We start from the raw sequence: 520,232 nt of genomic DNA on the forward strand, positions 1-520,232 counted from the left end.
TACCTCTGGTACCAACTTACCAACCACTTAAGTAATAAGCTGTATGCCCCACAGTCCAGAGGGGGCAATGTTATATATTTTTTCTTACTTTTTTTGTAAAACTAAATGTAACAAATAAATACATAGATGCAAATTTAAGTGATGTTTTGTACTAATACAATTAAATCACAAACTAGTGCAAATAAATTTGCTAAATCAAATTCAAATTCACACAGGTAACTTGGGAAAAAACATTCAAATGAACAGAAATCAAAATTTAGCACACAAAGGCACATGGAACTGAATTTGACAGATTGGTCTCAAGAAGGTTGTGTCATAGATACCTGATCCAGCTATTTGAGCATTCATCTGTAAATTCCCTGTGTTAACTCAAAGAGACTTGGTCTACTAAGCTTCCAGCACCACCTAAATCCAAAGAATGTGGAAATGACTTTCGTTGTGATGCTTCCTGTTGTAACCACATACTTACATCACTACATCACTAATACTACACCACAAAAATAGGCACAGAGACAGTTTGACTGGTTAACAAGACTTTTCTGTTACAGCACGCAGCTAACATGCCTTCTAATGAAAGGCATCTAAAAGAGCTAAAGGAGCCTTGTGTGGAACAAGGATTTTATGCAGTCAGATGAGAAAATCACAGACAATGGGCAGAGCATTTGAAAATATTGTGATTTGGAAAGAAGAAGGACGTTTTAATTTATAGGTGCCTCAGCAATTTTAAAAAAAAAATATTTAAAAGATGACACTGGACAATAGTTTGAACTGGATGTAGTGAGTACAACATAGGGGTGGAAACACCTAAGTACCTTTCTGATGTGAGAATCTTCAGCGTCAAAGTAACCATCATCCATCCCCAAGCTGCATACCCAGTCGGTGCTGTCAAAAGGCAGGAGGGGGGTGGAAGGAGTTAGGGTAGAGGAGGGCTCCAAAGGGTAATAAGACTTTGGAAGGGGAGGCCTTGGGGGAACACTTTCCTAGGTCATCATACATGCAGGGGGAGGAGAATAAGGAAGGAGAGAAAGATAGAAGAAAGAGAGTGTTGCACATGAGAACAAGTGATTATAAGCCAGGCAGACTGCAGAGCAGAAAGGACTCTTTGGTATGATTCTGTGTGATTCTGAGTTAAATTCTCAAAAAATTCCCAGGTGACCAATAAAATACATAAGCTGACAGCAAAACTCACACAGTTCATGAAAAATTTTGAGTGATTTCGCCACCCAGAATAGACTTGTAAAGAGAAATATGATACATTTTTTGGCTAATGGGACAATGTAATATAATAACAGCATTGTGTTACTAAGAATTCAATTACATCTATGTTTTGAAATGGAATTGAAAGGTTAATTGCTATTGCTATTGCTATTCAAGTGTTGTGCACTGGTAGGAGCAGATTTGGTTATTAGCAGAGTATAAATGATAATCAAAGATAATCAGAAATAGTGATAAAATAATAGACAAATAATGTCAATTACAGGGCACCACTCTGTTACCAGGGACCAATAATTAACAAAAAAAAAAAAAAAAAATCTCAATCGGGTGTTTACTGAAAGTGTCTATATATATCTGAGAGACATGAACACCAGTGAAGCAAGTGAAGGCTTGAATCCGACCACTAGCTGTCAGAATCCAGCAACTGTCACATCAATATGAAAATAATCACAACCAACGACCAGTTAAGGTATTTATTAACAGACTTTATTAATAAAAGCAATATTCACTTACAATGTTATGCTACCATGCTACCATGTGATCCCTACACTGAGATGATTGCGCATGTCTAAGGTGTGTGTAGGCAGGTTAGTAAAAGAGGAAAAGGAGAAGTACATAAAGCAGGGAGGATCCTAATTATCACTGAGGCACAATAAACTGGCTTATTTCACCACACAGTAACAATGCAAATGAACCGCCCTTTGGCAGGTTTATCACTGGTCCATCAACTGGTAAAATATCAGTTTATTGGCTGGCGGCGATAGGCTCAACAAGAAAACACAAACAAACAAACAAAAAATGAACAAATTAAAGGCACTAAATTTAACAAACAAAAGACAAGGCGATCCTACAATAAGTAAATGGACTTAAGGAGTTATGTAAACACTATGACACAGGACGCAGTGGTCCTGTAACAACAACAGCAACTGTTGGGGCCGTTGTACACTCTTCAGGAGCGCTAATTTCCTCAGTGGGCAAACAGTGGAGTCAACTCAGTTGGAAAGACGGTGTAATTTCCCGACAAAGTCTGTTCCTCTTTTCGTCTTTTGTTAACAGGTGTATTCAGCTGATTTGGCGCAGGTATGTCTTTGGATCCAGATAATCAAAAAGAAAGAAAATAACAGACAATGTTGACGCTCAACCAGCGACTTGTGACCCAAATCTTAAAACAAAAGAGAGTAAAATAACCAAGCTTGATTTGGAGCTCCCTTTTGATGACCAGGACACCAAGGAAAGCCTGGAGTAGCTTTCACTGTTGCGATGGCTCACGGAGAAAAGCAAGGATGGACGTGCACAGCAAGGATCCTTTTATTACCTGCACAATGTCACCAGAACCAGGGATCCCAGTTGCTCTCAACCAATGAGAGGGTGCAACTGGCGAGGCCGGCTCTATGCAGGGGCAAGAGGGGGCAACTATGGAATTATATTCGTGCCACAATTCTGAGCGCACACAGGGAAAGTTTTAGTGTGAAAAATTAAAATCGAGCACACAAAACTTATGGTTGAGCAGACAAAAATTGATTCTGTGCTCAAAAAATATCTTCCACCACGCTCACAATACGACTTTCCCTCAGTCTGCCTCAGCCGCGCTCATTCAAGTTTTGCACGTTATAAATGTGCCACAAAGGTCAACCAATCAGAGAACTTGAAAGGCGAAAACTTGTGATTGGCTGCTTCTGCTCCAACTACATTGCAGCATCCACATGGGAAGTTTTCCCACGGAGCTCGAAAGTGTGACGTAGCGGAGTAGGAAAACCGCAATGCATTGTAGGCTTTACGGGCAACTGAAAAGCTTGATGCTGCTCTTGTGTCCTGTTGTTTAAACAAGTTAAAACATGGTACAAACGTGCTGTGTCATTAACTGCCACAGTCATTCACATGATTGCTTCTGTAAGAAAAAACGATGGGGTGAGATCGTTCATTTCTAAAGGGTGGGGAGGGCGTGTAAGCGACAAGCACCTGACTGAGCAATGTGGCATCCTCAATAAATGGTTACTGGGAGATTTGGTTTTAGCAGACCGTGGATTTAAAACTGGGGATGAATTTGAACTAATGTATGCTGAGGTGAAAAGCCCAGGCTTCACAAGAGGACGTGCTGAAATGGACTCAAGATCTGTGGAGGAGATGCGGCAGCTCACCTAAGGGTCCATGTGGAAAGAGTTATAGGTTTGGTCGGCGACAAGTATAATATACTTCAGCGCACCATACCAGTGAGCCTATTGGTTCCACTTGAGGGTGAGGAATTTTCCTTCATTGACAAGATTGTGACTCTGTGCTGTGCTTTAAGTAATATGTCTCTCAGTATTGTCATTAAACAACAAGACCCAAATAGTGACTGAGAAACAGAGTCAGTGGATTGAATAAAACAGACTGTGCACTGTATCTTCATGTATTTTCAATTTTTGTAGTTTTCTGAAAATAAAATGAATGGCTGTTAATCTTCCTCTGCTTATTTTTATTTTAATAAAGGAATTCTGATTCTGATCTGATTTATCCTTACCATATCATTGATATGTCAGGCACAGGAAAATCTCCTCACCTGCTACTTGCTCATATGACGACAAACAGTTTATTTCAGTTTATTACAAACATTCTTGTGCAGTGCAGTGACACTGTTAAAGTTCCAGTAACAGTGCAGATAAGGTGCCGACAGTAGAAGACTGCGTGCAAACAAATTTTTTCCATCCTCTCTCTCTCCCGCAGCACCATATCTATCGGGAAGTGATGTAAACCATAGACATAATAAAAAGTAGAATAAAAGCATTTGCTGCTGTGGCACGAGAAATGCGGCCGGCATCTTGAACTGGTCATTCTACAGTAAACTACCACAGCAGCAATATGCCTGAGCACTGTGCAGCGTATTGCTGTACAAATCAGCAGACTATTGAAAACAGGGCTCGGAGGATTACTTTTCACAAGATTGAGCATTATTATTGGTTGTACTTTGTGAATAGAATATTACTGTACTGTATTTATGTTCACCAGCAAAATCAGACAACAGAACATCTGACTGTAGAATAGTTTGCCAATTAGCTTACTCACAATTTCAGCAGCTTTACTTCATTATCAACATCAAAATAGGAGTTTAGCTGAAGAAAGGTTCTAAGACATTTGAAGGAAGAAAACAGGAAGAAGAAGTAAATAGGAATAATAAGAAATAGGAAGATAGGTTATAGAAAAATAGGAAAAAGAAGGTGGAAAATAAGCTTGATTTCCTTTGTAAAATGTTTCTCCCAAATTTCATGTTTTCATTTTGAAGGTTTCCCAAAAACAAAGACATTAGGAAGAAATGGGAAGTGGCTTTGAGGAGGGAAAGATGGGAAAAATTCACTGCAAGTGATTCATCCATGCTTTTCAGTGAACATCTTTCTACTAGGATATGGCTATGCCTTGCCTGCCTCTCCTACCTCTCTTAAGGCTAGGGTTAGGGGTGTCAATTTCTTGTGTTTAACTTGACAATCTACAGTTTTATTCTCTCTCCATGTGCCCTGTATCATAGCTACTGTATGATGTTTACAGCAAAAAAAAGCCTTGTGAAAAACAGTGAAATATTCAGCAAGTTATGATTGATTAAATGCGCTGACACTTCACTGCGCCTGCCAAACAGATTACACTGAGTGGAGTGGGTGACCAGTCCAAGATGGCGGCCCCACGGCCGGTCAGCACCAATAGGCAGTAGCGGTCGATGCGGCGTCTACTCTTTATTATGTCTATGATGTAAACAAAAAACTTTTGCGACCCGAATCATTTGCTTTCATTGCCAATGCGGAAGGATTGCCTGCATGTTTGCTTTGTAATGAGAAATTGTCAAATAACAAAAAGAGTCATTTGGAAAGACATTTGGAAAGGTATACTAAATTTGCAGCCCACCACCCAGTTGAGAGTGAGAGAAAAAGTCCGATTGCAGTACTTCTGGAGAAATTAGAGGAGCGCAAAGATAGATTTAAGAAGTGGATTACATCTCCAAACTCCTCTACTGCTGCTAGTTTTGTGTTGTTGCAATGAAGTGGAAACATATAAAGCAAGTAATCTTTATTTTTATAGCTTTTATGTTTGTTTTGTGTCTATGAAAGATTGACTTGATTGATGATTGACCTGACTTCCATCTCAAGACTCTTTACATAAAATTCTATGTAAATCAGAGAGAATGACCTCAAAGAATGTTAGTTGAGAAAATAGCTCTGCAATGCATGCAAATTCTTTCTGTCCAGTAATATCCCTCTCAAGCAGTCAAATAATGTTGGTTACCTATCATAATCCCAGATTATATGAATATTGGCATAGCCCTATAAGAGCCTTTGCTATTGAGTTTATTCTTTGCACACATGCATACTTGTGCTGTACACTGAGCCTCCCTCAGGTCCGCAGCCACAATATATAAGCCAATAGCCTCAATAGCCAATACCAATTGGCAAAGAGACACATTTAGAGTTTTGGATTGGAGTTTTGGATCGGGGTTTGTCCCCACCTGGGTGTGTCCACTGCTTACCTCTAGACAAAACTGTTTGGTGGGCGAGGCCTGTGAGCCGGGCACTGGGGAGAAGGGGCTGAGTGGGCTGGTGAGGCTTACTGAGCTCAGGGGACTGGCTGGACTATTGGTGCTGAAGGAACCTGGTGCACCACTGCTCACTGTGAATAAGAGTGAATTAGGGGTTGCAGGAATGTTCACTAAAACATACATTATAGCAGTGCTTCTCAAATAGTGGGTGCGATGCCAGGGGGGGCGCGTGTGACCCTGGGGAACATGCTTTTTTTGCCGTACTAGAATAAAGTGTATTGCACATCCACTACAGTAGTTGGCAGTGGCGCTCTCATTGTCAGAGTGTGCGCAGGGAGTATTAGCTCTATGGTGTAGCGGCTTTTTTGCACCGAGCAGGCGATATGAAGTGCAGTAAGCGAACCCTTAAGAGACAACATGAAGACATTTTTAACAGGGATGAGAAGAAAGGCGGAGAGAGACGAAGATAATGAGACAAAAGTAACTCACCCGAAAGCTAAGACGAGGAAATATGACGAAGCATATGTAGCGCTTGGCTTCACTGTGACTACAGTGGGAGACGACAGACCGGTGTGTTTACTGTCTAAAAATGTTGGCAGCGGACAGCATGAAGCCAAATAAATTAAGGCGCCACTTGAAGACATTACATCCCAATCATGCTGATAAGCCGCTGGAGTTTTTTCAGCCAAAACGTGCCGAATATTGCCAACAATCATCCCGCTTTGTGAATGCTACTTCAGTAAACCAGCGAGAATTGTTAGCATCCTATTATTACATATTATTACATATTATTACATATTATTATTATTACTATTATTTATAGTCGCAGTGGGGGGGGGGGGGCGCGAATTGTTTTCTACTTGTTGGGGGGGGCGCAACAGAAAATAATTGAGAAGCACTGCATTATAGAGACAATGGTATTTGGGATTATTTTCCATCTCCAGCATATTACCTCTGTGCTTGGCTGTGTCAGCACCTCTGGATGAGTTATTCTTGTGCAGTCCCTCTAATACATCCTGTACTCTCCAAAATTCTTTCTGGATGTGCTTACGAACCAGTTCACTCTGCAAAAAGTAACATAATAATATTGGAAAGGGAAGATGAACTACTTTCTATACAAGAAACAGACAGTATGAAAACTAATGGAAGTCAAGTCTACGGATTTTCTACAAAAGTTATCCGGAATAACTGGGACATTGTGTCTGGCAGGAAATTTTGCTGTTGAGCTACCCAGAAGTATTTTTTCAGTGCCACAAATCATTCCTTGCCATTGATCACATTTGCTTTGGAGGTAGAAGTCTCAATGATAGATATGTGATAATGTGGAAAAATAAAACTGTAACTATTAATATGACTAGAAATTAAATGTTCAAATCCAAGTTACAGCAATTAACAATATGTTGTTCATTATTTTATGAGGTCAGGTTAACAGGATTAATAAAACTATTTGGTACAGGAGGATTGGAACACAACTTTCTTCGGTGTATTAAGCAATTGCTGTTCAAAATGTAACAAACCATGACTGCACAACTGAGGTACACTGCAAAGCACTGAAAGCACTGAATTTGTTTACAAATATGAGGCTTAAATAATGACACTTTGTCATTGAAAAAACATGAACTGAAAAAGAATCATTAGTACTGAAACATTTCTATTTGAAATGGTTGTATGGGCACTGAAAATATATGTATGTATATTTATGAAATACATCCTTACCTTTTTATACCACTGAAAACCTCTGAGTTTTGACAACAGTTTAAGATTATGAACTATGAAGAAGAACTATGTGAAGCATTTTACCTGAATTAATGTTTTTATGTTACCAAGATGTGGGCAATTGTCCACTGAAAAAAGATAATTGTTGGACCAATTTAAATGAATTGCTTCAATTGGTAACAAGCAATTGAACTGAGTTTATCCAACTTAATTTTAATTTAATTAGTTAATATAATAGTAACATAACAACAAAAAAAACAAACCCTAGACTTTCTTTGTTACAACAGCCTGCAAACTAATTTCTATGTAAAGGACTTAGAAAAGGACAAGGTAATTTACGTATTGTTGTACAACACTGGGTTGCACAACGAAATTAAAGTTTGTAGTCTCCTTCATGCTACACACATAGGACATACAATACACACAAGCAGGCACAGGAGCAACAGAAGAGGGACGACCCCTGGCCCAGAGGTTTGAGAAGTGGCTTGTGGCCTAGAGTTTTGAGAAGTGGCTTGTGGCCTAAAGGTTTGAGAAGCAGCTTGTGATCGGAGGGTCACTGCTTTGATTCTATCCCAGACTGGCAGGAAAAATTTGGTCAGCTGATGTGCTGTTGAGCAAGGCACTTAACCCCCCATTGCTCTGACATGGCAGCCCACTGCTCATGTGTGTTTCACTGCATGTTGCATGTGTGTGTGTTTCAATCAGTGATGGGTTAAATGCAGAGAAAGAATTTTGGTGTATGTAAAAAATATACGCGCTAAATAAAGTTTGAAGTTCTGACTGCATTTGAACACAAAGCATTATTGATGTAAACAGAAAGTATGCATCTCCTCATCCTGCTGGACTCCTGCTCAAAATGTTGGTCCAGGATACTGTGATGGAGACCTGTGTCTCCGCAAAGATGTGAGCATAAAAGTCTCTTATTCTCTGTTGTTTAGTCTCATTTACATTCTTTTTTTTTTTTTTTTTTGTACTTTATTGTTTACATTTCCATACTTTATCGTTTACTTTATTGCTGTGTGCACTTTATGGGAAAGCGGAAATCTCGTTGTACCTGTACAATGACAATAAAAGCTTTCTATTCTATTCTATTCTATTCTATTCTATTCTATTCTATTCTTCCCCAGAGCTGTTAAAGCAATAACCCACCTACAGTGAAACACTCATACACATAGTCTGGCACTAAGTGCACTTTGTTCTTATCTACCTCTTTCTGTATTTCGTACTTTGTATTTTATATTTGTATATTTTTTTTCTAAGGTGTGCAATTTTCTATTTATAAGTGTGTTTTGAAGCTGAGAATCTGCACAAAATTTCGTTATGCTTGCATAATGACAATAAAGACTCTTGAATCTTGAATCTTGAATCTTGAATTTAGTTCATTTCTTTTTCCTGCACCCAGACATTAGCCAGGACTCCAAGCTGGGCTAGCATGGCTCTCTCCTCCACTGGTGTCCAGCCTGGTTGGTCTAGTTGAAAAGTCAAAAGTTGCTGTGGATACTGATCACCCAAAAAATCTCCTGCTTGCAATCTGTACCCATCACTTTCTCTCAAAGGTAACATGTGTTTAGTAAAAAGCCAAAATAAAATAGCAGATTAAAACATATATATAGCAACTTTAAAGTAGCTACAGACCACTGCATCTGCATGTAAAGCCATTGCCATGGCATCTTACATATGGAATAGTACGTTATAACTCTTATACTATAAGGAAACACTCTGTGCAAGAAGTGGTCGCCCTCTGTGAAATAAATCAAAACCTTGTCTGGGGATCTCTCAATTTAATAGAAAAAGATCCTGATCAACAGATACAAAAATGAATTAAGGTATGTAATTACACATGGTTACTATTAATTTGATTATGTATAACTGATTTTATGTGCGTTATGTTTCTTTCTGTAAGACCCAAATATATGAATCTGGAATTACAGCTGTGGTTTGAAAATAAACAGGGATGATGACAGTGAGACCTTTTACCTGCCCTCCTGCATTAAGCTGCTCCCATAGATCTCCATGTATGGCGTTGGCCTCATCCTCTAATGCTTCAAACTCCATGTGAGTGGTGGTTAAAGCCTGGGAGAAGTACAAATAAAGGCAGTCGTACTCAGTATTTCTAACATCTGTGGCTTATACAAATGATAAATTTCTAATGCTCTTCACTTTGAAAATGAATAGAGCATAAATGAAAACAAATGTTTTCTCAAAGGATTGGCCATGGCTCATGTTTTTGTATTTGGGTGATGAAAATATTTCTTGCCACTGAATTTACTGCTGATAAATGCAAGTGAAATATATATTATACTGCCCAGCAATCTGTATACACAGACAACAACATTGGATAAGGCAACTCAGTATAAAAAATTAGAACATTAAATGTATTTAATAGATAGTTACTGACAGTTTAATGTCCCTTTAAGACTTTTGTTTTGTTTAAGTGGTTTAGATGACATAGTTGAACTAGAGATTTAAAAACCTTTCCAGGCACTTGTTCAGTACACTTATGTTATGCACTGTCTTACGCTGGAGGCCTGTGAGAGTTCCCCTCTGATGTTGATGAGCTGTTTTTGCAGGGTTTCCTTTTTAAACTGCAGCTTTTCCATGGTTAAAGGCTGGTTATGATACAGCTCCATCTCCTGATGAGTTGCCACCAGAGCTTCCTCAAGGCTATCCTGGGAGCAGCAAGCATAGCATGGATGAAAGCAATTTATTTTTATTTTTGCAAATGAGCATTATTTTGCACTTTTTCCTAAACTTCCAACAATAGGTATTTAATTTGAGCTCACCACTTTGAGTCACATAGATACAGAACAGACAACCAAATGATACATCTATCTGAAGAAAATTATTCATAAACAGGTTGAAACTATTGAGCTGAAAGTGTATTTATTGCACCAGACAAATGTAGCCTCAAAAATGACTGTGAAAACAACCACACAATCTAATTCTGCACTGCAGGGAATAATAATGTATTTTTCAGGTTAATGAGTATCTTTTCAAAGGGCAAGATGTGACAAAGTGAATGGGTTTCCTTCGGCATGACACTTAGCACCTCTCGTAAGAAGTATTGAAGCACTGATAATTTACTAGTTTACTACAACAACACAAATGCGGTCAGTTTTACAAATGAATATATTTCTTAAACACATGGTTTAATACTGTAGAGAAAATTCATTACCTTGTCCATTCTCAGTCTGTGGACAACAGCCTCATGATCTTTCAAATTTTGGTTCTGCTCACACAGTCGACCCAGGAGTTTCTGACAGTCAGCATCACCAAGAGAAACCCAGTAGAAACAAGGGAAAACATAAAACAAAGAGAAAGTACAAGCAATGCATCTTTGTAAGTACATGTTTACGGTATTTACTGTTTCAGTCATAAGAGAATTGTGGACCACCTGTGATGGTGGCTCATAGGTGGACATTGTCATGTTCAAACAGAAACAGCCCAACTCAATACAACCATATAAAGCTGTTTAAAATATCATCATAGCATTATGATAAGGGGCCTAGACTGAGCTAATATGTAGACAGTAATGTAAATCATCTGGATATAAAAGTATGTTTGTATGTTTATTTTGTGTGTGCAGTGTTAAGTCTCTTACACTCGTTTCAATCTCATTGAGTTTCAGTGTGGGATGTAACTCTCTGCTGTAGACATCATGGAAAGGAGGCACCTGAGAAAACAAACACTGAATACATGATCTCAATCATCAACACAAATCAAAGTGTATAGATGCCAAAGGCTCCAGTAAGTGGAGAAAGAAATTCATTGTTTATATTCTCTTTGTTGTGAGATTTTGAAGCTTTGTTTATTTTTATAATCATAAAGATCAAAATTTCTTTTGCAAAAGACAACATCTAAAGTAAGCAACCACTACCAAAGCATAGCGATATGATAAATTAGATTATTGACTACTGAAGACAGTTCCAAATAGACTGGAAGTACTGCATTAAAATCTGTGTTGTAGGTTTGAAGAGGTCAACAAGATCTTCACAGGGATGAGGGTTTAGTTTTATCTCTGACAGTAACAAAACTGCAGAATCTATATACTGAATGCCTGTGAACTGAATCTGAAGTTGTCTGAATCCAAATCAGTTTCGTTGTTTACCATTATCTTTTCGATCTTAGTTTTTTCTTTTATTTATTTTTCCCCAGATTACCATCTGACATCATCTGCCAAGCTGTTGATGGACCCTGACAAATTCAACCCATCAGCACATCAGTGAACAGCATGTCTGAGTGAGTGTAAATTAATAATATTTTCCTAAACCAGTTTACAGGCAAGCATCTTTTAGAAGGAATCAAGCCTGTTGTAAGGAGGGTGGAACCTTGCACTGGCACTGGCAATATCAACTCAGACTGGGACGCAAAGTGTGGGAAATATGTAATGGCAAACAACTACTACTACTACTACTCTACTCTGTGTGCGTCATTACATATTTCATTATTTTACCTGTTGGTCTAAGTAATCCAGGTTGCGCTGGAGCTGAAGGTCTAATATATCCTCCTGAGCAAAGCAACACACATGGAAAACACACAAATAGATACTATACAAATAAAAGGCGTTCAGATAAGACAGATGCAAATCAAAGCACCACAACCAATCTGCCCATCATACTGGACTCACCAGCTCATGGGAAATAGTTATTTGAGTCTGGGATGCTGTTCATTTCATTGTTCTTGGGTCTTTTAGTCAAAAAAGAAATTCAGTCTCAAGTCTCTGTTGTTAGCTTGCTCTTCTAGGATTTAGATGCTGTTTATCAGTGGTCTTAGTTGCCTTTGATCTGAACGTCCTCAGTCTCTCTCTCTCTCTCTCTCTCTCTCTCTCTCTCTGACTCTTGGCTCAAGAGGCTCAGTAGTTGGCCACAAATCAGAAGGACACTTTTTCATTTCTTGGAGACAACTTTCCTCCTTTGTGATTCCAAGTGGTATTATCGTTATTATTGTTGGCACCGCTGTCACAAAGACAACAGCATCACTGCCTGTTTTTCTTCAGAATGGCACATCAATTTGCTCTATAAGGGGAAATCAGTCAGGCTTCAGTTTTTTCTGACATTTTGTGCCCACTGACATACAACTCCTTGTCCATTTTGTATTGGACAATATTCATAATATCCTCCTCCTCATTGATAAGTTGCTGCAGGAGGGACCTCATCAATCATCATTTTTCCTGCCAGTCTGGGGGGGAATCAAACCTGCGACGCTCCGGTTACAAGCCGCTTCTGCAACCTCTAGGCCACGACTACCAAAACCATGACAACCCAGAGTAAGTAGCAACTAGTAAATGAATTCATATTAGATTATAATATAAATTTATTTTGCCTCACCAAAACCTGACTTCAGCCAAAAGAATATGCCAGTTTAAATGAATCCACTCCCCACAGTCATATTAATACTCACATTCCTTGAGATACCGGCTGAGGAAGTGAAGTTGCAGCCATTTTTGACCCAAGCCTATCATTCAGTGTAAAGCCTAAAGTCGACTGCCATTCATTCGAAAGCCTTATTCTTAGTCTTTCACACCCAACCTGGAAAACATTACAACCAATCTTTATTGTTGTAGTGTATCGCACTCCAGGCCCATACTATATTTCTACTGGAATTTTCTGTTGAGTCTAATTCCTTAAAATTAATAAAATAATTATAATGGGAGATTTCAATATGCATGTGGACAACGGTAATGATAGCCTTTGCACAGCATTTATCTCTTTATTAGATTCAATCGGCTTTTGTCAGTGTGTACTTAAACCCACTCACTGTTTCAATCACACTCTTGACCTTGTTTTGACATATGGCCTTAAAACAGAACATTTAATAGTCTTTCAACAGAATCCTCTTTTATCTGACCATTGTTTAATAACTTTTGAATTTGTATTACTTGACTACATACCACCAAGAAAAAAACCCTACACTAGATACCTGTCTGATAGTGCTGTGCAAAATTTAAGGAATCAATTCTAGTGTCATTTACTTCAGTATCATATCCCAGTACTGCAGAACATTACAATACTAAAGAAAAGTCTTATGCCAGTTGTAGTCCCTCTCAGATCGACCATTTTGTGGACAGTGCTGCAACCTCATTAAGGACAACAATCGATTCTATTGCCCCGCTAAAAGAGAAACACATAAAGCAAAAGAGACATGCGCCATGGTATAATACTGAGGTTAGGAAATTAAAGCAAAATGCACAAAAACTTGAAGGGAAATGGCATTCCTCCAAACTCACTGAATCTCGCTCAATCTAGCAAGACAGTCGTACATCATATAGGAAGGCCCAACGGACTGCCAGAGCAGCCTATTACTCAAAATTAATTGAGGATAACAAGCATAATCCCACATTTCTGTTGAGCACTGTAGCCAGGCTGACAGAGAGCCACAGTGCTATTGAACCTTGTATCCCTGTAACTCTCAGCGGCAATGACTTTATGACCTTTTTTAATGACAAGATTTTAAACATTAGAGACAAAATTCAGTGCCTGCTGACCTCAGCTGTTACTGCTGTACCTTCAAATGCTGGAAGCTTAGAAACAGCAGTGCAACCAGATAATTACCTTGACTGCTTTTCTCCCTGACCTTCATCATTCAAATTCACTCATATTTTCATCTAAACCAACAACATGCCTCTTAGACCCCATCCCAACTGGGCTGCTCAAAGACGTTTTACCCTTACTTAGCACCTGTCTATTAGATATGATCAATCAATCAATCATTCGATCAACAACATCACCTTCTACATTGTAATAGCTTACTTGAGGATTTTCAATTTGGCAGTGAGACAGCATTAGTCAAAGTTGCAAATGACCTTCTATTGGCATCAGATGAGGGACTTACTGTATCTCTGCCCTTGTACTGTTAGAGCTTAGTGCTGGGTTGGACACCACTGACCATTCCATCTTATTAAACAGATTGGAACGCCTTATTGGCACTGCATTAAGCTGGTTTCAGTCCTATTTATCAGATCGATTTAATTTGTTCATGTTAATGATGTATCGTCCATACTCACAAAAGTTAGTCAAGGAGTTCCCCAAGGTTCTGTGCTTGGGCCAACAATACTTTTTGTGCTCCCCAAAGATATAAAAACCTGGATGACTTGGAATTTTTGACTTCTAAATTCAGACAAAACTGAAGTTATTGTCCTGGCCCCTAAACACAAATTATCCAATGATATAGCAATGCTAGATGGCTTAGCCTTGGTCTCAAGCTCCACTGTAAGGAATCTCGGAGTTGTCTTTGATCAGGACATGTCCTTTAACTCACACATAACACACATTTCAAAGACTGCATTCTTTCGCAATATTGCAAAAATTAGGCACATTCAGAGTCAGAAAGATGCAGAAATATTAGTCCATGCATTTATTACTTCCAGGCTGGATTATATAACTCCCTTTTATCAGGCTAGGCTGCCCCAATTAGTCTCTAAAGACTCCCCAGCTCATCCAGAACTCTGCTGCACGAACCAGCATTAGAGATCATATTTCATATATATGTAATGGCTTTTCTACATTGGCTACCTATAAAATTCAGGATCGAGTTTAAAATTCTTCTCCTCACATATAAAGCCCTGAATGGCCAGGCACCATTATATCTTTATATATATATAAAGAGTTGATAGTATGGTATTATCTCAGCAGAGCTCTACGTTCCCAAGATGCAGGGTTACTTGTGGTTCCTAGAGTCTTCAAAAGTAGATCGGGAGCCAGAGCCTTTAGTCATCAAGCTCCTCTACTGTGGAACCATCTTCTGGTTTCAGTCCGGGAGGCAGACACCCTCTCTACATTGAAGAGTAGACTTAAAACTTTCCTTTTTGATTAAGCTTATAGTTAGGGCTGGCCTAGAGTGGCCCCTAGTTATGCTGCTCCGTCCTATCTCAAGGACCTCATTGTTCCTTATTGCCTCAGTAGAACACTTCGCTCCCAGAATGCAGGTCTGCTAGTGGTTCCCAGTATCCCTAAAAACAGACTGGCAGGTAGAGCTTTCAGCTACCGTGCTCCCCTGTGGAACCAACTCTCTCCATGGGTCAGAGAGGCAGACACTCCCTCCACTTTTAAGTCCAGGCTAAAAACATTCCTCTATGATAGAGCTTATAGTTAGGGCTGACTCAGGTAACTGAACCATTTTATAACTATGCTGTCATGGGCTTAGACTGCTGGGGGACATGAAACAAGGAGCCATCTCCTCTCCTCTCCTCTCCTACACATTTGCTGTTTTGTCTTTATCTGTTATACTGTGTAGTCTGGACTTGATGTCTCACACTCTCTCTGTGTCTTCACAGATTTCTCCAGAGCTCCATCCACCGGCACCATCCTCCACCTGAATCACCTCCTTCCCTGCATGTTGTCCCCGTTCACCAACCAACTTGCTGCTCCTGCTTTCGCTGTTCACAGCCCAGCCTGCCCACCAAGAGCTGTTTCCATCAGCTCTCCCCTGACTGAACACTCCCCATCTATCCCATATCTCATGCCTGTACAACATCCATTGCACATCTGCCCATGCTGGGTGAGGGATCCCTCCTCTGTTGCTCACCCTGAGGTTTCTCCCATTTTTTCCTTGTTAAAGATTTTTCTGGGAGTTTTTCCTTAGTTGATGTGAGGATCGAAGGGCAGAGGATGTTGCTATGATGTTATGTAAAGCCCTTTGAGACAAACTACTTGTTAAAATGGGCTATACAAATAAAGTTGTCTTGTCTTGTCTTGCTATAGGCTTAGACTGCTGGGGGCTTGCCCACGACGCACTGAGCTATTTCTTCCTCGACCTCTCCTGCACACATACTAGCTCAACTTCTTCCCTGGAGTCCTTGTGCTTTCTTGTCTCGCAGGTTCGAATGGATCGTGGTTGGACCTCCTGCTGTGGTCCAGCTCAAAATCTATTGTGATTACTAGTGTTTTGTCATAATCTTTTTTAATTCAATTACCACTCTGTACAGCTACTACCATTAATGTTGTTACTACCATTGTTATTATAATCACCATAATATATATGTAATGTATACTTCATTATTATTACCTACAGTTCCAATACTTAAGATAAGATAAGAGAAGACTTTATTGATCCCCAGAGGGAAATTAAGTTGTTACAGCAGCAGAACAAATAACAAGAAAGTGCACAATGTGCTACTAGAGTAGCATAAAAACTAGAAACAGATAAGTAACAATAAGCTAATAAGCAACAGTTCCAACACTTCTGGTATTATTGCTGCTGCTACGCATCTCTGTTTGTGTGCTCCTTCTTACATGCCCCCACCCCCGTCTCCCTCTGGGGAAGCTGTGGCCTAGAGGGCCTAGAGGTTGGAGAAGTGGCTTGTGGGTCACCAGGCGGGCATGAAAAATGTGTGTGTGGTGCTCCTGTGTGTATTTCACTGCATGTAATTTGCCGGGTGTTGCATGTGTGTTCAACTAAGGATGGGTTAAATGCAGAAGACAAATTCCGTGTGTGCATGTAAAAATATATATACTGTCAATAAAGCTGATTCTTCTTCTTCTTCTTCTTCTTCTCTCTCTCTCTCCCTCTCTCTCTCTCTCTCTCTCGCTGTCTGTCTGTCTCTCTCTCTCTCTCCTTCTCTCTCTCTCAATCCAACCAGTCAAAGCAGATGGCTGCCCCTCCACAGCTAGGGTCTGCTCAAAGGTTTCTGTCCCTCACCACTGTTGCCAAGTGCTTGCTCAAGGGGGAATGTTGGGTTCTCTGTATTACAAAATTTAATTAAAGAGTTTGGTCTAGACCTGCTCTTGTATTGTATTTGTATTTGTAATTGTATGTCATGAGATAACTTTTGTTGTGAATTGGTCCTATATAAATAAACTGAATTGAATTGAATTGAGTTTATGCTCCCATTAGTCTTCAGATGATGTATTTGATAAACATGGGGTCTTAAGTCATGTCATGACTGTGCAAATTCTATCCGCTGATCATTTATTAATTATTATCCGCTGACATTTTATTCAAACATAAAGTCTCACTGTCATCATAATAAAAAAAATAAAGTGACATATTTTGTCATTGGAGGGAACTCACTCCAACGAAATTTGTTCTCTGCATTTAACCCACCCAAGTGACGTGCACACACACACAGCAAACCCGGGGCAGTGGGCGACCGCGTGCAGCGCCCGGGGAGCAGAGGGGGTTAGGTACCTTGCTCAAGGGTACCTCAGCCATGGACACCGGGACGGGGAATCGAACCAGCGATCCACCGGTTACGGGTCCGACACCCTAACCGCTGATCCACGACTGCCCTAAAGGAGAGTTTCAAACCGTTCACGCTCCCGGGCGCTCCATCCGGCTAAGGCCCTCTCCTCCCGCCGCCCCTCCTGAGCCGGAGGGAGACGGACGCAGAGAGAGAGAGAGCTGGCAGAGCCGGGCAGGAGACATTGAACCCCCCGTCCCCTCCCCGGAGGAGAGAGGAGAGTTGGGTACCCGGGGGCGGGCGGGCGGCCGGAGCCGCCGCGCCGGGGGTAGGGTTTCGTTTCACTGGGCGGGCCGGGACCCGAGTCGACCGGACGAGGGGGTCCGGTCGGGGAGCGCCGACGGCCCGGACCACCCGGATCATCCCTGTTTATTTTTAAAGCCTCATGCTAAAACACAGCTGTTCACTTACCAAAACTCATGGTGTGTATTTTTGAGGCTTAATAAATAAGTTGAAAGCATTACCCTCATTCATTACACATTAATAAAGTTTTTCTTCATAAATGCTATATTAAATTACTTACATACAAAGATCACATTACATATTTGTTTGACTTGCATGTAATCAAATGAATCACTTCATTTAAATAGAAAATTTTGTGTTTGTGTTTCAGTATGCTTTTTTAGGGGATTCGTGTCAAAATATTACATAGAACATTAACATTTGAGGATTCATTTGAAAACCTCCATGGAAGCTTCAAATGTTCAGAGAATGAATATCCTTGAGAATGCAATTGCCAGACAACTATGTGACACTCTACATTGCAATAGTTTATTAGAATTTTATTGGAAAAAGTCAAGAGTACCTCAAACCACAGATATTTCATTGGTCAAAGTTATAAATGCCCTTTTAATTACATGGGATGAGGTACTGTACCACCAGCACCACCCTAAAGAATCTGTTAGTTACTTTGTTCAGGATATATCCTTTAAATCACACAAATTAAGGAGTGCTTTCTTTCACCTGTGTAACAAAAAACGGGCAAATCTAGTCTCAAAATGATGGGAAAAAATAGTCCACACAGAGATCATATTTCCCTTACATTAACTTCTGTATGTTGGCTACCAGTAAAATCTAGGGTCTCCAAAAGTAGAATGGGAGTCAGAGCCTTAAAACTTTCCCTGTTGATAAAATGGACAGTTTAGGCTGGTTTAGGCTTGCTCCTAAATATACTTCCATGAGCTTAGACTGCTGGGGAACTTCCCATGATACACTGAGCTTCTCCATCCTCCTCTCTCTCATCCTATAAACATTCATGTCCCATTAATGCACATGACCCAACTTCCCCGGAGATGGGTCATGTGGTGAGTGACCTCCTGGTGAGTGACCTCCTGCTGTGGTCCTGCTTGACGTCAACTGATTCTATTGTTATTAGTCATACACTATATTGCCAAAAATATTTGTTCATCTGCCTTTACACACATATGAACTTAATTGACTTCCCATTCTTAATCCATATGGTTAAATATGATGTTGGCCCACCTTTTCTGACCATTCTTTCAGAAGCACGTTTGTGAGGTCAGACGCTGATCTTGGATGAGAAGGCCTGGCTTGCAGTCTTCGCTCTAATTCATCCCAAAGGTGTTCTATCGGGTTGAGGTGAGCACTCAGGCCAAGTCTTGGTGTGGAAGAACCTGACATTCCCCCCTCCACCAAACTTCACACTTGGCACTATGCAGTCAGACAAGGACCATTCTCCTGGTAACTGCCAAACCCAGACTTGTACCATCAGATTGCTAGATGGAGAAGCGTGAGTCATCACTCCAGAGAACACGTCTCCACTGCTCTAGAGTCCAGTGGTGGCGTGCTTTATACCACGTGTCTGGCGTGTCTGTAAAGAATGAATACTTTTGGCAATGTAGTGCATTTCTACTCTATTATTGCTGTTGCTAGGCATCTCTGTGTCTGTCCTTTATCCAGTCATGCCAGTTTTTAAATGCAGTGTTGCATGAGGAACAGTGGTCACAGACATTCAGTGTTGGTTTTTGACCTTGTTTTGTTGGCATAGTTTATCCAATTGAACATTAAATTGTACCTGAATTAAATGCTATAACTACTGTGGACTGTTCCTACCACCACAGGACCATATGTGTGATACTGTGTGTTATCCAGTCAGTGGATATTTGTATTACAGCACATTATTGGCACATACCATCTTATTGTGGATCAAAGGGGACACTGGGTAGTTGAAGTGGTATAATCCTTGGCTTAAGGATCTCCTACTGCCAGGGTAATCATACTGAAGGAAAGAGAGAAAGCAATAAGGAAGGAAGAAAGAATAAATGAAGGGATGAATAAAGTTTTTAGTTATTAGTGGAGTACACTAAGATGAATATGGTTACAGTATATGAAAACAAAGCAAAACATCAGGTTATTTGCATAACCCCGGTTCTCTGAGTAATATGAGTGAGATGTCTCACTATGGGATGCAGGCCTCACTGCAGACCTCAGAAGCATCAATCTCATTACGCCAATCCTGATTGGCTGGTGAAACGTGTCCGTCCGCCCCAAGTAGTACCACCTACCTTAAATAGTTCATGTGTACAACAACATGTTATTCAAGATAAGCACCTCTTCTCACTCACCCAAGCAAGAAGGGTTGTCTGGTGAGACATCTTGCTCATATTACTCAGAGAAGTGGGGTTATGCAAATAACTTAAAGTTCTCTTTCATAATATATCGCTCGATGTCTCACTATGGGATATGGTTGCTCCTGTGTTGCCAGACAAGCTTATCAAGTATCCACCAACCCACAAAAAACTCTGTTCCAACCAGGACACCAAAACCGCTCGTGCCACGCACGGAACAGATATGTCCAACATATAGAAACGGACAAAAGTGAGAGGCGAGGACCAACTTGCCGCAGCACAGATGTCCTGAACAGAATCTCTCCTGAATAAGGCCCAGGATGCGGCCAAGCCTCAAGTTGAGTGTGCTCGCTGGCCCACAGGTGGCTGCGAACCCTGACTCGTATAAGCCAAAGCAATCACCTCCACCACCCAGTGGGACAGGCGCTGCTTTGTGACAGGTTTCCCCTTATGAGGGTTAGCCCAGGAGACAAACAGCTGATTGCTCTTCCTGACACCACTCGTCTTCTCCATGTATGTGCACACTGCACAGACTGGACATAACGCATGTGACTGCCGCTCACCTAGTGAGGTAGCAAAAGCCACAAGGTCAATAGGAGAACATGAGCCCACCACCTTAGGCACAAAAGCCGGGTTGGACTTCAAAACCATCCTCACATCCCCAGGAAAGAGCTGGGATCAAGAGGGATGCTCCAAAAGCGCATGTTTTTCTATCTACCACACACCAGGAAAGTTGTGGGTCTTTTTGGTGTTTTTGTTCATCGCTGAACTACACTTTTCGGAGCGGTGATGCAACTCCTCGCTGCCCGCATTGTTTACACTCTGGATCAGCTGATGGACCTGAAGCCGGCCACCGCTCCAGGGAAAACGCAGAGAGAAAGCCCTGCTGAATGCTGGATCAAAACTCACAGGGGATGCAGGGGAAATAAAAAGTTACGGAGGAAGAGGGAAGCTTTGAAACAACGGAGGCTTATGACTAGGAAGTTTAAGCCGTGTCTCCCCTCTATCGTCATGGGAAATGTGAGGTCACTCGCGAATAAGAGGGACGAACTGACGGCACTGTCGCAGAGTCAGAGGGAATACCGGGAGTGCAGTTTGATGTGCTTTATGGAGACATGGCTGCACCAGGACATACCCGATGACAATGTGACAGTAACGGGCTTCCATACAACACGGGCTTTTCACATGTTGTCATGGTGACTGTTTATGTTCCCCCCTCTGCAAACCCCAGCAGGACATGTGACACTATTCACTCTGCAATAGCCCGGATACAGACTCAGCACCCGAGTGCATTCATTGCAATCTCGGGTGATTTCAACCATACTAACCTGGACAAAACACTCCCCACTTTCACTCAGTTTGTGAACTGTCCTACCAGAGAGGGAAGAACAATAGATCTGCTGTATGCTAATGCAAGGGATTGTTACAGCTCTCCCCCCCTCCCCCCACTAGGCAGGTCAGATCACAACCTGATCCACCTCTCCCCCTGCTATGTGCCTCTCGTCTGCCCGCAACTTCAAGGACTGTGAGGAGATGGACAGACGAGTCCAATGAGACACTCCAGGGCTGTTTTGAGGTGACAGACTGGCAGGCACTCTGTGAGCCCCACGGCCAGGACATTGATGGGCTCACTGAGTGCATCACTGCCTACATAAACTTCTGTGTGGACACCATTGTCCCAACCACAACTGTAAAGTGTTACCCCAACAACAAGCCGTGGGTAACCAAGGACATCAAAGCCATCCTCAACGACAAGAAGAGGGCTTTCAGAGCAAGCAATAGGGAGGAGGTCAGAGCTATTCAGCGCACCCTGAGATTACAGATCAGGGAGGCAAAGGAGAAGAACCGGAGGAAGCTGGAGTGGAAACTCCAGCAGAACAACATGAGAGAGGTGTGGAGTGGCATGAGGACCATCACAGGTTACGGGCCAAACAGCGGAGGAGTTGATGGCGGTGTGGAACGGGCGAATGAGCTGAATCAGTTTTTTAACAGATTCGACACAGGGACGCCAATTCATGCTTCAAACGACTCCTCAGCAGTACGTTTGCAGCAACTAGCCACTCCAGCCTCTCTCCCTCCCCCCACATTCCAACTGGATGGCCTCGCTCACACCTCGTCCCCAGAAGCCTGGGTGGACCACTCTCACCTGGGTACCACATGCACTCCTCCCCCACCCATCACCTCAACTATGACCTTCACAGCTGATCAGGTGAGAAGACAGCTGCAGAGACTCTGTGCAGGCAAAGCTGCAGGCCCAGATGGTGTGAGCCCCAGGGTCCTGAAAGCCTGTGCCCCCCAGCTAAGCAGAGTACTTCATCATGTCTTCAACCTGAGTCTGAGTCTTCAGAGGGTCCCCGTGGTGTGGAAGACGTCATGCCTCGTTTCTGTCCCAGCGACCCCAAGGACTACAGGCCTGTGTCCCTGACGTCACACATCATGAAGACCCTGGAAAGACTCGTCCTGGAACAGCTCCGGCCCATGGTCCAACCACTTCAGGATCCCCTTCAGTTCGCCTACCAGCCCCGCCTTGGAGTGGACGATGCCATCATCTACCTGCTGAACAGAGTCTACACCCACCTGGACAAGCCGGCAAGCACTGTGAGAATCACGTTCTTTGATTTCTCGAGTGCGTTTGACACAATCAGGCCGGCTCTGCTGGCGGAGAAGCTGACAGCGATGCAGGTGGATGCCCCACTGGTGTCCTGGATCGCAGACTATCTGACGGGCAGACCGCATTATGTACGCCGGAAAAGCTGCCTGTCAGATGAAGTGATCAGCAACACTGGGGCTCCACAGGGGACTGTCCTCTCTCCCTTCCTCTTCACGATCTACACCACAGACTTTACGCACTGCACAGAGTCCTGCCATCTTCAGAAATTTTCTGATGACTCTGCAGTGGTTGGGTGTATTACTGGGGGGGATGAGAGAGAGTACAGGACGGTAGTGGACAACTTTGTCACATGGAGCGGGAAAAACCACCTACAGCTCAACGTGACAAAGACCAAGGAACTGGTGGTGGACCTGAGGAGGACTAAGGCTCCAGTGACCCCTATCAACATCAAAGGGGGTACTGTGGAGGTGGTGGAGGAGTACAAATACCTGGGGGTGTACTTAGACCACAAACTAGACTGGTGCAAGAACGTGGACATGGTCTACAGAAAGAGCCAGAGCCGCCTCTACTTTCTGAGGCGGCTGAGGTCCTTCAACATCTGCAGAACGATGCTGAGGATGTTCTATGAGTCGGTGCCATCACATATGCTGTTGTCTGCTGGGGCAGCTGCCTGAGGGTGAGGGACACTAACAGACTCAATAGAATCATTACGAAGGCCAGCCATGTTGTGGGAGAGGAACTGGACTCTCTGACAGTGGTGTCTGAGAGGAGGATGTTGTCCTAAATAAGAACTATACTGGACTTTCCCTCTCACCCTCTCCATAATGTGCTGATCAGCTACAGGAGCTCGTTCAGCAAAAGACTCTTACTGCCACGATGCACCATAGAGCGACACAGGAAATCATTCCTGCCTGTCGCCATTAAAAACTACTAAACACAGCACTGTGATGGACACACACACTCACTTTTATATATACAATGTATATATTGGTTTTTTACACATGTACATACCTGTATTTTTAAATTTTCTTTAAAAATTTGAACACATTGTAAATACCTGTACTTTGAGATTTTAGTTTTTGTTTATCCTATTTTTATGTTTATCCTATTTTTATACTCTTCACTTTTAACCTTTCTTGGTCGGGAATACTGCATGTGCAATGTCTGTAAGAACTAGAATTTCCCTTCAGAGATAAATAAAGGAATTCTGATTCTGATTCTGCATGTCACTAACCCATTTAGCCAAAGCCAGCAATAACACTGTCTTGAGAAACATGTGTTTCAAGTCTGCCCCCTGCAGTGGCGTCAAAAGGAGGGTGCTTAAGCCCCTCCAAAAGCACAGCCAGATTCCATGGTGGTAGCAGCGGTCTGGACACCAGGAGAAGCCTGGGCGCTCCCTTCATAAAAGGGCAAAGCAGTGGGTGCTGGCTCGCTGTTTGCTTCCCAAATCCCACATGACAGGCAGTGATAGCTGCCAAGTACACTTTAACTGTGGGGAAGGCTTTCCATTTGTCAATCAGGTCTGGCAAGAATGACAATATCGCTCCTACTGGACACTGAAAGGGAATGTGGCGGTTTCTGTGACACCACCCCTCAAACACTCTCCACTTACAGTCATACAAAGACCTAGTGGATGAGGCTTGAGCACTTTGTATAGTGGAAATCACCCGCTGTGAAAGACCCAGCTGACAGATTTAACAAGAGTGTAGAGTCCACTCCCCGTACACTGGCGCACCCCTGGACAACAGGTCTGCTCCCGTGTTCAGGACTCCCAGGATGTGCGTCACTCTCACGGAGAGGAGACCACCACAGCTCCACAGGATCAGTCTGCGTGCCAGCATGTGCAACTGACAGGAGCGTAATCCTCCACTGATGGTATACGAAATATGTCATCGTATTGTCCATCCTCACCAGGACATGACCCATGAGAGACGGAAGAAAATGTTTCAGAGAGAGGAACACAGCTGAAAATTCCAGAAAATTTATGTGAGAGTGCCGGAGGTTCACACTCCAGCGGCCCCTCACAGACTGGCCCTCATGAAACCCGCCTCAACCTGTCAGGCTAGCATCCTATAGTAACCACCTTCCTGGACAGGACGGAACCCATGGGCACACCGTGGGTCAGAAAGGACAAGGCTCGCCAGTGGCGCAGCGCCATGATGCACTCCGGTGTGACCAGCACTCTCCATGCGCCATGACATATGGGATCTAGCCTGCATGAGACCAAGCGGATGCCATTTTATTGCCGTTTCTGTGCACTGCACAAACACCCTTGGACTTAAAGACAGTCTGCAGATCACAGGTTTATATATATATATATACACGTATATATATATATATGCCCTTTCAATCAACTACAAAAAATAATTACAAACACACGCACAGACAATTACTGTTTCACCTTCAGGGAGCTGAGGGATTTCCTTAGGCTGTGGACAGATGAATCGTCATAGATCACTTCATCCCTTATCCTCCCTGGAAACTGGTCAAAGTGGATTGATGGTGATCGAGCTGGTGAGACAAAGTTGGCTGGCCCTGGTGAGTAGGGGCCCCCTGATGATGAGGATGGTGACCTAGGCACAGACCTGGAACGTGGCTGGACAGACAGACGCCTCATGGATGTTTCCATTCCACCAGAGTATTGTTGCCCCCAGTGATCCCTGGGCATTAGGTGTCCATACATTTGATGGGGTCCATCCCTCAGCGAGTTGCGCTTCTCCTGGACAGTCCAGTGTTGATCATATCCTCCCACAGCAGAGACAGAGCAGATACTATCAGGTCTAATGCCTGGCGGATACATAGAATACTGCTCCAAATACTGGGGGATACCAGGGTAGCCATAATAGTCAGCCGAGACCCCATGGTTCATGTGGTAGTAACGTGACTGGCTGGAAGGACAGGAAAGAGATTACTGTCTTTTTAAAATGTCATGTCAAGTCATGAATTGAGGGTTTTTAAAACAGCATCAGTTGAAAATGTAGGTTATCAAGTATAGTCTCTTAATTCTGATGATTAAAGGTAAGGCTAAAAAAAGACAAAATGTTTGTTTAGAGGCCCACACAATTAAAACACATTACAACTGATGAGAGATCCACAACATTAAGAGGGACATGACACCAGGTTAGATGCAAAAGATAGCAGTCACCTTAGCATCTACAGGTTACACTTCACCTGACCAACTTGCTCACCTAGATAGGTGACAGTTGTCTTGCAAACTCACATTGAAATTCCCTCGGGAACAATAAAGTATCTATCTATCTATCTATCTATCTATCAATCTTTTTCAAGATTCAAAGTGAAAGAAACCTCTTTCAAGCACTGAAATACAGACTGTGACACTGCCAATCAGACAAGTTGACTATCACATGATCAAAATATACCTCACAATTTGGCACTCCAGACCACATTCTGCATCTGCCTTTAAAAAGTGATTGGGCATTGTGCATACCAAATGCCAAGACTGTATACTGTACAGTAGAAAACTGTAGGGTAGCAAAAACAGATCTCAGAAACATGGATAGTCAAGGGCTCCTGCCAGTAACTTTTGAGGTATCCTAACTTTGTTACACAGCAAGCAGCTCCCACACTATCTATTAAATCTTCATCTCGGCAAAGAGGAATCAAATCTGGCTTGGCACTATTAACTGTGCTCTTGTAGATACTCAACCGCTTTTTGCATTTGAACTCTTTTGCAATGAGAACTCACAGAATGCTAGCTGCTTAATAAAATGACTTTCAGTCAACTTGATGATGCCATTCTTGTGAGCCAGAGAGGTGACACAGTAGTGAAATAGGTGAAACAGTTGGGAATTTTGCAGCCAAACACACAAACCATGAGCATCTTGTATCACCAAGTCATCTTGAATAAGATAAGATAAGATAATCCTTTATTAGTTCCATAACTGGGAAATTACAATGTTACAGCAGCAAACAGGATATAGAAGGTGCAAAACATGCAGGCATAAGGGAAGGATGTGCATTCAAAAAGAATAAATACACAGGAAACAAGTACCTGCATCTGTACACAGTACAGAAAAGAAAAAGACTATTCGCACTAGAGTCCCTCAAGTTATGATTAGTGGATGGGTTGATTATTGTACCGATTTGTTTCAGGAAAGACTAAGTTGGAGAGTTGGAGAAGCAGCTTGTCATCGGAGGGTCACCGGTTCGATTCCCCCACCGGACGGGCAGGAAAAATTTGGGTGTGGTGGAGTGATTAATGCGAAAAAATGTCCCCCCCCCTTCATTAGCCGGCTGATGTGCCCTGAAGGCACTTAACCCCCCAATATGCTCCCCGGGCGCTTGCTGCTTGCTGCTTGATGCTGCCCACTGCTCCTGTGTGTGTTTCAGTGCATGTAATTTGTCGGGTGTTGCATGTGTGTGTTCAACTAAGTATGGGATAAATGCAGTAGTCAAATTCAGTATGTGCATGTAAAAATATATATACTGCCAATAAAGTTGATTCTTCTTCTTATAAAAAAAAAAAAAAAGAACTAGAAAACATTGGAAGTGCCACTCTTGTCCTTAGACAACACTTCTGCAATAGATTTAGCTAAATATGGATCAGTCCTCTAAGCTCTTGGGGTGATCCAGTGTGCCAGTGCAAGGTCATACTAAACAATTTACAGTACATCGCTAATATCAACTCAAGCATCACCTAAAATGCAAAGAATAACACAGAAGAAAGTCTGAAGAGAGAGACAGACGTCCTCACAATATCTACCTTATTATGTCTTGGGAAACCATGCTCCGCCGCTGGTTAACCCACTGCTGCAGCTGGGCCATGGAACTCTTCCTCTGGGCCACCCTCTCTGGGACTGTTCTAGACACAAAGTCCCTCCTTAGCATCATGGTGTCTTGCTTCTCCTGGACATCGTCTGTTTGGCCAGCACCCTGTAGGTGTCCCTGAGGGGCACAATGTCCGCTGTTACTCCAGGATGGAGGGGGTTTGCTATTGCTGGTGTGTGGTATGCTTTTGCAAGGGCCGTAATTGCCACAATCATTTGAATGGTGATTTGAATGAGGGACGTCAGAATCTAGTCCTCCCCCTTTGTCAGCACCTTCTCCTTGTCTTTCATCATTCTTCTTTCCCTCCAGGTTTGAGAGGGGGGTGGAGGGTAGGGATGTCTCAAGGCTGTCGACTCTAACAATGTTACAGTATTGGGGCAGGTCTCTGTCATTTTCGTTGTAGGTTTGTGTGTGGGGATGCTGTTGCGAGTCGGGTGCTTTGGTCACCATGGTGTGATGGAGATCAGCTATGGTGTCAGAGATTGTTCTGTGAAGGTTTTAAGGAAAAGGAAAGCATAAGAATAGATAGGCAGCATTGTGTTGTTTACTTCCAGAAGAGAGGCAGAAAATCTCAAATCCAAAGCCAAATACTTAAGTTAATTATCAACATGTGTTCAGTTTAATTCAAGTTAGTAAACAAACAAACAAACACTGAGCGAAAGTTATTATGGCACTTTCGATATAGAGTAGATATCTCAGACCTGATTTGTATTCACGCTGAATGCAAAGAGGCAAATCAACTTCCACTATCTAACACTTATCTGAATCTTATTGAATGCTTGAACTGGGCCAGCACTATACATATTCATTATAATTCTGTCCAACTGAATACTGTTACTTTTTAATCACGTTCTAATACATTGCATCTGGAAAGCATTCACACCGCTTCGCTTTTTAAACATTTTGTTATGTAACAGTCTCATTCCCTCAAATTTCTACACAAAATACCACATAATGACAGATGAAACAAGTTTGCTTGAATTTTTTGCAAATTTATTAAAAATAAAAAAACAAAAATATAACATCTACATAAGTATTCACACCCTGTGGGCAATACTTTGCTGAAGCCCCTTCTACCCCAATCACTCAGTTTAGTTGGGCGGCCAGCTCAAGGAAGAGTGCTGGTGGTTTCAAACTTCTTGCCCTTACGGATTATACTGTAGAAGCCAATGTGCTCTTTGGGACCTTTAATGTGGTAGATATCTTTATGTATCCCCCTTTCCCAGATCTGTGCCTCCTGTCTCGGAGGTCTACAGACAATATAGACAGACTTATATAGTTAGGTGTGTGCCTTTCCAAATCAGGCCCAATCAACTGAATTTACCACAGGTAGACTAAACGCAAGTTGCAGAAACCTCTGAAGCATGACCAATGGAAACAGGATGCACCTGAGCCCAATTCTGAGTGTCATGGCTAAGGGTGTGAATACTTATGTACGTGTTACAGTTTTTTGTTTTTTCATTTTTAAGAAATTTGCAAAAAATTCCATCAAATTTGTTTCACTTTGTCATTATGAGGTATTTTGTGTAGAATTTTGAGGGTGAACTTTAATCCATTTTGGAATGAAACTGTAACATAACAAAATGTGGAAAAAGTGAAGGGGTGTGAATACTTTCCGGATGCACTGTATATATGGGGACACACTGTGATTGTACCTGTGTCATGCTGTTTAGTTTGTGACTATTGACTTTACTAATATTATTGATTGGTTCAGAAATATCTTTTTTTGTTTGTTTTTCTGACATATAAAGCTATTGTGTATCTCCTTTGCGTCAACTTTATACTTATACAGGGTTCATTACGTGCCTGTCTTGCAATTTGTGCACTGTGCTACAGAGCCAAATTCCTAGCTCCATTGAAACTTTTAAAGTTTGCAACACATGGTCTTTTTAACTTGAAAATTGGAGTCAGGAGAATGTGATTGCCTGTGTGTGTGTGTGTGTTTCTGTGTGTGTGCATGTTTACTGTATCTCCTGTATGGTTCTGTGCATATGTGAATACGGCACCTCTGTGTTGGACTTTGATGAACTTTGACCTTTGAAGCCTCACTCATGGCTCTGATCCACTCTTCTTGCTCCTCATGGCTGTCTGTGCTGAAGTAGTATGTCCTGGTTCCAGTGTGTTCTGCCTGAATGCAAAACACAACAGTACTCTTCAGATCTCCATCCTCACACTCATCCTCCACCCACACCTGCAGATGCAGACAGAACACAGAGAGCCAGCACAGTCTTAGCTGGTGTTAGTACCATTACTCAACATCACTATCATTAACTTCATCTCCTCATGCATCTCCAGAAGCATGATTTTAAAGATGTCCTGGTAAAATTCAATTACAACTTATGTTTATTACAACTTAGGATTTATTTCCTCACTAGACAGGTTCGAAACAACTAAAAGTTTAAGCAGATTATGCAGATAACTGTGAGTGCACAAGTACTGTGACCATGAAAAGGGTCTCAAAAGTCTGATGGACATTTGCAGTGGGGTTTGAGGGTCTTATTACAGACAATATGCAATCTGCACATGTGATGCTGTATAGATTATGATAATAATAATAATGCATTTCATTTATAGGTGCCTCTAGATAACCTTACATCATTTAGGCTAGTCTAAACAGATGGGTTTTGAGATTGGATGTGAAATATGGGATTAAGTCAGTGGGGCGGCACAGTGGTGCAGTGGTTAGCACTGTCGCCTCATAGAAAGAGGGTTCCCACAATACCAAAACCATGCACATTAGGTTAACTGGCTACTCTACACTGCCCCTAGGTGTGAATGTGAGAGCGTGTGGTTGTCTGTCCTTGTGTGTTGATCCTGGCGACCAGTCCAGGGTGTACCCTGCCTCTCGCTTGTAGTCAGCTGGGATAGGATCCAGCCCCCCCTCCGCCCCACGACCCTGACAGATAAGCGGTATAGAAAATGGATGGATGAAGTGAGTCAGTGTTATGGAGGTCAGGTGGGAACGAGATCCAGAGCTGGGGAGTAGAGCATTAAGCCGCTCTGCTCCCCAGCTCTGGACATGGCAACAAGGCGGGCAGGGGGCCAGTGAGATGGATGGAGGAGGAGGTTCTGAGGGTGCGGGTGGGTGTGGCAATATGGAGTAGGTCAGAGAGGTATGGAGGCGCAAGGTTGTGGATGGTTTTAAAGGTGAAGAAAAGTATTTTATAGTTGATGCGGTGTGTGATGGGGAACCAGTAAAGCTGTTGGGGCTGAGTGTGATGATAGGGGTGGCTGAATTTTGGACCAGTTGTAGTTTATGGAGGGTTTTATGTGGGAGACCACACAGAAGGAAGTGACAGTAGTCTAGAACAAGAATGGCAGAGGAGTGAGGAGTGAGGGAAGGACGGAGACAGCTGATGTTACGGAGATGGAAGTAGGAGGACCGGGTGACACTATTGATGTGTGAGGTGAAGGAGAGAGTGCTGTCGAGGATGACACCCAAACGCTTTACCTTGGGGGAGGGGGGTGTTTGAGGTGAACCAGGATTTTATTTCAAGGAGGCAATTGGTGAGGAAAGGTGGGAGAGTGGAGTTGGGTTTGGTTGAAAGGTATAACTGGGTGTCATCTGCTTATCAGTGAGAGTGAATATGATGTTTGTTGAAAATGTGACCAAGGGGGAGAAGGTAAATGTCGAACAACAAGGACCCCAGGACAGAGGCTTGGGGCTCAACCATGGTGATGGGGACTGGATGGAAAGTGAGTGAAACCAGTTGAGAGGGGTGTTTGTAATGCTAATAGAGCTAAGCCTGTCCGCAAGGATGGTGTGTGAAATAGTGTTGAAGGCCGCACTCAGATCAAGCAGGAGGAAAATGGATAGTAAGTCAGCAGCAAGGAGGTCATTAGTGATTTTGAGAATTAAGAATTAAGAGAATTAAGAGTCACTTTATTGGCAATATATATATATTTACATACACACACTGAATTCGTCTTCTGCATTTGACCCATCCTTAGTTAAACACACATGCAACACCCAGCAAATTACATGCAGTGAAATAATTTTTTTGGGGGGGGGGGGGGGGGGGGTCTTTTTGCCTTTTATTCATATAGAACAGCTGAAGGTATGACAGCAAAGAGGATGACATGCAGCAAATGAGCCACAGGCCGGAGTCAAAGCTTTGGCCACTGCAGAGGACAGACAGCCTCAGTACATGGGTCACACGCTCTACCAACTGAGCAACAGTTGAGGATTGCTGTTTCAGTGCTATGGAGGGGACGGAAACCAGACTGGAATTGTTCATACAAACTATTGCAGGATAGATGGGTATGGAGTTGAGAGGCAACTGTTTTTTCAAGAATTTTGGAGATGAATGGAAGTTTTCTTGAGTTACAGCGGCTGCTTTGAGAGAGAAAGGAACAATTCCAGTGGTAAGGGAAGAGTGAATTATGTCTGTGATGAGAGGGGAAAGAGAAGGGAGGGTGGCCTTTACAAGAACAGTAGTAAGTGGGTCTAATTGGCAGGGTGAGGATTTGGATTTTTGAATAAGTTTGGAAATTTCATTGACTGAGGGTAGGGTGAATGCTGAGGGAATAGGTGGGGGCAAATGGAAGTGGAGCAGGTGAAGGGGGAGTGAATCCGGGGGTTTTGCAATGTTTGTAAGGAAGGAGAAAGAGGCATTGGAGTTTCCTTCATTTGAACTACGGTCATGGAAAAAAATATTAGATTTTTTCTTCAATTTCTTGTTCATTTTAATGCCTGGTACAACTAAAGGACAACTTTGTTTGGACAAATATGATAATGTAAGGCTATTTTATGGGGTGTCCCAACTGTTTCTGAACCCCCACAGCTTGTCCTGGCCACATGGTCACTTAACCTCCACAGCTGGACCTGAACACATGGTCACTTGTCACCCTGTGAGGGATCTTTAATACCTCCTGCTGGGAAAGGCAAATGAAATGACTTCATTAATTGTTGGATCCGAAATGTATCTTATATGAGATGAAAATGTGTTCATGTTTGGTGTAATTTTAATGGTCTCAGTGCGAGAAATGCAAAGGTCTAAGTGAAGAAATGCTAGACACAATTCATATGTGGTATGTCTGAACTTTTGGTAGTGGTGTTTTTGGATATGCCCCGTGATGACTAAGAGGCACCCAAGCAGAAAGAGTGTCAATTTCTAATTAACATGTAAACACAAAGTGATTTGTTCTGATTGGATATTTAAGGGAAACACAAAGACATGGTCTTTGAGATGTTCTGCTATCTTCAGACCTCCCATGCTCTGCATGTAGCCATATCTATTCTTGACTATTATCTTGCTTGATTGATCTCTTGACTGTTTGATTATTTTTTAGGATTACCTTAGGAATATAGTTTTATTAACTGTATGTCTGTTTTGGTTACAATAACTGTTAACTATTAACCTGTAGTATTGCCTTGCTGAGATACCTTATCTAGCAGGCCTAAATGCCTGTAGAGGTCCAGAGTTTGAGATTCTTTGAGTTTCTAGACTTTATCACTATATAGTGAGTATCTATAGGTGCTATACCACGCTCTTAACCACTGAGAAAAATAGAAGAGATTGAGTGTTATGTTCTGTAACCGCTAGCGTAGGCTAAGTTCTGTACCGCTGAACATCTCAACCCAGACTTAGTTTTGTTGGACAGAACCTGGTTCTTAGGAGTTAACTGTTAACTGATAATGGTTAACAGTTAATTTCAACCTAGTAGAAATTTTATAAATTGGAGTCAGATTGGTTAAAATTATTATCTCACCTAAAGGTCATTCATGCACCGGAAAGACATAACCCGCATTGGGGGAACTTGGTACAAGCCCGTTAGTTTCTCCCCTTTCAATAACAACAAAATAGCTCATAACAGTTTAATTTAAGAGCTGTTATCCAGCCATTTTCCATGGTTTGCTTGATAATAACCAAAATCACTTAAGTTCTTACATCAATAGCTATGGCATTGTATTGCCTAAAAGCACTGCCAAAAACATGTTTTCTTTTCTGTCTGTTAGTCACATGATACACACAGGAGTTAGTATTTGATTGCATAACCATTGTTTTTGATGACTGCAGCCATGCATCTTGGCATGCTCTCCACCAGCTTCTGACATTGTTCTGCTATCACAGCAGCCCATTCCTGTTGCAAAAATTCAAACAAATTTTCTTTGTTTTTGGGCTTGTGGTTCACCATTTTGAGTTTGATGATGTTCCACAGGTTTTCAATTGGATTTAGATCTGGTGATTGAGCAGTCCATGGCATGGTTCAAATGTTCTGGTTCTCCATCCAGGCTTTAACTGACCTTGCCGTGTGGCAAGGGGCACTGTCTTGTTGAAAAATCCAGTCATTCAAGGTAGGAAAGAGTTTATCAGCTGATGGAAGAAGACTGTTTTCAAGAGTAGACCTGTATGTGACCTGGTTCATTTGCCCTTCACACAATTGCATTTGCCCTGTTCCACCCATACTGAAACAACCCCAGATCATCACCGATCCACTCCCATGTTTACTTTAGGGGCAAGACAGCCTGGTTTGTCGCTTCTCCAGACTTCCTCCTAACCAGTAAGTTAGCTGGAGTGGGCATCAACTTAAAATTGGATTCATTACTGAAGAGAACATTAGCCCAATCATCTACAGTCCAATCAGCCAGTGGAGGTTTTGAGCAGCTCCTTCTGCGGCAGACTGTTACACCCTTAGTGCGGGAAGGAACGCTACCGCAGGTCCTTCATTCCTACTGCGGTTAGACTACATTATTCAATGGTCTAGTCCTTTTTTCCTCCCTTATGAGGACTTGTATATAGCTGTATATTATACTGTGTTTACTATACTGTAAATTGTTAATTTGTTAATTTAATTTATTACCTCTATATTTTTTTGTAACTGTTTTTGCACACTTTTTGTTTTTTGCACTCTTTTTCTGTTCTTGTGAGCTGCCATGACAAGTGAATTTCCCCACTGTGGGATCAATAAAGTTCATCTTATCTTATCTTAAGACGTTTCCTGCCTCAACCAGCTAGCAATTTGGTAGTACCATGTTCGGCTTGCTTTTTCTTGGTGTAATGAATGGCTGTCTTGGAGAGTTTTTGGCTACCTGTCTCTCACTCATGACAATTTCCAGCAGTGCCAAGGTGGTTGCCTTTGTGGTTTCACATAATTCTTTTGTTTTAGGCATTATGTGAGAGCTGGCAACTTCTGAGTTGTGCTACGGCTTGAATATAAGCAGGAAACTACTCTAGGCCTTTGCATGTTCAGTGCTGCTTATGACATGAAATGGCCTCTTATACCCTGGGAATACAATTAACCTTAAGCATGTCAAATACGACATAAAATATTATGGAATCAGCTGCATTTTTTGTTGTGTTCATTGTATTCTTCAGGTAAAACACCTTTAGTGGTACCAGGCATTAAACTGAACAAGAAATTGAAGAGAACAAGGGTGGTTTAATAATTTTTTCCATGACTGTATTTTAACCAGAATGTGCCTCAATGCAAGTACAGCAATACACAGAAATATTTGTGATATAATTGTTATAGTAATTGACTTCAGTTTGGGTAATAATTTTACAGTTCAGTTCCTTTCTCTATCCCAAATAAGTTTGTCTAATTTTGGGGTTTGTTTGGGGTTTGTTTCCAGGCAGTCGTGGATCAGCGGTTAGGGTGTCGGACCCGTAACCGGTGGATCACTGGTTCGATTCCCCGTACCGGTGTCCATGGCTGAGGTACCCTTGAGCAAGGTACCTAACCCCCACTGCTCCCCGGGCGCTGCACGCGGTTGCCCACTGCCCCGGGTTTGCTGTGTGTGTGTGCACGTCACTTGGGTGGGTTAAATGCAGAGCACAAATTTCGTTGGAGTGAGTTCCCTCCAATGACAAAATATGTCACTTTCATCTTTCTTTCTTTCACCTGTCTGATTGTCTGACTTCTCACACCTCTTGCCCTGACTCACTGATTCTGTTACTCCTCCAAATAGCAGCTGTAACTCTTTCAATGTCCTTCCCAACTCACTTCTTATGTTTTGAAATACAAACATGTTCACAGTCGAGAGAACATGGTTTCATTTCATGGTTTGTAGAGGTGGTCTTGACTGTAGTAACAAATTCAGTGTGTAAGTGTGTTTAAACAGCAGAATTGACAGACAATGACTGAACAACCCACAGAGAACAAGACAAGACTGTTATGTGTGAATCCTTAGATGTCCAACTGACATGCAGATGTAATCATACATCTTTTATTGACAGAATACTTATTAAAAAGAAAGATATTAACATATAAACTGTACCTACTGTACGCTCTACGACAACAGGAGTGAGCAAGTAACAGCGGACAGCGGGAGGCAGAGGAGACAGTTAGGGAGGAAAGGTTAATGGTTGTGGTGTCAAAGGTCACTACTGTTTAGGGTGATGTTAAGACATGTATTCTTCTATTCTTCAAGGCTGTAGTTGACTGTTGTAAGAGGAAAATGGTTGGGAACATGAGAATCCCAAAGATAAGCTTACATTACAACCAAGATGTCTTTACAAACAGTACAGAAAATAGCCCCTATGAGACACATACAGTATGCTGTATGTGTTAAAATTAAAATGCTCATTATGGTAAAATTATTTGTCATTGTGAGCATTTTAAATTGACTTCCCGTAAGCCCTCTAAAATATGCTTTTAGTCACAGTTGGATACTATTTGTAGACAAACAAAAATAAAGTAATGCACAAATTTGAAAAAATCAGTCATTAGTCTATTCACTAGTGTTTCAAATTGGAGAGGCATTTCTTCATCAAATCTTATATATTGAAAATTATCTTGGGATTTAGTGGTCCTCTCCATATATCTCCCATGTCTATTCAATAGAAGTGGCACCAAGTAGAGCAAATGTTAGTTTGACATCATGACCCTCTCTTTTTTAGTGTCCTTGCATGTGATGCCTCTGGTAATTGATAAAAAAAACGTATCTCCCCTTTTTACGCTTTTGACATATCACATTGTACGGCATGTCCGCATTCCTCCCTAGCAACTGATGTGTTGGGTATTTATAAGACAAATGAAAAAAACGTTTTACGACATCATGTGTTTAAAACGTATCTCCATTGAATGTCAGGAGTATCAATCAAAATAAAACATATCTCCCGCGTTTTGTCTTATGGCCTTGCCTACTGCTTATCTCAAGGAAATTCAATCGAACGCAGCTGGACTGGACATCAGTTCATGCTCACTTGACTAGGCCTGGACTAGTCCCAGCCTAGTCAAGCGAGCATGAACTGATGAAGCCTCTTGGATGAGAGGTGAAACGTCTTCAAAGACAAATAACTAAGTCCAGTTGCGTTCGATTGAATTTCCTTGAGATAACCATGACCTGGATGAATGAGAATATTCACAGGCTTGCCTACTGTTTGTTCGTCTGTGGAAGAGAAGCCTGCTTTGTTTGCTGTTAAGGTAAAGTATGTCCATAAACTTAATGGTGGAAACATCCAAGCCAGGCTTAACCAAGATTGTTAGGTCAGCCAGAGGCGCTGCACGCAGATGGGAAGCTGAGTCCCAATCACTGATGGAGGACAGGACTGAGGACATCATCCTTGCACATAGAGACATTAGCAGTGGTGGAGAGAGAGAGCGACTGTCCAACAACTGGGGCTGACATGTCAAATGGAAAACATCCTGCACAGCCTCATGCCACAAGCTTGCTGCAGAAGCTCAGGGTAAGGCTCTGACAGAAAACATGATTCATCTCAAAGCAGTATGGCACCAGCTTAGAAACCCACCGCTGCTCACAGGCATCCCACTTTGGCTTAGTTAGGATGTATGTGTGAGGATTGTTATCCGTCCAGACAATCTTTAGCCTTTAAGATCATCTCTGATAAATACCACAATTATTGACCTTTATGGACCTGAATCTAATGCTATTGTGTTGATTAAATCAGACTGAATTAATTTGGTTATCATTGTCTGCTGATGTTATTCAAAGAGAAAACGTTGGCAATTGATGAACATGTGGCAGGAAGTACAGCGTTGCTGACGCTGGGGGCTGAACTCGATGCAGAGTCACAGAAAGGAGACAGGCAGGAGTCCGAAATAATACTATAATTGAACAAAAATTCAAAAAAGGCTCACCCTAAAAACTGTGGCTCAAGAATCAAGGATCAACAAAAAACTGTGGCAAAAATCATGGCAAGACGAGACAAAGAGAATCCCGGCATGAAAACAGCATGGCAAAAGCAATTCCAGACATGAAGACTTTACAACACACTGACAGTGATAGGGAAGACAAGGACTAAATAGACAACATAACAAGACACAGGTGAAACACATAAGTGAGGAGAAAGCAATCAGGATAACCAAAAGCAAAGCTACATGAAACAGAGAGAAGTGGGAAGTGACACTTTCAAAATAAAACAGGACATGACAAAAACAGACACAGCTTATTATTAGCTGGCTGGCATCAGAGGGTGTGCTGCTGAATAGAGACAACAGGAGTAATTTGGGGGGGGACGCTTTCCATGCACCTCGCTGGCTGTGGTAATACGTGTGTTTCATGTCAGGCGTGTTTTTTTTTTTTCTTCCCGGCAAGACCATGTCATGTAGTAGCCTACACGGCATCATTACAGGGCTCTGGTTGTAGCTTAATAGCTCACGGATGCACATCGGCCACAAGGTAACCACAGGAAAATATTACACACTTCTGCAATGCAGCTGATGTACAGCATTCAAAAAGTTGGTTTCAGTCAAGTTTAGCAAAGAAGAGTAAAGTAGTTCATGTCAACTGTTTGAAAAATTAGATAACCACAATCCCACAATCATGGTTGAATAGAAGAAAATTGCAGCCATCATGCCATCTCATTAGAACATTTATGGCTCAGATTCTCCAATAAGTGAAGTCTCCAAAAGACCCAAGATTAAAATGCTTCCTGAAAGACCAGTGTGGGGATTTCGTGCCATGTGCTGAGATTAAAACAACAGAAAAGCCTGTATGTCATCTCAGAAGCTTGAAGCCAGGGTTTTAAAATCCTTTGTTTAAACAAGTGCCAAAACCTCACTCATCACACATAAGTGTGAAGTTTGGTTGCTCTGGCCTCTCATTGGGCGAGAGCCAGAAAGATCCCCGGGGGTGTCTGGTCCCTTCTGGGGATTTGCTTGTTGTTCTGTTTACACTCAGCACCAGTGTTTTCTTGTTGAGCCTATCGCCGCCAGCCAATTAACTGATTTTTAATTAGTTGCAGTACTGGTCTCAAGCCCACCAAACGACTGAGTTGGAATTGTGTTGTAAAATAAGCTAGTTTATTGCGCCTCTGTGATTATTAAGATCCTGATAGATAGATAGATAGATAGATAGATAGATAGATAGATAGATACTTTATTGATCCCGAGGGAAATTCAATCATCAAGTAGCCCATTACAGCAGTGTAGGATTAGTCAAAAAGTAAGCAAACAAACAACCAAACAAGGCCTAACTGTAAGGCTGATCAGAGTCCTGTGCAGAGGGTGGGAGGGATCTTATCCAGGGTCCGTTTTTCTGCTACTGACACTGCAGAGTCCAGCTCTGTGCGCACCACAGATCCTGCCTTCTGCACCAGCCTGTCCAGCCGTGTTGCGTCCCTCTTGTTGATGCTGCCTCCCCAGCACACCACAGCATAGAAGAGGACACTGGCCACCACAGTCTAGTAGAGCATCAGCAGCAGTTTTTTCAGATGTTAAAGGACCCCAGTCTCCTCAGGAAACACAAGACGACTGGTGCTGCTCAGCAGGGTGTCAGATGTGCAGTCACCCACCTTAACAAACTGCGGTCTCCCTGAGAGGTAATCCTCGATCCAGGAGATCGGGTGTGGGTCCACTCTCATGTTGTGCAGCTTGTCTCTCAGGAGGACAGGCTGGCAAAACTCCCCACTGCTTTATCTGCCACTTCTACTTACTTTTCCTCTCTTATTAACCTTTCTACACACACTGAAGAAATCCACAACAATCTGAGTGCAGGGATCGCATGGCTTGTAGGTTTGCTGTGTCTCTTTGTTTGGCACTTGTTAGAACATGTTGTTTCCCCTTTTGTTCCCCACTCTCTTTGTTTAAACCATAGCCCTTCTAAGAACAACCTGTCCACTCCCTATTAAAACCCATTGTACCAAATGGTACCAAGGGGGCACTCGTGAGATAGTCTTCAAAGAACGGGAGTGAATGGAGCTAAGTGTCTAAAATAATTATTTACACCTATTTCTAGACCAAAACTCCCAGGTTTTATTGTAGTTTTTGCAAATATACTATCGAGAAAACCACTAATGGCTGTTTGTTTTTCTTACAGGGCAGATGGTTTTGTCTACAAAGCGCTAGCATTCTGCTCAGCCGTCTGCTGATTGGTTGTTAAATATTTACGACTAGCAATGTTATGTTACTTTAAGCTAACTTCCATTATGCCAACATAACCACAATAAAACACCCTGAATATTTCGGTTTTGCGTATTAAAGTCCTTATGCATTTTCCTAATGATAGCTTCAGCAGACATTAGAAGTGTGCTTAAAACAAAAACAAAACACAAACTTTTTTTTCTCCAAGATGGTGATGTGGGAGCAGCAGCAAGTTGTGGCAGCTCTGCCCCCTCTTCTTTTAGTTTTTTCTACCTGTTTTGTTTAATGTGGTTGATTCCTGTTGCAAATGTGCACACAGGGACACCACGTTTATTAGTTTTGTTTTTTGCTTTTTGCTGTTTTTTGAACTTTTTGGCATTCCACTGGGGAACCCCTTCAGCTTCAGCCATAGCTCTATTGTTTACACCAGGGATCAGCTGTTAGCTCTATGCTGAACTGTTCTTCTCCACGCGGATAAACCAGAGATTCCTGCGGAAATATGGAGGAGAAGAAGAGGCTGCAGAGTGGGATGAGAAATCCAGGAGAGGAAACGGAGGTACAGACCATATTTACCCTCCATTATTATGGGAAATGTCCGTTCCCTCTCCAATAAGACCGACAAGCTTACGGCACTGATTCAGCTGCAGAAGGAGTACACGGAGTGCAGCCTCATGTGTTTCACTGAGACCTGGCTGAATGGACTGATACCAGACTCTGTGGTTTCCCTGGATGGTTTTAATCTTACCGGAGAGTGGAGGACTGTGGTAAGCGGAAAGGCGGGGGGCTGACAAGTCTGCACTAAAGACATCGAGTTACTTGCTGTTGGCATTCGGCCTTATTACATCCCAAGGGAGTTTCTGCAAGTTATTGTGTTTAATGTGTACATCCCTCCCTCAGCCGATGCAGCAGCCGCCTGTGAGTTGCTCCACAGTGCAGTGACCAGGATGCAGACACAGCACCCACAGTCCCTCCTGCTTATCAGTGGAGACTTCAATAGAGCCTCTCTATCTTCCACTCTCCCCACATTCACACAGTATGTGAAGTGCCACACCAGGGGCAACAAGACGCTGGACCTTTTGTATGCTAATGTCAAAGACGCATACACCTCCGCCCCCCTCCCCCCGCTTGGACGCTCTGATCACTGTCTCGTTCATCTGCTCCCTGAATACACACCCAGGGTGAGAAGAGAGCCTGCACAGAAGAAGTCTGTGAAAGTGTGGACTGATGAGGCCAGTGAGAGACTGAGAGACTGTTTCCAATCTAAAGACTGGGAGACACTTTACAGCTCACATGGTGATGACATCAATGGCCTGACCGACTGCATCACAGACTACATTAGTCAACGGACGCGTCGGCGCGTCCTTGTCACATGTCCAATTTAAGATGACTGTGGATTAAAAAATGTTTAACATGCCTTATTCTGTTTTATGCTATATGTTTTATGCTATATTATTAATGGTATAATTAATAATGTTATAATCATGTAGAACTAGTTGTTTGTCTCAGTACTGCACACTCTTAGCGAGATAGAGGTATCATGCATAGTAGGAGAAGGACACCATATCTCAAGTCACTCTGACCGACGGGCGAAGACACTGATACACCACCCCTCCTCTCTGGCTTGAGTGTAAAGGTGTTGAGACTAGCAACCGGTGTTATCTTAAAGTATATATAATGATGTACTTCCTTGAGTGCTTTAGATCCCACTTGGCGTTTGGCTGAAGCAGACTTGTGTTCTGAGGTGGGATCTCCAAAGATCTTTGTTTCTAAAATAAATAACTCTGTTTTAAGGCTATTCAACGACTCTGTTTTAACTCTCTCACATCAACCTACTCGGGGAAGCAAGTGTGCTTCAACATGACATAGCTGCAAAACACAGCCTTGCTGAGTTTCTGTTTTAATTTGAGTCAAAAGTGGGCACTTCAAACTATATACAAGTTTTTAAATTTTCTTAATAACCCGAGTTATGATCAGCAATACACAATGTTTTTTCCTGAACATTGTCGCCACGTTTGCTGCGCGTTTGGTGCAACTTTTATGCAAGAAGACGCAGTGAACACCGGCTCATTGTAAGGAAACATGCACCACATGAACCAATCAGAATGGCCACACATTTGTTGCTAAGGAAAAATTGTGGGAGAAATGGCAGTGAATGAGAGATTGCGACAGCGATAGCACGTTTTGAGATTTGAGTGATTTATGACATTTGGCATGTTTGGAGTGTAGTTTAGCGTAGTTAGTGTGGGTGTGTTTAGTGTGTAGTGCAGTGTGTTTAGTGTGTAGTTTAGTCGTTTTTTCTGGTTGTTGGAGTAACAAATAACTTGTGGTGTATTCTATTGTGACACTGATTGTGTTGTACTATAGTTGTAAATAGCTGTACAATAAAACGCCTGACGCATTTCCTGCATTTTAAGGTGAATAGTTATAACTTCTTGTTTGCTACATTTGCACATAATTTACAATTTATATTTGCATTCTAAGTTGTAAAAATGATTCGTTAAACATGTTTATGATCACAGTGAAAAATCACTTTTTTCCACTTGGATTTTACATTTTTGTGTGATTTTAGGTCCAGTGTGTTAATACAGTATGTCAAAATGAAAAATTAACAGTAAAGTCACACTTGTGAGGTTGTGCTGAAAAAATGATACCAAACAAGGAAAGGTAAACCATTTTTAAGCTAAAATATAAAGGTAAAATCAAAAGTAGTCAAAAACAGACAATTATACACATGACTCCAGAGGGTTATTAACTTCTGTGTGGAGAACACTTTGCCAACCCGGGGGGTACGGTATTTCTCCAACAATAAGTCCTGGGTGACCCCTGAGCTAAAAGCCCTGTTGAACCAGAAGAAGAGGGCTTTCTTTTCTGGGGACAGAGTGGAGCAGAAGAGAGCACAGTGTGAACTCAAGTACACTCAACACACAAGATGTGTGGAGGGGCCTGAAGACCATCTCAGGACATGGACAGAGTGGATCCAGAGGGACAGCTGAAGGCAACCAGCGCTGGGCAAGTGAATTAAACCTGTTTTTCAACAGATTTAATACCAATCCCACCCCCCATCCCCTACTGTCCACCCCTTTCCCCTCTCCTCACCCCTCTTCTTAACATTGGACCAGGTGAGGAGAGAACTGAGGCGGCCGAAGAGCAGGAAAGCTGCAGGACCAGACAGGATCAGCCCCAGACTGCTTAGGGACTGTGCTGACCAGCACTGTGAGGTGGTCATGTACATCTTCAACCTGAGTCTCGGTCTGAAGAAGGTCCCTGTCCTGTAGAAGACCTCCTGTGTGGTTCCAGTTCCTAAGACTGCACATCCCAAGGAGCCAAACCACTACAGGCCTGTCGCCTTGACCTCCCACCTGATGAAGACCATGGAGAGGCTTACCCTCAGTCACCTTCACTCTGTGGTGAGTACAGCGATGGACATGCTGCAGTTTGCGTACAGGCCAAACATCGGGGTGGATGACACTGTCATCTACCTGCTGCACTGGGCGCTGACTCACCTGGAGAGTGCTGGGAGCGCTGTGAGAATCATGTTTTTTGACTTCTCAAGCGCATTCAACACAATTGAGAGGGAAGCTTGAGAGAGCAGGAGTGGATGGACATTTGGCTGCTTGGATCATGGACTACCTCACCAACAGGCCACAGTATGTGAGACTGCGTAACTGTGTGTCTGAGGTGGGGATCTGTAGCATGGTGGCCCCCAAGGGAACAGTGCTCTCACCTCTCCTCGTCACCCTCTACACTTCGGACTACACCTACAACACCAGCAGATGTCACCTCCAGAAGTTCTCTGATGACTCAGCCATTGTTGGCTGTGTGTCTGAGAGGAATGAGACGGAGTACAGGTCAGTCATTGTGAACTTTGTGGACTGGTGTGAGCGCAACCACCTGTGCTTAAACATCAGTAAAACAAAGGAGATGGTGATTGACTTCCGGAGAAGGACACTATCACTTACACCAGTGAACGTCCAGGACTCGGACATTGAGATGGTGGACAGTTTTAAGTATCTGGGTGTTCACCTCAACCATAAACTACAAGAAGGGCCAAAGTCGCCTCCACCTTCTGAGGAGACTGAGGTCCCTTGGAGTGTGCAGACCCCTCCTAAGGACTTTTTATGACTCTGTGGTAGCCTCTGCTCACTACGCTGTGGTCTGTTGAGGACCGGGCAGCACGGACCAGTACAGGAAGAGACTAAATAAGCTGGTCAGGAGGGCCAGCTCTGTCCTAGGCTGCCCACTGGACTCCGTGGAGGAGGTGGATGTTAGCCAAGCTGACATCCATCACGGACAACACCTCTCACCCTCTGCATCAGACAGTGGAGGCCTTGAGCAGCTCCCTCAGTGGCAGACTGCTACACTCTCAACATAGGAAGTAGCGCTACTGCAGGTCCTTCATTCCCACTGCAGTTAGACTACATAATTCAATGGTCTAGTCCTCTTTTCCTCCCTTATGAGTACTTGTATATAGCTGTATATTGTACTGTGTTTACTGTACTGTAAATTGTTGATTTGTTAATTTAATTTATTACCTCTCTCTATATATATATTTTTATTGTAACTTTTTTCGCACTTTTTACTTTTTACACTCTTTTTCTGTTCTTGTGAGCTGCCGGGCAAGTAAATTTCCCCACTGCGGAATCAATAAAGTTCATCTTATCTTATCTGATCTTATCTTATCTTCTCTTGTCTTGTGCTTGATTGATGCATAAAACCAAAATAGTGAATGCCGAAAACTGGTGCATATGCTGCAAATACTTTAATAATAATTAAAAACAGATTATTTCATCACAAAAAAGCCACACAATTTTTATCTAATAGAACTGTAACTGTATCTACTGCTCACATATCAAAAACATAAAGAAAATTAGCAGAATCTTTTTTTGTACTATAAAAGGTACAATTTGGGTCTACAGCTCCATTAGCCCCCATTTATTTTGGACTATCTCTCGCCCGTAAATGGGAGTTCTTCGTATATTAGAGTTTCTTTGGTTCAAATCCCCACGGTTGAGCCACCATATTGAACCCGGTGAGACATGTCACTCTCGTGACCTCATCTTCCATCTTTGCTCTCTCCCTCTCTGTCCTACACATGCGTACACATGCACACACAACACACCCCACATGCATGCTTTTGTTTTGCTGTAATATAGTTGTTTGTGTTTGTTGTTTAGTTGATGTCCAGACCAGGGGTCAGCAACCTTTAACATGAAAAGAGCCATTTGGACCGTTTCCCACAAAATTAAAACCCACTCAGAGCCACAAAACCTCAGTGACCACTAAACTGAAAATAACACCACATATAGTTTCCTTAAATGATGCCTTATATATGAGAACTGTTACTTTTATGAAATTAATAAACTTTAAACAAAAAATGACAAATTTTTATTTTCCATTTTTAGCAACACTAAACACCTAATTCTTTTGTACTTTGAGAAAAAAAAACCTACTGGCACTTATACATTTATTTTCAAATACAATAATAAAAAAATATATCAGGGCTGTGGCAATGTTAACACATTAACGCATTAGGGCTGGGCAAGTCAATGCTGATAATTATTGTTTTTTATTTTATCACGCATTAACTCAGTTTTTTAGTGGGCAAGTGAGCAATGATTAGATAACTACTGAGCAACGGACTTTAAGAACAATTATTAGAATAAAAACACAACGCGATAAAATAATTGTCGGCGTTAATCAATTATCTCGTTAATGCATACACGATAATAACGCGTTATTTGCGTATTGGTGTGACAGCTGCTGGATTCTGACAGCTAGTGCTCGGATTCAAGCCTTCACTGTTCACTTGATTAGTATTAATATCGCTCAGATATTGACACTTTTCAGTGAACACCAGATTGAGACTGCTTTTCCAGTTTAGTTATTGGTCCCTGGTAACAGGGTGGTGCCCTGTAATTGACATTATTTGTCAATAGTTTTATCACTATTAATAATGATTATCACAAATAATGATTAGCTAACATCCACATCTGCTCCCACCTGTGCACAGCACTAGCTTTCGTTGTTTTGTAAGTCAACAAACAGAAGTTTCTTACTTCCACAGTGGAAAACTCTGAAGCTCTTGCTCCAGCACTGATACAATTGGCTAAAATGGCTATTTCTTAAGAGGCTGCAGTAACCCAGCAACAGAATCAGGATGGTAGGAAGAGTGTCTATATATGTGCATGCGTGTGTGTGTGTGTGTTCCCTTCTACTGAATCTGAACAATGGAAATTATTACTATTATTTACTATGTTTAAGAACAAAAACAAAAGAAAGAAAGCCAATGGAAGAAAACAGAATAGAGGTATAAATGAAAAAGATGAAAAATGAAATGCAAAATGCAAAAACAAAACACAACGTAAGGGATATCTATATATCTATATTAAAAAAGAAAAATGGAATAAAGAGAGATATAAATACAGCAAGGATGAAAGAAGTCAAGGAGGAGATAAAGAAATTGATTATATATTTACAATCATAACATCATGCCACAGTTCTTTATTATTCTATTATTCTGTTCTCCTTTCTGCTTGGCTGTGCGTCACATGAGTTCATGATGCACTCAGCAAAGCTATTCTGTTGGACGTGTATGATTCTTATCAGGCCTCCACAAGTTCCATTACAATAGGTATCTTAAGAGCTTCTTGTTGAGTGTATAAGCTGTACCATATCATGGGGTATGTTAGATATGTGTACTGCCATAAAACCAGCAAAAGGAAATAATGTCACCGATGAACATAAATCTCCTCCCACGCTGTAGCACTTAAGGCTCTGGCTCCAGCAGTGACACAAGGTGATGCAACTCACTAAAATTACTATATAGCAAGAGGAAGCAGTAGCCTAGCAACAGAGACGGGGATCTGAGAAGAGTGTGCGTGTCTGCGTGTGCAGTCTCCTTCTTCATTGTCCTTCCTTTGTTCAATCGCTCACACAGTCAAAAAGGAAACGATGGAGTAAGGAGAAAGGACAGGTGACAGACATCAATGCAATCTCTCTGCCCACAAAAATACATTTATTGTGATCATTTATTTATATTTAATATCTTTAATAAAACAAATGGAGGAATACATATGAGGAGAAAGCAGAGAGGCAATAGGAATGAATGAATGAAGAAAAATACAAATCCATGAAAGAAAGTAAAGAATACCTGATCAAAGAAGCAATACATTAGGAAAAGAGAAAATACAGCAAGGATGAAAGAAGAAGAATTTCAAGAGCTTCCTGTTCATCTACTGAGCATATAAGCTGTACAGTTATACTATGGGATATGTGTGTGTACTTCTATGAGACAAGCTAAGCTGTAAGAGGAAATGATGTCACTGATAAGCATATTTCTCTTTCTTCCACGCTGTAGCACTTGGAGGCTCTGGCTCCAGTTGCAAGTTGCAAGGTGATGCAACTGGCCAAAGTGGCCATCTAGCAAGAGGAAGCAGTAACCTAGCAACAGAGGTGGGGCTGTGGGAAGAGTGTGCGTGTGTGTGAAGCCTCCAGCCTCCTCTTTCATTGTCTCTCCTCTCTTCATTCATTCAGGTAGTCAGAGAAGACAAAATGGAGAAAGGAGAAAGGAAAGAATGCGGATATCAACATTTTCTCACACTTTCCTTCCACTAAATCAAAAAGACAAAATTATTATGATTTTATCTGCTTTTATCTCCTGATTATTATTATTATTTATTTACTATTTTATTTACTTCATACTGTATACTGGTATACTGAATTCCCACCCATGAATAAATAAGTTCTGATCTTATTTTATAATTTTATATCATTATTTATTTGTTGATTATATTTTATCCTGTATTTACTATATATCGTATACACTATTATAACAATATAATAATTTTGAAAAATACAATTTTTTGTTTATTTTATATAAATGTATTTGTTCATTTATATATAGTTACCTTTTAAATAACTAATATAATACTTAGAGGAGATGGAGCAAGAAGGAGCTGATGTCATATCACACGACATGGAACAGCCATAGACTGTAGAGCTGAGGCTGATCAGTCTGAACATCAGTGTAGGTCATTCAGCACAGTCTTAGAAGCAATTACACATGTAGTACACATGTTAGAGCAGTACTTCTTGATCTGGTACTTTATCGGCACTGATACTTATCAGCGATTGATATGCCTTTTTTTTTTTTTTACATTTTTAAGGGAACAAAAGAAACATACTGAGCACAGAATTAAGATTGTTTAATTTTCTTAAATGTAATGTATATAAATTACCTCCCACTAGCTGCCATTGTGAAGGGGTTTTGGGCTTGGACGAGCAGTAGAACAGGGGTGACCGGGTTGTTTCATTGTAGCTGCAATTTTGCAACAAAAAAGTTGCAAAATCTTTGAATGGGTGAGTTCATAAATTCAGCTTGACCATTTGATCTCATATCAGAATCTCAAGACAGCGTTTCACAGATTTTACTCAAAGTATAAGAAAATACGATCCATTACTATTCATTAAAATACTGAGCATTATACCGCTGTCTGGGCGAATACTCAATTTTCACTGACTGCAGGGTGTCTTTTAATTCCTGATAATGGACACAAACTAGTAGTTACAGTCAAACTGTCCGTTCACTGTTCTAAAGTAATGTACAGGCCGTAGACTCCTCATTAGAAACAAATTACATGAAAAAAGAATCTGAGTGTATTGAATTTGTATTGAATTTCCCTTGGGATCAATACTTGAATTTCCCTTGGGATCTATCTATCTGTCTGTCTATCTATCTATTCCACTCATCCTCACCACAGGATGTTGGTCTCAACACATTGCCTCTTAGTCTTAGTCCTTGGGAAAGACAGTGAACTTGTCTTCTTTGATCTGTGGTTAACAGGTTATGTCATAAAATTTAGAAAATAGGAACCTGTATAAAGTAAACAGGCCTGTCCATTTATGTAATTGTTTATAGCACGGACAACAAACTCTGGCCCGAGGGCCAAATTTGGCCCCCAGTGCAATTATATTTGCACTGGCTTTCAAAACTAAACTGTGCCTGTGGGAGAATCAGATGATGCAAGGAAATCATTTTCAAATCATGAAAACGCAGATCTCTACCGCCGTGTTCCCATGCGCACAGTTTTCTGAAAAACTTGGTGTACTCAGCGCTGAGTTTAGACAGCGATTTGCCGACTTTGATGTCCAGAAATGTAGGTTTGAACTGCTCAGTAATCCCTTCGCAGTTGATGTGGAGAACACACCAACCAACCTCCAAATGGAGCTGATTGAACTCCAGTGTAATGACACGCTGAAGTCAAAGTATGATGCTGTGGGCGCCGCACAGTGTCCACAGTTCATCCCTGACACAATGCCTCAGCTCAGCATCCAAGCTGCTCAGATGCTCTCCATGTTCGGCAGCACTTATCTATGTGAGCAACTTTTCTCCTCGATGAAGGTGACCAAAACATCTCACAGGAGACGTCTGACTGATGAACACCTTGACTCGATACTGAGGATTTCTTCAGCTCAGAGCCTGAGCCCAGACATTGATAAACTGGCATCCAGGAAGAGATGCCAGGTGTCTGGCTTGGGCACATCAAGATACAAGATAGGTTTATTTGTCACACACAAAATCATACACGGTACAATGTGCAGTGAAATTCTTTATGTCCCTGCTACCACAAAATAGGTAAAAATTTAAATATTGCAAAAGAGAACGCTTGTAAAAAAATAATACAATTAAAATTAAAAAGTGAAAATGTGCAGTATTTACATGAATAGATCAGTGTGTAGCAAACTGAGCAGTAATTACCATTTTCTTTATGCACTTTTTTTGCTATTCCAAGGCATGGGCTTGAATGGTTGATTGATTTATTATTGTTTATTTATTTTTAAAATTAGATTAGAATTTGCTATTTAAGTTAGAATGCTGCAGATAGAAAAGAGGCATACGATTTTTATTTAAATTTTATTTAATAAATAAATAAAAATAAATTAAAAATATTTTTTTTTTAATTCAATTTTGCATGTCTGTACTATTAAGTTAGATATTGAATGGTAACACGCGTTGCTTGTTCCATATTCAGTGTTAAAGCAAAAATTGTTTGAGTTCATATTAAAATGTACATTTGTTCAATGTTGGCCCGCGACTTTGTTCAAGTTTTACATTTTGGTCCACTGTGTATTTGAGTTTGACACCCCTGCTCTAGGAAATGCTTTCAATACAGCCATTCAAGTCAACAACCATCTCTTTAGCTTTGTCTATGTTCAAAGACCACCCAATATGGTCATCAGTGTCAGCAAACTTAATGATGTGGTTCGAGCTGTGCATTGCTGCACAGTTGTGAGTAAGCAGAGTGAACGGCAGAAGACTAAGCACACAGCCCTTTGGGACTCCAGTGCTCAGTGTGGTGGTGCTGGAGATGTGGCTCCTGAGGTCTCCCAGTAAGGAAGTCCAGGATCCAGTTGCAGAGGGAGGTGTTAAGGTTCAGCATGCTCAGCTTTTCAATCAGGTGCTGAGGAATAATTGTGGTGAATGCCGAACTAAAGTCTACGAACTGCATTTGTACATAAGTGTCTTTATTATTTAGGTGGGTATGGGCCGCATGGAGGGCGGTGGCAATGGCATCGTCTGTGGAGCGGTTGGGAGAATACACGAACTGCAGGGGGTCCAGGGTGGCAGATGTGTCTTGATATGGCTCATGAGATGTCTCTTGAAGCACTTCATGATGGTGGGTGGCAGTGCGACAGGATGGTAGTCATTGAGGCAGAGAAGATGGTGCTCGCCACAACAGACTGATGAAACATCTGCAGCATCTTGTGGCAGACATGAAAAGACACTGGTAAACTCCCTCGGCAAATAATATAGACGAAGTCCGACAGCAACAAGCTCGATGTCCAAGCTGTAGACCCGCTCTTTAACAGAGACATACCCGGGGTGATACCACCTGTTGTTTACGAGCACGGCGAAGCCCCCTCCTTTCTTTTTGCGTGTCGTGGTGGTGTCTCTGTCTGGAACTGTCTGGAAGCCGGGAATGGTGAAGTTAGAGTCCGGTATCTGCTCATGCAGCCACGTCTCCATGAAACACATGATACTGGACTCTCTGTACTCCCTCTGTGTCCTGATGAGCGCTTCCAGTTCATCCACTTTATTTGCCAATGACCTCACGTTTCCAGTGATGACTGCGGGGATGTAGGGCTTAAAGTTCCTCTTCTTCATCCTCTGTTTAAGCCCTGCTCTGCAGCCTCGTTGTCTCCTTCTTAGCTCCTCAGGTACGGTGGGTCTCCCTCCGGCCAAGAGAGTCGGGTGCCTCAGGGCCATCAGCTGATCGCGGGTGTAAAGAATGCCGGTGGTGGTGCAGGCATGGCTCCCGGTGATCCGGAGAGTTCCGAGTGCAATAACAATTAGGAAAAAGTGTCCAATCCTCTGGAAAAGCATCTCGCTGCAGTGCTTTGCAAAGATGCCCAGAACAGTATAATGATAAAGATAAAAGCTAAAAAACAAATGCAATAAAAATATGAAAACCGTCAGAAATACCTGTAGCTACTACAACAGGCTCCCACTAGGACGGCGCCATCTTTACTGAACTTTTGAAGCATGTGGGAATGATGGCACTGCTCAGGGAAATGTGGAAGATGTCACTGAACACATCTGCAAGCTGCCCAAGAGGGTTAAGGCAGTGTTGGAAAATAATGGTGGTCATGCAAAATATTGACACTTTGGGGTGTACTCACTTTTGTGACATACTGTATATGTGCCAGGAATGATTATGTAAACATGTTCCAGTGCATTTGCCCTCTTGTTGCTGATGAGATTTAGGGAGCACTGATTTGAGATTTGAAAAGTTACACATGAAGTTATATTCCACTTATTTTGTGTACAATTTAGAGAGAAATGCATCTCAAAATTTCATTATAACCCCAGTTCATGCTGTACATTGAGCAGATATCAGCAGCTTCAGAGGCTGTGGGCTCTCAAATGTCAAATAACAGACAAATGACACAAAGACTTTGTCTTTCAACTGACACTTGCTGTAAACAGAAGTGGTTGAACAGGACTCATCCGACAGCTTTGAAAGAGGCATGCTGGGACAGGACTACAGTGTTAGAGCCCAACCTTTATGACACCTTGAGGGAGCTTGTCCAATGAGACAGAAGATGAGGAATCCACCTCAGAAAAACACACTCTCTGCTTTAACTGATCAGCATTCACAATACTCCTCAACCACTCATGTCAGTGCCACTTATCTGGCATTATATAATTTATGGTTACACTATCCATCTATCTGTACATTTTCAACCACATACCAAAGTAATGACTACAAGTAAAAGATTGCTTAGAGCTGAATACAAGAACTCTGAGTTCTTGTAGAACTGTGAGTTAGACGCCTAAACCTGCACCAGCAGTGGACAGACCCACAAATAAAAACTGGGGGCAGAATCATATTCCACCACCTTGACAACCTATAGGAAGAACAAGTGCAGCAAAAACAAAGAACATAAGGACCATTAGCAAAGCATAATAATAATGTGATGATTGATTAAAAATTTAAAGATAATATTGTTTCCTGTCACTGAGGTGAATTTGAGTCAGTGCCGAACTGAAGTCTGTATGACAGGAGTGAACCAGCAGGTTGGGACAGGGGTATGACCTTTTGTTAACATGGTATGTGTGTGACTTAAAACAGATTTTAAGATTTTAAAAGCATCTAGCTTGTTAACTCAAAGAAGAAGAACAAAAGAAGAAAACTGAACAGCCAGTAAGATAGAAGAACTCCTTATCGTCCACGTAGAGAATGAGCTCAACCACCATATAACAGGGACAATAAATGATTGCTATTGCCATATTATTTCATTGTTTTGAGAATATTGCTCGACATGTATGTAAAACATGTATTACTTGTAGAAAGGACTCTTTTGCTTGCAGAATGTAGCAATGCTATCTAAAATCATGCAATGCAATTATGCTAAAAAAACAAAAAAAACCCACAGAGGTCTTCAGTGCAGCAGTATTGTGCAGTCTGTGTGTAAAAAAAGAGGGGACAAGTTCAAAATCAACTGAAAATAAGAAAATATTAAAGTGATGCAGATATGCAGATATTACACTGGTGCGGTGCGGTGCTATCTGTCTTTATTCTTACAACACTGAGATGTTAGTAAGAATAAACACAATGTATTTATTGAATAATGAATGTGTCAAAACAAGTTGTGATGGTCTTTTTAAACAAAAGTTCTGTTGTGTTAAAAAAAAAAAAAGTCAATAAAGGCGCACACACTTACACTCACAAACTTACAAAACTATAATTTGCCATAAACTAAACTGGTTTGGTGCATGTGTGTCTGTCTGTGTGTGTTTTAACTAAAACACACTAAAGTGTGCTCAAATATATTTGGTCATTGTTTATATTATTAATGTTAATGTTACACACACTATAATACGAAGGTCTTGGCAGCCTGCAGTGAGACTGGACAGTAAACAGTACTAAGTATCCAGTCAGAATGTAACCCCATATGTAACACTATCCTTGTCAAACAGTGAGTATATTTGCTCAGTCTGCCTCCACTGCAGGTGTGTGTGTGTGTGTTGTACATGCACTGGACTTTGCAGCAGAGATTGTACTGGACATGTAAAGAAAGAGAGCAGAAAGGGCAAAATGTTCTGAAAAGTGAAGCATGACAGTGATTGCAGTAGAACAAGTGACACAGAGGTCAAGATTAAGAGATAGATGTAAACAAAGAGCTGGAGAGAATGCTGTAATTGTGTGTGTGTGCTCCACACTGATGCTGAATGGGAAACAAGGTTAACTTTCCAATTTACACAAAACATGACTCAGTAGATTCAGCTAAGCTATATTACATCCTCTTATCTTTATAAATTTCTGACAAACAACTTGGTGGGAGTATGTTGCTACTGCTGTCTCAATTTATCATTGGTTGTCAGTGCTGCTGATATGATATCAGGATCTGAGGAAAGACATCCTTAATCTATTTGTCAGTAACAACAATAATGCAATTCAATGTCATTACCTTCCACTAAAACATGTTTTATTACTAGCACATAAACTTCATAGAGAAGTCCAACTGTGTTTTCAGACTACAAAGCTGATGCTCTTTAAAAAAAAAAAAAAAAATATCACTCAATATGGATGAATGTAAGATAAAATATAACAAAATCCAAATGAACACAATGCAACAAGCACAAGTGGCATGTAGCTCATAAATCTCACATAGGTAAGTGTATATTGTTAATTGAAAATGTTTTAGTGTTAGTGATTATTTCTGTGATATGTCACATTATATCACAAAGTTGTGATGACTATTATCATGGAGAAAGTACTGAGTGCCCTCCTCAGACATCGCAGATGAGATTTTCTATGGCAGTGAACTCATTAGTTATGTGACTAAAGAAACAGCTCATGTTTCATGCATTTTAATATCCAAATAGTAGCTTTCCAAATAGTTGCAAGGGGTGGTTCTGGTCTATAATTTAGGAGTCAAATCAATAGGCAAAATGAACGTAATGTGGACTGCATCAATATAAAGCACAAATATGAAGCTGTACTAAGAACTGGATGAAACATTCAAACCCTGATTAAAGGTTGCCTCTCCAAAATTAAAAAAAAAAAAAAAATCAGCCTTCCAATCTGAGTGGAAAAGAGACTGTGAGCTCCATGGGACTCCTTTAGTCATAAATAACAATATCATGTGACTCAGTCATAAAGGCAGTCGTCTTCTATCCATCAGCCAGACCTAAACCAACACTAAGCCATAGCTATGCAACCATTAACAAGTTCAGATATAAAAAAAATCTGGCTTTTGCAACAAGCACAGCCACTGCTCAAGAAGGAGTCTTGTGTGCTTCCCTCACTCCCAAAATCTTTGAATATTGCTGATTTGTTATGGTTTTTTGTTATGGTTGGTTTGATATATTCCTACATAGAACACATTTGTGTTCCCCTAATGCATGTCTGCATGTCTAAAAGTCGTATGCACTTATTTATTTCAGTTCAGACAGTGCACTCTGTCCCTTCACCAAGACGTTACTGACCTTAAAGGCAAACTTGCGGGTGATGTTATCCAAAGGCTCGACTGCTCCAATTTGGAAACTGAGTAGCGGCAAACTGCCTAACACCTTGTCCTCCTTTTCATCTGTGAAAAGGAAAAAGAAAATATGAACACCCAAGGAAGAATCAAAGAAACAGAATAACAATCCAGTACTGAACCAGTATATTCAACCTGCAGGACAAAAGACAGCAAAACAGAGGAGGACTGTTTAGTCCAAACATGAGCTTCTGTCGCTCGGACAGTCTCTCTTCCCACCGTGACAGCTTGATAGAATAGATAGCCATTATGAACCAAGGACTTCTCTGAGAAACAGCGGCAATGCCTCATACACACAAACACACACACACAAAGATCAAGTGGTAATAAGAGCATGGTAAAAAGCAAGAACCAGTGCTGACTAAATAATGGAAAGAGGTATGAAAAGGGATACGCTCCTCTCTCTGTGACTTCCTACCTCTTATTTCCCAAACATGGCTCTGTACCGTCACTGTTTCTGTCGCCGACCGAGTGTGTGTTTGTGTTATGTGCAGGCTTGTACGTAAGGGAGCAGGGAGAGACAGAGAGATCTGAGGGAGGGGGAAGGGCTTCTGCAGTCATACAATAGGCTGATCCCTGCTCTGTGTGAATGTGTTTGCGTGAGATAATAATCAACCCATGTGACGCAGTGTTGAAAGAATCTTGGCCCAGAGCCAACTGTACCTGCTGCTCATTTGCACCAATGAGAAGAGCAGTGTGCTAGAAAAAAGAGAAATCTTTATCTTGTAATTTTGTATGCACGCAAGCATTAAAAAACAGCAGGTAAAGAGACACGTGTGTCTCTCTCGCACTTGTGTCTGCCACACACATTTGAATATTTTATTTTCATATTATTTTATTTTAATATTTTATTGTCTGTATTTATAGAAACATATTATGCAGCACCAGTCCAGGGTGTACCCTGCCTGTCACCCGTAGTCAACTGGGATAGGCTCCAGCTCCCCTGCAACCCTGACGGATAAGCGGTATAGAAACTGGATGGATCGATATTATGCAGCAAATGAGAGGGTTAGGGTTGTATGTAATGTTTAGGTGGGTGGTATGTGTCAAAGCGCATCCACATCACTGCCAGAACCCAGGGTTTCCCTGTAGAACTTTATAAACAGAAGATGAATATTTTTCTCTTTGCCTGTCAGTAGTATTAATGTTGGCTAATTGGTATAAAAGCTGCAGTGACCTAACAACTCTAGCCTTAAAAAAACTTGTCGGTCTACCACTTTGTAAAGACAAAAATATCTGAACCTTGCACTGATTTCTATGAAATTTGTAATATAAAATGAAGCCCACTGACTCTGGTGATTCTCCAATTTTTCCTCCCCTGCCAATATGAGAATAAGTTGTGTGGAGTCTGTAAAAAAAATACACAGTCTGTGTGTAAACAGAAACATCAAAATATAGCTGATCTCCCTGTAACTTTCATATTGGCTCACATGCAATTCTGTTGGCGGACCATCAGCCTTCCCAAGCATGAAAATAAGTCCCATGCCAAACTTCCTCAACTGATATTTATTATGGGCTTGTGAGAAGGTGAGCACCCCCCTTCTCACGGTCTCCCACGAGGGACGCGGTTTTGATAACGTGGCCTGCGAGGCAGCGTCGGACAATTAAAATTAAAAAGACTTTTCGGACTTTGTGGCGCATGTATACGCGGATGCGTGTGCGCACACACATACACACACTCGCACGCACACAGAGAAACTGTGTTTGCCATACACTCACAGTCACCTGCACTCCCGGTCCAGCTCCACTGCTCCTCTGCGGAAGCGCGCGCCGCTGCAGGGGTGGACTTTAATGGGCACAGGGCAAGGGGGCACGGCCCATTGCACTCAGGGGGTTTTTATTTTCTTATGGTGTTGGCTATGTGGTGTTTGTAAAAAATTATTGTATGGTATGTAAATATTTGGTGTTTGGATACATTGAATAATGCCTTATTTATTTTTTTTGTATTTATTTATTATGATTAGCATATTGTATGGACCATTATGTCTGCTGGTAATCCCCTCCACAATGGTTTGGACCGTTTGGGCTCAACAAGCAGCCCTATTTAAAGGAGCCTCATTTTGCACTTGTTGTTCCTTGGAGAACTACTATGTGCTGTTGTGAGAGTTTGTTATTGGTGATTAGTTCCTGCATTATTCCTGCCTTTTGTCTGCCTGTGAAAACCTTGTGTTCCGGGAGAATAAAAGGGCTTTTCCTGGCACCTGACGCTTTGCTGCCTCCTATTTTCAACCTCTTCTGCCTGAATCCGGTCTTGCCGAGATCCCGTTATTCGGGGAGACCACTCTGGTCCCTCACATTTGGTGGCAGCGGTGGGATTAGTGGCCATCGGAGAAGCTGGAGAGAAGAGTTGGAATGAGAGGTCGTGCAGGGAAGCGAGGCCGTGGGGCGCAAGACGGCCGAACTGGGGTGAGCATGGATTTCCCCATCCAGACCCCAGTGGACACAGAGGAGGAAGAAGAGGTGCAGACAGACGGTGAGGTCGGGGCCCAGGCGTCGGGCGGAGACCAGCCCAGTGAGTGTGACCTAGCCACCCTGCATCAGCTCCTGGTCAGGACCCTTCAAGCCCAGGAGAGGGAGGCATCGAAGCAGGAACAGAGATGGAGGGGTGTCCAGCTCCAGCTGAATCAACTCAGGGAAGATGTTGATGCTGACCGTAGACGTCCATCTGCAGCACCGCCTATGCATCAGCCAGGGGGTCTCCATTCCCCACTGGGCGACGTACCAGCAGTAGCTCCAGCAGCACCAGTATCTCCAGCGGCAGCAGGACCAGCTCCTGCACCAAGGGCCTGGTCCAGTGCGGCGATCCCCAGGTTTGAGGAGGGGGATGACATCGAACAATACCTGACCACATTTGAGCAGCTAGCTATGGCTTACCGCTGGCCAAGAGAGGACTGGGCGGTGATCCTGGTGCCCTACCTCTCTGGCAAGGCACGTAGTGCATATGTGGCAATGGACATAAACCATGCGATGAACTATGATCGTGTGAAAGAGGCCATCCTAAATAAATATGAGATCAACGAGGAGGTGTACCGGAGGAGGTTCCATGAACCAGACGTCAGGCCGGGAGAAACGCCTTGGGAGCTGTACACCCGCCTCAAGGATCTCATCAACAAGTGGATTCGGCCAGCAACAAAGACAATTGACGAGGTGATGGAAACCCTTGTCTTAGAACAGTTTCTGTGAACCCTGAACCTCGACATCAGAGTATGGGTGAAGGAGCACAGGGTTGGTGGGGAGGCTTCAGACTGAACCAGTTGTGGTTAATGGGAGGAGGGCTATTGCCCTGTTGGACACTGCAAGCACCCAGACATTAGTACAGCCCCATGTAGTGGAAAAGAGAGACTATTTACCGGATGGAAAACTGAGGGTCTCTTGTGTAAATGGGGATGAACATGAGTACCCGGTAGCTGAAGTATACCTAGAGGTCAGAGGCCAGACTTATAAAATGACGGTGGGGGTGGTTGAGAGACTAAGCCATCCTCCACCATCATCCCTGTTCCCAAAAAACAAAAGCCCTCTGGACTAAATGACTACAGACCCGTCGCCCTAACCTCAGTGGTCATAAAGTCATTTGAACACCCTGTCCTGATGCACCTCAAATCCATCACTGACCCACTCCTGGACCCCCTGCAGTTTGCCTACAGAGCCAACAGGTCTGTGGACGATGCTGTCAACGTAGCCCTGCACTACGTCCTTCGGCATCTGGACTACATGGGAACCTACACTAGGATCCTGTTCGTGAACAGCTCTGCCTTCAACACAATCATCCTAGCTATCCTACAGGACAAACTCTCATAGCTGAGTGTACCTGACATCACCTGCAGGTGGATCACTGACTTCTTGTCTGACAGGAAGCAGCACGTAAGGATGGTGAAGCACATCTCAGACTCCCAGACCATCAGTACTGGATCACCACAGGGCTGTGTTCTTTCTCCTCTGCTTTTCTCCCTGTATACAAACGTCTGCATCTCGAGTCATCAGAATGTCAAGCTCCTGAAATTTGCAGATGATACCACCCTCATTGGACTCATCTCTGATGGGGATAAGTCGGCCTACAGATGGGAGATCGACCGTCTGGTGACTTGGTGCAGGCTCAACAACCTGGAGCTCAACGCCCTCAAAACAGTGGAGATGACAGAACCCACCCCCACCTGCCCCCATCACCCTGTGTGGCTCCCCTGCAGACTGCAGCATATCATCCACTCTGCTGAGAAGGTAATTGGTTGCAACCTACCTTCTCTTCAGGATCTATACACTTCCAAGATCCTGAGGAGGGCAAAAAAGATTGCAGAAGATTGAAGAAGACCCTTCTCACCCCGGACACAAACTCTTTGAGGTGCTCCCTCTGCCAGGAGGCTGTGGTCCTCTCGGACCAAAACCTCTCGCATGAAAAACAGCTTCTTTCCCTCTGCTGTCAGGCTCATGAACAAATGAGAAGAAAACCACTAACACCCCCCCCCCCACACACACACTTTCTTTCATTCTCTCTCTCTTTCCCTCCCTCTCACATTAACACACACAGACACACGCACTTTCCCTTTGCACATCCAGTTCCCTTGCACATCATCACTCTGCATTTTATAAAAATGCACGGCATCTGCAAATGTTTACCTCCACCGTTGTATATACAGATGTATGTATATGTATACTATGTATACAGACTTGCATTTCACTATTTATCATTTTTTATTCTCTTTTCTTGTGTATGTCTGCTGCACCAGATGCCAAAACAAATTCCTCAAAGGTGGAACCTACCTGGCAATAAAAGTTTTTCTGATTCTGAAGATCTGTTCCGCATTTCGCTTTCGGCATGATGCGAGTGATGGCCTCTCCAGTAGCTCCGTCCACTCTTTCTGATAATTGTGTTTTTTTCGTTGTTTTTAACTCTTTGTACACATCAGTGTGTGATTTTTTTTTATCCATCCTATGGATATGGCGCAAATTGAGAGGCAAAGAAGCTATGGTACCCTTGTTTATTCAAGGGAGAACCTTCTCCAATTCCGGACGAAGGGGCGAGCCGGCATTTTTCACCCCATTCCGGCTGAGCTACGGTGGCCGTATCGAGGCTGCCAAGCTGGAGCTAAGCTAAAGGCTAAGCGGTGGAGGTGTAAGCCTGCAGTTCTGTCGGTGGTTATGGGGAACGTGAACTCTGTATCTAACAAGATATCCGGGGACTTTAACCACATTACACTGGACAATACTCTACAGGATTTTTACCAATTTGTGGCCTGTCCCACCAGACTGAACCGGACAATAGATCTCCTGTATGCTAACGCTAAAGAAGCATACACGGCCACCCCCTCTGGGAAAAGCTGATCACAACCTGGTGTTCCTTCAGCCTGAGTACACACCGAAGACATGAAAAAGGGACTTGAAAAAGAAATTGATTTTCATAGACAAGAAAAAGTTAATACAAAAAGTTAATACAAAAATACAAGTTAATGGAGAAATGGAGGGTGTCTCAAATGGATATACAAAATAAATACATTTTTAAATTAAAAAAATGATAAAATGGGTCAATAAATATAGTTGACCAACCATACCTGTCCAGCCTGCTGAAGTAAAGTCTATGTGTGAGAAATACATGATGTTTTGAGAGAGAGAGAGACAGACATCAAGATGCTTGTAGCTGTGGCCATGACATGATTTTACATTTTACATTATTGCCACAATGACTGGAGGTTTAGAGGAAATATAATTGTTCACCATAAACAAAATAACCCATACTGATTAAATAAAACAAAGACTTCACACAACTAAACTCCTCACAACTCAGTGTGTGAGTGACACCTGAACGTAGCTTTTACATCACTAACATCACTAACACCAAACTGAAAGGCTTTGTTGTGAAATACAAGATGCAAAGCTGTGTGCAGTGGATTGCTGTCTGAAGGGGTGTATTGCAAAGAGCAGAATTTCCCCCTCTGTGGGACTAATAAAGGTCTATCTTGGTTAAGACCAACTAGAAAATCAATTAGTCTAGTGTTTACAGTTTTTATTTATTTATCAGGGACAATGCAGTGAACACAGAGGACACATAGTACAACTGATGTTTTGCACATAGAATATATTGCGTATTGCGTTTCACAACTGCAGTCCCTGGTTGGGCTTGTAAAACAAAGTAAAATCAACATACGTCGAAAACACAATATAAATGAATTTACAATATATAGAAAAATGGGGATCTGATTATCATTATCAAAAATGGAGATCTAATTATAATATTCCTAGTACAATGTACCCTCAAACATTCTAAAAGCAGACAAGACCATACATTCATATCAGTAGTGGGTACGATCTTGCTTTGTCTTCAGCCAGTTCTTAGCCGTTACTGTAAAGGTTTTGAAGTCTGTTATTAGTTTTAGCTCATTAGGTAAATTATTCCAAATGTGGCTAACCTTTATGGAGAAAGCTGATTGTCCGAATGTGGTTTTGCTGTAGGATATTTTACAGTTGTATTGACAGAGTGTCTGGTGACTCTGATGCTGTCCTGTCTTTGGATGAATGTGCTCTAGTGCTGTTTTATTAATGCATTTCTATATTAATTTTAGAAAGCAAAGACCAATGAAGTGGTATTTATCACTATTCATTATTAAATCAATAAAATTCATTTTACTTTAAACTAAAGTGATTTCCATATCCTTTATTATGGGACAATGCAATTGTTGAGTGTAATGTCTAAATATGCTTTATGAAGTTTCAAGTTTAAGAGTTCTACTTTATTATGGGACAGTATGATTGTTGAGTGTAATGTCTAAATATGCTTTGTGAAGTTTAAAGTTTAAGAGCTCTACACTGTACAGTTCTCATGTTAGAAATAAACATGATGCATTTAGAGTGCAGTGACCGGTAAAATAAATATATTAACTTGCGCATTTTGACAATCAGCAATTTTCTAAAAGCATTCCTTCACTTGCCTTAATTGCACCAACCATCTTGATTTAATCCGTAATATTTTTTTCACATTCTTCATTGCTCTCCAGTACAACCACCTTTCCCCAATTAATGAAGTAGTTGGCATGTGATTGGCCCCTTTTGTGTAAAAGGAGAGTCAAGTAATGCCTTTCATGTAAATACCTGCTGAAGAAAGTTGTAACACTTATTTACTATGACTGGGTTTTTTTTGTCATGCCAGCTCACACAAGCAAAGTCTAGTGTATAATTAGCCTCACTTGCTTTGAAGAAGACACCCCCCACCCCCTACACACACCCACACCAATTCAGGCTTTGGTGACTGTGTAGATAAATCTTGGTTTAAACCTTTGAAAACCCAGCACTCAATTGTTTGACACCAATGTGAGACACACCAGCACTATCACTGAATATATACACTATAGAATAATGCATGTGATGTGCTAACTGAAGCAGATTAACACATCACCAACACATCATCTAAATGACAACTTGTATAAAGTGATTTCAAACCTTTGTAGTAGAAGAGACATCGGTCAGTGAGGACGAACCACCTCTTGTTCCATTGCTTCACCGCACTGCTGGACTGTGGGAAACATCATTCATTCATTAATTTATTGTTATTATTGTTTTTAACAAATCCCATATAAAAGTATTGTGTGTGTAGCCAGAAGCTTCTTAAAACTCCATTATTAGTTACCAACTACATTAAATACATAAAAGTCCCTCAGTGATTTAGTGGGAGACACACCCTTGCTGTAACAGGTTGAATTTATTTCATTTGTTGCTGAAAGCTGTATGTTACAATGATCTGATATAAACACACTGTGACACAATCCCACATACACACAAACATACTGTTGGGCCTGAACAAACTACTGATGAGTGTTTTTGAAGAAGTACCTCATATATACAGTACATGCTCCTGACTGATTCCACTTGAATACAAGGCAATATATCCCATGAACCCGAATTTAAATTACTATTCAAACATCCCAAATTCAGGTGACCTACAAGACACTGATTTTAAAAAGGTGTGGAATGACATGAAACTGATGACAGGCAGCAGTGTTAGTCCCTCCACTGTGGAATACTGTGTTCTTGCATTTGAGCTCAACCTATTCTTCAAAAGGTTTGACACCATCTCTTCCCTTGTGTGCTCCCATTCGCACCTCTGCTGGAGCCTTTGCTCTCCTCCCCATTAGCAGCCTTACTACCCCCCTCCTTTCAGGAGTGGTTGAAGAGATGCAACCACTCCCTGACACAATGTGTTGGATTACGGACTATCTGACCAGCTGGCCGCACTATGTCAGGGTGGATGGTTGTCATTCTGAGGTCATGCTGAATTAAGGAACAGTTCTGGCACTATTCCTCTTCACACTTTACACCTTGGACTTCTGTTACAACTCTGGTTCCTGCCACCTCTGAAGTTCTCTGGCAACTCTGTGATTGTTGGATGTATCAGCACAGATAATAAGGAGGAGAGAGGACAGAGATAGAGAGCTTCACCACATGGTGCAGCAACAACCACCTGAAGCTCAACATTAGCAACAACAAGGAGGTGGTAGTGGATTATCAGAGGAAGAGGAAGCTCCTTGTTCCTATTTTCATTCTGGGAGAGGAAATGGAGAGGGTTGGGGTGAAAATAAACAACAAACTGGATGGGGCAAACAACACTGACGCCCTCTATGGAAGGGAAAGAGCAGACTGTTCTTTATGAGGAGACTCAGGTCATTCAATGTTTGCAGTAGACTCCAAAAAACTTTTAGCAATCTGTGGTTGCCAGCGCTCTGTTCTTTGCAGCAGTGTACTTGGGAGGCCAACAGCCTGTGGCTGAGTGGAGGATCAGAGACAAGTTCAGAGGCATTCTGGATAACCCAGCTCAACCTCTGCATAACGAGCTGTGGCACCTGGACAGCTACCAACTCATACCACTCAAGAACAGGACAGACCATTTTAGATGCCTACTGCAATGAGACTGTTTAACATCATCACCAGACTAATTGACATAGCCCCTTTCACTGTATACTGCACTATTGCACTATCCACTTTAGGAGAGTACTACTACTGCACTACACTTGCACATATACCATGTGAATGGTCTGTTGTTCATATTTAATACATTAAAGTCTACTTTTATGTATGTGTGAATATATTTATATATATATATATAAGTATAAACACTTATTCTGTCCTGAGATGGTGTAATGCTCAAATTTCCCCTTTGGGAATCAATAAAGGGTTATCTTTACTTATTTTTTCTGATCTTATCTTATCTTACCTTGATGGTACTAAATGGTAGAACATAATTACTTGTTTTCTGTTCTTTTACTTGTATTTATTTTTATATCTCTATCTACGTGAACACAAGGTGGCATATCTGTTGCAGGGACATCATCAAACTACTTGCACCACGGGCTGGTGCGGAGGTAGTGTGTGATGTCATCCACTCAGCTGTTGCTAAATGACAAAGACAGTACCCTGAGGCAATTGTGTTCATCTCTGGGGACTTTAATCATGTGACTCTGGACACAATACTACCTGCTTTCTACCAGTATGTGGACTGTAACACCAAGGTAAAATAGGACTATTGAACTTCTGCATGCAAATGTAAAGGATGCATACAGCGCCACCCGCTGCCTGCACTGGGAAAAGAAGAATCAACTTTATCAACTTTATTGGCAGTATATATATTTTTACATACACACACTGAATTCGTCTTCTGCAATTGACCCATCCTTAGTTGAACACACACATGCAACACCCGGCAAATTACATGCAGTGAAACACACACAGGAGCAGTGGGCAGCATCAGGCGCCCGGGGAGCATATTGGGGGGTTAAGTGCCTTGCTCAAGGGCACATCAGCCGGCTAATAGAGGGGGGGAGTATTTTTCGCATTAATCACTCCACCACACCCAAATTTTTCCTGCCCGTCCAGTGGGGGAATCGAACCGGTGACCCTCCGATCACAAGCCGCTTCTCCAACCTCTAGGCCACGGCTGCCCCCAAACACACAACCTTATTTTGCTTCAGCCTCACTACAAATCAAGAGTGATGAGACTACCCACAACCACATGCTCATTCAGAAAGTGGCCTCCTGAGGCAGAGCAGGCTCTGAGAGATTGCTTTGTAACTACAGATTGGGATGTGCTCCAGTGGTCACACTGTGGGAACATCGAGGAGGTTGTTAACTTCATTACTGACTGCATTAACTTCTGTATGGACATGGTTGTTCCAGTAAGAACTAATTCACCCCAACTCACTCTCACCTCAGAACACTGCACCTCTTAGCCCCTCTTTTGCTCTCCTACTCGACATTAGCACAGAGGTGAATATCCCGCCACCCAAGATCACGGCAGGCCAGGTGTGAAAGAGGCTTCGTCCCAGCAAGGCAGCGGGTCTAGATGGAGCATCCCCACAACTGCTGAAGGCCTGTGCGTTGGAGCTGGTAGACCCTTCAACCTGAGCCTAGAACGGAATGACTTCAGGCTGGTTGCCGTGTCGTTACATGTGATGAAGACCATGGAGCAGCTGCTGTTACACCACCTGAGGTTACAGGTCCGCCACGCCCTCGACTTTCTGCAGTTTGCATACCAGGAGAAGGTGGGAGTGGAGGATGCCACAGTCGACATGCTACGCTGATCCCCCTCTCACCTGGACAGGGACAGCGGTGCTGTGAGGATTAAGTTCTTGGACTTCTCCGGTGCCTTCAACACCATCCAGCTTCTGTTCCTCAGAGATAAACTGACAGATGGTAGTAAGCTCACATGGACTGCCTGACTGGCAGACCTCAGTATGTGTGAATTCCGGACTGCAGGTCTGACCACATGCAAAAGTTTACATATAACACAGCTATCGTGGGCTGTATCAGGAGTGAACAGGAGGAGTAGTACAGGAAACTGATGAAGGACTTTGTCGCATGGTGTGACTCCAACTACCTGCACCTCAGTGCCACCAAAACTGGGGAGATGGTGGTGAACTTCAGGAGGCCCAGGCCTCACCCGGAGCCTGTGACCATCAACGGGGACTGTAAGGAGATTGTACAGACTTACAAATACCTGGGAATGCAGCTGGATGATAAACTGGACTGGACCGCCAACACAGACAGTACAGGAGAGACAAAGCCGACTGTACTTCCTCACAAATATGGCATCCTTCAACATCTACACAAAGCTGCTGCAGATGTTCTATCAGACTGTTGTGGCAAGTGTCCTCTTCTGTGGTGCGGTGTGCTGGGGAGGCAGCCTCAAAAAGAGGGGTGCCTCACCTCTGGACAAGGTAGAAGGTGGGCTCTGTTGTGGGCACAGAGCTGGACAGCCTGACATGCATCTGATCCTTTTCACTTCGCAGAAGTTACAAATTTTAGTCTTGTTCTCTATACTCCCTCTTATTTCATAAATACAGCAGTGTACCTCTGTAAAGTTGGGGGACAGATAAAGAGCCATAGCTAAAAAGAGAATGGTCAAAATCACTTTCGGCTAAAAGTTTACCCTGTGTCCTGTTTTAGTTTTTAGAGCGGGAGAACTAGCATTACACTATACATGTTGTGGAAGTTTATTTATGTTTTACTTTTTCTGTTTGTGTGTGTGTGCGGTAATGGTGGTGGTATGTGTATATGGGAAAGGGTTCTTTCATCTTTGTATTTTAAACAGTTGCTGATTCAAAGAGGAGGAAAAAAGGATATTGAAGCAAATAGTTGTGTTTCTGACTCATTCTTGTTTTGTAAATGTATATATTTAGGTCCTGTCAATAAAGTGAACATGTGTAATTCTTATTCTGTCACTGAAATATTAATTTATGTAATTAAAACTGATTAACTAAAGAGAAACATTTACCATTAATATAATGCTCTCTGTTCTTAAGTGTTTTTTAGGTTAGTCTGTGAGAATGTATACTTTTTTAAATGAAAACTGTTGCATTGCTTTGGGCAAGAAGCAGTAACTTGGTGTAAGAAGTAATTTGGTGGTTTTAGATGTGGTAGTTAGGATTAGCTGTTTGGCCAAGATGCATGTTGTACTAAAGACTTTATAAAGAGTTTTTAAAAAATGACATCAGTACTCACTGATGCATGTTCAAAAGTGAAAAAATGCAACAGACTGAAAAGAGAGTAGACAGAAAATGTTCTACCTGCTTGTACAGCCATCCCTGTTTTGTCACCTCTGCTTTAGGATTCCTGCTCATACAGTTGGAGCGCTTCCCAAATGTGGCTTTTCTGGAAGTATGAGAGGTCTGCAGGCCAGAATAGATATGGAATCAGAAGAGGAAAGACATTAATATATTGGTTTCGTATTTGTTAAAGGCATAATTGTAGAATATTTCTAGTTGCTATTTGTAAACTAACATTCAAAGTTGGCTGCTTGTCCACATCTCAAAGGTTGGGAGAAAGAGCAGGTTGGTTTAGAGAGCGGCAATTAGGGAGCAAAACAGTGAATCAAAGAAATACAATGTGAAGATTATTTCGCAGTGGTTATATTCTTAAGCACAAATAAACAAACCCGCATCTGCACACAACCCCCAAAATTTTGTGTGACGACAGTGAAAGTGCAGGTTTAATCCTTTCCCTGAGCCCCTCTGCTCTGAGTGCCTGCCTGTGTGTAACTCACACAGATATGGACCTGAATCTCTTCATGAGAGGGAGACAGAGACTGTCACCATCAAACTATTAAACTCTGCACTGTGACGGACACACATACTTTTATATATACAATGTATATATGTACACATGTAAATATCTATATTTTTAGATTTATACTTATCTTGTTTTTTATCCTATTTTATATCTTTCACTTTCTTTCTTGGTTGGGAAAACTGCAAGTGCAATGTCTGTACAAACAAGAATTTCCCCTGGGGGATAAGTAAAAGGATTCTGATTCTGATGAAGTGCATAAGGCTGAAAAAGATGTGAAGGAGAACATGTTCACTAAACAAGACCTTTGAAGTGACAACAGCGAATACGACAACATTACAGCTTGACCATTATTGACCATGAAAATGCTATAGTAACATTGGTATCATTGGCCTAAAACTTGTGCAATCAAGGTTTGGCGTACACTTTTAAATTTTGCACCAAATATAAATGAATTGTGTGTGTGCGCTCACCCGAGTAGACTGGGCTTGTGGAGACAGGTCTGACACCACTCTTACACTGTTGCAGTGAGTGATCTTCTTAGCTGCAGTGTTCACCTTTCCATTCATTTCCAAATCACTGTGTCTGGAGAGAAAAGCAAAGGTATGATCCCTCATTGGTGAACCATTGCAACTGCATTCCTGCCCCTTATTACCTTGTAGCCAGCTAAGAGAGTGTAAACATGACTATATTAAATGACCAATACTCTGGACTGACTTGAGATCTAATCCAGTCTACCGCATTCATCACCAGGAAAAAACTCTAGTAGTCGTATTAATAATGGTTCTTGATTGTCAGATGCAAAGTTAGAAGGAATGTGACATCATTTCACTGTTTGACTTGCATGTCAGACACTGCTGTTCACATTGCTGCCAAGAATTAATGCTGGTTTGATTATAATCGAGGCAGTGACAGATCACCTGCCATTTAGACTGGAGGACTTGTTGTCTGACCCAGTGCAGATCAGTATGTCCAAGTCTAATCCACTAATTTAATCTAGCCTCAATCTGGCAGTCTTGGCCAGTAAACTCTACCAGGCTGACCAATAGAAAATAAGAACGCTGCAAAACTGCACGCCTGAGTTTCTACAACCATGGTGCAGCCACCGGAACTGATTGTTTGACTGTGCAAGTCAAACATTCATTCACTCAGATTAGCTATTTTATCTTATTTATCGGTTAGCGTTCATTAAACTCCGCTAGCTAGCTTAGCCTGTTAAATGGCTTCTGTCTCCCTCTCACTCCCCTGTGTGTCACATGTTTAGCTATTCCTCAGCCTCAGTCAGTGAAAATGCTAAATTTATTAAATGTAGTTTATTTGCAGCGCTGGAGGCGAGGTTTAGTGAATTAGGAATGCTTCTCCGCACCATGGAAACAAAGTCATTAGCTGCTGCAGTTAGCCAGTACGGACCAATGTAATGTAGCTCCTTCTAGCCAGCCCCCCGGTAGATCCCGAGCTGCCGGTAAACCATGGAGGCTGGGTGACTGTACGGAGGAAGCATAGTCCCAAGCACAAACCCACGGTTCACCCACTACCTGTTCATATTTCCAACATATTCTCCCCACTCAGTGACACACTGAGAAACAAACTCTTGTAATTGACAGCTCTATAGTCTGAAAGGTGAAGTTAGCGACACCAGCGACTACAGTCAAATGCATTACTGGGGCCAGAGAGGGAAACATTGAATCTTATCTAAAACTGCTGGCTAAGGATAAGCATAAATACAGTAAAATAGTAATACGTGTCGGCGGTACTGACACCCGACTGCGCAAGTCGGAGGCCACTACAATTAATGTTGAATTGGTGTGTACATTTGCAAAGACTATGTCGGACTGCATAGTTTTCTCTGGACCTCTGACCTGACCAGTGATATACAGTACTTAGCCGCATGTCATCATTCAATTGCTGCCTGTCGACGTGGTGTCCAGCAAATGATGTGGGCTTTGTAGAAAATTGGCAGACCTTCTGGGGAAGACCTGGTCTCATTTGGAGAGAAGACATTCATCCCACTTTGGATGAAGCAACTCTCATATCCAGAAATCGGACTGCGCTTCCATTAGCTACCTGCTCAAAATCCCATAGAGACTGTGTCTGTCCCTTGACCACCTAAATGAATTAAATCTGATACAAAAAGAGGAGTCATATATAAAAATCTAACAAAGATTAACATCTCCACAGCTACAACAAACAGAAGAATTAAACGTGGACTGTTAAATGTTAGATCATTATCAAAGCTGTACTAGTAAATGAATTCATATTAGATTATAAAATAGATTTATTTTGTCTAACCGAAACCTGGATTCGGCCAGAAAAAATATGCCAGCTTAAATGAATACACTCCCCCCATATTAATACTCACATTCCTTGAGACAACGGCTGAGGGGGTGGAGTTGCAGCCACAAAGTCAGTTCTTAGTCTTTCACACCCAACATGGAAAACAGTACAATCAGTTTTTATTGTTGTAGTGTACCACACTCCTGGCCCATACTCTGAATTTCTACTGGAATTTTCAGAGTTCTATTGAGTCTAGTCCTTAAAAAAGCTAAAGTAATTATTATGGCCAATTTCAATATCCACGTGGACAATAATGATAGCCTTTGCACAGCATTTATGTCTCTTAGATTTGGCTTCTGTCAGTGTGTACATAAACCCGCTCACTGCTTTAGTCACACTCTTGACCTTGTTTTGACATATGGCATTGAAATAGAACATTTAATAGTCTGAAGGCCTTGTCCCTTATCTGACCTTTGTTTAATAACTTTTGAGTTTATAGTAATTGAATACATACAATACTTATGTCAATTGTAGGCCCTCTCAAATCAACCATTTTGTGGACAGTGCTGCAAGCTCATTAAGGACTCAATTGCTCTGCTAAAAAATACATAACACAGATAAAGCAAAAAAGACTAGCACCATGGAGTAATACTGCGGTTTGCATTTTAGGACAAAATGTGCAAGAACTTGAAAGGAAATGGAATTCCTCAAAACTCACAGAATCCCGCTCAATCTAGCAAGACAGCCATAGATCGTATAGGAAAGCCCTATGAACTGCCAGAGTACCCTATTACTCAAAATTAATTGAGGATAACAAGCATAACCCCAGGTTTCTCTTCAGCACTGTACAGACTGCCAGAGAGCCATGGTGCTAACGAGCCTTGTATCCCTGTAACCCTCGGCAGCAATGACATTATGACCTTTTTTAATGACAAGATTTTAAACATCAGAGACAAAATTCAACACCTGCTGACCTCAGCTGGTACTGATTGACATTCAAACACTGGAACCTTAGAAACAGCAGTACAACCAGAAAATTATCTTGACTGCTTTTCTCCCATTGACCTTCATCCACTAAATTCATTCAAATTTTCATCTAAACCAACAACATGCTTCTTAGACCCGATCCCAACTAAGCTGCTCAGAGAAGTTTTCCCTTTACTTAGCACGTCTCTATTACTGGGGAGTTCGGTCCTCACATCCTTCTACAGATGTGTGGTGGAGAGCGTCCTGTGCTCCTGCATCACTGTGTGGCATGGCAGCTGCTCTGCAGCAGAGAAAAAAGCTCTGCAGAGGGTGGTGAAAGCTGCACAAAAGACTGTGGGACACAGCCTATCCACCACCACAGACATTTACACCTCCAGGTGCAGGAAAAGGGCCTCCTGCCTCATGAAGGACCCCACCCACCCCTCACACAAACTGTTTGCCCCTCTCCCCTCAGGCAGGAGGCTGCGGAGCATCAAGAGCAGGACCACCAGACTGAGGAACAGCTTCTTCCCAGAAGCTGTGAGACTGTTGAACTCTGGAGGTCCTCTGTAGCCCCTGCTGCCAAACTCACACTTCACACACCAACAAACACACAAACAACCACCCATGGAACATTTTGCACAATGCAGCATTTGCACAGAACTCAAACTACTCATATGTTCATTGCACTACGGTCATTTGCACTACCCTGTCAGCCATTTGCACTACTGTTTATACTGTTTACACTGGTGTTTATATCATCTACTGTTTTTCACTTATATTCCACTGTTTTTATATTATATAGCATTGTTTATATTTATATTTATTTTACTAGGAAACTGGGCTTATACTGGGACCGGGGAAACTAATTTCGTTCCACTCATGTTTTACGTGTGTGAAATGACAATAAAGCTCCTTGAATCCTTGAATCCTTTTCTTTAATGGTTAGAACAACAATACTGTTGACCAGCAGGTCTGACTGGCCACTGCAGAATGACAAGTTCTATTTCTCCTAAAGTTTAATCTGTTTCAACCTTTTTGCCGCACAATCATCACTTTTTTCTGAAAATACTTAAAGCAGTTAAAAATGAATAAGAATACTGGCAGATGTGTTATTCAGTTATATTTTAATGATTTAAGTCATAGTTATCATGTTTAACTGTACCAAACTGCCTCATATTGAGGTGTTTCTAATAATTTTCTTACTACATTTGTTTGCTGCAGAATAAGTAGAGTTTTGGCTAGATAGACCACTAGTTCATTGCTTTTCTTGCAAGACCAGCTTTATTCTGCTTCTGATCGTTGGCCTTTGCTGGTTGGATGTCACAAACAGCATCCCTGACGCAAAAAGAGCTGAACCCCGATACAGAGTCAAAAAGGCAGGCAAGCGAGGCTGAGGTCTGAACAATAATCTTTATTAAATAAAGCAAAGCTCAAAAAGCACACACTTACTTCCGGTTGGTGAGCGGAATGGAGTAGTGGTGTTTTTCTAGACTCCTGCCACGCATTTTCCATTTTGACCACAAATTATCTTAAAGTTGGTGCATTTAGTAACTTCGACACATCAAAACCTGCCTTAAAGTGTCTTACAAGCCAACATGGCATCTAGGACGAGCAAACTGGACAAAGAGAAGAAAAAAACAGAACAAGCTTTTGCGGCTAACCCTGCTATCGATAATGCCACGTTGGCTAGCATGCTAGCCGACCTCAGAGCGGATTTGCTAACTAAACCGGACTCTCTTTCTGTCAGATTTGAAAACAAGCTTGCTGCCATTGATACAAAATTGGATGGGTTGCAGTTTACGGTGAACAATCACGAACAGCGTATCTGCAATGTGGAATCTGGGCTGAACCAACTGCAACTTCTAGAAACACAGGTAACCTCTATGGCTGAAGATAACGCAAGGCTGAAAGCTAAGCTCACAGACCTAGAAGGGAGAAGCAGACGGTGCAACATTCGTCTCATAGGTGTGCCTGAATCAGTCGAGGGTGCAGGGCCAACAACTTTTTTTTCTAAGTTCTTGGTTGATGTGATGGGACAAGATGTGCTACCCTCCCCTCCTGAGCTCGAGAGGGCTCATCGTGCACTTAAACCCAAGCCAGCTGAAGGAGAAAAGCCCAGGGCAGTGATCATCTGTTTTCACAAGTTTCAAACTAAAGACACTGTGATTCGTGCTGCCCGTCGGAAGCGAGGCGAGCTGAAGTATGATGGTAAGCCGATATACATTTACGAGGACTACTGCCCTGAAGTGCTGGATCAACGTGCAGAGTACAAAGACGTAATGAATCGACTCTACACCCTCCAACTCAAGCCTTCACTGCTCTACCCGGCACTGCTCTACCATTTATTTCATATACCACAATATGCATATAATACACAGTTAACTCCACTGCCTGTATGGAAAGTACAAACACTGTGAATAATATCCGTTTCATATCATGGAACGTCAAGGGGGCAAACCAAGCAACTAAAATAAATAAGATAATGTCACATATTCAGGGTCTTAGAGGAGACGTGGTGTTTCTGCAGGAGACACACTTGCGTAGTGATGAAATTTTACGCATTAAGAGGGGTAGGTTTAGTCAATTGTATCACTCCAAGTTTAGTGCTAGGGCTAGGGGAGATGCAATCTTAATTCAAAATCATATTCCCTTTGAGTTAGAAAAAGTTGTTGCGGACTCATCTGGTAGGTTTGTTATAGTGTCGGGGAAGCTGTGCAATATCCCAGTTATCTTAGCTAGTGTTTATGCACCAAATTGGGATGATGAACAGTTCATATCCAGGTTCTTTACCTCCATTCCCAATATTGAAACATACCACATAATCGTAGGAGGGGATTTCAATTTTGTTCAAGATGCTGACTTAGACAGATCCTCTTCCAGACCATATTCCCTTTCAAATTCGGCTAAACAACTTGCTTCCACTGCAGCAGAGCTGGGTTTTTCAGACCCATGGAGGTTTAAATTTCCTGACAAAAAATCAAAAATCTCTTTTTTTTCACATGTCCATCGTTCTTATTCTAGAATAGACTTTTTTCTCCTAGATAATCGATTACTTTCTACTATCCACTCATGTGAGTACCATAGTATTATGATTTCTGACCATGCGCCCACATCTCTAGACATACATTTTCCTACTTACAGACGTCTTTTAAAGCCATGGAGATTCAGTTCATATTTATTAGCTAATGACCCCTTTATTGAGTCTTTAACATCCTCCATACATATATTTTTTGAAATTAATGATACCCCAGATGTGTCAAGAGGCACTTTATGGGAAACCTTCAAGGCATATCTAAGAGGTCACATAATTTCCTACTCATCTCATCTTAACAAAATGAATATGGCCAGACAGTCAGAATTAACACAAATGCTTAAAGAAGTTGATGACAATTATTCTACAAACCCAGACCCTGCACTATACAAAAAACGCCTGCAACTTCAATCTGAGTTTGATTGTCTAACTACTAATGAAGCAGAACGACAATTGCTCCAATCTAGACAACGTTTTTTTGAGTCAGGAGATAAGGCTGGCAAACTCCTTGCCCAGCAGTCTAGATCTGCAGCTGCTTCTAGGCTTATTCCAAGTGTTAAGTCACCATCTGGCGTCACCCTTACTGACCCAAAACATATAAATGAAACATTTGCTAAATTTTATTCTGATCTATATGCATCAGATCATCCACAGATTAATACAACCAATCTGCTCAATACTATTGAATTTCCCAGAGTAGAGAGTGAGTTAGTAGAAAATTTAGCCAGCCCAATATCACCAACTGAGGTTGCAAATGCTATTAGGGCTTTACAAAGTGGCAAATCACCGGGTCCAGATTTTATAAGAAATTTGCCCTACTTCTCTCTAAAGCCCTCAGCGATGTATATAATGAGGCACTGTCTGTTGGTCGACTCCCTCCAACCCTAACTAACACCACTATTTCTCTTTTGTTGAAAAAAGACAAAGATCCTTTTCTTTGTAGTAGTTTCAGACCCATATCTCTCCTAAACGTGGATTACAAGATTCTAGCCAAACTTTTATCCCTCCGCCTCCAGCTGATTTTACCAAGAATTATTTCATTGGATCAAACAGGCTTCATGTTAGGAAGACACTCATTCCACAATACCAGAAGACTATTCAATATACTTAACATGCCCAGCTCCAGCACCCCAGAGGTTGTGGTGTCGCTGGATGCTGAGAAAGCTTTTGACAGGGTGGAATGGGACTTTCTTTTTGAAATAATGGATAAATTTGGGTTAGGTTCAGGTTTTATTTCATGGGTCAAATTGTTATATTCATCTCCAGTTGCATCTGTACAAACAAATTATACCATCTCACCCCCTTTTCAGCTCCACCGTGGTACTAGACAGGGCTGTCCACTGTCCCCTTTATTGTTTGCCATAGCCATTGAACCTCTGGCAATCTGGTTAAGATCTGAACCTAGATTTCAAGGTATCCTTCGCCATGGCACTGTGCATAAGCTATCATTATATGCAGACGATCTACTCCTTTATGTGTCAAATCCCTCCATATCACTCCCAGTTGTCTTAGATATTCTAAATCAGTTCGGCCAATTGTCTGGCTGTAAACTCAATTTTGGGAAAAGTGAGCTATTTGCAATAAATGACTTGGTTGGGGATCTCCCAAACAACATAGCCCCTTTTAGGAGGGCAGATGAAGGCTTTAAATATTTAGGGATATTTGTTACAAGGACCCTGGCAGATACTTTCAGTAAAAATTTTGTTCCCTTGCTTGGTAAGGTTGAGGAAGACTTTACCAGATGGTCCACCTTGCCTTTGTCTTTGGCTGGCAGGGTGAACCTTATCAAGATGGTTGTTTTGCCAAAGTTTCTTTACCTTTTTCAACATATTCCCGTACTTACTTCAAAAAAGTTTTTTGCTAAATTGGACAAATCAGTGTCAAAGTTTCTTTGGGCCAGTAAACCTGTGCACATGCAGAAAAAAATATTGCAACTTCCTAAGTGAGAGGGGGGCCTTGCTCTCCCCAATTTTTTGCACTATTACTGGGCAGCTAATATTCATAAACTATTGTATTGGACTGACAAATCCACTACCAATCAACCTGCCTGGGTCCAAATTGAAATTTCTTCATCTCAAGCCTCATTGAGGTCATGGCTATGCTCTTCACTTTCTGTGTCAACCACTGATGTAAGCATTAACCCAGTAGTCAAACAGTCCCTTAAAATATGGTTGCAATTCAGGAGGCATTTTGGCCTGAAAGATTGCTCTATTTATGCTCCAGTATTACACAACAATAATTTCAAACCATCAATTATGGACCCTGCCTTTCAGCTGTGGTTTGAAAGGGGCATAACCTCTATTAATGATCTTTTTGACAATGGTACTTTCATGAGCTTTACTGATCTGTCAACCAAATTTAAGCTCCCTCCTTCCCACCTCTTTCGTTTTTTTCAAATTAGACACTTTGTTCAGAAAAACTACTCTGACTTCCCAAATCTCCCCTCAAAAACTTTGCTAGATTCACTTCTTGTGTTAAACCCCAATCAGAGAGGGAATATTTCATATATTTTTAGAGCCCTTGATTCTATCACTGCAATCTTCCCCCAACAAACAAAAAATCTATGGGAACAGGATCTAGGAATGACTCTTGAAGAAGACCAGTGGGCTAACATTCTAGAGTTAGTACACCATTCCTCCATCTGTGCCCGACATGGGTTAATCCAATGCAAATTCATACACAGAATCTACTACACTAATCATAGATTGTCAAAATTTTATCCCAAGGTCGCAGACATCTGTAATAGATGTAACCAGTCTCCTGCCGATCTTATGCACATGTTTTGGTCATGTCCAAAGCTGATAGACTTTTGGTCTAAAATATTTGATACTCTCCACATGGCCTATAATGTGGGAGCTGACCCCCACCCTTTACCAGCTCTTTTTGGTATTCCACAGACTAACGCCTTTACAAGCGAAGCACAACATGGTATAGCTTTCTGTACTTTACTGGCCAGACGCTTAATTTTGCTTAACTGGAAGCATACACTACCCCCTTCCTATAGTTGATGGGTGAGGGAGGTCCTCTTCAACCTAAAGCTGGAGAGGCTAAGGTTTTCCCTCAAGGGCTCCCTGAGGAAATTTGATAAAACTTGGGATCCTTTGCTGTCCATTATAGACACATTAGATATTGAGGAGACAGATATCTGAGCTTACATAAAATTTTTTTTTTTTTCCCTTTCTTTCCTTTCTTTCCCCCCCTTTTTTATTTTTATTTATTATTATTACTATTTTATTTTATTTTTATTATTAATATTATACCTTTAAAATCTATTATTATTATTGTTGTTATTATTTTTTTTCACTTAGGAGGGTGGGGGGTGGGATGGGTGGGTTGGGAGGTTGTAAGTTGTAAACTAAAAATGTGAGCATTTTCTTTTTCATATGGGGTTTTCATCCCCCGTGTCTAAATTGTATATTTGTACTGTTGATGCTCAATAAACAAATTATTAAAAAAAAAAAAAAAAAAAGCACACACTTACTGTGGCAGGGGATCAAAGAAAAAACTGGCATGGCTAGGCATGAAAGAACAAAAGATTCTGGCATGAACACAGAAGACATGTGACACAGGTGACTGGGAAGACAAGGACTAAATAGACAAGACGAGACACAGGTGAAACACATCAAGGGAGGAGAATGCAATCAGATTGAACAAAAGCAAAGCTAGATGAAACAGAGACACACAGGGGAAGTGACGCTTTTATAATAACAATAACAGGACATGCCAAAAATCTTGAACATAACACATGGAAACACAAGACACACATGAAATCTGACACATAGACTCAAAAACCAAGTGACAGAACCCCAGGGTGTGACATTGGCTGGGTAAGGCATGACTATAAATTAACAGTTTGCTTCAAGCATAGAAGCTGCTGTGTTAACTGTATGTTTTTTGGCAAGGCACTTAACCCCCCCCAGTTTGCTCCCCGGGCACCTGAAATGTCAGCCTTCTGCTCCTGTGTTTTTCACTGCATGTTGCATGTGTGTGTTCAATCAGTGATGGGTTGAATGCAGAGAAGAATTTCAGTGTATGTAAAAAATATACTGACAATAAAGGTTTGAAGTGTGAAGCTTGTCTGTTCCACTTAGCCCAGAGACACAGTTGTGTCTGTTTAATGGAAAAAAATAAAGCTGTATCAGCATTGCCACTGACTGTTTTATAATACAACTGCAAGAGAAACACAGACACAACCAGATAACATAGCCTCTTGACTCAAACTGATAACTCATAGATAGATAGATACTTTATTGATCCCGGAGGAAATTCATAGTCATCCAGAATTAAGTTTTCCCATTAGTTAACACTGACAAACAGAAATCAGAGGTAGGTATTTTTAAATAAAGCAATACGATCCATAACTCCTCTTTGTCAGGTTCTGCAAGAACTGCAATACTGGCTGTAGGTGGATCTGTCCATCTATTATTAAAGCAGTAAACATGATAACACGTTACATGAAAATACTTTACAGATGTTAGCTGCCTTAACAACTTACTGATTTTATAAAATAGCTAGGCTGCATTACAACTTGACATAGTCTACTGAGTTGCATCTCTTTGCTGAAACCATTATGGCTGAATAATCTGGAAGTTAGCAAGCTTTAAAAGACTTGCAGAGCTCACTTTTTTTCTGGTGCATTATCAGCTGTCTGCTGAGGGTGGATCTGATGAGGCAGCTGTGTGAAGTGAAGTAATTGCATCAACTGTCAGTCTTCCACAGTCCTGGCTTCATCATTTCATCTTGAACATCATACAAGCCCCACCATTACAAATATAATGCTCCCATATAAAATGACTGGCAAAGATGACTGTGGTTTTCACTGCAGATGTTAAACTCAATGGTGTAATCGCTTACTCTTTGCTTGCCTAAGCATAGACCCATAAAGGATTCTGTAGCTCCATGCCCTTGGTTGGTGTGATTGAAAAATTTGCATAGAGTCTCAGTAAATAATGTTAGTGAGCAGCACAAAGGAGAGTCTGTGCTTGCCTTTAAAAATGGAGACCACAGTGGAGCAGTTACATCAGTTACAACAAAAGGTGATCCCACACAAGGATGAGGGATGAAGCAATCTGGAAGTGGAAATGGTTGTTGGGATTTTCAACCTGGCTGCTGATGGAAGACTGGTCTATTCACAGCATTCACTGAGTGCAGTGCAGGGAAGTAACAAGTCAACATGTATGACAAGTCAACTTTTATCAATTATTCAGTTATTACTATTAGGAATGTTCATTTGTGATAATAACTCAGTGCTTGGGAGTGTAGACTACAATTGGTATTTCATTACAGATATCATCAATCTACGTTTGAAGACATTTTTTAAAAACGTTGTGACTAGTTTAAATTAAATTAATGATATGTTGTCTTCTTGGAATTGTAACTAGTAAAAATGTATTCTGACATATCTAGAATTGCATTTCAGATATTAGAGATACAAATGCAGAGTTAAAATTCTATTCACATTAACAATAACAATAATTTTGTGACATCTACAGTTTTTTTTAAAAAAACTAACCATAATTCAATTTTATATATCAAAAAGAATTGCCATTAGTTAAAATGACAACATATTCAAAATGTTTTGTTGTAGATATCTGTAATTGTTATTGTTACCCCGTGGGATCACCCCCCGCAGGGACAGGCATTGGTTTTGGGTGCACTCCATGCCAGATGGCAGGCAAAAGCGGAGACCTGGGTATAGGGGTTGCTAACAAGCCCCAGGTTGAGCACCACTGTGATAGAGTTCTCCCTCAGAGAATAAGAGGGTCACCTATATGTGACTGTGCTGAAGGGAAGCCTCTGACTGCATGTCTATGGACTGAACAACAGTTCAAAGTTTCTGGCCTTCTTGCAGTCTCTAGGTGGTGTCTAGCTCTGGTTGTACTGGAATACTTCAACGCTTACATGGGTAATGACGGACAAACATGGAAGGGGGTGATTGAAAAGAACGGCCTGCTTGATCTGAATGTGAGTGGTGCTTTCTTATTGGATATCTGTGCTGCTCATGGACTGGCCATGCGCATAAGATGGTTCATAAGTGTACTTGGTACTAGATCAACAAAGGATGCTAATCAGTTAAAAAATTTTGTAACTGTTTTTGCACACTTTTTGCTTATTGTACTCTTTTCTGTTGTTGTGAGCTGCCACGACAAGTAAATTTCCCCACTGCGGGATCAATAAAGTTCATCTTATCTCATCTTAATCAAATCTGCGGTTGTATCTTCAGATACCGTACCGTACTTTTGGTGAAGAAAGGAGCAGAGCTGTCAAATTATCTCCAACAACATATGTCCGGGCAGGCTGTCGGACAGACCAGGTAAGCTGTAAACAATTAACAACTCAATTATTGATGTCACCTGTTCCTTGATGGTTTTCCTTGAGTCTTGGTGGTTCCGAGTGTTTAGCCTTTATTCTTGCTAGCTAGTTTGTTTACCACCATGTGTAGCATTATAGCCATTTTATGTGCTTCTGTGATAATCAGACTTTTTTTTTTTGCATGTGTAAGCTCAGTCCTTACTTCATTCAATTTATATGCACAATTTTTTTTTCTTTCTTTTTTTCTTTTTATTTTTCTTTTTTTACCATTTTAAGTTTCTCCCTACCATGATGGATATTCCATGTTTTGAGCATTCTAATGATAATATTCATTCTGTAAGAAAGTGAGAATATTAAACAATAATGGGCTAATTAGAACAAAATATACTGCTATTTTTAAGTTTGACCTCAACAGTGCCTTATTAGAAAAATTCTGGCCCATTTTAAAATCTCTTAATCTGTCTTGAACCTGGACTCAGTGTTGTGAAGAATCTCATCCTGCCTCTCTTTGAAGCCAACATTAACTTCAGCAGTAAACCGTATTATTAAGGCTTATACGTCAGATATCAATTACTGTAATGCTGGACCTGACAGTATTCGATATCTGACGACAGTTTGTCATTTATTACAAAAACTGGTTGACTATGTGGCTTTTCAAAATGAATATCATACTGCATTGAATGATCATGATTATTTTTGAATGTGTAATGTCAATAAATGGTCAGTGTTGGTCAGACAAAAAAAAAAGAAACCAACAACAGACAAGCAAAATCAAAGTAAAATCTTTAAATACTTGACCTGATTTAGCACACTGCACCACACCACTGTACCAGAGGGTTTACACACACACACACACACACACACACAATTACCACACTCACTGTATACAAAACACAGAGCAACCATTCACAGCACTGTGTTTTCTGCTGGCACTGCATTGCAGTCATCTCTGACCTCCAAGCTCCTGATTGTCCATTTCTCCATCAGCCTCCCATCTTTCCCTCCTGCTCTCTTTCTTTCCAGCCCAGCATGTTATTTTCTCTTTTTGCTCCACCTACCTTACTCTCCTGTCCACACGGAACTTCAACATCTTCCCCTGGATCAGTCATGTAGCAACTGCGCAGAAGTTGGGAGGTACAGAGAGACAGATGGAGGAGAGATGCACAAAGCTAGCAAGACAGATGGATGAGAAGAGAGAGTACACACTGCTGTCTTCTTTCTCCTTCAGACTGCATGCCTCTCTCTCAGCTGGTTTCCCCATCTGTCTCACCCTTTCTCTCTCTCTCTCTCTGTATCCTTCCTATCTTTCTCTCTCCCTCTCTCTTTCTCTCTCTCTCACACACAGACACACACACACTCTGCTTTTGGCTGAAAATTGCAACACTCAGCTTATTTAGTCCTCTAACCACAGTTGAAAAACCTTCTCTCTCTCTCTTTATCTGCCCCTCTCTCTCTTTCACCTCTAGCTGTGGCCTAGAGGTTGGAGAAGTAGCCGGAGGGTCACCCGATAATAATCAACACTGTCCCCCTCCTTTAGTAATGGCTGGCGTGCCCTTGAGCAAGGCACCTAACCTCCTAACTGCTCCCTGGGCATCTGACATGGCAGCCCACTGCTCCTGTGTGTTCATTGCATGTAATGTACTGTGTTGCATGCATATTAAACCAGTGCTGGGTAAAATGCAGAGACGAATTTTGGCGTATATAAAAATATACTGACAATGAAGTTTGAAGTTTCTTTCTTTCTTTGTCTGTGCATAATTATCTCATATTTTTTACTTATAGTTGCCTTTCTAGACACTCACCTTATACCATTAAACATAAAAACAGACACAACAATACAAGATAATAAAATACAATTTAAAATATATAGTGCAGTTTAGGTCAGAGGGAGTAGGCTAGTGTAAACAGATGGGTTTTTTTAATATTTGTAAATAGAGAGAAGAAGCCTTGGAGTTTCCAGAATAGGAGATGCATTTGGCTTTAGAAATGCAGTCTTTGTAGTGGAGAATATGGTTTGAACACATGTCCTTGTGCACAATAAGACCGGTTTTCCTGTAGAGTCTTTCAAGTTGACGTCCTTTTGCTGTTGAAGAGTGGAAGTGAACCAAGGTGCAGAGAGAGTAAATGAGACAGATGTGGTTTTGAGTAGTGCAAGATTATTATTATAAGCTGTGGACTACAGCCCACTTAATGATATCACGTTTAAAAATCGCTATCCCCTACCTCTCATGTCATCGCTCTTTGATCAGATCCAGCAGGCAAAGATTTTCACTAAACTAGATCTCCGCAATGCTTATCATCTGATCAGGATTAGAGAAGGTGACGAATGGAACACGGGGTTTAACACTCCAAGTGGACATTATGAGTACCTGGTTATGCCTTTCAGTCTAACTAATGCACCAGCAGTTTTTCAGGCTATGATCAATGATGTCCTCCAGGATTTTCTAGATCAGTTTGTTTATGTGTATCTTGCTGATATACTCATTTACTCTGCTGACCTTGATTCTCACCAGACTCATGTCAAGAAGGTTCTACAGAGGTTACTAGACCATAAGCTGTATGTCAAGGCGGAGAAAATTGAGTTTCATGCCGACACCATCTCCTTCCTGGGCTTCATCGTAGCCCGAGGCAAGGTTCAGATGGATCCGGCTAAGATTAGTGCGGTTGCTGAGGGGCCCACACCTGATAGCCGCAAGAAGGTTCAGCAGTTCCTTGGATTTGCTAACTTTTACAGGCGGTTTATCAAGGGTTTCAGCGCCATAGCCGCTCCGCTTCATGCTTTGACTTCCTCCAAGGTGTGTTTTCAGTGGACTCCAGAGGTGGAGACAGCTTTCCAGGAACTCAAGCGACGCTTCACCTCTGCACCCATCCTCACCCTACCTGACCCTCAGCGGCAGTTCGTTGTGGAAGTGGACGCCTCCAATGAGGGGGTAGGAACGGTCCTCTCTCAAAAGTCCGAACAGGATGGTAAGATGCATCCATGTGCCTTTTTGTCACAGCGGCTATCCAAGGCTGAGAGGAACTATGATGTTGGCAACTGCGAACTGTTGGCGGTCAAGCTAGCATTGGAGGAGTGGTGGCATTGGCTTTTTTTTTTTCCAAGATGGCGGCGTAGGTGCACACAGCAGCTCGAGGCTCTCGGCTTTTTGTGTATTTATTCATGTTTTTGTTTGTGTTTTCATCACTGTTTTTACCACTCAAAGCCTTAATTCAGTATGGAAGGGCTGAATTGTGGGAATTGGGGAAAAATTACGGACTGTTTGCACCCCCAAAGCTGGATTTTATCCCACTAGAGCTACAGCGGACCACAAAGGCTCTTGCCATCCCCCCTCTGTGGCCTCGGAGACGGGGGGGACAACGTAAACAAAAGCGGGTTAAGCGGAGCGGACTGCGTGCTAGGCTACATGCTAACCCACAGAGACCGGCTCTTCCCAGTCTCCTCGCCAACGCCAGGTCACTCGTCAACAAACTGGACGGGATTCGAATGAGGATCGTCTCACGTAAGACGGACAGCTGTGTGGCGATCTTCACCAAGACCTGGCTGGATAAAAACATCCCCGATGCAGCGGTGGAGCTAGCGGGGCGCTTGCTGTTCCGTGCCGACAGGACTGCGGCTTCAGGCAAGACCAAAGGCGGAGGTTTGGCGCTGTACATTCACAACTCGTGGTGTACAGCAACGAACATAATAGGAACTTTCTGCTCCCCCGATTTGGAATATCTTGCAGTGAAGTGCAGACCATTTAAACTGGTTAGAGAACTCAGCTCTGTCATGATTATAGTGACCTATATACCACTAGCGCTAAGCTAGCGCTAGAGGAGCTATACTGCCTGATTAGCAGCCAAATGGACGCTAATCCAGAGGCGGCTGTGATCGTGGCTAGGGACTTTAACCATGTGGAATTAAACAAATTCATCAACTTTCTGACTAGAGACCCACCACCAGAACCATCCAGGTTTGGACTGAGGAGGCTGCCTCAGCCATACAGGACTGCTTCGAGCACACAGACTGGGGAGTGTTCAAAGCAGACGCTGACCTGGAGGAATACACGTCAGCTGTGTTGTCCTATGTTCACTTCTGTACTGATGCTGTCATACCCACAAAGACAATCACAGTTTTTCCTCATCAAAAACAACATGGGTGGACGGCACAGTGTGGCTCCTGCTAAAAGCCCAGGATGCAGCCTATAGGTCAGGAGATAGGCTGGCTTACAGCAGGGCCCGGAAAGAATTGAAAAAGGGCATCCAGCTGGCAAAACACAGGTATAAGCAGCGCGTTGAGGAGCACTTCAACCACAACGATCCATGTAACATGTGGAAAGGCATCAGGACCATCATGGACTACAAGCGCAACGACCAGCAGGTCAGCCGTGACCCGACCCTACCTAACACCTTGAACAACTTCTTCGCATGCTTCGACTCTCCAAGCAGCAGAAGAACTGCACACCTTTTTCAGCCAGAGGTGCAGCAGCAGCCTCTCGTCCTGCAGCTGCACCAAGTGACCTCCGCTTTGAGGAGGATTAACATCAACAAGGCTGCAGGTCCAGATAAGGTGTCAGGACGCACACTGAAGTCATGCGCAGACCAACTAGCAGAAGTCTTTCTGGACATCTTCAACCTGTCCATGCAGCTGTCCACGGTCCCTGTGTGCCTGAAGTCCTTCATCATTGTGCCTGTGCCCAAGAAATCAACCATCACCTGTTTCAATGACTACCGACCTGTCGCTCTGACCCTGGTTATTATTATTATATTATTATTAAGTGCTTCGAGAGGACCATCCTGAGATACGTCAAGGACGCCATCCCTGTTGGCCTGGACAGTTTGCAGTTTGCCTACAGGGAGAACTGTTCCACGGAGGATACTGTCTCATTAGCACTTCACACGGCCCTGACTCACCTGAAGCTCCACAACCTGGGTCTGTCAGCTTCACTGGATCAGGGACTTCCTCACCAACAGGCCCCAGGTGGTGAGGATAGGGGAGTCTACATCTGCCCCACTGATCCTCAACACTGGCACGCTGCAGGGTTGTGTACTCAGCCCTGCCTTATTCACCCTCTACACACACGACTGCTCTGCTATCCACCCCATAAACATGGTCGTTAAGTTTGTGGACGACACCACTGTGGTGGGTCTCATATCTAACAATGATGAGACCCACTACAGAGATGAGGTCCAGATTGTTCCAGGAACCTGGACAATAGTGAACATCAGCAAGACCAAGGAGGTCATAGTGGACTACAGGAGGTCCAGGAAGACCAATCACGATCCCGTCTGTATACTTGCGGAGGCGGTTGAGCGGGTGGACAGCATTAAGTTCCTGGCCATCCACATTTCCTCTGACCTCTCCTGGTCAGTGAACACCTCACACCTGGTGAAAAAGGCCCAACAGCAGCTCTTCTTTCTCAGGAAGTTGAAACGGACTGGACTGTCTACTAAGCTGCTTGTGAACTTTTACAGGGCCACAACTGAAAGCATCCTGTGTCTCAGTGTGACTGTGTGGTATGGCAGTTGCACAGCACAGGACAGGAAGGACTTATCCCGGGTGGTGAGGACAGCACAGAGGATTGTGGGCTGCAGTCTACCAGATCTGGACTCAGTTTACACTGCCCGAGTCCAGAAGAAGGCAAGACGCATTGCCACAGACCCCACCCACCCGGGCAACGAACTGTTTGTACCACTTCCATGAGGAAAGTGGTACAGGAACATTAAAACCAGCACGAACAAACTCAGGGACAGCTTCTTACCCAGAGCTGTAAAAGCAATAACCCCCCTACAGTGAAACACTCACGTCCCACCCCCCTACAGGACTTCACACATACACCCTCCCCCGTCTAGCCGCATACACACAAACAGCATACCACAGACTGACACTAAGTGCACTTTATCTACCTCATTTTGTATTTTATATTTTTATATATTTTTTTTCTTAAGTGTGCAATTTTAATTTTCTGCTGCTATTTATAGGTGTGATTTTAAGCTGAGAATCTGCACAAAATTTCATTATGCTTGCATAATGACAATAAAGACTCTTGAATCTTGAATCTTGAACCTTGAATTGGCTGGAGGGGGCCCCTCAGCCGTTCATAGTATGGACCGACCACAAGAACCTGGAATACATTTGTCATGCTAAAAGACTGAATTCTCGCCAGACCAGGTGGGTTTTGTTCTTTAACCGATTCAGTTTTTCTCAACGTCAAGCCTGATGCCCTGTCATGCATCTACGACCCCGAGCTTTTTGCTAAAGAACCAGAACCTATTCTTCCACATTCCTGTGTGGTTGGAGTGGTCACTTGGCAAATAGAAAAAGTGGTAAAGCAGGCAAACGGTGAAGCTCCGCCACCTAGTGGGTGCCCTAAGAATAGACTGTTTGTTCCTGTTGAGTTATGCCCACAGGTGGTCCATTGGGCTCACACCTCCCTGCTCTCCTGCCATCCGGGGATTAGACAGATGCTGTTCGCTATCTCCCGGAGGTTCTGGTGGCCATCCATGGAAGCGGAGGTCTGGGAATACGTAGAGGCTTGCTCGGTCTGTGCTCGGAACAAGTCATCCGCCACGTCTCGCATGGGGCTTCTGAATCCTCTACCTATTCTGTCCAGGCCATGGGCGGAAATATCCTTGGACTTCGTCAGAGGGCTTCCGCCCTCCCGAGGTAATACCACAGTACTCACAGTAGTAGATCGATTTTCCAAGATGGTTAAGTTTATTGCCTTACCCAAGTTGCCATCTGCCAAGGAAACGGCCGAAGTCATGCTACACCATAAGCCTGTGAATATTCTCATTCATCCAGGTCATGGTTATCTCAAGGAAATTCAATCGAATGCAACTGGACTTAGTTATTTGTCTTTGAAGACGTTTCACCTCTCATCCAAGAGGCTTCATCAGTTCATGCTCGCTTGACTAGGCTGGGACTAGTCCAACTAGCTGGTGTGGAGACCCAGGTATTTAACCTCTGTGGAGGCATTCACATGACCAGTGGTGTCATAGGCTCGTTTAGTGTTCCATTGTGACAAACGACAGTCGTTGAGACAGTCGTTGGGGATGGTAAAGTTGGTTTCGACTTCGTTACTGCTCTGTTGTGTTGTAACGACAGTCGTTAGAGTTGGCAAGAGTTGGCAACCCTGAGAATGGTGCGGGAATATGAAAAGTTGGCTCGGAAAATTGCAGATTACAGAAACCACCTACGGTTTAATCTGAGATGCAGACAACAAAGGCTTATACCAACTAGCCTACACCTATGTTCCACTATGGAAGGCCATAGAGTGGAAAGAATCATAGGAAAAGCACAAAACCAACTCCTCAATGAGCGGATAAGGCAGATTAATTTCACTGTGGAGGGGCTGAAAGAGAAAACAGAGAAATTACTACAGAAATTAACATCACTCCTACCTGGTTCTATGTTGGAGAAAGTTGTGGATTTCACCAAGAAAGCCCAATTATCCCAACACAACAAAAGCAAAGAAAGACAGACCAGAAAGTTCCATAACCTGCAGTCTCGGAACAAAAGCAATAACAACACAGAAACTCTTACTTGGAAGCAAAAGACTGACATTCCAGAACAGAATACAATACAAGACAGATGGGTAAAGAACTTGTCAGACAGAGAACTTACCCAACCAGAGAAAGAGGTCTTAGCCAAGGGCTTGAACTTTGCCATGACACCAAAACAGTTACCTATAGTTGATTTGATTACAGCTACAGAATCAGCTATAAAGAAAAACAACTTAACAGAAACCGAAGCCGAACAGCTTAGGTTAAAAGTGTCAGCAGCTCTGTCCAACGCCAAGGCTCCCCCTCCCAACCTCACCTTTGAGGAAAGGAAAGCGGTCACAACACTCAGCAAAGACCCCAGAATCACAATTCTTCCAGCAGATAAAGGACGATGCACAGTTGTGCTCAATACAACTGACTACCATGCCAAAGTCTCTACACTACTCAGCGACTCAGAAACATATGAAACCCTGAAAAGAGATCCGACTAGTGGCTACAAAAAGAAAGCAATAGAATGTCTACAAAAACTACAGAAAGAAGGGATTATTGACAAAGCACAATATCACCGTCTTTATCCGCAAGATTCTATCCCTTGCTTATATGGACTTCCAAAAATCCACAAAGAAGGGGCTCCACTCAGACCCATTGTCAGCAGCATTAACTCGGTCACCTACCACATTGCCAAACACGTGGCGAACATCCTGGCTCCCTTGGTGGGCAACACCCCCCACCATATACAAAATTCTATTGAATTTGTGAACAAAGTCCGGAACTTAAAAATGGATCCAGATGAAACCATGGTATCCTACGACGTGACTTCTCTGTTCACTTGTATACCAACCATGGAAGCTTTGGAAACAGTAAGAGAGCGTCTTACACAGGACGACTCTCTCCAGGACAGAACAAAACTCAGACCAGAACACATATGCCAACTCCTGGATTTGTGCCTAAACACCACATATTTCCAGTTCAATGGCAAATTTTACAGACAAAAACATGGCTGTGCCATGGGTTCACCAGTATCTCCCATTGTGGCCAACTTATACATGGAGGAAGTGGAACGCAGGGCCCTGAACTCCTTTGAGGGAGCAACACCGAGCCACTGGTTCAGATATGTGGATGACACGTGGGTCAAAATCAAAACGAAAGAAGTGCAAGCCTTTACTGAACATATCAACTCAGTGGACAGGAACATCAAGTTCACCAGAGAAGATGTTAAAGATAATAGTTTGCCCTTCTTAGACTGTGACGTCCATATAGAAAAGGACAGGAGCCTCCACATTGGGGTATACAGGAAACCCACACACACAGACCAATACCTCCTTTTCGACTCACACCACCCTTTGGAACACAAACTTGGTGTTATCAGAACTCTGCAACACAGAGCTGATAAGGTACCCACCAGCTCACAGGCCCAAGGGGAAGAACATGAACACCTGAGGGATGCCCTCAAAACGTGTGGTTATCCCAGTTGGACCTTTGTGAAAACTGCAGCTGGTTCCAGGAAGAACACCACCAAGGTGGTTGAGGAGGAAAAACAGAACAAAAGAAACAACATAGTCATCCCATATGTATCTGGGGTATCAGAAAAACTCAGGAGGATCTTCAGCAAGCACCGTATCCCCGTGTATTTCAAACCCAGCAACACACTCAGACAGAAACTGGTACATCCCAAAGACAGAACACCACACACTCAAAAAAGCAATCTGGTGTATGCTGTCCAATGCAATGAGGAATGCAAAGACCTCTACATTGGTGAAACTAAACAACCACTACACAAGCGCATGTATCAGCACAGGAGGCCCAACTCCTCAGGCCTAGATTCTGCCGTCTACCTACACCTGAAGGAGAAAGCTCACTCCTTTGAGGACAACAATGTCCACATCTTGGACAGAGAGGATAGATGGTTTGAAAGAGGAGTAAAAGAAGCCATCTATGTGAAATTAGAAAAACCATCTCTCAACAGAGGAGGAGGTCTGCGACACCACCTATCTCCAATTTACAATGCTGCCCTTTCATCTCTTCCCAGGAGATTCCACAACTTAGCCTCTAAGGAAAACTGCCATTCACAAAGGACCCCATGTGACTCTAACGACTGTCGTTACAACACAACAGAGCAGTAACGAAGTCGAAACCAACTTTACCATCCCCAACGACTGTCTCAACGACTGTCGTTTGTCACAATGGAACACTAAACGAGCCTATGACACCACTGGTCATGTGAATGCCTCCACAGAGGTTAAATACCTGGGTCTCCACACCAGCTAGTTGGACTAGTCCCAGCCTAGTCAAGCGAGCATGAACTGATGAAGCCTCTTGGATGAGAGGTGAAACGTCTTCAAAGACAAATAACTAAGTCCACATGCTACACCATGTTTTTCGAGTTTATGGGTTCCCCAAGGACATTGTCTCGGACAGGGGTCCTCAGTTTGTCTCACACTTCTGGAAGGATTTTTGCTGATTCATTGCTGCTAAAGCCAGCCTGACCTCAGGATATCATCCGGAGTCGAATGGCCAGACCGAGTGCCTCAACCAACAACTAGAGACTGGTCTCCGCTGCCTGGTGTCCCAGAACCCCTCTACATGGAGCAACCACCTGGTCTGGGTAGAATACGCTCACAATACTCTACCTACCTCTGCTACGGGGTATACTTCATTTAAGTGTGTTTTTGGTTATGATCCTCCTCTTTTTCCTGATAACAAGCTGGAGGTGTCAGTTCCTTCGGCCCACGCTCTAGTACGCCGCTGTCAGCGGATCTGGGTGGCAGGAGGAGGGCTGCTCCTGCATACCAGCCGGGCAAAGGGTGTGGCTCTCAGCTAGAGACCTCAATCTGAAGGTGCCTTCCAAGAAGCTGGCACCGCGGTTCGTAGGAACTTTTCCCATCACCCATGTCATCAATCCCGCTGTGGTACACCTTCCCCTACCTCGCTCCCTCCGAGTCCACCCCACTTTTCACATTAGCCAAGTCAAGCCTGTTCGGGAAAGCCCCATGGTTCCTGCGACTCCTTCACCCCCTTCTCCGGAAATAGTGGATGGCGGGCCAGTCTACCAGGTCCTCGCTGTCCGCAGCCGTGGCCGAGGCAGACAGTACTTGGTGGACTGGGAAGGTTATGGTCCTGAGGAGCTGTCCTGGATTCCCTCCTGCTTCATTGTAGATATGACCCTCATAGACCCGCAGTGAGGTATTGTCTTGTTTTGGGTTTTTTGTCTCGTCATTTCCTGTTTTATTTTGAAGTGTAACTCTCCTCTCGTTTCAGGTCACTTGCCCTTCCTCCTTTGTTCCTTCCTTCATTGTTTCCACCTGTTTCCCATTACCCTCATGTGTTCAAAAAGTCTGCGTTTCACTTGTCTTGTGCCAGTGTGTTTCGTCCCTGTATGATCACGCCAGCGTACCTCATCATAGCCACAGAAATCTCGTCTAGAAGCTCTTTGTTGAATCCTCTGTTTGGAGTGAACTTTTGTTGAATCTTTTCATAGCTCAGCTTAGTTTCATTTAGACTTAGATTTTTCCTCTTTAATAGTGATTTTTTGTTGTTGATCTTTTGTTTAGTGAGTTTTTGATTATCCTCCACTTGGAGTGATTTTTTGTTCATAGTTAGAAGTATTTATCCTCCCTTGGGAGTGTTTTCTGTTCTGATAATTCTTATTGCCTGTTTTCGTTCCTTCATTATTTTGTTAATGTTTCATAGTCAGGTAATTTTCATAGCCTCTCTGTTTCATCATTCTGCCAAGAGGATTTGCCTCAGACTTTCTTAATAAAAGTTGAACTTGTTACTCGAGTCTCTGCATCTGAGTCCTGCTCCGAACCCCAGCTTGACAGGAGGACTGGATTAACAAATCGTCAATACACAATAAACAATTGCAGAGTACGCAGGAAATAAAATTAATGAAAAGAAACCAGAGAGGAGCGCCAGCATTCGTTCATTCAACTGAAATACAATGGGTTATTATATTCCTCTCTTGGTTGTCCCAGAAACCCACATGGAAAGAAAATATATGAACATATATGTTTTTTATCTATGCCACTGTTGAGCACTAATAGGGGCAATTTGGTTATTGGCAAGAAGGCCAATCATTATGGGGAATAATCACTGAAACAAAATCAGTGTATTCTTTATACACATAAAATCTGGGCAGCACCCTGTCACCAGGGACGAATAGTCAAATTAATAAGGATTCAAGGAGCTTTATTGTCATTTCACACACGTAAAACATGAGTGGAACGAAATTAGTTTCCCTGGTCCCAGTATAAGCCCAGTTTCCTAACAAAATAAATATAAATATAAACAATGCTATATAATATAAAAACAGTGGAATATAAGTGAAAACAGTAGATGATATAAACACCAGTGTAAACAGTATAAACAGTAGTGCAAATGGCTGACAGGGTAGTGCAAAATGACCGTAGTGCAATGAACATGAGTAGTTTGAGTTCTGTGCAAATGCTGCATTGTGCAAAATGTTCCATGGGTGGTTGTTTGTGTGTTTGTTGGTGTGTGAGGTGTGAGTTTGGCAGCAGGGGCTACAGAGGACCTCCAGAGTTCAACAGTCTCACAGCTTCTGGGAAGAAGCTGTTCCTCAGTCTGGTGGTCCTGCTCTTGATGCTCCGCAGCCTCCTGCCTGAGGGGAGAGGGGCAAACAGTTTGTGTGAGGGGTGAGTGGGGTCCTTCATGATGCAGGAGGCCCTTTTCCTGCACCTGGAGGTGTAAATGTCTGCGGTGGTGGAGCTTTCACCACCCTCTGCAGAGCTTTTTTCTCTGCTGCAGAGCAGCTGCCGCGCCACACAGTGATGCAGGAGCACAGGACGCTCTCCACCACACATCTGTAAAAGGATGTCAGGACCGAACTCCCCAGTCCGGCACGCCTCAGCCGACTGAGGAAGTAGAGGCGCTGGTGTGCCTTCCTGATGAGGCAGGAAGTGTTGTTGCTCCAGGTGAGGTCGTCCGTTATGTGGACGCCCAGGTACCTGAAACTGGAGACCACTTCCACCGCTGTCCCTCCGATGTACAGGGGAGGAAGGGGGAGATGTCTGCCCCTTCTGAAGTCCACGATCATCTCCTTGGTCTTTTTCACGTTGATGCAGAGGTTGTTCTCTCTGCACCAACCCTCCAGGCGTTCCACCTCCTGCCTGTAGTTGGCCTCGTCGCTGCTGGCGATGCGTCCAACCACAGCTGTATCATCCGCAAACTTCACGATGAGGCAGCTCGGATGTTGCGCTGAGCAGTCGTGTGTTAGCAGGGTGAACAGGAGGGGGCTCAGCACACAGCCCTGGGGAGAGCCGGTACTGAGGGTGATGGGGGAGGAGGAGATGTCATGGATCTTCACTGTTTGCGGCCTGTCCGTCAGGAAGTCCAGGACCCAATTGCAGAGGGTGGAGCTCAAACCGAGAGCACTGAGCTTGTGGATCAGTGTCTGCGGAATGATCGTATTAAAAGCAGATGTGAAATCCACAAAGAGAAGGCGGACATAGGAGTCTTTATTCTCTAGGTGGGTGAGAGTTGTGTGGACCACAGAAGATATGGCATCCTCTGTGGATCAGTTCTTCCTATATGCGTATTGGTGTGGATCCACAGTGACGTCGGAAATAACAGTCTCTTAAAAATTGATGAAGGGTAAATCCGAGTACTGACTGTCATGATCCAGCTGTTATCACAAGTACATTCACAATAACCACAAGCAATGACAAGTTAGATAATAACAGGATTTATTAACCAACAACAACCATTCAGAGATAAGTATATTAACTACATTACTAACTAAGGATAACACAGGTACAGCAGCAAGGGTATGCATATATAGATCTATATAGATATATAGGAGCGTGTATGTGTGTGTGTGTGTGTGTGAGAGAGAGAGAGAGAGAGAGAGAGAGAGTGAGAGGGAGAAAGATGGCGATGCAGGAAATAGACTGAGGAGTCTTCAGGCCAGGACTAGCACACTGAAAGAAAGCTTCATCCATCATCAATTTCAATTCCTATGTATGTCTGGTACATATGTTATTGGCAATAAAGCTGACTTTAAGTTGGAGGACGACAACAGCACTTTCCATCGGCGTGGATGACACCAATATACTGATTTTCAGTGGTATGACACACTGCTGTTTTATTAGTTTATAGGTTATAACAAAACAGCATGCTACTCTTGCTACTCAAAGATGCTATTTATACCAGCATCATTAGATACGAAAACAACTACTTCTTTCCCACAGCATTTGGTTGTAAATTGAAATAATTCATCATCTTTGTTATGAAATGCATACCTGTTAAGTGTGGTGACCCATGTTTTGTTAAGCACTTTCAGGTTTTAGCAAGAACCATTCTGGCACAGTCTGTAGTCTGTGCTTAATAGGTACACACAAGTTATGTTGCTCTAGTGTGTCATAGTAATTTGTGTTTCTGTGTAAGAGATGAATTTTCCCTTCATCCACTATTGTAGCACGTTCAAGTTTAATGAGTGGCTAACACACAAAGACACATTAATAAGGCACAATCCTGCACCTACAGAGAACCTCCATCTAAGAGGTGGCAAGGAATCTGACATCCTTGTTTGGCAGAAGTTATAAGGTGCCAGGCGACACCAGATGTCCAGAACTCAACAAAAAATGATCAGGTTCTGTACTTTCTTGCATGCACTTTTTTCAGCTTATTATTAAATGATAAGGATTCAGTTGATTTTATCTGTTATACTGTAGATTAGGTGTCATTGTGCAATTCAGTTTGTATACAATGGTATATAACCTGAACATTAAGAATTGTTAAAATTTTTCAGTGGATGATGAGAGTGTGAAAACAGAAATTAAATAAACCAGACCAAAATTTACCATTAAAACTCTTGAGAACTTGGAAAACCCTGTACATTGATGACTATTTTTACTGTTGAATGATTTTGCTGCAATGATCTCAAAAACTCTTTTTGTACTTGTTGCCTATAACCTTTTAAAAAGAGCAGTGCAGGTAGTGGTAGGAAACCCTTTTTTGTTGTCAGTGTGGCACTGGTCATGCTTGTGAGCGTGGAAAGACAGGAGTCTTTTTATATATCATAGGTATATTAGGTAATATTGTTAGGAAAAACACTATAAATTTTCATTGTTATGAGGATGACAGACAAGTAGATTTATACCATTGAGGTGAAATGAAGTGCTCTCCACCAGACTTAAGAAAGCTATCATAGAATAATGGAGTACTGACATGCCATTTAGATGTCCAATTATATATTCTTTCTATTTTCCTGAAATTATTACTGAACCATACTGCAATTTACATTTATGGACAGAAAGATGTAGTCAAACCTCTCTTTAAAAAACACACACTTGACCCAGAGGTTTTAAGCAACTATAGACCAATATCTAACCTTCCATTTATTTCCAAGATCCTTGAAAGAACAGTCACCAATCAGTTATATTGAAAATTTTCAATCTGGCTTTAGAGCTCATCATAACACAGAAACAGCATTGGTCAAAGTCACAAATGACCTCCTCCTGGCATCAGACAAGGGATTTATCTCTGTCCTTGTATTATATTTCAAAGACTGCATTCTTTCACCTCCGAAATATCGCAAAGATTAGGCATATCCTGAGTCAGAAAGATGCAGAAAAATTAGTCCATGCATTCATTACATTATGCATTCATCTAGGCTGGATTACTGTAACTCCCTTCTATCAGGCTGCCCCAATAAATCCACAAAGACTCTCCAGCTAATCCAGAACGCTGCAGCACGACTACTGACAAGAACCAGCATGAGAGATCATATTTCTCCTGTTCTGGCTTCTCTACATTGGCTACCTGTAAAATTCAGGATAGATTTTAAAATTCTCCTCACTTATAAAGCCCTGAATGGTCAGGCACCATTCAATCTTAAAGAGTTAATAGTACCCTAGTATCACACAAGAACTTTGCGTTCCCAAAATGCAGGGCTACTTGTGATTCTTAGAGTCCTCAAAAGTAGATTGGGAACCAGAGCCTTTAGTTATAAAGCTCCTCTACTATGGAAGCATCTTCCGGTTTTAGTCCGGGAGGCAGACAGGGTGTCTGCCTCCTCTACGTTTAAGAATAGACTAAAAACTTTCCTCTTTGATAAAGCTTATAGTTAGGGCTGGCCTAGGCCGGCCCCTAGTTATGCTGCTATAGGCTTAGACTACCGGGGGCCCTCCCATGACGCACTGAGCTCTTTCTTCCTCTCCCTCTCCTTCTGCACACATTCATGTCCCATTAATGCATACTACTAACTCAACTTCTTCCCTGGAGTCTTTGTGCCTTCTTGTCTACTACTACTACTACTACTACTACTATTGTTATCAAAATCACCATAATACCTTCTGTATACTTCAATGTCTTTATCATTATCTACATTTCCGATACTTCTGGTATTATTACTGCTGCTATGCATCTCTGCTTGTGTGCTCCTTCTCTCACACCCCACCCCCTCTGCCTCTCTCCCTTGCTCTCTCTCTCTCTCTCTCTCTCTCTCTCTCAGCCCAACCGGTCAAGGCAGATGGCCGCCCATCTTGAGCCGGGGTCTGCTCCGAGGTTTCTGCCTTATAAAAGGCAGTTTTTCCTTACCACTGTCGCCAAGTGCTTGCTCAAGGGGGAATGTTGGGCTCTCTGTATTTACAATTTAATTAAAGAGTTTGGTCTGGACCTGCTCAAATTGGAAAGTGTCATGAGATAACTTTTGTTGTGAATTGGCGCTATATAAATAAACAGAATTGAATTGAATTGAACTACCTTTATAGTCTTGCCTTTTCATACTTACATATCTCGTTTATCACACAACTAGAACATTTACACAGGTAATTAAATAGGCTACCTGATGAGCAATGGGCATACATGACTGGGACCTATAAATGAATTGGTAGCAATACCAGGGGCGCTGAGCACCAGCTACTGGTCAATAAAGCAGTCAATTGGGACTGCAAGAACAAGCAGACCAACCTGTGCACTGCCTGGATTGACTACAAGAAAGCCTATGACTGAATGCCACACATGGATACTGGAATGCCTGGAAATGTACGACATCAACAGGACACTAAAAGCCTTTATAACAAGCTTGATGGGGCTGTAGAAGACTCCAGAGATCAATTCAAAGCCATTTTGCACAAATTACCACCAAGTGCGACATATACCAAGGTGATGTGTGATCCTCGCTGCTGTTCTGTATAGGCCTGAGCCCCCTCAACCAGATTGTCACATCATCATAGTGGTGAGGGATATTGGTTCTGAAGTGGAGTAAACATGTCATCTCGTCTACATGGACATGACATCAAGCTGTACCCCAAGACTGAGTGAAACACTGACTCGCTGATCTACATATTTCACCAGGATCAACAGCAATGACACTGGAAAATTATTCAGAATAGATAAGTGTGGTCGGATTATAACAAAGAGAAGGAAGATCAATCAATAAACAAATACACAGATGCTCTCATTTCATTCACACAAACACACATTCTGCACAGCCAAATATTTTAACCATAGATTCATTGCCAACGTAAGCAGAACGTTAGCACATTTAGCCTTTAAAACATGAAAGTTGGCTCAAACAAGGCTGTAGCATGTGCACTGCCCAGTCAAAATGTAAGATTAAAAATAATTTTCAGTTGTGATTGTATCAATAATCAGTAAATAGGTGCTTTTCTCAGCAGCTATTTGACATGTCACTCAATAAAAGAATGAGACCATAATTCATAAGGGCACATAGGCCAAACAGTTTGACCAGATTTAGGGCACAGTCTACAACCTAAAGATTTGGGTCTTTCATTCATACTAACATGTACCCTTCTGTCTGCCACTGACAGCTAATGTTTTTGCTATGAACCTATTATTAACATGCATTACTGTTTGTAGACTGAGAGACTTGTTAAAGAGTCATACCATATGCCTCGATATCAAGCCTTTCTTGCATCACAAAAGGTGAGCCCCTACTTAGTGTATTTTTGAAATCGCCATTCGGAAAGAAACAGTCATTTGAATGAAGTATATTGTACTTTGGTGCATGAGACTAATGTAGAATTGTCGTCACAGATAGAGATGCATACATACATGCATATGTGCTTATTGAACTATAACTGATTAATGTTGTTTAACATGTTATTCACTAAAATATGAAGTGACTATGGTGATATTTGAATCATGATATGTATTATTAATAAAGGGTGCTGTGAATGTATAGTTGCTTTAGTTGGTTGTTTAGCAGTAAAAGATGAGTACAAAAATTTTTAAATGAAGCCATTCCTAGGAACTATTAGGTTCATAATTTGAGCTGTTTAATTGAGAAATGCACCTTGTGGTTCTCTAGTACTTGCAGAATGCCACCCATTTTTTAAGACTTTATATTCCAATATATTTGTTCCTGTATTCAAGTGTGGTTCAGTCGGTATTTGTGAACATGTACCACTTCAATGATGTAACTGACATCAATCTAATCTTAAGTCACACTTACAATGCTTTATGACTGTTGATTTAGCTCAGTCCACAATTTATTATACAGTCCAGACTCCGATCTCATTTAATTATATAAAAATATTGATGATTGATGAATGTCATTTTCAGCATGTTATTGATATGTACCTTTAATAGAATTGTTGATCTTTTTTCTTTATGTGATAAGCTTGTGTTATATTAAAAAAGGAAAATGTTTTGTACTTGTACGGGGCTCTATCCATAAACCCTGTACATACTGTAAATTATTGTATATCTGGCACTTACTGCTTATTGCACTTCTGGTTAGATGCCAAACTGCGTTTCGTTGCATTGTACTTGTACATGTGTAATGACAATAAAGTTGAATCTAATCTAATCTAAAATCTAATCTAATAAATTGACAATTTGTGTATCTGAAGTCCTGTAATGTAGTTTAAGATTGTCAAAGCTTCTAGCCATCACATCAGCAGCAAGTCTGGTATTAGCTGCCAAATGGACAGTGTGTGTGTCTCTTAGTGTATGTACTAAGATCCACACACACAAATGCATCATCATATCCACATTCAACTGTGTCTTCCTGATAAGAAACATTCCATTTTTACTTCCACCTTCTTTTCTTCTTCAAAATATCAAATGAAAAACACATGCAGTTATTCTCACCTTCTTTCACCTGTCCTTCCTTGACTTTCTTCTCTGCTTTCTCTATTATAGTCTTCTTGTCAGTAGCAGGTACCTACAATATACTGGGGCTTGACTGTAGTGGGCCAATCTGTAAACAGAAGAGAGGGAAAAGCAAAGAAAGAAAGTGATTCGATCTGCATGTGAGAATAAAATTGAAAGAAAAGAGAAATCTGAACCCCCCAAAGCTCCAGAAACAATCACCCCCTCTTCCTCATTGCTGTCTTTTTCCATTCCTCTCCCCTGCTTCATCTCCCACTCCTTCCTTTAATGTGCATGTAAAAACACTTAGCACTTTATGCTGTCCATTTTTACTGTTTTTCCTGTCATTTCCATTTCCATTCTTTAATTTTGTTTTCTTTCTCACACTTCAATCTCTGTCTGACTGTTTAAGTTTTCACATTCTTCTGTTGTGCAGCAGTCCAGTTTGAAAGTGGATTGGGTGAGGTGACAAAAGATGCACATTTGCACATTTTCACCATGATCATTTTAGAGACTTCTACTGAAACTGTAAGTTTTAAGCTATACTTCAGCAACAGCAGCAAAATCACAATGTTTTAGAAGCTTACAGAGAAAAGTTCTGCGCATACTAGGTATGAAAGAAAGATATTGAAACTAGGGCTGGGACTGCATTAACATTAGAGCCGGGCAAGTCAACGCAATAACTCGATAATTAACATGTTAACACAATAATTAATCAACGCCGACAATTACTTTTTATTTCATCGCGCAATAAGGTATTTTCTTTAGTGAGCAAGTGAGCAACAGTTAGATAGCTAGTGAGCAACGGATTTAAAATAATTATTATAATAAAAACAACTGTGTGATAAAATAATTGTCAGCGTTGATTAATTATCACGTTAATGCAGTCCCAGCCCTAATTAAAACAAACACAGACAAAACTGCTCTCAAACAAAAAAAATGGAGAAATTTTGGAGAACAGACCTTTGAAGGTGTGTTAGATTTATATCTACTATGAATAATGTTTTACATCGTTTTAACATTTTCTACAACATTTGCAGTGAATATAAAATGGGGAAATTCTGCTTTTGGTAAAAGAATTCAGCCCCAGGCCATAATGATTTATTAGCTTCATTCCAGTTTAAAAACTAAAATAGCCTAAAGCTAAGTAACTGTGAAGTATTTTCCCATATAGTATTGTTCATATGGAAGCACATGTGACTGAAATATCTTGCTAGATTGCTGAAGATCTGAGCTATGAGATTGGTCCATTTTGGTATGAGACTGGTTCATTTTGTGCAGAAGAAGTGTTAAATGAGCTTGAAGCAGAAACCATGAGTTAACAAAGAAAGTTGTTAACCACCGTTGTGATACCTATTATCTCTAACTGGGGTTTTAGGTTTTGTCAGACCAGTTCACATAGCGTATAGTGTAACCCTCTGAAGTGTTTAAACGCTGCGTAGAGGAAGCCTTAAAGGACCATAATATACATGTAACCACATTTTACACCATTGTCTTAAACAACAGCTACATACTGTACATTTCCCAAGGCAGCCAAATCTAAACTTAGTTAGTTAAATTCCATTTTATAAAGTAACTTTAAGAACTACCTCTGCATCAAAATGCACATAGTGAAAAAGTCTTTAGCTGATGGCAGCTGGCATTCATTGAATGTTTTCCACCAGTTATCTCGGGCCAGATCAAAGACCTTTGGGACCAACGTTCTTTGTTTTGTTATAAGATCTTTTATGACACTATTTTTATTTTCATTGGGGGAAGCAGAAAAATTTGAAACACACATTAACATTTTTGTGCAGACACTGAGCAATATTAGTAATTGTTTGGATGCTTGTGTGTTCACAAGTGCACTCATCACTCTCTTTTCAAAGTATGCAATGTTCATGGGAGGCTGGATGGATTGAAAACACTGAAATGAATGCACATATCTACTGAAAAGGTGCATTCCTAATATGATAAAGGCCACATAAGCACTGAAAATGTGCACATACACATTGAAAATGTACATATACATAGTGAAAATGTGCACATGCACATTGACCCTGTGCCGACACGCATTAAAATTCTCATACATGTTGAAATTATCTTAGTGTGTGTGTCTCTTAGTGTATGTACTAAGATCCACACACACACAAATAAAACAATCAGTAAAAAATCAGAAGTTGTTGTAGTCTAACAGGAAGGCACCACCACTTCTTAACTTTCAAAATAAAATTAGGGTGAACTTAAAAACATGGATTTGTGAGCAAGGGATGTACCTTGTCGTGACAGTACTGTTGTTGTATATAGGCAACTACATTTCCATATTTCTCTTCAATCATGTGGTCACAGATTCTGGAACAATGTTCAGTTGTGTTTAGTTTGACATTTTAGAACTGGGGTGATGTGCGCTGGTCAGAACTATTACAGGTCATTTTTAAGTAAGTTTAGGGAGGTTAAAACATATTTTGTTGCTAAATCTGGAGTACATGATTAATTGTGCACATGGTTACCTAAAATACATAATCTGTCACAAAGCAAAGGCATGTTTTATCAAGTTCACCCTGATTCTATCTTGAAAGTTGGCACAAGAAGTGGTGGTGCCTTGCTGTTTCACTTTAACTGTTTTTACATTTATACTTTAAACATGTAGTCCAGCTGCCCTTATAAAAGGCATGCTCTTTCATGCAACTGGGACATAGTACTATGTCATAACATTGCAGCCTGAACTTGCAAGATGTGACCAAATGCAGTGGGGCATCATGGTATTTTTGGATACTGCATTTCACATACCAATCTTTTTCAACCTCAAGCAGTACTCGTTACATGTTTTTTAATGAAATGCATACTGATCTGTTGTTAATATATAAATGTATAAAAATTTGAGGTTTACAGCTGTAAAGATTGCTGCATGTAAAAAAAAGAACAAAAAAAGAAACTTTTTCTCACTTACATACTTATAGAAAGATAACTTATTAAGAAGTTATTATTTGACTGATGTATGAGCTTATTTGCTAAAGATCCATTTTTGCTAAAGAAAACATTGCTACACTAGTAATCATCTCAGTTCCAGCATCATTCTTATTAGATCATGTTAACTGTTAATATTATGCTTTCCCGCTTGTATCACTACACCTATGACAATATGTAAGTAAATACTATCCGCTGAAGATTTTCTGTTAATGTGGTGTAGCATGTTATGATTTGTAGCAGCTATCACTGCTGTGTCTTTCTACAAAGGAGACCTGAATTAATGTATTATTATTTTTCTGTATTTGTTTACTTTGTTTGAGCGGTGTTGGTATTTGGGAGCACTCATAAAAGTAATTTGATTCTTTGATTATCCACAGGTAGACTTTGAAATTGAGGCACACCTGCCTTGGCAGCATCAAGATATATCCCTCCAAGACAACCCCCCAAAAATCACAGCCTTTTAACAATTTGGTGACCTCAAGTCTCTCTTTATGTAAAAACCATTTTCTCCATCTTTTTACAAAGAGGTCTTTTTTCACTTTTAATTTGCCCGTCAGTTGCTCCATCGTCAAAATATCTTCTATGATTAACATCCATTGTTTTTTACTTGGAGTATCAGTCTTGAGCCTGTTTTTGGTAATGGCCTTCTTCCCAGCCACCAGGAGAATCTTAACCAGATATTGGTCTTCGACATGCACCAATCCATTCAAATCTCCAAAGTACATAACAAAGCAAGATTTAGGAATTACATAACCAAAGATATCACAGAGAACAGAATGAACGTTCCCCCAGAAGGGCTGTATATTTGTACATTTCCAGAAAATGTGTGAGTGATCTGGATCTGTGTGAGTACACATTTTATCACACAGTGATAAAATATCGAATTAAGATAAGAACTGTATTGATCCAGCAAGAAATTGTTGTGCCAGGGTTGCAATACAAAGAGGCAAACGAAAGTATCAAGGGCGGCACTTTGCTGGGGCCGGCATGTGAGGACCTCCGCCCCGCCCACCAAAAAAAAAAAAAAGATAAAAAATACTTAAATAATTAATTAATAATTGGCACCCCTGGCGTTGTAATTACGCCCCCCGAGAGCGCCGCTCAGTTACTGCAACTCTGCAAGAGGGAGGTGGGATCACTCACCGAGGTCAAACCACTGAAATAAGGAGGAGGAGGAACGGGGATCCTCCTAATTGTTCCACAGTTATGGAATCAAAAAGCACTCAAAGTAAATTTCATTCATAACACCAGGTAGTTGCTACTGTAGGCCCATTTCAAATTACACTCTTGGTTTTCGGCTGTGGGTTGTGCGAAGGCCAATAATACAGCCTTACTATTCAAAAATGAGACTATCTGTACACCACCAATGTGTTGGTTTAGTCTTGATCCCCGCTGTCCGTCACGTCAGAGGGCATTGGCATTAGCGTAACCTGTTGATTCCCGAGGCGACTCCAATTCAGGTAATAAACATAATGGACAGAAAAAGGCCAAAGCTATTGGGTGCTTATTTCAGAAAGAAAAGGAAAGAAGAAGAGGATAAACGGTCCAAAAACAAAGGTATGTAGCTAATGTTCCCTCTGTAGCGTACGACTGTAATTACGTTATGAAAAGGGGCTAATGTTAATTGTTTAGAGGTCATTAGCTTGTTTGCTGTTTTGTGCGCTAGTTATAGTTTACCTGAACACCTGAATACCTGAGTTAACATACATACATACCAATAACTGTGTCTACACTTAAGCTATCAGCACCTTTGCTGTCATTGCTTTGTGACCATTTGGTTATCGCTGCGTACTGTATTTGGCCATCGGGATTTTCCGTGCAGTAAGCTAGCCTTAAAAAGACGGACGTTGCCCACATTTCGCCCATTATTTTCTGTCTCAGTATAACATTAATAGAATTTGGGCAATGTAGCATTTCTCCCCGTTGGTTAATCTGTGGGTTAATAGCATGTAATAGGCGTAATAACATTAAGAGATAGCTAATGTATTTAAGTGTGTCGTTCATGCATGTTTACAGTGATGCACTTTTCCAGCAACACTGCTAAAATATTTTGGAGCGCCTCCTGCCTAGGATGAGTCTCCAGCAACAGAGGCCTCATCTGGAGCAGAGGATGAGGAGATCCCATCCACCTCTACGGCTGCTATGGCATCTCCTGCCATGTCTCAGGAAGGCCATGAAGAGTTTGCTGCTGCTTCTCCACAGCAGGAGCCTATAGGTGGGTGGTATTTTGCTGTCATTTGTGTGTGTGTGTGTGTGTGTGTGTGTGAAGATTGAAGAGTGTGTGAAGTAGCATTATGTTTTATCTGTGAATTTTACCTGCCTGTACACATTTTTTCCTGTTAGTTGTGATTAATCCAGTTTTTCTATTTCTTAAAACCATGTTTTGTTGTTGTTTGCTGTGTGCTTTGAATAATGTGCCAAATCAAATGTGCTGTTCTACAGAAATGCCTGAACCCCCACAAAGTTCAGCTTCCACTGGGGAAGAACCTCTTTCAATAGACCCTGCAGACTGGCCATCATCATCACCATCTCTGACAGACAGCATAAGGACCGAGTTGGCACGCAGAGGACCAAGTTAGGTGACATCAGACATCAGATTTCTTTTTTCCTAATGGGAGATGTTGTCACCAGAAGGGTCAGGTTTTAGTTCTGTGTGTGTGAAGGATTTGTGTATTTTGACTTGTATTTTTATTGTTGTTATTTATATTCAATTATCCTTATTTCTTTGTCGTGCTTTTCTATGCTTAGACTTAGACTTTCTTTATTTGTCATTTGGATTTTCATCGCAAACGAAATTTCAGTACAATGGCTCAAGCACAGCAAGAATTACCGACAATATTCTTTAAAAGAAAAAAAGTAAAAAATATAATATATACACAATAAATATGCAGTAAAAAGTACTTGAAAAAGGAGATATTTTGTATAAAGTCAGTCAGGATATATACATATGTAATTATTATTGCACAGTGAGTATTAGTAATAAATAGTAATTTTGCAGATTGCACAGAATATAAATATATTGCACGGTAAATAAATGGGCTGTAGTCCTGAGTGGTGTATGTGTGGGGGAGGAGGGGAAGTGATCATACAGTGTTAAGCAGTCTTATGACATATGAAAAGAAGCTGTTTGCGAGTCTGGTTGTTCTGCACTGCATGCTGCGGAATCTTCTGCCAGACTTCAGCAGTGAGAACAGACCATGGTGAGGGAGGGGTCACTGGTGATGTTGTGGGCCCTGGTCAGGCAGCGTTTCCTTGTAATGTCCTGGAGAGGAGGGAGTGGAGTCCCAATGATTTTCTCCCCTGTCCTCACCACCCTCTGTAGTGATTTCCAGTCAGAGGCACTACAGGCCGCTGACCAGACTGAGATGCAGCTGGTCAGGATGCTCTCTATAGTTCCTCTGTAGAAGGTGGTGGGGATGGGAGTGGGTAGTTGTACTCTCCTCATCCGGCGAAGAAAGTGTATGCGCTGCTGGGCCCTCTTTACCAGAGTGCCAGTGTGATTGGACCAGGTTAAAGCAGTGCAATAAGTTATTTAAAAAACCATCTTGTGATATGAAATGTGTATTTTCTTTCAATTCAATTCAATTCAGCTTTATTTATAAAGCACTTTAAAAACAATATATATCTTGCATATATTTATGGTTGTGCACTTTAAATTGGTTGTTTAATGTTTAGTTTGTTTTATTGTATTTCTATCTTAATAAAGTTTATACATATACTTTTCACCCGATGTTCTCTTTGGGTTGGTGGGGGCGTGAGCCAGTGCGGGGGGCGCCACAGGGGCTGTTCGCCCAGGGTGCCATTCAGGCTAGGACCGCCACTGGCTTTACCTGAAATCAGAGGTGTATAGTGTGTACAGATAGGGTGAGAGGACCGTCCCCTGAGGTGCCCCTGTGCTGCTCAGTATGGTGTTTGAGGTGGTATTCTGCAGCTTCACGTACTGTGGCTGGCCAGTGAGGTAGTTCCCAATCCAGGTGACCAGGGAGTCATTCACCTGCATGTCCAAGAGCTTACTGCAAAAAGTAGAGTAGGTCTTATGGTGTTAAAAGCACTGGAAAAGTCGAAGAACATGACTGTCACAGTGCTGCCTGTCCTGTCCAGGTGTGTGTAAGCTTTGTGCAGCAGGTAGATGATGGTGTCATTAGCTCCAATACGTGGCTGGTATGAGAATTGTAGGGGGTCCAGGTGTGACTTCATGGCGTGTGATGTCAAGGCCACGGGTCTGTAGTCACTGTGTGAGTTTGGGTGGTTGTTCTTCGGCACCGGAACCAGGCATGTTGTTTTCCACAGAGCAGGAACAACCATCATGCTCAGGCTCAGTTGAAAAATGTGCTGAAAAACATCACACAGCTGGGCCGCACATCTTTTCAGGAGTTTGGGGCTCAAGCCATCCGGGACTGCAGACTTGCTTGGACATAAATGGCTGAGCTCCCTCCCCACAGCATCCCTGCTGATGGTGATTGGAAGCTCTGACCTGTTGGGGAAAGACAAAGGCATTGGAGGGGGAGGGGTGTTAAGAGGGAGGGATTGAGGCTGAGCGGTGGGGGAGTAGTTAAGGAGGTGTGATGACCCCCGGAGAGGTGTTGATGGTGTGGGTGAGGGGTGTGAAGTGTCCACAACATCAAACCTGTTGAAGAACAGGTTTAACTCGTTTAACTTGTTGACTCTCCTCCCATCACTGCCGCAGTCTTTGGTCCTTGACCAGTGATGCATCTCATCCCATTCCACATCTCCCTGGTGTTGTTTTGGGCCAGTTTGCTCTCCAACTTCCTCCTATACTGCTCCTTGCCATCCTTGATCTTGTCTCTCACCTCAGTGTGCGCTCTCCTCATTTCCTCCCTGTTCCCCTTCCTGAAGGCAGCCTTCTTCCTATTCAGGGCTGCCTTGATGTCCTTGGTCACCCATGGTTTATTGTGGGGAAGCAGCGAACTGTCTTTGTGGGGACTATATTATCTGTGCCAAAATTAATATAATCCGTAATAAAGTCTGTGAGTGTGTGGATGTCCTCCCCATGTGCATCACAGAAAATGTCCCACTCAGTCGCCTCAAAACAACCCTGCAGGGTCTCCATGGCCTCCTGTGGCCACCTCTGGACAGTTCTTGTGGTCACTGGCTGCCGCTGAACTGCAGGGATGTACTGGGGCTTGAGGTAGACTAGGTTTTGGTCTGATTTGCCCAATGGGGGGAGAGCTATGGTGCTGTATGCTTCCTTCACATTAGCATACAGCAGGTCCAGTGTTTTATTTTCCCTCATTCTGCTGATTCTCATGTAAACAATGGGCCCTGGCGCACCTCCGCTAGGACAAGGGACCAGCATGATAAAAGTACTCCAAACACAATTAAAACCAGAATAAAAGTGGAGAAAATTTGCATAGTTAGTTTCCACAAGAAAAACACACTATGCTGAAAATAAGTTATTTAAAAAGAGAGAATTCTTACTAGAGAAATTAACAAAACATAACATGAAGACATGGAGCAACTCTGGCAAGCATTCGTTCGTAGCGGCGCCGGATTGGATTTTTAGTGAGTGAGTATATTAGTTTGAATCAAGTTTTTATGTATGGAAGTTTCAATATCCTTCCATCGATTTCACAATAAACACAGACCACGACGGATTAAAATTATAATAGAATTTATTAAAAGCAACAAGCATCCAAAGATAAATATCACTTCATAACAAAAGCTATTATAATCCAAGTTTTATGCGTCCACACTAACTACTAACTACAATAGGCATACAGATACAGCAGCAAAGACATTCATAAAAGTGGGTGTATGTGTGTGTGTGTATATATAGGTATACTGCGTGTGTGTGTATATATAAGAGGGAGGATTAAATTGGTGACAGACAACAAACAAGATGGCGGCTAACAAGCTAGTGGCTAACAACAAACAAGATGGCGGCTAAAAAAGTAGCGGCTAACAACACTCAAGATGTCTCAAGGAAATTCAATCGAAAGCAACTGGACTTAGTTATTTGTCTTTGAAGACGTTTCACCTCTCATCCAAGAGGCTTCATCAGTTCATGCTCGCTTGACTAGGCTGGGACTAGTCCAACTAGCTGGTGTGGAGATCCAGGTATTTAACCTCTGTGGAGGCATTCACATGACCAGTGGTGTCATAGGCTCGTTTAGTGTTCCATTGTGCCAAACGACAGTCGTTGAGAGACAGTCGTTGGGGATGGTGAAGTTGGTTTCGACTTCGTTACTGCTCTGTTGTGTTGTAACGACAGTCGTTAGAGTCACATGGGGTCCTTTGTGAATGGCAGTTCTTAGAAGCTAAGTTGTTGAATCTCCTGGGAAGGGATGAAAGGGCAGCATTGTAAATTGGGGATAGGTGGTGTCGCAGACCTCCTCCTCTGTTGAGAGATGGTTTTTCTAATTTCACATAGATGGCTTCTTTGACTCCTCTTTCAAACCATCTATCCTCTCTGTCCAAGATGTGAACATTGTTATCCTCAAAGGAGTGAGTTTTCTCCTTCAGGTGTAGGTAGACGGCAGAATCTAGGCCTGAGGAGTTGGGCCTCCTGTGCTGATACATGCGCTTGTGTAGTGGTTGTTTTGTCTCCCCAATGTAGAGGTCTTTGCATTCCTCATTGCATTGGACAGCATACACCAGATTGCTTTTCTGAGTGCGTGGTGCTCTGTCTTTGGGATGTACTAGTCTCTGTCTGAGTGTGTTGCTGGGTTTGAAATACACAGGGATACGGTGCTTGCTGAAGATCCTCCTGAGTTTTTCTGATACCCCAGATACATATGGGATGACTATGTTATTTCTTTTGTCCTGTTTTTCCTCCTCAACCACCTTGGTGGTGTTCTTCCTGGAACCAGCTGCAGTTTTTACAAAGGTCCAACTGGGATAACCACACGTTTTGAGGGCATCCCTCAGGTGTTTGTGTTCTTCCCCTTGGGCCTCCGAGCTGGTGGGTACCTTATCAGCTCTGTGTTGCAGGGTTCTGATAACACCAAGTTTGTGTTCCAAAGGGTGGTGTGAGTCGAAAAGGAGATATTGGTCTGTGTGTGTGGGTTTCCTGTATACCCCAATGTGGAGGCTCCTGTCCTTTTCTATGTAGACGTCACAATCTAAGAAGGGCAAACTATTATCTTTGACATCTTCTCTGGTGAACTTGATGTTCCTGTCCACTGAGTTGATATGTTCAGTAAAGGCTTGCACTTCTTGCATTTTGATTTTGACCCATGTGTCATCCACATATCTGAACCAGTGGCTCGGTGTTGCTCCTTCAAAGGAGTTCAGGGCCTTGCGTTCCACTTCCTCCATGTATAAATTGGCCACAATGGGAGATACTGGTGAACCCATGGCACAGCCATGTTTCTGTCTGTAAAATTTGCCATTGAACTGGAAATATGTGGTGTTTAGGCACAAATCCAGAAGTTGGCATATGTGTTCTGGTCTGAGTTTTGTTCTGTCCTGGAGAGAGTTGTCCTGTGTAAGTCGCTCTCTTACTGTTTCCAAAGCTTCCATGGTTGGTATACAAGTGAACAGAGAGGTCACGTTGTAGGAAACCATGGTTTCATCTGGATCCATTTTTAAGTTCCGGACTTTGTTCACAAAATCAATGGAATTTTGTATATGGTGGGGGGTGTTTCCCACCAAGGGAGCCAGGATGTTTGCCACGTGTTTGGCAATGTTGTAGGTGACCGAGTTAATGCTGCTGACAATGGGTCTGAGTGGAGCCCCTTTTTTGTGGATTTTTGGAAGTCCATATAAGCAAGGGATAGAATCTTGCGGATAAAGACGGAGCCTATGACACCACTGGCCATGTGAATGCCTCCACAGAGGTTAAATACCTGGATCTCCACACCAGCTAGTTGGACTAGTCCCAACCTAGTCAAGCGAGCAGGAACTGATGAAGCCTCTTGGATGAGAGGTGAAACGTCTTCAAAGACAAATATCTAAGTCCAGTTGCTTTCGATTGAATTTCCTTGAGATAACCATGACCTGGATGAATGAGAATATTCACAGGCCTAACATTCAAGATGGCGGCTAACAACAAACCAGGTGGCGGCTGCTCACTTGAGTGGGGAGAATACAAACAAGATGGTGGCTGCTCACGTGAGTGGGGAAACTACAACCAAGATGGCAACTGACTACATGAGGGGAAATCAGCACACAAAATGAACAACCACATAAAGGGTGACTCAGCAAACAAAGCAACAAATGAACACGCAAGTAATGACTCAGCAAAACCCAAAATGGCTACAGAAGAACACGCCGGGCGTATTATTCATAGCCAAGGTGGTTATAACCCACAGGGTGTGGCTTACATGTCCACAGAAGAGAACAATGGGCGAAAGCCTTTGGGCGCCACATACCCTTTTGTTACGGTTCGTGATCGCGTGCTCGGACTTTCGCCTCACTGTTCAGAAAGAGGAGTGTGAGGAAGAAGATAGAAATGAAAGAGCAGGAAACGCACCCAATAAGAAAAATAATCCACTCCAATTCCTTGGAGTCCTGCGTATCACCACACAATAGCGGAGTCGGTTAACCGGAGCTTATCTACTCAGCTATTGGTCTTTTAACTGGTGACGCGCGGTCTCGCTGAACTGGTGGAAGTGGATGATCGGTAACCCAAAATCAATAAATGCAGCACTTACAAGTTATAGAAAACATGTGTAAACGACCATACTTTACACTATCTCTGCCCAGAGATAAGCCTCTTACTTTGCGTTGCTCCGATCCTTCGGAATTGGAAAGTTAATAGTCCGCATTCACAGCATTGTCGGGATGCTGGCGATCTGTGTCTCAGGTGATGCAGAGTATTGATCCCTCGGCGGCAGCAGGGAAAATCACCGATGAATAAAACAAACTTTGTTTCGCTCTAACAAAGTTGGCGCGCACGGGCCTCGTTCGCATGTGATCAGCTGGCTGTAGCGATCCACGTCGGAGAAAAAAGGAAAGAAAAAAAAACGAAACACACTGCAGTCTATTTCTCTGCCTGCGAGAGACTCTGACCTAGGATTTGAAATAGTGATACTCAACGTTTGAGGAACTGCTCCCTTTCGGCTACCAAGTTGCAGAAAACTTCACAGTTCTCCACTGTCCTTGTGCACGGGAAAAAGCAGCGACTGAGGATTGCAGTGAGCTTTTATTACCTGAGTGACGTCACCTTGGACCCCTGTGGAGATGGCTGGCACACAGCCAATGTCCGTGCCAGTTCTGAGTTTGAACTCAGGAATTTAAGCCCTTTGAGACAAACTGCTTGTAAAAATGGGCTATACAAATAAAGTTGACTTGACTTGACTTGAATTTATGACTAGGTGCACGTCATGAGTGGGGTCTCTAACGGTTAGTCACTCTAACTCAGGCTTTATGGGTTACATGTAGGCCTCTCTATTGTTCTCATGAACACATGGCTAGAGGTCCCAACAATATTCTAGGTCATTTACCTCCCCACACAAATCTTGATATGCATTTATCCCCTTTATTAAATTGATCTTTTGGTATGTGTACTGGTAGAGATAAGAACACATTTAGCAAGCGTGGCAAGATGTTTATCTTTACCACGTTTATCCTATCGATCAATCCCATTGGATAAGTAGTCTATATCCCACCTTACATACTTGTCAATATAATATAATATAATTCATGTAAATGAATTAGCTGTTTTTTAAATATAAACTATAATATAATCAGCAAACAATCCTATTTCATGTTTCTGTTTATTTATGTCTCTACCTTTTATTGAGGGGTCTTGTCTCACCATCTGGGCCAATGGCTCAATGTATAAGGCAAACAGTGTTGGACTAAGACAGCAACCCTGCCTGATTCCTCTCTCCAGCGTAAATCTTCCTGACAAAGAGCCATTGACTTTTACCCTAGCTGTGGGTTTGTTATAGATAGATCTGATGCACTGAATTGACTTAGTATTGAATCCAAAATTTTCTCAAGTTAAATATAAAAAATCCCAGCTGACCCTATCCAATGCTTTTTCTGCATCTAAACTAATCAAAGCTGCTGGTATATTGTCTTTTTGTATTTTATGTATGATATGTATTGTTCTTCTAATATTATTTTGCGTTTGTCTATCCCTAACAAACCCACATTGATCCTCATCTGTCAGGTCTGGTACAAATGTTTGGAGTCTATTTGCTATAACTGAGGTGTACATTTTGTAATCAACATTTAATACTGATATTGGTATATAGTTCTGGCAATAATCATTGTCTTTTGGGGATTTGGGGAGAACTGTAATGACTGCTTCAGTCCAGGAGGGGGGGGGGGGGGGGGGGGGGGGGGGGGGGTTCTGTCACCACCCAAAACCCAGTTGAAGGTATGGTGGAGTAGTGGTGTTAGTTCTTCACTAAAACTTTTTGTACCATCGCTGCCAGGTGCCTTATTTGAGTTTGATTTACCAATTGCTTTCCGAATTTCACCGATTGTTATCTCTGCTGTTACCTCATTTTGTTTTGTGCCTATTGAAGGCAAGTCCAGGGATTCTAAAAAAGTTTTAATATCTTACGGTCCATTCGGACCAAAACCTCACGCCACAAGTACAGTTTCTTCCCCTGTGCTGTTAGACTGTTGAACACCAACTGACTAACATGCTGCCCTGCACCTTAGCAATTGATTTTGCTCACTCACTGTCCACCTGCTGTTCATTTGCACTGTTTACCTCACCCACTTGCACTATACTCCACCCTGCACTACCTCACTTTTGGATTACCTCCAGAAAAATATTTATTTCACTTATTTTATTTTGTGTTACCTTATTCTATTCTATTTTTATTTTTATTTTATTCTTCAATTATATGTTACTGTTATGTTCTATGTATGCACCAATCACCAAGACAAATTCCTAGTAATGTGAAACCTCTTCACTTACATGGCAATAAAGTCTTTTCTGATTCTGATTCTTTGTAGTAGTCTCTAAAAAAAAATTCAATTTCTTTTGGTTTATATTTGGACTGATTTGTCTTTGTCAAAATGTGGGCTTTGTAGATAATTGGCAGACCTTTTGGGGAAGACCTGGTCTCATTAGGAGAGACGGCATTCACCCCTCTTTGGATGGAGCAGCTCTCATATCTAGAAATCTGACTCAGTTTCTTATGAAACCAAAACCCTGACAACCCTGAGTTGAGACCAGGAGGCAGAGTTGCAGTCCTACACGCCTCTCTGCGCTTCCATTACAGTTACCCACCCAATATAGTGTCTGTCCCCCGACCACTTAAATCAATTGAACCAAATTCAAAAAGAGGAGTTATACATAAAAATCTTATAAAGATCAACACCAACACCTCCACAGCTACAACAAATAGGAGAATTAAATGTGGACTGTTAAATATAATATAATATAATATCTCTCTCATCTAAAGCTGTACTAGTGAATGAGTTAATATTGGACAATAATATAGATTTACTTTGTTTAACCGAAACCTGGCTTCGGCCAGAAGAATATGTCAGCTTAAATGAATCCACTCCACAAAGTCATATTAATACTCACATTCCTCGAGACACCGGCCGAGGAGGTGGAGTTGCCGCCATTTTTTACCTAAACCTATCATTTAGTCCAAAGCCCAAAGTCAACTGCCATTCATTCGAAAGCCTTATTCTTACTCTCTCACACCCTACCTGGAAAACAATACAACCAATTTTTATTGTTGTAGTGTACCTCGCTCCTGGCCCATACTCTGAATTTTTACTGGAATTTCCAGAGTTCCTATCGAGTCTGCTCCTTAAAACTAATAAAGTTATTATTATGGGTGATTTCAACATCCACGTGGATGATAGTAATGATAGCCTTCGCGCAGCATTTATCTCTCCCTTAGATTCTGTCAGTGTGTACATGAACCCACTCATTGCTTCAATCATACTCTTGACCTTGTTCTGACATATGGCACTGATGTAGAACATTTAACTGTTTTTGAACAAAATCCTCTTCTGGCTGACCATTGTTTAATAACTTTTGAGTTTATACTATTTGACTTCATACCACCAAGAAAAAACTCCTACACTAGATACACCTGTCTGATAGTGCTGTGGCTAAATTTAAAGAAACAGTTCTATTGTCATTAACTTCAGTATCATGTCCCCATACGAGTGAACAATACAATAATCCCTCTGAAATCGACCATTTCGTGGACAGTGCTGCAAGCTTATTAAGGACGACTTTAGACTCTGTTGCTCTGCTAAAAAAGAAACTCATAAAGAAAAAGAAACTTGCACCCTGGTATAATACAGAGGTTCGCAAATTAAATCAAAATGTGCAAAAACTTGAGAGGAAATGGCGTTCCTCCAAACTTACTGAATCTCGCTCAATCTGGCAAGACAAGCAATGACTATAACCTTTTTTAACGACAAGATCTTAAACATTAGAGACAAAATTCAACACCTACTGACCTCAGCTGGTACTGATCTAACATCAAACACTAGTGTCCAACAGTGGAAACAGATAATCATCTTGACTGCTTTTCACCTATTGATCCCCATCAGCTATATTCACTCGTATATTCATCCAAGCCAACAACATGCCTCTTAGACCCCATCCCTACTAACCTACTCAAAGCTTTACCCTTACTTAGCAGCTGTCTATTAGACATGATCAATCTGTCCCTGACAACAGGCTATGTACCCCAGTCCTTTAAAGTAGCTGTAGTCAAACCTCTCCTTAAAAAACACACACTTGACCCAGAGAATTTAAGCAAGTATATACCAATATCTAACCTTTCATTTCTTTCCAAGATCTTTGAAAGAACAGTCGCCAATTAGTTATGTGACTTTCTTCAAAATAATAACTAATTTGAAAATTTGGCTTTAGAGCTCATCATAGCACAGAAACAGCATTGGCCAAAGTCACAAATGACCTCCTCCTGGCATCAGACAAGGGACTTATCTCTGTCCTTGTACTGTTAGACCTTAGTGCTGCATTTTAAGAATTTCCCTTCAGGGATAAATAATTTCCCTTCAGGGATAAATAAAGGAATTCTGATTCTGATTCTGATTTGACACCATTGACCACTCTATCTTACTGCACGGATTGGAACACCTAATTGGCATCAAAGGAACTGCATTAAGCTGGTTTCAGTCTTATTTATCAGATCGATTTCAATTTGTTCATGTTAATGATGCATCGTCCACACTCACAAAAGTTAGTTATGGAGTTCCCCAAGGTTCTGTCCTTGGGCCAATAATTTTCAGCCTGTATATGCTCCCCATTGGTGATATTATTAGGAAACACTCCATACATTTTCATTGTTATGCGGATGACACACAATTGTACTTATCAATGAAGCCAGATGAAACAAATCAGCTAGTCAAGCTTCAGGCATGTCTTAAAGACATAAAAACCTGGATGACCAGCAACTTCCTACGTCTAAATTCAGGCAAAACTGAAGTTATTGTTCTGGGCCCCGAAGACCCTCTCTATATTTAAGAGTAGACTAAAAACTTTCCTGTTTGATAAAGCTTATAGTTAGGGCTGGCCTGGCCTGGCCCCTAGTTATGCTGCTATATGCTTAGACTACCGGGGACCCTCCCATGACGCACTGAGCTCTTTCTTCCTCTCCCTCTCCTTCTGCACACATCTATGTCCCATTAATGCATATTACTAACTCAACTTCTTCCATGGAGTCCTTGTGCTTTCTTGTCCCGCAGATTCCTATTGATCGTGATTGGACCTCCTGCTGCGGTCCTGCTGTCGTCCTGCTCGAAACCTACTGTGATTACTACTGTTTAGTCATAACCTGATTTAATTCTGTTACAACTCTGTACAGCTACTACCATTATTATTGTTACTACTATTGTTTCAAAATCACCATAATGCCATCTGTATACTTTATTGTCATTATCATTATCTACATTTCCGATACTTCTGGTATTATTACTGCTGCTATGCATCTCTGCTTGTGTGCTCCTTCTCTCACACCCCACCCCCTCTGCCTCTCTCTCTCTCTCCCTCTCTCTCAACCCAACCGGTCAAGGCAGATGGCCGTCCATCTTGAGCCGGGGTCTGCTCCGAGGTTTCTGCCTTCTAAAAGGCAGTTTTTCCTCGCCACTGTCGCCAAGTGCTTGCTCAAGGGGGAATGTTGGGCTCTCTCTATTTACAATTTAATTAAAGAGTTTGGTCTAGACCTGCTCTAGTTGGAAAGATTCATGAGATAACTTTTGTTGTGAATTGGCGCTATATAAATAAACTGAATTGAATTGAATTGAATTTTATTGACTCTTTTCAATTAAATTCAACCTCCATAATGTATCTTTTTGTCGACAGTTCGTATATTTAAATATATGACATTATGGTCAGACACATCTGCCACTCCAATCTATGAATCTTGTATTATATCTCTATTTCCTGTCTTATAAATTAAATCAACAGTAGACCTCTACGGTACACTATTTGTTTGTGTTTTTCAAATTAAAATGTGGTTTTCAAAGGAAAATTTGAAAAGATTTTACTCACTGTTAAATGGGAATTTACCATGGCTTAAAATCAAACTGGTAATAGATAGATAGATAGCTAGATATACTTTATTGATCCCAGGCTGGGAAATTGCAGTGCAGCAGCAGCAATACACACAACAAGCTGTGTTTGGCGATGATGTCAGCAATGACCCGCAACTGCTGAATGAGGTCAGATGGTCATGAGTATTTTGATGAAGTCTGCTGTAGATTGAACAAGTACACACATTGCGCATGCGTCAATACGTGTGCAGCCTGTTACAGAATGTGAAACTATTCACTCTGCAATAGCCTGGATACAGCCAAAAGACTACCAAGAAAAGCTGGCCACTTTCCGCGCATACTGCAAAAACAAGATCACTGAAAAAAGATCCGGCCAGAGCACATCATCAACATGGACGAGGTTCCACTCACCTTTGACATTCCTGTGAACCGCACTGTGATAAAACGGGTGCACGTATGGTGAATGTTCACACCACAGGGAATGAGAAGTCGTCCTTCACTGTAGTTCTCACCTGCCAGGCTAATGGCCAGAAACTTCCACCCATGCTTATCTTCAAGAGGAAGACCTTGCCAAAAGAAAACTTTCCAGCCGGCGTCCTCATCAAAGCTAACTCGAAAGGATGGATGGATGAAGAAAAGATGAGTGAGTGGCCCTATTGATCTGTGACTCCATGCGCTCCCATATCACCGATGGTGTCAAAAAACAAGTGAAGCACACTAATTCAGTGCCGTCAACAGGGCATTCAAAGCTAGACTGCGAACTGCGTGGGAGCAGTGGATGACAGAAGGCGAACACACGTTCACCAAGACAGGGAGTCAGCGCCGAACGACATACGCCACTATCTGGCAGTGGATCGTAAATGCCTGGGCTGATATATCAGTCTCAACTGTGGTCCGAGCTTTCAGGAAGGCAGGAATCGTCACTGAACTGCCAGACAACAGCAGCGACACTGACTCAGATAATGACAACGTTGACGAGACGGAGCCGGGCATGCTGGATGCCGTATTCGCCCAACTGTTCAATTCGGACACTGAAGAAGAAGAATTCGAAGGATGAGGAATGAACTGATAAAGTGAGCTTTACGTGTTTCTTTTGTGTGTTCACAACTGAACAAGGTTGGTCATATTGTGAATATGGACATTAACGTTTGAACAACGTTGAGTTATTGTTATAGTGTTATTGCTTTGCACTATTTGGAGAGTTTCTATATTGTGATTGCACTAACGTTTGATTTATCAGACTGTTTCTTTTACGTGTTTACTGAATCGAGGAAAAGTTCCCCTCCACTACGTGATAAAAATGTTGCACTACCTGTTATACCTTGCTGTTGTTAAAAGATAAACTGTGTCGCGAAAATACTACGTCACTGACATTACCTCGGGAAAAATAATCTATGTAGAAATGAGGATTTCCCCTTCAGGGACGGGGACTCGGGGTGAAAAGACAGTTCTCCCCATCGTCTGAAGTCTCCACCTGTTCTGGTTCATGTTGTTACATTTACTGTTCATGAGTGTGAGTGTCAGAATTGTTTGGGAGTATACTTTCAAAGAATAGCAAAACATAATGATGACTAATCATATCAAGATAATGTCACTGAATGTAAATAGTCTAAATAGTCCAATAAAAGGACAAATGGTCGTGACAAAACTTAAAAAAGAAAAAGCACAAATAATTTTTCTTCAGGAGACCCACCTATCACAATCAGAACATAAGACACTTAAAAAAGATGGCTACAGGAAATTATACCATAGTACATTTAAACAAGGCTGTAGAAGAGGAGTAGTGATACTGATATCTACTACTATTATTCAGAAACATGGCATAAACTTTCATTGTTATGCCAATGATACCCAGCTGTACTTATCCTTAAAGCCTGAAGAGCAAAAGGACAGAGTTGTTAGCCAGACTCCAGGCATGTCTTAAGGACATATAGGACTGGATGACCTCCAATTTTTTATTATTAAACTCAGACAAAACTGAGGTCATTTTTTTGGTCCCAAACCTCTCAGAACTAGAATGATAATATCCTCTCTCTGGACAGCATTACTATTTACCTCCAGTACGATTTTGAGGAACCTCTGCATTATCTTCGATCAGGACGTGTCATTTATTCATCATATTAAACAGATCTCTAAGACCACCTTCTTTCACCTCTGCAATATTGCTAAGATTAGGAGCATCCTCTCTTAGAGTGATGCTGAAAAACTCCATATTTTTGTTACTTCTAGGCTGGACTACTGCAACTCATTATTATCAGGATGTCCAAATTACTCTATTAATAGCCTGCAACTGATCCAGAATGCAGCAGCTAGAGTTTTGACAGGAATAAGCAAAAGGGATCATATCTTCCCCGTCTTAGATTCTCTTCACTGGCTTCCAGTAAAATTCAGAATAGACTTTAAAATTCCCCTACTTGCATATAAGGCCCTAAATGGACCAGAAGAAGAAGAAGAAGAAGAATCAGCTTTTATTGACATATATATTTTTACATACACACACTGAATTCGCCTTCTGCATTTGACCCATCCTTAGTTGAACACACACATACAACACCCGGCAAATTACATGCAGTGAAACACACACAGGAGCAGTGGGCAGCATCAAGCTCCTGGGGAGCATATTGGGGGGTTAAGTGCCTTGCTCAAGGCAAGGGCACATCAGCCGGCTAATGGAGGGGGGGAGCATTTTTCATATTTATCACTCCACCACACCCAAATTTTTCCTGCCCGTCCGGTGGGGGAATCGAACCGCTAACCCTCCGATCACAAGCCGCTTCTCCAACCTCTAGGCCACGGCTTCACCCAAAAAAAGAGCTCACGGCACCTGGTATTCCCAGGCGGTCACCCATCCAAGCACTAACCACGGCCCAACCCTGCTTTCTGTTTAGCTTATAAGATCCAGAGCGTTAGTTTAAAAAAAGGATTTGATGCATTTAATTTAATTTATTTCACTGCATTTTGATTAAATGGGAGCATTAGAAGCACAGTACCACCACCTACTGGCCGATTTTAGTTTAGCAGTCAGTGTTTGTTAACGTTAGATAAAACTTTATTCAGGAAGTGAGAACAGTGTAACAACATAACATGTTTGCCAGCTTCCAGAGTTGATCAGCCACTTCAGCATACAGCTTGTTTGAGTTGCATCGTTGGTACGTAATAATATGTTTACATAATTTATTGTCATGTGCTGATGTTTTTAAGTGGCAAGTTCCATATTGTACGATCGTTAGAAACGTATTTTGCCTGTGTTTCTTTCTAGTCTACTGTGTCTGTTAATCACTCTAGATTTTGGTTGATATGGTTCACAGTATGATGTAGAATTGTTTATTTTCTTTTTAGTTTCACCTTTACTTCAGCAATAAACCTGCTATGAAGATAATACGCAGAGTCTTGTGTGAAGTAGAGCGTTTAGCTCCCTGTCGACACATGCATGGGACGCACTGAGGACAGAACAGTAGTGCTAACTTGAACAACGTATCAGCTAAAAAAACAAATATTTAAAATACATAGTCTTTCAGAATTTCAATTATAAAAATTTGTCATGTTTGTCCTGTATGTATGATGTTTAGTGCATGTATGTTTCTCTCTCTCTGTTCTGCTCCACCTAATGAGTTTGAGTTTAACTTGAATAAAAATAATAATATGTTTGTTAAAAGAATTTTATAAGGTTCTAAAGAAAGGAAATGTGCCTTTTAATAAGTTTTCTACTTATTCTTTGACATGATGTGTGATGCACTTTGACACAGGAAGTATACACAGGAAGTAGTGTTCTTTAAATTCTATACAGGAAGTTCATACAGTAAACAAAGCAAGGTCGCTAATGTACGGTAATGTGATTAATGAACTCGCCAGAAAGCAATGACTGTAAGTGTCACAGTTTGCCTCTTTTGTCAGATATTTCTTTGGTATAAGTTTAGCAATGTTTTGAGTACTTTGATAGTCGAATATTTCCAGTAACTACTACGGTAATGTTGCGTTAAGCTGACGTGCGTTAGCATTACGGTTGACGTTAGCATCTGTTGCTAATTCTATAAGCTAAACACAGTGCAGTGAGTAACGGTGATGTTATTTCTTTCTTTTGTAGTTTCACTCCAATTCATGTTGCCATTGTGAATGTGAAGTTAATAAAGGAGCAAGTACGCTCATTTTCCTGGCTCTTGAAAAGGAGTTTGGCCGACTGTTTAATCTACGTTAAGGCTCCGGGAGCAAAACACATAGAGAGAGCAGTACACTCTCTCTTTTTCATCCTCTCTGTCCTGTCTACCGCTTCTTCCCCCTCTTTACCCAGCCGACTATCAGCAGGATGGTTCTCCCTTGTGAGCTGGGTCCTCCTCAAGGTTTCTTCCTGTTAAAAGGGAGTTTTGCCACTGTCTACTTGCTCGGGGGTTCAGGCTCTGGGTTTCTGTAAAGCACCTAGAGACAATTTTGATTGTAAAAGGTGCAATATAAATAAAATTGAATTGAGCTGAATATTAAATACAACTCAGTTTGATCTTGGGTAGGAATGCGGCATAGTAAAAAGAAGACTAGAGAATGAACTAGTAACATTAGTAAACATATATGCACCTCCGGAAAGTGACAAATGCTTTTTAAAATGCCTATTCGATGTTATCGTACCAGAAACAGAGCATATTTTAATTTGTGGGAGGAGACCTAAATGTTATTAGAGACCACAAAATAGATACAACTAGTTTAAAAAATAACAAAATGCATTTGACAAGATTCATAAACATATCTTTGGAGGAGATGGGGATGATTGATGTTTGGAGGAGTCTACACCCCCTGGAAAAAGACATTACTCGGCAGTGCATAAAGTCCATTCAAGGATATATTACTTTTTTATGAATGTAGAAGATAACCATAGGGTGAGGGAGTGCAGAATAAGGGGTGCAGATGTGTCCCAACCCACTTTATTTAACAATAAATTTAAACAATAGAAGATGGCATATGGAGACTCAATCTGGGAATTATGATCAAGTAATGATCAAACAAAGAAGAAATTAAAAACAGAAATAAAAAGATATATAGAGGAAAATAACAATGGCACAGGAGACCCAACAATATTTTGGGATGCCATGAATGCAGTCATTAGAGTTAAACTGATAGCTGAAACTGTCATGATATCTGTCCAATAAATGTGTTATTTTTTCCCTCTTGTTTCATGTCTTGTCTACCTGTTTGATTTTGCTATCACTCACCCCTGTCTCTGTTCCAGGTCCCTGTCTGCCCTGCCCCCTCCGTGTCTGTGTGCACCTGATCCCTGATTGTTTCTCCCGCACCTGCCTCGTATCACTCCCCATTAGCCTTGTGTATATATACCCTTCTGTGTCTTGTTTCGTTGCCAGTTCGTCGTTGTATTCACGTCACGTTCCAGCATTATCATAGTCTTGTCACCAGTGTTTTTTGATCCCTGCTCGTTTTTCCTGACCTCGTCTTTGCCTCTCGTTTATCGGATACCGCTGCCTTTTTCTGACTGTCTTTTTCGTGTACCAACCCCAGCCTGAATAAACCTTGTTCTCTGCTTGACCGTCTCCAGTCGCACTGTTGAGTCCTCCTTATTTGCCTAGTCAGGACCATGATGGAAACAGCATATCCAAAAAGAGTTAAAGTGGAGGCCTATGGAATACATACTGAGAAGTTATGGGAATTGGAACAGGAATACCAAAACACTAATGACCTCAAGAGATGAAAGATGAAAGTGACATATTTTGTCATTGGAGGGAACTCACTCCAACGAAATTCGTGCTCTGCATTTAACCCACCCAAGTGACGTGCACACACACAGCAAACCCAGGGCAGTGGGGGTTAGGTACCTTGCTCAAGGGTACCTCAGCCATGGACACCGGTACGGGGAATCGAACCAGCGATCCACCGGTTACGGGTCCGACACCCTAACTGCTGATCCACGACTGCCATATGTCAACAAATTAAAGAAACAAACATAACTAATACTACTGGACAAAACTGAAAAAAGGATAAATATTTTAAGATGGGCTACCATGAAGTGGGCTCAAAGGTAACTAAAATATTTGCAAAGTGTATAAGAAAACAACAAGCAATTAATAATATATACAAAATCAAAGATCCCCATACAGGTGAGGTAATATCTACTCCAGATGGTATTGAAAACATCTTCCAAAGATATCACCAAGATTTGTATACACAACCTGCATCAGCAGAAGAAAATGAAATGATTGCATTTCTAGAGTTGTTAGACCTACCCTCAATTGGATGTACACAAAATGATAAACTAACTGCTGAGATTACAGTGGAGGAGGTGACAGATGCAATAAATACATTGAAAAACAATAAATCACCTGGGAGCTATGGTTATCCAGCAGAGTGGTATAGGATGTTTGGAGAGGAGCTGACACCACTGCTTGCCTCCTCCTTGCCACCTTGTCAATTGGATTCTCCAACACAATAAAATACCCCAATCATGGGCCAATTACAGGGATTCTTAAACAAGGAAAGAACAAAAAACATTGTGCTAGCTATAGACCAATCTCTATATGCTGACTATAAAATATATACAACAATAATCTCTAAAAGACCTAACTCCTTTACATCAGAAATAATAGAGGAAGATCAAACAGGATTTATAAGAGGATGTCAGACGCATGTTATAACATTAGAAAAACACTACATGTAGTGGAGGCAGCAAAAAAAGACAAAAAAGCACTGTATTAGTAAGTATTGAGGCAGAAAAAGCTTTCAATTGTGTCACCTGGAAATTTCTATATAAAGCATTGGAGCAATTTGGATTTAGTAATAAATCAAATAATTATAATTAACTAAATAATGCATCAATACGGTGCATAAGATACGCTATCACCAACCAGCTGCAAGAATTAAAATTGATGGAAGCTTGAAAGACAGAAAATCAGATTACAGACATCAACAAGGCAAGTATGCTGTCTGTCTGCCACTCTGTTTGCTCTTTATATAGAGCCACTTGCGCAGGCTATTAGACAGGACCAAGAGGTCAAAAGAATGGTAATGAATGCTCGAACGCTCAAATAAATCATTACCTACATTGACGAAACTTTTGGAAACATTTGGATACCGAACAGGATATAAAATAAATATCACAAAGACATAGATGTAAGTGTTTAACTATAGTCCACCAAAAGAGATCCAAGTATTAATTTTAATTGGAAACTTAAGAGAATTGGGGGTCACAATCACAAAAGGACTAAATTATATCTAAAACTATATAAAGCCAACTAAACAAGATAACATACAAAAAGGTACTGAAAGATGGTCCATATTAACACTAGAACTCAGCTCATGAATTCAAATAATCAGGATGAGTGTTTTACCAAGGCTTTTGTGCCTGTTTCAGTCCGTACCAGCAGAGCTCCCACAGTCTCAATTTATGAGCTGGACTAGAATAATATCAAGGTTTTTGGGGGTGGAAAAAAGCCTAGAATAAGACTGGAGTCTCTCCAGCTGCCAAAAGAAGAAACTTCCAATTTTGAAAGCATACTTTCAAGTAGGTAGCATATGATAGCAATTTCAAACCAGCTAGATACGACAAAGGATTTAAACAGTGGTCAACCAAGGGAATTACAGCATGGTGTGTGCTAGTGAAGGATGGACAGCTGGAGAGTTTCTAAAATATAAAAGTATGATTTTGATAAACATGAATTCTATAGGTACTTGCAACTTATGATTACTTTATGAAAGAGATCAGGATGGACCCCTCCAAAGAAGTGAATGGTGTGAGCACATGGCTAGAGATCCCAACAATACAAAGAAACCAAAGTTAGAATTATATCCAGGTTATATAAAAAATTGATATTAAATATACACTCAACTAAATGCATAAAAGAAAAATGGGAATCAAAATTTGAGATAAAAATCACTGATAAAGAGTGGCTAAATGTGGAAAATACATAACACCTCCACTAGTTCACGGATCTGGAGGGAGTAATGAATGTGGATCACTCACATATTTTTTTGGAAATGTGTGATAAGATAAGAAAATATTAAAGGATGCATTGTTGAAAATTTTTAGGAAATACTTGGATATTAGATTCAGTCTTGTACAGTATGTGTATTAACCGTACCTGTTGTAACCTATGTGAAGAAAATATACAAAAGAATACTTGGTAAAAGTATTACTAACAGTGGCTAAAAAAGCTATTACGAGGAAATGGGGAAGGCATCGCTATACTGGATCAATGGACACACGTTGTAGAGGAAATCTACACAATGGAAAAAATGACAGACAGGAAGCTCAGCTCAAAGAGCATTGGACGAGATGGACAATATTTATGACTGAACAGTGGCAAAACACATAACTTAATAGAGTAAAAGAAAATGGAATATGGACAGATTGCTAAGACAGTAGCTCCCATATTTGTTTGTGTATTTACTTTAGGTTTGACATCTGTATAAAGGAAAAATTCTCAATACAAATTGAAGTGACAAATAAAGATAAACACTTACTGGATACTTCATTCCTTCATTCAAAACCTACTGCCCCATTCATACCCAATAGACTCTTGCCCACTTATGCAAATATCAATAACCATGGCAACGCTAGACTTTTTTTTATGAAGTTGTCTTTTAAAAGAAGTGCTTTATTTCTTTGTCTGCCTCAATGGATTAGGGTAATTGAAACCTTTACTTTATAAATACGATTAGGTTGAAATATTTAGCTTTGTTGGCTTTAATTCACAATTCAATCAGCCTGTGGCCACAAAGATAGGTGCACCACCACTCGTCCTCTGAGCTGTGTCTCAATTCTAAACTAAGGGTAAGGTGTTTCTTAAAACAACTTTTTTTTTACCTTAACTTTTTGTCTTTACTTGTCTGTTTGATTTATTATCTCTCTGACCCAGAAGTACCCAATAGATTGTCTCTCCAAATGCAGCCAGCAATTACTGGTATTATTCAACAGCACTGCAGTTTAGCATCAGCTACTCCAAGGCAGCATTCACACTCGCATTTTCTTCAGGAATTTCTTTCTTTATTTTTTTATTTGATTCTGTTGAATAACATCTTTTTTCTTTTTCATGGCAGAGTACAGACATTTAATTAGTAATTACAGGAGAAGAATGTCTCTCAGTCTTCTTGCCCCCTTGAAAAACAATCTTTGTTTTATGTTTTTAAAATAAATATCCATATCAGTCTTTCACAAAGTTTTCATTCTCAATACAGCTAAGGATTTAATGGGGATCTGCTACACATCAGTATGTCAGTTCATTAGTTACAGAAGAATTGGCCATTTTAGGTAGTTCTATCTGTGCCTATGCATTTACATACAGACATGACCCAGTACACAAAGCAATGTTCATAAAGATATGGTTGGATGAGTTTGGTGTGGAAGAACTTGACTGGCCTGCACAGAGCCATGGACTCAACCCCACTGAGCGCCTTTGGGATGAGCTGGAACGGAAACTGCAAGCCAGGCCTTTTTGTCCAACATCATTGCCTGACCACACTTTTGCCTGAATGGCCAAAAAGTGCCCCAAAAACATGCCAAAATCTTGTGGAAAGCCTTTCCTGAAGAGTGGAAGCTGTTATGGCTGCTGTAAAGTTGTTTATGTTTACAATGCAATATCCTTAAAGCCCCTGCTGGTGTGCTGGTCAGGTCCTCCGTTACGTTTGTCAAGTCTATCTCCTCTCCAGTCACCTTATTAAAATGTCTCCTTAATTGCTCTTCTTCCAACCCCTCCTCCAGATGGCATCTTTTGTCCCTACTTCTCCTTCTGTTCTACAAAGGGGCTACCCCATTATTGTGGCTGTTGCCTTGGTTGCAAATCCTATGTGAGTGTGTGTGCTGCCTTAACCTTTTAATCCTTACCACATGGCAGTCATTAGCAAATGAAGAACTAAGTACAGACTACCTTAGTATCTATTACGTGTATTTTTGAGCACAGAATTTTAATTTTTTACACCAAAATCAATGTTCAGCAGGGTGTTTCTGATAAACTGCTTCATTCTCCAAATTTATGACTGAAACATGTTTGTCTGAGTTTAATGGCAGAAAATTGGTCACCCAAGGTTGTATGTCTTTCAGACATGCTTGAAGATTAGTTAACTGATTGATTTTGCTTTCAATGACTGATTGATTTCAGTGGTTATTGTGTGTCAACTGTATTAAAATATGTTTGCATTTTCTAATAACATTATCTGCAGGAAGCATATAATAGGTGAACAGTATTGATCCTTGCGGAACTCTGTGGCATGTATGGAAGACTTCTGCAAGTGACCGTTGATTGAGTTCTGTCTGAAGTCCACAGTGTAGAGGGTGAAAAGAAACAGAACCAGGATCTTTCCCTGCATGGCCCCAGACCACCATGTTAGACACACAGTTTCGTGCCCTCATGTACTGTGGGCGGTTGGTGAGATAGTCCAGTAGCTGTATTGGAAGCTCCAACTTGTCCCTCAGCAGTGCAGGCTGTATGGTGTTGAAAGTGCTGGAGAAATCAAAAAACATTCTCACAGTGCTCCCAGGCTTGTCCAGATGAGAGAGGGCTCTGTGCAGGAGGAAGTCAAACTGGTTAATGAACTGGAGTGGGTCCTTCGATGGGCTCACTAAATGGTGAAGGTGTGCGAGTACCAGCCTCTCCACAGGTGATATGCCAGTGTCACTGGCCTGTCTATTACTTTTGGACAACACTTTTGTCCTTCCTACCACACGCCGGGGAAAGTTGTTTTCGTTCATTGCTGAATTACTCCTTTCGGTGCGGCGATGCAACTCCTTGCTGCCCACATTGTTGACACTAGGGATCAGCTGATGGACCTGAAGTCCGCCACCGCTCCAGAGAAAACACTGAGAGTAATCCCTGCTGAAGCAAGACACAGAGGAAAAAAACTACGGAGGAGGAGGTTGCCGTGCTTGTTATCAACCAGTGGTATGATCCAGCTCACATTACAGGGAAGGAGTGCATCTGCAGCCCGGATGTGGAACTGTGTGCCGTTGGACTACAACTTACTTGCCCAGGGAGTTTTCACATGCTGTCATGGTGACTGTTTATGTTCCTCTCTCAAATGGCATGTGACTACTACTACTACTACTATATTAACTTCTGCTTTGAAAACACTGTACCCTCCTGTATGTCACGGTATTTTCCAAACAACAAACCATGGGTTACCCCTGATGTCAAAGCTCTCCTGAAGGAGAAGAAGAGAGACTCCACAACACTTCACAGCTTCAAACACCCATCCACTCCCCCAGCCCACAGACCCCCTCTCCATCCCTGTCCTTCACATCAGCCCAGATGGACCAGACGGCATCAGGTCCAGGCTCCTTAAGTCCTGCACAGATGAACTGTGTGGAGTAATGGAGCATGTCTTCAACCTGAACCTTAAGCTGAGGGTGGTACCACAGCTCTGGAAGACGCACTGGCATTGGAGTGGAGGACACGGTCACCTACCTGCTTCACCACACTCTTTCTCACCTGGAAAAACCGGGACGCTCTGCAAGAATCTTATTCTTTGACTTCTCCAGTGCATTCAACACCATACAGCCGGTGCTCCTGATGGGAAGCTGGAGATGGCAGGGGTGGACTCTGACCTGGCGAAGTTGATCTTGGACTACCTCACAAATCAGCACCAGTTTGTGAGAGCCCGGGACTATGTGTCTGACCTCCATACATGCAGTGTGGGGGCTCCCCAGGGCACAGTCCTGGCCCCATTCTTCTTTACCCTCTACACTCTAAACGGTTGTGCCCTGCAGAAGTTCTTGGATGACCCTGCGCTTGTCGGCCTCATAACCAATGATGACGACACAGAGTACAGGGGACTGATGCAAGACTTTGTGGACTGGTGTCAGCAGAACCACCTCCTCATCCACATGGGGAAGACAAAGGAGATGGTGGTGGACCTCTGCAGATGCCAGCCTACTGCCCCTGCCCCGGTGAACATTCAGGGAACAGACATTGAGCGAGTACCTGGGTGTTCACCTAAATCACAAACTGGACTGGACTCACAACAAGGATGCACTGTGCAGGAAGAGCCAAAGCAGGCTCTACCTCCTGAGGAGACTGCTGTTTTTTGGAGTGGGGGGGACCACTCCTGAAGACCTTCTATAGCTCTGTGGTGGCATCCACCATCATGTATGGTGTGGTCTGCTGGAGCAGCTGCATCACAGAGAGGGAGAGGAAGATGCTGGACAATATCATCAAGAAGTCCAGCTTGGTCCTGGGCTGTCCTCTGGATTCAGTGCAGGAGGTGGGGGACAAAAGGGTCCTGGCTAAACTAACATCTATGCTAGACCATGAATCTCACCTCCTACAGGACACCCGGTCTGCCCTGAAGAGCAGTTTCAATGACAGACTGATTCACCGTCGCTGTGTGAAGGAGACATTCCACAGGTCTTTTCTTCCTGCTGCTGTCAGGCTCTACAACAAACATTGTTAGCTTGTCACCCATCTGCAGTCACCATGTGCAATATTTTTAGTCACTTACTGTTAGTCACTCACTGTACATACCAAATTATTATTTATGCAGAGCTTTAGATAGACAGATGCTATTTTATGTTTATGTTTATTTATTTTTTTATTTTTTATTCTTATTATCTTAAATATTTCTGATCCTTGTAACTGTTATTCCAGTGCTGGTCTTACCCTGCTGTTGCAACACTGCAATTTCCCCTCTGTGGGACAAATAAAGGTTTTGTTGTCTTATCTTATCTTATCAGACTTAGCACCTGAGTGCATTCATTGTTATCTCGGGTGCCTTATTATTTGTGGGCCAGTGCACAAGAATGGGGCTTAATGCCACATGCCACTTACTATTACTTTTACTTTTACTATTGTTCATACTTCTTCTTCTTATTAGTGGGCCAATGCACTAGAATGGGACTTAATGCAAAGCAGCCCCATTCTAGTGCATAATGCCGCTATTACTATTCCTCATACTTCTTCTTCCTCCAGACAAAATTTTGCCGCATAACTAGTCCTGCATCTTTTACGTGAGCATCCTGAAACTTTTACCAGCCGTGCAGCCATATCGGGAATAGTGTGCTATCTCTTTTGGTTCCAATCTGACAAACGGTTCTCGAGAAAATTGCAAAAAAACGATGGGCAATGACATAGACGATGAATGAAAAAGAGAGAAAAAAAAAACGTCAAAATTGCACAACATTGGTCTCTTTGTTGCCCTCTAGCTCTGTGATAGTTTCACCTAGAGACACGATTCGAAGTTTAAACGGGTAAGGAGGCATGGGGCTAATTTTTATGTAATACATGTGTTTCAATTATTTTTTTGTTTATGAGCTGGAGCAGTTTACGTTTTATGAAAATTTTGGAGCAAAGAAAAAACTTTCCCGCCAAGCCGTGATGATGTCACACACTCTAAGGCTTTTTCTTGTGAAATAAATCTGAACAACTTTTGTCTGTAGCCGCAGTGTGTCTCGCACATACAAAATTATACATCCAAACGTAGGGATTTTTGACCCGGGTAAGATGGCGTGCCACTTGTTGCCATGTCAGTAACGGTATTTGGTCAGAATCAGAATCAGAAATGTCTTTATTGCCATTGTAAGTGAAGAGGTTTCACATTACTAGGAATTTGTCTTGGTGATTGGTGCATACATAGAACGTAACATATAATAGTAGAATAAAATAAAATAAAACAGAATAAGGTAAAATAAAATAAAATAAGATAAGTAAAATAAATATGTTTCTGGAGGTAGTCCAAAAGTGAGGTAGTGCAGGGTGGAGTATAGTGCAAGTGGGTGAGGTAAACAGTGCAAATGAACAGCAGGTGGATAATGACATGAGCAGAAATCAGTTCCTGTACTGAAGTAACTAAAGTGCAGGGCAGCATGTTAGTCAGTTGGTGTTCAATAGTCCAACAGCAGAGGGGAAGAAGCTGTTCTTGTGGCGTGAGGTTTTGGTCCGAATGGACCGTAACCTCCTGCCTGAAGGGAGATCCTCAAAGAGTCCATGTCCAGGGTGAGAAGGGTCAACTGTGATACGACCTGCACGCCTCAGAGTCCTGGAGATGTACAGTCCTCGGAGAGATGGAAGGCTGCAGCCGATCACCTTCTCAGCAGAGCGCACAGCACGCTGCAGTCTGTGCTTGTCCCTGGCAGTGGCTCCAGCGTACCACACGGTGATGTAGGAGGTGAGGATGGACTCAATGATGGCCGTGTAGAACTGAACCATCATCTTGACTGGCACCTTGAGTTTCCTCAGCTGCCACAGGAAGAATATCCTCTGCTGGGCCCTTTTGATGAGTCCTTGAGGTCCTGGGTGATGGTGGTACCCAGGAAGCGGAAGGAGTCCACCATGGAGATGGGGGTGTCTGTCAGGGTGAGGGGGAGCAATGGAGTTGGCACTTTCCGAAAGTCAATGATCATCTCCACTGTCTTCTGGGTGTTCAGCTCCAGGTTGTTGTTGCCGCACCAGTCAGGAGCTCATCAAGCGCAGGAAGCGCGCCTCCCTCCTCCCGCCTCAAAATCATTACAGAGCTAACTAGCGCTGGCAACCCATACAAATTTTATATCAAATTGACTGGCATGATGAGGAGAAGTGTGTTCAATAAGTCTCTTATTTCAGTTTCAGTATTTTCATTTTATCTCTTATCTTATTTCAGTTTTTGCTTTACAAGATGCACATCAAACACACATGTGTATCGAAAGACGTGCGCAGGCAGGGTCCCGGCAATAGAATCCGGTGAGCAACACTGGCCCACTCAAAATTTCTTGTGAAATTTTCTGGTTTTTATTATTATTATTTTATTTTTTCCTTTATTAATCCCAAGCTGGGATATTACTTCTCTGCATTTAACCAATCATTGATTGCAACACACACACACACATTCAACATGCACACAGGAGCACAGGGCTTCCATTGTCAGGGGGTTTTGGGGGTTAAGTGTCTTGCTCAAGGGCACATCAGCCAGCTAATTGGGGGGGGTTATTCACTCCTCTACACCCAAATTTGTCCTGCCAGTCCTGGGGGAATCAAACTGGTGACCCTCTGTTCACAAGCCACTTCTCCAACCTCTAGGCCACGGCTGCCCGACTTCAACCATATTAACCTGGACAAAACACTTTCACTCAGTTTGTAAACTGTCCCACCAGAGAGGGAAGACCTGCTGTATGCTAATGTAGGGATTTTTACAGCTCCTCCCCCTTCCCCCCACTGGGCAGGTCAGATCATAGCCTGATCCACCTCTCCCCCTGCTATGTGCTTCTAGTAAAGCAGGAGGAGGAGGTGGACAGACAAGGCCAATGAGACACTTAAGTGCTGCTTTGAGGTAACAGACTGACAGGCACTCTGTAAACCCCACGGACAGGACAGGAGTTGATGGCAGTGTCGAACGGGTGAATGAGCTGAATCAATTTTTTTAACAGATTGAACACAGTGACCCCAGCTCATACTTCAAGTGACTCCACAGCATTATGGCAGTGACTGGCCATTCCACTCTCTCCCTCTCCCCCACTTCTTACTCAGATGGCCTCGTTCTCAGACACCCCGGCAGACCACTCTCTCCTGGGAATCACCCGCAACCTTCCCCCAGCTGTCGCCTCAGCAATGACCTTCACGGCTGAGCAGGTGAGAAGACAGCTGCAGAGACTCCATGCAGGCAAAGCTCCAGGCCCAGATGGTGTGAGCCCTAGGGTTCTGAAAGCAGGGCAGGAGGTGTGGGTGGGATAGTGCACTGGGATTGTAGCAGAGCTGTCTGGGTGGGGGAGGGGGAGGTGACTGATCAAACCTTTTAAAATATAGGTTCAGATCATTCATTCAGTTCAGGTCCCTAGCAGACTGAAAGTCGGTTTCCTTGCTGCCTCAGATGGCTCAGATGGCCTCAGATCTTCCTCCTCAACTCCCCCTGAAGAGCCTTCAGTTCCCTTTTTCCTAACTTAAAGACCCTCTTATTCTGTTTAAGTAGGTTCTTCTTGTCAGGCGTTATCCACGGTTTATTGTTGGAGAAACAGCACAGACCTGGTAGGTACACAGAAACTTATGTTGTCCATTACCCATTGTGTGAGGCTGTCGATGTCCTCCCCATGAGGATCATACAGTACCTCCCACACAGTAGAATCAAAACATCTATGATTACTAAGCTCATTATCTTTCTCTCTCTGTCTCGATCTCCCTCAGGGGCACCCAGGCTTTGATTATGCCTTTAAAAAAATTTACCACTACTATTACCACTATTGATCCTTATTATTATTATCATTATTATTTTTATTATTATTACAACCATGAAATCTACCTTCAGATGAATAAAAATAAACCAAACTTTGCACAAAGGTCCAGTGACCTTCTAAAGTTCAAAAACTTTCAGCAATCATTTCCTGTTATTGTTATTGTTGTTGCTGTTGTTTTCTTTTTTCTTTTGTAAATTACATTTGAAGTCCAAGGAAATCCACCTTTAAAAGAAGTAAAAAAGTAAATAAAAGTCTTTTTAAATTACTTAAATACATGATGTTCAATGAGTAATCGTGTTAAATAATCATGATTGTAATATTTACCAAAATAATCAGGATGATTTTTGCCATAATTGAGCAGCCCTATAAAGTACTACAAATGCATATTCCTTCTGACAGTGACGCAAGTGACAGCCTGTCCAGTACACCACCTGTTCAACATGTGCGTGCATGTATATAACTGTTTATATGCAGTAGCATTTTTAGGCCCGTAGGGGTCATAGTTCGTTTAGTTATGTGTTGTTTGTATTGGCCAATACTCAGTTACAAGAAGTGATGTAGCAGGAAGTTCTTCTTCTGTTCAGCATCGACAGGAATGCTTTTAGCATTAGGATGCTAATCCTTCCTTCAGGTGTTTGTTTGCAGCCCTTGTAGTGGCAATATGAGTGAGTGGTGAACAATTATTTTTCATGTTGGAATGAAAACTGTTTGAAGAGTTTAGCTGGCTGTGAATCCCAGTATCAGTATCAGTGCATAGATATATATATATATATATATCCATGAAATCACAGAAGCAGTAAGAAGGAATATGACAGTGAAAAACATTTATATGTGCTCCATTCCTTTTAAAATTCTGTCAGTGTTTTGCTGTGAGTATATTGTGCCTTTGCTATTGTATTCACTGTTGTTGTTCCTTTGAAAACAATATTGTGCTTGTGTGAATGTTTATTGATCTTGATGAGCAGGTGGCATCATGCATGGTATCTTCTGCCGCTTGTGCATGTATGTATGCCGGATGCTGGCTCAGAGTAGAGTACATTTTCAATTTAATTCTGTTTTAAATTTATTTATTTTATATACATGTATTGATAAACTACCCAGCTGATAAGGAGTACTGATAAGAACACCAGTTTTAGAATTTATTTACCATGTGCATCTTTTTGTTAACATCAGTCAAATGCAGACAACATTGAGTTCAGTGCATGACTTGCAACACACCAGGTCAGCCCAACCATACACCCAGTGTTGCCAGCATACAATTGAGTGACTCATAAAGCTAAGCTTTAGTTCTTAGCAACTAAAGGCATTCATTATGTTGTGACCTGTTAGCTGCTGGCACAGCCATAAGGCTTAGTGTTGATAACGCTTTACAGCAAAACATTTTAACTTTACTGCTTGTCCCCATATTGGATAATCCAACTCTGAAGCACAAGCTGTCCAGGTTTATAGTTTAGTCAAACAAGGGACATGTTTGTTTTGATGGCAATATTGGTCAGTTAGTCCATAAAATTGTTTTATACTGTTGTTGTTCACTGTCACACTAACTGACTGCTGTACACTCTGTACACTGTTTTTGCTGCTGTTTGTGTTGTAAACAGCAGAGGTGCAGCTCAAAGCTTATCATAATAGTCTGCCTAATGAAGCAGAATTGCACAAAATAACTGTAGCAAATATACAAACTAAATACAGACAGGAAGCTTTCACAAGGCATACCTAGAGCCCTGAAATAACCCAGATGCGCTAGATACAAATTAATAATCATTACATCAATAATATCAGTAATAATAATTAATAATATTAATAATAATAAGAAGAAGAAGAATATGCAACACACTGAAACTAGATCTGTTCAGGTAGAATTACATTGGAGTACTAGTTAACAGTGGAAATGTTTTATCACAAACACAATACAGTAAGTACTTTTATTAAATACAGATTGGAACCCTGGTAAGTTACATAAATGCCACAGACACTCAAACACCAAGCACATCACTTACCAGCTACATGTAAAAATGCTGGCATGTCCCGGCTTCCGTCCCTTACCACTGCGCATGTATTCCACTGTGTGCATATTGATGAATTGTGTAAAAGGACAGTGTTCTAACACATAATCCAATCCTCAGTCACAGTCAAAGATGTTACTATCAGCCAACAACAGATCCGTCTGAAAGAAGAGCCGAGCAGGCAGCTGGATGCAGGAAAATATTAGATCATTTCTACTCAAATAAGAAAGGATGGAAGGAGGAAGGGAGCCTACAGTGAATTCCTGGCAGAAAATCCCTGGGGATTAGACCATCACATGACCATCCATCCACAGTCACTTAAAGAGCGAGCTGACAAGATGAAAGCAAGGAGAGAAAGAGGCGGTGAAAAGACGAGTAAATGGGTAGAGGGAAGTGACGTCACAGTGCTGCTCGGTTTCTCCTTTGCAACACAGTGACAGAGCCACTGCCAATAAGACTCTCTGCTGGTTTAAACCCCTCCCTGAGCAGAAATTCTAACACAACACAGACATGGAGAGGGAGAGACAAAAGAAAGAAAACAAAGATATCCCACCTACAGACAGAAACAATTAAAATTTAAGTTGCTCTGATTTACAGAAACATTGTGAAAATAATCACGAGAAAGGAGATGTGTCATGAAGCTACTGGCTTATACTTATATTTCAAGTTTTTTTAAGACTCCACTAAGATTAAGAACATGATTACCATATTGGGCAAGGATTAAAGTGACATCTACTTACAATTTACTGTTAAAATAGGTGCAGGGAAACATTTTCATTTAGGAAAAATCTACACACACCATTTTTGTGTCTTTACATATCCTATCCTTTGTCAAGTCAGGGGCCTGGAAATTTTTTCAGACCAGCTGTATTTGGGAGCTCTAGTGTCAGGTTTTTTTTTTCAATAGTCATAGTTTACAATATGTGATTTTATTTGATATTGATTTTCATAAATAGATTTTTTTCTATTGGCATTATTTATGGATGCAGTAGTGGATCAGCGGTTAGGGTGTCGGACCCGTAACCGGTGGATCGCTTAGCACTTACTGTGGAAAGGGATCAACAAAAGACTGAGGCAAGACTTGTGGCATGGCATGGCAAGACAAGAATACAAAAATCCTGGCATGAAGAAAAACAACAGACAATCCAAGGATCCTGACATGGCGGACAAAGTAAACGCTCTGACACAGGTGACTGGGAACACAAAGACTAAATAGACAAGACGAGACACAGGTGACACACATTAGGAGAGAGAAAGCAATCAGGAAAACCAAAAGCACAGCTACATGAAAACAGGACACACATGGGAAGTGAAACCTTCAAAATAAAACAGGACATGACAAAAACCTTGAAGTGTTGAGCAAGTTTGACCATGTGTGTCTTGTGTTTCACAAGCCTTGAAGTTGAAAGATTAGCATTGTTATCTGAGGTCAAGAAGAAACATAAAGCAAAGCAATCAGGAAAACCAAAAGCACAGCTACATGAAAACAGGACACACATGGGAAGTGACACCTTCAAAATAAAACAGGACATGACAAAAACCTTGAAGTGTTGAGCAAGTTTGACCATGTGTGTCTTGTGTTTCACAAGCCTTGAAGTTGAAAGATTAGCATTGTTATCTGAGGTCAAGAAGAAACAAACATAATGATAAAGTATTCAGAGAGAAAATGGCCGTGACTTTTGCGTTTCACAAGACACACATGGAACATAACACAAGGACTCAAAAGCCAAAAGACAGAGAACCAGGACGTGACAGAAACCTTGAACATAAGACATGAAAACACATGAGTCAAGTCAAGTCAAGTCAACTTTATTTGTATAGCCCATTTTTACAAGCAGTTTGTCTCAAAGGGCTTAACATAACATCAGCAACATCCTCTGCCCTTCGACCCTCACATCGACTAAGGAAAAACTCTCAGAAAAACCTTCAACAAGAAAAAATGGAAGAAACCTCAGGGTGAGCAACAGAGGAGGGATCCCTCACCCAGGACGGGCAGACGTGCAATGGATGTTGTACAGGCAGGAAAGCAGTTAACAACATGAGAATGACATTACTAAAAAGACAAGTAAAACAAAATCCCAACTGTTTAGTTTCACTTTTGGTACCACCTCAATATGATTTTAGACTGAAATTAGACTGAAATTATAATGAACTGCTGTAACATTCATGTATTTTTTATGTGCTGTTGAAAATCACTATCCTATCAGTTCAATTTCGGACCGTAGGGAGAACCACCCCGCCGATAGTCTGTGCACTATCGATAGCTATGATAGAGATTTAAAGATTAACAGTTAGTCAGACCTATTCTACCTGTGGCTATATATCATGAGGTGAGTGTAAGTATGCCTACCAGCCCTACACACTTTGTTTGGTGCTAAATATGCTTTATTAAACAGAAAGGTTTTAAGTTTAGTCTTAAAAGTGGAGGTGGTATCTGCCTCTCGAACCCAGATTGGCAACTGGTTCCACAGTAAGGATACCTGACAGCTAAAGGCTCATCCTCCCGTTCTACTTTTATGAATTCTGGGAACTGCAAGTAAACCTGCACTCTGTGATCTGAGTGATCTATTGGGAATATATGGGACTATTAGATCCTGCAGGTATGATGGGGCTAGTCCATTTAGGGCCTTTTATGTAAGTAGGAGAATTTTAAAGTCTATTCTGAATTTTACTGGAAGCCAGTGAAGAGAAGCTAAGATGGAGGAGATATGATCCCTTTTACTGATTCCTGTTAAAACTCTAGCTACTGCATTCTGGATCAGCTGCAGGTTATTAATAGAGTAATTTGGACATCCTGACAATAGTGAGTTGCAGTAGTCCAGCCTAGAAGTAACGAAAGCATGGACAAGTTTTTCAGCATCACTCTGAGAGAGGACGCTCCTAATCTACATGAGAAGACAAACATGAAACATGGCACATGGACTCAAACATAACACATGAATACAAGAAATGTGACACATGGATTCAAACAAACAAAAAAAAGGACAGAAAACCAGGACGTGACCGAAACCTGAACATAACATGAAAACACATGAGAGACAAACATGAAACATGGCACATGGACTCCAAAATCAAAAAACAGAACCAGGACGTGACATACCCCCCCGTCCCCCCTTTAGGAACAGATCCCAGATGTTCCTAAAACAAAAAAAAAAATCCAGTTCAAGACCAGTCTGGGCGGGTGGAGGGGGACCAGAAAGGAGGGTAAATCGAAGAGGAACAAACCAAGGAAACACAAGTCATAGTTTCAGCCCGGGTGCAGGGCATAGGCCTGGCCCGAAACCTCGGGCGGACAGCCCCAGTTCATCACCCAGGCAGGGCAAGATGCCTCAGGCAGTCTGCTCAAATGCTGGGCCTGGACCACACATGAGGCCTCAGGCGGTCGGCCCGAGTGCAGGGCCTGGACCAATGTCCGATCCATGAGCCGCCTCCGTGGCGGCTTGACGAGACGTGGCGACCTGACGAGACGTGGTGAGAGGCAGGCGGACCCAGCCCGGAGACGGTGAGCTGTGGCCCCTCCGCTGCAGCGTGATGAGCAAGTGGACCCAGCCCAGAGACGGTGAGCTGTGGCCCATCCGCTGCGGCGTGATGAGCAGGCAGACCCAGCCCGGAGATGGAGAGCTGCGGCCCCTCTGCCGCGATGTGGAGTGCACGAGAGGTGAGAAGGTCTGCTGAGGTATGGAACGCAGGTGAACCCAGGCTGGAGGTGGTGAGCTGCGGCCCCTCTGCTGTGGCATGAAGCACAGGCGCACCCAGCCCGGAGACAGCGAGCTGTGGCCCGTCCACTGCGATGTGAAGACCTGGCGTGGTTTGGGGTGCTGGCAAGCCCAGCCCAGGAACGGTGAACTGTAGTCCATCAGCTGAGGCGTGGAAACCTGGCGTAGCTTACAGTACTGGCGGACCCAGCCCTGGAACAGTGAGCTGCGGCCCCTCTGCTGTGGCATGAAGCACAGGCACCCCGGCCCGGAGACAGCGAGCTGTGGCCCGTCCACTGCGATGTGAAGACCTGGCGTGGTTTGGGGTGCTGGCAAGCCCAGCCCAGGAACGGTGAACTGTAGTCCATCAGCTGAGGCGTGGAAACCTGGCGTAGCTTACAGTACTGGCGGACCCAGCCCTGGAACAGTGAGCTGTGGTCCCTCAGCTGAAACATGGAACCCTGACATAGCTTGGGCAGCTGGTAGGCCCAGCCCTGGAACGATGAGCTGCGACCTATCAGCTGAAGCTTGAAGACCCGAGACGGCAGATGGCCGAACCCTCGGAGTCGGGACAGGAACATTGACCTCTGCGGCGGCTGGCGGCCTGAACTAGAAACGGCCTGAACTTAAAACATGAAACACATGAGAAGACAAACATGAAACATGGCACATGGACTCCAAAATCAAAAAACAAAGCATAACAAAAACACCAGGCATGACAACGTGCTTTCTGTTTTTATGCGATTTAAATGTCTGAAAAAAAAATCTGAAAAAAGAAAGAAAATGAACAAAAACAACATATGATATCAGTCAAAGAATTTAACTCGTGAAACAGTTTCCTTCAGAAAAATCTAATTGTTAACAGCTGATAAAGTTAGAAATTGAAATGAGAAAATTAAATCAACTAATGAGGTTTATTACATGGTCTTAGGAGAACTATAGATTTAAAAATAAGCTGTCTATTAATAAATGATTCTAAAACAAAAATGCTGACAACTCAATTCACAGTAATTAAGTTCTGAGCTGTGATCATACCTTGTATGAGTACTGTTGTGCACTTGTAGGAGCAATTTGGTTATTGGCAAAAGAGTCCATGATTATGGGGAATAATCACTAAAGCAAAAATCAGTGTATGTTTTATAATTCAATTCAATTCAATTCAGTTTATTTATATAGCGCCAATTCACAACAAAAGTTATCTCATGACACTTTCCAATTAGAGCAGGTCTAGACCAAACTCTTTAATTAAATTGTAAAATAGAGAGAGCCCAACATTCCCCCTTGAGCAAGCACTTGGCGACAGTGGCGAGGAAAAACTGCCTTTTAGAAGGCAGAAACCTCGGAGCAGACCCCGGCTCAAGATGGGCGGCCATCTGCCTTGACCGGTTGGGTTGAGAGGGAGAGAGAGAGAGAGAGAGAGAGAGAGAGCAGGAGAGCGACAAAGAGAGCAAGGGAGAGAGGCAGAGGGGGTGGGGTGTGAGAGAAGGAGCACACAAGCAGAGATGCATAGCAGCAGTAATAATACCAGAAGTATCGAAATGTAGATAATGATAATGACAATGAAGTATACAGAAGGTATTATGGTGATTTTGATAACAATGGTAGTGACAATAATGGTAGTAGCTGTACTGAGTCTTAACAGATTTAAATCAGATTATGACTAAACAGTAGTAATTGCAGTAGGTTTTGAGCAGGACGACAGCAGGACCGCAGCAGGAGGTCCAGTCATGATCGCTAGGAATCTGCGGGACAAGAAAGCACAGGGACTCCAGGGAAGAAGTTGAGTTAGTAATATGCATTAATGGGACATGAATGTGTGCAGAAGGAGAGGGAGAGGAAGAAAGAGCTCAGTGCGTCATGGGAGGGCCCCCGGCAGTCTAAGCCTATAGCAGCATAACTAGGGGCCGGCCTAGGCCAGCCCTAACTATAAGCTTTATCAAAGAGGAAAGTTTTTAGTCTACTCTTAAATATAGAGAGGGTGTCCGCCTCCCGGACCGAAACCGGAAGATGGTTCCATAGCAGAGGAGCTTGATATACACGTAAATATTGGGGCACCACCCTGTCACCAGGGACCAATAGCCAAATTAATTAATAGGAAAACAGTCTCTTAAAATTGTGAAGGATGATTCCGAGCACTGACTGTCATGAATTCAGCTGTTATTACAAGTACATACACAATAAACACAGACAATGACAGGTTAAACTATAACAGGATTTATTAACCAGCAACAACCATCCATAGATAAGTATCACTTTGTAATAAGCACTATTATAATCCAAGTTTTATCAACACACATTAACTATTAACTAGGGATAGCACAGGTACAGCTGCTAGAGTATATTTATACATAGGTGTGCATACAGGAGTGTGTGTGTGTGTGTGTGTGTGTGTGTGTGTGTGGGTGTGTGTGAGAGAGAGAGAGGGAGAGAGATGACAACAGACAGTATGGAGGCTAACAAGCTAGCCAGATAGCGGCTAACAAGCTAGCGGCTAAAAACAAACAAGATGGCGGTTAGCAAAATAGCGGCTAACAAGATAGCAGCTAACAACAAGCTAGTGGCTGACTACAATTCAGATGGCGGATGGCCACATGAGTGGAGGAACTACAACCAGAATGGCGAGTGGGGAAACTACAACCAAAATGGTGGAGAACTACATGAGGGGGAATCAGCACACGAGATGAACAACCACATAGAGGATGATTCAGCACACAAACAGCTAGTCAACACGAAAGTGATGACTCAGCAAAACACAAAATGACTACAGAAAAATACGCGGGCTGTATTATTTGGGGCCAAGTTGGTGATAACCTACGTGCTATTGCTTATGTTGTCATAGAAGAGAACAATGGGCGGAAGCCTTTGAGCGCCACGTACCCCTTGGTTACGGTTCATGATCACGCGCTCGGACCTTCGCCTCACTGTTGAGAGAAGAAGAGTGTGAGGAAAGATAGAAATGAAAATACAAGAAACACAACCCAATAAAAGAATCCACTCAAATTCTTTGGAGTCTCGCGTGTCACCACACAATAGCGGAGTCAGTAAACCGGAGCTTATCTGCTCAGCTATTGGTCCTTTAACCGGTGACGCGCGGTCTCGCTGAAACAGCGGAAATGACCGATTGGAAACAAAATCAATAAATGCAGCACTTAAAAGTTACAGGAAATCATGTGTAAACAACCCTACTTTACACTGTCTCTGCCCAGACATAAGCATCTTACTTTGCGTTGCTCCGATCTTTCGGAGTTTGAAATAATGATCCGCTTAAACGTTCGCAGCGTCGTCCTCGGCCGGATGCTGGCAGTCCGTTATCTCAGATGATGCGGAGTATTGATCTCTCGGCGGCAGCGGAGTAAATCACCGCTGAAGAAGTTAACAAACTTTGTTTCGTCCTTAACAAAGTTGGCGCGCGGCTCGTTAACGTGCGATCAGCTGATTGACCAGCGATCCACGTCGGTAAAAGGAGAAAAGGAAAAGTTACAGAAAAATACAACAGTCTGTTTCTCTGCCTGCGAGTTGCAGAACTGTGACCCGGGATCTAAGATGATGATAATCAAACGTCTGACTGTTGCTCCCTTTGGGCGGTTTGGACACCTGGAGAGCCTGGAGCAGCTCTCACTGTCACAGCACGCACGGGATAAAGCAAAGGCTGATGGTCGCAGTGACCTTTTATTACCTGAGTGACGCCACCTCGGACCCCCGTGGAGATGGCTGGCACGCAGCCAATGTTCGTGCTGGTTCTGAGTTTAAACTCAGGAATTTATGACTAGGTGCACGTCATGAGTGGGGTCTCTAACAGTTAGTCACTCTAACTCAGGCTTTATGGGTTACATGTAGGCCGCTCTATTGTTCTCCAGAGCGCATGGCCAGAGATCCCAACAGTACGGTGCCCTTACCGAGGAGGGAGCACAAATCACAGAGCAGTCCTTCTGGACCTGAACAATTGCAACATGATGACATTTATAAAGATGTTAATAGAGTAATTTTTTTAGTTGCTGGTTTTATATTATTCTTTGCCATGCCTTTCACAAATTTTTCAATTCAATTCAGTTTATTTATATAGCGCCAATTCACAACAAAAGTTATCTCATGACACTTTCCAATTTGAGCAGGTCTAGACCAAACTCTTAAATTGTAAAATAGAGAGAGCCCAACATTCCCCCTTGAGCAAGCACTTGGCGACAGTGGCGAGGAAAAACTGCCTTTTAGAAGGCAGAAACCTCGGAGCAGACCCCAGCTCAAGATGGGCGGCCATTTGCCTTGACCGGTTGGGTTGAGAGAGAGGGAGAGAGAGAGAGAGAAAGAGAGGGAGAGAGAGCGAGAGCAAGAGCAAGGGAGAGAGGCAGAGGGGGTGGGGTGTGAGAGAAGGAGCACACAAGCAGAGATGCATAGCAGCAGTAATAATGCCAGAAGTATCGGAATGTAGATAATGATAATGACAATGAAGTATACAGAAGGTATTATGGTGACTTTGATAACAATGGTAGTAACAATAATGGTAGTAGCTGTACAGAGTTGTAATAGATTTAAATCAGATTATGACTAAACAGTAGTAATTGCAGTAGGTTTTGAGCAGGACGACAATTCAGTTCAATTCAATTCAGTTTATTTATACAGTATAGTGCCAATTCACAACAAAAGTTATCTCATGACACTTTCCAATTTGAGCAGGTCTAGACCAAACTCTTTAATTAAATTGTAAAATAGAGAGAGCCCAACATTCCCCCTTGAGCAAGCACTTGGCGACAGTGGCGAGGAAAAACTGCCTTTTAGAAGGCAGAAACCTCGGAGCAGACCCCGGCTCAAGATGGGCGGCCATCTGCCTTGACCGGTTGGGTTGAGAGAGAAGGAGAGAGAGAGAGAGAGAGCAAGGGAGAGAGGCAGAGGGAAGGAGCACACAAGCAGAGATGCATAGCAGCAGTAATAATGCCAGAAGTATCGGAATGTAGATAATGATAATGACATTGAAGTATACAGAAGGTATTATGGTGACTTTGATAACAATGGTAGTAACAATAATGGTAGTAGCTGTACAGAGTCGTAATAGATTTAAATCAGATTATGACTAAACAGTAGTAATTGCAGTAGGTTTTGAGCAGGACGACAGCAGGACCGCAGCAGGAGGTCCAGTCATGATCGCTAGGAATCTGCGGGACAAGAAAGCACAAGGACTCCAGGGAAGAAGTTGAGTTAGTAATATGCATTAATGGGACATAGATGTGTGCAGAAGGAGAGGGAGAGGAAGAAAGAGCTCAGTGCGTCATGGGAGGGCCCCCGGCAGTCTAAGCCTATAGCAGCATAACTAGGGCCCGGCCTAGGCCAGCCCTAACTATAAGCTTTATCAAACAGGAAAGTTTTTAATCTACTCTTAAATACAGAGAGGGTGTCCGCCTCCCGGACCGAAACCAGAAGATGGTTCCATAGTAGAGGAGCTTGATATCTAAAGGCTCTGGTTCCCAATCTACTTTTGAGGACTCTAGGAACCACAAGTAGCCCTGCATTTTGGGAACGCAAAGTTCTGGTGGGATAATAGGGTACTATTAACTCTTTAAGATACGATGGTGCCTGACCGTTCAGGGCTTTATAAGTGAGGAGGAGAATTTTAAAATCTATCCTGAATTTTACAGGTAGCCAATGTAGAGAAGCCAGAACAGGAGAAATATGGTCTCTCATGCTGGTTCTTGTCAGTAGTCGTGCTGCAGCGTTCTGGATTAGCTGGAGAGTCTTTATGGATTTATTGGGGCAGCCTGATAGAAGGGAGTTACAGTAATCCAGTCTAGAGGTAATGAATGCATGGACTAATTTTTCTGCATCTTTCTGACTCAGGATGTGCCTAATCTTTGCGATATTGCAGAGGTGAAAGAATGCAGTCTTTGAAATATTTGCTATGTGCGAATTAAAGGACATGTCCTGGTCAAAGATAACTCCTAAATTTCTTACAGTGGAGATTGAGGCCACGGCTAAGCCATCTATCAATGCAATAGCACTGCATAATTTGTTTCTAAGGTGTTCGGGGCCCAGAACAATAACTTCAGTTTTGTCTGAATTTAGAAGTAGGAAGTTGCTGGTCATCCAGGTTTTTATGTCTTTAAGACATGCCTGAAGCTTGACTAGCTGATTTGTTTCATCTGGTTTCATTGAGAAGTACAGTTGTGTGTCATCCGCATAACAATGAAAATGTATGGAGTGTTTCCTAATAATATCACCAATGGGGAGCATATACAGGCTGAATAATATTGGCCCAAGGACAGAACCTTGGGGAACTCCATGACTAACCTTTGTGAGTGTGGACGATGTATCATTAACATGAACAAATTGAAATCGATCTGATAAATAAGACTGAAACCAGCTTAATGCAGTTCCTTTGATGCCAATTAGATGTTCCAATCTGTGCAGTAATATAGAGTGGTCAATGGTGTCAAATGCAGCACTAAGGTCTAACAGTACAAGGACAGAGATAAATCCCTTGTCTGATGCCAGGAGGAGGTCATTTGTGACTTTGACCAATGCTGTTTCTGTGCTATGATGAGCTCTAAAGCCAGATTGAAAAGTTTCAAATAAGTTATTATTTTGAAGAAAGTCATATAACTGATTGGCGACTGTTCTTTCAAGGATCTTGGAAAGAAATGGAAGGTTAGATATTGGTCTATAGTTGCTTAAAACCTCTGGATCAAGTGTGTGTTTTTTAAGGAGAGGTTTGACTACAGCTAGTTTAAAGGACTGGGGTACATAGTCTGTTATCAGGGACAGATTGATCATGTCTAATAGACAGGTGCTAGGTAAGGGTAAAGCTTCTTTGAGAAGGTTGGTAGGGATGAGGTCTAAGAGTCATGTTGTTGGCTTAACTAGATGCATGTTAGCATAGAGTTTATGCAAGTTCAGGCTAACAGCGGTTATTTAAAGTTCATAAACACTAAAAACAACGTATTGGTCAAATAAAAGACAACTCTTATTATCTTATAGTACACAGCAATTCCACTTCAAACATGCAGTTCCTCAAAGTATGAATGGGATAGCAAAGTCAGAGTATAGCAAGGATGAAAATGAACGTATGGGTGAACGAAGGCAGCGGGCCCTCGTCGTTTGCCCGTATAATGCCGTGCGGCGCACTAGTCTGTTCCTACGCTAAATGGGTTACGTCGCTAAATGTAAGCTAGCTTTAGCAATTTTGCTAATCAAGGAATTAAACTGTTTGACTGGCGTAAACAAGTTGAAAACACACAGGCTACAACATTAACACGTTCTATCTGCCGTTTCCTGCCGTTGTTTGATATTCACTCACCTAGAATATATGAAATGTGCCTGAGGATTGGTGGGGCTAAGCGGAATAAAAGCAGACCGACCTGGCTATGCAGCTAGCTGCTTTCTCATAAGCATGCCAAAAATAAAGAACACGTCTTCACAAACCCCAATACAATCATGCTTAACATGAAAATATGCAAAAATAGGTATTGGTGAAAAGACAAGACAAGACAACTTTATTTGTATAGCCCATTTTTACAAGAAGTTTGTCTCAAAGGGCTTAACATAACATTAGCAACATCCTCTGCCCTTTGACCCTCACATTGACCAAGGAAAAACTCCCAGAAAAACCTTTAACAGGAAAAATGGAAGAAACCTCAGGGTGAGCAACAGAGGAGGGATCCCTCACCCAGGATGGGCAGACCTGCAATGGATGTTGTACAGGCAGGAAAGCAGTTAACAACATGAGAACAACATTACTAAAAAGCCAAGTAAAACAAAATCTCAACTCACAAAAATTTTTACATTTTCATGTGATTCATCTGTTCTGTTTCACTTTTGATACCACCTCAATATGATTTTAACATTTCACAAGACTGAAATTATAACAATGAAATTATAATGAAATGCTGTATCATTCATGTATTTTTCATATGGTGTTGAAAACCACTATCCTATCAATTCGATGCAGTTCAATTTCGGCCTGCACGGGAGAACTACCCCGCTGATAGTTGGTGCACCGAAGAATGACAGGCAGATGTCAACAGTAGACATTGGGTTGGTCATAGAGCCGGATGCAGTTTAACATGAAGATCTGGATGGAGAGATACCTGGAGAAAGATACAGAGAGAGAGAGAGAGAGAGAAAGGGAGGGAGAGACACAAAACTACGAGGAGAACTGGACACACAGTTAGTGACATAAAATAATGAATTGTATGTTAATCTGACGAGGGGAGAGGATAGAAGAGAAAAAGGAGGAGGGGAAACTGCTTGGTGGATCATGTTTGTGTCCCCCGGCAGCATAGGCCTATAGCAGCATAGCTATGATAGAGATTTAAAGATTAACAGTTAGTCAGACCTATTCTACCTGTGGCTATATATCATGAGGTGAGTGTAAGTATGCTTCCCAGCCCTACACACTTTATTTGGTGCTAACTATATGCTTTACTAAACAGAAAGGTTTTAAGTTTAGTCTTAAAAGTGAAGGTGGTATCTGCCTCTCGAACCCAGATTGGCAACTGGTTCCACAGTAAGGATACCTGACAGCTAAAGGCTCGTCCTCCCGTTCTACTTTTATGAATTCTGGGAACTGCAAGTAAACCTGCACTCTGTGATCTGAGTGTTCTGTTGGGAATATATGGAACTATTAGATCCTGCAGGTATGATGGGGCTAGTCCATTTAGGGCCATATATGTAAGTAGGAGAATTTTAAAACCAATTCTGCATTTTACTGGAAGCCAGTGAAGAGAAGCTAAGATGGGGGAGATATGATCCATTTTACTGATTCATGTTAAAACTCTAGCTACTGCATTCTGAATCAGCTGCAGGCTATTAATAGAATAATTTGGACATCCTGATAATAGTGAGTTGCAGTAGTCCAGCCTAGAAGTAACAAAAGCATGGACAAGTTTTTCAGCATCACTCAGAGACGACGCTCATAATCTTAGCAATATTACGGAGGTGAAAGAAGATGGTCTTAGAAATCTGTTTAATGTGATGGATAAATGACACGTCCTGATCGAAGATAACGCTGTGGTTCCTCGCAGTCGTACTGGGGGCCAAAGTAATGCCATCCAGAGAGAGAATATTATCAGCTATTCTAGTTCTAAGATGTTTGGGGCCTAGAACAATGATCTCAGTTTTGTCTGAGTTTAATAATAAGAAATTGGAGGTCATCCAGTCCTTTATGTCCTTAAAACATGCCTGGAGCATGGTTAACAGCTTTGTTTCTTCAGGCTTTAAGGATAAATACAGCTGAGTGTCATCAGCATAACAATGAAAGTTTATGCCATGTTTCTGAATAATATTTCCCAGAGGGAGCATGTATAAGGTGAACAGGATTGGCCCAAGCACTGAACCCTGTGGAACACCGTGGTCAACCCTTAAATGTTAAAAATTAAAGGAAACATCATTAACGTGAACAAAGTGAAATCTATCTGATAAATATGATTTAAACCAGCCTAGTGCTGTCCCTGTGATCCTAATCTCATGTTCTAATCTGTGTAATAAAATGCTGTGAATGCAGTGTCAAAAGCAGCACTGAGATCTGACTATGGAGACAAGCCCACGGTATGATGCCATGAGGAGGTCATTTGTAACTTTAACCAGTGCTGTTTCTGTGCTGTGATGGGCTCTGAAACCAGACTGAAACACTTCAAACAGACTGTCCCTGTGTAGGTGATCAGTTAACTGATTAGCAACCACCCTTTCAAGTGTTTTAGCAAAGGTCTGATAACAGCAGTCTTAAATGCCTGTGGTACATAACCTGTTGTTAAAGACAAGTTGATCTGATCTAAGAAGGAAATGCCAACAAGGGAAAGACGTCCTTGAGGAGCTTAGTTGGGATGGGGTCTAAGAGACATGTCGTTGGGTTAGATTTATTAATGCTGGAGGTCAGCTCAGGGAGGTCTATAGGCAGGAAGCTGTCCAGAGATGGAGTAGGACTAAAAGAGGTTTCTGGCAGTATGTTGGCTATTCTGGGGAGATCTTTATTAATTTTTTTCTCTGATGTTAGTGATTTTATTGATGAAGAAACTCATGAAGTCTTCACTACTAAGAGCTGCAGGAATACAAGGCTCAACAGAGCTGTGTCAGCCTGGCTACAGTGTTAAAGAGAAAACATGGATTGTTCTTGTTTTGCTCTATTAATGATGAATAATAGGCTGTTCTGTACAAAGGGCCTTTTTATATGTCAGTAGACTATCTTTCCAGGCCCTCTGGGATTCAATTGATTTGGAGGAGTACCACTTCCTCTCCATTCGTCTTGATGTTTGCTTCAGTGTTCGTATATTTGAATTATACCAAGGAGCTAGTCTTCTATGATTTTTAACCTTCTTTCTCAGTGGGGCAACCACATCTAAAACTCTGTGTAATGCGGCTGCAGTGTTGATGACAAGGCAATCAATTTCTGCAGGAGTAATAAGATAAGATGAACTTTATTGATCCCGCAGTGGGGAAATTCACCTGTTGTGGCAGCTCACAAGGACAGAAGAGGAGTGCAAAAAGCAAAGAGTGTGCAAAAACAGTTACAAAAGAGTGTAGAGGTAAAATAAATTAACAATTTACAAGGTAAGTAAAAATAGTACACTATAAAGCTATATACAAGTCCTCGTAAGGGAAGAAAGAGGACTAGACCATAGAATTATACAGTCTAACAGCAGTGGGAATGAAAGACCTGCGATAGCGCTCCTTCCTACACTGAGGGTGTAGCAGTCTGCCGCTGAAGGAGCTGCTCAGAGCCTCCACTGTCTGATGCAGAGGGTGAGAGGTGTTGTCCATGATGGATGTCAGCTTGGCTAACATCCTCCTCTCACCCACTTGTTCCATGGAGTCCAGTGGGCAGCCCAGGACAGAGCTGGCCCTCCTGACCAGCTTATTTAGTCTCTTCCTGTCCCGGTCCGTGCTGCCCGGTCCCCAACAGACCACAGCATACTGAATAGCAGAGGCTACCACAGAGTCATAAAAAGTCCTTAGAAGGGGCCTGCACACTCGAAAGGACCTCAGTCTCCTCAGAAGGTGGAGGCGACTTTGGCCCTTCTTGTACAGGGCATCGGTGTTATGTGACCAGTCCAGTTTATGGTTGAGGTGGACACCCAGGTACTTGAAACTGTCCACAATCTCAATGTCCAAGCCCTGGATGTTCACTGGTGTATGTGGTAATGACCTTCTCCGAAAGTCAATCACCATCTCCTTTGTTTTACTGGTGTTTAAGCACAGGTGGTTGCGCTCACACCAGTCCACAAAGTCCACGATGACTGACCTGTACTCCGTCTCATTCCCCTCAGACACACAGCCAACAATGGCTGAGTCGTCAGAGAACTTCTGGAGGTGACATCTGCTGGTGTTGTAGGTGAAGTCCGAGGTGTAGAGGGTGAAGAGGAAAGGTGAGAGTACTGTTCCCTGGGGGGCCTCCGTGCTGCAGACCACCACCTCAGACACACAGTTACGCAGTCTCACATACTGTGGCCTGTTGATGAGGTAGTCGATGATCCAAGCAGCCAAATGTCCGTCCACACCTGCTCTCTCCAGCTTCTCTCTCAGCAGCACCGACTGAATTGTGTTGAATGCGCTAGAGAAATCAAAAAACATGATTCTCACAGCACTCCCAGCACTCTCCAGGTGAGTCAGCACCCGGTGCAGCAGGTAGATGACAGCATCATCCACCCCAATGTTTGGCCTGTAGGCAAACTGCAGCGTGTCCATCGCTGTACTCGCCACAGAGCGAAGGTGACTGAGGATGAGCCTCTCCATGGTCTTCATCAGGTGAGAGGTCAAGGCGACAGGCCTGTAGTGGTTTGGCTCCTTGGGGTGTGCAGTCTTAGGAACTGGAACCACACAGGAGGTCTTCCACAGGACGGGGAACCTCTCCAGACTAAGGCTCAGGTTGAAGATGTGCGAGACCACCTCACAGAGCTGGTCAGCAGTCCCTAAGCAGTCTGGGGCTGATCCCGTCTGGTCCTGCAGCTTTCCTGCACTTCAGCCGCCTCAGTTCTCTCCTCACCTGGTCCGATGTTAAGGAGAGGGGTGAGAGAGGGGGGTGGGGAGGGGAAAGGGGTGGACAATAGGGGATGGTTGGGCTGATGGTGGAAGGGGGGGCTGGTGTGAAGTGGTGTGAAGACAGGGGGGTGATGGGAGGTGAAGTAGAGGACAGTGATGGTGTGGTGATGGTGGTAGTGTCTGCTGGCCTGGAGATGTGTGAAGAGGGTAGAGGATGGGTGGCAGAGGGGGTGGGGTTGGAATTAAACCTGTTGAAAAATAGGTTTAATTCACTTGCCCATCGCTGGTTGCCTTCAGCTGTCCCTCTGGCTCCACTCTGTCCATGTCCTGAGATGGTCTTCAGGCCCCTCCACACATCTCGTGTGTTGTTATGCTCCAGCCGCTCCTCCAGCTTCTTCTTGTAGCTGTTCTTTGCCCGCCTGATTGCGTACTTGAGTTCACACTGAACTCTTTTCTGCTCCACTCTGTCCCCAGAAAAGAAAGCCCTCTTCTTCTGGTTCAGTAGGGCTTTCAGCTCAGGGGTCACCCAGGGCTTGTTGTTGGAGAAACACCGTACTCTCCAGGTTGGCAAGGTGTTCTCCACACAGAAGTTGATGTAGGAGAGCTGTAAAGTGTCTCCCAGTCTGTGGTTTGGAAACAGTCTCTCAGTCTCTCACTGGCCTCATCAGTCCACACTTTCACAGACTTCTTCTGTGCAGGCTCTCTTCTCACCCTGGGTGTGTATTCAGGGAGCAGATGAACGAGACAGTGATCAGAGCGTCCAAGCGGGGCGGAGGTGTATGCGTCTTTGACATTAGCATACAAAAGGTCCAGCGTCTTGTTGCCCCTGGTGTGGCACTTCACATACTGTGTGAATGTGGGGAGAGTGGAAGATAGAGAGGCTCTATTGAAGTCTCCACTGATAAGCACGAGGGACTGTGGGTGCTGTGTCTGCATCCTGGTCACTGCACTGTGGAGCAACTCACAGGCGGCTGCTGCATCGGCTGAGGGAGGGATGTACACATTAAACACAGTGGGGCAGTCGTGGATCAGCGGTTAGGGTGTCAGACCCGTAACCGGTGGATCGCTGGTTCGATTCCCCGTCCCGGTGTCCATGGCTGAGGTACCCTTGAGCAAGGTACCTAACCCCCACTGCTCCCCGGGCGCTGCACGCGGTCACCCACTGCCCCGGGTTTGCTGTGTGTGTGTGCACGTCACTTGGGTGGGTTAAATGCAGAGAACAAATTTCGTTGGAGTGAGTTCCCTCCAATGACAAAATATGTCACTTTAATCTTTTTTAATCTTTAATAACGTGCGAAAACTCCCTTGGGATGTAATAAGGCCGAATGCCAACAGCAAGTAACTCGATGTCTTTAGTGCAGACTTGTCAGCCCCCCGCCTTTCGGCTTACCACAGTCCTCCACTCTCCGGTCAGCACGCACAAGTTTAAAACCATTCAGGGAAACCACAGAGTCCGGTATCAGTCCATTCAGCCAGGTCTCAGTAAAACACATAAGGCCTGCACTCCCTGTACTCCTTCTGCAGCCGGATCAGTGCTGTAAGCTCGTCGGTCTTATTGGAGAGGGAACAGACATTTCCCATAATAACGGAGGGTATATATGGTCTGTACCTCCGTTTCCTCTCCTGGATCTTTCGTCCCGCTCTGCAGCCTCTCCTTCTCCTCCGTATTTCCGCAGGAATCTCTGGTTTGTCCGCGTAGAGAAGAGCAGGGCCGCATAGAGCTAACAGCTGATCCCTGGTGTAAACAATAGAGCCATGGCTGAAGCTGAAGGGGTTCCCCAGTGGAATGCCAAAAAGGTCAAAACAGAGCAAAAAGCAAAAAACAAAACTAATGAAAGTGGTGTCCCTGTGTGCACATTTCCTACAGTAATCAACCACATTAAACAAAACACGTAAAACACGCCAAAAAACTGTAGAAAAAACTAAGAAGAAGAGAAGAGGGGGCAGAGCTGCCACAACTTGCGGCTGCTCCTCCAGCGCCATCATGAGAACAAATATATTAATATATTAATATTAAAATCAGTACGCTCTGTTGTACTGGTATATGGTGCTGAAGGGAGCTGTGATGGGATTGTATCCCTAAATCTGTCTACAGTATTCTCAGAGAGGCATCTGCTATAGTAAGCCTTTTTGTTCTTTGCTGTAAGGTGTGTTAGAGTTAGCTCAAAAGTTAGAAGTGAATGGTCTGAAAGGAGAAGGTTTTGAGGGACAACTAACAGGTTCTTAGTTTCTAGGCTATAGGTGAGAACCAGATCAAGGGTGTGATTATGACAGTGTGTTGGTTCATTCACTATCTGAAGGAAACCTATTGAATCTTAGAATGAGTTAAAGGCTGTCTTAAGACTGTCAGAGTCAACATCCATATGCATGTTTAAGTCGCCCACTATATTGACTTTATCTGTACAGAGCACTAAACTAGATAATAAGTCTGAAAACTCAGACAGGAACTCTGAGTAAGCAGCAGCAGGTGGGCGATACACAACAACTAATAAAATTGGCTTTTCTGACTTCCAGTTTTGGTGAGACAGGCTGAGAGTGAGACTCTCAAATGAACTAAATAAATAAATAAATTATAGTAATTATTAAATTATTATAGTGTATATTGAAGTAACTAGGGAGAAGGGGTGAGATTGAATAAGCTTTGGCTTCTTCCCACTCCTTTTGAACATAAATAAGTGTTAAGCATTGTTATTTCATTGTGTGATTGTTTCATTTCTTTTTTGTTTATCTATGTTCAAATAAATATCAATCAATCAACTATAGATAGATTTAGGTTTGGGGTTAATCTTAAGAATGGAGTGGTAGATTGCTGCCGCTCCTCCTCCTAGGCCTGTGCCTCGAGGAACATAATAGTTAATATAACCAGACGGAGTTGATTCGTTTAAACTAACATACTTTTCATCCCATAACCAAGACTCAGTGAGACAAAATATATCGGACTGATGATCAATTATTAGATCATTGACTAGGAGGGATTTAGAGTGGAGGGATCGTATATTTAATAATCCACATCAGACTGTCCTATTTTGTAGTTCTAAATAATTGCTAGTTTGTATTTTTATGAGGTTTTTTTGATTAACAGTTTTGATTTAAATTTTGTGCTAGTTGGACTATGGGAGGACGAGGCACTGACACTATTTCTATGGGATTGTTAAACTTAGTATTACTGTGTGCATTTATATTTTTATTTATTCTACTTTTAATGGAGGGCGGCAGTCCTGCAGAAGCAGCAGAAAAGCGTATAAGACAGCAACTCTGCCTCCTGGCCTCGACCCTGGGTTGTCAGGGGGTTGGTTGTCTAATAAACTTGGCTATATTGTTAGAAATAAGAGCTGCAGCACCCCAGGTGGGATAAATGCCGTCTCTGCTAATAAGGCCAGGTTTTCCCCAGAAAGTCTATAAAGGCCACGTTGAATTTGTCATGTAGGCTCAGAGCAGAGACTCAAAGCCACACCACAATAATTTTAGCTGTTTTAGCTGTGTCCAATTGTTCAGGAAAATCTTCCCTCGAAGTCCAGTAGAATCATCAACAGGAGACAGGATTCTGAGCAGCAAAGACTTTAATGCCGGCAAAAAAGGGAAAAACCGTTCACAAAGCACACTAGGTACACATGAAGGGTCTCTCTGAATGACTGGTGGCTTCACATTATATACCTTAAGGTTTGGACCTTTCCACGCCTATTGTCCATCCCTTTTGCCAACTTTGTTTTTATTACACCAATAGGTTTCTCTTTTTGTCCTGGATTGGGTGGTGACCTTTTACACCATTAGGTAGTGTGGATTAAAAAATGTTTAACATGCCTTATTCTGTTTTATGCTATATGTTTTATGCTATATTATTAATGGTATAATTAATAATGTTATAATCATGTAGAACTAGTTGTTTGTCTCAGGACTGCACACTCTGAGGGAGATAGAGGTATCATGCATAGTAGGAGAAGGACACCATATCTCAAGTCACTCTGACCGACAGGAGAAGACACTGATACACCACCCCTCCCCTCTCGCTTGAGTGTAAAGGTGTTGAGACTAGCAACCGGTGTTATCTTAAAGTATATATAATGATGTACTTCCTTGAGTGCTTTAGATCCCACTTGGCGTTTGGCTGAAGCAGACTTGTGTTCTGAGGTGGGATCTCCAAAGATCTTTGTTTCTAAAATAAATAACTCTGTTTTAAGGCTATTCAACGACTCTGTTTTAACTCTCTCACATCAACCTACTCGGGGAAGCAAGTGGGCTTCAACAGTAGGCCTGCCCTAGGCCCTAGACTTTCCACTGGCCTTATCTTGCACCTGTTTATTTATTATTTTATTATTATTTTGCTTCTGTGCACAATTTACACCATTATAATTTTATGTACTTCTGTGCACAGTTTACAACATTAGTTCTCCTCTCTGGGCTGCCTTCCAGTTTCGGCTGGCACCAGACACTATTATCTCCAGGCCTCTTTCTGTGCTATTTTTTAAAAATAATTGTTTTATGCAGGATTACAATAAATGCTCTTTTCCAGGTTTACAGCAGTTACAATGAGATTACATTGACAGTGTATGGCTACCATAGACAGTGTTTCACTACCATAAAACAGTTTCACAATTACAGTTTTTACCTTCTATAGCTTACAGGCCCTTAACCAGTTGTATTCTTACAGCTGTATCTTGCTTTTCTTTCAATCTTAATGGAAACATGACTACTTCATGCTATCATATTGCATTGCATACTATAACTTTAGCTCATCATAACTTACATAGAAATTATACCACATTTTCTGGACACCACCGTGACATCCAGCGACGGAGCGATGACATGCGGCTAAACATGTCATCACTGGTCAGATTCGGGAGGGGACCAGAGAACGCTACGGAGTCCGACATAGTTTTTGCCAAATTACACACCGACTCCATGTTAACTTTGGTGACCTCCGACTGGCGTAGCCGGGTGTCATTAGCGCCGACGTGAATTATAATCTTACTATATTTACTCTTATCTCTCGCCAGAAGATTTAAATTGCCCTCTACGTCGAAGACGGGAGAGGGAGAGGCAGAGGGAGAGCGAGTGAAAGAAGCCATGCTAGCACTAAGCTAATTTGAGCTAAGCGACAGAGACAAAACGGAGATCGGTGAAAGTAAGGAAAGAATCCAGAAGATCGTGCAGTTAATAAACTTTTCCTAAAGTGCTTGTGTACTTATTTATCAAAACCAACCACAGTGAAAGCTAACACAAAGTATGTCGACTGAAGTAAATCCACAACACAACACCGAGGACCAAACGCAGGCAAGTGTATGAGTAGGACAGAGCAGAGCACAGGAAGTGACGTAATACGCAACACGTTACACAACCATAGATTCAGACCGTCAGAAGATCAGATCAGAACATATTTTATGATCAATTTATGCAGAAATCTATAGTTATATATTTACAATACTCTGCATACACTACATATATACTCTGTCTACATATGAAGCCCAGGTGAGGCTTGATAAGTCAGGGGGTCTGCCCAAATGCTGGGCCAGGACACAACGTGAGGCCTCAGGCGGTCTACCTGAATGCTGGGCCGGGACCAAGGGCTGAACCATGAGCCGCCTCTGTGGCGACCTGACGAGGCGAGAAGACCTGAGGAGAGGTTGAGACCTGACGACGAAACATGGAGACCTGAGGACCTGACGTGGAGATCTGACGAGACGTGAAGACCTGACGAGACGTGAAGATCCGGTGACCTGACATGAAGACCTGACGAGACGTGGAGATCCGGTGACCTGACGAGACGTGGAGACTTGGCGACCTGACGTGGAGACCTGGCGACCTGACGTGGAGACCTGGCGAGACATGGAGACTTGGCGACCTGACATGGAGACCTGACGAGACGTGGAGACCTGGCAGCAAGACGTGGCGACCTGACGAGACGTGGAGACTTGGCGAGACGTGGAGACCTGACGAGACGTGGAGATCCGGTGACCTGACGTGGAGACCTGACAAGACGTGGTGACTTGGCGACCTGATGTGGAGACCTGACGAAACGTGGAGACTTGGTGACCTGACGTGGAGACCTGACGAGACGTGAAGATCCGGTGACCTGACGTGGAGACAGGGTGAGACGAGGCGTGAAGGCAGGCAGACCCAGACCTGGAACAGTGGGCTGCGGTCCATCAGCCGAAGCATGGAGCCCTGGCGTAGCGTGGGGTGCTGGCGGACCCAGACCTGGAACAGTGGGCAGCGGTCCATCAGCCGAAGCATGGAGCCCTGGCGTAGCGTGGGGTGCTGGCGGACCCAGACCTGGAACAGTGGGCTGCGGCCCCTCAGCTGGAACATGGAACTCTGCCGTTGCTTGGGAAGCTGCTGGACCCAGCCCTGGAACTATGAGCTGCGGTCCCTCAGCTGGAACGTGGAACTCTGGCGTGGCCTTGGGAGCTGGCGGACCCAGCCTTGGAACTGTGAGCTGCGGCCCCTCAGCTGGAACGTGGAACTCTGGCGTGGCCTTGGGAGCTGGCGGACCCAGCCCTGGAACTGTGAGCTGCGGGCCCTCAGCTGGAACGTGGAACTCTGGCGTAGCTTGGGAAGCTGCTGGACCCAGCCCTGGAAGTGTGAGCTGCGGCCCTTCAGCTGGAACGTGGAACTCTGGCATAGCTTGGGAAGCTGGCGGACCCAGCCCTGGAACTGTGAGCTGCGGCCCCTCAGCTAAAACGTGGAACTCTGGCGTAGCTTTGGGAGCTGGCGGACCCAGCCCTGGAACTGTGAGCTGCGGCCCCTCAGCCCCTCAGCTCCTCTTCTATGGAACCATCTTCCGGTTGCTATTGTCACGATTGGTCGGCGTCGCTGACGCAGAAATTAGCTGAACCCCGATGCAGAGTCAAAAAAGGAGCTGGCAGGCGTGGTGGAGGTCCAAAAAACAATAGTCTTTATTTAAACTAAACTAAACTCAAAAAACACACACACTTACTGTGGCTTAGGAAGAACCAAAAGATCATGGCAAAAAACTCCAGACAAATACATAGCATGGCAAGGCAAGGCAAGGCAAAAAGATCCTGACATGACATGGGGGAAAAACACAGACGCTCTGACAATGGTGACTGGGAAGACAAGGACTAAATAGACAAGACAACTAGACACAGGTGACACACATCAGGAGGGAAAAAGCAATCAGGAAAACTAAAGCAAAGCTACATGAAAACAGGACACACAGGGGAAGAGACACTTTCAAAATAAAACAGGACATGACAAAAACCTTGAACATAATACATGGAAGCACAAGACAAACATGGAACATGGCACATGGACAGAAATCAAAAGACAAAGCATAACCAAAAAACACCAGAGTATAAGCCCAATTTCCTAACAAAATACCTAATGCAAATAAATATAAACAACACTATATAAAGATAAAAAAAACCAATCAGAATAAGAGATGTCACAGTACTGCGATATTGTGCAAATTGCAGAGTAGTGCAAATGACAGTAGTGCAAATGAACGACAGTAGTGCAATTGAAAGTTCAGAGTTCTGTGCAAATGGCTGCATTGTGCAATGTTTCATGGGTGGTTGTCGGGAAGAGGTGTGTGTGTGTGTGTGTGTGTGTGTGTGTGTCTGTGTGGGTGGGGTATAAGGTATGGGGGTAGCAGCAGGGGCTACAGAGCTGTTCCTCAGTCTGGTGGTCCTGCTCTTGATGCTCCGCAGCCTCCTGCCTGAGGGGAGAGGGGCAAACAGTTTGTGTGAGGGGTGGGTGGGGTCCTTCATGATGCAGGAGGCCCTTTTCCTGCACCTGGAGGTGTAAATGTCTGTGGTGGTGGATAGGCTGTGTCCCACAGTCTTCTGTGCAGCTTTCACCACCCTCTGCAGAGACTTTTCCTCTGCTGCAGAGCAGCTGCCGTGCCACACAGTGATACAGGAGCACAGGACGCTCTCCACCACACATCTGTAAAAGGATGTCAGGACTGAGCTCCCCAGTCCAGCATGCCTCAGCCGACTGAGGAAGTAGAGGTGCTGGTGTGCCTTCCTGATGAGGCAGGAAGTGTTGTTGCTCCAGGTGAGGTCGTCCGTTATGTGGATGCCCAGGTACCTGAAGCTGGAGACCACTTCCACCGCTGTCCCTCCGATGTACAGAGGAGGAAGGGGGAGATGTCTTCCCCTTCTGAAGTCCACGATCATCTCCTTGGTCTTTTTCACGTTGATGCAGAGGTTGTTCTCTCTGCACCAACCCTCCAGGCGTTCCACCTCCTGCCTGTAGTCGGACTCGTCGCTGTTGACGATGCATCCAACCACAGCTATATCATCCGCAAACTTCACGATCAGGCAGCTCGGATGTTGCGCTGAGCAGTCGTGTGTTAGCAGGGTGAACAGGAGGGGGCTCAGCATGCAGCCCTGGGGAGAGCCGGTGCTGTGGGTGATGGGGGAGGAGGAGATATCATGGATCTTCACTGTTTGCGGCCTGTCCGTCAGGAAGTCCAGGACCCAATTGCAGAGGGTGGAGCTCAGTCCGAGAGCACTGAGCTTGTGGATCACTGTCTGTGGAATGATTGTGTTAAAGGCAGATGTAAAATCCACAAAGAGAAGGTGGACATAGGAGTCTTTATTCTCTAGGTGGGTGAGAGCTGTGTGGACCACAGAAGCTATGGCATCCTCTGTGGATCGGTTCTTCCTATATGCGTATTAGTGTGGGTCCACAGTGACGTCGATGCAGTCTTTGATAACCATAAGACCTGCTCTACTCTGTAGTAAGCTCCTGGACATGCAGGTGAATGACTCGCTGGTCACCTGGATTGAGGACTACCTCACTGACCAGCCACAGAACACCACCGCGGACACCATATTGAGCAGCACAGTGGCTCCTCAGGGGACAGTCCTCTCACCCTATCTGTTCACACCGTACACCTCGTATTTCAGGTACAGCTCACAATCCTGCCATCTACAGAAGTTTTCAGATGACTCTGCCATTGTGGGCTGCGTCACCGGTGACCGGGAAGCTGAATACCAAGGTCTGGTGGACAGCTTCGTGGAGTGGTGCAGCTCAACATAGGGAAAACTAAAGAGCTGCAGGTTGACTTCAGAAAGATGAGTACCCCCCACAACCCTATCAACATCAGGGGTACTGAGGTGGACAGTGTGGACTGCTAAGTATCTAGGGGTCCACATAGACAATAAACTGGACTGGACAGTCAACACCAATGCCCTCTACAAGAAAGGGCAGAGTCTCCTTTCCTCCTGAGGAGACCCAGGTCTTTTAATGTCTGCAGGACAATGCTGCAGATGTTTTACCACTCAGTGGTCTCCAGTGTCATCTTGTGCTTGTGTCGTGTGCTGGGGCCACAGGGTGAAGAAAGTTGATGCCAACAGACTTGATAAGCTCATCAGGAGCGCTGGCTCTGTCCTGGGAGTGGAACTGCAGTCTCTGGCAGAGGTGTCTGAGCAGAGGATGCTGCGTAACTGCTCAACATCCTCAACAACAAGTCCCACCCCCTGCATGCCACACTGGAATCCTACCGCAGCACCTTCAGTCGTAGACTGAGACCACCAAGGTGCTCCACAGAACACCACAGGAAGTCCTTTCTCCCTGTGGCTGGCAACCCTGGCACAACAATTTCCTGTGGGATCAATAAAGTTCTTATGTTATTGCCACTGGAAGCAAAACAAACTGCGAAGAAGGAACAATTTCTCAAGTACTGCACAAGTTGGGTGGCAAGTTGGCATTTCAGGTCAGTCTCTAAGAAACAAAAAATATCCAAGAAAAAAAAATAACACAAAGTATGCACAAGAAGTGTAGCAAAAAATGACATTTTTTTGTTAACATCTCTGTGTACCCTAATCTCCAATCTTAATCTCAATTTTATAAGATTGAGATTCAGTTTGTGTCTGACAATCAAAAGCATCCTGCTAATTCATAAAATGTGCATGTTCCTCACGTGTCTCCTGTCTGAATGGCTTCCCGATTACCTGATTGAGTCCACTACCTTCATGTGTTCAAATCATCTGTGTTCCCCTTGTCTTGTGCCAGTGTGGTTAATCCATGTGTGTTCACCCTAGCCTTATCCACAGCCACAGCCTTGTTTCTTGCCACGAATATCCTTCCTGTTTTTTGCCTCTGAATCAGAATGATTTTTTTGTTGTATGTTTCCTATGCAAGGCACTCTGACAGCACTGGGCTGCTCTTTCAGTGACAGACACCTGTGCACACCTGTGCTGTGTGAAGGAGAGGTGTCACTGCTCCTTCCTGCCCACTGCTGTCAGACTCCACAACAAGCACAGCTGATAGACTGGACATTTAAGCTGTTGAATGTGTTAACTGGGCAATAAATCATGTGCAATAAATGGGACAATAGTCACACCAGACCTGCAATAATACATGTGTAGTAATAATTGTGCAATAATCCTTACTCAGTGAGACCTTTCTGACTACACCAGTAATATTGCTGCCTGTCTGTGACTCCTCTGCCACAGCGTTGGGTAACGTATTGCGATTGCGTTACTTCCTGTTCTTCCACTACTCATTCACTTGCTGGCATTTGGTGTTTGGTGGTATTGGTGTACTTCAGTCGACATATTTTGTGTTAGCTTTTACTGTGGTTGGTTCTTACAAATAAGTACACAAGCACTTTAGGAAAAGTTTATTAACCGCACGATCATCTAGATTCTTTCCTTTTCCGATCCCCGTCCTGTTTGTCGTTGAGCTTAGCTTTGTGCTAACATGGCTTCTTCCCCTCACTCTCCCTCTGCCTCTCCCTCTCCCGTCTTCTGCAAGGTGTGTGAAATGTTTAGCTATTCCTCTGCCTCCTTTAGTGAGAGTGAGATGTGTAGAAAGTGTAGCTTATTCATAGCCTTGGAGGCGAGGCTAACTGAGTTAGAGGCCCGGCTTCATACTGTAGTTCACAGTCCATTAGTCCCGACAGCTAGCCAGCAGCAGTTAGCCTGTGCGGACCGGCCTACTTTAGCTACTTTAGCTGCAGCCGGGAAGTCAGGGAGGTTGGGTGGCGGTTCGAAAGAAGCGTAGTCCAAAACAAAGGCCCGTGGTTCACCTCCAACCGCTTCATGTGTCTAACCGCTTTTCCCCACTCAGCGACACACCCGCTGAGAAACCGACCCTGGTTATTGGCGATTCTGTTTTGCAATATGTGAAGCCGACACCAGCAACCATAGTCAAATGCATCCCGGGGGCCAGAGCGGGCGACTTAGAGGGCAATTTAAAGCTATGGGATGAAGAATATGTTAGTTTAAGTGAATCAACTCCATCTGGTTATATTAACTATCATGTTCCTCGAGGCACAGGCCGAGGAGGAGGAGTGGCAGCAATATACCACTCCAGCCTTCAGATTAACCCCAAACCTAAATCTATCTATAGCTCATTTGAGAGCACTCTCAGCCTGTCTCACCAAAACTGGAAGGCAGAAAAGCCAGTTTTATTAGTTGTTGTGTATCGCCCACCTGCTGCTGCTTACTCAGAGTTCCTGTCTGAGTTTTCTGACTTCTTATCTAGTTTAGTGCTCAGTACAGATAAAGTCATTATAGTAGGTGACTTTAACATTCATATGGATGTTGACTCTGACAGTCTTAAGACAGCCTTTAGTTCACTCTTAGATTCAATAGGTTTCCTTCAGATAGTGAATGAACCAACACACTGCCACAATCACATACTCGATCTGGTTCTCACCTACGGCCTAGAAACTAAGAACCTGTCAGTTGCCCCTCAAAACCCTCTCCTTTCAGACCATTCACTTGTAGTTTTTGAACTAACTCTAGAAGACTTTACAGCACACAACAAAAAGGTCTACTACACCACCTCTGAAGATAGTGTAGACAGATTTAGGGATGCAATCCCATCACAGCTCCCCTCAGCACCATGTACCAGTACAACAGACCGTACTGATTTAAATGTTACTCCTGCAGCAATTGATTCTTTTGTTAATAACACTGCAGCCACGTTGCACACAGTTTTAGATATGGTTGCCCCACTGAGAAAGAAGGTTACAAATCATAGGAGGCTAGCTCCTTGGTATAATTCAAATATACGAACACTTAAACAAACATCAAGACCGATGGAGAGGAAGTGGTACTCCTCCAAATCAGCTGAATCCCAGAGAGCCTGGAAAGACAGTCTATTGGCATACAAAAAGGCCCTTCGTGAAGCCAGAACTGCCTATTATTCAACATTAATGGAGAAAAACAAGGACAACCCACGTTTTCTCTTTAACACTGTAGCCAGACTGACCAAGAGTCACAGCTCTGTTGAGCCTTGTATTCCTGCAGCTCTTAGTAGTGAAGACTTCATGAGTTTCTTCACCAATAAAATCAATAACATTAGAGAAAAAATCAACAAAGATCTTCCCAGAATAGCCGATATAGTGCCATCTCTACAAATCTCTTTTAATCCTACTCCATCTCTGGACAGGTTCCTGCCCATAGACCTCCCCGAGCTGACCTCCAGCATTAACAAATCTAACCCAACTACATGTCTCTTAGACCCCATCCCAACTAAGCTCCTCAAGGACGTCTTTCCCTTGATTGGCGTTTCCTTCTTAGATCAGATCAACTTATCCTTAACAACAGGTTATGTACCACAGGCGTTTAAAACCACTATCATTAGACCTTTACTTAAAAAACCTTCACTTGACCCAGACATCTTAGCAAACTATAGGCCGATATCCAAGCTCCCGTTCTTATCTAAAATACTTGAAAGAGTGGTTGCAAATCAGTTGATTGATCACCTACACAGGAACAGTCTCTTTGACATGTTTCAGTCTGGTTTCAGAGCCCATCACAGCACACAAACAGCACTGGTTAAAGTCACAAATGACCTCCTCATGGCATCAGACCGCGGGCTTGTCTCCATACTTGTTTTGCTAGATCTCAGTGCTGCTTTCGACACTGTAGATCACAGCATTTTATTACACAGATTAGAACATGAGACTAGGATCACAGGGACTGCGCTACGCTGGTTCAAATCATATTTAACAGATAGATTTCACTTTGCTCAAGTTAATAATGTTTCCTCTTCATATATAAGGGTTAGCATCGGTGTTCCACAAGGTTCAGTGCTTGGGCCGATCCTGTTCACCTTATACATGCTCCCTCTAGGAAATATTATTCAGAAACATGGCATAAACTTTCATTGTTATGCTGATGACACTCAGCTGTACTTATCCTTAAAGCCTGAAGAAACAGAGCCCTTAGCCAGACTCCTGGCATGTCTTAAGGACATAAAGGACTGGATGACCTCAAATTTTTTATTATTAAACTCAGACAAAACTGAGATCATTGTTCTAGGCCCCAAACACCTTAGAAATAGAATAGCTGATAATATTCTCTCTCTGGACGGCATTACTTTGGCCTCCAGTATGACTGCGAGGAACCTCGGCGTTATCTTCGATCAGGACGTGTCATTTATTCATCACATTAAACAGACCTCTAAGACCGCCTTCTTTCACCTGCGTAATATTGCTAAGATTATGAGCGTCCTCTCTCAGAGTGATGCTGAAAAACTTGTCCATGCTTTCGTTACTTCTAGGCTGGACTACTGCAACTCACTATTGTCAGGATGTCCAAATTACTCCATTAATAGCCTGCAGCTGATCCAGAATGCAGCAGCTAGAGTTTTAACAGGAATCAGTAAAAGGGATCATATCTCCTCCATCTTAGATTCTCTTCACTGGCTTCCAGTAAAATTCAGAATAGACTTTAAAATTCTCCTACTTACATATAAGGCCCTAAATGGACTAGACCCATCATACCTGCAGGATCTAATAGTCCCATATATTCCCAATAGATCATTCAGATCACAGAGTGCAGGTTTACTTACAGTTCCCAGAATTCATAAAAGTAGAACGGGAGGACGAGCCTTTAGCTATCAGGCACCCCTGCTGTGGAACCAGCTGCCAATCAGGGTTCGAGAAGCAGACACCACCTCCACTTTTAAGACTAAACTTAAAACCTTTCTGTTTAGAAAAGCATATAGTTAGCACCAAACAAAGTGTGTAGGGCTGGTAGGCATGGTTACACTCACCTCATGATATATAGCCACAGGTAGAATAGGTCTGACTAACTGTTAATCTTTAAATCTCTATCATAGCTAAGCTGCTATAGGCCTATGCTGCCGGGGGACACAAACATGATCCACCAAGCAGTTTCCCCTCCTCCTTTTTCTCTTCTATCCTCTCCCCTCGTCAGATTAACATGCAGTTCATTATTTTGTGTCACTAACTGTGTGTCCAGTTGTGTCTCTCCCTCCCTTTCTCTCTCTCTCTCTCTGTATCTTTCTGCAGGTATCTCTCCATCCAGATCTTCAAGTTGAACTGTAGCCGGCTCTATGACCAACCCAATGTGTATTGTTGACATCTACCTGTCATTCTTCTGTGCACTGACTATCGGCGGGGTGGTTCTCCCTACGGGCCGAAATCGAACTGATAGGATAGTGATTCTCAACATCACATAAAAAAAGAATACATGAATGTTACAGCAATTCATTATAATTTTCATTACTATAATTTTCTTATAACTTGTGAAATGTTAAAATCATATTGAGGTGGTAGCAAAGAGTGAAACTAAACAGTTGAGATTTTGTTTTACTTATCTTTTTAGTAATGTCATTTCTCATGTTGTTAATTGCTTTCCTGCCTGTACAACATCCATTGCACGTCTGCCCGTCCTGGGTGAGGGATCCCTCCTCTGTTGCTCACCCTGAGGTCTCTTCCATTTTTTCCTGTTAAAGGTTTTTCTGGGAGTTTTTCCTTAGTCGATGTGAGGGTCGAAGGGCAGAGGATGTTGCTGATGTTAAGCCCTTTGAGACAAACTGCTTGTAAAAATGGACTATACAAATAAAAGTTGACTTGACTTGACTCATGTAACACTACTACTAGGATCAGTACATGTGGTGTAATTTCTATGTAAGTTATGATGAGCTAAAGTTATAGTATGCAATGCAATATGATAGCATGAAGTAGTCATGTTATGTTTCCATTAAGATTGAAAGAAAAGCAAGATACAGCTGTATTAAAAGAATACACCTGGTTAAGGGCCTGTAAGCTATAGAAGGTAAAACTGTAATTGTGAAACTGTTTTATGGTAGTGAAACACTGTCTATGGTAGCTATACACTGTCAATGTAATCTCATTGTAACTGCTGTAAACCTGAAAAAAAGCATTTATTGTAATCCTGCATAAAATAATTATTTTTTTTAAAAAATAGCACATAAAGAGGCCTGGAGATAATAGTGTCAGATGCCAGCTGAAACTTAGGCTGAAATTGGAAGGCAGCTCAGAGAGGAGAACTAGTGGTGTAAACTGTGCACAGAAGCACATAAAAATATAACGGTGTAAACTGTGCACAGAAGCACATGAAAATATAATGGTGTAAACTGTGCACAGAAGCATATAAAAATAATAAAATAATGAATAAACAGGTGCAGGATGAGGTCAGTGGAAAGTCCCCAGAAAACCTAATGGTGTAAAAGTCACCACCCAATTCAGGACAAAAAGACAAACCTATTGGAGCAAATAAAACAAAGTTGGCAAAAGGGATGGACAATAGGCGTGGAAAGGTCCAAACCTTAAGGTATATGTGAAGCCACCAGTCATTCAGAGAGACCCTTCATGTGTACCTAGTGTGCGGTTTTTCCCTTTTTTGCCGGCATTAAAGTCTTTGCTGCTCAGAATCCTGTCTCCTGTTGATGATTCTACTGACTTCGAGGGAAGATTTTCCAGAACAATTGGACACAGCTAAAACTTAGAAATTGCTGTGGTGTGGCTTTGAGTCTCTGCTCTGAGCCTACATGACATACATACATACTTAGTTTTTTTGCCTGAAACAAATCGGTACAATAATCAATCCATCCACTAATCATAACTTGAGGGACTCTAGTGTTAATAGTATTTTTCTTTTCTGTACTGTGTACAGCTGCAGGTATTTGTTTCCTGTGTATTTATTCTTTTTGAATGCTCATCCTTCCCTTGTTCTTGCATGCTTTGCACCCTATATATCCTGTTTGCTGCTGTAACACTGTAATTTCCCAGTAATGGGACTAATAAAGGATTATCTTATCTTATCTTATTTAGTCATAGAATAGCTTTAGGATTACTCTTTTGTCTTTTCCTCCGTTGGAGTGATTTATAGCTGATATTTTATCCTCTGTTATCAGAATGATTTTTTGTTCCTAGTAGTTTTTTCCTGTGTTTAGTTTTTTGGCCTCCTATTGGAGTGATCCTTAGTTTAAAGATATAGTTGTTTGTTTCATTTGTAAATTTCTTCGCCTTTTGGTTTCTTCTATTGAGAGATTATTACATTTCATAGCCGTGCGTCTTCGGGTAGATAAGCCGTGCCTTAGGAATTTTCATAATCATTTGTTTTGTCACTGCCAAGAGGAATTACCCTCTTGCCTTACTTTAATAAAGTCTGCTGAAATTACCACTTGCTCGGCATCTGAGTCCTGCCTGAACCCGAACGTGACATGATCATGTTTTATTTATTGTATTTTCTTTTCATGCTTTGTTCTTCTACCCCTCACAGTTATTTCTAAAAAATAAACTACACCCAGACTATATCTGCAAATTAGCCAGCATGGTTGTAGCATAAGGTGACTTTTGTCAGCCTTGACAGCCATGCTCATTGTCTATATTTATTCTTGACCAAACAGCTGTTCAGTAAACCAATCCCTCAGAAGCCGAGAGGACAGCTGCCATTCCAGAGATAAGAGACAGTAAAAGAGAGAGAGCTCAGTCAAACCATCGGAGAAATGATTGAGACGGGTTACAAATGACTGTATCAATCTAACCAACAGAAGTACCACATTGCTCTTCCCAGTCTTCAATAGACATTTTGGAATATCACTTTTAAAGCAAACGTGGTACAGTGACTCTCTTGAAACCACAATGACAGACAGCAACAGTCCTCCATTATCATCTTACATCATGGATGAGGAAACTCTAAAGAGAAAACAGAAGGAGAAGCTTAAGAAGCTGATGGCTACAGGAGGCAACCCAAGGCCTGCACGCTCTCTTCTCTTTTTGACACTGAGGAATCCCTTCCGCAAGACTTGCATCAATATTGTGGAGTGGAAGTATCCTGCTGTAGTAAATAGCCACAACACAGAAGGAAAGCCTAAGCAAACATTGAAGATAACATTTCATGTAAAAGTTGCTACCACAGACCAGATTTACTTTCAGTAGCCATTAAGCATTCATTTGGTGTTTTATTTGCAGCACAGATGTAGGTGATATGTTTGCGTCAAGGTGTCTGCTTTTTCATTTGTGTGACATGGAAACATCTGTCTACTATGGTTGGCATGTAAGCTTCCTATGAATCACTTTCAGACCTTTTGAAATTATAATTCTACTTGCTATCTTTGCCAACTGTGTGGCCCTGGCTGTGTACTTGCCCATGCCTGAGGAGGACAGCAACAATACAAACAGCAATCTGGTGCGTCAGCATGCTTATGTTTGTGGATATTAACAAGCTTAGTTGCTTAGGCCAGATTCCCAAAGTGGCTGTGTTGAGGACAGGTCTAATAATTTATATATTGTGATAATGATGTAATTTGATCTTTTTTGTGCCATATAATCAACTTTGATGTTTTTTAGGAACAGCAGCCAGAACAATAGTGATGTCAGAGTAGTAAAAAGCTGACACATTTTCATATGACTTTACATTACATTGTATTATGTTATATATAGTAATGTCATGTAATATTGTTAAAAACATTATGCATATATGTGCATAATCATGTTATATTGGGATTTGGGTGGGGCCCATGGTCCTAGTGGAAAAGTTGGGGAAGCACTGGTTTAAGTATTTAGTGCTTACAAGAAGTGATAAACCACTACATCACTTGAAAGAATGCATAGTAAACTTATTCTACTTTCAATAACTTGACATGTTGCAACAATCTTTCATTAGAATTAAAAAGTACAGTATTTATTCTGATATATCTGTCTAATCAACTTTGTCAATCAGTGTATAAATTTATTGTACATGAATATTCATATTTAATGTGTCAACAATTTCCATAAAATTGAGAACTGAGTGAAATGTAATTGAAGATGGCACTGATTTATGTACAATGAACATGGATGTATTATCAACTTGAATTTAACATTCAACATATTACATGCTTCATAAAGCTTAATGGTTGGGCCCACATTATTCAACAATATTTAGTAACACAACTAAACTATATTTGGTAGTAACTCGTAACTGGTTTACAAAGCATGGCAACCACTGGATCCTGGATTGAGTTGCTCTAGCTATTACTTAAGCAGTTTGTGTGATCCAGCCTATTTTAATTAATTTTTTGTTAGTTAAGAGTAAGATTAGAACAAGGCTGTTGGTGGAAGGAAGGAAGAGAACCCAATCAAAAGGTGGTACAGCTAGCTCCTGTTTTAATTATCAGAATGGTTCTAATCAAACTTATAATAATTTTAAGTGGGCATGCCAGATCTTGTTTGAGCAGACCTCTGTCAGACCAGTATTTAACCCAGCCAAGTTTTGTGTGAAAAAATAAGTTTTCAGGGAAACTGTAGAAGTTAGGTGTGTATGCATGAACTGTTTCTGAGGTTGTGAAGCAGACCTGGAGATATGTAAATAACACTCACTTTCTGTGTTGTGGAGAGGAGGAGTTTGAGAGAAGGATGACAGAAACAGCACAAAAAAACTGACACCGAAAATAGACCGAAAATCAGCCTGAGTGTGTCCAATTCTGCCTTGGACGGCCACTAACAGCGTCATTGGATCCTGTTGCCATACATGGCAACATGATCGGCGTTCTGACGTTGGAATTCCCTGCAAAGCCTACTGCCACTGTGACCTGACCCCCAGAATAAGATGGTGGATGAATTGATGGATTTTTTTTTTATTATTTATTATTTTTTTACAACTATTCAACTGTTGTGTCAGGTGTTACTGTTACCAGTAATCACTGTTACAGTAATTACCAACGATGTTGCAAAATTTAACTTAAACAATGGTGAAAAAAGTATTATGCACAAATCAGCACAGAACATTAATTAAAATTAAATCCTGGCCGATTCTATTGGTTATTTAATATATAATATTTTCATCATTAAATATGTATTAATGATGAGTGGCTAAAGCTAAGGACAGCTACAGGATAAAGTTGGAGCAAATGTTGAAGAAGAACAACATGAGGGAGGTCTGGGAAGGTGTGAGGACCATCACAGGTCACAACACAAAGACCAGAGCTGTGAGTTGGGGGGAATGGAAAGGGCGAATGAACTGAATGACTTCAACAGGTTCTGTCGTGTGAACTCAGAGCTGAGGCTCAAGGCCACAAAACATTAAATTCAAAATTTTAGCTGTGTCTAATTGTTCAGAAAAAAAAATCTTCTCTCAAAGTCCAGCAGAATCATCAAGCAGAGACATGATTCTGAGCAGCAAAGACTTTAATGTTGACAAAAAAGGAGAGCCGTTCACAATGTACGCTGAGTACACATGAAGGGCTCTGAATAAAATGGCTGGAGGCTTCACCTTATATACCTTAGGGTCTGGACCTTTCCACGCCTATTGTCCAGCCCTTTACCATCTTTATTTTTACACCATTAAGTCATCTAGGTCAGTTGGGGACTTTCAATGGGCTTCATTTTTGATTTATCTTACACCTGCTTGTCTATTCCTTGGCTGTTCCAGGGTTTTCCAAATATATGTTTTCTTTTAGATTTTGAGTTGAAATATGCATAATATCTTTTTTCCATCAATTTGCTCTATCAGTGCTATAAGCTATTTTAGATAAATTCTCTTAAACCTTGTAACAACAGTAAGAAATTGCTTGAGACTTGAGAATCTTGCTGATACTAATTTCCTTGTGTTCTATTGATATTTTCATGAATTACCACTAATAAAGACTCATTTTTTGTCACAATTGTGAACATCGCACCAAATGACATGAGTGTCATGCAACATGATAAACTGCACCACACCACAATATGTCAATGCAAAAAGTGTCTTATATGTATTTAACAAACAAACAAAACAGTTGAGGAAACAAGTTACATATGAATTTTAAATATAGCATAAGCACAGCATTCACATAACCTTAATGGTTCAATATGAACTCCTCTTGACATTGTGTATTCAAGAATAGTTATTAAGACATTAAGGCAAATTATTATTATTAAGGCATCCAGGTCACCAAAGGGCTTAATTTTTCCTTTTTGTTTCTTCTCTTCATACCTGTTAAAGAAAAAATATGTAATGACTAAGATTTTTAAACATTTAATTTCAGATTCACTATCATAGTCATAGTAAGCAGTAGTATATAATAGAACAACATAATAGTTTTCAAAATATTGCTATGCTGGTTGTGGCCTGGTGGTGCAGTGGTTAGCACTGTCGCCTCATAACAAGAGGGTTCCAGGTTCGAATCCCGGTCTGGGCCCTTCTATGCATGTTCTCCCTGTGCCTGTGCGGGTTTTCTCCGGGTACTCCGTCTTCCTCCCACAATACCAAAAACATGCACATTAGGTTAATTGGTTACTATAATAGTGTGAGAGTGTGTGGTTGTTTGTCTTTGTGTGTTGGCCCTGCGATTGACTGGTGATCAGTCCATGTACCTCGCCCGTAGTCAGCTGGGATAGGCTCCAGCTCCCCCGCGACCCTGACGGATGAGCGGTGTAGAAAATGGATGCCTATAGCTGTGTCTGTCCTATGTGAACTGGCATGATCTATTTACTTTTCCCTCCTTTCCCTAAGGACTTTCTCTCTCCTTACAGGGTCTGCATTCAGACTTTCCCCGTTCTTGTGTGTCCCCTCCTTGATGGACATATCTGCCTCACTCAAATGCACAACAAATGCAGGAAAAAGATCTTTTAATATTATGGCAAACTGTAAAATATGGTTGCATGAAATATAAAACTGGAAAGTGGATTATTTATCATATAGATTTTTTTTTTGATCAAACTTTTTAAATACAGAAAATTAATGTGAATGTCATATGGTGTGACAGATGTGTCACATGGTGTGAAAAAACAGTCACACAAAACATTGACCACGACTGGTGATGTCAGTTTCATAGCTTTTTAACTAAAGATCAAAAAAGTACAACTCAACTCATGACTTTGCAACTCCAAAGTCATATTTTTCCCCTTTATCTGGAAATATGCTCTTATTTGTGAGGGCACTCATATGCCGGACAGTCACACCATATGACATTTTTGATGTTTGGATCAAAACTCGAAGAAATAGAAATCTTAATATACCCACAACACCTTTGGTAGTATTATACTATATCTTGTCAGAGGAACAGCATTTAAATATATATTCTTAAAAAATATACATTTTTACCAGTATGTGACACACGGACAGTCAGAATTGTGTTACTCGTCAGCCACCCAAGATTACAATTAGATGTTCTTTTCAGACTTACAATGATTAAAACGAGGTTACATAGACAGTGTTTCACTACCATTGACAGTATTTCACTATCATAAATAGTTCAAGTCATAGTCAATCATAATCAGAATATAACATGACTACATTATGCTATTGTTGTGCACTAGTAGGAGCAATTTGGTTATTGGCAAAAGAGTCAATGATTATGGGGAACAATCATTAAAGTAAAATCAGTGTATGCTTTATACACGTAAATATCGGAGCACCACCCTGTCACCAGGGACCAATAGCCAAATTAATTAATAGGAAAACAATCTCTTAAAATTATGAAGGATGATTCCGAGCACTGACTGTCATGAATTCAGCTGTTATTACAGGTACATACACAATAATCACAGACAACGACAGGTTAAACTATAACAGGATTTATTAATCAGCAACAGCCATCCATACATAAGTATCACTTTGTAATAAGCACTATTATAATCTAAGTTTTATCAACACACATTAACTATTAACTAGGGATAGCACAGGTACAGCAGCAAGAGTATATCTATACATAGGTGTCCATACAGGAGTGTGAGTGTGTGTGTGTGTGTGTGTGTGTGTGTGTGTGTGTGTGGGTGTGAGAGAGAGAAGGAGAGAGATGACAACAAACAGTATGGAGGCTAACAAGCTAGCCAGATAGCAGCTAACAAACTAGTGGCTAAAAACAAACAAGGTGGCGGTTAGCAAGTTAGCAGCTAACAAGAACAAGCTAGGCTGACTACAATTAAGATGCCGGATGGCTACATGAGTGGAGAACTACAACCAAAATGGCGAGTGGGGAAACTACTACCAAAATGGTGGAGGACCACATGAGGGGGAATCAGCACACGAGATGAACAACCACATAGAGGATGATTCAGCACACAAACAGCTAGTCAACACGAAAGCAAGCAAAACACAAAATGACTACAGAAGAATACGCCGGCCGTATTATTCAGAGCCAAGTTGTGATAACCCACGTGATGTTGCTTATGTGGTCACAGAAGAGAACAATGGGCGGAAGCCTTTGGGCGCCACACTGGTTACGGTTCGTGATCATGCGCTCGGACCTTCGCCTCACTGTTCAGAGAAGAAGAGTGTGAGGAAAGATAGAAATGAAAAGAGAAGAAACACAACCCAATAAAAGAATCCACTAAAATTCTTTAGAAATAAAGATGGCGCGGGTGGGTCCAGACGCCGTCGCGACTGCTCCCCTACGACTGTGCTTTTTATTTATTATTTTTATTGTTTTCATGTGCCATTTTTCTACACAGAGCGTCATTACCATCAGGTATGACCGCAGTGTACTCTTAAACATATTTCCTACAGTTGGAATTACTTTTTCTGGAGATTGCTCTACCTGGACGAAGGAGATCCTGCGAGACGCGGACAATAACACTGGATCTACACCTCCGCGGAAAAGCAGGAAGAAACACCGAGGGAAAAGGGCCGGAATACGCAACAGACTAAGAGAAAGCGCACATCGCCAACCGCTGCCCAGTATCCTGCTGGCTAATGTCCAGTCCCTGGACAATAAGCTGGACGAGATCAGGGCCCGAGTGCGCTACCAGAGGGACATACGGGACTGTAATGTTCTTTGTTTCACCGAAACATGGCTGACCCCCTCTGTGCCAGACCACGCCGTTCTTCCTGACGATACGTTCTCCGTGTTTCGTATGGATAGGACCAAGGACTCTGGTAAAAGTAAAGGGGGTGGCGTGTGCTTCGTGACCAACAACAACTGGTGTGACCCGAGGAACATATCAGTTCTGTCCCGTTCCTGCTCGCCGCATTTGGAACATCTGGCGATTCTCTGTCGGCCCTTCTACCTGCCCAGGGAGTTCACTTCAGCCGCCATTGTTGCTGTCTACATCCCACCACATGCGGATACGGACACTGCTCTGGCTTCACTACACGATATCATCAGCAAACACCACAGCAAACACCCGGACACTGCCCTCATAGTGGCGGAGGACTTCAACAAGGCGAACCTGACAAAGGTCATGCCGAACTGTGACATGCCCAACCCGGTGTGTTAACACGTTGGACCACTGCTACACCCTCCATAAAGACAGCTACAAAGCCACAGCACTACCGGCTTTTGGTAAAGCGGACCACGCTGCCATCTTCCTCATGCCAGAGTATAAACAGAAGCTAAGGGCGGTTGCTCCGGCAACGAGGGAGGTCAGGCGCTGGACCGACCAATCAGAGGCCATGCTGCAGGACGCGCTGAGTGACGTGGACTGGGACATGTTTGAGAGGAGCTCCGGAGATGACGTCAGTTTGTTTACGGAAGTGGTGACGGACTTCATTGTTAAGCTCATAGATGATATCGTTCCCGTGGTGACTGTGAAGGTTTTTCCTAATCAGAAACCGTGGGTATATTTACATTCCCTCTGCCACTGAGGTTAGATCTCTATCTTTATATTTTTTATTTTTTATTCTATTCTATTCTATTCTATTTTTTTTAACTTTTTATCTTTTATCTCATGTCAATTGTATTTTTATTATTTTTGCACAGTTGTTAAAAGGAGTGTTGTTTTTTCATTTCACTGTGGATGCACATCCACATGTGACAAATAAAGAATTCTGATTCTGATTCTGATTCTGTATCACCACACAATAGCGGAGTCAGTAAACCGGAGCTTATCTGCTCAGCTATTGGTCCTTCAACCGGTGACGCGCGATCTCGCTGAAACGGCGGAAATGACCGACTGGAAACAAAATCAATAAATGCAGCACTTAAAAGTTACAGGAAATCATGTGTAAACAACCCTACTTTACACTGTCTCTGCCCAGACATAAGCCTCTTACTTTGTGTTGCTCTGATCTTTCGGAGTTTGAAATAATAATCTGCTTAAACGTTCGCAGCGTCGTCCTCGGCGGGATGCTGGCGGGCCGTTATCTCAGATGATACGGAGTATTGATCTCTCGGCGGCAGCGGAGAAAATCACCTGTGAAGAAGTTAACAAACTTTGTTTCGTCCTTAACAAAGTCGGCGCGCGGCTTGTTTACGTGCGATCAGCTGATTGCCCAGCGATCCACGTCGGTAAAAGGAAAAAAGGGAAAGTTACAGAAAAAAGGCCGCTCTATTGTTCTCCAGAGCGCATGGCCAGAGATCCCAACACTATCATAAGGCATTGTACTACATTGTATACTCTTGATCATCGTTCACAGCTCAGGCTGTGTTGCAAGCAGTACGTTCGTTCATCGTTCTTGTTCATCGTTCGTGAACAATGCTGTAAGTTCGAACAGTACGTTCGTTCTCGGACCGGTCTCTCGTTCAATTGTCATGTACCTAGTCACTGTCACGCTGCGACAACAATGGCAGGGAGGATGCGGAACACAAGTCACTTTATTGTGGTGTGTATTTGCTTTCCCAGGTTTTCACATGGTTTGAATTGCTTGTGGCATTTTGTGTATGTTGGGATCTCTGGCCATGCGCTCTGGAGAACAATAGCGCGGCCTACATGTAACCCATAAAGCCTGAGTTAGAGTGATTAACCGTTAGAGACCCCACCCATGACGTGCACCTAGTCATAAGTTCAAACTCAGAACCGGCACGGACATTGGCTGCGTGCCAGCCATCTCCATGGGGGTCCAAGGTGACGTCACTCAGGCAATAAAAGTTCACTGCGACCATCAGACCCCGCTTTTTCCCATGCGTGCTGTGACAGTGAGAGCTGCTCCAGGCTCTCCAGGTGTCCAAATTGGCGAAAGGGAGCAACAATCAAACGTTTTGATTATCATCATCTTAGATCCCGGGTCACAGTTCTGCAACTCGCAGGCCAAGAAACAGACTTCTGTATTTTTCTGTAACTTTTTTTTTTCTTCTTCTTCCGTCGTGGATCGCTGGGCAATCAGCTGATCGCACGTTAACAAGCCGCGCGACAATTTGGTTAAGGACGAAACAAAGTTTGTTAACTTCTTCACCGGTGATTTTCTCCGCTGCCGCCGAGAGATCGCCAGCATCCCGCCGAGGACGACGCTGTGAACGTTTAAGCCGATCATTATTTCAAACTCCGAAATATCGGAGCAACTCAAAGTAAGAGGCTTATGTCTGGGCAGAGACAGTGTAAAATAGGGTTGTTTACACATGATTTCCTGTAACTTGTAAGTGCTGCATTTATTGATTTTGTTTCCAGTCGGTCATTCAGCGGTTTCAGCGAGATCGCGCGTCACCGGTTAAAGAACCAATAGCTGAGCAGATAAGCTCCGGTTTACTGACTCCGCTATTGTGTGGTGATACGCGAGACTCTAAAGAATTGGAGTGGATTCTTTTATTGGGTTGTGTTTCTTGTATTTTCATTTCTATCGTTCCTCACACTCTTCTTTCTGAACGGTGAGCCGAAAGTCCGAGCGCGCAATCACGAACCGTAGCCAAGGGGTACGTGGCGCCCAAAGGCTTTCGCCCATTGTTCCCTTCTGTGACCACATAAGCAACATCACGTGGGTTATCACAACTTGGCTCTGAATAATACGGCCGGCGTATTCTTCTGTAGTCATTTTGTGTTTTGCTGAGTCATCACTTTCGTGTTGACTAGCTGTTTTGTTTGCTGAATCCCCCTCATGTAGTCCTCCACCATTTTGGTTGTGGTTTCTCCACTCGCCATTTTGGTTGTAGTTTCTCCACTCATGTGGCCATCCGCCATCTTAATTGTATTCCGCCACTAGCTTGTTGTTGTTAACTCAGTGATTCTTGAGATAAGGGACAATACATGTTGTAGATCTACATTTTTTTTTTAATACCACATTAATTTCAAATAGATATATTCATAGGCAAAGGCCTCAGCCACCAAACCATGTAAGGGAACAGGTATTTTATAAAAACACTTTTTATGAAAAATTGACCTTTTACTCCTTAAGACAAGATGGCGGCGCGCGGTAATGCAGCGGCTTCTCACGCTCCCGGGTTTAAGCCCTTTTTTTGTAGTTTTTGTGCTGGTCTGAAGGCCAACTCTTGTTTCGGTTGTCTAAACCAACGCATAAGGTACAGCCGAGCCGAGTTTTTTAAAATAAGGGACGGCTCGAACACTATGACCACTACGACGACAACAACAACAACAACAACAACGGCCTCACACCAACTCAGAGCTTCGCTGGGTAGACTGCAACTGCTAAGAACACCGGACTGGCGTAGCAGGCTACACCGGACGGAGGGCAAGAGGAAGCGGTGTGCGCGGAAGCAGAAGAGGGGCAAACGGGGCGGCCTGTTAGCTAGGCTAAAGGCTAACGCCGGGAGACCACCGATCCCGTCCCTGTTCCTGTCCAATGTTCGTTCTCTGGACAACAAAATGGACCTACTTCGACTGAGGCTGGGGGTTTCACGTGAAATGAGGAACTGTGCAGTGCTTTGTCTCACGGAAACATGGCTAAACGAGAACATGCCGGACCCAGCCTTCCAGATCGACGGCCGGCTTCTCTTCCAAGCGGACCGCAACCAGCTGTCGGGGAAAGTTCGGGGGGGCGGACTATGCGTCTACGTTATCAGCTCGCTCCAGCACAAGCACCCGGAGGCTTTTTACGTGGTTGCGGGAGACTTCAACCACGTAAACCTGACAGACACTCTGCCTAAGTTCTACCAGCATGTCACCATACCAACACGGGGAAATAACACGCTGGACCGTGTTTACACAAACAAACGAGACGCATACAGAGCTGTCCCCCACCCCCACCTCGGCTTCTCCGACCACATCTCTATCATGCTGCTCCCTGCCTACCGTCCGCTGCTCAGACGCCACACACCAACGCAGAGGACCATCACCGTGTGGCCCAGCGATGCAGTCCCTGCACTACAGGACTGTTTCCAGCGCACAGACTGGCAGGTCTTCAGGGAAGCAGCTGTCCGTGAGGGAGAGGTGGACCTGGAGGACTACACATCTGCGGTCCTCAGTTACATCTACAAGTGTGCAGAGAATGTTACCAGTACCAGGACAGTAACCACTTACACAAACCAGAAACCCTGGCTGAACACGGAGGTCCGGTCTCTGCTGAAAGCCAGGGATGCTGCGTTTAGGTCAGGTGATAGAATGGCACTCAGGGCGGCAAGAAGAGAGCTGACGGCAGGAGTGAAGAGGGCCAAGACCGCATACGCCCAGAGGATCCAGGGACACTTTGCGTCCAACGATCCACGGAGCATGTGGAGGGGCATTAAGTGCATCACAGACTATAACACCAAAGATGCACAATGCCCCAGGGACCCCTCTCTGCCTGAAGCTCTGAACAACTTCTTTGCCCGCTTTGAGGACCCGGACGCCCCCCTCAGCACCAGACTCACCCCGCCACCTGCCGAAGAGCCCCTCAGCGTGACCTCAGCAGAAGTGAGGAGGACCCTCCAGAGGATAAACCCACACAAAGCTGCAGGTCCCGATAATATCCCGGGGCGGGTGCTGAAGGGCTGTGCACATCAGCTCACAGAGGTACTGACGGACATCTTCAACACCTCTCTCCAACAAGCGACGGTCCCCACCTGTCTAAAGACCGCTACAATCATCCCCATTCCCAAGACCTCCACAGTGACGAGCCTGAATGACTATCGGCCAGTAGCCCTCACTCCGATAGTCATGAAGTGCTTTGAGAGACTGGTCATGGCCCGTATCAAAGACTGCATCGACGTCACTGTGGATCCACATCAATATGCATATAGGAAGAACCGATCCACAGAGGATGCCATATCTTCTGTGGTCCACACAACTCTCACCCACCTAGAGAATAAAGACTCCTATGTCCGCCTTCTCTTTGTGGATTTCACATCAGCCTTTAACACAATCATTCCGCAGACACTGATCCACAAGCTCAGTGCTCTCGGTTTGAGCTCCACCCTCTGCAATTGGGTCCTGGACTTCCTGACGGACAGGCCGCAAACAGTGAAGATCCATGACATCTCCTCCTCCCCCATCACCCTCAGTACCGGCTCTCCCCAGGGCTGTGTGCTGAGCCCCCTCCTGTTCACCCTGCTAACACACGACTGCTCAGCGCAACATCCGAGCTGCCTCATCGTGAAGTTTGCGGATGATACAGCTTTGGTTGGACGCATCGCCAACAGCGACGAGGCCGACTACAGGCAGGAGGTGGAACGCCTGGAGGGTTGGTGCAGAGAGAACAACCTCTGCATCAACGTGAAAAAGACCAAGGAGATGATCGTGGACTTCAGAAGGGGCAGACATCCCCCCCTTACTCCCCTGTACATCGGAGGGACAGCGGTGGAAGTGGTCTCCAGTTTCAGGTACCTGGGCGTCCACATAACGGACGACCTCACCTGGAGTAACAACACTTCCTGCCTCATCAGGAAGGCACACCAGCGCCTCTACTTCCTCAGGAGGCTGAGGCGTGCCGGACTGGGGAGTTCGGTCCTGACATCCTTCTACAGATGTGTGGTGGAGAGCGTCCTGTGCTCCTGCATCACTGTGTGGCACGGCAGCTGCTCTGCAGCAGAGAAAAAAATCTCTGCAGAGGGTGGTGAAAGCTGCACAAAAGACTGTGGGACACACCCTATCCACCACCACAGACATTTACACCTCCAGGTGCAGGAAAAGGGCCTCCTGCATCATGAAGGACCTCACCCACCCCTCACACAAACTGTTTGCCCCTCTCCCCTCAGGCAGGAGGCTGCGGAGCATCAAGAGCAGGACCACCAGACTGAGGAACAGCTTCTTCCCAGAAGCTGTGAGACTGTTGAACTCTGGAGGTCCTCTGTAGCCCCTGCTGCCAAACTCACACTTCACACACCAACAAACACACAAACAACCACCCATGGAACATTTTGCACAATGCTCGCATTTGCACAGACTTAAACTACTCATGTTCCATTGCACTACGGTCATTTGCACTACCCTGTCAGCCATTTGCACTATTGTTTATACTGTTTACACTGATGTTTATATCATCTACCGTTTCTCTTATATTCCACTGTTTTTATATTATATAGCGTTGTTTATATTTATTTTGTTAGGAAATTGGGCTTATACTGGGACCGGGGAAACTAATTTCGTTCCACTCATGTTCTACGTGTGTGAAATGACAATAAAGCTCCTTGAATCCTTGAATCCTTAAGAAAATCCTTATCTATTTCTGATGGTTTCTAACAGAGTTAAGTTATAAACTGAATTATTTTGAATTTTGTTCTGATATCACACTATCTGGAAAAATGGAAATTTCAGAGTTCCTTAATTTTGTACTTTCACTTTTTGTATTAAGCATATATAATCAATGTTATTACATAAAGAAGACATCATTGTGTGTAGTTCAACAGGTGTTTTAATATACAAACACAATAAATTGAACAAAAGGTAATACATTTTGTCATAAAAGCATAAAAACCTTCATCTGAAGGTGTTGACAAACAGCTGACAGAGAAATTCATTAAGTGTTAACACACATTTTACTAAACTTTGACATGGAACCATCAAATATTGGAAGAGAGTTCATAGCCAAAGAACATCTGGCAACAGGATCTTGAGGCAGAAGCGAGAAAACTAGGATTTACCTGGCATAAAAAAACAACTAATGGCCACAATCTGTATCCTAAAGGGTCATGTATAACAGAACGAACTGAACACTGTTCACAGCAGATCTCTTCTCATCACTTAGCCTGTTTCAAAATGCACTAAAAATCTTTATGTCAGTTGACATTTTTCATTTTCATGTGACCTACATCCCCAAAGTTTTCAGCAGCATGCGTTGGACATGCTCATGCCCTATGAAGTCCATTACATCAGGGGCTACACTGTAGAGCTCTCTTGTACGGCTTAGCTGCAGGGGAGATGCCTTCCCTGTTAGTTTCAGAAGAATGTCTGTGATTGGACAGAAACACACATCCCTCTTCCCATGTTAGGAGTTGAACATTAGCTGTTGGACCACAAGGGTGCATGAACTCTACTCTCACATCCTGGTGCTCACTGTCTACATCCATGGCTTTTGCTAGCCACCAGTGGTCATCATATACCACTGCTAGCCAGTCTCCCTCCTCAATGCTGTCAATAGATATTTTGAATATGGTGCCTTCAGGACCTTTCACTGGCTGACTCCTCCATTAACATGACCAAAGGACCTTTCTTTTTTACTCTTGTTTCACTCTGTTGTTCATCTGCACAGTCATTTAAAAGGAAAGTTGCTGGGGTAAAGCACTGGCAGCTCACTGGCTCACTGCAAAAACATGACAGCTGTCTGGGAGACACTATTTTGATGTGGGATGACCTGGTGTATTTTTCTTGTGGATGGAACCTGTTTGAGTTGTTGTATGAGAAGCGTGTCATATTTTTCCATGTCTTTTTCCTCAATGTGATACAGCTGCACGCCACTCAAACAGTTTGAGATCTTTTCAGAGAAGTCTTTTCCATTTGTCATATCATTTCCATGTAGGACCAATTTGTCTGCTGTTCATTTTACTGTTGCACCAATGCCATCAGGGGCACCCTTGCCATGGGATGTGGGGAAATAATTCCACGTGGTCCTGATGAAGCCAAGTGTGGGTGGTACCTCAGAAAGGAGAAAGAAGTTCTTTTTGTTCTTATACTGCTTACTGGGACCATCAGACCAAAAGTGCACAGTGGTAACTGATGGATATTTTGTTCACATACCATTTAAGACTGGATCCATGTGTGTCCAGATTGCTGCTGCATCTTGCCTCTTGGACTCTGAAACTGTGCAAAATGCTGCTTTTTCACCTTTAGTGTAGTACATTCCTGTATGCAGATTCAACTGTGGCAAATTCTGGCCGAAATGACAGGCTTGAATTTCAGAGGCATACTTGCACTTCCAGGATTCAGAAAAGTCAACATGCACAATGACTGTGTTCTCATTGCAGGCCTCGATTAAATTTATGTGTGCTTTTGTTTGATTGTCAACCAAGCACACATGTATTGTGGTCTCATGTCAAAGCTTCTCTTCATATAAGTGCAGCAGCTCAGACAGAGGTCCACTGTGGATGTTTAGTTCCATGTAGAAGTGGTTCCCAGTGGCCGTTTCTTCTTTGACTCTCTCCCACTGTCTCCATTCAACATTAATTCCACCTTGCTCTGGAGACAGAATTGTGTGCTTGTTGAAACACCGTAAACAGGTGCGAAGAAGGCAGGCCTCGGTGGCTGGAGAGCAACAGACCAACTCAAAACTGTCCTCTAGTTTGTTTGACTTTAAAACACCTCCTGACCTGAGAACCTGTAGCATTAAGGATGCATTTTCATGATACTGACACAGACATGTCTTCCTGTCAGTTGCCTTTGGTGCTGTAACATAGAAGGGTCACATAGCACAAAAGGAGGAGTAACTGAGCTTTATTTCTGGGTTGCTATTGATAAACTGAAGGTGGAGGTTTAGCATGGAGTCAGTTAGAATCATCCGTTGATGTTTTATCTTGTTTCTTGTGATGGTGTCATTTTTATCTGTAGTGATGCGAGAGGAGTTTCTGAAGAACTCTTGAACTGTCTTGCTGATACCTTGAAGAAATGTTATCTTTTTCTTAGCTGTTTGTTTTCACTCATAATTTTATATGTCAAACCAAACTGGCGAATCTTATGAAGCAGTCTATATTTTTTTAGGATCCTTCCAGATGATGACAGTTGTTTGCTCGTAGATTTTGATTGTTTGTGTGAAGTTTGTTTTTTCATTTGAAATTCCTGGCAGAGAACATTGTGGAAGAGAAGAGTTCGCTTGATGTTGGGATTTCTAAGATGGCTTCCTGACAACATCCTCTCAGTTTCTGTCTGTGGAGAGTCTATTTGTGCTTTATTTCTATTTCCCTTTTGTTTGATTTTTTGATTTATCAGTGGTTTTAGCCCTCTTTTTACACCATTTTTGCTTTCTCAATCTATTTCTCTGTTTTGTTAGCTTCTTAATTTTCTCTTTTAAAGCCTTTATTTCCCTTGAATGCCTCTTCCTAGTTTTTCTTCTCTCCCTCTCACTTGCAAGAGTACGTCTGCTCATTATTGGCTCCTCAATACTCTGGTCTAGTGGACTATCTGGGGGTGTGTCTTCTTGCTGCACTGCATTCTGCATAGCCCTGCATTTTCTAGACCTTCTCTGAGCATCCCTCCAATTTCTTCTGTGACACCTCTGCTCCCTCTCTCCCAGCTTTCCTATCTGCCTCACTTTCTCCTCTTGAACCCTCTTCTTCCATCTCTGTCTTTCCTTCTCAAGGGTTTCCCTTCTGCTGTCTGGATCACTGTTTAATTTATCTTCTCTTTCTTTGCTCCTCCACTGACACTGACTGCTTCTTTCTAGCCATGCTTGCCTGCAGTACAGATAAAAACAATAATACAAGTTGTACCTTTACTGGAAGAGGAACTACATATGTTAGCTAGCTAATTAGCATATGTAGCTGTTATCATTTACATATAATGACTTTCTAAAAGCACTTGTCAACTCCGTCAGCATAAGTGTCAACTCCGTCAGACAGAAACCCTGACGGAGTTGAAGTCTTACATGACATGTTTTCCCATTTTAATGGTGTCTTGTACACTGCAGCCATTTTGTTTTTTCCACAGTTGTTAGCTAGCCTGCTAACCTCAACTAAAAAGATAACATTTATTTCAAAATTCTTTAATAAGAATATTAGAATGGGAAGATGGAGTTGACATGTCAAAGCTGTGACTGTGGGGATATCAACATTGTTTTATTAAAATATCAAAAAATGTAAAACTTACCAGACCACCTGTCCTACTGTTGCACCTACTGGGAAATGCCAATAGGCTCCTAAAGGTTATAGCTGACCCTGACTTTGCCTGATTCAGGCAAAGTCAGGGTCAGCAAAAAATCTGACAGAGTTGACACAATATGAGGACACTCTATTATAGACATTTTTTTAATGGATAATATAATTTAAAGTTCTCAAAATATGCTGTTTTATATTCTATTTAATGTTTTAAATAATTTGACATTTATATTTATCCATGTGTAGCACTTTTTAACATTTTTTGGGGAAATTAAACATTGTAGTGTCCTGCTGAGGACAGGTCAAATTGCATGTACTTACTTAGCACAGAGCCTGTATTTTAACAAATTAAGATCAATTCCTCTTCTAATATATTAAATCCATTTCATGAGACAGATTTGACTTTTACAGTGGTTTTTATTGTTAATATTTTTTTCAATTTTTACATAAAGAAGACTTTTTATGTGGGACATGTTTTGTCCCTTATCTCAAGAATCACTGAGCTGCTATCTTGTCAGCCACCTTGTTTGTTTTTAGCTGCTAGCTTGTTAGCCGCTACCTGTCTAGCTTGTTAGCCTCCACCTTGTTTGCTGTCATCTCTCTCTCTCTCTCTCTCTCACACACACACACCCATGCACACACACACACACACACACTCCTGTATATATGCACACCTATGTATAGATATACTCTTGCTGCTGTACCTGTGTTATCCCTAGTTAATAGTTAATGTGTGTTGATAAAACTTAGATTATAATAGTGTTTATTACAAAGTGATTTATCTATGAATGGCTGTTGCTGGTTAATAAATCCTGTTATAGTTTAACCTGTCGTTGTCAGTGGTTATTGTGTATGTACTTGTAATAACAGCTGAATTCATGACAGCCAGTGCTCGGAATCATCCTTCATAATTTTAAGAGACTGTTTTCCTATTAATTAATTTGGCTATTGGTCCCTGGTGACAGGGTGGTGCCCTGATATTTATGTGTATAAAGCATACACTGATTTTTGCTTTAATGATTATTCCCCATAACCATTGACTCTTTTGCCAATAACCAAATTGCTCCTACTAGTGCACAACATGTATTATACTTTGTCAGCTGAAGCAAACCGTGTTGCCTTCTGTATTTAGTGTTTGTGAACCGCAGCCTTTTTTACAACGGCCACAAGAGGGCTACAGCGCCACCTGCTGAAAAAATGAACGAAATGACTCAAAAAAAAATTCGTTCAATTTACTCTTCGAGAGTGAATGATTCAATTCAGTAAAAAGAGTTGAACTTGCCACTACTACCTTATGCCATCAGGCTTTACAACTCTAAGTCTGTTACTCCATCTACGATTAATAAGACTGATCATTTTTATGACCTGGTCTCCCTTATCAGCAGATATAACTTCGATCTGTGTATCACTACATTCTACTCAAAAACAAGTGCTGTTTCTTTGCTGATACTTTACTAAAGTCAGGGTACACCGATTCTTGAAACTTTGGCAAAAACATGTCCCACTAAGAAAAGTGCTAATTCTGTTGGAAATTAATAACCTTTTCATGAATAAAAACAATTAAGGTTATTATCAGGGGGTCATTTGCACATATGTAAGGTTCTTTTATAGGTTTATTTTTATTTTTTATTAATTTAATGATTATATGCTGGCCCATTGCCAACAAAATCAGTTGTGACGTACAGTCATTGACAAAATGACATTGACAAAAACCTCCAGATGGTCCTCAGTGGAGGCTAGAATATAATTCTAATTTATCACAATAAATACCAATATGACCTGTAATGTTTCATTAACCTCTTTTATATTTATATTTATGAAATTTCCTCTATATTTCTTCCATATCGTCCAACCCTAGGGGATGAGGTGTGCCATTATGCCATGTTCATTTGGCTCATGTCATTTGGGATGCACATAGTGCACCTACTACCTACTTATATAGCACATAGTATACAATATCCCTTGTAGGCTATGCATCTCCAATGACTAAAGTCAAATGAAAATGACATGACATGTAACCACATCTAACATTGACTGTAATTCCCCTTAGTTTCATAGTCATTACACTCACACACAGTTTGACTTTATGTATTTTAGGAAGTTATGGCTAGGCAGCAGCTATCTGTGGAAGAGAGAAGGAGAAGAAACAGGGAATATCAAAAGAAGCGAAGAGAGAAAATATACAGTGAGGCAGAGTTAAAGGAGGAATACCTCAGAACAGAAAGGCAAAGATGGAAGAAGAGGATGGAGGAAGGGAGGATGAAAAATATCAATGACTTGAATGAAAGGGAAAAGAGAAGTCAGAGGAAGGCTTGGAAACATAGACAACAAATATCAAGAGAACGTAAGAGAAAGGGATCAGATCATCCAGAAACTCCCCGAGACAGTCCAGTGGATCAGGCCATACATGAGCCATCTCGGAGTAGGCAGGCTATAGCAGGAGAAAGGAAAAGAAAGAAAACAAGAACAAGATACTCTAAAGAGATGAAACGTATGAGAAATAAACTTCAAGAGGTAACAAAAGATAGGAACAAAATGAAAAAGTGCTGGGTACGAGAAAAAGCTAGGAATAAAAAAACACAAGAATCACCAAGAAAAAAAACAGAGCAGCTGCTACGGGGAAGCCAACTCAAAAACCCCTTCATCAAGAAAACTCTGCTGTTCCACAATGCACTCATTCATGAACTGAAACAAAACAAGTCTGCCCGCAAGAACTTGACTCTGTCAGGCAAGGTTCTGAAAAAATATCGGTTGATTCACCAGACAAGGCAATTTGGCGTAACATATAACATACTGCGGAAGAGGAGTCTTACTGACAAAAAACCTGCTTATATTCAAACAATTACTCAGAAGGTACAGGATTTCTACCATAATGCAGCACAAATGACAACTGACAAACAGGACACAATCACATGCAAAAAAATAAAGCATCAGAGAATGATTCTGACTGATACAGTATTGAACCTCCACAAGGAGTTCACCAAGAAAGAACCAAGAGTCAAGATCGGTTATTCATCCTTCTGTGCCTTACGTCCATTCTATGTCACAGCACCAAGACCGTCGGATCGTAAGACATGCCAGTGTCAGTACCACGAAAATGCTAAGCTGATGCTTGAAGTCCTAAGAGAAAATGGTGTCATCAAGTCTAGCAAACTGGAGGATAGTTTTGAACTTGTCTGCTGTTCACAGATAAGCGAGGCATGTCTTCTGCGCTCCTGCACCCGGTGTCTCCGCAAACATACACTTCCCACACCACAGCAAGACGAGACCAATGTTGAATGGCAGCAATGGGAACGAGTTCAGGATCAAACACCAGACGGGCTCCTCTTCAACACAAGACTTGTGATGCACAGTGGCACGCTGGGAGAGCTTATCCAATGATATGAAGACAAACTGAAGACAGAAACAACAACACACATGTGCTCAGTTCAGAACCAGACCAGAGAGTACAGGAGCATGATCGAAAAGTGCAATGACAGCACAGTAATTGTGCACGTGGACTTTTCTGAGGCGTGGAAATGCAAGTATAGTTCTGAGGTACAGTCGTGCCATTTTGGTCAGAACTTCCCACAGCTCAACCTGCACACTGGCATGTACTATACAAAAGAACAGAAGACAGGCTTTTGCACAGCATCAGAATCCAAGTGACAAGACGCGTCTGCCATTTGGCCTCACATGGAACCAGTCCTGACAGATATTCGTATACTATTTCCAAATTTGATGCTATTCACTTTTGGTCAGATGGCCCCAGTAAGCAATACAAGAACAAGAAGAACTTTTCTCTCCTCTGCAGTGTCCCTCCAACTCTAGGTTTCAAGAGAACAACCTGGAACTTCTTCCCCACCTCACATGGGAAGGGAGCCCCAGACGGCATTGGAGGAACTGTGAAAAGGACTGCAGGCAGCCTTATACTGCAGGGGAATGACATTTTGAATGGGAATGTCTTTCATGAGCTAGTTGGCAGAAGCCTCTGCAGCACTAAGCTCTATATCATTACTGAAGCTGACATGCAGCCATATGATGCACTCCTTTCTCAACCACTAAAACCTGTATCTGCAACAAGGAGACTCCATCAGGTCACACCGACACACCAAAATGACTCTGAGATCCATTGCAAATCACTGTCCTGTTTCTGCAGTGAGCCACAGATGTGCGAGTGTTTCAGCCCAACAATATTCCAGTTGACTGCCAGCACATCAGTACAGTTTGAGGATGATGGTCCTATACCAATGCAAAAGAGGAAACGTCCTTTATATTCTTTGAAAAATGTTTATCACAGTGCTCAGGATTGTTATATTTTGGACCAAATAGTTAAATAAAGTTGTTAAGCAAGAAGCCATTGACTTGAGTGGTTTACATTTTGGAATTGTATGTTGTAACGAGGCCACTGTCACCACAGTCAGATTAGTGTCACCACCATCAGTTCTAAAGTCACCACCGTCAGAGGGAGTTTTATTTGTTTTAAATGAATATGCTTACAAGATGTTTCTTCAGTGCTGTTGAGCTGTAAAAGTAATAATCCCTTTTAATGCTAAAATATGTTTGTTAAATAAAGAAACACTACTTTTTCTATTTAGGCTTAAAGTAAATGTTGTATGATATTAGATCTTTTAAAGGAGTACACATGAAACAGTATGAAAAAAACCTGTTTTATCCAAATTCCCAAGAATCAGTGGGTAACAATAATAATAATAATTGAACAATAATTAATAACAATAAATAATTTGAACATTTTAATGTTTCTTGAAAAGATTGTGCGAAAATGAATTGTGCCCATAAAATGAAGGCACCTGCTTTATCACTGGGATTTCTGTGACATTACTTAAGTCTCGAAATAGTTCATGATGTGATCAAAAAGCTCATATTCACTAATTCTCATAAGTGCATGCATTTGTGTGTCTGGTGCCAGGTCAACAGATCTTGCCGTGTTAACAATAGCTGAATCTCTTGATGATAAAAAACATGCACGATGTGTATTAAACAAGCCTTGAGCTTCATTACACATCCTAGGTCAAATACTCTGATATAGCCATGGTTTATTTTTAGTTTTAACAAATGAGACATGAATCAACGAAAAGAACACTGAAACCTGTGTCATTCACATCTTGTGAACCAGCACAACGTTTTATTCCAGTACATTAATCTCAACATTTCTGACTCGTGACCATCCCTGACAATTTTTTTTAAAAAAATCTTCTTGTTGTTTGTGTAAAACATGATGTGCAATGTAAGTGAGATTTTTGCTTCTTCAACCAGAGTTTCGCTTACAGAAGTTATAGCTGATGGCAAGTGCAATGGTCGGAAGACTCTAGAGCTCCCGTATGATATCCCCATTTTTACTGGTAGTTTGATCTCTAAGACCTCGGCAGTGAAGTATGTGGTAGTGAAAACCATATAGGATGTCAATGCGGCAGCACGAGGGCAAGACCTCCGTGTGCTAGAGAAAAAGGGCTATGGAAAGCCAAGTTGCCAGACAACGCCACCCTGGGAATTTCACCCAGGGAACTCTTTCCAGGGGACTAACTCCCCAAGAATAGGTGAATTTCAGGTTCGTCCACAGCTGAGGCAGAGACCGTAGCTCGTAAAAAGTTTATTTACAATAAAAAAGAAACCAGACACTGAAAATACATGAATTCAAAAAAAGAAAGCACAAACCTGTCACTCAAATAATACAGAAACCAATCAGGGCTGAACCTCTTGGGCTTGATCCAAACAATAATAAAAAAAGAGAACCCCTGGAACACCACACGTGAAGCAAACCAAAACTGGGACAACAAAATCCACCCGGCGTGCAAACAACACAAAAGGGACACCGCCACCAGGACCATCCACCACCGTAGGTTCAGCACCTGAATGGGGGAAACCACAAAAATCAACAGGTTATAAAAAGGAAAACAAGCAACCACTAACCAAGAAAACAAAACAAACGAAAAGGAAAAATAAGAGACTATATATATATACACACACACAAACACACACAACAGAATAATCTCCCGCTACTCACTCTTCGCCATACACACACACGCACACCTTAGTGCACGCAGACATATACATATGGATAGATCGGCTACACCACAGGGAGAAAGCTCCAACCAACCACGAGAGCGCCGAACGGCCAGCCAGAGGCCAAGCTGGCTGCAGTGGAACGGCGCGCGCCCGGGGTGAAGCAATCAAGCCCAAGGCGAGGCAAGCAGTTAATCCCTCTGACGGCACGCCGTATCCAGCGTAAAGCGGAAGCGGGCAATCTCTGTCACCGACGACAATCTCCGGTATGAGGCAGAGCAGTTAGTCGCTGTTACAGCCAACGATCTCCGGTATGAGGCAAAGCCGTTAGCCGCGGTTGCAGCCAAACAATCTCCGGTACGAGGCAAAGCCGTTAGCCACGGTTGCAGCCAAACAATCTCCGGCAAAGCAAAGCAGTGGTTTCCCTCAATGATCGGCCGACACTGCGCAGCAGCTGGGTTATACTTCCCTCTACAATCATAATCATACAGCATAAACAACTCAGAAGTGGCTGGAGGAGGGACCGAAGCGCTAGCCTACATACCAATCAGGCAGTCCTGGACGACACAGCTTGGAGGAGAGGAATAGACGCCGCACAGAAACAACCTGCAAACAAATGCACAGGTTGCCACAAGTACAACGCCAAATAGGAGGACACCGGAGAACAACACACCTACCCGCAGCGAGCAATCAGTGGAGCATAGCGCACCCCCAATGGCCTCTACCACCACGCCGGGACGGAACTGGGGGAATGCCAGGAAGTGCTACGACCCAGCCTCTGACAGGCCAAAAAAAAGGAAGACAGGTGCTCTCTACCCGCTTTTAAGCGATCTCCTCCCACAATGATTGGCCAAAATCCCAACCCAGCTGAAACTGATCGGACCACCAATTGCGTCCTGCCACATCAAGCAAGAAGAAACTATTTGACTGGCTGACCAAAATTCCTCCGGTGAAGTGTAAGATGCTAACAGCTCGCCAGCTATCGATGCTAGCTTAGAAGAAACTATCTTGCTAACCCTAACCAAACAGCGTGACCAGCTGGAGATGGTTGCTACCCGTGCTATTACCAGTGCTGTGGGGAGTGTTATCGACCCTGTCAAGAAACTTCAGACGGACTTAGGGACTTGATATCCAAAGTTGAAAGAGTAAAAGCCGACACACAGACCATGAAACGTCAAGTATTAGATAACACCACCAGCCTCGAGAAATTTCAACAGGTCCTGTTAGAGGACCACAAACGGAGAAACAATGTTTGGGTCACAGGAATCAGTACAGGCAGAGAGGGCGACAACGCAATCACTTCAAGAAAATGCTTCCCTCGCTAATAAACCTATTGAGATAGAAAGACCTCATTGTACTTACAGCCTGTAGATGAAAGGGAACATCCCACGAACCATGATACTGTGGCTGCTTAGGCACGGAGACCGTAATGCCATACTGAACGGGGCCCAGGAGGTGACAAAGATGAGATAAGAACTTTATTGATCCCGCAGGAAATTGTTGAGAATGGATACACCTGGGTCTTGGAGTCTCAACGAGCAGCGCTATGCAGTGGTCAGGTCACACAGAAACACGTTTAGCGGCATGGGTATGGCAGCAGTGGGGTGGGTGTGGGTCTCTTCCTGGATTATATGCTTGGATACTTGGTTACTTTTATGGTCAAGTTTATAACTGGAATACAACCACACTGTTTTTCGATAATTAAATTGACTATCCTGAGTCTCAAGAATTGATGCGACGAGTAAAGGCCGACATAGTAGTAATTCAGGAATCCCACCTAAAACAAGGGGATGCCCAGAAGATGCAAAATAAACAATATATGCTCCTCCAGCAGTGGGTCTAGCTCGAAAGGAGTGATGATTATGATAACTGACGGGACTAGTAACGATAGATCTGGGCGAGTAGGATATACATATAGGATATATATATATGTATATACATATATGTATATATATGTATATATATACACTTTTTCGATGTTTGGCAGTCACAAAACCTGGGCAGTCAAGATTACACTTGCTTCTCTGCATATCAAAAGTCATTCTCAAGGACTGATTATTTTCTGTTGTCGTGTGGTCTGAAGGATTGCACAATACCTGTTAAATTTCTCCCAGCCACACTGGCCAACCACAATCCATTAGTTCTCGGCACTGATCTTAGTTTCAAATTCAAAAAATCTCAGAGATGGCGTTTCAACACCTCTCTTCTAAATGACACTGCATTTGTCTCTGAATTTAGAACTAAATGTCCACTTTTCTCCAAAAAAAATATAGGCTCCATTGAGGGCGCTAGGTTGGTGTGGATGGCAACAAAGGGTTTTATACGGGATCTAATCAACGTCATATGCATCGCATATGAAAAAAGTTAGGAATCTTAAAATCAAAGAATTAGAGGAGAAATGTTTATGTCTGGAGAGAGCTCTTAAGAGGAACTATTCTAACACAGTCAGTGAGGAGTTGCAGGTTGTTAGACAAGAGCTGAACAATTTACTACGGAGATGAATGGAATTCATTATACACAGAACTAGGCAAAATTATTATTGGAATAGAAGCAAACCCAGCAGACTTTTGGTCCTAAAACTGAAACAGTGTGAATCAAAGGCGTCCATAGACTCAATAAACCACTCTACTAAAAGGCCTGGTTCCAATCCCACAGAGATAAATAACACCTTCCAGACGTACTACAAGAACCTAAACACTTCGTCCGACAGCTTCGACCCAGAAGTATGCAACATCTTCTTGCAAGGGGTGGATCTACCCACCCTACAGGGAGAAGAGGCAGCAGACCTGGGCCACCCAGTAACTTTACAGGAATTAAAAGCTGCACTGAGTAGGATGACAAGAAGGAAATCTCCGGGCCCTGATGGGATCCTGTCTGAAGTGCTTTTGCATTTCTGGGACCTTCTTGGTCCAGTTTTTCTGAGCTCTATCCAGACTGCTTTAGAGAGAGATGCCTTTCACGAACACACCATTGTAGCTTTAATGTCATTGTTACCAATAAGGACAAGGACCCATTACAATGCTCTAACTACAGACCCATATCCTTGATAAATTCAGATCTGAAAATCTACTCCAAGTTGCTGGCACCTGGAGCGTTATATGAATAAATTAATTCACACTGACCAAGCTAGGTTTATGAAAGGCCTGTCTGGCTGCAGATAACATCAAGCGTTTAATGTACGTAATAAAAGAATTTAAACAGCTATTTATATTTAAGATTAATTGGGAAAAGTCAGCTCTGATGTTGCTGAATGAAGCTGCCAAGAATGCCAAAATATCAAGCCAGATTCCCGTAACCCAAACCACATCTTTGGGCATACAGATACACTCTTCGCTCCAGAAAACAGTGAAGAGCAACTATGAAAAGATCTTTAAGGAAGTTAAACGTGATTTTGCAAATTCGACCAGGCTATCTGCCTCACTACAGATGCGTATATCTGTAATTAAAATGAATATTTTGCCTTGCATTAATTTTTTGAGTATAATTTTTTTGAGTTACGTTGTTACGTTTGGAGTAAGAGCCACCTAAAACTTAAGTTTTCTGTGCAACAGAGACCCAAAGATCAGGACGGGCTCGTCCTCCCAAATTTCCAAGTGTATCACCAGTCCTTCCAGCTACGTCCTGTCATGGCTTGGCCTGACAGCCGCTCATCTGCCTCATGGAAAACTTTAGAGGAAAACCTAGCTCACCCCAGGAGATTGGAGGACATCTTATTTTCTGGAATAAAAGATAAATATTGTATATTGCATTGCCCTATTATTGCCAACACAATCAGGAATGTCAGGATCGTTGAGGAAGAGGAAGGGGATCTTAAAATGGCACAGAGATGCCCCCTTGTGGCACAATATGAATGTACAGATTGGAAACAAGCTACTGGACTTTAAACCATGGTCTTTGAAAGGTATTAGGGTTATTGGGGACCTATATGATAGCAAGGGCATGCTTAGCTATTAGGTTTTGAAGGACCGCTTTGACCTACAGGACTCTTCCCATTTTTATTATTTGCAAATAAGATCATCACTCAAAGCACATGGTGTGCCAGTGAGGGCCAAGCTTCCCATACACCCTCTGATAGACCGGATGAACTCTCTTCCCTGCAGGGGCTTTGTATCGAAAATCTACTCCAAACTATCCAAACAATGAGAGACTCTGTCAATGCTCAGAGCATGGCAGAGAGACTTTGATCTGAATGACATGACAATGACATTTCCTGGAGCAATGTTTGGGGGAATATTTTTCTTGCCTCCAAGAATCCGAATCACCAATTTATTCTTTTTAAAGTGTGTCACAGACTCTATTATACACCTGTCACCAGGTTTTGCATGATACTGATAACAAGTCCAAACTGTACCATGTGCCAATTTAATACAATAGGAGGTTACAGATACATGATGTGGGAGTGTCCCTGTGTTCTGGCCTTCTGGGACCGGGTATCCAAAGTCTTATCTGAATTACTAGGTATTGTCATAACACGCAGTCCAATCTTACTTCTTCTTAACGATGATTCTCAACTGCATATAAGTGAGAAACAGTGCAAGTTATTGCTGAGCGGCCTTACGGTTGCCAAAAAACTCCTAGTACAAAGATGGCTACCACCTCATGATCTTAGTACTAGGAAATGGCTGATTTACTCTCACGATATAGTGTTACTTGAGTTGTCTACTGCATGGATTAATAATGCCAAAGCCTCCACTCTGGAAGCGTGGTCGGGTGCGGCTGCACAGATAAAGGATAAACTTCACGGATTGTGAACAGAGATATACCACTCACTACAATATACATAATATACTGTCGATACCTGATGATGTTTGACTGGTCCAGGGGAGACCTGGGGGGGAGGGATGCTGCTGGGAAGGGAGGTGGGGGGGGACGGGATTATGTTTATAAAAGTTGCATGGATGCTACTGTATGTTTAATGTGCAGGGGTCCAAACAAAAAAAGAAGTGATAACTGTGTCACAAAGTAGATCCTCAAGCCATACTTTACAAATGAAAATGTTTTAGGAAGTTCTTCAACCAACCCTGCTGCCAGTTGGGTACAAGCGGCCGAAATGAGTTTCCTCCACAGGGTGGCGGGGATCTCCCTTAGAGATAGGGTGAGGAACTCTGTCACCTGGGAGGAGCTTGGAGAAGAGCCTCCACATCCAGAGAAGCCAGTTGAGGTGCCTCGGGCATCTGTTTTGGTTGCCTCCTGGACGCCTCCCTGAGGAGGTGTTCCGGGCATGCCCCACAGAGAGGAGGCCCTGTGGAAGTGGATGGATGGATGGTTTGTTCTTAAAGTCTGGTCTTTGGCCCAATGTCCATGAGAAATGACCCCACTGCCCCTGCCACATCTTCTGCTAAATCCCAGAGTCCCAGACTGGCTGTTTCTACCTTCAACCTGAATTCCAGATGTCCTCTCACACAAGTGTTGTGCGACTTAGTAGGAGCAATTTGGTTATTGGCAAAGAGTCAATGATTATGGGAAATAATCATTAAAGTAAAATCAGTGTATGCTTAATACACATAAATATCGGGGCACCACCCTGTCACCAGGGACCAATAGCCAAATTAATTAATAGGAAAAACAGTCTCTTAAAATTGTGAAGGATGAATCCGAGCACTGGCTGTCAGGAATTCAGCTGTTATTACAAGTACATACACAATAACCACAGACAACGACAGGTTAAACTATAACAGGATTTATTAACCAGCAACAACCATCCATAGATAAGTATCACTTTGTAATAAACACTATTATAATCTAAGTTTTATCAACACACATTAACTATTAACTAAAGATAACACAGGTACAGTAGCAAGAGTATATCTATATACAGGAGTGTGTGTGTGTGTGTGGGTGTGTGTGAAGGAGACAGATGACAACAAACAGTATGGAAGCTAACAAGCTAGCCAGATAGCGGCTAACAAGCTAGTGGCTAAAAACAAACAAGATGGCGGTTAGCAAGATAGCAGCAGGATAGCAGCTAACAACAAGCTAGTGGCTGACTACAATTAAGATGGCGGATGGCCACATGAGTGGAGGAACTACAACCAGAATGGCGAGTGGGGAAACAAAATGGTGGAGGACTACATGAGGAGGGGTCAGCACACCAGGATGAACAACCACATAAAGGATGACTCAGCAAACAAAACAAATAGTCACACGCAAGTGATGACTCAGCAAAACCCAAAATGACTACAGAAGAATACGCCGGCCGTATTATTCAGAGCCAAGTTGATGATAACCAACGTGATGTTGCTTATGTGGTCACAGAAGGGAACAATGGGCGGAAGCCTTTGAGCGCCACGTACCCCTTGGTTACGGTTCGTGATCGCGTGCTCGGACTTTCGCCTCACCGTTCAGAAAGAAGAGTGTGAGGAAAGATAGAAATGAAAATACAAGAAACACAACCCAATAAAATAATCCACTCTAATTCTTTAGAAACTCGCGTGTCACCACACAATAGCGGAGTCAGTAAACCGGAGCTTATCTGCTCAGCTATTGGTCCTTTAACCGGTGACGCGCGGTCTCGCTGAAACAGCGGAAATGACCGACCGGAAACCAAAATCAATAAATGCAGCACTTAAAAGTTACAAAGCATGTGTAAACAACCCTACTTTACACTATCTCTGCCCAGACATAAGCCTCTTACTTTGCGTTGCTCCGATCTTTCGGAGTTTGAAATAATGATCCGCTTAAACGTTCGCAGCGTCGTCCTCGGCGGGATGCTGGCGGTCCGTTATGTCAGATGAGTGTTGATCTCTCAGTGGCAGCGGAGAAAATCACCGGTGAATAAGTTAACAAACTTTGTTTCGTCCTTAACAAAGTCGGCGCGCGGCTCGTTAACGTGCGATCAGCTGATTGCCCAGCGATCCACGTCGGTAAAAGGAAAAAGGAAAAGTTACAGAAAAAATACAGCAGTCTGTTTCTCGGCCTGCGAGTTGCAGAACTGTGACCCGGGATCTAAAATGATGTTAATCAAACGTCTGATTTTTGCTCCCTTTTGGCGGTTTGGACATTTGGAGAGCCTGGAGAAGCTCTCACTGTCACAGCACGCACGGGAAAAGGCAAAGGCTGATGGTCGCAGTGACCTTTTATTACCTGAGTGACGTCACCGTAGATTCCTTAGGGATGGCTGGCACACAGCCAATGTCCGTGCTCGTTCGGGGTTCGAACTCAGGAATTTATGACTAGGCGTACGCCATAAAATAGATTTCTAACGGTTAGTCACTCTAAGTCAGGCTTTATGGGTCACATGTAGGCCTCTCTATTGTTCTCCAGAGCACATGACCAGAGATCCCAACACAAGTAATCTCTCATCTGACACCAAGCAATCCAGTTTGCCAGCACAAGGCAAACTGGAATGCATGCTTCATTCATTTGCCACCACAAGGCAAATTGGATAACAAAATGACAAAATAAGAAAGCTGAGTTTATCTTGCATTTTTAAGCAAGATTTAATAAAGCAAATGTGTCATCTCCACAGAGAAAAAGAGATGACATAAAAAAAGGGTATTACAGAGTATTCGAAATTGAGTCTGCAAGGTCAAACTGGCTAAAGCAGAATATATACTATTTACTACTTAATCAGAACAAGGTCAAGAGTGTGATTAAAACAGTGATTGGGTTTGGAAGCCCTTTCCCTTCATTGTAATTTATTCAACAAGACTCCATCTTACTGATAGAGCCCTTGGATGCTGCTCAACTGCTCCTGGGTGTAACTTGAGAACAGTTTAATGTGGGGTGGTTTCACTTATACCGATTCTTGGATGAGGCAGAGCATAATCACATCTGTTGCCACCGAGTGTGTTCTGTATCTCGACTGGGGAAGACTCTGGCTCAGTTGCTGGGCATCCACCATCATGGTCACTGGGCTCAGCTACCCCCCACTGGTGTTCACTCACTTTAAGAGTCAATTCAACATTGTCAGCATCTTGCATGCTTCATTCTGACACTGGTTACTGATGTCAGATACTGGAACCATACATGGACAGAGCTGTTGGCAGAGCTGTTGACAGGGTCTCCCTTTAATTTATGCATTTGGCAAAATTGTTCTCTGTAAATTTCTGAAGGCAATGTGCTTGTTTTGGTTCTTCTGGTCCTTCAATCTGGTCAACCAACACAGGCGGCTGTGTTCTGAATTCTACTGCCACCAAAAGTCAAGTGGCACAGTAGTTTTGCTCTACTGCACTGTATTAGAAGTATGGTCTCACTGGGACTGGATTTAAAATGACAAGAACAGAAGTCTGAGTACATCCTCTGAGTACATCTTCTGAGATGGCATATCTCCACTTCCTCTCCCAAATATCCCAGATATGAGCACTGCTATCTTGTGCTGATGACGTCATTCAGAGCTCACAAATGTGCATTAGTGATCAGATGGTGAAGCTGTGGGATCAAGTTCCTGCCCATACACCTGCCTAAAGCAATCTTGAGCCATGCCTGTGATGTTTTGTCCTCTTTTTTAATAACAACAAATAATTAATTAAAACCAAACTTGAACAAATATTAGCATGATAAGCACTACCTAAAGTGACAGAAACTTTGGGAAAAATCTGTTCAAGTACTCAAATAGCTCGAGCTTTTAGTTTGATCAAAGTCTCCTGTGTTAACGCAGAGGCAGCAGGGTTTATGACTGAAGCCTGACAGTCGAGATGCTTTGGCTTCTCTTTTGGGTAGTCATCATGTCATCCATCTTTACATGCCCAGAACACCATAGGGCCTTGATCTGATCTACAGTCTGCCTGCTGTTCCACCAAGCAGATCTTGGATATTTATGGATGATAGCACCAACTACGTCATCAAGCTGAATTTAATCTGAACAGCCGTAATCTTCTCGGACCAGTAGTTAGCATTTGCTTAACTTTCAAACTGGTAAAGGAAGTTTTCCATGGGTCTGGTCCATCAAAATGGCCTGGTTTTAGTATGGTGATCCTCCCTCTCTGTCCATATCTTTCTGGCCATATTCACTCAGGTCATTTGCTGGTAGCTTTTAGGTGTTAAGGCAGGTGCCAAGAGCATGCTGTGGGAGTGATGTTTGTTCTACAGCAGATGGCATTTGCTGTAAATAATAATGTAATATACCGGTATCAAAAAGGTCAACCAACTGGCCACCGAAACTGAAGGCAGAGGCTTGAATTTGGTTACTTTCCATCCTGTAAGGTGAAGTTGCAACTGCGGTGGATGTTTCCAGAGCAATCACACCCTTGAAAATCTTAAGACTCGCCATGTGCTACATTTTGCTGTTTTTCCAGGGAAAGTCAATACTGAGTACAGTGGGATCTGTGGCCATTCTTTGTTGAATAGCAGTGGCTGTAGTTGGGCTGTTGCTGTACATGCGACCAACATCACCTCCCTTCTAGCCAGCAAGTGGTTGTTGCTGGGATTGCTGGAGGTTCCCGCTTGAAAAATTGAAAACTGAAAAACCCAAATGCATGACTCTCAAAGTTTCAAAATTGTATTCACAAAAGTACAAAACTGAAAATCACTCTTCAAAGAGGAAAAACCTACAGTAAACTAAGAAACAAAAACTCATTAGACTAAAGCTAAGGTAAGAAAATGAAAATCACTAGAACAAAGTAACAAACTAACAAGACCTGGCAATGGCAATGGCATGGAGATGTTGTCTGACACAAGGGACAAGACGAACTGGCACAGGACAAAGGGAGACGAGGACTACATACATATATATATATATATACATATATATATACATATATATATATATACACACACACACACACACACAAGGTAAGGGCGCAGGTGAAAACAATCAGGGTGAAGACAGGTAATCCCAAAGGACGTATTTCAGACAAAGGGAAAAAGCAAAGCTGGCGACAACAGACACAGACAGGAAGTAGTGACAAAATAAAACAGGAAATCACAAGAAAACATAGACACAAGACAAAACTGATAACTTAATAGCCTTTCCTGGACATGACAAATCTAAGTTAAAATAGAATAAGTCTGTTTAGATAGATAGGAATAGTGCCAATTTTTTTTTCATAAAAGGCAGGGGCAAACAAAAAGTATTTAACTAACTGACCAGAATTGAAGCTTCAAGCGATATGATACATAAAAACTGAATGTTGCTTCTGTTGTTACGATCTGTAAAGATAGGTATTGTAACTATGTTGATGTTGATGTTAAAACTACAGCAAGATTTCTGAAGTGGTTTGTGGTCATTAGCGCTAACAACTTAAGCAAGGAACTGACTTTAAATTGGTCCTCTTTTGGTCCAAAAACATTTTTTTCTGTTTTATCTTTGTTAAGCAAGAATTAATTTCAGCACATACAATCACATATTTGTTGAATGCACTTACTCAGTGCTTGTTTGGGACTATAGTAACTAAGCATGACTCCATCACTGCAAACCCAAATTAAGACTCATCTCAATTCCAAACGACGGTATTTTCCGCACTATAAGGCGCACCTAAATAATCCGATGCGCCTTATCAATATTGGTCAATCGTGGCTACCGTAGTCAGGGGGCGTGGCCGAAGTAACAGATTTAAGCGCACCGTGGATAAAACGGGAGCACGTACGGTGAATGTTCGCACCACAGGGAATGAGAAGTCATCCTTCACTGTAGTTCTCGCTTGCCAGGCTAATGGCCAGAAACTACCACCCATGGTTATTTTCAAGAGGAAGATCTTGCCAAAAGAAATCTTTCCAGCCGGCATCGTTATCAAGGCTAACTCGAAGGGATGGATGGACGAAGGAAAGATGAGTGAGTGGCTGAGAGAAATTTACGTCAAGAGACCGGGTGGCTTTTTTCACACAGCCCCGTCCCTATTGATCTGCGTCTCCATGCGCTCCCATATCACCGATGGAGTCAAAAAACAAGTGAAGCACACTTGTGACGAAGGACACATCGTCACCTGGTTTGCACATATAGCACCACGCACTTTGACTGGGTATGACCACATATGCACTTTAATAACTGCACAGACACTTTAAGAGCAACGGCACTTTATTGAAGATTTGCAAAATACATTTTAACACATTGCTTGTTTACCCATTTATATGGATATATTTATCTTATGTATTGAATATTTATCAGTATATTCATTGTCCTTTTCTCAGGTCTGATATTGACTTGGGTGACATGGCTGGTGTGTGGGCCACACAGCTGTACCTAGAGGAGAGGGACACAGTATTAAATGTGTATATTTAATTGATTAGAAATGAGGTAAGCTAAGCTGTACTGGGTTGCTCAGAGTGTGTACTAAGAAGATCAAAAAGTGTTGTGTACTCACCAGTTGTTGTGTCTTCAGGGTGTGCAGGCTTCCCTAGGCAACGGACACCGATTTTATAGTTCCAGGGGAAAACCAAGTGTGAATTGGTGTGGGGTGATGGATATGTGTGCAGTGGAGTACAACAAATGTAAGGTGATTTAGATGTGTTTGTTTTTAGTAATAGTTGGTGTAAATGGATGTGTATATGTTATGAAAGATGTTTGCATGTGTATAAACAAAAGAAAAATGGTGGGTTACTTATGTTGACTGGCAGTGGATCCCCGTGGATGGAATCTTCCAGGGTCATTAGCTGAGACACACTATATATAGGCGCCATTTTAACAACATGGTGTGCTGCTGCTTGAATGATTCTGTGCTGTTTGCCAATTTGAATGAATAAAAGAACCACATCTGTGACACTCCTTAAACCTGCTGTGGATTGTTCTTTTTGCTGTACCAACCAGCCGTAATTGTGGCTTCTTACAACACTAATTCAGTGCTTGCCGTCATTCCGGGTGGATTGACAAAAGAACTCCAACCGCTAGATATTGGTGTCAACAGGGCATTCAAAGTTAGACTGCGAACTGCGTGGGAGCAGTGGATGACGGAAGGCAGACACACGTTCACCAAGTTCCTATGCGCCTTATATATGAAAACAGTTTTAAAATAGGCCATTCATTGAAGGCGCGCCTTATAATCTGGTGTGCCTTATAGTGCGGAAAATACGGTACTACATGTTCCTTGATGAGCAGTACACATTGCAGTACAATGGCCTCCACTGACAGACTTTTTTCTTTTGGCTAAACTTTATACAGCACTGCATTGTTTACATATTCATTGTTTACACTGTTTACCATATCATTTATATGATTACTTATTTTATTACATACGCATGCATATTACTTTATATTTTCCTTGCTTTGTTGCAGTAATGCCCTGTTGCACAGCTGTTTTTGCTTTCTTGATTTGTAACTACTCTGTGTACCTACAGATTCCCCTGTGGGGACAAATATAGTGTTTCTGAATTGAATTGAATTGTAGTCTTGCATTCTCCATTAACCTGTCTTTATAGTCCAGAACTCTTGAGTTACATGTGATATTGAACAATACTCATTGTGTTTTTACTACTAGTTTATTTATTTGTACAGAGTCAAGTATGTATTATTGGGATCCCTAGCCACGTGTTCAGGAGAACAATAAAAAGGCCTACATAGTGCGCATGCGTCGATACGTGTGCAGCCTGTTACAGACGCTCCTGATCTTTTTCACTGTTTTCTACTGTTTTTATTATATTTTCGCGACTCTTTTTACTTTCTTTTACTCTGGACTACACTGTTTTTCTATCTACCACACACCAGGAAAGTTGTGGGTCTTTTCGGTGTTTTTGTTCATGACTGAACTACACTTTTCGGAGCGGCAATGCAACTCCTCACTGTCCGCATTGTTTACACTTGGGATCAGCTGATGGACCTGAAGCTGGAGCGGTGGCCGGCTTCCGAAGAGGGAAGCTTTGAAACAATGGAGGCTTATGACTAGGAAGTTTAAGCCGTGTCTCTCCTCTATCGTCATGGGAAATGTGAGGTCACTCGCGAATAAGATGGACCAACTGACGGCACTGTCGCAGAGTCAGAGGGAATACCGGGAGTGCAGTTTGATGTGCTTTACGGAGACAGGCTGCACCAGGACATACCCGACGACAATGTGACAGTAACGGGTTTCCTGATGTGTTCTTCAGCGACAGTGGGGAAAATCACAGGTGAAAAACTAGCTTTGTTATCTCTCTAACAAAGTTGGCACGCGGTTCTGGTTAACGTGAAATCAGCTGATTGTGCGTTAATTGAGGATAACAAGCAGTTATCAACAGAACAACAGAACAGTTTCCTGTTCAGCACTGTAGCCAGGCTGACAGAGAGCCATAGTGCTATTAAGACTTGTATCCCTGTAACCCTCAGCAGCAATGACTTTAATGACCTTTTTTTTAATGAAGATTTAGAACATTAACCCTCTGAAGTCATGTATAATTGTCAGTTGTTGACTATTTTCGATTCTAATTTTATATTTCAACTTAGAATTTTTTTTATCTTGCCATTTTGGAATCATTTTTGATCAGCACAACCTCACAAGTGTGATTTACTGTTGTTTTTTTCATTTTGACATACTGTATTGACACACTGGACCTAAAATCACACAAAACTCTAAAATCCGACTGGGGAAAATGCGCTGAATGAAGTGCGCTCAATGCGCTGGTGTTTACTGCGTCTTCTTGAATAAAATGCGCGCCCCAAACGTGCACCAAACGTGATGGCAATGGTCATGAAAAAAACAGTGCGTATATTTTTATCATAACTCGGGTTTTACTTGACATATTAACAAAATTTAAAAACTGGTATATAGTTTGAAGTGCCCACTTTCGCCACAAAAAAAAACTGGGATTCAGCGAGGCTGCGTCTTGCAGCTACGTCGTCTTAAAGTGGTCTTGTGATAAGGACACGCCGGCGCATCTGTCGACTCCTGAGGGTTAAAGACAAAATTTATGTTTTCACATTCAAACACTGGAACCTTAGAAACAGCAGTACAACCAGATAATTATCTTGACTGACCCTCATCAGTTAAATTCATTCATATACAGTTGCAAGAAAAAGTACGAACTCTTTGGAATTACTTGGATTTCTGCATAAATTGGTCATAAAATATGTTCTGATCTTCATCTAAGTCACATCACGAGACAAACACAGTCTGCTTAAACTAATACCACACAAAAAATTATAAGTTTTCATGTTTTTATTGAACACAACATGTAAACATTCACAGCGCAGGATTGAAAAAATATGTGAACCTTTGGATTTAATAACTGGTTGACCCTCCTTTGGTAGCAATAACCTCAACCAAACATTTCCTGTAGTTGCAGATCAGACCTGCACAATGGTCAGGAGGAATTTTGGACCATTCCTCTGTACAAAACTGTTTCAGTTCAGAACAAGAGAGGAACATTGTCCTCTGCCAATGTTCATGAAGACCTTCTGAATGACTTCAAAGATGTACCTAAGTTTTTTTTTGGGTAGTTGATGTTGAGGGCAAAAAGAAGTCCCATCAGCATGGAAACAGCATTTGGGACATCCTTCAGATCACACAGGAACACTGCTTCCCAGGGGAACACTGAATCATCAATGATGTCTTCTTCTTCTTTCACAAACACAATGCCAGCTTTCATCCCATTTGCAAATACATCCTCACTGTCTATAGCCTACACAAATTTAAAGGAAAGTATGTTTAGGTGGGTGTCACTTTGTAGAACTTATTCAATTGAACTTTTGACCACTGTAGTGAAGAAATGCTAAAAAATGCTTACCTCCACAGTCTTGAAAAGGCATGAGGGATCCTCCTTGAGAAAACAAGGAAGGCCCAACGGAAGAACAGTCCTTTTCTTCAGTATGGAGCTCTGATTAAAAAGAAAAAAATATTTAAAATATAGCTGTTTGTGTCAGGATTCCATGACAAGAACAGGAATAGCATTGAAAAGATTTAGGTCAGTTTAATGATGTAATGCATAGTACAGTTTGACCATGCCTTATTAGATCCTTCAAAAAAATAATAAACTTTAAGTCATGATGTAACATGTAACTTTTGAATACTATTACTGGGTCCAAACTGCTGCCTGTGCCTGACTACCACTGATTTTGTTGAGATTCAAAAGGAGAACATGAAAAGGGAAGGTGAAGTTACAATTTCATTGCCAATTGCAAATTATTTCCTCAATTTTTGCAGTAGCAGTTGATTTGGAAATACAGTATTTCAAAACTATGTATAGCAGTGCCTTATCTGTGCCACAAAATGGAAGCCCTGATACAGACAGCTGGTGGGACAGGCAGAGAGAAAAAGGTGGTGACTGTGAAAGTAAATGTCAGGATCCTCTTGAGAATATTTGGTGTTTAGATTAGTGGTTATGAGAGCCATACAAATACAAATAAGGGCTAGAAAATGTTAACAACAAATGTGTGAGACATGGAAGAAAAACAAATTCGACACTTACATCATCAGCAAGACTTTTTGTGAGCCTTTGCATACCAACAATCCCACTCTTGCAGTTGTACAGCTCCAAGAACCTCACCAGATACTGATCTAGCCCAACACAGAGGGAACCTTTCAGGTTAACAGATGTCATGCAAGCAAATTCTGCTTTAGTCTGTTGTACGCAAAAACAGACGGTCAGTGCTTTAGGAAAGTGTTTAGACTGAAAAAGTGAAAGACAGATTGTGAGTTTGGTTTACTTTTCAATAATTGTTGTATCATGTACAACAGATAACAATAGTTTCTCTGCATTTTGGAAATACAGAGGAGTGCAAAAGCGAAGGAAAATGGCAAAAATATTATATATTATAGCATCCACTTAAACTGACCACTTTCATTGTCTAAAATATGTTTTGATGTTACACATTTGCAGCAGTACACTGGTTACCTTCCAGTACTTAAGACGCTGATTCTCCAAACCTGGGGCTTGTTTTCAGATTGTGGTTCTTCTGCCACAATCTCTTTTCTTAGTTAAGGAAATGTGATTTTCATCATTTCTTCTTCTAGTAGATCTTTCTTTTCTTCATCTCATTGTACCATGGATCTCTACATGGATCTCTCCATGTCAAAATAACTTTCAGCTGTCCCTTCTGGAAAATCTGGCAGGAAATTAACTTCTGACTTTTTGGGCTCTTAAGTGTTTTTGAATTTGATGTTCCAGAGGTACGTGCATTGACTCTGAGCTCAGAGCATCCACCCATTTGCAGACCATTATGAACTTTAAACTGAGCTTTCAGCAATACCGCCCACTGACAGAACTGGGTTCCTTCAGACAAGGATGCTTGTTGATGTAAGCGTGGGCCACTTGATCATATTCTTTACATGTAGGGTAGAGGTTGTGAGTATATATGGCTTCTGCTAATTTGTCTAATATGTCTGACTTCATGTCTTTTTATGTCAAGGAGGGCCCCACCTCTATGGTAGGCTTCATTTCCTTGTCTCAATTTTAGTTCAACATCAAAAGAAATGGTAGGAATGATAAATGGTTACCAGGACCTTCAACATGGGAAGATAATGACAGACTGGCTGTGTCTAGAGTTGAGTCTGTTTGGTATGATACACATGCCTTGGTGAATACTTTCAAAATTGCTCTATCTTTAGGAAGCTCTGACAGGCTACTTAAATTACACAGTTCATTATCAAATTCAGGGTCTTGATACTGAACCATGGGGTCCCCATCCAATCCAAGCTTCATCTTTATGAGTGAGTAAAAGTCATCAATAGTCTCAGGCAAGTTGTCAGTGGTAATCTTTCTAATGTCATCTTCAGACAAAATAATGTGCAGCAGCATAATGAAACAGTCTAAAAAATGCAATTATCATTTAAATTCAGAAATTCCATATTTACTATTACTTATTATTTATTTATTATTATTATTTACTATAGATAAGACAATACAAACTCAGAAAAATGCATTTTCTGTAACTGAATAAACAAGCCGTCCTGAGGGGAAATTAAGTTCCAGAGATAGAAAAGTGACAAGGTTTGGCAAATTGTTGAACAAAAACAATTTCAACAAAGCAAAACTGTTAAATTTCATCTTTTCGTTAATTTAATTTAGTTTGTTTCAATCAATAAAGATGTATTTCTTGTGAATTTATTGATTGATTATGCAATTGTGTAGCTCAAAATTACACAGTGACATAATGACCTTTCAAATATTTAAAAATCATAACTAATATCTGATATCTGTTTATCCTGATTTCTTTAACATTGATAAATCTTTGTCCCTTAAAAAACAAACAAACAAACAAACAAACAAAAAACAAAACAAAACTTGGGAACACTATGCTTAATTCTTTAATAACAATGAAATGTGTTAATTGCCTTACCCAAATTATTTCTAAAAACAGCATAAACACTTGGTATTATGGCGACGGTGTTTCCACGTGCAGATGTATGGGTGCAAGTGTGACACAACCATCCCTAAAGCTCCCTAAAGTTCTAATTTAGTTGAAGTTGGATTGTCAATTTATCATTTATTTTGAAGTTGAGCATATTTTAGCTAGTTATTTCATTTGTAACAACTTAAATAATCCTGTCAAAGTGACAAAAAAAAATAACATGCTAAAATAACAAACATGCAGAATTCCATTTTACAGTATCACTACTCTGTACAGCTACTACCATTATTATTGTTACTACTATTGCTATCACAATCACCATAGTACCTTCTGTATACTTCATTATCATTATCTTTATGCACAGTTCCAATACTTCTGGTATTATTGCTGTTACTATGCATCATTGCTTGTGTACTCCTTCTCTCACGCCCCACCCCTCCCTCCCTCTCTCTCTCTGTTTGTCTGTCTCTCCCTCTCTCTCTTAACCCAACTGGTCTAGTGCTGGGGTCTGCTCCGAGGTTTCTTCCTTCTAAAAGGCAGTTTTTCCTTGCTACTGTCGCCAAGTGCTTGCTCAAGGGGAAATGTTGGGTTCTCTGTAGAACAATTTAATTACAGTTTGGTTTAGACCTGCTCTAATTGGAAAGTGTCATGAGATAAGTTTTGTTGTGAATTGAATTGAATTATATATTGAATACCCTTATTTGTTTCAAGTAAGTACTGATTATTCACCATAATACTTACTTGCCAATCACCAAATCTTAAAAAAAATTAAATATGCCTGTCCCTATGTCCCTACGCCTATGCCTGTCCCTACATGGGCATTTGAAATATGAAAAATCTGAAACTCAACAACAAATGCCCAAGACAGTACAGAACAGAACTAAATAATAAATGCAGCTTTAAAAAACACAAAACTCAATAATTAAATAAACACTATAAAGAATAAGCACCAGATCATTCATTACTACGTGAATGTTCCCTTTTCAAAAACTGTTTGAATTTGAATTAAAAATAATCCCAGTCATGGTCCACTTTGAGTTCTGTAGGTAAGAAATTCCACATGTTGATCCCCTGAAATAAAAGGCTGTTTGTTTGAAGGAAGATTTATGTAAGGGCACCTTTCAATTCCAGCAGGATACTTGTTATTGAGCCCGAGACTCTAATGGATCTAGTGGCACTAATGGTACAGATTTATACATACAGTGGCTTGCGAAACTATTTGGCCCCCCCTATTTGTGACCTTTTTCCACATTTCAGGCTTCAAACATAAAGATATAAAACTGTAATTTCTTGTGAAGAATCAACAACAAGTGGGACACAATCATGAAGTGGAACACACTTTATTGGATATTTTAAACTTTTTTAACAAATAAAAAAACGAAAAATTGGGCGTGCAAAATTATTCAGCCCCTTTACTTTCAGTGCAGCAAACTCTGTCCAGAAGTTCAGTGAGGATCTCTGAATGATTCAATGTTGACCTAAATGACTAACGATGATAAATGGAATCCACCTGTGTGTAATCAAGTCTCTGTATAAATGCACCTGCACTGTGATAGTCTCAGAGGTCTGTTTAAAGCGCAAAGAGCATCATGAAGAACAAGGAACACACCAGGCAGGTCCGAGATACTGTTGTGGAGAAGTTTAAAGCTGGATTTGGACATTTGGACAACATCCCAAGGAGCACTGTGCAAGCAATAATATTGAAATGGAAGGAGTATCAGACCACTGCAAATCTACCAAGATCTGGCCGTCCCCCTAAACTTTCAGCTCATACAAGGAGAAGACTGATCAGAGATGCAGCCAAGAGGCCCATGATCACTCTGGATAAACTGCAGAGGTCTACAGCTGAGGTGGGAGAATCTGTCCATAGGACAACAATCAGTCGTATACTGCACAAATCTGGCCTTTATGGAAGAGTGGCAAGAAGGAAGCCATTTCTTAAAGATATCCATAAAAAGTGTCGTTTAAAGTTTGCCACAAGCCACCTGGGAGACACACCAAACATGTGGAAGAAGGTGCTCTGGTCAGATGAGACCAAAATCGAACTTTTTGGCAACAATGCAAGACGTTATGTTTGGCGTAAAAGCAGCACAGCTCATCACCCTCAACACACCATCCCCACTGTCAAACATGGTGGTGGCAGCATCATGGTTTGGGCCTGCTTTTCTTCAGCAGGGACAGGGAAGATGGTTAAAATTGATGGGAAGATGGATGGAGCCAAATACAGGACCATTCTGGAAGAAAACCTGATGGAGTCCGCAAAAGACCTGAGACTGGGACGGAGATTTGTCTTCCAACAAGACAATAATCCAAAACATAAAGCAAAAGCTACAATGGAATGGTTCACCAAAAAACATATCAAGGTGTTAGAATGGCCAAGTCAAAGTCCAGACCTCAATCCAATTGAGAATCTGTGGAAAGAACTGAAAACTGCTGTTCACAAACGCTCTCCATCCAACCTCACTGAGCTCGAGCTGTTTTGCAAGGAGGAATGGGCAAAAATATCAGTTTCTCGATGTGCAAAACTGATAGAGACATACCCCAAGCGACTTGCAGCTGTAATCGCAGCAAAAGGTGGCGCTACAAAGTATTAACTCAATGGGGCTGAATGATTTTGCACACCCAATTTTTCATTTTTTATTTGTTAAAAAAGTTAAAAATATCCAATAAATTTTGTTCCACTTCATGATTGTGTCCCACTTGTTGTTGTTTCTTCACAAAAAATTACAGTTTTATATCTTTATGTTTGAAGCCTGAAATGTGTCAAAAGGTCACAAAGTTCAAGGGGGCCAAATAGTTTCGCAAGCCACTGTATATATGTATATATATACCTTAGCTTCTTGTCTTTCAAATGAGGTCAGAAATATGGTGACTGTACCTTATAGTTTCTGAACTATTGCGGATTTATTTTGGCTTTGTGATTTTACATTGTTTAATGAGGAAAAAAATGCATTCAACTCAGGTACTGTATATCAACTGAGTTGAGCAGAGGTTTTACATTGTAGTGATTAATTACTTATTAATTACTATCATTTCCAAAGTTAGTATATACAAAGACAGGCATCCAAGTATACATTTCAGCTTGCTATCACTGAAGGACACTTGTGAAGTGTCCTTAAAATAGACATTCACTGTATGCTTCTGTTTGAAATTGGATAGGCTACAAAACATTAAAATGGTCAATGAGTTTGAAAGTCATGAAAAGATTAGTGTCACGTGCAACATACAAGTGTCAAAGTTGTAAGAAAATGTTTATGAAAGGTGATCTGAATTCTCAACAGCATGAGCATAAAAAAGGCACTCTCACAGACTCATTTTGATTAAAAAGAAATATTTGGTATAGATATGTGCAAAGGCTGTGTATAACAATGGAAATAACGGGAAGAATTGATCACTCTATCCCTGACTGTCTGACATATTGTATTTTTATAAATATATCAGAATTAAAGTATATATGAAATAACGCCGCTATAAGTTACTGAAGTTCATTTAAAAATATATAAGTTTTAATTCAAAATTTATTGTTGTTGTTTTACAGGAAAGTCTGGAGTACATTTTCCTCATCATCTTCTCTATAGAGTGTTTCCTGAAGATTGTTGCCTATGGATTTCTCTTTCATGCAGACGCATACTTAAGAAATTGCTGGAACATTCTGGACTTTGTTTGTGTGTCTGTTGGGTAAGTCGACCATTTTGTTTTGAGCCCACTTAGTTTCTAATTTAATGTTCTGACTTGGCATATAAATCAACTGTCTTTGTTGTCTGATTGGTTTGTCAAATTGTGGTCATAAGGAAGTGGTAGGAGCACGAAGGCTCAGTGTTGATGTAATCTTATGCCATGAAGGTCCTGGGTTTGATGTTTGGATCTGGTCCATTCTCTTAGTCTAAAAAATAAACATGCAATAAGAAAAGAAAACTTGTGCGCCCAATTCCGACTTACTTGCCAAACTGGACTAGACAAAGTGAAAACCCCAAAATAAAGCAACAACAAAACAGTCCCATTGCAAGAGCAGCCAGTAGACCACTGATATTCTGCAGGAAAACAAATATTAGCATTATTTAAAAAATACTTTATTACAAAATATGAAAATCTATCCTAATAATCGGAAAGACTACGAAGCTAAACTTCAAAATACCTGGTATGTCAATTTGCTTTCCTACTTACTACCTGCCACCTTCAGCACAACAGGTAAGCAATTCTGAATAACATGCAATATATTATTCAACATGTATTTTTAGATTTTTACTACACATGTAAATACCTGTATTTTTTTAGATTTATACTTATTTTGTTGTTTATCCTATTTTTATATCTTTCACTTTCTTTCTTGGTCAAGAAATTGCAAGTGCAATGTCTGTACGAAAATGAATTTTCCCTCGAGGATAAATAAAGGAATTCTGATTATGATTCTGAAACAATCAATATCATGTACCTTGAAATGCAACAGCTTAAAATACTATTCACATAAAAACAACCTCAGGCCTACCATTGTTCCTGCACTGTCATTTTCCTTCCATTTTCCTCTAGTATGGAGTGAGGTATGCATGTACCTCACTTCACCGGTCTGAATAAACACTTCTACCTGTGTTCCTCCTACAGGTGGACCTATAGTTGTGACACTAAGTAATACACCTCCCCTTTCCACTCAGTGGTGGTTAGTCCAACAAAAATGATCAATAATTTGTTCATCAAACACAAATTAGAAGCATCTAACAAACACAAATTAGAAGCATCTAACAGACATACACACTGCTGTAGGACAGTCTGTACCTTGTGGCATGGATCCATTCTGGCATGCCCTCCATAGGACCATCCTACCCGTTAACAACATTCAATTCAATTCAATTCAATTCAATTCAGTTTATTTATATAGCGTCAATTCACAACAAAAGTTATCTCTTGACACTTTCCAATTTGAGCAGGTCTAGACCAAACTCTGTAAATAGAGAGAGCCCAACATTACCCCTTGAGCAAGCACTTGGCGACAGTGGCGAGGAAAAACTGCCTTTTAGAAGGCAGAAACCTCGGAGCAGACCCCAGCTCAAGATGGGCGGCCATCTGCCTTGACCGGTTGGGTTTGAGAGAGAGAAAGAGAGAGAGAGAGAGCAAGGGAGAGAGGGGGTGGGGTGTGAGAGAAGGAGTACACAAGCAGAGATGCATAGCAGCAGTAATAATACCAGAAGTATCGGAAATGTGGATAATGATAATGACAATGAAGTATACAGAAGGTATTATGGTGATTTTGATAACAATAGTAACAATAATGGTAGTAGCTGTACTGAGTTGTAACAGATTTAAAATAAATTATGACTAAACAGTAGTAATCGCAGTAGGTTTTGAGCAAGACGACAGCAGGACGGCAGCAGGAGGTCCAATCATCATCGATAGGAATCTGCTGGACAAGAAAGCACAAGGACTCCAGGGAAGAAGTTGAGTTAGTAATATGCATTAATGGGACATGAATGTGTGCAGAAGGAGAGGGAGAGGAAGAAAGAGCTCAGTACGTCATGGGAGGGCCCCCGGTAGTCTAAGCCTATAGCAGCATAGCTAGGGGCCGGCCTAGGCCAGCCCTAACTATAAGCTTTATCAAACAGAAAAGTTTTTAGTCTACTCTTAAATATAGAAAGGGTGTCCGCCTCCCAGACCAAAACCGGAAGATAGTTCCATAGTAGAGGAGCTTGATAACTAAAGGCTCTGGTTCCCAATCTACTTTTGAGGACTCTAGGAACCACAAGTAGCCCTGCATTTTGGGAACGCAAAGTTCTGGTGGGATAATAGGGTAATATTAACTCTTTAAGAGAGGATGGTGCCTGACCGTTCAGGGCTTTATATGTGAGGAGGAGAATTTTAAAATCTATCCTGAATTTTACAGGTAGCCAATGTAGAGAAGCCAGAACAGGAGAAATATGATCTCTCATGCTGGTTCTTGTCATTAGTCGTGCTGCAGCATTCTGGATTAGCTGGAAAGTCTTTATAGATTTATTGGGGCAGCCTGATAGAAGGGAGTTACAGTAATCCAGTCTAGAGGTAATGAATGCATGGAGTAATTTTTCTGCATCTTTCTGACTCAGGATGTGCTTAATCTTTGTGATATTGCGGAGGTGAAAGAATGCAGTCTTTGAAATATTTGCTATGTGTGAGTTAAAGGACATGTCCTGGTCAAAGACAACTCCTAAATTTCTTCAGTTCAGTTCTTCAGATTTGTCTGAATTTAGAAGTAGGACATTGCAGGTCATCCAGGTTTTTATGTCTTTAAGACATGCCTGAAGCTTGACCAGCTGATTTGTTTCATCTGGTTTCACTGATAAGTACAATTGTGTGTCATCCGCATAACAATGAAAATGTATGGTGTTTCCTAATAATATCACCAATGGAGAGCATGTACAGGCTGAATAATATTGCCCCAAGGACAGAACCTTGGGGAACTCCATAACTAACTTTTGTAGGTGTGGACGATGTATCATTAACATGAACAAATTGAAATCGATCTGATAAATAAGACTGAAACCAGCTTAATGCAGTTTCTTTGATGCCAATTAGGTGTTCCAATCTGTGCAGTAATATAGAGTGGTCAATGGTGTCAAATGCAGCATTAAGGTCTAACAGTACAAGGACAGAGATAAATCCCTTGTCTGATGCCAGGAGGAGGTCATTTGTGACTTTGACCAATGCTTTTTCTGTGCTATGATGAGCTCTAAAGCCAGATTGAAAATTTTCAATTAAGTTATTATTTTGAAGAAAGACATATAACTGATTGGCGACTGTTCTTTCAAGGATTTTGGAAAGAAATGGAAGGTTAGATATTGGTCTATAGTTGCTTAAAACCTCTGGGTCAAGTGTGTGTTTTTTAAGGAGAGGTTTGACTACAGCTAGTTTAAAGGACTGGGGTACACAGCCTGTTATCAGGGACAGATTGATCATGTCTAATAGACAGGTGCTAAGTAAGGGTAAAGCTTCTTTGAGAAGGTTGGTAGGGATGGGATCTAAGAGGCATGTTGTTGGCTTGGATGAATATACGAGTGAGTATAGTTGATGGGGATCAATAGGTGAAAAGCAGTCAAGATGATTATCTGTTTCTACTGTTGGTTCAGACACTAGTGTTTGATGTTACATCAGTACCAGCTGAGGTCATTAGGTGCTGAATTTTGTCTCTAATGTTTAAGGTCTTGTCGTTAAAAAAGGTTAAAGTCATTGCTGCTAAGGGTCACAGGGATACAAGGCTCGATAGCGCTATGGCTCTCTGTCAGTGCTGAAGAGAAACCTGAGATTATGCTTGTTATCCTCAATTAATTTTGAGTAATAGGCTGCTCTGGCAGTCCGTAGGGCCTTCCTATATAATCGAAGACTGTCTTGCCAGATTGAGCGAGATTCAATAAGTTTGGAGGAACGCCATTTCCTCTCAAGTTTTTGCACGTTTTGTTTTAATTCGCGAACCTCAGTGTTATATCAGGGTGCAAGTTTCTTTTGCTTTATGAGTTTCTTTTTTAGCGGAGCAACAGAGTCTAAAGTCGTCCTTAGTAAGCTTGCAGCACTGTCCACGAAATGGTCAATTTGAGAGGGATTATTGTATTGTTCACTAGTATGGGGACATGATACTGAAGTTAATGACAATAGAACTGTTTCTTTAAATTTAGCCACAGCACTATCAGACAGGTACCTAGTGTAGGAGTTTTTTCTTGGTGGTATGAAGTCAAATAGTATAAACTCAAAAGTTATTAAACAATGGTCAGGCAGAAGAGGATTTTGTTCAAAGCCGATTGAATCTAAGAGAGAGATAAATGCTGCGCGAAAGCTATCATTACTATCATCCACGTGGATGTTGAAATCACCCATAATAATAACTTCATTAGTTTTAAGAACCAGACTCGATAGGAACTCTGGAAATTCCAGTAAAAATTCAGAGTATGGGCCAGGAGTGCGGTACACTACAACAATAAAAATTGGTTGTATTGTTTTCCAGGTAGGGTGTGAAAGAGTAAGAATAAGGCTTTCGAATGAATGGTAGTTGACTTTGGGCTTTGGACTAAATCATAAGTTTGGGTCAAAAATGGCGGCAACTCCACCTCCTCGGCCGGTGTCTCAAGGAATGTGAGTATTAATATGACTTTGGGGAGTGGATTCATTTAAGCTGACATATTCTTCTGGCCGAAGCCAGGTTTCGGTTAAACAAAATAAATCTGTATTATTGTCCAACATTAACTCATTCACTAGTACAGCTTTAGATGAGAGAGATCTACTATTTGGAGGTATTGGTATTGATCTTTATTAGATTTTTAACATCTGGTATGGACTTTTCCACCTTGGAATTAAAGATACCTTTTCTAGAGACCATTAGAACATAGTTGCTGTTGTGCACAGGTAGGAGCAGATTTGGTTATTAGCAGATTATTGCTGATTATCAACGATAACCATTAATAGTCATAAATTTATTAACATATAGGGTTAATTAAGGGGAACCACCCTGTCGCCAGAGACCAGTAACAAACCTGGAAGGGCAGGCTCAATCTGGTGTTCGCTGGGAAGTGTCAATATCTGATCGATATTAACACTAATGAAGTGAACAGTGAAGTGTTGAATCTGAGCACTAGCTGTCAGAATCCAGCAGTTGTCACACGAACATGCACGAATAATCACAAACTGACCGATTTAACTATAAAAGACTTATCAAAGCAATATTAATTCACAATCAACAGTACTTCAAATAAACAAAAGATCTATTATAATCTATAGCCACAACGACAAACACAAGCAACTATGCTACAGTTTAAGCAGGCTAGAATATGTGGTGTGTGTGTAGACAAAGAGAGAGCAAAGATGGCTGACGAGGTTGTTCTGTGCTTTCTTTGATTGTCAGGGGGAAAAACATCACAGTTGACATATTGTGTTTTCTCTTTGATGAAGTCCCTTCATCCTTTTGCAGGCAATGGGTGAGATCAGCTGATTTGATGCACCTGTCTTTTTCGTATTCAGGAAAACAAAAGAAATAAAGACATCTTGTTCCTCGACCAGTGAATCTGTTTGAGAAAGATAAAATCATTGGCATGCATCAAGCAGAGAAAACATCTAAGGAGATTGCAGAAACTACTAAAATTAGGTTAAGAACTGTCCAATGCATTATTAAAAACTGGAAGGATAGTGAGGACCCATCGTCTTCGATGAAGTGTGTGTCTGGAAAAAAATCCTGAATGATCGTGATTCAGAATCAGAATCAGAATTTCTTTATTTATCCCTGAAGGGAAATTCTTAAAATTGCCGATCACTTAAACATTTGGTGAAATCAAATCGAAGAAAAACAGTAGAACTCAGGGCTATGTTTAATAGTGAAAGTAAGAGCATTTCCACACGCACAATATGAAGGGAACTCAGGGGATTGGCACTGAACAGCTGTGTAGCCTTAAGAAAACTACTAATCAGTGAGGCTAACTGGAAAAAAAGACTTTAGTTTGCTAGGGAGCATAAAGATTGGACTCTGTGTGGTCTGTGGTCTGACTGTGGTCTGATTAGTCCAGATTTACCCTGTTCCAGAATGATGGGTGCATCAGGATAAGAAGAGAGGCAGATGAAATGATGCACCCATCATGCCTAGTGCCTACTGTACAAGCCTGTGGCGGCAGTGCTATGATCTGGGGTTGCTGCAGTTGGTCAGGTGTAGGTTCAGCAACAATATGTGTGCTTTGCGCAGCGGTCAGTCTCTACCATCATCAGTGCAAGATCTTGGTAAAAAATTAATGCAACAGTGGATGGAAATAAATCTTCTGACATTGCAGAAGCTTATCGGAACAATGCCACAGCGAATGCGTGCCGTAATCAAAGCTAAAGGCGGTCCAACAAAATATTAGAGTGTGTGACCTTTTTTTTTGGTGGCGACTTTTGTTTTGGCCAGGCAGTGTATATATGTTATTTATGGCCTTCAGATTCTGCACAAACCTAGGTGATTTGGTTTTGGAATAGGCAACATGGAAGTGTTGCATGGGCTGGTGGTTTTCACCAGCACACCCCGATCCAGTTGAGTCTGAACAAGACCGTCAGTTGTTGTAGTGGTTTTCTGAGGCAAATGGTATTGTCTGATCATTGGCACTTTAGCACTAGGCTTGACTTTGACTATATGGAGGAGTATTTATAAAACCCATGTGATTCTTAGTGTGGCAGCACAAGGCATGCGTGTTGTGGCCGTGTGAGCCACCCAGGGAATTTCGCCCAGGGACTTCTTTCTAAATTAACTCCAAAAAAGTGAAAGGCACTCAGGTCCGCTTGCAATGGAGGCAGAGACGGTAGTTCAGTAGTACAAAATATAAATTTTATTACAAATTAATTATTTTAAGAAAACTAGTGTAGATAAAAACATCACTCACTGGGGGAAAATAAGGGGAACCAATCAGGGCTGAGACCTACTGTGACAGACAGTCCAAAGAACAAAAAATGGGATCCCTGGAACACCATGCGTGAAGCAAATAAAAGTGAAGCAAAATCAACTCGACGTGCAAACACAACCCAAGAGGGACATCGCCACCGGGACACCAATTCACCAGCAGTGATTTCCCTTGCAGCACTGCGCTACTAGGTTATCCTTGCCCCTACAATAATAATCGAAGACAAACATGAGCAATGTTGGGATTTCTGGCCATGCGCTCTGGAGAACAATAGAGTGGCCAACATGTACCCCATAAAGCCTGAGTTAGAGTGACTAACCGTTAGAGTCCCCCACCCATGACGTACACCTAGTCATAAATCTGAATTCAAACTCAGAACCGGCACAGACATTGGCTGTGGTCCACCATCTCCACAGGGGTCCGAGGCGACGTCACTCAGGTAATAAAAGTTCACTGCGACCCTCAGTTGTCGCTTTTTCCCATGCGTGCTGTGACAGTGAGAGCTGCTTCAGGCTCTCCAGGTGTCCAAGTCGTTGAAAGGGAGCAACAATCAAACGCTTGATTATCATCATTTTAAATCCCGGGTCACAGTTCTGCAACTCGCAGGCCGAGAAACAGACTGCTGTATTTTTTTCTGTAACATTTCCTTTTTTTTTCTTTTTCCCACGTGGGTCTCTGGGCAATCAGCTGATCGCACGTTAACAAGCCGCACGCCGACTTTGTTAAGGACGAAACAAAGTTTGTTAATTTCTTCACTGGTGATTTTTCCCCGCTGCCGCCGAGGGATCAATACTCCGCATCACCTGAGACAACAGATCGCCAGCATTCCGCTGAGGACGACACTGCGAACGACGCTACGAACGTTTAAGCGGATTATTAACTTTCATACTTTCTGTAACTTGTAAGTTCTGCATTTGTTGATTTTGTTACCTGTCGTCCACTTTCGCCACTTCAGCGAGACTGCGCGTCACTGGTTAAAGGACCAATAGCTGATCAGATAAGCTCCGGTTTACTGACTCCACTATTTTGTGGTGATACACCGGCTTCAAAGAATTGGAGTGGATTTTTATTGGGTTGTGTTTCATTCCTGTCTTTCTTCCTCACACTCTTCTTTCTGAACAGTGAGGCGAAATCCCGAGCACGTGATCACGAACCGTAACAAAGGGGTACGTGGCGCCCAAAGGCTTTCGCCCATTGTTCTCTTCTGTGGACATGTAAGCCACATCACGTGGGTTATCACCACCTTGGCTCTGAATAATATGCCCGGCGTATTCTTCTGTTGCCATCTTGGTTTTGCTGAGTCATCGCTCGAGTGTTCATTTGCTGTTTTGTGTGCAGAGTCATCGTTTGTGTGGTTGTTCACCATTTTGTGTGCTGATTCTCCTTCAGGTGGTAATTTGCCATATTGTTTGTAGTTTTCCCATTCATGTGGTCATTCGCCATCTTGTTTGTAGTCTACCCCACTCACGAGGTCATTCACCATCTTGTTTGTAGTCTCATCACTCATATGACGACCCACCGTCTTTGCTTCAAGGGACAAGCCCCCTCCCGCGTCATCCCTCTGCCATCTTGGTCTCCATTGTCATATCTCTCTCTCTCTCTCTCTCTCTCTCTCACACACACACACACACACACACACACACACACAGTTTAACCTGTCATTGTCTGTGGTTATTGTGAAGATACTTGTAATAACAGCTGGATTCATGACAGCCAGTGCTTGGAATCATCCTTCATAATTTTAAGAGACTGTTATTTCCTATTTATTAATTTGGCTATTGGTCCCTGATGACAGGGTGGTGCCCTGATTTTTATGTGTATAAAGGCTACACTGATTTTGCTTTAATGATTATTCCCCATAATCATTGACCCTTTTGCCAATAACCAAATTGCTCCTACTAGTGCACAACATCATCTTACCAATGGCTGGAGGAGAAAGATAAAGCCACTACACTACATACCGGTCAGGCAGTCCAGGACAACACGCCATAGAGCAGAGGGATCGACGCTACACAAGAGTGACCTGCAAACAAACGCACAGGTTGCCGCATGTGTAATGCCACTTGGGAGGACACCTGAAAAAAACGCACCTACCAGCAGTGAACAGCAAGTGGAACATGGAGCGGTAAGAAGCATGCATCTAGCAGCAACACCCAAGCGAGCTTCTGCCACCACACCGAGGCAGAGATGGAGGACACCAGGAAATGAGGTGACCCAGCCTCTGGCAAGAAAGAGGAAGTCACCAGGGCCAATGACTGCATCCTGCCACATCAGGTTCAGTCCATAAACTGGATGAAACCTTAAAAAAGGTGGCTGACAGAGAAGTCACATGGGACCACTGACCAAGATGACCGCATAAGCAGAGCCTCACGTCGAATCCCTCAGCCTTCCCTGAACTTTTTTTTAAATAAACCTTTATATTCTTAAATGTAATAGTCTTGTCATAGAACCCATATTTCCTTGAAATGGGGTCTGGTAACGAGGCTGGAAAATGTCCAATGTAAATCCCAAAACTAGATTAGCAAAGCAAGCAGCTGGCACTGCTAACGCTGCTAGTGGTGGCAGGTAAGCTAACACTACTACTACTACGGATGCAGCACAGTACTGAGAAGGGGGACTGCTGAGCGCGGTGACATTGAACGTCACAGACAGAGGATTTGCACGGGAACGTTTCAATGGTGAAAACATTGCAAGCTAAAATGGTAACAAATGTCGCTGATCTCTACGATAAACTCAAGCAAGAGGAGGCCCTAATTATGTATTTGGAAGTAGAAAACGGAAGGCCGAATAAAGAAGTTCATGAGAGAGCGCGACAGTATGAAGAGAGAGCGTCAAAGGGCAGTGCAGTACATTGAGAACAGAGACAGACGTATAAACCTTCAGCTGGTGGGAGTGAAAGAGCGTTCCGAAAACGGCAAACCGAGGGACTGATTGACTCATTGATTTGTCTGAGAGTGAGCTGCAACGGGTACACCACTCCCCAGGTCCGCTACTGGATGAGGCCGATTATTATACACTTTCATAACTATCTGGAGAGGAAGAGGCTCCTCGCAGCCGCAAGACAGCGATTTCGGGATAAGAGTGGAATTATGTGGATCGACTGTAGCATGTCCTGTCCTGATGGAGAAGAAGAGGAAATTTAATGACCTTGACAACAGGTTTACATTGGCGTATCTTGCTACTCTCCGTTTCAAGTGGAAAGGAGAAAAGAAAAGTCTTGAGGACCCCTGTAAAGCAATGAAGCTTGTTACACAGAATCTGCAAGAGTAAGAAGATATAGTTGTGTCCATATGGATATGTCTTTGGAACTGAGTCAGACTTGGAAACGGACAATGTTGGAAAACAAGTTTATAATTTTGCCCTTTTGTCCAGGGCTCAAGAGTAATTTCTTTTAAATATTGCACGCTGAGACTGAAAAGAGATAGTAGGATGTTAATTTAAAAAGTGTGGAGGTTTGGGGGAGATTGGGGGGGATGACCACTGGCAGTGTGTCACGGACCCTTAGAGATATACCTTTGCTTCCAAACTCTTACTTGGAAGCAAAAGACTGACATTCCAGCACAGAATACAGTACAAGACAGATGGGTAAAGAACTTGTCAGACAGAGAATTCACCCAACCAGAGAAAGAGGTCTTAGCCAAAGGCTTGAACTTTGCCATGACACCAAAACAGTTACCTATAGTTGATTTGATTACAGCTACAGAATCAGCTATAAAGAAAAACAATTTAACAGAAACCAAAGCCGAACAGCTTAGGTTAAAAGTGTCAGCAGCGTTGTCCAACGCCAAGGCTCCCCCTTCCAACCTCACTTTTGAGTAAAGGAAAGCGGTTACAACACTCATCAAAGACCCCAAAATCACAATTCTTCCAGCAGATAAAGGACGATGCACAGTTGTGCTCAATACAACTGATTACCACGCCAAAATTTCTACACTACTCAGCGACACAGAAACATATGAAACCCTGAAAAGAGACCCGACTAGTGGCTATAAAAAGAAGGCTATAGAATGTCTACAAAAACTACAAAAAGAAGGGATTATTGACGAAGCACAATATCACCGTCTTTATCCGCAAGATTCTATCCCTTGCTTATATGGACTTCCAAAAATCCACAAAGAAGGGGCTCCACTCAGACCCATTGTCAGCAGCATTAACTTGGTCACCTACAACATTGCCAAACACGTGGCAAACATCCTGGCTCCCTTGATGGGAAACCCTCCCACCATATACAAAATTCCATTGATTTTGTGAACAAAGTCCGGAACTTAAAAATGGATCCAGATGAAACCATGGTTTCCTACAACGTGACCTCTCTGTTCACTTGTATACCAACCATGGAAGCTTTGGAAACAGTAAGAGAGGGACTTACACAGGACGACTCTCTCCAGGACAGAACAAAACTCAGACCAGAACACATATGCCAACTTCTGGATTTGTGCCTAAACACCACATATTTCCAGTTCAATGGCAAATTTTACAGACAGAAACATGGCTGTGCCATGGGTTCACCAGTATCTCCCATTGTGGTCAATTTATACATGGAGGAAGTGGAACACAAGGCCCTGAACTCCTTTGAAGGAGCAACACCGAGCCACTGGTTCAGATATGTGGATGACACGTGGGTCAAAATCAAAATGCAAGAAGTGCAAGCCTTTACTGAACATATCAACTCAGTGGACAGGAACATCAAGTTCACCAGAGAAGATGTCAAAGATAATAGTTTGCCCTTCTTAGATTGTGACGTCCACATAGAAAAGGACAGGAGCCTCCACATTGGGGTATACAGGAAACCCACACACACAGACCAATATCTCCTTTTCGACTTGGTGTTATCAGAACCCTGCAACACAGAGCTGATAAGGTACCCACCAGCTCGGAGGCCCAAGGGGAAGAACACAAACTCCTGAGGGATGCCCTCAAAACGTGTGGTTATCCCAGTTGGACCTTTGTGAAAACTGCAGCTGGTTCCAGGAAGAACACCACCAAGGTGGTTGAGGAGGAAAAACAGGACAAAAGAAATAACATAGTCATCCCATATGTATCTGGGGTATCAGAAAAACTCAGGAGGATCTTCAGCAAGCACCGTATCCCTGTGTATTTCAAACCCAGCAACACACTCAGACAGAAACTAGTACATCCCAAAGACAGAACACCACACACTCAGAAAAGCAATCTGGTGTATGCTGTCCAATGCAATGAGGAATGCAAAGACCTCTACATTGGGGAGACAAAACAACCACTACACAAGCGCATGTATCAGCACAGGAGGCCCAACTCCTCAGGCCTAGATTCTGCCGTCTACCTACACCTGAAGGAGAAAACTCACTCCTTTGAGGATAACAATGTTCACATCTTGGACAGAGAGGATAGATGGTTTGAAAGAGGAGTCAAAGAAGCCATCTATGTGAAATTAGAAAAACCATCTCTCAACAGAGGAGGAGGTCTGCGACACCACCTATCTCCAATTTACAATGCTGCCCTTTCATCCCTTCCCAGGAGATACAACAACTTAGCTTCTAAGAACAACTGCCATTCACAAAGGACCCCATGTGACTCTAACGTCTGTCCTTATAACACAATAGAGCACTAACGAAGTCGAAACCAACTTTACCATCCCCAACGACTGTCTCAACGACTGTCGTTTGGCACAATGGGGCACTAAACGAGCCTATGACACCACTGGCCATGTGAATGCCTCCACAGGGGTTAAATACCTGGATCTCCACACCAGCTAGTTGGACTAGTCCCAGGCTAGTCAAGCGAGCATGAACTGATGAAGCCTCTTGGATGAGAGGTGAAACATCTTCAAAGACAAATAACTAAGTCCAGTTGCATTCGATTGAATTTCCTTGAGATAATATGATGCTAACAGTGCTCGCTGGTTTACTGAAGTAGCATTCACAAAGCGGGATGATTGTTGGCAATATAAAAAAAACTTCAGTGGCTTATCAGCATGATTGGGATGTAATGTCTTCAAGTGGCGCCTTAATTTATTTGGCTTCATGCTGTCCGCTGCCAGCATTTTTAGACACAGTAAACACACTGGTCTTTTGTCTTCCACTGTAGTCACAGTGAAGCCAAGCGCTACATATGCTTCGTCATATTTCCTCGTCTTAGCTTTCGGGTGAGTTACTTTTGTCTCATTATCTTCGTCTCTCTCCGCCTTTCTTTTCATTCCTGTTAAAAATTTCTTCATGTTGTCTCTTAAGGGTTCGTTTACTGCACTTCATATCGCCTGCTCGGTGCAAAAAAAAACGCTACACCATAGAGCTAATACTCCCTGCGCACACTCTGACAATGAGAGCACCACTGCCAACTACTGTAGTGGATGTGCAATTACACTTTATTCTAGTATGGCAAAAAAAGCATGTTCCCCAGGGTCACACGCGCCCCCTCTGGCATCGCACCGCACCCTCCTGGGGGTGCCCCACTATTTGAGATACTGTACTAGACTAATGAATAAAACACCACTGTGTCTGACTGCATAGTGGGTTGATCTTGCACTTTGTATTTAGTTACACTGCAGTCTCCTGATTGCTGCTAAATATTGGGCATGTGTAATATCTTCTCCTGTCTCTTCAATGTTTTACTGTTGTATCAGTTATTTTTTATTTCATCACATTTTTATCATTAATATACATAATATATTATGAAATTTATTTATTAAACTTCTCTTAAGTAATCTATTGTCTTTATTTATTGAGAGGCAGTTGTTTTTAATGTGGGTTTTTTTTAAATGGTGTGCTGAGCTTCGCTCTGACGTGTATAGATACGTACATATGTATTCGAATGATGATGAAAATCTTCAGCTCTTGAACCTTCAGTAACCAACTGTTACTAACTTTATCTTATGATTTACTTTCCTTCAAACGTACTGATTATTGAAGCACTGTCAGCTCTATTTCATCATTCACTCTTTCCAATTTTAAATCAATATTTAGATATCCAACTGGGAAGTTTGTATGACACATTGATTCCAAGGAATGCGCCCAGAAATTTCAGCCAGGACAATGTGTCCAAGACAACAAAACACAGTTTCTTTATGATTTCGTCAAACACTTTCATGGTAAGATGACAACAAACAGACATTTTCTGCCACCTTCTTCAGGCCCAAAGAAGAACCCGCTCCTTGTCCTGAAAGCAGTGGAATCTGACAATAAAGGCCTGTGGTCGTTGCCCCTGGGTCGGCTTTGGTGTTGGTGTTTGGTGTGCTCTGTCCGGCTCCAGTTTTGAAAATATCTCATCACCAATGACTTTACGTAGGAGCTGCATGACAAAATCTAGTGGCGAGCTTCTTTCAACACCCTCGAGTAGGCCAACAATTCTCAGCAAACTGAGAAGAGCAAGAGCCCCGGCCACCATCATGGACACCTTTTACAGAGGCACTATCGAGAGCATCCTGACCAGCTGTATAACCGTGTGGTAGCGCGCCTGCACCGTGTCCTGCCGCAATGGTGAGAGCAGCTGAGAGAATCATTGGTGTCTCTCTCCCTTCCCTTCTGAAGATCTACAACACCCGCCTCACCCGCAAAGCCATCAGGATTTCAGGTGACCCCACCTACCCATCTCACAGTCTCTTCAGCCTGCTGCCATCGGGGAGGAGACTGCGGAGTCTCTGGACCAAAACTAGCAGGCTTAAGGACAGTTTCATCTACCAGGCTACCCACCCCCCACGCACACACACACGCACACACAACATTCACGCACACTGAACCCAAGTACTGCACATTCCACTTTACCACATTTGCACTATACCACACTACCTCACCTCAAGTATAATAGACCTTGCTTGTTTATTTTAGATTTTGTTTATCACTATCACTGCTAGTGCCCTTGACTGTTTATTTTATGGTACTTACTTGAGAGTGTTTATTTTTATTTTATATTGCCTGTTTGCACTGTGGGTCCAAGAGGACTGAAATTTCATCTGTGCTGTAAATGCATCAGGACTTCCTGCTGCGGTAAGCGTCCTACGTCATTTCCTGTTGTTGTGTGTTAGTGGTGGTACGAGCAGCTCCGTCTGCGCTTTAATTTAAGATCGCTTAAATTGTTCTAATATTCGCTGTAGCGAGTAATTTCACACTGTTACCCTGATCGTCTGTTCTAGTCATAGACTTCATCACTCACTTTATTAATTTGACGCTAATCTTATAACCGATTAGCATTTGCCAAATTCCGCTAAGCTAGCTTAGCCTGTTCATTAGCGATGGCTTCTCTGTCTCCCTCTCGCTCTCCTGCTCTCTCCTGCTTGGTGTGTCAAATGTTTAGTTATTCCTCTGCCTCCTTTAGTGAAAGTGGTAAATGTAATAAATGTAGTTTACTTGTAGCGCTGGAGGCGAGGCTTAGTGAATTAGAAGCACGGCTCCGCACCATGGAAACAAAGTCTCTAGCTACTGTTGTTAGTCAGCCCCCATTAGCCGGTGCGGACCGATCTAGTGTAGCTCGTAGCCTGCCCCCGGTAGCTCCCGAGCAGCCGGGAAACCAGGGAGGCTGGGTGACTGTACGGAGGAAGCATAGTCCTAAGCACAAGCCCACGGTTCACCCCCAACCTCTTCAGGTTTCCAACAAGTTCTCCCCACTCAGCGACACACCCGCTGAGAAACCAACTCTGGTGATTGGCAGCTCTGTAGTCAGAAACGTGAAGTTAGCGACACCAGCGACCATAGTCAAATGCATTCCTGGGGCCAGAGCGGGCGACATTGAATCTTATCTAAAACTGCTGACTAAGGATAAGCGTAAATACAGTAAAATAGTAATACATGTCGGCGGTAATGACACTCGACTGCGCCAGTCGGAGGTCACTAAAATTAATGTAGAATCAGTTTGTACATTCGCAAAAACTATGTCGGACTCCGTAGTTTTCTCTGGACCCCTACCCAATCTGACCAGTGATGATATGTTTAGCCGCATGTCATCATTCAATCGCTGGCTGTCGAGGTGGTGTCCAGCAAACAATGTGGGCTTTGTAGATAATTGGCAGACATTTTGGGGAAGACCTGGTCTCATTAGGAGAGACGGCATTCATCCCACTTTGGATGGAGCAGCTCTCTTATCTAGAAATCTGACTGAGTTTCTTATTAAACCAAAACCCTGACAACCCAGAGTTGAGACCAGGAGGCAGAGTTGCAGTCCTACACGCCTCTCTGCGCTTCCATTACAGTTACCCACCCAATATCCCATAGAGACTGTGTCTGTCCCCCGACCACTTAAATTAATTGAACCAAATTCAAAAAGAGGAGTTATACTTAAAAATCTAATAAAGATCAACACCAACACCTCCACAGCTACAACAAATAGGAGAATTAAATGTGGACTGTTAAATATTAGATCTCTCTCATCTAAAGCTGCACTAGTGAATGAGTTAATATTGGACAATAATATAGATTTATTTTGCTTAACCGAAACCTGGCTTCGGCCAGAAGAATATGCCAGTTTAAATGAATCCACTCCCCAAAGTCATATTAATACTCACATTCCTCGAGACACCGGCCGAGGAGGTGGAGTTGCCGCCATTTTTGACCCAAATCTATCATTTAGTCCAAAGCCCAAAGTCAACTACCATTCATTTGAAAGCCTTATTCTTACTCTCTCACACCCCACCTGGAAAACAATACAACCAATTTTTATTGTTGTAGTGTACCGCGCTCCTGGCCCATACTCTGAATTTTTACTGGAATTTCCAGAGTTCCTATCGAGTCTGGTCCTTAAAACTAATGAAGTTATTATTATGGGTGATTTCAACATCCACGTGGACGATAGTAATGATAGCCTTCGCGCAGCATTTATCTCTCTCTTAGATTCAATTGGCTTCTGTCAGTGTGTACATGAACCCACTCATTGCTTCAATCACACTCTTGACCTTGTTTTGACATATGGTATAGATGTAGAACATTTAACTGTCTCTGAACAAAATCCTCTTCTGTCTGACCATTGTTTAATAACTTTTGAATTTATACTATTTGACTTCATACCACCAAGAAAAAACTCCTACACTAGATACCTGTCTGATAGTGCTGTGGCTAAATTTAAAGAAACAGTTCTATTGTCATTAACTTCAGTATCATGTCCCCATATGAGTGAACAATACAATAATCCCTCTGAAATCGTCCATTTCGTGAACAGTGCTGCAAGTTTACTAAGGACAACTTTAGACTCTGTTGCTCCGCTAAAAAAGAAACTCATAAAGCAAAAGAAACTTGCACCCTGGTATAATACAGAGGTTCGCAAATTAAAACAAAATGTGCAAAAACTTGAGAGGAAATGGCGTTCCTCCAAACTTATTGAATCTCGCTCAATCTGGCAAGACAGTCTTAGATTATATAGGAAGGCCCTACGGACTGCCAGAGCAGCCTATTACTCAAAATTAATTGAGGATAACAAGCTTAATCCCAGGTTTCTCTTCAGCACTGTAGCCAGGCTGACAGAGAGCCACAGTGCTATCGAGCCTTGTATCCCTGTGACCCTTAGCAGCAATGACTTCATAACCTTTTTTAACGACAAGATCTTAAACATTAGAGACAAAATTCAGCACCTACTGACCTCAGCTGATCCTGATGTAACATCAAACATTAGTGTCTTAGAACCAACAGTAGAAACAGATATTCATCTTGACTGCTTTTCACCTATCGATCCCCATCAGCTATACTCACTCATATATTCATCCAAGCCAACAACATGCCTCTTAGACCCCATCCCTACCAAACTTCTCAAAGAAGCTTTACCCTTACTTAGCACCTGTCTATTAGACATGATCAATCTGTCCCTGATAACAGACTATGTACCCCAGTCCTTTAAAATAGCTGTAGTCAAACCTCTCCTTAAAAAACACACACTTGATCCAGAGGTTTTAAGCAACTATAGACCAATATCTAACCTTCCATTTCTTTCCAAGATCCTTGAAAGAACGGTCGCCAATCAGTTATATGACTTTCTTCAAAATAATAACTTTTCAATCTGGCTTTAGAGCTCATCATAGCACAGAAACAGCATTGGTCAAAGTCACAAATGACCTCCTCCTGGCATCAGACAAGGGATTTATCTCTGTCCTTGTACTGTTAGACCTTAGTGCTGCATTTGACACCATTGACCACTCTATATTACTGCACAGATTGGAACACCTAATTGGCATCAAAGGAACTGCATTAAGCTGGTTTCAGTCTTATTTATCAGAGCGATTTCAATTTGTTCATGTTCATGATACATCGTCCACACTCTCAAAAGTTAGTCATGGAGTTCCCCAAGGTTCTGTCCTTGGGCCAATATTATTCAGCCTGTATATGCTCCCCATTGGTGATATTATTAGGAAACACTCCATACATTTTCATTGTTATGCGGATGATACGCAATTGTACTTATCAATGAAACCAGATGAAACAAATCAGCTAGTCAAGCTTCAGGCATGTCTTAAAGACATAAAAACCTGGATGACCAGCAACTTCCTACTTCTCAATTCAGACAAAACTGAAGTTATTGTTCTGGGCCCCGAACACCTTAGAAATAAATTATGCAGTGATATTGCATTGATAGATGGCTTAGCCGTGGCCTCAAGCTCCACTGTAAGAAATCTAGGAGTTATCTTTGACCAGGACATGTCCTTTAACTCGCACATTGCAAATATTTCAAAGACTGCATTCTTTCACCTCCGAAATATCGCAAAGATTAGGCACATCCTGAGTCAGAAAGATGCAGAAAAATTAGTCCATGCATTCATTACATCTAGACTGGATTACTGTAACTCCCTTCTATCAGGCTGCCCCAGTAAATCCATAAAGACTCTCCAGCTAATCCAGAACGCTGCAGCACGACTACTGACAAGAACCAGCATGAGAGACCATATTTCTCCTGTTCTGGCTTCTCTACATTGGCTACCTGTAAAATTCAGGATAGATTTTAAAATTCTCCTCCTCACTTATAAAGCCCTGAACGGTCAGGCACCATCCTATCTTAAAGAGTTAATAGTACCCTATTATCCCACCAGAACTTTGCGTTCCCTAAATGCAGGGCTACTTGTGGTTCCTAGAGTCCTCAAAAGTAGACTGGGAACCAGAGCCTTTAGTTATCAAGCTCCTCTGCTATGGAACCATCTTCCGGTTTCGGTCCGGGAGGCGGACACCCTCTCTATATTTAAGAGTAGACTAAAAACTTTCCTCTTTGATAAAGCTTATAGTTAGGGCTGGCCTAGGCCGGCCCCTAGTTATGCTGCTATAGGCTTAGACTGCCGGGGGCCCTCCCATGATGCACTGAGCTCTTTCTTCCTCTCCCTCTCCTTCTGCACACATTCATGTCCCATTAATGCATATTACTAACTCAACTTCTTCCCTGGAGTCCCTGTGCTTTCTTGTCCCGCAGATTCCTAGCGATCATGACTGGACCTCCTGCTGCGGTCCTGCTGTCGTCCTGCTCAAAACCTACTGCAATTACTACTGTTTAGTCATAATCTGATTTAAATCTGTTAAGACTCAGTACAGCTACTACCATTATTGTCACTACCATTGTTATCAAAATCACCATAATACCTTCTGTATACTTCATTGTCATTATCATTATCTACATTTCGATACTTCTGGTATTATTACTGCTGCTATGCATCTCTGCTTGTGTGCTCCTTCTCTCACACCCCACCCCCTCTGCCTCTCTCCCTTGCTCTCTCTCTCGCTCTCCTGCTCTCTCTCTCTCTCCCTCTCCCTCTCTCTTAACCCAACCGGTCAAGGCAGATGGCCGCCCATCTTGAGCCGGGGTCTGCTCCGAGGTTTCTGCCTTCTAAAAGGCAGTTTTTCCTCGCCACTGTCGCCAAGTGCTTGCTCAAGGGGGAATGTTGGTCTCTCTCTATTTTACAATTTAATTAAAGAGTTTGGTCTAGACCTGCTCTAATTGGAAAGTGTCATGAGATAACTTTTGTTGTGAATTGGCGCTATATAAATAAACTGAATTGAATTGAAACTGTATGTCATGCATGCATAGCATATTTGACAATAAACTTGACTTGACTTGATCTTAGCCGCCAAAGCTGCCTGAGTCAAAGCGCTTTCTTTCCCTTGGCGTTGTGGTCTCGACATTATCTAACTTGGTTTGACACAAAGTATAGGTTGCCTATGTCCAACTAGTGTGGGCAAACTAGGGTAAATTTATGGATTGTGGAAATAAAATCTCAAAATATGTGGGATCTGTCTCTCACCATGGCCATCACCTACACTGCACAACCGGAAGTCCGCTCCAAGGTTTACTGAATAGTACAGAGAATAGGCAAGTAATCTCTACACTAGATGTGAAAGATGTCACTCTCTGTTCTGAAGATTCAGTCCCCAGTTGTCAATTTTGTACCACACTAGTCCCATAAAGTTAATCAGAATGTGTGCAAATATTTAAACTGCAGGGTTTTGGGAGGAAGGCAGACTTCTCCTATGACCTTGGCTGCAACAGTGACCCTGGTTTACTCCCTACCAGAGCATGGTCGAACCAGTCACCCATCAGCCTCACAGATTTACTGTTGCCTTCACTGTGATCCCAGGCCTCTGCCTGGCTCTGGATAACCCAATTTACAACCCTTAAATATAGAAAATACTCTAACAGTCATCAATAAAACTTTCATGGTTCTCTGTATGGCTCTTAGGAAGAACTCCAGCATGTTGCTTAATTGGAGAACACCCACATCATTTAGCAGAGTAGAAATACAGTTGCTCCAAGCGGCTGGCCACACATGATGTATACGCTTCTTTAGCTTTTTGATGGACAAGATCATCTGGGACAAGTGTCTGAGTGAGAAGAAACTTGCAAAACAGAATGTCTTTGCTGAGGACCATATCTGTGTGATGGAACGGTGTTAACACTATCCTGCCAACTGATGGCAGACAACTTTCTACATGCATAAAGCAGCTGAACTCTATCTATTTCTAAGAGCTGGCATACATAAAGACCTGTGAAACAAGCAACACTGGCTTGTAAAAATAAAGAAAGAAAAAAATAAAACAAACAGCATGGTTAAGACATTCAGTCTGTCCATCGCTTGGGCACAGTGTCATCCAGTTGCCAAGCCCAAGGTTCACCTATATAATGACCTCAGAGGTGATGGATGACAATGAGACATTATTTTCATTTTCTCGCTCATTGAGCTCAGAGTTCATGCTGCACTGGTGTTTTCTGTGGTCGGCAACATCTTCTAGTGTTTCTATTAAAGAGATGTCAATCCACAAACACAATGAAATTGTGATTATTTTACCAAAAAAGACAGTTTAGAATAAAACATCAACAGAGAGTTTAGTTCACAATTGAGTTTGTTTACAAGTCATCTTTCCAAAATATTTAGATATTTTCTAAAAAGTTTATATTGATGTAATTTTATATATTTCAGTGTTATGGACACAAAGGTGCATGGGCACAAATGTATGTACAGTTGCAGTGTTTATACTGGCATTTTGGAAACAAGGGAATGTTCAGATCTGAAGCCATGTATTGAGATTAACAATAGGGAGGCCTGTATGTTGTCCCAGGAGTCTGAGCCTTGAATGCCAAAATCTCACTCTTCACACCTAGGTGTGAGGCTTAGTTTAAATTCAAAGTCTGGCTCCTCCTTGGGCAAGGGCCACCGGGATCCCCAGGGGTCCCCGGTCCCTTCTGCTGATGTCATGCAGGTAATAAAAGCATTCTTGCTGCGCACCTCTGTGCTTTTTTCCCCATGACAGTGACAGTGAGAGCTACTCCAGACTTTCCTTGGTGTCCTGGTCACCAAAAGGGAGCACCCAACCGAGCTTGGTTGTTTCATTCTCTTTTAAGATTTATGCCACAAGTCTTTAATACGTTGGTCGAGGGAAAGGCCATCAGCTGATCTCTCCCGTTAATGGAAGAACGAACAGACTTTGTCAGGATAACAGATTACACCATCTTCCCAGTTGAATTGACTCTGATGTTTTCCTGCTGCCCATTAAGGAAATAATACCCTGGCTCTAACCTGTTGCCCTCAGGGAGGCACTACAGGTGCATCAGGACAAGGACTAATAGATTCAAAAACAGCTTCTTCCCAAAAACAATAACCACCTTGAATTCTCATATACACTGATTCCATAGTCCATTCACCTCAACCACCGGTCTTTTAACTGCAAAGGAAGGCAGATGGACCTTGGTCAAGAGAGACAAATGGTTATCAAAAAATACATCCAAAGAGGGGAGCCACAAATCTACAAGAAGGTGGGCCTGAAGCGTTGTTCTGCGAGTGTCAAAATGATCTGGTGGAGATGGAGTGGGAGGGATTAGAGGTGATTTGGCAGCAGGTGTGCAGGTGGACAGATGTAACGGTTACTGCACCATTGTGAAGGATGTACACTCTCGCATCTGCGTTGTATAATTTTAATGAAAAAAAAAAAAAAAAGACTTCTGCTTCGAACTCACCATTTATTGTCAATGTCCTGGGAAAACAGGAGTGCAATGTCTCACAGGCAGTAATGCAATAAGCTCCACGACAAACACACACTAAAATACACAAATCAAGATTAGCCGCTGTCGTAGCATTTAAGCATTTAAGCACCACATGTGAATATTTAGATTTAAAGTGTAAAATAATACATCCTTATAATAGCAGAGCTTATTACCACACAACTTATCACATGGACAGCATGGAGCAAACTGGCAAAAGGAGTGGGGTACCCCTTGCCATGTCCGCAGGGGTTCCACAGGTGGAGCCAATTCACACTGTCCGTAGGGAACTAAGCAACTGTTACATACAGTTAGTAATAATACTAAGGGAAGGTATTACCCCATTACACTCCCCCCTGCTGAGTTTTACTTGCCCATTGAACTCAAACTGAAATCACAAAAAGGATAGAAAATAAATAAATAAATAAACACCAGCAATATGAGAACATTATGTGCCCAAACACACCTGGTACAAAGGCACAAACAGAATATTAAAAAAAAGTTCAGGAATAATGAAACAAGCAAAACACATGCCAAAAAGAGGTCCCCTTCAAAAATAAATAAATAAATAAAACATCCCTGATTTGGCACTGGTGAGGACACAAATTTACAGTCATAAAAATATCCAGTCAGTGTCAAGTACGTTGGCGTCGCTGACGCAGAAAAGGCTGAGCCCCGATGCAGAGTCAAAAAAAAGCAGTGATGTGAGGCAGAGGTCCAAACAAAATCTTTAAGTAATTAAAGCAAAACTCAAAAAAACACATACACTTATGGTAGCGTGGGCTCTATGAAAAAAAACTGTGGCATAACTTCCTGGCTTAACATGGCATGGCAACTAGACAAAACAGATCCTGGCATAACATGAAGACATTCAAAAACACTGGCTGGGAAGACAAGGACTAAATAGACACGACAACGAGATACAGGTGACACACATTAGGAGGGAGAAAGCAATCAGGAAAACCAAAAGCAAAGCTACATGAAAACAGGACACACAGGGGAAGAGACACTTTCAAAATAAAACAGGACATGACATAACCCTTGAACATAAAACATGGAAACATATGACAAGACAAACATGAAACATGGCACGTGGACTCAAATCAAAAGACAAAGCATAACAAAAACACCAAGCATGACAGTCAGAAGACCACCCTCAGAAAGAGTCAGTGAAAGAAGAGGCTGGCCAGACCTTGTCTCAACGCATGAGGCAGGAAATATGCCTGTTACATATTTCACATAAATCGCAACTGTAAATCACCTCTGAAACAGAAAATAAGGGATTCCATCAACACACATCCCATACTGCCACAAACCAGAGATAAAGAAAGAAAAAGGACTCACATATCCTCAGTCTACAAAAGGAACTAATCACCATGTGCAGAAAAACAATAACTAAGACGCAGAAACTGTCTTCTGATGCATCATTTCAATAAACCATGTGACAGCGGAACAAACTGGCAAAAGGAGTTGGGTTGCCCCTTGCCAAGTCCACAGGGGTTCCACAGACGGCGGCAGTTCACACTGTCCCTGGGGAACTAAACAACTGTTACATACAGTCATAATATCTCAATGGCAAGTGGAATAATAATAATAATACTAAGGGAAGGTGTTGACTCCTGTCAGTGACTGGAGAAAGGTTAAATTTCCCCCTGGTGGTGGTTTTTGCTGCGTTTATGTTATGATTACTTTCCTGTGGATGCATTCATGTGATGTGTGTGTTTACTGGAATGTAATGAGTAAAGAAGAAGAAGAATGACTTTATTGGCAGTATATATATTTTTACATACACACACTGAATTTGTCTTCTGCATTTACATGCAGTGAAACACACAGGAGCAATGGGCTGCATCAAGTGCCCGGGGAGCAAATTGGGGGTTAAATGCCTTGCTCAAGGGCACATCAGCCGGCTAATAGAGGCAGGGAGGGATGGGGGAGCATTTTTCAGCATTAATCACTCCACCACATCCAAATTTTTCCTGCCCATCCAGTGGGGGAATCGAACCAGCAACCCTCCGATCACAAGCCGCCTCTCCAACCTCTAGGTCACAGCTGCACCCGTGGGCATATTTCATGTATCTGTACTATAATATGTTGTGTATTTCATCTGTGTTGCAGTTTTACAAAATATAACTGAGAAGATTCAGCAAAGCAACCTCAACCAAATCTACTGGGTCTCTCATTTTGTTCACTATCTGTTGGCCAGGAGAGAATAGTAAAATGTTGACCACTCAGCGGGGAAAGACAATTGAAAAACTGTGAACAGCATGCAGAAGCATTGCAAGATGAGCAACCATGAGGATCATCGGTCTCAGCTGGAGACAAGGTCTTGAGTTTCAGCTTCATACAAGTCCTCCAGATCTTCAACCTGGACATCTGTCAGCACCGCTGTGACAAGGGCTAGACCTAAGGCCAAAGCAGGAAAAATTAAGGTTTCCTTTGCAGAAAAGGAGTGTGAGAAGGTGAGCACCCCCCTTCTCTCTGTCTCCCACGAGGGACGCGTTTTGATAACGTGGCAGCGTCGGACAATTAAAATTTAAAAAGACATTTCGGACTTTGTAGCGCATATACACGCTGACGCGTGTGTGCACACACACACACACACACACACTCCCAAGCACACGGAGAAATGGACTCTATCGTCAGCTTATGTATATGCAAATGCTTGGTGACATGTTTGGCGTGGCGTACGCCATGGACGCTTCGGCGCTGAAAGGTCAGCCCGCTGCGTCGCTCACCTTCCACAACCACAACTCACCCGTATCAGTTTTCTCCCCGGTTTAGCATCCAGGCGTGTAGTGAGGTACCCACTACTCGTCCACCTCTTCATTTCAGTTTGTAAAGACTCTGGTTTTTCATACACTCATAATCACCTGCACTCCCGGTCCGACTCCACTGCTCCTCTGCGGAAGCGCGCGCCGCTGCAGGGGCGGACTTTATTGGGCCCAGGGCAAGGGGGCACGGCCCATTGCACTCAGGGGGTTTTTATTTTTCTATGGTATTGGCTATGTGGTGTTTGTATAAAATTATTGTGTGGTGTGTACATATTTGGTGTGTGGGTAAATTAACTTGTGCATTATTTATTTGTTTGTATCCATTTATTATGATTATAGTATTGTATGGACCATTATGTTTATTGGTAATCCCCTCAATAATGGTTTGGACCATTTGGGCTCTACAAGCAGCCCTATTTAAAGGAGCCTCATTTTGCACTTGTTGTTCCTTGGGAGAACTACTATGTGCTGTTGTGAGAGTTGGTTATCGGTGTTCAGTTCCTGTATTATTCCTGCCTTTTGTCTGCCTGTGAAAACCTTGTGTTCTGGGAGAATAAACGGATTTTTCCTGGCACCTGACGCTTTGCTGCCTCCTATTCTCAACCTCTTCTGCCTGAATCCGGTCTTGCCGAGATCCCGTTATTCGGGGAGACCACTCTGGTCCCTCACATTTGGTGGCAGCGGTGGGATCTGTGGCCATCGGAGAAGCTGGAAAAAAGAGTTGGAATGAGAGGTCGAGCAGGGAAGCGAGGCCGTGGGGCGCAAGACAGCCGAACTGGGGTGAGCATGGATTTCCCCATCCAGACCCCAGTGGACACAGAGGAGGAAGAAGAGGTGCAGACAGACGGTGAGGTCGGGGCCCAGGCGTCGGGCGGAGAACAGCCCAGTGAGTGTGACCTAGCCACCCTGCATCAGCTCCTGGTCAGGAACCTTCGAGCCCAGGAGAGGGAGGCATCGAAGCAGGAACAGAGATGGAGGGGTGTCCAGCTCCAGCTGAATCAACTCAGGGAAGATGTTGATGCTGACCGTAGACGTCCACCTCCAGCACCACCTATGCATCAGCCAGGGGGTCTCCATTCCCCACTGGGTGACGTACCAGCAGTAGCTCCAGCAGCACCAGTATCTCCAGCAGCAGCAGGACCAGCTCCTGCACCAAGGGCCTGGTCCAGTGCGGCGATCCCCAGATTTGAGGAGGGGGATGACATCGAACAATACCTGACCACATTTGAGCGGCTAGCTATGGCTTACCGCTGGCCAAGAGAGGACTGGGCGGTGATCCTGGTGCCCTACCTCTCTGGCAAGGCACGTAGTGCGTATGTGGCAATGGACATAAACCATGCTATGAACTATGATCGTGTGAAGGAGGCCATCCTAAACAAATATGAGATCAACGAGGAGGTGTACCGGAGGAGGTTCCGTGAACCAGACGTCAGGCCGGGAGAAACGCCTCGGGAGCTGTACACCCGCCTCAAAGATCTCATCAACAAGTGGATTCGGCCGGCAACGAAGACGATTGACGAGGTGATGGAAACCCTTGTCTTGGAGCAGTTCCTGCGAACCCTGAACCCCGACATCAGAGTATGGGTGAAGGAGCACAATCCGCAGGATGGTCAGAGGGCAGCAGAACTGGTGGAGAACTTCATGGCAGCTCGGCGGGGCCACAAGACCTTCCGGATGGAGCCACCACCAAGACCAGCAGCTCGAGGTAGGTCTGAGGGGTTTGGTCATGGGAGTGGTTCAAAGATTAGTGAGCCCAGTAGACAGCCTGTCCGAAGTTCGTTGCCCACAGTTAGGTCCAGAGATGCCCGTGAACAGAAACCTACTGCAACGGTGGTTTGCTATCACTGCCATCAAGAGGGCCACATTAAGCCCGAGTGTCCGAACAGGAAGCCCAAGCACTCCAGCCATTGCTGTGTCCCGAGACGGGAAGAGGGTGACACAGGGTTGGTGGGGAGGCTTCAGACTGAACCAGTTGTGGTTAATGGGAAGAGGGTTATTGCCCTGTTGGACACTGCAAGCACCCAGACATTAGTGCAGCCCCGCGTAGTGGAAAAGAGAGACTATTTGCCGGAGGGAAAACTGAGGGTCTCTTGTGTAAATGGGGATGAGCATGAGTACCCGGTAGCTGAAATCTACCTGGAGGTCAGAGGCCAGACTTACCAAATGACGGTGGGGGTGGTTGAGAGACTAAGCCATTCTGTGGTCATTGGCCAAGACCTCCCTGTCCTGCCTGAGCTAGTGCAAACAAGCCGACCCATCAGCATGGTAGTGACGAGGGCCCAGAGCCGGGCACAGGGTCCTGAAGAGCCTGCTGATGAGCCTGAGACCACTAGCCTGTCAGAGCTGCCATTTGCTGAGGAGGACATCACTCCTCCTGCCAGAGTAAAATGCAGGAAGACCCGCAGGCAGCGCAGACAGGATAGGTTAGTGGGGACATTGCAGAGATCTGAGGAGCTACCGGTTAACCAACCAGACGATGAGTGGGTGAAGGGGGAAGATAATTTTGAGCAGCTGCAGAGAGAGGATCCCACTCTGCAGAAAGCTTTCGAGAAGGTCACCCACATTGATGATGTCCAGACAGAAGTCCCTTCTGCTTTGTCCGGGGAGAGATATATTTTGAGAGACGGACGATTATATCACCAGCCAGGGGAAGGCAGGACTGAGCAGTTAGTGGTGCCCAAACAGCTCAGGGAACAGGTGCTAGCTTTGGGTCACAAAATCCCTTGGGCAGGTCATCTGAGCAACACCAAGAGCCATGAGAGAATTGCAGCCAGGTTTTATTGGCCAGGGCTCTACAGTGACGTCTTAAATTATTGTAAGACCTGTCCGGAATGCCAGCTGACCAGTCGTAGGAAGACTAGCCCTTATCCACTTCAACCACTTCCTGTCATCGAGGTGCCTTTTACCCGTATTGCTATGGACATTGTAGGTCCCCTGGAGAGAACACAGACAGGCTACCGGTACATTCTGGTAGTCTGTGACTATGCTACCCGTTACCCAGAGGCCTTCCCTCTGCGCAAGGTAACAGCTCGCCCCATAGCACAGGCATTGTTGCAACTCTTCTCCAGGGTGGGCATCCCACAGGAAGTCCTTACTGACCAGGGCACGGCTTTCCTATCAAAAACAATGAAACAGGTTTATAGTTTGCTGGGTATTAAGGGCATTAGAACCACTCCATACCACCCTCAGTCCGATGGCCTGGTAGAGCGTTACAACCAGACGCTTAAAAGCATGTTGAGGAAGTTTGTGGCAGTCAATGGGAAAGACTGGGACCGCTGGCTGCCCTTCTTACTTTTTGCTTACCGTGAGGTCCCCCAGGCCTCCACGGGTTTTTCACCCTTTGAGCTGCTTTATGGCCGACAGGTTCGTGGTCCCTTGGACGTCCTGAGAGAGGCCTGGGAGGGACCCAGGTCTCCCAAGACTCACAGCATCTTGGCTCATGTGCTGAAGATGAGAGACAAGATGGAGGAGATGGCAGAGCTGGTACGAGCGAACCTGGGGCAGGCCCAGACTCACCAGAAGGCCTGGTACGACAAGGCAGCCAGGCAGAGGAGTCTCCAACCAGGACAGAAGGTTCTGCTTCTTCTGCCCACCACTGAGAACAAGCTGCTTGCCAGGTGGCAGGGGCCGTACAAGGTGGTGCGGAAGATGGGTCCAGCCACCTACGAGATTGACCTTCCTGGGAAGAGAAAACCCAGGCAAACCTTTCATATCAATCTCCTGAAGGAGTGGCATGAGAGGCAACCGGAGGTGCAACTCAGTATGCTGGCAGTGGCAGAGGGGGAGGAGAGTCCGGAGCAGTTCTTCCCCATCAGCCAGCAGTCAACCACCCTAGACCTGTCGCATCTGACTCCTCAGCAGCAGAGAGGGATGGAAGCGGTCATCCCTGCAGGTCTCTTCCAGGAGAGACCGGGCTTCACAACAGTGGTCGAGCATTCCATCCCTCTGAAAGACACAACTCCGGTGCGGCAACGGATGTACCGGGTACCTGAGCGTCTCCTGCCATGCCTCAAGGCGGAGGTGGAGGAGATGCTGGCCTTGGGGGTGATCGAGAAATCGTGGAGTGGAGCAACCCAGTAGTGCTGGTGCCCAAGAAAGATGGCACCATGCGCTTTTGTATCGACTTTCGAAAAGTGAACGCACAGTCCCACTTTGATGCTTACCCTATGCCGAGGCTGGAAGACTTAATTGAGCGCCTGGGTAAAGCATCATTTATCACCACCTTGGACTTGTGCAAAGGGTACTGGCAAGTACCCCTGACTAAGGAGGCCAGGCCCTACACAGCCTTTCGTACCCCTCAGGGGCTGTTTCAGTTCCAGGTAATGCCCTTTGGTCTGCAGGGGGCACCGGCCACTTTTCAGAGACTGATGGACATTGTGTTGGCTGGTACCGACTCTTTTGCCGCAGCCTACCTAGATGACATTGTGGTGTACAGTGCAACCTGGGAGGACCACCTCTGTCATCTAGGTGAGGTGTTTCAGCGCATCCAGAAGGCGGGCTTGACCATCCACCCGCAGAAGTGTGCCCTGGCGAAGGAGGAGGTGCGGTACCTTGGCCATGTTCTGGGCCGAGGAGTGATTCGACCGCAGAGAGAGAAGGTTCAGGCGGTACTGGACTGCCCACGGCCCCAGACCAAGAAGGATGTCCGGTCGTTCCTGGGCCTAGTGGTGGGTGGTACCGCCGGTTTGTGCCGGACTTTGCACGGCGAGCGGCACCATTGTCGGACTTGACCCGGAAGTCGGGATCCTCCAAGGTCCAGTGGGAGGAGAAGCAAGAGCAGGCGTTCCTGGACCTGAAAGAGGCGCTCTGCAGAGACCCAGTGCTCCAGAGTCCTGATTTTGGACAGCACTTCACTGTCCAGACTGATGCCTCCGGTGTTGGTCTTGGGGCAGTGCTGCTCCAAGGAGAAGGTGACAACAAGAAGCCTGTGGCCTACATCAGTCGCAAACTGTTTCCTCGAGAGACCAGGTATGCAACGGTTGAGCTTGAGTGTTTGGCAGTGAAGTGGGCTCTGGACACTTTAAAATATTACCTCCTAGGTAGAGACTTTTCTTTGGAGACTGACCACCGCGCCTTGCAGTGGTTGGGCCGCATGAAGGACTCCAATGCTCGTGTCACCCGCTGGTTCTTGGCATTGCAGCCGTATCGTTTTACGGTGCGGTACCGGGCGGGAAAGGAGAATACCGTGGCAGACTTCTTGTCTCGCCACCCAGTTGGCGAGACTCCAGAGGGGTAGGGAAATGTGAGAAGGTGAGCACCCCCCTTCTCTCTGTCTCCCACGAGGGACGCGTTTTGATAACGTGGCAGCGTCGGACAATTAAAATTTAAAAAGACATTTCGGACTTTGTAGCGCATATACACGCTGACGCGTGTGTGCACACACACACACACACACACACTCCCAAGCACACGGAGAAATGGACTCTATCGTCAGCTTATGTATATGCAAATGCTTGGTGACATGTTTGGCGTGGCGTACGCCATGGACGCTTCGGCGCTGAAAGGTCAGCCCGCTGCGTCGCTCACCTTCCACAACCACAACTCACCCGTATCAGTTTTCTCCCCGGTTTAGCATCCAGGCGCGTAGTGAGGTACCCACTACTCGTCCACCTCTTCATTTCAGTTTGTAAAGACTCTGGTTTTTCATACACTCATAATCACCTGCACTCCCGGTCCGACTCCACTGCTCCTCTGCGGAAGCGCGCGCCGCTGCAGGGGCGGACTTTATTGGGCCCAGGGCAAGGGGGCACGGCCCATTGCACTCAGGGGGTTTTTATTTTTCTATGGTATTGGCTATGTGGTGTTTGTATAAAATTATTGTGTGGTGTGTACATATTTGGTGTGTGGGTAAATTAACTTGTGCATTATTTATTTGTTTGTATCCATTTATTATGATTATAGTATTGTATGGACCATTATGTTTATTGGTAATCCCCTCAATAATGGTTTGGACCATTTGGGCTCTACAAGCAGCCCTATTTAAAGGAGCCTCATTTTGCACTTGTTGTTCCTTGGGAGAACTACTATGTGCTGTTGTGAGAGTTGGTTATCGGTGTTCAGTTCCTGTATTATTCCTGCCTTTTGTCTGCCTGTGAAAACCTTGTGTTCTGGGAGAATAAACGGATTTTTCCTGGCACCTGACGCTTTGCTGCCTCCTATTCTCAACCTCTTCTGCCTGAATCCGGTCTTGCCGAGATCCCGTTATTCGGGGAGACCACTCTGGTCCCTCACAAGGAGACAGCCATGATGAAAGAAAATGTTTCAATAGAGGCAAGCCTTCACGTGTTAAAACAAGAGACAGAAGCTACTGCAGCATATTCGAAGAAGCAGCAGCTACAGTCAGAAATGAGGAAGAAGGTGCTCTTAGTGAGTTACAAATTTAGCTATGAAAGATACAATAAAACGCACCAAAGACTCTGTAGAAACACAGCCATTTGATAAACATGCTTCACAGAAGCTTCAAGATGCAATGCCACTTTCACCAAACTTACATCATAAAACAGTGAGAACCCGACCTCCTAGCAACAAGGCACAAGATTCACTGTATAAGTCATTTAAGGAGGAAGATGAGCACAGGCACATTGCTGGTGAAGGCTACACACATCCCCCCGATCCAAGGGTAGTTTTCCCAAAGCAAGAATACTCACCTGTGATTCCTGACACCCAAGAGAAACCACCAGCTGCTACACTTCAAGTTCCTCATCTGGCAATAAATACTCACTTTCAACTCCTCAGACCTCTGATTTAGCCCAGAGCTCTGGACTCCTTGCCATTGATGACTTCCCAGAAAATTACTGGGGAGGGAAAGGGTCTTTCCCAGCAACCACAAGAGAGTTAAATCTGATCAGGAAGAACTCAACCTTCTGGTCAAATGGCTGGGGCCCAAGTCATTAGCTCAAGCCAAGTGGACAAGGTCAGTAAATAATCCTAGAGCAGGTATCTTTATGGTATGGGAGCGCTTGGAGGAAACATACGGACTCTTGCCTGGAGTGGATCGCTGGGCAATCAGCCGATCATGTTAAGGAGCCGCGCGCTGTATTCTTTTGTAGCTGTCTTGATTTTGCTGAATCATCACTCAAGTGTTCATTTGCTGCTTTGTGTGCTGAGTCACCGTTTGTGTGGTTGTTCACCATTTTGTGTGCTGATTCTCCCTTACCGGATAATTCGCCATTTTGGTTGTAATTTCTCCACTCACGTGGCCATTCGCCATTTTGGGTGTAGTTTCCCCACTCACGTGGCCATTCGCCATTTTGGTTGTAGTCTCTCCACTCACGTGATCAGCCGCCATCTTGTTTTGTAGTCTTCCCACTCACGTGATCAGCCGTCATCTTATTTGTAGTCTCGTCACTCTCGTGATCAACTGCCATCCTATTTGTAGTCTCGTCACTCACATGACGACCCGCCATCTTGGCTTCAAGGGACACGCCCCCGCGTCATCCCTCTGCCATCATGGTCTCCATTATCATATCTTTCTCTCTCTCTCTCTCTCTCTCTCTCTCTCACACACACACACACACACACACACACACACACTCCTGTATATATGCACACCTATGTATAGATATACTCTTGCTGCTGTACCTGTGTTATCCCTAGTTAGTAGTTAATGTGTGTAGATAAAACTTGGATTATGATAGTGTTTATTGCAAAGTGATATCTCTTATCTCTGGGTGGTTGTTGTTGGTTAATAAATCCTGTTATAGTTTAATTTGTCGTTGTCTGTGGTTATTGTGAATGTACTTGTAATGACAGCTGGATTCATGACAGCCAGTGCTCGGATTTACCCTTCATATTTTTAAGAGACTGTTATTTCCCACTTATTACATTGGCTGTTGGTCCCTGGTGACAGGGTGGTGCCCCGATTTTTACATGTATAAAGGATACACTGATTTTGCTTCAGTGATTATTCCCCATAATCATTGACCCTTCTTGTCAATAACCAAATTGCCTCGATGATAAACCAGATATGTCAGTGGATGTCAACAATTTTCTGAGGATAATGGAAAAGGAAGTGTATATGGACAATGAAAACCACTGAGTGGCACCGCTACCTTTTCGTTCACCTTGTAAGCCCCTTCCAAATAACAGCGCTCATTCAGGAAAAAACCTGAGATGAAATCGCTGACTTCATGCAGAAGGTCATTGACAACCGCCAGGCAGAGCAAGCTCCTCCACTAGAGCCAGGCAAAGAGTGTTGGTATTTGCCGACTTTTGGGGTGTACCACCCCAGAAACCTGGAAAAATAAGAGTTGTTTTTGATTCCAGTGCTGAGTACAAGGGAATGTCATTGAATGATGTGCTTCTCAGCGGACCCAACCTCAACAACACACTGATTGGTGTTCTACTAAGATTCAGAAGGGAGCAAATAGCAGTCACAGCCAATGCAGAAGAGCTGTTCTCTGGGTTCAAGGTCAGAGAAACCACTGCAATTTCCTTCGGTTTCTGTGAGACAAGGGTAATGATCCGGACAAGGAGATCGTTGACTACTGGATGACTGTGCATGTCAAGTCAAGTCAAGTCAACTTTATTTGTATAGCCCATTTTTACAAGCAGTTTGTCTCAAAGGGCTTAACATAACATCAGCAACATCCTCTGCCCTTCGACCCTCACATCGACTAAGGAAAAACTCCCAGAAAAACCTTTAACAGGAAAAAATGGAAGAAACCTCAGGGTGAGCAACAGAGGAGGGATCCCTCACCCAGGACGGGCAGACGTGCAATGGATGTTGTACAGGCAGGAAAGCAATTAACAACATGAGAAATGACATTACTAAAAAGATAAGTGTGTTAATGTGTTTGGGAACAGCCCATCCCCATAACATAAGGGCTGAGGAAAGCTGCACAACTGGGAGAGACTGAATATGGTACAGACGTAAGGCATTTCATCTTCAGAAATTTCGATGATGGACTCATCTCAGTGGCCAAGGAGGTTGAAAGTATCAATCTTCTGCAGCGAACCAAGGCCCTGCTAGCTGAGTCCAACTTAAGACTTCTCAGGATAGCTTCAAACAACCCAAAGGTCATGGAGGCTTTTTCTATGGAAGAACGAGCAAGTGACTTTAAGGATCTCAATTTGGGAGCAGATCTCTTGCCCCTCCAGAGGAGTTTGGGCTTAAGCTGGGAACTCGAGACAGACAGCTTCACCTCCAGAATGTCAAGAGATGTTAAACCATTCACTCAGAGAGGCATGCTGTCCACAGTAAATAGTGTTTATGATCCCCTTGGATTTGCTTCCCTCATCACAGTGCAAGGCAAAGCATTGGTGAGAGACGTTTCCTCAGAGCAGTACAAGTGGGACACCCCTCTCCCATCGGAGAAAGAGACACAGTGGAAAGCATGGACCAACTCACATTCACATTCAGAGAGCATACAGTCCAGTCTCTATGTCATATTGTTAACGGACAGAACTATGTGTTTTTGCAGAAGCTTAGACGATAAATAGCTATAGCTGCTGTAGCCTTCCCGCATGCCTTGGATTCTGATGGAAAATGGATAGGGTTTGTGATGGGAAAATCAAAGCTAGCTTCTTACCCAATGCATACTGTACGTTGCCTGGAGTTGTGCGCAACAGTCTTGGCGGTCGAGCTGGCAGAAGTGATCCAATCTGAGATAGATGTAGAGTTGCAAGTAGTCTCTTCACAGTATCTTCACAGATAGTCGCATCATGCTGGGCTACATCCACAACAGCTCACGAAGGTTTTATACCCATGTAGCTAACCGAGTAGGTCGCATTCAAGGAACTAGTGAACCAAAACAGTGGCAGTATGTGTCGACTGACCAAAACCCTGCAGACCAGGGAACCAGGTCAATTCCAGCAGCTTTCCTGTCCTCATCCGGTTGTTTGCTTGCCCCCCCTTTTCTCAGTCAGTTGAACACAGGTCAAGATGATGAAGCAGAAGCGTTTGAGCTTGTAGACGCAGACAAAGACAAAGATTTTTGGGCAAAAGTCACCTCTCTTTTAACCAAGGTCACAGCGCATTCTCTTGGAGCAACAAGATCTGAACATTTCTCTGCTTGGAAGAGTCTTGTAAGAGGTGTGGCATCTCTTATTCATGTAGTCAAGTCAAGTCACTCTCAAGAAAGACTAAGACTACAATTAACTGTTGTAAGGCATGGCATCAATGCAGTCAGCTGCTCACCACAGAGCATTCTCAAGCAAAGATGGATATCTTCAAGGCTGTGCAGGAGGAACTGAAATGCTTAACTCAGGGTACCAAAGTGTGCTGCCAAAACCCCAAAACTGGATCCCTTCATTGACAAGAGCAAATTGATCAGAGAGGGCAGATTTGGAAGACCAAGAGAAACATCCACTCATCCTACCAGCTGGCCATCATGTGACCACTCTCTTGGTCTGACACTACCATGTTAAAGTAGCCCACCAAGGTCGCCATTTCACAGAAGGTACATTGCGTACCACTGATGTCTGGATAGTAGTAGGAGGAGACTCATCTCTAGCATGATATTGAAATGTGTCATCTATAAGAAGTTAAGAGGCAAGAGAGAAGTTCAAAAGATGTCTGATCTGCCTGCTGACAGGTTGACCCGCCTTTTACTCATGTAGGGCAAGACGGTGCACAATCTATGTCAACCTCGAGCTTCATCAATGCCTTTCTATCCATACTTGGGCCTGACAAACACCTAATGTCAGACAAAGGGATGAATTTCATCGCTGCATGCAGAGAACTTCAAGAGATCAAGAACTACCTGCAGGAGCAGGGCTGCACATGGACCTTTAATGCTCCCCATTTTTCGCACATGGGAGAAGCTTGGAAAAGGCTAAAAGGAGTGGCAAGACGCATCCTGGATGGCCTGCTAGTGAAGAATGGTGCTACTAGACTGTCTCATGAAGTCCTATAAACCTTGTTGACTGAGGTTTTGGCCATCATGAATGCTCGACCACTGGTCCCAGTCTCATACAATGCTGAGATACCTGAAATGCTCTCACCTGCCATTCTGCTCACCCAGAAGACAAGTGTTACTCCTGTACCCCTAGGAGACTTTGAATTTGACCATCTGTGAAAGATACAATGGCGCTAGGTCCAGAGCTTGGCAGACTCCTTCTGGAAAAGATGAAGACTGGAGTACCTGCCAGCACTTCAACCACGGAGGAAGTGAACCTCGGAGAAGCAGGGAGTGTTCTGACTCCTGTCAGTGACTGGAGGAAGGTTAAGTTTCCTCTGGTGGTGGTTTTGAGTTGTTGCAGCTTTAGTTACCAATAGTAAGTATGGATTTGCTTGGTTCATTTTACTTGTTTCATGATACTGTGATCTTCACTGTGATGTTTGAGAAATGTATTTTAAAATCGTGCTAACGATGCTAATGCTAATCGTGAAGCTAACCGCTAGCAAGAGACTAGATGAGCTGCTAATTAAGCTGCTATGGCTAATCTGGTTTATTGTTGAGTTTCATTTGTGTTGTATAGGTGCATTTGCATCTTTATTGCTGCGTTTATGTTATGATTACTTTCCTGTGGATACATTCATGTGATGTGTGTGTCTACTGGAATGTGATGAGTGTTAAACATATTTCATGTATCTGTACTATAATGTGTTGTGTATTTCATCTGTGTTGCATTTTTACAAAATATAACTGAGAAGATTCAGTAAAGCAACCTCAATCAAATTTACTGGGTCTCTCATTTTGTTCACTATCTGTCGGTCAGGACAGAATAGAAGGTATTATCCCGTTACACAGACAGGAAAGAGGAGAGGAACTAGGTCACTGCGTCTAGATCTAAACACACAAACACAGACAGACAGGGAGAGAGAACAGCACAGGAACAAATCAAATGCAAGTAAGGGGGAAAACAGGAGCATAAGAGGAGAACTGGGGGAATCCTGGCAGTTCCTGACATTAGGTTGACAACATTCAATAACATTGTGTTTGTGGGAGTAGTTAGCTTGGTGGTTCCTACATATACATACGCATAATTATGTTTTATAATAGTAATAATTGTGTGAATAACTGGCTTAGCACCCCTCTTTCATTATCAGAGAAAACATCATGTTCTCTTTCTATCTCTCCAGCCTTTTCACTGTGGCTGTGGATGCCATTAACCACATCAGTGGAGTGGAGGCTCCAGTTGGAGAAAAAGGTGGTGGCTTTGACATGAAAGCTCTGCGGGCATTCAGAGTCCTTCGACCACTCAGATTGGTCTCTGGAGTTCCCAGTAAGTAACTGGTCTGCCACTTAACTATTAAACTGTATTGAATATTTGACTGCATACATTCTATAATCTAATCTTGATGCAACAAATAATGCTACCAATTTAATTTAATTTTAATTTTATTATTGTTTGTAATAAAGGTTTAAGTCAGTGTTACTTAGCTTATTTCACAACAGGTATTAGGTATAGGGGAACAAATGCTTGCTTGAAGAGAAAACACATCAGGTACAGTACCATTTAGATTTTTTTAAGGAATACTTATTTGATTTTTTTTTCAAGATGCAACTTTTCCCTTCTTCAGGCCTACAAGTGGTGATGAATTCCATCCTGAAGTCCATGCTGCCTCTTTTTCACATCACCCTGCTGGTATTTTTCATGGTCACCATTTACTCCATTATGGGACTGGAGCTCTTCAAGTGCAAAATGCACAAAACCTGCTACTACACAGGCACAAGTACAGTATGCACCACAACAAGCTTTTAGAGTATATGGCAGTAATACCAGCAATGTACAAATCTGATTGCTGGATTGGTATTGGGGAAAATACTGATTTTATCCACTTAGATTTATGGGATTGTGTCATGCCAAGCAAGTTTTATTTCAAGAGTCAAGAGGTTTTTTATTGTCATTTCAGCTGATTACAGTAACAGCGAAACAAGACATTCCTCGTTTTAGTTACTTTATGAGCGTCAGGTGATTGTTCATGTAAATGTGACCTCCCAGTCACAAGCTTCCTTGTCTAAACTTTAGACCACACCAAAATAATAATAATAATAATGATAATAATAATAAAAATAGCAATGGACATCAAGCAGGACCATAGCAGTAGGCCCAACCAGGATCCATGGGAACCTGTGAGGCACAAAGAAAGAAAGCACAAAGACTACAAGAAAGATATCAAGGTGTTTTAGTGGGACATATACGTGTATAGAAGAAGAGTGAGAGGAAGAGAAGTCCACCAGCTGTCTAAGCCAACAGCAGAATAACTTGGGGCGTGCTCCCATTCTATTTTTACACACTCAAGGAACAAGTAACCCTGCATTCTGGGAATGTAGAGTTCCAGACGGAACAGGGTACTGTGAGTTCTTTAAGATAGGATGGTACCTGATCATGATTCTAGGGCTTTGTAGGTCAGGGTAAAGATTTTTAATTATATTCTTTATTTTGCAGGGAGCTAGTGCAAAGATGCCAGTATGGGAAAAATATGACCTATTGTCCTAGGTCTGGTCAGGGTATTTGCAATATGTCAAGTGATAACTTTTGTTGTAATTTGGTACAATATCAATAAAAACTGACTTCACTTGTCTTGACATGCACTGCACCACTTATTTGGGCAGCTTAATAACGAATTGCAATAATTTCCCGTGGAAATAACAATTTTTTTACGTATCTTTTTCAGACAGGATAAACTCCCACATGGTGGTGCTAGAGGCCAATGTAATGCTTTCCAGGGTAACTAAATGAGTATAAAATGAGTTTCCAAGACGTGTAGGGCTCAGCACAATAACTTCAGTTTTGTCTGAGCTTAGTAACAGAAAATTGCTGATCATGCACTGCTTGATCAGCAGTAGTAGTTCTGATACTGATACCAGTATTAGGTATTAGTCCGATGCTTTGCACATGTATTCATACTCAGAATCATAAAACTGCAACTGCAATACAACCTGATAGTGTTTCATGGCAGTGTGACATTAAGCCCTTGTCAGAAAAGCTAAACAGCTAGGTGGAGGAGGAGCAGTATTAGCAGCTTGGAGGGATAATGACAAAAAGTAGAGCAGATTGCATACTGTACGCTGTTAAATTGACTCCACCAAGACATGTCGAGCTGCTGGAACAGCAGATGTTCCCATGTTTTTTAGGAGTCTGTTCATACTGATGTAGGCTAGCAAAAATAAATAAATAAATAGCTAATTTGTAAGAAAATTAGAATATTAATAATTGACTAATCAGGCCTAAATAAATCAGACTTTTTCACTTCAAAATCTGGCCTTACATCAGTTCTTCTCAAATAGTGGGGTGCGATGCCAGGGGGGGCGCGTGTGACCCTGGGGAACATGCTTTTTTTGCTGTACTAGAAATGAAGTGTAATTGCACATCCACTACAGTAGTTGGCAGTGGCGCTCTCATTGTCAGAGTGTGCGCAGGGAGTATTAGCTCTATGGTGTAGCGTTTTTTTTGCACCGAGCAGGCAATATGAAGTGCAGTAAACGAACCCTTAAGAGACAACATGAAGAAATTTTTAACAGGGATGAAAAGAAAGGCGGAGTGAGACGAAGATAATGAGACAAAAGTAACTCACCCGAAAGCTAAGACAAGGAAATATGACGAAGCATATGTAGCGCTTGGCTTCACTGTGACAGCAGTGGGAGACGAGGAAAGACCGGTGTGTTTACTGTGTCTAAAAATGCTGGCAGCGGACACCATGAAGCCAAATAAATTAAGGCGCCACTTGAAGACATTACATCTCAATCATGCTGATAAGCCACTGGAGTTTTTTCAGCGAAAAGGTGCTGAATATTGCCAACAATCATCCCGCTTTGTGAATGCTACTTCAGTAAACCAGCGAGCACTGTTAGCATCATATTATTACATATTATTATTACTATTATTTATAGTCGCTGCAGAGAGTGGGTGGTGGGGTGGGGGGGGCGCGAACCTCAAATGAGCAGACGAGCACAACTAGTTCAAACTTGTCTTTTACTGAGTATAAATTCATAAACAAAAGTAGAAAACCGGACGAAAAACAACCCAGTAATGGGCAGCGAAATGAATGCAGTAGTCCAAAACAACCCCACGAAACATCCAAAGGTACAGTCCAAGATCCAACAGAAAACTCTGTCCAAAAAACAAACCAAGAATCTAACGACGTGGGCAGCGCAGACCATTGAACTACTGAAGTGGACAGAATAATCTGACAAAGGTGGAGAGGGAAAGCCATCCTTAAATATCCACATGGAGAGGTGGATGATTGGAGGCTGATGAGAGTCAGGTGTGCCGGTAAGTGGCTGATAGGGAGACCGATCCACTCTGCCCTGTGTAGACCAGATACGACCATATAGACCAGATTTAAAAAAAGAGGTAGGAAAAAGAAACACAGACAGACAACAACTACCAGAGAGCAATCCTGACAAGTAAGATTACCTGTATCTGTACTTGGAATCAGTACCCAAATGTTAGTAGTTGTACTTGGTTAGAAAAAAAAGTGTTACGAGGTACATCCCTAAGTATTACAAAAGAGAAGGACATGTAAGGTGAATAGTATTTGTTCAATTCAATTCAATTCAATTCAGTTTATTTATATAGCGCCAATTCACAACAAAAGTAATCTCATGACACTTTACAATTTGAGCAGGTCTAGACCAAACTCTTTAATTAAATTGTAAAATAGAGAGAGCCCAACATTCCCCCTTGAGCAAGCACTTGGCGACAGTGGCGAGGAAAAACTGCCTTTTAGAAGGCAGAAACCTCGGAGCAGACCCCGGCTCAAGATGGACGGCCATCTGCCTTGACCGGTTGGGTTAAGAGAGAGGGAGAGGGAGAGAGAGAGCGAGCAGGAGAGCGAGAGAGAGAGAGAGCAAGGGAGAGAGGCAGAGGGGGTGGGGTGTGAGAGAAGGAGCACACAAGCAGAGATGCATAGCAGCAGTAATAATACCAGAAGTATTGGAATGTAGATAATGATAATGACAATGAAGTATACAGAAGGTATTATGGTAATTTTGATAACAATAGTAGTAACAATAATGGTAGTATCTGTACTGAGTCGGAACAGATTTAAATCAGATTATGACTAAACAGTAGTAATTGCAGTAGGTTTTGAGCAGGACGACAGCAGGACCACAGGAGGTCCAGTCATGATCGCTAGGAATCTGCGGGACAAGAAAGCACAGGGACTCCAGGGAAGAAGTTGAGTTAGTAATATGCATTAATGGGACATGAATGTGTGCAGAAGGAGAGGGAGAGGAAGAAAGAGCTCAGCGCATCATGGGAGGGCCCCCGGCAGTCTAAGCCTATAGCAGCATAACTAGGGGCCGGCCTAGGCCAGCCCTAACTATAAGCTTTATCAAAGAGGAAAGTTTTTAGTCTACTCTTAAATATAGAGAGGGTGTCCGCCTCCCGGACCGAAACCGGAAGATGGTTCCATAGTAGAGGAGCTTGATAACTAAAGGCTCTGGTAACCAATCTACTTTTGAGGACTCTAGGAACCACAAGTAGCCCTGCATTTTGGGAACGCAAAGTTCTGGTGGGATAATAGGGTACTATTAACTCTTTAAGATAGGGTGGTGCCTGACCCTTCAGGGCTTTATAAGTGAGGAGGAGGATTTTAAAATCTATCCTGAATTTTACAGGTAGCCAATGTAGAGAAGCCAGAACAGGAGAAATATGGTCTCTCATGCTGGTTCTTGTCAGTAGTTGTGCTGCAGCATTCTGGATTAGCTGGAGAGTCTTTATGGATTTATTGGGGCAGCCTGATAGAAGGGAGTTACAGTAATCCAGTCTAGAGGTAATGAATGCATGGACTAATTTTTCTGCATCTTTCTGACTCAGGATTTGCCTAATCTTTGCGATATTGCGGAGGTGAAAGAATGCAGTCTTTGAAATATTTGCTATGTGCTATGTTAAAGGACATGTCCTGGTCAAAGATAACTCCTAAATTTCTTACATTGGAGCTTGAGGCCACGGCTAAGCCATCTATCAATGCAATATCACTGCATAATTTGTTTCTAAGGTGTTCGGGGCCCAGAACAATAACTTCAGTTTTGTCTGAATTTAGAAGTAAGAAGTTGCTGGTCATCCAGGTTTTTATGTCTTTAAGACATGCCTGAAGCTTGACTAGCTGATTTGTTTCATCTGGTTTCATTGATAAGTACAATTGTGTGTCATCCACATAACAATGAAAATGTATGGAGTGTTTCCTAATAATATCACCAATGGGGAGCATATACAGGCTGAATAATATTGGTCCAAGGACAGAACCTTGGGGAACTCCATGACTAACCTTTGTGAGTGTGGACGATGTATCATTAACATGAACAAATTGAAATCGATCTGATAAATAAGACTGAAACCAGCTTAATGCAGTTCCTTTGATGCCAATTAGGTGTTCCAATCTGTGCAGTAATATAGAGTGGTCAATGGTGTCAAATGTAGCACTAAGGTCTAACAGTACAAGGACAGAGATAAATCCCTTGTCTGATGCCAGGAGGAGGTCATTTGTGACTTTGACCAATGCTGTTTCTGTGCTATGATGAGCTCTAATGCCAGATTGAAAATTTTCAATTAAGTTATTATTTTGAGGAAAGTCATATAACTGAGTGGCGACTGTTCTTTCAAGGATCTTGGAAAGAAATGGAAGGTTAGATATTGGTCTATAGTTGCTTAAAACCTCTGGATCAAGTGTGTGTTTTTTAAGGAGAGGTTTGACTACAGCTAGTTTAAAGGACTGGGGTACACAGCCTGTTATCAGGGACAGATTGATCATGTCTAATAGACATGTGCTAAGTAAGGGTAAAGCTTCTTTGAGAAGGTTGGTAGGGATGGGATCTAAGAGGCATGTTGTTGGCTTGGATGAATATACGAGTGAGTATAGCTGATGGGGATCAATAGGTGAGAAGCAGTCAAGATGATTATCTGTTTCTGTTGTTGGTTCTAAGACACTAGTGTTTGATGTTACATCAGTATCAGCTGAGGTCAGTAGGTGCTGAATTTTGTCTCTAATGTTTAAGATCTTGTCGTTAAAAAAGGTTATAAAGTCATTGCTGCTAAGGGTCACAGGGATACAAGGCTCGATAGCACTATGGCTCTCTGTCAGCCTGGCTACAGTGCTGAAGAGAAACCTGGGATTATGCTTGTTATCCTCAATTAATTTTGAGTAATAGGCTGCTCTGGCAGTCCGTAGGGCCTTCCTATATAATCTAAGACTGTCTTGCCAGATTGAGCGAGATTCAATAAGTTTGGAGGAACGCCATTTCCTCTCAAGTTTTTGCACGTTTTGCTTTAATTTGCGAACCTCAGTATTATACCAGGGTGCAAGTTTCTTTTGCTTTATGAGTTTCTTTTTGAGCGGAGCAACAGAGTCTAAAGTGGTCCTTAGTAAACTTGCAGCACTGTCCACGAAATGGTCGATTTGAGAGGGATTATTATATTGTTCACTCGTATGGGGACATGATACTGAAGTTAATGACAATAGAACTGTTTCTTTAAATTTAGCCACAGCACTATCAGACAGGTATCTAGTGTAGGAGGTTTTTCTTGGTGGTATGAAGTCAAATAGTATAAACTCAAAAGTTATTAAACAATGGTCAGACAGAAGAGGATTTTGTTCAGAGACAGTTAAATGTTCTACATTCATTCATTTCAAGAATTTCCCTCCAGGGATTAATAAAGGAATTCTGATACATCTATACCATATGTCAGGACAAGGTCAAGAGTGTGATTGAAGCAATGAGTGGGTTCATGTACACACTGACAGAAGTCGATTGAATCTAAGAGAGAGATAAATGCTGCGCGAAGGCTATCATTACTATCGTTCACGTGGATGTTGAAATCACCCATAATAATAACTTTATTAGTTTTAAGGACCAGACTCGATAGGAACTCTTCCAGGTAGGGTGTGAGAGACTAAGAATAAGGCTTTCGAATGAATGGTAGTTGACTTTGGGCTTTGGACTAAATGATAGGTTTGGGTCGAAAATGGCGGCAACTCCACCTCCTCGGCCGGTGTCTCGAGGAATGTGGGTATTAATATGACTTTGGGGAGTGGATTCATTTAAACTGGCATATTCTTCTGGCCGAAGCCAGGTTTCGGTTAAGCAAAATAAATCTATTTTATTGTCCAATATTAACTCATTCACTAGTGCAGCTTTAGATGAGAGAGATCTAATATTTAACAATCCACATTTAATTCTCCTATTTGTTGTAGCTGTGGAGGTGTTGGTGTTGATCTTCATTAGATTTTTATGTATAACTCCTCTTTTTGAATTTGGTTCAATTAATTTAAGTGACCTCCGACTGGCGCAGTCGAGTGTCATTACCGCCGACATGTATTACTATTTTACTGTATTTACGCTTATCCTTAGTCAGCAGTTTTAGATAAGATTCAACGTCGCCCACTCTGGCCCCAGGAATGCATTTGACTATGGTCGCTGGTGTCGCTAACTTCACGTTTCTGACTACAGTGCTGCCAATTACCAGAGTTGGTTTCTCAGCGGGTATGTCGCTGAGTGGGGAGAACTTGTTGGAAACGTGAACTGGTTGGGGGTGAACCGTGGGCTTGTGCTTAGGGCTATGCTTCCTCCGTACAGTCACCCAGCCTCCCTGGTTTCCCGGCTGCTCGGGAACTACCGGGGGCGGGCTACAAGCTACACTAGATCGGTCCGCACCGGCTAATGGGGGCTGACTAACAACAGTAGCTAAAGACTTTGTTTCCATGGTGCGGAACCGTGCTTCTAATTCACTAAGCCTCGCCTCCAGCGCTACAAGTAAACTACATTTATTACATTTACCACTTTCACTAAAGGAGGCAGAGGAATAACTAAACATTTGACACACCAAGCAGGAGAGAGCAGGAGAGCGAGGGGGAGACAGAGAAGCCATCGCTAATGAACAGGCTTTGCTAGCTTAGCGGAATTTGGCAAATGCTAATCGGTTATAAGATTAGCGTCAAATTAATAAAGTGAGTGATGGACGATCAAGGTAACAGTGTGAAATTACTCGCTACAGCGAATATTAGAACAACTTAAGCGATCTTTAGTTAAAGCGCAGACGGAGCTGCTCGTACCACCACTAACACACAACAACAGGAAGTGACGTAGGACGCTTACCGCAACAGAAGTCTTCTACAAAAGCACAGAACCTTGTGGAACTCCACGACTAACATTGGTATACATGGAGGATTTGTTCTTAACATCTGTGACCTGTCAGTGGAAGGGACAGAGGACCTCTGGGGGTTTTATGTGGTCATTGGCATTGGAATATTCTCTCTCTTCTTCTATACACATTAATATCCCATACCGTGATACCTTCCTTTATTATTATTGAGGCCTGAACACTAAAAGTGCAAGGACCCTGTTGCTGTTCCTATTATTTTCTTTGCTGTTATTATTATTAGCGCCCAATCACAGACATTGAGAGGACCCTATTGCTATTCAAAATATTTTTCTTCGTTATTATTATTATTTTTATTTGAAGTACTCAGAGCCAAAAACAAGGCCTTTGCAATGGATGAAAACTTGTCTTACACTTTTTCAAACAATCAATGTAAAACTTATTCAGCATGTTCCGAAGACTTTAATGATCCAAAATTATAAAAAGCTTCGTATTTTGTCACAGGCTGTGATAGCATACAGGGCGTAAAACTTTGACGTTGCCATTTTTTGCCAAAAAACAGGAAGTTTTGCATAACTCCATCATGCAGAGTCCAATCTGCCCCAAACCTAAGACATGTGATCACCCTTCCACCTCGAGTACGTGTATATAACAATATTTGCGGCGAGTCAAATATACTTATATACATATATATCCTGTTGCCAGTCTTCCTGGTAAGTAGCATGTTTTATGCTTGGTATTACTATACCTACATACTATATCTAGCATGTTGACAAGAACCATGCCAGATTTCATCAATAAAGTCTAAAGTCTGACCTTATACAAAAAACCTAATAATCAGTTACAGTCATAGTGCCACCTGCTGGCAACAAATCACAACTGTCTCTGACCCTGACATGTGCAGGTGTGCTAGGGCTTACTCAATGTTGCTCGCAGTTTTAATTAATATTTGAAGTACCCAAAGGGAGGAGCCCAAAAGGAGGGCTTTCCAGGATATCTGGCAGGTTGACCAGATGCACCTCAAATACAGTCCGAAAACCCTTGAGAGTTTAATGAGGAGTTTTCATTGAAGGCCTTTTTGTGGATGCACGGCTAATTTCTACACTTCACCATAAAATAAGAATTTGTTCTAACTCAAGTGTACGTTGTCCAGCCTTCAACTTTAGGGGTTAGATCAGAGCAAAAACTTCAATACAGCGACATGTTAATATTTGCTTATACTTATAGCATCGCCCGCTGGAACAGGATTGCAATGGCTTCATGCCCCAATTTGCACAAGTGTGCGAGTTTCTGCTGAGTGCTGTTTGCAGCTTCAGTTACTATTATTATTATTATTAGTAGTAGTAGTAGTAGTAGTAGTATGTAGTGGTAATTCCACTCTTGTCTTTCTGCAAGTTTAATTCATGTTTGCAAACACAACCACAGCTCTCTTTAACAAATGAGATGAATAAAGAAACATATACAAGCATTCTTGTCAAGATTTCATGATCACAAATCATCGTTAATAATTCATTACAAACCCCTTCATGATGAATAAAATAAAAAATAAACAAAATAAGGGAAAGATTATCATTATCCATCCTGATTCATTGCTAGACAGATATATACGAGAATCGACCCACAATCAAGGCTGATTTTACAAGATTATGAATTAGCTGGATTATAGCACAACAGAAAGCATAACATTATAAGGAGGTAAACAATATCATCTCCCTGAAAAGATGGGATCCAGTTCATGGAAACGTATGTGTCACTGTCAGACATTTGCATAAACTGTCCAACAGAGGATTTAATTAGTGAAATGATCAAAACTTTAATGCAAGCAATAGTACAACAAATCAGGAAAGTAATAAGGTGGTTCAGAGGTGTCAGAATTTTTTTATGTGACTTTCCATCTTCCCTTAGTCAACCAAAACCAACCACAAAGTGGAGATGGGCACATTGCAGCTCCCACTGGTGAACCCCTGGTTGTAGCCAGCACTACTGCATACCCATTCAATTCAGTTCAGTTTATTTATGTAACACCAAATCACAACAAAAGTTTTCTCATGACACTTTCCAATTTAGTTTTTGGTACAGAGAGACCCAACAAAACCCAGATGAGCAAGCATTTGGCTCCAGTGGTGAGGAAAAACTTCCTTTTAGAAGGCAGAAACCTTGACGCGAATCCAGCTCAATGTGGGCAGCCATCTCTCTCTTTGAGAGAGAGAGAAAAGTGAGGGAGGGAGAGAATGGGGGGTGGATTGCAGATAGTGATGTGTAGCAACAGCGATTATACTGGAGTACTGGAACGATAAAAAACAATATTAACAATAATAATAAGAGGTTTGTTTACAGCTACTTTAAAGGACTGTGTTACATAGCCTGTTATTAGAGACAGATTTATCATGTCTAATAGGGAAGTTAGAGGTCATGCTAAGTAGGGGTAAAACTTCTTCCTGCAGCTTGACAAGATCTATGAATTTAGTTATTTAAAGGCCAATGGGAGAAAAGCAGCCTAGATAATCATCTGGTCCTACAGCTGTTTCCAAGACTTTTGTGTTTGAAGGAAAATCAGCATTCGAGGTAGGAGGTGGTAAATTTAGTCTCCAATGAGTAAAATTTTATTATTAAAAAAGGTTATAAAATCATTACTTCTACGGGATACAGGAATCCAAGGCTCGATAGTGCTATGACTCTCACAATGCTAAAGAGAAGCTTAGGGTTGTTCTTATTTTCTTCAATTAATGCTGACTAAAAGGTTGTTCTGGCATTCTGTAGGACCTTTCTGTGTGATCTGGGACTATTGTGCCAGATCAGGTGAAATTTCTTGGTGGAATGCCATTTCCTTTCAAGATTCTGTGTTTTCCTTTAATTTGCAGATCTCACATTTGTACCATGGTGCTAATCTCTTTTGCTTCATTGTTTTCTTTTTCAGGGGGCCAGTTGAGTCGAGTGTTGCTCTCAGTGAGCTTGCAGCATTGTCCACGAAAAGATCAATTTGAGAGGGGCTATAGTCAGCATGAGGCTACTGGTCGTACTGAGATATGGTACTAAAGTAAATGCAGATGGTATCACTTTCTTAAATTTTCCCACAGCACTACTGGATAGACATCGAGTGTAGGTGTAGTAATTTTCCCTAGTGGCTTGCAGTCAGATTATCGAAGTTCAAGTTACTACCCAATGGTCAGATAAAAGAGGATTTTGTGGGAACACTATTAAATGTTTAGTTTCAATGCCATATGTCAGAACAAGATCGAGAGTGTGACTGGCACAACCAGGTGCCATTATCTCCAACATGTATTACTATCTTACTGTACTTATGCTTATCCTTAGCCAACAGTTTTAAATATGATTCCACGTTCCACTCTGGCCCCAGGAATGCCAATGAAAAGCACTTTCTAAATTTCCCCTTGTGGGATTAATAAACTATTCTGATAACAAGCCACTAATGATGTGTAACTCAAAAGAAATTAACCACTAGGCAGCAAATGTTCCACACATTAGGGAAAATTGTTTTTGTGAATTCAAAAACTCAAATGACCATGGGAAGTGATAGTAGACTGGACCACATTACTCAGTTGATCTACATACTAGTTACTTGTATAACTAATATACAATAATCATATGTTCATCTTAATTTTCTCATATTAGAACAGTATTTCAACCAAATAATTAAAAATGAAATTAATTACTTACCTCTGGCTTTGAAGGTCCTGGAGGGTGGCTGGATTGCGGGACAGGTAGTGGTGAGACTGGTGGGTGGCTGGACTGTGGGACTGGTGACGGTGAGACTGGTGAGTGGTTGCTGGCCAGTCAAACCTCAATGAAACAAAAACACAATTGAGGTTAATTAGTTCTGAATACTAGCAGACCCTAAATTACCTGCAATATATATTTAGAAAGTCATCCCAATGTCTGCGTGAATAACTACAAAAATACAACCGAGTCATTGAAATGGAGAGAATTCAATTTGGAAAAAGCAGATTTGTTATTTTATTACACCTAAGATCAAAAATAAACAAATCAAAACACAACAGTGTTGGAAGCTGTGTGGATGGAAAGAACCAGACCACATACACATTTTCTGGAAGTGTAAATAGATACACATTTGCTGGGTCAAAAATCACTCAACTCTTTGTGAAATATTAGGTTATGAGATTAGGGGTAGGGGATCTTTACCTGGTTAAAATTCTTCTCGCTGCAGCTAAGAAAGCCATTGCCAAAAACTGGTTTAAGATAGAGATACCAAGTAATAAACAGTGGGTCGCAATTGTAGAGGGCATTACGGAGATGGAGAATCTCACATATTTTCAACATGAAAATAAAGGAAGATCGCTTTTTGAAGGACTGGGGGAAATGGTTAACATACAAGAGGAAGATGAATGAAGAAGGACAAACAAAAGAACAATACTAAACTGAACTGACACCTCAGGCACCTTTGTGTTTGTTTGTTTGTTTCCCCTTTCATTGTTATTCTACCTCTCTAACTCCACATTTATTTAGTGAAATAAGATGAAACTGTATTTGTAGTGTTTTGGAGAGTTGTTTAAAGAAAATAAAATAAAAGTGAAAATAGCTGTCTGATCATCAGGCTTTAATAAAGTATTCATGAGATTTTGTAGTACTCTGATATGTTGACGATTAAAGGTATCACTGATACAGTTCATGGGTTTACCTTTAATGACCACCTCAAATAAGACCTTCATCCTCTAAGCACTGCACAGCCTGGTTTAAGTAAGCATTAACAAATAAGTCCATTTAAGTGGCGACAATGACTCAGACAATATGAAACTAGGTAGCCTAGCTGCGGTAGTAGTGTCCATAGCAGCCACCATAACAACGGTACAAAGCGTTGCATTCTAATGATTTCTAAAGAGACACCAAAATCTTCGTAGAAACTAATGAACAGAAGGTTGTCTACCTTCCCTGATAGGATATTCTGAAAATAATCTCATAATAATAATGTGTGCTAGCCACAGGAAGTCCTTCCTCCCTGTAGCTATCAAACTTTTCAATTCATCCCCTTCTCCACATAGGACAATAACAATTTATCCTGCACTACAGTTAACACTTGACATTCTGCACCTTATCTGCCTTATCTACTCTGTTATTTTTGTAAATATTATTATATTTTGTGGGGAAATTCCTTTCTACTTTTGTATGCTTCTTTAAATTGCAACCCTGGCAGAACAGTTTCCTGCGGGATCAATAAAGTTCTATTAGTTATACAAGTAACTAGTATGTAGATCAACTGAGTAATGTGGTCCAGTCTACTATCACTTCCCATGGACATTAATCCTTTTGAGTTTTTGAATTCACAAAAACAATTTTCCCTAATGTGTGGAACATTTGCTGCCTAGTGGTTAATTTCTTTTGAGTTACACATCATTAGTGGCTTGTTATCAGAATAGTTTATTAATCCCACAAGGGGAAATTTAGAAAGTGCTTTTCATTGGCATTCCTGGGGCCAGAGTGGAACGTGGAATCATATTTAAAACTGTTGGCTAAGTTCTTATCTTATCTTATCTTATTCACCGGTATGTGTACTCTGATCAGCTGGTTGAAAACACATGCACATGGAGAGGGACAACATTACATTTTTATGACAGTGTGCTGTAAAACATTTTTCATGGTAGGGGGTGCTAAAGCACAGCTTTTAAATTGAGGGGTTGTGCAATGGTCTTACTTTTAAAATAAGGCAAATAACCTTGTTGTGCCACTGAATTTTATTGTAAAACATTTTTACACTCTTCTTGTTTCTGGTTCATTTTAGCTCAAAATTAACTGGGATATTTTATCAAGAAAAACCTAGCCATACATACACATACATTCTTAAAATGAGTTAATATTTTTAATGCAAAACATGCTTGATGAGATTAATGTTCTTTTTGTACAAGTAATAAGACTTATTTCCTTGATACAAGGCTTTTTTACTTTCTTTAGATTTCTTTTTTAGAGTTCAGTACCAATCCACCAATCACATCGGTACATTGCTGGTGTTACTGCCATTACTGATCAGCCACAACATTAAAACCATCTGCTTGATATTTTGTAGGCCCCCTTGTGCTGCCAGGATGGGGCCTCTAGCTTGGAATCTGCAGGCCGTTGTTGTGGTACTTGAGACATTCCTGTGCTGTTTTTGAAATGTGATGACGTGCACTGGTGGGTTGTGTGTGTCAAAGAACATCCACATGATTTCCAGAACCCAAGGGTTCCCCGAAGAACATTGCATTGTAAAGGGATGATTAATATTATTCACTGCACCTGTCAGTGGTATTGATGTTGTGGGTGATTGGTGTATACCTTGCATGAAGTTCATACATTCTCATTTGAAAAATAACAAGTGCTGGCAATTGCAGTCTGGCCAATACTAAGTTTAGGTGAAACTGTCATTGAGAAGTACAAAGTCACATAGGTGTACTTTAGTAATGCTACTTGTGGGACCATTTGACCTCACAGCTTTGCATTCTCCCACTGCCCTCTTCTGATCTTCAGACATCATTGCCACAGTGGAAAATGAGAAGCCAGCTCCATGTGCCCAGGCAGGAAATGGTCGCCGTTGTACCATCAACGGTACAGAGTGTCGAGCTGCCTGGCCAGGCCCAAATCATGGAATCACCCACTTTGACAACTTGGGCTTTTCTATGCTGACTGTTTATCAGTGTATCACCACGCAGGGGTGGACTGATGTCCTGTACTGGGTAAGGTATTAAACTGAAAAAAGCAAACTGGTTCACTCTGAAATTAATTGTTTTTGAAGTTTGAATGTTTCTATTGTCAAGTTTGAATTGAATAAGATACTGTATATCATCCTCCTGATGGCATCATATTGGCACACACATAGCTTAGCATGTCGTAAGCTTTTTGCACTTCTGGACTTCTTTCAGTGGTACATGGCAATCATCAAATGTTCGGCAATAAATGTCTCATAGCTACTCTGTCTGCACAAAGGTGAAACTGTTATGTATATTCTTGCCTGACTCCATATAAGAGGGCAACAACAATGTATTATTGTATTACAGCATATTACATTTTATCACCTGTGACATGTGGAAGTGTTCTTTTTTTATTTATTACAATTAGATTAGATTAGATATATTATGGTAAATACAAGATATGACAAAGTGAAAAATGTGCTTGTCTGACAGGTAAATGATGCAATAGGAATGGAATGGCCATGGATCTATTTTACCACACTTATTCTGGTTGGGTCCTTCTTCGTCCTCAACCTGGTACTTGGTGTGCTCAGTGGGTAGGAATGTCCTAAACTGCTTTTCCGATCATTAATTTCTCCCAGCCATTTTCTATATTTTTGTTTCTTCACATTTTTTATTTCCCAGGTTGTTCTGTACTTTTAGTTTAGACTGGTTGTCTTATTTCATACTAGTGAGTTCACAAAAGAACGGGAGAAGGCCAAGTCCCGTGGAGAGTTTCAGAAGCTGAGGGAAACCCAACAGCTGGATGAAGATCTCAAGGGCTATATGGAGTGGATCACCCAGGCTGAAGTCATGGACAGTGGGCAAGAGGGACATGGTAAGGCAGAAAACACAGAATATAATACCTGTAAAATAAAATGAAAAACCAATGAAATGCCTGGAATGATTTTTGTAACTGTCATAAAAGTGTAACTACTTAAACTCTGTGTAAAAGAAATTTAAAGACATGTTTTAGATAGATAGATAGATAGATACTTTATTGATCCCGAGGGAAATTCAAGCATCCAGTAGCCCATTACAGCAGTGTAGGTTAGTCAAAAGCGAGCAAACAAACAACTAACCATGGCCTAACTGTGAGTGGGAAAAATAGACTAAATAAACTAACATATGCTACATAGAGTACAACAGAGTGCAGAGAAAGCAGGTCGACCGGATTGACTGCGTGTATAAAAAAAGAGACTAAAGAGCCACATAAGTAAACGGATTGCTACTCAGAAATTAGTTATAAAGTGCAGGTTAATTGTGCCAAACAATATAAGGTAAGGTGCATAGTGGAATGAATGTCCAATGAATAAATGTGATTTTTTACATCTGATGTGACTCAGGCACAGACTGTCGCTGGGATCGTGACGCCTGAGTATAATGGCCAGGGGAACAAACAAGTTCCTGAGTCTGTTTGTGGAGCAGGTCAGGGACAGCAGCTTGTTAGCCCTGCACCATTCAGCGAAGTCCCCCGCCAGGCTCCTGTATTTCCCCTCCTGTTCATCCTCAATGCATCCCATTATCACAGTATTGTCTGAGTACTTCTGCATGTGGCAGAGCTCCAACTGGTACTGGAAATCAGATGTATAGAGTGTGAACAGGACCAGGGAGAACACTGTGCCCTGAGGTGCTCCGGTGCTGCTCAGCAGGGTGTCAGATGTGCAGTCACCCAGCTTAACAAACTGCGGTCTCTCTGAGAGGTAGTCCTCGATCCAGGAGATCAGGTGCGTCCACTCTTATGTTGTGCAGCTTGTCTCTCAGGAGGACGGGCTGGATGGTGTTGAAAGCACTGGAGAAGTCGAAGAACATGATTCTCACAGCACTGCTTCCATTGTCGAGGTGAGAGTGGGCCTTGTGCAGCAGGTACAAGATGGCGTCGTCCACCCCTACCTTTGCCTGATAGGCAAACTGCAGGGGGTCCTGGGCATGGGGGACCTGGGGTCACAGATGGTGGAGCATCAGCCGTTCCAGTGTGACATTAGAGCCACCGGTCTGAAGTCGTCGGGCTGTCTCGGATGTGGCCTCTTGGGGACTGGGACAAGACAGGATGTCTTCCACAGGGTTGGAACCTTCCCCTGGTGAATGCTCATGCTAAAGATCTGCTGAAGGGGCTTCCCCAGCTCCATAACACAGACCTTAAGCATTCTCTGGCACACCTTGTTGTGCGGCTGCCTTACTGGAGCGAAGTTTCTTCAGCTCCCTGCTGACCTGGTGACAAGTGATATTGATGGGGGCTGAGTCTGTGTCCTTGCGTTGGGGGGGTGGGTGTTGAGTGGATTAAGGGGGAAGCAGACCCATTTGCATGGGGATGGATGTGGATGGGTGTTGAGTGGGTTGAGTGGGTAGAGGGGGGAATGGAGACATAAGCGAGTCAAACCTGTTGAAGAACTGGTTGAACTGGTTCGCTCTCACTGTGTGTCCTTCTGCAGTGCTGCAGGTCTTTTTGCAGCCTGTGATGGTCTTCATCCCCTCGCAGACCTCCCTCATGTTGTTTTGTTGCAGTTTCTGTTCCACCTTCTGACTGTAGGACTCCTTGGCCTCCTTCAGGCAGACATTGAGCTCCCTCTGTACCTGCTTCAGCTCTTCCCTGTTTCCCTCCTTGAACGCCCTCTTTTTCCTATTAAGGACATCCTTGATGTCGCTGGTAATCCAGGGCTTGCTGCTGGGAAAGCAGCGCACAGTTTTGATGGGGAGAACAATGTCCCTGCAGAAATTCAAGTACAAATTCAAGAAATTCAAGTCTGTAAAACAGTGTGTGACTCCCTTGATGTCCTCACTGTGTGGCTCCATCAGCACATTCCAGTCCGTGGAATCGAAGCAGTCCCTCAGGGCCTCCTCTGCCTCAGCAGACCACTTCTTGAAGCAGCGGGTGGTTGTGGGCTGCCTCTGAATCTTCGGTGTGTACTCAGGCTGAAGAAACACCAGGTTGTGATCGGCTTTTCCCAGTGGGGGGAGGGAGGTGGCCGTGTATGCGTCTTTAGCGTAGCATACAGGAGATCTATTGTCCGGTTCAGTCTGGTGGGACAGTCCACAAATTGGTGGAAATCCTGTAGAGTATTGTCATATGTAACTTGGTTAAAGTCCCCGAAGATGAGGATGAAGGCTTCGGGATGTTGTGTTTGCAGCCTGGCAACAATGGACTGAATGACGTCACACGCTGTGTCCATGTGCAACTGCGATGGGATGTAAACAACAATGGCGATGGCATGAGAGAACTCCCGCAGCATGTAGTATGGACGTAGACTCCCCATTAGCAGCTCCCAGCTTCAACTCATCTCCTTCACAGTTACATGCCCAGAGTTGCACCATCTGTTGTTCACGTACAGCGTGAGTCCCCCTCCTTTCTTCTTGCCTCTGCGTTTCTCATCCCTGTCCGCTCTCACCAGGTAGAGTCCAGGTAGATCCACGTTAGTGTTGGGCATGTTGCTGCACAGCCATGTCTCAGGGAAGCAGAATAAGCTGCACTCTCTCTAGGTCCTCTGGGTCTTAATAAGGACGGCAAGCTCATCTATCTTGTTAGATAGAGAGTTCACATTCTCCATAACCACCGACGGAACTGCAGGCTTGCATCTCCACTGCTTAACCCTTAGGTTAGCACCAGCCGTAGCTCAGCCGGAATGGGGTTAACAATGCCGGCTCGCCCCTTTGTCCAGAGTTGGAGAAGCCTCTCCCTTGAATAGGCAAGGGTACCATTGCTTCTTTGCCTCTCAATTTGCGCCATACCCATAGGATAGATAAAAATTCACACACTAATGTGTACAAAGAGTTAAAAACAACGAAAAAACCACAAATTATCAGAAAGAGTGGACAGAGCTGCTGGAGATGCCGCCACGCACGTCGTGCCAGAAGCAGAAATATGCAACACATTCAACATGTTATAAAATATTTTCTGGAAAAGTGCAAAGAATGTAAACGAGGTTTTAACTGAATTATGGAATTACAGTTTTTCACAATTTTCAATTCAGGATTTTTTGGGCAGGCATCAAGCTCAATGATGCACCGGAGCATAACTTCCCTCCCGTTACAAAAACTCTGTGTATTAACACTCACAAGTTAATACAGTTACTACAGTCTGAAGTTGATTAGCTAGCTGTGCTTTTGTTCTGCAAATGCATCTTCTCTCTATATGGGAATTTGAAGGATAGCTCAGATAACCACCAACACCCACCTCTGCAGTGACTGTTTTACACCGACTAGTTTTACAGACTTTCACTGGAGACAACTGAGTTTCATGAATATCAGCTGTTATTGAACCTACTGAACCAACTCTCTTCCAATGAGTAATATTTAAATCAGTACAACAGAGCGTACTGATTTAAATATTACTCCTGCAGACATTGATTGCCTTGTCAACAAGACTGCAGCTGCATTACACAGAGTTTTAGATGTGGTTGCCCCACTGAGAAAGAAGGTTAAAAATCATAGGAGACCAGCTGCTTGGTATAATTCAAATATACGAACACTGAAGCAAACATCAAGATGAATGGAGAGGAAGTGGTACTCCTCCAAATCAGTTGAATCCCAGAGGACCTGGAAAGATAGTCTACTGACATATAAAAAGGCCCTTTGTACAGAACAGCTTATTATTCATCATTAATAGAGCAAAACAAGAACAACCCATGTTTTCTCTTTAACACTGTAGCCAGGCTGACCAAGAGTCACAGCTCTGTTGAGCCTTGTATTCCTGCAGCTCTTAGTAGCGAAGACTTCATGAGTTTCTTCACCAATAAAATCACTAACATCAGAGAAAAAAATTAATAAAGATCTCCCCAGAATAGCCAACATACTACCAGAAACCTCTTTTAGTCCTACTCTGGACAGCTTCCTGCCTATAGACCTCCCTGAGCTGACCTCCAGCATTAATAAATCTAACCCAACGACATGTCTCTTAGACCCCATCCCAACTAAGCTCCTCAAGGACGTCTTTCCCTTGTTGGCGTTTCCTTCTTAGATCAGCATAACTTCCCTCCCGTTACAAAAACTCTGTGTATTAACACTCACAAGTTAATATACAGTTACTACGAGATGATGCAAGTGGAGGTTGGTGCAGGTGGATAAAGCTCTGGAGAAATCTGTGAAGAATCAGAGAGAGTGGAAGACACCAAGGCCAGACTACACAGTATAACAGATAAAGACAGAATAGCAAATGTGTAGAAGGAGAGGAGAGGAGAGGAGATGGCTCCCTGTATGCTGATGTGTCCCCCAGCAGTTTAAGCCTATGACAATAATAATGTAAAATGGTTCAGTTACCTGAGCCAGGCCTAACTATAAGCTCTCTCATAGAGAAATGTTTTTAGCCTGGACTCTCTAACCCATGGTTCCACAGTAGTGGAGCATGGTAGCTGAAAGCTCTACCTCCCAGTCTGGTTTTAGAGATACTGGGAACCACTAACAGACCTGCAGACCTTCTGGGAGGGAAGTGTTCTACTGGGGCAATAAGGAACAATGAAGTCCTTGAGATAGGATGGAGCTTTGTTATTGAGAGCCTTATAAGTCAGTAGAAGGATTTTGAAGTCAACCCTATATCCTACAGGAAGCCAATGGAGTGAGGCTAAAACAGGTGAGATATGCGGTCTCTTATTAGCTGCTGTCAGTACCCTCGCTGCAGCATTTTGGACCAACTGGAGACTCTTCCTGGAGAGTTCTTAGAACGTCCTGACAAAAGAGAGTTACAGTAGTTCAGCCCATAGAGAAAGGATGTCCCTTATTTTAACTATGCTACGAAGGTGAAAGAAGGCAGCCCTAGTGATAAGTTTTATATGGGAAATGAAGGACAGGTCCTGGTCAAAAATAACTCCAAGGTTCCTCACCGCTGTAATAGAGTTAAAGGTGGTGCCATCCAGGTGGCAGCCTGGATTCTCAGTCATCCAGGTCATATTCAATCAAAGGGTTAGATAAATAGATAGATAGATAGATGACTATTCATCCCCGAGGGGAAATTAGGTTGTCATAGCAGTCCAGTATACTTCAATACAGCAAAACACACAATGACACAAAATAGTGGGTATAAAAATAGAATAAAATACACTAAAGGCCACTTGTATGAAAATAAATAATAGCAAAAACAGTATCAGAATATGCCATTTTTTCAGAGTGCAAAAAGGTGAGAGGTAGATTTAGTCCAGGTGTGGAATTATGGCTCTGACAGAGGTAGATGAGTTGTAAAGTCTGATGGCAGTAGGTAGAAAAGATTTCCTGTATCGTTCCTTAGAGCAGCAGGGTTGAATGAGTCTGTTGCTGAAGCTGCTCTTTAGCTCGTCCAGTGTTTTGTGGAGGGGGTGAGAGGGATTGTCCATGATTGCCAGCAGTTTTGCCTGCATCCTCTCCTCTACCACCTCCTCCAGGGTGACAAGTTTACAGCCAACAACAGACTCTGCCTTCCTGATAAGTTTGTTCAGTCTGTTGGTGTCCTTTGCCTTGATGCCTGCACTCCAGGATACCACAGCAGAGAAGATGGTGCTCGCCACAACAGACTGATAAAACATCTGCAGCATCTTGTTGCAGACATGAAAGGACCTCAGCCTCCTCAAGAAGTAAAGCCGGCTCATGCTCTTCTTGTAGATGGCCTCAGTATTGGTGGACCTGTCCAGTGTTACACCCAGGTACTTGTATGAGTCCAATAACTCCACATCCGTCTCCCTGATGCAGACTGGAGAGGGCAGGGGCTTGTTTCTCCTGAAGTCCACCACCATCTCCTTCGTCTTGGCCACGTTCAGCTGCAGGTGGGTCTCCCGATACCACTTCACAAAGCGATCGACCAGGTCCCTGTACTCAGCCTCCCTCCCTCCCTCCACACACCCTACAATGGCCGTGTCATCAGAGAATTTCTGCAAATGACACGACTCAGTGCAGTACTTAAAGTCTGACGTGTATGTGGTGAAGAGGAAGGGAGACAGCACAGTTCTCTGGGGGGCTCCGATGTTACTAATCAGACGATCAGACACACAGTTCCGTAATCTCACAAACTGCGGTCTGCCCGTCAGATAGTGATTCACCCCAGTGATGAGGAGAGCACTCACCTGCATGTTCTCCAGTTTGGCCTTCAACAGTCTGGGCTGGATGGTGTTGAAGGCGCTGGAGAAGTCAAAGAACATGATGCGGACTGAGGTGTTGGGTCTGTCCAGGGAGGAGTAAGCCTTCTGCAACAGGTGGATGATTGCATCCTCAACCCCAATATGTGGTTGAAGCAAGGCGTCTGGACTTTAGAAGATTAACTTGAAGACATTTCACTGCTAATCAAAGCAGCTTCATCAGTTCTGAAAACTGTTTGATGGGGAAACAAATATATATACCTCAGTGGGTGTGACTAGGTGAAACTAATCAAACAAAGGATCTGATAGTCCTGCAATTTGCCTGTGTAGTCTGACTGCCAGTGATGGCCCTCTGTGTCTAAAGACTGACTATCTGTGTCTAACGACTGGCTAATGGCTATGAGCCTTTTCCTGAGTTCTGGTAGGACCGGTTAACGGACCTATTGCTCTTATGGCTTTCATATGACTTACAGTGAAACGTCCTGGGTATGGATGGGAGGACAGCATTGTATGTGCAAGAGAGATGATGTCTGAGGCCACCACCTCTGTTAAGTGAAGGTTTTTCCAACTTGACATAGATGGCTTCCTTGACACCTCTTTCATACCACCTGTCCTCTCTGTCTCTGTCTGTGGACATCGTTGTCTTCAAAGGATTGTCCCATTTCCTTGGGATGCAAGTGGATCGCTGAGTCTTGTCCTGTGGAGGTGGCTCTCCTGTGTTGTGCCATTCTTCTGTGAGATCTGAGCATTCTTCACTGCACTGGACTGCAAATATGATGTTGCGCTGTTTTTCCCTAGGGATTTTGTCCTTGGGGTGGACCAGTTTCTGTCTAAGTGTAATCATGGGTTTGAAATGGACCGGGATGTCGTGGTTGTTGAAAATGACTTAGTTTCACTGACACATAGGGAATGACAATGTTCCCCCTCTTCCTGTTGTTGTCCTTTCTATTGTTGGTGGGTCTTCTTTGTGTGGCTTTGGTGAGTGCCTAGTTGGGGTAGCCACATGTTTTTAGGGCTGACTTCAGGTGTTGTTGTCCTTCCTCTTTCCTTCTGAGCTGGTGGGGACTGTCTCAGTTCTGTGATGCAGGGTTCTGATGACTCCCATCTTGTTCTCCAGTGGATGGTGTGAGTCAAACTGGTCTGTGTGGGTGGGTTTCCTGTACACTTGCACATTAGGCTTCTGTCATCCTCAATGTGGACTGTGCAGTCCAAAAGGGCCAGATTGTTGTCACTGGTGTCCTCCTGTGTGAACTTGATGTTGTGGTCCACTGCGTTAATGTGATCTGTGAATCGTTCCACTTCCTGGATCTTGATCTTGATCCAAGTGTCATCCACTTATCTGAACCAGTGGAAGGGAGGTGTTCCAGGAAAGGACATCAAAGCTCTTCTTTCCACTTCTTCCATGTAAAGGTTGGCCACAATAGGATCCCATAGCACAGCCATGCTTCTGCCTGTAAAAATTCTCTTTGTACTGAAAGTAGGTTGTGTTCAGGCAAAGGTCCACTAGATCACAGATGTGGTCTGGAGAGAGATTAGTTCTGTCGTTAAGTGTGTTACCTTGTGAAACGCGTCTTCTTACCATCTGTGTGGCTTCTGAGGTGGAGATGCAAGTAAACAAGGAGGTGACATCAAAGGAGACCATGGTGTCCTCTGGGTCCATACTGATCTTCTTAACCTTGTTCACAAAATCCTGGGAGTTGTGGGTGTGATAAGGAGTGTGTCCCACTAGTGGTGCCAAGATGTGAGCCAGGTGTTTGGCCACCTTGTATGTGACCGAGTTTGTGCTGCTGACGATGGGTCTGAGGGGGACTTCCTCTTTGTTTATCTTGGGGAGTCCATACAGGTGTGGAGTGGCCTCTCCAGGACAGAGCTGGAAATAGAGCTTGCGGTTAATTATTTGATCCTTTTCCAGTTTTTGTAAATAACTAATTACCTGTTGCTTGTATTTGCTGGTGGGGTCTCTCTTCAGCTTCTCATATGTGGCTGTTGGCCACTTTGGAGTGATAGTCCTGTGTGTTAAGAATGACAGGGCATCTGCCTTTATCTGCCGACAGGATAGTAATGTCCTGGTCTTTCTGCAAATAAGTTAATGCTTTACGTTCCTCTATAGAAATGTTAGATGGGGGTCCTTGGCACTGGAGAGAGTGATTGTGACCTTCATCCGGAGTTGTTCATCTTCAGTCTCAGTCAGGTTGTTGTTCTTGATGGCTGACTCGGTGGCTTTATGAGGTCCACTACTGGGATTTGTTGTGGTGAACTGGCAAAGCTGAGTCCTTTGGCCAACACATCCTTTTCTGACTGGGTCAGTTCCCTGTCTGATAGGTTCTTCGCTTCTCTTGGATGTGTTGATATTCCAGTGAGTGGTCCTTTCTCCTCCATATGTGTGTCTGTTCTGGACTCTGGGTGGTTGTCATGGTTTTGGGTGGCGTACAGAATTTGATATGTTCATAGACAAGAGAGCTGCCCCACCCAAAGTAGGATGGATGCCATCTTTCCTAACCAGACCAGGTTTTTCCCAGAAAGTTTTCCAGTTGTCTATATAGGCCGAGTGAAATTTTTTTCCAGGCAAATTCAAACGTTATTAAAGAGTGGTCAGACAAGACAGGATTTTGGGGGAAAACTGTAAGGTGGTCAGCCTCAATGCCATAGGTTAGCACCTGGTCTAGGATATGATTAAAAGAGTGAGTGGGTATATTTACTCTCTGGGAGCAGCCAATTGAGTCTACCAGTGACTTGAATGCAAAAGGTAGACAGTCATTTTCAACATCCACATAAGTGTTAAAGTCTCCCACGCTGGCTAAATTCCCTGTGTCATGTCTAGGAAATGATGTTAAGTTTATTTTATCAGTTTTGGTCTCGTGTCTATGTTGTCTTGTGATTTCCGGTATTATTTTGTCACTACTTGTGTCTGTGTCTATTGTTGTTAGCTTTGCTTTTTCCCTTTCCCTCTTTCCCTGCTTTGGGATTACCTGTTTCCGCCCTGATTGTTTCAACAGTACAGCCCTTACCTTGTGTGTATATATAGCCCTCATCTCCCTTTGTCCTGTGCCAGTTCACTTTGTCCCTTGTGTCAGACAACCAGCGTCATCTCCATGCCATTGCCATTGCCAGGTCTTGTCACTTTGTTATTTCATTCTAGTGAGTTTTTGTTTCTTAGTTTAGTGTAAGTTTTTTCCTCTGTGAAGAGCGATTTTCAGTTCATTTTCTTAGCCTAGCTTCAGTCTAGTGAGTTTTTGTTTCTTAGATTAGTGTAGATTTCTTCCTGTTGCATTTGGTGCATTTGGGTTCTGCTCCATAGTTCAGTCCTGAACATGCTGCTAAAACATGGGTAACTTAATCTTACATGTGCATAAATTATAGCTTTGAAAAGGAATTATATGGGCATAGCTTGGGATTTTACATTTGTGGAATGTGGCAAATATGGACCAAAGGATACCTTGTCTTCTGTAAAATGAACTATTTCAGAATCGGAATCAGAATTGTCTTTATTGCCATGTAAGTGAAGGGGTTTCACATTTCTAGGAATTTGTGTAGCAGAAGGGGTTACAGAGGTCCTCCAGAGCTTAAACAGTCTCACAGCTTCTGGGAAGAAGCTGTTCCTCAGTCTGGTGGTCCTACTCTTAATGCTCCGCAGCCTCCTGCCTGAAGGGAGAGGGACAAACAGTTTGTATGAGGGGTTGGTGGGGTCCTTCATGATGCAGGAGGCCCTTTTCCTGCATCACGAGATATAACTGTCAGTGGTTGTGGATAGGCTGCATCCCACAGTCTTCTGTGCAGCTTTCAACCTCTGCAGAGCCTTCTTCTCTGCCGCAGAGCAGCTGCCGTTCCACACGGTGATGCAGGAGCACAGGACACTTTATTCTCTAGGTGGGTGAGAGCTGTGTGGACCACAGAAGATATGGCATCATCTGTGAATCTTCCTATATGCGTACTGGTGTGGGTCCACAGTGACGACAATGCAATTTTTATGGGCCATGGCCAGTCTCTCAAAGCACTTCATGACTATTGGAGTGAGCACTACTGGCCGATAGTCATTCAGAATAAAGTAAAACAAAATAAAATAAAATAAAATAAGTAAAATAAATATGGTTCCAGAGGAAATACAAGAGTGAGGTAGTACAGAGTGGAGGTAGTGCAAGTAAGTGAGGTAAACAGTGCAAATGGTCAGTAGGTGAATCCTGACATGAGTAGGGGACAGTGACTGTACTGAAGTAACTAAAGTGCAGAGCAGTATGTTAATCAGCTGGTGTTCAACAGTCCAACAGCAGAGGGGAAGAAGCTGTTCCTGTGGCGTGGGGTTTCGGTTTGAATGGACCGTAACCTCGTTTCTCAAAGAGTCCATCTCCAGGGTGAGAAGGGTCAGCTGTGATCCGACCTGCATGCCTCAGAGTCCTGGAGATGTACAGATCTTGGAGAGATGGAAGGCTATAGCCAATCACCTTCTCAGCAGAGCGCACAGCATACTGCAGTCCGTGCTTGTCCCTGGCAGTGGCTCCAGCGTACCACACGACAATGGAGGAGGTGAGGATTGACTCAATGATGGCCGTGTAGAACTGAACCATCATCTTGACTGGCACCTTGAGTTTCCTCAGCTGCTGCAGGACGAACATCCTCTGCTGGGCCCTTTTGATGAGGGCGCTGCTGGTCACCACCCACTTGAGGTCCCGGGTGATGGTGGTACCAGGAAGTGGAAGCTAAGCTGACTACATCGTCTACAGACCTGTTGCCTCTGTAGGCAAACTGCAGGGGATTCAGGAGGGGCATTGTGATAGTGTTGAGGTGGGACAAAACCAGGCGCTCAAATGACTTCATGACTACAGTGCCACAGGTCTGTAGTCATTAAGTTCAATGATTCTCGGCTTCTTGGGGACTGGAACTATGGTGGAGGATTTGAAGCAGGCTGGCACATGGCATGACTCCAGAGAGGTGTTGAAAATGTCTGTGAACACTGGAGTCAGTTCGTCCGCACAGTGTGTCAGGGTGGAGGGGGACACATCGTCTGGTCCAGGAGCCTTGTGAGGGTTCAGTTTCCTGAACAGCTTGTTAACGTCCTCCTCCAGAATAAAGAGGGCTGTGGTGGAGGAGGGGTCCGAGGTGGACACTGGTGGGGTGTCTTATGTGGTGTGGGGGGTGAATGACAGTGTTGATGGGGTGTGTGGAGGAGTCGGGGCCAGCAGATAGTCCATTGAAGCGACAGTTGAACTCATTCAGGCTGTTGGCTAGTCGCAGGTTGTCAGTGGAGTGGGGTTTTGGGCTTGTAGTTGGTGATTTGCCTAAGCCCTTTCCACACAGAGGCCGAGTCGTTAGCTGAGAACTGAAGTGAAGTTTCTCAGAGTACAGTGATTTAGCACTTCTCACCTCCTAGCTGAACCTGTACTTGGCCTCTTTGTAGCTGTCTCTATCCCCACTTCCTCCTCCTTCCTCAGCCTCCTTCTCTAGCCTCAGCTGTCTGAGTTTAGCTGTGAACCAGGGTTTGTCATTGTTCTAACTTACTCTGGTGGATGCCCTTCTCTGGTGTAAGAGCACACAGACACACAATATGTGCACAAAAACAGGCAAAACACAGCGCACTAAAAGGCGTCTGTCCTTGGCGCCATCTTGGATGAATGAATCCAATATTTAATATGATTCAGTAAAAGAATAACCGCACCAGACCAATAGCCACAAAATAGCATGTTGGAATGCACAATCATTTTAGGCGCTTTTGGAAAATGAGACAGAGAAATACGTGGAGAAGAAGAGCAGCAAAGTCAAGTCAAGTCAACTTTATTTGTATAGCCCATTTTTACAAGCAGTTTGTCTCAAAGGGCTTTACATAACATCAGCAACATCCTCTGCCCTTCGACCCTCACATCAACTAAGGAAAAACTCTCAGAAAAACCTTTAACAAGAAAAAATGGAAGAAACCTCAGGGTGAGCGACAGAGGAGGGATCCCTCACCCAGGACGGGCAGACGTGCAATGGATGTTGTACAGGCAGGAAAGCAGTTAACAACATGAGAATGACATTACTAACAAAATCTCAACTGTTAAGTTTCACTTTTTATACCACCTCAATATGATTTTAACATTTCACAAGACTGAAATTATGATAATGAAATCATAATGAACTGCTGTAACATTCATGTATTTTTTATGTGCTGTTGAAAATCACTATCCTAGTGCAGGTATGATGGGGCTAGTCCATTTAGGGCCTTATATGTAAGTAGGAGAATTTTAAAGTCCATTCTGAATTTTACCGGAAGCTAGTGGAGAGAAGCTAAGATGGGGGAGATATGATCCCTTTTACTGATTGCTGTTAAAACTCTAGCTACTGCATTCTGGATCAGCTGCAGGCTATTATTAGAGTAATTTGGACATCCTGACAATAGTGAGTTGCAGTAGTCCAGCCTAGAAGTAACGAAAGCATGGACAAGTTTTTCAGCATCACTCTGAGAGAAGACGCTCCTTATCTTAGCAAAATTACGGAGGTGAAAGAAGGCGGTCTTAGAGGTCTGTTTAATGTGATGGCTAAATGCCATAACGCCGAGGTTTCTCGCAGTCGTACTGAGGGCCTACGTAATGCTGTCCAGAGAGACAATATTATCAGCTATTCTAGTTCTAAGATGTTTGGAGCCCAGAACAATGATCTCAGTTTTGTCTGAGTTTAATAATAAAAAATTGGAGGTCATCCAGTCCTTTAGTCCTGGAGTCTGGCTAACGGCTCTGTTTCTTCAGGCTTTAAGGATAAATACAGCTGAGTGTCATCAGCATAACAATGAAAGTTTCTGCCATGTTTCTGAATAATATTTCCTAGAGGGAGCGTGTATAAGGTGAACAGGATCAGCCCAAGCACTGAATCCTGTGGAACACCGAGGTTGACCCTTAAATGTGAACAGGAAACATCATTAACGTGAACAAAGTGAAATCTATCTGATAAATATGATTTAAACCAGCCTAGTGCTGCCCCTGTGATCCCAGTCTTATGTTATAATCTGTGTAATAAAATGCTGTGATCGGTCTGATGCCATGAGGAGGTCATTTGTAACTTTAACCAGTGCTGTTTCTGTGCTGTGATGGACTCTGAAACCATACTGAAACATTTCAAAGAGACTGTTCCTGTGTAGGTGATCAATTAACTGATTTGCAACCACTCTTTCAAGTGTTTTAGATAAAAACGGGAGGTTGGATATCGGCCTATAGTTTGCTAAGATGTCTGGGTAAAGTGAAGGTTTTTTAAGTAAAGGTCTAATGACAGCGGTTTTAAACGCCTGTGGTACATAACCTGTTGTTAAAGATAAGTTGATCTGATCTAAGAAGGAAACGCCAATCAAAGGAAAGACGTCCTTGAGGAGCTTAGTTGGGATGGGGTCTGAGAGACATGTAGTTGGGTTAGATTTGTTAATGCTGGAGGTCAGCTCGGGGACGTCTATGGGCAAGAACCTGTCCAGAGATGGAGTAGGATTAAAAGAGATTTCTAGAGATGGCACTATATCGGCTATTCTGGGGAGATCTTTATTGATTTTTTCTCTAATGTTATTGATTTTATTGGTGAAGAAACTCATGAAGTCTTCACTACTAAGAGCTGCAGGAATACAAGGCTCAACAGAGCTGTGACTCTTGGTCAGCCTGGCTACAGTGTTAAAAAGAAAACGTGGGTTGTTCTTGTTTTTCTCCATTAATGTTGAATAATAAGCAGTTCTGGCTTCACGAAGGGCCTTTTTGTATGCCAATAGACTGTCTTTCCAGGCTCTCTGGGATTCAGCTGATTTGGAGGAGCACCATTTCCTCTCCATCCGTCTTGATGTTTGTTTAAGTGTTCGTATATTTGAATTATACCAAGGAGTTAGCCTCCTATGATTTCTAACCTTCTTTCTCAGTGGGGCAACCATATCTAAAACTGTGTGCAATGTGGCTGCAGTGTTATTAACAAAAGAATCAATTTCTCCAGGAGTAACGTTTAAATCAGTACGCTCTGTTGTACTGGTACGTGGTGCTGAGGGGAGCTGTGATGGGATTGCATCCCTAAATCTGTCTACACTATCTTCAGAGAGGCATCCGGTATAGTAGACCTTTTTGTTGTGTGCTGTAAAGTCTGTTAGAGTTAGTTCAAAAATTACAAGTGAATGGTCTGAAAGGAGAGGGTTTTGAGGGACAACTAACAGGTTCTTAGTTTCTAGGCCGTAGGTGAGAACCAGATCGAGTGTGTGATTGTGGCAGTGTGTTGGTTCATTCACTATCTGAAGGAAACCTATGCAATCTAAGAGTGAACTAAAGGCTGTCTTAAGACTGTCAGAGTCAACATCCATATGAATGTTAAAGTCACCCACTATAATGACTTTATCTGAACTGAGCACTAAACTAGATAAGAAGTCTGAAAACTCAGACAGGAACTCTGAGTAAGATGAAAGATGATGAAAAGATGAAAGTGACATATTTTGTCATTGGAGGGAACTCACTCCAACGAAATTCGTGCTCTGCATTTAACCGACCCAAGTGACGTGCACACACACACACACACACACAGCAAACCCGGGGCAGTGGGCGACTGCGTGCAGCGCCCGGGGAGCAGTGGGGGTTAGGTACTGTGCTCAAGGGTACCTCAGCCATGGACACCGGTACGGGGAATTGAACCAGCGATCCACCGGTTACAGGTCCGACACCCTAACCGCTGATCCACGACTGCCCCAGTAAGCAGCAGCAGGTGGGCGATACACAACAACTAATAAAACTGGCTTTTCTGACTTCCAGTTTTGGTGAGACAGGCTGAGAGTGAGACTCTCAAATGAGCTATAGATAGATTTAGGTTTGGGGTTAATCTGAAGACTGGAGTGGTAGATTGCTGCCACTCCTCCTCCTCGGCCTGTGCCTTGAGGAACAGGATAGTTAATATAACCAGATGGAGTTGATTCATTTAAACTAACATACTCTTCATCCCGTAACCAAGTCTCAGTGAGACAGAATATATCGGACTGATGATCAATAATTAGATCACTGACTAGGAGGACTAGGATTTATAGTGGAGGGATCGTATATTTAATAATCCACATCTGACTGTCCTGTTTTTTGGCTCTAAATATTTGCTAGTTTGTATTTTTATGTGGTTATTATGATTAACACTTCTTAAATTTTGTGCTGGTTGGACTATGGGAGGACAAGGCACACTATTTCTATGGGATTGTTAAACTTAGTATTACTGAGGGCGGCAGTCCTACAGAAGCAGCAGAGAAGTGTGTAAGACAGCGAATCTGCTTCCTGGCCTCGACCCTGGGTTGTCAGGGGGTTGGTTGTCTAATAAACTTGGCCATATTGGTAGAAATAAGAGCCGCACCACCCCAGGTGGGATGAATGCCGTCTCTGCTAATGAGGCCAGGTTTTCCCCAGAAAGTCTCCCAGTTATCTATAAAGGCCATGTTGTTTTCTGGACACCACCGTGACAGCCAGCGACGGAGCGATGACATGCGGCTAAATGTCATCACTGGTCAGATTCGGGAGGGGACCAGAGAACACTATGGAGTCCGACATGGTTTTTGCCAAATTACACACCGACTCAAAATTCAATTCAACTCAATTCAGTTTATTTATATAGCGCCAATTCACAACAAAAGTTATCTCATGACACTTTACAATTTGAGCAGGTGTAGACCAAACTCTTTAATTAAATTGTAAAATAGAGAGAGCCCAACATTCCCCCTTGAGCAAGCACTTGGCGACAGTGGCGAGGAAAAATTCCCTTTTAGAAGGCAGAAACCTCGGAGCAGACCCCGGCTCAAGATGGGCGGCCATCTGCCTTGACCGGTTGGGTTGAGAGAGGAGAGAGAGAGAGAGAGAGAGCAGGAGAGCGAGAGAGAGAGCAAGTGAGAGAGGCAGAGGAAAGGAGCACACAAGCAGAGATGCATAGCAGCAGTAATAATGCCAGAAGTATCGGAATGTAGATAATGATAATGACATTGAAGTATACAGAAGGTATTATGGTGACTTTGATAACAATGGTAGTAACAATAATGGTAGTAGCTGTACAGAATCGTAATAGATTTAAATCAGATTATGACTAAACAGTAGTAATTGCAGTAGGTTTTGAGCAGGACGACAGCAGGACCGCAGCAGGAGGTCCAGTCATGATCGCTAGGAATCTGCGGGACAAGAAAGCACAGGGACTCCAGGGAAGAAGTTGAGTTAGTAATATGCATTAATGGGACATGAATGTGTGCAGAAGGAGAGGGAGAGGAAGAAAGAGCTCAGTGCGTCATGGGAGGGCCCCCGGCAGTCTAAGCCTATAGCAGCATAACTAGGGGCCGGCCTAGGCCAGCCCTAACTATAAGCTTTATCAAAGAGGAAAGTTTTTAGTCTACTCTTAAATATAGAGAGGGTGTCCGCCTCCCGGACCGAAACCGGAAGATGGTTCCATAGTAGAGGAGCTTGATAACTAAAGGCTCTGGTTCCCAATCTACTTTTGAGGACTCTAGGAACCACAAGTAGCCCTGCATTTTGGGAACACAAAGTTCTGGTGGGATAATAGGGTACTATTAACTCTTTAAGATAGGGTGGTGCCTGACCCTTCAGGGCTTTATAAGTGAGGAGGAGAATTTTAAAATCTATCCTGAATTTTCCAGGTAGCCAATGTAGAGAAGCCAGAACAGGAGAAATATGGTCTCTCATGCTGGTTCTTGTCAGTAGTCGTGCTGCAGCGTTCTGGATTAGCTGAAGAGTCTTTATGGATTTACTGGGGCAGCCTGATAGAAGGGAGTTACAGTAATCCAGTCTAGAGGTAATGAATGCATGGACTAATTTTTCTGCATCTTTCTGACTCAGGATGTGCCTAATCTTTGCAATACTGCGGAGGTGAAAGAATACAGTCTTTGAAATATTTGCTATGTGCGAGTTAAAGGACATGTCCTGGTCAAAGATAACTCCTAAATTTCTTACATTGGAGCTTGAGGCCACGGCTAAGCCATCTATCAATGCAATATCCATGGACATCAGAAAAGCATTCGAAAGAGCAAGTAGAGATTTACACAGAGCCATCGAGGCGTCATTTGACTGCTCGCTGTTAACCGCCAAGGCTAAAAAGCTGCACAATATTGGAGAGCAATCAAACCCGCTTGCCTGAAAAATTGTGGAGAGGCTGTGTGGACCGCATGTTGATAAAAGTTGTTAGTTGATAAAATGGCTGCAAATTGCCAAAACCGGTTGCACGAGAAGCTGAGGAATGTTAACTTTGCAATTCAGCTGGATGAAACAACAGTTTCAGACAAGTTTGTGCTCATTGTGTATGTGCAGTATTGATGGTGAGGACATGAAAAAAGACATTCTTATGTCTACAAATTTAGCAACAACAACAACCGGCCAGGATATATTTATGGCTGTGGACCGATATCTCTCATCCAACAATCTGCCCTTTGAAAACCTGGTCGCATGTTGCACTGATGGGGCTGCCGCAATGATGGGCAAAAACAAGGGGTTTAACAGCTGCTTGAAAAAAAGCTGCGTGATTTTCAACTGCATACTACATCGGCAAGCACTGGCAAGAAAAAACTTTCAGAAGAACTTAGTAACACCCTGTCAACTGTTGTTTAAGTACAGTGCCTGAGATCAGATCTTTGTGTCAGACGACAAAGACATGACCAGCCTGTTCGTCGACATGCCGAGCTTGTTCAGAATGAGACACCAGGTCAGCAGAGAAACTTCTGGTAGTCGTGAAGTTGGGAGTCTTATTCCTGGTTAGTTTTTCCAATAGACGTGGCTTAGTAGCAGACTGATAGCCAGTGGTGGCCAACAGGTGTTACACAGAAATCTGTCACCCATCAGATCCTGTGACACTGAAGCGTCGGCTAGCTAGCTAATTTTATTCACCTAGAGCTTTAATGGGGGCTGCTGTGACATAGACGTTGGAGAAGCAGCTTGTGATTGGAGGGTCGTCGGTTCGATTCCCCAACCGGACAGGCAGAAAAAATTTGGGTGTGGTGGAGTGATTAATGCACAAAAAATGCTCCCCTCCTCCATTAGAATCAGAATAAGCTTTATTGTCAAGTTTGCTTGTACAAACAAGGAATTTGACTCCGATTAAACTTTGCTCTCGAGTACAAAAACAAACACCTAGCAGTAAGAACACAAAGGTACTATATACAATAAGATAAAGATTAAAAAACAGAAAAAATACTATATACAATAGCAGTGAATCCGTGGAGTAGTGCAGTGACAGTGTAGGTAGACTAGGATTTAAATAAATAAATACAGTGCAAGGCAGTGCTGTGCAATAGACAGATAATAATGGTACTGTGTTGTTAAATTAGTGAGGTAGATGAGGATGACATTTGTGATTGTCATAGTCCAGTGTAAGGATGGGGGGCTATTTCAGAGTGTTCAACAGAGTAACTGCTTGGGGAAAGAAACTGTGTTTGTGCCGGCTGGTTTTGGCGGACGGTGACCTGTATCGCCTTGCCAGAGGGAAGGAGATTAAACAGTTTGTGACCAGGATGTGAGGGATCTGCAGAGATCTTTGTTGCCCTTTTCCTGACCCTGGACCTGTACAGGTCCTGGATAGAGGGGAGGTCAGCTCCAATGATCCTCTCTGCAGCCCTGATTGTCCGTTGCAGTCTGGCCCTGTCATGTTGGGTGGTTGACCCAAACCAGACAGTGAAGGAAGTACAGATGACAGACTGAATGATGGCTGAGTAAAAGGTGATCAGCAGCTCCTTAGGCAGATTAAACTTCCTTAGCTGTCACAAGAAGTATAACCTCTGCTGGGCCTTTTTCCGGATTGAGTCAATGTGAGGAGACCACTTTAGGTCCTGTGAGATAGTAGATCCCAGGAACCTAAAAGAGTCTACAGAGGACACTGTGTTGTTCTGGATGCTGAGGGGGGTGAGTGGTGGGGGGGGGGCTTCTCCTAAAGTCCACTGTCATTTCCACAGTCTTAATCGGATTTAGCTCCAGGTGGTTCTGACTACACCAATGGACCAGATGTTCTACTTCCTGTCTGTAAGCCGACTCGTCACCATCCTGGGTCAGGCCGATGACGGTTGTGTCATCTGCATACTTCAGGTTTTTCACAGACGGGTTCTCTGAGGTGCAGTCATTTGTGTAGAGGGAGAAGAGCAGTGGGGAGAGGACACACCCCTGGGGGGTGCCAGTGCTGATGGACCAGACTTTGGACGTGACGCTCCCCAGTCTGACATGCTATTGCCTGTCAGTCAGGAAATTGATGATCCACTGACAGGTGGAGGCGGGCACAGAGAGCTGGGTGAGCTTCTGATGTAGGAGTTCAGGGATGATGGTGTTGAACGCCGAGCTGAAGTCCACAAACAGAATTCTGGCACATGCTTATTTATGCTGCTATATGCTAAAACCTGCTTTTTTATTTAAATGTTTAGTTTAATATTCTTTTTATATTCTATTTTTATTTAGCTTATGTTTCTATTTTATTCAACTTTTTATCTTGTATTTCTATATTTCTATATTCTACTTATTACTCCCGGGACCTGAGTCGAGGTGTTGCAGGATGTACTGCAGTCCCATGCTGATTGCATCGTCCACTGACCTGTTTGCCTTATAGGCAAACTGCAGGGAGTCCAGCAGGGGTCCTGTTATGTCCTTCAAGTGGCTCAACACCAGTCTCTCAAAGGATTTCATGACCACAGATGCCAGGGCAATAGGCCTGTAGTCGTTTAATCCTGTGACGGAGGGATTTTTGGGGACTGGGATGATGGTGGAGCATTTGAAGCAGGAGGGTACTTCACACAGCTCCAGGGACCGGTTAAAGATCTGCGTGAAGACTGGTTTGCACACATAAGTCCTCACAAAAACTGATGTAAGATGTTGTCAGTGAGTTCATTGAGATCTGTAGCTGCAGCTTCAAAAGCACTCCAGTCAGTGCAATCAAAGCAGGCCTGCAACTCCAGCTTTGTCCACTGCCTTGTCCACTTCCTCACAGTCCTTGCCACAGGTTTAGTTTCTGCCTGTAGGTTGGGATGAGATGAAGCAGACAGTGGTCGGAGAGTCCTAGAGCTGCCCGGGAAACAGCATGATAGGCATCCCTGAGAACTTTGTAACAGTGTGTGTTTTTTCCCTGGTGGGAATCTTGATGTGCTGTCTGTATTTAGGGAGTTCATGGTTGAGTTTGGCACTGTTAAAATCCCCAACAATAATAGCCAGGGAGTTTTTTCTCAATTTCTGTTATCTGGTCGGCTAGCTGTTGTAGCGCTTCTGCTACACGGGCTTGCGGTGGAATGTAAACACCAACCATAACAAACGAGGAGAACTCTCGCGGAGAAGTAGAGTCTCTAGAATCTCTGAGTGAGGGCTGCATGACTTTTCCAACACTGTAACATCTGTACACCAACCTTTGTTTAGGTAGAAGCAGATTCCTCCACCTTTTGTTTTCCCTGAAAGCTTTGTGTTGCGATCTGCACGGAAGAGTTGGAAACCAGGCAGCCGAAGTGCGCAATCCGGGATGCAAGATACAAGATAGGTTTATTTGTCACACACACAATCATACATGGTACAATGTGCAGTGAAATTCTTTATGTCCCTGCTACCAAAAAATAGGTAAGTAAAATTTAAATATTGTAAAATAGAAAGCTTATAAAAATAATACAACTAAAAAAGTGAAAATGTGCAGTATTTACATGAACAGTATATACATCTAGTGCAGGTGGGAGTAGGATTGTCCAGATTAACGCTCACTGTTGAGCAGACAGATGGCCTGGGGGAAGAAGCTTTTCCCCATCCTCTCCGTGTTGGTTCTCAGGCAGCGGAACCGACGGCCTGATGGCAACAGGGAGAAGAGTGAGTGTCCGGGGTGATGGGGTTGCCTGAGGATCTTCTCAGCTCTCGACCTGCATCGTTTGATGTAAATGTCCTGCAGGTCGGGTAAAGTTTTTCTGATTGTCCGCTCAGCTGAGCGGACTACCCTCTGTGCAGCTGCCCATCCATGTGGTGATGCTCCCACTCAAGATGCCCTCAGTGGTGCAGGTGTAAAAGTTCCTGAGCACCTTGAGGGGGAGCCTGAAGTCTCTGAGGCGTCTGAGGTGGAACAGATGCTGCCTGGTCTTCTTAACAGTCCTGTTAATGTGCAGTGACCAGGACAGGTCCCGTGCGATGGTCACACCGAGGTATTTAAAACTGTCCACCCTTTCCACCTCAGACCCGCCGATGCAGAGTGGACGGATGTCCCTCTGATGCTTCTTCCTGTAGTCCACAATCAGCTCCTTAGTTTTGCTGACATTGAGCAGGAGGTTATTCTCCTGGCACCAGCTCTCCAGGTGGGTGACCTCCTTCCTGTAGGCCTCCTCTTTGTTTTGGGAGATTAACCCCACGATGGCTGTGTCGTCAGCAAACTTTATAATGATGTTGCTGTCTGATGTGGACACACAGTCATGTGTATACAGGGAGTACAGCAGGGGACTCAGCACACAGCCTTGGGAGGATCCAGTGTTGAGGGTGAGGGGTGGTGAGCTATAGGTACCCACGCATACCACCTGTTGTCTGCCAGTAAGGAAGCTGTGGATCCAACTGCACAGGCAGGAGTTCAGTCCAAGATCACACAGCTTAGTTACCAGCCTGGAGGGGACTATGGTATTGAATGCTGAGCTGTAGTTCACAAACAGCACTCACACATAGTTCCCCATCCTAGTGTCTACGTGGGAAAGTGTCTTGTGCAGCAGGAAGTTTATGGCGTCATCTGTGGATCTGTCTGGGTGGTATGCAAACTGTAGGGGGTCCAGGTTGGGGGGCAGAGAGGAGGTGATGAATGTTTTGACCAGCTTCTCAAAACATTTCATCACCACAGATGTGAGGGCTATGGGGCGATAGTCATTGGGATTACTGGGCTGGGCTGTCTTTGGGACAGGGACTACAACAGACTTTTTAAAGCAGGTGGGAATTACACACTGTGAGAGGGAGAGGTTGAATATCGTTGTAAACACTGGTGCGAGCTGTTCAGTGCAGACTTTGAGGACTCGACCACTAATGCCGTTAGGCCCTGCTGCTTTCCTAGTGTTTACACCAGGAAATGCACTCACAGAGCCAGGTTTCAGTGAAGCACGGGGCGGCGGATCTGCGAAAGTCCAAGTTGATTTGGTTGAGAAGCAGCAGCTCATCCATCTTATTTGCCAGAGAGCGTCTGTGTCTCTGATGAATTCCATGGAGAGCCGCCGCATCTCCAACCAGGATTTCTGCGAAGCTAGCTAGATTTGGATTTGTGAAAGCTGGAGAAAAGGTTCCTATGCAGGGCTGCCCAATGTTTAGAAATTCCTCTCAGGTGAAAGTTATCGGTGAAGAACAGATAAGGTAATAAACGTATAAAAACAATCTAAATACGAGAGAGCGAAGCACCGAGGTCGCCATCCGCGGAGCCATCTTGAAGACTTGAAGGGCTGATGTGCCCTTGAGCGAGGCATTTAACACCCAGTTTGCCCCCCAGGAACTTGATAGTGGCAGCCCTGCTCCTGTGTGTGTTTCACTGCATGTAATTTGCTGGGTGTTGTGTGTGTTTCATTGCATGTAATTTGCTAGGTGTTGTGTGTGTTTCACTGCATGTAATTTGCTGGGTGTTGCATGTGTGTTCAACTAAGGATGGGTTAAATGCAGAAGATAAATTTAGTGTGTATGTAAAAATATATATACTGACAATAAAGTGATTCTTAAACCTGTAAATGTTATTAAAGCTCGTCCATCTAAGAAGAGACTTTTTGTCCAGCTTTGCAAGGATGAAGCACATCAAACACTGCTGCTACACACATAGGTGTGGTGGTTGTCGCAGGGACAAGTGCTTGCGTAACCCAGTAGAAACAGAGTTTCCTTATTGTATGAGGAAGAATTTAATTTAAATCAAAGTATATTCAATAATTTTATTGTCCTGCTATTTTAAGGTTCACCCAACTAGGCTTATTTCAAGTTTTTTTGGTTGATTTATGTGCCTGTCAACTCTATTTTATTGTTATCGGTGGAACTATGCAGTAACAAAATGCGATAGGCAGGAGGAAGCAAGTCCCACCCCTTTTGCATAGCAGTTGCGGTTAAAAAAACAAAAAAAACCAAAACACACGCAAGTAGCAAGAGAAACAAACTATGGCCTTAATCCTGATTTTAAGGTGTAATAGGTTTCATGTTGAATTGTGTCTCAGTTCATAATTTTTAAAAAAAAACAAGCATATAAAAATTTGTGGTTAAAATTTGTCATGATAATTGATGGTTAAAAGAGTTTGTAATCATAATTTCATGGTTACAAGGCGAAAACCGGTTCATATTAACTTGGAATAAAAAAAAATTCCTTAAAATGATGTGAGTTGAAACTGTTGCTATCACAGAACTATGTTACAAATGTAGTGTTTCTGTGTTTTTCTGAGGGATGTAGATTTAAGTTGAGGTAAGGCCATAAATATATTGGAAGTTAGCAATGTTACATATTGCTAACTTTCTTAAATAGGAGAGGAACACGGTTGATTTTCAGATATATCAATGTTCACTGGCTGGATGGATTGGATAGTTGGATTCTGGCTCTGCGGACTTGAACATGGCTGTACATGTCCAATAAAACAGTGAGATGGAGCACTCATTTTTTAGGTCTTAGACCTATTTTATAATTGAGAGAAGTAGCACCTCTCCGACTACTGGGCGCAGTTTCAGTATCTTTATGGGACATGCTCCCCCCAGTGTTTCAGAGCAGAGTACTGCTTATTTTTTTTCATGATTGTGAAAACGTATTTTATATCCTTGGCGACATCTTTAATCATTCAAATTTGTCTGGGTGGTTAACATGTTCTCCTGTGGTGTGACAAACTCAGAACACATGCTTATTATTGATTGACACAGACTTGATCGATTCAAGACCCATTAAATTAACTATAAATGTTATTTTAATTTTTTTTAATATTTATTTATTTTTGGCTGCTTTGGTTGAGCTTCACTCTGCAAGTTTCCTAAATTTTCTTTCATCTGCAGCTATATAATTTTTCTCAGTTCTGATTTTTGATTATATTTTATTGCTAGGACAAATAAAAAAATAACAAGAAATAAATTCATCTGATTTCAATGTCAATTCAAGCTTGGAATCAACAGAAAACCATAGAATGTGTGCACTGATTCCTAATATTCACTATAAATGAGAAAAAAATGTAAGTATGACATGTGTTTTCTCCTCAGGTCTGCTCACAGTGGACATCGGAGTCTCAGAGACTGGAAGTGTCAGCAAAATGGACACAATGCAACTGATCATCTATTACTAGTCAGTAATGTGCTTATCAACAGTATGACTTTTTTGAAAATTTACTAATAATTGTGGGGGCACCACCCCATTACCAGGGACCAATAACCAAACCAGGATTACAGTCTCAATTGGGTGCTTACTTAGAAATGTCAATATTTCAGGAATATTATCACTAATATTATCACTAAATGAACAGTGAAGGGATGAATCTCAGCACTGGCTGTCGGAATCCACACTGATATGCACAAATCAGAATCAGAATTCCTTTATTAATCCCCGGGGTGAAATTCTTTTTTCTTACAGACATTGCAATTTGCAATTTTCCTGACAAAGAGAATGAAAATGAAATTTGGGGGGAAAAAAAGGAAAAAATATAAAATAAAATAAAATATAAAATATAAAATATAAGATATTTACATTATCTATACATTTATACATTTCTGGGGAAGTGTATGTTCGTGTGTCCTGTGCAGTGGAGAGTTTAATAGTTTGATTCCGACAGGCAGGAATGATTTCCTGGAAATTCTTGTTCTTACAGACATTGCACATGCAGTATTCCCGACCAAGAAAGGGGAAAAGTGCGAAGTATAAAAAATAGGATAAACAATAAAGATAGGTTTTTATAAACAAAAACTAAAATCTCAAAAAGGACAGGTATTTACAAAAACTGTATTCAAATTTTTTAAGAAAAATGTAAAATGCAGGTATATACATGTGTAGAAAACCAATATATACATTGTATATATAAAGTGAGTGTGTCCGTCACAGTGCTGAGTTTAACACTTTGATGTCGACAGGCAGGAATGATTTCCTGTGTCGCTCTGTGGTGCATCGTGGCAGTATGAGTCTGTTGCTGAACGAGCTCCTGTAGCTGATCAACGCATTGTGGAGAGGGTGAGAGGGAAAGTCCAGTATAGTTCTTATTTAGGACAACATCCTCCTCTCAGACACCACTGTCAGAGAGTCCAGTTCCTCTCCCACAACATGGCTGGCCTTCTTGATGATTCTGTTGAGTCTGTCTGTGTCCCTCACCCTCAGGCAGCTGCCCCAGCAGGCAACGGCATATGTGATGGCACTGGACACCACCGACTCATAGAACATCCTCAGCATCGTCCTGCAGATGTTGAAGGACCTCAGCCGCCTCAGAAAGTAGAGGCAGCTCTGGCCCTTTCTGTAGACCATGTCCACGTTCTTGCACCAGTCCAGTTTGTGGTCTAAGTACACCCCCAGGTATTTGTATTCCTCCACCACCTCCACAGTGGCCCCTTTGATGTTGATAGGGGTCACTGGAGCCTTAGTCCTCCTCAGGTCCACCACCAGTTCCTTGGTCTTTGTCACATTGAGCTGAAGGTGGTTTTTCCCGCTCCATGTGACAAAGTTGTCCACTACCGTCCTGTCATCAGAAAATTTCTGAAGATGGCAGGACTCTGTGCAGTGCGTAAAGTCTGTGGTGTAGATCGTGAAGAGGAAGGGAGAGAGGACAGTCCCCTGTGGAGCCCCGGTGTTGCTGATCACTTCATCTGACAGGCAGCACTTCAGGCGTACATACTGCGGTCTGCCCATCAGATAGTCTGCGATCCAGGACACCAGTGGGGCATCCACCTGCATCGCTGTCAGCTTCTCAGCCAGCAGAGCCGGCCTGATGGTGTCAAACGCACTCGAGAAATCGAAGAACGTGATTCTCACAGTGCTTTCCGGCTTGTCCAGGTGAGTGTAGACTCTGTTCAGCAGGTAGATGATGGCATCGTCCACTCCAAGGCGGGGCTGGTAGGCGAACTGAAGGGGATCCTGAAGTGGTTGGACCATGGGCCAGAGCTGTTCCAGGACGAGTCTTTCCAGGGTCTTCATGATGTGTGACGTCAGGGACACAGGCCTGTAGTCCTTGGGGTCGCTGGGACACGGCGTCTTCGGGACAGGAACGAGGCATGACGTCTTCCACACCACAGGGACCCTCTGAAGACTCAGACTCAGGTTGAAGACATGATGGAGTACTCCGCTTAGCTGGGGGGCACAGCCTTTCAGGCCCGTAACCTGTGATGGTCCTCATGCCACTCCACACCTCTCTCGTGTTGTTCTGCTGGAGTTTCCACTCCAGCTTCCTCCGGTTCTTCTCCTTTGCCTCCCTGATCTTTATTCTCAGGGTGCGCTGAATAGCTCTGACCTCCTCCCTATTGCCTGCTCTGAAAGCCCTCTTCTTGTCGTTGAGGATGGCTTTGATGTCCTTGGTTACCCACGGCTTGTTGTTGGGGTAACACTTTACAGTTGTGGTTGGGACAATGGTGTCCACACAGAAGTTTATGTAGGCAGTGATGCACTCAGTGAGCCCATCAATGTCCTGGCCGTGGGGCTCACAGAGTGCCTGCCAGTCTGTCACCTCAAAACAGCCCTGGAGTGTCTCATTGGACTCGTCTGTCCATCTCCTCACAGTCCTTGAAGTTGTGGGCAGACGCTTTACGAGAGGCACATAGCAGGGGGAGAGGTGGATCAGGTTGTGATCTGACCTGCCTAGTGAGGGGAGGGGGAAGAGCTGTAACAATCATTTGCATTAGCATACAGCAGATCTATTGTTCTTCCCTCTCTGGTAGGACAGTTCACAAACTGAGTGAGAGTGGGGAGTGTTTTGTCCAGGTTAGTATGGTTGAAATCACCCGAGATTGCAATGAATGCACTCGGGTGCTGAGTCTGTATCCGGGCTATTGCAGAGTGAATAGTGTCACATGTCCTGCTGGGGTTTGCAGAGGGGGGAACATAAACAGTTACTATGTGAAAACTCCCTGGGCAAGTAATATGGACGTATTCCAACGGCACACAGTTCCACATCCGGGCTGCAGATGCGCTCCTTCACCGTGATGTGAGCTGGATTACACCACCGGTTGTTAACGAGCACGGCAAGCCCCCCGCCTTTGTGCTTACCGCTGGTAGCGCAGTCTCTGTCTGCACGGACCGTATGGAAACCCGTTACTGTCACATTGTCGTCGGGTATGTCCTGGTGCAGCCATGTCTCCGTAAAGCACATCAAACTGCACCCCCGGTATTCCCTCTGACACTGCGACAGTGCCGTCAGTTCGTCCATCTTATTCCCGAGTGACCTCACATTTCCCATGACGATAGAGGGGAGACACGGCTTAAACTTCCTAGTCATAAGCCTCCGTTGTTTCAAAGCTTCCCTCTTCCTCCGTAACTTTTTATTTCCCCTGCATCCTCTGTGAGTTTTGATCCAGCATTCAGTAGGGATTACTCTCTGTGTTTTCTCTGGAGCGGTGGCCAGCTTCAGGTCCATCAGCTGATCCCGAGTGTAAACAATGCGGGCAGCGAGGAGTTGCATCGCTCCTCCGAAAAGTGTAGTTCAGCGACGAATAAAAACACCAAAAGACCCACAACTTTCCTGGTGTGTGGTAGATAGAAAACAGTGTAGTCCAGAGTAAAAGAAAGTAAAAGGAGTCGCGAGAATATAATAAAAACAGTAGAAAACAGTGAAAAAGATCGGGAGCGTCTATAACAGGCTGCACACGTATCGACGCATGCGCACTGTACTGTGGGGGTAAGAATCTCTTACTGACCAAGTTGCTGTAGCTGACCAGCAGATTGTGGAGAGGGTGAGAGGGAAAGTCCAGTATAGTTAATCTGTAACAGAATTGATTTACAAGAGCAATATTAATTTACAATCACCAAATTCGCAAATAAAGATCTGTTATAAAAAGTGTAGCTAAAACAACAAACACAAGCAACTATACTACAGTTAAGGCAAACTAGCACGCACATGGGATGCGTGTGTGTGTTTGTAGGGAGGAGAGGGAAAGGGCAAAGATGGTGGACAAGATCATGTGAGTGACGTTGCTTTGCTGAGCTAAAGATGGCAGGCTTAACTGTGAGGTTTGAGTGGAGAGTGTATGGAACAGAAGGGGTGCAACATGGTAAAACATGTGCCCAGCAAGAAGCAAATTGTTATGCTACCATGTTATCTTTACACTGGCACAATTGGCTGTACTATTTTACCACATGGTAACAAGGCAGACAAACTGAAGTTCATCTGACCTGACACCAGTCTTCCAGTTCGCAAAATCTCAGTTGATTGACTTGACAGTGGTAGGCTTGACAAAAGCATGTGTCGCAGAGTGCAATTAAATTGTGTAAAAGTCCGCTCTTGTGGTCCTTGGCTAGAAGCTGGTGAAGCCATTATTTGCTCTTCTGGCAGCTACGGTGAGCTGATCTGCTCAAATGGCAGCAAGAAAAAACAGCTGAGTCAACTTAATTAGAGAATAATTGTAATTCGTTTTCTCCTCGACAAAGCCCTTTCGTCCCTCTGTAGGTGATGGGTAAGATCAGCTGATTTGGCACAGCTATACCCTTTGGATCCTAGTAAAACAGTCTTGTTTCACAACCAGTGAGTTACAGATTTGTGGCTTTGGGTGCTCCCTTTTAGATACCAAGTCACAGAGGAAAGCCTAGAGTAGCTCTCATAATAATGATGGTGCACTCGAAAAAAATGAGTTTTTTTAATAGTTTAATAGTTTTTTTCTCTCCTGTATGATATCTCCAGAGGTCCCCGGGGATCCCAGGGATTCCAGTGACTCTCGCCCAATGAGAGACCAGGATTTTTTAATTTAAATCAAATTTCACAACTAAGTGAGATCGTTAAGGGTTTGGCACCAACAGCTCTAACAATCTGGATCAGGCTTCTGGGCCTACATGTATTCCCGCCTGTTGTCTTAACCCTTTGAATCAACAGTAGGATTTTTAAGTAGAGGTTCAACATCTTCTTTAAATTACTGTGGTATATTGCCTGTTAATAGAGGTTTTTCATATCATTTCATATAGTATAGAAATGCTTACTAAAGGTAAAACTTAATTAATTAATTGGGTTTGAAGAAACATTATTAGTTAGTTAGTGAAGGTCAAGAGGAGTAAAGGACTCTCGATAACTTTCCAGTCATACAGCTGTTTCTGAGGTTCCTGTGTTTGAAAATGATAGGATTTACACTTAAATGCTTCTGGAAAACACTAGAAGTAAGGAATGTGCAGTCCATGTGGGCCTACACTTTAGGACCACTATGAAGACCCACCATTTCTCTTGATAAAACTTTTCCGTCTTCTTCTCTTGTGCAGTAAACTGGCTCGTATTTGGAATCGTTGGTTACGCCGCAAATGCAGAGTGTATGTGAAATCCAGGCTATTCTACTGGTGGGTGATCATGCTCGTCTTCCTCAATACGCTGGCCATTGCGACAGAACACCACAAGCAGTCTCAGAGACTCACAACCTGGCAAGGTCAGCACAATGTGAACATTATAAGTATTAAGAATGTTTAGTTTTCTTTAATCAGCTTCCTTTTGGTTAGAGCAAAACAAATACATAACAATTGAGGTTTCTGTGTTAACTTCCAAATGCATACAAAGAAAATCTGGCCAGACTGTTTTCTTCAGTAGGTTTGAGTTTGGGTTCAGATTCAGGTTCAGGTTTAGTTGGCAAAGGCACAAAGCAACATTTATGATTTATGATAAATGAAGCCAGCATATCACTGGAATAATTCAACACTGTTTTCAAAGGTTAATGGTCATCAGTTAATTATTTGATATTAGAAATGCAATTTGTGATTCTAATTACATGACATCACATTTCCAAAAACAACCATTAAAAAGGCATCAAATGGGCATCATTACAGTTCAAGTTGTTTAAATGAGATAGTTATGCTCTAATCCTGATATCTTTCTCTTTAAAGATAGCCTCACTCTTTTTCTGTTAACAAATACCAACACTACTTCTGTCTGTGAACCAAGTGTAACTTAAAATTTGGAAAAATTAACAATATGCCCCCCTTTTTTAAAAAAAAACAAAAAACAAAAACAAACAACTTAGTATCTTTATTTGTGTGTTACTGTTTCTATAGCTTTAACACAAAGTCGTTACCCCTTTATTCTCTAATTTACTCTCCCTTCTTAAAACACAAAATTAGGTGGGCTTCCTCAAAGAAAGCATACTGCTTGGTTAAGTGCATTTTTTCCCCTCTCTGCTGCAATATCGATACTCATGATGAAGGAAACTCATCATTTGCTGAGTTTCAACTAAATATCTCAAGGAAATTCAATCAAACGCAACGGGACTTAGTTATTTGTCTTTGAAGACGTTTCACCTCTCATCCAAGAGGCTTCATCAGTTCCTGCTCGCTTGACTAGGCTGGGACTAGTCCAACTAGCTGGTGTGGAGACCCAGGCATTTAACCTCTGTGGAGGCAATCACATGGCCAGTGGTGTCATAGGCTCGTTAGTGCCCCATTGTGCCAAATGACAGTCGTTGGGGATGGTAAAAAAAAAGTTGGTTTCGACTTTGTTAATGCTCTGTTGTGTTAACTGACTGTAACGACAGTCGTTAGAGTCACATGGGGCCATTTGTGAATGGCAGTTGTTCTTAGAGGCTAAGTTGTTGAATCTCCTGGGAAGAGATGAAAGGGCAGCATTGTAAATTGGAGATGTCGCAGACCTCCTCCTCTGCTGAGAGATGGTTTTTCTAATTTCACATAGATGGCTTCCTTTACTCCGCTTTCAAACCATCTATCCTCTCTGTCCAAGATGGGAAAGGAAGGAAGCCATCTATGTGAAATTAGAAAAATCATCTCTCAACAGAGGAGGAGGTCTGCGACACCACCTATCTCCAATTTACAATGCTGTCCTTTCATCCCTTCCCAGGAGATTCAACAACTTAGCTTCTAAGAACAACTGCCATTCACAAAGGACCCCATGTGACTCTAACGACTGACGTTATAACACAACAGAGCATTAATGAAGTTGAAACCAACTTTTTTACCATCCCCAACGACTGTCTCTCAACGACTGCCGTTTGGCACAATGGAACACTAAACGAGCTTATGACACCACTGGTCATGTGAATGCCTCCACAGAGGTTAAATGCCTGGGTCTCCACACCAGCTAGTTGGACTAGTCCCAGCCTAGTCAAGCGAGCATGAACTGATGAAGCCTCTTGGATGAGAGGTGAAACGTCTTCAAAGACAAATAACTAAGTCCAGTTGCATGCGATTGAATTTCCTGACAGATAAGGAGGGGCGAGGTTATGGACCTTGAAGGCGTGCAGAAGGAATCATAACTAAAATGTCATTGAACTTTTTAAATCGAGTAAAACATGGTGATCAATCACCACCTTTTTTAATCGTAATAAAACAATGCATTGTTATTTAAGCAATGTAACTGGCATTTATTACTTTATAAACTGTTTTCAGCCACCTATAAACCACTGATTAAGGGCATGCTCCAACCTCCACATTTTCAATGCACTTGATTAATGATACAGTCTTAGAAGAAGTAAATAATTCTTTTTCTCTTTGTCTTTTTCTAACCTTAATTCTATTTTTTTTCCATACTGCTGGCCCACATCCACCATCAACAGACAATGCCAATAGGCTACTCCTGTCTATGTTTGCCCTTGAGATGTTCATGAAGATGTATGCTCTAGGCTTGCCCTCTTACTTCATGTCTCTCTTCAATCGCTTTGACTGCTTTGTGGTGTCAACTGGCATTATGGAGCTCATTCTTGTCAACATGGGTGTCATGTCAGTCATGGGCATCTCTGTGCTGCGCTGCATACGCCTACTCCGCCTCCTCAAAGTCACAAGGTGGGATAGCTTTTATTAAACATAACTATTATGCAATATGTTTATATTTAGCTGATTTAAATCTACAAAGTTTATCTATGTGTATGTTGAGAAATACAGCTAAAAGTGCTGCAAATTACAATTTTCAGAGCAGTTAATTCATTTATGTGTCATACATTTGGCTTTAGCTTCCCTTTTAAGTTTATTTCAAGTGCAGAGATAACAGAGAAATACTTAAATCAGCATAAGACAGAGGAGAATGAAGATGTACAGTAGGGGCTCCACTCAATATAATTGTCAGCATGGTGCTGGTGAAGAGGGCTGAACCCCGATGCAGAGTCACCAAGAGAGGCAGGGGTCCAAAATAATAATCTTTTTAATATTAGAATAACTCAAAATCACACACTTACTGTGGCAAAAGGATCAAGGATAAACTGTGGTGATGAAACATGGCATGATGAGACAAAGCATAGCATGCAGAAGAAAAGCAACAAACTGACAAAGAGTGACCAAGAATATGAGGACTGAATAGACAAGATAACAAGACAAAGGTGCAACACATTAGGGAGGAGCAAGCAATCAAAATGAACTGACGTAAAGATACATGAAGAAGAGACACCCAGAGGAAGTGACCCTTTCAATATAAAACAGGACATGACAAAAACCTGGAACATAATACATGGAAACTAATACACTTAACAACATCAAACATGACATGTGGACTAAAAATCAAAAGACAAGACACAACCAAAACTCACACAGCGTGACAGTAGTCAGTTTTTCAGGAACATGAAATGAACTTGTTTCCTGTTGTGGAGCCTGAAAGTTTAAGGAGTAATAATTCAAATTGTTCTTATTGTCAGCCTGGTTGATCATTGAGAAATAAACCTTCTACATTACATATGTGCTACATACAAGTTTAAACCTGACTGATGAATAAAAAATATGTAATAAGATCTAAAAAAAGTCTAATAACAATAAAATATCAATTAATATTAATCATTAACAGTGCTAATCTAATCATCAATACACAAACATTTTTTAATGATTCCTTAAATTTGCACGATTAAATACTTGTGGCAAAGACATGTTGTGAGCTTACAATTTTTCAGTTGAAAAATAAACTTGTCAGTGCTGGTTGCTGGTAAATTCAAACAAAGATAGGTCTAATTTAAGCAAATTTAAACAATTCCTTTTTTGTTGCACAGTTTTGTGATTGAATACAAATAGCAGAATAACTGAAGAATTTATCTTGTGTGCCCTAGATATTGGACATCTCTCAGTAATCTGGTGGCTTCCCTCTTGAACTCAGTCCGTTCCATTGCCTGCTTGCTGCTGCTCCTCTTTCTTTTCATTGTCATCTTCTCCCTGCTGGGTATGCAGGTGTTTGGAGGGAAGTTTAATTTTCCTAATCAACCCAAACCCCGCAGCACCTTTGACAGCTTCCCTCAGGCTCTCATCACTGTGTTCCAGGTACAACAGTTTTTTTTTTAATAATGATAATTCATACTCCACTGATAGTTTACAGGTATCCATAGCCGTGCATAATTACACCTACTCTGCAGCTGTCAGTTAGGTGATGCAACTTGGACCTTTAAATTGAACTTTTTTTTTTCTTTGTCTTAGTTATAATTGATGTCTAATGAGTGGTCGATATGCAAATAGATGGATAAGGATGCTTCAGCACTGATTTATGGCAAACTGTGGGGTTGTAAATGAAGCTTGTGCATGTGCACCTCTTTTAACAATGACTGAGATTTATAAAAAAAACAATCAGGCATATGCATGCTTTTATAAATTTGATCAAAAGAATGCATATCCATATGTCTGTCTTATTTGGAAGTTTTTAATTTAAGTCATGATAAATAGAATTAGAATTCAGTGGTGTCTACTGCTAATGTGGCTCATGTTCGGAAATGTGCTTGGTATAACAGTCAGTTGATCAGCTTTCATGCTATATGTCACTTTTAAATTAACTTTGGAATCTTACAGGAAGCTTTACTGTTAAATTGTTAGAGGTCCCATAATGCAAGATACAAGATACAAGATAGGTTTATTTGTCACACACACAATCATACACGGTACAATGTGCAGTGAAATTCTTTATGTCCCTGCTACCAAAAAATAGGTAAATAAAAAATTTAAATTTAAAGAAAAATAATAAAATTAAAATTAAATTTAAAAAAAGTGAAAATGTGCAGTATTTACATGAGTGGTATTTACATCTAGTGCATGTAGTGCAGGTGGGAGTGGGATTGTTCAGATTAACGCTCACTGTTGAGCAGACGGATGGCCTGGGGGAAGAAGCTTCTCCTCATCCTCTCAGTGTTGGTTCTCAGGCAGCGGAACCGACGGCCTGATGGCAACAGGGAGAAGAGTGAGTCTCCGGGGTGATGGGGTTGCCTGAGGATCTTCTCGGCTCTTGACCTGCATCGGTGTAAATGTCCTGCAGGTCGGGTAAGGTTGTTCTGATTGTCCGCTCAGCTGAGCGGACTACCCTCCTAAGGGCCTAGAGGTCCTGCTTTGTACAGCTGCCCATCCATGTGGTGATGCTCCCACTCAAGATGCTCTCAGTGGTGCAGGTGTAAAAGTTCCTGAGCACCTTGAGGGGGAGCCTGAAGTCTCTGAGGCGTCTGAGGTGGAAGAGACGCTGCCTGGCCTTCTTAACAGTCCTGTTAATGTGCAGTGACCAGGACAGGTCCCGTGTGATGGTCACACCGAGGTATTTAAAACTGTCCACCCTTTCCACCTCAGACCCGCCGATGCAGAGTGGACGGATGTCCTTCTGCTGCTTCTTCCTGTAGTCCACAATCAGCTCCTTAGTTTTGCTGACGTTCAGCAGGAGGTTATTCTCCTGGCACCAGCTCTCCAGGTGGGTGACCTCCTTCCTGTAGGCCTCCTCCTTGTTGTGGGAGATTAACCCCACGATGGCTGTGTCGTCAGCAAACTTTATGATGGTGTTACTGTCTGATGTGGACACACAGTCATGTGTATACAGGGAGTACAGCAGGGGACTCAGCACGCAGCCTTGGGGAGATCCAGTGTTGAGGGTGAGAGGGGATGAGCTATGGGGGCCCACGCGTACCACCTGTTGTCTGCCAGTAAGGAAGCTGTGGATCCACCTGCACAGGGAGGAGTTCAGTCCAAGATCACACAGCTTAGTTACCAGCCTGGAGGGGACTATGGTATTGAATGCTGAGCTGTAGTTCACAAACAGCACTCTCACATAGTTCCCCATCCTAGTGTCTACGTGGGAAAGTGTCTTGTGCAGCAGGAAGGTTATGGCGTCGTCTGTGGATCTGTCTGGGCGGTATGCAAACTGTAGGGGGTCCAGGTTGGGGGGCAGAGAGGAGGTGATGAATGTTTTGACCAGCTTCTCAAAACATTTCATCACCACAGATGTGAGGGCTATGGGGCGATAGTCATTGGGATTACTGGGCTGGGCTGTCTTTGGGACGGGGACTACAACAGACTTCTTAAAGCAGCTGGGAATCACACACTGTGAGAGGGAGAGGTTGAATATCGTTGTAAACACCGGTGCGAGCTGGTTAGCGCAGGCTTTGAGGACTCGACCGCTAATGCCGTCAGGCCCTGCTGCTTTCCTGGTGTTTACACTTTTAAACATCCTTCTCACCTCCAGCTCCGTCACAGTGAGCGTCACCTCTTCACCGGCTGGGAGCGCAGCTTCTTGCCTGCTGTCCGACTCGAAGCGTGCAAAGAAGTTGTTGAGCTCATCAGCCAGAGAAGCGTCGACTCTCATCTCGGGTGGATGTGCAGCTTTGTAGTCCGTGATGGTGCGTAGTCCCTGCCACAGCGCCCTGGAGTTGCTCCCCTCCATCTGCAGCTCCAGTCTTGCGGCATAGCGGCGTTTAGCCCCCTTCACCGTCCTATGGACAGCGTAGGTGGCTGCCCTGTACAGCGTCATGTCACCGGTGGCGAGTCCTGAGTTGTAGGCGGCGGTGCGGGTCCTTAGCGCGTCGCGGACATTTTTGTCCACCCACGGCTTCTGGTTGGGAAAAGTTCTGGTGGTGGCTGTTGGTGTTACGTCTTCCACCATTTTCCCGATAAATCCCACAACCGCTTCCGCGAACTCGTTGAGGTCACCGTCCGAGCTGCACCGAAACATATCCCAGTCCGCTGAATCCAGTGCGCCCCGCAGAGCGGCCTCTGATTGGTCAGTCCACCGTGTTACTTCTCTGACTGCAGGAGATTCCTGCTTCAGCCGTTGTTTGTATTTCGGCATGAGAAGGACTGCACTGTGGTCCGAAAGGCCAAACGGAGGCAGAGACTTGGCCCTGTAACCATCCTTGAAAGGAGAGTAACAGTGGTCCAGAGTCCTATCTCCTCTGGTGGGGCAGTCGATGTGTTGTTTAAACTCCGGCATCACCTTCCTCAGGTTAGCACGGTTAAAGTCCCCGGCCACGATGAGGGCTGCATCAGGCTGGTTAGCTTGATAGGTGGATATAGCCTCATGTAGCTCGGTGAGAGCAGTGTCCGTGTTCGCCTGAGGTGGGATGTAAACAGCGCTGATGATGACCGAAGTAAACTCGCGGGGCAGGTAGAAAGGACGGCACTGGATGGTCAGGAGCTCCAGGTCAGGGGAACATGAGTGTCTGAGAGACACAACATTGTCACACCAGTTGTTGTTTACCATCAGACACACACCACCTCCCTTTGATTTACCGGACTCGCCCGTCCTGTCCTTGCGGTGAACTGAGAAGAACTCCGCTGGTTGAACGGCGTGGTCCGGAGTCAGGGGGGTCAGCCATGTCTCAGTGAGGCAGATGACGTTACAGTCCCACATATCCCTCTGGAACTTTATTCTGGCCCTGAGTTCATCGAGCTTGTTTTCCAGTGACTGGACATTGGCGAGTAGGATGCTGGGCAGAGGTGAATGGTGTGCTCTGCGTCTCAGTCTGTTCCTAACGCCGGCTCGTTTCCCTCTGGGCCTTCTCCGTGACCTGCGGCCTGAGCGTCCATTGTTGTTGTTGTTGTTGTTGTTGTTGTATCCTGCCCGTAGGATGTCGATGGGCCAGGTCGGGTCCGGGATTAAGTTGATAGGAGCACAGTTTGAGTACTGTGCTCCAAGGTTGATTAGTGTCTGTCTGTCGTATGTGTTACGACCTACAACAGGATGGCTTAACAAGTTAAAAATTACGCTAAAAACGACTATATACAAACAAATTTCGGGAGCAGGTACGACAGCGGCCGACCTCACCAGCGCCATCTTTTTATGTATGCTATGTTTAGGTTTATATTGAGGCTGTTTTTTGTTTGGATTTTTTACAATTTTAACTATGACATATTGCTGATAGCAATGTTCTATAACTTATATGTGTTTTAGATCCTGACAGGTGAGGACTGGAATGCTGTGATGTACGATGGCATCATTGCTCATGGAGGACCAAGCATGCCTGGTATTCTAGTCAGCATCTACTTCATCATCCTCTTCGTTTGTGGAAATTGTATCCTTATAGGTTCTCTCTGTGTGCATATGTGTGTGTGTGTGTGTGTGTGTGTCTTCAACCAATGTTGAACTCCAACCATGACCATGCAGCTCACTTCAAATCAGTGTCAAAATCTTTGACTTCCCTGTCATTAAGTCATCCTTCTAAATGTCTTCTTGGCCATTGCTGTTGACAATTTGGCAGAGGCTGAGTCTCTGACTTTGGCACAGAAAGAGAAAGCAGAGGAGAAAAAACGCAAGAAAGCACTCAGGTTAGTGTACCTACAATGTCACATTTAGTTTATCAAACCCATCTTTTCATGTTTTATACTGACTTGCAGTCTTACTCACAATGTTCAACACATTTATACATTATGTCAAAATGTGACCGTTAAGTTACACTACTTAGTCAAAATAAGGAAGTAGACTCCTGAACACTGAAGGAATATAGACACACACTTGTTTCGACAGGAATAAAACATCTCACCAAACTAAATAAAACAGAGGGTATTCAATTCAGTTCAGTTTATTTATATAGCGCCAATTCACAACAAAAGTTATCTCATGACACTTTCCAATTAGGGCAGGTCTAGACCACTTAAATTGTAATATAGAGAACCCAACATTCCCCCTTGAGCAAGCACTTGGAGACAGTGGTGAGGAAAAACGGCCTTTTAGAAGGCAGAAACCTCAGAGCAGACCCTGACTCAAGATGGGCGGCCATCTGCCTTGACCGGTTGGGTTGAGAGAGAGAGAGCAAGATAGAGAGAGAGAGAGTTCCAAGATGGCAGCACACAGTAGAGCAGCGGCTTCTCGAGCTCCCAGGACTAAGCTCTTTTTTAGCAACTCAGAGGCTAGTTCTGAGCTAAATCCTCAGTTTTTCCTCGAGAAAATCGCGAAAAATTGATGGGCGAACGACATAGACGATGAATGAAAAAGAGAGAGAAAAAAACCTGAAAAATCACAAAACATTGCTCTCTTTGTCGCTCTCTAGCTCTGTGATAATTTCACCTAGAGACGTCATTCAAAGTTTAAACGGGTAAGGTTGGGGCTAAATTTTCTCCAATACATATGTGTTTCAATTTTTTTTGGTTTTCCAGCTGGAGCAGTTTAAGTTTTATGAAGATTTTGGAGCGATGAAAAAATTTTCCCGCCAAGCCGTGATGATGTCACGCACTCTAAATTTCAGCTTCTGAAAAACAGCTGAAAAAACCTGAACAACTTTCGTGGCCGCAGTGTGTATCGCACATGCACAAATTATACATCAAAGCGTAGGGATTTTCAAGATTCAAGATTCAAGAGTCTTTATTGTCATTATGCAAGCATAACGAAATTTTGTGCAGATTCTCAGCTTAAAAACACACTTATAAATAGGAGAAAATTGAAATTGCACACTTAAGAAAAAATATAAAAATATAAAATACAAAATACAAAATGAGGTAGATAAAAACAAAGTGCACTTAGTGCCAGACTATGTGTATGCTGTGTGTGTGTATGCAGATAGACGGGGGAGGGTGTATGTGTGAAGTCCTGTATGGGGGTAGGACGTGAGTGTTTCACTGTAGGGGGGTTATTGCTTTAACAGCTCTGGGTAAGAAGCTGTCCCTGAGTCTGTTGGTGCTGGTTTTAATGTTCCTGTACCGCTTTCCTGATGGAAGCGGTACAAACAGTTCGTTGCCCGGGTGGGTGGGGTCTGTGGCAATGCGTCTTGCCTTCTTCTGGATTTGGGCAGTGTAAACTGAGTCCAGATCTGGTAGACTGCAGCCCACAATCCCCTGTGCTGTCCTCACCACCCGGGCTAAGTCCTTTCTGTCCTTAGATTATATAGGAAGCCCCTACGGACTGCCTTGATCGAACCTTGTATCCCTGTGACCCTGAGCAGCAATGACTTCATAACCTTTTTTAACGACAAGATTTTAAATATTAGAGACAAAATTGATGAACTGATCTACCATCAAACACTGGTGCCTTAGAAAGAACAGGACAATAGAACTGCTTCTTTAAGTTTAGCCACAGCACTATCGGACAAGTATCTAATGTATGAGTTTTTACTTGGTGGTATGAAGTCAAATAGTACAAATTCTAAAGTTATTAAACAATGTCAGATAGAAGGGGATTTTGTTCAAAGACTATTAAATGTTCTACTTCAATGCCATATGTCACTGACAGAAGCTGACTGAAGGCTAAGGCTGTCATTACTATCATCTACGTGGATGTTAAAATCGCCCATAATAATTACTTTATTAGTTTTAAGGACGAGACTCGATAGGAACTCTGAAAATTCTAGTAGAAATTCAGAGTATGGGCCAGGAGCGCAGTACACTACAACAATAAAAATTGGTTGTACTGTGTTGCAGGTAGGATGTGAGAGACTGAGAAAAAGACTTTCAAATGACTGATAGTTTACTTTGGATTAAATGACAGGTTTGGGTCAAAAATAGCTGCAACTCCACCTCCACAGCCGGTGTCTTGAGGAATGTGAGTATTAATATGACTGGGGGGAGTGATTTCATTTAAGCTGACATATTCTTCTGACCGAAGCCAGGTTTCAGTTATCAGAATCAGAATCAGAATCAGAATTCCTTTATTTATCCATGGAGGGAAATTCTTGTTCTTACAGTATTCCCGACCAAGAAAGGAGAAAGGAGAAAGGAGAAAAATGCGAAGTATAAAAAATAGGATAAACAAAATAAATCTATATTATAGTCCAATATTAACTCTGGTCTCAACTCAACTCAACTCTGGGTTGTCAGGGTTTTGATCCTCAAATAGACAAAAGTATCCAGACACACCCCTATGTGTGGCTGTTTATCATGGTTTCCAAAAGTACTTCCAAAGTTTAATCTTAATGAAAAATCCTAAATTGAATCTTAATGCTTCAGTATACCAAGGCATTTGGGAAATGCTAGCAAAGCATAACAGTTTTTTGTGGCAACAGTTTGGAGAAAGCCTTTCTATTCCACCATGTCTGTGCCCCATTGCACAAAACAAGATCCATAAAAACATGGTTGGATGAATTTGTGGAAGAACTTGACTGGCCCGCATAGAGACCTGACCTCACCTCCATCGAACACCTTTGAGATGAACTAGAATAGAGACTGCAAGCCAGGCATTTTTGTGCAACGTTAGTGTCTGATCTCCCTATTGCTCTACTGCATGAATGGGCAAAGATTAACACAGAAACAAGGGTGGAAGTTGTTTTAGCTGCAAAGATGTCTATGTATTTAGAATGCAATGTCATTAAAGTCTCTGTTGGTGTAATGGTCAGACTCCCCAATAGTTTTATATAGTGTCTCCATATCGTTTTGATGTTGAATATAGTGATTCAGAAGTAAATTCAACAGAGTAAGATTGATGTATTAATAATATAATAGTATATGCATTATTTACTAATGCCAGTGAAAAGGCCTATTGTGCCAAAGCATATTTGTACTGCAAAATCAAATGGACATGGACAAACAAATCGGAATGCTTCAAAGACCAAGGTTGTTCCTTTGAATAAATGATTCTTTCCAGATTGGAATTAAAGGGAGTATGAAGTCGATTACGAAATTAGTCGATTTGGCAGAGACATGAATTGACATCAATTTTTGGACTGATTCTATGACTGTGTTTCATTGGATTAGGAGCAGCTGTAAGCCATGGACACAATTTGTGTCAAATCAGATCAGTGCGACTCAGAGCTTGACCTTACCTGAAAATTGAAATCATGCTGGTCCATGGTACTAGGTGCACAAGCTTCAAAAGAGGATGGATGCTGATGTTGGTTCTACGTCATCCAGGCCATGGTAGTTGAAAAAGAGGATGTTCCCTAGGGTCACAGACACGGACAGACTGAAAAGAATTGAATCATGAAACTGAATACGAAACTGAAGACATGGCTGACATTAATGATGATTATCACAAATGTGTTACAAATGTCCACAAATGTGTCACAAATGTCCAGAATACGGTCACAGTTCTATGTTGTACAGATCAATCGTTTTTTCTTAGAGCAAGTACGGTGGACTTAATGAAGCTTTGAGAATAATAGCTTGGATACAGTGTTTTGTATATCATGCACAAAGGAAGCAAAGACGCACTGGGGAACTGCGTACAATGAGCCAAAATTTATTGGAAAAAGTTCACTGAAAGTATCATTTTCCCAAAAGAAATTAATAACTTCTTGAAAAATACAGGATTGGATAAACAATCAAAGATGGCTACATTGAGACCACTACTGGACGAAGCTGGACTTCTATGTGTGGGAGCAAAATTACAGGAAATAAACTGGTCTTATTCTCAGAAGTATCGATATCAGAATCAAAATCTGAAGCCTTTATTGTCATTGTACAAGGAACACAACGAAATTGTAACAGCCTTGGAGTGGTATTATTCTACATTTACATCTACATTTAAGTACGTAAAAGACAAGACAAGACAACTTTATGTATGTATAGCCCATTTTTACAAGCAATGGGCTTTACATAACATCATAGCAACATGCTCTGCCCTTAGACCCTCACATCGAGGGTGATGGATGCAGAGCTGTATTGCACATTGCCATAATGCACACATATCGGGTCAGGGTGGTGTGTGTGGTTAGTGTATGTGTGTGTTCGGTATGGTGAGTGCTTGTGGAAAAAAGCTGTTCTTGAGTCTGTTTGTCCTGGTTCTGATGGACCAGGGCAGCAGGTCAAACAGATGGAAGGCAGGATGGGTGTGGTCACTGATAATGCTAATCACTCTGTTGAAGCAGCGTGACAGGTAAATGTCCTTCAGGGAGGGGAGAGGGCAGCTGATGATCCTCTGCACCATCTTTACCACCCTCTGGAGCCTGTCCCGCTCTGCTATAGTGCAGTGTGAAAACCACACTGTGATGCAGTAGGACAAGATGCTCTCGATGGTTGTGTGGTAGAAGGTTACCAGCAGCTTCTGATCTACATTGTTCTTCCTGAGGTCAGCTGAGATGATGGTGCCCAGGAAGGTGAAGCTGTGGACCCTCTCCACGCAGTCACCGTTGATGTAAAGTGGGGGTGGGTCTGCTCTGTGCTTCCTGAAGTTCAGGATGATCTCCTTAGTCTTAGTGGTGTGTTTTTTTTTGTTTGTTTTGTTTTTTTCTGATTGGACCTCCTGCGTTGGGTAACGTATTGCGTATTGCGTCGCTTCCTGTTCTTGCACTACTCATTCACTTGCTAGCGTTTGGTGTTCTGTGGTATTGGTGTACTTCAGTCGACATATTTTGTGTTAGCTTTTACTGTGGTTGGTTCTTACAAATAAGTACACAAGCACTTCAGGAAAAGTTTATTAACCACACGATCATCTAGATTCTTTCCTTTTCCGATCCCCGTCCTGTTTGTCATTGAGCTTAGCGTAGTGCTAACATGGCTTCTTCCACTCACTCTCCCTCTGCCTCTCCCTCTCCTGTCTTCTGTAAGGTGTGTGAAATGTTTATCTATTTCTCTGCCTCCTTTAGTGAGAGTGAGATGTGTAGAAAGTGTAGTTTATTCACAGCTTTGGATGCGAGGCTAAGTGAGTTAGAGGCCCGGCTTCGTACTGTAGATCACCGTCCATTAGTCCCGACAGCTAGCCAGCAGCAGTTAGCCTGTGTGGACCGGCCTACTTTAGCTACTTTAGCTGATGTCAGCCGCCCCCCGGCAGCCCCCGAGCAGCCGGGAAGTCAGGGAGGTTGGGTGGCGGTTCGAAAGAAGCGTAGTCCAAAACAAAGGCCCGTGGTTCACCACCAACCGCTTCATGTGTCTAACCGCTTTTCCCCACTCAGCGACACACCCGCTGAGAAACCGACCCTGGTTATTGGCGATTCTGTTTTGCGATATGTGAAGCCGACACCAGTAGTCAAATGCATCCCGGGGGCCAGAGCGGGCGACATAGAGGGCAATTTAAAGCTGCTGGCGAGAGATAAGAGTAAATATGGTAAGATTATAATTCACGTCGGAGCTAATGACACTCGGCTACGCCAGTCGGAGGTCACCAAAGTCAATATTGAGTCGGTGTGTAATTTGGCAAAAACCATGTCGGACTCCGTAGCATTCTCTGGTCCCCTCCCGAATCTGACCAGTGATGACATGTTTAGCCGCATGTCATCGCTCCGTCGCTGGCTGTCACGGTGGTGTCCAGAAAACAACGTGGCCTTTATAGATAACTGGGAGACTTTCTGGGGAAAACCTGGCCTCATTAGCAGAGACGGCATTCATCCCACTTGGGGTGGTGCGGCTCTTATTTCTACCAATATGGCCAAGTTTATTAGACAACCAACACCCTGACAACCCAGGGTGGAGGCCAGGAAGCAGAGTCGCTGTCTTTCACACTTCTCTGCTGCTTCTGTAGGACTGCCGCCCTCCGTTAAAATTAGAATAAATAAAAATATAAATGCACACAGTAATACTAAGATTAATAATCCCATAGAAATAGTGTCAGTGCCTCGTCCTCCCATAGTCCAACCAGCACAAAATTTAAGAAGTGTTAATCATAATAACCTCATAAAAATACAAACTAGCAAATATTTAGAGCCAAAAAATAGGACAGTCAGATGTGGATTATTAAATATACGATCCCTCCACTCTAAATCCCTCCTAGTCAGTGATCTAATTATTGATCATCAGTCTGATATATTCTGCCTCACTGAGACTTGGTTACGGGATGAAGAATATGTTAGTTTAAATCAATCAACTCCATCTGGTTATATTAACTATCATGTTCCTCGAGGCACAGGCCGAGGAGGAGGAGTGGCAGCAATCTACCACTCCAGTCTTCACATTAACCCCAAACCTAAATCTATCTATAGCTCATTTGAGAGTCTCACTCTCAGCCTGTCTCACCAAAACTGGAAGGCAGAAAAGCCAGTTTTATTAGTTGTTGTGTATCGCCCACCTGCTGCTGCTTACTCAGAGTTCCTGTCTGAGTTTTCTGACTTCTTATCTAGTTTAGTGCTCAGTACAGATAAAGTCATTATAGTAGGTGACTTTAACATTCATATGAATGTTGACTCTGACAGTCTTAAGACAATCTTTAGTTCACTCTGAGATTCAATAGGTTTCCTTCAGATAGTGAATGAACCAACACACTGCCACAATCACACACTCGATCTGGTTCTCACCTACGGCCTAGAAACTAAGAACCTGTTAGTTGCCCCTCAAAACCCTCTCCTTTCAGACCATTCACTTGTAGTTTTTGAACTAACTCTAGAAGACTTTACAGCACACAACAAAAAGGTCTACTACACCAGATGCCTCTCTGAAGATAGTGTAGACAGATGCAATCCCATCACAGCTCCCCTCAGCACCACGTACCAGTACAACAGACCGTACTGATTTAAATGTTACTCCTGCAGCAATTGATTCTTTGTTAATAACACTGCAGCCACGTTGCACACAGTTTTAGATATGGTTGCCCCACTGAGAAAGAAGGTTAGAAATCATAGGAGGCTAGCTCCTTGGTATAATTCAAATTTAAGAACACTTAAACAAACATCAAGACGGATGGAGAGGAAGTGGTACTCCTCCAAATCAGCTGAATCCCAGAGAGCCTGGAAAGACAGTCTATTGGCATACAAAAGGGCCCTTTGTGAAGCCAGAACTGCCTATTATTCAACATTAATAGAGAAAAACAAGAACAACCCACGTTTTCTCTTTAACACTGTAGCCAGGCTGACCAAGAGTCACAGCTCTGTTGAGCCTTGTATTCCTGCAGCTCTTAGCAGTGAAGACTTCATGAGTTTCTTCACCAATAAAATCAATAACATTAGAGAAAAAATCAATAAAGATCTCCCCAGAATAGCCGATATAGTGCCATCTCTAGAAATCTCTTTTAATCCTACTCCATCTCTGGACAGGTTCCTGCCCATAGACCTCCCCGAGCTGACCTCCAGCATTAACAAATCTAACCCAACTACATGTCTCTTAGACCCCATCCCAACTAAGCTCCTCAAGGACGTCTTTCCCTTGATTGGCGTTTCCTTCTTAGATCAGATCAACTTATCCTTAACAACAGGTTATGTACCACAGGCGTTTAAAACCGCTGTAATTAGACCTTTACTTAATAAACCTTCACTTGACCCAGACATCTTAGCAAACTATAGGCCGATATCCAAGCTCCCGTTCTTATCTAAAATACTCGAAAGAGTGGTTGCAAATCAGTTTATTGATCACCTACACAGGAACAGTCTCTTTGAGATGTTTCAGTCTGGTTTCAGAGCCCATCACAGCACACAAACAGCACTGGTTAAAGTCACAAATGACCTCCTCATGGCATCAGACCGCGGCCTTGTCTCCATACTTGTTTTGCTAGAGCTCAGTGCTGCTTTCGACACTGTAGATCACAGCATTTTATTACACAGATTAGAACATGAGACTAGGATCACACGCTACGCTGGTTCAAATCATATTTAACAGATAGATTTCACTTTGCTCAAGTTAATAATGTTTCCTCTTCATATATAAGGGTTAGCCTCGGTGTTCTACAAGGTTCAGTGTTCACCTTATACATGCTCCTCTAGGAAATATTATTCAGAAACATGGCATAAACTTTCATTGTTATGCTGATGACACTCAGCTGTACTTATCCTTAAAGCCTGAAGAAACAGAGCCGTTAGCCAGACTCCAGGCATGTCTTAAGGACATAAAGGACTGGATGACCTCCAATTTTTTATTATTAAACTCAGACAAAACTGAGATCATTGTTTTAGGCCCCAAACACCTTAGAAATAGAATAGCTGATAATATTCTCTCTCTGGACGGCATTACTTTGGCCCCCAGTACAACTGCGAGGAACCTCGGCGTTATCTTTGATCAGGACGTGTCATTTATTCATCACATTAAACAGACCTCTAAGACCGCCTTCTTTCACCTCCATAACATTGCTAAGATTAGGAGTGTCCTCTTTCAGAGTGATGCTGAAAAACTTGTCCATGCTTTCGTTACTTCTAGGCTGGACTACTGCAACTCACTATTGTCAGGATGTCCAAATTACTCTATTAATAACCTGCAGCTGATCCAGAATGCAGCAGCTAGAGTTTTAACAGGAATCAGTAAAAGGGATCATATCTCCCCCATCTTAGCTTCTCTTCACTGGCTTCCGGTAAAATTCAGAATAGACTTTAAAATTCTCCTACTTACATATAAGGCCCTAAATGGACTAGCCCCATCATACCTGCAGGATCTAATAGTCCCATATATTCCCAATAGATCACTCAGATCACAGAGTGCAGATTTACTTACAGTTCCCAGAATTCATAAAAGTAGAACGGGAGGACGAGCCTTTAGCTATCAGGCACCCCTGCTGTGGAACCAGTTGCCAATCTGGGTTCGACAGGCAAACACCACCTCCACTTTTAAGACTAAACTTAAAACCTTTCTGTTTAGTAAAGCATATAGTTAGCACCAAATAAAGTGTGTAGGGCTGGTAGGCATAGTTACACTCACCTCATGATATATAGCCACAGGTAGAATAGGTCTGACTAACTGTTAAATCTCTATCATAGCTAAGCTGCTATAGGCCTATGCTGCCGGGGGACACAAACATGATCCACCAAGCAGTTTCCCCTCCTCCTTCTCCTCTTCTATCCTCTCCCCTCGTCAGATTAACATGCAGTTCATTATTTTATGTCACTAACTGTGTGTCCAGTGCTCCTCGTAGTCTTGTGTCTCTCCCTCCCTTTCTCTCTCTCTGTGTATCTTTCTGCAGGTATCTCTCCATCCAGATCTTCAAGTTGAACTGTAGCTGGTTCTATGACCAACCCAATGTGTATTGTTGACATCTGCCTGTCATTCCTCTGTGTACCGACTATCGGCGGGGTGGTTCTCCCTACGGGCCAAAATCGAACTGATAGGATAGTGATTCTCAACATCACATAAAAAAAGAATACATGAATGTTACAGCAGTTCATTATAATTTTCATTATTATGTAATTTCTCATGTTGTAAATTGCTTTCCTGCCTGTACAACATCCATTGCACGTCTGCCCGTCCTGGGTGAGGGATCCCTCTTCTGTTGCTCACCCTGAGGTTTCTTCCATTTTTTCCTGTTAAAGGTTTTTCTGGGAGTTTTTCCTTAGTCGATGTGAGGGTCGAAGGGCAGAGGATGTTGCTGATGTTATGTTAAGCCCTTTGAGACAAACTGCTTGTAAAAATGGGCTATACAAATAAAGTTGACTTGACTTGACTTGACTAGGATGAGGTTGTTAGCCTGACACCACACAGACAGATTCAGAACTTCATCTCTGTAGGCTGATTCATCATCCCCAGAGATCAGCCCCACCACAGTAGTGTCTTCCACGAACTTCACTATGGTGTTACTGGTGTGGGTTGGTCCGTAGTCCACGGTGTAGAGGGTGTAGAGCAGTGGCCTCAGCACACATCCCTGTTGGTAGCCTGTGATCAGTGTCCGGGTGGAGGAGAGGTCCGAGTTTAACTGTCTTTGTGAGAAGGTCCTTGATCCAGGAACAGATATATATGTGCATGATATGCACATTAATTACAACTTAAGTTGTGATCATGTTTCAATTTAAATGAGTGCCTCAAAACAACTTAAAGTTGGACAGACAACATAAATATTGTTGAAGTTTTCAGTTTTCAATAAAGCTTAACCAATTCAATTCAATTCAATTCAATTCAATTCAGTTCAATTCAATTTTATTTAAAGTGACAGTTCATAACAGAGTTATCTCAAGACACTTTACAGGTGTGTAAACAACAAAAAAAGAGAATTAGAGAGAAACAGGTCGCAATACAAAATCCCACACTGAATAAGCATTTGGTGACAGTGACGAGAACAAACTTCCTTTTAACAGGCAGAAACCTTGAGCAGAACCAAACTCAATGTAGACGGCCTTCTGCTGTGACCGGCTGGGAGGGAGAGGGAGGAGAGGAGAGGAGAGACAGGGAGATGGACCGGGGCGGGGGCAAAAGAGAGTTACAGTAATCCAGTCTGGAGGCAACAAAAGCATGGGTGAGCTTCTCAGCAGCATCTAAGGAAAGGACATGCCTGATTTTTGCAATGTTACGAAGGTGGAAGTACGCAGTCCTTGAGATTTGTTTTATGTGCATGTTAAAAGACCAGCCCGATCAAAGCTAACACCCAGGTTCTTTACAATAGTGCTAGAGCCAGGAGCTACTCTATTATGAAAGGCTATATGATTAGCTAAAGATTGTCTAAGATGTTTTGGACCAACTAGTAGAACCTCAGTTTTGTCTGAGTTCAATAGAAGAAAGTTGTGGGTCATCCAGGACTTAACATCTTCAACATAGGATTGCAGTTGTATTAGCTGATTGCTCTCATCTGGCTTCACTGATAAATACAATTGGGTGTCGTCAGCATAACAGTGAAATTTTATTAAATGCTTTCTGATCACATTGCCTAGTTTGAGCATATAGATTGTGAATAGGATTGGACCAAGCACAGAACCTTGTGGAACACCGTGGCTAAGCTTAGTGTACATGGACGAGTTGTGATTTACATGTACAAAGTGATGTCTGTCTGATAGACAGGACGTGAACCAGTTTAAAGCAGTTCCATTTATACCAATTTGATGTTCTAGTCTTTGTAAAAGAATCTGGTGGTCAACGGTGTCAAGTGCAGCACTGAGATCCAGAAGGACTATTTCTATTTCTATTTTTCCTCCTAACACTTAGGCCTTGTTTGGTTGTTTGTTTGCTTAATTTTGACTAACCTACACTGCTGTAATGGGCTACTAGATGATGGAATTTCCCTCGGGATCAATAAAGTATCTATCTATCTGAAACACAGCCCTGATCAGAGGCCATTAACAGGTTGTTGGTGACTATTGCCAGTGCAGTCTCTGTGCTGCATTTTCCTGGTAAATCCTGGCCTTATGGTGGAGGGGTTTGAGCACCCTAATAATCCTAGGAGCTATGTTGTTGGGGGCTGGGAAGAGACACATCAAGACAAGACAACTTTATTTGTATAGCCAATTTTTACAAGCAGTTTGTCTCAAAGGGCTTTACATAACATCATAGCAACATCCTCTGCCCTTAGATCCTCACATCGACTGAGGAAAAACTCCCAGAAGAAACCTTTAACACTGAAAAAAGGGTAGAAACCTCAGGGTGAGCAAAAGAGGAGGGATCCCTCGCCCAGGATGGGCAGACATGCAAAGGATGTTGTATAGGCAAGAAAGAAGTTAACAAGAGATAGATAGATGGTGAATGTTCAGCCGGTGGATGGAGCTCTGTGAAGAGAAATCTGTGAAGACACAGATAGAGTGCGAGACACCAAGGCCAGACTACACAGTATAACAGATAAAGACGGAATAGCAAATGTGTAGAAAGAGAGGAAAGAAGAGGAAAGGGAGGAGAGGGGAAGAGAGAATAGGGAGAGGAGATGGCTCCCTGTATCCTGATGTGTCCCCATAGCTATAACATGGTTCAGAGTTACTTGAGCCAGCCCTAAGCTCTCTCATAGAGGAATGTTTTCAGCCGGGACTTAAATGTGGAGAGAGTGTCTGCCTCTCTGACCCATGGAGAGAGTTGGTTCCACAGTAGTGGAGCATGGTTGCTGAAGGCTCTACCTCCCAGTCTGTTTTTATAGATACTGGGAACCATGAGCAGACCTGCATTCTGGGAGCGAATTGTTCGACTGGACCAATTAAGGAACAATGAGGTCATTAAAATAGGACAGAGCTTTGTTACTGAGAGCCTTATGAGTCAATAGAAGGATTTTGAAGTCTATCCTATATCCTACAGGAAGCCAATGAAACGAGGCTAAAACAGACGAGATATGCGCTCTCTTATTAACTCCTGTCAGTACATTTGCTGCAGCTTTCTGGACCAACTGGAGACTTTTCAGAAGGTTTGTAGAACATCCTGACAAGAGATAATTACAGTAGTCCAGCCAAGAAGTGATGAATGCATGGACCAATTTCTCAGCATCACTCTGAGAATGGATGTTCCTTATTTTAACTATGCTACGGAGGCGAAAGAAGGCAGTCCTAGTGATATGGCGGTTCTACATTGAATTACTCCCTGGGTGAGACCCCCTCGGAGCACCCTAGTGTCTAATCATTACACTACTGCACTAAGAACAGAAAACACAAACTAAAACCCGACCTTTCTGGCCTTCCTTGATGCAAAATCCAATTCTCCAATCATCCAATTCTATGCTTGGCACACTTTTAGTTATGACTGGTTAAACTATTTTTTCTCACAAAATAGAGTTGTAGCAAATGGAAAATGTCATCTTCGAAAGTGCCTACACACATGAAAATTCTGTTGGCTAATTACAGGACCCAATGTGATGGAAATAAATAATAACTGAACTTGCAACAGTTTTGTTGCAAAGCACAACTTATGTGAAATTAGATCTGGTCGAATTACTGTTGCATAAGCATAGTAAGCATCATACCAAGAAGGATAACAAACATATACCACCAATTAACATTAGCCCTTCATTCATGACATGGATACTGTAATCATACAGAGAGAACATAGCATACCTTTATCTTTTGCTCGATTCACCTCTCCTTTTTTTTTTTCTAAATTCGGCACCTGATGGTTTTGACCTTTTTCTGTCAGATCTTTGTGTTCACTCGGCACTCAACAATCAACAAATTTCCCAACGCTGCCACTCACTAAACCAAGACTAAACCAATTTACCTTGGTGACCACATAATCGTTTTGTATTACTTATTTTTATTTGGCCATTTCACACAATTCAGAAAAACAAAAACGTGCAGGAATTATAGGCCTGTATTTATAATATTCTGACTGACTTTAGCCATTTTATACAGTGGATTTCCCCCCGCCCGTTCAACTTGGGAGAGACCCAGAGGTGAACTGTCCCCTGCCGCCCTCCCATTTACCTTTCTCACACTCAACTTCAGTGCACAGCAATTTTCCGATTCCCCACACAGTGATATCACAGATAATAGAAAACTATGTAGCCAAGCGCTTGTGCCTCCCTCTTTGTGTTATGAAAAAATGCCATTCCAGTTCGCCTGTGCCTAAAACCGCTAGTGCACAGCTGTAATTGCAGCTACTTAGTTACTGTAAGTGTATTATTATTGTTTGTATTGTTTGTGTTTGTATTATTTAGGTGTAGTGCCCTTTAAGGGTTAGGACATGTCAGGTTAGCTACGATAGTGCCCCTGCGAGAATCGTGGGTTCAGATAGGCAGGGCAGCAGAGTGTGTGTGTCCACTGTGTGCTCTGCTCATCGGGTCGTGTCGTGCTTTTCTTATTAGGTGAGCATTGTCGTTGAATGTGCCATGCTGTCGTTGAATGTACCATGCTGTCATTGTTATGGAAATTGTTACATGTATCAGGGTGGAGTTTTGAGGACCGAGTAGTGTTGCCAATAGGAAAACCGCTAATGATGCTAATCATGAATTAGCCACTTTGCTAAGCCAGGTTTGTTTATCATTTAACTGTGCTTAACAGGTACTTTAATTAATTCTGTGTGAGAAGGTGAGCACCCCCCTTCTCACTGTCTCCCGCGAGGGACGCGTTTTGGTGACATGGCCTGCGAGGCAGTGTCGGAAAATTAAAAGACTTTTTTGGACTTTGTGGCGCATGTATACGCGGATGCGTGTGCGCGCACACACACACACACACAGAAATGGACTCTTTTATCAGCTTGTATATATCGTACGTGCTTGGTGACATGTTTGGCGTGGCGTACGCCATGGACGCTTCGGCGCTGTAAATTCAGCCCGCTGCGTCGCTCACTCACCACAACCACAACTCACCTGTGTCAGTTTTCTCCCCGGTCTAGCATCCAGGCGTGTAGTGAGGTACCCGCTACTTATCCACCTCTTCATTTCAGTTTGTAAAGACTCTGGTTTGTCATACACTCGCATAGTCACCTGCACTCCCGGTCCGGCTCCACTGCTCCTCTGCGGAAGCGCGCGGCGCTGCAGGGGCGGACTTTATTGAGCACGGGGCAAGGGGGCACGACCCCTTGCACTCAGGGGGGTTTATATTTTTTTATGGTGTTGGCTATGTGGTGTTTGTGAAAAATTATTGTATGGTGTGTAAATATTTGGTGTGTGAATAAATTGAATAATGCCTTATTTATTTTTTGTATTTATTCATTAGGATTAGTGTATGGTGTGGACCATTATGTAATCCCCTCCATAAAAAGCCCTATTTAAAGGAGCCTCATTTTGCTCTTGTTGTTCCTAGGGAGAACTACTATGTACTGCTGTGAGTGTTTGCCATTGTTGTTGAGTTCCTGCGTTGTTCCTGCATTGTTCCTGCATTGTGTCGGTCTGTGGAAACCTTGTGTTCCTGGAAAATTAAAAGGTTTTTCCTGGCACCTGACGCTTTGCTGCCTCCTGTTTCCAACCTCTTCCGTCTGAATCCGATCTTGCCTAAATCCCGTTATTCAGGGAGACCACTCTGGTCCCTCACATTCTGTTATTGAATGATGTGTTTAATTTCTTCTTAATGCCATGTACTGTATATGTTAAATACTGTACCGCGTGAAATTGTCAAGGAGAGTTCCCCTGCGAGAATCGCAGGCTCAGATGGCCAGGGCTGCAGAGTGTGTGTGTCCACTGTGTGCTCTGCTCATTGGGTTGTGTCGTACTTTTCCTATTAGATGTGTTGTGTGGTGTGAGAGACTGCTGCTGATTTCTTGTGGCATCAAAGGAAGACAGTTGCCGGCTGCCATCGCCGGGACATCAGTTTGCCTATCTTCTCACTCATACACGCACAACTCCCCCCACATAGAGCTCTATGAACAAATTTAGTACTTTTTACTGGCAATTAAAGGACACAATTGTGAACTATTTCCTTTTCTTGGATTGAAGACCGTTTTGGATTCCATTTTATTTCATGGACTGAGAAAAGACTCAAACTAACAGAGAACGGGTACAAGATTGATAGTATCCATACAGAATTTTTTTTTTTTTACATTATTTGATGAAAGTGTGTTTTTGATGTTTACACTGTTGTTGGAAGAATGGGATATGTTGCATTTCAGTCTAGTTTGAATTTCAAAATAAATCTGGACAGATAGTATACTGCTATCATGACTCTGCTTATTAAATCTTGCTTACTGGTTACAGAAGCATATAAAGCATGTAAAGAGTGAAAAGTATCGGCCCTAATACTGAACCCTGAGGTACACCATAAGTAATGTTACTATACTTGGAGCAATTATGATTAATGTTAACAAACTGATACCTGTCAGATAAATAAGACTTAGATCATCGAAGGGCGGATCCTTTAATCCCAATTTCATGGTCCATTCTCTGGAGAAGAATGTTGTGATCAATGGTATCAAATGCAGCACTGAGATCTAGAAGTATGAGTATGGAGACAAGATCTCTATTGGATGCCAGGAGAAGGTCGTTAGAAACTTTTAGCAGTGCTGTTTCAGTACTGTGGTGTTCTCTAAATCCAGTTTGGAAAGCTTCAAAAAGGTTGTTAGAGTGGAGATGTCAATGTAGCTGCTCTAGGACAACCTTCCCATCTTGGAGATGTATGGAAGGTTGGATGTAGGTCTGTAATTAACTAATACATCTGGGTCAAGGGGAGGTTTCTTTAATAGTGGTTTGATGACACCCACCTTAAAGGTCTGTGGTACATAATCTGTGGCTAAAGAGAGATTGATCTGGTTCAGTATAGAAATTCTAACTAAAGGAACGACATCCTTAAGCAGTCTTGTTGTGACCGGGACTTGGATGAGGTGATGACTGAAGTTAACTTTGAGAGGTGAATGGGGGGAGAAGCTGTTCAAACATGCTTTAGCTGTGGAGGTTGCTATTAGAGAAACTGTACATGGTGGAGAATTACGGCCAATCCTCGTTCTGATGTTCACAATCTTATCAGTGAAAAAAGTTAAGAAATCATCACTGCTGGGAATCGGGGGTTGCATGACTCAACAGCACTATGGTTTTTAGTCCTTTCTGTTAATGAGGAATAGTATGTCCTTCTGGTGCTACAAAGTTCTCTTTTTTATAAATTAATAAACTATATTTCCAGGCTTGACAGTGACAGTGATCAAATGCCCGACCAGAGAGGAGAACACACTGGATCACTGTTACACCACAATAAGCGGAGCATATCGTGCGGTGCCCCGCGCCACTCTTGGTCTATCTGATCACGTCATGGTCCACCTGATTCCCACATACAAACAGAGACTGAAGCTCGGCAAACCTGTGGTGAATACATCTAAAAGGTGGACCAGCCAGGCTGTGGAAGAGCTTTGTTTCTGTTTGGATTCAACAGACTGGGATGTGTTTAGGGCTGCTGCGGATAGTCTTGATGAGTATACAGATACTGTAACCTCATATATCCAGTACTGTGAGGACAGTATTGTGCCAACACGCATCAGGGTGAGTTATAACAATGACAAGCCCTGGTTCACAGCTAAACTCAGACAGCTGAGGCTAGACAGAAGGAGTCTGCTTTCAGAAGTGGGGATAGAGACAGCTACAAAGAGGCCAAGTACAGGTTTAGCAAGGAGGTGAGAAGTGCTAAATCACTGCACTCTGAGAAACTTCAACAGCAATTCTCAGCTAATGACTCGGCCTGACTCTACACTTCATCCTGCAGCATCTGGACTCCCCGGGAACCTATGTTAGGATCTTGTTTGTGGACTTCAGCTCTGCCTTCAATACGATCCGCCCACCTCTCCTCCAATTCAATTTCAATTCAGTTTATTTATATAGCGCCAATTCACAACAAAAGTTATCTCATGACACTTTCCAATTAGAGCAGGTCTAGACCAAACTCTTTAATTAAATTGTAAAATAGAGAGAGAGCCCAACATTCCCCCTTGAGCAAGCACTTGGCGACAGTGGCGAGGAAAAACTGCCTTTTAGAAGGCAGAAACCTCGGAGCAGACCCCGGCTCAAGATGGGCGGCCATCTGCCTTGACCGGTTGGGTTGAGAGAGAGAGAGAGAGAGAGAGAGAGAGAGAGCAGGAGAGCGACAGAGAGAGCAAGGGAGAGAGGCAGAGGGGGTGGGGCGTGAGAGAAGGAGCACACAAGCAGAGATGCATAGCAGCAGTAATAATACCAGAAGTATCGAAATGTAGATAATGATAATGACAATGAAGTATACAGAAGGTATTATGGTGATTTTGATAACAATGGTAGTGACAAAAATGGTAGTAGCTGTAATGAGTCTTAACAGATTTAAATCAGATTATGACTAAACAGTAGTAATTGCAGTAGGTTTTGAGCAGGACGACAGCAGGACCGCAGCAGGAGGTCCAGTCATGATCGCTAGGAATCTGCGGGACAAGAAAGCACAGGGACTCCAGGGAAGAAGTTGAGTTAGTAATATGCATTAATGGGACATGAATGTGTGCAGAAGGAGAGGGAGAGGAAGAAAGAGCTCAGTGCGTCATGGGAGGGCCCCCGGCAGTCTAAGCCTATAGCAGCATAACTAGGGGCCGGCCTAGGCCAGCCCTAACTATAAGCTTTATCAGAGAGGAAAGTTTTTAGTCTACTCTTAAATATAGAGAGGGTGTCCGCCTCCCGGACCGAAACCGGAAGATGGTTCCATAGCAGAGGAGCTTGATAACTAAAGGCTCTGGTTCCCAGTCTACTTTTGAGGACTCTAGGAACCACAAGTAGCCCTGCATTTTGGGAACGCAAAGTTCTGGTGGGATAATAGGGTACTATTAACTCTTTAAGATAGAATGGTGCCTGACCGTTCAGGGCTTTATAAGTGAGGAGGAGAATTTTAAAATCTATCCTGAATTTTACAGGTAGCCAATGTAGAGAAGCCAGAACAGGAGAAATATGGTCTCTCATGCTGGTTCTTGTCAGTAGTCGTGCTGCAGCGTTCTGGATTAGCTGGAGAGTCTTTATGGATTTACTGGGGCAGCCTGATAGAAGGGAGTTACAGTAATCCAGTCTAGATGTAATGAATGCATGGACTAATTTTTCTGCATCTTTCTGACTCAGGATGTGCCTAATCTTTGCGATATTTCGGAGGTGAAAGAATGCAGTCTTTGAAATATTTGCAATGTGCGAGTTAAAGGACATGTCCTGGTCAAAGATAACTCCTAGATTTCTTACAGTGGAGCTTGAGGCCACGGCTAAGCCATCTATCAATGCAATATCACTGCATAAGTTATTTCTAAGGTGTTCGGGGCCCAGAACAATAACTTCGGTTTTGTCTGAATTGAGAAGTAGGAAGTTGCTGGTCATCCAGGTTTTTATGTCTTTAAGACATGCCTGAAGCTTGACTAGCTGATTTGTTTCATCTGGTTTCATTGATAAGTACAATTGCGTGTCATCCGCATAACAATGAAAATGTATGGAGTGTTTCCTAATAATATCACCAATGGGGAGCATATACAGGCTGAATAATATTGGCCCAAGGACAGAACCTTGGGGAACTCCATGACTAACTTTTGAGAGTGTGGACGATGTATCATGAACATGAACAAATTGAAATCGCTCTGATAAATAAGACTGAAACCAGCTTAATGCAGTTCCTTTGATGCCAATTAGGTGTTCCAATCTGTGCAGTAATATAGAGTGGTCAATGGTGTCAAATGCAGCACTAAGGTCTAACAGTACAAGGACAGAGATAAATCCCTTGTCTGATGCCAGGAGGAGGTCATTTGTGACTTTGACCAATGCTGTTTCTGTGCTATGATGAGCTCTAAAGCCAGATTGAAAAGTTTCAAATAAGTTATTATTTTGAAGAAAGTCATATAACTGATTGGCGACTGTTCTTTCAAGGATCTTGGAAAGAAATGGAAGGTTAGATATTGGTCTATAGTTGCTTAAAACCTCTGGATCAAGTGTGTGTTTTTTAAGGAGAGGTTTGACTACAGCTATTTTAAAGGACTGGGGTACATAGCCTGTTATCAGGGACAGATTGATCATGTCTAATAGACAGGTGCTAAGTAAGGGTAAAGCTTCTTTGAGAAGAGAAGCTGTCCCTGCTGAACGTGCCTAACCCCATCTGCCGGTGGATCACTGACTTCCTGACAGACAGGAAACAGCATGTGAGGCTGGGGAAGAATGTCTCGGACACACGCACCATCAGCACCGGTACCCCCCAGGGCTGTGTACTTTCCCCTCTGCTCTTCTCCCTCTACACCAACTGCTGCACCTCCGGCCACCAGTCTGTCAAGCTGATTAAGTTTGCAGACAACACCACCCTCATCTGTCTCATCTCGGACGGGGATGAGACCTGCACAGAACATGTGTTGGTGGGATTCAGAAGATCCTTGAAGTATTCCTTCCAACATCTGAATATATCCTCAGTTGACAGGCTGAGGAAACTCAAGGTGCCAACCAAGATGATGGCTCAGTTCTACACGGCCATCATTGAGTCCATCCTCACTTCCTCCATCACCGTGTGGTACGCTGGGGCCACACAGGGACAAGCACAGACTGCAGCGTGCTGTGTGCTCTGCTGAGAAGGTGATCGGCTGCAGCCTTCCATCTCTCAGAGACCTGTACACCTCCAGGACTCTGACTCTTCTCACCCTGGACATGGACTCTTTGAGAAACTCCCTTCAGGCAGGAGGTTGCGGTCCATTCGGACCAAAACCTCACGCCACAAGAACAGTTTCTTCCCCTGCGCTGTTAGACTGTTGTACACCAACTGACTAACATGCTGCCCTGCACCTTAGTAACTGATTTTTGCTCATGTCATTATCCACCTGCTGTTCATTGCACTGTTTACCTCACCCACTTGCACTATACTCCACCCTGCACTACCTCACTTTTGGACTACCTCCAGAAACATATTTATTTTACTTATTTTATTTTATTTTATTCTTCTATTATATGTTACTTGTTACATTCTATGTATGCACCAATCACCAAGACAAATTCCTAGTAATGTGAAACCTCTGTACTTACAATGGCAATAAAGTCTTTTCTGATTCCGATTCTGATTTCTTCTACCCATTGGCTGGAATATGATTTTCAAGATGTGTAGATTTGAATTGTACCAGGGAGCTACTCTCTTCTGGTTAATGACCTTCTTTTTTAGAGGGGGTACAGAATTAAGGGTCCCAAGAAGTGATGTTGCAGTGCTATCTACAAGAAGGTCTACCTGTGAGGGAGTGAAATTGCCATAGTTGCCCTCTATTGTATTAATGTAGGGTATAATGGCAAGCTCTGCTGGAATAAGCTCTTTAAATTTAGATAAAGGAAGAACAAGAGAAGAGAAGAGGAAAAACAAGGACAAGCATACCTTACCAGGAGCATACCTTACCAGGGCCCCATCATGACTGATGAAGGTGCCTGTCTGCAAGCACCTGGTGGCCAGGTCTTTGCCTAGGGGCCCAGCTGGACCAAACTGGGTCAAGCCCATATCAGGGACATAATTCGACCCTCCAGTGGGCACACTACTCGCAGGAGGAGTCAATGGGGTCTGGTGCAGTGTGGATCAGGCAGCAAACAAAGGCAGTAACCTTGGCAGTCTGATCCTCAGTTGCTGAAGCTAGTTTTTGAGATGGCCACTGATAGGGAAAGAGCCTGAGCTTGTGCATGAGGTTGAGAGATAACAGCTAAATATAGTTGAGCTCACCTTTATGCATAGCTTGGGCTGTGCAACCAACCTCCTTTAGAAGGGTTGGATTCTCTTTTCTGGAGTTGCTCCGGATGAGGTGGGGTTGGGGTAGGTGGGGTTACTCATAATTCCTTGGCTCTCTGACTGCATGTTGGAGTTAACCCCAGTGAACGAAAGGGTTGCTTCCCTGTGCCTCTGGGTCGGGAAATGGATTCTGACTTTGCATATGACAGTTCAGAGTACCCACACTTTTTGGAGTCCTTGGGACAGGTGGTGAAAGATCCTCCCACTGGGAACTTCATCATTCTGTTGGCTGACTTAAACACTCATGTGGTCAATGACAGAGAGACCTGAAGGGGTGTGATTGGAAGGAATGGCCGGCCTGATCCGAACCTGAGTGGTGTTCAGTTATTGGGTTTCTGTGCGAGTCACAGTTTCTCCATAAGTAACACATTGTTCAAACATAGGGGTGTCCGTGGGTGCACTTTGCATCTGGATGCAGGTCGATGATCGACTTTGTAGTTGTACAGGCTTTTGGGACTCCTGAGGCAGCTGATAGCTACCTGCAGGCCAAACACTCCACACCTCAGGCAGTCATGGAAACAAAAATCCAGATATGGGAGGAGTTCAGTGAGACCATGAGAAAAGATTTTCATTTGGCCTTGAAGAATTTCTGGCTGTTCAACTGAGGATATATTCAGATGTTGGAAGGAATACTTCAAGGATCTTCTGAATCCCACCAACACATGTTCTGTGCAGGAAACAGAACCGTAAGACTTGGGGATGTTTAACTCTGCTGTTTAACAGCTCCGCAGTATCAGCGCCCGTGGGTGGATGAGTTCCTCAAGGTTCTGGATGTTGTAAGGCTGTCACGGCTGAAATTCCTCTGCAACATACAGCCTTGCAAGGGTGCTGGAGGGGTCATGGGAGTTTTGCCCAACCAGTCCACATGTGTTTTGTGGACTTGGAAAAGGCTTACAACCATGTTCCTCTAACAATCCGGTTGGGGCTTCTCCAGGAATATGGGGTGGATGGCCTGTTTCCACGGACAATAAGTCAAACATGTTCCCTGACACGGTAGGACTCCGCCAGGGCTGTCCTTTGTAGCCAGTTCTGTTCATTTTCTTTCTAGTTGTGAGGATTATAATAATTGGCTTTGTTTATTTGTTCAGGCAGGCAGCATTCCCAGTTATCTGAGACTTACTTAATTGTCTAAGTTTAAAAATTGTCTGATGGCACTAAAAAGAAATTCTCTGACCTGCCTTTCCAGTTAAATCGTGGAATTTCACTACAACTCGTCACAGATGATTTATAAAACCAGATGTCCAGGTCATATTGATTCTGTAAATAACTTATGTGTTTATGTAAATTCTACACACAGGGACAGCACTAGGCTGGTTTAAATCATATTTATCAGATAGATTTCACTTCGTTCATGATTTTTCCTCTTCGCATATAAAGGTTAATCAAGGTGTTTCACAGGGTTCAGTGCTTGGGTCCATCCTCTTCACCTTATGCATGCTCGCTCTAGAAAATATTATTCAGAAACATGGCATAAACTTTCATTGTTATGCTGATGACACCCAGCTGTACTTATCCTTAAAGCCCGAAAAAACAGAGCTGTTAGCCAGGCTCCAGACATGTCATAAGGCCATAAAGGGCTGGATGACCTCCAATTTCTTATTATTAAACTCAGACAAAACTGAGGTCATTGTTCTAGGCCTCCAAACATCTCACTAGAATAGCTGATAATATTCTCTCAACTGTGAGGAACCTCGATGTTACCTTTGATCAGGACGTGTCATTTATCCATCATATTAAACAGATCTCTAAGATCGCCTTCTTTCACCTCTATAATATTTCTAAGATTAGGAGGATCCTCTCTCAGAGTGATGCTGAAAAACCTGTCCATGTTTTGCTACTTCTAGGCTGTACTACTGCAACTCATTATTATCAGGATGTCCAAATTACTCTATTAATAGCCTGCAGCTGATCCAAAATGCAGCAGCTAGAGTTTTGACAGGAATCAGCAAAAGGAATCATGTCTCCCTGTCTTCGCTTCTCTTCACTGGCTTCCGGTAAAATTCAGAATAGACTTCTCCTGCGTACATATAAGGCCCTAAATGGACTATACCTGCAGGATGTAATAGTCCCATATATTCCCAATAGAACACTCTCCACTTACAGAGTGCAGATTTACTTGCAGTTCCCAGAATTCATAAAAGTAGAATGGGAAATGGGAGGATGAGCCTTTAGCTATCAGACACCCATACTGTGGAACCAGTTGCCAATCTGGGTTCGACAGGCAGACACCACCTCCACTTTTAAGACTAGACTTGAAACCTTTTTGTCTAGTAAAGCGTGTAGTTAGCCTCAAACAAAGTGTGTAGGGCTGGTAGGTATAGGCCTATGCTGCCGGGGGACACAAACATGATCCACTGAGCCGTTCCCCCACCTCCTCAACACCACCACCATCTCTATTCCCCCACCTCCTCTCCTCTTCTTCCTCTCCCCTCCTCTCCTTTCATCAGGTCATATGATTCATTATTTTATGTCACTAACTGTGTGTCCAGTTCTCCTCGTATTTTTGTGTCTCTCCCTTCCTTTCTCTCTTTCTCTGTATCTCTCTGCAGGTCTCTCTCCATCCAGATCTACATGTTGAACTTCATCCGGCCCTCTGACAACCCCAATGTCTACTGTCAACATCTGCCCATCTTGTTCTTCTATGTAGTGCTATTATAACTAACTTAAACAACTTATCAGCTAAAAAACAAATACATACAATACATAGACTTTCAGAATTCTAATTATAACAACCTGTCATGTTTGTTGTTTGTATTGTATGATATTTACTGCATGTATGTCTCTCTCTCTCTCTCTGTCTCTCTTTCATCCTCTCTGGCTTGTCAACTTTTTCTTACCCCCCTTCACCCAGCCGACTATCAACAGGATAGTTCTCCTTTGTGAGCTGGGTCCAGCTCAAGACTTTTTCCTGTTAAAAGGGAGTTTTTCTGTGCCACTGTCTGCTTGCTCGGGGGTTCAGGCTCTGGGTTTCTGTAAAGCACCTAGAGACAATTTTGATTGTATAAGGTGCTATATAAATATAATTGAATTGAATTGAAGTGTTTTCGAGTGTTTGAGTACCTTTTGTATTTTACTAGTTCCTAAGTCTAAACAGGAGGGAAATGTTAGAAAATGTACCTAGCAGTTATACATCGTGAAAAGAATATTATGAATATTGAATATAGTGTAATCTTCTACTTCCTGATTATTCTAGTTTGACTAAATCATGACAGTTAGATAGCACACTCAATTATCTTCATGTGATAGCAGGATTTATAGGCAGAGGCTATCAGCAACTCTGTAGGTAATGACTTGAGTAGCTCAGTTTTTCCTCTGTAAGAACTCAGGCATTCAGCAAATGCAAACCTAGAACATCAGTAAAACTGGTTTGTGAGTAAATTTATTGTAATCGTGCCAAGCTAATTCAACCACTTCAAGATTGATTCAAAATAACGTTAAGTTAATTTAACATAACTCTTTGATACAGCATTTCATTAAAACTGTTTGTTTAGATTTACTCAAAACATACTGTTGCAATTACTTGTATACTGTTTATTACAAGTTTTACAAGAGCTGTGGCAAAAGAGGGACCTGGTCAATATGTGGTGAGTGGTCATGATGTTATAGGTGATCTGTGTATATTGTTGAAGGAGTAGGCTGAGAAGAGGGCTGCAGGGGTTAAAGTGTTGAAGTGAAACAACTCTCAGTGAAAGCAAAAAAAAAAAAAAAAGAAAGTGAAGGATTAGGGTTTAACTGCCCAACAGTATTCAGAGTAGTTAAAATAAGTTCAGTCTTAAACATCTACAGCAGTAAAATGCAACATACACATTCATACAGCAGTAACATTATTCCAAAAACAGTAGATATAAAACACTGACAGGAAATATAGTACTAACACTTTTTATCCTTTAAGTACATTTTATTGATACTACATTTTTATTCTTTATTTTATAATGCATACTCTCCCTCTCTCTCTCTCTCTCTCTACTCTTATAATGCATACATCCTGGAGAAAGACCGTTTAACCCTTGTATTATGTTACTGGTCAATTTGACCCATTTCAGTTCATTTTCCTTATCCTTTCTTTTTCTTCCTACAATTTTGTGACTTTTCCTCATCTTGGGTCATGAACTGGTGTGTAAAATCTGGACTCTTTGATGTGTAGTAAAATGTCTGTGCAGAGTTTGTATACGAAGATGATGTTGCGGGTCATTTTGACCCGGACACTTTAATGTGGGTAAATAGCTGTTTAGATCCAAATTAAACACTCTTTGATCTCTTTGATGTACTTTGTTTAGATTGCCAAATTATTTGTATTTTGAAACAGAGGCCCAGGTGTGAGTGGAGTAACTTTCTCACCCTTGTGCTTGTCACTGTTCTCATGTCATCTCTTTGACAAACACACCAAAAATGAGCTCCAGAAGTTTTACAGTTGAAGAAACTGTGGCACTGATGTTGAACTGGGATAGTGATGCAGAGGAAGAGATTTCAGAGACAGAGGATCTTTCAGAGACTGAGGACAATGTTATTGATGATCCAGATTGTCAATTTTCTTCCGATGAGGATTCAGAGGACGAGTCTGCCGTTGGATCTCCATCAGCTGAAAACCAAGGAATGCACACATCCACAGAGGGGACATGGACATCAAACGATGGTAATATAAAATGGTCAACATCACCACACCAAAGCCGAGGTAGACTGTCATCTTCCAATGTCATCAAAATGACTCCCGGTCCTACACGATTTGCTGTCACACGAGTTGATGATATTCAATCAGCATTTCAGCTCTTCATATCGCCAATAGAGAAGATTATACTGGACATGACCAATTTGGAGGAGAGGCGTGTAATTCAAGAGAAATGGAAGCCACTGGATCAGACTGACTTGCATGCTTACATCGGAATTCTGGTATTAGCTGGAGCTGGCAGGTCAAGGGGAGAAGCAACTGCAAGTTTGTGGAACGAAGAGAATCTTTTTTTTTCTTTCTTCAGAAAGTCTTTCTTTCTGACTATGTTGGGAACAGTCAGAAGAAATAAGCCAGAACTTCCCAAGGAAATTCTGAAGGTGCAGGGCAGACCTGTGGATTCCTCAATATTTGTTTTCAGTGACAAAGCAGCAGTTGTTTCATACTCCCCAAAGAAAAACAAAAATGTTCTTGTAATGAGCACAATGCACAGAGATGCATCTCTAAGCACAAGAGAAGATATGAAGCCACAAATGATCATTGACTATAACTCCAGCAACTCTACAGCTGCCAGCGCAAGGCTGCCCGTTGGCCCTTGGTGATTTTCTATAACATTGTGGATGTGTCTGCTTACAATGCCTATGTCCTGTGGACTGAAATCAACCAACAATGGAATGCCGGCAAATTGTTCCGACGTCGGCTTTTCCTGGAACAACTTGGCAAAGCACTTGTTACTCCTAAGATGCAGAGTCGAGCCAGGCCACCTAAAACCCCAGCAGCTGCGGCTGTCATTGAAAAGGTCAAGCTCACATCACCCAACCAATCTGCAATTGATCCATTAGATACAGGTGTGAAGAAACGGAAGAGATGCCAGGTCTGTCCCCCCCGAGATGACAGTAAAACAAGTACCTGTTGTGTGAAATGCAAGAATTACATCTGCAGAAAGCACACAATTATATTCTGTCCATCATGTGGAGAACAATGAAAATGTTGAACATTGAAAATGGGGAAAGTCAAATGACAAACAAAAGTGTTCTTGAAGAGAGAAAATTAAAATAAAGATGTTATTGGTTTTAAAATTAAATAGTTCTTAAATATAGTGTTGGGATTAAAAATATATTGTCTCTTTTCTATATGTTCCTATAATCTAAAATAAAGATGTTATTGGTTTACCCTGTTGTTTTTTTTTTTTTTACTGTTTTTAGTTGATTTACACAGTACGGGTCAAAATGACCCGCAACATAATCAATGTCATTTTTTTTCAACATAATACAAGGGTTAAAGGATTTTCAAGAGGCAGAACCCCCACAAAACAGCCTGGTCTGACCTTCTGACCAGGCAGTACATCATGAGAAACAAACACTTTTTACAAGGAAAGAAAGTTAATGTACTGCAAGTTTTATACATTCCAGACCAGATCTGATTTAGCTTCAGCGGGGTCAAAACCACTCTCGCTCAGTGTCATGGTTTTAGTTCAACTACTCTCCCTCATAATGCACTGCTGATTAGAAAATCAACAAACTCACTGAAAAAGAAAAATTTGAGTGCAATAATACATTTTGAGAACCCAACTGAGTCCTTTGAAGATACTAGTTTTACATTACTGCATTGTGTAAAACACAGGCCATGGGCCTCAGACAGATCAGTGCTCTGCTGGTGCGCTGCTCTCTTGCTCATACATAAACACCAGTGTGATTCAGGGCGCACTCAACCCAATCACCTTTCACAATTTGAAGGCTCACACACACAGCCTCTCTAAAAAGTGTCATTGCGAGGCCATTTGTGATTCAACCTACGGGGTTTGCCAACAACTAGTCAAATCAACTATTCTGCTTATTTATAGGGCCAACATGTCTGATAAGGCATCGGAGGAGAAAGCAAATCTGGCGAAGAAGCTGGCTGAACAAAGAGCCAAGGGTGTAGAAGGCATCCCTACTACTGCCAAAGTAAGGCACCTGGGAACATTTATTGACCATGTAAATAGATTATTTTCTGCTCTGAGCTTTCAGCTGTTTCACTTTCAAACCTGCAGCTCAAAATCGACGAGTTTGAGTCTAATGTCAACGAGGTTAAAGACCCTTTTCCTCCTGCAGATTTTCCTGGTAAATTCCAATGCCTCCATCCTGTAAAGTATTGTTATTCATACTTTTTCAAAACAGAATAGCCTCTGCTAATTCCTCTCTCTTTTTCTCTCTCTCGATCTCCATTGGCTAGGTGATGATGAGGAAGAGGACCCTGAGATTCCAGAAAGCCCTAGACCTCGTCCAATGGCAGATCTGCAGTTGAAGGAAGAAGCAGTGCCAATGCCAGAAGCCAGCTCATTTTTTATCTTTGGACCTCAGAACAAGTATGACTGATTGCTGGTGTTTTCTCAGTAGTCCATTAAAGCAGAAATTATCAATTAAGATATGACAGATATTTATTAATATTGGTTTTGTAATATTGTCCTGTTTTACTCATTGTATAAAGTATATAAGTGTATAACTGTAGAGACATTTTTAGCAATTCACAAGTGACATTTGAAGGAAACATACATCAAGGTGTGGGAGCCAGTCATTTTTGAGATTCTCAAAATGTCTCAGTTCTCTCGTCTGTACTGCCTTGTTGTTAAGGGGTTCAATGAGTTTTTGAGTAACAGCCCTGTGATCCTGATGTTATTTCATGCAGCAAGTGCTCAGTACAAAAGCACTAAACATTAGCAAGCTGTAGTTGTCAACAACATAGTCATGTCTTATTCCTTCTTCACTCTTTTACATCTTAGCTACTTTTAATGCAAAAACAAAAACACCATTGTTACACCTATTTCCACTTCTATTCAAATACAAATAATTTTCCTGCCTCAGTGTATACTAAATCAAAATCCTGGCTCTTTCCATATTGCTCCTGCTAGTGCAAAAAATTCAATTCAATTCAGTTTTCAATTTTATTTAAAGTGCCAATTCGTAACAGAGTTATCTCAAGACATTTAACAGGTGTGTAAACAACTCATTCAAAAAAAAGAAGAGAAACAGGTCCCAGGGCAAAACCCACACTGAGTAAGCATTTGGTGACAGTGGCAAGGAAAAACTTGCTTTTAACAGGCAGAAACCGTAATCAGAACCAGACTCAGTGTAGACAGCCTTTTGCTACGACCGGCTGAGAGGAGTAGGGGGGAGAGGAAAGACAGGGAGATAGAGAGAGATAGGAGAGGCGGGAGAGGAGAGACAGGGAGGATAGAGAGAACAGTGCAGAGCAGGAGCAGCAGGATCCAGGCAAGGTCATGCAGAGGGTTCTGGATCCAGCAGCACTATCAGTGTAATAGGCAGGGCCATAGAGGGCTCATGATCCAGCAGCGGTACCAGGCCTCAGGAGGGCGAATTAGGAGATTCTGGATCCAGCAACACGCTCCGCAAGTGCTGAGAAAAGGTCGAGCACAAGAGCTCCAGGGGAGAGGGCGAGTTAGTGCTGTATCGGTGATTGGGTTGGGATGCTGGTAAAATTGGCCAATTTGCTATAAATGAGAGCTGCTCCATCCAAAGTGGGATGGATGCAGTCTCTCCTAATTAGACCAGGTTTTCCCCAGAAGGTCTGCCAATTGTTAACAAAGCCCACACCGTTTGCTGGGCACCACCACTCGATAACCAGCAATTGAAGGATGAATAGCGACTATACATTTCATCACTGACCGAATTGGGCAGGGGTCCAGAGAAAACTATGGAGTCCGACATTGTTTTGGCATATGAACACACCGACCCAACACTAACTTCAGTGACCTCTGATTGGCGCAGCCGGATGTCATTACTGCTGACGTAAATAACAGTCTTACTGTATTTATATTTAGCCTTAGCCAGCAGTTTAAAATTTTATTCAGTGTCACCTGCCGTCACTGGTTTCACTAGCATAACGTTTGGCAAAACAGAGTCTCCAATGATCAGAGATTCCTCGGCGGGTGGGGAATACCTATTAAAAATGTTAAGTGGTTGGTGGCACTCGGTGGGGTTTGGTTTGGAGCTATGCCTTCTACGAACAGTCACCCACCAGCCCTGGTTTCCTGGCTCCTCGGGAGTTGCCGGAGGAGAGCTAAAGACTAAGCTATGTGGCTTCGCACCAGCTAACGGGGCCTGGCTAACTGCAGCTAGCAGTTTGGTTTCAATGGTGCGGAGCTGGCATTCCAAATCACTAAGCTTCGCCTCCAATCTAACCAACAGACTACAGTTTCTACAGATACCATTATCACTAAAGGAGGCGGAAGAATAACTAAACATTTGACACAATGAGCAGGAGAGAGCAGAGGGAGAGGAGGATGGAGAGGCCATAGCGAAGTGCAACTTCGGTCAACTATGGTCACTTAACTTATGGTTCTTGAGGTTTGAACTGTATCCTTGCCTGCTGGAGGCATTTTGTAAATTCTTTTAGCACTGTTATTATTATTATGTAAGACAATTAACATGTCTTTTAACCCTTACAGGTTCCGCAAGCTCTGCCACCGCATCATCAATGCAACCACTTTCACCAACATCATCCTACTCTTCATCCTCCTGTCATCTATTTCTTTAGCTGCTGAAGATCCCATTGACCCCATGTCTTTCAGGAACCAGGTGACAAAGAGCATTCCTGTTGCATTGTAATTTGAGTATTCAGTTACAGTGCAATTGAAAAAATGACAGTTGCAATATTTGGTATATGAATATACCAATATAATATTACTAATTTTGCAAATAATGTGACATTTTTAGGTGTTGGCCTATGCTGATATAGTCTTCACTTCAGTGTTCACAGCGGAAATTGTACTTAAGGTAATAACAAGGTGCCACGGTTCTGGGGCTGTTCTGAAGATTTGTGAACAGCATCTTTCATATACACTTAATGTTAGATTTTCCTTTCATTTCAGTTTACATAATTTCATGTGTGTATTGGAATGAAATGAAAAGAAATCTTGCATCCCAAATCACTGCGCTCACTCACTGAAATTTGATGTTGGAGTGTGCCAAGAGATTTTTGTCTAATGCTTTTCTAAAACTGATGCGATGGTCAAGCAGATACTGAATTGATACTGAATTTAAGGGATGGGAAAAAGGACTTCCGTAAATAATATGAAATATATTCAATCAAGCTTGTTCCCCACTTTGTTATGGTTAAAGAATATAATGCTATATAAGCAATTTGATTTGTTGTCCCTTTATGCTATTGACAAGAAACAAAAACTTTATAAAGAATCAATAAATAAAGTCATACAAATGAAACTATTTTTATTTTAGTGTCAGGAGGATCAAATGAGGCATCTTACAGCCTCAGGGAAGAAGCTGCTCTGTAGTCTGATGGTATGGCAGCAGAATACATCTGTATCATATGCCAGTGTAACCGGTGGATCTCTCTCTGCATTGTGTTTGAAGAGGAATGCGTGACACACTCTTGTGAACAAACTCCTTTTATTCCTGATCATAACAAGTTGTAAATACAACATACAGTTAACAGCCCACTTCAGCTCCTCTCCCACAGGGGAATTGTACATAAAGGGGCCACACTCATACAACTAACCCCATACCTTATCAGTGCTGTTTCAGTACTATGTTGTTCTCTAAATCCAGATTGGAAAGCTTCAGAAAGGTTGTTGGAGTGGAGATGTCCATGTAGCTCATCAACCTTCTCAAGGATCTTGGAGATGTTTGGAAGGTTGTTAGAGGGAACATGTACCCAAAGTCAGCAATAATGGACTTAAGCTTTTCTGACCTGTAATGCCAAATAGTCACCATGTCAGCTACCAGAGTAAAGATGTGATCTTCCACACAAGATGAAATAGATAAACCGACATTCTCATACAAATATCATCTTACCATTGCATCTCCAGCTGTGTTGATTTTGGTTGGTAAATAAATTTTGATTAAATTTAGCCTATATATTATACTTACAGTGGAAACTCTTGAGTACAGTTGTGATGTTCATAGTGAATAACAAGTATTCTTTTACAGATGACCACATATGGTGCCATTCTTCACAAAGGCTCCTTCTGCCGGAGCTCTTTCAACATTTTGGATCTTCTGGTGGTCAGCGTATCACTCCTCTCAATGGGCATGGAGTAAGTGGAGTCCAGAAATATTTCACATCTTTTCTTACTGACTGAATTTTCTCATGCAAAGAGCTCTGTTTACACCTGAATTTGAGCAAAAAAGCAATGCCAAGTGCCATCACACTTTTTATGTCCACGATCTAGGGGAGACGTAGATAAACGGTGCATAAAAAAGGTTTTGAGCACCTTGAATGCTTTCCCCTTTTAATGCTTTTATAAATGGAATATCTTTGATAACAATTAAAAATATATAATGTAAAATAAGTGGTAGCATATTCACCGCAGTCAATGTGTCTCAAGTGAGTGTAGTATAAAGACACCTCTGCCTGTAAGGTCCAGTTACTGGTTAATCAATATTTCTGGCTTCAGTTACACTATTACAACAAAAGAACACATGCGACTCTGAGAAAAGGTTATTGAAAAGTAAAAGTCAGGAGATGAACTGAAAATTTTTTTGAAGTCACTGAACATCCCCTGTAGTTCATTTAAATCCATCATTAAGACCATGCAAGAAGGAGACTAGTGAGGGAGGCCACTACATTGAAGGAATTAAAAGCTTCCACAGAGAGACTCTGCATACAACTGCTGTGGCCCAGGTTCTTCATCAGTCAAAGATTAATGGGAGAAAGACACTGTTTAAGCTTATATTATATCTGGACTATAGTTTGCCCAAAGTATGTGGGAGACTCTAAGGTCAACTGGAAGAAGGTTCTTTGGTCTGATGAGACTAAAATGGAGCTTTTTGACAATCAGATTAGATGCTATGTTTGGAGGACACCAAACATTGCACGTCACCACAGACACACCATCCCCACTTTAAATTGCATTGTGGTGGCAGCATCATGCTGTGATCCCCACAGCCTCTTAGTAGCAGGCCCTGGAAGGCTTGTACAGGTATAGTGTAAAATGAATGCAGCAAAATATATTGAAATCTTGGATGACAATCTGATTCAGTCTGCAAGAGAACGACGACTTGGGAGAGGATTTATTTGGCAAGACAATGACCCCAAGCATACAGCAAAGGGTACGCAAAAATAGTTACACAACAAAGAAATGGTTGAAACACAACAAAGCTGCAACTTGGAGTAAAATTGCAGTGTCCAGATGTTCAAGCCTAACTGAGACCTATCCATGCAGACTCAGTGCTGTGATTGGGGCCAAAGGTATATCTACTAAATCCTGACTTGATGGGGTTGAATATTTATGCAATCACTTATTTAATAATAATATAATATAATAATATAATATATAATATTTAATTTATTGACATTACTTTGTATAAATCTGTTTTCACTTTGAACATTATCAGCTCCACACTCTTCCCACTCCCAAGAAAGGCCAGCTGCATAGTATGAATCAAAACTGCAGTTTATTAAAACTAAAGAGCATTGCTCAAGACAGCAGACAAAATAGTTTTTCAAACCACAAAATTCCTAGGGGCCATCCATTTCTCATAACACTTATACAGAGACATGCACAAAAAGGAGGAGGGAGATCTTGCATCAAAAATAAATATGACTTGAGATATTAACACACAGAAGAAACAACAACGTATTGCCATTGAGTAAAAATTATACTTCTGTGTATGTGGTCTGCCTGTGTTTGTTGACATCTAGATCCAGTGCCATCTCAGTGGTGAAGATTCTCAGAGTCTTAAGGGTACTGCGGCCCTTAAGGGCCATCAATAGGGCCAAGGGACTCAAAGTATGCAATGTCAATTAATAGTCTTTGGCCTTCAGCCTTTTAAAAATTTAATCATACTTACCTGAATTGTCACCTATTTCTAATATCTCTGTCTTTGTAGCATGTGGTCCAGTGTGTGTTTGTTGCCGTCAAGACCATTGGAAATATTGTATTGGTCACCATGCTACTGGACTTCATGTTTGCCTGTATTGGAGTCCAACTTTTCAAGGTGAGAGGAGAAGGAACTAAAAAAAAAAAACGGAACCCTCTTTCTTTCAAAGCATTGCTTTGGTAATACCGATAACATTTGTCTGCCTGCCTTCTCCTAAAAACAGTTTTATTGTCTCCCCAGGGCAAGTTCTATGCCTGCACAGATTCTGGCAAAATGACTGAGGAAACATGCAAGTAAGGGCTTTCTTGTGTTTAGTAGAGTAGTGATGCTTCATAAAGCTCCTCTATACCTCTTAATTGTTTTTTTTTTGTTTTGTTTTGTTGTTGTTGTTTGTTTCATCTTTAATCGGAAAACTCTCTGTGCTCTATGCTGTCTTGCTGGTGCTGGTTTTGGTTTAACAGGTGTTAAATTTGGTTTGGCCATAGCTCTAAATATGCTGTATATAAATATTATTATACCTGCCATCCATCCATCTTCTTCCGCTTCATCCGGAACCGCGTCGCGGGGACAGCAACTTGAGCAGGGATGCCTCATGGGATGGGTTCATGGGATGGCCCCCATGAACCCTCAAGTACCCTGCGGAGGGTATAGAGCTGGTCCAGTGTTCCATGACCAGGACGAAAACCACATTGTTCCTCTGGGATCCGAGGTTCGACTATCGGCCGGATTCTCCTCTGCAGTACCCTGGCATAGACTTTCCTGGGGAGGCTGAGGAGTGTAATCCCTCTGTAATTGGAGCACACCCTCTGGTCCACCTTCTTAAAAAGAGGGACCACCACCCTGGTCTGCCAGTCCAAGGGCACTGTCCCCGTCTGCCACGCGATGCTGCAGAGTCGTGTCAACCAAGACAACCCCACAACATCCAGAGCCTTACCCAGGACAAATCTCATCCACAGCTTAATGGCATCCCTTACTTCCGCTGTCCACCATCGGGTTCGGGGATTGTTGCTATGACAGGCACCAGAGACCTTACGACAACAACCCCGAGCAATAGCTTTCACAATGAGTTGGAGAACATGGTCCACTCGAACTGAATGTCCCCAGTCTCCCTCAGGATCTGGTCAGAGTTTTCCTGGAGGTGTGAGTTGAAGACCCCTCCAGACTGTTCCAGCAGACCCTCACAATGCGTTTGGGTCTGCCAAGTCTGTCCGGCTTCCTCCTTCTCCAGCGGATCCAGCTCGCCACCAGGTGATGATCAGTTGACACCTCAGCCCCTCTCTTCACCCAATTGTCCAAAACATATGGTCGAAGTCCAGATGACACGATCATGAAGTCGATCATTGACCTCTGGCCCAGGGTGTCCTGGTGCCATGTGCACTGATGGACATCCTTATGCATGAACATGGTGTTCGTTATGGACAAGCTGTGACGAGCACAGAAGTTCAACAACAGAACACCACTCAGGCTCAGATTGGGAAGGCTGTTCCTCTCAACCAAGCCCCTCCAGGTGTCACTGTTGTTGCCCACGTGGGCATTGAAGTCCCCCAGTAGAACTATGGTGTTGCCGGTCGGAGCACCTTCCATTACCCTTCTCAGGGACACCAAGAAAGCCAGGAACTCTGCACTGCTGTTTGGTCCATAGGCCAAGACTATAGTGAGAGGCTTATCCCTGACCCGAAGGCGTAGAGAAACGACTTTCTCATTCACCAGGGAAAACTCCAACACATGGCGGCTGAGCTGGGGGGCTATAAGCAAGCCTACGCCAGCTCGCCGCCTCACACCATGGGCGACTCCAGAGTAATAGAGTAATAGAGTTGGAAGTAAGCCTGACTATCTCTAGCTGGTACCGCTCAATTTCCCGCACTAGCTCAGGTTCTCCCCCCCCCCAGTGAGGTGACATTCCATGTCCCCATAGCAAGAGTTTTTATCCAGGGTTTGGCTCGACGGGATCCCCATCCACAGCTGCTGCCCAAACTACATTGCATTAATTAAAATCAGATTATGACTAAACAGTAGTAATCGCAGTGAGTTTCGAGCAGGACCACAGCAGGAGCTCCAACCACGATCCATGGGAACCTGCGAGACGAGAAAGCACAAGGGAAGAAGTTGGGATAGTGATATGCATTAATGGGACATAAATGTGTACAGAGGGAGAGGGAGAGGAAGAAAGAACTCAGTGCATCATGGGAGGACCCCCGGCAGTCTAAGTCTATAGCAGCATAACTAGGGGCCGGGCTAGGCCAGCCCTAACTATAAGCTTTATCAAAGAGGAAAGTTTTTAGTCTACTCTTAAATGTAGAGAGGGTGTTCGCCCCCCCGACCAAAACCGGAAGATGGTTCCATAGTAACGGAGCTTGATAACTAAAGGCTCTGGTTCCCAATCTACTTTTGAAGACTCTAGGAACCACAAGTAGTCCTGAATTTTGGGAACGCAAAGCTCTGGTGGGATAATAGGGAACTGTCAACTCTTTAAGATAGGATGGTGCCTGACCGTTCAGGGCTTTATATGTGAAGAAGAGAATTTTAAAATCTATCCTGAATTTTACAGGTAGCCAATGTAGAGAAGCCAGAACTAGTGAAATATGATCTCTCATGCTGGTTCTTGTGAGTAATCTTGCTGCAGCGTTCTGGATTAGCTGGAGAGTCTTTATAAATTTATTGGGACAGCCTGATAGAAGGGAATTACAATAATTGAGCCTGGAGGTAATGAATGCATGAATTAATTTTTCTGCATCTTTCTGACTCAGAGCATGCCCAATTTTTGCAATATTGTGGAGGTGAAAAAACGTAGTCTTTGAAATATTTGATATGTGTGTTAAAGGAAATGTCCAGGTCAAAGATAACTCCTAAATTCCTTACAGTGGAGCTTGAGGCCACGCTAAGCCATCTAGCATTGCTATATCACTGAATAATTTGTTTCTAAGGTGTTCAAGGCCCAGAACAATAACTTCTGTTTTGTCTGAATTTAGAAGTAGGAAATTGCAAGTCATCCAAAACAAAAAAAAAAAAAAAACCCAAAAAAAACCCAAGATGGCGCTGGTGAGGTCGGCCGCTGTCGTACCTGCTCCCGAAATTTGTTTGTATATAGTTGTTTTTAGCGTAATTTTCAACTTGTTAAGCCATCCTGTTGTAGGTCGTAACACATACCACAGACAGACATTAATCAACCTTGGAGCACAGTACTCAAACTGTGCTCCTATCAACTTAATCCCGGACCCGACCTGGCCCGTCGACATCCTACGGGCAGGATACAACAACAACAACAACAATGGACGCTCAGGCCGCAGGTCACGGAGAAGGCCCCGACGGAAACGAGCCGGCGTTAGGAACAGACTGAGACGCAGAGCACACCATTCACCTCTGCCCAGCATCCTACTCGCCAATGTCCAGTCACTGGAAAACAAGCTCGATGAACTCAGGGCCAGAATAAAGTTCCAGAGGGATATACGGGACTGTAACGTCATCTGCCTCACTGAGACATGGCTGACCCCCCTGACTCCGGACCACGCCGTTCAACCAGTGGAGTTCTTCTCAGTTCACCGCAAGGACAGGACGGGTGAGTCCGGTAAATCAAAGGGAGGTGGTGTGTGTCTGATGGTAAACAACAACTGGTGTGACAACAGGAATGTTGTGTCTCTCAGACACTCATGTTCCCCTGACCTGGAGCTCCTGACCATCCAGTGCCGTCCTTTCTACCTGCCCCGCGAGTTTACTTCGGTCATCATCAGCGCTGTTTACATCCCACCTCAGGCGAACACGGACACTGCTCTCACCGAGCTACATGAGGCTATATCCACCTATCAAGCTAACCAGCCTGATGCAGCCCTCATCGTGGCCGGGGACTTTAACCGTGCTAACTTGAGGAAGGTGATGCCGGAGTTTAAACAACACATCGACTGCCCCACCAGAGGAGATAGGACTCTGGACCACTGTTACTCTCCTTTCAAGGATGGTTACAGGGCCAAGTCTCTGCCTCCGTTTGGCCTTTCGGACCACAGTGCAGTCCTTCTCATGCCGAAATACAAACAACGGCTGAAGCAGGAATCTCCTGCAGTCAGAGAAGTAACACGGTGGACTGACCAATCAGAGGCCGCTCTGCGGGGCGCACTGGATTCAGCGGACTGGGATATGTTTCGGTGCAGCTCGGACGGTGACCTCAACGAGTTCGCGGAAGCGGTTGTGGGATTTATCGGGAAAATGGTGGAAGACGTAACACCAACAGCCACCACCAGAACTTTTCCCAACCAGAAGCCGTGGGTGGACAAAAATGTCCGCGACGCGCTGAGGACCCGCACCGCCGCCTACAACTCAGGACTCGCCACCGGTGACATGACGCTGTACAGGGCAGCCACCTACGCTGTCCATAGGACGGTGAAGGGGGCTAAACGCCGCTATGCCGCAAGACTGGAGCTGCAGATGGAGGGGAGCAACTCCAGGGCGCTGTGGCAGGGACTACGCACCATCACGGACTACAAAGCTGCACATCCACCCGAGATGAGAGTCGACGCTTCTCTGGCTGATGAGCTCAACAACTTCTTTGCACGCTTCGAGTCGGACAGCAGGCAAGAAGCTGCGCTCCCAGCCGGTGAAGAGGTGACGCTCACTGTGACGGAGCTGGAGGTGAGAAGGATGTTTAAAAGTGTAAACACCAGGAAAGCAGCAGGGCCTGACGGCATTAGCGGTCGAGTCCTCAAAGCCTGCGCTAACCAGCTCGCACCGGTGTTTACAACGATATTCAACCTCTCCCTCTCACAGTGTGTGATTCCCAGCTGCTTTAAGAAGTCTGTTGTAGTCCCCGTCCCAAAGACAGCCCAGCCCAGTAATCCCAATGACTATCGCCCCATAGCCCTCACATCTGTGGTGATGAAATGTTTTGAGAAGCTGGTCAAAACATTCATCACCTCCTCTCTGCCCCCCAACCTGGACCCCCTACAGTTTGCATACCGCCCAGACAGATCCACAGACGACGCCATAACCTTCCTGCTGCACAAGACACTTTCCCACGTAGACACTAGAATGGGGAACTATGTGAGAGTGCTGTTTGTGGACTACAGTTCAGCATTCAATACCATAGTCCCCTCCAGACTGGTAACCAAGCTGTGTGATCTTGGACTGAACTCCTCCCTGTGCAGGTGGATCCACAGCTTCCTTACTGGCAGACAACAGGTGGTACGCGTGGGCCCCCATAGCTCATCCCCTCTCACCCTCAACACTGGATCTCCCCAAGGCTGCGTGCTGAGTCCCCTGCTGTACTCCCTGTATACACATGACTGTGTGTCCACATCAGACAGTAACACCATCATAAAGTTTGCTGACGACACAGCCATCGTGGGGTTAATCTCCCACAACATGGAGGAGGCCTACAGGAAGGAGGTCACCCACCTGGAGAGCTGGTGCCAGGAGAATAACCTCCTGCTGAACGTCAGCAAAACTAAGGAGCTGATTGTGGACTACAGGAAGAAGCAGCAGAAGGACATCCGTCCACTCTGCATCGGCGGGTCTGAGGTGGAAAGGGTGGACAGTTTTAAATACCTCGGTGTGACTATCAAGGTGCTCAGGAACATTTACACCTGCACCACTGAGAGTATCTTGAGTGGGAGCATCACCACATGGATGGGCAGCTGCACAAAGCAGGACCTCTCGGCCCTTAGGAGGGTAGTCCGCTCAGCTGAGCGGACAATCAGAACAACCTTACCCGACCTGCAGGACATTTACACCAAACGATGCAGGTCGAGAGCCGAGAAGATCCTCAGGCAGCCCCATCACCCCGGACACTCACTCTTCTCCCTGTTGCCATCAGGCCGTCGGTTCCGCTGCCTGAGAACCAACACTGAGAGGATGAGGAAATTAAACACGGACATTTGTGACTTTGACCAATGTCGTTTCTGTGCTGTGATGAGCTCTAAAGCCAGATTGAAAATTCTCAAATCAGTTATTATTTTGAAGAAAGTCACATAGCTGATTGGCGACTGTTCTTTCAAATAAATGGAAGGTTAGATATTGGTCTATAATTGCTTAAAACTTCTGGGTCAAGTGTGTGTTTTTTAAGGAGAGGTTTGACTACAGCTACTTTAAAGGACTGGGGTACATAGCCTGTTATTATGGACAGATCGATCATGTCTAATAGACAGGTGCTAAGTAAGGGTAAAGCTTCTATGAGTAGCTTAGTAGGGATGGGATCTAAGAGGCATGTTGTTGGCTTGTATGAATATATAAGTGAATATAACTGATGAGGGTCAGTAGGAGAAAAGCAGTCAAAATGATTATCTGTTTCTACTGATCTTTCTAAGGCACCAGTGTTTGATGGTAGATCAGTACCAGCTGAGGTCAGTAGGTGAAGGTTCAACAGCACTATGGCTCTCTGTCAGCCTGGCTACAGTGCTGAAAAGAAACCTGGGATTATGCTTGTTATCCTCAACAAGTATAACACAGTATAACAGATAAAGACAGAACAGCAAATGTGTAGGAGAAGAGAGGAGAGGAGAGGAGATGGCTCCTTGTATCCTGATGAGTCCCCCAGCAGTAGCTATAAAATGGTTCAGTTACCTGAGCCAGCCCTAACTATAAACTCTTTTATAGAGGAATGTTTTAGTCTATACTTAAAAGTGGAGAGAGTGTCTCCCTCTCTGATCCGCAGAGAGAGTTGGTTCCACAGTAGTGGAGCACAGTAGCTGAAAGCTCTACCTCCCAGTCTGTTTTTAGAGGTACTGGGAACCACTAGCAGACCTGCATTCTGGGAGGAAAGTGTTCTACTGGGGCAATAAGGAACAATGAGGTCCTTGAGATAGGACGGAGCTTTGTTATTGAGAGCATAATAAGTAAGTAGAAGCATTTTGAAGTCTATCCTATATCCTACAGGAAGCCAATGGAGTGAGGCTAAAAAAGGTGAGATATGCGCTCTCTTATTAACTCCTGTCAATACGTTTGCTGCAGCATTCTGGACCAACTGGAGACTCATCAGAGAGTTTTTAGGACATCCTGACAAAAGTAGAATTACAGTAGTCCAGCCTAGAAGTGACGAATGCATGGACCAACTTCTCAGCATCAATCTGAGAAAGGATGTTCCTTATTTTAACTATGCGACGAAGGCGAAAGAAGACAGTCCTAGTGATTTGTTTTATATGGAAATTGAAGGACAGAGTCGAAAATGACTCCAAGCTTCCTCACCACTGTAATAGAGTTAAAGGTGATGCCATCCAGGGTGGCGGCCCAGCTAGAAAATGAGTCCCTGAGATGTTTCGGTCCAAATACAATAACTTCAGTTTTTTTCTGAATTAAGTAATAATAAGTTGGAGGACATCCAGGACTTAATGTCTTTCAGTTTTCCAAATTGGTAAGATGGTTTCTGTCATCTTGTTTTATAACTAAGTATAGCTGAGTATCATGAGCATAACAATGAAAATTGATGGACTGCTTCCGGATAATATTCCCTATTGGAAGCATGTCGAGAGTGAAAAGTATCGACCCTAATACTGAACCCTGAGGTACACCATAAGTAACTTTACTATACTATACCAGTCTCTGTAGAAGAATGTGGTGATCAATGGTATCAAATGCCGCACTGAGATGTAGACGTACATGGAGAAAAGACCTCTATCAGATGCCAGGAGAAGGTCTTTAGAAACTTTTATCAGTGGTGTTTCAGTACTATGGTGTTCTCTAAATAGAGTCGTGAGGGAAAACACTCTCTACAGAAGCATTGGTTACGGGGATGCTAAAGAGAAAGGATTTATTTATTTATTTATTTTTTAGAAAGGAAAGTGTGTTTAAGCAAGATCGACCACTTCTCCACAACAGGAGCTCTTTTCTTCACAATTTCCTGTTGACATGGCAGAGTCACACAGTACTCCTCATACAGTTCATCCATGTCCATTTTCACCTCTAACTATAGGACCTCCACGGCATCACTGAGCTGGGAGAATGTGAAGCTTCTCTTCAGTGCCAAGCATGCAACATTCTTCCGGTAGTTGTTGTCTGTGAATTCATACCATTTTTCCAGGTAGTTGAGCGCAGTCTTGTAGAAGTTGGAAAAATCATGTTTGATTGTTGCTGCCTTTTGGTCAGGAAACTGTTGGAGAATAGCACTGGTCTCCATTCCAAAGAGGGAATAAATTTGTCACTGTTGGAGCTTTGTCTTGAGAGTGAGCATTATGTCACATAGCTCACAGATGGTCCCATTCTGTCCCTCCAACAGCAGCACAACATCATGGAAAATCTTCAGTATGTTATTGAGGAAAGCCAGGTAGACCTGTAGCTCAAAGGGTTGTCCCCATCATCCTGATCCATTTTGAACAGTTGTCACAGTGCTTTTGGGCACTGATTCTCTCCCAGTGACAAAAAGTAGCTCTTGAAAGCTGCCCAGCTGTTATGTAGCCTCTGGACAGCAGGTCACAGACTCAACCATCTTGTGGGTTTCCATACAACGTGATAATCTTCCTCCAAAAAAGCGAACACTGCTTTCAATTTCTCTGTGCGCTGTGCAGACACTGAAAAGTAACTGAATATTCTGTTCACTACAGAGTCAATGTCAATGTTAAGCATGTCCCCAGCATGCTTTGCACAGTTGTGTACTATGTGGGCCATATAATTTGCCTTGATGATGCCACTGTTGTCTGCCTTTAGCTGTTGGAAAACAGAATTGTTTTTCCCATAGTTTGCACTAGCATTATCAGCAATGTAAGCTGAAATCATTTCCAGTTGCAGGTCATTTTCCTCTAACTTGCATGTAATCTGGCAGTGTATGGTAGCAGGTGACTCATGGCTATCCTCATAAAAGTCAAGGATCTTGCTTTTCAAACCCAGCTCTGGTGTCCAATATCTCAAAGACAGTGGGAACAGTTAGCAGTTAGTGCCATGATTAGATGCATCTGAAACCACTGAGAAAAATGGCATGTGACTCAGGCAAACATCACACAAAACTTTACCAGACTCGCCTTGCACTGGTTTCACCAGTCTTTGTTGTTGCTGCATTTTCTTTTCTTAGCCGTACAGACCATGCTTTCCTCCCTTTCTTCCATGTCTTGTGCTGTATGCCAGTGCCATTCCGACCTGATTTGTTGTTGTTGTTGGGCGCACCCTTAACCTGTGTCCATGCCTCAGTCTGATTGATGTGATCAAACAAGCTGGAGAAAAAAGACTAACCTTTTATACTTGTGACATTACTGCTGACTGCAGGATATAGAAAGGTTATCGTCCCATAATATACAAGTATCAATTTTAGGCAAAACATAAATTAGTTTAAACAAATTATTCATATTTAGTTGTCCTTATTAATATTTTGCCACTTATCTGGGTCCAGATCATATACATTTCATTATTTATGTTAATGGGATTTATACTGCTGGAAAGTAGTGCAGAACATTTTGGCTGGTACGACCATGAAGGGTATTTTATTTCATTCTATGTGATATTAAAAAGGTCCAAAGAAGTCTTAAGTTGGTAAGCACCACAGAAAGCTTTGTTATTGTGATTTTGACTGCAGCCCTGCATCTTACATTTCTGTCTTTCCCTCCCATTTTGTGGTTTAGAGGATGGTATATAAAATTCCAAGAAGGAGCACTTCATGAAGTGGAGGTCCATAAAAGGCAATGGACCAACTCAGAACTAAACTTTGACAACATCTTCAATGGCATGCTGACTCTCTTCACCATTTCTACCTTTGAAGGATGGCCAAAGTGAGTTATGATCTGTTTCACACCAATTCTTTGGCAGTTTCTATTATTTCAGCACTGACAGAAATTTCAGTCATCTTTTCTAAACTCCATCTACCCTCCATCTCAGAATCAAAACTGTCTTTATTGCCATGTAAGTGAAAAGGTTTCACATTACTAGGAATTTGTCTTAGTGATTGGTGCATACATAAAACGTGAACGAGTGTGTGACTTACTTGCTATTATGTGTGTTCATACTGCATCTCTTTTTTTTTTGTTATTTAAATAGGATACTGTATAGAGCTATTGATTCAAACTTGGAGGACAAAGGCCCTGTATACAACAACAGAGTTGCCATCTCAATCTTCTTCATCATCTACCTCATCCTTATCGCCTTCTTCATGATGAACATATTTGTGGGTTTCGTCATTGTGACCTTCCAGGAGCAAGGAGAGCAGGAGTATAAGAACTGTGAGCTGGACAAAAACCAAGTATGTTAAAAATGATTCAAGATGAAACGTGTCTGTGCCCGTCAATGAAGGAGGATGGAGCTCCACCTCACACGCATGCAGACACACACACACGCACACATATAAGTAGCAATGCAATCTGAGGACAGAGACCACAGATGAGCAAATGAACCGGCCTAAAGTGTGCAATTTTTTTCTCATTACAACAAGTGATCCAATTTGCTTTGTTAAAGTTACTGCATTGTACTAATACAAGGTTCACATACAAGCTTCCTCTATCCAAATTAAAAATTAAAAGACCTCTAGTATTTCAGTGGAGAGAAACACTTCATTTCTTGAATTTTATTATGAAACATTAATAGAAACATGATACACAAAACTAATTTGCTGCCACACTCTCTCCCTCACCCCATACAGCAGCAGACTATTCTAAGAATAGCCGTGCAAATGGCTCTGTTTTCACCTTTGTGTATTGTTAGATCCAAATAATTGATTTCTTGAATTTCAAGAAACTTGAGCAGTATCAGATTATATGATTATTATATGACACAAAATCCATCAATTACATTTGTGTCCCCTCCCAACTGCAGTCCATACAGGAGATATGGATTATGCAATTGCAACATATTTTTCTGAACCATGATCTGAATGTGGTGGAGGGGTTTGAATGTCCTAATGATCCTAGGAGCTATGTTGTCAGGGACTTTTTCCCCTGGTAGGGTCTCCTAAGGCAAATTGGTCCTAGGGTAGGGGCCAGACAAAGACAACTATAAATAGGAAAAACAAGGACAAATGTACCTTGTCCTGAGGCAGTTAAACAGCTCCGCAGCAGCAGTGCCCTGGGGGTGGATGAGATCTGTTCTGAGTTCCTCAAAGCAATGGATTTTATAGGGCTGACATGTGCCTTTAGAGTGACAGAGTGGGGTGGTGGTCCCCCTTTTTAGGAGGGTGTGTTCCACTGGAAAGGAGTGTCCGTCTGTTAGTCAAACCTCAGATTCAAGAGGAACGAGGCAGGTTTTCCTGTGGGGGGTTCTCCGGGAATATGAGGTGTATGGTCTGTTGCTACGGGACATCCAATATCTGTATTGTAAAAGTGAGAGTGTGGTCAAATTCATTCCCATTTAGGGTTGGACTCTACTGGGGCTTTGTCACTGGTTCTGTTCATAATGGACAGAATTTCTAGGCGCATCTAAGTGGTAAAAGGTGTCAGGTTCAATGACCCTAGGATTTCATCTCTGCTTTTTGCAGATGATGTGGTCCTATTGGCATCAGTGAGGTGCTGCTCCCCCACACCAAGAGGAGCTAACTGAAGTGGTTTGGGCATCTGGTTGGAGCAGACCCAGGACAGAAGGAGGAACTATGCTTCCCACCTGGCCTGGGGACGCCTCATAGGATTGACAAAATCATAGAATCACAGTTTTGTCCTGAAGAAACTGGCTCATAGAGAAATTATGCAACTCAACACTATGACAGTTATTGGCTTTATTTTAAGCTGAAGTCATAGCTTAAATTCCTTGTAGATAAAAATTATTTGTAAGCCAAGTACAATTGCAGCCATCGTCTCTATGGCCTTAATACAGTAAACATTACAGAAATCATGCAAAAACCAACCTGACATGGCTCAGTGACTTTTTGCTAGACGGGCTCACCTCATTCCATGCTGACAGAAATGCAGTCCTATGCAGTAAGGCCTATGTTGATGGTTTGTGTATTTAAATTAGCAAAGAATGATGCAAGAACTCAGTACTGTAGGGGCTTATACAAATGCAGAATGCCCACCCTGAGCGACTGTTTATTGTTGCCAGAGATTTCAACCATGTACAACTCAAATCAGTGCTCCTTAATTTCCTTCAGCATGTAGACTTTGCAACAAGAGAGGCAAAGTTGCTGGATCTTGTTTACAGAAACATCCCCAGCATGTATTATCGGATTGTATTGCACGTATCCGCTATGCATCTCTGTTATGCTAATTCCAGCATACAGTCTGCTTGTCAGACGTGAAAACTGGTTTTGAGTCAAGTGAAAACTTGGCCAACAGGAGCCACTGACTGGGACATGTTCAGGATGGCTACAACTGATGGCGACTCTATCAAGTTGGAGCAATACACCAGATCAAGGACCAGCAAGTGCATTGGTGACATGACTTCTTCAAGACCATTACGATACGCCCCAACCAGAATGGATGGGATGGACGTGGATGACTGCAGAGGTGCATGCACTTCTGAAGACTAGGCACTCTGCCTTCAGATAAAGCGAGGGCAGCCTTAAGAACAGCAAGGGTCAAACTGTCTGGATCCATCAGAGAGGTAAAGCTGCCATACATCCAGAAAATCCACAGCCACGTCTCAGCTCATGTGGCAGGGTAATGGCAGGGGTGTGGCAGACCATCACTATCTCGGACCGCTGTCTGTGACAGTGACTCCCTCTCAGTGCTTAACTACTTTTGTGCATGTTTTGAGATGCTGAACAACATCTCTGCCAGGAAGTCCACTCCTCCTCCTTATGACCAGGTAGTCTGCCTGACCATGGCTGATATGAGGAAAACTCAATGTATAACTCAAGGAAGGCTGCTGGAGAGAGTGCTCAGGGGATGTGCAGATCAGCTAGTAGATATCTTCAGTGATATCTTCAACATTTACCTGTGCACTGCCATAATTCTAACATGCTTCAAGACAAAAGTTATACCAGTGCCAAAGAAGTCTCCAGAGTGCTGCCTTAATGACTCCTGTCCTGTTGCACTCACACCCACCATGATGAAGTGCTTTGAGAGGCTTGTCATGAGGCATATCAAGACCCTGCTGCCACCCTCACTGGATCCCTTGCAGTTTGTGTATCATCCCAACTGCTTCACAGACGATACTATTGTTGCCACCCTCGACCTGGCCCTTACCCACCTGGACAATAAGGACACATACGTATGCTGTTCATAGACTTCAGCTCAGCATTCAACACAATCATTCCTCAACATCTGACAGGAATTGCTGAGGCTGCTGGGCCTGAACACCTCTTTCTGTAACTGGATCCTGGACTTCCTGACAGGGATATCTCAGAGAGCCTGGATCTGAAGCAGCATCTCCAGCACTACACATTGAGCTCTGGGACCCCTCAGGGCTGTGTGCTCAGTCTACTGCTGTTCCCTCTGCTGACTCATGAGTATGCAGCAATACACAGCTTCAAGAGAGAGACTATCGAGTGCATCCTGAGCAGCTCCATCATTGCCTGGTTTGGGAATTGCACCATCTTGGACGGCAACACCTTAAAGCTGATAGTGAGGACAGCTGAGAGGATCATTGGAGTCTCTCTTCTTCCTCCATCTCAGAAATTTACACCACGTGGTGCATCTGCAGAGTCAATAGTGTCCCTCACACACACTCTTCACCCTCCTACCATCTTGAAGAAGGTACTGGAGCATTCAGACCCTCACCTCTACGCTCTGCAATAGTGTCTTATCCCAAGCCATCTTCTCCTACGGACTAGACTGACATCTTTTTGATATTGCACCATGTAGCATCCTGGAGGAATGTTGTCTCATTGCTCTATGTCCTACACATACATGATTGTCAATGATTGACAATGAAAAGCTCTTGAACCTCCATCTAACAGTGAATCAGTGATGGCCAGAAATAGTGTGTTGTCCCCAAAGAAAAATTCTATATGTAACAAACACTGGTGTGTGTTCCACCAACCTTGCAGATATCTCTAAAATCTAGGTTCTAAGAGGAGATTGACATAAAATAGAGCAGTAAAGTACGCAACACTTTTAATCCTTCCCGTAAAAATCCACACCAACAACTGAGTGATTTGAATTTCATGTATTAAATCTGTCTCTGAAATTCAGCTAGCACTTATGCTCAAACCCAGGGTACACAAATACCCAGTTTGCTTTGCATTGCTGGTACCCAACCAAAACAAAAACAAAACATCAAGATCTCAATAAAACAAAATGCACACTCTGTGTAAAGTGTGTAAAGACTATAAATCAGTCTTTAGTATCTCAACATAAATCTGTAAATGTCCTGTTCATTTGAGCCCACAATTCACCTATCATGAGATGGAACCAGGAGGCAGCGAGATGGAGGCAGGTAGTGCAGCTCAATCTAGTCTAGAAAAACAGCTCAACAAAAAAACAGCCTGCACAAAATGCAGGGAAATCATAAATTATCTTCGTTAGTAGTCCAGTGTGTGTTTTTCTCTCACTTAACAAAGTTACACACCACAACATACAATAACCATACATACTACACATAATAACATTCCTCTCACACAATTATACTTGAACTTAAGAACATTTCCAAGCTTAATAAAATAGCTTTCATCATCAGGTTATGATGATGAATGGTGACTCACCGATAAACATATCGTTGAGATGGCAGCTTCGTGGACATCGACAATTTATTTTTCCCACAGTCAAAAAAAACCTTTTCCAGCATAGCTCTGCTACCTTTCCACTCTGCTAACGAATAGCAACAAGTAATTTCTTAATAGTTTCTGCTAATCGCTGCTATAGCTCGAAGCTCCACACTCATCTCCATCTGCGAGTGGAAAAAAACTAGTCAGGGGCACTCTATCTTCTCCTGCTATTTACTCCACTAGGCAACAGCGGCAGACTACCGAAGCAAGGAACATGAATATTTGACTATTATATGGTGTTTTATAATGTCTATTCAGACTACTTGGTTACTTATACATGTGTGATTGTCCCTGTACATAATAGCATGAGATAGGAAAGGTAATTGGTTCCTAAATAATTAGGTCTAACTCTCAGCTGTGTGGTAACTCTTGAGCAGAGCTGATTCAAATCAACTACAATCAACAGCAATCAACAATCAATAACAATCAATGCATATTTCAAATGCTCTGAAGAACTGATAAGACAAGACAAGACAACTTTATTTGTATAGCCCATTTTTACAAGCAGTTTGTCTCAAAGGGCTTAACATAACACCAGCAACATCCTCTGCCCTTCGACCCTCACATCGACTAAGGAAAAACTCCCAGAAAAACCTTTAACAGGAAAAAATGGAAGAAACCTCAGGGTGAGCAACATAGGTGGGCTCCCTCACCCAGGACGGGCAGACATGCAATGGATGTTGTACAGGCAAGAAAACAATTAACAACATGAGAGTGACATTACTAAAAAGACAAGTAAAACAAAATCTCAACTGTTTAGTTTCACTTTTGATACCACCTCAATATGATTTTAACATTTCACAAGACTGAAATTAGAATAATGAAATTATAATGAAATGCTGTATCAGTCATGTATTTTTTTATGTGCTGTTGAAAATCACTATCCCATCAATTCTATTTAGTTCAATTTCCGCCCGCAAGGGAGAACCACCCCGCCGATAGTCGGTGCACAGAAGAATGACAGGCAGATGTCAACAGTAGACATTGGGTTGGTCATAGAGCCGGCTACACTTCAACATGAAGATCTGGATGGAGAGATACCTGCAGAAAGATATGTATATATATAGAGAGAGAGAGAGAAAGGGAGGGAGAGACAAAAGACTACGAGGAGGACTGGACACACAGTTAGTGACATAAAATAATGAACTGTATGTTAATCTGATGAGGGGAGAGGAAAGAAGAGGAAAAGGAGGAGGGGAAACTGCTTGGTGGATCATGTTTGTGTCCCCCGGCAGCATAGGCCTATAGCAGCTTAGCTATGATAGAGATTTAAAGATTAACAGTCAGTCAGACCTATTCTACCTGTGGCTACATATCATGAGGTGAGTGTAAGTATGCCTACCAGCCCTACACACTTTATTTGGGGCTAACTATATGCTTTACTAAACAGAAAGGTTTTAAGTTTAGTCTTAAAAGTGGAGGTGGTATCTGCCTGTCGAACCCAGATTGGCAACTGGTTCCACAGCAGGGGTGCCTGATAGCTAAAGGCTCGTCCTCCCGTTCTACTTTTATGAACTCTGGGAACTGTAAGTAAATCTGCACTCTTTGATCTGAGTGATCTATTGGGAATATATGGGACTATTAGATCCTGCAGGTATGATGGGGCTAGTCCATTTAGGGCCTTATATGTAAGTAGGAGAATTTTAAAGTCTATTCTAATGAGTTTTACTGGAAGCCAGTGAAGAGAAGCTCAGATGGGGGAGATATGATCCCTTTTACTGATTCCTGTTAAAACCCTAGCTGCTGCATTCTGGATCAGCTGCAGGCTATTAATAGAGTAATTTGGACATCCTGACAATAGTGAGTTGCAGTAGTCCAGCCTAGAAGTAACGAAAGCATGGACAAGTTTTTCAGCATCACTCTGAGAGAGGACGCTCCTAATCTTAGCAATATTATGGAGGTGAAATAAGGCGGTCTTAGAGGTCTGTTTAATGTGATCGATAAATGACACGTCCTGATCGAAGATAACGCCGAGGTTCCTCGCAGTTGTACTGGGGACCAAAGTAATGCCGTCCAGAGAGACAATATTATCAGCTATTGCAGTTCCAAGATGTTTGGGGCCTAGAACAATGATCTCAGTTTTGTCTGAGTTTAATAATAAAAAAGTGGAGGTCATCCAGTCCTTTATGTCCTTAAGACATGCCTGGAGTCTGGCTAATGGCTCTGTTTCTTCAGGCTTTAAGGATAAGTACAGCTGAGTGTCATCAGCATAACAATGAAAGTTTATGCCATGTTTCTGAATAATATTTCCTAGAGGTAGCATGTATAAGGTGAACAGGATCGGCCCAAGCACTGAACCTTGTGGAACACCGAGGCTAACCCTTATATATGAAGAGGAAACATCATTAACGTGAACAAAGTGAAATCTATCTGTTAAATATGATTTGAACCAGCGTAGTGCAGTCCCCGTGATCCTAGTCTCATGTTCTAGTCTGTGTAATAAAATGTTGTGATCTACTGTGTCGAAAGCAGCACTGAGATCCAGTAAAACGAGTATGGAGACAAGCCTGCGGTCCGATGCCATGAGGAGGTCATTTGTGACTTTAACCAGTGCTGTTTGTGTGCTGTGATGGGCTCTGAAATCAGACTGAAACATTTCAAAGAGACTGTTCCTGTGTAGGTGATCAGTTAACTGATTTGCAACCACTCTTTCAGTTATTTTAGATAAAAATGGGAGGTTGGATATCAGCCTTTAGTTTGCTGAAATGTCTGGGTCAAGTGAAGGTTTTTTAAGCAAAGGTCTAATGACAGCGGTTTTTAACGCCTGTGGTACATAACCTGTTGTTAAAGATAAGCTGATCTGATCTACGAAGGAAACGCCAATCAAGGGAAAGACGTCCTTGAGGAGCTTAGTTGGGATGGGGTCTAAGAGACATGTAGTTGGGTTAGATTTGTTAATGCTGGAGGTCAGCTCGGGGAGGTCTATGGGCAGGAAGCTGTCCAGAGATGGAGTACAATTAAAAGACGTTTCTAGAGATGGCACTATATCGGCAATTCTGGGGAGATTTTTATTGATTTTTTCTCTAATGTGAAGAAGGTGAAGAAACTCATGAAGTCTTCACTACTAAGAGCTGCAGGAATACAAGGCTCAACAGAGCTGTGACTCTTGGTCAGCCTGGCTACAGTGTTAAAGAGAAAACGTGGATTGTTCTTGTTTTGCTCTATTAATGTTGAATAATAGGCAGTTCTGGCTTTATGAAGGGCCTTTTTGTATGCCAATAGACTGTCACATAGAAAACATTAGGACATAAAAGACTGGTTGACCTCCAATTTTTTATTATTAAACTCAGACAAAACTGAGATCATTGTTCTAGGCCCCAAACATCTTAGAATTAGAATAGCTGATAATATTCTTTCTCTGGACGGCATTACTTTGGCCTCCAGTACGACTGCGAGGAACCTCGGTGTTATCTTCTATCAGGACGTGTCATTTATCGATCACATTAAACAGGTCTCCAAGACCGCTTTCTTTCACCTCCGTAATATTGCTAAGATTAGGAGCGTCCTCTCTCAGAGTGATGCTGAAAAACTTGTCCATGCTTTCGTTACTTCTAGGCAGGACTACTGCAACTCACTATTGTCAGGATGTCCAAATTACTCCATTAATAGCCTGCAGCTGATCCAGAATGCAGTAGCTAGAGTTTTAACAGGAATCAGTAAAAGGGATCATATCTCCCCCATCTTAGCTTCTCTTTACTGGCTTCCGGTAAAACTCAGAATAGACTTTAAAATTCTCCTACTTGCATATAAGGCCCTAAATGGACTAGCCCCAATCATACCTGCAGGATCTAATAGTCCCATATATTCCCAATAGAACACTCAGACCACAGAGTGCAGGCTTGCAGTTCCCAGAGTTCATAAAAGTAGAACGGGAGGACGAGCCTTCAGCTATCGCGCACCCCTGCTGTGGAACCAGTTGCCAATATGGGTTCAGACACCACCTTTTAAGACTAAACTTAAAACCTTTCTGTTTAGTAAAGCATATAGTTAGCCTCAAACAAATTGTGTAGGGCTGGTAGACATAGTTACAGTCACTTCTTGATATATAGCCACAGGTAGAATAGATCTGACTAACTGTTAATCTTTAAATCTCTATCATAGCTAAGCTGCTATAGGCCTATGCTGCCGGGGGACACAAACATGATCCACCAAGCAGTTCCCCCTCCTCCTTTTCCTCTTCTTCCTCTTCCATCCTCTCTCCTCGTCAGATTAACATACAATTCATTATTTTATGTCACTAACTGTGTGTCCGGTTCTTCTCGTAGTTTTGTGTCTCTCCCTCCCTTTCTCTCTTTCTCTCTCTGTATCTTTCTGCAGGTATCTCTCCATCCAGATCTTCATGTTGAACTGCATCTGGCTCTATGGCCAACCCAATGTCTACTGTTGACATCTGCCTGCCACCAACTATCGGCGGGGTGGTTCTCCCTTGCGGGCTGAAATTGAACTGAATTGAATTGAATTGATAGGATAGTGGTTTTCAACAGAACATGAATAATACATGAATGTTACAGCATTTCATTATAATTTCATTATTCTAATTTCAGTCTTGTGAAATGTTAAACTCATATTGAGGTGGTATCAAAAGTGAAACTGAATGGATGAATGACATGAAAATTTAATATTTTCTAAAATTTTGTTTTACTTGTCTTTTTAGTAATGTTCTCATGTTGTTAACTGCTTTCCTGCCTGTACAACATCCATTGCAGGTTTCTCATATTTTTTTCTGTTAAAGGTTTTTCTGGGAGTTTTTCCTCAGTCGATGTGAGGGTCGAAGGGCAGAGGATGTTGCTATGATGTTATGTTAAGCCATTTGAGACAAACTGCTTCTAAAAATGGGCTATACAAATAAAGTTGTCTTGTCTTGTCTAAACTAGATAAGAAGTCAGAAAACTCAGAGAGGACCTCTGAGTAAGCAGCAGCAGGTGGGCGATACACAACAACTAATAAAACTGGCTTTTCTGACTTCCAGTTCTGGTGAGACAGGCTGAGAGTGAGACTCTCAAATGAGCTATAGATAGATTTAGGTTTGGGGTTAATGTGAAGACTGGAGTGGTAGATTGCTGCCTCTCCTCCTCCTCGGCCTGTGCCTCGAGGAACATGATAGTTATATATATATATATAACCAGATGGAGTTGATTCGTTTAAACTAACATATTCTTCATCCCGTAACCAAGTCTCGGTAAGACAGAATATATCGGACTGATGATCAATTATTAGATCATTGACTAGGAGGAATTTAGAGCGGAGAGATTGTATATTTAATAATCCACATCTGTCTGTCCTATTTTTTGGTTCTAAATAATTGCAAGTTTGTATTTTTATGAGGTTATTTTGATTAACAGTTCTTAAATTTTGTTTTAATTGGACTATGGGAGGACGAGGCACTGACACTATTTCTATAGGATTGTTAAACTTAGTATTACAGTGTGCATTTATATTTTGATTTATTCTACTTTTAACGGAGGGCGGCAGTCCTACAGAAGCAGCAGAGAAGCGTGTAAGACAGCAACTCTGCTGCTAATAAGGCCAGGTTTTCCCCAGAAAGTCTCCCAGTTATCTATAAAGGCCATGTTGTTTTCTGGACACCACCGTGACAGCCAGCGACGGAGCGATGACATGCGGCTAAACATGTCATCACTGGTCAGATTCGGGGGGGATCAGAGAACGTCCGACATGGTTTTTGCCAAATTACACACTGACATGTTAACTGTGGTGACTGGTGTCTTACTGTATTTACACTTATCTCTTGCCAGCAGCTTTAAATTGCCCTCTATGTCGCCCACTCTATGTCGCCTGCTCGGGGGCTGCCGGGAGATGACTGACATCAGCTAAAGTAGCTAAAGTAGGCTGGTCCGCACAGGCTAACTGCTGCTGGTTAGCTGTCGGGACTACTGGACTATGATCTACAGTACGGGGCCTCTAACTCACTTAGCCTCGCCTCTACAGATATAGAGATTGGGTACCAGTTTTATATGTTATTTAGATGGAGTGAAATTAGTGCTAAGTGCCAATCCATGGTTTGAGTAGTGTTGTGGGATGTGTCTAGCTCTAATATGTAGTCCAGGCAGCTCAGTGTGTGAACGTGAGTGAGTGAGTGAGCTATTTTCAGCCCTGGAGAAGATGGATCTCCCCTGTGTCTCCCCACCACAATTGGGAGACCAAAGCAGGAATGTTTGACAGCAGCGATGTCCGAAAAGGATGATGGTAATCAAACATTGGAATGTTGCTCCCTTTTGGCGACCTGGACACCTAGGCCTGGTGTAGCTCTCACTGTCACAGCGATGCACGGGGAAAAAAGCGATGTATGAGGGTCACAATATCTTTTTATTACCTGAGTGATGTCACCTCGTGGAGATGGCCGGACTACAGCTAATGTCCGTGCCGGGTTTGGCGTTTGAGTTCAAATTTACAACTAGTTGTATGTCATGGGAGGGTCTCTAACAATCAGTCACTCTGGTTCAGGCTTCTGGTGAGACATGTAGGCCTCTCTATTGTTCTCCTGAGTACATGGCTAGAGATCTCAACATAGTTCAAAGCAATAAACACATGCATTTTACACTTTGTATTTATTTTGATAGCAAATGAACTAAAAAAAATATTTTTACACTTAATATGACATGCATTCAATTTATTGTTCAATAAAACAAATAGTGTGTTCATTTTGATTGAAAATATGATTTTTTACTTGTTTACTTTTTCTAAGCCCTACTATATCCCAACCTTCTTTTTAACCCTCCAGCGCCAGTGTGTGCAGTATGCTCTTAAGGCTCGTCCCCTGCGATGTTATATTCCCAAGAACCCTTACCAGTATCAGGTCTGGTACATTGTCACCTCCTGCTACTTTGAGTACCTTATGTTCCTTCTCATTATGCTCAACACCATGTGTCTGGGAATGCAGGTATGAATACAACGAACACATACATGCATACATATGATACACTCTCAGTTAGTCTTGTTTAAGGCGAGGAAGTATAAATTGTGGTGTGGACAAATATGTAGAGGTTAAGTAGCAGCAGCAGTATATATAGTATAGTATAGTATATAATTTTCATTTTCTGCTAAGTTGTTTATTAACTTATTTCAATTACACAATCTTGTTCAAATTTCACAAGCCCTTCACAAATCTGGTGGAAAACTAGGACAGGTCACAGGTTTGTACAGCTATCTGGGAGAATGCAGCAGTTTTCTTGACTGAAAAAAATGTCCCTGCTCTGTGCATTTGGTGTGTATGTCTTTTTGATGCTGCCATAAGAACAGGCAATATTAAAACTCCTTATTTTGAAAAAGCTGGGATGCTGTGTAAAACATAAATAAAAGAGAATGTAATCATTTCCTAATCATTCATGACATACAGTCAATTGAAAACAACTGACAGTGTATTTACAGTGTATTTACTATTTTCCTTCATCTACATAATTGATTTAATAAATTTATGCTTATTCTGAACATTATAAAGTATAGAAAAGATGAAAGTATCATGATTGGGTTAGGAACATCCTTGGAAGGCTCAGTAGTTCACAGTAGTAATAGTTCAAGGATGGGGAGAGGTGAAGGATATTATAATTCTATTGCAAATGATTACATTCTGCTTTGATTTATTCTTTAGCAGTGTCCCAATTGTTTTTTTAGAATCAAGGTTTTATTTCATTTCCAGGTGTTCTGTCCTGTTCCTGTACACCTGGCAAGCAATATCAGTAGGAAGATGATAGATATGTGATTTTAGCATGATTTCAGTTTACTGTTTAATTCATCTTCTGATCATGAACAATTCAGGACTTATTATCAGTCTGTTTAAGATGTGTATTGGCCTTCATAATTATGTAAAAAAATCACTTGGTAGCCATGGTAAAATAGTATATGCACGTAAGCACTGGTGTTTTCCCTGATTAAATGATTAATATGTTCGGCCACTAGGGGGCCTCTCCATGAAAAAAAAGAAAATGTAAGACATAGTTTGATGATATAGTGAAGTAGCATGGGATCATGGGAGTTATTTTCTTTATGACAACAACTACTGCAGATAAAAATCTTATGTGATATAAGTAAACAAATACTCTGCGACAAGTAGTCCAAATGTATCAACAGGGCAGAACAGACTGTGTGAAAAAGCAATTTTTTGGTCCTAATATGTATTCTGTATTCATGAAAGAATTCATCCAGTATACAGTAAGTACAATTACTCTGTCCTGCTTTCTATTCATGCAACTGTCAATGTGTACCTCTTTACCCACAGCACTGTAACCAGTCAGACCATGTTACCCACTTGTCTGACATGCTGAATGTTATTTTCACTGTTCTATTCACTGTGGAGATGATCCTTAAACTCATGGCCTTCAAAGCTAAGGTTAGTCAATATTCAATGTTTTATGACATTTTCCATATAAATAACTGAAGAGTTAACACTGGTATTCAGTGATAATAATTTAATAGAAAATAAACACACTGTGATCCATTAAATATAAATTTGATGGGAACAAATCATACATTTGTGCAAGTGAAAAAACAAAAACAAAAAAAAAAAAAAGAATACATACAACTTTCACTCGTCATCCAGGACATATAAACACATATACTTTTATGAGTATGAGAACGTTTTGCTTAAAATACATGTGAATGTGTTGGTATACTAGTGCAGTTCTGCTAATACACTGTATTTGATCAACATGTGCACCTAAGCACGTTGGATATGAGGTGATTCATTGTGGTGGACTAGGCCTGAGTAAGTTAAAGTGTAAGTCAAGTGAAGTGTAACATGCGTGGGGTCATATTGACCAGTGAAATTCTTTGACAACCAATGATGCGCTCTGCTGTTTTCACTACCCTCCTTAGAGGATCTTGTGAACAGCAGTGGAGCCACTGCCAAACAGTAATGTAGCTAGAGAGGGTGTTCCGAATTATGTACTTTACTTATTTATAGACGTAAGTATTCTCATTAAGTATAGGTACTTCTGTGCACTTTTTATTGGTAAGTCTGATTGCTTGTACTTTTTGGGAACAGCGGTGTCAGACGATTTGGGATGTGGCCATTGTATTGTTGGTCACCTTGGTCATAATTTCCTTTTTGCCTGATTTTGGCTCTGTGATTGACTGACGAGCCGTCCAGGGTGTATCCCACCTCTTGCCCGTTGTAAGCTGGCATGGACTGACTGTATTTATTTGGCAAAATTTAGAGCTTCTACATGCACAGAGGAAAATAGAACTGTTAGTCATTATTCATAATCACTTTAGTCAGTCACTTCTTGGTGAGACATCATATAACCCAAACAAAGCACCATTAGAAGCATTAAAGTGCTGAAAAAAACTTGATTAGTACAACATGACTGAAAACAAATGTATCATTTCTGTATGCTCCTCTGTGGAGTGGACATAGTGAAGTGGTGGCAAGTAAGGCACCACTTTAGTAATATGGAGGCAGTTTGATAACATTAATTAACCTCACAGTAAAGGAGAATAGCCTCTACATGACAGAACAAAGACCACATGCTGCATTAACTGGCAACTATATTAATTGTGAGACAAATTCCATAGGGGACTGATGTTGCGTAATTGACAATGATTTGAAGAATATGTGGACATGCATACATATACTTTTAAGGGAAAAGAGGTACATGAATAAACATATGCATGCATACAGTACATACATGCATCATGGTGAGTGAAGATACAAACACCTCCACATTATCTTATTTTCTCAAAGGGTTATTTTGGAGACCCCTGGAATGTCTTTGACTTTGTCATCGTCATTGGAAGTGTTGTGGATGTGATGCTGAGTGAAATTGATGTAAGTACCAGACTTTTGAACTTCTCACATCACTATCTAATCTAACTTTAATCATAAAATGTATATATATAACCCCTTATTAACGTCTTGTTCATGCTGAGTGCAATCACAAGGAAGCCATATATAGTTCAACAAGTCATTCCGATTGTAACTTACTCCTTTTTTTGCATGTGTTTTTACGTTTTCTGAAAGAAATCTGAGACTATCTTGTATGTTGGATTTGGAACTGAGATGGCCAAACAAGAATATCCCTGATTTATCTGTTGAAAACCTAAGTGAAACCCACAGCTGGCCAACCCACTATTCTGACTTTGTTGGACAGGCCCTACCATGTTAACTGAGCATGACTGAACTGACTGCGAGTATCTGGTAGCATTCTAGAATAATATCCAGAGGAATAAACCAAACAAAGTCTGCACACTGATCTGAGCTCCTGTGTTTGCGGTCATTGACCAAATATTATTACAGGAGCTGAACCCACAGAGATTGATGTGCAGATTTTCCTGAATTCAGTTTGTCCCTCACTGTTGCTGAGAAGAACACATAATAAATACATGTTCTAATCTTTTTGCATTTGCTGTTTTTTCACATTTCTTTTTCTTCTTGGCCATATTGTGTCCAGCCCTATTCAAGAATTGTAACTCGCAGTAGCAGAAAATATGTACTCAAAAAAGTGCTTTTGCCAATGTTGGGTTTTAGTCTAACTGAATCTTCATCAATCCAGTCAAACTGAATAGTAGTAGGTTCTTAGGGGTTAATTAATGTGATTTGTCACTTTCAAGAGTTTATAGTCAATTTTGAGAATGCATGTATTAGTAGTATTTTGTGTACTTTATGGTACACAAGTGTAAATCTTTTGCCTAAATAGCAACAGCAAATGTTGTTTTTTTGTATGATTTCTACGTTCGTCATTTTTGCCATCTCCACAATTTTACAGTCTGAAGCTCTCTTTCTCTTTGTGACATCACACATGTGTTGTGTTTCCCTCCTACAGGCAGCATTGGCATCCTCTGGAGGACTTTACTGTCTCCATGGCTGCGCTGTAACTATTCATTCGCTTCAGTTTTCAGTTGCATGCATACGTCTGAACAAGACTTAGACCGACAAAGGTGTTGGTTTGGGGCCCCGTTTCCCTTTCAAAAGGCTAGGTGATCATAAAATCCATCTTATGTACCTTTTTAAGTTTATTTATATAAGAGAGTTAAACAACAATTTACTTAAAAGTAGCATATGTGTTACACAAGAAAGCACTGACTTGAGCCAGTACTATTCAAGTTTAACAAACAAACAACACACAAATGGCAATTCTAAAGCTAAAGTAATGAGGTTACTGTCATAGTGTATTTGTTCTTGGGCAAAGAGTGTGTGTTCGGTTTAACTCAGCATTGAAATTTCAAGATGAATAAAAATATTTTGATTAGTTCATTGAGTTAGTTCACAGCTCTTGGCATGTATTTTTTGTATTTTTTATTTTTTTGGGGGGTATATTTTTAATTTTCATTCATCTCCTTTGCACCTTATTGCTGTCCTTGTGCTGCTGTGACAATGCAAATTTCCCCACTGTAGGAGAAATAAAGAAAATTCTTAATTGTTAATTCTTAATAACAAACCACCTGCTCACTCATTAATGTTCTACCTCTTTGCTGCTCTCCTTATCATCACATACAGAGAAGACGATGCACAATGGCATCAGCCAGTGAAGCCTTCTTCTTCTTTTTTTTGTTACACACCACTGGCAACTGTAATTTTTTCCTTTGCTACTTTTTTTCTGTTGGCGTTTTGAAAACAAGTGCTAGATAGTTTCAATTTCAATTGTGATTGCAGCTGCTACCTGCCTTTAAAAATTAGACCAGTCCTGTAACTGCAGCCAAGATGACATACTGAATAGATCTGTTTATTTACAGGCTTATCTCAAGGCTTTATATATTGATCTTTTTGTTACTCCCCATGCTGGGGATGAGAAAAAATTACCAGCCCATCAGAAATATTCATACACTTTTTACTTCTGAGGAGCTTTTAGTTTGCCAACCCAATTTTTATCTACTGTATTTTTCGGACTGTAAGTCGCTCCAGAGTATAAATCGCACCAGCCAAAAAATGCATAATGAAGAAGAAAAAAACATATATAAGTCGCACTGGACTATAAGTCGCATTTTTGGGGGGAAATTTATTTTATAAAATCAGAGATCAAGAACAGACATTACATCTTGAACGGTAAATTATAGTAATAACAATAGATTAGAGAACAACGGGCTGAATGGGTGTCTGGTATGTTAATGTAACACATCAACAGATATTCAGATAACTATAACATAAACAACATAAGTTTACCAAACCCTGTTCGTCTAGCTGTGGTCATCTAGCTTTTAGCCCGCGATTAGCTTTTTTGGTTTTCTTCATTGCAGTTAGAGTATCCTCCGCTTTTCGTCAGTCCCTCACAAGTTTCTCGCTAACTACAAACTTTCTTTCAGCTGCTCCATTTCCGTTTTTGGCTGCATATTTCACTACTTGCAGCTTGTAATCTGCAGGGTATGATTTTCTTTTTGGGGCATTTGTGTTCAGTCTTTCTCAGTTGTCTTTATAAGTTTATGTTTAAATTTAAATTTTTCGGTGGTACAGGAGCGTAGCAGATACTGGCACACCAGCCTAGAGCGCCCCCTCGCGACTGTCAGCGTGAACATGTGAAATTACCGTATATATTTTATTATATAAGTCGCACCTGAGTATAAGTCGCAGGACCAGCCAAACCATGAAAAAAAGTGCGACTTATAGTCCGAAAAATACGGTAACTAAATTCTCAGATCACTTTCTCATGCTTCATGACTGCTCAGTTCACTCGCTGGGACATCAGTTCAGAATCAGAATTCCTTTATTTATCCCCAAGGGGAAATTCTTTTTTGTACAGACATTGCACTTGCAATTTTCCCGACCAAGAAAAAAAAGTGAAAGATAGAAAATAAGTATAAATCTAAAATATAGGTATTAAAATGTGTCTGTACATATATGCATTGTATATAAAAGTATGTGTGTCCGTCACAGTGCAGAGTTTAATAGTTTGATGGCGACATGCAGGAATAATTTCCTGTGTCACTCACTTTTATCGCAAAGATGGAACAGGATTTGATTGAGATGGAACATTTGCAAAGGAACTGAATCAAAGAGAGATTTAAGCGTAACGTGGCTATTAATACTTTGTATGAGCCCATGTTTTAGATTTACCAGATTTTTATCACCTCTGTAATTTTGCGTGTGCATGCTGGGCAAACTGATAACAGACTGTTTACTGCACATTAGGCTTAAATTACAGACTGAATGATTCCAGGTGTAAAACATTTCTTTGCATTCTTTACAACACCTACAGATGTTATTCATGTATTTAAAATACTGTAGCATTACTTACAGATGGTTAAATATGCTAAATTACTATTACTATTACTATTACTCCTCAGTATTATTTTAGTAAATGACAGTAAATATGTAAGAGTGCTCATATAAATGCTCTTAGAAAACACTCTTAACCCTTCAGATCAATTAACTCTTAAGATCAGTCAATATAGGGAAATGGGGGCACAACACCTTTATCTATATGCTTGGACTGAAGCTGCAGAGATCTGTTTTTATTACTGTTCTATTACTTATGTTAAAAAAGACTTATTTTGCTGTGATATTCCTTGTGTTAAAAAGACTTTGAAGCTTTGAGTGTTTCTTTAGTCTTGTAAGATTGGCAACAGCATGTATACCTGGATACAGGATGCAAACTTCTACTGAAAATTATTCACATTGATAACAGCATTGTAAGTCTTTGTTCTGGTTGATTTAAGAGATTGTTGTGGAAAACTAATTATTCACAATCATTTTCACTGGATGTGGTCAGTGAGGCAGGGAAGAATTATTTTATTTAATAAAATTCTTAGATTGGTACTTTGGGTAAATAACTCAAAGAGTTAAAGCAAGGCGTCTGGACTGTGTAGATAGGCTTGAAGACATTTCGCTGCTAATCCAAGCAGCTTCATCAGTTCTGAAAACTGACTGGTGAGGAACCAATATATACCCCTCACTGGGAGTGACTAAGTGAAACTAACTAAAACAAAGGATCTGATAGTCCTGCAGATTAGTCTATGTAGTTGGACGGACAGTGATTGGCCCCCTGTGTCTAACGACTGGCTATCTGGTTCTAACGACTGGCTAATGGCTGTGAGAATGTTAATGAGTTCGGGTATGACCGATTAACAACCTATTGTTGTTATGGCTTTCGTGTGAATTGGGGTGATACTTCCTAGGTATGGATGGGAGGACAACATTGTAAGTGCAAGACAGCTGATGTCTAAGTCCACCACCTCTGTTGAGTGAAGGTTTTTCCAACTTAACATAGATGACTTCCTTGACCCCTCTTTCGTGCCACCTGTCCTCTCTGTCAAGAATGTGGACATTGTTGTCATCAAAGGAATGTCCTTTTTCCTTAAGATGTAAGTGGACTGCTGAGTCTTGTCCTGTGGAGGTGACTCTCCTGTGTTGTACCATTCTTCTGTGGAGTGGTTGTTTTGTTTCACCAATGTAAAGATCAGAGCATTCTTCACTGCACTGGACTGCATATATGATATTGCTCTGTTTTTCCCTGGGGATTTTGTCCTTGGGATGGACCAGTTTCTGTCTCAGTGTAATCATGGGTTTGAAGTGGACCGGGATGCCATGGTTGTTGAAAATTCTTTTTAGTTTTTCTGATAATCCTGTATGTAAGGAATGACAATGTTGCTTCTCTTCCTGTTGTTGTCCTTTTTATTGTTAGTGGGTCTTCTTTTTGTGGCTTTGGAGAGTGCCCAGTTGGGGTAGCCACATGTTTTTGATGCTGACTTGAGGTGTTGTTGTTCCTTCACCTGTCCTGCTGAGGTGGTGGGGACTGTCTCAGCTCTGTGATGTAAGGTTCTGATGACTCCCATCTTGTGTTCCAGTGGATGGTGTGAGTCAAACAGTAGGCATTGGTCTGTGTGGGTGGGTTTCCTGTATACTTCCACATTAAGGCTTCTGTCATCCTCAGTGTGAACAGTACAGTCCAAGAAGGCTAGATTGTTTTCACTGGTGTCCTCCCGTGTGAACTTGATGTAGTGGTCCACTGAGTTGATGTGGTCTGTGAAATGTTTCACATCCTAGGTCTTGATCTTGACCCAAGTGTCATCCACATATCTGAACCAGTGGGAGGGAGGTGTTCCAGGAAAGGACATCAAAGCTATTCTTTCCACCTCTTCCATATACAGGTTGGCCACAATGGGAGACACAGGTGATCCCATGGCACAGCCATGCTTCTGCCTGTAAAAATTCTCCTTATACTGAAAGTAAGTGGTGTTCAGGCAAAGGTCTAATAAATCGCAGATGTGATCTGGAGAGAGATTGGTTCTGTCCTTGAGTGTGTTGTCCTGTCCATCTTTTTACCATCTGTGTGGCTTCTGAGGTGGGGATGCACGTAATCCTGCTTAGCGAAACGTCAAATCAACACAGTCCAGATGCCTTGCTTTAACTATTTGAGTGAGTAGACCTGGATGACTGAGAATCTCCACAGATTTGGGTAAATAAATGCAAAATACTAAGTGGTTTTTCTTGTAGAAATATTGTCTTTATTCTGAGATAACTTCAGATGTCTACCTGCTTGACTGCTACAGGACACTAATCATAATCCTTTGAAGGGCAACCCATCCTGATACCTAATCAAAGTGAAAGCAACATATATGACTTCTGGTAACACAATAGACTTCTGGTTTCACAGGGGACACAAACATTGTTCTCATGTGTGAAATTTGTTAAACCCATGTACCCCAACCTCCTCCATGAAAAGTGCCACTGAACAATAAGCTGCTTGCACAGACAGCCTATAATGCTTTTTTCCTGATGATGAAGATTCTAGCCCTTGTCTGGCAAAATTTTGCATACATTACAGCTAGTGTGCAGCAATTAGTTGGGACTAGGCATTTTGTGGAGATAGAAGAAGAATAAAATAGAGGAGAAAGATTTTAAAAAGGAAGAGGTGAAAGACAAATGAGAAATAAAGAAGGGTCCATCAGCACAATTGACTGGACCAAAATTATCATTAAAACTGGAAGTCATGTCGGTTGTCCACACAGCACAGTGTAAACATAATTCAAAACCTTTGCCACCACTTGCATGCTATTAGCATGTTGAACAACCTAGAGATGTGGGCTTAAATTATAACGTGGCTTCACACATGGTTATGAGAAATACATGAGCACTCAAACTAGCCAAACCAAATTATTTCCATAATTATTTCTTTTGAGATCATGCATCTCTAATTCACTGTCTCTGAATTATGATCCTGGGGCTTCCGGTCCTGCATATTTGAGACTTCCTTACTCTGACACAAGTGATTCAAATAAATGGTTCATTATCAAGCTTCTGCAGAGCTTGAAGATGAGCTGATCATTTGAATCAGATATGTCGGAAAAGGTATAATACTTTTAAATTTTGATGAATTTTATATTACCCAGTGCTTGAACCAACAACCTTGGACAAAAACGGCAAGTCATGATCTTGTTGAGTTACCTGCCAATCAAGAAATCACAGATGATTTCACATTGTGACACTATGACCTAAGGTTGCATGTAAAGGCAGATTTCACATTTATGTCAAAAATTCAGTTACCAGGAGAATAAGAATGTGTGTACTTCATCTAAATAGGATAGGAATGTTTAAATTTTTTTCTAAAAGTTCTTAAATTTTCCACTTTTCAACTACCACGATCTCAGTTTTTTTTCCATAAAGATTGGAAATTTGTTTAATGAGAATTTGCAGTACCTGTTCACAGTAGGACAGTTTACTTAGTTTTACAATTTTTGAAGGAAACAGTGTTATTAATTCCTCCCATCTCCAAGGATCTGAACATTTCTGCTTAACCAAGCATACAGAAGTTTCAAAGTCATAGCATATGGCTTGTTTGTTATGAATTTAAACAATTAATTTTAAATTTGTTATAAATTCCTAAATTTTAGACAGTTAAATAAAAATAAGAAAATAAATTGCTGTGTACCATTCAACTGAACTACTGTATGCCACCATCAGGTCAGGTATCAGCCCACAATGTCAGTAAAGGAAATTTAGCATAGTTATAATAATAATGAATAATAATAATATTGGCAATTTCAAGAGGGCTCAGCTGCAGAGCTGACCGGTCTCTACACTTTGTAGTCCTTCAATTGATGATGTAATTAAAGAGTATGGTCTGGAACTGTTCAATTTGAAAGTGTCTTGAGGTAACTTTTGTTGTGAATTGGTGCTATATAAATAATAAACTGACTGAACACTGTGATAGTTATATCAAATTTTTCGTTTTTGTTAAACACCTTCATTTAACTGCATGTTGAATAATACCATTTTGTCTGAATAAGATCATATAAAAACATTGTTTTGCTTTTCATGCATAAGTTTCCTAAATGCAATGATCACAAGTGGTTATGCTGACACTAACAAAGTTTGTCTTGAAATTTCAAAAGTTTGAAATTGTACATACCAAAATGTGTTGCTTGTGAAGACAATTGTCAGAAGGCAGCAATAGACTAAAGTTTTGTTTCTGCAGGCAGTGGATCCCATGCAAGCAATTGCGGTAGGTAGATTGTTTTGTGTTGTTTTAGCACTTGGCAATTTGCAATTTGTAATGTCTTCTCCCCCCGCCCCAAAGTCTTCAGAGAACATGAGTGTATCAGTCACATTCTTCAGATTATTTCGTGTTATGCGGCTGGTGAAACTTTTGAATCGCTCTGAGGGGATACGCAATCTTCTGTGGACCTTCATAAAATCACTTCAGGTCAGTATCATTAGTGTCATCACTTAGCGTAACATAGCCTGTAGTTTATAATCATTATTATTATGTCTGACAGTGCCATTGGGTTTTTGTGTTGCAGGCTCTTCCTTATGTGGCCCTCCTCATTCTCATGCTGTTCTTTATATATGCTGTGGTTGGAATGCAGGTACAGACCCATACACACACTATTGCTGTTGGAACAAATTTCAAAAATCAAACATAATTTAAATAATAAAATAAAGAAATTCAAATTTCCAGTCTTATCATCAGTTACAGGCGAGGCATGCTTTTGGACAGACCTGGTAAACCCCAGTGGTCTGGTGGAGGCTCTAGTCCATTGTGCTTTCACCCCTGTCCTCCAGACAAATTTCTTACACTTCCTGGAGGAGGTTGCGAAAATGGAATACATGCCATATTCAAACCCTCCATTGTGGAGGGGGAGGCACTAAAAGCAGTCATCACAAGGTCATTGATGGCTAAAGTTCTGTCAAACCTGACCCAGACTGGGGATATTGTTGAAAGTACACTTTGAGAAGCTCCTGAACTCAACTAACATGTCCTCTGTTGAGAAGGCAGAGTCTGAAGGCTCGGGGGAAAACATGCATGGCAGAAGTCACTGAAGTCGTCAAGATGCTCCTCCACGTTTGGGGGGGATGAGAGTCACCCTGAGATGCTGCAGGCTCTGGACATTGTTTTGCTGTCTAGGATGAGAAACCTCTTTAATTCTTCGCTGCCCCAAGCGAAAAAGCAGCTTTATTGTCAGTAAATTCTTTAAATACACTGAATTTTCCTCTACACTTAACCCATCCTTGGTTGAACACACATGCAACACCCAGCAAATTACATGGAGTGAACACACACACAGAGGAGCAGTGGGCTGTCATATCAGGCGCCCAGGTAGCAGTTAGGGGATTATTTACCTTGCTCAAGGGCATGCCAACCATTCATTATTCACCTCCCTAATCCAAGTTTTTTCCTGCCTGTCTGGGGAATTGAACTGGTAATCCTCTGGTCACAAGCTGCTTCTCCACAGAGAAGTCGCAGCTGTCACCAGAAGAAGGTCTTGTTCACAAGTGATGGGAAAACAGAGAAGTTGAAGAGGGAGGCAAAGCTCTTGATTTCTCACTCAATCTATGTTCTTACTCTCAACTATCATGAGTAATGCACTCTGGGTACTGACCAAAAGTATGAGATAGTAGTCTTTAGAGATAGGGTGAGGAGCTTAGACATCTTAGATAGATATATATATTATTGATCCCAGGCTTGGAAGTTACAGTTGTTGTTTTTTTTTGTTTGTTTTTTCTTTTTAGGCAGATATACTTTATTATCTTGAGGGAGGTCAGAGTAGAACTGCTTCTTTTTTGCACTGAAAGAAGTCAGCTGAGGTTATTTGGGCATCTTATGATGATGCCTCCAGGGTGCCTCTCTTTGGAGATTTCCCAGGCATGTCCAAATGGGAGAAGGGAGATAGACCCAGAACTTGCTGGCGGGATTATATATCACATCCAGCCTGGAAATGTTTAGGGATCCCCCAGGAGGAACTGGAAAACTGTACAGGGTAGGTGGACGTCTAAAACGTCCTGCTTGGCCTGTTGCCTCTGTGACCCAAACCTAGATAGGCTGAAGAAAGTGGAAATGGAAAAAGATGGAAAAAATAAAACAAAATAAAATACAGTAAAATAGAGGAGAGTAGAAAGGTATATAGTAATAGTTACATGTTTAAACCATAAGGTTAACAGCTTGTGCAGTAATGTAGTAAGCATATATCCATATAAGCAAGATAATATTGTTCAAGTTTTATATATTCCATAATGCCAGTAGATGAAATGGGGGCTAAAAACCACCCAACAAGAAGTGGTTTATGTAATCCCTAACATGAACTTCCTTTTTATGCAGATATTTGGTAAAATTGCATTGGTTGACGGTACACACATCAACAGGAACAACAACTTCCAGACATTTCCTCAGGCTGTTCTCCTATTATTCAGGTTAGTGATCCGACTCTCTTTATTAACACACACACATACACATAAAAAAGACTATACAAGGTTTATTTCCTTGCCTAATGAGTGAAAATAAAAATAGTCGTAAAACGTTATAGTAAATAATAAAAAAAACGTTTAGTGAAGCATGACCTTTGAAACCACATAATCAAATTTGCATGCTCTTATTGGTGTGACATCAAACAGGAAGTTGACTCTGCGACAGATGAAGTAAAAAAATAACATAAGCTTTAGCTAGTTTTTTGTTTTGTTTTGGTTTTTTTTTGCTAGTTTCCAAACCCTGTAGTGCAACTGCATCATCTCAAGTTGTCTAGGTAACGGTAGTGTTCATGAATCACATTCAGATTTTTTTAAACTCTAATTGTTAACATTTACCACGTGTCCGATCAACTTTACTGAAGGGACTAACTGACTTTTTGGTTTGGCCAAAAGACTAAAGAATAAAAGTTAAGAAGAGAGCAAACATTGAAGGCAGTAATAGTAATGGTTTACAGTGCTGAATTTTATCTGGTGTAATTTTGGTAACGAGCATGGCAAAGGTAACTTACAAAATCACAATCTGGTGTTGGTTAACCCTAAAGTTACCATTAGGCAGTCCTGCTGAACAAATGTTTATCATAAATTTTCTGAGAAATACAATTAAATTGGTATATTATTAACATGCTGAGTTTACTTTAACACTTTCCACTATGTACTGGGAAATAAGGCACCTCCAAGTCTTTAGAATTCAGTGCAGGTTTATTTCCAAAAATAAGGTATAATAAAACCAAGGTCATCTCTGTTTTTTCTTCTTGTCTTTATATAATAGATAACATTCCGCTCCCAAATGGTCTGTAGGAAAGACGATGGTTTGGTCCTTTCATCTGTTAAGGCCATTATTGGAGATCAGTTTGGTCAGAACCAAAGGTGATGGATGTTTAAAGCAGGGGACATTTCATAACAAACTGGCTGGCTTTCTTTGAGATGACATGGTGAGGTGATGGGTTTCTACCACTGTGTCTCTCAGCTATTTTTGTTTTATTTTTTGTCCATAAAGAGGTGGACTGTCCTCAGCCAAGTGATAAAAGTAGAAAATTGCTTGATGTGGTGCATAAGGCCAGAAGGAGAAAGTTATCAAACCAACTACAGCAACAAGTAAGCATGTGAAGAAAAAGTCAAAAGGAAAGAGCAAACAAGGCCAAAACGCTAAAGAATAAAGGTCTTTAAAAAAGAGCAAGCATTGAAGACATTGGCTAGTTTATACATGGGGACTACTGCGTGAGTATCTTGGGCATGATAAAGGTTGTTATACCAGTAAGGACTCGTCCCTCTACTTAAGCTGTTTCAGTCAAAGGGAAGAAACATGTGAAAGTTACTTTAAAGTACTACATTACGCTGTTACAAACTCAAAACTTCTGGTGTTAATTTTCAAATTAAAACCCATTAATTTTTTTTTTTAACTGGAACTACAATCAACATGTTATCATGTTCTAAAGTGCACAGCAGTGATAAATAACAAAATGCATCACTGTCTTACTGCCAATTAACAAATCAGTATCACTATCTTACAAACACAATCAAAGTGTAACATTTGAACATTATACATTATACCTGGAACAGTAAACAAGTTATCTTGTTTTTTCTCACTTCACAAAACTGGGAAAGTTTGTACTCAGCAATTTTGAATGGCCTACCCCAGTAGGGTAGTAGTTCTGCAGTGTGTGTTAGTTTTGGAGGGAGGGTCTTGTTGCCGAGTCCAAGCATGACTGCTTGAATGAAATTGAATGTGTTTTCCATGCATTTTGGGTAATTCAAGTGAAGGGTATACATGAACCCAAATAGAAGGCAGACTGCCTGGGGAAAGTCTCTGACATTGTCCATGACAGTACCTCCCTCAAGTATGATGGCAATGGAGATGGGTTGGGGGTGCACTGCATTTGGACCCTGCTGCTGAGCATCCAGACCTTTGAGGACAACAGTCCGAAGTGCCGTCACATCAGGTGACTAAAAATACAGAGAGAACAGATATAAATTCAGAACTTTGTAGCATTTTGAGAGTTTGGGGGACTATGTGTTGCATAAATGACATTGTACGGAAAATGAGAATGCACACAACTAATTATTAGAAAAATAGTTTAGAACACAACAGAATCCTTACCATCCAGTTGATGTGCTGCATCAAATCTGTCAGTTTTTGTCCCACAGTTTCTTTTTTAGACTTGAAAAGATCGATGAAGTGTGGTGTGTGCTGGTCTAGGGCTTCATAGAAGTCGTCTTCAAGATTCTTGCTGGCAATGTGATTAAACCCAGCAAAGACCTGAAAAATGGAGAGAGGAAATAGCAAGAGGGATAGCAACATTAAGCTGACCATCATTCAATTAATACTATAGCAAATGAAAGAGCTTAACATGCGAAACTAGGATAAAATAGAGCTGCTTGATTATGGTAAAAATCATAATCATGATTATTTTGGTCTGCTGGAATCTATATGGGGTAAGGCAGGCCAAGACAAACAAGTATCTTACCTGTTTCTCCGTGAACAGTGCTGGCCATCTTTCCATCATGCTCTGCACAGCAGGCTCCTGTGTCACTATCTCCCTTCTGCGCAGTGAGAATGTTTCTTCCATCATTCTTGAAACTAGACTGGCATTGGGTTGCTTCATAAATTCATATTGGAGTTTGAAGTTGTACTGCAATGACAGCTTATCACTTAGCTGTGTTTTTAGTCCCTCAATGGAATCCGGTCTCTCATTAAAAATTAGCTTGCGTATATTGTCTTCATCTATGACAACTCGCAGCATTAGTCTTTGCTCCATTTTAATCCACTCAGCACAATATGTACCGTTTGAGAGTAACAAGCTGTTTGCCATGAACTCTGTAAAGTGACAGAGGAAAAATATCATTCATTTCAGACAACTGGGTGACTGAGAAGGTGGGCAAATGGCTGCTACAGAGTTTGTACACTCTGAGATGCTCATCATACCATGTCATCAGTCTGCAGACAAATGCTACATCTGTGTTGATAACGACAATGTTTGTGATTTGTCTGAAATCTGGGAGCCCTGAGCAGGATCCAACATCATCATTTTCAGGGTCACTCTCTTCCAGCTGAACACTTGCACTAGTTGGAAGCTCTTCAACTACATTTGCTGAAACAATTTCAGGTTTGAATACCATCTCATTGTGTATCTGATGCTCTTTGCTTCTGTGGGCATTGAAGGTAGAATAAACGATACTTTGGAAGTAACAGTCTTGATATGGGCAAGCAACCATTTGTCTCAGTTTAAGATGTCGTCGCAAATGGGTAAAAAAGTCTGCTTCTGTGCAAAGCTCCACAAAGTTGCACAACTGACAGTGAAATGCATAAACGGTAATGTTTAAGCAAGTAGCCCCTCTTTTTAGCAACAAATGTGCAGTACTACAGGTTCACTGCATTGGATAACACTGCTCTGCTTGGCCTGAAAAGAGAAGAGAATTTCATCATTAACCACTTGGAAAAAAAAAGAAAAAAAAAAAGTTAAAACTAGGAAATTCCCGCATAAGTTTTGAGAGTGACGATTGGGCTGTTGCCTGGGGTCTGTATTGAAAAAGCACACCTCAAATAATCATTTTTAACATATTTATTTAGACACAGGAGCAGCTAGCGCTAAAGCGCTAACCACTAATTCTAGCATTAGCCACAAATGTTAACAATTAGCATGTCTTTGCTACCATGAGCAACAAGCCCGTTAGTACCTACATTTGAAAGTTTAAATGAAGTCTCTAGGTGAAAGTATGCCAGAGCAATTCATTGTTGAAAATGTCTGTTGAATTTTTTTTTGGGGGGGGGGGGTTCCATTCATTCCTATGAGAAATTTTTCACTAATTTACTCATTAAATTTCGAAATTTATTTATTGAAAACAGATTTTTCTTCAGGCAAGCAGACAAATCCGTTCCTTTACCAGGCGAAATGATTCCTTTCCGTGTCGGAAATCACAAAAAAAAAGTCACCTACAGATCAGGAAAGCCTCGTGATACTCCTGGCGAAGTCGTTTCTATGATAATTACAACGGTTTGGTCGGTACACGACTTTATCTGTCAGGTACGTTCTCCCGTTTCCAGCTGCTCTCGGTCAGCGTCTCTCCCTCTGTCACTCACACACACGCGCGCTTAACTTTTGGGTCCGGGTCGCCTGTTACGTTATCCGACGTCTGTAACTAACTGTCATGTATTGTTGTGATTTCGCGTCCTCTGGGCTTCTGTAGCCGACAGTACGTAGTAGAAGTACGCCGCGTATGTGAATTTGCGTTAGTGGAAACAGCTAGCTAGCACTAGCAAATCATAAAGAAAATATCGGTGAAATGAACGAGTTTGGCGACAGATAATGCAGCACTGCTATGGCTGAGGAAATGATTGTATTTTATGCCACAAATAAGCTCACAACTGTAAAAATGGAACTTACCCATTGGCAGTAAAACATACTAACGTTATAACAAAACAACAAAACAACTCGATGGTTGACAAAAGAGTAAAATATTTACTTACCAAATAGGTGAAAATTATCCAGTAGAAAAGAGCGCCAAGGTTTGTGTCATGGTCTGCGCATGTCTGAAAAAACGCCCAAAGGACCCTGGGACATTAAATTATTTTTTCTAATTTAACTGAAGTGGAGTACATTAAGTTAAGCATGTTCTCCAAACCCAAATTACTAGTTACTTATTTTAGATTAGTCTTCACAACAGGTTGATGATTTCTGAGTTTGGTTCACTAATCATTTCTAATTAATTTGAATGTTAGTATTTACAGTGTATCTCTGTCCATGTGCTCCTTCTCTCCCACTCTCTTTTTTCCTCTGTCTCCTCGCTTGCTCTGAGTGGCATGGTCAATGTGCATAACCATGTTCTTTGTACAATATCAAAAATAATAATAATAATAATAATAATCTCAACCAATAAATTATAGAATAAAATTATATGTATGTTATTTATATACTTACATGCAAGTTAGCCTTTTCACAAATAGTGATTACATTGCAAAATGAATAAAAAAGGAAAAAAAAAACTTGCATTAATGAAATCCTTGATTTACTACAGAAATGACATCAATGATCCATGTAAATGTGTTAACAGTGGTTGAGTTTTGACTGAAAATGAATTCAGAGCAGCTGCTCTAGCAGGTCTAGACCTGCTCTAATTGGAAAGTGTCATGAGATAACTTTTGTTGTGAATTGACGCTATATAAATCAACTGAATTGAACTGAACTGGTTTCTAGTCAATAATCACTGGATATAGCATAAAATGAAATCGCTTTCTGAAAGTAACTGTTAAGAAAGGACGTTGTCAGACTGAGTAACATAAGACCGACAGTTCTTTTCAGTGCTTTTCACTTTGAATGTCAGCTGGAGGTGCAGTTTGAGACATTTTGATATCTGTCTCTGCAGATGTGCTACAGGGGAAGCATGGCACGAAGTGATGCTGGCATGTATGTATGGGAAGAAGTGTGACCCCAAGTCGGACTACCTGCCTGGGGAAGAGTACACCTGTGGATCCAGCTTTGCCATCATCTACTTCATGAGTTTCTACATGCTCTGTGCCTTTTTGGTAAAACAACACCAGCATTCATATACTCCAAACATACATTAAATAGCAAATTGAGACTGAATGTCATTTAAGCACTGCCTTCATGTGTGCCAAGATGCAGCTGACCAAACCAGCTGCATAACTGCTTGCATTTCACTTGTGCATAAGTGCTATAAAGTGTAGTTTTTTTCATGACAAGGAAAACAGCACACTGACTCATATATGAATATTTGAAAATAAAGGTTGCCGCAACACTACATGCTGAGCTAAAATACAGCAGTTGGTGCACTGCCAAAACTTTCCAGTTAAACTTATGCTCTTTAATTTCTGCTGCGTACATGCAGATAATGGACATACACTACTCACAAAAGTTAGGACTATTCATCTTTGGGTGAAATTTCAGAGTGCACCTAACCGATGCTATGAATTTAATTTGACCTTCTCTAAACTTTTGAATGCACATGTCGAAGCGTTCAGTGTTTCAGTATATATTGCACCCACATTGGCAACTGGTTCCACAGAAAGGGTGCCTGATAGCTAAAGGCTCGTCCTTCCATTCGCTTTTATGAATTCTTGGAACTACAAATAAACCTGCACTCTGTGATCTGAGTGTTCTATTGGGAATATATGGGACTATTAGATCCTGCAGGTATGATGGGGTTAATCCATTTAGGGCCTTATATGTAAGTAAGAGAATTTTAAAATCTATTCTGAATTTTACTGGAAGCCAGTGAAGAGAAGCTAGAAAAATCAACTTTTATTGGCAGCATATATTTTTACATACACACATACTGAATTTTACTGCTGCATTTATCCCATCCTTACTTGAACACACACATGCAACACCCGGCAAATTACATGCAGTGAAACACACACAGGAGCAGTGGGTAGCATCAAGCGCCCGGGGAGCATATTGGGGGGTTAAGTGCCTTGCTCAAAGGCACACCAGCCGGCTAATGAAGGGGGGGGGGGGGGCATTTTATCGCATTAATCACTCCACCACACCCAAATTTTTTCCTGCCCGTCCGGTGGGGGAATCTCTTTTACTGATTCCTAATTTGGACATCCTGATAATAATGAGTTACAATTGTCCAGCCCATACTCTGAATTTTTACTTTACTTTAATTATGGGTGATTTCAACATCCATGTGGACGATAGTAATGATAGCCTTCGCGCAGCATTTATCTCTCTCTTAGATTCAGTCGGCTTCTGTCAGTGTGTACATGAACCCACTCATTGCTTCAATCACACTCTTGACCTTGTTCTGACATATGGTATAGATGTAGAACATTTAACTGTCTCTGAACAAAATCTTCTTCTGTCTGACCATTGTTTAATAACTTTTGAGTTTATACTATTTGATTTCACACCACCAAGAAAAAACTCCTACACTAGATACCTGTCTGATAGTGCTGTGGCTAAATTTAAAGAAACAGTTCTATTGTCATTAACTTCAGTATCATGTCCCCATACGAGTGAACAATACAATAATCCCTCTGAAATCGACCATTTTGTGAACAGTGCTGCAAGTTTACTAAGGACAACTTTAGACTCTGTTGCTCCGCTAAAAAAGAAACTCATAAAGCAAAAGCACCCTGGTATAATACAGAGGTTCGCAAATTAAATCAAAATGTGCAAAAACTTGAGAGGAAATGGCGTTCCTCCAAACTTATTGAATCTCGCTCAATCTGGCAAGACAGTCTTAGATTATATAGGAAGGCCCTACGGACTGCCAGAGCAGCCTATCACTCAAAATTAATTGAGGATAACAAGCATAATCCCAGGTTTCTCTTCAGCACTGTAGCCAGGCTGACAGACAGCCATAGTGCTATTGAGCCCTGTATCCCTGTGACCCTTAGCAGCAATGACTTTATAACCTTTTTTAACGACAAGATCTTAATCATTAGAGACCAAATTCAGCACCTACTGACCTCAGCTGATACTGATGTAACATCAAACACTAGTGTCTTAGAACCAACAGTAAAAACAGATAATCATCTTGACTGCTTTTCACCTATCGATCCCCATCAACTATACTCACTCGTATATTCATCCAAGCCAACAACATGCCTCTTAGACCCCATCCCTACCAAACTTCTCAAAGAAGCTTTACCCTTACTTAGCACCTGTCTATTAGACATGATCAATCTGTCCCTGATAACAGGCTATGTACCCCAGTCCTTTAAAGTAGCTGTAGTCAAACCTCTCCTTAAAAAACACACACTTGATCCAGAGGTTTTAAGCAACTATAGACCAATATCTAATCTTCCATTTCTTTCCAAGATCCTTGAAAGAACAGTCGCCAATCAGTTATATGATTTTCTTCAAAATAATAACTTATTTGAAACTTTTCAATCTGGCTTTAGAGCTCATAATAGCACAGAAACAGCATTGGTCAAAGTCACAAATGACCTCCTCCTGGCATCAGACAAGGGATTTATCTCTGTCCTTGTACTGTTAGACCTTAGTGCTGCATTTGACACCATTGACCACTCTGTATTACTGCACAGATTGGAACACCTAATTGGCATCAAAGGAACTGCATTAAGCTGGTTTCAGTCTTATTTATCAGATCGATTTCAGTTTGTTCATGTTAATGATACATCGTCCACACTCACAAAGGTTAGTCATGGAGTTCCCCAAGGTTCTGTCCTTGGGCCAATATTATTCAGCCTGTATATGCTCCCCATTGGTGATATTATTAGGAAACACTCCATACATTTTCATTGTTATGCGGATGACACACAATTGTACTTATCAATAAAACCAGATGAAACAAATCAGCTAGTCAAGCTTCAGGCATGTCTTAAAGACATAAAAACCTGGATGACCAGCAACTTCCTACTTCTAAATTCAGACATAACAGAAGTTATTGTTCTGGGCCCCGAACACCTTAGAAATAAATTATGCAGTGATATTGCATTGATAGATGGCTTAGCCGTGGCCTCAAGCTCCAATGTAAGAAATTTAGGAGTTATCTTTGACCATTATACCAATTATACCACGGAGCTAGCCTCCCATGATTTATAACCTTCTTTCTCAGTGGGGCAACCATATCTAAAACTGTGTGTAACGTGGCTGCAGTGCTGATGACAAAGCAGTCAATTTCTGCAGGATTAATATTTAAATCGGTACGCTCTGTTGTACTGGTACATGGTGCTGAACGGAGCTGTGATGGGATTGCATCCCTAAATCTGTCTACGGTATTCTCAGAGAGGCATTTGCTACAGTAAACCTATTTGTTCTTTGCTGTAAGGTCTGTTAGAGTTAGCTCAAAATTTATAAGTGAAAGGAGAGGGTTTTGGTTTTCTTAGTTTCTAGGCCTATGTGATAACCAGATCGAGGGTGTGATTATAAGACTCTGTTGTTTCATTTACTATCTGATGGAAACCTATTGAATCTTAGAGTGAGTTAAAGGCTGTCTTAAGACTGTCAGAGTCAACATCCATATGAATGTTAAATTCACTCACTATAATGACTTTATCTGTACTGAGCACTAAACTACATAAGAAGTCGGAAAACTCAGACAGGAACTCTAAGTAAGCAGCAGCAGGTGCGCGATATACAACAACCAATAAAACTGGCGCTGACATAAATTACAATCTTACTGTATATTGTCTTATCTCTTGCCAGCAGCTTTAAATTGACCTCTGTGTCACCCGCTCTGGGTCTGCATTTGATTATGGTCGCTGGTGTCGGTTTCATGTAACGCAAAACAGAATCGGCAATAAACAGTGTCGGTTTCTCAGAGGGTGTGTCGCTGAGTGGGGAAAAGCGGTTACAAAAATGAAGAGGTTAGTGGCAAACCACGAGCCTTTGTTTCAGACCACGCTTCCTTCGAACTGCCACCCAACTTCTGTGCCCCCAGCTACATCAGCTAATGCAGGCCGGTCTGCACAGGGTAACTGCTGCTGCTGGCTGTCAGGGCTACTGGATTATGATCTACAGTACAGAGCCGAGCCTCTAACTCACTTAGCCTTGCCTCCAAAGCTATGAATAGGCTACACTTTCTACACATCTCACTCTCACTAAAGGAGGCAGAGGAATAGCAAAACATTTCGCACATCTTGCGGTGAGGGAGAGGCAAAGGGAGAGTGAGTAGAAGAAGCCATGCTAGAACTAAGCTAAGCTGAGCTGAACGACAGAGACAGAACGGTGATCGGGAAAGGAAAGAATCCAGAAGATCACACAAAGAGTTAAAGCAAGGCGTCTGGACTGTGTAGATAGACGTTTCGCTGCTAATCCAAGCAGCTTCATCAGTTCTGAAAACTGACTGGTGAGGAACCAATATATACCCCTCACTGGGAGTGACTAAGTGAAACTAACTAAAACAAAGGATCTGATAGTCCTGCAGTTGGACAGTGTAGTTGGACGAACAGTGATTGGCACCCTGTGTCTAACGACTGGCTATCTGGTTCTAACGACTGGCTAATGGCTGTGAGAATGTTAATGAGTTCGGGTATGACCAATTAACGACCTATTGTTGTTATGGCTTTCGTGTGAATTGGGGTGAATCTTCCTAGATATGGATGGGAGGACAGCATTGTAAGTGCAAGAGAGGTGATGTCTAAGTCCACCTCCTCTGTTGAGTGAAGGTTTTTCCAACTTAACATAGATGGCTTCCTTGACCCCTCTTTCGTACCACCTGTCCTCTCTGTCAAGAATGTGGACATTGTTGTCATTGTTGTCAAGGAATGTCCTTTTTCCTTGAGGTGTAAGTGGACTGCTGAGTCTTGTCTTGTGGAGGTGGCTCTCCTGTGTTGTGCACAGGAGATGAAGCTGCTTGGATTAGCAGCGAAACGTCTTCAAGCCTATCCACACAGTCCAGACGCCTTGCTTTAACTCTTTGTGTGAATATGACCTGGATGACTGTGAATCTCCACAGAAGATCGTGCAGTTGATAAACTTTTCCTAAAGTTCATGTGTACTGATTTGTCAAAACCAACAGTGAAAGCTAACACAAAGTATGTCATTTGAAGTAAACACTGCAACACCGAGCACCAAATGTCAACAAGTGAACAAAGCAGAAAACAGGAAGTGACCCAATACGCAACATGTTGCCCAACCGTATCCCCACAGGAGAATTCTAGGTTTGCAATTTTAGCTCAGAGGAAATAGTAGCATATAAATAAGGAGTGATTAATACAAGGATTTCATGCCATGTCTAAATGATTATCTGTCTAATCTCTAACTATTTGCGTGCAGTGCCACATACATACACAAACATACAGTAAAAACATTGCCTCCATTCTTCACAGATCATCAACCTATTTGTGGCTGTCATCATGGATAACTTTGACTACTTGACCCGTGATTGGTCCATCCTTGGCCCCCAGCACTTGGATGAATTCAAGAAAATCTGGGCAGAATATGATCCTGAAGCCATGTAAGTGTTTGTTTGTCTGTATCTGATTCTAACAGGAGCACTATTGAAACTGACTGATCATGTTTAAGATATGTGGCTGGAACCATTACAATAGTTTGTACATGAATCTTGAGCTGCATGATATAGTTGGCTAAGATTTACCTGGCATTATTGTCCCAGCTGAGTGCAGCCTGTGTAATAGAGGGATAGAGTACAAGACAAGACCACACTCTTTATAGAAAAAGTGGTTGAATCTCAATCTCACAGCTTGAATGTCAGGATCCAATAATGACTTTTGTTTTTTTTTTAACCTGAGAAAACCGTTAACGTTCCACAGATTTAACACTATCCAGTCACAATGTCCCATGGAAATAATTCCCTTCTGTTCATACCAAGATTATTCCAGGAAGTTGAAGGTAGTTTACTTAAATAAATCTTGGTATTTTTGTTTATTTACACACATGCTCATAGATAATAGATGAATTATGTTGTCATAGTTGCAGAATCATCTGGCTGACTATCCAGAGGTTTCTTGTGCTAAGTGTGCAGAACTGAGAGTGATGAGGAGCTGAACTAGAAGCACACAGAGCTCAAAGATTACTGCAAGTGGCAACAAGGAATAACATGGGAAGAATTTGATCTGAGACACAATATCACTGGATGAAACTGAAAGATCTTTAAATACAGCTGTTAGTGGGTGTACCTTATTCTGTTGGAGGGGTTTGAGCGCCTTAATGAGCCAATCAGGTATGCTGTCGGGGGCTGCTTTCCCTTGGTAGGAACTACCAAGGAAAGCTGGTCCTGGAGGAGGGACCAGACAAAGCCCAGTTCACAACTATGAAGAAGAAAAACAAAGACAAGTGTTGCCATGAAGCCAGGTCTGGGGAAGTTGGCGAGCACCTGCTGTCTGGACCCAGCCCAAGCCAGGGAGATAGATCTGTCCTTCAATGGGCCCTCCACCTGCAGGGGGAGTCAGAAGGGTCTGGTGTAGGGTAGATTGGGCAGAAAACAAAGGCAGGGGCCTTGGCGGTCCAATCTCCAGCTGAAAGTAGCTTTTGAGACATGGACTGTCTCACTGGTGGAGAAGGATCCTGAGTTTGTGCATGAGGTCAAGACATACTGGCTAGATACAGTCAGGCTCATTTCTGTGCACAGGCTGGGCTCTGTAACCAATATCCTAGAGAGGGGTTGGACTGTTTTGTGGAGCTGCCCCGGGTAAGAGGTGGAGGGCAGGTGTGGGGTTACTTAAAGTCCCCAGGCTTTTTGCCTGCATGTCAGAGGTCACACAAGTGAAGAAAGGGAATTCAACACTTACATGGGCAATAGCAGTGTGACCTGGAGGGTGTGATTGGGAGGAATGGCCTGCTTAATCTGAGTGGTGTACAGTTATTGGACCTCTGTGATAGTCACAGTTTGTCATAACTAACACCATTAGTGCACCAGGACAACCTAGGCCACAGGTCGATGAGCGACTTTGTTGTCGTATCAGCAGATCTGCAGCCGTATGTCCTGGACACTTGAGTAAAGAGAAGAGCAGAGCTGTCAACTGATCACCACCTGGTAGTGAGTTGAATCAGGTGGCGCGGTAGGAAGCTGAATAGACCAAGCAGACCTAAACGAACAGTGGGGATTTGCTGATGAATGTCTGGCTGATGACTCTGTTAGGATGGTCTTCAACTTCCACCTAAGGCAGAGCGACTGCATCCCTTGGGTGGTGGGGGACATGGAATCCAAATGGGCCATGTCCCGCGCCACCATTGCTGAAACAGCTGTTTGGAGCTGAAGGTTCCTGGTGCTAGTCGTGGTGGCAGTCCCTGAATCCACTGGTTGACGCAGGGGGTGAAGGGTGCTGTCAGAAGGATTCCTACAGGGCATGGTTGGCTTGTGAGACTCCACACCTAACAGTTATCGGTGGACATTCGTCAGCGTTGTAGAAATTCTGGCAACCTGTCAGGTGACTCAGGAAGGGGAAGCGATATTTCATTCATGCTGTTTACAGTGGGGATGAGGAGCCGCTCACCTCAGCTGTGGATATAGTCAGATGGTGACAGAAATACTTAACGGATTTCCGTAATCCTACCAGTACGTATTCCACGGAGGAAACAGAGCTGGAGGACTTGGCTCTAGCCAGGCTCTGAATGTTGTAGGGCTATCATGGCTACCTCTGAAACATTGCATGGTCATCATTTAGAGTGGCAGAGGGGGGTGGTGGTGGTCCCCCTTTTGTTGCTACAGGCCATCCAATCTCTGTATTGTCAAAGAGAGAGCTTGGTTCACGTTACTGGCAATAAGTCAAACTCATTCCGAGCTAGGATTGGACTCCACCAGGGCTGCCCTTTGTCACCAGTTCTGTTCATAATCTTTATGCACAGAATTTATAGGCACAGCCAAGTGGTACATGGTGTCAGGTTTTCAGTGACCTTAGGATTCGTCTGTGCTATTTGCACTTGACATGGTCCTATTGGCGTCATGAAGCAGTGACGTCCAGCTTGCACTGCGACAGTTTGAAGCTGAGTGTGATGCTGCTGGAATGAAGATCAGCACAAGTCAGAGGCCATAGTTGCCCCCTAGGGGAGGAGTTTAGTATTAGGGGTCTTGTTCACAAGTGAGGGAAAAATGGAGCAGGAGATTGAGAGGCGGGTTGTCTACAGTCAGTCTACTTTCCAATCCTCACCTGTGGTCATGAGCCGTGGGTAGTGACTGAAAGAACATGACTTTGAATACAAGCAGCTGAAATGAGTATCCTCCAAGATCCTCCTGGACGTCTCCCTGTGCAGTTTATTTGAGCATGTCCGTCTGGGAGCAGGTCCCGAGGCAGACCCAGGACATGATCGAGGGACTACATCTCTCGCCTGGTGGCCTGGGAATGCTTTGGTAGACAAGCTGGTGTAAGTAGTTAGAGGGAGGACAGTCTTGGCTTCCTTGCTGAGATTGTCCCCGTGTCCTGCAACCAGATAAGTGGTAGAAAACAAGATGGGACATGAAAGATGAATAAAATATCATAGGTCACTTTAAAGGTTACTTTAATTTAGTCATAGCTGGATGTATGATCAACCTCCGGCGCAGCTACGAACAGACGCTTTCCAGAGTTGCTCCTTGTCTTTGTGTTATGTTTTTGTTAATTTCTTTAAGTTAATAATTCTCTTTTGAAACAATTTATTTGCACAGCATAACGTGTTTCCTTGCCGAAATTAACTTTCATTCTTGTTTTAATCATATTTGGAGTACTCTTATCATGCTCAAAAGAAAAAACTGACTCTCACTGAGGTGTATATATCTGTTCCCCACCAGTCAGTTTTTTCAGAACTGATGAAGCTGCTTGGATGAGCAGCAAAACGTCTTCAAACCTATCTTCACAAGTCTAGACACCTTGCTTTAACTCTTTTGAGTAAATATGACCTGGATGACTGAGAACCTCCACAGATATACTCTTATCATGCCGGGCCCCTGTCGTGGCGGAAGTGCGTCGGGGCCCCATTTTTAACACGAGGGATCAGCTGATCAGCCTCCAACAAAGCAGCGTCTTTGGTAAAAAACATGAAATCCCTGGGATTTCATGTATTCCTTTTACAATGACAATAAAGGCTTCTGATTCTGATTCTGAAGAGATGGATGGTGTGGGTCTTTATTTGGGGCAGAACCAGTGCAAATAGCAACAAATACCTTGGAAACAGTCAAGACTTCATAGTGGGCCACCAGAAGTGATGACAGAGCAATGAGAGAGCCTTGCTCATGCCAGGATGGTAGCCTCAGGAGGCTAAGCAAATGGAGTGGTTGGAGAAGTGAGTCTGGTGAGTGGGGGGCTGCAGCAGAGCAATAAAATTAATACTTTTCCGATATAACAAAAAGCTTTCTCACTGATTCTTTGCAAAACTTGTTTGACATGAGCTCTGGGTCCAGGAAATAATCAAATCGTCATCTCAGTAGACAAAAACAAAGCAAAGCAAAATGTCTTAGAGAACATCATCAACTTGGGACTGGAAGACCACCTGGGCATTGGTTAGCCAAAATGGCATAGGCAAGTATTCAAAATGCCTTACAGGGGTTTTAAAGGCAGTTTGCCATTCACCCTCCTCCTTGACACACACTACCTAGATCATGATACTACACAGGGATGGATGATAAATCTGAAGACTTGGATATGACTTCTTGATAGGTTAAGCTCACTTGCTGGAGACAAAGTGGATTTCAGACATGCAGCATGACAAAAATGACTTCAGCTCACCAATTAATATATTGATTGTGTGGTTGTAACCAAGGATAACCCAGAATTAATGGAATCTTGGGAGCTCTGATAATGTTGAATCGACTGTTTATCCTAGTGATTACTGGACAAAAACAAAGTGATAGGTACAGTATGATGTGTATCACAGGAAGGAGTCTATTACCCAAATGGTAAGTGATTCAGGCAATAATTTGAACTCCAAACCAGCTTGAATAGCCAGCTCATAGTCTAGAAAAATATCTTCATTTCCAGAGTCTACTAAGGTAGAGAGAGCCAGATAGAGTTGGTTAGTCAGAATTGGAGTTGGGATCTTGAGGCAGGTTACAAACAAAAGGGATGTTTTAGCTCAGCTCAACAGTACCCTGACCTCTACTGTTGAGCTCTATCATTTGGCCTCTTAGTATAAGAAAAGTCCCTTTTGTCCACAATTTTGTTTGACTGTGGTGGAGTGATAATGTCCCCACCCCCCATTAGCCGTCTGATGTGCCGTTGAGCAAGGCACTTAACCCCGAATATGCTCCCCGGGCACTTGATGCTGCCCACTGCTCCTGTGTGTTTCACTGCATGTTGCATGTTGCATGTGTGTGTGTTTCAATCAGTGATGGGTTAAATGCAGAGAAGTAATTTCCCATTTTGGGATTAATAAAAGTAAAAGTAACTTAAAATTAAAAAAATAATAATCCCACTATCCTCCAATGAAAACAGTTTTAAAAAAAGATCATTTTGCAAAGTAATGATGTAGTAATATTTGTAGTTAGAAAAAAGACTTCAAAGGATAAATACTTACAGGCTGGATTATAAAATATGTTGAAACACTGTTATTGACAGGAGAATTACATCCCCAAAGGCTGACACTCAGATATGCCCTCAACACAGTAAAATACTAAGAAAATAAGAAAATACAGGCAGAAAGAAGGGTCTTTGCAGATAAATTCACACCCACACACTTCTATTTATTCGTATATGATGAACAAGAGGTGTCTCGTTTTTGTTTCAAAAAATCTTTCATAGTTTATCTTAAAACTGCTGCTTTGGAATGTTGATGTGCAAATTGGTGTCCTGGTCCTGATAATAAACATAACTAATTAATTCACATTGGTGTTTTTCACTGTTTTTAACTGCAGTGATTTTCAGATTGGTATCTTCTTGGTGACAGCTTTGATACAGATATAAATATAATATATAAAATATTTTATATTTTATTCTCTTTAAAAGGGGGCGTATTAAACACCTTGATGTTGTGACACTCCTGCGAAGAATACCTCCACCTTTGGGTTTTGGAAAGTTTTGTCCTCATCGTATCGCCTGCAAGGTGAGAAAAATGTTCAGTCTAATTTCTGATGTCCTATGGCAGTTGTGATGTAATCAAGTATTTTGCTCTAAAGATAGAGGGCAGAAAGTTCTTACTGGCCTCTGTGTTCTCTGTGGTTCTTCCACTTCAGATCATTGTAGTAAATTTACTACAAATTTAATAGTTAACCAAAAATGTTCTTAGGCAGATTGAAATCACAGAGTAAGCAAACATTCATTTTCAAATCAGAATCAGAATCAGAAAAGACTTTATTGCCATGTAAGTGAAGAGGTTTCACATTACTAGGAATTTGTCTTGGTGATTGGTGCAAATTCCAAGCCAGGAAGATCCTCCTTATCTTATCTGTTTCCATGTTGTCTACATTTAGAATGACGTGTTTATTGCCTCAAAATAATATGAAGCTCTTGCTCTCCATCTCTGTCAACTATAACCATCATTTCTCTGGATATGTTTGTCAAGATGACAATGTATAGATATTGACTACTTCTGGCGCCGCGACAAACGGACACCTGCCAGAGTTGCTCCTTTCTTTGTGTTATGTTTTTGTTAATTTCTTTTAGTTAAGAATTCATTCAGCATAGTGTGTTTCCTTGCTGAAATTAACTATGCAATGTTTTTGCATTTTTATTCTGGTTTTAATTGTGTTCGGAGTACTCTTATCATGTCTGCCCCCTGTCCTGGCGGAGGTGCGCCGGGGTCCCATTGTTTACACGAGGGATCAGCTGATCGGCCTCCAACACAGCGGTGTCTTTGGCAAAAAACATAAAATCCCTGGGGAGCTCAGAAGGAAACGTTGGGGATGCAGAGCAGGGAAGAGACGGTGACTGGTGAGGAGGAGGTATAGACCGTACCTTCCAGCTATTATCATGGGGAATGTTCGTTCACTGGCAAATAAAATGGACAAGCTAGCGACACTCATCAAATCAAATCAAATCAAGTTTATTTATATAGCCCTTTACAATAGCCAGACGGTACCCAAAGTGCTTTACAACAAAGCTCTAGAAACAATACATAACAGGTACATAGATAAATAAGTGCAGTTAAAATTAAAATACAACTAAAATACAATTAAAATACAATTTAAATACAATAAAAAGAAAATAAATAAAAGAAAATAAAAGTGCTGTAGTGTTAAAAACCTTTCAGAAATGTATAAGATGCAGCAGGCAGAGTGAGTACACATGAAGTGTATACCTAGTCGGAATAAAAGGCCAATCTAAAAAAGTGTGTCTTAAGTTTTGATTTAAAAAGGCTGAGATCACTAGTGGTGCGGATGTCGGCGGGCAGTTTGTTCCACAGGCTGGGACCAGCGACGGCAAAGGAACGATCGCCCCACTGTTTGAGTCTCGTCCTGGGGGCCTCTAGCAGAAGCTGACCGGAAGAGCGCAGGGCTCTGCCACAGTTGCGAAAAGTTAAAATGTCTGCCAGGTAGGGGGGGGCTAAGTCATTAATGGCGTTAAAAACAAACAACAGAAGTTTAAAATCAATTCTAAAACGGACAGGGAGCCAGTGGAGTGACGCCAGCACAGGGGTGATATGTTCACGCCTGGATGTGCCCACTAAAAATCGTGCAGCAGCATTCTGCACGAGTTGGAGACGAGCAATAGAGGTCTGACTGAGTCCAACGTAAAGGGCGTTGCAGTAATCGAGTCTGGAACTAATAAAAGCATGGATTGCCCTCTCAAGATCCTGCCGACTGAGAAAAGACTTCACTTTTGCCAGTAGACGAAGCTGAAAAAAGCCTGTGCTGACAACAGAGCTAATCTGTTTTTCAAATTTGAGCCCATTGTCAAATGTTACCCCAAGATTTTTAACATGTGATTTAAAAAAAGGGGCCAGAGTACCAGAGTTTGTGGTGAAAATATTTAACATGGATGGTGAACCAAACAGAATGCACTCGGTTTTGTTGTCATTTAGATGCAAGAAGTTCTGTGCCAGCCACTGTTTTATATCGGTGATGCAACTCGACAGCTCAGCAAGTGCAGTGTTATTGTTCGGTCTCATGGGCAAATAAATCTGCAGATCGTCAGCATAAAAATGAAAAGAGAGGTTGTGTTTTTTTATGATTGAACCCAGAGGTAGCATGTATAATGAAAAGAGGATAGGGCCAAGAATAGATCCCTGTGGCACCCCACAGGGGAGGGATGCACTTGAGGAGCAGTGGTCACCAATTGCGACCGAAAAACTCCTGTTTGCCAGGTATGACCTAAACCACTGAAGAGCGGTGCCACGGATGCCAACATGCTGCTCTAGGCGAGATAGGAGGACTTCATGGTCAACTGTATCGAAGGCTGCTGTGAGGTCTAGTAGCACCAGCACAGCAGCATCTACAGACAGGGCAATATCATTGTGCACCCTTAACAGTGCTGACTCTGTGCTATGACGGGATCTAAAACCAGACTGAAATTTCTCAAGAACAAAATTTATCTCCAAGAATGTCTGTAATTGAATAAAAACAACTTTTTCTAGAACCTTAGAGAGAAAAGGCAAGTGGGAGACAGGTCTGAAATTGGAGAGCACAGATGGGTCAAGATTTGTTTTCTTTAGGAGGGGCCTGACCGTAGCGTGTTTGAAGGCAGCTGGAACAGACCCTGAGCTAAGAGAAGTGTTAATGAGAACAAGCAGACTCGGCCCAACGCAACTCAGAACCCCTTTCAAAAACTTGGCTGGAATAATATCTAAGGGACAGTTTGTGGGTTTCATGCCACTAACCACATTAGTAAAAGATGACAGGGAGATGGGCTCAAACCGCTCAAGAACAGTAGTCAGTGCCTGAGGAGCACAGACATCAACACGGGTCATATTCATATTTGCGATATTCTGCCTGACAGATGCCACTTTATTGGTAAAGAAAGATGCAAACTCTTCACAGGTTGCAGTGGAGGCATCTGACAGGACAGTTGGGCGTGGATTGATGACAGAATCGATAGTACTGAATAGTAGTCTAGGATGATGGGAGCTGTTGGCTATAATGGAGGACAAATATTTGGACTTCGCCTCTTTTAGCGCTCTCTGGTAGGCAGCCAAACTGTCCCTTAACCAGCCCAGCGATACATGCAGTTTGTCCTTTTTCCACCGCCGTTCAGCCTGTCTGCATTGTTGTCTGAGCTGACGGGTGCGGTCATTCAACCAGGGAACTGACTTGGTTTTGGTAGATTTATGTCGAAAAGGGGCAACGGAGTCAAGAATTGCAGAACATGTTGAATGGAAAGTGGAGAGTAGGCTGTCTGGACAGATAGGAGGAACGGGCCGACAGTCAACAAGCAGCTGAGAGTTCCTGAAGGCAGCAGCAAACTCCCCAGCCGTTGATGGAGTAAAGATTCGGTGTCTGCGAGCTGAGGAAACTGGCTTATTGGCAGGTCGGGGGGCAGCAAAGTCAAAAACAACAGGGAGGTGATCCGAGATCGCAGTGTCAACTATTTCTCTGAGGGAGACTGAAAGCCCATGAGAAATCACAAGGTCGAGAGTGTGTCCATGCTCATGCGTTGGTGCATTAACGGATTGAGTGAGATTAAAAGAATCTAAAAGTTCGAAGCTGGGGTAATTATCAGTGGTTATCATCCGGCATCTGAAGCTCTCCTTGAATATAGCAGCCAGACCGCCCCCACGACCGGCAGCTCACGGGGTGCTGAAAAAGGAGCAGCCGGGAGGGAGGAGCTCTGAAAAGGCACTGTTGTCACCTGGATTCAACCAGGTCTCTGTCAACAGGAGGATATCAAGATCATGTGTTGTGAAAAAGTCATTTAGAATAAATGTCTTGTTTGTAAGAGATCTGGTATTAATCAACGCTGTGTGAACTGAGCATTGGTCCGTCTGACGAGAGAAGTGACTGAGCGAGTGGAGATTCAGTGCTGGTCTAGGCGCCCTTACTATTTTTTGGCGTGCTGTACTGATTCTGACTGGAATATCTGGTGGTTGAGGATTTAGGACTGTTAGAGCAAACAGAGGGCTGGCTGTGAGCAGGTGTGGGTGTAAGTGGCAGGGTTGACCTGAAGGGGGGGCCCTCATAAAAAAATGGTGCGTTGTGGTTCAGTCTTCAAGGGAGAGGGCGGATCCGGTGTGAGGGTGGGAGATGTAGATAGTCAGTCACATGGAAAGGTGTGCACCGCGTGCTGCAGGTTAGCACACAGCATTTGGCTACCTCTCTTATTTGGGTGGAGGCCATCACGTTTAAAAAGAGAGTCACGATCCCAGAACAAGTTAAAATTGTCAATAAAACCAAAGTTGTAGATCCTGCTGGCGGACTGGAGCTAAGTGTGAAGGCTGAGGAGGCAGCAGGCTAGCTTCAGCTTGTAGTTAAACTTTGTGCGTTTTAAATAGTTGTTTGATTTAGCATCGGTTAGTTTTATTATTCATTAGCTTGTGGCAAGACGGGTCAATGCTGTTGCTTTCTCGGCTTTGCCAATGGTCCATCTGTGGAAGAGCTTGAAACTTCTCTCAGCATCAATATCCTTGTCTGATGTTACCAAGTGAGGAGTCAGTGTGTGTTTCGGGAGGCCTTGGTGATGTGCTTCACTGAGACTTGGCTCCACAACAATATACTGGACTCTACTCTGAGTTTACCCAGCTTTCATTGCATGTAGGCAGACAGGAGTTGCAGAGAGAGTGGCAAGAGAGCGGGAGGAGGCGTCGCTATCTATGTGAACAACAAATGGTGCAACCCCCGACACATCACAGTGAAGGACCGAGTTTGCAGTCCAGACATCAAACTGCTGGTGGTAGGACTCCGTCCATATTATTTGCCCTGCAAGTTTTCGCACACCATCATTCTGTGTTTAAAAGCACGTCTGATCAGTGGTGGAACCATACCTGGACCCCCTACAGTTTGCATGCTAGCCACGTATTGAAGTTGACGACACCTGCGCAGAGCCTACATGCATCTGGACAGGGCAGGCAGCACTGTAAGAGTCATGTTCTTCCACTTTTCCAGAGCTGTTAACACAATCCAGTCATCTGCAGAAGTTTTCGGATGATTCTGCCATTGTGGGCTGCATCACTGCATGCCACACCGGAATCACCGAGGTGCTCCACAGAACGCCACAGGAAGTCCTTCCTCCCTGTTGCTATCAAACTCTTCAATTCATCCCCTTTCTCCACATAGGACAATAATAATTTACCCTGCACTACAGTTAACACTTTAAGATTGTATCTGCACCTTATCTGCCGTTATCTATCTATATCTCATGTATATACTAAATACTCTGTATACTGTTATTTTTTTTATAGTACTCTGTTATTTTTTTATATATTATTATATTTTGTGGGGAAATTACTTTCTAGTTTTGTATGCTTCTTTGTATTGCAACCCTGGCACAACAGTTTCCTGCGGGATCAATATAGTTCTTATCTTATCTTACTTTGGATACATTTCTGGATCCAACAAACCAGAAAAATTAAATATCAAAATCAAATTTGGCCCTGGGCCCATTTTTCAAATCAAAGCATTATTTTTTTGTATCACATTCAAAAGCAACAATTTAAAAAAAAGAAGTATTTTTTCTATTTCTTGATTATGAATCGAATATCAAATGATACACTGATATTATGCCTGACCATTACAACTTTAATGACATTGCATTCTAAATACATAGACAACTTTGCAGCTATAACATCTTTCTCTCTTCTGGCAAGGTTTTTTTAAAACACATGATATTAAGTTTCAATACAACAAACTGGACTTCAGGAAGCAGACGCAGACTGGAGCTCAACATTGAAAAGATCTTTCTGACAGAGGGCTCGTCTCCATACTTGTACTTCTGGATCTCAGTGCTACATTTGATACCATTGATCACAACATTCTACTTCAGAGACTAGACCATGAAATTGGGATTAAAGGATCCACCCTTCGATGGTTCGAGTCATATCAATCTGACAGGTATCAGTTTGTTAACATCAATCATAATCGCTCTGAGTACAGTAAAGTTACTTATGGTGTACCTCAGGGTTCAGTATTATTTTTTACATGCTTCCATTAGGGAATATTATCAGAAAGCACTCCATCAGTCTTCATTGTTATGCTGATTCAAGATTGCCCTCTTCTGGACTCGGGCAGTGTAAACTGAGTCCAGATCTGGTAGACTGCAGCCCACAATCCCCTGTGCTGTCCTCACCACCTGGGCTAAATCTTTCCTGTCCTGTGCTGTGCAACTGCCATACCACACAGTCACACTGAGACACAGGATGCTTTCGATCGTGGCTCTGTAAAAGTTCACGAGCAGCTGAGTAGACAGTCCAGTCCGTTTCAACTTCCTGAGAAAGAAAAGCCGCTGTTGGGCCTTTTTCACCAGGTGTGAGGTGTTCACTGACCAGGAGAGGTCAGAGGAGATGTGGATGCCCAGGAACTTGATGCTGTCCACCCGCTCAACCGCCTCCCCAAGTATACAGACGGGAGCGTGATCAGTCTTCCTGGATCTCCTGTAGTCTACTATGACCTCCTTGGTTTTGCTGATGTTCAGGATGAGGTTGTTCCTGGAACACCACTGTGTCAAGTTCTGGACCTCATCTCTGTAGTGGGTCTCATCATTGTTAGATATGAGACCCACCACAGTGGTGTCGTCCGCGAACTTGACGACCATGTTTGTGGGGTGGATAGCAGAGCAGTCGTGTGTGTACAGTGTGAATAAGGCAGGGCTGAGTACACAACCCTGCGGCGTGCCAGTGTTGAGGATCAGTGGGGCTGATGTAGACTCCCCTATCCTCACCACCTGGGGCCTGTTGGTGAGGAAGTCCCTGATCCAGGAGCAGAGTGGGTCTGACAAACCCAGGTTGTGGAGTTTCAGGGCCAACATGTCCGGGGGGACAGTGTTAAAAGCCGAGCTGAAGTCCACAAATAGCATCCTGCCATAGGTGTTAGGATGCTCCAGGTGAGTCAGGGCCGTGTGAAGTGCTCCCGAGACGGCATCCTCCGTAGAACGGTTCTCCCTGTAGGCGAACTGCAGACTGTCCAGGCCAACGGGGATGGCGTCCTTGATGTATCTCAGGAGGATCCTCTCGAAGCACTTCATGATAACCGGGGTCAGAGCGACAGGTCGGTAATCATTGAGGCAGGTGATGGTTGATTTCTTTGGCACAGGCACAATGATGGAGGACTTCAGACACACCGGGACAGTGGACAGCTGTATGGACAGGTTGAAGATGTCCAGGAAGACTCCTGCCAGTTGGTCAGCGCATGACTTCAGTGTGCGCCCTGACACCTTATCTGGACCTGCAGCCTTGTTGGTGTTGATCCTCCTCAGAGCGGAGGTCACTTGGTGCAGCTGCAGGACGAGAGGCTGCTGCTGCACCTCTGGCTGAGGAAGGTGTGCAGTTCTTCTGCTGCTCGGGGAGCCGAAGCGTGCAAAGAAGCTGTTTAAGGTGTCAGGTAGGGTCGGGTCATGGCTGACCTGCTGGTCATTCCGCTTGTAGTCCGTGATGGTCCTAATGCCTTTCCACATGTTACGTGGATCGTTGTCATTGAAGTGCTCCTCAATGCGCTGCTTGTGCCTGTGTTTAGCCAGCTGGATGCCCTTTTTCAGTTCTTTCCGGGCCCTGCTGTAAGCCAGCCTATCTCCTGACCTATAGGCTGCATCCCGGGCTTTTAGCAGGGGCCACACTGTGCCGTCCACCCATGGTTTTTGATTAGGAAAAACCGTGATTGTCTTTGTGGGTAGGACAGCATCAGTACAGAAGTGAACATAGGACAACACAGCTAACGTGTACTCGTCCAGGTCAGCGTCTGCTTTGAACACTCCCCAGTCTGTGTGCTCAAAGCAGTCCTGTAGGGCTGAGGAAGCCTCCTCATTCCACACCTGGATGGTTCTGGTGGTGGGTTTGGTCCTGCAAATCAGAGGTCTGTAGGCAGGGATCAGCTCCACGGAGATGTGGTCTGACATGCCCAAGTGAGGAGCTGCTACAGCCTTGTATGCCCCTGGAATGTTACAGTATACCTGATCCAGTATATTGCAGTCTCTGGTCGGAAAGTTAATGAATTTGTGGAATTTGGGGAGAACAGCCTTTAATTCCACATGGTTAAAGTCCCCAGCCACGATCACAGCCGCCTCTGGATTAGCGTCCATTTGGCTGCTAATCAGGCAGTATAGCTCCTCTAGCGCTAGCTTAGCGTTAGCCCTCGGTGGAATGTAGGTCGCTATGATCATGACCGAGCTGAGTTCTCTAACCAGTTTAAACGGTCTGCACTTCACTGCTAGATATTCCAAGTCGGGGGAGCAAAAAGTTCCTATTATGTTCGTTGCTGTACACCACGAGTTGTGAATGTATAGCGCCAAACCTCCGCCTTTGGTCTTGCCTGAAGCTGCAGTCCTGTCGGCACGGAACAGCGAGCGCCCTGCTAGCTCCACCGCAGCGTCGGGGATGTTTTTATCCAGCCAGGTCTCGGTGAAGATCGCCACACAGCTGTCCATCTTACGTGAGACGATCCTCATTCGAATCTCGTCCAGTTTGTTGACGAGTGACCTGGCGTTGGCGAGGAGGAGACTGGGCAGAGCCGGTCTGTGTGGGTTAGCATGTAGCCTAGCACGCAACCCGCTCCGCTTACCCCGCTTTTGTTTACGTTGTCTCCTCCGTCTCCGAGGCCACAGAGGGGGGATGGCAAGAGCCTCTGTGGTCCGCTGCAGCTCTGGTGGGATAAAATCCAGCTTTGGGGGTGCAAACAGTCCGTAATTATTCCCCAATTCCCACAATTCAGCCCTTCCGTACTGAATTAATGCTTTGACTGGTGAAAACAGTAGTGAAAACACAGACAAAAACAAGAAAAAATACACAAAAAGCCGAGAGCCTCGAGCCGCTGCGTGCACCCGCGCCGCCATCTTGTCACTATGGTGTATGCTGATGATACACAACTATACTTATCTATAAAAAAAACCCACCTGTCCTCTAACTTGTTATTAATTAATTCAGTCAGTGGCATCACCTTTAACTCTATTACAGCGGTGAGGAAGCTTGGAGTCATTTTTCACCAGGACCTGTCCTTCAATACTCATATAAAACATATCTCTGGGACTGCCTTCTTTCATCTCCGTAGCATAGTTAATATAAGGAACATGCATTGTCAGAGTGATGCCGAAAAATTGGTCCATGCATTCATCACTTCTAGGCTGGACTACTGTAATTCTCTCTTGTCAGGATGTTCTAAAAACTCTCTGAAGGGTCTCCAGTTGGTCCAAAACGCTGCAGCGAGGGTATTAACAGGAGTTAATAAGAGAGCGCATATCTCATCTGTTTTAGCCTCACTCCGTTGGCTTCCTGTAGGATATAGGGTAGACTTCAAAATCCTTCCATTGACTTATAAGGTTCTCAAAAACAACTCCTCTGTTGCTTACCCTGAGGTGAGGTTTCTCCCATTTTCCCCTGTTGCTTTTTTTGGGAGTTTTTCCTTTGTCGATGTGAGGGTTTAAGGGCAGAGGATGTTGCTATGATTTTATGTAAAGCCCTTAGAGACAAACTGCTTCTGAAAATGGGCCATACAAATAAAGTTGTCTTGTCTTGTCTAGTTTGAGTAAAACCCGATCCAACTGAGCCAGATTAGCTAAGTGTCCAGCCATGCAGGAAGTTTCTCTAACTTGACTTTCTCACCTCCCTGAGTTACCTGATGACAAATAAGGTAGCAGGCACTGCTAGTCCATCTAATTTATGCTATTGGTTGTAACAGCTCTTTGCTAACAGCAACTTAGAAGAAATGGGATAGATTATAAAGAGATTATGAATGGCACAATTTACAATTTTGTATTTATATGGGTTGTTAACAGCAAGAGTAGCCACAGACTCAACAGGTACAGGTTAATGAAGAGGGAGATTTGTGAATATCAGTAGGAGGAGCTGAGTGAATTAACCAACCAACTGTGGACTCGTACATGTCTATTGGAGAGTAGCTCGGGCTTACAGGCAGGAAGAGGTGAAGACAATGAACATAGGGACTGGTGGTTTCTGAGCATAAAGTCAAACTCAGTCAGCAAACCTAACAAGGAGATCAGAAGGAGAAATTACTCCAGTACAAAGTGCAAAGAGCTGCCGAAAAATACAAACAAACATTAGTGTCATGGCCTGAGCCATGAGAGAAATTATAGAACATCTTCCCCTTTGATCACAGAACAGCTAACTCCCTTTGAACTCAAACTTTAGGAAGTGAAGACTATCTTTAATTTGTCTGTTAAATTCCGTATTCAAGATTCAAGACCTTTATTGTCATTGAACATTTGCATGTACAAGGTGCAGGGTGAAAGTTTCAAAGTGACAAAGTGAAAGTGTGAAGTGAGCATAATAAATAATAAACAACAATAAACAGGAAATGGGCTACTTGCGGAGGCTGTGAATAACAGCGCTGCACTTTGAGGTAGGTATTGCAAAATAATCATCAACATAGCTAATTGAAAAAGCAGTATCACTGTTCCTGTGCATTTAGTTGGCTGCCCATTTGGGGTTAACTCTGGTGCATCTCTTAAAATCTTTTACTTTTAATGTTTTCTATTATGATGAAACTCTTTGTTTGCCTGTTTGTTTTTCCTCTATTTTATTTATTATTATTAACTGTTGCTGTTATTTTTAATTTATTACTTTTAACTGTTAGTGTTTTGAGTTCCGTAAAATAAAGGTAGTAGTATTATTTAGAAAATCTGTATTTAATGACTTTATTATTTCATCATGATGTGAATTGTGTGATTTTGATTGCACAACTGATCTACGAGTTAACAACTAACAACTGATATATTGGTCAATGTACCTCCATCTCAAAGGAAAAGCTTCTGTACCTCCTTCTGTTCAATCAATGCACACGTTATAAGAAAAGCCATATAGCAGTGATCAGGGCCAGGGATCCATGGAGTAGAGACAATGAAGCTGGACAAAAATCTGTTTCTACTGAATGGATGAACTATAAATTATAGACTTTTTGATTCATCCCCAGGAGTTGGCAAGGTAATTGAGAGACTAGGCCTCTTCCACTGGATTCATTAGTATGCTGCAGAGCAGATGGAAATCTTTGGTGGGCTTGATGTGGCCATTTAACTATGTGTCACCTTCTGTATTTCACTTATTATTTGCTTGTTATTAATTATTGTGTGTGTGCATCTGTGTTGTGTGTTTCTACAGAGATTGGTTTCCATGAACATGCCTCTCAACAGTGATGGAACAGTAACCTTCAATGCCACACTGTTTGCCCTGGTTAGAACTGCACTGAAAATAAAGACAGAAGGTTTGTTTTATCAATAACACAAATATTGTATTATTGTTATTTTTATAGATGCATAGGGGACATAAGGGATAAGGGATTGCTTTCTTAAATACGTTAATTATCAGTGGGTATGTGCCTAATTCTGATCTGATACATGCATTTGTTTGCATTTATTGGTGTATGTGTATCTGCAGAATTCTGCATGTAACAATTTTTTTGGATATCTGTCCTAATGTGGATAGTTTTATTAAGGAGGATTTGTTGTCTTCTAATTGTTTCTTTAATGTTTGTAGGTTTTCTTTTATAATACAATGATATTAAATAGTTAGATTTATTGGCATGTTAGATTTTCAAAATGTCCTTCCAAGATAAATGAAAAAACAAAGGGAAGATCAAAAAAACACTGATATTCCTCTCTTCCAAGCAGTTGAAAGTTGAAATCCCTCTAGTGGATTGCTCTCTGTTGTGCTCTGGGAGTTCCGTCTCAGAGAAGTCACATCAACTGCCTAGGGGCCACCGCCAGAATGAAAACCATAATGCACTGACTGATTTTTTAATATCAGTTCTAACAAAAAGAAAATTACATTACACATTACAGTACAAATCTTTAGTTTTATTTTTCAACCTTGGTATTTTTCCACTCCAAGCGTTTTTCTTAGGGAAAAAATAAACAACGAATAATTTCCAGCGCATTTGCAAAGGTGGAGATTTTGAATCAGGCCACTCGGTACGGTGGCCGACAAGTACAAACGCGCTGCATATACAGACAGGTGTTGCAAATACAGAAACGCACTGCATATAAGAAACAAATGCAAAAAGAAAAGCCGCATATCCAGTCATACAACGGAAGTGCTCCAGGCCTCTAGGGGCAGTGCTGAGCTTCCACTGAGAGACACACAACAGACATATCAATGTCAAAGAAAAAGAATTAAGAATATGTTGTATATACTTAGCGCATTTCTGTATTTGCAGCGTTTTCCTTTTGCATCTGTTTTCCTATATGCAGCGCGTTTCTGTATATGCAGTGCATTTGTAGTTGTCGCCAACCGTACGCTGTACGGACTTGAATGCTGAGAGGAGGAAGGATGCGGTCCGCTGCAGACCGTCCGCTCTTCTTGCAGTTAAACACCGAGCAACTTTCTGCACTGAAATTGATTGTTTGTCTTCATGCTATGTTTGTCTCTGTGTACCATGCCATGTGTTCATGCCAGGAACTTTTTCACCATTGTTTTTGTCGATCCTTGTGCCACCGTGTGAGTTTATTTTTTTGAGTTTTTTGTTAGATTAAAATAACTAGTGTTTTTGACATCTGCCTGCCTGCCTGCCTCTTCTTCTGTTCTCTCTGCATCAGCGACGGCGTATATTTTCTGACAGATTGTCTGTTTTTTCAAATGGGGAACTGAATAGTATTTTTAGATTCCTGGTTGATAGCAGTGGTTTGATGTTTGTACGTGTGTGGATCAAAGTTGGTTTTGGTCAAAGATTATACCAAGGTTCGTTGGGGAGGTTTGACATTTGTGGTCGACATGCCACTATAGTATTTCACTTCTGAGACAAACTTGTTTGAACCAATGAGGAGAATGCTTTTGTCTAGCTATTGTTGAAGGAAACTGAGTGACATCCATTAGTTAACAGCAGTCAGACAGACATCGTTTATCTTATTTCACTTAACTGGAAATACATTTGTGTGTGTACCTGTATAGGAGTGGTGATAGATACAGCTGAAATGGCAAACCAAATTGCCAAGAGATAACGTGTATTTGACATCAAAGGTAGACAAAAACAATTCATATTCCATAGAAAAGGAGTCAGGGTTTACCAACCAGTCAATGGTCTTAAATAGTTGGGCTGTGTGGGGTGACTGCAGGGTGGACACTGCAGAAGCGTGAGTGAACTGTGCTTTTCTGTGGTTGGGCAGCAAGAGAATTTCAGAGATTGTCTGTGTATGCTGATACCATCAGCCATAAAAATTTCAAGTTCAGAGTTTATTTAAAAAGGCATTGTTGGGTTATTTGGAATGGTGTGCAGACAACACTGAAATTTCATAGTCCAGTAGACCTGACAGCCACGTCGATGTTAATGACAACCGGTTATGCCAGTCAGAGGTCACCAAAGCTAATATGGAGTCAGTGTGTAATTTGGCAAAAACCATGTCGGACTCTGTAGCGTTCTCTGGTCAGGGTTAACCCTGAGAACCAAAAAATAGGACAATCAGATGTGGATTATTAAATATATGATTCCCCCACTCTAAATCACTCCTAGTCACTGATCTAATTGTTGATCATCAGTCCGATATATTCTATCTCACTGAGACTTGGTTACAGGATGAAGAGTATGTTAGTTTAAATGAATCAACTCCGTCTGGTTATATTAACTATCATGTTCCTGGAGGCACAGGCCGAGGAGGAGGAGTGGCAGCAATCTACCACTCCAGTCTTCAGATTAATCCAAAACCTAAACCTATCGTTCATTTGAGAGTCTCACTCTCAACCTGTCTCACCAAAACTGAAAGTCAGAAAAACAAGTTTTATTAGTTGTTGTGTGCTGCTACTGCTTACTCAGAGTTCCTGTCTGAGTTTTCAGACTTCTTATCTAGTTTAGTGCTCTGTACAGATAAAGTCATTATAGTGGATGACTTTAACATTCATATGGATGTTGACTCTGACAGTCTTAAGAAAGCCTTAACTCATTCTAAGATTCTAAGATAGGTTTCCTTCAGATAGTAAATGAACCAACACACTGTCATAATCACACCCTTGATCTGGTTCTCACGTATAGCCTCGAAACTAAGAACCTGTTAGTTGTCCCTCAGAACCCTCTCTTTTCAGACCATTCACCATAACTTTTGAGCTAACTCTAACACACCTTACAGCAAAGAACAAAAAGGCTTACTATAGCAGATGCCTCTCTGAGAATACTGTAGACACAGATTTAGGGATGCAATCCCATCACAGCTCCATTCAGCACCATGTAACAGTAAAACAGAGCATACTGATTTAAATATTACTTCTGCAGAAATTGATTGCTTTGTCAACAACACTGCAGCCATTTTACACACAGTTTTAGATATGGTTGCCCAACTGAGAAAGAAGGTTATAAATCATAGGAGGCTAGCTCCACGGTATAATTCAAATATACGAACACTGAAGCAAGTATCAAGACAGATGGAAAGGAAGTGGTACTCCTCCAAATCAGTTGAATCCCAGAGGGCCTGGAAAGACAGCCTACTGGCATATAAAATGCACTTCATAAAGCCAGAACAGCTTATTATTCATCAATAATAGAGCAAAACAAGAACAACCCACGTTTTTTTTTTTTAACGCTGTAGCCAGGCTGACAAAGAGTCACAGCTCTCTTGAGCCTTGTATTCCTGCAGTATTTAGCAGTGAAGCCAATAAAATCACTAACATTAGAGAAAAAATAAATATCAATGAAGATCTCCCAGGAATAGCCAATATACTGCCATATTTAGAAACCGCTTTTAGTCCTCCTCCATCTCTGGACAGCTTTTTGCCCATAGACCTCCCTGAGCTGACCTCCAGCACTAATAAATCTAACCCAACTACATGTCTCTTAGACCCCATCCCAACTAAGCTCCTCAAGGACGTCTTTCCCTTGACTGGCATTTCCTTCTTAGATCAGATCAACTTGTCTTTAAACAGCAGGTTATGTACCACAGGCATTTAAAACTGCTGTTTTAAAGATCGGATCCCTACTTAAAAAGCCATCACTTGACCCAGACATCTTAGCAAACTATAGGCTGATAGCCAACCTCCCATTTATGTCTAAAATACTTGAAAGAGTGGTTGCAAGTCAGTTAACTGATCACCTACACAGGAACAGTCTGTTTGAGTCTGGTTTCAGAGCCCATCACAGCACAGAAACAGCACTGGTTAAAGTTACAAATGACCTCCTCATGGCATCAGACCGCAGGCTACTAGGATCACAGGGACAGCGCTAGGCTGGTGTAAATCATATTTATCAGATAGATTTCACTTCGTTCATGTTAATAATGTTTCCTTTTCGCTTAAACAGAAAGGTTTTAAGTTTGGCGGGGCAGTCGTGGATCAGCGGTTAGGGTGTCGGCCCCGTAACCGGTGGATCGCTGGTTCGATTCCCTGTACCGGTGTCCATGGCTGAGGTACCCTTGAGCAAGGTACCTAACCCCCACTGCTCCCCGGGCGCTGCACGCGGTCGCCCACTGCCCCGGGTTTGCTGTGTGTGTGTGCACATCACTTGGGTGGGTTAAATGCAGAGCACAAATTTCGTTGGAGTGAGTTCCCTCCAATGACAAAATATGTCACTTTCATCTTTCATCTTTCATCTTATAAGGGTTAACCTGTCACAAATGTCGGCGTCGCTGACGCAGAAATGAGCTGAACCCCGATGCAGAGTGAAAAAGGCTGGCAGGCGAGGCAGAGGTCCAATACCAATCGTCTTTATTTAATTAAGCAAAGAAACTCAAAAAGCACACCTACTGTGGCAAAACTGTGGCAAAATTCCTGGCAAAAACTCTACACGACATGGCATGACAAAAACAAGGCAAAATGATCCTGGCATGAAACAGACATTCATAGAAAGACGCTAACACTCTGACAAACAGTGACTGGGAAGACAAGGACTAAATAGACTTGTTAACGAGACACAAGTGACACACATCAGGAGGGAGAAAGTAATCAAGAAAACCAAAAGCAAAGTTACATGGAAACAGGGCACACAGGGGAAGTGAAGCTTTTCAAAATAAAACAGGACATGACAAAAACCTTGAACATAATGCATGGAAGCACAAGACACACATGGAACATGACACATGGACTCAAACATAAAACATGGAAACACAAGAAACGTGACTGAAACCTGAACTTAAAACATGAAAAAACACATGGGAGACAAACATGGAACATGGCACATGGACTGAAATCAAAAGACAAAGCATAACAAAAAACCAGACATGACAGAAACATGTAGCCCTGGTCGGACCTAGCCCTGGAACAGTAGGCTGCAGCCCGACAGCTGAGGCAAGGAGACCCGAGACAGCAGTCGGCCGCACCCTCGGGGTTTGGACTGGAGCACTGGTCACTGCAGCGGCAGGCGGCCTAGTCTGCGGACTGGGACTGGAACGTTGACCTCCACGGCAGCGGGCAGCTTGGTCCGCGGAGCAGGAACAGGAATGATGACCTTCGGGGCGGCAGGCGGCCTGGTCCACGGAGCAGGGACAGGAACATAGATCTCCGCGGCGGCGGGCTGCTTGGGCCGCGGAGCAGGAACAGGAACGTAGACCTCCGCGGCAGCAGGCGGCCTGGTCCGCGGAGCTGGGACTGGAATGTTGACCTCCGTGGTGGCAGGCAGCCTGATCCGCGGAGCAGGAACAGGAACGAAATCCTCTGCGGCGGCAGGCGGCCTGGTCTGCAGAGCAGGAACGAAGTTCTCCGCGGCGTCAGGCGGCCTGGTCTGCAGAGCAGGGACAGGAATGAAGTTCTCTGCGGCGGCAGGCGGCCGGGTCCGCAGAGCAGGGACAGGAACGTTGACCTCCGCGGCGGCAGGCAGCCTGATCCGTGGAGCAGGAACAGGAACGTGGATCTCCGCGGCGGCTGGCTGCTTGGTCCGCGGAGCTGGAACAGGAACGTGGATCTCCGCGGCGGCAGGCGGCCTGGTCTGCGGAGCAGGGACAGAAACATAGATTTCCGCGGCAGCAGTTTTGACAGGAATCAGCAAAAGGGATCGTATCTCCCTGTCTTAGCTTCTCTTCACTGGCTTCTGGTAAAATTCAAAATAGACTTTAAAATTCTCCTACTTACATATAAGGCCCTAAATGGACTAACCTCATCATACTTGCAGGATCTAATAGTCCCATATATTCCCAATAGAACACTCAGATCACAGAGTGCAGGTTTACTTGTAGTTCCCAGAATTCATAAAAGTAGAATGGGAGGACGAGCCTTTAGCTATCAGGCACCCTTACTGTGGAACCAGTTGCCAATCTGGGTTCGATAGGCAGACACCACCTCCACTTTTAAGACCAAACTTAAAACCTTTCTGTTTAGTAAAGCATATAGTTAGCCTCAAGCAAAGTGTGTAGGGCTGATAGGAATAGTTACAGTCACTTCTTGATATACAGCCACAGGTAGAATGGCCCTGACTAACTCTTAGTCTTTAATCTCTATCATAGCTACAATTCTATAGGCCTACGCTGCTGGGGGACACAAACATGATCCACTGAGCAGTTCCCCCACCTCTTCAACACCACCATCATCGCTACTCCCCCACCTCCTCTCTTCTTCTTCCTCTCCCTTCCTCTCCTCTCATCAGGTCAACATATAATCCATTATTTTATGTCACTAACTGTGTGTCCTGTTTTCCCCGTAGTTTTCTGTCTCTCCCTCCCTCTCTCTCTGTATCTTTCTGCAGGTCTCTCTCCATCCAGGTCTACATGTTGAACTGCATTCAGCCCTACGACAAACCCAGTGTCTACAGTCAACATCTGCCTATGTCGTTCTTCTATGTAGTGCTATTTTAACTAACTTGAACAACATATCAGCTAAAAAACAAATACATACAATACCTAGTCAATACCTAGAATTCCGCTTGTAACAACCTGTCACGTTTTGTCCTTTGTAATGTACGATGTTTATTGCATGTATGTCTCTCTCTCTCTCTCTCTTTCATCCTCTCTGTCCTGCCCCCCCCCCCACCACCATTCACCCGACTGACTATCAGCAGGATAATCCTCCCTTGTGTTCTTCCTCCCTGCACAAGGTTTTTTCCTGTTTAAAGGGAGTTTTTCGTTGCCACTGTCTGCTTGCTCGGGGGTTCAGGCTCTGGGTTTCCGTAAAGCTCCTAGAGACCCTTTTAATTGTAAAAGGTGCTATATAAATAAAACAAAAAAACTGAATTATATCCAAAACTTGTTTTCATGTGTAAAACAGTTGGATGGTAACTGAAAATGACTGGGATGTGTAGAGGGGTTTCTGAACATTTGCATCCAGGAAGCCCTTGTGGTATGACATGAAGTTGAAGAAAGCATTCACTAATTGAAATATTACATGATTTTGAAAGTTACACGGTGTGACCACAACTGAGAAGGGTAGTTAAACTGTTATTCAACTGAGGGAATCAACCCTGTCTTTTATATCTCTTTTAACTTTCTTGAATTTCTCTTATTTCTTTTTTCACATAACGTTTCTTTTATTGATTAGGTAATTTTGAGCAAGCCAACGAGGAGCTGAGGGGAATTATCAAGAAGATCTGGAAGCGCACTAGTATGAAACTACTGGATCAAGTCATTCCACCTATCGGAGGTCAGCTTTCATGAGGGTGAAGCAAATAGAACACACACACACTTTTGCCATTTCAGCTAAATTATATGCTGCTCAAACAAAGTAAAAAGTAAGTAAAAGGAAACACTGTCATCTTGTTCTTTACAAAATTTAGAAAAAAATTACAAAGATGCAATAGCAGTCTGTGGAAACTTTTTCCAGTTTCTAAGAAAAAGGGGGATCATGGGGATGTTTTTCAGGGGTTGGGCTATGCTTCTAGGGAAATTCTCCAGCATACCTGCATGTTTGGCGACTCCATCCAGACAGTATTATTTTCTGGAGAAAAAAAGAATTGCCATTTTAATTTGGTGGAGGAGTTTGTGTGTCCCTGTGAACCTGGAAGCTATGTCAGGGGCAGCAGCCCCTGGTAGTGTCTCTCAAGGCAAATTGTTCTCAAGAGAGAGGCCAGGTGATCAGTAATTCAAAGACTCTGATGGCAATATCGGAAAGGTAGAACCTCACCCAGCTTCTGAAGCCAGTCCTTGGAGTGGAGCTCACTGCATCTGGTGGTCAGGCCTTAACCTATGGTGCATGGCTGGGCACATGACTGGAAACATGACAACTCAAAGCAATCAACTCTATTGACTCACCAACTGCAGGGGGAGGCATTAAGTCCTGAGTGTGCTGTCCTCTGGAAACACAGACTTGTCGTAGAGACATGAAAAGTCCCCTCTCTGGCAGGGGAGGAACCTGAGCTGGTGCAGGAGGTGAAATGGTACCACACAGATGTAGGTTTCACTTCGTACCACACAGATTTTACCTCTACACACAACACAAATTTTGGAACCAGAAAACCCAAAAAGGGTTGCATCTGTGGACTTCTACTGGGGAACTCAATGGGCAATGGAACCCGGTTGGAAGGAAGAGCCTCTAAACCTGCATTGTTATTGGACTTATGTTATGGTCTGGCTATTACAACACTGTGTTTGAGCATAAGGAGATCCGTTAAGTGTACTCGGTACCAGACTAATTTAGGCCAAAGGTTGTTGACTGATTTTGTGGTCATATCTTCAGACCTGCAGCTGTATGTCTTAGACACAGGAGCAGAGCTGTCAACTGACCACCACGTGGTGGATCAGTGTTTAGGGGAGGTTGCCAGACGGAAAAGGTAAGCTTGAATGTGTAGTGGGAGTGTACTGTGAATGTCTGGCGAAAGCCCCTGTCCATCAGGTTTTTAACTCCAATTTCAACGGTCATCAGTGTATGTCATATCAGCAGCCAAAGAACCTGCTGGTAGACAACAGTGGTGAAGGAAGGTGTCAAACTGAAGAAGGAGCCCTTTCAGGTCTAGCTGGCCCAGGAGCCTTCTGAAACAGAAGACAGGTACCAGAAGGCGAGAAGGGCTGCAGCTTCATTGGTTGCTGGAGCAAAATTTGGGTGTGAGGGGAATTTGGGTAGGCTATTGAGAAGGACTTTTGGTTGGCCTCAAGGAAGTTCTGACAAACTGTCTGGCTTGTCCCAGACTGTGCACATCCTGGGAGCAGCTCCTGAACCGAACTAACATACCATACCGTCAGTGGAAGAGGCAGAGTCAGAAGACTCGAGAGAAAGTTCCTCACATGTCCTTGGTCAAGGCTACTGAGATAGTCAAGCTTCTCGGTGGTAAAATATCAGGGGTTGATAAGATTTGCCTCTAAAGCATTGCATGGAAGTCAGGGACAGTATCTATGAAGTGGCAGACTGAGGTAATGGTTTCAGTTTTTATAAAAGGGGCCTGGAGGGTATGCTCCAACTATCAGGTTATCATACTGCTTGGCTTCCCTGGAAAAGTTTACTCTTCAAATTTGCATCAAAAGGTGCCAGCTTCCTTTGTAGAGTAGCCAATGTTGCCCCTAGGTGTGATTGTGTGAGCACATGTGATTGTCTGTCTGTGTGTGTTAGCCCTGTGATTGACTGGCGGCCTGTCCATTTCGCCCTTAGTCAGCTTGGATAGGTTCGAGCCCCCCCGCAATGCTGCACGGATAAGCAGTGTAGAGATAGATGGATGGATGGATGGTTGACAAACATGAGCTGTATGTACTTGGCATTAGAGATCCAGAGTTGAATCTGAGACCAAACTGCCACAACAACAGAAAGAAGGAAGAGGTAAGTAAGCAGGTAACTGAAAATTAGACATTATACAGTACATCTTGAAAGTATTCACACTGCTTTGCTTTTTCCACATTTTGTAATGTTACAGTGTCATTCCAAAATGGGTTAAACTAAATTTCTCCCTCAAAATTCTACACAAAATATCTCATAATGACAAAGTGCTTGAATTATTTTCAACTTTGTTAAAAATGAAAAACAACAAATGTAACATGTATGTAATTGAGCTCAAGTGTATCCTGTTTCCATTGATCATCCTTCAGAAGTTTCTACAACTTGAGTTGAGTCCACTCAAAAGAGTTAAAGCAATGCGTCTGGACTTGTGAAGATAGGCTTGAAGATGTTTCGCTGCTCATCTAAGCAGCTCCATCAGTTCTGAAAAAACTGACTGGTGGGGAACAAATATATACCCCTCAGTAGGAGTGACTAAGGGAAACTAACTAAAACAAAGGATCAGATAGCCCTGCAGATTGGTCTATGTAGTTGGATGGCCTGTCTCTGAGACAGAAACTGGTCCACCCCAAGGACAAAATCCCCAGGGAAAAACAGGGCAACATCATATACGCAGTCCAGTGCAGTGAGGAATGCTCTGACCTTTACATTGGCGAAACAAAACAGCCACTCCACAGAAGAATGGCACAGCACAGGAGAGCCATCTCCACAGGACAAGACTCAGCAGTCCACTTACACCTCAAGGAAAAGGGACATTCCTTTGATGACAGCAATGTCCACATTCTCGACAGGGAGGACAGGTGGCACGAAAGAGGGGTCAAGGAAGCCATCTATGTTAAGTTGGAAAAACCTTCACTTAACAGAGGTGGTGGACTTGGACATCATCTCTCTTGCACTCACAATGCTGTCATCCCTTCCATTCCTAGGACGTTTCACCCCAATTCACATGATAACCATAACAACAATAGGTTGTTAACCGGTCATACCCGAACTCATTAACATTCCCACAGCCACTGGCCAGTCGTTAGACTCAAATAGCCAGTCGTTAGACAGGCCGTCCAACTACATAGACCAATCTGCAGGGCTAGCTGATCCTTTGTTTTAGTTAGTTTACCTTAGTCATTCCCACTGAGGGGTATATATTTGTTCCCCACCAGTCAGTTTTTTCAGAACTGATGAAGCTGCTTGGATGAGCAGGGAAACATCTTCAAGCCTATCTTCACAAGTCCAGACACCTTGCTTTAACTCTTTTGAGTAAATATGACCTGGATGACTGAGAACCTCCACAGATAAGTTGAGTCCACCTGTGGTAAATTCAGTTGATTGGGCATGATTTGGAAAGGCTCACACCTGTCTATGTAAGCCCTCACAGTTGACAGTGCATGTCAGAGCATAAACCAAGCCATGAGATCAGAGGAATTGTCTGTAGACCTCCAAGACAGGATTGTGTCTTGGAGGGGAAGGGTACAGAAAGATTTCTGCCACATTAAAGGTCCCAAAGAGCACAGTGGCCTCCATAATCCGTAAGTGGAAGAAGTTTGGAACCACCAGTACTCTTCCTAGAGCTGAGCTAAACTGAGTGATTAGGGTAGAAGGGCCTTGGTCAGGGAGGTGACCAAGAACCCAATGGCAGCTCTGACAGAGCTCCAGTGTTGCTCTGTGGAGAGGGGAGAACCTTCAAGAAGGACAACCATTTCTGCAGCACTCCACATCAGGTCTGTATGGTACAGTGGCCAGATGGAAGCCACTCCTCAGTAAAATGTGTAAGCAGGTTGTCAGCAATGTGAAAGCCCATCTGGAGTTTGCCAAAAGGCACCTGAAGGACTCTCAGACCATGAGCAACAAAATTCTCTGGTATAATGAAACAAAGATTGAACTCTTTTGCATGAATGACAAGTGTCATGTCTGGAGGAAACCAGGCACTGCTCATCACCTGGCCAATGCGATTCCTACTGTGAAGCAGGGTGGTGGTAGCATCATGTTGTGGGGATGTTTTGCAGCAGCAAGACAGTTCCTGCTGAGGGAAAGATGACTGCAGCAATGTACAGAGACATCCTTGCTGACAACCTGCTCCAGAGTGCACCGGACCTCAGATTGGGGTGAAGGTTTATCTTCCAAGAGGACAACGCCCCTATGTATGCACCGGCGCTCCCCATCCAACCTGATGTTACTTGAGAGGTTCTGTATTGAAGAGTGGAAGAAACTGCCCAAAAATAGGTGTGTGTCAAGCTTATAGGATCATACTAAAAGACTTGAGGCTGTAATTGCTGCCAAACTTCACTTCAGACCTGTGGCTTTAATGTCTCACCTAAAGAAGCTCTGACCCCTGGTGAGCTCCAAGCTACACCCCCTGGATCCCTGGTGCACCTTGAGGCGCCTGGAAGTGCTGTGAGAGTCACGTTTTTGACTTGTACTTTTAACACCATTCAACCATCACTGCTCAGGAGAAAGCTGGAAGGAGCGGGAGTTTACAGCCAGCTGACTGCATGGACTATCGACTATCTCACCAACAGAACCACAGTATGTGAGGATCCAAGATTGTGTGTCTGATCAGGTATATTGCAGCATGGGGGCTCCACACGGGACGGTGCTCTCTCCTTTTCTGTTCACTCTCTACACATCAGATCTCCACTACTACTCAAACAGCTGCCACATCCAAAAATTCATGATACAGCCATTGCTGGATGTGTCTCTGAAGGGAATGATCTGGAATATGGGAAGGTGGTTGAGGACTTCTTTGACTGGTGTGAACTCAATCATCTTCACATCAATGCCACCAAGACGAAGGGAATGGCGATTGACTTCCGAAAAAAGGCCTCTCAGGCTTCACCAACAAACATCCAGGGAGTTGACATCAAGAGGGTGGATGTGTACCGGTACCTGGGTGTTCACATCAACAATAAACTGGACTGGTCAGAAAACACAGGCACATACAAGAAGGGCCAGAGTCGCCTTCACCTCCTGAGGAGACTGAGGTCCTTTGGTGTGCGCAGGACACTACTAACCTTTTATGACACCATAGTTGCATCAGCAACTATGCAGTGGTCTGCTGGAGGGACGGGATAACAGACAGGGACAAGAGGAAACTGGACAAACTGGTCAAGAGGGCTGGCTCTGTCCTGGGCTGTCCCTTGGACTCAGTAGACTCAGTGGGTGAGAGGAGGATGTTGGCAAAGCTGTCAAGCATCCGGAACAACCCATTTCACCCTCTGTATGAGACAGCAGGGTCCTTGAGTAACTCCTTCATCCGCATACTGCTGCACCCTCAGTGCAAAAAAGGAGCGCTACCGGAGGTCCTTTGTCCTGACAGTGGTTAGACTGTATAACAACAGTATCACATAGGACTGCTGCTATGTTCTTCATTCTCTGCTGCTCCCATATGACCACCTTTATTTTAAATTTCTGTATACTCTGTAGTATTATTTTTTTCACCACTTTTGTCACTAGTGATACTAATGTTAAAAAACAAAACAAAACAGTACAGTTCTTCTTGCGCAATAATATAACCAACAATATAATACTCTTATTGAAGTTTTCTTTTATTTCTTGATATTTATGATGTAGTAGTTGTAGTCAAGACTGCACCATCCGATACCAAGACATTATTGAGACCAGAGAGTACCGAGACAAGGCCAAGACATTTAGAGGTCAAGGCCGAGACAAGACCAAGACCATAAATATCAAAGGAAAATCATAACAAAACAAAATGTATTTTTTTTATTTAAGTTTGCTTTTAAGTAAATGCGACAACAAAAACCATCTTTTCTCTGTTGTTTTCAAAGCAGAATGAATGAAACAAATCTCAAATCATAGCAAACTTGTCGTGTTTCACTTCTTGAAAAAGTTCATATTATCAAAACTGAACTGACCTGACAAGTCAGAATAAACCTTTCATTTCAGAGAGAAAGAATGGAAAAAGTAAAAAGTCAGTACCAGCTAAATTAAAGGAGCTGTGTGCAAAAGCTGGCATTACAGTAAGGTATATTTTGTTAACATTCTTGAACATTGGTCTTTCCTTAATGAAATTACAACATTAATTAATCAGAAACAGTTCAACTAAAAATGATGTCATGCGAAGCCTGAACATCATGTGGTAACAAAACACTTTTAAAAGTCTGAGCACAACAATAAATGTAAACTCATAAAGGGCTTGTGCCTGAAGACCTCAAAGGTCCATTTTCTTTCCATGAAAGCTAAGATTTAAGAAGAGCTTGGTTACATTTCAGAAACATGAGAAACTGCAGCATTATGTGACCTAAACATGCAGGGTGGGGTCTAATGATGATGCCTCCTCTACTAAAAATCCTCTCAACTGGTGCAGAGGATGTGGGAACTGACAGAATCTTCATTGTCAAGTTGTGGAGTTGTGGGAATCTGTCTTGGTTTTTGTACCAGAAGACAAGTGCATTGTCAGTGTCAGTGTCCTGTATGGCATCAAAGTATTTGCTTATCTGCCTTCTGATGCTTGAACCCTGGCCTGAGCTGCGCTTTTTGAGAGCTTTGTCGCGAGTAAGAAGGCGTGGGCATTCACTCTTCACCTTTGCTGTCTATCAAGTTCTCAATCTCAGAGATCAAAGTGTCTGAAAAATACAACCAAATGAAAGAAAAGTACTGAATTACATAGAAAGACACATAGTAATACAGTGTCAGCAGGTATCAGATAATTAACTTAACAATATGTTGTTTAGAACAAGTTTATTCCCTAAAGGTGAATTACAAATTCAATTCAATTTCAATTCAGTTTATTTATATAGCGCCAATTCACAACAAAAGTTATCTCATGACACTTTCCAATTTGAGCAGGTCTAGACCAAACTCTTTAATTAAATTGTAAATAGAGAGAGAGAGCAACATTCCCCCTTGAGCAAGCACTTGGCGACAGTGGCGAGGAAAAACTGCCTTTTAGAAGGCAGAAACCTCGGAGCAGACCCCGGCTCAAGATGGGCGGCCATCTGCCTTGACCGGTTGGGTTGAGAGAGAGAGAGAGAGAGAGAGAGAGAGAGAGTGAGAGAAGAAGTTGAATTAGTAATATGCATTAATGGGACATGAATGTGTGCGGAAGGAGAGGGAGTCTAAGCCTATAGCAGCATAACTAGGGGCCGGCCTAGGCCAGCTCTAACTATAAGCTTTATCAAAGAGGAAAGTTTTTAGTCTACTCTTAAATATAGAGAGGGTGTCCGCCTCCCGGACCGAAACCGGAAGATGGTTCCATAGTAGAGGAGCTTGATAACTAAAGGCTCTGGTTCCCAATCTACTTTTGAGGACTCTAGGTACCACAAGTAGCCCTGCATTTTGGGAACGCAAAGTTCTGGTGGGATAATAGGGTACTATTAACTCTTAAGATAGGATGGTGCCTGACCGTTCAGGGCTTTATATGTGAGAAGGAGAATTTTAAAATCTATCCTGAATTTTACAGGTAGCCAATGTAGAGAAGCCAGAACAGGAGAAATATGATCTCTCATGCTGGTTCTTGTCAGTAGTCGTGCTGCAGCGTTCTGGATCTGCAGCGTGCAGTAATATAGAGTGGTCAATGGTGTCAAATGCAGCACTAAGGTCTAACAGTACAAGGACAGAGATAAATCCCTTGTCTGATGCCAGGAGGAGGTCATTTGTGACTTTGACCAATGCTGTTTCTGTGCTATGATGAGCTCTAAAGCCAGATTGAAAAGTTTCAAATAAGTTATTATTTTGAAGAAAGTCATATAACTGATTGGCGACTGTTCTTTCAAGGATCTTGGAAAGAAATGGAAGGTAGATATTGGTCTATAGTTGCTTAAAACCTCTGGATCAAGTGTGTTTTTTAAGGAGAGGTTTGACTACAGCTACTTTAAAGGACTGGGGTACATAGCCTGTTATCAGGGACAGATTGATCATGTCTAATAGACAGGTGCTAAGTAAGGGTAAAGCTTCTTTGAGAATTACAAAGACCGTATCAGAGTTTTACAATATCAATTTTAAACCTAATAAACAACAAACACTACAAGGCTAATTCAGAATTTTTCTCTCGATGTAAAATGTACATGTGTATAGCCTACCTGTCAGTTTTTTCTTCAGATCTTCTGTGAAGCTCTTGGTTGCTGCTGCATTTTGCCCATTTGTAACATCCAGATCCACCCAGTTTAATCTAAACTGGGGGTCAAGCAAGTACACATTGTGGCTGAAAGGTTCCCCTCCTCCACTGTCTTCGGTCATGTCTGTTTTGGCAAAGATTCCACTCAATATTCTCATCAGAGACTGATGAAGGGCCATTACTATATGCCGACACTGTATTTGTGTCTCCTCAATCTTCACAAGATGTGTATGCAAGTCCAGAACAGTTGGTACCACCATGCTAATGGTAACTGCTTTTTCTTTCTGTCAGGTCTGTTGCCTCCAAGAATGGTGTGAGAATTGAAGTCAATTCCTTAAGCTGGTTCCACTCACGAGTGCTGAATACCACTTCTTCATAATCCTTGCTACACATTTCAGTAAGAGCTTTATGGTTCAGAGTTGTGAGGGTCCGCGCTTGTTTGAAAGTGCTGTTCCAGTGAATGTTGTTTGCAGCTGGAATATTCTTACTAGAGTCTAATGCAGCCTCAAACTTGTTTCTGAACAGTGAGCTGCTGTGCAACAGAGTTGAGAAGCATGATGTTTTGGCAATGGTGCGAGAGATAGCTCTAACTTTCATTCATGCCGCCATTCACAACTAATTGCAGGGAGTGGGCAAAACAAGAAATACGTTCACCTGATAACTAGGGTGGCTCTGTGTCTTCCACAGGATTCATGTTCTCCCACAGGTGCTCATCATCAAGGTTTTCCTCCTCACTCTCGCTGTCATGCTGTTGTGGCAAGCAAACTTTCTCTATCTAACTGATCTTGTGACGCATAACATTCTTCAGTGATCTCCTCAGAGACAGAGGAAATTCGCTCTCCACTGTGTTTGCCTGGGAAGCGTCTACAGTCCAGCAAGTAGGATTCAAGGGCATAGTAATCCTTTGACTTGCTGCAAGAGTTTGGTCTAGACCTGCTCTAATTGGAAAGTGTAATGAGATAACTTTTGATGTGAATTGGCACTATATAAATAGATGGAATTGAACTGAAATTGCACAAATGAGCTGTTAATCCAAGGAAGGAGTGAAGCCTGTGATCAGACCAAATGTCACTAATTAAGGACACTGTTGATTTTTTCTTCAGCTTCTCCAAAACAGTCACCTTAACTTGCTTTACCAAAACTGGTATATATTTCTAAGTAATTGTTCTTCTTGAGATTGGTGTGTACTTGTAATCCACAGTCTCAAGAAAGTGTTAAAAAATGTTCATTTTCACAAGAGACAGCGGCAGACAACACCCAATCCTCAAATCTTTGACAGTGGCCTCACTGATGGTTTGCTGCTGTGAGGAATGCAGACTGTAGAGCTGCACTTTCTTGGCAAAGGATGGAATAGTTTACTGTGTAGCATCTGCCTGTTGTCCTGCATTGCAGTCCAGGACTCTTAAATTCAGGGAAAATAAGATGATAAGGTGAAACAAACACCAAGAGAGAATTCTCAGAAATAATGGTTTAAGTTGTGCAAAGAGAAAAGGTGTCAAAATCTGTGAAGCTGCCTAACTGATGTGAATATATATATATATATATAAGTTATTTCTCCACTTAAAAGTACAATAGATTCAAATATTTCTCCCTTTTTTTTCAAAAAAGGTTAGTTGTTGATGTTGTTCTGTTATCTTGCTTGTGACAACAACGCCATGCGAGCTAACGTTAGCAAGCTAACTTATCTGTAGGCTAATATAGTAGATGCTTTGAAAATTAGCAAAGTTGGCGTAAGTTGGTGTAAAGATATCACAGTGTTAAGAAAATCATGCAGTCCTCACCTTGAGTCTTTATTCATAAACTGTAAACCGTTTTATTCACCATGGGAGTTCTCCTCATCCTGGTCAGTGTTTACATTTCACCTCAGGCCTTTGTAACGGAGGCGTTACAACACCTAGCTGACCAGGTATCAGACATGGAGGCAAAACATCCAGACTCCCTGCTCATCATTCTTGGGGATTTTAACAGAGCAAACCTCAGCCAGGAACTTCCAAAATACAGACAACAGATAAAGCGTCCCACTAGGGATGCTAACACACTGGATCACTGTTATACTGTTTCAAAGGACTCCTATCGCTCTGTTTCCCGTGCTGCCTTGGGACTCTCTGACCACTGCATGGTCCATCTCATCCCAACCTACAGGCAGAAGTTAAAATCAGCAAAGCCTGTAGTGAGGACAATTAAGAGATGGACAGCTGAGTCAAAGCTGGAGTTATAGGCCTGCTTTGACTGCACTGACTGGAGTGTCTTCGAGGCTGCTGCCACAGACCTGGACGAACTGACTGACACTGTGACATCCTACATCAATTTTTGTGAGGACTTGTGTGTGCAGACCAAAACGTTCTGCACATTGTTGAAGCACACTTGCTTCCCCAAGTAGGTTGATGTGAGAGAGTTAAAACACAGTCATTGAATATCCTTAAAACAGAGTTATTTATTTAGAAACAAAGATCTTTGGAGATCCCACCACAGTTCAAGGTTGTTTCAGCAAAACGCCAAGTGGGATCTGAAGCACTCAAGGAAGTACATCATTATATATACTTTAAGATAACACCGGTTGTTAATCTCAGCACCCCCCTCCCAGAGGGGAGGGGTGGTGTATCTTCGCCTGTCGGTCAGAGTGACTTGAGATATGATGTCCTTCTCCTACTATGCATGATGCCTCTATCTCCCTCAGAGTGTGCAGTACAAACAACCAGTTCTACATGATTGTAACATTATGAATTATACCAAAGCATATAAGGCATGGTAAATATTTACTAATCCACGACATACAAAAACAATAAACCATGGTTCACCAACAAACTTCACCGGGCTAAGGAGGAGGCCCAAAGAAGTGGGAACAGGGCCCAGTACAAACAGGCCACACACTGATGAGGGAGATCAGAGCTGCAAAGAGGTGCTACACTGAGAAGCTAAAAAACAAGGAGCCCATCCCCCCACCCTGTGGATAACAAGGTACTGGCAGAGGAGCTGAACAGCTTCGACTGCTGGTTTTCACACCCTCCACCCACCCCATTCACAACACTCAACCTCTGTGCCATACCTGACACCCCCCCTCCCCCCTCAACCATCATCCCAGTCCCTAAAAAAACCCACCGACTACAGACCCATCACCCTGATGTCTGTGGTCATGAAATCCTTCGAGAGGCTGGTGCTGAACCACCTGAAGCTCATCACAGACCCCCGGCTTGACCCCCTGCAGTTTGCCTACCGGGCAAACCGGTTGGTGGATGACGCAGTCAACATGGGACTGCACTTCATCCTCCATCACCTTGACACTCCAGGGACATATGCCAGGATCCTGTTTGTGGACTTCAGCTCTCACAGCTCACAGTGCCAGCCTCCACCTCTCAGTCAATCTACAACTTCAGGTCTGCAGAAAAAATCACCGGGGCCGACCTGCCCTCTATTCAGAACTTATACCGGTCCAGGGTCAAAAAAAGGGGAGGAAGCATCACTGCAGACCCCTCACACCCTGCACACAAACTATTTGATCTGCTTCCCTCTGGTAGGCGTTACAGAGCTCTGTATGCCAAGACTACCAGACACAAAAACAGTTTCTTCCCCCAGGCTGTCTCCCTGATCTCCCCGTAATCCACCTGCCATTGTATGAACCATCACACTGTTTGCACTACATCATTCCACTGTTTGCACTACATGTATATATATTTATATCTTGTTTTTTCTTCTTGTAAATACTTTATTCTTTATTTTTTATTATTATTATTTGTTATTTTGTGTTTTGTATGGTGCACAGGAGAGAGAAAAATCCGGAGTCAAATTCCTTGTATGGTCACACGTACTTGGCAAATAAAGCTGATGCTGATTCAAATAAATGTCATGATCCCTGTTAATTGTTTTATTTTTTTCCCTCATGTTTCATGTCTTGTCTTCCTGTTTTATTTTACGTTCACTCACCTCTGTCTCTGTTTCAGGTTCCTGTCTGCCCTGCCCCCTCCCCGTCTGTGTGCACCCGTTCCCTGATTGTTTTCCCGGCACCTCATATCACTCCCCTGAAACTCCCCTGAATGTCTTACTGTTGTACAGTAAGACATTCAGATGTAGTTGTTAAAGTGCATGTAGTGCAGAGGGGTACAAATTTTGGATGTGTTTGTGTATGTATATGGCTACATCAGTCCTATCCCTGGGTGTTTAGGAGTCTGAGGGCTTGGGGAAAGAAACTATTTTGGACTCTGGTGGTGGCGGACCAAATGCTCCAGTACCCCCTACCAGACAGCAACAGCAACAGTGTGTGTGAGGGATGAGTGTAGTCATCTACAAAACTAACTGCTCTGCGGATGCACCATGTGGTGCAAATGTCTGTGATAGTTGGAAAAGGGACTCCAATGATCCTCTCTGCTGTCCTCACTATCCAGGGCTGCAGGGTGCTGCGGTGCAAGACGGTGCAGTTCCCAAAGCAGGCAGTGATACCATTTTAATGCTCTTAGGCATGTCTAGGTTTGACACTTTTTTCACCCAAAAGGGTGCATGGTTATTCTGGGTTGTCAATGAAAAGTTATTACAACTGCACCCATTGTTGCATCTCTGTACTGCTTGATATTCTAAAATGGCAGCTGTGCAGAGGATTGACTTTTTGTTTTTTTTCATACTATCTATGCTTTTCTTTTAATAGATGACGAGGTGACAGTGGGAAAGTTTTATGCCACCTTCCTAATCCAGGATTATTTCAGAAAATTGAAGAAGAAACAGGAAGAGTACTATGGCTATCATCCCACAAAGAAAAGTGCTACCCATGAGATACAGGTAAGTTGTTAATGGTATACAGTGAGTGATTTGATTATTTTTTTTATCTTAGGAAGTTCAAGTAATTTGATTTCATGGGCATCTTTAGGTGATTGAATCAAACTCAACTCCACATAGTTTTATGTCTTTGAAGACATTTCGCCTCTCATCCAGTTCATGCTCATCTTGACTAGACTATGCTTGTCTGACCACCTGGTGGGGAAACCCACGTATTTAACCTCTGTGTTGTTGCTGTGTGGACCATTGATATTTTGCTGATGGTGTGGCCTCCCTTTGCTCAAAGTTATAGCAGCACGAAGGAGCGCTACCACAGGTCCTTCATTCCCAGTGTTGTTAGACTATACAACACAACAGTCTAGTCCTCTTTTCCTTCCTGAAGAGGACTTGTATATAGCTGTATAATGTACTGTGTTCCCTTGTAAATTGTTAGGTCATTATCTCTATATTTTTTGTAACTGTCTTTTCACACTTTTTGTACTCTTTTTCTGTTTTTGTGAGCTGCCACGACAAGTGACCTCCCCCACTGTAGGATCAATAAAGTTCATCTTATCTTATCTTACCTTATCTAGGTCTGTTAGCTGTAGAGGGTACAGAAAGGCATTAGACCATTGAGCATTATAGCTTATCTCTGAGATACACAGATCAGAGTAGAAGGAGAAGGACAGCACATTCCCCCCTTTGTTGGTTTTCTTCTCTATACCAATTTGCTTGATCATGTGGCTGACTGACATCTCTCAGTAGATATCTGAACACCATCTGACGCTCAGTCTCGACAAGACAGAGCTGCTCTTTCTTCCAGGGAAGGAATCCATGGCCTCTCCATTACTATTGACAATCTGTGTTGTTGGACTGCAAAGAACCCCAGTGTGACACTGAAAGACCACCTGTCCTTCTTTGCCAGTAATAGTGCAACAACCTTGCAGATTTTGTTCTCCACAATATCAAGAGTTTTACTGTTGGGCACTGACATAATCAGGACAACAGAAACTGTTCTGTGTGGCTGATTTTTTATTTTTTAAATGGAACACTTGAAGGACTTCATGATATTTGATGAAGCTGATGTACCTTAAACTTTTGCAAAAATGGCATTTTTAAAGTTTAACAAATTTCGGGGCAAAATGAATGAAAGATCAGTCACAGATACAATGAGCATCTGCAGTTAAAATTTCTGTGTTGAACAAAATTAATATTAAAGCGTAACCACAACCCAGAGTCTTGGCTTCAGTCCCCCTGGAAATTCAAAAGAAAATGCCCCTAGAACGTAAGAAAAGTATCAGCAAGGGCAATACTTGACTTGAGCATCTATTATGTCAAGACACATTCCTTCGTGCCTATTTTTTTGTGATCAGTTTTTTTTATTAAAGAATGTACAATGCTTATATATTCACTTCATATACACATTTTTTTATCTCCCACACAGCAGTGAAAACACAAAGTCTTTTATACATCCTCAGGAAAACAACAACATTAGAATCCCTATACCTGCCCACAACACCCCCCCATCCCCCTGAACCTCCCACCTATGATCTCTCCCCCCAATAGAAATATAACAAAAAGATCAAGGTCTGCCATGCTGCACCCTTTCTTTAACTAATTTGTGTGTTGCCTCCCAAGCCTGCAGAGTATTATAGCTCGCACCATGTATACGGGCAACAGACCACTCCATCAGAACAATTTCAAGAAATAAATTGACCCACTGCTGCCAAGCCAAAGAATGTGGCGATTGCCACCTAAGGGCCAGCATCTTCTTGGCTGCGGCGAGACCGGCCCATAGAATACGTTTATGCTGTAGGGACAGATTTAGTGAAGAGTCATCATTAAGCAGAAATAAAGTTGGGGAGACTGGGATCCTGATCTTAAGAATATTACTTAAAGTCAGAGAAATATCTTGCCAAAATCTAACCACGCCGGGGCACTCCCAATAAACAAGCAGGAAAGACCCCTGGGCATTCAGTGAACAAAGATCACAATTTGGAGATTCAATTAAATTCAATTCAATTCAGTTCAGCACTTAGCGACAGTGGCGAGGAAAAACTGCCTTTTAGAAGGCAGAAACCTCGGAGCAGACCCCGGCTCAAGATGGGCGGCCATCTGCCTTGACTGGTTGAGTTGAGAGAGAGAGAGAGAGAGAGAGAGAGAGAGAGAGAGAGAGAGCAGGAGAGAGAGAGAGAGAGAGAGAGAGAGAGAGAGCAAAGGAGAGAGGGAGAGGGGGTGGGGTGTGAGAGAAGGAGCACACAAGCAGAGATGCATAGCAGCAGTAATAATACCAGAAGTATCGGAAATGTAGATAATGATAATGACAATGAAGTATACAGAAGGTATTATGGTGATTTTGATAACAATAGTAGTAACAATAGTAATGGTAGTAGCTGTACAGAGTCGTAACAGAAGCGAGCAGGACAACAGCAGGGAGGTAGAAGATAGGATGGTGCCTGACCATTCAGGGCTTTATATGTGAGGAGGAGAATTTTAAAATCTATTCTGAATTTTACAGGTAGCCAATGTAGAGAAGCCAGAACAGGAGAAATATGATCTCTCATGCTGGTTCTTGTCAGTAGTTGTGCTGCAGCGTTCTGGATTAGCTGGAGAGTTTTTATAGATTTATTGGGGCAGCCTGATAGAAGGGAGTTACAGTAATCCAGTCTAGAGGTAATGAATGCATGGACTAATTTTTCTGCATCTTTCTGACTCAGGATGTGCCTAATCTTTGTGATATTGCGGAGGTGAAAGAATGCAGTCTTTGAAATATTTGCTATGTGCGAGTTAAAGTCAAGTCAAGTCAACTTTATTTGTATAGCCCATTTTTACAAGCAGTTTGTCTCAAAGGGCTTAACATAACATCAGCAACATCCTCTGCCCTTCGACCCTCACATCGACTAAGGAAAAACTCCCAGAAGAACCTTAAACAGGAAAAAATGGAAGAAACTTCAGGGTGAGCAACAGAGGAGGGATCCCTCACCCAGGACGGGCAGACGTGCAATGGATGTTGTACAGGCAGGAAAGCAGTTAACAACATGAGAGTGATATTACTAAAAAGACAAGTAAAACAAAATTTCAACTGTTTAGTTTCATTTTTGATATCACCTCAATATGATTTTAACATTTCACAAGACTGAAATTATAATAATGAAATTATAATGAACTGCTGTATCATTCATGTATGTTTTATGTGCTGTTGAAAATCACTATCCTATCAATTCTATTCAGTTCAATTTTGGCCTGCAGGGAGAACCACCCCGCTGATAGTCAGTGCACAGAAGAACGAATGACAGGCAGATGTCAACAGTAGACATTGGGTTGGTCATAGAGCCAGCTACAGTTCAACATGAAGATCTGGATGGAGAGATACCTGCAGAAAGATACAGAGAGAGAGAGAAAGAGAAAGGGAAAGGGGGGGACATGTCCTGGTCAAAGATAACTCCTAAATTTCTTACATTGGAGCTTGAGGCCACAGCTAAGCCATCTGGCAATGCAATATCACTGCATAATTTGTTTCTAAGGTGTTCGGGGCCCAGAACAATAACTTCAGTTTTGTCTGAATTTAGAAGCAGGAAATTGCAGGTCATTCAGGTTTTTATGTCTTTAAGACATGCCTGAAGCTTGACTATCTGATTTGTTTCATCTGGTTTCATTGAGAGGTACAATTGTGTGTCATCCGCATAACAATGAAAATGTATGGAGTGTTTCCTAATAATATCACCAATGGGGAGCATATACAGGCTGAATAATATTGGCCCAAGGACAGAACCTTGGGGAACTCCATGATTAACTTTTGGGGGTGTGGACGATGTATCATTAACATGAACAAATTGAAATCGATCTGATAAATAAGACTGAAACCAGCTTAATGCAGTTCCTTTGATGCCAATTAGGTGTTCCAATCTGTGCAGTAATACAGAGTGGTCAATGGTGTCAAATGCAGCACTAAGGTCCAACAGTACAAGGACAGAGATAAATCCCTTGTCTGATGCCAGGAGGAGGTCATTTGTGACTTTGACCAATGCTGTTTCTGAGCTCTAAAGCCAGATTGAAAATTTTCAAATAAGTTATTATTTTGAAGAAAGTCATATAACTGATTGGCGACTGTTCTTTCAAGGATCTTGGAAAGAAATGGAAGGTTAGATATTGGTCTATACTTGCTTAAAACCTCTGGATCAAGTGTGTGTTTTTTAAGGAGAGGTTTGACTACAGCTACTTTAAAGGACTGGGGTACATAGCCTGTTATCAGGGACAGATTGATCATGTCTAATAGACAGGTGCTAAGTAAGGGTAAAGCTTCTTTGAGAAGTTTGGTAGGGATGGGGTCTAAGAGGCATGTTGTTGGCTTGGATGAATATATGAGTGAGTATAGCTGATGGGGATCAATAGGTGAAAAGCAGTCAAGATGATTATCTGTTTCTACTGTTCATTCTAAGACACTAGTGTTTGATGTTACATCAGTATCAGCTGAGGTCAGTAGGTGCTGAATTTTGTCTCTAATGTTTAAGATCTTGTCGTTAAAAAAGGTTATGAAGTCATTGCTGCTAAGGGTCACAGGGATACAAGGCTCGATAGCGCTATGGCTCTCTGTCAGCCTGGCTACAGTGCTGAAGAGAAACCTGGGATTATGCTTGTTATCCTCAATTAATTTTGAGTAATAGGCTGCTCTGGCAGTCCGTAGGGCCTTCCTGTATAATCTAAGACTGTCTTGCCAGATTGAGCGAGATTCAATAAGTTTGGAGGAACGCCATTTCCTCTCAAGTTTTTGCACATTTTGCTTTAATTTGCGAACCTCTCTATTATACCAGGGTGCAAGTTTCTTTTGGCAGAAGTTCCTTGAAAATGGGAAAATCTTCAAAGGTTTTCAACTTGATTAAAATATTTTTGAGTTCTGCCATGTCCACTGCTGCATCAATCCCACAAGCTAATTTTACTACTTCAGTGTTTTATTTTAGATAACATTGTATGCAATGCAGTGGAAGTGAGATTGGGAGATATAGCAGACATTAGACATATTCTTATTTTTTGAGGGGAGGGGGTGAAAGGGTGTTAGGAATACATATGTTTTTGTAATCCATCATGCGAATCCAGTGGAGAGAGAAATGTCCTTTTAGGGTGTCCTGGTTGAGAGGATTTTCTGAAGAGTACAGCACAGAGGCACAGTGATCTGGTGAAGAACAATTGCATGAGCCAGTTTTTTTAACAGTAGTCATGAGGTGGACTGACTTAAGGTAAGTGCTCACAGGTGTTCAGGTGAAATGGGAGACTTCTCTCTGAGAAGAAACCAAAAAGACAAACAGGAGAGGAGATAGAATTCGAGAGCAAAACACAAGGGAGGGGAAAACAGAGGAAAACACAGGGGAGAATAACTGACAAATCCTAACAATTTGTTTTTCTTCTTCGGAAGAATTTTCATAAAGCAGAAACATTATATTCACATATTTAGAAAAATGTTTAAATATATATATAAAGTTCTTCAACTACACAATACATTAATTAAAATATAACAGTTTAGTTGTAGTAGCAGTAATTGTTTCAGGAGAAGCGGATATAACAGTTGCATCATTGTTCAAGTTTATTTATATAATCCTTTATCATATAAGTAATAGTAGTCGTAGCATTGGTAGTAGTAATACCAGTTGCAGCAGTTGTTGTTGTACTAGTTTCAATAGTAGTGGTGGTCGTAGTTAAATAGTGTTGTGCACTAGTAGGAGCAGTTATTATTGGCAAAAGAGTCAATGATTATGGGGATAATCATTAAAGCAAAAATCAGTGTATGCTTTATACACATAAAAATCGGGGCACCACCCTATGCATCAATAGCCAAATTAATAAATAGGAAATAACATTTCTCTTAAAATTATGAAGGATGAATCCGAGCACTGACTGTCATGAATTCAGCTGTTATTACAAGTACATACACAATAACCACAGACAACGACAGGTTGAACTATAACAGGATTTATTAACCAGCAACAACCATCCAGAGATAAGTATCACTTTGTATGTGTCCCTCGAAGCCAAGATGGCGGGTCGTAGCGTAAGTGACGTCAGCAAGACCAAGATGGCAGCAGAGTGGCACGCAGGACCTGCAGCTCAGAGCCAAGATGGCGATTGCCCACGTAATATGACTGACGTGGCAAACAAAGACTACAAAGGCAAAGATCCTCGAGCATCACATGTCTCGCGAGGAGATTTGTGATCGCGTGCTCGGACCTCTAACTCATGCCCATGCAGAAATGGGAGAGAGAGATAAAGATAGAACACAGTGGTGTTCCAGGAACAACCTCATCCTGAACATCAGCAAAAACAAGGAGGTTATAGTGGACTACAGGAGGTCCAGGAAGACCGATCATGCTCCCGTCTGTATACTTGGGTAGGCGGTTGAGCGGGTGGACAGCATTAAGTTCCTGGGCATCCACATTTCCTCTGACCTCTCCTGGTCAGTGTACACTTCACACCTGGTGAAAAAGGCCCAACAACGACACTTCTTTCTCAGGAAGTTGAAACGGACTGGACTGTCTACTCAGCTGCTCGTGAACTTTTACAGAGCCACAATTGAAAGCATCCTGTGTCTCAGTGTGACTGTGTGGTATGGCAGTTGCACAGCACAGGACAAGAAGGACTTAGCCCGGGTGGTGGTGAGGACAGCACAGGGGATTGTGGGCTGCAGTCTACCAGATCTGGACTCAGTTTACACTGCCCTGTACTGCTCCTGTACCGCTTCCCTGATGGAACATTAAAACCAGCACAAACAGACTCAGGGACAGCTTCTTCTCCAGAGCTGTTAAAGCAATAACCCCCCTACAGTGAAACACTCACATCCCACCCCCCTACAGGACTTCACACATACACCCTCCCCCGTCTATCTGCATACACACACACAGCATACCATAGTCTGGCACTAAGTGCACTTTTTTATCTACCTCATTTTGTATTTTGTATTTTTATATTTTTTCTTAAGTGTGCAATTTTAATTTTCTGCTGACTATTTATAAGCGTGTTTTTAAGCCGAGAATCTGCACAAAATTTCGTTATGCTTGCATAATGACAATAAAGACTCTTGAATCTTGAATAGAAGAGGAACTTAAAGAATTAAGAACCCAGTAAAGATCACCACTTCAGTTCTTTTGAGTCTCACACTATCACCACACAACAGCGGAGTCAGTAAACCGGAGTTTATCTGCTCAGATATTGATCTTTTAACTGGTGATGCGCGAGCTCACGGAACTGATAGATTTAGATGATTGGTAACCAAAAATTAAATGAGTGAGGCACTTACAAGCGAAAGTCATACATTAGCAACTCTATCTCAATAATGGTGGTAACAAAAATTAAATGATTGCAGCACTTACAAGTTAAGAAAATCATGTAAATAACCCTACTTTACACTATCTCTGCCTTAACCCTAGAACACTAACGTTAAAATTAGTAACACCATCACTAATGTTGGGTATATTTTACCCGATATAATATCTCGGACAAAATACAGTTTATCACACCAGCGTTCATCATGCCATATAGGACACACAGTGGCCACCTCTTGGTTTTTCTTTCACAGCTGTACTGAGCACACATTTGGTCGAAAGTATCAACACATCCCTTCATTTGGTTGTAAAATTCGATCACTTCAAAATTGTGTGGGTTAAAATCACCGGGGGCGGTCTGTCTTACTACGGAAACTCCCTGTAGTAAGACAGTTAAAGGCAGGTATGTGATTTCGTTTACACACGTTTAAAACCAAATTGATAAATATATGGTATTGCCTCAATTGATCTAAAATGCTACTGGACATAATAAGTAAGGGTTTAGTGCACAGGTGTCAACACGTGCAACCTGTTACAGACGGTTTGAGAATTTCCCTTTGGAGATAAATAAAGGAACTTTGATTCTGATAACTTTTTATCAGGGAAGGGCCTCACTGTTTACACTTTTGTAAATTGTTAGACAGAGAAACCAAAGGCCTTATCATCCATACACCCTAGCATAATGGTTTTGATGAAGATGAGGGTCTTTACCACGTGTTTATGGAGACTGAGTCGGTGAAATTCAGTATAAATAAATAACTATATATAAAAAAACTTATATTGGATGCAAACACCAGGGAAATAATAGAATAATAATCTATATAATAGAATATAATAATGCAACAGTAGTGTGTCGTACAGCACTTTTCAATATAAGACTCTCTCAAACTATAAATCATAGCTCTGGTCTGAAGCTCTGCAAAATTCAATGAATTAGAATCTTGAGAGTTTGTAAACATATTAAAGACAAAATTGTGTGATGAATCTGATTAAAAAAAAAACAAAAACATTTTTTGATCTAATTCAAATAATATATTGAAACTTTTTGTGGGAGGCTGAGCACTGTTGTTTTCCAATACATATATCCCACTTTTTATCTCCACAGGTACTGTCTGCAATCTCCTAGTGTCACTTAAGAGGCATATGCACATAACATCTTTGTAGGGGTGGGAAACCCTTTTGTTTTATCCATTTTCTCCTGTTTTGTGGTCAGATAGTTTAGACTAGATTGCTGAATTTTCTTGTTTTATTTTGGTGAACAGTACAAATACATTGTTTTGTTTGTTATTTTGGGCAATACTCACTCTGATACCTTCTTTTATTTATTATATGCTAAATAAATCTACTTTGTTTTGGACTGTCCTCTGCTGTGGCATGATTCACCCTTGGGTGGGGAGTTCACTTTGTGCTACACTCATGTTCCCCCTAGGCCAAGCATACAAGGCAGATACCACCTCTATGGCATTCCTCCCATATTCTTTCTAGCCATATTATTAAAATGCTCTTCCTCTTAGATGATGACTTCTTTCTAACACTGTTATTAAAAGCAGAGATACATTTAGATACAGGAAGGAGGTGATGAGGTTATTCCTTTTCTACATCCCACTTGTAATGATGCCTTCTTTGTTTCCTTTTGTGCTTGTCTCACCTTTGACAGATGAGGCAGTTTGGAGTGAGGTTGCATTCCTAAGCGTAGATGTTTATTGCCCTCTCATTGGTCAAGATTTGACATTGATCTCACACTCTCATTGGTCTAGACGTGCACTGTTTGAACGGTGTCATGCAATAACTTTTATTTGTTTTTTGGCCCTATATACAAACATTGAATTGAAATAAACTGAACCGAATTGACCTCTGTCTATGATCTGCTTTCATGTGAACATCCTGCTTTAAATGTTCACATTACTCTTCGGCCACTTCAATGAAGCTGATATTCTCTTTTACTGTCTTTCAGTAGGTTTCATACAAGCATTTAGGAGCCTTGTTTGCCTGGTAGTATCATGTGTCATCATAGTGGTTATGTTATTTGGTACATACCTTGGATTTGAGGCATGCTCATGTCTGTAATGAATTATGGTTTGATTGATTTGAGGAGATGGTATTTTAGCTGAAATAGATTCATAATCACCCCATCCTCAGGCATGTCTTTCTCATCATCTATCTCCATCCATCTATCCATTTTCTATACTGCTTTATCCATCTTCATCTCCATCTCCATCTTGTTCATTTTAACCATTAACATCACTGTCACCACCACTCACCACCCTGCCCTTGTTTCCAAGAGCCTGGGCATGGTTTTACAAGTGGTAAAGAGTTACATAGCTTTTAATTGCCTAATTTGATAATTTGTGATTGAGTCACTAATTTCATGTGTTATTATTTTAATGAGAGCAAAAATAAGAATTTCTTAGAATTACAAAACAAACAGACTTTGTATCAATGTAACTTATTCTTATATTATCATTTTCTTAATAGTATCTACTACTTGATAACTTCAATATATGTTAGTCAAACTGTGGGCTTATGTACAGGTATCATTCTTATGACTTCAATGTAGCCTATATAAACAAGACTCACATAAAGTCCAGTGCAGATCTAATACCCTCTCTGTAAGAATCTATTACAGTGTACATTCAAGCAAACCTTGCTGTATAACACTGATATGGTGGTTTTTCTTCTGTCTATACAAGTTAAAATGATAAAATGAAAATGAAGAAAGTTTAACCTTTCACAGAACACATCAATTCAGGGGACAGAAACATCAGATTCACACGAGAGGATGTCAGGAACAACTGCATATCTTTTTTGGACTGCGCTGTACACACTGAGGATAATGGGAGCCTCCATATCGAAGTGTGCAGTAAACCCACAAACAGACCACTATTTTCTCTTTGATTGTCATCCTCCCTCTGGAACACATTTTCAAGCACATTTATTGTAACCAAATATTTCTGCTTGCAAATATATTTGGAAAATCCTTGTACAGGCACAGAGATTTGAAAAATAAAACAAAAAGCATGATGTGTGTGTTTTTCACATAATGTCTTTTTGACAACTCCAGAGTTAGCAGGTCCAAAACTAACAAAACTTTCACTATCTTTGGCAGTTGTTATGATATCTACATCTCCTTTGTAATTTAGCTGTTTATTGCATGTATGTTTCTTTCTATCTCTCTCTCTCTCTCTTTCATCCTCTCTGTGCTGTCTACCTCTTCTTTCCCCCCCCTTCATCCAGCCGACTATCAGCAGGATAGTTCTCCCTTGCGAGCCGGGTCCTGCTCAAGTTTTTTTCCTTGTCACTGTCTGCTTGCTCGGGGGTTCAAGCTCTTGAATTGAATTGAATTCTTAGAAATATATTCCTTTTTTCCATTATCAGGGTTCTTTGCACTTTTTTAGAACAATTTGAGATTATGTACTCATTTTGTGATAACAGGTCAAGAGGATGTAGTGACCGGGTTGTCAAATTGTCTCTATATAATACCCTCCCACATTTATTTGAAGATAAATGCAGGAGAACAATGTTTTCCATTAGATTGGATATTTTAGTTATTCAAATAAAACTCAATAAGAGTATATACCTCAGTTTAGTATGGTTTCTTTTGCTGTCATTATGGCATTATGCCCTTGCTGCCATATTTTCGTCATTTACAGGTAAAACTCAAAAATGTTGTGGTGGAAAATTAGCAGCAGTAGACGAAGCTCTTTCAATAAAAGACTTTTATTATGAAGACAGCAAAAGCCGAGTTAGTCTCCAGAGTAACTGAGTACATGAAAAAGTCAAATCCCTTTATACCAATTTAGTCCTACCACACATCCCATGTATGGTATAAACTGCCATTGCTGTCCCCCCGTTACCCTTGTTATTTGACACTTTAAGTCCATGACAGGATACCACAATGTTCTTGGTAATTACTCAGTATACATGTGCAGAAAAAAACATGTTACACAACTTATTCTCTGAAAGACAGCACACATTGCATGTAGGGGCAGAAAGTTCTACAGAAGTGAACGGCACACTATATGAATATAAGATAGAGGTGTGTACATGTAATTAAAATGTACCATAATGTGCAGATAACCAATCTGTAATTTGACCTAACCAGACCTATTTCCACAGTGCTGGAGAATACCCAATTAACTGCCACTATAAAGAGGAAAATCTAGGATCTAAACTACAAAAACTAACTAGAAACTAAATTGAGCTATGAAAAGTACAACAAAAAATCACTCTTAACAGAGAATGCTACAAAAAGCTTACAAGGCATCCTTGCCTGTAGCAATGGCTGTGGCAAAAACGCTGGCATGATCTCACTAAAAATGAAATACACTGGCACAAGACAAGGGTAACGCAGACTATTTCAAACACGTGAGGGTAATGGGAAACAGGTGGATACAATCGGGTAATCGAGGAGACACTCACACTGGAGACACATGAGGAAGGGCAAGTGACCTGAAAAGAGAGAAGAGTTACTTTTCAAAATAAAACAGGAAATGATGAGACATAAACCCAAACAAGACATTAACTCACCACAGTATGACAAAGACAAATTGAAATGTCAAAATGTTAAGTCAAAATAGCCAACATAATGTAAAACAAATTAAAAACATATAATAATCCTTCTCAACTAATACTGTTGTAATAAAAAGAAAAAGAAATAAAGGAGTAGTTCCAAGGAGTGTCATTTACTTTGTTTTGTTCATGTTTCTTCTTTCTCTGTGTCCATTAGGCAGGGTTAAGAAACACTGAGGAGGAAGCAGCACCAGAGCTCCACAGGGCTATTTCCGGAGACCTTGCGACTGAAGAAGAGATGGAACGAGCTGCCAATGAAGCTGCTGTGGAGACCATCTACAGGGTAATAGGACAGGATGGAAAGATGAGTGAATAGGTGGAAGATGGAAAGAAAACTTGACCTGAATTATATAGAGATTTACAAACTGTTACGAGTTGCTAAAATGCTAAAAGACCTAATGTGCAAACAAACATGAAGGTAAGGTGAACAAAAGGCTTTAATGAATGAACTTAAATGAACTCAAAAGGAAATGGAAGTAAACTAAAAGCAACTGGCAGTCCAGGTAATAATAGTCCAACCAAAGAAAATGACTGCTTCTTAGCCAGAGCACCCAAGGAGATTGCCGAGCACCCACAGAGATTTCTGAGCACCCACGTGTGCCAGTCTATGCGTCATTGATTTGCTAAAGACCACTCCCTGCTACCTATCAACGCATTGCATTATGATAAACTACCAAAAATGCTGGACGGCAGTGGTTGATTTAGCCACCAACATGAACAAATTTGTCATGAAAAAGCGAAAAATATCCACTGACGCCACACCGTCTTCCAGTAGGCCTACCTTGTCAACGACTGAGAATGACTGCAGCAGCAGTACAGATGATGTTAGGCAGAAAAAAAGTTCGGGCTAGAAGGTAGCTAGAAAGGCAAATACCCATGGATAGCCTATGATGCTGCAAAAAACAAGGTATTTTGTGAGGTTTGCACTGCAGCCAAAAACAGGGGCACCCTCTCCCATCTACAACACATGACCAAGAGTCTTTGAGAGCGTTTGATGGTTTGGGTTTTTTTTTTGGGATGGTTTTTCCAGCTGGGCCAAAGCACTGGAGAGATTTCAAACTCAAGAAAAGTCAAATCTGCATAGAGCTGCAGTTAGCACTGTCGGTGCTACTAATGTGGGTGTAAATATTGCCACATTAATTTTTGCTGGTAAATGGTTAAATTGTGGATTTTGTTTTTCCCTTTTCTTTCATTGGAGCGGTTAGGTTGCATTGACATTAAACTCCTTGTATGCAACACCAGTGTGTAGATTGTGTGTGCTTGTGAAAGACTGTGTGTGTGTGTGTGTGTCAAAATAGCAACGAGTGATGCAAGCATGGCGATGACATGACACAAACAGCTGAAAGGCCTTCTCTGTCATTCAAAGTGTAGTCTTGGCAAACCTGAAAATATTAAGAATCTGCTAATGGGCTGAAAATACAGCACTGAACAGAGCTCCACCCACTGCCAATTGCCTCCCAAATGAACAGTGATATGTTGAAACTTAATCTGATTTTACTTGTTTCAAAACATCAACAAAAGTTTGGAATTTGGTGAAACTGTTCAGCATATTAATAGAGTATACTTTGTACAAAAATGGATGCACACATTCTGGGAAGGAGACAATTTCATAACACAATTTCAGGACAGTCACTCTAGACAGACCCATTTTTTCAACAAATACTTTACAGGAATCTTTACTCTTACATAACTGCCAACAATTAGTCATTACTAAAATGGTAATATCTGGCAATTAAAACCACAAGGGAATGAACAAAAAATAGAATATGATGCAAATATATTATTATCTCAAAACTGATATTTAATGCTTTTGTATTAACTTGTAATGACATGTGCCAAATGTTAATATAGCCCACAATAACTGTGCTATATTTTCTTACACAGAGACAAGGTCTTCTTTTTGGAAATCACTCAGAACCTTTTTCTGTTGAGAGTGAGGCAGCCAGTGGCAGCCAGGCCACGAGTCAATGGTTTCAGCAGATGGTGGATGGAGTCATCAACAGCAATGTCAATATCACCAACAGCAACACAAGGCACAGGTTTGTGTGCTCATACTTATGTTTACGTCTATTGACAGTCTTAATCTCAGTCTTTTAGTTTTTATTACTGAAATGTATATTAATTATTAAATTAACCAGTTAATTATATTTAGTGGTACCACTACTAATTATCGGGGGCAGGGGGGTTAAACAGTATGTACCTGTGGTCTTTTAGTATTTGTTTTTGCTCTGTGCAGACACCTCACCTCACCAGTATCACAGATTCTCTGTAAATGGGTGCCAGTGATGTTCTGGGAGGTTTTAATCACCCACTGCAGAGCCTTCCTATCCTGGACCATGCACAAACCCTCACAGTTTGTGATGTTTCCAGTCACAAAATTACATCTGAGCTTTCTTCACCAGAGTGGAGATGTGTGATGTCTGTGACAGGTTTTTTGTGATGTTGATTCCAGACGGCCTAAAATTTTCCCTCATTTTTACAAAATCAACAATCCCACTTCTGACAAATACATTTGTGGGCAGTCGTGGATCAGTGGTTAGGGTATCGGACCCGTAACCGGTGGTTCGATTCCCCGTACCGGTGTCCATGGCTGAGGTACCCTTGAGCAAGGTACCTAACCCCGACTGCTCCCCGGGCGCTGCATGCGGTCGCCCACTGCCCCGGGTTTGTTGTGTGTGTGTGCACGTCACTTGGGTGGGTTAAATGCAGAGCACGAATTTCGTTGGAGTGAGTTCCCTCCAATGACAAAATATGTCACTTTCTTTCTTTCAGTTCCTGGCATTGGTGCCGAATGCCAGTAGTGATGATTGTCACATACTTACATGTGTTGGTCACAACTGACAACAATATGTCAGCAAAAATACCTTAAATATGAATACCACAACCTGATATTTTTCATCACACAGCATTTACATATGTAGGACCATGAGAGTCACAGAAATAGTAATAAAGGATTTAATTAATTAATAGCTATCCATCCATCCATCTTCTTCCGCTTCATCCGGGACCGGGTCGCGGGAGCAGCAGCCTGAGCAGGGATGCCCAGACTTCCCTCTCCCCAGACACTTTCTCCAACTCTTCCGGGCAGACCCTAAGGCGTTCCCAGGCCAGCCGAGTCACATAGTCCCTCAGGCGTGTCCTGGGTCTTCCTCGGGGCCTCCTCCCGGTGGGGCATGCCCGGAACACCTCCCCAGGAAGGCGTCCAGGGGGCATCCGAAACAAATGCCCGAGCCACCTCAACTAGCTCCTTTCGATGTGGAGGAGCAGCGGCTCTACTCCGAGCTCCTCTCGGGTGACAGAGCTCCTCACCCTATCCCTAAGGGAGCGCCCCGCCACCCTGCGGAGAAAGCTCATTTCAGCCGCTTGTATCCGAGATCTCATTCTTTCGGTCATGACCCAAAGTTCATGACCATAGGTGAGGGTAGGAACGTAGATTGACTGGTAAATTGAGAGCTTCACCTTGCGGCTCAGCTCTCTCTTCACCACGACTGGCCCGTACAACGACCGCATTACTGCTGTCGCTGCACCAATCCGCCTGTCAATCTCACGCTCCCATCTTCCCTCACTCGTGAACAAGACCCCGAGATACTTAAACTCCTCCACTTGAGGCAGGAACTCTCCTCCAACCTGAAGGGGACAGACCACCTTTTTCTGGTCGAGAACCATGGCCTCGGATTTAGAGGTGCTGATTCTCATCCCAGCTGCTTCGCACTCGGCTGCGAACCTCCCCAGCGCACGCTGAAGGTCCTGGCCTGAAGAAGCCAACAGGACAACATCATCCGCAAAAAGCAGAGAAGAAATCCTGTGGTTCCCAAACCAGACACCCTCTGGCCCCTGGCTGCACCTAGAAATCCTGTCCATAAAAATAATGAACAGGACAGGTGACAAAGGGCAGCCCTGCCGGAGGCCAACATGCACTGGGAACAGGTCCGACTTACTGCCGGCAATGCGGACCAAACTCCTGCTCCGAGAGTATAGAGACCGCACAACCCTTAGCAAAGGACCCCGGACCCCATACTCCCAGAGCACCTCCCACAGGATACCCCGGGGAACACGGTCAAATGCCTTCTCCAAGTCCACAAAATGGCCACCAGACGCTCGCCTGTGAGCCCCAACCCCAGGCCTGGCTCCAGGGTGAGGCCCTGGTAACGCCATCAATAAATAGTTCAAAGTATAAAGGCACAAACATGTGAGGCATTGCCCAACTTGCCGCTGTACAAATATACTGAATCGACACTCCTCTGCATAAGGCCCATGATGAGGAAATGCCTCTGGTAGAGGCAACAGAGATGACCTCCACAATCCAGTGTGACAGTCTCAATGGGTTGCCCTTATGAGGAGTGGCCCAGTGGCCCCAAATCCAGCTGTTCTATCAACATATACCCCCAGAGACCATACGGGGCACAGGGTGTGAAGCCGCTTGTCCTCCTCCGAGGAGAATGGTGGAGGGTGAAAAGCCAACAGCTCTAAAGTTGAGCATCTGTAAGACCACTCCATTACTTTTGGCACAAATGCTGGATTAGGCCGTAAGCAAGCCTTGGCCCGCCCAGAGGCCAACTGCAAACAAGATGGATGGACTGACAAAGCCTGTAAGTCACTCACGTGCTTTGCAGTGGTCAGAGCCAGTAGCAAAGCAGTCTTAATTGAAAGAAATCTCAACCCAACCACCACTTACGACTGTAAAGTAAGCAAGTGGAGGAGGCTCTGGCATTCTAAATAGTGTCAGTGACCTCAGGAGGCAGACCTGCTGCATTCAAGTTCCACCTCTCACTGGCCAGGCCCAAAGAGACATACGGTCTTGGTGAGGGTGAACAATCTCGCCCCGAGCCTGGGAAAGAAGATCCCTGCATATGGGGAGTGGTCATGGCTCATGTACCAGAAACTGTATTATCTCTGCTATCCAGTTTTTGGACAGCCACTGAATAGCCATCAAAATTAGCGACAGCCCCTGTGCCTGCACTCTGATCTGAGTTGAGAAATCAGAAAAAGTGTCAGCCTGGCGGTTGATTTAAGCTACAACAGTGGAGTTGTCTGTTTTCACTAACACAATATGGCCATACAGTTAAAGCAGAAAATGTCTGAGTGCCAAAAACACTGCATGCATCTCCAGCACATTTATGTGAAGTTGCACCATTCGCTGGGACCCCACACTGTTGTCTGCCCTGCCCAATAACATCACACCCCACGCCAAAAGAGAGTCATCCGTTGTCTTACCCTGGACGACACCGCCCCCAGAGGTATGCCAGACATCAGCATCGCCGGGTCTCTCCACAGCCGGAGAGTCACAATGCACCGCACCGTTATTTACACTCTGCAGTGCCGATGGCGCTGAGAGCAGTGATGCAGAGATGCCACCCATTGCTGAACATCCCTCATCATAAGCAGCCCTAACTGCACCACCGATACCACTGATGCCATGAGTCCGAGAAGCCAGAGGCATAGTCTGAGTGTCACCACTTTCCCCAGCTGAAAAAGTGTGAGATGTCTGAATGCCGTCTCCTTTGCCTCTGACAACCTGACGCAATAGGAGAGGGAGTTTATATTGAGCCCCAAATACTCTGTGTATTGTGACAGCTCTAGACGACTCTTTGCCCTGTTTATTCTGAAACCGAGGTCTCTGAGGTGATTCAACACCGTAACAGAATCTTTGATCACCTGCTCCCGCAAGTGAGAGCATATGAGATAGTCGTCTATGTATGAAAATATTCTGATGCTGCTGTTTCTTAGTAGAAACAGCACCACTTCCATACACTTGCTGAACACCCTCGGAGCTAAAGAAAGGCCAAATGGGATTGTCTGAACTTCATAGGCCGCCCTTTGGAAACCTGAGGAATTGTGTGCTGGCCAAGTGGCAATGTGAAAATACACGTCTGCTAGATCAGTTGTCACAAACCATTTTCATTTGGATGGATCGAGTGGCAGAGTACTTTGTGTTTTAGCATTCTGAACGTGTCTTTTTGTAAGTGTCTGTTCAATACACGGAGGTCCAAAATAGGTTGCAGAGATGCACCTCCCTTCTTTGGAATGAGGAAGTATTGATGTCTTTCCTCACTTGGTGAGGAAACTGGTCTGATTGCATGTTTGTTTAATTTGTTTGTTTAATTGTTTAAAGACACAAACTCTTCCTCCTCCTGCCACAGATGCTAACACGCCGTTGTGGTTTCATAGCAAATTGTAGTCTGTAACCCTTGGCAACTGTTGCCCTTGTGGGACTTCATCTCTCCGCGATGTGCTGCTCCCAGTCAGAGGAGTATGGGCTCCCACTTCTGGGAATGGCCGACCAAGGCAACGTTCTCTTTTGAGGGAGCATTCCACCCTCAGCCACTTGCCTGCAGGAATGCATTCTTTATTTTTCCTTTTTTCCCCTGAAAGAGAACAATGGTGCTGTAAAGTGTTTGGTGGCACTACCAGAGACCAGAGACCTCATCTGTGATGTTCCCTGCTGAGCTGCTGGCCATGGGATTCCCAACTTGGCTGCAGCACGTCTTCAGACCTTATATAAGTTGTTGTCCATTGGTGGAACAATGTCAGCAGCACTAAATGGTCTAGACTGCTGGGGTGGAAAAAAAGGGTCATCCTCTTCTTCTTCCCAGCTCATGGAGGCTCACGCCTGATGGATGTCAGGCTTGAAAGTGGCAGCTACCAGACAGGGATCCTGACTATTAGCTAGAGCTACTCTCAACCTCCTTTCCAAAATTTTCTCTGGCATTGAAGCACAGTGAAAACATGATGGTGGGTCAGCTAGTGAAGCCCGAGCATGTTTAGGGCCCATGCACGCTATGCACATCAGGTGAGGGTCCCTGCCTGAGATGGTTGCACCACATGAGGTGGGACACGAGCAGGATGCATAGACATACTATACATAGACATACTAGTGGAAAGGAGAGTTAGGCCACTACAGGTTATTGGACTACACTCGTCACAACACGTTAGCCTTTATCCACATTAAGTGAGTCTAGCTATTAGCCGTTGTACGAGTTAGGTCATCGTGACACGTTAGCTTAACTCAGGTAAACAGTGCAAGTAACAACTTACTGGTCAACTGACACCAATTAAGCTCAACTTGATGCGTTAGCTTTAGCTACACAGCTACAAGCTAGTACAACAAAGTAACTGCACTGGTTAACCATGGGAACAGCTCGCCCTGACGCGGACACTGCTTCCAACTGCGCAGCTACTCTGAATACTTCTCACAAAGTACTTACTCCGCACAATCCGGACTAGGTTGGAAACTGCTTTCAGCACTATACGTGGGACGCCTGAGAACTGTTAAGCAGCTAGCCAAATAGCCTGAAACATGCTGAGGGAGCAAAGTAGTTTCTCACTATGCCCAAAAGCATTTGAGCACCAAGCATCATTGATCATTGAGTCCACCTCGTCTCGTCCTGCTGGAGTCCTGCGCTCTGTTCACCTGTCTCTAATTTTCAGTTGTTGTAGTCCCATTTCATCATTATCTACTCAGCTACAAGAACAACCCATGAACACTCATCGTTATTGTAAATATGCCATAGTTTTCTGACTTGCCTGTTTGCCTGACATGGAGATTACATGACTGTTTCATTCTTCTCCTTGTTTTCCCAGCCTTTATTAATAGTAATTTGGACGAACTGGCCTCTAATAACTGATGGTCTATCAAAGTTCTTCAAAGCTGCGACCCTTTGACTTCGGCAAGATGGAGATGGCAGGAACTCCTTAAAAGACACAAAAAAGGACTGATGAAAGGGACTACCAAAGCTGCCCACCCTTGCATCCAGTGTAGAGCAATAGACTTGGGGCCCAGGAAGAAAAAGTCTTAATGCTAACTATTAACACTGAATACAGGAAATGCCACAAAACAATCCCTGCTACAGAAAAATATTTTTCATTAAACTATGAATGGGCTATTGTGATCTTCTGTTCACATTTTTATGTGAACTTTTAGGTAAATTCTCTTTTTTTGTCTGCAGTCTCCGGATTTCTTAATATGCCTAAACATGTCTGTTCCTTTCCAGTATTCACTTGTTTTTGTTTTTTTGTTTTTTAGCTCTGTGGGGCTGCTTTAGGTCTGTGAGACTACTTCAAACTCTGAAGGGTTAGGCTCATACATGAACACTCTTCCCTTTTGAAAAATATTGAAGCAAACAAATAGTTTGATTCTGCTGTTGCCTGAGTTTTGCTGTCCTTCGAAGTCAGCTCTTTCTATTCTATTGTTGTGGAGCACAATTTAGCAAAAGTTAGATTGTTCAGCCACTAATGGGGAAGATGAGCTGGAACCAGCTTAAACCATTGTGAATCGTTAGTTATGGCAATCCATGTGAGAAAATCCAGGTGTTCATTGGTTATTCTTCCTGTGTTTTCTTTACAGCGTTGTATCACACATTAGACATTTGATCACTTGTTAATATAAAAATGTTGATTAATGCAGATTTAATAGTATAAAGATCCTTGTCTGCTTTAATAAAAGAAAAGATCAATTTATTAACTTGAGAAATGGATTTGTGCTAGATAGTAGTGTGTAGTGTGCGAGATAAAACAGTCATTGATGCTGCATTGTGTACTGTTTCAATATACCAATATGTTTGACTAAAAGTGTGATTAAAATCTACGTTCAACAACATCTGTGTCTGTGGTGTCATGAATTGAGGATATTTAAAAAGTGGAACCAGGCTGTTGGTGATGAACTAGCTCTGTCTGAGCTTTAATTTAACATCACTGAAGTTGTTCTGCTATTTGCTATAGAGAGTAATTTCACACTGTTACTTTGAACGTCTTTTCTAGTCATACACTTTTATCACTCACTTTAGTAATTTCACACTAATCTTATAACCGATTAGCATATTAAATTTAGTTAAGCTAGCTTAGCCTGTTCATTAGCGATGGCTTCTCTGTCTCCTGCTCGCTCTCCTGCTCTCTCCTGCTTGGTGTGTCACATGTTTAGTTATTCCTCTGCCTCCTTTAGTGAAAGTGGTAAATGTAATAAATGTAGTTTACTTGTAGCGCTGGAAGCGAGGCTTAGTGAATTAGAAGCGCAGCTCCGCACCATGGAAATAAAGTCTTTAGCTAACTTTAGCCAGTCCCCATTAGCCAGTGCGGACCAATCTAGTGTAGCCTGTAGTGTGTCCTAGCCTGCCCCCAGTAGCTCCCGAGCAGGGTGACTGTACGGAGGAAGCATAGTCCTAAGCACAAGCCCACGGTTCACCCCCAACCTTTACACATTTCCAACAAGTTCTCCCCACTCAGACACGGCCACTGAGAAATCAACTCTGGTAATTGGCAGCTCTGTAGTCAGAAAAACTATGTTGGACTCCATAGTTTTCTCTGGACCCCTACTCAATCTGACCAGTGATGTATAGCTGCATGTCATCATTCAATCGCTGGCTGTCGAGGTGGTGTCCAGCAAATAATGTGGGTTTGGTAGATAATTGGCAGACCTTTTGGGGAAGACCTGGTCTCATTAGGAGAGACGGCATTCATCCCACTTTGGATGGAGCAGCTCTCATATCTAGAAATCTGACTCAGTTTCTTATTAAACCAAAATCCTGACAACCCAGAGTTGAGACCAGGAGGCAGAGTTGCAGTCCTACACGCCTCTCTGCACTTCCATTACAGTTACCCACCCAATATTCCATAGGGACTGTGTCTGTCCTCCGACCATTTAAATTAATTAAATCAAATACAAAAAGAGGAGCTATACACAATAATCTTATAAAGATCAACACCAACACCTCCATAGCTACAACAAATAGGAGAATTAAATGTGGACTGTTAAATGTTAGATTTCTCTCATCTAAAGCTGTACTTGTAAATGAGTTAATATTGGACTATAATATAGATTTATTTTGTTTAACTGAAACCTGGCTTTGGCCAGAAGAATATGTCTGTCATGATCTGCTGTCTTTGAGTCACTGGTTTTTCCGTTGTCCCCTGAATGCTTCATCCTTCAGCCCATTATCACCTCAATCAGCCTCACTGCACTCACCTGTTCTCCACACAGGTTACAAAGGCAACCCCTGCCCATCTCTCAGATTGTTCCTCTGTTCTGCATGACTCTCCAGCTCTGTTTTTCAACTTGCCTTACCCATTGATGACCCTGCTTACTTCTGTTTTTGCCTCCTGCCTTCTCATTTGGTAAAGTAGTCTCTGATTTTTCCCTTCATTTTTTGAAGAAGGATTTTTTCATTGTGGCTAAATTTTTGCTGAAAAGGATTTTTGTTATTGAACCTTTTAGTGGACTTCTTTGACCTGCCCCGCTCCCAGATGGACGTTTTACTTCCTCAGCAAAGCTTCCCTTATCTAATTAATAAAGTGTTTTGCTCCTTACTGACTTTGTCCGGTGTGGTGCATTTGGGTCCATGTAACTTCCTGGTTTCAATGTCAGCTTAAATGAATGCACTCCCAGTGTTGGGTAATGTAATACATCACTTCCTGTTTCTGCTCTACTCATTCACTTGCCAGCATTTGGTGCTTGGTGGTATTGATGTACTTCAATCAATATACTTTGTGTTAGCTTACTGTGGTTGGTTTTTACAAATAAGTACACAAGCACTTTAGGAAAAGTTTATTAACCGCATGTTCATCTAGATTTTTTCCTTTCCCGATCCCCGCTCTGTCTGTCGTTCAGCTCAGCTTAGTGCTAGCATGGCTTCTTCCACTCACTCTCCCTCTGCCTCTGCCTCTCCCTCTCCCATCTTCTGTAAGGTGTGTGAAATGTTTAGCTATTCCTCTGCCTGCTTTAGTGAGAATGAGATGTGTAGAAAGTGTAGCTTATTCAAAGCCTTGGAGGCGAGTCTAACCGAGTTAGAGGCCCGGCTCTGTACTGAAGATCATAGTCCAGTAGTCCCGGCAGCTAGGCAGCAGCAGTTAGCCTGTGCAGACCGGCCTACTTTAGCTACTTTAGCTGATGTCAGCCGCACTCCGGCAGCCTCCGAGCAGCCGGGAAGTCAGGGAGGTTGGGTGGCTGTTCGAAAGAAGCAGAGCCTGAAACAAAGGCCCGTGGTTCACCACCAACCGGTTCATGTATCTAACTGCTTTCCTCCACTCAGCGACACACCCGCTGAGAAACCGACCCTGGTTATTGGCGATTCTGTTTTATGAAACGTGAAGCCGACAGCAGCGACCATAGTCAAATGCATCCCAGGGGCCAGAGTGGGTGACATAGAGGGCAATTTAAAGCTGCTGGCAAATATGGTAAGATTATAATTCACATCGGCGCGAATAACACGCCAGTCGGAGATCACCGAAGTTAACATTGAGTCGGTGTGTAATTTGGCAAAAACTATGTCGGACTCCATAGCGTTCTCTGGTCCCCTCCCAAATCTGACCAGTGATGATATGTTTAGCCGCATGTCATCGCTCCGTCGCTGGCTGTCACGGTGGTGTCCAGAAAATAACGTGGCTTTTATAGATAACTGGGAGACTTTCTGGGGAAAACCTGGCCTCATTAGCAGAGACGGCATTCATCCCACCTGGGGTGGTGTGGCTCTTATTTCTATGAATATAGCCAAGTTTATTAGACAACCAACCACCTGACAACCCAGGGTCGAGGCCAGGAGGCGGAGTTGCTGTCTTACACACTTCTCTGCTGCTTCTGTAGGACTGCTGCCCTCTGTTAAAAGTAGAATAAATAAAAATATAAATGCACACAGTAATACTAAGTTTAACAGTCCCATAGAAATAGTGTCAGTGCCTCGTCCTCCCATGGTCCAACCAGCACAAAATTTAAGAAGTGTTAATTATAATAATAAATAATAAAAATACAAACTAGCAAACATTTAGAGCCAAAAAATAGGACAATCAGATGTGGATTATTAAATATACGATCCCTCCACTCTAAATCCCTCCTAATCAGTGATCTAGTTATTGATCATCAGTCTGATATATCTTGTCTCAATGAGACTTGGTTACGGGATGAAGAATATGTTAGTTTAAATGAATCAACTCTGGTTATATTAACTATCATGTTCCTCGAGGCACAGGCCGAGGAGGAGGAGTGGCAGCAATCTACCACTCCAGTCTTCACATTAATCCCAAACCTAAATCTATCTATAGTTCATTTGAGAGTCTCACTCTCAGCCTGTCTCACCAAAACTGGAAGTCAGAAAAGCCAGTTTTATTAGTTGTTGTGTATCGCCCACCTGCTGCTGCTTACTCAGAGTTCCTGTCTGAGTTTTCTGACTTCTTATCTAGTTTAGTGCTCAGTACAGATAAAGTCATTATTGTGGATGACTTTAACATTCATATGGATGTTGACTCTGACAGTCTTAAGACAGCCTTTAACTCACTCTTAGATTCAATAGGTTTCCTTCAGATAGTAAATGAACCAACACACTGCCATAATCACACCCTCAATCTGGTTCTCACCAACGGCCTAGAAACTAAGAACCTGTTAGTTGTCCCTCAAAACCCTCTCCTTTCAGACCATTCACTTGTAAGTTTTGAACTAACTCCAACAGACTTTACAGACTTTACTTTACAACTTTACAACAACAAAAGGTCTACTATACCAGATGCCTCTCTGAGAATAGTGTAGACAGATTTAGGGATGCAATCACATTACAGCTTCCTTCAGCACCATGTACCAGTACAACAGAGTGTACTGATTTAAACGTTACTCCTGGAGAAATTGAGTCTTTTGTCAACAACACTGCAGCCACGTTGCACACAGATTTTAGATATGGTTGCTCCACTGAAAAAGGTTACAAATCATAGGAGGCTAGCTCCTTGGTATAATTCAAATATATGAACACTGAAGGAATTCAATTCAATTCAATTCAGTTTATTTATATAGCGCCAATTCACAACAAAAGTTATCTCATGACACTTTCCAATTTGAGCAGGTCTAGACCAAACTCTTTAATTAAATTGTAAATAGAGAGAGCCCAACATTCCCCCTTGAGCAAGCACTTGGCGACAGTGGCGAGGAAAAACTGCCTTTTAGAAGGCAGAAACCTCGGAGCAGATCCCGGCTCAAGATGGGCGGCCATCTGCCTTGACCGGTTGGGTTGAGAGAGAGAGAGAGAGAGAGAGAGAGAGAGAGAGCAGGAGAGCGAGAGAGAGAGCGAGGGAGAGAGGCAGAGGGGGTGGGGTGTGAGAGAAGGAGCACACAAGCAGAGATGCATAGCAGCAGTAATAATACCAGAAGTATTGGAATGTAGATAATGATAATGACAATGAAGTATACAGAAGGTATTATGGTGATTTTGATAACAATGGTAGTAACAATAATGGTAGTAGTAACAATAATGGTAGTAGCTGTACTGAGTCGTAACAGATTTAAATCAGATTATGACTAAAGAGTAGTAATTGCAGTAGGTTTTGAGCAGGACGACAGCAGGACCGCAGCAGGAGGTCCAGTCGTGATCGATAGGAATCTGTGGGACAAGAAAGCACAGGGACTCCAGGGAAGAAGTTGTGTTAGTAATATGCATTAATGGGACATGAATGTGTGCAGAAGGAGAGGGAGAGGAAGAAAGAGCTCAGTGCATCATGGGAGGGCCCCCGGCAGTCTAAGCCTATAGCAGCATAACTAGGGGCCGGCCTAGGCCAGCCCTAACTACAAGCTTTATCAAAGAGGAAAGTTTTTAGTCTACTCTTAAATATAGAGAGGGTGTCCGCCTCCCGGACCGAAACCGGAAGATGGTTCCATAGTAGAGGAGCTTGATAACTAAAGGCTCTGGTTCCCAATCTACTTTCGAGGACTCTAGGAACCACAAGTAGCCCTGCATTTTGGGAACGCAAAGTTCTGGTGGGATAATAGGGTACTATTAACTCTTTAGGATAGGATGGTGCATAAGTGAGGAGGAGAATTTTAAAATCGATCCTGAATTTTACAGGTAGCCAATGTAGAGAAGCCAGAACAGGAGAAATATGATCTCTCATGCTGGTTCTTGTCAGTAGTCGTGCTGCAGCGTTCTGGATTAGCTGGAGAGTCTTTATGGATTTATTGGGGCAGCCTGATAGAAGGGAGTTACAGTAATCCAGTCTAGAGGTAATGAATGCATGGACTAATTTTTCTGCATCTTTCTGACTAGGATGTGCCTAATCTTTGCGATATTGCGGAGGTGAAAGAATGCAGTCTTTGAAATATTTGCTATGTGCGAGTTAAAGGACATGTCCTGGTCAAAGATAACTCCTAAATTTCTTACAGTGGAGCTTGAGGCCACGGCTAAGCCATCTGGCAATGCAATATCACTGCATAATTTGTTTCTAAGGTGTTCGGGGCCCAGAACAATAACTTCAGTTTTGTCTGAATTTAGAAGTAGGAAGTTGCTGGTCATTCAGGTTTTTATGTCTTTAAGACATGCCTGAAGCTTGACTAGCTGATTTGTTTCATCTGGTAGTACAAAGTACAATTGTGTGTCATCCGCATAACAATGAAAATGTATGGAGTGTTTCCTAATAATATCACCAATGGGGAGCATATACAGGCTGAATAACTGAACTGACTCCAGGCATGTCTTGAGGACATGAAGGACTGGATGACCTCCAATTTTTTGCTATTAAACTTAGACAAAACTGAGATCATTGTTCTTGGCCCCAAACATCTTAGAACTAGAATAGCTGATAATATTCTTTTTCTGGATGGCATTACTTTGGCCTCCAGTACGACTGCGAGGAACCTCGGCATTATCTTTGATCAGGACGTATCATTTATCCATCATATTAAACAGATCTCTAAGACCGCCTTCTTTCACCTCCGTAATATTGCTAAGATTAGGAGCGTCCTCTCTGAGTGATGCTGAAAAACTTGTCCACCCTCTCTCTCTATATTTATATCTTTCTGCAGGTATCTCTCCATCCAGATCTTCATGTTGAACTGTAGCTGGCTCTATGACCAACCCAATGTCTACTGTTGACATCTGCCTGTCATTCTTCTGTGCACCGACTATCGGCGGGGTGATTCTCCCTTGCGGGTCGGGTCCTGCTCGGAGTTTACTCCTGTTGGGGGGGGGGGGGTTTCCGTGCTACTGTCTACTTATTCGGGGGTTCTGGCTCTGGGTCTCTGTGGAGTGTCTGGAGGCGATCTTGATTGCATAGGGTGCTATATAAATGAATTGAACTGAATTGAATTGATAGGATAGTGGTTTTCAACAGAACATGAAAAATACATGAATGATACAGCATTTCATTATAATTTCATTGTTATAATTTCAGTCTTGTGAAATGTTAAAATCATATTGAGGTGGTATGGAAAATTAAACTGAACGGATAAATGACATATATATTTATATATTTATCATATTAACACCCACATTCCTCGAGACACCGGCCGAGGAGGTGGAGTTGCAGCCATTTTCAGAATCAGAATCAGCTTTATTTTTGACCCAAACCTATCATTCAATCCAAAGCCCTGTTGGGATCTCTGGCCATGTGCTCTGGAGAACAATAGAGCGGCCTACATGTAACCCATAAAGCCTGAGTTAGAGTGACTAACTGTTAGAGACCCCACTCATGACGTGCACCTAGTCATAAATTCCTGAGTTCAAACTCAGAACCGGCACGGACATTGACTGCGTGCCAGCCATCTCCACGGGGGTCCGAGGTGACGTCACTCAGGTAATAAAATTTCACTGCGACTCTCTCTCTTTGCTTTTTCCCGTGCGTGCTGTGACAGTGAGAGCTGCTCCAGGCTCTCCAGGGGCCCGTTTCATGAAGCAGGTTATGTGGAAACTCTGAGTATGTTAAGCCTGAAATCAGCGAAACCCTGAGTTAACCGTTTCAAGAAGCGAGGTAAGTTAACCCTGAGATCGGGGTAAGTTCAGGAGTAAGTTAAGCCCGTTTCATAAAGCGAGGTAACTCATACTCAGAGTCTGTTACCGCGGTAACTTAGTCTGTGAACATAACCTGGTCGGGAGCAGGTTTTATCCCAGAAACCCTGAGTTTGTCTCTGACTCCTCCCCTTTACGTAACATAAGCCTGAACCGTTTCCTTATTCACCGCGTCTCCGTCGAACCTGCTAAGTTTACGAAAATCGAGTGTGTGTTTCTGGAGGAGCCTGTAGACGAAGAAGCAATACTGATTCACAGAGAAATGTGATTGCGTCGGGCGAGGATTTTCCGAACACGTCTGGGTAATTTTTCATCCTGTCCCGACTTTTTATATGAGCCTTATCGTTTTCCATTACAGTCACTGCAATACATTCACAACCTCATCCGTCCTCTCATCGCTCACATCACCCACCGTGGCCGTACAATCTCCACTGAGCAGATACTTTGCGTTGCTCTACGTTTCCGCAAACGGGAGTGTTTTATACAACATGCAGAGCACATAAGTAAAGCACCTGTTTGCAGAGCTGTCCGAAAGGTGAGCCTCGCTCTGAAACGGTTTCTCTCAGTTTGTCTTGTTTTTCCTGGCCACAAGCCTGTGAGAGCCATCAAATGAATAATAATTTTTCTGTTAGTAACATGTTGCTGTGACCTCTGGGAGCAAAGATTTGAATGTCTTTTAGGATTTCCCAATGTGACTGGCTGCATTGATGGCACTCACATTCCTATCACTGCTCCTTCACAAAATGAATATTATGTGAACAGGAAGTCTCATTTTCTGTACTGTTAAAATCATTTGTGATGCAGCTCACATCATCACAAATGTGGAAGCCAAGTGGCCTGGGTCTGAGCATGACTCCTGTATATATCGAGGGTCTACTCTGAGCAACAGACTGGACTGTGGTAAGTGGTCTGAAACACTGCACTGGTGGCTGTTTGTCACTGTAAAGATCTTTGTCTAATGAAAAGATCTTTGAAAAATATCTGTACTAAATAAATGTGACTTTACTTGCAGGAGAGATTGAAGGCTTCCTTCTGGGTGACAGGAGTTACCCCTGCTAACCCACACTCATAACTCCTTACCCAGACCCTCAACCAGGCCCCCAGCAGCACTTGCAGGACAAGAGCCAGGGCTGAGATGACTGTAGGCCTGTTGAAAGCCTGTTTCCAGGGCTTACGTCATCTCAGAGTAACCCCTGAGAGAGCCTGTGACATAAGTGTGGCATGTGTTATTCTCCATAATATTGCGACTATTAGAGGAGAGCAACACCCTGCCCTACAAACAGAAGACCATGAGGAAGACTCCATCCACCTCCCAGAAAACCAGGATGGAAGAGCAATCAGAGATCTCATATGCAATAATCATTTTCCAGGTTAAATCAATAAAAGCACGACCACACTGTCACACATTGATTTTATTTAGTCTTCCTTATATCCTCCAGACAGAGAGAGACAAAGAGAACATTTTTCTGTTAGTTTTTCATATTGTTCCAATAATAAATTAAATTTACCTGTGACTGCACACCCACCTCTAAGTTGTATTTAAGTATCTCGATTTCCAGATCTGCCTTTTGGATCTGTCGGTCCAAGTGCACCATTTCCTTATCTGTTATATATTATTCTACATGTACAATTGTACAGAATTAAACTGTGTTGTTTACTGAAACTCTCACTGTGTTCATTGGTGCTGCAGAGTTTGATGGACGCTCTTCATGCTGTCCAGTTACACTCTGTTAACAAAGGATAACAATGTCAGCTTCCATGTCAATATAAATCCATACAAGAATGTCACATGTACATGTAAAGCTGATCTAATATGATACCTCTGTAGGCCTTTCTGTGACAGCAGACACAGTGTCTTCATCTTCATTATCCTTTGAAGATGAGCATTTTATTCTGTGAACTTTACACCACTATTGGTTATGAGTTTTGGTGTGTTGAGTTACATGCAACAGCTTGGAGTCTGGAGTCTACCCTCTTTCTGTTGGCCAGGCAGGAGTCAAATGTTAACTTCACCACATTAATTAATGAAACATTACAGAGAACAGAATGTGTGAAAACATCATGCGGGGATGAAAGAGTTGTCCAGTATTAAATCATTTAAATACATTTAAATAGTTTGACATGTCAAATGTTAGCAAAGTGAGATACAACCAGGCATGTTATGTTTCAGCCTCACCTGACTGAATTATATATTTTTATTTCACCCGTTTTTCATCCCCTGGGTTGCACCTACATGAACAGAGGGTCAATACCATATTTTACATGCAATATTTTATGAGTGATTAAACAAAACTTACGCATTGACTCGAGCAGTGATTTTTTCCCCACGCGTTTTCTCTTTCCTTTTGTCGCAGGTGTTACTTTTTTTCGGATTATATACCGATATTCACCGTACGCCTCCATCAAAATTTCCAGCTCCAGCGGTGAAAAATATGTTGAGTGCTTTCTTTCCCCTCTGGCCTCCGTGGTGAATCAGTGAATCGGGGCTCCATTGATGAGGGCTTTTTGTAGAGTCGCGGTGCACGAGCTTGCCTCAGCATACTCAGAGTTAACATACTCAGAGTCGACAAAACTAATGCGAATCCGCTTTGTTGAAACAGGAAACTCTGAGTTTTTCATCTCAGGGTTTGTCAACTCAGAGTTAACATACATACTCAGAGTTTGTTGAACCTGCTTCATGAAACGGACCCCAGGTGTCCAAACCGCCCAAAGGGAGCAACAATCAAACGTTTTGATTATCATCAACTTAGATCCCGGGTCACAGTTCTGCAACTCGCAGGCTGAGAAACAGACTGCTGTATTTTTTCTGTAACTTTTCCTTTTTTCCTTTTACCGACGTGGATCGCTGGGCAATCAGCTGATCGCACGTTAACGAGCCGCGCGCCGACTTTGTTAAGGACGAAACACAGTTTGTTAACTTCTTCACCAGTGATTTTCTCCGCTGCCGCCGAGAGATCAATACTCCGCATCATCTACGATAACGGACCGCCAGCATCCCGCCGAGGACGACGCTGCGAACATTTAAGCGGATTATTATTTCAAACTCCGAAAGATCGGAGCAACGCAAAGTAAGAGGCTTATGTCTGGGCAGAGATAGTGTAAAGTAGGGTTGTTTACACATGATTTCCTGTAACTTTTAAGTGCTGCATTTATTGATTTTGCTTCCAGTCGGTCATTTCCGCCATTTCAGTGAGACCGCGCGTCACCGGTTAAAAGACCAATGGCTGAGCAGATAAGCTCCGGTTTACTGACTCCGCTATTGTGTGGTGATACGCGAGTTTCTAAAGAATTGGAGTGGATTCTTTTATTGGGTGGTGTTTCTTGTATTTTCATTTCTATCTTTCCTCACACTCTTCTTTCTGAACGGTGAGGTGAAAGTCCGAGCACGTGATCACGAACCGTAACCAAGTACGTGGCGCTCAAAGGCTTCCGCCCATTGTTCTCTTCTGTGACCACATAAGCAACATCACGTGGGTTATCACCAACTTGGCTCTGAATAATACGGTCGGCGTATTCTTCTGTAGTCATTTTGGGTTTTGCTGAGTCATCACTTTCGTGTTGACTAGCTGTTTTGTTTGCTGAATCATCCTTTATGTGGTTGTTCATCTCGTGTGTTGATTCCCTCTCATGTAGTCCTCCACCATTTTGGTTGTAGTTTCCCCACTCGCCATTCTGGTTGTAGTTTCTCCACTCAGGTGGCCATCCGCCATCTTAATTGTAGTCAGCCACTAGCTTGTTGTTGTTAGCTGCTATGTTGTTAGCCGCTATCTTGCTAACCGCTATCTTGTTTGTTTTTAGCCGCTAGCTTGTTAGCCGCTACCTGGCTAGCTTGTTAGCCTCCACCTTGTTTGTTGTCATCTGTCTCTCTCTCTCTCTCATACACACCCACACGCACACACACACACACACACACACACACACACTCACACTCCTGTATATATGCACACCTATACTCTTGCTGTACCTGTGTTATCCCTAGTTAATAGTTAATGTGTGTTGATAAAACTTAGATTATAATAAGTGTTTTTTACAATAGTATAATAGTGTTTATTACAAAGTGATACTTATCTATGGATGGTTGTTGCTGGTTAATAAATCCTGTTATAGTTTAATCTGTTGTTGTCTGTGGTTATTGTGTATGTACTTGTAATAACAGCTGAATTCATGACAGTCAGTGCTCGGAATCATCCTTCACAATTTTAAGAGACTGTTTTCCTATTAATTAATTTGGCTATTGGTCCCTGGTGACAGGGTGGTGCTCCGATACTTATGTGTAAGTATACACAGATTTTTGCTTTAATGATTATTCCCGATAATCATTGACTCTTTTGCCAAATTGCAAATTGCTCCTACTAGTGCACAACAGCCCAAAGTCAACTACCATTCTTTCAAAGGCCTTATTCTTAGTCTCTCACACCCTACCCGGAAAACAGTACAACCACACGCTCCTGGCCCATACTCTGAATTTCTACGAGAATTTTCAGAGTTCCTATCGAGTCTCGTCCTTAAAACTAATAGAGTAATTATTATGGGCGATTTCAACATCCACGTGGGTGATAGCAATGATAGCCTTTGCGCAGCATTTATCTCTCTGTTAGATTCAATCGGCTTATGTCAGTGTGTACATAAACCCACTCATTGCTTCAGTCCCACTCTTGACCTTGTTCTGACATATGGCACTGAAGTAGAACATTTAATAGTCTTTGAACAAACTCCTGTTCTATCTGACCATTGTTTAATAACTTTTGAATTTGTACTATTTGACTTCATACCACCAAGTAAAAACTCCTACACTAGATACCTGTCTGATAGTGCTGTGGCTAAATTTAAAGAAGCAGTTCTACTGACATTTACTTCAGTATCATATCCCGATATTATTGAACTTTACAACAATCTTTCTCAAAATGACCATTTTGTGGACAGTGCTGCAAGCTCATTAAGGACAACAATAAACTCTGTTGCCCCGCTAAAAAAGAAAAGCATTAAGCAAAAAAGACTTGCACCCTGGTGAAATACAGAGGTTCCCAAATTAAAGCAAAATGCGCAAAAATTTTAGAGGGAATGGCATTCCTCCAAACTTACTGAATCTCACTCAATTTGGCAAGACAGTCTTAGATTATACAGGAAGGCCCTACGGACTGCCAGAGCAGCCTATTACTCAAAATTAATTGAGGATAACAAGCATAATCCCAGGTTTCTATTCAGCACTGTAGCCAGGTTGAGAGTGAGCGATAGTGCTATCGAACCTTGTATCCCTGTGACCCTCAGCAGCAATGACTTAACCTTTTTTAACAACAAGATTTTAAATATTAGAGACAAAATTCAACACCTACTGACCTCAGCTGGTACTGATCTACCATCAAACATTGGTGCCTTAGAAACAACAGTAGACCCTCATCAGCTACATTCACTTAAATATTCATCCAAGCCAACAATATACCTCTTAGACCCCATCCCTACTAAGCTACTCAAAGAAGCTTTACCCTTACTTTGCACCTGTCTATTAGACATGATCAATCTGTCCCTGATAACAGGCTGTGTACCCCAGTCCTTTAAAGTAGACGTAGTCAAACCTCTCCTTAAAAAACACACACTTGACCCAGAGATTTTAAGCAATTATAGACCAATATCTAACCTTCCATTTCTTTCCAAGATCCTTGAAAGAACAGTCACCAATCAGCTATGTGACTTTCTTCAAAATAGTAACTTATTTGACACTTTTCATTCTGGCTTTAGAGCTCATCACAGCACAGAAACGGCATTGGTCAAAGTCACAAATGTCCTCCTAATGGCATCAGACAAGGGACTTATATCTGTCCTTGTTCTGTTAGACCTTAGTGCTGCATTTGACACCATTGACCATTCTATCTTAATACACAGATTGGAACGCCTAATTGGCATCAAAGGAACTGTATTTAGCTGGTTTCAGTCTTATTTATCAGATCAATTTCAATTTGTTCATGTTAATCATACATCGTCCACACTCACAAAGGTTAGTCATGGAGTTCCCCAAGGTTCTGTCCTTGGGCCAATATTATTCAGCCTTTATATGCTCATCTGCAGACATGGGCTCCCCCTCTTCAGTCCCCAGCACCCCTCCTTTCTGCTCGAGTCTGTCTGTCACAGACACGCAGGTGAGGAATCAGCTGAGGAAGGTGAAGGTGAGGAAGGCAGCAGGTCCAGATGGCATCAGTCCCAGGCTCTTGAGATCCTGCGCTGACCAGCTGTGTGGAATCTTCCAGCACATGTTCAACCTGAGCCTGTCGCTGACCAGTGTCCCACAGCTGTGGAAGACACCATGTTTGGTACCTGTACCAAAGACCCCTCACCCGAAGGAGCTCAACAGTTACAGGCCAGTGGCACTGACGTCTCACCTGATGAAGACTCTGGAGAGACTCGTCCTCGCCTACCTGCGCCCGCTGGTGAGCTCATTGATGGACCCACTGCAGTTTGCCTACCAGCCAGGAATTGGAGTGGAGGATGTCATTATCTACCCCCTGCACACATCACTACCTCACCTGGAGAGGGCTGGGAGCACTGTGAGGATCACGTTTTTCAACTTCTCCAGTGCCTTCAATATCATCCAGCCCACCCTACTAGGAGACAAGCTGAAGTGTGTAGAAGTAGACCACCACCTCAGTGCCTGGACCGTGGACTACCTGACAAACAGGCCACAGTATGTGAGGACGCAGAGTGGTGAGTCTAACATGCTTCTCTGTAGCACAGGTGCACCACAGGGAACAGTTCTGGCTCCCATTCTGTTCACTCTCTACACCTCTGATTTCAGGTACAACACTCAAACCTGCCACCTACAGAAGTTCTCAGACGACTCCACGATCGTCGGCCTCATCATGGAAGGAGATGACCGAGAGTACCAAGAACTCATCCAAGGATTTGTGGACTGGTGTCAGGAGAACTGCCTCCAAATCAACGCGGGTAAAACCAAGGAGCTGGTGGTTTTTCAGCAGGCGCCAACACATCCCACCTGCACTGGTGAACATCCAGTGAACAGACATTGAGAGAGTCATCTCCTTCAAGTACCTGGGCGTTCACCTCAACAATAAAATGGACTGGACAACACGGACACCCTGTACAAAAAGGGCCAGAGTAGACTCTACCTGCTCAGGAGGCTGAGGGCCTTTGGAATACAGGGTCCACTCCTCAGAAGCTTTGATGACTCAGTGGCCATCTTTTATGGTGTGGTCTGCTGGGCAGGCAGCATCTCTGCCCGGGACAAAAAGAGGCTGGAAAGACTGGTGAGGAGGGCCACCTCACTCCTGGGCTGCCCCCTGGACTCAGTGGATGAGGTGGGTGATGGGAGGACGATAACCAAGCTGTCGTCCATGCTGAAGACCCCCTCCCACCCCATGCAAGGCACTTTCACAGCACTGGGCAGCTCCTTCAGTGACAGACTGCTACACCCACACTGTGTGAAGGAGAGGTACCGCCGCTCCTTCCTGCCCACTGCTGTCAGACTGCACAACAAGCAAAGCTGATAGACTGGACATTTAAGCTGTTGAAAGTGTTAACAGGACAATAAATCATGTGCAATAATGGGGACAAATGGTCACACCAGACCTGCAATAATACATGTGCACTAATAATTGTGCAATAATCCTTACTCATGTAACACTACTACTAGGATCAGTACCTACGTACTTAGTCCCTGAAACAAATCGGTACAATAATCAATCCATCCACTAATCATAAGTTGAGGGACAATAGTGTGAATAGTGTTTTTATTTTCTGTACTGTGTACAGCTGCAGGTTTTCTGTGTATTTATTCTTTTTGAATGCAGATCCTTCTCTTATCCTTGCATGCTTTGCACCCTCTATATCCTGTCTGCTTCTGTAACACTGTAAATTTCTAGTTATGAGACTAATAAAGGATTATCTTATTTTATCTCCCCATCAGTGATCTTATTAAGAAACACTCTGTCTGTTTTCATTGTTATGCAGATGACAGACAATTGTACTTGTCAATGAAACCAGAAGAAACAAATTAGCTAGTCAAACTAAAGACATAAAAACCTGGATGACTTGCAACTTCCTACTTCTAAATTCAGACAAAACCTAAGTTATTGTTCTGGGTCCTGAACACCTTACAAACAAATTCCAGTGATATAGCAATGCTAGATGGCTTAGCCGTGGCCTCAAGCTCCATTGTAATGAATTTAGGAGTTATCTTTGACCAGGACGTGTCCTTTAACACACACATATTGAATATTTGAAAGACGGCATTCTTTCACCTCCGCAATATTGCAAAAATCAGGCACATTCTGATTCAGAAAGATGCAGAAAAATTAGTTCATGCATTCATTACCTCGAGGCTGGATTTTTGTAATTCACTTCTATCAGGCTGCCCCAATAAATCCATAAAGACTCTTCAGCTAATCCGGAACGCTGCGGCAAGATTACTAACAAGAACCAACATGAGAGATCATATTTCTCTTGTACTGGCTTCTCTACATTGGATTCAGAATAGATTTTAAAATTCTCTTCCTCACATGTAAAGCCCTGAACGGTCAGGCATCTCAAAGAGTTGATAGTTCCCTATTATCCCACCAGAGCTTTGTGTTCCCAAAATGCAGGGCTACTTGTGGTTCCTGGAGTCTTCAAGGATTCAAGGATTCAAGGAACTTTATTGTCATACCAGCTCACATTCACATGTTTATGGTACGAAATTAGGACTCAGGTCCCGGGAGCAGTGACTATAAAATATAAAAAAAACATAAAAATATAAAGTGCAAATATAAAAATATAAAGTACGACATAGAATATAAGCTAAACAGAAAATAGAATGTAAAACAATATAAAACTAAAAATTTAAATAAGCTAAACCTTAAATAAGAAGCCGGTTTTAACATATAGCAGCCTAAGTATGCATGTGCAGGTGTGTGCAGTATGAGGTAGTCCAGAAAGTAGTCCTTAATATTGCACTTGTAGGTTAAAGTGTGTGTGTGTATGGGTATGGGGGGGGGGGACTACAGGGCATGGCTGGAGTTCAGTAGTCTGACAGCTTCGGGGAAGAAGCTGTTCCTGAGCCTGGTGGTCTTGCTCCGGATGCTCCTCAGCCGCCTGCCTGAGGGGAGGGGTTGGAAAAGTCAGCGTGCAGGATGGGTGGAGTCCTTCATGATGCGGAGGGCTCTCCCCCTGCATTGTGCTGTGTAGAGGTCTGAGGTGGTGGGGAGGCTGCCCCCCATGGTTCTCTGTGCAGCCTTTACCACCCTCTGCAGAGCCTTCCTCTCAGCAGCGGTGCAGTTGCCATGCCACACAGTGATGCAGGTACAGAGGACGCTCTCCACTGCGCAGTGGTAGAAGCTCCTCAGAACTGAGCTGAGGAAGTAGAGATGTTGGTGGGCCTTCCTGACCAGCCGGGAAGTGTTGGTGTTCCAGGTGAGGTCGTCGGTTAGGTGTACACCAAGGTACCTGTAGCTGGAGACCACTTCCACAGCTACTCCTCCGATGTGCAGGGGAGGGGTGGGGCGCCTGTCCGTCCACATCTCTTTGGTCTTCGTCACATTGAGGGGGGGAACCAGTGCTGAGGGAGGATGGAGGAGGTGGAGCTGTGGATCCTGACAGTCTGAGGTCTGTTGATCAGGAAGTCCAGGACCCAGTTCCCAAGTGTGTGACTCAGACCCAGGGTGGAGAGTTTCTGTACCAGGGTCTGTTGATGGTGTTAAAAGCAGAGGAGAAGTCCAGGAAGAGCAGGCGGACGTAGGAGTTTCTGCTCTCCAGATGGGTGAGGGCTGTGTGGACCACTGATGAGATGGCGTCATCCGTGTAGCGGTTTTTCCTGTAGGCATACTGGTGGGGGTCCACAGTGACGTCGATGGAGTCTCTGATGTGTGCCATGACCAGCCTCTCGAAGCACTTCATGACTACCGGGGTTAGAGCTAAGGTTCGGTAGTCATTCAGGCCTGTCACTGTGGAACACTTTGGGATGGGGACAATAGTGGCAGTCTTTAGGCAGGTGGGGACGGATGCCAGTGACAGTGAGGTGTTAAAGATGTCTGTCAGCACCTCAGACAGCTGGTATGCGCAGTCCCTCAGTACATGCCCTGGGATGTTGTCTGGGCCAGCAGCTTTGCGGGGGTTAGCACCTTTGTGGGTCTTCCTCACATCCGCTGTGGACACACAGAGGGGCGTGTCACCGGGTAGTGGTGTAAGTCTAGTGCGGGGGGGGGGTGTCAGGATCCTCAAAGCGAGCGTAGAACCTGTTGAGTTTGTCCGGCAGGGAGGGGTCCCTTGGGCATTGTGCATCTCTGATGTTATAGTCCATGCACTTTATGCCCTTCCACATGCTCCGGGGGTCATTGGAGGTGAGTTTTGTGAGCATATGTGGCTTTGGCCCTGTTGATGCCTGCCATCAGTTCTTTTCTCACCACTCTCAGTGCTGATGCCTCACCTGCCCTGAACGCAGAATCCCTAGCTTTCAGAAGAGCTCTCACCTCAGCGTTCAGCCAGGGTTTCTGGTTGGGAAAGCAGGTTACTGTCTTGGTGGTGGCCACATCATCAGCACACTTGGAGATGAAGCCGAGGACGGAGGAGGTGTATTCCTCCAGGTCCACCTCTCCCTCATACGTAGCTGCCTCTCTGAAGACCTGCCAGTCTGTGCACTGGAAGCAGTCCTGGAGCACAGAGGCTGCATCACTGGGCCACACAGTGACAGTCTTCTTTGTTGGTCTGATCCGTCTCAGCAGGGGGCGATAAGCTGGCGCCAGCAGGATGGAGATGTGGTCGGAGAGGCCAAGGTGGGGGCGAGGAAGAGCTCTGTATGCATCGCGGATGTTGGTGTATGCACAAGCATTTGTGCTAACATTACTGTTATCTTCTGTCAACGCGTAGAGCCGTAATTATACATGTAAAGGCTCGTACCCGTAAGATCACTGAATAACACTGTCAGTTCAACCAAGGCTAACGTTACAACAAGAATTAGTGATGTGTCGGTCGCGAACGTAACGGCTCTGGGAGCCGGCTCTTTGAAGTGAACGATGGGAGCCGGCTCCTGATTGGGGGAGCCGCTTTCTCTCTCTCTCTCTCTTTTTTTTTTTTTCTTGAAGCCGCACGTGATTGGTCAATATGCGTGGTGTTGTCGCCTCTGTGTCTGTGCTTCGTGCACTCACTGCGCTGAGCAGAGGGGGGAGGGGCGGCAGTTACACACACAATAGCAGCACACGAACAGGTCAAGAGAGCAGAGAGAGAGTCAGGGGAGACGAGAGAGAGTGCAAGGAGCAACACGGAGGGACAAGGACATTCCTAAACACGACGAAAACGAAAGGTAAAAAAAAAAAAAAAAAGTTAAGAAAATGAGTGACAGCAGAAAAAGGAGTAAAATCTGGACCCACTTTAATTATATTGACAACTCAAAAGCAGAATGTAAAGTCTGTAAGATTAAAATATCCTACCGAGCTGGTTCCACAAACAACCTTCACAGGCACATGAGAACTGTACACCCATCAATTCCATTGGAGAAAAGACCAGAACCTGAACCTGATGTTAATGAAGGTGCCAGTGTGTCTTCTGTAACTGTTGCTGCTGCTCCTGCTGCTGCTGCAGTGGCATCATGCAGTACAGCACCACAACACAAACCAACCACCCAGAGCTCCATGAGACAATTTTTGCAGAAGTCTTTGACCCCAGCAAGACAGAAGAAAATTGATGAGGAACTGGCTGAAATGATTGCACTTGATTTTCAACCATTTTCAGTTGTGGAGGACAAAGGTTTCAGAAAATATTCTCATGCACTCAACCCAGCATATAACATTCCAAGCAGGAAAACCCTCTCTCAAAAAATCATCCCAGGCCTGTATGACAGAGAACGTGCTTCACTGCAAGAGAGGGTTAATAAAGCCACAGCAGTGTGTCTAACAACTGACAGCTGGACATCCCGAAGCACCACATCCTTTTTGTCAGTTACATGCCACTTTATTGAAGATTACAAAATGGTGTCCTGCCTCCTGGACTGTTTTGAGTTCAGTGACAGACACACATCTGAGAATTTAGCAGAGGAGCTGCTCAGAGTGGCAAAAAAGTGGGATGTGGAAAATAAGGTGGTTGCTTGTGTTACTGACAATGCAGCAAACATAACCAAAGCTGTTAAAACCCTGAAATGGACCCACCACCCATGCCTTGCGCACACAATTAACCTGGTTGTGAGAGATGCTCTGAAGGTGATGAAGCCTGCTGTGGACAAAGTCAAGGCAATAGTGGAATTTTTCCACAGGAGCACAACAGCCACACACAGGCTCAAATCAACACAACGACAGATGGACATGCCTGAGCTGAAGCTCAAACAAGATTGTGTGACAAGGTGGAACTCCACCTTTCATATGAAAAAACAGATTCTGGAGTCCAAGGATGCAGTCATCTCTACCCTGGCTGTTATCAATGCACCAGTCAATCCTCTGAGCCAAGAGGAATGGGACATACTGCAGGAGGCATGCACTGTTCTGGAGCCATTTGAGGAGGTTACTGTGGAGATCAGTGCAGACAGGTGCAGTATACAAAGGTTATCACATTATTGTTATTATTATTATTATTAGTAGTAGTAGTAGTAGTACTTTTGTTGTTGCATTACTGGAAGAAAAAGCAGATTAGACATGAAATAATGATATACACCTCCAAATAAAACAGAGCCTGGGGTTATTAACACCTATTGTTTACTCTTTTTCAGCTATGTTACAGCCTCCAAAATGTTAATCCTGTGCAGGGGTCTGCAGAGAGTGACAGCTCAGAACCAGACCAGCGTAACCACAGCAAATGTGAAAGAGCTAGTGGATGCTCTCTGTGCATCCATGGACAGAAAGTTCCATAGAATGGAATATAACACTGTTCTGTCAGAAACCACCATTCTGGATCCGAGATTCAAGAAGCTGGCCTTTAATGACACTAAAGCAGTTGATGAAGCTATTCAGAGAATAACTGCAGCAGCAGCAAGGTTCAGCCAGCCAACTCCACTTCCAGGGGGCCAAGAGGGAGCAGAGGATGAGCAAGAGGGGCCACAAGCATCTGCTGTTTGGAGGTTCTTTGAAGAAAGACCAAGTGAAGACACTACAAGAAGGAAGCCTTCAGCAAATGCAGTACTGGAAGTGAGATCCTACCTTGAGGAGCCCCTTTTCCAGACAAGTGCAGATCCACTAAGCTGGTGGGAAAACAAGGCTTCATTTTACCCACGCCTCGCACATGTGATGACACGGAGACTGTGCATTGTTGCAACGTCAGTCCCCTCCGAAAGAATCTTCTCTAAAACAGGGCAGATCATGACCGACAGAAGAAGCCGAATCAGTCCCTCAAAGCTGAGGCACTTGGTGTTTCTGAATGCCAATCTTCATTAGACAGGTTATTTGGATGCTGATCTTTTTCTTTTTGTTTTACATTTTTTCATTTATATTTTGTTGTGTTGTGTGTTTTTCAGAGATTTTGTATTGATTAAAAGTTGAACTGTGAATAGTTAAAAGTTTGTTCAGTTTTAGTTTATTTATTGTAGCACTGAAGAGTTAAGATTTTTAATTTATATTTTGTTGTGTTGTGTTTTTCAGAGATTCTGTATTGATTAAAAGTTGAACTGTGAATAGTTAAAAGTTTGTTCAGTTTTAGTTTATTTATTGTAGTACTGAAGAGTTAAGATTTTTAATTTATATTTTGTTGTGTTGTGTTTTTCAGAGATTCTGTATTGATTAAAAGTTGAACTGTGAATAGTTAAAAGTTTGTTCAGTTTTAGTTTTTTTATTATTATTTATTGTAGCACTGAAGAGTAAATATTGTTAATTTATATTTTGTTGTGTTGCTTGTTTTTAAGGGATTTTGTATTGTTTGGCTTTAAATTTGTTTTGAATAAAAAAAGTTAAAAGTTTAAATTCCTTAAACCTATAATTTCATATTATTAGTAATATATTGATTAAAGCAACAAAAAAAATCTGAAGAGCCGTTTGGGAGCCGAAAGAACCGGCTCTTTTTAGTGAGCCGAGCCGAAAGAGCCGGTTCTCTAAAAAGAGCCGGAATTCCCATCACTAACAAGAATGAGTTCCAAGTAGCAGTACTAGCTAACGTGTGGAGTTTATTTCAAATTACTTTTCTTTACCTGAAATATGCGACTCAGTTTTTCCGCAATCATGTCTTCCTCCCTGAGACACACTCTTTAACTGCTTCCGAAAACAACGTACTGGTCCAGTCCCCGTCAGTGTTGGTGTTGCTCAAACGCGAGATTATTATTAATAAAGAACAGTAGGTGGCAACAATGCTCCAGCCGCTAGCAGGCATCATGTCTCCGTTAAATACAAGAAGAAAAGAATGACAACATCTGGTCTCTGGACATGAAAAAGCGGCCTTTTTGAGTTTCTGCCTCTGCAAGATTTTTGTATTTTGTTACGCTAAATCAGTGCTTCTCAATTATTTTCTGTTACGCCTCCACCCCCCCCCAGGAAGAAGAAAACATTTCGAGCTCCCCCCACTCTCCACCACAACTATACATAGTGTCATTTGTCTATAAAATTGTTACACCTCTGCATAATTGTATCCTTAACATTAAAGAAAACAAAAAAAGAAATATAGATCAACTTACAGCAAGGAATAACTTTATCAACATTGTTTTTTAGTCTGTAACAGAAAAGATTTAAAGTGCATCAATTTGCCTGAAATTAAAAAATATTAAATCCTTACTTAAACTACAAACATTTTTTGACTGACTAATTGAACCATTTGATACTGAAAAATAAAATTAAATAAAATCAATAACTGATAATAAATTTAAATTGAGGTGGGGTGTAATGTCTGTAAGTGACGCCTTAATTTATTCGACGCCACTGTCACCTACTGTAGTGGATGTGCAATTACACTTTATTCTTGTACATCAAAAAAAGCATATTCCCCCCCCCCAGGCATCGCATTGCTATTTGAGAAGGACTGCGCTAAGTAGAGAAAGAAAATCAAAGCAATTTTTAAATCTCGGGAACCCCCTCCAGACCCACAAAAAATAAAATGGTTCGAATTTCAATTTCAACTTTTGTATTTTAAAATGAACATCTAATAAGCATTTGTTTTTTTATTTTTTCATATCAGCCAAAATCCAAATACCAAAAGATACACAGACCCCCTTATTGTTGATAGAAATGGAGAGCGAGCCCTTCATGTTATTTCGATGCAAGAAATGCATCTCTGTAAAAGTAGACGACATAACGACAAATAAGCAGGACTTTCTCCTCTCCACCTCCATGCTCGAAAGAGTTGACTCACTACTCAACATTTGATTTGGCTTTCCAGTGAGTTGACTGGTGTGACATCTTTTGATGTGTGGCAACATATTTTTTCAAACGCAGCCAACAGAAATCCTGTAGCACACGATCATATGTTTTCCTAACACCTCAGTGTCCCAGTTCATCATGAGTTGATGTTTTTAGTTGAGTTCATCATGAATTTCAACACAGAGTGCCAAAATTTAGATGGCAAAACAATAACAATAAATAACAGCATTGCCAATGAAACTGTCACCGTGGGACACTTTCTTACCATCTGTGTATTATGTATGAAATAACCCTGAGAGCTATTCTTCATCTCCTCCACAAGAAGTACCTGAGTGAACAAATCTCTCAGAGAAGGGTCGTCGGGTGTTGTTCAAGCTTCAGGTCTTCCTGTGACGCAGAAAGAGGAATGTCAGACCAAGAAAATCCACACAGCTTAAACACATCACATTTCACCTTATCAGAAGTGGACACTTGCATCTGACCAGTGATGATATGTTTAGCCGCATGTCATCGCTCCGTCGCTGGCTGTCACGGTGGTGTCCAGAAAACAACGTGGCCTTTATAGATAACTGGGAGACTTTCTGGGGAAAACCTGGCCTCATTAGCAGAGACGGCATTCATCCCACTTGGGGTGGTGCGGCTCTTATTTCTACCAATATGGCCAAGTTTATTAGACAACCAACCCCCTGACAACCCAGGGTCGAGGCCAGGAAGCAGAGTCGCTGTCTTACACACTTCTCTGCTGCTTCTGTAGGACTGCCGTCCTCCGTTAAAATTAGAATAAATAAAAATATAAGTGCATACTGTAATACTAAGTTTAACAATCCCATAGAAATAGTGTCAGTGCCTCATCCTCCCATAGTCCAACCAGCACAAAATTTAAGAAGTGTTAATCATAATAACCTCATAAAAATACAAACTAGCAAATATTTAGAGCCAAAAAATAGGACAGTCAGATGTGGATTATTAAATATACGATCCCTCCACTCTAAATCCCTCCTAGTCAGTGATCTAATTATTGATCATCAGTCTGATATATTCTGCCTTTGCTCAAGTTAATAATGTTTCCTCTTCATATATAAAGGTTAGCCTCGGTGTTCCACAAGGTTCAGTGCTTGGGCCGATCCTGTTCACCTTATACATGCTCCCTCTAGGAAATATTATTCAGAAACATGGCATAAACTTTCATTGTTATGCTGATGACACTCAGCTGTACTTATCCTTAAAGCCTGAAGAAACAGAGCCGTTAGCCAGACTCCTGGCATGTCTTAAGGACATAAAGGACTGGATGACCTCCAATTTTTTATTATTAAACTCAGACAAAACTGAGATCATTGTTCTAGGCCCCAAACACCTTAGAAATAGAATAGCTGATAATATTCTCTCTCTGGACGGCATTACTTTGGCCTCCAGTACGACTGCGAGGAACCTCGGCGTTATCTTTGATCAGGACGTGTCATTTATTCATCACATTAAACAGACCTCTAAGACCGCCTTTTTTCACCTCCGTAATATTGCTAAGATTAGGAGTGTCCTCTCTCAGAGTGATGCTGAAAAACTTGTCCATGCTTTCGTTACTTCTAGGCTGAACTACTGCAACTCACTATTGTCGGGATGTCCAAATTACTCTATTAATAGCCTGCAGCTGATCCAGAATGCAGCAGCTAGAGTTTTAACAGGAATCAGTAAAAGGGATCATATCTCCCCCATCTTAGCTTCTCTTCACTGGCTTCCGGTAAAATTCAGAATAGACTTTAAAATTCTCCTACTTACATATAAGGCCCTAAATGGACTAGCCCCATCATACCTGCAGGATCTAATAGTCCCATATATTCCCAATAGAACACTCAGATCACAGAGTGCAGGTTTACTTACAGTTCCCAGAATTCATAAAAGTAGAACGGGAGGACGAGCCTTTAGCTATCAGGCACCCCTGCTGTGGAACCAGTTGCCAATCTGGGTTCGACAAGCAGACACCACCTCCACTTTTAAGACTAAACTTAAAACCTTTCTGTTTAGTAAAGCATATAGTTAGCACCAAATGAAGTGTGTAGGGCTGGTAGGCATAGTTTCACTCACCTCCTGCTATATAGCCACAGGTAGAATAGGTCTGACCAACTGTTAATCTTTAAATCTCTATCATAGCTAAGCTGCTATAGGCCTATGCTGCCGGGGGACACAAACATGATCCACCAAGCAGTTTCCCCTCCTCCTTCTCCTCTTCTATCCTCTCCCCTCGTCAGATTAACATGCAGTTCATTATTTTATGTCACTAACTGTGTGTCCAGTTCTCCTTGTAGTCTTGTGTCTCTCCCTCCCTTTCTTTCTCTGTATCTTTCTGCAGGTATCTCTCCATCCAGATCTTCAAGTTGAACTGTAGCCGGCTCTATGACCAACCCAATATGTATTGTTGACATCTGCCTGTCATTCCTCTGTGTACCGACTGTCGGCGGGGTGGTTCTCCCTACGGGCCGAAATCGAACTGATAGGATAGTGATTCTCAACATCACATAAAAAAAGAATACATGAGTGTTACAGCAGTTCATTATAATTTTCATTACTATGTCATTTCTCATGTTGCAAATTGCTTTCCTGCCTGTACAACATCCATTGCACGTCTGCCCGTCCTGGGTGAGGGATCCCTCCTCTGTTGCTCACCCTGAGGTTTCTTCCATTTTTTCCTGTTAAAGGTTTTTCTGGGAGTTTTTCCTTAGTCGATGTGAGGGTCGAAGGGCAGAGGATGTTGCTGATGTTATGTTAAGCCCTTTGAGACAAACTGCTTGTAAAAATGGGCTATACAAATAAAGTTGACTTGACTTGACTGGGATTAACACATGTTGCTGAGTGAGTTACCACAAATGCAGTTAAAACTTTGAGGAAGTTCTTTAAAGATTTTCCTGACCAGCAGGACCGGAGACTCAACAGGAGTCAGCGGTGGAACATCAGCCCAAAAATAACTTCCTGCTACTCCTTTTCCCAAAATTAATGTGATGCCTTAATTGGCAATGCTGGGCATATGCCAACAGCCCCCTGGCCCTGGAACAAGTCACAATGGGGCATTGTAATGGAAAACTGATTCTTGTGATTTATGGTAATGACTTCTGTATGAATTCTATTTATGTAACTGTCCTCGATATCATGGTACGGTTTATTGTGATCCGTAACAATGGGAATGTACAAAATACCTTGTGCTGATAGCATGACATAAGCTGTAGCCCCCACTTCCATGGAAGTATAAAGATAGCTGGTGTGTTGTCTTTTTTGATTTAAGTGTCATGATCCCTGTTAAGTATTTTATTTTTTCCCTCATGTTTCATGTCTTGTCTTCCTGTTTTATTTTACGTTTACTCACCTCTGTCTCTGTTTCAGGTTCCTGTCTGCCCTGCCCCCTCCCCGTCTGTGTGCACCCGTTCCCTGATTGATTTCCCCGCACCTGCCTCATATCACTCCCCATTAGCCTCGTGTATATATTCCCTCTTGTGTCTTGTTTCATTGCCAGTTCGTCATTGTATTCACTTCACGTTCCAGCATTATCATAGTCTTGTCACCAGTGTTTTTGATCCCTGCTCGTTTTTCCTGACCTCGTCTTAGCCTCTCGTTTATCGGATACCGCTGCCTTTTTCTGACTGCCTTTTTCCATGTACCAACCCCAGCCTGAATAAACGTTGTTCTCTGCTTGACCGTCTCCAGTTGCGCTGTTGAGTCCTTCCTTATTTGCCTAGTCAGGACCGTGACATTAAGAGTAATTACCACTGTTTAAAATAGCTTTTTACCTTGATTGTAGCAAGAATGAATCTGTCACGATGAGTCGGCGGGGGGAGGGGGGGAGGAAAGCAGACGCACTGACAACAGTGACTGGGAAGACAAGGACTAAATAGACAAGACAACGAGACACAGGTGACACACATTAGGAGGGAGAAATCAATCAGGAAAACCAAAGCAAAGCTACATGAAAACAGGGCACACAGGGGAAGAGACACTTTCAAAATAAAACAGGACATGACAAAAACCTTGAACATAATACATGGAAACACAAGACACACATGGAACATGACACATGGACTCAAAAATCAAAAACAAAGCATAACCAAAAACACCAGGCATGACAGAATCAAGAATTCACAGTGGTGATTGTGTCTTAAAAAGAGAGTGGGCACAAGGGATTTTGATACTTGTAGTCACAGGAAGCTCAAAGAGAAAGAGCAAAAATACCTTATAATGTGGACTGTTCAAGTCCTAATATGCAATTCATGGAAACAAATATGGTTTGGAATCTGTACATCCATGCTTAATCTGAATTAAGGAGTTAGGCTGAAACTTCAGGGAAGCCAAAGACAACTGGCTCAATTGGACAATAATATACATAGATAAATTGAAGAAACATCCATCCATTTTCTATACCGCTTATACGTCAGGGTCACGGGGAGTTGGAGCCTATCCCAGCTGACTACAGTCGACAGACGGGGTACAACCTGAACTGGTTGCCAGTCAATCGCAGGGCTGACACACAAAAACAGACAACCACACACTCTCACACTCACACCTAGGGGCAATGTAGAGTAGCCAGTTAAATGTGCATGTTTTTGGGGTTGTGGGAGGAAGCCGGAGATCCCGGAGGAAACCCACACAGGCACAGGGAGAAAATACAAAGTCGACACAGAAGTGCTGTGGGCCCTTCTGTTTGGAGAGCCCTTCTGATGGCATGAAATGCAAATACATTTGAATTCTTGAAATTGTTGAGTCTGTGGAAGGAAGAGGCAGAAAGAAAGGAGAGGAAGATATGTAGTTGGGAGACTGCAGGGAGAGAAAAAGACAAACAAGCTGATAAGAAAGAAACAGACCAACTTTCTCACAGTGTCTCTCCTCTGTATCCTGCAGCACCTCAGTGTGTCGTGATGGATTGCGATCTCGACTGCCCTCCTCCAAGAGTTCCACTGCCATATCATGGTGCATCTTATCAACCATCAACATCCGCTCCGACAGACTCATTGACATCACCAGCACTAACCTCTCCAGCTCCACCTACTACAAAGTTAAGTGACATCCAGTACGAACTCATAGATATCTCTGGTTCACCACAACATCATGATGATGAGGAGGAGGAGGAAGAAAATGATGAGAAAATGGACCTGAGTTGTTGGAGTTATGTCAAAGCAGGTTTACTTCTTGCAGCAAGGAGTCAAGTCTGCACAGCGGTACAGAGTTGTTTGAAATCCATGCTGAATACCTACGTTTTTATGATGTTATGTAAAGCCCTTTGAGACAAACTGCTTGTAAAAATGGGTTATACAAATAAAGATGTCTTGTCTTGTCTTGTCTGGGGCACTTTTGATAACACCCACTTTTCTCAGTTGCAGTGAAGAAATCAATACCCAGGTGATTAGCCAGTAAGCAGTGGGTATGGGACCTTCCCTGACAAGAAAGATAATCCACAGCCCCCATGTTATTCATTCAGATACCCAGGCCTATGTGATCTGAGGGTGGTACCATGCTGCATCATCTTCTTAATCCTTTTCATGGCACTAGCCCTGGTATGGACCTGAGCGCCACCCTGTGTGAACACCACATCTAACAACACAGCACTTGTTCAGACTGTAACTATCAACATCACCACACATCTCAGAAGAAAACGTGACCTGTTTGTAGGATCCTCCTGGGAACCTTGGTAGTGGTTTTACGATTTGTGCTCATAAGTCGTCACTCCAGACTCTAAAAACCAACTTGGATGCATTCTATTTGCCAAGACAGCTTGTTTGTATCGTTATTCAGCCATTGTTGTTGTAGCAATATCAACCAGTTACAAGCAGCACCAGTTGATAAACAATACCCAGTGTCTACTATCAACATCTGCCTATGTTGTTCTTCTATGTAGTGCTATCATAACTAACTTACCGTATTTTCACGACTATAAGGCGCATATAAACGTCTTAGATTTTTTTCAAAATGTGCAGCGCGCCCTATCGTCCAGAGCGCCCTATCTGTGTGCGGAGTTTGCTGAGTTTCCGCGGACACAAGGCAAGGTGGCCAGAGCTGGAGGAAAGACTGGAGCAATGGATCGTCGAGCAAAGAGCGGGTGGGAGGAGCGTTTCGACGGTCACCAATCGGCTTAGAGCAGTAAAGTTAGCGGAGGAAATGAAAATTCAACATTTCCACGGAGGTCCGTCTTGGTGCTTCCGGTTCATGAAGCGGTGCCTTTTCTCCATCCGGAGCAGGACGACGGTAGCGCAGCAGCGTCCGGCGGATTATTGTGAGAAGCTGGCGAACTTCCGCTCTTTCTGCAGCAGACACATCGCCGACAAAAACATCCAGCCGAGCCACATCACCAACATGGACGAGGTGCCGCTGACGTTCGACATCCCGGTGAGTCACACGGTGGAAAAGAAGGGAACCAGCAGGCTTCGTTTACCGTTGTGCTCGGCTGCCATGCTAACGGACAGAAACTGCCGCCGATGGTGATTTTTAAGAGAAAGACTTTGCCTAAAGAGACGTTTCCAGCAGGCGTCATTATTAAGGCAAACGAAAAGGGCTGGATGGACGAGGAAATGATGAAGGATTGGCTGAGGCAGGTGTATGTACGGAGACCGGGTGGTTTTTTCCACACATCACAATCGCTGCTGGTTTGTGATTCCATGCGTGCCAATCTCACCGCCGACGTCAAAAAGCAAGTGAAGCAGATGAACGCTACGCTTGCTGTGATTCCGGGAGGTCTGACGAAGGAACTCCAACCGCTGGACATCGGCGTGAACCGGCCGTTCAAAGTGAGGCTGCGAGCGGCGTGGGAGCGGTGGATGACCGAAGGAGACCACAGTTTCACAAAGACTGGAAGGCAGCGCCGGGCGAGTTACGCCACAGTTTGTGACTGGATTGTAGCTGCTTGGGCTAACGTGTCTGCTGGCACTGTTGTTCGAGCTTTTGCTAAAGCCGGCATCATTTCTGGGGAGCCGCACGGCACGGACTCTGACTCTGACAGTGAGGAACGTGAACCTGCCATGTGTGATTTAGCGCAGCTGTTCAATTCCGACACAGAGGATGAGGACTTCAATGGGTTTGAGTGACTGTTACCGGTAATGTGCTTGTTTTAGTGTTGTTGTAATTAATACTTAAATAAAGCACAACCAAACTCAGTTTTGCTCCCGATCTATTTTTAAATATGCACGTGTGTGTTGTCAGGCGGGCGTACGTAGTATATGAATACACACAGGGGCGGACGTGTATATAAAACGTGTATATAAAACCCGCGCCCTATCTTCAGATGCGCCTTATCTGTGTGTTAAATACAATAATTGCACACATAACTGAGACTGCGCCTTTTCGTACGGTGCGCCTTTTCGTCGTGAAAATACGGTAAACAACATATCAGCTAGAAAACAAATACATACAATATATAGTCCTCAGAATTCCAATTATAAGAACCTGTCATGTCTGTATGTTTCTCTCTCTCTCTCTCTCTCTCTCTCTCTCTCTCTCTCTCTTTCATCCTCTCTGTCCTGTCTACCCCCGCCCCCCCGCTCCACCCAGCCGTCTATCAGCAGGATAGTTCTCCCTTGCAAGCCTGGTCCTGCTCAAGGTTTCTTCCTGTTAAAAGGGAGTTTTACCTTGCCACTGTCTGCTTGCTCGGGGGTTCAGGCCCTGAGTCTCTGTAAAGCATTTAGAGACAATTTTGATTGTATAAGGTGCTATATAAATAAATTGAAATTGAAATTAAACACATTATATTGTATATCATGCCTAACAAGACCATAGGTGTATGCCCATAGGCAGCAGGGAGGTAGTGTTGTGTATGCGACTTACTAAATTGACACAAAAAAAGACAAAAGTGCTAAAAACATGCAAAACCACAGTGGGGTTTTTTTTTTTTTTAGATGCTCTGGGCATCGACTGTAAATCTGGGCCATCTTGATTTGTGAATTTTGTGTGCTCTCAGGATGACCGAGTTGATGAGTTGAAATTCCAACTTCTGGGGCGTTTTATTTGTCACTTCTGGCTATGTAAGTTGGAAAACAACTCAGAAAAAGGTAGGCTGGCATCCGCGGAAGTCCACAACCATCTCCTTGGTCTTCCTCGTGTTGATGAGGAGGTGGTTCTGCTGACAACAGTCCACAAAGTCCTGTGTCAGTCCCCTGTACTCCGCATCGTCGTCATCGGTGATTAGGCCAACAAGCACAGAGTCATCCAAGAACTTCTGCAGTCTGCAGTCCATGTTGTGCAGTGTAGAGGGTGAACTGGAAGGGGGCCAGGGGAGCCCCCACACTGCAGGTACAGAGGTCAGACACACAGTCCCGGGCTCTCACAAACTGGGGCAAAAGTTTGTGAGGTAGTCCAGGATCCACTCCATCAGGCCAGAGTCCACCCCTGCCATCTCCAGCTTGCCCCTCAGGAGCACCGGCTGTATGGTGTTGAATATTCTGGAAAAGTCAAAGAATAAGATTCTCGCAGAGCTGCTGGGTTTCTCCAGTGTCTGTGCTCCACAAAAAAAGAAAATTGCTTCCTTCACCACTCATTACAATGACTTTTGAATGCATGTGAAGTTTTAAGTTTGATGTTTTTTAGTAATGATTGTAAGTAGTATTGAAGTTTCTGTGAGTAATGAATAATCAAAAGGAGAAGTGTAATGGAAAATCATAATTTCTGTGTTTTCAGGATGATTCATGTGATTCATGGTAGTGACTTTTGTGTGGCTTCTGTTTATGTAACTGTTCTAGAATATTGTATGAACGTGTGAAGGAATGTGCAGAATACCATATGCTGATAGCTGGTGTTTTGTCTTCCGTGATTTTTGCTCCCCAGACTGTCTTGCACTGTGTGACAATTCATCCCACCGGAGTTCAATAAAATTCAGGAAGACAGTTTCTGATATTCAAAAAAAAAAAAAATTCCAATATCTCCATGCCCATACCCAACACAGGGACAGAACAACCAGCACTGAAGCCTGGATAAAGAAGTCAAAGGCAGCAGTGTCACGTAATATTTTAAAGGGCATCTTCACCCCATACCAAAGAAAATCATGGTGCTAAAGGGATGAAAGAGAGAGCAGCACTGCAACAACCAGATCTTATATACCCCTGGGAGACTGACCAGGTGCAGGTACAGTGATTCTCTCTTTCCACAAGACCCTGAAAGATAACAGTCAAACAAGACACACAGACAGCACAAGGAGGAAGGAAGGCGTCCCACATCCATCTTCGCCTGCAAAGGACAAACTTCACCTTGGCCTCCAGCCCTGCCAAGATAGGTCACCGCAGGCCTGGTCAAATAGGCCTTAGCAAACTTTCATTTGCCAAGACTTTTAAATTTGCATTTGTCAACTAGTCGAACACTGCTTTCAAGCATAGAACATAAGACTCCCATATATCAATAAATACCATAACATCATCTAAATAAGCAGCACATCTGGTCCAACCAGCCAATACACTGTTCATTAGAGGCTGAAATGCTGCAGGGGCATTTCTTAGTCCAAAGGGTATTACAGAATAGGAAAACAACCCCCACAGAGTTATAAACACTGAAATTTCTTTGGCTGTAGGTGTTAGAGGTACCTGCCAATAGCCTTTCAGAAGGTCTAATTTAGTCATAAATTTTGCACTTCCCTCCTGTTCGATGCAGTCCTTCATGCAAGGCATTGGATAACAGTCAGGCTTGATGACAGCGTTAAACTGTTTCGACTTACTTATATTATACACACACACACACACACAGCACAATGTCCCCATTTACAACAGGTTGGAACACTATTAGTCATGTTTTCAACAAATCCCTTCATTATGAAATTATACAAAAGCAATCATTTCATTTTGCATAATCTGTTATTTTCAAATTACTTGAAAAGAGAATATCTGACATGATAGAATATCTGACATGATAGAAAAACAGCACTTTTATTTTCACTTTCACTATTTCTGTGATTAGCATTCTGTTCCTCTCTATAGTTTTCTCTTATTAGAATACTGTATACTTACATTATTAGTATTTGGTTATTAGAATATGACTATCATATGCAGACAACATACTAATAAGTCTGCTGTCATTTTAAATAGATAAGTATTGGATCCTGTTCAGGCCAAGAGGGGGCAGTATTGAAGCATTAGCAACTCAGGAAGGGCATTTTCCTCATTCTGCCACCAGTGAACTACCTGACAACAATGAATACTTCTCTCTCCAGTGTAGCAGAAGAAATATTTGTGCACTGAATGTTATAAATAATAATCTTTATGATGTTTGGAAAATGTTTCAGCTAGTAACACAATTGCAAACATGGTTTTGACAGGGGGCTGGCATATATGTCTTTTCACATGTTACAAACTGTGAGATTATTCCATTAAATTTTAATGTGTTATTAATTACGCTCTCTGGCAGTAGTCAGGGTATTTTCAAGTTCATATTCAAAATATTGCTATATATAAACATACATGAAACAAGTGTTAAAATATGCTTCAAACATTGCTGTTGATAAACTGTGGGTTACTGAAATATTAACATTCTTGAAGAACATTTGACTAAAGTGGTCAAATTTTGATTGGAGAAACCAGCAAACCAGCAATATCTGAGTGTATTCAAATGAAAAAACCCACCCCCTCCCTTCGGTTTTTTTAAGCTAATAAATACATGAATGAACAACTCTGTTAATTGCTACAATCATGTAAACACAAGCAAAATAGCTGTCATGAATATACCTCAGTCCAAAAAGGCTGTCTGGCCTGGACGCCCCTGTTCACTGCTCTGGTGTACTTTAGCTAACTTTACTTTAGCCACTGAATGACTGCGACTGCCGCACTATTTGTTCATCTTCGGATTACTGCTTGCTGCTATCAGTGTGTGCTTTGTGTTACTAGGCCAGCTGTTGAAAGAGTCCCAATGTTAATATATTCTGTGAGCCTCCAGCCTCAGTGTAAACAGGTTCAATGAGCTTGCAATGTGTCATAATGAATCCACTTGGAGCTTTTAGAAGCAAAACAACATTTATTTATATTAGTTTTGTTGGTTACTCTTGTATTTAAGGTGTTTCTGAAATCATGAACCAGGATCTCTTACAGTTTTTATTGAAAGAATATGTGATTGTTGCATTGCTCACAAAATGTGATACAATCTGATTAAATCTAGTCTGCATGGTCAAGCAAAAAATAAAAGGCTTGTAAAAACGCATTAAATTTAAAAAGAAAGAAGAAAAAAAATTACAAACGGTCAAACATTTATTGGAACGGTACACTCTTTAAGTAAAGTCTTTAACATTATGCCTTTGAAATTCAACTCAAACTCAAAAACTCAAAACTCAAACTCAAAAAAAGTTGTTTATTTTTGAAAAATACTTTTTTTTATAAGCATCTACAATTAATGCTTGCTATATATTCATGCTGTCATTTTACTTTCAACAAGAAAATATAGTGTGGCAGAACTTGTAGCTATTTTTTAATAGTCAGTCAGGTCTACCTTGCAGGCAGCATTGCAGTCCTTGTAGATCATGGTCCGAGGGTGAGGAGAGCCGAGATAGGCCCTGTGTGGGAGGCCACATTATACGACAGCTCTGATATTATTTGTGAGGCTGTAAGCAGACAGTGTCAGTCAGTGCTTTGGGGATCATAGCGACCATAATTGTCAGATTTTCCTAAAAATTGACCATATATTTTAGCCAAAAAGTGTGACCTGTGATTTTTTTCAAGCAACTTTATGAAACATGTATTACAAGATACAAGATACAAGATAGGTTTATTTGTCACACACACAATCATACACGGTACAATGTGCAGTGAAATTCTTTATGCCCCTGCTACCAAAAAATAGGTAAATAAAAAATTTAAATTTAAATATTGCAAAAGAGAATGCTTGTAAAGAAAAATAATAAATAAAACTAGAATTAAAAAAGTGAAAATGTGCAGTATTTACAAGCTCACTTGTCAACTTGCCTTCTGCATTTGTTCCTTTCAAAGGGATAAATCCTTTGGAATTTGTCTTGATTCATTATTATTACAGGTCAAAATGCATACATTATATTATATACATTGTGACAAGGCAGATATACTGTGACACACAAAATCAGTGCCAGAAGACATACATAAATTATCTCATTAAGTATGCTTGGCCAAATGGCATGACTGATTTCCTTCACAGTTGCTATTACAAAGGAATCCTTATTCCTCATTGTGCACATCTGTACCTTTATCATGTAGCTGCATCTGCACTACTTATTTGTTGCTTTATTGTTTTTTTCATTAATGCATTCCATTTTTGCTTAATAAAAGAGCAACTCCTGGTTTCTACTGTTGGTAAAATGAAGTCCTCAGGCTGCATCATTTATTTTAGACAATAGCTAATGAACACTAGAGAAGTGAGTGTCATTAAGATATACAGTACTGTCACACATGAATCCACAATCTGGTTATACTAGTCAAGAGTTCAGTCTCATTTTCTTAGGCATCAAATCAACCTTTTTCTCCCAAACACTGTCATTCTCATAATCTTACTTCCCTCATACAGTCTGGGAAGTGGGAACCAAGGAGAGGAAAGACAAGACATATACTCAACACGAGGACCAAAATTGATATTTGACGCCACTGAAAGCGCAGTGACAACAATAACAATACAAGACAACAATACTGTTAGTAATTGTCTAGTGCTTTACACAAACTGGAGGGCAGCCACTTCTGGGAATTTGTTATATCATACATTCAGCTATGAGGAAACCAAGGAGGAAATAATCTATGTGTTTATGCGGGTGTGCACCTGTGTCTGCATTTCTTTCAGTGTGACAGTCTTTGCCGATGGGATCAAATTCCTTTGACAAAAGTTTTAGTGTTTCCACAATAGACTGTAATTAGTAGGGAGTTACATGTACAGTATATGCTACAGTTAAACAGGTGTCTTTGTGAGCACTGTTACTGAGTTGTGTGCATGAATTCAAGCAGTATCTGTTGTGTCACCAGTTTGTGTGTCGTCTAAGTGGTGAGTTGGGCTTGTACCACTATTATTGACATGACATGACAGTAAACTGACACATTTTGCTTTCTCATAATAGTTTCATACAGTTGCATTTAGTTGCCTGGTTCAGCTTTTCAAGAGATTTAGAGGACTTTGTTTGACTTTGACATGTTGATGTAATTGAGAGACAATTCTCTTTACAGAAAATAAGTGTTTTGTATTGCAGATCACTAAATTTTTTCTAGACAGGTTCAGCCTCTCCAGAATGAATGATGCTTGGTGCCAAATAATACCAGTGATGATTCCCTTATTATTATTATTACGACCCTCACTTAAATCAGGTAAGGTTCTTTGAGAGTGCACGCAACTTAGCAACTTTCCAGACTACCTTTGCAGTTTTTTGTCTCAAAAAATTATACCTTTTGACAAACTGACGGGACCTTCTTTTTACATATGGGCTGCTTTCCTGCACTCCAACTGGGAATCCCATGACCCTTATACCCACCATAGCTGCAATCTGAGATGCAACAGGCTGATAGTTAGATACTCTCTACAGTGGCTTTCTGAACCTTATAGTAGCATCAAGGATAAGGGCTATGCCCCCCTGATAATAGTCTTTGAGTTGGACAGCAGACAAATCTGTCTCACTTGTATAGATGGGAAGAATCTGTCCAGCCTGCTACCATCTGTTCTTTGTGAGTAGAGTAGGTAATTGCACTTTGAAGTTGTAGCCATATCCTAACCATCATCATCCCATCGGTGATCAGCCCAATAGATTAGTCAGTGGAGAGGATATGAGTTAAAAACCCTTTCACGTCTTCTTCTTCTTAACCTCATAATGCCTCAAACCTCAAAAGCAGCAAGAACTTACAGTTTTGGTTAACAAAAGAAGAAATAAACTGACAACCAAAATTTAATTTTAATTCTTGCCAGTGTGGGTGTGCCTGTAGCACCAACCAGTGAACCCCTACTATCACACTACCAGTGCTTTTTGAGCTCCAAAGAAAGTAGCTTAGATTAATTGACTATATTGATATAGTGGCTTTTCTAGTCTACTAACCACTCAAAGTTGAACAACACAAGGCAAGATTTACATAATCAATTCAATTCAATTTTATTTATATAGCACTTTTTAAAATCAAAATTGTCTCTAGGTGCTTTACAGAAACCCAGAGCCTGAACCCCCGAGCAAGCAGACAGTGGCACGGAAAAACTCCCTTTTAAAAGGAAGAAACCTTGAGCAGGACCAGGCTCACAAGGGAGAACCATCCTGCTGATAGTCGACTGGGTGAAGGGGGGGGAAGAGGTGGACAGGACAGAAAGGACGAGAGAGAGAAACATACATGCATGGACAAACATGACAGGTTGTTATAATTGGAAATTCTGAAGACTATGTATTGTATGTATTTGTTTTTTAGCTGATATGTTGTTCAAATTAGTTATAATAACACTATAGAAGAACAAGATGGGCAGATGTTGACAGTAGACATTGGGTTTGTCAGAGGGCCGGATACAGTTCAACATGTAGATCTGGATGGAGAGAGACCTGCAGAAAGATACAGAGAGAGAGGGAGGGAGATACACAAAACTCTCTGATTCTTTTCATTTTTTTGCATGTGTTGTTTACACACCTCTTAAGTTTCTTGAGATAACTCTGTTATGAATTGACACTTTAAATAAAATTGAATTGAACTGAATTGAATTGAATATGAGGAGAACTGGACACACAGTTAGTGACATAAAATAATGACTCATGTGTTGACCTGATGAGAGGATAGTAGGGGAGAGGAAGAAGAGGATATTTATTTAGACAGTTTATTCACCAATATCTGAATAAACCGATGGCTTGTTTTGAGCATGATTGATCATTTGACTGCCCAACACTATAAATGTGTTGCAAGATCTCAGTAATTACCTTGTTACTTTGGTTAGTATTTGGCATTAGCATAATAATCCATAAACTGAAATTCTTATTTTATTAGGGCATTACAAATATCGGAAGTTTTTTTAAAAGGTGAAAAAAAAATAACAGTAAGACAATATATTTGTATATTTAAAGTGGACATTGATATTTGTCAACACGTTAAGGTCTGTTTGAATTTTGCTTGTATTCATTTACACATCTCCATTCAGTCTCCAGATCAATGTTTATAACATCCACACAGTGTATTAATTTAGAGCATAGAAATTAATGACAAAATATCTTCATTAGGGGGTTTTACCAATCAAATATTAATATATGTAATTGTTAGCACCCCTGCTAACTTGCCATGAATATTTCTCTAGATCCCTCCGATCCTCTTCAAGTCAGCAGCAATGTTTGCTGTTGACAGTAAAGGTTATAAGACCCAGCAATAAAGTCTTCCCGGCAGACGCCTGAGATAGTGAGGGTCATACCCCAGGGAGTGGTTTCTATCATAACACACAATCAGCTTTTATCAGTAAAGCAATGACTCTGACTGGAAATGTCAGTGGAGGGTTGGTGGAATCCATCATGATAGTCACAGCTTGAAAGAATCTGTACTTCTGTGTTATGAGACAAATGATGCAGACAGGGGTGATCCAATGGCTAAATGGCTGCATATATTGCAGTAAAAGCATCCTTGTGCTCATTTGGAGAAGTTTACAAATACTGCTGTAATTTTAGCCCTTGTGATTTGAACCCTGATGGCATGAATTATTCATACCTGAGTAACTGAATTGGAAGGAAAATCTTGTTACAGCTAGCAGTGATATTTTAGACAAAGTGGACTTCCAACTTTGTGTTTGCTGGTTGTGCTTCAACAACCAATCCTATAAAGAACTGGTTTCCCAGTTTGGTGAATATCAAAAATACGTACTTACCTGTAGTGCTGTTTATCTAGGTTGCTTTGGTGTAAATTGCTGAGTTTTGGAGATATCAACTGTTGAAATGCATTCCCTCCAATATTATGAAGCTAGATGGCACTTCACTTGCAGTGCCCAAAAAGCCAAAAAATCATTTGAAAAACTAGACATCAATGTCTGTTTTCAGATATCATGACCAGATTCCCCAAGGTAATCCACAGATTTTGTTGTAAGAGGTTTCATGTAGGAACTTGCCATCCAGTTACATTATATTTGAGAGAAGGCAGACATCTCTACAGCCCAAGCTGGGTAACTCACACCAAAACAACCTAGATGGATAAATAGTATGATGGGTAAAAAGAAAAATACATGTTTTTTTTAATTTTGACCTCATCCTCAGGCGGCACGGTGGTGCAGTGGTTAGCACTGTCGCCTCATAGCAAGAGGGTCCCAGGTTCGAATCCCGGTCTGGGCCCTTCTATGTGGAGTTTGCATGTTCTCCCTGTGCCTGCGTGGCTCTGGGTACTCCGGCTTTCTCCTACAATACCAAAAACATGCACATTAGGTTGATTGCCTATTCTAGATTGCCCCTAGGTGTGAGTGTGAGAGTGTGTGGTTGTTTGTCTTTGTGTGTTGGCCCTGCGATTGACTGGCAACCAGTCCAGGGTGAACCCCGCCTCTCGCCAGTAGTCAGCTGGGATAGGCTCCAGCTCCCCCACGACCCTGACGGATAAGCGGTATAGAAAATGGATGGATGGATGGACCTCATCCTCCAAAAACTTAGAGAAGAACTTGAACACTTTATTTTCAACATCAGTGTAGGACCTCACCAATGATCATGTCGCTGAATGTAAATTCCTGGAGCCAGATTACATCTGTAAAATAATGTCTGTTAATAATGTTGATTTAGATTTACATGTTCAACTAATACATATAATAAGGTGTCCATGTATTTTGTTTTGCTGTCACCATACTTTTGGTTATATATTGTCTTACAAACCTGGAAGTCCCACATAACATTTCCACTAACAGAGCTACAACACAGTGAGTGATGAGAACATCTCTTTAACATTAACTTCTCTTAGCAGGAACGCATACTTTTCAACAAAGCTGTAACATTTGTAGGGCATTTCAGTTGACAAATAGTTAATTTTTAATAGATGAGATACCCTCTTAAATCACCCACAGGTGATCTAAGAAGATCACCTGTGCCAGGTACTTGCAATGAAATACAAGAATTCCAGGAGTAAAAGTCTGCATTTAAAGTCAGACAACAAAAAACTGCACAATGGCTGGTAATACTCACAGACAAAATTTTACAACTCTGGAAGGTTAATAACAATAACAATTTCATCCTTCATAGTGTGCACAAAACGAAAGTGTAAGAGGTTAATTTAATAAGTAACTATGGGGAAGGGCATAATGACTCTTTATCCAGTGACAATGCACTGAGAACACAGCAGTAAAAATCCACTCCTCCCTCCCTCTCTTGTTTTTCTGGCACAGATTGTGGGGTTTACAGTAAGCTACGTGCTACACACATATTCTGGCCAGTGGCCAAATTTACTTGCTAGACAGGTATGTTGACCTAGTAGGAGGAGAGCAGAGTCATTCTCACCTTACTTAGGATAGTGTCTTTATCTGTGTGTGTGTGTGTGTGTGTGTGTGTATGTGTGTATGTGTGTGTTTCTGCACTTTCAAATCAATCTAACAGTGGATTTTAATGTTCTTACACATTTGCCAACAGGGGACCACCAATCCAACAGGGGACATTTTTGAAGTCCCTTGTGCATCACGCTTTAAATCATGTTAGAATCACATGTAACACCCTCTGGTGAATTTTTGTAATGTTTGTCCTGAGGGAAGCTGCAGGTATGTGAGTGTCCTTACTCAACCCTGCCTCTGCAGGTTGGAGCAGAGCTATTACTGACTCACTAACAACTCTTGATGATGATGATGATTCATATCTATTCTCCAATCATACTAACATGCCTAAGAACCATCACGTGACCACTCATGTACACTTGGCAGGCGCAAGTACTTTGTTTGCTTCTCAGAAAATGTTACAAACAAATTTTATTTCGTTCAACTTGGCCATATGGTTATTTTTTTACTTTATACTCTATGTTACAACAGGGCTGATACCAAGACAATGATTGATTTTTCCTGAAAGCAGGACAAAAATGATGAGGCTTGAAAACATGACTGCTGTTCACAAAATCCTTCCAGAGAGTGTTATTTTAACATTGTCAATACCATTTTTACTTTTCCATCATTGTATTTCCAAACTCCTTCTGTGTGTTCTGAAATATAGACAATATAATATCCATCTTGTCAAGGTACTAACTACATTGACAGGACAGCTGTGCAGCCGGAGAACAACACGCAGATGCAGTAAGTCAGAATGCTCTCTGTGTAGCAGCAATAAAAGGACACAAGCAGTTTCTGTGATAAGTGGTTCTTAGGATGTGTAGTCTCTGTTGTGTCACCGTCCTCAGGGGGAGTTTGCTGGGTCTGTGGTAGGTGAGGTGTTGTACCCCTGCCACACCTGCCTAGAGTAGCTGCTCGGGAAGCAGTCCTCAATCCTTCTCATATAGGCAGCCTTGGCACCTTTGAAGCCCCTCTTCAGATTGGTTCTGGAAGCACTGTATTGTGCCCCATCACCAGACTTGACGTTGGTGTTCCTCTTGCACCTCTTTTGTCATCCAGGGCTTGTGTCATTTCTGTTGGGATAAACCCAGAGGTGTTTGAGTAGAGAGTGAAAGAGATATATTCCAGATGATTTCTTACCTACCTGCCCAATTATTCAGAGTCAGCACTCTGTTCAGACAGGTGAAGCCCTGGTAGCTCACCTGGTAGCTCACCCCATGCACACAGACTGATCCCTCAGCAGTGGCCATGGTTTGACCCACTGCTGCATGAAATTATAATTTCATTGTTAGGCAATGACAGTAGTATTACACAGTGGTATTTTGTTGATTACTGTTTCTCCATCCTATATTTAGATTTTATGGGGAAAATAATTTACATTTTGAAAGTTGACTGTTTAAAAGTAAAATTTTGACAGGTTGGCTATTTGTTTTTGTTAATTTAATTAAATGGTCAACTCTCTAGCAAAAAGTAATAAAAATAAATGTAATCACTAAATAAATATAACTAGCCTACTAAGCCAATCCACAGTCAGCTTAGCAGTCTCATATGCAGCCGGTACAGGCCTCACACTAAAACACTCAATTGAAGCCCCTCTACGTAGATGTAAATACAAATTGTTGGTGGCAAGTTTGACTGGTACTTGTTGAACCAAGGTAGTGGTTTGAACAAAAGTCAGCCCTGTTGAATAAATACCTTAGTTAGAACCAAAGGAAAAATTACGACTATAATTTCTCGTCATTCGATTTCATTAAAGAGAGCGACCTACATTTTTCAGGCTTTGTACATTTGTGAGAATGTGAGATACTTGTGGTGTACTTGACTTTGTATGACCATGCAGACTGGCAAGCCTTACATGTTATATTTTTTGTTTTCATTTCAGTTCTTTGTCAACAGCATCTCATTAAGTACACCATTCTTTCTTTGTTAGTATAGGCATTACACAAAATTTTAAAAAATCTGACAAAATGCAAGTGGTGGAAGTTATTGAAAAGTACTGAAATTGATGATGCTACTATTTTCCATTGTCACGCATGACAAAAAAATCATTTATGCATCTTTTCTTGTCTGGGATTCAGTGGTGTCCTAAATCAACTAGAAACTGAGACATGAAGTTGGGTGCAATAAGGAATGAAAGTAGACTGAATCTGTTGTTGGCACTATTACCCCAACCTTCATTGCTTCATATTTTTCTCCTCCCATCCCCAGCTTCATGCATCCCTACAAATATGCATTAAAATTTTAATGCCTGCATGGTGTAGAAACAAACTAGAAAGACCTGACATCATATGTGGCAAATGTGAATGTTGACAAAAAATTTACAACTTTGAAAGAAACTCTTTATGTTTGGTCCTCTCTGCTGTCTTCCTTTGTATTATCTTCTTATGTCTTACAGAAGTGTTGTGCCAAGAGTATAAGACCCAAACAAAATGGGTTGGCATAAACCACTGATCCCGTCCTCTATCTGTCACTCTTGTTTATTTGAGAGACAGAAAGAGAGAAAAGGAGAGAGAAAGAGTAAGAGAAGGTTCAAGTCTTGAATGAAGGTGTGCTTAATTTTCCTCTATTGGACAGTAAAGATCAAAATCTGAAACAATTCCTCTTTTTATTTATAGGCAGAAACTGCTGAACGGTTCTGACTTGCACTTGTGTGTCCAAAAAGACAGCGTTGCCTCTGCGGCACCATTACAGTCAGCTCTGTCTTTCAATGTGGAGTTTGCTTTTGATAATGTTCAGTGACGGTGATGAGTTTTAATTTTGTCAGAGAGGAACCAGAGCTGGTGAGTTAACTGGCAAAAAATCATTGAGAAGGAGGAGGAGCACTGATGGGAGTTTAATGTTGCCAACATAGACATCAAGTTCAATATGCATGGGCTACTGACAAAATAAAACTTGGAATCTGACTTTATGCCAAAGAGACGACACTGAGATTGGTGAATGAGCATAATTTAAACCTATCTATAATGTCTGCTTTTGATAACCCAGCGTCCTGACCTGCTGGTTTAATCAGTTTGATTACATTATCCACTGTAGTGTAATGAAGGGAAAACAGGAACAGTAAGGGGTGAACCAAACTGAGGAGATGATTCACTGAAAAGCAATCTTTTTTTCCTTGAAAATATATTAATAGTGGGCAGCACGGTGGTGCAGTGGTTAGCTGTCACTGTCGCCTCATAGCAAGAGGGTTCCAGGTTCGAATCCCGGTCTGGGCCCTTCTATGTGGAGTTTGCATGTTCTCCCTGTGCCTGCGTGGGTTTTCTCCGGGTACTCTTCCTCCCGGAGGAATATTGTGAGGGACCAGAGTGGTCTCCCCGAATACCGGGATCTCAGCAAGATCGGATTCAGGTGGAAGAGGTTGAAAGTAGGAGGCAGCAAAGCGTCAGGTGCCAGGAAAAGCCCTTTTATTCTCCCGGAACACAAGGTTTTTACAGCCAGACAAAATGCAGGAATCAAAAACAGCAATAGCAAACACTCACAGTAGCACATGGTAGTTCTCCCAAGGAACAACAAGAGCAAAATGAGGCTCCTTTAAATAGGGCTGCTTGTTGAGCCCAAACGGTCCAAACCATTATAGAGGGGACTACCAACAAACATAATGGTCCATTCAATACACTAATCATAATAAATAAATACAAAAATAAATAAATAATGCATTATTCAATTTATCCACACACCAAATATTTACACACCATACAATAATTATACACAAACACCACATAGCCAACACCATAAAAAATAGAAACCCCCTGAGTGCAATGGGATGTGCCCCCTTGCCCTGTGCCCAATAAAGTCCGCCCCTGCAGCGGCGCGCGCTTCCGCAGAGAAGCAGTGGAGCCGGAACGGGAGTGCAGGTGACTGTGAGTGTATGACAAACCAGAGTCTCTACAAACTGAAATGAAGAGGTGGACGAGTAGTGGGTACCTCACCACATGCCTGGATGCTAAACCGGGGAGAAAACTGACACAAGTGAGTTGTGGTTGTGGTGAGTGAGCGACGCAGCGGGCTGAATTTTCAGCGCCGAAGCGTCCATGGCGTACGCCACGCCAAACATGTCACCAAGCATTTAAAACATACATAAACTGACGATAGAGTCCATTTCTCTGTGTGCGTGCGAGTGTGTGTATGTGTGTGCGCACACACACGCGTATACATGCGCCACAAAGTCCGAAAAGTCTTTTTAGTTTTAATTGTCTGACGCTGCCTCGCAGGCCACGTTATCAAAACGCATCCCTCGTGGGAGACAGTGAGAAGGAGGGTGCTCACCTTCTCACAAATATCAAAAACATGCACATTAGGTTAATTGGCTATTCTACATTGCCCCTAGGTGTGAGTGTCAGAGTGTGTGGTTGTCTGTCTTTGTGTGTTGGCCCTGCGATTGACTGCCGACCAGTCCAGGGTGAACCCCGCCTCTCGCCCGTAGTTAGCTGGGATAGGCTCCAGCTCCCCCGCGACCCTGACGGATAAGCAGTATAGAAAATGGATGGATGGATGGATATATTAATAGCAGTGTCTACAGCACTAGCATGAAACACTGGAAAGGGAGGAGAGCCAAAGGATGAAACAGATACCACTATATTACTATCACTATCTGAGATTGAGGTCGCTGATCAGTGACTTCAATCTCTCTTCTATCAGGATGAGCAGAACAGATCTCTGTAAATCCCAAAAGCTGAAATTCTCATACCGACAGGTCTTATGTTAAGTGGGGATCGTCAGTTTTAATAAAGGCTGTGATGTTGTCACTATTGGAAACTTTCTTATTGCATTCTGGGGTTGAGGGAATGAGATTACAAGACTGGTGTCTTTGCCTTGTAGAATTTTTATCTTAACTGGGGAGATTAGTTGCAGAGGGAAAGATGCAAGGACATCTGATGCCAGATGCGTGGTGAGAGAACTCTGGTGTACTCAAGACAGGCAGGGGGAAGAGGCTGGACTAAGAAGTCTGTGGGCATGGGCTACAGATGCTGAGGCATTTTAGAGTCTGAGGCATTTATTAACAGGAGCAGCAGAGCATCTTGTCAAGCTGGATCCCAAGGATGGAGAAACTACAACTAAACTTAACTGGAAAACTAATAACTCAAATTCTCTTTGAGCTAGAGCCGATTTTATGGATCCGGTGTGGGAAGGTCTGGGAGGTGAATCGACTGACTCTCATAGCCCAGATCAAAATCCTCTAAAAGGGAATTGGATTCATGATGATAATAATAATAATGATAATAATAATACTTAAGTGAGCACAAAAGAGGCACAAGCAAATTAAAAGGAGAGCAAACGTGATGCAGGCAAGCAGCTATGCAACAATTTTCATGGTTCCTGAAATGACAGCTGAGTGACATCAGAGAGTCTTAAGGTTTGACGGCTTGCAAATGATTGATGAAAGAAGAATGTGATAAGCTGTGATTGGTAGATAAGGAGAATAATCTAGGAGCTTAAAGAGGTGTGATGTAAACAGCATGTGCAAAAGCTAGGCTTGCTAATTGAATTTTTGCTAAACTTATTCAGTGGAGATTGTGACCATATATCATTTGGTCAGATGCTGAATTGGTGAGACAAATCTAGGCAATGTTGAAACTGTGGTGACTGTAAAGATCTTCTGTGCTGTACGGTTTAAGATCTATATGAATCACACATGAATCTCCTGGTGGAGGAGGAAGCTGGACAGACTTGGCAGACCCAAACGTGTTGTGAGGGTCTGCTGGGAACGTCTGGCGGAACCCTCCGTCAGAGGGGTTTTCAACTCACACCTCCGGGAGAACTTTGACCAGATTCCGAGGGAGGCTGGGGACATTGAGTCCGAGTGGACCATGTTTTCCACCTCCATTGTGGAAGCTGCTGCTCGGAGCTGTGGCCGTAAGGTCTCTGGTGCCTGTCGTGGCGGCAATCCCCGAACCCGGTGGTGGACACCGGAAGTAAGGGATGCCGTCAGGCTGAAGAAGGAGTCCTATCGAGCATGGTTGGCTTGTGGGACTCCCGAGGCAGCTGACGGGTATCGGAGGGCCAAGCGTGCGGCAGCCCGAGCGGTTGCGGAAGCAAAAACTCGGGTCTGGGAAGAGTTTGGGGAGGCCATGGAGGAGGACTATTGGTCGGCCTCGAGGAAATTCTGGCAAACCATCCGGCGCCTCAGGAGGGGGAAGCTGTGCCCTGCTACTACTGTTTACAGTGGAAGTGGGGAGCTGCTGACTTCGACTGGGGATATTGTCGGAAGGTGGAAGGAATACTTCGAGGACCTCCTCAATCCTGCTGACGTGTCTTCCGTTATGGAAGCAGAGGCTGAGGACCTTGAGGCGGGTCCATACATTGCCCAAGCTGAAGTCACTGAGGTAGTTGGGAAGCTCCTCGGTGGCAGAGCTCCGGGTGTGGATGAGATTCGTCCTGGGTACCTTAAGGCTCTGGATGTTGTGGGGCTGTCTTGGCTGACACGACTCTGCAGCATCGCATGGCAGTCAGGGACAGTGCCCTTGGACTGGCAGACCGGGGTGGTGGTCCCTCTTTTTAAGAAAGGGGACCGGAGGGTGTGCTCCAATTACAGAGGGATCACACTCCTCAGCCTCCCCGGGAAGGTCTATGCCAGGGTACTGGAGAAGAGAATCCAGCCGATAGTCAAACCTCGGATCCAAGAGGAACAATGCGGTTTTCGTCCTGGTCGTGGAACACTGGACCAGCTCTATACCCTCCGCAGGGTGCTTGAGGGTTCATGGGAGTTTGCCCAACCGGTCCACATGTGTTTTGTGGACTTGGAGAAGGCATTCGACCGTGTTCCCCGTAGCATCCTGTGGGAGGTGCTCTGGGAGTATGGGGTCCGGGGTCCTTTGCTAAGGGCTGTGCGGTCTCTGTACTCTCGGAGCAGGAGCTTGGTCCGCATTGCCGGCAGTAAGTCGGACCTGTTCCCAGTGCATGTTGGCCTCCGACAGGGCTGCCCTTTGTCACCGGTCCTGTTCATTATTTTTATGGACAGGATTTCTAGGCGCAGCCAGGGGCTGGAGGGTGTCTGGTTTGGGAACCACAGGATTTCATCTCTGCTTTTTGCGGATGATGTTGTCCTGTTGGCTTCTTCAGGCCAGGACCTTCAGCATGCGCTGGGGAGGTTCGCAGCCGAGTGCGAAGCAGCTGGGATGAGAATCAGCACCTCTAAATCTGAGGCCATGGTTCTCGACCGGAAAAAGGTGGTCTGTCCCCTTCAGGTTGGAGGAGAGTTCCTGCCTCAAGTGGAGGAGTTTAAGTACCTCGGGGTCTTGTTCACGAGTGAGGGAAGATGGGAGCGTGAGATTGACAGGCGGATTGGTGCAGCGACAGCAGTAATGCGGTCGTTGTACCGGCCCGTCGTGGTGAAGAGAGAGCTGAGCCGCAAGGTGAAGCTCTCAATTTACCAGTCAATCTACGTTCCTACCCTCACCTATGGTCATGAACTTTGGGTCATGACCGAAAGAACGAGATCTCGGATACAAGCGGCTGAAATGAAAGCGGCTTTCTCCGCAGGGTGGCGGGGCGCTCCCTTAGGGATAGGGTGAGGAGCTCTGTCACCCGGGAGGAGCTCGGAGTAGAGCCGCTGCTCCTCCACATCGAAAGGAGCTAGTTGAGGTGGCTCGGGCATTTGTTCCGAATGCCCCCTGGACGCCTTCCTGGGGAGGTGTTCCGGGCATGCCCCACCGGGAGGAGGCCCCGAGGAAGACCCAGGACACGCTGGAGGGACTATGTCACTCAGCTGGCCTGGGAACGCCTTGGGGTCCACCCGGAAGAGCTGGAGGAAGTGTCTGGGGAGAAGGAAGTCTGGGTATCCCTGCTCAAGCTGCTGCCCCCGCGACCCGGTCCCGGATAAAGCGGAAGAAGATGGATGGATGGATGGATGAATCACACGTCACATAATAAAGAAACCACCTGCTCAGCGTAATTTAAAAGGCACGTGAATGATTTCTGCATTACTACATGTGGATTAGGATACATTTAGAGCTAATTCATGCATCATGACCAGCAAAGGGTTGATGTGGTCAGAAATTAAATTATTCATGTTTTGTGAAGATTATATATTTTTCCGTTTTTGTTTTTTTTTTTTTTTTCCAAATACTGACTTCCTGGGTAAAGGCCTGATACTGAAGCTGCCAATACAGGAGACTGCATTTTTTTTCTTTCTGCATTTGGGTTTCTTTCTTTGCTTTTATCCTTAGTTTAAAGAAAAAGGAAAAAGGTCATTATGTCTGTCAGGTATTTCTACGTATTATGGTAAAATTCAGAATAGAGTTAGAAATTCTCCTCTTCATATGTAAAGCCCTGTATGATCAGGAACCATCTTATCTTAAAGAGCTAATAATATCCAATTAGAACTCTGTGCTCCCAAGATGCAGGGTTATTTGTGGTTCCTAGAATCACCAAAAAGAGAGCAGGAACCAGAACCTTTAGTTATCAAGCTCCTCCACTATGGAATCATCTTCCAGTTTCGGTCCGGGAGGCAACACCCTCTCTATATTTAAGAGTAGACTAAAAACTTTCCTTTTTGATAAAGCTTATAGTTAGCGCTGGCCTAGGCCGGACCCTACTTATGCTGCTATAGGCTTAGACTGCTGGGGGCCCTCCCATGATGCACTAAGCATGGATCTCCCTCTCCTTCTGCACACATTTAAGTCCCATTACCGCATATCACTAACTCAACTTCTTCCCTGGAGTCCTTGTGCTTTTCTTGTGCAGGTTCCCATGGATCGTGGTTGGACCTCCTGCTGCGGTCCTTCTCGAAACTCACTGCGTTTACTACTGTTTAGTCATAATCTATTTTAATTAGTGGGCCAATAGCACTAGAATGAGTGCGTGCAGTAATTGTACTTGTAATTGTAAAATAGTAATTGTTCCACTATTACTATTGCTCATACTTCTCCTTCTTATTATTATTAGTGGGCCAATAGCTGCGATAGTTTCACCTAGAGACGCCATTCAAAGTTTAAACAGGTAAGGAGTGTTGGGGCTAAATTTTCTCCAATACATTTGTGTTTCAATTTTTTTGAAACGTTCAAAGTTTTATGAAAATCTTGGAGCGACGAAAAAATTTTCCCGCCAAGCCGTGATGATGTCACGCACTCTAACTTTCAGCTCCTGAAAAACAGCTGAAAAAACCTGAACAACTTTCGTCTGTGGCCGCAGTGTATCGCACATGCACAAATTACATATCAGAACGTAGGGATTTTCGTCCCGGGTAAGATGGCGTTGTCAACAACGGTATTTGGTCAGAAGTTCCTCAAGCGCTGGGAGCGCGTCTCCCTCCTCTCATTCACTCCCATGTTAAATTCGGTTGAGTTTTTCGATGCCGATCCCAAAAACCAAGGCGTTTCTATCCTGCTAGTACGACCGTATACGACCAGGAAAGATGAAATTCGACATGACGTTAGTAGACAAGTGCCCGGTGCTCACGGTGAAAGAGCCCTGCGACTTTTCATTTGGTCGCAGGAAGCATTTGTTCGAGGGCCCTTTTCTCGCTACCTTTTTCTCTGGGGTGATCAAGGATTCTCTCTCTTTTTCCAAGGAGAGCCTCCCTGGCTGACAGGGAAGGGAGGGGCTGGGGCGAGGTGGGGGCCTGTTTACATGGTAACGCGTGCAGCTGCTCAACTGACTTGCAGTTATGCATCTCTGCTTGTGTGCTCCTTCTCCCCACCCCCGTGCCCCTCTCCCTCCCTCCCTCTCTCTCTCTCTCTCTCTCTCTCTCTCTCTCTCTCGCTCTCCTGCTCTCTCACTCAACCCAACTGGTCAAGGCAGATGGCTGCCCATCTTGAGTTGGAGTCTGCTCCGAGGTTTCTGCCTTCTAAAAGGCAGTTTTTCCTCACCACTGTCGCCAAGTGCTTGCTCAAGGGGGAATGTTGAGTTCTCTATATTACAATTTAATTAAAGAGTTTGGTCTAGACCTGCTGAAATTGGAAAGTGTCATGAGATAACTTTTCTTTAGTAGTTGTTCACAAAAACCTAGTTAAAATCAAGTACTATTAATCAACTACTTTAGATAACCAATCCAAGTTAAATAATAAATGTGGTTTATTAAATATGTCTAAATACCTCATGTCTAAATCTCTGCTAATAAATGATCTGATACTAGTGCCTTTCTGTTTAGTAAAGCATATAGTTAGCCCCAAACAAAGTGTGTAGGGCTGGTAGGCATGGTTACACTCACCTCTTGATATATAGCCACAGGTAGAATAGATCTGACTAACTGTTAATCTTTAAATCTCTATCATAGCTATGCTGCTATAGGCCTATGCTGCCGGGGGACACAAACATGATCCACCAAGCAGTTCCCCCTCCTCCTTTTCCTCTTCTATCTATTAACTATCTATTAACATACAATTCATTATTTTATGTCACTAACTGTGTGTCCAGTTCTCCTCGTAGTTTTGTGTCTCTCCCTCCCTTTCTCTCTCTCTGTATCTTTCTGCAGGTATCTCTCCATCCAGATCTTCATGTTGAAGTGTAGCCGGCTCTATGACCAACCCAATCTCCACTGTTGACATCTGCCTGTCATTCTTCTGTGCACCATTTTTATGAGTTGAGATTTTGTTTTACTTGTCTTTTTAGTGATGTCGTTCTCATGTTGTTAACTGCTTTCCTGCCTGTACAACATCCATTGCACGTCTGCCCGTCCTGGGTGAGGGATCCCTCCTCTGTTGCTCACCCTGAGGTTTCTTCCATTTTTCCTGTTAAAGGTTTTTCTGGGAGTTTTTCCTTAGTCGATGTGAGGGTCGAAGGGCAGAGGATGTTGCTGGTGTTATGTTAAGGCCTTTGAGACAAACTGCTTGTAAAAATGGGCTATACAAATAAAGTTGTCTTGTCTTGTCTTACTTGATCACCATATTGATAATGTCACTCACAGAAACCTGGTTGTAGCAGGATGAATTTATGAGTTTAAGTGAATCAACCCCTCTGTGCTACATTAACTACCAAGTTCCCAGAAATACTGGCAGAGGAGGAGGAGGAGTGGCAGCAGTTTATCAGTCACATCTGCATATTAACTCTAAACCCACTGCTAAATACAACTCATTTGAATCTCTTACTCTTAGCTTCTCACACCCACTGGAGAGCAGATAAACCACTCTTATTTGCTGTACCGTCCCCAAGTGCCTTACTCTGAGTTCTTAAATGAATTCTCTGACTTTCTATCATACTTAGCAATAAACTCAGACAAAGTTATCATACTGGGAGACTTTAACATTCAGAAACTGAAGATTCTGCACCACAGAGCGACACAGGAAATCATTCCTGCCTGTCGCCATCAAACTGTTAAACTCAGCACTGTGACGGACACACTCACTTGTATATACAATGTACATATTGGCTCTTTTACACATGTACATACCTGTATTTTTAAATTTTCTTAAAAAATTTGAATACAGTTTTTTGTAAATACCTGTACTTGAGATTTTAGTTTTTTGTTTATCCTATTTTTATACTCTGCACTTTTCTCCTTTCTTGGTCGGGAATACTGCATGTGCAATGTCTGTAAAAACAAGAATTTCCCTCCAGGGATTAATAAAGGAATTCTGATTCTGATTCTGATACAAGGCTCGATAGCACTGTGGCTCTCTGTCAGCCTGGCTACAGTGCTGAAGAGAAACCTGGGATTATGCTTGTTATCCTCAATTAATTTTGAGTAATAGGCTGCTCTGGCAGTCCGTAGGGCCTTCCTATATAATCTAACACTGTCTTGCCAGATTGAGCGACATTCAATAAGTTTGGAGGAACGCCATTTCCTCTCAAGTTTTTGCACATTTTGCTTTAATTTGCGAACCTCTGTATTATACCAGGGTGCAAGTTTCTTTTGCTTTATGAGTTTCTTTTTTAGCGGAGCAACAGAGTCTAAAGTCGTCCTTAGTAAACTTGCAGCACTGTTCACGAAATGGTCGATTTGAGAGGGATTATTGTATTGTTCACTAGTATGGGGACATGATACTGAAGTTAATGACAATGGAACTGTTTCTTTAAATTTAGCCACAGCACTATCAGACAGGTATCTAGTGTAGGAGTTTTTTCTTGGTGGTATAAAGTCAAATAGTATAAATTCAAAAGTTATTAAACAATGGTCAGACAGAAGAGGATTTTGTTCAGAGACAGTTAAATGTTCTACATCTATACCATATGTCAAAACAAGGTCAAGAGTGTGATTGAAGCAATGAGTGGGTTCATGTACACACTGACAGAAGCCGATTGAATCTAAGAGAGAGATAAATGCTGCGCGAAGGCTATCATTACTATCGTCCACGTGGATGTTGAAATCACCCATAATAATAACTTTATTAGTTTTATGGACCAGACTCGATAGGAACTCTGGAAATTCCAGTAAAAATATGGGCCAGGAGCGCGGTACACTACAACAATAAAAATTGGTTGTATTGTTTTCCAGGTAGGGTGTGAGAGAGTAAGAATAAGGCTTTCGAATGAATGGTAGTTGACTTTGGGCTTTGGACTAAATGATAGGTTTGGGTTGAAAATGGCAGCAACTCCACCTCCTCGGCCGGTGTCTCGAGGAATGTGAGTATTAATATGACTTTGGGGAGTGGATTCATTTAACCTGGCATATTCTTCTGGCCGAAGCCAGGTTTCGGTTAAGCAAAATAAATCTATATTATTGTCCAATATTAACTCATTCACTAGTACAGCTTTAGATGAGAGAGATCTAATATTTAACAGTCCACATTTAATTCTCAATTCAATTAATTTAAGTGGTCGGGGGACAGACACAGTCTCTATGGGATATTGGGTGGGTTTGTTTACACAAACATTAAACATGCACACAGAGCCACACAGTTTCCACATCTAGGCCAGTCAGACCACATCTTTCTTCTCCTTACCCCTGCATACACACCTCTGAGAAGGAGCACAGCCTCACTTGTTAAGACCATCACCACCTGACCTGAAGTTGCACTTTTCCAGCTCCAGGACTGCTTTGCAGACACTGACCTGAGTGTATTTGAAAACCAGGACCTGACAGTATTCACAGAGGCAGTGATCACATTCTGCATGGGGACTGTCACTCTAGTGAAACGCATCCAGGTCTTTCCCAGTTAAAAGCCTGGATGACCAGTGAGGTCAATCTACTCCTGAAAGGCTGTAACACTACCTTCAGGTCAGGTGACAAAGAACTGTACAGCGCTGCTAGAGCTGACCTGAGGAGAGGAATCAGAAAGGCCAAGTCGGATTACAGGAGGAAAATAGAGGACCACCTTTCCAACAACAATCCTCAGCAGGTGTGGCAGGGACTACAGCAGCTGACCGACTTCAGGGGACAGACCAGCACAGCTGCACACTCCAGCACCACACTTCTTCTCATACTTCAAGACTACACCACAGCAGCTTGCAATAACACCACCTCTGCATCAATCTGTTCCCAGCTCCACAGGATGTGGCACGGATATTCAGCAGAGCGAACCCCAGGAAAGCGACTGGGCCCGATGGTGTTCCTGACAAGGTACTAAAGGCTGACCAGCTCTCCCGGGTCTTCACAAAAATCTTCAACCTGTCTCTGGCACAGGCTTCCATCATCCAGCATCATTCCCTTACCCAAATAATCATCCACAGTCTGCCTCATTGACTACCTTCCAGTTGAATTCACCCCTGTCATCACCAAGTGCCTGGAACGGTTGGTCCTAGGCCACATCAAAGACTGTGTCCCTCCAACCTTTGACCCCCACCAGTTCACTTACAAAGTGAACAGATCGACTGAGGACACCATATCCATCACCCAACACAATGTGCTGAGCCACCTGGTACACAAAGACACCTACACTAGGGTGCTCTTTACAGCTCAGCCTTTAATACAATCATTCCTGACATCCTGGTTAGCAAACTGTCCAACCTAAGACTCCACCCACTCATCTGCTCCTGAATCAAGGACTTTCTCACAAACAGGCCACAGAAAGTTAAACTCAGACCTCACCTCTCCTCCTCCCAGACACTGAGCACAGGCTCCCCACAGGGATGTGTGCTGAGTCCACTGCTCTACATCCTCTACACCGCGGACTGTGGACCAGCCCACACCAGTAACACCATAGTGAAGTTCGTGGATGACACCACTGTGGTGGGGCTGATCTCTGGGGATGATGAATCTGCCTACAGAGATGAAGTCCTGAATCTATCTATGTGATGTCAGGCTAACAGCCTCTACTACAACTACACAACAAACATCACTAAGACTAGGAAATCATCAAACCTGGAACCCTCTTGCTATGAGGCGACAGTGCTAACCACTGCACCACTGTGCCGCACTATTGTTTTCATAATCACCATAATACCTTCTGTATACTTCATCATTATTATCATTGTCATTATGATTTTGACTCTATGGTTCTACTCTAATTGGAAAGTGTCCTGAGATAACTTTTGTTGTCAATTTGCGCTATATAAATAAATTGAATTGAATTGAATTGAATAATAATTTGATGTTCAGGTGTGCTGGGTTGAATTATACCTTTCAGGTGTGACATTAAAAGGCATCTTTTCATCAGTGATATTTTGTAACACTGGCATTTTGTGAAACCACTCCAGTAATCAGGTCTTACATGTTTTTTTTTTTTTGGCATCACACTGGTGAGTCTATCATATGAACAAGCTTGAGGCCCTGTTTTCATGATCATTCTTCATGCATAGCAGTGCTTGAAAGGCTAGATTGTATCTTTCTTCTCTCAAAGTTAATAAATGAAAGTCAAACAGTCTGTCGTAGCCTCTTAGAAGTCAAGTCAAGTCAAGTCAACTTTATTTGTATAGCCCATTTTTACAAGCAGTTTGTCTCAAAGGGCTTAACATAACATCAGCAACATCCTCTGCCCTTCGACCCTCACATCGACTAAGGAAAAACTCCCAGAAAAACCTTTAACAGGAAAAAATGGAAGAAACCTCAGGGTGAGCAACAGAGGAGGGATCCCTCACCCAGGACGGGCAGACGTGCAATGGATGTTGTACAGGCAGGAAATCAATTAACAACATGAGAAATGACATTACTGAAAAGATAAGCAAAACAAAATCTCAACTGTTTAGTTTCACTTTTTGCTACCACCTCAATATGATTTTAACATTTCACAAGTTATAAGAAAATTATAATAATGAAAATTATAATGAACTGCATGTATTCTTTTTTTATGTGATGTTGAGAATCACTATCATATCAGTTCGATTTCGGCCCGTAGGGAGAACCACCCCGCCCATAGTCGGTACATAGAGGAATGACAGGCAGATGTCAACAATACACATTGGAAGCAGAAGAGAAGAAGATTTTATAAACTTTTAGGGCATTTTATGATTATAACCTTTGAGAGGTGATCGAAAATGAAGAAATAAAAGTACTCTATTATTCACAATTGTCACACATACCCCAAAAAGATTGCAGGTATTGCTTTTAAAATCAATCCCAAGCAACAGCAATTTAAATATATCAAAATTTATTTATATGAAACATTATTCCAATAATGAAGTAATATCATGAATGATATGGTTAATTCACAGACATATACATTTATCAACCCAAACTGGATGACAGCAGACTGGATTAATCACATTAACATAATCACACAAACAACGTGCAACTGATTTCTGTTTGATTAATACAAACTATACATATGACATCACAAGATATGATCTAGTCACTCTTAAACATTTTTTCACTTAAACATTGTATAAACACACTTTATAATAAGTGATACCAATAGACATGTAGTGCACATTGTTACTATATTATGTGAAAAGGCATCACCTACGTTTATCTCTCCCTGTCATGTCTTGGTCTTTCAGATTAAGTTTACCTTTAGAAGATGTGATCAAATGTGGTCCTATATTCAGCTCCACAAGTGATTTAACATTTACAAGGAAAACTGATAATATGGCTGTGATATGAAAATAAGAAGGAAAAGAACGTAATATATCAAGTGCCACAATAAAGTCATTAATGCCCCTATACCAAAGTGAAGCCATAATCTCGGATGTGGCTGAGTCTGAGTCCAGTATCAGTAAAAAAAACAAAACAAACAAACAAAAAAAACTTGCATGCAAACACCAGAGTGATTTCTCTAGAACTGTAAAGTTTGCTTCATCAGGTTCTAGGTGCTAAGACAAACTCACAACAAAAACAATTTCCATTTTAGTTACTAAACACGATAAGTTTTTTTAAGTGATATAAATCAAAAACATAAAACAGGTAGAACTTTAATATTGGTTCATAAAACCTACTACAGCCAAAAACACTGGCTTACATTTTCTGTAACACCTTCCTTCTACAAGGAAGTTAGTGTCTTAAACATCTGAGAGGGTGGCAAGGGTTTTTTTTCAGGACAGGCCACACAAGTATTTCTAGTTCCTGAACAATCGCTCTGATTGACTTTTGGTTTCTACCTGCTCTGTGACTCATGCCTCACATGCCCTTGCCAATCTCCTCAATCTTCCACCCGCTGGAGTTTTTGCCGAATTTGTATACAAGCCTTCGGCCATCCACTCGCTCCAGGATCTCCCTCTTATAGTAATACCTGAGAGAGGAAGAGGGTCACTTAGTTCAGATTTAAGACAGAGCACACATTCCCCTTCAACACCTGCTGTACTTTACTGAAATCATTTGTTAGTTAATATAAACATCATGGTTTCCAGTCTATTATAATAATTCTACATGTCAAAGTCTGTTTCTAAGTCAATAATACATATAGTCAAGTAATACAGTGAGCCTGTAAAACAGTTACATGGTGTCTTCTGTAGCTTTTACAATTAACATAGGGTTATCTTGGCTCAGAGATATCACGTTGAGCAAAAGCCTGTGTTTCAGTAACTGTGTCTTGAACTTCTGAACTATGTCTCTATATATAATGAATCATTAGCGATTTGAGCAGACAACGGAAAACTGATCAAACTGCTGACATTTTCATCCAACTCCTCCGTATAAGTTGTTACATGAGCTCACCTCATGGCACGACTGAGTTTCTCGTATGTCATGCTGCTGTTTTTCTTCTTCTGGCCCCACATCTGAGCCACAGCCTCAGACTTGAGGAACTTAAAGACACCCTCACGGCGGTCCTCCCACTTCATCAGTCCTTGGTTTCTCTCTGGATGGATGAGAATGTCCCTGATGAATTCCCACAGGTGAGTACCACGAGGCGCTGCAAACAGTGGGGTACAATGAGCTAAATGTGTGTGCATGAACGTATAAAACATGCAGGTCATCAGATGCAGCTGAAGTCTGATAAAGATGCAAAACAGAATTTGTAACATGGCTCAGTGCTCATGTACAGATGCCTTTTGACCAGTGTTTTACACAATAAATTATACAGTGTGCTGATTATCCAAACATGGCCTCACCGTGTTTGCTTTTCTTTGAACTGGCATAAATGCTACTGTTGTGCTCTCCACTGAGTTTAGGAGGTCGTCCCCGTGGTCGCTTCAGTCGAGAATCCCCTTTCTCTGTCTTGATGTGTGCTTCTGTGAACACAACAGTTAATTGACAGAGGTTTATTTAGGCTCACTGTCACTACTGAGATGGTGGAATACAAGGAGAGTAACTTACTTGAAATCAGAGGGTAGGAGAACTCTGGGTCTGATTCACCACTGCCAGACTCTGGTGAGCTGAGGTTTGAAAAGCCAAACATGCCACCTGTGCACAAGGGATTTTTTGAGATATACACTTCTTAAGCAACTGAGATGTAGAAATGTTGAAGAAAATTACGAGAAACACATGGCTGAAATACTAACTGTTGGAGGAGGAGCTGTACTCGCTGTCAGAGTGATTATCAGACAGGTACTCTGTGTCTTCCAGAGGTGTCATGGGCTCCATGGTCAAACTGGTCAGGTCATAATCTTCACTGTAGTCAAACTCACTCTTGCTGACATCTTCCTCAGAAGCTGGTAGTAGAAATATCAGCCATATTATTTCTACAAAATATCAATTTTATGTTAATACATAAATTCTCTATACAATACATACCTTGCCCAATTCTAATGGTGCTGAGCAGAGGGAAGTTTAGGTTATCCAGGAAGTTGTCCAAGAGCTGGCAGGTCTCATTCAGCTCTGGTCCTGACAAGCTCTGCAGATCTGGAAAGCAAAAAGATGAAAAGATGAAAAATGTGATGTCTTAGCACAAAACTATTCATCCAGGAAAAGAAAACCAAAGTCAAGAGTTTGTGAAAGCTTCACAACCATATTTTACCATATTTGGTCTTGTGGTCCTGCAGACTCTGATGGAGGTGTACGCCAAGTTGCGGGCCGAAGAGTCCAATCATCTGGTCCCTGTTCATCTGACAGAGGGTGGGGCCATCCATGGTGCAGTAGGCCAAATTTAGGGTGCTCGCATCAAATTTGGTGCTCTCTACTTGGTTGCTGATCCACTCCAGAACATTGTCAGCTGTCCAACTTTGAGGGCTTATCTGCCTGTACCACTGAACTGGAGAGAGAGTGTTTTTGGAATTATTTCTCTGACCACTAATAGCACTAGTGAGCATTGACTGTTGAATATTTTTCATATAAAAAATATCATGATATTCCTTTATGTATCTAATAAGTTCCAAACTACACAAACAATTTGTCAACACTCACTTTTTATATTAACTACAGCATGTCTACCTGCTCAGCTCTCAGTGATGGACTGATACCAGTCTGCGCCATTACTTTGTCTACATTTATATCTGTGATGTCAGGAAAACAAAGGCTTGCCTGTTTCAACTATGAGGTGGCAGCATTCTTCAGTTTAACGGTTATGCTGCGTTAAACATTGGCTGCCTGGTAAATGATTGAACCAACAGTGACTAAATGAGATCAAAGCAAAGTTCAGAGAACTAATTGTCCTTGTTGGCTGAAGCTTAAAAATAAAGCATAGTGTTTACTATGACATTAGTTTTCATCTGAAAAGTTAGAAAGTCAGAGTGGATTATAATTATTAAGGAACTAAACATTTTTATGTCTTTGTTGTCACATAGGTCACACATGTAACTAACTCTCGGAGCAACGCTAGGAAAAAAGTGTGTGCCAAAGCAGCAGTTTGTGTTTCTCTTACCGTTCATGTTGGAGCTGTACCCTGGATTGCTGACCTGCAAGGTATTGATGCTGGGCAGCACACTGGATTGCTGTGGAAGGACATCAGATATGCCAGTCTGATACATGGTGAGGTTGGCACAAGTCAGGACACTGCTGAGGCACAGTGATGACATGGAGACACTGAGAACGACAGAAGATACGCACCAGTTAAAAAACAAACAAACAAACAAACAAAAAACAAGACTGTACAAGAGCTATCAAAGAGATTTAAGCTAATGAACACATTTGTTTGCTGTTCACCAGCTTTAGAACATAGTCAAACATGTGTCACTTCTAAACATGATCATTCAAAGATTTTAAATCTTATATAGCTGATTACAAGAAGTCTTTTACCTGATTACAGCACAAGCCACAATATGACGCAAAAGAATGATGCTCCAGGACAATCTGCACTGTTAGTGTATTGTAAAATTTTCACAAGTTGAGCGTTGTTCTCTGCATAACCTGTCTCCGAGACAAAGATGTATCAGCTGCTGTATTTAACCACCTGTGGAACTTTATACTCCTCAAAGGATTGAGGGAGGGACTCAGGTGAGTTCAGGGGAATTCCACTTGAAACTAGCCACACCTCCATTCCTCCTCCTCCTCCTCTTTCCTGAGAACTTGATCAACAAAACAAACCTGTCCTGCTATTCTTCTAAAACTTTTTCACATGATCATTAGGCTTAGATTATATTTATATGTTTACATTTATATTCAAAGATCAGCTTAGCTTTTATAGGTTTGTTATATAAAAGTGTTGTAATTTGCTGGAGGATCTAGTTGAAGTAATATGTTAAACCTGCAGTTGCATATAATTTGCTTTTCGTAACTAGAATTCTAACCATATATATTAAAGAAATACAAGAGTTTCTGTTTCTCTCCTATTTCTCTTCTCTGTTTCTTTTCATATTGTCTCAAAAAATTTTTTTAACAAAGTATTTGTTTTCTGTTAAAAATTTCAGAAAATTAAGAATGATATTGTTGAATAGAGCTGTTTTGTGTTGATTTGACTACATTTCCATGACATAGCTACCCGTCACTCCAACAGGGACGGGGGAGGGGAGTTTGTGGATAGTCACAATTTCTAAAAATAGCTGCACACAGAGTATGTGACAATGCAAACAACTGACTGTGTGGAGAGACAGTGTAGTTAGTCAACAGTCAAGCCTGACCATGACTGATAAAACAACTTTATCCAGGTACTTTTTATTGTGCTATACTCTCTCACCTCCTGATATGCATTGTGAACATAATTTTAAAGATTTGCAGGTGGTCTACATAGACTGTGCACTGACTCACAAATCTGTGTGAATACTAATTTGAGAAACAGAAACACAAAACTCAGGGCAATGGTAAGTAATGGAGTGTTGATACTAATTCCATCCCAACAGTGGGACAGACCATATGCTGCAGAAAAACACGCTGAATTTTAATGGTCTGGTCAGGTGTCTTTTTGCACAGAGAGAAGTAGGTTTTTGTATTTCAGGGAACTTCTGAGCCTTGGCTCACAGTGGCTCACAGCTGGTACCTAGTGGCTAGCAGTGGCAGAATGCAGTACATTTATTCAAGTACTATACTTAAGTACAATTTTGAGGTAGTTGTACTTTACTTCTATATTTCCATTTTTCTGCAAATTTATTCTTCCACTTCACTTTATTTTTGTAATTTTTGTACTGGAACACAAATGAATCAAGAAGTTGAATAATCATAAAAGTTAAACAGCTCATCGGTGATAAAACAATACAGTTTTTTGTAAGTGTTACTTTTTTCACCAGAGCATTACTGGGGTCAGTCAGTGAGACAGGGCAATAAGGTCTGACTACTGACTAGTTCATTCCAAAGGTGATGGGCACAAACATGGGTAAAAATACACTTCAAATCTTTCTCACTGAATCTGAGTATTCATTTCAGAAGCACAATCAACATGAATTCAAGCAACAAACAACAGTGGTTTTCTTTTGGGGGGTTTTTCTGGTCGCTAAGGCTATACAACTATTTCAGCATGTTTATGCTTTTACTTTGTGCACGACATGAAGTAAAAGGTCACCTGATTATGGGTGATGATGGTCACTTGAAAATGGATCTATTCACCACAGGAGTTAATGGGCTGAAGTATTACTTGCATACAAAATTGGACTTTTGCCATTTGAAAGCGTAAAGTTATTCTTGTTATTCATGCTCAAGAGACAGGTTTGATGTTAGAGGCAGTGACATTTTATTCAAAATTAATTTAACCAGTCACGTATTGCTGACAGTCATAATGAAGCCATGTATGTGGCAATGCCCTGAATAAGTTGGCATGGGCTGATGTTGATGTTGCTATACATTTTTCATGTAATCCAATCCAGCACTGAAATGTGTTTCACTCAATAATGAGTGACGGACTTGCACATGGTTTTCTCCCAAATTTCACAACATTACTCACACCCTTTTTCCACAACGTACCGGCAGAAAAGCTTAGTATGGAATGCAGTCCTGCAGGTTTCTGCTCTCTGACAAGGCACTAGCTTTCATGGCCTGAGGACTAACAGGCAAATAATTTCATCATTTGGAAGTCATGCTGTCATTTTTCTTCACCCTTCATTACTGTTCTACACCTGCTATTGCTAAATGGCGGGGCTTTCCACAGATACTGTTTATGTGCATCTAAGAAGATATGAGTGAGGCTCTAGCACCATCATCACAGAAGGTCTGTTGCCCATTATGAAGGTCATGTCTTGTGTGTTTCTGAGAGTATTAGAAATTAAATTCAAATATCAAACTCCTTCTCTGGTCTTAGAATGTACTGTTAAGGACAAAAACAACATGAAACAAGACAAAAGCAATAAGACTCAAGAGAAGAAGCAAGAAAAAAAATATAATAAAGCCATGAAAATCTGTTATATGTCCATATAGTGTCTGACCCTGCAATTTCCCAGCCTGGGATCAATAAAATCTATCTATCTATCTATCTATCTATCTATCTACCATATCATGATTGTTATATAATAGACCTTCAGTGTTTATATTTTCATCCAGTCTTGTGCTTGCTGATTGAGTGGTTTTTTTGTGCTCTCTAGTGGCTAAACCCTGTAATCGCTACACTAGGTTGGAGGCTTGGGTATACAACAATGATGGTGTACCATGTAGTGCTCTGAAGAAGAGTGGTCTGTCGAAAGCTTGATTGTCACATGGAGAATCAGAGAGAATCATGGAGAATGTTCTTTTTTCTTGGGTCCTGTCACAGGTTATTTTGGACCACATAATATCTAAAGGGCATAAATTCTGATTGCCCGTTAAAATTATATCTTTAAATTCAGTTCATGTAAATGAAAATGATGGTAATAATAAGGTGCAATCTAATTGCTGCAATAATTGATAAGATTGTGAATGTTACTGGGGGCCTTCTGGTGGCAGCAGCCTGAGCCATACAAAGCACAGCTGAGCTGCAGGTTCTCAAGTGAGCTCTGATGTCACAGTGAATTGTCTAATGTTACATATAACATATTTATTTTTAAATTTTCCTCAAATTTTGACAGTCAGTTGGACACCCTTTGCAAGATACAATGTGATGTTCAGCATTGACAAAGGTGTGTTCATTCATCCACAAATTGGAGATAGATCAGCAGAATCTTTTTCAACAACCACTCCACTGGGGAAAGGTTGCAGTTGGAAGAGACATATGAACAGATGTAAACCTAAAATCTTACAAAAGAAGTTTGAGTTTTGAGTGTGTTTTTAAAAGCATTGCGCTTTTACATTCAATTTGTGGTGAAAAAACATCTGGTATTTTTTAGGAACCCAGTTAAGTATGACGTCTACACACAGGAGTACCCTGAAGGCAAGACCTTCAGCTTGTTCAGATTTGTTACATTGTTTGGAAATACATTTTTTTAGGACTGCAATATCTTGAAAAATTCTTACATTCCCAGGCATCCTAGCCAGGTGCCTACCTCAGCTGGCTCCTCTCGATGCGAAGGAGCAACGGTTCTACTCTGAGCCCCTCCCGGATGTTCGAACTCCTCACCCTATCTCTAAGGCTGAGCCCGGCCACCCTGCAGAGGAAACTCGTTTTGGCCACTTTTATCCACAATCTTGTTCTTTCAGTCACTACCCTCATGACCATATGTTGAGGGTTGGAACTTAGATTGACCTGTAAATCAAGAGCCTCTTTTGGCTCAGCTCTCTCTTCACCACGACTGACTGGTATGGCATCTGCATCACAGCAGATGCTGTTCCAATCCACCTGTCAACCTCCCATTCCATTTTTCCCTCACTCGTGAACAAGACCTTGAGATACTTAAACTCCTCCACTTGAGCAACAACTCTCCTCCGACCCAGATTGGGCTGCCACTTTTCTGGCTGAGAACCATGGCCTTGGATTTAGAGGTGTTGATCCTCACCCCAGTCACTTCACAATGGGCTTGAAAACTGGTCCATTTGACTAACAACCTAAAAAGGAAATAAGACTGTGTACAAGATTTAGTATTTTATAATAAAACAAATAACTACTTAGGATTCTGTTTGGTAACTTATACATAGTGTTCATTACAAACATATCTACAACATATCTAACCCTTTTCCCCTTCTATATCTCTTCTTTCTCTAACTCTCTGTGTTCTTTGATTTTCAAAGAAACAATAAAGTTCGTTTGCTGTTGAATGATATCAAACACCCTATGAATTAATAAATTTTTCACTGTAGACATTACAGTATAGATGTTGTCAGTAGGTGTGGATGCTGAATAGCAAATCATGTTATTAACATCAGCTGTATCGATGCTCTTATATGTAGGCACAAGGATATTTAAGAGGCACATGTAAAATACAGTAATACACAAAGAAAAATATGTTTTTCTGGCTTTGAGTATGTGTGTGTTGGGGGTGGGGGTCAGAATAGCCTGTCAGCAATTTTCTTTTATGGATTCATGCGTAGTTGTTGTGAATTCTTTTCTGTCTGTTTCTCTATCAGAAAGCAAATCAAATCTGTTAATTTTTTTATAGTTCCAACAAAGTATATAACGGTTCTTACACACACATTCCTATGTGTGACTTGGTGATAATAACCATTTATTAGATTGTGGGGTTCAATCTGCCCTAAACCATCTTGCCATTTGTTCCAAACTCACTGTTCTTTAGTCGACTCTGAGGGGCCTGTTTTATGATTCTCAGAAGGGGGTCCTGTAAACAGTCAGCTTAGAATGAAAATTAATCTGTTCACATCTGAAGTAAAATCTGGTTCAGCCTATAGATGGGAAGGGGCAAAAGGGATCAAGAATGCAAAATATTATTTACATTGGGTGCTAAATTGAAATTCCTCACTAATGGCTGGAATACAAACTGTATTCCTGGATTGAATTTGTATGGAAAAGCAGTTGAAGGAATATGAAGAGTGTAAAAAGTGATAAGAGGTATAATTGGTCTGAATGTGATTTAAAAGCTGTATAAAACTTATAATGTATCTGTCAAGTTTGGGCGGCGTCGCTGACGCAGAAATTTACTGAACCCCGATGCAGAGTCAAAAAGCGGCAGGCAGGCGTGGAGGTCCAAAAACAATTGTCTTTAATTAAACTTAGCGAAACACAAAAACACACTTACTGTGGAAAAATCAAGGCATGGCAAGGCATAGCATGGCAAAAAGATCCTGACATGACGTGGGGGATAAACACAGACGCTCTGACCACAGTGACTGGGAAGACAAGGACTAAATAGACAAGACAACGAGACACAGGTGACACGCATCAGGAGGGAGAAAGCAATCAGGAAAACTAAAAGCAAAGCTACATGAATACAGGGCACACAGGGGAAGAGACACTTTCAAAATAAAACAGGACATGACAAAAACCTTGAACATAATACATGGAAGCACAAGACAAACATGGAACATGACACATGGACAGAAATCAAAAGACAAAGCATAACCAAAAAACACCAGGCATGACAGAACCCCCCCCTTAAGGGACAGATCCCAGATGTCCCTCAAAAATAAAAAAACAGTTCTAAACCAGGCTGGGCGGGTGGAGGGGGACTAGGAAGGAGGGAAAAACCAAAGGGCATGAAATCAAGAAAAAACAAAGTCAGGGATTCAGCCCTGGTGTAGGGCAGTGGCCCAACCTTCAATCTCGGGCGGGCGGCCCCAGTTCAACACCCAGGTGGGGTGTGACGTGTCAGGGGGTCTGCCCAGATGCTGGGCCAGGACACAATGTGAGGCCTCAGGCGGTCTACCTGTATGCCGGGCCGAGAGCTGACATGAAGCCTCAGGCAGCCTGCCTGAGTGCTGCGCCTGGATGAGACGTGAAGACCTGACGAGACGTGGAGATCCAGTGACCTGACGTGGAGACCTGACGAGACGTGGAGACTTGGCGACCTGACGTGGTGACCTGACGAGACGTGGAGACTTGGCGGCAAGACGTGGTGACCTGACGAGACGTGGAGACTTGGTGACCTGACGTGGTGACCTGACGAGACGTGGAGACTTGGTGACCTGACGTGGAGACCTGACGAGACGTGGAGACTTGGTGACCTGACGTGGAGACCTGGCGGCAAGACGTGGTGACCAGACGAGACGTGGAGACTTGGCGAGACGTGGAGACCTGGTGACCAGACGTGGTGACCTGACGAGACGTCGAGACTTGGCGAGACGTGGCGACTCGGAGACCTGACTCGGAGACCTGACTCGGAGACCAGGGGAGACGAGGCGTGAAGGCAGGCGGACCCAGACCTGGAACAGTGGGCTGCGATCCATCAGCTGAAGCATGGAGCCCTGGCGTAGCTTGGGGTGCTGGTGGACCCAGACCTGGAACAGTGGGCTGCGGTCCATCAGCTGAAGCACGGGGCCCTGGCGTAGCTTGGGGTGCTGGCGGACCCAGACCTGGAACAGTGGGCTGCGATCCATCAGCTGAAGCACGGGGCCCCGGCGTAGCTTGGGGTGCTGGCGGACCCAGACCTGGAACAGCGGGCTGCGGTCCATCAGCTGAAGCATGGAGCCCTGGCGTAGCTTGGGGTGCTGGCGGACCCAGACCTGGAACAGTGGGCTGCGATCCATCAGCTGAAGCACGGGGCCCCGGCGTAGCTTGGGGTGCTGGCGGACCCAGACCTGGAACAGCGGGCTGCGGTCCATCAGCTGAAGCATGGAGCCCTGGCGTAGCTTGGGGTGCTGGTGGACCCAGACCTGGAACAGTGGGCTGCGGTCCATCAGCTGAAGCATGGGGCCCTGGCGTAGCTTGGGGTGCTGGTGGACCCAGACCTGGAACAGTGGGCTGCGGTCCATCAGCTGAAGCATGGGGCCCTGGCGTAGCTTGGGGTGCTGGTGGACCCAGACCTGGAACAGTTGGCTGCGGTCCATCAATTGAGGCGAGGAGAGCGGAGACGGCAGACAGCCGCTCCATCAGGGTCTGGTATGTGGCGTCGATCTCCGCGACGGTTGGCGGCTCGATCCGCGGACTCCGCCCCGGCAGCGGGGAGCCTGTTGCTGGATGCAGGCCTCCCCGGGGCCTGAAGTGGCGCATCTGCTCTTCCCAGAGTTCCACCAGATTGGGAGGCCGGGCCGCCAGTCCGGTGCCCGCATTAGGAGACTCTACAGGGTTCATTTTGGTCAGAGCGTTCTGTCAAGTTTGGGCGGCGTCGCTGACGCAGAAATTTACTGAACCCCGATGCAGAGTCAAAAAGCGGCAGGCAGGCGTGGAGGTCCAAAAACAATTGTCTTTAATTAAACTTAGCGAAACACAAAAACACACTTACTGTGGAAAAATCAAGGCATGGCAAGGCATAGCATGGCAAAAAGATCCTGACATGACGTGGGGGATAAACACAGACGCTCTGACCACAGTGACTGGGAAGACAAGGACTAAATAGACAAGACAACGAGACACAGGTGACACGCATCAGGAGGGAGAAAGCAATCAGGAAAACTAAAAGCAAAACTACATGAATACAGGGCACACAGGGGAAGAGACACTTTCAAAATAAAACAGGACATGACAAAAACCTTGAACATAATACATGGAAGCACAAGACAAACATGGAACATGACACATGGACAGAAATCAAAAGACAAAGCATAACCAAAAAACACCAGGCATGACAGTATCAATGAAGTGAAACATTTTAAGGGAACGGAGTTTCTGGCTGAGAATGTAAATGAGTTCATAAAAGACTGGAAAGAATATGAATACTTTCCAGTCTTGAATGCAAGGATGCATGAACCATTTAAAAATTATAAAGTTTTGAACCGAGCTTGTATCTGAAAGTATTAATGTGTGTCTGTGTGTTTGTCAAATTGCAGTAATTAGCAGAGACATCCAGAATCTAACCTCTGAACAGGAAAGTTACTGAATAAGTAGTTATATAATTTGTGTGGTTAAAGTTAAAAGCAAGTTATAACCCTTATGAGGAAGTTGGTTGGCACTCTTGTTATTTTGGGACCTCCTGAAACCAAAACTCAAACTCTTTCTGCTTCTAGTAGTAGCATGTACAAAACTAGCACAACTTCTACACTTCTTCATTCTTCATGTAGAAATTATTTATGTAGATTGCAAGTCAGACAAATTTTTTAGCAATGATGTCAGTCATCCTCTCAAACTTAGCATTCCATCCAAAACACATGTAAAAATGTGAGAGAGTCTGACAATTGGATGAAACAAGAATTCAATTAAATTTTTCAATGATGATCAATGTTTATTGATTTGGCGCCAATTCACAACAAAAGTTAACTCAGGACACTTTCCAATTAGAGCAGGTCAAAGCCATAGTCTTAATTCAACTTCAACACTGTCTCTTTCCCCCATTCTCCAACACACACACACCCACAAAGAGAGGAATAAAAAGTAGTCAAGATCAATATTGGATTGTATGACAAAGACAGAAGGTCTCTAAAGAAAACTGCTAAATTGAATAAGGCAGAGGAAATGACAGGTGCTTGTCTGAGGCTGACAGATGAGCTAAAGTCTGGAGACTCCTATGACAGATACACTCCAACATGACAAGGAAAGAGAGGACAGCACCCACAATGACATTAATTCTCCTAAAAATAAAAAAAAGCACCGGCTCCTGAAAAAGGAATCTCTCTACTTGTCCCTTCTGACTTTAGTAAACAGAGACCTGCTGCTTACTATGTGTTATATAATTTTTTATGCTACAGTGTAAAGATATGCTCTATAAATTGCATGCCCCGGTGGTGTTTTTCCTGCTTGACATCTTTGCCTGCCACACCTCTGCTGGTGCAAATAAACTGAGTATTTGTATAAGCCCTTTTCTTACATAATATGCAGTTTAAGATGCTAAGATTGCATTACATTAAAAGAATACCAGGCCAATTTGATAGAAAAGTAGTAACTTGGATCTACCATGATAGAGATTGTGCTGGTTATTGTATTGTTAATAAAATAAAAAAAACAGGTAAAACTCAGAACACTAAAACATGGGGATGCACACTTAGTTCACTGAGCAGATTATTTTATTATTTCTTCTAAGTTGTCTGTATTGCTAGCTGTATTCAGAATGAGTGAGTTTAAGGTCAAATTCAGTGGCACTCAAAGGCTTCCTTCCAGAAAGCTCTTTAATACGGGATGATGAGAAGTGGCTATATTTATAATTTTTTTAATTTTTTTTTTTTTTTTAGAACATCCTCACAATTGAACTTCAGGTATATTGACACATGATACTCAGATGACACACATGCTTGTGAAAAATAAATTATCCCTGCTGAGTTTTTTTTTTCTTACTTCTGGAAGTAGACCTTTAACCATGAGATTAGGTCCATGAGATTAGCACACCCCCCCATTAGTTGGCTGATGTGCCCTTGAGCAAGGCACGTAACCCCCCCCAATTGCTCTATGGGAACCTGACATGGCAGCCCACTGTTCCTGTGTGTTTCACTGCATGTTGCATGCGTGTGTGTTTCAATCAGTGATGGGTTAAATGCAGAGAAAGAATTTTGGTGTATGTAAAAAATATACTGACAAAATAAAGTTTGAAGTTTTGAAGTTTTTGAAGTTGTTGCGCAGGTGGCCTCCTATCACAGTACCATGTGAGACCTGCTATAGATAAATTGTTTATGATCCACAAACTGTTGAAGTAGAAGAGACAGTGGATGCAGGTTATTTCACAATCTGGGAAACAAAAGGTGACTCAGACGAGAGATTTTAAAAGGACTGTTTTCAAGTCTTGTATTGCAACAAAATATAAGATATCCCAACACTCCTGAATGTGTACAAAAAGGCACAGATGAAGATATCAGTGAGATTTTACTTTAAAGTTACTTTAAATGCAAGACATTTAGGAAGAAATAAAAATGAAAAAAGAAGACATAAAAGGAGTAAATATATTTTTGTTTCTGTTTGTTGCTTGTTTGTTACTGCATTTGTGGTGGTAATGGCTACAACTCTCAGAGTAATGGTTGACATCAGATGAGGGATACAGAAATATGAGATGTATCCAACCACACTCACTCAGGAGACCTAGTTCAGTGCCAGAAAAAGACCAAACTGTCCAGTACTACAAGTCAAGCAGGCATCAAATGTCAGCAGTTGGTGGCAGATGGATAGCATGTAGTTTGTAGCTTATTCACAAACCAGGGAAAACATGACAAGATGGTGAAACATTACAGGATGGCAAAACACCAAAGGATATAGATTGTATGTTGGGGCAGCCATGGCCTAGAGGTTGGAGAAGCGGCTTGTGATCAGAAGGTCGCCAGTTCGATTCCCCCACCGGACAGGCAGGAAAAATTTGGGTGTGGTGGAGTGATTAATGGGAAAAAATGCTCCCCCCCCTTCATTAGCCGGCTGATGTGCCCTTGAGCAAGGCACTTAACCCCCAAGTTGCTCCCTGGGTGTCTGACAATGGTAGCATGTTGAAACGATAATCATGTACACAACAGTTGGTAACAGTTTAAAAAGTGAAACTTCCATTCTTTCCAGCAGGTCCACTGGTTTCAAAAAGAAGTCTGACTGCATGTAAGCTTATGAGAAAATGAGACCACCACCAACCCTGCTCCCCACCACCAACCCTGCTCCTGTCTGTTTCACTACATGTAATTTGCTGTGTTACATGTGTTCAACTAAGGATGGGTTAAATGCAGAGGACAAATTCAGTGTGTGTATGTAAAAATATATATACTATACCGCCAATTAAGCTGATTCTTCTTCTTCTTCTCATTCTTCCTCTATGCAAGTCCCGATTATTCTAGTGGAAAACATGCATTAAGTGATGTGTTTTGGTGCTGTGACTACTGTGTATGCACCCCCAGAAAAGAATTCATCAAAGGTCAAGTAGGTTTACGTGTTTAATGGGAAGAAGTATATTTAGCTAGAAATCAGGATCCATCTGGACTACCAGATAAACATGAACTGATACCAGAGGGATGGATAATTTCAGGACAGACTATAGGGTAGTGCCATTTTGGGATGCGAGAAGCACTGATAAAACTAGAGAATGACATGGACAAGAGTGGTTAGCACTGTCGCCTCACAGCAGGTTATAGGTTTGAATCCTGGTCTGGGCCCTTCTGTGGGGAGTCTGAATGTTCTCCTTGTGCCTGCGTGGGTTTTCTCTGGGTACTGCGGCTTTCACCCACAGTTACAAAAACATGCAGATAAGATTAATTGGCTACTCTACATTGCCCCTAGGTGTGTGTGTGCTTGCTTGGCCCTGCAATTGACTGGCCACCAGTCCAGGTTGTACCCTGGCTCTTAACTGTAGTCAGCTGGGATAGGGTCCAGCCCCACAGCGACTCTGATGGATAAGCTATATAGAAAATGGAGGGATGGATGGATGGACATTGAAACACAAACATGTTGAGAACTCCAACTGGAGCACTAAGAAAAAAAAACACCATTTCAAGAAGGAGACCAAGGATCTTTTTATTGTTATTATAACTTTAGGTTATTTGCATAACCCCCGTTCTCTGATTAATATGAGTGAAATGTCTCACTATGGGATGGACGCCTCGCTGCAGACCTCAGAAGCATCAATCTCTTTATGCCAATCCTGATTGGCTGGTGAAACGTGTCCTTCCGCCCCAGGTAGTACCATCTACCTTAAATAGTTCATGCGGACGGCAACACGTTATTCAAGATGAGGTGCTTATCTTGAGAACCTTCTTCTCACTTGCCCAAGCAAGAAGGGTTGTCTGGTGAGACATATTAATCAGAAAATGGGTTATGCAAAAAATCTAAAGTTCTCTTTCATAATATTTCGCTTGATGTCTGAATAAGGCCTAGGATGCAGCCAAGCCCTGAGTCGAGTGTGCTTGCAGGCCCACAGGTGACTGCAAACCCTGACTCATATAAGCCAAAGCAATCGCCTCCACCACCCAGTGGGACAGACGCTGCTTTGTGACAGGTTTCCTGACACCCCTCGTTCTCTCCATGTACATGCGTACTGCACGGACTGGACATAACACATGTGACCGCTGCTCACCTGGCGAGGTAGCAAAAGCCACAACGTCAATAGGAGAACATGAGCCCACCACCTTAGGCACAAAAGCCGGGTTGGGCTTCAAAATCATCCTCACATCTCCAGGAAAGAGCTGGGTGCAAGAGGGATGCACCGAAAGAGCATTTATGTCACTAACCCATTTAGTCGAAGCCAGAGCCACCAATAACACTGTCTTGAGAGACACATGTTTCAAGTCTGCCCGCTCCATTGGCTCAAAAGGGGGGCCCTTAAGCCACTCCAAAACCACAGCCACATCTCATGGTGGTACCAGCGGTCTGGACACAGGGAGAAGCCTGTGCGCTCCCTTCATAAAACGGCAAACCAGCAGGTGCTGGCTCGCTGTTTGATTCCCAAACCCCCAACTGCAGCCGATATCCCCTTGAGATCGTCTTTAACACCTAGGATGGGGCTGCAAACACGGCCCATCTCTCCCATTTGGGGGAGAGAGTGGACGCATATCGCAGCTCCTCCAGCATGAGATGCTCCAGCCGCGGAGTACTGGTGCCCTCTGCTGCTGTTTCTGTGCTGTGATGGGCTCTGAAACCACACTCAAACACTTCAAATAGAATTCAAATAGTTCCTGTGTAGGTGATCAGTTAACTGGCTTGCAACCACTCTTTCAAATATTTTAGACAATAATGGGAGGTTGGATATAGGCCTATAGTTTGCTAAGATGTCTGGGTCAAGTGAATGTTTTTTAAGTAAGGGTTTGATAACAGCAGTTTTAAACACCTGTGGTACATAACCTGTTTCTAAAGATAAGCTGATCTGATTTAAGAAGGAAACGCCAATCAAGGGAAAGATGTCTCTGAGGAGCTTAGTTGGGATGGGGTCTAAGAGACATGTAGTTGGGCTAGATTTGTTAGCTTAGGAAGCTGTCCAAAGATGGAGTAAGACTAAAAGAGGTTTCTGGCAGTATGTTGGCTATTGTGGAGAGATCTTTATTCATGTTTTCTCTAATGTTAGTGATTTTATTGGTGAGGAAACTCATGAATTCACTACTAAGAGCTGCAGGAATACAAGGCTCAACAGAGCTGTGACTCTTTGTCAGCCTGGCTACAGTATTAAAGAGAAAACATGGGTTGTTCTTGTTTTGCTCTATTAACCCTCAGGAGTCGACAGACGCGCCGGCGCGTCCTTATCACAAGACCACTTTAAGACGACGTAGCTGCAAGACGCAGCCTCGCTGAATCTCAGTTTTTTTGTGTCGAGAGTGGGCACTTCAAACTATATACCAGTTTTTAAATTTTGTTAATATGTCAAGTAAAACCCGAGTTATGATAAAAAATATACGCACTGTTTTTTTCATGACCATTGCCATCACGTTTGGTGCGCGTTTGGGGCGCGCATTTTATTCAAGAAGACGCAGTAAACACCAGCGCATTGAGCGCACTTCATTCAGCGCATTTCAACGCATTTTCCCCAGTCGGATTTTAGAGTTTTGTGTGATTTTAGGTCCAGTGTGTCAATACAGTATTTCAAAATGAAAAAAACAACAGTAAATCACACTTGTGAGGTTGTGCTGATCAAAAATGATTCAAAAATGGCAAGATAAAAAAAATTCTAAGTTGAAATATAAAATTAGAATCAAAAATAGTCAACAACTGACAATTATACATGACTTCAGAGGGTTAATGATGAATAATAAGCTGTTCTGGCTTTATGAAGGGCCTTTTTGTATGCCAATAGACTATCTCTCCAGGCCCTCTGGGATTCAACTGATTTGGAGGAGTACCACTTCCTCTCCATTTGTCTTGATGTTTGCTTCAGTGTTCGTATATTTGAATTATACCAAGGAGCTAGTCTCCTATGATTTTTACCCTTCTTTCTCAGTGGGGCAACCATATCTAAAACTGTGTGTAATGTGGCTGCAGTGTTGTTGACAAAAGAACCAATTTCTGCAGGAGTAACATTTAAATTAGTACGCTCTGTTGTACTGGTCTATGGTGCTGAAGGGAGCTGTGGTGCTGTGCTGTGATGAGATTGTATCCCTAAATCTGTCTACAGTATTCTCAGAGAGGCATCTGGTATAGTAGACCTTTATGTTGTGTGCTGTAAAGTCTGTTAGAGTTAGCTCAAAAGTTAGAAGTGAATGGTCTGAAAGGAGAGGGTTTTGAAGGACAGCTAACAGGTTCTTAGTTTTTAGGCCGTTGTTGAGAACCAGATCAAGGTTGTGATTATGACAGTGTGTTGGTTCATTTACTGTCTGAAGGAAACCTATTGAATCTAAGACTGAGTTAAAGGCTGACTTAAGACTGTCAGAGTCAACATCCATATGAATGTTAAAGTCACCCACTATAATGACTTTATCTGTACTCAGCACAAAACTAGATAAGAAGTCAAAAAACTCAGACAGGAACTCTGAGTAAGCAGCAGCAGGTGGGCGATACACAACAACTAATAAAACTGGCTTTTGTGACTTTCACTTTTGGTGAGACAGGCTGAGAGTGAGACAGATTTAGGTTTGGGGTTAATCTGAAGACTGGAGTGGTAGATTGCTGCCACTCCTCCTCCTCGGCCTGTGCCTCAAGGAACATGATAGTTAATATAACGAGACGGAGTTGATTCGTTTAAACTAACATACTCTTCATCCCGTGACCAAGTCTCAGTGAGACAGAATATATTGGACTGATGATCAATTATTAGATCACTGACTAGGAGGGATTTAGAGTGGAGGGATCGTATATTTAATAATCCACATCTGACTGTCCTATTTTTTGGCTCTAAATATTTGCTAGTTTGTATTTTTATGAGGTTATTATGATTAACACTTCTTAAATTTTGTGCTGGTTGGACTATGGGAGGACGAGGCACTGACACTATTTCTATGGGATTGTTAAACTTAGTATTACTGTGTGCATTTATATTTTTATTTATTCTAATTTTAACGGAGGGCGGCAGTCCTACAGAAGCAGCAGAGAAGTGTGAAAGACAGCGACTCTGCTTCCTGGCCTCGACCCTGGGTTGTCAGGGGGTTGGTTGTCTAATAAACTTGGCCATATTGGTAGAAATAAGAGCCACACCACCCCAAGTGGGATGAATGCCGTCTCTGCTAATGAGGCCAGGTTTTCCCCAGAAAGTCTCCCAGTTATCTATAAAGGCCATGTTGTTTTCTGGACACCACCGTCCAGCCAGTGATGGAGCGATGACATGCGGCTAAACATGTCATCATTGGTCAGATTCGGGAGGGGACCAAAGAACGCTATGGAGTCCAATATAGTTTTTGCCAAATTACACACCGACTCCATGTTAACTTTGGTGACCTCCAACTGGTGTAGTCGGGTGTCATTAACGCCGACATGAATTATAATCTTACTATATTTACTCTTATCTCTCGCCAGCAGCTTTAAATTGCCCTCTATGTCGCTCTGGCCCCCGGGATGCATTTGACTATGGTCGCTGGTGTCGGCTTCACATATCGCAAAACAGAATCGCCAATGACCAGGGTCGGTTTCTCAGCGGGTGTGTCGCAGAGTGGGGAACATTGGTTAGACACATGAAGCGGTTGGTGGCGAACCACGGGTCTTTGTTTTACAATATGCTTCTTTCGAACCGCTACCCAACCTCCCTGATTTCCTGGTTGCTCGGGGGCTGCCGGGGAACTACTGAGATCAGCTAAAGCATGCCGGTCCACACAGGCTAACTGCTGCTGGCTAGCTGTCTGGGCTACTGGACTATGATCTACAGTACAGAGCCGAGCCTCTAACTCACTTAGCCTTGCCTCCAAAGCTATGAATAAGCTACACTTTCTACACATCTCACGCTGACTAAAGGAGGCAGAGGAATAGCTAAACATTTCACACACCTTGCAGAAGACAGGAGAGGGAGAGGCAGAGGGAGAGCGAGTGAAAGAAGCCATGCTAGCACTAAGCCAGGGGTGTCCAAACTTTTTTCACTGAGGGCCACATGCATAAAAATATAGAAGGGGCTGGGCCACGTACTAGCCTTAACTTTAGTGTATTAAAGTTAGAAAAATCAATTAAAAGTGGACAAATATGTTTTATGTTGTTGTTGAATATAATTAAAAACAAAACTGCCTTCATCACAGCTTTCCATACATGGATCTTAACTGATTTATTCAGAAAAAGCTTTGGTAGCTCATTCTCAGAACAGCAGCCTCAGATTTAGACAGAAGATTTACAGTACAGAGAAAAAACAATAAAGTGGAAAATGGAACGGCTAAATTTCAAGCTTGTTATTTAAGTTATTAGGGTTAGCAACACACCTATTAACGTTCGTCTGAAACGGAAACAACATTAACAGACTGAACTGGACTTAATAACAGGAGTGCATATAATTTTGGTAAATTATTCTGGTGAGTATCAGCTGCGCTGGGTATGTAAATCGGGCCATCCAGCTGCGGTGCTGATCCGACGCCACTCGTCCCAAAAATCCGGGCAAATTCACTTGATCAAGGAGCAAATCTTCATCAGATGAGATCAGCTGACTTTGCGTGTGCAGTGTGTGCGCTGTGCACAGCGGTGTGTGTGTTAAGAAAAACGCATATAATAAAGTGGTGCGCAAAAGCAGGGTAGCGACAGAATTGATGCGCATTATTGATATTTGTTGCACATATTTATTGGGAACGGCATTGCACTCAGTGGGAGCAGTGATGCTGCGCTTTGGATCGAAGGATGGCTGGCAGGTCTGGATAAACTTAGTGGTTGAGATGCGAAGGACATCATGGACATGGCTGTCGGTCACTTTTGTTCTCATTCTGCTTTTGTTCAGTGATGACAGCGAAAATGTTTGCTCACATATGTATGTTGAGCCAAACAGACTGATCATTCCTTTCGTGTGGCGTCTCATCAGAGGAAACTTTTCCTTTTCCAAGCTCCGGTAGAACTCGGGGAGGGAAAGCTGCTGATGTCGATTCTTCAGAGAATCAAATTCTTTGAAGAAATACTCACTCTCCCACCGTTTCTGAAATTTTCTGCACTCACTCTCTACCTTTCGCTTCTTTCGTTCTGTCATGTTGAGTAATTTGTGGTAAATTTCTTCTTTGATTATTGTCCTTTTTGCTGGAGCAACTGCCTTGAAGGCCCTTGATCAACAGTAGCTCCCCCTGGTGTTAAAACGGAGAAGTGCAATACACTCAGGCAAAAGTTGAAGTGTGGGCCATATTCTATTCTATTTAAAAGAATTCTTGTGGGCCAATTAAAAATGGACCGCGGGCCAACTGCGGCCCGTAGTTTGGGCACCCCTGCACTAAGCTAATGTGAGCTGAGCGACAGAGACAAAATGGGGATCGGGGAAGGAAAGAATCCAGAAGATCGTCCAGTTAATAAACTTTTGGAGTAAATCCACAACACGGAGCACCAAACGCAGGCAAGTGTATGAGTAGGACAGAGTAGAGCAGAAACAGGAAGTGACATAATACGCAATACGTTACCCAACTGTAGCCTGTTATTCAATGTTTCATATTCAAGACATTAAGTCCTTAATGTCCTCCAACTTAATTCAAAAAAACTTTTTCTAGCCCTGCCACGACCCTGGATTGCATCACCTTTAACTCTGTTACAGCGGTGAGGATCCTTGGAGTTATTTTCGATCAGGACCTGTCCTTCAATTCCCATATGAAACATAACACGAGGACTGCCTTCTTTCACCTTCGTAGCGTAGTTAAAATAAGGAACATCTTTTCTCAGAGTGAGGCAGAGAACTTGGACCGTGCATTCATCACTTTTAGGTTGGACTACTGTAATTTTCTTTCTGTCAGGATGTTCTAAAAACTCCCTGAAGAGTATTTAGTTGGCCCAGAATGCTGCAGCGATGGTACTGACAGGAGTTAATAAGAGAGCACACATCTCACCTGTCAGCCTCACTCCATTGGCTTCCTGCAGGATATAGGATAGACTTTAAAATCCTTCTATTGAATTAAAAGGCTCTCAATAACAAAGCTCCATCCTATCTCAAGGACATCATTGTTCCTTTTTGCCCCAGTAGAACACTTTGCTCCCAGAATGCAGGTCTGTTAGTGGTTCCCAGTATCTCTAAAAACAGACTGGCAGGTAGAGCTTTCAGCTACTGTGCTCCCCTGTGGAACCAACTCTCTCCATGGGTCAGAGAGGGAGACACTCTCTCCACTTTTAAGTCCAGGCTAAAAACATTCCTCTATGATAGAGCTTATAGTTAGGGTTGGCTCAGGTAACTGAACCATTTTATAGCTATGCTGCCATAGGCTTAGACTGCTGGGGGACTCATCAGGATACAGTGAGCCATCTCCTCTCCTCTCCTCTCCTACACATTTGCTGTTCCATCTTTATCTGTTACACTGTGTGGTCTGTCCTTAGTGTCTCGCACTTTCTCTGTATCTTCACAGATTTCTCCAGAGCTCCATCCACTGGCACCAACCTCCACCTGCATCACCTCCTTCCCAGTGTTTCTACTCTGCCTGCCGTCCCTGCTCATCAACCAACTTGCTGCTCCTGCTTTTGCTGTTCAAGGCCCAGCCTGCCCACCAGGAGCTGCCTCCATCAGCTCTCCCCTGACTGAACATTCCGCATCTATCCCATATCTCATGTTGTTAACTGCTTTCCTGTTCTGTAGAGCATCCATTGCATGTCTGTCATGTCATGGTATTCCTTGATGACAATGGCTTCTTTCGGTAGGATAATGCACCCTGATATACTGCAAAAATCGTTCAAGAGTGGATTGAAGAATACAAAAGTGAGTCTGTGGTGTTGATGTTTTTTATTGAATTTTACAGATCTCAAACCAATCAAGCGACTGTGGGATGTGTTGGAAAAACAAGTCCGTGACACAAGACTTAAATGCTACTGATGGCTTGGTGCCAGATACCACAGCATACCTTCAGAGGTCTAGTGGAGCCCATGCCTCGACGGGTCAGGACTGCTTTGGCAGAAAAAGAGGGACCTAATTAATATTAGGCAGGGAGTAATAATGTTATGACATTTTGATGTAAATTGCTACTACACCTCCATTTGAACAAATACATATTTTAATGACATAAAATATGCATGTGGTCAACTTTCCGAGCTATGACATGAACAAAAAAAAAAACCCAGATGCAAACAGGCATGCACACAACATGATACAGCCACAAAGACACTAACACTTACTCTGACATACACCTATACACCAAACTGGTTTCATCACCTTATCTATGTGCTTTGTTTCTTTCTTGTTTGTTAATATTTTTACAGGTTGTCCAGTATATATATACACATTTACAGACTGGCAGGAGTAGAGGTCAGTCAGTACATATCTGCCAACCACCTCCTCTTCCCATGAATCAGCTCTGATAATCTAAGTCCTGTTTTTTAATTTTTTTTTTATCACAGTCTTTGACATCGTCCATCATTATAAAGTTTGTTATTGACCTGTTTTTTTAAGCTGTCATTTGTCTTGGCTAACATGGAGTGATGGATGTGGCCTGCTGGTGATGAAAGTTCTCCTCCATCCCGATCATTAATCTAGATTTTACATGGTGCCATCTTTCCGCCTCGTTCTTTGATAACAAAACAAAGTTATGAAAGTGGCAGTCACAAGAAATGATGACAAATTTTCAAAATGTAAGAAGTGCAAGTCAACATTAATCCTTTATGTACACTGTAACTGTGCTCCAGAATGAAACTGAAAGTACTGAGTTGGTATCTTTTTAGTGGGGTTTAGTAATGTTTCTCAACTGAGATGGGTGATTATTGCATTTGATTTTGCTAGTAATGAACAGTGTCTGCAAAACAAAATACAATGTTTATTGCAGGGATCTTGATCTACAATGCAAAATTCCGAAGTTTTATCAATTTTAAACATAGCTCCCAGGAGATAATCACACTGAGTTCCCAGAAACATTAATTCTTGTCTCGTTTTACACTCATAAAGCATGTGAAAAAAATAGTCTGTGGTTGAAGATTAAATCTGCCACCTGACTTTTGCATCTTTGAGAAAATGAACATCTGCAGGATAATATGCCGCACTTGGCGTTTGTCATTTCTTATCTACACAGTGAATTACTAATTCTACTGCAGAAGATCATCCATCTTACCTATTTTCCTCTCACGGAGGAAAAATGCACTTTCCTGGACACAATGCAAAAAAAAAAAAAAAAAAAAAGACCAGTCCCTTATAAGGGGAAATCAACATTTAAAGGTTTCATTTACAACACAGTGCTTCTTTTTTGAACCCATTATTAAACAAACAAACAAGATTAAACAGATTTTTGACAACACTGTACTGTTCTTTTTCAATTCTGTCTTCAACACTGGTGTCAATATATCACCCCACTTTCAGTATCAGTCCAGAAGCAATAATTTACATGACCCTTCAGACCTACTTCAATCTATCTGTTAAAGGACAAATTTAAGTAATACAGTAAATTTATAAGACTTCTTGGCATCTCAAACAGACTTAAATTATGTAAATGTTTCCTTAACCCTCTGGAGTCATCTGTTTAATTGTCCGTTTTTGAATACTTTTGATTTTACCTTTATATTTCAACTTAAAGAACAACCTCTCAAGTGTGACTTTACTGTTAATTTTTCATTTTGACATACTGTATTAACACACTGGACCTAAAATCACACAAAAATGTAAAATCTGAGTGGGAAAAAGTTTGATTTTTCACTGTGAAAATCACAAAAATTCTTAACGAGCATTTTTTATAACTTAGAATGCAAATATAAATTGTAAATTTAAAATAATTATGTGCAAATTTTACAAACAAGAAGTTATTTACAACTATTCACCCTAAAATGCAGGAAATGCGTCAGGCGTTTTATTGTACAGTAATGTACAGTACAGCTATAGCACAACACAATCAGTGTCACAATAAAATACACCACAAGTTATTTGTAATTCCAAAGACCAGAAAAATGACTAAACTACACACTAAACACTGCACTACACACTAACTACGCTAAACTACACTCCAAACACGCCAAATGTCATAAATCAAATCTCAAAAAGCGCTCTCGCCGTTCACAACCTCTCGTTCGCTGCAGTTTCTCCGACAACTTTTCCCTAGCAACAAAATGCCATGTGTGGCCAATCACACATTCTGATTGGTTCCTGTGGTGTAATTTTTGACCAATAGGAAAGCGGGTGTCATGTTTTCTTACAATGAGTCGGTGTTTACTGTGTTTTCTTGCATTAAATTCGCACCAAACGTGGCGACAATGTTCAGGAAAAAACATCGCGTATATTGTTTATCATAACTCGGGTTTTACTTGACATATTAAGAAAATTTAAAAACGTGTATATAGTTTGAAGTGCCCACTTTTGACTCAAATTAAAACGGAGACTCAGCGAGGCTGCGTCTTGCAGCTACGTCATCTTAAATCGGTCACGTGACGCTGAAATAATATTTTCCAGTGCACTTTGTTAAAATAATTCAACGTTTCTAATTGTTAGAATTAGAATTATTTGCTTATCTTACTCAGGGAGTCTCTGACATTAACACTGACAGTATTGTGTTCAGAACACAGAATAATCTGTCTGGGGTAATTTTCATTTTGGACATATGTGATTCTGAATGTGTTTTCATGGGATACCAACTATTTGTGTTAGTTGTTATTGTTATTATTATACTATTTGCAGGGGTGGAAAGTAACGAATTACATTTACTCACGTTACTGTAATTGAGTACTTTTTATGAGTAACTTGTAATTTTCAGAGTAGTTTTTGAAATGCGTAATTTTTACTTTTACTCAATTACATTTTGACCCAAGTATTTTACTTCGCTACATTTGAAACCCCCTCACGTTACTGAGTACAACACTGATAGTTTAAAAAAAAATTGGGCGGAAAACCACTTTGTCCCCGGGATTGAACGTCAATTAAGCGACATTCCATTGCGCGCTCTAGATTCCAACGCGTAGGGATGGCTGTTGCAGGTGAGGTGGTTACAATGGACGAGGAGGAACAGTCAGAACGGAAAGAAGAGGAAATACAAAACAAAAACCCTTGGCCCAACTTGGAAGAGCTCTTCGTGTTCAAACGCCAACAGGGGAACAACGTAATAATGCAGTGCAAAATGTGTTTGCCCAGCAAAATGGAGCTTTCAGCCTACAAAACTTCGACGTCTAACTTGCGAAAGCATGTGGTGGTAAGTTAGCACAAGTGTTTTGTCCTTTACATTCCAAACCGTTAATTTATTGTTTGTTTTAACTACATCCCATATAACAACCTTCCCATGTAAGCACGCTGTGCCGTGCCGTGCCGTCATGATGTTATTTTCACCATGATCAAGCCAAGTAAACGAGGGAAGGGGGTGAATAGTGATCGTTCAAAAGTATGGGTGAGTTGAGAAGGGCAGTTGCACGTATTGAAGTTTGCTAAATGTGACGATAAATGAAATGGGATGTTTTGATAGTTTTGAGTATGAGGATAAGGATTGAGGCGATATAACTACATAACATAACGTTATTTAATATGTAGAGAGATTTCCTCAGTTTTTCGCTGTTCGGGACGCCGAGCAATCACCACAGGACTATTATTTTTGCTCTACCCTTTTCTATGATTGTAGCCCTGTCACCTTCAGTTTACAGTTTACAGGTGCAGTGTGTAATATTGTTAGTAGGTTTTTTTTTCCAGAATTCATGCTGCCTATTCACAAATGTTACCTTTTTTCACGAATACCAACATCAAATTCCATGTAGTCATTATGACTGCATTTATGTGCAGAAATACCCTTCTGAAACCATGAAGTTTTGAAGAAGGAATTTGTTGACAGAATTGCTGTATTGACATTATTGAATTATTTTAATGAATTTAATGCCTAGCTAACTGCAGCAATCCTACAGTAGGCCTATTCCAATCAGCATTTTTTTTTAATATAACAGAGTGAGTACAGCACTTGCTTTATCAGCCACATGCGTAGAAATGCTAAAAAGCATAACATAATGTGAAATTTACAGTGGGAGGTGGGGTATTGAAATGCACTAGTGGGCTATTGAAATGCAGTATGTTATATGACTTAGCTGATCATAGTACTCTTTAAGAACAAATAGCTCTGTACTTAATATCCCTACCGTGTCTGCCATTAAACAGGACTTCTTTATGTGAGGCATCAACTGGACCAGATGGCAGATGCTGAGGTGGAGCAGGGTGCAGGGAGCAGGCAGCATTCATCAGACGAGGAGGACTACTTTTCAGCAATGAAGTCCCGCAAGTCAGAGGGTTCTGGGGAATTGGAGGGGTACCTGGCCTGTGCGTCAGACAGCATGGACCTGCTCAATTCCTTTCCAAACATTAAGAAACTGTCGTTGAAGCTCAACACAGGCCTTCCTGCCTCAGCCGCCTGTGAGAGACTATTTAGTTCTGCCGGGTTGCTCTTCACGGCAAAGAGAGCAAGAATTACAGCCCAAAACTTTGAAAAACAGCTGCTGCTGAAACTAAACAAAAGCTTTACTGGTCTGAAATTGTAGATTGTGGGCTTCCTGGGGACATGTTATTGTGAATAGTACGATCCTGAAACCATTTTAGTTTGAATAGTCTGATCCTGAAGCCATTTTAGTTTGAATAGGCTGATCCTGAAGCCATTTTAGTTTGAATAGGCTGATCCTGAAGCCATTTTAGTTTGAATAGTCGGATCCTGAAGCCATTTTTAGTTTGAATAGTCGGATCCTACAGTATGTGCATTTTATTTTGATTTGTGAGACTTCGAATACTGTAATTCTTTTCTCATAATGTTGTTGGCTGGACAATAGGATTGAAACTGTTACTGAGCTCAGTCAAGGGTTTCTTTTAAGTGTGGATGTGCACTTATTCAACTTCGAGGCATATTAAACAACTTGTGCTGAACTTTATTCATGACTCATCCTTTTTGCGTTAGATAAATGAAAGTAATGAAGTAACTAGTACTCAAATTACATTTTAAATGAAGTAATTTTGTACTTTTACTCGAGTACATTTTTAGATGCGTACTTTTACTTTTACTCTGAGTAGAATTTAAGCAAAGTAAAGATACTTTTACTCAATTACATTTTTTCAGTACTTTTTCCACCCCTGACTATTTGTACAGACACAGTGTCCATGAAGAGGAACTATTCATTGGCTAATCATTTGGCAGTCTCTGTGTGTATGTGTGTGTGTGTGTGTGCACACGAGAGAAAGATAGTGTCCATGGCAAGGGCATGCAGCTGTGAAAGAATAAATATGCTGCGTTTTTAAATAGTCGAGTGTAAATAAAATGAAACTCAATATGTGGCAGTCGGTGTTGATATTTTTGCACCACAAATTAGTCAATGTATAGCAAACACTGTGATGTGCAGTATACATACAAGTGTAGTGCAGTAGGCTGGTGCAGACCAATGATGCGTCTCTGCAGTATCGGCTGATTGCATTTTTTAGCTGCACTATCCCCTGGATTCTTCTTTTTGTTTCCTGATCCTCGTTCTGCTCTGTCGCTCAGCTCAGTGCTAGCATGGCTTCTTCCACTCGCTCTCCCTCTGCCTCTCCCTCTCCCGTCTTCTGCAAGGTGTGTGAAATGTTTAGCTATTCCTCTGCCTCCTTTGGTGAGAGTGAGATGTGTAGAAAGTGTAGTTTATTCACAGCTTTGGAGGCAAGGCTAAGTGAGGTAGAGGCTCAGCCCTGTACTGTAGATCATAGTCCAGTAGCTCCGACAGCTAGCCAGCAGCAGTTAGTTCCTTGACCTCTCTCTTTCCCCACTCATTTTTATACCCTTTTAAGTTTAAGACGAAAAAACGAGGGCTAAAAACTCGAGGTAACTCGCTAGCTAGCATGTTAGCTTTGCTGCACTTGACGCCGTTGTTTGCGCATGCGCAGTGACCCAAGTGTCAGAAAAAGTCAGATGTCATCTGACTGAATGATAGGCTGACATCTATCAATCAAGTGACGGATGGATGATAGGCTGACGTCTAATTTTTTTAATGTCATGCGATCTACCCACAATGCCTTTGCAATCGACTGGTAGATCGCGATCGACGTATTGAGCACCCCTGGTGTAGGGTATACAAATGGGGAACAGAGGCTGAACATCATCATCAGCAGTAACAGCAGTCACTGGGTTTGAGCTGTTGATCCCTCACTGGGTCACTTAGTGTCATGGAGGAAGTGGTTTACTTCTGGTAAATTGTCAAACCATAGGCAGTTGCTTGCTGGAGGCCACTTAATCTGTTGCTGACCCTAACAAGTGTCCTGTATGAGCATTTTAAACTCCATGGCCAACACAATGTTGAGAGTATGGGCCTGGAAAGCAATAGGGATTGGACCACTGTTCAGAGACGAGCCGCAGAGAGGAGATGGATCCATCTCTTAAAAACAATAGAGCCTACAGGACTCAATGAAAAGTACAACTGAGGGATCCA

The 520,232-nt window shown here is 42.5% G+C and overlaps 4 protein-coding genes, 2 long non-coding RNA genes and 1 pseudogene across 11 annotated transcripts; 2 read left to right on the plus strand and 5 right to left on the minus strand.

The window, feature by feature from the left end:
* Nucleotides 1-193: 193 nt before the first annotated feature.
* Nucleotides 194-134,407, minus strand: plekha6 (pleckstrin homology domain containing, family A member 6). 3 transcript variants are annotated; one of them, XM_046379865.1, is made up of 17 exons: nt 134,080-134,407; nt 98,596-98,704; nt 67,919-68,030; nt 66,947-67,048; nt 62,331-62,403; nt 54,853-54,953; nt 29,600-29,784; nt 27,529-28,080; nt 25,207-25,693; nt 19,759-19,845; nt 11,031-11,102; nt 10,605-10,685; nt 9,949-10,098; nt 9,407-9,502; nt 6,666-6,777; nt 5,705-5,844; nt 196-980 (listed from the first exon to the last, which is right to left on the minus strand). In XM_046379865.1, exons 3-17 carry the CDS (start codon nt 68,012-68,014, stop codon nt 699-701), a joined length of 2,616 nt encoding a protein of 871 aa, XP_046235821.1. In that variant the 5' UTR covers nt 68,015-68,030; nt 98,596-98,704; nt 134,080-134,407; the 3' UTR covers nt 196-698. The 3 variants fall into 3 exon arrangements, with proteins under 3 accessions (XP_046235829.1, XP_046235813.1, XP_046235821.1); XM_046379873.1 differs by lacking the exons at nt 98,596-98,704; nt 134,080-134,407 and having other exon boundaries at nt 194-980; nt 29,600-29,721; nt 67,919-68,081; XM_046379857.1 differs by lacking the exons at nt 98,596-98,704; nt 134,080-134,407 and having other exon boundaries at nt 195-980; nt 67,919-68,080.
* Nucleotides 134,408-137,459: 3,052 nt separating this feature from the next.
* LOC124057114 lies at nt 137,460-152,876 on the minus strand (annotated as a pseudogene).
* A 13,401-nt stretch (nt 152,877-166,277) lies between these two features.
* Nucleotides 166,278-435,689, plus strand: LOC124054198 (dihydropyridine-sensitive L-type skeletal muscle calcium channel subunit alpha-1-like). Of its 4 annotated transcripts, XM_046379893.1 has the most exons (42): nt 166,288-166,766; nt 167,020-167,125; nt 209,396-209,535; nt 246,432-246,574; nt 246,873-247,025; nt 260,873-261,078; nt 261,526-261,629; nt 261,765-261,910; nt 286,229-286,310; nt 291,399-291,559; nt 293,690-293,915; nt 295,160-295,367; nt 299,239-299,359; nt 299,498-299,612; nt 327,379-327,481; nt 327,568-327,637; nt 327,750-327,882; nt 329,983-330,112; nt 330,251-330,310; nt 331,484-331,590; nt 333,198-333,285; nt 333,386-333,493; nt 333,617-333,669; nt 342,904-343,050; nt 343,316-343,517; nt 354,646-354,804; nt 356,140-356,250; nt 357,604-357,687; nt 358,682-358,729; nt 365,267-365,293; nt 365,369-365,494; nt 365,592-365,657; nt 367,388-367,479; nt 372,895-373,054; nt 378,293-378,420; nt 383,840-383,936; nt 395,019-395,121; nt 402,297-402,398; nt 415,163-415,293; nt 427,306-427,431; nt 429,033-429,187; nt 434,730-435,688. In XM_046379893.1, exons 1-42 carry the CDS (start codon nt 166,579-166,581, stop codon nt 434,737-434,739), a joined length of 5,025 nt encoding a protein of 1,674 aa, XP_046235849.1. In that variant the 5' UTR covers nt 166,288-166,578; the 3' UTR covers nt 434,740-435,688. The 4 variants fall into 4 exon arrangements, with proteins under 4 accessions (XP_046235868.1, XP_046235859.1, XP_046235849.1 ...); XM_046379885.1 differs by having other exon boundaries at nt 365,267-365,494; XM_046379903.1 differs by lacking the exon at nt 402,297-402,398 and having other exon boundaries at nt 166,286-166,766; nt 365,267-365,494; nt 434,730-435,689.
* On the minus strand, nt 189,142-189,541 carry LOC124054245. Its single transcript, XR_006842338.1, has 3 exons — nt 189,404-189,541; nt 189,271-189,332; nt 189,142-189,197 (listed from the first exon to the last, which is right to left on the minus strand). It is a non-coding gene; the product is annotated as an uncharacterized LOC124054245 (long non-coding RNA).
* Nucleotides 435,690-455,163: 19,474 nt separating the features above from the next.
* LOC124057115 (zinc finger BED domain-containing protein 4-like) lies at nt 455,164-456,903 on the plus strand. Its single transcript, XM_046385251.1, has 2 exons — nt 455,164-455,390; nt 455,571-456,903. The coding sequence occupies exons 1-2, from the start codon at nt 455,164-455,166 to the stop codon at nt 456,229-456,231; spliced, it is 888 nt and encodes a 295-aa protein (XP_046241207.1). The 3' UTR covers nt 456,232-456,903.
* A 15,458-nt stretch (nt 456,904-472,361) lies between these two features.
* Nucleotides 472,362-475,507, minus strand: LOC124054252. Its single transcript, XR_006842340.1, has 3 exons — nt 475,178-475,507; nt 474,702-474,746; nt 472,362-472,591 (listed from the first exon to the last, which is right to left on the minus strand). It is a non-coding gene; the product is annotated as an uncharacterized LOC124054252 (long non-coding RNA).
* A 15,398-nt stretch (nt 475,508-490,905) lies between these two features.
* On the minus strand, nt 490,906-495,038 carry elf3 (E74-like factor 3 (ets domain transcription factor, epithelial-specific)). Its single transcript, XM_046379926.1, has 9 exons — nt 494,879-495,038; nt 494,505-494,665; nt 493,662-493,895; nt 493,439-493,546; nt 493,207-493,356; nt 493,022-493,108; nt 492,817-492,936; nt 492,422-492,617; nt 490,906-491,996 (listed from the first exon to the last, which is right to left on the minus strand). The coding sequence occupies exons 2-9, from the start codon at nt 494,656-494,658 to the stop codon at nt 491,885-491,887; spliced, it is 1,161 nt and encodes a 386-aa protein (XP_046235882.1). The 5' UTR covers nt 494,659-494,665; nt 494,879-495,038; the 3' UTR covers nt 490,906-491,884.
* Nucleotides 495,039-520,232: the final 25,194 nt, after the last annotated feature.

This window comes from Scatophagus argus, chromosome 3 (genome assembly GCF_020382885.2).
Source record: "Scatophagus argus isolate fScaArg1 chromosome 3, fScaArg1.pri, whole genome shotgun sequence".
NCBI lineage: Eukaryota > Metazoa > Chordata > Actinopteri > Scatophagidae > Scatophagus > Scatophagus argus.

Bases quoted from the DNA above. Each gene is read 5' to 3' on its own strand.
- plekha6 (XM_046379857.1), bottom strand. From the start codon at position 68,062: ATGAGGGATCATACCTTTGCTTTTCTCTCCAGACACAGTGATTTGGAA. The intron at 25,694-27,528 runs GTAGATATTGTG...CTGTCCTTCCAG, and splicing joins GTTTCCCAAGACATAATAAG to CCAGTCACGTTACTACCACA. The intron at 11,103-19,758 runs GTATGTGCCAAT...TTGTTTTCTCAG, and splicing joins CTTTGATCCACAATAAGATG to GTGCCTCCTTTCCATGATGT.
- LOC124054198 (XM_046379885.1), top strand. From the start codon at position 166,579: ATGACAGACAGCAACAGTCCTCCATTATCATCTTACATCATGGATGAG. The intron at 286,311-291,398 runs GTCAGTAATGTG...TCTCTTGTGCAG, and splicing joins CAACTGATCATCTATTACTA to TAAACTGGCTCGTATTTGGA. The intron at 427,432-429,032 runs GTAATAGGACAG...TTTCTTACACAG, and splicing joins CTGTGGAGACCATCTACAGG to AGACAAGGTCTTCTTTTTGG.
- LOC124057115 (XM_046385251.1), top strand. From the start codon at position 455,164: ATGGACATGCCTGAGCTGAAGCTCAAACAAGATTGTGTGACAAGGTGG. The intron at 455,391-455,570 runs GTGCAGTATACA...ACTCTTTTTCAG, and splicing joins GTGGAGATCAGTGCAGACAG to CTATGTTACAGCCTCCAAAA.
- elf3 (XM_046379926.1), bottom strand. From the start codon at position 494,658: ATGTCATCACTGTGCCTCAGCAGTGTCCTGACTTGTGCCAACCTCACC. The intron at 493,547-493,661 runs GTAAAATATGGT...TTTGCTTTCCAG, and splicing joins GGACCACAAGACCAAATATG to ATCTGCAGAGCTTGTCAGGA. The intron at 491,997-492,421 runs GTGAGCTCATGT...TTCCTCTCTCAG, and splicing joins AAACTCAGTCGTGCCATGAG to GTATTACTATAAGAGGGAGA.